At 50.1% G+C, this 432,193-nt stretch overlaps 134 protein-coding genes and 3 non-coding genes across 137 annotated transcripts; 63 read left to right on the top strand and 74 right to left on the bottom strand.

The window, feature by feature from the left end:
- Positions 1-1,313: 1,313 nt before the first annotated feature.
- Positions 1,314-2,323, top strand: ALT_3505 (3' exoribonuclease family protein; the record flags this gene model as incomplete). The annotated part of the gene is made up of 2 exons (XM_089599587.1): positions 1,314-1,452; positions 1,509-2,323. The coding sequence occupies 2 exons, from the start codon at positions 1,314-1,316 to the stop codon at positions 2,321-2,323; spliced, it is 954 nt and encodes a 317-aa protein (XP_089455925.1).
- A 388-nt stretch (positions 2,324-2,711) lies between these two features.
- On the top strand, positions 2,712-3,291 carry ALT_3504 (uncharacterized protein; the record flags this gene model as incomplete). The annotated part of the gene is made up of 2 exons (XM_033562552.1): positions 2,712-2,783; positions 2,914-3,291. 2 exons carry the CDS (start codon positions 2,712-2,714, stop codon positions 3,289-3,291), a joined length of 450 nt encoding a protein of 149 aa, XP_033418443.1.
- A 2,692-nt stretch (positions 3,292-5,983) lies between these two features.
- ALT_3503 (uncharacterized protein) lies at positions 5,984-7,927 on the top strand (the record flags this gene model as incomplete). The annotated part of the gene is made up of 1 exon (XM_033562551.1): positions 5,984-7,927. The coding sequence occupies one exon, from the start codon at positions 5,984-5,986 to the stop codon at positions 7,925-7,927; it is 1,944 nt and encodes a 647-aa protein (XP_033418442.1).
- Positions 7,928-8,802: 875 nt separating this feature from the next.
- On the bottom strand, positions 8,803-10,804 carry ALT_3502 (proline--tRNA ligase; the record flags this gene model as incomplete). Its single annotated transcript, XM_089599586.1, has 3 exons — positions 8,803-10,135; positions 10,174-10,367; positions 10,436-10,804. The coding sequence occupies 3 exons, from the start codon at positions 10,802-10,804 to the stop codon at positions 8,803-8,805; spliced, it is 1,896 nt and encodes a 631-aa protein (XP_089455924.1).
- A 284-nt stretch (positions 10,805-11,088) lies between these two features.
- On the top strand, positions 11,089-13,097 carry ALT_3501 (chaperonin-containing T-complex alpha subunit TCP1; the record flags this gene model as incomplete). The annotated part of the gene is made up of 6 exons (XM_033562549.1): positions 11,089-11,131; positions 11,195-11,242; positions 11,304-11,389; positions 11,449-11,553; positions 11,621-12,655; positions 12,714-13,097. 6 exons carry the CDS (start codon positions 11,089-11,091, stop codon positions 13,095-13,097), a joined length of 1,701 nt encoding a protein of 566 aa, XP_033418440.1.
- Positions 13,098-13,812: 715 nt separating this feature from the next.
- On the bottom strand, positions 13,813-16,096 carry ALT_3500 (WD40 repeat domain-containing protein; the record flags this gene model as incomplete). Its single annotated transcript, XM_033562548.1, has 3 exons — positions 13,813-15,203; positions 15,278-15,388; positions 15,442-16,096. The coding sequence occupies 3 exons, from the start codon at positions 16,094-16,096 to the stop codon at positions 13,813-13,815; spliced, it is 2,157 nt and encodes a 718-aa protein (XP_033418439.1).
- A 436-nt stretch (positions 16,097-16,532) lies between these two features.
- Positions 16,533-22,125, top strand: ALT_3499 (putative rRNA biogenesis protein RRP5; the record flags this gene model as incomplete). The annotated part of the gene is made up of 3 exons (XM_033562547.2): positions 16,533-16,988; positions 17,044-21,492; positions 21,565-22,125. 3 exons carry the CDS (start codon positions 16,533-16,535, stop codon positions 22,123-22,125), a joined length of 5,466 nt encoding a protein of 1,821 aa, XP_033418438.2.
- Positions 22,126-22,344: 219 nt separating this feature from the next.
- Positions 22,345-23,437, bottom strand: ALT_3498 (uncharacterized protein; the record flags this gene model as incomplete). The annotated part of the gene is made up of 2 exons (XM_033562546.2): positions 22,345-23,341; positions 23,400-23,437. 2 exons carry the CDS (start codon positions 23,435-23,437, stop codon positions 22,345-22,347), a joined length of 1,035 nt encoding a protein of 344 aa, XP_033418437.2.
- Positions 23,438-25,085: 1,648 nt separating this feature from the next.
- ALT_3497 (altered inheritance of mitochondria protein 6 homolog) lies at positions 25,086-26,628 on the top strand (the record flags this gene model as incomplete). The annotated part of the gene is made up of 2 exons (XM_033562545.2): positions 25,086-25,465; positions 25,545-26,628. 2 exons carry the CDS (start codon positions 25,086-25,088, stop codon positions 26,626-26,628), a joined length of 1,464 nt encoding a protein of 487 aa, XP_033418436.1.
- A 522-nt stretch (positions 26,629-27,150) lies between these two features.
- ALT_3496 (urease accessory protein UreD) lies at positions 27,151-28,218 on the bottom strand (the record flags this gene model as incomplete). The annotated part of the gene is made up of 1 exon (XM_033562544.1): positions 27,151-28,218. One exon carries the CDS (start codon positions 28,216-28,218, stop codon positions 27,151-27,153), a length of 1,068 nt encoding a protein of 355 aa, XP_033418435.1.
- Positions 28,219-29,259: 1,041 nt separating this feature from the next.
- ALT_3495 (cohesin subunit IRR1) lies at positions 29,260-32,942 on the top strand (the record flags this gene model as incomplete). The annotated part of the gene is made up of 2 exons (XM_033562543.2): positions 29,260-29,737; positions 29,797-32,942. The coding sequence occupies 2 exons, from the start codon at positions 29,260-29,262 to the stop codon at positions 32,940-32,942; spliced, it is 3,624 nt and encodes a 1,207-aa protein (XP_033418434.2).
- Positions 32,943-33,985: 1,043 nt separating this feature from the next.
- On the bottom strand, positions 33,986-35,983 carry ALT_3494 (karyopherin alpha; the record flags this gene model as incomplete). The annotated part of the gene is made up of 3 exons (XM_033562542.2): positions 33,986-34,897; positions 34,954-35,463; positions 35,747-35,983. 3 exons carry the CDS (start codon positions 35,981-35,983, stop codon positions 33,986-33,988), a joined length of 1,659 nt encoding a protein of 552 aa, XP_033418433.1.
- A 660-nt stretch (positions 35,984-36,643) lies between these two features.
- On the top strand, positions 36,644-38,320 carry ALT_3493 (uncharacterized protein; the record flags this gene model as incomplete). The annotated part of the gene is made up of 2 exons (XM_089599585.1): positions 36,644-36,910; positions 36,965-38,320. The coding sequence occupies 2 exons, from the start codon at positions 36,644-36,646 to the stop codon at positions 38,318-38,320; spliced, it is 1,623 nt and encodes a 540-aa protein (XP_089455923.1).
- A 1,178-nt stretch (positions 38,321-39,498) lies between these two features.
- On the bottom strand, positions 39,499-41,088 carry ALT_3492 (CCCH zinc finger protein; the record flags this gene model as incomplete). Its single annotated transcript, XM_033562540.2, has 4 exons — positions 39,499-40,316; positions 40,403-40,745; positions 40,808-40,951; positions 41,014-41,088. 4 exons carry the CDS (start codon positions 41,086-41,088, stop codon positions 39,499-39,501), a joined length of 1,380 nt encoding a protein of 459 aa, XP_033418431.2.
- Positions 41,089-41,715: 627 nt separating this feature from the next.
- On the top strand, positions 41,716-42,635 carry ALT_3491 (putative translocon-associated protein, alpha subunit; the record flags this gene model as incomplete). The annotated part of the gene is made up of 3 exons (XM_033562539.1): positions 41,716-41,787; positions 41,860-42,290; positions 42,353-42,635. The coding sequence occupies 3 exons, from the start codon at positions 41,716-41,718 to the stop codon at positions 42,633-42,635; spliced, it is 786 nt and encodes a 261-aa protein (XP_033418430.1).
- A 330-nt stretch (positions 42,636-42,965) lies between these two features.
- On the bottom strand, positions 42,966-43,866 carry ALT_3490 (DNA 5'-adenosine monophosphate hydrolase; the record flags this gene model as incomplete). The annotated part of the gene is made up of 2 exons (XM_033562538.1): positions 42,966-43,708; positions 43,767-43,866. The coding sequence occupies 2 exons, from the start codon at positions 43,864-43,866 to the stop codon at positions 42,966-42,968; spliced, it is 843 nt and encodes a 280-aa protein (XP_033418429.1).
- A 309-nt stretch (positions 43,867-44,175) lies between these two features.
- ALT_3489 (RNA helicase) lies at positions 44,176-48,360 on the top strand (the record flags this gene model as incomplete). The annotated part of the gene is made up of 3 exons (XM_033562537.1): positions 44,176-44,415; positions 44,500-48,028; positions 48,098-48,360. 3 exons carry the CDS (start codon positions 44,176-44,178, stop codon positions 48,358-48,360), a joined length of 4,032 nt encoding a protein of 1,343 aa, XP_033418428.1.
- A 1,001-nt stretch (positions 48,361-49,361) lies between these two features.
- ALT_3488 (cyclin family protein) lies at positions 49,362-51,537 on the bottom strand (the record flags this gene model as incomplete). Its single annotated transcript, XM_033562536.1, has 4 exons — positions 49,362-49,625; positions 49,688-50,227; positions 50,284-51,363; positions 51,526-51,537. The coding sequence occupies 4 exons, from the start codon at positions 51,535-51,537 to the stop codon at positions 49,362-49,364; spliced, it is 1,896 nt and encodes a 631-aa protein (XP_033418427.1).
- Positions 51,538-55,657: 4,120 nt separating this feature from the next.
- On the top strand, positions 55,658-57,804 carry ALT_3487 (putative C6 finger domain protein; the record flags this gene model as incomplete). Its single annotated transcript, XM_033562535.1, has 2 exons — positions 55,658-56,434; positions 56,515-57,804. The coding sequence occupies 2 exons, from the start codon at positions 55,658-55,660 to the stop codon at positions 57,802-57,804; spliced, it is 2,067 nt and encodes a 688-aa protein (XP_033418426.1).
- Positions 57,805-58,984: 1,180 nt separating this feature from the next.
- On the top strand, positions 58,985-60,778 carry ALT_3486 (putative DNA-directed RNA polymerase III RPC4; the record flags this gene model as incomplete). The annotated part of the gene is made up of 1 exon (XM_033562534.1): positions 58,985-60,778. One exon carries the CDS (start codon positions 58,985-58,987, stop codon positions 60,776-60,778), a length of 1,794 nt encoding a protein of 597 aa, XP_033418425.1.
- A 1,608-nt stretch (positions 60,779-62,386) lies between these two features.
- On the top strand, positions 62,387-62,818 carry ALT_3485 (uncharacterized protein; the record flags this gene model as incomplete). Its single annotated transcript, XM_033562533.1, has 1 exon — positions 62,387-62,818. One exon carries the CDS (start codon positions 62,387-62,389, stop codon positions 62,816-62,818), a length of 432 nt encoding a protein of 143 aa, XP_033418424.1.
- A 729-nt stretch (positions 62,819-63,547) lies between these two features.
- Positions 63,548-63,946, top strand: ALT_3484 (uncharacterized protein; the record flags this gene model as incomplete). The annotated part of the gene is made up of 1 exon (XM_033562532.1): positions 63,548-63,946. The coding sequence occupies one exon, from the start codon at positions 63,548-63,550 to the stop codon at positions 63,944-63,946; it is 399 nt and encodes a 132-aa protein (XP_033418423.1).
- Positions 63,947-64,177: 231 nt separating this feature from the next.
- Positions 64,178-64,989, bottom strand: ALT_3483 (uracil phosphoribosyltransferase; the record flags this gene model as incomplete). The annotated part of the gene is made up of 3 exons (XM_033562531.2): positions 64,178-64,584; positions 64,647-64,746; positions 64,813-64,989. The coding sequence occupies 3 exons, from the start codon at positions 64,987-64,989 to the stop codon at positions 64,178-64,180; spliced, it is 684 nt and encodes a 227-aa protein (XP_033418422.1).
- Positions 64,990-65,406: 417 nt separating this feature from the next.
- ALT_3482 (FluC/FEX family fluoride channel) lies at positions 65,407-66,720 on the top strand (the record flags this gene model as incomplete). The annotated part of the gene is made up of 1 exon (XM_033562530.1): positions 65,407-66,720. The coding sequence occupies one exon, from the start codon at positions 65,407-65,409 to the stop codon at positions 66,718-66,720; it is 1,314 nt and encodes a 437-aa protein (XP_033418421.1).
- A 1,152-nt stretch (positions 66,721-67,872) lies between these two features.
- ALT_3481 (C2H2-type zinc finger protein) lies at positions 67,873-70,456 on the bottom strand (the record flags this gene model as incomplete). Its single annotated transcript, XM_033562529.1, has 3 exons — positions 67,873-68,014; positions 68,078-70,220; positions 70,321-70,456. The coding sequence occupies 3 exons, from the start codon at positions 70,454-70,456 to the stop codon at positions 67,873-67,875; spliced, it is 2,421 nt and encodes an 806-aa protein (XP_033418420.1).
- An 11,868-nt stretch (positions 70,457-82,324) lies between these two features.
- On the top strand, positions 82,325-86,212 carry ALT_3480 (putative cell division control protein Cdc25; the record flags this gene model as incomplete). Its single annotated transcript, XM_033562528.2, has 3 exons — positions 82,325-85,510; positions 85,578-85,794; positions 85,863-86,212. The coding sequence occupies 3 exons, from the start codon at positions 82,325-82,327 to the stop codon at positions 86,210-86,212; spliced, it is 3,753 nt and encodes a 1,250-aa protein (XP_033418419.2).
- A 1,415-nt stretch (positions 86,213-87,627) lies between these two features.
- On the bottom strand, positions 87,628-88,671 carry ALT_3479 (Mov34/MPN/PAD-1 family protein; the record flags this gene model as incomplete). The annotated part of the gene is made up of 1 exon (XM_033562527.2): positions 87,628-88,671. One exon carries the CDS (start codon positions 88,669-88,671, stop codon positions 87,628-87,630), a length of 1,044 nt encoding a protein of 347 aa, XP_033418418.2.
- A 734-nt stretch (positions 88,672-89,405) lies between these two features.
- Positions 89,406-91,884, top strand: ALT_3478 (putative microtubule associated protein (Ase1); the record flags this gene model as incomplete). Its single annotated transcript, XM_033562526.2, has 4 exons — positions 89,406-89,522; positions 89,588-89,640; positions 89,692-89,906; positions 89,963-91,884. The coding sequence occupies 4 exons, from the start codon at positions 89,406-89,408 to the stop codon at positions 91,882-91,884; spliced, it is 2,307 nt and encodes a 768-aa protein (XP_033418417.2).
- Positions 91,885-92,697: 813 nt separating this feature from the next.
- On the bottom strand, positions 92,698-94,862 carry ALT_3477 (glutamate--tRNA ligase MSE1; the record flags this gene model as incomplete). Its single annotated transcript, XM_033562525.2, has 7 exons — positions 92,698-93,307; positions 93,362-93,528; positions 93,580-93,837; positions 93,886-94,299; positions 94,363-94,400; positions 94,463-94,535; positions 94,599-94,862. The coding sequence occupies 7 exons, from the start codon at positions 94,860-94,862 to the stop codon at positions 92,698-92,700; spliced, it is 1,824 nt and encodes a 607-aa protein (XP_033418416.2).
- A 382-nt stretch (positions 94,863-95,244) lies between these two features.
- Positions 95,245-96,765, top strand: ALT_3476 (putative DnaJ domain protein (Mas5); the record flags this gene model as incomplete). The annotated part of the gene is made up of 5 exons (XM_033562524.1): positions 95,245-95,272; positions 95,346-95,404; positions 95,478-95,919; positions 95,976-96,153; positions 96,210-96,765. The coding sequence occupies 5 exons, from the start codon at positions 95,245-95,247 to the stop codon at positions 96,763-96,765; spliced, it is 1,263 nt and encodes a 420-aa protein (XP_033418415.1).
- Positions 96,766-97,789: 1,024 nt separating this feature from the next.
- Positions 97,790-99,861, top strand: ALT_3475 (IlvD/Edd family dehydratase; the record flags this gene model as incomplete). The annotated part of the gene is made up of 3 exons (XM_033562523.1): positions 97,790-98,383; positions 98,442-98,596; positions 98,646-99,861. The coding sequence occupies 3 exons, from the start codon at positions 97,790-97,792 to the stop codon at positions 99,859-99,861; spliced, it is 1,965 nt and encodes a 654-aa protein (XP_033418414.1).
- A 581-nt stretch (positions 99,862-100,442) lies between these two features.
- Positions 100,443-102,458, bottom strand: ALT_3474 (putative transcription factor; the record flags this gene model as incomplete). Its single annotated transcript, XM_033562522.2, has 4 exons — positions 100,443-100,567; positions 100,618-101,941; positions 101,997-102,028; positions 102,092-102,458. The coding sequence occupies 4 exons, from the start codon at positions 102,456-102,458 to the stop codon at positions 100,443-100,445; spliced, it is 1,848 nt and encodes a 615-aa protein (XP_033418413.2).
- Positions 102,459-103,740: 1,282 nt separating this feature from the next.
- ALT_3473 (MFS transporter) lies at positions 103,741-105,385 on the top strand (the record flags this gene model as incomplete). The annotated part of the gene is made up of 4 exons (XM_033562521.1): positions 103,741-103,925; positions 103,984-104,362; positions 104,422-105,081; positions 105,134-105,385. 4 exons carry the CDS (start codon positions 103,741-103,743, stop codon positions 105,383-105,385), a joined length of 1,476 nt encoding a protein of 491 aa, XP_033418412.1.
- A 411-nt stretch (positions 105,386-105,796) lies between these two features.
- Positions 105,797-107,438, bottom strand: ALT_3472 (putative glucokinase; the record flags this gene model as incomplete). The annotated part of the gene is made up of 2 exons (XM_033562520.1): positions 105,797-107,265; positions 107,315-107,438. 2 exons carry the CDS (start codon positions 107,436-107,438, stop codon positions 105,797-105,799), a joined length of 1,593 nt encoding a protein of 530 aa, XP_033418411.1.
- A 477-nt stretch (positions 107,439-107,915) lies between these two features.
- On the top strand, positions 107,916-109,931 carry ALT_3471 (uncharacterized protein; the record flags this gene model as incomplete). Its single annotated transcript, XM_089599584.1, has 5 exons — positions 107,916-108,419; positions 108,475-108,694; positions 108,817-109,012; positions 109,058-109,413; positions 109,492-109,931. 5 exons carry the CDS (start codon positions 107,916-107,918, stop codon positions 109,929-109,931), a joined length of 1,716 nt encoding a protein of 571 aa, XP_089455922.1.
- Positions 109,932-113,781: 3,850 nt separating this feature from the next.
- Positions 113,782-114,282, top strand: ALT_3470 (uncharacterized protein; the record flags this gene model as incomplete). Its single annotated transcript, XM_033562517.1, has 1 exon — positions 113,782-114,282. The coding sequence occupies one exon, from the start codon at positions 113,782-113,784 to the stop codon at positions 114,280-114,282; it is 501 nt and encodes a 166-aa protein (XP_033418408.1).
- Positions 114,283-114,793: 511 nt separating this feature from the next.
- ALT_3469 (acyl-CoA thioesterase) lies at positions 114,794-115,375 on the bottom strand (the record flags this gene model as incomplete). The annotated part of the gene is made up of 1 exon (XM_089599583.1): positions 114,794-115,375. The coding sequence occupies one exon, from the start codon at positions 115,373-115,375 to the stop codon at positions 114,794-114,796; it is 582 nt and encodes a 193-aa protein (XP_089455921.1).
- A 707-nt stretch (positions 115,376-116,082) lies between these two features.
- On the top strand, positions 116,083-117,712 carry ALT_3468 (pseudouridine synthase family protein; the record flags this gene model as incomplete). Its single annotated transcript, XM_033562515.2, has 2 exons — positions 116,083-116,325; positions 116,378-117,712. 2 exons carry the CDS (start codon positions 116,083-116,085, stop codon positions 117,710-117,712), a joined length of 1,578 nt encoding a protein of 525 aa, XP_033418406.2.
- Positions 117,713-118,149: 437 nt separating this feature from the next.
- On the bottom strand, positions 118,150-118,954 carry ALT_3467 (60S ribosomal protein eL32; the record flags this gene model as incomplete). Its single annotated transcript, XM_033562514.1, has 4 exons — positions 118,150-118,258; positions 118,312-118,433; positions 118,547-118,671; positions 118,915-118,954. The coding sequence occupies 4 exons, from the start codon at positions 118,952-118,954 to the stop codon at positions 118,150-118,152; spliced, it is 396 nt and encodes a 131-aa protein (XP_033418405.1).
- A 318-nt stretch (positions 118,955-119,272) lies between these two features.
- On the bottom strand, positions 119,273-120,529 carry ALT_3466 (Gfo/Idh/MocA family protein; the record flags this gene model as incomplete). The annotated part of the gene is made up of 5 exons (XM_033562513.2): positions 119,273-119,778; positions 119,836-120,119; positions 120,182-120,360; positions 120,414-120,439; positions 120,499-120,529. The coding sequence occupies 5 exons, from the start codon at positions 120,527-120,529 to the stop codon at positions 119,273-119,275; spliced, it is 1,026 nt and encodes a 341-aa protein (XP_033418404.2).
- Positions 120,530-121,141: 612 nt separating this feature from the next.
- Positions 121,142-121,948, bottom strand: ALT_3465 (uncharacterized protein; the record flags this gene model as incomplete). Its single annotated transcript, XM_089599582.1, has 1 exon — positions 121,142-121,948. One exon carries the CDS (start codon positions 121,946-121,948, stop codon positions 121,142-121,144), a length of 807 nt encoding a protein of 268 aa, XP_089455920.1.
- Positions 121,949-123,706: 1,758 nt separating this feature from the next.
- Positions 123,707-125,660, bottom strand: ALT_3464 (translation initiation factor 4B; the record flags this gene model as incomplete). The annotated part of the gene is made up of 6 exons (XM_033562511.2): positions 123,707-124,758; positions 124,824-125,108; positions 125,165-125,245; positions 125,406-125,450; positions 125,503-125,559; positions 125,657-125,660. The coding sequence occupies 6 exons, from the start codon at positions 125,658-125,660 to the stop codon at positions 123,707-123,709; spliced, it is 1,524 nt and encodes a 507-aa protein (XP_033418402.1).
- A 1,395-nt stretch (positions 125,661-127,055) lies between these two features.
- On the top strand, positions 127,056-127,569 carry ALT_3463 (uncharacterized protein; the record flags this gene model as incomplete). The annotated part of the gene is made up of 2 exons (XM_033562510.2): positions 127,056-127,203; positions 127,256-127,569. 2 exons carry the CDS (start codon positions 127,056-127,058, stop codon positions 127,567-127,569), a joined length of 462 nt encoding a protein of 153 aa, XP_033418401.2.
- Positions 127,570-128,843: 1,274 nt separating this feature from the next.
- Positions 128,844-137,829, top strand: ALT_3462 (FMP27 family protein; the record flags this gene model as incomplete). Its single annotated transcript, XM_089599581.1, has 3 exons — positions 128,844-137,444; positions 137,505-137,602; positions 137,649-137,829. 3 exons carry the CDS (start codon positions 128,844-128,846, stop codon positions 137,827-137,829), a joined length of 8,880 nt encoding a protein of 2,959 aa, XP_089455919.1.
- An 859-nt stretch (positions 137,830-138,688) lies between these two features.
- On the bottom strand, positions 138,689-140,021 carry ALT_3461 (uncharacterized protein; the record flags this gene model as incomplete). Its single annotated transcript, XM_033562508.1, has 6 exons — positions 138,689-138,967; positions 139,029-139,378; positions 139,451-139,476; positions 139,537-139,598; positions 139,657-139,775; positions 139,844-140,021. 6 exons carry the CDS (start codon positions 140,019-140,021, stop codon positions 138,689-138,691), a joined length of 1,014 nt encoding a protein of 337 aa, XP_033418399.1.
- Positions 140,022-140,879: 858 nt separating this feature from the next.
- On the top strand, positions 140,880-140,989 carry ALT_t078. Its single transcript has 2 exons — positions 140,880-140,917; positions 140,946-140,989. It is a non-coding gene; the product is annotated as a tRNA-Leu (tRNA).
- Positions 140,990-141,335: 346 nt separating this feature from the next.
- On the top strand, positions 141,336-147,451 carry ALT_3460 (uncharacterized protein; the record flags this gene model as incomplete). The annotated part of the gene is made up of 4 exons (XM_033562507.2): positions 141,336-141,402; positions 141,626-142,695; positions 142,753-143,197; positions 143,250-147,451. 4 exons carry the CDS (start codon positions 141,336-141,338, stop codon positions 147,449-147,451), a joined length of 5,784 nt encoding a protein of 1,927 aa, XP_033418398.2.
- Positions 147,452-147,685: 234 nt separating this feature from the next.
- On the bottom strand, positions 147,686-148,594 carry ALT_3459 (ubiquitin-conjugating enzyme E2; the record flags this gene model as incomplete). Its single annotated transcript, XM_033562506.1, has 1 exon — positions 147,686-148,594. The coding sequence occupies one exon, from the start codon at positions 148,592-148,594 to the stop codon at positions 147,686-147,688; it is 909 nt and encodes a 302-aa protein (XP_033418397.1).
- A 576-nt stretch (positions 148,595-149,170) lies between these two features.
- Positions 149,171-150,898, bottom strand: ALT_3458 (DHHC family palmitoyltransferase; the record flags this gene model as incomplete). The annotated part of the gene is made up of 2 exons (XM_033562505.2): positions 149,171-150,615; positions 150,700-150,898. 2 exons carry the CDS (start codon positions 150,896-150,898, stop codon positions 149,171-149,173), a joined length of 1,644 nt encoding a protein of 547 aa, XP_033418396.1.
- Positions 150,899-151,564: 666 nt separating this feature from the next.
- ALT_3457 (rhomboid family membrane protein) lies at positions 151,565-153,277 on the bottom strand (the record flags this gene model as incomplete). Its single annotated transcript, XM_033562504.1, has 3 exons — positions 151,565-151,627; positions 151,678-152,696; positions 152,785-153,277. The coding sequence occupies 3 exons, from the start codon at positions 153,275-153,277 to the stop codon at positions 151,565-151,567; spliced, it is 1,575 nt and encodes a 524-aa protein (XP_033418395.1).
- Positions 153,278-154,674: 1,397 nt separating this feature from the next.
- ALT_3456 (serine palmitoyltransferase small subunit family protein) lies at positions 154,675-155,148 on the bottom strand (the record flags this gene model as incomplete). Its single annotated transcript, XM_033562503.1, has 1 exon — positions 154,675-155,148. One exon carries the CDS (start codon positions 155,146-155,148, stop codon positions 154,675-154,677), a length of 474 nt encoding a protein of 157 aa, XP_033418394.1.
- Positions 155,149-156,643: 1,495 nt separating this feature from the next.
- Positions 156,644-158,719, top strand: ALT_3455 (uncharacterized protein; the record flags this gene model as incomplete). Its single annotated transcript, XM_033556520.1, has 2 exons — positions 156,644-157,570; positions 157,619-158,719. 2 exons carry the CDS (start codon positions 156,644-156,646, stop codon positions 158,717-158,719), a joined length of 2,028 nt encoding a protein of 675 aa, XP_033412411.1.
- A 1,699-nt stretch (positions 158,720-160,418) lies between these two features.
- On the bottom strand, positions 160,419-163,980 carry pld2 (putative phospholipase D (PLD); the record flags this gene model as incomplete). The annotated part of the gene is made up of 5 exons (XM_089599580.1): positions 160,419-161,105; positions 161,156-163,071; positions 163,140-163,283; positions 163,346-163,730; positions 163,792-163,980. 5 exons carry the CDS (start codon positions 163,978-163,980, stop codon positions 160,419-160,421), a joined length of 3,321 nt encoding a protein of 1,106 aa, XP_089455918.1.
- Positions 163,981-168,313: 4,333 nt separating this feature from the next.
- On the bottom strand, positions 168,314-168,681 carry ALT_3453 (uncharacterized protein; the record flags this gene model as incomplete). The annotated part of the gene is made up of 3 exons (XM_033556524.2): positions 168,314-168,359; positions 168,413-168,477; positions 168,538-168,681. The coding sequence occupies 3 exons, from the start codon at positions 168,679-168,681 to the stop codon at positions 168,314-168,316; spliced, it is 255 nt and encodes an 84-aa protein (XP_033412415.2).
- A 1,576-nt stretch (positions 168,682-170,257) lies between these two features.
- On the top strand, positions 170,258-170,830 carry ALT_3452 (uncharacterized protein; the record flags this gene model as incomplete). The annotated part of the gene is made up of 1 exon (XM_033556525.2): positions 170,258-170,830. One exon carries the CDS (start codon positions 170,258-170,260, stop codon positions 170,828-170,830), a length of 573 nt encoding a protein of 190 aa, XP_033412416.1.
- A 392-nt stretch (positions 170,831-171,222) lies between these two features.
- On the bottom strand, positions 171,223-171,912 carry ALT_3451 (uncharacterized protein; the record flags this gene model as incomplete). The annotated part of the gene is made up of 2 exons (XM_089599579.1): positions 171,223-171,488; positions 171,717-171,912. The coding sequence occupies 2 exons, from the start codon at positions 171,910-171,912 to the stop codon at positions 171,223-171,225; spliced, it is 462 nt and encodes a 153-aa protein (XP_089455917.1).
- Positions 171,913-172,456: 544 nt separating this feature from the next.
- Positions 172,457-176,788, bottom strand: ALT_3450 (uncharacterized protein; the record flags this gene model as incomplete). Its single annotated transcript, XM_033556528.2, has 6 exons — positions 172,457-174,674; positions 174,729-175,316; positions 175,380-175,404; positions 175,453-175,629; positions 175,676-175,750; positions 175,807-176,788. The coding sequence occupies 6 exons, from the start codon at positions 176,786-176,788 to the stop codon at positions 172,457-172,459; spliced, it is 4,065 nt and encodes a 1,354-aa protein (XP_033412419.2).
- A 470-nt stretch (positions 176,789-177,258) lies between these two features.
- ALT_3449 (uncharacterized protein) lies at positions 177,259-178,165 on the bottom strand (the record flags this gene model as incomplete). Its single annotated transcript, XM_033556529.1, has 2 exons — positions 177,259-177,841; positions 177,891-178,165. The coding sequence occupies 2 exons, from the start codon at positions 178,163-178,165 to the stop codon at positions 177,259-177,261; spliced, it is 858 nt and encodes a 285-aa protein (XP_033412420.1).
- Positions 178,166-180,303: 2,138 nt separating this feature from the next.
- Positions 180,304-181,291, bottom strand: ALT_3448 (bZIP transcription factor; the record flags this gene model as incomplete). Its single annotated transcript, XM_033556530.2, has 2 exons — positions 180,304-181,079; positions 181,168-181,291. 2 exons carry the CDS (start codon positions 181,289-181,291, stop codon positions 180,304-180,306), a joined length of 900 nt encoding a protein of 299 aa, XP_033412421.2.
- Positions 181,292-181,853: 562 nt separating this feature from the next.
- On the bottom strand, positions 181,854-183,067 carry ALT_3447 (putative short chain dehydrogenase/reductase; the record flags this gene model as incomplete). Its single annotated transcript, XM_033556531.2, has 5 exons — positions 181,854-182,130; positions 182,225-182,665; positions 182,736-182,801; positions 182,868-182,916; positions 182,977-183,067. The coding sequence occupies 5 exons, from the start codon at positions 183,065-183,067 to the stop codon at positions 181,854-181,856; spliced, it is 924 nt and encodes a 307-aa protein (XP_033412422.2).
- A 640-nt stretch (positions 183,068-183,707) lies between these two features.
- On the top strand, positions 183,708-184,736 carry ALT_3446 (alpha/beta hydrolase; the record flags this gene model as incomplete). The annotated part of the gene is made up of 1 exon (XM_033556532.2): positions 183,708-184,736. The coding sequence occupies one exon, from the start codon at positions 183,708-183,710 to the stop codon at positions 184,734-184,736; it is 1,029 nt and encodes a 342-aa protein (XP_033412423.2).
- Positions 184,737-185,142: 406 nt separating this feature from the next.
- Positions 185,143-187,662, bottom strand: ALT_3445 (ankyrin repeat domain-containing protein; the record flags this gene model as incomplete). The annotated part of the gene is made up of 5 exons (XM_033556533.2): positions 185,143-185,680; positions 185,749-186,239; positions 186,357-186,527; positions 186,696-187,443; positions 187,589-187,662. 5 exons carry the CDS (start codon positions 187,660-187,662, stop codon positions 185,143-185,145), a joined length of 2,022 nt encoding a protein of 673 aa, XP_033412424.2.
- A 1,759-nt stretch (positions 187,663-189,421) lies between these two features.
- Positions 189,422-192,601, bottom strand: ALT_3444 (uncharacterized protein; the record flags this gene model as incomplete). The annotated part of the gene is made up of 8 exons (XM_033556535.2): positions 189,422-189,514; positions 189,567-189,611; positions 189,672-189,878; positions 189,931-190,104; positions 190,162-190,185; positions 190,239-190,343; positions 191,764-192,423; positions 192,482-192,601. The coding sequence occupies 8 exons, from the start codon at positions 192,599-192,601 to the stop codon at positions 189,422-189,424; spliced, it is 1,428 nt and encodes a 475-aa protein (XP_033412426.2).
- Positions 192,602-193,332: 731 nt separating this feature from the next.
- On the bottom strand, positions 193,333-196,758 carry ALT_3443 (DNA-directed DNA polymerase delta POL3; the record flags this gene model as incomplete). The annotated part of the gene is made up of 3 exons (XM_033556537.2): positions 193,333-194,071; positions 194,125-196,307; positions 196,363-196,758. 3 exons carry the CDS (start codon positions 196,756-196,758, stop codon positions 193,333-193,335), a joined length of 3,318 nt encoding a protein of 1,105 aa, XP_033412428.1.
- Positions 196,759-197,280: 522 nt separating this feature from the next.
- ALT_3442 (NAD(P)/FAD-dependent oxidoreductase) lies at positions 197,281-198,468 on the bottom strand (the record flags this gene model as incomplete). The annotated part of the gene is made up of 1 exon (XM_033556538.2): positions 197,281-198,468. The coding sequence occupies one exon, from the start codon at positions 198,466-198,468 to the stop codon at positions 197,281-197,283; it is 1,188 nt and encodes a 395-aa protein (XP_033412429.2).
- Positions 198,469-199,423: 955 nt separating this feature from the next.
- ALT_3441 (putative protein kinase) lies at positions 199,424-201,742 on the top strand (the record flags this gene model as incomplete). The annotated part of the gene is made up of 1 exon (XM_033556539.2): positions 199,424-201,742. One exon carries the CDS (start codon positions 199,424-199,426, stop codon positions 201,740-201,742), a length of 2,319 nt encoding a protein of 772 aa, XP_033412430.2.
- A 510-nt stretch (positions 201,743-202,252) lies between these two features.
- ALT_3440 (acyl-CoA dehydrogenase family protein) lies at positions 202,253-203,728 on the top strand (the record flags this gene model as incomplete). Its single annotated transcript, XM_033556540.2, has 4 exons — positions 202,253-202,745; positions 202,799-203,026; positions 203,089-203,178; positions 203,226-203,728. The coding sequence occupies 4 exons, from the start codon at positions 202,253-202,255 to the stop codon at positions 203,726-203,728; spliced, it is 1,314 nt and encodes a 437-aa protein (XP_033412431.2).
- Positions 203,729-203,948: 220 nt separating this feature from the next.
- On the bottom strand, positions 203,949-204,895 carry ALT_3439 (DUF3716 domain-containing protein; the record flags this gene model as incomplete). The annotated part of the gene is made up of 3 exons (XM_089599578.1): positions 203,949-204,313; positions 204,374-204,721; positions 204,781-204,895. The coding sequence occupies 3 exons, from the start codon at positions 204,893-204,895 to the stop codon at positions 203,949-203,951; spliced, it is 828 nt and encodes a 275-aa protein (XP_089455916.1).
- A 3,507-nt stretch (positions 204,896-208,402) lies between these two features.
- On the top strand, positions 208,403-211,453 carry ALT_3438 (phosphatidylinositol-3,5-bisphosphate 5-phosphatase; the record flags this gene model as incomplete). Its single annotated transcript, XM_033556542.2, has 1 exon — positions 208,403-211,453. The coding sequence occupies one exon, from the start codon at positions 208,403-208,405 to the stop codon at positions 211,451-211,453; it is 3,051 nt and encodes a 1,016-aa protein (XP_033412433.2).
- Positions 211,454-211,622: 169 nt separating this feature from the next.
- On the bottom strand, positions 211,623-215,824 carry ALT_3437 (CCA tRNA nucleotidyltransferase, mitochondrial; the record flags this gene model as incomplete). The annotated part of the gene is made up of 6 exons (XM_033556543.2): positions 211,623-212,627; positions 212,679-213,133; positions 213,189-213,351; positions 213,408-213,595; positions 214,111-214,662; positions 214,717-215,824. 6 exons carry the CDS (start codon positions 215,822-215,824, stop codon positions 211,623-211,625), a joined length of 3,471 nt encoding a protein of 1,156 aa, XP_033412434.2.
- Positions 215,825-216,362: 538 nt separating this feature from the next.
- ALT_3436 (TRAPP III-specific subunit 85 family protein) lies at positions 216,363-218,637 on the top strand (the record flags this gene model as incomplete). Its single annotated transcript, XM_033556545.2, has 2 exons — positions 216,363-217,440; positions 217,493-218,637. 2 exons carry the CDS (start codon positions 216,363-216,365, stop codon positions 218,635-218,637), a joined length of 2,223 nt encoding a protein of 740 aa, XP_033412436.2.
- A 407-nt stretch (positions 218,638-219,044) lies between these two features.
- ALT_3435 (putative vacuolar sorting protein SNF7 family protein) lies at positions 219,045-220,720 on the top strand (the record flags this gene model as incomplete). Its single annotated transcript, XM_033556546.2, has 5 exons — positions 219,045-219,094; positions 219,161-219,428; positions 219,494-219,721; positions 219,772-219,966; positions 220,019-220,720. 5 exons carry the CDS (start codon positions 219,045-219,047, stop codon positions 220,718-220,720), a joined length of 1,443 nt encoding a protein of 480 aa, XP_033412437.2.
- A 103-nt stretch (positions 220,721-220,823) lies between these two features.
- rad18 (E3 ubiquitin-protein ligase RAD18) lies at positions 220,824-222,216 on the bottom strand (the record flags this gene model as incomplete). Its single annotated transcript, XM_089599577.1, has 4 exons — positions 220,824-221,457; positions 221,517-221,631; positions 221,709-222,020; positions 222,069-222,216. The coding sequence occupies 4 exons, from the start codon at positions 222,214-222,216 to the stop codon at positions 220,824-220,826; spliced, it is 1,209 nt and encodes a 402-aa protein (XP_089455915.1).
- Positions 222,217-222,396: 180 nt separating this feature from the next.
- ALT_3433 (uncharacterized protein) lies at positions 222,397-224,262 on the top strand (the record flags this gene model as incomplete). Its single annotated transcript, XM_089599576.1, has 9 exons — positions 222,397-222,522; positions 222,575-222,630; positions 222,683-222,887; positions 223,054-223,164; positions 223,230-223,523; positions 223,583-223,607; positions 223,663-223,806; positions 223,877-224,059; positions 224,114-224,262. 9 exons carry the CDS (start codon positions 222,397-222,399, stop codon positions 224,260-224,262), a joined length of 1,293 nt encoding a protein of 430 aa, XP_089455914.1.
- A 551-nt stretch (positions 224,263-224,813) lies between these two features.
- Positions 224,814-226,568, top strand: ALT_3432 (glycoside hydrolase family 125 protein; the record flags this gene model as incomplete). Its single annotated transcript, XM_033556549.2, has 3 exons — positions 224,814-224,947; positions 225,025-226,226; positions 226,297-226,568. The coding sequence occupies 3 exons, from the start codon at positions 224,814-224,816 to the stop codon at positions 226,566-226,568; spliced, it is 1,608 nt and encodes a 535-aa protein (XP_033412440.2).
- Positions 226,569-226,780: 212 nt separating this feature from the next.
- On the bottom strand, positions 226,781-228,300 carry pex12 (ubiquitin-protein ligase peroxin 12; the record flags this gene model as incomplete). The annotated part of the gene is made up of 2 exons (XM_033556550.2): positions 226,781-228,183; positions 228,243-228,300. The coding sequence occupies 2 exons, from the start codon at positions 228,298-228,300 to the stop codon at positions 226,781-226,783; spliced, it is 1,461 nt and encodes a 486-aa protein (XP_033412441.2).
- A 297-nt stretch (positions 228,301-228,597) lies between these two features.
- ALT_3430 (RsfS/YbeB/iojap family protein) lies at positions 228,598-230,676 on the bottom strand (the record flags this gene model as incomplete). The annotated part of the gene is made up of 1 exon (XM_033556551.2): positions 228,598-230,676. One exon carries the CDS (start codon positions 230,674-230,676, stop codon positions 228,598-228,600), a length of 2,079 nt encoding a protein of 692 aa, XP_033412442.2.
- A 283-nt stretch (positions 230,677-230,959) lies between these two features.
- ALT_3429 (ribosome-binding protein NMD3) lies at positions 230,960-232,699 on the top strand (the record flags this gene model as incomplete). Its single annotated transcript, XM_033556552.2, has 3 exons — positions 230,960-231,021; positions 231,108-231,533; positions 231,589-232,699. 3 exons carry the CDS (start codon positions 230,960-230,962, stop codon positions 232,697-232,699), a joined length of 1,599 nt encoding a protein of 532 aa, XP_033412443.1.
- Positions 232,700-232,912: 213 nt separating this feature from the next.
- Positions 232,913-234,004, bottom strand: ALT_3428 (RNA-binding ATPase activator ESF2; the record flags this gene model as incomplete). Its single annotated transcript, XM_033556553.2, has 1 exon — positions 232,913-234,004. One exon carries the CDS (start codon positions 234,002-234,004, stop codon positions 232,913-232,915), a length of 1,092 nt encoding a protein of 363 aa, XP_033412444.2.
- Positions 234,005-234,577: 573 nt separating this feature from the next.
- ALT_3427 (uncharacterized protein) lies at positions 234,578-239,949 on the bottom strand (the record flags this gene model as incomplete). Its single annotated transcript, XM_033556555.2, has 7 exons — positions 234,578-235,573; positions 235,688-235,992; positions 236,848-237,899; positions 237,957-239,563; positions 239,628-239,644; positions 239,698-239,800; positions 239,866-239,949. The coding sequence occupies 7 exons, from the start codon at positions 239,947-239,949 to the stop codon at positions 234,578-234,580; spliced, it is 4,164 nt and encodes a 1,387-aa protein (XP_033412446.2).
- A 3,019-nt stretch (positions 239,950-242,968) lies between these two features.
- ALT_3426 (dolichyl-P-Glc:Glc1Man(9)GlcNAc(2)-PP-dolichol alpha-1,3-glucosyltransferase ALG8) lies at positions 242,969-244,796 on the bottom strand (the record flags this gene model as incomplete). Its single annotated transcript, XM_089599575.1, has 5 exons — positions 242,969-243,493; positions 243,551-243,690; positions 243,744-244,237; positions 244,297-244,638; positions 244,720-244,796. 5 exons carry the CDS (start codon positions 244,794-244,796, stop codon positions 242,969-242,971), a joined length of 1,578 nt encoding a protein of 525 aa, XP_089455913.1.
- Positions 244,797-245,400: 604 nt separating this feature from the next.
- Positions 245,401-247,018, top strand: ALT_3425 (uncharacterized protein; the record flags this gene model as incomplete). The annotated part of the gene is made up of 7 exons (XM_033556557.2): positions 245,401-245,489; positions 245,544-245,610; positions 245,673-245,743; positions 245,812-245,992; positions 246,044-246,238; positions 246,288-246,795; positions 246,891-247,018. 7 exons carry the CDS (start codon positions 245,401-245,403, stop codon positions 247,016-247,018), a joined length of 1,239 nt encoding a protein of 412 aa, XP_033412448.2.
- Positions 247,019-248,048: 1,030 nt separating this feature from the next.
- On the bottom strand, positions 248,049-250,995 carry ALT_3424 (putative PHD finger domain protein; the record flags this gene model as incomplete). The annotated part of the gene is made up of 3 exons (XM_033556558.2): positions 248,049-248,538; positions 248,603-249,397; positions 249,458-250,995. The coding sequence occupies 3 exons, from the start codon at positions 250,993-250,995 to the stop codon at positions 248,049-248,051; spliced, it is 2,823 nt and encodes a 940-aa protein (XP_033412449.2).
- A 2,901-nt stretch (positions 250,996-253,896) lies between these two features.
- ALT_3423 (curved DNA-binding protein (42 kDa protein)) lies at positions 253,897-255,558 on the bottom strand (the record flags this gene model as incomplete). The annotated part of the gene is made up of 5 exons (XM_033556559.2): positions 253,897-254,084; positions 254,141-254,953; positions 255,033-255,137; positions 255,197-255,280; positions 255,531-255,558. The coding sequence occupies 5 exons, from the start codon at positions 255,556-255,558 to the stop codon at positions 253,897-253,899; spliced, it is 1,218 nt and encodes a 405-aa protein (XP_033412450.1).
- Positions 255,559-256,803: 1,245 nt separating this feature from the next.
- ALT_3422 (endonuclease/exonuclease/phosphatase family protein) lies at positions 256,804-257,760 on the top strand (the record flags this gene model as incomplete). Its single annotated transcript, XM_033556560.2, has 2 exons — positions 256,804-257,226; positions 257,281-257,760. 2 exons carry the CDS (start codon positions 256,804-256,806, stop codon positions 257,758-257,760), a joined length of 903 nt encoding a protein of 300 aa, XP_033412451.2.
- Positions 257,761-259,288: 1,528 nt separating this feature from the next.
- ALT_3421 (SWI/SNF chromatin-remodeling complex subunit SNF5) lies at positions 259,289-261,799 on the top strand (the record flags this gene model as incomplete). Its single annotated transcript, XM_033556561.2, has 2 exons — positions 259,289-261,376; positions 261,476-261,799. The coding sequence occupies 2 exons, from the start codon at positions 259,289-259,291 to the stop codon at positions 261,797-261,799; spliced, it is 2,412 nt and encodes an 803-aa protein (XP_033412452.2).
- A 931-nt stretch (positions 261,800-262,730) lies between these two features.
- On the top strand, positions 262,731-262,802 carry ALT_t077. The gene has a single exon. It is a non-coding gene; the product is annotated as a tRNA-Thr (tRNA).
- Positions 262,803-263,266: 464 nt separating this feature from the next.
- On the bottom strand, positions 263,267-264,770 carry ALT_3420 (ABC transporter ATP-binding protein; the record flags this gene model as incomplete). The annotated part of the gene is made up of 2 exons (XM_089599574.1): positions 263,267-264,192; positions 264,284-264,770. The coding sequence occupies 2 exons, from the start codon at positions 264,768-264,770 to the stop codon at positions 263,267-263,269; spliced, it is 1,413 nt and encodes a 470-aa protein (XP_089455912.1).
- A 612-nt stretch (positions 264,771-265,382) lies between these two features.
- ALT_3419 (metallophosphoesterase family protein) lies at positions 265,383-266,408 on the bottom strand (the record flags this gene model as incomplete). Its single annotated transcript, XM_033556563.2, has 3 exons — positions 265,383-266,040; positions 266,118-266,289; positions 266,354-266,408. The coding sequence occupies 3 exons, from the start codon at positions 266,406-266,408 to the stop codon at positions 265,383-265,385; spliced, it is 885 nt and encodes a 294-aa protein (XP_033412454.2).
- A 1,220-nt stretch (positions 266,409-267,628) lies between these two features.
- Positions 267,629-268,972, top strand: ALT_3418 (uncharacterized protein; the record flags this gene model as incomplete). Its single annotated transcript, XM_089599573.1, has 1 exon — positions 267,629-268,972. One exon carries the CDS (start codon positions 267,629-267,631, stop codon positions 268,970-268,972), a length of 1,344 nt encoding a protein of 447 aa, XP_089455911.1.
- A 3,689-nt stretch (positions 268,973-272,661) lies between these two features.
- On the top strand, positions 272,662-274,326 carry ALT_3417 (uncharacterized protein; the record flags this gene model as incomplete). The annotated part of the gene is made up of 1 exon (XM_033556564.2): positions 272,662-274,326. One exon carries the CDS (start codon positions 272,662-272,664, stop codon positions 274,324-274,326), a length of 1,665 nt encoding a protein of 554 aa, XP_033412455.2.
- Positions 274,327-275,513: 1,187 nt separating this feature from the next.
- Positions 275,514-277,866, bottom strand: ALT_3416 (uncharacterized protein; the record flags this gene model as incomplete). Its single annotated transcript, XM_089599572.1, has 4 exons — positions 275,514-276,286; positions 276,341-276,976; positions 277,039-277,706; positions 277,778-277,866. 4 exons carry the CDS (start codon positions 277,864-277,866, stop codon positions 275,514-275,516), a joined length of 2,166 nt encoding a protein of 721 aa, XP_089455910.1.
- A 5,247-nt stretch (positions 277,867-283,113) lies between these two features.
- On the bottom strand, positions 283,114-283,701 carry ALT_3415 (uncharacterized protein; the record flags this gene model as incomplete). The annotated part of the gene is made up of 1 exon (XM_033556568.2): positions 283,114-283,701. The coding sequence occupies one exon, from the start codon at positions 283,699-283,701 to the stop codon at positions 283,114-283,116; it is 588 nt and encodes a 195-aa protein (XP_033412459.2).
- A 1,074-nt stretch (positions 283,702-284,775) lies between these two features.
- ALT_3414 (uncharacterized protein) lies at positions 284,776-290,146 on the bottom strand (the record flags this gene model as incomplete). The annotated part of the gene is made up of 9 exons (XM_033556569.2): positions 284,776-285,021; positions 285,091-285,356; positions 285,425-285,718; positions 287,907-288,017; positions 288,091-288,565; positions 288,637-288,834; positions 288,940-289,005; positions 289,371-290,065; positions 290,119-290,146. 9 exons carry the CDS (start codon positions 290,144-290,146, stop codon positions 284,776-284,778), a joined length of 2,379 nt encoding a protein of 792 aa, XP_033412460.2.
- Positions 290,147-292,201: 2,055 nt separating this feature from the next.
- On the top strand, positions 292,202-292,317 carry ALT_r032. The gene has a single exon (XR_004500617.1). It is a non-coding gene; the product is annotated as an 8S ribosomal RNA (ribosomal RNA).
- Positions 292,318-294,182: 1,865 nt separating this feature from the next.
- ALT_3413 (sister chromatid cohesion factor PDS5) lies at positions 294,183-298,819 on the bottom strand (the record flags this gene model as incomplete). Its single annotated transcript, XM_033556571.2, has 3 exons — positions 294,183-296,633; positions 296,687-298,360; positions 298,466-298,819. The coding sequence occupies 3 exons, from the start codon at positions 298,817-298,819 to the stop codon at positions 294,183-294,185; spliced, it is 4,479 nt and encodes a 1,492-aa protein (XP_033412462.1).
- Positions 298,820-299,589: 770 nt separating this feature from the next.
- On the bottom strand, positions 299,590-301,230 carry ALT_3412 (MFS transporter; the record flags this gene model as incomplete). The annotated part of the gene is made up of 1 exon (XM_033556572.2): positions 299,590-301,230. The coding sequence occupies one exon, from the start codon at positions 301,228-301,230 to the stop codon at positions 299,590-299,592; it is 1,641 nt and encodes a 546-aa protein (XP_033412463.2).
- A 1,921-nt stretch (positions 301,231-303,151) lies between these two features.
- ALT_3411 (putative PHD and RING finger domain protein) lies at positions 303,152-305,111 on the bottom strand (the record flags this gene model as incomplete). The annotated part of the gene is made up of 2 exons (XM_033556573.1): positions 303,152-304,716; positions 304,814-305,111. 2 exons carry the CDS (start codon positions 305,109-305,111, stop codon positions 303,152-303,154), a joined length of 1,863 nt encoding a protein of 620 aa, XP_033412464.1.
- A 1,055-nt stretch (positions 305,112-306,166) lies between these two features.
- ALT_3410 (60S ribosomal protein eL43) lies at positions 306,167-306,798 on the bottom strand (the record flags this gene model as incomplete). The annotated part of the gene is made up of 4 exons (XM_033556574.1): positions 306,167-306,230; positions 306,366-306,530; positions 306,675-306,705; positions 306,780-306,798. 4 exons carry the CDS (start codon positions 306,796-306,798, stop codon positions 306,167-306,169), a joined length of 279 nt encoding a protein of 92 aa, XP_033412465.1.
- A 798-nt stretch (positions 306,799-307,596) lies between these two features.
- On the top strand, positions 307,597-309,065 carry ALT_3409 (saccharopine dehydrogenase family protein; the record flags this gene model as incomplete). Its single annotated transcript, XM_033556575.1, has 5 exons — positions 307,597-307,786; positions 307,837-307,984; positions 308,050-308,122; positions 308,176-308,300; positions 308,357-309,065. The coding sequence occupies 5 exons, from the start codon at positions 307,597-307,599 to the stop codon at positions 309,063-309,065; spliced, it is 1,245 nt and encodes a 414-aa protein (XP_033412466.1).
- A 301-nt stretch (positions 309,066-309,366) lies between these two features.
- ALT_3408 (alpha/beta fold hydrolase) lies at positions 309,367-310,840 on the bottom strand (the record flags this gene model as incomplete). Its single annotated transcript, XM_089599571.1, has 7 exons — positions 309,367-309,644; positions 309,716-309,779; positions 309,839-310,169; positions 310,234-310,343; positions 310,408-310,515; positions 310,573-310,625; positions 310,762-310,840. The coding sequence occupies 7 exons, from the start codon at positions 310,838-310,840 to the stop codon at positions 309,367-309,369; spliced, it is 1,023 nt and encodes a 340-aa protein (XP_089455909.1).
- A 503-nt stretch (positions 310,841-311,343) lies between these two features.
- On the bottom strand, positions 311,344-314,810 carry ALT_3407 (uncharacterized protein; the record flags this gene model as incomplete). The annotated part of the gene is made up of 7 exons (XM_033556578.2): positions 311,344-311,745; positions 311,816-311,884; positions 311,942-312,395; positions 313,513-313,625; positions 313,686-313,937; positions 314,028-314,677; positions 314,792-314,810. 7 exons carry the CDS (start codon positions 314,808-314,810, stop codon positions 311,344-311,346), a joined length of 1,959 nt encoding a protein of 652 aa, XP_033412469.2.
- A 582-nt stretch (positions 314,811-315,392) lies between these two features.
- ALT_3406 (putative succinate:fumarate antiporter (Acr1)) lies at positions 315,393-316,618 on the bottom strand (the record flags this gene model as incomplete). The annotated part of the gene is made up of 5 exons (XM_033556579.1): positions 315,393-316,006; positions 316,074-316,272; positions 316,334-316,383; positions 316,440-316,487; positions 316,552-316,618. 5 exons carry the CDS (start codon positions 316,616-316,618, stop codon positions 315,393-315,395), a joined length of 978 nt encoding a protein of 325 aa, XP_033412470.1.
- Positions 316,619-318,484: 1,866 nt separating this feature from the next.
- On the top strand, positions 318,485-319,838 carry ALT_3405 (bile acid:sodium symporter family protein; the record flags this gene model as incomplete). The annotated part of the gene is made up of 4 exons (XM_089599570.1): positions 318,485-319,097; positions 319,161-319,260; positions 319,322-319,529; positions 319,725-319,838. 4 exons carry the CDS (start codon positions 318,485-318,487, stop codon positions 319,836-319,838), a joined length of 1,035 nt encoding a protein of 344 aa, XP_089455908.1.
- Positions 319,839-320,091: 253 nt separating this feature from the next.
- Positions 320,092-321,476, bottom strand: pex26 (the record flags this gene model as incomplete). Its single annotated transcript, XM_033556581.1, has 2 exons — positions 320,092-320,965; positions 321,028-321,476. 2 exons carry the CDS (start codon positions 321,474-321,476, stop codon positions 320,092-320,094), a joined length of 1,323 nt encoding a protein of 440 aa, XP_033412472.1.
- A 682-nt stretch (positions 321,477-322,158) lies between these two features.
- On the top strand, positions 322,159-325,764 carry ALT_3403 (54S ribosomal protein L17, mitochondrial; the record flags this gene model as incomplete). The annotated part of the gene is made up of 7 exons (XM_033556582.2): positions 322,159-322,393; positions 322,456-322,548; positions 322,606-322,832; positions 322,882-323,521; positions 323,577-324,116; positions 324,729-325,399; positions 325,462-325,764. The coding sequence occupies 7 exons, from the start codon at positions 322,159-322,161 to the stop codon at positions 325,762-325,764; spliced, it is 2,709 nt and encodes a 902-aa protein (XP_033412473.2).
- A 343-nt stretch (positions 325,765-326,107) lies between these two features.
- ALT_3402 (cysteine-rich PDZ-binding protein) lies at positions 326,108-326,628 on the bottom strand (the record flags this gene model as incomplete). Its single annotated transcript, XM_033556584.1, has 3 exons — positions 326,108-326,193; positions 326,261-326,384; positions 326,446-326,628. 3 exons carry the CDS (start codon positions 326,626-326,628, stop codon positions 326,108-326,110), a joined length of 393 nt encoding a protein of 130 aa, XP_033412475.1.
- A 409-nt stretch (positions 326,629-327,037) lies between these two features.
- On the bottom strand, positions 327,038-328,393 carry ALT_3401 (uncharacterized protein; the record flags this gene model as incomplete). The annotated part of the gene is made up of 3 exons (XM_033556585.1): positions 327,038-327,562; positions 327,619-328,042; positions 328,122-328,393. 3 exons carry the CDS (start codon positions 328,391-328,393, stop codon positions 327,038-327,040), a joined length of 1,221 nt encoding a protein of 406 aa, XP_033412476.1.
- A 2,996-nt stretch (positions 328,394-331,389) lies between these two features.
- ALT_3400 (uncharacterized protein AN7484) lies at positions 331,390-332,112 on the top strand (the record flags this gene model as incomplete). Its single annotated transcript, XM_033556586.2, has 1 exon — positions 331,390-332,112. The coding sequence occupies one exon, from the start codon at positions 331,390-331,392 to the stop codon at positions 332,110-332,112; it is 723 nt and encodes a 240-aa protein (XP_033412477.2).
- A 2,339-nt stretch (positions 332,113-334,451) lies between these two features.
- ALT_3399 (PT repeat family protein) lies at positions 334,452-339,764 on the top strand (the record flags this gene model as incomplete). The annotated part of the gene is made up of 1 exon (XM_089599569.1): positions 334,452-339,764. One exon carries the CDS (start codon positions 334,452-334,454, stop codon positions 339,762-339,764), a length of 5,313 nt encoding a protein of 1,770 aa, XP_089455907.1.
- Positions 339,765-341,198: 1,434 nt separating this feature from the next.
- Positions 341,199-344,080, top strand: ALT_3398 (uncharacterized protein; the record flags this gene model as incomplete). The annotated part of the gene is made up of 2 exons (XM_033556588.2): positions 341,199-341,289; positions 341,382-344,080. The coding sequence occupies 2 exons, from the start codon at positions 341,199-341,201 to the stop codon at positions 344,078-344,080; spliced, it is 2,790 nt and encodes a 929-aa protein (XP_033412479.2).
- A 494-nt stretch (positions 344,081-344,574) lies between these two features.
- Positions 344,575-346,650, bottom strand: ALT_3397 (nuclear export protein Noc3; the record flags this gene model as incomplete). The annotated part of the gene is made up of 1 exon (XM_033556589.1): positions 344,575-346,650. The coding sequence occupies one exon, from the start codon at positions 346,648-346,650 to the stop codon at positions 344,575-344,577; it is 2,076 nt and encodes a 691-aa protein (XP_033412480.1).
- Positions 346,651-346,843: 193 nt separating this feature from the next.
- On the top strand, positions 346,844-347,587 carry ALT_3396 (ribosome biosynthesis protein NIP7; the record flags this gene model as incomplete). Its single annotated transcript, XM_033556590.1, has 4 exons — positions 346,844-347,108; positions 347,172-347,341; positions 347,397-347,498; positions 347,564-347,587. The coding sequence occupies 4 exons, from the start codon at positions 346,844-346,846 to the stop codon at positions 347,585-347,587; spliced, it is 561 nt and encodes a 186-aa protein (XP_033412481.1).
- A 740-nt stretch (positions 347,588-348,327) lies between these two features.
- ALT_3395 (defective in cullin neddylation 1 family protein) lies at positions 348,328-350,233 on the top strand (the record flags this gene model as incomplete). The annotated part of the gene is made up of 5 exons (XM_033556591.2): positions 348,328-348,411; positions 348,533-348,576; positions 349,429-349,499; positions 349,563-349,737; positions 349,798-350,233. The coding sequence occupies 5 exons, from the start codon at positions 348,328-348,330 to the stop codon at positions 350,231-350,233; spliced, it is 810 nt and encodes a 269-aa protein (XP_033412482.2).
- Positions 350,234-350,775: 542 nt separating this feature from the next.
- ALT_3394 (Mpv17/PMP22 family protein) lies at positions 350,776-351,715 on the bottom strand (the record flags this gene model as incomplete). The annotated part of the gene is made up of 4 exons (XM_033556592.1): positions 350,776-350,835; positions 350,884-351,150; positions 351,242-351,517; positions 351,599-351,715. 4 exons carry the CDS (start codon positions 351,713-351,715, stop codon positions 350,776-350,778), a joined length of 720 nt encoding a protein of 239 aa, XP_033412483.1.
- Positions 351,716-353,039: 1,324 nt separating this feature from the next.
- On the top strand, positions 353,040-354,269 carry ALT_3393 (uncharacterized protein; the record flags this gene model as incomplete). Its single annotated transcript, XM_033556593.2, has 1 exon — positions 353,040-354,269. The coding sequence occupies one exon, from the start codon at positions 353,040-353,042 to the stop codon at positions 354,267-354,269; it is 1,230 nt and encodes a 409-aa protein (XP_033412484.2).
- A 594-nt stretch (positions 354,270-354,863) lies between these two features.
- ALT_3392 (uncharacterized protein) lies at positions 354,864-355,906 on the top strand (the record flags this gene model as incomplete). Its single annotated transcript, XM_033556594.2, has 2 exons — positions 354,864-355,060; positions 355,147-355,906. 2 exons carry the CDS (start codon positions 354,864-354,866, stop codon positions 355,904-355,906), a joined length of 957 nt encoding a protein of 318 aa, XP_033412485.1.
- An 870-nt stretch (positions 355,907-356,776) lies between these two features.
- On the top strand, positions 356,777-359,538 carry cdc48 (AAA family ATPase CDC48; the record flags this gene model as incomplete). Its single annotated transcript, XM_033556595.1, has 6 exons — positions 356,777-356,826; positions 356,887-356,914; positions 356,974-357,029; positions 357,095-357,344; positions 357,406-358,897; positions 358,955-359,538. 6 exons carry the CDS (start codon positions 356,777-356,779, stop codon positions 359,536-359,538), a joined length of 2,460 nt encoding a protein of 819 aa, XP_033412486.1.
- A 483-nt stretch (positions 359,539-360,021) lies between these two features.
- ALT_3390 (uncharacterized protein) lies at positions 360,022-360,642 on the bottom strand (the record flags this gene model as incomplete). The annotated part of the gene is made up of 1 exon (XM_033556596.1): positions 360,022-360,642. One exon carries the CDS (start codon positions 360,640-360,642, stop codon positions 360,022-360,024), a length of 621 nt encoding a protein of 206 aa, XP_033412487.1.
- A 3,038-nt stretch (positions 360,643-363,680) lies between these two features.
- Positions 363,681-365,286, top strand: ALT_3389 (adaptor protein STE50; the record flags this gene model as incomplete). Its single annotated transcript, XM_033556597.2, has 3 exons — positions 363,681-363,948; positions 364,041-364,202; positions 364,253-365,286. 3 exons carry the CDS (start codon positions 363,681-363,683, stop codon positions 365,284-365,286), a joined length of 1,464 nt encoding a protein of 487 aa, XP_033412488.1.
- A 3,614-nt stretch (positions 365,287-368,900) lies between these two features.
- ALT_3388 (uncharacterized protein) lies at positions 368,901-370,003 on the bottom strand (the record flags this gene model as incomplete). Its single annotated transcript, XM_089599568.1, has 4 exons — positions 368,901-369,424; positions 369,478-369,568; positions 369,796-369,905; positions 369,955-370,003. 4 exons carry the CDS (start codon positions 370,001-370,003, stop codon positions 368,901-368,903), a joined length of 774 nt encoding a protein of 257 aa, XP_089455906.1.
- Positions 370,004-371,893: 1,890 nt separating this feature from the next.
- Positions 371,894-372,570, bottom strand: ALT_3387 (uncharacterized protein; the record flags this gene model as incomplete). The annotated part of the gene is made up of 2 exons (XM_033556598.2): positions 371,894-372,433; positions 372,526-372,570. 2 exons carry the CDS (start codon positions 372,568-372,570, stop codon positions 371,894-371,896), a joined length of 585 nt encoding a protein of 194 aa, XP_033412489.2.
- A 2,332-nt stretch (positions 372,571-374,902) lies between these two features.
- On the bottom strand, positions 374,903-384,230 carry ALT_3386 (lovastatin diketide synthase LovF; the record flags this gene model as incomplete). The annotated part of the gene is made up of 12 exons (XM_089599567.1): positions 374,903-375,298; positions 375,348-378,944; positions 379,005-379,178; positions 379,252-379,277; positions 379,335-379,431; positions 379,485-381,628; positions 381,687-382,136; positions 382,204-382,660; positions 382,735-382,847; positions 382,924-383,070; positions 383,122-383,639; positions 383,695-384,230. The coding sequence occupies 12 exons, from the start codon at positions 384,228-384,230 to the stop codon at positions 374,903-374,905; spliced, it is 8,655 nt and encodes a 2,884-aa protein (XP_089455905.1).
- Positions 384,231-387,726: 3,496 nt separating this feature from the next.
- ALT_3385 (ankyrin repeat protein) lies at positions 387,727-388,572 on the bottom strand (the record flags this gene model as incomplete). The annotated part of the gene is made up of 1 exon (XM_089599566.1): positions 387,727-388,572. The coding sequence occupies one exon, from the start codon at positions 388,570-388,572 to the stop codon at positions 387,727-387,729; it is 846 nt and encodes a 281-aa protein (XP_089455904.1).
- Positions 388,573-391,988: 3,416 nt separating this feature from the next.
- On the top strand, positions 391,989-393,850 carry ALT_3384 (GIY-YIG nuclease family protein; the record flags this gene model as incomplete). The annotated part of the gene is made up of 2 exons (XM_089599565.1): positions 391,989-393,742; positions 393,805-393,850. The coding sequence occupies 2 exons, from the start codon at positions 391,989-391,991 to the stop codon at positions 393,848-393,850; spliced, it is 1,800 nt and encodes a 599-aa protein (XP_089455903.1).
- Positions 393,851-395,884: 2,034 nt separating this feature from the next.
- ALT_3383 (uncharacterized protein) lies at positions 395,885-396,959 on the top strand (the record flags this gene model as incomplete). The annotated part of the gene is made up of 5 exons (XM_089599564.1): positions 395,885-395,920; positions 395,970-395,990; positions 396,043-396,263; positions 396,311-396,657; positions 396,703-396,959. 5 exons carry the CDS (start codon positions 395,885-395,887, stop codon positions 396,957-396,959), a joined length of 882 nt encoding a protein of 293 aa, XP_089455902.1.
- A 634-nt stretch (positions 396,960-397,593) lies between these two features.
- On the bottom strand, positions 397,594-398,628 carry ALT_3382 (aldo/keto reductase; the record flags this gene model as incomplete). The annotated part of the gene is made up of 1 exon (XM_033556602.2): positions 397,594-398,628. One exon carries the CDS (start codon positions 398,626-398,628, stop codon positions 397,594-397,596), a length of 1,035 nt encoding a protein of 344 aa, XP_033412493.2.
- Positions 398,629-399,771: 1,143 nt separating this feature from the next.
- Positions 399,772-400,926, bottom strand: ALT_3381 (aldo/keto reductase; the record flags this gene model as incomplete). The annotated part of the gene is made up of 1 exon (XM_033556603.2): positions 399,772-400,926. One exon carries the CDS (start codon positions 400,924-400,926, stop codon positions 399,772-399,774), a length of 1,155 nt encoding a protein of 384 aa, XP_033412494.2.
- Positions 400,927-401,855: 929 nt separating this feature from the next.
- On the top strand, positions 401,856-403,015 carry ALT_3380 (aldo/keto reductase; the record flags this gene model as incomplete). The annotated part of the gene is made up of 3 exons (XM_033556604.1): positions 401,856-401,884; positions 401,939-402,446; positions 402,515-403,015. The coding sequence occupies 3 exons, from the start codon at positions 401,856-401,858 to the stop codon at positions 403,013-403,015; spliced, it is 1,038 nt and encodes a 345-aa protein (XP_033412495.1).
- Positions 403,016-403,903: 888 nt separating this feature from the next.
- ALT_3379 (DNA-binding protein HEXBP) lies at positions 403,904-404,517 on the bottom strand (the record flags this gene model as incomplete). Its single annotated transcript, XM_033556606.2, has 4 exons — positions 403,904-403,953; positions 404,004-404,303; positions 404,352-404,366; positions 404,451-404,517. The coding sequence occupies 4 exons, from the start codon at positions 404,515-404,517 to the stop codon at positions 403,904-403,906; spliced, it is 432 nt and encodes a 143-aa protein (XP_033412497.2).
- Positions 404,518-405,657: 1,140 nt separating this feature from the next.
- On the top strand, positions 405,658-407,214 carry ALT_3378 (uncharacterized protein; the record flags this gene model as incomplete). The annotated part of the gene is made up of 4 exons (XM_089599563.1): positions 405,658-405,823; positions 405,879-406,616; positions 406,969-406,989; positions 407,054-407,214. The coding sequence occupies 4 exons, from the start codon at positions 405,658-405,660 to the stop codon at positions 407,212-407,214; spliced, it is 1,086 nt and encodes a 361-aa protein (XP_089455901.1).
- Positions 407,215-408,890: 1,676 nt separating this feature from the next.
- On the bottom strand, positions 408,891-410,396 carry ALT_3377 (uncharacterized protein; the record flags this gene model as incomplete). Its single annotated transcript, XM_033556608.2, has 1 exon — positions 408,891-410,396. One exon carries the CDS (start codon positions 410,394-410,396, stop codon positions 408,891-408,893), a length of 1,506 nt encoding a protein of 501 aa, XP_033412499.2.
- A 617-nt stretch (positions 410,397-411,013) lies between these two features.
- ALT_3376 (uncharacterized protein) lies at positions 411,014-411,533 on the top strand (the record flags this gene model as incomplete). The annotated part of the gene is made up of 2 exons (XM_033556609.1): positions 411,014-411,205; positions 411,264-411,533. 2 exons carry the CDS (start codon positions 411,014-411,016, stop codon positions 411,531-411,533), a joined length of 462 nt encoding a protein of 153 aa, XP_033412500.1.
- A 1,058-nt stretch (positions 411,534-412,591) lies between these two features.
- ALT_3375 (Na+/H+ antiporter Nha1) lies at positions 412,592-415,825 on the bottom strand (the record flags this gene model as incomplete). Its single annotated transcript, XM_033556610.2, has 1 exon — positions 412,592-415,825. The coding sequence occupies one exon, from the start codon at positions 415,823-415,825 to the stop codon at positions 412,592-412,594; it is 3,234 nt and encodes a 1,077-aa protein (XP_033412501.1).
- A 1,966-nt stretch (positions 415,826-417,791) lies between these two features.
- On the bottom strand, positions 417,792-420,314 carry mvp1 (sorting nexin Mvp1; the record flags this gene model as incomplete). Its single annotated transcript, XM_089599562.1, has 5 exons — positions 417,792-418,001; positions 418,136-418,729; positions 418,782-419,041; positions 419,098-419,730; positions 419,786-420,314. 5 exons carry the CDS (start codon positions 420,312-420,314, stop codon positions 417,792-417,794), a joined length of 2,226 nt encoding a protein of 741 aa, XP_089455900.1.
- Positions 420,315-420,925: 611 nt separating this feature from the next.
- ALT_3373 (uncharacterized protein) lies at positions 420,926-424,342 on the bottom strand (the record flags this gene model as incomplete). The annotated part of the gene is made up of 2 exons (XM_033556612.2): positions 420,926-421,624; positions 421,679-424,342. 2 exons carry the CDS (start codon positions 424,340-424,342, stop codon positions 420,926-420,928), a joined length of 3,363 nt encoding a protein of 1,120 aa, XP_033412503.1.
- Positions 424,343-425,063: 721 nt separating this feature from the next.
- Positions 425,064-427,881, top strand: ALT_3372 (uncharacterized protein; the record flags this gene model as incomplete). The annotated part of the gene is made up of 2 exons (XM_033556613.2): positions 425,064-425,228; positions 425,290-427,881. 2 exons carry the CDS (start codon positions 425,064-425,066, stop codon positions 427,879-427,881), a joined length of 2,757 nt encoding a protein of 918 aa, XP_033412504.2.
- Positions 427,882-432,193: the final 4,312 nt, after the last annotated feature.

The raw sequence follows: 432,193 nt of genomic DNA, 5'->3' as shown, positions 1-432,193 counted from the left end.
GGACACCTCGAGTAAGGCAAACTCGGAAAGAGTTCGCAGCAAGGTGTTGATCAGCCAAGCCGGTAAATTCATCCCATCCCCTGCCAAGTTCTTCCCCCCGTCAAATCATCCAAAACGAACGATGAGTCGGGTGAAAGGCGTTGGCACAAGTCAAGCGTAGCAAGCACACCGACAGGTCTCAGCACGGAGCAAAACGATTGGGCCCGCTGTTCAGTGCTCCACAACCAATCATCCCTTCAATCCAGCGAATTTCAGAGAAATACAGCGAAGAGAAAGTCCGGTATAAGGGAGTTGAACAGGCGGATCGCAGTGCTCCAAGTGTGCTGCGTTGCCGGTAGCTGCGGGCTCGAGGGGCGGTTCTCCAAGGGAGATCATTGAATGGATTGACTTGTTGTCATCATAAAGGATTGTGTGTGGCAGTGATATGAAATTAGGGAGAAGGAACTGTACCTATTACTAGTAATGCCAGGAAATTGTGCTTGGGTTGCAGTTGTACAATTTCTATTTCTTCAAGATCGTCAGCAATCCGAATGATCAACACATCAGTGGATCGAAAGGACAAGTAGAATCTTTCAGAATGATCAGGAGTTTTTGGTAAGGTATTTTGTTTTCTTCAAGGTTTTTGCAGAAGCAGAACTGAAAAATGTCTCTCATCACGAAAAAGAATATGGGGAGTGTAATTGTCGAGGAAGTGAGCAAAAAACATACCTAACAGGGCCTACAGAGTGTTGCGAGTTATCCGAGATTAAAATTTCCTGTCTGATGTACCGGTCAGCGAGACTGCATGAAGCAAAACGAGCTGACAGCAAATGTGGATTAGGATTTTGATCAGATGGTGATGCATGTTTGTTCAAGCCCATTTATTTGTCGCCGGAACTTAAGATTTTGGAAATCAATTTCGTCATGAAGGGTGCGGATTGACAGTGACGTGAGTTAGGCAGACTTACAGTGAGTAAGTAAGTATGAGGACGTTTTCGAGCAGATGGCGGTTTAGAAGCTGATGTACTTTTACCAACAACTCAGGCTCATCATCAGAGGTCTAGTGTTGGCAGTCAAGCATAGAAGAGATGAAGGAAGAGGGAAGAGGAGAAAAACAGAGAAGAAATAGTCGAGTGGGAAAAAAAGTGTGATCCACCAGCGGACGAAGACAAACAGTGCAAACATCTTCTGAAATCGCAGATTTCCGTTTCTGGACTGGGAAAGTCGCTCGAAGCGCTTGATGGGATTTCTATTAACTGTTCCTTGTATTATCAATTGTCATAGCCTTTTCGCTCTGGATTCGGAGTTTCTTCTCATTCCAAGTTATACCTGCTATGACTGACCGACGAAGAATCAATGGGCCGCCCAGTGGCACAAGGCCTGCGGTCTTTGCATCGTCGCTCAGATCTACGACTGATACTGCATCTGGCAGGCCACAACGGCAAAGGCAACCAAATGAACTGCGCAAAATATGTGAGATATTAGTTCTATACATCACCCGCTCAAGAGCTAACGTGTCTGCGTATTAGTCCTCAAGACTGGCTTGATACCTTCCGCATCAGGCTCCTCATACCTCGAATTCGAACCCTCAGCCTCCCTCGCCGCTGCACGCTCTTCTCCTCAATCTCTCATCCCTCCTTCGTCAGCTCTGAAGCTTGCATGCACTGTTCACGGACCGAAACCGCTTCCCCGCTCCGCTACATTCTCGCCCAACCTTGTTCTCACCACTCATGTTAAATATGCGCCGTTCGCTGCCCGCCGGAGGAAAGGGCACATCCGAGATACTAGCGAACGGGACCTGGGTGTGCATTTAGAGACCGCGCTGCGGGGTGTTATTGTTGCTGAACGGTGGCCGAAGAGTGGGTTGGACATCACGATTACGATCTTAGAGGCAGAAGATGATCGGTGGTGGGGAGATGCGCCAGACTCTCATGATGCTCCGTGGGGGATGATGAATGTTCTGGCTGGATGCATCACGGCTGCCTCTGCGGCTATTGCGGATGCGCGAATTGACTGTTTGGATCTCGTGGCTGGCGGCGTAGCTGCTCTTGTTTCTGACGAGTCAGCGGAGGGAGAGAGGTCAGCACCGAAGCTTATGCTGGATACAGACCCTGCTGAACATCGGTCTATCCTGTCAGCATGTGTCGTCGCATATATGCCTTCGCGGGACGAGATTACAGAAATATGGCTCAAGGGGGATAGTTCAAAGGTGCTCGATGACAAGCGCTCGGGGCATGATGCTTTAATAGATGGGGCGGTGGACGCTGCCCGGGGAGCGCATACGGTTCTGGCAGAGGCAGTGAGGGAATCTGCTGAACGGTTTGCCGGCCTTTCTACGGCTTGAGGTCTCTTGTAATGAGCGAAGAAATAATACCAACGTCGTTAGGATTCTTTTCAATTGTCATATTACGATTAGATGTGATCGAGCATCAGTCATTGCTCTCTCGATAGAATCCTTGAATTCAGTATAGTCATAAATTGAGTGGGCTCTCACTGTGTATACTACCAGTGAATCAAACACCGCGTAAGGCGGTTCAGGACTAAACCACTAGAGCAGATGTTCTGCCTGCCTGTGAGGTGAGCTCGACTCATTCCGAAATAAACACCAACCTCTCGTCCGACCACTCTCTCCCTCACTAACTTTCAATCACCCTCACTTTGATCTCCAAATTGATCAAAGCATCCTCTTTACATCTTCCTCTCCCCATCACGTCCGACTCGAAAACGTCGCGATGCCTAAATCAACCGTTGACGAGCAGCACATCTTCATGTATCACATCCTTAACGGAGTGAACGACAAGACTGTAAGTCCTCCCTTCAGAATAATGAAACGAGCATAGACGAGTAGCAACGGAGCAACCGCTTGATGTCAATCGGTTCATTCTTCATGATGCTTTCCTCAAGGACACAACTGACCATACTCGTTTCTCATAGATCGACTGGGACCCCGTCTGCAAGGCCACCAGTCTGAACAAGAAGGCCGCTAGATTGAGATGGGTCCGTCTCAAGGCAAAGATCGAAGGCGCTCTGAAGGAAAACGAGACTGAAAGCGCCGACGACGTCGCCGCGAAGTCTGGCAACGGCAACGGCAAGGGCAACGCTGAAGTCAAGCCTGAAGCCGAAAAAGCTCCTGGCAAGGCTATGCCCAAGATGGGTGTTTTCAGACCCCGTCGTTCCAAGAGCGCCAACACCGCTGAATCTGACGTCGCTCCCCCTGTTAAGAAGAGACGCACCTCTAAGCGCAATAGAGATGATCAGACCGACCACGAAGACGCCAACAAGGGTGCTTTTGAGACTACTGCCGAAAAGTAGCTGGGTCCCGTCGCTGGACCATCATTCTTTCTCCACGAGCTCTTGTGGCCATGACATGGCACCTTTGGGACGAGCATATTTCTTTGCGGTGGCGATGAAAGGGAGTTAGCTTGGTTCAACAGCATGGAGCATCTTTTGGTGCATTGCCTGGTTGGATGAATTTGTGTCTGTTACTGGTTACATGAACACAGGAAGAGGTGTGTTGAACCTGGAGGACAGTAGATAGGAGCTCTAGGTTAATTTAAACTACAGTTAAGGGTTTCATGGATCACGTGAGGATGCATGACTATAGAAAGTAGGCGGTGAGAACCTATATGCGTGCCTGAATGCCAAGGCATATGATCTGTATTCAGTGTAGGGTCCTATCCCTACCCAGAACTCTTTGCTCCCTTTTCCATAGTATGCTAACACAGAATGCTAGAGCCTAAAAGTACTCCTGCAATCTCTCTACGCCCCCTTCTTTGTCCGCATAATCAGTGTTCACATGTGGCGTGTTTCGCTTTACCGCGGACACACGAAGTAATTACTCTGTAGATCAGGTAGTCCATACCTGTGATAGCGCATCTGCCAGGGAGAACTGTATTGTAATCACAAAGTACCGCCGGATATAGAAACATATGGGCAAGGTTTAGCCGGTACTCCGTAGTCCGTGCTGGTGATGGCGTCGAGACTAATTTCCTTAAGATTAGGATCGTTGGCCCAGATTCCCGATATTGCTAGCTCCTGAAGTTGTTGTAGTTCGCAAATAGAACCATGTCAACCTGACAACCAAGCGTTCTAGTCCCGTCCATAAGCACGGCGGGATACTTTTCGCTTTCAACTCGTTCTTGACACATCGATGATCGATGGCACCAGAGACAATAACGGGGAAAAAAATAGAACCATGATCCTGTCGGCTCCACTGTGGCTTTAACTGTTTGTGTGTTTCCCGCCGAGTCTCTGGGAAGTCAGGGGAAGATACGGACTTTTAGTAGAATACTTTGAGCCCACTACCACGTAAGAGCGGCATGGGCGACAGGTAATTACCGATGATAGCGCAGAGATGGTCAATAGGTGCATCAAATATACCGGCGGGAACGGGCTCGTGACTCTCCGTGGACGTTCCCCGATCGAGGCTTTCCCTTTGTTGGACCTTCAAGGCGCCGACAGCATCAAGATTTGGACTATCCACCATCGGTGTTTCACATCTCGAAGTTTGATCGAATTATCTCAACCTAATCATTCCTTTGTCACGAACACCTAGATTATACAGCGAATCGTGGATAATGGCCTGCAGGTGCGAGGTTGAGCTGTTTGAGATATTGACAAGCCGTATCGGGACCCAGAAGAACAGGAGGAACAGAGTTTTGATAGCTAACGTCTCTGCTGTCAGACAGGTCGCAAGTGAAGTGAAACTTGCCAGAACGCTAGGGACTGAACGTTGCACGAGAAATCCTGCTGCACTCCAAACTCCAAAATCCACAATCCTTTCTGATCCAAGACCATGGGCTCAATTCGCTGGTATCTTCGGCTGATTGAGACGGTTCCTGGTCTACTGGACGATCACACGGCGCCCACCAATAACTGGCCTTTTTCAACGCGCTGGTTGCTCGCGGGATCCATCGAGACCCATTTTTCTGCCTTTTAGACTGGTATCTGCTTTTCCATTCCGTTAGTCAACAGCTTAAGTCCATCCCATAGACTTCACAGCAGGTGGTTATGTGACAGAGCACTGAGCACCTTTGGATGCGCCCGTTCATCTATGCTCGTTACTGCTGTCTTGATTCTAATCGCTATGCTGCTAGTGGCTGTCGTTTCTAGGGTTTCAAATCCACTCAACCGAGATCCTGCATGCTGGCAATGCAGGTTGCAGCATTGCATTTTGCAGCCATTGCTCTTGAGTGGGTGGGCTTGAGCTTTGACTTGGTAAATGGTAAGCGTCTAGGTCATGCATATGCTGGATATGCACTCCGTAAGAACTTTAAAGCCAAGACTGCACGTTCTAGGGAACCGTCTTAAAACGTTCTCCTTGTCGATTGTGACTGTCAGTATGCCATAGCCACCACGAGAAGTGGCCAAGTGAAGTCTCAATGGGCCTGGTACTTTGTACTTGGTAGGTGATATGAACTTCTCCGTAGCCTATTGAATTACAAATGGAACTCAAGCGGTACACTAATCTAACCCCTCCTGAAGAGACCCAGAGTTCTGTCTGTGTGTGCCTGTTAGCTTCGGTTTCTCAGTGGATATCCGGAACTGAGCCACTACTTCCCCCTGATCCAGGAACGGCTGTCGGATCTGCGAACTCGACAGCATTTGAGATTATTAAATTATTTTCAGATTGCTGGCGGATTATCTCTACTTTGCAGGATCCGAATATCTCAATCCTCTGCGGGAGTCTCTCTCTCTCTTTCTTGACTCGTTTAGACGAAATATGCAAGTTACTCGTCTGGGATAACCCAGAATTCAATTACGCCTGATTAAAAAAGCATTGAAGCAATCAGGTCTAACGATACGATCTTCGAGACAGTCTAATCGCTCTTCCGATACCATTCCTTCGTCAACTTTACCTGGATCAGTATTCTTTGTTATCATTTCGGGTACGGAGTGCTCCGTACATCTGAGCTTCTTCGGTACCAAAGACAATCCCTTTTTATACAGGGACTCCCTCGCTTGTGATACTTCTGTCAACGAATTTCTCTGGCTATCGTTCATCATGGCTATCCTGAAGAGACTTTTCCAGGCCGAAAAAAGTTCATTAGCAAATACTGCTGATTCAGATGAAACCCGGGGCCCACCAACTCAAGCTGTCAATCCACTGCAGAGGTCCCTGAGCTTAAATAGTTCACGGCAGCTGGACGCTGACGAGCATTTTCAAAGTATTGAGAAACAGTTCGAAGAATTGCACGCTCAAATGCAGACACGACCTTTATCTTCTCGCTCCCATGCTCCCACGTCTCGTGCCTCAAGTCGTTTCACGCAGCGAAATCCGCGACATGTCGATCTGCTGGAGGCCTTGTTCTCGTCGCATAGATATCAGGTGCAGATAGCCAATGCACTGTCGCCGACTACTCCTTTCAATGAAGATATAGCTGAGCGCAATATGGTTCGATTCCTTCAGGGACAGCCGAGGACGACGAAGGTTTATTCCCGTATCATCTCGACTCTTTATCAAGAAGATGTGGCGGACAGGAACATTGCGAAGAATCGAATGAACAAACGCACAATACCCCGAAGCGCTAGCTCTCGATCGCAGCCTGCATCAGCATCAACTGGTGAGGTAACCCAACGTGAAATCGGCACCCAATCCTTTACACGGGCTAATGGGGGCAAAATCACACCGGCAAGCTCACGGCCAGGTTCGAGCTCCTCGTCTCAACCTCGTTCTTTACGGGCTCCCAAGTTAACGCCGAACATAATGGCTGAATGTACAAATGCGTCAGGAGAACAATCTGCACCTAATGCTGGAGGCTACTTGAAAGTCCCTCCAGCTCACAAGCAAGGCGACCAATGGAGCAACACACCGTTACCGGACAGTCCAACCTTACCTGTGCCAATGACCCAAGGCCGAATGATGGGTCTATCGGGAGGGAGGGGCACTCCTGGACTGACGAGAAGCTCGCCGTCAGTCCGCAGTAATGGCTCGTCTACATCACCCAGACTCAACTCCAAGAAAAACGTCCGGGACCTCTCTATCAACACGGAGTTAGCTGCTCGAGGAAAACCTAAGTCAAGGATCTCGCACTGTGCGATCCAGCCACCAACTCCTAGCAATCATGATATCAAACAGAATCCTAGCATTGCCGAAGTCATGAACAGTCCCTTACCACTCCGAACCCCAACGTTGATGTTTCCTCTGCCCCCCTCAAACCAGAAGGCGGAGGTAGTGGGCATGTTCAAGCAGGCTTTTAGTTCCTCCGCAGTAACTATCTCGCCCCATCCCACCTTCGAGACTCTACAGGACGCAATAGTTCGAGAGATTAACTCTCATGAAGCGTTTCGACGTGTCCCTGTCCCTGTCCCTGTCCTTGAGGCAGGTCCTCTCTTTACACCGTCCCCATCTCAGGATTCATTTGATCGAGACGAAATCTCGGCAACTCGAGGGCCGGCCAGGAGTTTCTCAACAAAAGAAATACAGTTTTCCAAACTAATCAGGCGCAGCTCTTTCAAAAAGCATAAAAGAGGCTCCGAACGCAAGAGTATATCGACTACCACACCTGCGATGGTCTTCCGTCGAGCCTCCGCTTCAACCAGGAGACGAAGGCACACAGATGCTCCGCCTCCATCTCCAGGGTTCCTCAACGTGCCGCAAGACAGAACACTTGCGGATAACGAGAAACCTGAAGAACAAGAGCAAGTGACGTACATGGATATCCTCCTCCGATCACAAAAGTCTCCTCCTAATCCCAAGTGGAGAAAGTCTCCAGAAACAATTCGTGGTTTCGGACGGACCCAATCGACCGGCACCCTCGGTTCATACAGCTTGTCGGACGGATCCAACCCCACCCCTTCAGTCTATTACATGCGTGCACAGACGTCTTCGCCGTCGAGTGACGGCCGGAACAGCCTCTCCGCAGACGACAGTGACGAGGAAATCATCCAGCTCCCCAGCATTGCAACTTCCGCCAGGCTGTCGACGAAAACAACGTCACCTACATGATGGAGATTACCACCCCGAGAAATGCCTACCGGTTGATGAAGTGGCCGTATGGCACGCGCAGGACTCTTTCCAGCCGAGGAAGCTCTGTCGTGAGCGCAAGCAAGTCGGCACATCACCCCCCCAAGACACGAACACCTGACCCGGAGCGCACGTTCGGTCGAGTCTTATTGACTTCGATAACATTTAACTTTACCTATCCTCTCCCTCTCCTCAGCCAGGAAATGAAAAGAAAAAGTAACTCTAGTAAAGCTGACACGAAGCGCTACTGCAATCCTTGATACACACTCCTTGGAACACCAACTGCCACATGACTATGTCTTTTCCTTATCTCTCGAATCATCCAGTTCCTCAATCTGTTTATATACCAAGCGTTCTCCGCAGTCTTCTCTCCATCGTTAGAAGCGTTTCTGTCATTGCATCATCTCTTAACTCTGGGTCAACAAGCATAGCTAGGCGGGAAAGAAGTTTTAGATACGTTAATATCAATCATGCTGATAAGGCAATTACTCCAACCTGTTAGGCTTCAATATCTTCCCCGACTTACGATGCTGAGGCACGACTAGGATGCAATGACGATATGCTTCAGTTGTGATCGTTGATTTCCTTGTTCAAGGTACGGATATGGTATGCTAGATCTGACTCTGAATGCACGAACAAAACAACCACAGAGGTATCTCGAAGATCACTCCCCTAACTCACTTCACCAATGCACTGAACCTTGTTTTTTGAATGTACTTTCCACCGAATACATACGTCCTTCACCAAAACTGAAACAGCAGAGAAAGGAAAATCATAAAGTCATAGTTACCGCCGCCATGTAGGCGGGCGGGACAATCCGACGTGGATATGCATGACTCGAATGCCATGTCTGACGTTTAGTAGGAACCTGCGCGCAAATCGTCAGTGAATTGTTCTATTCCTTCTAGGGCGAAGGCATAGGAAGGGAACTTACGTCCAAACATGCACCACTTCTCGGCCATACGGGTGCACTTGGGGTTGACACACTTGGTCTGGCCGTGCACGATGCCCTCGGGCTGATCGAAGGGAATGCAGAGAGACTTGGCGCCCATGCTGGGAGCCCTGGCGTCTTGGGGCACACCAGAGTCCTCCTCCGCCTTGCGGGCGCTGAGTTCCTTGATCTGATCCTCGCACTCCTCAGTGAGACAGTGAGGGATGACACATATGTTCTTCTCATTGAGCGCGGGGGTGAAATCATCCCAGTTGGTGATGAGCTTGCGATGAGCGCGGAACTCGTTATCTGCGCGCTTGTACAGATCCTTGTGGATGGTCTCCAGCAGAGCAGGAACGGCGGTGGACAGCTCGTCAATGGGAATAGTAGACTTGCCATCTTTACCGGGAATGTCACGACGAGCGGCCGTGACGTAACGACCGGCGGACTCACCAGGACCGAATTCAATACGCAGAGGGACACCACGAAGTTCCCAGTCGTTGAACTTCCAGCCGGGGGAGTAGCCTTCCCTTTTGTCGCTATCGGCACGGATGCCTGCAGCCTTGAGGAGGGAGACAAGGCTGTCGATCTCCGCGTAGAGCTTCTCACGCTCCTCATCGGAAGTCTTGGCAGTGATACCGACAGGGACGATGATCGTCTGAGTCTCAGCAACGCGAGGAGGAAGGACCAAACCGCGGTTGTCACTGTGGATCATGACCATAACGCCCAGAGTACGAGTAGAAAGACCCCACGAGTTCTGCCAGACGTAAAGCGGAGCCTTCTTCTCATCAGGCTTGGCAGATGGGTCCTCGACGGTGATCCCGAACATCTTACTGAAGTTCTGGCCAAGACCGTGTGACGTTCCACCCTGGATACCACGACCGGTAGCAGGAATGTAACCTTCAACAGTGGTAGTGTAAAGACCACCGGCAAACTTCTCCTTCTCTGTCTTTTGGCCCTTCACAACGGGAACAGCGAGGAGCTCTTCATAAATCCTAGCATAGAGGTCGAGCATGTGTAGGACCTCCTCGCGAGCGGCCTCCTCGGTAAGGTGAGCAGTGTGGCCCTCCTGCCACAGGAACTCTCTTGTTCTAAGGAAAGGCTGAGGATGCTTGAACTCCCATCTGACGACCGAGTTCCACTGGTTGAGCTTGAGAGGCAGGTCACGGTGACTTCTGATCCATTTGGCGTAGTAAGGGTACATAACAGTTTCTGATGTAGGGCGGATGGCGATCTTCTTCTCGAGAGGGGTGTTGCCTCTGTAAAGGAGTGAGTTAGTCATATAACAAAGACATACCGCTGGTCAAAGGGAAAATCATACGCATGAGTCACCCAAGCAACTTCAGCAGCGAAACCTTCGATGTGATCCTTCTCTCTCTGCAGCACATCCTCGGAGACGAATAGAGGAAACGAGCAGTTCTTGACGCCAACCTTCTTAATCTCTGCATTGAACCAGTTTTGAATCTCCTCCCAGATAAAGTAAGAAGCAGGCTGTGTCTCGTCAACAATGGGACCATAATAGTTGACGGTAGTACACCCGTTCCAGAGAACAATCATACCTTGAGAATGAAGCATCCAGAAACGTCGTAGTAATCCAACATGTCACCCTTTGTAAGAACCTGCTGATACCACCCAGAGAAGTCCTCCTCTTTGGAGACATCGATACCGATCAAAGCAGCACCTTCGATCTTCTTCTTAGGTGCCTTCGATGTAGCCTTCTTAGCCTCTGACTTTCCAATGCCCTTGTTCGCAGCTTTCTCAGCCTTCTCAGCAGCCTGCTTTGCTAGCTTTGCTGCCTTCTTGGCGGCATTCTTGGAGGTCTCGCCTTGAGGAGCGGCCTTATCAACATCAGCGGGGTTCTGACTGCGATCAGGAAGGGTGACAGGGTCAGTAGCGACCGGAATGTCAGCGGCGTTTTGGCTGGCCATTTTGCAAACGAGGATCGAGTCGAGCAGGCGCTAGAGAACGGACAGAAGAAAAAAAAGAGAACAAAGAGAGAGCGATTGCCTAGGCAGAAGACTCGTCCGTGGGAGCAAAATGAGGGCCGCATTCCCCTCGTCAAAGTGGGATGCATCTTCGAAAATCTTCACCGCCTCCGGACCGGCAGAACTTTTAGCGGGAGACCAACAGAGAGTGGGCAACAGAACGAGATCTCCAGCAGTGGAAGCTCTGCCATCTCGTCACAAACGTCTTTATCTACTATTGAGTAATCATGGCAGGCATTTTCGAGGCGCCGCGCAATGCGGACACTCTTTGTGAGCTTCAAACCCCAAAAAGGGTTCTTCTTTGAGACCGGTTTACTGACAACTATCGCACAGTCTTGGGAGGACAGAAAATAACTGGCGCTGATGTCCGCGAGCAGAATGGTGTGTGATAAGCCATTATAACTGACATGATTGATTTCTTAAATGCTTACGAGACACGCAGTTCTTGCGACCCAGGCTATTGCAAATGTTGTCAAGAGCTCCTTTGGTCCTTCTGGCCTGGACAAGATGATGGTGGACGACATAGGGGTAAGCGTTCAGAGCTCGACCCCTCGATATCTCGTGCAGAGTTCTGATTGTCAATATAGGATGTGACTGTAACTAACGATGGTGCCACTATTTTGAGTTTGCTCGACATTGAACACCCTGCTGGGAAGATCCTCGTTGATCTAGCTCAACAACAGGACAAGGAGGTATGTCCTATCACTCACGCCGATTTTCTGTCCTAAAAAGCTCTTTCCTGATCCTGTAATCTTTTAGGTCGGAGATGGCACCACTTCCGTCGTCCTCATTGCCGCTGAACTTCTGCGACGGGCAAACGAGTTAATGAAGAACCGTATCCACCCCACGACTATTATCAATGGCTACCGGCTAGCCCTCAGAGAAGCTGTCAAGTATATGAATGAAAACATCACCACAAAAGTAGATGCGCTCGGAAAGGACAGCCTGGTCAATATTGCCAAGACTTCTATGTCGAGCAAAATCATCGGCGCGGACGCGGATTTCTTCGCCAACATGGTCGTTGATGCCATGTTGCTGGTGAAGACCACAAACCAGAAGAACGAGGTTAAATACCCAGTCAAGGCTGTGAATCTGCTCAAGGCCCACGGAAAGAGCGGCACGGAATCTATGCTCGTCAGGGGTTATGCACTCAATTGTACCGTTGCTTCACAAGCCATGAAGACCCGGATTACCGATGCAAAGATTGCTTGTCTCGATATGAACTTGCAAAAGGAGAGAATGAAACTTGGCGTTCAGATCACGGTTGATGATCCTGACCAATTAGAGAAAATTCGTGAGAGAGAGTCCGGCATTGTTCTTGAGCGGGTAGAGATGATCCTCAAGTCTGGAGCAAATGTTATTTTCACGACTAAGGGTATTGACGACATGGTTCTCAAGCTCTTCGTCGAGAGGGGCGCTATGGCTGTCAGACGCTGCAAGAAGGAGGATCTGAGACGGATTGCGAAGGCCACTGGAGCTACCTTGGTTAGCTCACTCTCTGACCTCAACGGCGATGAGAAATTCGACGCATCAAATCTCGGATATGCAGAGGAAGTTGTGCAGGAGCGGATATCAGATGACGAGTGTATTTTGGTCAAAGGAACCAAGGTCCACACCTCGGCCTCGATCATTCTCAGAGGGCCCAATGACTACAGCTTAGATGAGATGGAGCGTTCGGTTCACGATTCTCTTTGCGCCGTCAAGCGCACTCTTGAGAGTGGTAGCATCGTTCCTGGAGGTGGTGCCGTCGAAACGGCGCTCCATATCTACCTTGAGGAGTTTGCAGTCACAGTGGTACGTTCATATCATGTTTCCTCTTATGATTGAATTCTCTAACAGCTCATTTTCACAGGGTTCTCGTGAGCAGCTAGCTATCGGCGAATTTGCCCAGTCGCTTCTCATTGTTCCCAAGACATTGGCAGTCAATGCCGCCAAAGACTCGTCTGAGCTCGTTGCACAGCTCCGCAGCCGCCACTGGGCCTCTCAACGCATCGAAGAAAGCCCCGCCAACAAGGACGATAAGGCTATCGCCAAGAAGAAGAACTACAAGAACTATGGTCTTGATTTGACCAAGGGACGGGTCCACGATTGCATCAAGGCAGGTGTCTTGGAGCCCAGCATGGGTAAGGTCAAGCAGTTCAAGAGTGCTGTCGAGGCCTGCATAGCCATCATGCGTATCGATACCATGATCAAGCTGGACCCTGAGAGGAAGGAGGATGATGGTCACGGTCACTAAGAGCTTGATGACTACTTGGGTAACTTGCTTATGCATGGAGTCTTAGATATAGGTAAAGAAGTCTAAAAGCATAATAAGGTATTACCAGCACAGATATCCGGATCTTTTCATTTCCGTAATCCATAATATTGTTTCCATTCCCATCTTTCACACATGGGACTCTATTCCTGTGCCTCGGAGGCCAGAGTTGCTTTATTCTAGGTCTTGTTCGACACCCGTAAGGCACATTGAGCGGGGGTCACTCTAAAAGGACCTCATGAAGCTGATCCTTCGGTTATCAACTTATTTAGGGTCGTGTGGATTTGCAATAAATGTGAACCTATTAAGTTGGGTATTTAGAGAGATACTCTTCCATCAGAAGGAAAGACAAAAGAAGACGCCACTGAATATGCTAATCATTTAGGATATGCTGTGTAGTAAGCCTCCTTAGGGCATAATCTAACTGACTTCACTCTGAACAGAGTCGCTCATGAACAAATGCACGTACCCAACCCTCAAAAACCTGAAAAATGGTTCTCCATAAAACGCACTATGCACCAAGGCACATCGCTGCTATACAATGCATGCCGCTAAATGCCACAGTAAGCTGCTGCATGCCGTCTAAATTGAGCAGCCAGACCCACGCTAAATAAACATAAACCAGACCTAGACGCCTCAACATGCTCACATGAACCGTAAACGCAGCAAAGGAGGAAAGCTCTCGATTCTCGAAGGGTCATTCATCATCGTCGTCATATTGATCTTCGATGTCAGCCCAGCCACACTTCCATCGTCTACCTTCTGTCTCGCCACCGACTCGTAGGTCCCGAGCATCAGGCCCTTCGCGCCAACATCTGGCACTATAGTCGTCGCTAACTGTAATGAGCTCCCCATCTACAGACCACGAGACAGCTGACACCTCCTTCTTGTGGCCCTCAACCAATGGTGTTCCTGATTGGTAGATTGGCACGGTATCCTCCAGTCGTCCGGACAAGCCAACTGATGAATTAGTGCGGCGTAAGCCAGAGCGAGTGAATGGCATCCCTGGGGACTGGGGATTTAAATCAACAGCTGGTTTCTGAACGGGAGGATGAAGGAACCTCTCGTCAGTCGGGAAGAGAACGGCACAATGATCACTGCTTCCAACAGCTAACATTTCCGCTTTGTCTGCAACGGCTTTGCGGACACTGACTTTGACGTAGAATGAAGACACCTGCAACCGCGGATGACGAAATCCATACAATGGACCCAGACCTTCCTTGTCAGAGCCACCTGAGCGCCTTGGACGATCGTTGTACAGAGAAAGTTCAGGTGCATGTCCGAGTACCAGGTGGGATGTGGAGTATGCGTATACAGTGCCATCTCTACAGAGCGTGTAGAGCCGTGAACCATCACCATTGAGTGTCAGCGAGGTGAGTCCAAAGCGCCTATATTTAATATGGCTATCGGGTTCACGAGTTGTTGAGACAGGAAGGACAGGGCGACCACGACGGTTGCTGTGTGCGGTGCGCAAATCCCAGAGTCTCACGCATGCATTGGCCTCTGACGCTGTCACGAAGAGATTTTCGCGACCGGGGGAAAGAAACGTCAATGAGGTTACCGTAATATCCGAGCGGCCAATTTGCGGTTCGGATTTATCAGAGACAGAAGTCTGGGGCATCCAGGCATGAGCTCCATGTATCGTATTAAGAACTTGGGGATAAATCATCTTGGAAGCCAGTGACGACGAATTGTCCGAGTCAGATTCCAGCGAGCACCGGACCTGTAAAGAGGGCCTTTCGAACCCTTTGCATCGAAGATCCCAGATGTTGACATTTCCATCCCGGCTGCAAGTTGCAAGAACTTTATTATTCGCCGCCGGTTGGAATTGAACGCGCTTCACTGAGGATACATGGTTTGATAGACAGTATATCGGTTTCTGCGTAGCCATATCAATCACCTGTGCCGTTTGGTCACCAGAAGCTGTTGCCAGGAGCATATCATCGGACGAGAATTCAAGATCCATTATTGCGTTCATGTGGGGACGAAAAGTTAGGTACGCCTTGGAAAATCCGCTTTTGTCGTCTTTGGCAGAGTCAAGTAATCGAATGCCTCCTTCTTCATCGCCCACCGCAACAAGTGAGTTCGCTATAAGATGGACAACAGTCAGCTAAATCGGTAATAAATGAGCAGGAGGAAAGATTCAAGAGCAAATCTCGTACTGTTACATGTTGCGGTACAGAAAGGGAGAGCGAGACGGTCCCCAGTGTAGCTCGCGCAGGAATGGCTGTCGGTCGAGCGAGAGTAGAACGCGGAGGTCATATCCTGCCACCCTGAGACATAGTGAGAATAGGGTAAGAAGATCCAGTACGAAGAGATGACCAACCAGCCCCAACATTGGATCGCATTGTTACTCGATTGGCCCGTGGTCCCAAGACACTTCGCATGTAAAGCCCTCCGGATGTCTGAAGCGCGTGGGACCGCCGAATAGGCGCAGTGGGAAGCGATAGCTTGCTAGGCATTACAGGTTTCGGTTCAAGACCGTGTGCGTCATTGCCAGTCTTGATATCCCTGACCGAAAGACTCAATTCCTCTCCATCTTCAGCAGGAAACCGGACCCGAACTTTCCGCAATGGTGACGATTGTAGCGGAGAAGCGACAGAGGAGAATGATAATTTCCGCTTCCTGCTTGGGGTCCGCATGAGATCTGAAGAGTGATTATCGACAGTTCTATTTCCCACCGCTTTCAATGCCCGTGTGAAGGCTGGACCCAGACGGTTGACAGCTGGTGAGCTGAGCACCTTCAAGGCCTGCCGATTCGTCCTAACCGATGCCGCGCCATTTCCGCCGTTCAGCATCGAACGAGGAGTAAAGAACCGCCGGAAAGACCGTGGAGTGACTGGTGGAGGCTTCTTAGGTTTACGTCTCATGCCAGCGTCCGATGCTATGGAGGGTGGAGATGAGGGAAACTCCTGTGCTGGTGAGGCAGGAAACACAGGTTCCGATCGAGGTCCTTCGGGGAGGTCATGGCAGCTATCCATTGTGGGTTATAGGCAAACGAAAGACATACAAAGGCATTCTATTCAAAAGAAAAACAACAGACGAAAAAGAGGAATAAGAGCAGAATGGGCTAAATGGTGCGAAATTGCGGCATGGTGGAGCTGGGGAATGGAGTGTAGTCCCTAGTACTGTTAATTCGGACTGTCAGCTATGCGTCGCGGGCAGAACAAATCAGTCTCGTGTCGACGTGCTTTTTTCGTGACGCGAGCTGCTGCTTCCGGTAGGCGGTGGCCTCTTCAATTAAAGTGATGGGTCGTGCTTGATACGGAAGGCGGTCTGCCATCATAGATCCAGAAATTTTTTGTATCCGCTATTTTTTTTGTGAACTGGTCCCGCTGAGCTAGCTGGTTTGAAGGACCTCCAGCAAGTTTGACATAAGGTCGCATCTGATTATCTGGTGCCCTTTGTCTATCAGCTATGGCCCCTATAAAGCGCAAGGGCAATGCTGGGGAGGAGGCAGTGACTCGTCAGCCCCAGAAGCGTGTTCGAGTTGGAGAAGCTGAACAGGGCAAAGATCAGAAAAAGCAGAGAACATCAGAATCTACCAGTGACCTTAAGCCTACCGAACTTACGGTGCTGCGCGATGACGAACCTTCGTTTCCCCGTGGTGGTGGAAGCGTCCTGACACCTCTCGAGAAGAAGCAGATTCATATCCAAGCGACTAAGGATGTGCTGTTCGAGCAGAAGGGGTCCAAGAAGTCCTCTGGCAATTCCGCCGTTGGAGACGACGATGAAGACATCGAGATGAACGATGCGGAGGACAATGCGACCTCTGTCAAACAACGTGGGAAAAGGAAGACCAAAAGCAAGAAGCGCGCAGAGCAAGAAGCAAACGAGAAGCAAGGTGTGCGAATTGAAGGTCTCAACTTCAAGGTAGGTCCGCATTAAGCATATGTTGTGGCTGTTTACAAAAGGCTGACGATTGCAGCGTATTGTTCCCGGATCGATGGTATTAGGCCAAGTGTCCAGCATTAATGCTCACGATATTGGTCTATCTCTTCCGAATAACCTCACCGGATATGTTCCCTTGACTGCGGTTTCCAAGAAGTTGGAAGAGAAGATTGAGAAAATTCTTAACGACAATGACAATGAGGATAGCGACGCGGAGGAGGAGGATGACGACGAAGATTCGTTGGATCTGACCGCCTACTTCTATCTTGGCCAGTACCTGCGGGCATCCGTTGTTTCTGTTGGGAGCAACGCCGCAGATGCTCCTTCGAAGAACAAGAAGCGTATTGAACTTTCAGTTGACCCGAGACAGACAAACGCCGGGCTCTCAAAATCGGATCTGGAGGTCAATACTGCCATTCAAGCTTCGGTTGTCAGTGTGGAAGACCATGGTCTGGTGATGGACCTAGGTATTGAGGGCGCAGACGTTAAGGGCTTCATGTCTAAGAAGGAGATCGACCCCAAGACAGACTATTCGAGCATCAAAGAAGGATCGGTTTTCCTTTGTATGGTCACTGGCCAAAACGCCAACGGAAGCGTTGTCAAACTATCCGCCAACCTTCAGTCTGCCGGATCTGTCAAGAAATCTCATTATCTCAGCACGGCATCGACAATCAACTCATTCCTTCCTGGTACTGCAGCAGAAATCTTGTTGACGGAGGTTTCTTCTAGCGGATTGATCGGTAAGATCATGGGTATGTTGGATGCCACAGTGGACTTGGTACAGTCTGGTGGCAACTCTGGAAAAGACGACTTGACAAAGAAGTTCCAGATCGGTGCGAAAATCAAGGGACGTATTGTCTGCACCTTCCCAGCTTCTGAGCCATTTAAAGTCGGCTTTTCAATACTCGACCATGTGTTGAAGTTTGCAACTGAGGGTCATGGACCTGGCACCTCTGAGGATGCACCGGCAATTTCCGCAATCATACCTGAAACCAAAGTCGTCATGGTTGATCCTGGAATGGGTGTTTATGTGCAGATGGGCTCTACGAAATACATGGGCTTTGTCCATGTCTCCCGATTAGCAGACGGAAAAGTTGAACACATTGCACCTGAACACGGTCCCTTCCGAATTGATTCCGTCCATGAGGCTAGGGTTGTCGGCTACAGTGCTTTTGATGGCCTCTATCTGCTCTCCTTTGAGAGAAAGGTCATTGAGCAGCCCTTCTTACGTCTGGAGGATGTGACTGTGGGTGCTGTGGTCAAGGGGAGGATTGGAAAGCTGTTGATTGGGCCGGCCGGGGTTGACGGACTGATTGTGACCTTGGCGGACGGTATCACCGGTCTTGTTCCCTCCATGCACTTCGCAGACACAGCCCTTCAATTCCCTGAGAAGAAGTTCCGGGAAGGCATGACGATCACTGCTCGAATCTTGTCGGTCAACCTTCAGAAGCGTCAGATTCGCCTAACTCTGAAGAAGAGTCTGCTCAACAGCGAATCTGCCATCTGGAAGGATTACCAAGACATCGTCCCAGGCTCTCAGTCTCCCGGTACGATTGTAAACATTCAACCCCATGGCGCTGTTGTTCAATTCTACGGCTCAGTTCGCGGTTTCCTTCCTGTGTCGGAGATGAGCGAAGCTTACATCAAAGATCCTTCGCAACACTTCAGACAAGGGCAAGTGGTTAACGTTCACGCTTTGAGTGTGGATCCATCTCTTGGTAAACTGGCAGTTTCGTGCAAAGACCCCTCGACCTTCACCGAGACCTATAAGAAGGCGTTCGAGAAGATCCAGCCCGGGCTGCTTGTCACAGGGACGGTGTTCGAGAAGTCTGTCGACGATGTCCTTCTCAAGTTGGACGAGTTCGGTCTTATTGCTCGGTTAGATCTGGCGCATGTGGTGGACGGTTCTGAATCCAAGCAGATCTCTGCCCTTTCAAAGATTCGTGTTGGCCAGAAGCTCAATGATCTTCTTGTACTTGACATCCAGAGAGCCCGCAGACTCATCAAAGTCTCAGCTAGAGCGAGTCTCAAGAAAGCAGCCAAGCAAGGATCCCTCCCGGCCAAGTTTGAGGATATACAAGAAGGCGCTGAAGTGACTGGTTTTGTCCGAAACATCACATCCGACGGTCTGTTTATCGAGTTCCTCGGTGGCATTACTGGATTGGTGCCTAAGAGGCTCATAGCGGACGAGAACGCCAGTAAACCTGATTATGGCATGGTCAAATCGCAGCTTGTTACTGCAACTGTGCACTCCATTGACACTGACTTCCAAAGATTCATACTGAGCATGAAGCCTTCGGAAGCAACCTCAGCTGGTCCAAAGAAAGCCACTCCCAAGCCTGCTCCTTCGAACGATGCGGTCAGCAATGCTGTGGATGAAGGCATCGCGTCGATGTCCGATTTCACCTTTGGCAGGACCGTGAAGTGTAAGGTCGTGTCTGTGAAGGCAACCCAAGTGAACGTTCAACTTGCGGACAATATTCAGGGTCGCATTGACGTCTCCGAGGTCTTCGACAAGTGGGAAGACATCAAGGACCGCAAACAACCGTTGCGATTCTTCCGTCCCAAGCAAATCATCTCAGCTAGGATCTTGGGTATCCATGATGCCCGCAGCCACAAATTCCTTCCAATCAGTCACCGCTCTGGGAAGTTCCCCGTTTTTGAACTTTCTATTAAGCCAAGTTTCCTGCAGGCCGCCAATCCTTCCCCGTTGAACTTGGAGCAAGTCCAGGTTGGCTCAACCTGGGTCGGTTTCATCAACAACGTTGCCGACGATTGTCTTTGGATCAACCTCTCACCCAATGTTCGCGGACGGCTACGGTTCATGGACGCTTCAGATGACCTATCTCTTTTTGCCGACGTGGACAAGCACTTCCCGATCGGCTCAGCGCTGAAGGTCCATGTCGCTGCCGTCGACACCGAAAAGGGTCGCCTAGATCTTACTGCCAAGCAACGCTCTAGCAAGCTGTCGTTTGAGGACATCTCTGTTGGCATGATTCTTCCCGGACGAGTCACGAAGGTCACCGAGAAGCAGGTTATCATGCAGCTCACCGACACGGTTGTGGGTGCCGTCAATCTGATTGATTTGGCCGATGACTACTCGAAGGCAAACCCTACTGTCTACCACAAGAACGATGTGCTCCGTGCTTGCGTGGTTGGTGTTGACAAAGCCAACAAGAAGATTTCCCTGTCTCTCCGCCCTTCGAAAGTTCTGAGTTCCTCACTTCCGGTCCAGGATCCCGAAATCACTTCTATGAAGCAACTCAAGGTCAATGACGTGGTTCGAGGATTTGTCAAGAGAGTGGCTGATAGCGGTCTCTTTGTAACTCTGGGCCACGATGTCACGGCCTACGTTCGCGTCTCTGACCTGTCAGACTCCTACCTCAAGGAATGGAAGGACTCTTTCCAAGTCGACCAGTTGGTCAAGGGACGGGTGACTGTTGTTGATCCCGAGCAAGGTAGATTGCAGATGAGTCTCAAGGAATCTGTCTTGGATCCGGACTTCAAGGCCCCTATCACGATGCATGATCTCAAAGTCGGTCAGGTCGTCACTGGCAAAGTTCGCAAAGTGGAGGAATTCGGCGCCTTCATTGTCATCGATCGATCCGCCAATATTAGCGGTCTATGCCATCGTAGTGAGATGGCTGACAAGCGAGTTGACGATGCCCGCACCTTGTACGAGGAAGGCGACGTTGTCAAAGCCAAGATCATCAAGATCGACCGTGAGTCAGGGAAGATCTCATTCAGCTTGAAGGCTTCCCACTTCAAGGATCATGATGAGGAAGATGAAAGTGGCAGTGACGAGGATGGTGACTCCGACGGCGTCAGCCTAGATGGTATGGGCGGTGTCGACGTAGAAGGTAGTGATGATTCCGAGGACGATGACGATGACGATGACGAATCTATGGGAGGTGTTGATCTTGAGGGAGACAGCGAGAGTGATGGTGAGGAGAGCGATGAGGATGTGGAGATGGCCAGCGCACCTGTTAAAAGAGACGGGGGCCTCGGCGCAACAGGCTTTGACTGGAGTGGAAACGTCAAGGACGATGAGGAAGAAGCGATGCAGTCTGATTCCGATGATGAAGACAACTCTCGGAAGAAGAAAAAGAAGAGCCGCAAGCCTGAGATCCAGGTGGATCGGACCGGCGAATTGGACGCCAACGGGCCACAGTCAGTGGCCGACTACGAACGTCTCCTGCTCGGTGAGCCTGACTCTTCGCTTCTCTGGCTCAAGTACATGGCTTTCCAGTTGGAGCTCGGCGAAGTCGAGAAGGCCAAGGAAATCGCCGAACGCGCCCTTCGCACCATTAGCATCGGTCAGGACACCGAGAAGTTGAACATTTGGGTGGCTCTGCTCAACTTGGAGAACACATACGGCAATGATGACAGTCTCGACGAGGTGTTCAGGCGCGCCTGCCAGTACAACGATACGCAGGAGATCTACGACCGCATAACGAGCATTTACATCCAGTCAGGAAAGAATGAAGTGAGTCACCCTTAATACCAGTCACCAGGAGATGTTTCAAGTATGCGAATGCTGACTCAAATGACCTTACAGAAAGCGGATGAGCTCTTCCAGACGGCTCTCAAGAAGAAGATCTCTAACACGCCCAAGTTCTTCCTGAACTACGCCAGCTTCTTGTTTGATAGCATGGCGGCGCCCGATCGTGCTCGTGCTCTGCTTCCTCGCGCACTCCAGTCTCTGCCCTCTCATACGCATGTGGAGCTTACCTCTAAATTCGGTCAGCTGGAGTTCCGCTCGCCCAACGGAGACGTCGAGCGTGGCCGAACTGTGTTTGAGGGCCTGCTCTCCTCGTTCCCCAAGCGGGTTGACCTGTGGAACGTACTCTTGGACTTGGAAATCAAGAATGGCGATGCGGAACAGGTCCGGCGGCTTTTCGAGCGTGTACTTGGTGTCCGTGACGCTAAGAAGGGTGCTGCTACTGCTGCCCCCATGGACGCTAGCAAGAAGCTCCGTCCCAAGCAGGCCAAGTTCTTCTTCAAGAAGTGGCTGTCTTTTGAGGAGAAGCTGGCAGCTGCTAATGGCGGTGATGAGAAGATGGTGGAGGAGATCAAGGCCAAGGCGGCGGATTATGTCAAGTCTTTGCAGAACGCATGAGCATTGCAGATAATTGTGTAAAGAGTTGGTTTGGTTTTGTTCTCATTGGGTGTTATGGGGTCATAGATGCATTGTATATACAAAAGCATTCGGAAGCCATGTCTTCTCGTCAATATGCATAAAGACTTTTTTGTGTATGTGATGCGCAAAATAAATCATTCTTCTTTATCGATGGTATAAACAAGCCTCAAAAGGGTATTATATCTCAAGAGCCACAAATCAACGTCGCTTTTCAGCCATCAACCGCCGGTACTCCTCCACGATAGTCCTCCGCTCGCTTGCCAGCTCCTCTCTCCGTCTCAAACTTCCCACGGCAGCGGGAACGTTCGCGACATCGACTCGGGCGCCTCCGCGGACCTTGAAAACCTCCTTCGGCTTCGTTAATTGCGGCGGCGCCTGAACCACATCAAAGGGGTTCGCCGGCTTGTTCATCCGATCCCGTTTCTTCAGCTTCGCCCACGGATCCGGACCATCATCCTCCAGGGCGCCATCGCCCTTCTTCTTTCTCTTCGCGGCAGCGCCCTTCTTCTTCGCCTTGGCCTGCGCAGCCTCCATCTCCCACTCCTTCCACAACTCCAATTGTTCCTCCAACTCGGCCTCCCGCTCCTCCCGCTCGGCCGCCTCACGCTCCTTGATCTCCGCTTCCTCCTTCCGCCACTGCTCCTGTAGTCGACGAAGGTGCTTCTCGTGCTTCGTCTGCCGTCCCTCGCGCAGCTTAGGCAGATCCGCCGACGTCGGCTTGCCCGATCTCTTCATTCCCGATATGGGCATCTCGCGATCAACCCGCGCCGCAAAGTCTGACAATTTCTCCCCCGGCAGAATCTTCAGATTGGTGGGCTTAGGTTCCGCAGCAGCGGTTGTAGATGTCGCGTCATTCGCAGCCTCAATCGGAGTCGACGACGCAGCTGACTTCTTCCGCGCCGACTTCTTTGTGTCCTCACTTGCATCGCGCTTGCGCTTCTTGCTTCCTGTCTCGCCGGCGTCGGGTTTGGATGGTGCTGACTTGCCGCCGTTGGCTTGGAGCTGCATCAGCCGGCGGAAGGCGCGCGGGGTATCATCGTCCAAGTCGGATTTGCTGCGGGCAAAGGCCGAGAGGTTTTCTTTCTTTTTCGGGGCTTTGGACTTGGGGGGGGGCTTTTTGCCTTTGGATTTCGGGGCGTTGGGATCGTGGGTCGGGAGAGGTTTGGCGATCAGAGTGGGTGGGAGGTCGTAGATGCTTGTGATGCGATCAGCGGATGTACATAATATTAATTGTGCTTTGATAGTATACTCACCTCGAGTCATTTTTTCTTCTCTTGTGCTTGTGAGGCATGGCGGATTCTTTGGTTTTGTTGGCTGTGGTTGATAGAAACTGAAGCTGAGATGGTCGGCGAACTTTTTTCCTTCCGTGGTTGGCGGCAGATCTAATCGCTATCGCTACTGATAAGACAGAGATCCAATAATGGCACATAATGCTACCTACCTCTACCTCTCTCTCTCTCTCTCTCTCTTACAGGTAGACAATCATTTTTCCCTGGTAATATTCCCAGGTGATTATTGACTTGTCCTTCGTAATGATACATTCAGAATGCCCGCATCCATGTGCTTGTTTAATTACAGCTTTGGAGTAGATACAGAGTGCTGTGCTCGAGGTCATCGAAGCAGCCTTCTATTATTCCTGTTGTATGTTATAGAACTTCGATGATAATAGCACCAATATACCAGATGGTATGATGCTTTCCTAGAGAGTAAAATGCAGAAGGCGTGCTTGGAGTTCCTATACTGACCTGAGTCAGGCTCCTGTCACTGTCGAGAGATGGCACTTGTCGGTGCTTGCCGTGTATTGGTTTACCAAGGCTATTATGGCACTACTGTCCAGTACGCTACTAGATGTTCCTCTATCATTATCAGGAACAAGCGATATAGACATTTGGTACGGACAATTGATACTGGTGGATTAATATACTAGTGTCCTTGTCGGCTATGGCTAGCATCTCCGGGGTATTCTATCCTCCGTCAATTTATATTGAGACACTTTCTCCGGTCATGTGGGCAGAATGACTTTTCTACTTCGCTACTACTGTTCAGGACTGGAGTGGTTCGGCTTTCAGCGACTGAACTGGACTAGATTGAATTCTAAATGCGCCATTAATGATGCTTAAGAGAAACGCTATTCGTGTGGCAAATCGCGCAGTGGATGAGAGCCAGGCATCAGAATTCAAAATGTAGACCAGACCGCAGCCTCTGTTACGGTGCCAGTCGCATGCCTTCATCTTCGAGATTTACCCATAATAACCACGGGAACCAGCGGTTAATGTTATTATAGGGGAGCGATCAATATCTTAGAGAGACCCTCCTGTCGATCAGCTGCGTGTCTGGCATCCATCTCAATGCTCGTTTCACGACTCGTGGGGGCCGTTTTGGTGGTGTAAACCTCCATGTCACTAGGCAGTAATGAGGGCGCACTTAGTACAAACTCTGGGTTGAATCCTTTCAAATCATTAAATCCAAGCCTTCTTGGGGAGTGAGACCCTTAGGCTTGGAGACGCGTAAAGACCAACGAAATCGGCACGGCTCGCCTCTTAGGACGGACTTCTGGTACGGCTTCAAGCCTCTTGTCGGCCCACCGTCCAATAGTCGTCGCTATTGCTGCACATGGGGATGGGTCAATCCAGGGTCCAATAGTCCCAGCGAGCCTGTGGTGACTCGAGACCCCAATCATGTTTGATGGTTCCTAGAACTAACTCATACCAGATGCAGCCCCAGAGGGCAGGGTAGAAGTAGTATTAATTCAGGCGTCCACTTTTCGGCGAAGGTTCTTGGTGCGCAATGATGCACATTTACGCCTCTCGAATTATAAAATGCACATGAGATGACTGATCTTGTACGATTTTCTGTCGAAGAATTGACGGTGGATTGAGGCGGTTGAAGTAGTAGTCCTCGCGAGTTGGTGAGAATTCCAAGTGATACAAGTATCAGCTATGGGCTTCTTATCCGCCCGCAAGGGACGCTCCCCGCAGTCCTACGAATTTGTCCCAACTTCCCTTCCCTCCGACGACCAAGACGACTTGCAACGCGACAAACCAGACCTTCATGTTTCTATCGAGGAATTACCGGCAGACATCTCAATAGACGAATATCAATGTTCGGGCCAGACCCGATCTCGGTTCACATGGAGCCAACGACTGGCTGGGATTTCTTCGCTCTTCTCGTCAAATGAGGAGAAGGTCGAAGATACTCTACCTCTCCTCTCACCAACCACAAAACGTTCAAAACGCTCATATGCTTTGCATAGACGGTTCAAGAATCGCAGGGTGTCCAATTGCCTTCTTTTTACCGTTGCGGGGGTTTTCATCATGCTGTGAGTACTTGTCCTACCCCACCATCACCACCACCCATCCGCGCCCATGACCACTAAATTGTTGTTCGAACCCATACAGAGGGATCATTCAGTTCATCTCGATAGCCTGTGGCATCGTGCTCTCGTTTTTCCCCGACGAATTCGACAAAGCGGCCGGCCATTGGCGCCACGTTCCGGACAACGACCTTTACGCAGACATCACACATTGGCCCACAGATATCTCGCAGGACATCATCCCTGTCGGGTGCCATTCACACAATGACTACTGGCGACGGGTACCCCTGTACTCGGCCTTGCAGGCGGGTTGTGTTGGTGTCGAGGCCGATGTCTGGCTTATTGACGACGAGCTCTACGTCGGCCATACCTCCACGTCCCTCACCACGAAGCGCACCCTCAAGAACATGTACATCGACCCACTGATCAAGATCATTGAACGGCAGAATCCCATCACCCAGTTCCACCCTGCTGTCGATCGACCCCTACATGGCGTCTTCGACACCGACCCTTCTCAGACCCTCATTCTCCTGATCGATTTCAAAACCGATGGAGAAAAGACATGGCAGCGTGTAATGGAGGATTTGTCGCCTCTGCGCGAGCGCGGTTACCTCACCTACTTCAATGGCACCGGCCTGACCAATGGCCCAATCACGGTTGTCGGAACGGGAAATACCCCCTTCAATATGGTCACGGCAAACTCAACCTACCGCGACATCTTCTTCGACGCCCCACTAAACCTCCTGGCCGAGCACGAGGCCAGCACTCCTCCTGCAGATGCTGACGTCGCGCATGACTCGGCGGCCACTGCCCAGCAATCTACCGGAAACGCCGGTCAAGGCCTGTCAGGTATCTCCGCCGGCGACATTGGCCCTGACACCTTCAACTGGACTAACAGCTTCTACGCCTCTGTCTCCTTCAAGAAGTCCATCGGCTATCCCTGGAGGTTCCACCTGACAAACAAGCAGATGGATCTCATCCGGGCGCAGATCCAGGGCGCTCATCGCCGCGGACTCAAGGTGCGTTATTGGGGGTTGCCTAGCTGGCCGCGGAGTCTGAGGAATCACATCTGGAGCGTTCTGGCGCGTGAGGGCGTCGATATTCTGAACGTGGATGACTTGCAGAGCGCCACGAAGCAAGAATGGAAGGTCAAGATTCTTGATTGGTAGGATGTACTCGGTTTTATCGGCAGTCGCACTGGCTTTGGGAGACTGCTGGGCGGTCATCTTAGCCTGACATCGCTGCCACTATCACCTTCAGGTGGTATGATGAATGAGTGTTTGGTTACAGATCTGAGTTTAGAGCTTATATTTTCTGATTGGCGTATTTGCCAGTTCACGGCGTCGGTTCCGGATGTCCAATAGACGATACCTTGGGCTTGGTTTTCAGTTCTGTTTTGTCCGTTCTACATGTATTTTGTTATAGACCCAATACGATTTAGACTTGAAGAACCATATTTCAGAGGATGATCAACGGTGCTTGGACATATCCCAGCTTGAAGTAGATCGTCTCATTGAATGCTTCATACCAATCAATGATATAAATGCGTTGATGCAGGATGATTCAGGGTATCAATATGTGTCTCATCGTAACCTTCAGCGCGGCACTCGCTATGATCGGGTCACGCTGAAGACAAAGTAACAATGAGTACTTTTTAATAGCGGAAAACAAAAGCAGAAGAGAGACGAGGGTCATAGGCACATTAGAGACTCTTCCCCAAACTCTTTGAGAATGGTCCTCTCTTCACGTAAGATACCACCCAGCCAATTCTTGGCCGTCTCAAAGTCATTCGCGCCAAATTTCACAAGGACGAAGCCTCCTCTTACTCGCGCCGCGGTGAAGGTCACTTCCGAGTCCGCATTTGGCGGCATCTCCACGGCCGCAGGGGCAGAGGATGACCAATTCCGCGCCCCGATGCGCGGCTGCGACGTGAACCTATCCATGAAAAATGACGCTAAACCCTCAAACACAGGACCGTACAGAATCAGGGTGCCTATGATCCCGTGGGGTCGCGTACGCTCCCGGATCAAGTTGTTGTGGCTGAAGGTCTCTGAGTCATTTTCCAGACATACTGCGTCGATCTCGTCGTCTAAGATGATCGAGTCGCGGAGGAGTAGCTTCTTCTTGCCTGCGGCGTCGTGTGTCCAGACTTCGTTCTTCCCTTTCCAGAGATGGAAGTCCCAATTCTCGCCTCGTGAGGTGCGGCCCTGCGTCACCCAGTCCAGCACACACAGGCTGCTTCTCTTGTGGTCCTTTGATGTCCCGTCGACGGTGAATGATTGTACCTGCTCGTAGCGGCTGTCCTTGAAGGGCACGGCTGGGTCTGGAAGGTAGCAGAGAGCGGCTTCGCTGGCGATCTGTACATTGACAAGCTGGCGGCTCTTGTCTGTTACTGCCCGTGCTGGTGTTCCCCGCTGGCCCTTGACGCTTGCAGTAGGCTCTGTCTTGAAGATCTTGGTGCTTCCCTGCGGTGTGGTCACAACGAGTCTCGTGCGGGGATCCAACGTAATGGAGACATCAATGTGATCGCCTGGTAGAAGACCTCCACCGTAAGTGAGAAGATAGAGATGAACAGGCCGAGAAGAGCTTGTCAGCCCGGAGGACTGGGGCACGAAGCCGGGGGCGCGTGTGAGCAGCTTCAGTGGATATTTGTAAGTCAAGGTCGTCAGGGTCGGGATCGAAGGAGGAAGGAGAGATAGAACGACTTTGCCTTGACCTGGTTTGGCAATTGACGACTCAAAGGGTGATATGATCGGCATCGTGTCTTATCTTCTTCAACGAGTTCTAGGCCAAGGGGATTAGGATGTAGGGAGATGGGGAAAAGTAGACAGGCTAAGTGGCTGTAACTGCATGATATATCTGTATCTAGACGCAGACAGAGAGGACGCAATTAGAGATGCTGTGCAGAATGGCGTCATGAAGGTTCCTCTCGTGCGCTCCTTCTGGCTCCTGATCTTTTCTGGGGCAGCCAAAGAGCTGTCAAACTGTCCAGTCGCCAGTCCTACTGCTAACAAACTAGCAGATGGAAGCGGGGTTTGATTGACCTCGTGAAACGGACAAAAGGCTGGAGTTCTTGGCTCTCAAATATTGAGCTACAGATGCGGCCGTGATGGAGTAAAGAGGATTCTCATTACGGCATGATTATTCTCTTTCTCCGCATATGCAGCAGCGTTGGTTGGGGTCAGATGTCCGTGACGCTGACCCCTGGCTGATCCCAAAATAGTATGACTAAAACATAAGAGAGCCAGTATGGTAAGGATTGGTAATTAACTTCAGGTACCTTACTTACGTACTGTGACAGCCAAAACATAAAGGTATTTTGATATCCGTGAGCTACTATTGTGGCCTCAGGCATACATGTTTGCCTGAGTGCCTGGGGCCGCTCGGTACCCCGTCGCCAGGCATCAAGGCGCGTCGTCCACGAGAGACAGTTCAATTCCGTGTCCCCTCATTCTCTCCATCTCGAGTCCCACTTTTCACACCACATTCGGGCATTGTATCGCACATGGTGTCATTGTATATTTGAGAGGTAAGTGTATTGTTTCTATGTCTGTTTTCGCCGACTCTTTTCGCGCGCAGCGGCAAACGCGCCTAGAGGGACTCCTAACAAGAGTGCTACATCGCGACCCCGACTGATCATTACAATACCCCCATCGCATTCTGAGAGACATACGGCCAACCCTTGTTTGAGTCCGATCTGTTCATCATCTTAATTTTCGCTTGTCAATGCTCGGGTCCGCTTATGCATCTTACTGACTAAATACACTATTCTACAGCGCGCTATATTATCACCTACAAGAATGGAAAATGAGTCGCCTCTTTCGAGTCCCGAACCCGGGCTGACCGACCTCGATTCGCCCCAGGCATCAAATAGAAGAAAGTCCGGACGTGTATCGCGCAAACCCGAATTTCTTTCTCAAAGTTACGGAGCCAAGCGCAAGCGTGGCACTGCCCGCGATGAAGACGAGGAGGATGATGCTGATGAGCACGACGCGTCGGAATCAGAAGAAATCAGTGACGACGAGCCAGACGAAGAAGAATTGAGGGAAAAGAGACGCGCTGCGCGCAAGGCTTCCGCAAAGAAAGCCCCGTCCAGCACCCAAACCAAGAAGACAAAGTCTCAAGCGGCACATGCTGCGAAGAGGCCTAAAGTCGCGGGCAATGGGGTTCCGAGCCAGCTGGCTATTCGCCCAGCTGTCAATGGCAAGAAATCAGTGTCGCGTCCCAGGAAGGTGAAACCACGGCCTAGTTTGGCCGCCGGACAAAGTGGCTTATATGGTAGGTGGCTTGTTTTCTCTTGTTCTCGACTTGCGCATCGGCTTACCATATCTCAACAGCGGAGGTCTTTGGCAAAAACCAGACTGGCGACACTGTTGCTGCCGAATGGCTTACCCAGTATCAGAAGGATGCTAAGGCTGCGATGCACGCCATGATCAACTTTATACTCAAATGTGCAGGGACCGATTTGGAAGTGAGCGATGCGGATATTGATGATCCAGACCACGCACCAGAGCGCATCAATGACTTGTCGACCGAGTATCATGCGCTAGGGATCTTCGAATATCCTCTCATTTCCAAGGCTCGGACATTCAAAGCCTTTCAACCCATTCTAGAAGACTTCTTCGCCGCGCTCGTGCAGACTCTGCATCATTCTTCAGTTCTGTATAAGCAGCAGGAGCTTTACGAAAACCTTCAAATATGGTTAGCTGCCTTGTCCACTTCGGGTTGTCGGCCATTCAGACATACCTCGACCGTCATCTCCCTCACGATCATGAACGCCTTGTGTGATGTTGCACGAGAAGTGATGACCACTGTCTCTACCTCCCGTAAACAGCTCGAGGCGGAGAAGAAAAAGAAGACGGTAAATCAGGGCAGAGTCAATGCGATTACTTCGACAGTCGAAGAAGGCGAAAGGAAGTTGGAGGCAATCGATGAGTACCTCAAAGACGGTGTCAATATCGTTTTTGTCCACCGCTACCGAGACATCGACGCCAAAATCCGCAGCGAGTGCATTGCGGCTCTGGGACGCTGGATGCACACCTATCGAGAATACTTTTTCGAAGGTCAATTCCTTCGCTATTTTGGCTGGATCCTCTCCGACCCGTCTGCTGAGACACGCTCCATTGTCGTGACGCAGCTCCATCGTCTGTACTCTAACAAAGATAACATTGCTGGCTTGAGGTCGTTCACTGAGCGCTTTCGCCAGCGCATGGTGGAGATGGCAGCCCACGATGCGGACGTCGGCGTGCGCGCCTCGTCAATTGAACTACTCGATCTCATTCGGGAGGCTGGTTTACTTGAGCCTGCCGATATTGACACCGTTGGTAGACTCGTATTCGACGTGGAATCCCGTGTCCGCAGAGCTGCCGGTCCGTTTTTCGTGGCCAATGTGGAAGATGTGTTTGAGTCCACAACCGAAGAGGTCGGAGACGAGATGAATGAGATGTTTGGCGACGAAGATGAGGATGACTACGAGTCGCCCAAGCGCTCCTGGATCAAGTTCAAGTGCCTGGTTGATATCCTTCAAGCCTATGATGAACAGGAAGACGAACTGGCTCCTGAGCGGAAGTTGTCCACGGCGCGGGATGCACTTTCCGGCGCCTCCTTAGACTCGCGGTTTGTACTTGCTACGGAGGCCATCTACCCGCACTTCGCAGAGCTCTCTCAATGGCAATCTCTGGCCGGCTACCTCCTGTACGACCATTCCCAGATTCCCGACGATCCTACTGAGGACAATGCCACCGGCACGGTCAAAAAACTGTATAAGATGCAGGAAGGGCAGGAGGTTATCCTTCTTGAAGTCCTCTGTTGTGCGGTTAAATTACGCATCCTCGACGTCGCCAAGTCAGACATTGACAAAAGAGGTCGAAAAGTGAAGGCATTGACAGATAAGATTCCCGAGCTTCAAGAAGAGATTGCACATAGTCTTGCGCAGATCATTCCTCAGTTGTTGAACAAGTATGGATCGGTTCCGGAAGCGGCGTCTGCCGTTCTTCGACTTGAGCATCTGGTCGACTTGGACAAGATCCAGGATTTGCAAAAGGATGCCACCGCATACACTTCACTACTGAACGATATTAACAAGCAGTTCCTCACGCACTCTGACCATGATGTGTTGGCAGAGGCCGGTGTGGCCTTTTTACACGCAAAGAGCTCTGATGACATGCGAGAAGCTCTCGAGAGTAAGGTACAGGAGCTATGGGATGATATCATAGATGCCCTTGAGGCTCTGTCACAAAAGAAAGGAGTTGTTGAGGGTAGCTCTATACAGTTGCCAACCCTGAATGACCTTGCCAACACAGCGATGAGAATTTTGAACCTGGCCAGTGTGACCGACTGCACACACGTCCTTGAGAAGAAGCCGGCATCTAAGTCCAAGGGCAGGAAGAAGGAAAATCTTGAAGCTCCCTTCAATGTGCTCATTCATTTGGTCAAACGTGGTCTGCGCGAGGAAGAGGAAGACGACGAGTCAGCCAAGGCAGAAACCGAGTTGGTGACCAGCAGTATACGGACGCTGCTCTTCTACTTCATGTGGAAAGTACAAGCCTTAACCACGGCCTTGAGTGCAGGAAAGGCAGCTTTCACTACGGCGTACTTTGAAGCTCTGACTAAGAGCCGTGAGGTGTTTGTTGCTAGTCTAGTCGCTGTCATGAGACAGCGCAGTGGTTTGGATGACATTCGCTTCACGGCGACCACAACACTGCTCGATCTGCAAACGTTGTTTGGTACACTTCGTCACGCTGGGTTGAACACAGGGAACGATGAGGAGGTTATTATGCAAACCCAGAGCTTGGTTCACGAAATCGATTCAAATACACAGGCACTGATCGCTAAGATACATGGCATCGCGGAACGCACATATGCCAGGAAGTTACGACAGCCTCTTGAGCCTGCAGAAGACGACGAGCCTGCCTCTGAGTCGGACGTCGAGCGGGAGCCTTCAGATGAGGAGGACGAACCAGGAGCTGAGGGCGAATCAATCGCGAACGAGCGTCTGCACTTCACTATTCTAGCGGAGCAACGGCTGTGCGAGCTGACGGGTAAAATCGTCCTTGCCATCATAGGGCGCATCATTGACGCCTCGGGCTCGGAGCGCGGACAGTTGAAGCAGCGGCTCGTCCGGCACAAGTCCCGCCTAGGCCAGAATTACCGCGAGGTGTTATCTTTCCTTGATGAACGCAAACCCAAAATTGTTGGACCCCGGCCGTCTCGATCGAAAGGCAAGCAAGCCGCCGCTGGGGACGCGCAACAGGACCGGGCGAGTGCTACCAAGCTATCAAAAAATTCCAAATCAGCCGAGCGAGTGGATGACAACGATGAGGAAGAGGATCACGAACCTCATGTCGACGCGGAGGAGGACGATGAAGATGACCTTCGTGCACGAGGACTTGTCGAAGACGAAAATATCGACGAAGAACATGAGGAGGAAGACGACAATCCCACCGCGCCAGATCCTGATGAGGATGAAGTGATGGGAGATTAATCCGTCAAGCCCTCTTCAATACTCATCCTACCGACCTGCCGTTCCCCTCAGCCTTCTTGTTTTCTCCATGTAAATTCTAACTACCACTGCACTGAACGTTTCTCTACGATGAGCCGGGCGCTTTTGCTGGATATTTCAATCCTCTCCTTTTCTCTATTAATTGCTATGACGACGTCCACGTCTTCACTTTAAACCAATTCGAAATCTGATTGTCGACTTTGCTTGAATGTTCTACTCGATCTATTTAAATATCATTCCCCAGTTTTTTCTCTTCGCTCATCTCTTTCTAATACCTGGGAATTTATTCAACTCATGTCTAAGTAGCTTGTCGAAATCAATTGCCCGAGCGGCGGTGTATCAATGCAACTTGCCTCTTTGGAGATTGCACATACTGGCGGAGCTGTTCGTCATGTTCTCTCTATTTGTCCTGTTGGGCACATATCATGCGGGGGATCATTCAGGCTTAGTTGGCTCTTATATTCCAGAAGTCCGAGAAAACGCAGATTTGAAAAATTACAATGATCAATACGACATAGCCTTGAGCACAGAGCATTTAGAAAGGTCTTTTTGCTTTTGTATTGAGACGGTTTACTCCAGGTGCTGGTCCACTTCTAAAAATGAGAACGCATGAAACTTCAGCCTACCAAGGGACCACACTTGAGCAGAATCACATCCGAAAAAGGGAATAAGTCAAATGACAACAAGGACGCCTGTGTATGAGGGATGCTTCGGGGGAATTGACGTGAAGGGGGCAACTATAAGGGCTACATGACGGTGAATCTTTTGCATCGTGAAAGGACAACAAAGGAAAACGTAAAGGAATCATAGCTGAAGACGGATGAAGGGGTAGAATAAGACAGGAAGGGAATTAACATAACGTAAGCCTAGCTCGTAGGCTGGGGCGTCGATGACAGCAAAGAGACAGAGGCATGAGGTATTCCAACGTGATTTGAGGTGAAGAATTTGAAACGTTATTCCTGTCCTAGAGAAGGGAGAAAATGAGGATAAGATACTTTGACCGCCAGAGCCCTCGCAAGACGGGTTTACATATCCATGGAGTCACCGCCGTTGGCAAAGTTGAATCCGCCAGGCTGCTGCTGGTTGGTTCCGAGGGCGAAACCAGTTTGTGTCTGCTGAGGAGCAAGCTCATCAATGTCACCGCCGGCCTCTTCCTCATCAGAGAAGTATTTCTCAATAATGTTGTAAGCCTTCATGTAGATCTCCTCGTTGGCATTGTTCTGGCAGTCGTGGATCTTCTCCATACCACCAGCCTCTTCGATGAACAAGGCATACCGGTTGACGCGAGCCTCGCCAGTCTGAGCGGCCTCTTTGTCCATCTCTCCGACCTTGAGAATGTTCTCCAAGCCATCCAGAGCAACCTGGATAATCTTGTTATCAGGGCAAGCAAGAAGGTCGCACAGAGGCTTGATGCATCCTTGAGTAACAAGGTAGCGGATCTGGTCGGGCTTCTGCAGTCCACCTGAAGTGGCATTCGAAATGGCCCAGCAAGCTTCCTTGCGGGTCTTGAAGTCGCCGTTGGCAAGCAAGTTGATCAGAGGAGGAATAATACCAGCATCGATCACGGACTGGATCTGGCTAGAGTTGCCGGCGGTGATGTTGGAGATGGTCCAGCAGGCTTCCTTACGGATGCCATCCTTGGTGGAACTCAAGAGAGAGAGGAGGGCAGGGAGGGCTCCGCAGTTGATGATGACCTGAGTCTGGACGTCGTCACCAGTAACGATGTTTCCAACAGAGCGAAGGGCTGGGGTCTGAACAGAGGTAGAAGCGTGCATGAGCAGCTCAACCAGACGACGAGGGATGCCGGCCTCGATGACCGCCTGAATCTTATCGTTGGAGCCGTCAGACAGGTAGGAGATGGCCCAGCAAGCATCAATCAGGACCTCGTCATCGAGCATATAGATGAGCTTGGCAAGCACAGGAAGAGCAGGGGCAATCTGGGAAGCGTTAGAAAAATAACATTGTAATTAGAGCATAACCTGGGCAAACCTACTGTAGTCCAATCAGGCTGGGGCGTCTTGCCACGGCAGAAGTTGCTCAGAGTCCATGTGGCGTTTCTCAGCATGCTCAGCTTCCGGCCATCGTTGATGAGGTTGAGCAGAGGACGGAGGGCACCAGCATTGAGCACAAAGTCACGGCACTGAGGGCTATCACCGGCAATGTTACCAAGAGCCCAAACGGCCTGTTCCCGAACATCGGGTTCGGGGCTGCTGAGAAGCTCAACGAAAATGGGCACAGCACCAGCTTCAATGACAACCTGTGTCTGCTGGGCGGAACCAGAGGCAATGTTGGTCAGGGCCCAAGCGGCCTCGAACTGCACCAAGGTGTGAGGGGAGCGCAAGAACTCCACGAATCGGCTAACAACACCGGTCTCGATAACACGTTCAATAGGAGGATTGCGCTCCTTGGAGAGCAGCTTTCTGAATTTGGTTGTAGCTTGGATCTGCGACTCAATCTGGTCGGAGAAGACGCCCTTGACCATTTCCGGGAGCTCCACGTTGAGCTAAAACAAGAATTTTCCATTAGCCACCTACTCATTTTTAATGCAACCAAGAAAACAGTGCTGTATTGAATTGAGTTGAAAAGTGTCGTGTGCGCCCTCGATGGTTCAATTGAGAGGCGGATCCCACTTAGCCCAGCAACCGGGGGCGGTGAAAGGGCCGTCGTGGAGCGTATAGTGAACAAAAACAAATAAAGACCATAGATGGGGCTGCGGACGGAGAAAACTCGAGACAGATAACAAAGTGTGCAAAATACGACTCAAAAGATATAGAGAACTGACATACCTCACTCTCAATAGCACTGGCTTCATCGTCACTCTCGGTGGCGGCCATGCCACCTCCTACACCAATCCCGCCATCCCGGGTCTGAATACCTCTCCTCTTGGCCAAGTTTTCTTCTCTCTTTTGCTTTCTGATCTCAACCTGTTGTTCTTCACGACGACGACGAAGCTCGTCAGGCCGGAACTGGTTCCTGGCCTTGAACTGGGTGCGACGATGCTCGGGGATGTAGCGTTCGGCCATGGTTGCTTGGGACACAGAGGGGTGAAAACAAAGCGCACCAAAGAAAGTGGGGAGCGAAGCTGAGATGAGGGAAAGATCTCAGAGGAAGGAAAGAAAGAATAAGAAGCAGATAAGCTCTTGACCAAAAAGCGTCAGAAGAGAAGAGATAGACTTTTGAGTTGGTTGAAGACAAAAGGCGTCTTTTTTGGAGGGGAGATAAAGATGGAGGAATGCGTCTTGTCTGTAGAAGGTGAAAGGTGTGTGAGGGGAGGGGAAAAAAGTTAAGTGTAAGGCCGTGTCTTAGCGCCAGTCAGTGTTCGTCCCCAGAAGAGGAATTTTTGGCTCAGGTCACGGGACTTATTCTTGCCTGAGGTTTCATTGTTGCTCCTGCCAAGCGCCACATCCGCCCTAATCGCATCAAGACGCGTCCATAGGATGGAGTAGATGCTATACAAACAACGGTTTTCCATATCATGCTTGGATATACACAATCTTGAGCTCTAGCATTCAATTTTGATAACGACTTTGGAGAGCATCTGGCTCCACTACCAAACATAGTCCATGTCTTTCTCGCTTTAGCAGAGCTTACTGGAGCTCATTAAGCAACTGACAGAGAATCCATCTTCTTCTACAGCAGCATGCATATTCGCTCTGCTTCATAAAAGATCGATATTTGACGAAATGGTCTACGAGTCGGCTGCTCGCCACGTCAGTATACCTACTGCCCTCTCCTCTTCGGGACTTGTAAGTGTGATAGGAGTGGTTGTGGATGTCTTCGACAGTGCCTTCCAGTCCAGTCGCTCCTGGTGTATCACATTCACCCTCAAAGACGCTGACTTTGGCAACGGACACGTCTGGGATGGGCTGAAGATCAAGTACTTCAAAGATAATCGAAGTCAACTCCCGCCTGTCCGAGTACGCGATGTTATCCTATTACGCAACATCACTGTAAGCGATTTAGCTCTACGAACAGTACAGCTTTACTGACGGACTGGCCTGCAGGTAACAAAATTTAACGGAAGACCTCTAGGTGTTGCACCTGATGAGACTACTATCCCGTGGGCAATATTCCGTCCAGAGCCAAGCTTTGTGGACATCTCTCCCATTTGTGGTCCGGTTCCTTTTGAGCCGTCATATTCAGAGAAGTCGTATGCATTGTCTTTGATAGACAAAAGCTCTAACTTCAAATCCTTCCGCATCACGTCAAATGAGAAAACTGCTCCTCCGACTCAACGTTCTGTGAACTCAAGAGTCTCTGCACCCCGGCCAAAAGCCAATCAAAGGTTTTCCCTCATCAAAGATGTCGAAGAAAGAACATTCGTGGATCTCACCGGTGAAGTAGTTAAGATCTTTACCAATGATAGCGAAAAGGTTGCTCTCTATCTCACTGACTACACCACGAACGAAGGACTTCACAACTACACCATCGACGCCAACAATGCTCGTGAAGGGGATCAGTATGCTTACCTATCGCGCTCCAAGAGACAATGGCAAGGCCCTGCTGGTCGCATGACTCTCCAGATAACTCTGTGGGAACCACATGCTTCCTTTGCCCGAGAACATCTCAAGGAGGGCAGCTTTGTTCGATTGAGAAATGTCCATATTAAGCGAAGTCGCATAGAAGGGGCTCCATTGGAAGGGGCTATGCACTGCGATCGTCAGAATCCCGACGAAATGAACATCCGTTTGATCGACGCTAAGAACGATGAGCGCGGCCGAGAGTTGTTACGTCGCAGAAAGGAGTATTGGGAGAGCGACCCTCGAAAGCGGAAAGCCGAAGAGATGGAGGAGACGTCTTCCCGTCGCAGCAAGTCCCAGAAAAGCCAAAGCAAGACAGCGAAAGCGAAAAAAGAAGAAGGTCAAACCTCGCTCTCATTGCCCAAAAAATACGAAATTAATAAGACTAGTAAGCTCATCCTCGTCCAGACTGCAGCAACCAAACCTAATCAATGTCTGGAAACAGTTCAGGCCTCAAACCCATCCATCAGATGCACGAGTCTTGCGGACATCTTAGACGGCGAGTTTCACGAAAATATCTCGCCTAACCAGATTGAATATCGCATTCCTTTTCAAAATGTCTGCTACCGAGCCACTTTTCGCGTGGTTGACTTTTTCCCTCCAAAACTGGAAGATTTCGCCGTTCCAGAAGAGTCGGATCATAAGCCGCGTCCTGACGCCGAGGTGGATGAAACACACAACTTCCATAGTGCAGGTTGTTCAATTAGGTGGCAATGGCGGTTCTGCCTTTTGGTTGAAAATGTACCGCCTCATCCACACGGGGAGTCCAGCCAGCGAATGAAGCTATTTGTTTCGGGAGCTGATGCTGAGTGTCTGCTCAAGCTTGACGCCGCCGAGTAAGTCATCACCGTATTGTATTCCTACGCTACAGAAAGAGAGGCTTCGAGTATTCTAATCGTACGTTCATTCAGTTTGCGGAAAAATCCTTCCAAATTACGTCTGCTAAGAGAAACGCTGTTCCACCTTTGGGGTGACCTTGAGGAACGGAAAATAGCCGCTAGCAAGGATGGCTCGAATCCTCATGCTCTGGGCCCACTTTCCTCCCGCCCGTTTACTTGCTGCATTAAGGAATACGGAGTCAGGTGTAGTCATGAGAAGTCCACAGATGATAAGATCGACGACGGCATTGGCTGTAGTCACGAAACCTGCTTTGGCTGGGAGAGACGATTCGCCATGTTCAATACAACTATCCATGCCTAGCCTTCTGGTATTCTGACTTCTAATTTGGAATCCATTACACCTTGGAGATTGGGTAGGATGCACCTGGATACCATTTTTGTCCGGGGCCACCAAAACCCTGTTATCCTACAACACGCCGTCGCATCATGATCCTTCATGGCCAATCGTGATTCCGGCAAAGTGATTCCTTTGCCTGTTTCATCTGCCAACGAATGCTCGTCTCACTCATAACTTGTTACACGACTGTCCTATATTTGAAGTCCACCGATGGGCTCCTAGAGACTTAAGTCGTCCTTTTGGCCATGCCGTTTCCTGAAAACCGCGGTGTTTTGGGTATACGATACACTTTCGACTTTAGCATCTACCGTTGGAAAGAGAATTTTCGTGGTATGGTTGTTGGACACACAATTCATGGAAGCTATTATGGCAACTTTTTGAAGTCACTGCCTCGGGGATTAACTCAGACTTTATTCCCTGAAAATAACGTGCTCGATTCCGGGTCATCATATGTTCAGAGATACTTACATTGAGCTGAGGCCTGGCTAAAGAACAAACTCAAATTGAAGGCAAATGCCAAGAGGATATCAAGTGATGAAATCCAGGATGCGAGGCAAAGAGAATCGATCAATCGACATGACGAAAAGTAAATGCCACCATTGCATCAAAATCGGGCACATAGAAATGCCTGGTGACCATATTTTCCATTCAATGACATAAGCAGGAGAACCCGATTACGCTTTATCAACCTCGCAACTCCAGAAGCATCCCAGTGTGCCGAGCGGGTGGGCCAGAATTGCACAGATTGTGAACCTGTCCAAGAACGTGACGGCGAGGGTGTATCATATTTTGGTGACCTTGACAATTGTTGTATCTACTCCATGGGCGGCGGCATCGAATCGGCAAGTGGAGCCCCAGACGCACTCCTTCTTGCCTGGCTCGCTATGAGGACAACGATGTCCGTACATGCACTCAGGATCATCGCATTCAAACTTGTAGCGACAAGGCGTCATGCGTGCAACGACCGCCAGGATATGATGCTCGCTTTTGGTTAATTTGCGTGAGTGATCGTGACGGCAATCCTCAATGGGACATTCGCCCTGTAAGTAGAAATAGTTGCAGAGCTTCAGCTTCTTCATGCGGCTCAAATAATCCTTGGGGATTGTCTTGATATCAAAGCGATCGACGCGCTGCCCGTACTTGTTCCGTTCAACGATCTTGGGAGGTGGAGAACTGGATGCCTTAGAGCGAATGGAGCGAACAACAGGTTGGAATTCTTCGGATTTTGGCAGCTTCCTCGAGGAGGTCGACAATGCAGGACTGTTACTTGTCATCGTGGTAGTTGTGGACGTTTTCGAGAGTGGTGTTGCATGCTGAACTGGCGATGGTGTAAGGGAGGAACAGGGCTTGGTGTCCTGGGGAGCCGATGCCGACGCAATGTTCGTCTCTCGGAAGATATGAGTAAACTTTGCGACTCTGTAGGACGGCTTCATAGCCTTCATGTCTCCCTGCAATGGAACGCCCTCAATGAGAGTCACCCTCCCTATGTACTTGTAGTCCACCATTGTTTCTCTGAGAAACCGAGCATACGTATCATCATGCGAACAGCCGAGCAAGATCTGATGACAATGACAGTTGTTTAGGTTGCGCTTGAAAATCTCTGGCCAGCCACTGTATTAGAACTCACCACAGAAGCAATCGCAGTGAAAGCAGGCTGCACAGGGCAATCAGGACTGCATCACGTACCTTCAATCTTATCACTCGCTTTATTCTTGCCAGCGCCAACGTCGATGATATCAGAAAGCAAACCATTGCCATTGAAGCCTCGGACAAATGCCTCGAGTACCGAGAGCTCCATTTCGATTCCTCCTTCAATGCAGAGGTCGGCCAGTCCCTTCACATTCATATAGATCATTGTCACGATCTTAGGTGAGGCAATGTTTGGGAAATGCGTGGTAATGTAATCTTGCAATGCAGTCGAAAGCTCTTTTGCTGCGTTTTTCCCACCTTGTTCACCCTGCTTCAGGGACTCCTCCTTGAAAATGAGGCCATGTCCGTCCAGAAGTACAATCATGTACGGTTCGCGATGCTACAATGATAGCAGAGATGTTGTTAGATAGAGACTAAACTGACGGCTTCGCCAGGGCTTACAATGAGTGCGTTCATTCTGGTGATCTCATTCATTAATTCCATCTCATGGATCTGAATCTCACGATTAAAATGCTTCTCGCGTTCATGGTCGAGTTTCTGGCGCTGAAGAGCATTTTCAAGCTCTGCCACTCGTTGCAGAAGCTCCTAGTTCAGAAAGAAGTCAGTTAATATGAAGACTCATGGCGAGGTGAAGCTAGGATAATTACCTCAATCAGGCTGTTCTTGGTCTGCTCTATAGACATCACCTGTCTATAGCGCTCAGCGTAGGCTTGAGCCTCCATGGTGAACTATGGCGGGTCCGATGGATGAGGTAGTAGGGTAGCTCACTGCGCCGAGAAAAGCTGGTGATAGTACGGGGTACGGGGTATTAGAAGAGCAAAGAGAAGGTCTAGAGATGCTGCGAAAGTAATCAGATCTAGAAGCACTTATTTTGTGTTGTCATTCACTGTTCTAGACGAAGGTTGTAGAGTTGGGAACAGGAATCTAAAGACATTGAAATTCACTATAGTCAAGTCTCACTTCTGATAACACTCAACTATAATATCAGACAGAATAAATATGAAATATTTACAGGTGCTTGTCCCTTTCCTTGAGTTTCATTATAATTTAGCCATGCATGCAAAAGACAGGTAAAGTATGGTACTTTCCTTTAAGCAACTCTGTTGATAAAACAGTGGCAGGAAAGGATCTAAGCAACGGCCAATCAGAAGCTGCATGGTGCCTTAGATGAGTCAGCGAGCGCATGGGGAAGTTCCCAACTTATGACTACGTGGAGAAAAAGCACCTCGATTCCCCCTTCCACTGTCTTACCATTTTCCACTCCACTTCCCTTTCCTTTTCATCCCCTCTCTTTCTTTCTTCTTTGTTTTATTCCCTTCTTACCTGTCTGAGTACGGTCTTCTACTACCATGGCTCGCTTCGGTCTTCTCTCGCTGGCATTGTTCTCTGTCCAAGCCCTCATCGGCGGTGGTCTCGCAGCTGTAAGTCGCGAATTGTAGTTTTGCTCTCATTCTAGATCAATTGAATTGCTCACATAAATCGACGGCCTCTAGGACACTACCGAGAATGCGCAGGACACCCCCGAGGTCCAAAAGCTCGCTGTGTCGGCGGAGGCATCCTTCCCTGCTTCCGAGATCTTCGGCGTTAAGCTTGTCAACGGTCACCCAACACAGGCATTGATCACTTTCACCAATGACGAACCTGCTCCTGTGACCGTCAACTTCATCGGTGGATCTTTGTCGACTCTCGATGAAAAGAGCGAGATTGTTCGCAACCTGACTGCCACCAGATATGGTCTTGAGATTCCCGCTGGCCAGAAGGAGAGCGTTAGCTACAGCTTCGCCACCGAAATGCACCCTCAGGACCTGAGACTCACCATCGCTTCCATCATTTCCGACAGCGAGGGAAAGTTCTTCACTGTTTATGCCCACAATGGCACCGTCAGCGTGGTCGAGCCCGAGACCAGCATCTTCGATCCCCAAATGTGAGCTACTCCAAAATCCCGTTCGCGGTCAGAGACAGTTGACTTATTGTTTATGACCTTAGTATCTTCCTCTACTTCTTCCTCCTGGCTTGTTTCGCTGGTACCGCTTACTTCTTCTACACCGTCTGGATTGCGCCATACTTCCCTCAGAAGCGCAAGGCCGGAAAGGCTGCCGAATTCTCCAAGAAGTCTTCTGGCGCATCTAAGAAGGTTGAAGAAGGACCTAGCAGCCCCGCTGTTTCCTCCGCTACAACCTACAACGCCGAATGGATCCCAGCTCACCACATCAACCGCCCTGAAGCCAGAAAGGTCAAGAGTAGCTCCCGGTCTAAGAGCCGTGCCTAAAGCCTCGAGGCGGATAAGGTGGCTTTAGCACTGATGATACTTAGTGGCTGCGTACAGGCCGTCTTTAGTCTCGTTGGCGAAGGCCAGAGTAGACCGACTCGAGGCAAGAGATTACTGAGAATGTAATCGGCCAAGAGGCTCAGGCGGCGGCTTCTGTCCAGGAAGTAGGTGTATATTTATGATAGAAACCCATCAGATAATGTTGGCATATGAAAGCCAAACCTGTTACTACCAATCGAATTACTATACTGGAGCTCATGCCCAAGTTGACGATTTCGGCCGTTCATGACGTACGTATGGAAACTGGGAAATTGATGAAACTCCTAAAGCTCAAAGTCGTTTCCATTCGTTGAACTCTCCTTCAAGGTGGCTTTTCAGTTCGGCGAACCTATTGCCGAAATCCTTGCCACATCGCCAACATTTGAACTCTCTCCGTAGATACCCTTCTCTGTCCGGATGACGTCTCGCATCATCGTTGGCGAGGGGGAAATCCTCGATATCGACAAAGAAAGGGGTCGAGAAACTATTATAATGCTTCCTGTGCTTCAGGCGATCGCTATACCTGTCCACGGAGATGATATGTATGTGTAGATGGTTCATAGACGGGTGCGCGTGGATGCCACACATGACCTCTTTCTCCCAATCTCTCCCCTGTGGTAGCACATCAGGCGGCGGGTCTGCATTCAAAGCATCTTGTCTCTCTTTGTCCTGGGTTGAATATCTCCCGTACTTGCGTCTCAGCTCGGCCGCTGCCAAAGTGCGAAGCTTTCTCGTTTCGGCCTTGACTTTGCTCAGGAACTCTGGATCTTCGAAGGCCTCAAATGGATGGAGCCGTGTTTTAGTTGGGTCACGAGGAAGCAATAGCAAATGTAACGTAGATTTGGGGAACATGTCATGAATTACGACAAAATCATCGTTGTAGTATACCACAACGTTGGACGGGTATGACTCTGGCTTTTCGATGTAGGCGCCCAAGCCGTCACGCGCGCCAAATCTGTTCTTGATATTCGTTTTCGAGGGGGGATGGCTCGCTTGTTTCTGTTGCTTGTTCTTAGGTGATAGAAGCTCTGAGACTGAGGTTCAAGTCAGTTGTACTTTTTGCAAAAAGCAGGAGTCAGGTCACGCATGTACAGGCATCTCTTTTCGCTGGCTTCTCTGCCTGGGATTTTGAAGTCATCGCCTGTGCGGCATCGGCATGCTCTGTTTCAAGGATCGGTGATTCGCCCGACATTGTGATCACGAATGTATTGGACTTATATAGACTTGCGGTAGAGTGAGCTACCGGTGAACAATCTTAAAGCATCCACAATCGGTTGGTCTGTGGCCATGATCGTCCCTGATTCACTAGCATTAGCAAGATGCGGAGAGCGGGAAGCTTTACGGTCCCCGCAGCTTCTGATAAAGTAAGTTATTCTAGTGCGGGACAGCCTTTTTTGCCCGCCAGCAAATCAAGACCACGACAAGTCGCCGCTCGGCATCCCTGCGATTCATTACTGAGTTGCTCCACGGGCGTTGCCTAGTATAACGCAATATTCACACAATGGGTCCCAAGAAGAAGCCCGACGCCCGTGGAGTCCCCAAGCCCGGGACTAAGCAAGCCAAAGCCGCCGCAGAGCGATCGGCTGAAAACGCGAAGAAAGCGCAGGCCGCCACGGAGGAACCGAAGAAACCCTCTGTGAAGGAGGTCATTGGGGGTGCATCATGGACTGGAAAGTTGCCGGTCAATATGCTCGCGGAGCATTGTCAGAAGCAGAAATGGGAGAAACCTGAATATACAATGGTGAGTGGATGAGCGCAAAGATTCTAGGGCGCATTCGTCTGTTGTGCGCAGTAGCGATGCTGACAGGATATTGCACATTCATAGATGAAAACTTCAGATGGCTATGTATCTTCAGTCATATTGAAACGCATCGATCCCAAGACTCGAGAAATGACCGTACTTCCTCCCATGAAGCCGCCACCATCACACAAGCATTTGGCGGCTCAGCCGACGGCGCTGGAAGCTCGCCATTTCGCTGCTGCGTACGCCTTGTTTCGAGTCTGCAACATGAGAAACCTACATATGATGCTCCCGCCTACCTATAAGAAGCTGTGGAAAGAGGACTTCACGGACATAAAGAACACAGATACCAAGGAAGGAAAAGGGTGGATGTACGAAGCCGACCCATTCTTAGCGAAGCAAGAACGGGAAAATGCTGCTGCAGATCTAGAAAAGAAACGAAAAGAGAGAGCAAAGGCGCAGGCGAAAGAGAAGGAGATCGCTGTCGACTTGGGTGTAGGCTCAAGCGGCGAGAACAAAGGGAAATGGATCTGGTCACAAGCTCCAAAAGTTGATCTGGGAAATAAAATCCGCCGTGAACTCGAGGAGCTTTTGCGACGGCATACGATTTGGAATCCCTACAACGTGCAGATATCGGAGGCTGAGCGCAAAGCCATCATTGAGGAGTTCCTTGGTTTGGGCTTCCGACGCAGTCACGTTGAAGAGGCTGCCGCTGCCTGTAAAGACCGGGAAGAGGTACTTGAGTGGCTCCTTATCTACGTCCCGGAAGATGACCTCCCACGGTGGTGTCTGCCCGAGAGATATACCGCCGGCGTGACCCTCGCCAGCGATGATCTTGCGAGGGAGGCCAAGATCAAACGGCTTGCGTCGTTTGGATATTCAGCTGATCTGTGCGCTCAAACTCTGGATAGCAAGCGTGGTGATGAGCTCGCAGCTGCAGAATTCTTGCAAAACACTCTAGTGCATGGTGAAAACCAGACTCTGGACTCATTGTCCGTGGGGGACGAAGACTCCTGGGCAGAGGAGCAGGATACACTCGAAGCAATCTTCGGAGAACGCTACAAACGTATATCGTCCAAAGTTTGTGAAATCAAGAGCGAGGCGCCCAATCTTCCTGAATCTCTATCTTTTCGATTTCAAAAGCCTTCTGGGGGCTATCCATCATCTGTGCCTGTGATCGCCATTCAGGGGACAGGTATCCCGGCTTATATACGGCTCAGCGCGATACGGCAAGCTGTACGATTCGCAGAGGAAAACTTCCTGGGGGAGTCGATGATTTTCAACATAATGGACTGGCTGGAAACACATCTACCGGGGATCATAGAAAACCCAGGTAAACTGCGAGACATTTCAACAGTAACGGGCTCTTCATCTGTAATTGGCTCGTTCTCAAGACTCCCGGTTCGTCAGTCGCGCAAGCAAAGCAGAAAGATTGATTGGAACCCGGATTCGCCTCTAGGCGTTTCTATTCGAGAAGCTTGGGAGGCCAGGCAGTCAACAACGGCCCAGCAAGAAATGACTCGAAAACGCGAGTCTCTGCCCGCTTGGAGAATTCAAGATGCTATCATACATGTGGTGAATACGCATCAAGTCACTATTATTTCAGGTGAAACAGGAAGCGGCAAGAGTACTCAATCGGTGCAATTTGTACTAGATGATATGATTAAACGTGGCTTAGGCGGTGTTGCGAATATCATCTGCACGCAGCCACGCCGAATTTCAGCACTAGGTCTAGCTGATCGAGTCAGCGACGAGCGATGCACCTCGGTGGGAAAAGAAGTTGGATATATCATTCGTGGAGACTCCAAAATGAAGCCTGGCGAGACGAAGATCACCTTTGTTACTACTGGTGTCCTACTTCGTCGCCTACAGTCCGGCAGTGGTCCGGACGGCAATGTCGCAGGTTCTCTGGCGGATGTCACACATGTGGTAGTAGATGAAGTTCATGAACGAAGCCTTGACACCGACTTTCTCCTGGCTCTCTTGAGGGACGTGCTCCGATACCGGCCAGATATCAAAGTCATTCTAATGAGTGCTACTCTGGATGCAGAGATCTTCATGAACTACTTTGGGGGTCGTGAGAAAGTTGGCCTAGTGAACATCCCAGGTCGAACATTCCCTGTTAGCGACTATTACCTGGATGATATCGTCCGGGACACCGGTTTTGCACCTGAACTGGCCGAACGAAGCCTTGACGAAGATGTCATGTCCCCTCCTCAAGGCGATGAACCGCTAGGCAAGCTCCTTCGCGGCCTCGGTATGGGCATCAATTACGAATTGATTGCATCCACTGTCCGATATATCGACTCTCAATTGAGAGATCAGCCAGGAGGAATACTGATATTCTTGCCCGGAACTATGGAAATCGAAAGATGCTTGAATGCTGTGCGGAAGATACCCAATGTTCATCCACTCCCATTACATGCGTCCCTGCTCCCAGCAGAACAAAAGCGCGTCTTCCTCAGCCCTCCTAAAGGAAAGAGAAAGGTCATTGCTGCTACTAACGTTGCCGAAACGTCAATCACCATTGAAGATGTGGTCGCCGTCATCGACACTGGCCGCGTTAAAGAGACTAGTTATGACCCGAAGGACAACATGGTGCGCCTCCAGGAAGTCTGGGCTTCTCAGGCAGCGTGTAAGCAACGACGAGGACGTGCCGGTCGTGTGAGGGCTGGTTCGTGCTACAAGCTGTATACACGCAAAGCCGAATCGAGTATGCCCCAGCGACCAGAACCTGAAATCCGCCGAGTCCCATTAGAGCAACTGTGCCTGTCAGTCAAAGCCATGAAAGGCATAGACGATGTCGCTACCTTCTTGGCGAACACCATCACACCGCCTGAAAGCGTCGCTGTCGAAGGTGCCATAGATTTCCTGCATCGTGTTGGCGCTCTGGATCATGACAGGTTGACAGCACTGGGACGGTATCTGTCCATGATTCCGGCCGACCTTCGCTGCGCCAAACTCATGGTCTACGGCTCCATTTTCGGCTGCATAGATGCCTGCATCACCATATCAGCTATTCTGACAGTGAAGAGCCCATTCATATCACCCCGCGACAGACGCGACGAAGCCGACGCCGCCAAAGCATCCTTCTCCAAGGGCGACGGGGATCTCCTCACCGACCTCGCCGCATACCAGCAGTGGTCAGACCGAGCCAAAGCACAAGGCTACTGGCAGACCCAGTCCTGGTGCTCCGCAAACTTCCTCTCGCACCAGACCCTCCGCGACATCTCCTCCAACAGAGCCCAATTCATCAGCTCTCTCAAGGACGCCGGCATCCTCCCAGTCGACTACTCAGACTCCGAACCCGGTTCCGCCTGGAACCGCAACAACGGGAACAGAAACCTCCTCCGCGCCATCATCGCAGGCGCTTTCCAGCCGCAGGTCGCACAGATCTCCTTCCCAGACAAGAAATTCGCCAGTTCCATGACAGGCACCGTCGAAATCGACCCGGATGCCAGAACAATCAAGTACTTCAACCAGGAAAATGGCCGCGTCTTCATCCACCCAAGCTCCCTCCTCTTCTCCGCGCAGAGCTACTCCGGCGCCGCCGCGTACCTCAGCTACTTCACCAAGATGGCGACAAGCAAAGTCTTCATCCGGGATCTGACACGTATGCATTCCCATCCCCATCCCCGCTTCAAGCCCCCCAAAATAAAAGCAATACTGACTGCCTTCCCAGCTTTCAACCCTTACTCCCTCCTCCTCTTCTGCGGATCCATCACCCTCGATACCATGGGCCGTGGTCTCATCGTCGACGGCTGGCTGCGGCTGCGCGGTTGGGCCCGCATCGGCGTTCTCGTCTCGCGACTGCGCCTCATGCTGGATGAGATCATCGCGGCGCGCATTGACAACCCTGGTTTTGGTCCTGTGTCGGATGACTTGGGCGACCGGGTGATTGAGATTGTGAAGAAATTGGTCGATTTTAATGGGTTGGATCAGTAGTTTTGCTTCTTTTCAGCGTTGGTCTTCGGGATTGGCTGGAAGGTACACAAAAGCTGTGCATATAGATTGATTCGACATCTTTCTGATAGACTTACATTTCAATCATCCCAATAGATATGCATCGATATGTTCAACTCTCTTCCCTTCGAGATTCTGTGCTATAGAAATTGGAAAACTATTCAGAAAGTCAAGTCCAATTGTATTCACTAATCACCGTGCCTCTATCCCAGACAACTAATCATGAGCAGTAAGAAAAGATTCCGGGGCCAAAAATATGACAAAGGAGAAGTGGGATTAGGAGAATTATTTCGTTTGGCGTGCTTCGACCACCGAGCATTTCATAAACCATATTGGAATCGCAGTGAGCATAGGAAGGGCATACAGTCATGAAAGAAGATTGACGGGGGAAAAGAGTTCAGGAAAAAAGGTAGGCCGATGAATAAGACAAAGGAAATGCATGGTGGCAGAGACACAGAACAGAAATGATAAACTCATACAATGGCGAGCTTGGACCATAACACCCCTTGTCTCGGTTTGATCAGTGGATGTTTTTCGTGTCGTACGTTTCATTAGATAGACCTTGAAGGAAACAACTCCACCCATCTGGTATCTTGTGATCTCTCCAATCGCAGCCGATGTTCTACGATGAGGTGAGGAATTGTTCGAAGCAAAGTTTTCGGGTTTTCGTGAGGTAATACGTGGAGGTGAGCGTCCCACCGAGGAGTCTGTTGAAAAGAGTGGGATGCCCATTTCCTGCTATCTTCTTTTCTCTTCAACAGTATTTTTCTGTGGTTCTTGCCTCGATGCATGTTAGATCTCAATATCGTCATGCACGTAATGATGCCGTTGTAGCCGCGGGAAATGACCAACTGAGGGTTGGGGCCGAGAGAGGAATGTAGCGAGAAGAATCCTCTCTGAAAGAGGGATATGGACGTTAAGTAATTCTGGGCTTCGAACAGGTAAAAGTGAAACGTGCCGTAAAATAGGAGATTGAGCACAGCTTAGACTCGTTTCCAGTGGTGTGTTGGCTCGTTATGTGAGTTGCGCTCGTTGGAGGTAGCTTCTCTGGACACTTCAGGCAGACAGAACCCCTTCTTAATTTCCGCCTCGGCAAACAGAGAAGCACGCTTGAAACGTTTGTCGGTGTACTTCTCGAAAATGGCTGAGTGATGCTTGCGTGGAATCTCGCAGCATTCGAGGATCAGTGAGACCAGAGGGTAGAGTTGAGAGTAGGTGTAGCCTGCATAGTGGACATGGGACGGGGTCTAAGGGAGGGAGTGTTAGTCGTAGAGAAATGATACTGTCGCGGAAGTGCGAGTGAACGTACCCAAGTTCCTTTTCTCAGCATCAGCCTGGCAAGACAATGAGCACCAGCGGCCAGAAAGCTTGGAGGACTTCCGACAAAGCGCTCATCCATGATAGTCACCTCCAAGAAGTACTTAGCCAAGGTGCGAGTCTCCAAGTCATAATCATCAGCCTTGCTAATCTTTCGCAGGAAACTCATCGGTCCAGGCCAACCCAATTCGAACTGCAACATGCTCAGCATGAAACGTTCGGCTTTCAGGATTTCATCCACGGTATAGCCTCCGTCAACCATGTACACAATCTCTTGGACCGATGGGCAATTGATCTCTTCATACTTCGCAGCAATGAAGATTGCGGTCGCACCCACAAGCTGCAACTTGCCCAGGGAGACGATCTTGCTCGAGAGAAAGCGATCGATATAGTTCACGCACAAGAAAAGTGTCTCTGGGAGCAACGAGAACCGGTGGTGGACCTGTACAAGCCAGTCCATGAGAACAGAGCGCATGGACCATTGAATTTCTGCTTGATTATCCATGTAATGAGCGTTTGGCAGCATTCTGATCTAGAAGCGGGTCAGTCAGGACGCAAGATCTGTCAAATTGATCTGGAACAACAAACCTCTTGCTCCCGCATGTATTCGAAAATTTCATCACTGTATTCAGCGACCATGCTAGTGTCCCAGTATTCATCTTCGATGTCTTCCGCAGTTCTGGTGGCTTCGACGACCTGCTTGGCTAAAGCCAGCTCGCGACGCACTTGAGAGTTGTATTTAGGGAACAGAATGGTGGTCGCTCCGCCGGTCGTGTTATCGCCACGAGAACGGTAGGAGCGTGCAGTGACATACCCGTCATCCTCTTCGTTCTCGTCATCTTCCTCATCCCAGTACTCCTCCGGCTCCGACTGGGCTAGATGAGCACTTGAGGCAGACTCGCGGTGGGCCTTTGGGAGGTCGTCAACTTCGTTGGTGTTTGCGCAGCGTTCATGCAACTGCTCGATGACCTGCACCTTGCAATTGTCGTCATCAGCCTTGTGTAAGTCTCTATTGGCCCCGTCAATGTCGTCAGAGTTCACAATGGAGTATTCCTCTGTGTCGTCTGATTGTATCTTCGAATCCTGGTCCAACCGAGCATCGTCTTTTGTGATGCGCTGCTCTGTGGCCGGATATGAGGTAGCGGTACCCTTGTTCTCGTCTGTCACTTCAGTGACGTTTTCCTTGGATGCAGATTTCTGAGTTTCGGCCAATGGTTCTAGGGTGTCTTTGAAGACTGTGTTGCGCTTGTTCAGCGGCTTCCGGGTATTGGGAGCATGCTGGGTAATACCCGTCTGCTTGGCAGAGGGCTCAAGAGGCTTTGGATTGGAGACATTGCTCACCAAACCCTTCAGACTAGTCATCGACATGGGACGCTGAGCAGGTTGCGAGAGAATGGTCGTTCTTCTGGCTGGGACACCTGCGGGCGCCTTCTCCACGACTTTGAGTTGTTTCTTCCCCGCAAGGGAGGCATCATCTCGACTTCCTTTGACGAGATTGGCAGTGTTGCTGACGTCGCCGAATGCAGCCCTTCTAAGACCGTTTCTGGTCGTGCCATTCTGAAAGGCCGCAGATAAGGCGGGAGTGGACTTGTTTCGGTGATGGATCGTTTTGTTGCCAGGCAGGGCGACGGGAGCATTCTCGTCCGTACGGACGCGAATTCGTTGGGGCTGTAGGCAATCAGAACCTGTCAGCATGCACGAAGTATTTCTCATGAGGGATTATAAGTCGTTGTCGCGTGTCGAGTCTCGCCATTAGGTCTGCAAAACAGCAACCCTTCGTAGTGGCGGACAAGAAGCAATCTATGTACAACCAAAGAGATTTTGACGTACCTTTGCATCCATCTCTGACCGCTACAACTCTATCCAGGAAAGGATATACGATCCTTCACCAGAATATGTAGAGTCGTGGTTGTTTGGGGCGTTGAAGTCGCTTGTTTACCTTTTTCCCTTGTCGCTGCGCAGTAGTCGAAGTACTAAATTATAGCGGAAGTACTAAAGCGCCTTCGTCCCAAACAAACAACAAACCGCGCCTTAAGATTTGAGGACGAACTTGACCATAAGGGATAAATGAAAGAAAGTTTGAAACTGAGCTGAGACTATGGGATCAAGAAGAAAAATCAAAACAAAGACCTCAAAGAATTGCGAGGGAGGGGGAAGTCAGCCTTTACTGTAGCACCTTCTCCAGGATACCTTACTGCTGCAGTAACCGTACCTTACCTAAAGCCTGCCTTACTTACATTTGTTGGTGGACAATAAACAACAACCTTACAGGGAGGGGCTAAACTAGTCTAGGTTTAGCTCGGTAACCTCGTTGCTGCGGCATGCTTATGTCAGATGGCTTTATTGTGGATTCTCCTATTCCGATCTGTTTGCATAGTTTGCTACCTCTCGGCTCTTTTCTACGCTTCAATGACATCATGCGACACGTCTCCCGTCAACCCTCCTTCTGACAAAGATTGCCACAAATCCGACAGCTACAAGAAAAACACAGGACCTGATTAGTTTCTATATCCTTGGAAATAAAGCGACATGTTCTCTTACATGTCCTGTCGACTACATTTCATTGTTGGCGCAGAATGAGTAGCAGATTACCGCAAGCCTACTAACGCGCCAGCAGACACGAAATCTTCGGCTACTGAACGCGAAGTCACATGATCTCACATCTCCAATGTCCGCACTGGGATTCGGCACTCGTCACCCAGGTTGTTGGACAAAGAAACTGCCCATTGGGGCTGAAATAGAATTGGAAGCTCAGATTCGACAGCTGCATCAGATCCATGGCCATATTCATGACCGATCATTACCAGCAAAGTTTTAATGCAAGCTGCGCCATGAAGCGCAGATGAGTCGATTATCTGTACCTGAGCTTGACATGAACCTGAGCTTAGTTCATATAGAGATCATTGAGATGACCTTCGATGTTTTCTTTCGAGTTGTAAAGATCATTCTTGGACTCTCACGGCCGTTCTCTTGTTCAGTTGTCCTCGCCGTTTGCACCGGTTCCAAAAGCCACCGACTCCTCCTCAAATGTGGGACGCGGATCCGGCGGTACCTATCATGAACAAGCGGGATTGGCAGCTTTTTCTACCTAGGTACCTGTCAAGCGCACTCTAAAGCAGAGAATGCGAATCTCTCAATCAGCTGACTTAGAACGCACCCAGAAGTGAAAAATTAGAATCGCGAGCGCAAAGCGATTCTCTTTATGAAGTTACATGCAGCCATGCAAACTCGTTGTGGCGGGATGCGAGTCGAGTTGCAAACGAGAGCCGGATGGCGAACAAGGTGGAAACAATAATTAGTAGTATTGCGCAAACTTTCGGTGTGCCCTTGGACTCGCGACTTGACAATAGATAATCAATAATCACCCGCACCATTGAAAACCCCGCTTTGGCTGTCGAGAGGCCAATTCTAGAAGAGATGTCTGCCTCTTTGCTGTCATTTCGATTTCCGGAAGCTTTCGCAAGGGACTCCCAGGTAGACATCTGATAGATCCGCTACATATGATCTGGTTGCTCAACAATCCGGTTCTTGCAAGCATACTGCTGCCACCAGCATCATTCTATGCCAAAAAAAAAAAAAAAAAAAAATACCTAACTCATTTTGTCGCACCCGCTCATGAAAACCGCAAAAAGGAAGTATCCCGTCATGATTCAGTAGTCATCCTACCCAAATCGAGTGAGTCGTGGCCAATCCTACGAGGACTCTGGGAAGACAATGATTTCCGTAGGCGCAACAAATCGCAAAGCTCAACAACACAATAAATGATCATAGAGGGACAACTCATTCCAAGCTTGCTTGTGCTTGACGGATTTGATAGAGTTTGCGCGTTGTTGCAATGATCCTCCCATCCTTACGTAGCCCACTCTGGCAATGACTCTGTTCCGAGGAGGGGTAGAGAGAAGTCTGGACAAGCGCAGATCATGAAACGAGGCAACAATTGGGCCTTGTCGCTTGCTTGGCTGTGGTGGCTACCCTTGTCGCAGTCATCATCACTTAATTAGACAAGACAGTGACTGAAAGAAAGAGCTGGGCTCTTACCCTTGACTTCTCAGTCCTTTCTCTCGCCTCTTCTGCTACGAATAATATATGCAGATCGATCCATGCGCTATCCCCATCGGAGCATCGATAGAGTCGTCCGATGCTCATAAGGGAACATCAAGCGCTTCAGCGCTTGAGACTGAAATAGTCAATCGCCCTAAAGTTTCAAGCCGAAGATATTCTCTAGGTATCCTATGGTTGAATAAATGTCATGATGTAGATAGCATGATAGACCCCTCCGTGTGAATCCGTCGGGTGATAACTTATCCTGAGCTGTCCTATTTCGCTCATAAGCACCGACCGGTGCTTTTCTATTTACCAGTCAGATCGCCATGCCGGGAAGATACTCCCCTTCTCCTCAATCAATAGTAGTTGGACAGGATGGGGGGGAGCTTCTGGGTGTCATTCGACGTGGCCGCGGTGAGGATGTGCCAGCCAACGAATCGACAGCCACTCAGATGGATCCCATCCGTCTTGTTCCTTTCTGCTCACCCCATAAATCCAACCAGTCATGCAAAGGACTGAAATGACAATGAAAGACTCAACTATCGAGAAGAACTGTGGGTTATACCGAGTCGGTAGGAGAGAGTGCGACTGAAAGTCAGATACCTTGGTCGCTTCCTTTGCGCCAGTATCCGATTTCGAGGCGAATCCATCAGTCCGACTCTATCGTCATGGTCAATGCTGGTAACAACATCGAATTTTGCGCATTTGCGCCTCTACATATTATCTTTGGAAGGTAGCGACTCGTAAATAGCCATATCTATAGCTTTATATCTTTCGCAGTAACTTTCTGATAATAGACGGTCTTGCGCATCCAGTTTGCGACGAACAACCCACAGCGCAATGCGACTCAAATATAAGAGCATATGAAATAACAGAATAGGTTCAATCAATGACAGACATAGTTTTCGCATGTAAAAACATGAAATAGATTCATCCTTTATGGCATTCTTGTATTAAATTCGTGGATTACCGGCGAACGCAGGTCACCGACCCCAATGCCCATTTTCGCTTTAGGTGAAACCATCGTACACTCGCACCCACTTCTTCTCTCTCTCTTCTTCAACCGCTGATCTCGAAACCCAACCAGTTCACTCAACTTCGTTCGACACTTGCTTTCGATCCATCTATAGGTTTACAGGTGTGTCAAGATCTTCATCGTCTACTTTGAGTGTTATTTACAATCATTCCGTTCCCCCCATTATCCGACTCTTCCTCTCCTGATTCATCAACCTGTCGGATGCCACCGCTGACATACAACCCAAGCGCTTCTTTGTAGACGACTCATCCACCATCTATCTACTGCGACATTTGACTACAGCCATCGCCTTCATCGTTCGTTGCCTCTAGAACCGCTAGATGTGTGCGATCCTCGATGAATAAGTTTGACTCGTGATAGGTGTGTCATTGATGCTGTCCATCCTCTTCCGAGGGACCCTGGGATTCTTCCCTCTCCTCCAAGTCTGCACTCATCAAGATTCCAACTAGAACTGGGTATCGCTAAAATTTCAAGCGAATGCTTTCTTCGGTCGTCCATAATTTTTCTGAATGGCTTCTTTTGAGTGAATTGTGCTGACCCATATGGTATGTTTCCTTCAGGTTCTCAACCGGTTTTTCCCTTTTCCAGTCGCTCTCGGCTCTTGCGACTTGGGCCCCCCTCACCTCCATCCAACCACGATACCCTTCGCCATCAATCATAGCGGTACAACGATCGCGGGTGATCTATCTTCTAAATAAACCCATCTGGTTCCCTCGTTGTGGTAGGTTTGGACGGAATTTGCCCATATTCTCATCTCCCTCCTGCCTTTCTCTGCCCCCACTACCCTCACCATCTGGACGGGCCTTCCCACATCAGGTCGAACAGCCGATTGATACAAATCTCTCAATGTAGCAATAGGGTAGTACCTGTTCTCCCTACATCATGCAGGCTGCCTATCACGAACAGTCCTCGCCTCATGGGGAGCCCTCCGCCTATACCGAACATATGGCCCAGGACCTGACCCACAAGGCCCCCATCCCCAAGAACGTTGCCTTTGAGCTTTTGCTTGACGAAAATTCCAAAGTACGGGCTCGGATACCCATGAGGGTACAGATATATCCTCATGATACGACGGATTCAATCGTGACTACAGTAAAGAACTTCTATGGCATCTATGACGGTGCCGCCAGCGGTGTCAGCTTCGAGGATGAAAATGGCATCACCCTCATCGCAAGGTATGAAAATCTACGGAATAACATGACCGTCTATGTGCGGGTGATCCCCGTTCAAGCATACTCGGAAGGCTACGGGGATCGCTATTTTGGCATCCCAGTAGAGGGTCGCAAACGTCCCAGTCTTGGCGAGCCTTTCCAACTGGGGCCGGCTATGCAGCCGGCGCAAGTCTTGGAGCATAACCAACCGCCATCCAGGCCTACCTCCAGGCTTGCCCGCAAGCGCAGCATGTCACCTTCCGGTAGAAGCCGTCGGAGCGCCTCTCAGAACAAGCAGCTCTCCAGAGCTGGGAACAAGAGCAGGGGTTCCAGCACTCATGGCAGCTTTCATGATGACGGAGCCTCCGGCTACAGTGACAGCGAAGGCGGCTATGGCTCCGTTTCTGGTACGAAGAAAGCCCGCAGCGAGCAGTTTGGTAGCTCAGATATTAGCATGGAAAATATACTCCATGACGGTCGCCGGAAGCGACCCAAATTCGAAAGCTCGGTAAGACTGCTGAAAATGCCTGCTCCTTGACTTCCCTTGCCAATGCGAACCACACTTGCTGACTCGCTTTTTCTTCTCAGGAATTGCCCTTGTTTGTTCCTCCTCAGGTCCCTCTGACCACATCCACCTCATCGATCTCTCCTCAACGTCGATCAGTCGGCCAAGAAGGGGCAATCTCGCCATTCGCTCGGCCCAACCAACGTCCTTACAATCAACAACAGCCACTGCCGTCTCCACAAAGCTATGGCCACACTGAGCAGACATATACAATGAGTTCCGCTCAAACCTCCATGTACGCTACTCCGGCGATGCCTGACCATGGTCATCGTCTGCGCGATCGCGCTACCGCACAGTCGTCTGGACAGTACAGCAACGCCGCCGGCCGGTATAATGGTCCAGGTGTCCTTCCAACTCCTGATCCCACCATTGCTAGCTGCATATCTGATGAGGATGTTGCAATGCAGCTGATCCGGCTGGGAGACGCTTCGAATTTCTCTCATGGTCGAACATCGGCGTCTACATTGGACGATGCCTTCAGCGGTGCTGCTGACGCTGCTTCCTCCACCGGCGCCACAAGCGATGGTGAAGACTACAGTGAGGATGACGATGATTTGCCGGCGCGGTCTAGACAGAAGCTTGATTCGAGCCCAATGCTTCCCCCTGGCACCACTAAACGCACTCACAAGCGCCTTGACGATATCCTGCCCAGTTTCGACAGCTCCGACGGCAGCTACGACGGTATGGACGAGGACTACCAACATGAAGAGCTTAATGACAGTCTAGTCAAGAGCGAGCTCGACGAAGATTCGCTCTACAGGGAGTCTACCCCTAAGCCGAAGAAGGCTAAGACTCGGCCGACCAATACGGCTTCCACCAAGCCGCGCGTGTCCAAGACAGCGCCCCCTCGCCAGGGCAAGAGTGGAAAAACTTCTTCGACCGCGGTGGCTCGGAAGGTCAAGTCGACAACCACTGTGGTGAGTCACAAGGCTGCGCCACCGTCGCAGATCGTTAGCCCTACTCCTGTGCGCAAGACCTCTACATCCTCCGTCAACGGTCAAACTCAGCTTGCTGCGGACGAAGAGGACCTTTCAACCAAGCCACGCTGTCAGCGATGCCGCAAGAGCAAGAAGGGCTGTGATCGCCAGCGTCCTTGTGGTCGGTGCAAGGACGCCGGTATTGGTATCGAAGGCTGCATTAGTGAAGACGAGGGAAACGGCCGCAAAGGTCGTTATGGTCGCCATATGGGCGTACCAGTTAAGAAAGCCCTTGACGCGACTACCCCCACAGGCAACGAGCCCCAATTGATTAGAACTACGGCTATGCCTTGCTCGTCCGCTATAGCAGACAAGAACAAAAAGCGCAAGCGTTAGCGCATGTTCTCTCGCTTGCAATTTCCGTCATCTTCATGGCATCTCATTCTTTTCGGACCATCTGCATCTGTCTTAAACAGCAACAAAGCGCTTGGATGATGTTGCTCTCGACGTGCTATCTGATTCCCTTCGACAAGTGGATTCAACCCTCCCGTCCTTCATTCACTGACACATTTCCGCTCCCTTATAACTTGATGAATCCTCCAATCCTTTACCGCAAATACGATACGAACTCCTACATCCCAAGTCATATAGAACAACCCTCGAAAAGTGAATCACTGCGCGGACTCGGTACTGGATATCCAACCATTGACTCGACCACGGCTTTTTTACCGTATCCGTGCTACGAGCGCTAGCGCTCCTTACGTTCTCTCCATCTCTCAGTCCGTGTCCTGTTGCCATCTGCGTTTTAAGTCTCTTGCTGTTTATCATGGATAGTCTAGCGATTGAACTGAGCGGGTTGATTATCTTGCTTTGTTTTATCTTTTGGCGTTCGTGTGCTTCATTCTACTGCAGACACCTTGGCTCAAGGGTTGCCTCCACTCATTTATCTACACTGAAGTGCGTTCTGACAAGTTATGTCTATTCAGTTTTTGTTTTTATTTATTTGACCTGCTTTGCCGGATTTGAACTTCAGCTTGAGTGTGAGGTCTAGTGTCGTTGAGTAAGGAATATATATTGTTTGCTTTTAGACCTGATTCGTCATAGCTTTAATTCGTAAGACAGGTTCTGGACCATATGCCCCTTGCAATAATTCCAACAATCCAGCCAGCAGTATTCATCCTCGGATGATTTGGCGCTATATTCTTGATTAACGATGCGCTTGAGTCCTTATACAGCTATACTCGGTAGCTCATCTGATTCTCATATTGCCGTATTCGGACTAGTGATGGTTCTCAACTCCGCATGCAAGCGCTAGACGCGCGCTTCTTTTTTTTCCGCTCAAGACTTGGATCATTTTACTCACCTTCCAGACTCCACAAACAAGCTCGCCAGCAGGCTCATTTTCGCATTTTCAATCTCTGAATTTCTTTTCTTTATCGATATACTTTCTATTACCAAGAAAATTCAGGGGGAACATCTGGATCCTTGTTTTGGTGCCTCATCAATGTACTGATTCCTTCGTTCTCTCCCTCCGTCGAAGCACACACCTCGTGCGCGCCAGACCCGCTGAGCAACCATGCCTCCCAAATCCGTCCGTCGAGGCGCAGCAGCAGCAGCAGGGGGAGGAACAGCTTCGCGACAATCCACTGGCGAGGCCGCATCGAACACTCCTACTGGATCCGCCTCATCCACACCCCAACCGTCCACAGCAGCCGGTACGCCCTCCACACGAGCACCCGTGCAGCGCCTTCAGACTCTGAAAAAGCGCACCCCCTCCGGAAGCATCGGACCCGCGGCGAGAACTCCCGCAGCGACAACGCCAGGGAATGGAGAGCCGGCGAAGCCGACACTGAAATACAAGCCCCGCGCCGTGGGACGGCGCAGCAAAGAAGAGCGAGATGCGATTGAGAAGCTTGAGGCGGAGCGGAATCGGGAGCGATTGGCTGAGGTGGCGGCCATGCGGCGGGGACGGGGAAATTTACAGCGAGGCAGGGGAGGTCCCGGGCGAGGACGCGGGGTTCCTGGGGGTCCGCTTGGAGGCGGGCGACGAGGCCGTGGTGGGCGGTTTGAACCGGATTCGCGAGCGTCGTCTATGTCGCGGAGTCGGTCGGTTATCGATATAGCTAGTGGTTCCGCTAGTCGCCATGTGTCCTCGGATGAGAGTGATACGGAGACTATACTCCCCATTGACCAGATTGAGGTCGATAGCGACGAGGAGTTGGGCGATGTCGCGGATAGTAAGAAGGGAAAGATTCCCTTGCGGTATGCGAACCTGGAGAAGGGCCTTCGGCCAGTACGTGTTGAGCGCCGTGAGCACGAGGAACGTGTCGTGAGTGTCAACATGGAGTCCAGCACGAGTAAACCCGCTCAAGCTGAAACCAAGGCTGAGGATGAAGTGGAGGAAGTTCGTGCGAAGAAGACAAGGCCCGAAGACGATTCTCTCTTCGTGCGGGACGACGATGTGATTGAGCCTCAGGTGAAAGAGGAACCTGTTGATGACGACCAGACAATGGCTGATGCTGTTCCCCATGTCGGTGAAACAACGCATGATGATGGCTTTCTTCCTGCGCAGAAGGTCAAAGTCCGCAGACGACTAAGTCCCAAGACTCCCGAGCCGGAACCAGCACCCGCACCCGTACCTCCATCCAAACCTGCTGTGGCTAAAGACCCGAGAAGCTTGCTGCGTACAAAGGAAGATATTGAAGAATATGAGAGACATGCCAAGGATCTTGAGGCCGTTCTGGAACTTCTTTCCGTCGAGCCCAAAGAGTCCAGGGCAGAGCAATCGGAGGCGGCTGAAGCGGCGGAGGTCTCAACAGAAGCACCCGAAACGGCAGAGGGTGACAAAGAGAAAGAAGAGAAAGCCGAGGATGCCGAAGAGGACGAGACCAAAGATAAACTGGCGGGCCAACTGTTCCTCATGCAGTTCCCTCCTATGACACCCAACCTTATAGTCCCGGGCACTGGTGGCAGCACGGAGGAAGCGGCTACAGAAGACACACAGGCTGTCCCGGGGGGCACACGATCAGGCGAAGCTGCCGTCAAGCTCGAGAGCGGCGAAGTAGAGATTCTGGATGGGGCGGACGGGACCACAAGCAAACAGCCGTCCAAGATCCTCACCGCGGCTGACTGGCAGCTTCGCGCCGGACGAGTCGGAAAGCTGAACGTTCACAAGTCAGGTCGAGTGACCATGAACTGGGGCGGGATCAGCTTCGAGCTCGACCGGGCTACATCGGTCGACTTCCTCCAGGAGGCTCTCATCGTCTCGGCGCCGGAAGATGGCATCCCAGAGGAAGAGAACCGGGTATGGGCTATGGGGCAGCTCAGTGGCAAGTTCACTGTCACGCCTGACTGGGAGAAGATGCTTTGAAAGGGGATTTGGCGCAATATAAAAGCATTAGACACAGTTTGTGGTTGCCATGGCTATGTCTACGAACATCTTTGTCTTTTTGGGCTTGACTGTGTGCATACGGTAGCGATTTTAGAACATGTACAATGCATGATTACGGCCTTTGGAGTTTTAAGAGCTTTAGCTAGACATCGGAGGTAGTCAATGAGAGACCGAACCCGAAATCCTCTGCACCAGGACGTAGATGTGTATCAGGTAATCAGCAAGAGTGAGAGTCGGGCTTCTTTGCCTAGGTACCTTATTAGTCAGTCGGATTATATGGCCCTCCTGCAGTATCCTTTTCGCTAGGGCCGATTGGCTGGGATCCGATTTACTTCGCTATCCCAAGGACAATAGGTATGCATTAGCGATTGATATCGCCGGTCTTAGCATAGGCTTCTAGTTCGCTTCCGTCGACCTTAATCACATCTCTTCGGACTTCTGCTATTTATGGAAAAGTGAAAGTGATACGAAGGCAAGCGAACTTACTGGAATTGACCGGAAGTGTGACCACCTGCAGCCATGAAGATAGTTCGAATACTTTATTCTGCTACTAGTTCCGATAGGAGGCGTGACATAAATAGTCTTTGTGCTTATCCAGCAAACAAGATCGTGCAGGATCATACATACTCTCTGGCCTGCTTGTATTAACTTCTTGATGCTTAATTACGACCCTGATTTCTATATATGGCGAGATGACGGCAGATATACATTGTTACATCACACGGGCGTGGACCCTCTGGCAGCCCTGACTGGTCGCTTTTTTGCCTTGGCATGAGACCAATGGGGAATAGACCCGCAGCCACCGTCGCAGAACCTAACCCCTGCCCCACGCAGCTTGATTGGCTGCAAATTTCTGATAAGCTTCTCAAGTCTTGCACGAGGCAACGATCGGCTCTTACTAGTCCCAGACCGTGCGGACACGGCTGGTAAAACCAATGGAAAACCAGGGAAATTGAAGCCTCGTAGTGATCAACCCCACCTATCGAAAAACCCCCACCCCCCCTTTTAAGTGAGCGTGCGTAAACGCTAATTTCGATTTTAATTAAGGTGGATGGATATTGTGGTTCTGGGCCTCTCATTTTTCATCTTGAGTGGTTTTAGTCTCGTCTCTAGTCCGCCTCCTGGACGACTGCTTGCTGCTCCTTTGTTTTTGCAGGTTTCCTTGCTTTTCTTCGTCTTCTTACCCTTCATCAGTCTTCAGCTGTCTGATCTACCTTCAAAAGTTCTGATCCCCTTGTGTGTGCGTGTCGGTTGTGATCTGTTGCTCCGTCATTTGAGTGTCGTCGTTTCCCCCTCACAGGCTCAGGTTTCGAATTCGTCTCGGATATCGCCCGTTGCAGGAGACGCAAGTCGCTCGTTTAGTAATAGTGTCTCCTGAGCTCTAGCACGGAGCTCGACTTCGCCCAGGCGTGAATCTCGACAACGACCTCGTTCAACAATTCAACCTGAGAATCGATCCTCAACGTGTGAACGGGTCGTCTCTTGAAACAGCATCAGCAGGAGGTCAGGAGGAGCGACTCTCACTACGCTTACCGAACGTCGACACACCTGTACCGGTCAACCAACCCACTAAGGGTCGCAATCAATATGAAGATATCCAACATCGTCCTCTGTCTCGTCCCGTCCGTGGCTCTGGCAGCCGAGTTCGAGCAAGAGCCTGCCGTTGCTCTCACACCCTCAGCAGATAACCTACCCTCCACTTCTTCGCCAGAACTTACGGCACCCTCGAGTATTGATGACCAACGGATCTACGATCAGTTCGGGAATGATATTACTCCAAGTCTAGACTACCCTGCTGTGGCAGTCATCCCCAGTAAACAGAGGGTCCCAATGCCTGTCTTTGAAGGTCAACCATCTGAACCCGCCCACAGATCTATCGAACTGCGCTCATTGGAAGCGTCATCTGGATCGACCAAGTCGCTGAGAGCACGGAGTGAAGGCACACTCGGGCAAACACCTTGGATTGGTATGGCCATTGGGTTGACTTGTACGGCCTTGGCCGCGGTGATGCTTGGGTGACTGGATCCATGATTACGGTTTCTTCTATACATACAGCCGACTTCTCTGCTTTGTGGTGGACATTATGGGCACTCCTGCATTACCGGTGTTCTGTTTTCTCTTCTTTCCCGGATCTGAGCTGTCCGATGATTTGGCTCGATTGCTACAAGCGTCGCATACATTCGCCGCGGCCAGTGGGACCTCCCTCGAAGACGAGGCGCGTCGCCGTTGCCTATGTTCTTGATTTCTTATATTCTCTTCTTTTTCACTTGCATTGACATACCCTCACTCGATATAGACTGGGTTGCCGATCTTATTGGCGGAACGTGTACATGATACCTTATATTGCTCTTGTGGTTATATCCAGGCGTTTTTTTTCTTTTTCTTACTTTCATGGATATTGATATGGCTGATTGCAGGTGTGAAGACGACCAATGATGTACCTACTACTACTACCTTACTTAATTCTGCCACCAAGGCATGATTACAATGATGATAGCTAATAAACTTGACATCTCGTCCAATCATTTCACTCTACCAAAACAGGATTCGGTTCTTTGTTTGCTTCATCTTCCAGGATACGAGAGGCTGAGCTGCAGATCAGCCTCCTCGGCCAGCCTTATTCTCTTTTAACCTCACCAACAACTCTCCCCATCTACTGGGTTTGCTATCGCGCCCGCTCACAAATCACCATCTCATATTTTATAACCCCAATAACAGCAAGCCATCAGGTCGTCGGTCCTCAAAAAAATGTCCACACCAAACAACACACCCCCATACACACCCATGCCCTCCCTGGGCCACGAGCTAGGCGTCATGTTCGGTTTCATCGTCGCCTGTCTGCTAATCATGGCGGTATACATCTATTTCTGGCGGGGTATGGCAATCAATCCCACCCACCAACCCCACATTCCATATTCCATACTCCATACTCCACGTGCGAGTTTGAAATCAGAAGGGAACTTGGCTAATAGCAATATCAATGAAGCCGCGGACCGCCGCGACAAGCAGCGCGATAAGGATCGGCAGAGGGAGCTTGCTCAGCGGGCGTTCCGGTATGAGCGGTTCCCGGGAGTTGGAGGTCCAAGGGAGAAGATGCGTAGGGAGATTGGGGCGCTGGGAGGGGCTGGAGGTACCGAGATGAGATGAGGGGCATCGGGTGATGGTCGTGATCGAGTTATGTTGTGTTTGTAGAAATGGGATAATGGGTGGAAAAATGTGTTACGGTTTGGTTGGTTTACAAGGCAATGGCGCTGATGGTACGGAGTACTTATATGGTCAATTTAATGGGATATTCTGTCTGTCTGCCATGCTTCGATATGATATGATTTGATCTGAATGAGGTCAATACCGCTGCTGGTACTCCTGCGACAGCGCCTACTACTTGCCAATTGCAAGAAACAAGCGATCGCCGATATCCCCCACCCCAGGCACAATCATCCCCCGCTCATCGCACTGCTCGTCGACGGCACCCACCCACAGCTCCACGCCCTCGGGCCAGCACTCGGCGGCACGACGAAGCCCCGGTGTCGAACCGAGCACGCTGAGCATGATCACCCGCTGCACGCCCCATTCGCGGAGGAGCTGGATGGCCGCCTCGGCCGTGGCGCCGGTCGCGATGATGGGGTCGAGCAGGATGGCGAGGGCGGCGGCGGTGGAATTGGTGGGGGAGTCGGGGCGCAGGAAGGGGAGGTTATTGTAGTATTCCACTGGTTGGAGGGTGAACTTGTCGCGGAAGAGGCCGAGGTGGTAGATGGGGACGGTGGTAGGGAGGAGGTCGTTGATAGCTTGAGCACGGTTCAGCGGTAGTTCGGAGTACGTCCATAGACAAGAGAAAATATAGGGATACCCTCAATCATGCCCAATCCTGATCGGAGAATAGGCACCAATGCCACGTTGGCTGGGTCAATTATCTTCGTCTCATACTCTATGCCTAGCGGGGTTTTGTCCTGTGGTAGGGAATCAGATTAGATGGTTTTGGAGTATTGGAGCTCCTGATCAGCAAGGATAACGACCTTTTCACCACTGGCAACCTTCAACCCGGCAGCAAATGCTTCCACACCTAGAATGGTTGCGATATCATGCACCAGACTGCGAGTCTCGCGAGGAGAGGTGGAATGCGACCGGAGCTGGGAGAGTTTGGCCTGGAGACAGGGATGGGAGGAAACATGGATATTCGAGGGGAGCGTCATCTTAGATTCGAATGATGGTTACTGTGAGATGCAAAAGCGAAGCAGATAAAGAAGAGGGATTCGAGGAAGGGATGAAGAGGGGATAGAGAGGGGCTGATGAGTTGTATCACTGTCGGTGTCTTGGATGAGCTGCAGTTAAGCATGCCGCAGGAAGAAAACAGCTGCTGAGCCCCCTTCATCCACTCCTCTTCATCTCTCCTTCATGTCTCATTATCTCTTCTTCTCTATGGAGTATATCTCTGTTGACATGCCAACGATATGGATCAATGACATCTTGACGTCTTATCAGACAGCTCCATGGGGTATCTCTCGCTGATAACAGCAGACCCACCCTCTCTTTGCACCTCCCGTCACCAGTCTCTCCGTTTCTCTTGGCATTGGGCGTACTCAACAAGAGCTTGAAAAAGCATCATCCTCATGCAGCAATCGTCCGAAGACCAGCCCGCTGGTCTCTCTGAAAGTACTGCTCCACCTCCTACACCCTCAGATCCTCCTCAGCGTCGGTCCTGGTCCTCCACCGGCTACGCGCTGCCTCCCACTGCCGAAAAGCCTCCCTCGGCTCCCATCGAACCTACACCCGCAAAGCGCACTCCCACCACACAACCGCTCTCCAAACATGCCACTCACCTCTTCACACTTTCGTACCTCGTCTTATTCTCCATCTTCGGCACCCTGGCCAGGCTGGGCCTGCAAGCGCTCACCTTCTATCCCGGCGCGCCCGTCATAACCGGCGTCCTATGGCCCAACGTCGGCGGCTCCCTCCTAATGGGCTTCTTCCTCGAAGACAAGAATCTCTTCCGCGAAGAATGGGGCCAACCACCCGCTCATCACCTCGGCGAAGATAGCGACGCTACGCGCCAACGCGCACAGAACCACAAGTCCGTCAAGAAGACCATCCCGCTCTACATTGGCCTCACCACCGGCTTCTGCGGCAGCTTCACCTCCTTCTCCTCCTTCATCCGCGACGTCTTCCTCGCCCTCACAAACGACCTCCCCAACCCCTCCGTCTCATCAATCAGCCCCCGCAATGGCGGCTACAGCTTCATGGCTCTCCTCGCCGTTCTCCTCACCACCGTCGCCCTCAGCCTCTCAGCGCTCATCTGCGGCGCCCACCTCGCCCTCGCCTTCGACCGCTTCACCCCTTCCTTCCCTTTCCGCCTCACCCGCCGCGTCCTCGACCCGCTCTGCGTCCTGCTGGGCTGGGGCTGCTGGCTCGGCGCCGTCTTCCTAGCTATCTGGCCGCCAGATCGCTCCGCCAGTAGCAACAGCAGCGCCAACGCCCCAGACACCTGGCGCGGGCGCGCCGTCTTCGCCGTCGTCTTCGCCCCGCTCGGCTGTCTCCTGCGATACTATCTTTCGCTGTCCCTCAACCCGCGCGTGCCCGCGTTCCCGCTAGGGACTTTCACCGTGAATATCTTCGGCACGGTCGTGCTAGCCATGTGCTTTGATCTGCAGCGGGTGGACGGGATCGGGACGGCGATCGGGGCGGATGCGCGCTCGGCGCCGTATGCGATTCTCACGAGTTGTCAGGTGCTTCAGGGTGTCATGGATGGCTTCTGTGGCTGCGCGACGACGGTGAGTACCTGGGTCGCGGAGCTGAATGGGCTCAGTCGACGGCGGCAGGCGTATGTGTATGGTGTCGGAAGCGTTGCCGTGGCACTGGGGTTTTTCGTGGTGATCGTGGGCTCGCTCGGTTGGACTCGGGGTTTCGTCGTCCCTGTTTGTACATAATTAACCCATCGGCGGCCCTTATTGTATATGTTCACTCAGATCTTCTCTGTATATCTAATCAAGACTATGGATTCTTACGATAGATAGACTTCTACGCAGACTCAAGGATATCCCCGCTAAACGATATATTTTTGCACGGAAATTACTTATAGTACAGGGTACTACAACGATAGAGCATGTCCAAGGTCAAGGAAGTCAACAAACGAATAAACATTAACGCAGGCAGAAAGCCAAAATGCACAAACGCAACATGCAAGCGCAGAAATGAAGAACGACTCGACATAGAGAGGAGAGAAGCGAAAATGACATCAACAATGCTGCGGGGACGGCGTAAACACATAACGATTCAGAACGATTCTAACTCAGCACAGGCATTAAAAATCCAGAAAAGAAAAAAAAAAAAAAAAAAAAAAAAAAAAAAAAAAAAATTGGTGGTCAAAGAATAGAAAGGAATAATAATCAATAGTGGTCGAAAGGAGTGACATGAAGAGAAAGTTGAGAATAAAAGGAGGCCAATGAAGTATATAACGAACAAGGTATCAATATGGTCCAGGGACAAATCAAATCGGCAGATTGACCACAAACATGCTGATGCGCACTAGGAATTAAGGGTTCTTCGAAACGAAAATGTCGAAAACAACAACTCCACCAAGTGCTAAGAGGGAGAACACACAGGACCAGCCGGGTGTCGAGATGTTGCCTGGGACAAACAACCCATGAAAACAAAAAGCAAAAAATGACCACACCGGACTCCTGTGAGCTCTTGCCAAAACCAACAGGATGAACCATGATAAATGCAAGAGAAAGAAAGACACCTCAACTGAGGAGGAGAAGAGCAAGAGCAAAACAAAATCAGAAAAACACAAAAACAACAGAGTAGTTATATCAGTCGGGAATCACCAGCAAGGAGCATTATGCGGCAGTTCAGATCATCGTATTCCGTCGTTGAAGAACACACGTTGCCGCCCACCTGCTGCGAATTCATTCCCGACCCCGAGTTCCGAAATTTAGCCAGTATCCAAATGTAGAATGAGTGCCCAGTAATGAGAGTATACGCAATAAAAGACAAAGAACGCAGAAAGGAAGTGAGGACCGCAATATGTAAGATGTACTGTCGGTACACTGAATGGGTCCAAATGCTTACTGTCGAGACTAGTAGGCAGTCCCGACACTAGCAAGTGTCTTGGTTGGCATTGGGTGAATCGGTTGATCCTTGGCAACGCGCAGCGAGTCTTCATAGCCGATCAAGGCTTGCGCATGAAGTTTGAACGATTCGCCCATGAGCTTGGTGATTCTAAAACAGAAAAGGACGTTAGCAATCAACTCTCTACACCTTTCGACTGGAGGACCAACTCACCCCCAGACTACCACGCCGTCCAGGATGTTACCCCATACACGGGCCACAGTGGAGCTGAGTTTACCAAAAGCGTCAACGGCGTCGTCGTCAAACAGATTCCGGACCTTGTTGTAGATGGCCAGCTCAGCCTCGGTCGCGGGCTCTTCGTCATGTTCCAGGCGATAGAGCCAGAGACTGAGGATGACCATCAGATCCAAGCCACAGAGCGGATGTTCGACACTCCAATTTGTTGCCGACGTCTTGGCAACCCAATTGATGCCTTGGACTGCTGCAATCTCGATGCACTCGAAACAAGACTGGATCACTTTGTTCATCTCCCCAGACCGCTTCACCTTCTCACGGGCCACTGTCATCGCAGCAGCAACCTCGTAGGAAGAATGGTAGCGCAAGGCTTCCTGGATCGACTTGAGGTCAACCTCTAACCGAGCACGTGTGTTACGATAGACAGCCATCGAGTTGAAGATCAATGGATGTCCGTTCTGAGGCGTGCTCAAAGGCACGACGATCGTCTCTGGTTCGCAAACTTCCAGAGAACTCTCCCATGTCTCCAGCGCAAGGCGGAGCTTGTACTCAGTGACCACGTCCTGAAGTGCCTCAAAGGTCCTCTTGTGGTTCCACACCTGTAAGAAAAGGGCATTGATCAAGACCCGAGTGGCAAAGGCACTGTAACGCGTCTGTTCGCCCTGGAACAGACAGTCGTGAGCTTCCCGGACGGTAAGTGTGCTGGCAGAGGACAGGCTACGACGCCAGGCCTCGTCGTCATTGACGTCCAGGTTCCACATCGACTCGGAGGACGGCAGCTCGAGATTGTCGAATTCGTCGAAGCTCATTGCTGGAGTGTGGTTGAATGTCAGAGTGAGCATGCCGAAGAAGATGTAGACGGCGTAGTAAGTCCGACGGCAGGACTCGTCCTCGATCCATTCCTCTCTGGTTGGTTGACGGCCCTCGCGAGCTTCCGTTCTGACCTTCAACTGATAACGGTTTCCAGCAACCATGTTGGCGAGCAAGCTCTTGATCGAGCAGGTCCACTCGAGGCCTTTGGGATCACCACTCCAGCTCTCAAAAATCATGTTCAACAAAGTGCTTTGCATGGACCATAGTGGACATTTTCTCGAATCGAAATTCTCCTTGTGTTGCAAGAATTGGTTCACGAGCATCTTGGATCCGACGTGGAGCATGAATGCGTGTTCGCGCTCGAACGTGTACAGAGCACCGATGGAAAGAACTGCCAGCAACAACGGAGGGGAAGCCATGGTGGGTTTGAACGACTCCTGATGCAAGAATGGCAGATGGTGATGGTACAGGTTGAAGTACGTTGTCAGGTACCTGTTCAGAGCAGCAGTCGAGGGAAGCTGGAAAGTCTCGGGAAGCGCACCCAAGGAGTCGGCATTTCTGATGCGCTCCACAACCATATTCCGCTCCATGTCATTCGCGATCTGGGGAGCCTTGGGCAGTGTCAGAGCCTGGCTAGGGCCAGGGGACCTCCGGTAGTTTACGGGACTGACAGGGCCTGTCATTGAGGGGAACGGTGAGAGCGCGTTAGGTGTTGAATTTCCGGACATCGGAAGCGAGCTGACAAGGGAGTGGAGCGAAGGCGCAAGAGTGTCGCCTCGATCCAGTACGTTTGGCAGCTGACGCAAGTCCGATCCATTGCCTTGGCTGACGAAAGTAGGGTTCATCAAGTGGTGCTTCATGTCGGCAGGAGAAACCAAAGTATCCCAGGGCATCTGAGGAAGAGTCGCGTTGCCAGACAGATATGCGGAGGAAGGCTCCAGTAACGAACCCCGACCGGGCGAAAAAGAGCGGTCGGATTCAGCACGATCGTGGACCTGACCAGTAGCGGCGGCTGCGGCCTTATGTTGGAAATCTGTCATCAACATGGCTGCAGCTTCAAGGTCGACCATACCGTCACTGCTTGCCTCAAGCTGTTCTAATGTGGTAGGATCAATTGTGATCGAGGGCTTGGATGGAGCAGGTGCAGGGGAGGACTTCTGAACACCTGCGCCTCCACGACGACGTCCCTCAGCAACAAGAGGTATCCCACCATCTTTGGCGTGAACAGTACGATCATGGCGGAGGAGAAGATCTCGACGAACGAAAGTACTCCGGCATTTCAAACATTTAAAGGGTCTCTCTTTGGTATCTGCGCGATTAGAAATCAGTCAAAGTTCAGCAGAAAGATAAAGTTTGGTCGCGGATTCGGTCCTCCCCGCATCAAGGTCAATGGGAGGGAAATGACTTACGTGAGCGCTCATGTCTACTACGATGTTCACTTCTGCTGAATGCACGATTGCAGAATTGGCATTTGTATTTCTTCTCTGGGACGGTAGTCTTCTTGGCCGGCGTGTTGCTGGCCTGGTTGGATGCTGCTGGAGCCATGTCGGAAGAGACGGGGCAGCCGAAAAGCAGGACCACGAGTTCTTTCTCAGCAAAGGAGAAGCGGCGAGGAAGACTGCGGTATCGTGCCCTTTGTGAGTTCGCTCCGGTTCTGTAGGCGGGTTGACGACAAGAAATCGATTTGATGTCTGATCATTCCTCGGGCGGGGGGGTAAATGGTTGTGCGAAAGTTGATTTCGGAAGGGGTTCCAGCCACAGGCGGACCAAGAGGTGGGAAACGAGACGGACAGTAGATTCGACAATAAGAGAAGAAGTATAAGAGAAGAAGAGAAACGGTTGATCCACACAACCGTGTTAGAAAATATGTTGAATGATTTGGAAAGGGAGGAAGAGAGGAGGGGGAGGTAAGAGGGAAAAAGAAGAGAGGGAGGAGGGGGGAATGTTGAATGGATGAGGAGAAAAAAAGAGGGAGAGGAAATAAGCAAGTTACGAGAAGAGGTAGAAGAAGAAGAGTGGGAAAGTCTCTGGGAGGAGGGTCTGGGTTCTGAAAGGGAGCGAGCGAGGGGTGGTAGGAGGGGGAAGAGGTACCTCCATAGAGGGGGCCAAGAAAGCGAGTGTGGGAAACGGGCTGCCAGGTCGTGTGCAGAAGAAGCTGATGGTAGATTCGGACGATCGCTGGATCGCAACAGTGAGGCGGGTCTTACAGTAGCCCAGCAAAGCAGGGGCTCCAAACGGGATTCACGGAGCGGTCTCAGTATGGAGTAGTGCCAGGACAACCACGCACTAGGAGTTCTTTTGCCACTGCCAGAGTCCGTGTCGACCTATCAGAAATTTTAGAAAATTCCTTTCTGACTAATGGCATAGTTGACTATACGCTTTTAGGTTAGACTTAACACGTCCATCAAGTACTGCGGTAATGCGTACTCTAAATAATACAAACAAAAACATACAGAAATACTTCCCCGACGCGCTATGTTACAGACAGGGAAGCTCTCTTTCCAAAGACACTTCTCTGGACCATCTGTCCCAAAGGGGCCAAAGCCGAATGAGCCACAGTGGCCATCACGCGCTAAAGTGCCATCCCGTCAACCCGGTTCAACCGGGGTCTTTTCGCTTTGACTTGGCATACAGAGAAGACATCCACGCTATCACCAGCGCCTTCTGTACCCACAGTCGCACATATCATCAGAGACATCATCATCAAACCCGTCTTCCATACCTTGGCGCTATTATTGTGGCCACAAAGTTACGTCCTTGATCTGTTCTGTACCCCTCTGAATGTAGTAGAAACTACCTAGCTCAAAAGTCGAACAGCGCACAGTGTTGGGCAGCTGCATTAACATGAACTTGGTATTGACTGTTTGCGAATTGGTGGAGTTGCAAGTATGACCAGTAGCATTCTCCTTATCTAATAACAATTCTTTTCCCTTTCCAAGGATCCGATTGGTATAACGTAGATAATGGTGCATATCTGACAATGGGTGGATATATCATCCCTGCCCAGCCCCTTTCCTGATGATACCTTGACTTGTTTCTGCGAATGCAAGATCTATCTATCTACTAAATATTGATCTGTTGCTGCACTGTGGACTAAATCGATCTAGCTGCTTCATTTCGGTCCATGGAGAAGAATGATCAATCCCCTTCATCGAAAGAGTCTGACCGCAATGTGGGCTGTTTTGTTGGTATGATGGGTACAGGTGGGGTACAAACTGCTTCATAGAACCATACTCCGAAATCTCCTCCGATTTGTATTGCTGTGTACTTCTCTGTCTACCGGGAACCTATCCCTATCATCATCCCTCTCTTGATAAAATGATCCCGTTGATCGTGGCCAGGGACTGATAAGAGAACCTGACTTTTCAACAACTTCTTATTCCATAATGCTTCATGGAGTTGATTGGGGCCTACTGCCTCCATCATCAAGTGTCGTAAATGTGGAGTAGATAACTAGTAAGCGAGACTACTCTAGCCTCCGTAAGAACCTAGGCATCTAGGCAGTAATCACACGCACCTTAACCCCTCCAGACAACAAAACCGGAAGCCGAAGGCACCCCCTCGTCAAGCTCCCCCCCTTGGCCCCTCCAAGACCTACCAAGGATTCCTCAGCGACCATCAAAATGCCACCACCACAAAAGCAAAGCAACTGGTCTCACATCTCCCAATCAGTAGTATTCATAGTCTAATCCTTTCATTTCCACCAGAATTCCTTCCAGACAAGCTAAAGTTCTAACAATGTTACTGGCTGTCGCTGCGCACTCATATTTAATTATTTCTATACTATTATTATTATTATTATTATCAACATTATTACTTTGGACTATCACTTCATTATTCGCAATCGCGGATTAAAGGGGGAAACAGACACACCCCTCCAAAATCCCGGCACCCACTTATCAAGTGATTACCCCTCGGTCCCCTCCTGTCCTCATCTTCCCCTCTGTCAAGATAGGTCTTGGGGGAGAGATGTATGCTTATTGTCTGACTTGCTCAACCCCTCCTTTGCAACCACGGTTACGACGTGTAACCAACCTCAAGTGATCAAAGACATCCGATTCAGACATTCGGTACTTGAAAATCACCAAACAAGAATTAGGTATCTTTCTCCTTGTCCACTGACTGCGCCTTTTACCAACTTTGATGCACTAGTGGCTTTTGCTAAGGTAGTGTTCAATAAATAAATGATTCTTGTCTGTTGATCGTCGTTTGATCGAGCCTACTGTTGTTCGAGACCCGGTGGTCTGTCACTATGACGAAGGCTAGACATCGATCACAGTAGAGAGGTACTCATTCATGATTCTCAGGAACAGATATCACAGTACTATATGTACTATTATCCCACCGTGCGCATGTCTGTCATATTATTTCAAAGGATATAGAGAATCGAGTATTTTGGTTGAAGTCGCCCATGACAATAAGCCGTGTCATCAACCCGCCGTTGATAATTAATCTCCTAGAAGAGAAGTTGACACATAGATCTGCTTCGCTCAAATGGGAACTCGTGGCTGAAAGATTGTATCTTCATGATAGATACAGCTCACACAAGGTATCCTCTACCCCCATAACCTTGACAAGTTCCAAGAAGTGCTGTGTCGTACAGATCCTCCATGGCGACTCATTTGGGCGCTGTTCAATGGTCACCTGCCCCAACGCTCGATAGACAGCGAACCAAATTGCAGCATAAAACTGGACGAATATAGAACAAACCACATCAGGCTGGTGAGATCATGGCAGGCATGCAAATATACCTTACAAATTCAAAAATAGGGCCTCTCTTTATGATGGAGACTTAAATAGTTAAAGACCCATTTGGATGCAAGTCTCCATCATCACTACATATACTATTTATTGTTTAATTCTGGTGATTGCTGCCCCCAAGCCCAAGATGCAGCAACTCCCTAATTTTGTACGTTGTCTTATCATCCTTGACCTCTGCATAAGTGGCATGGGGCGGCATGGATCTTCGAAAACTGTGGCTGCCTGCACTTTCCAGCCTCACTCGGAGACGCGCTCTCATTCCGGTTCCACATCCAGAAATGAGGCGCCCTAGCGATACATACGGCGTACCCCCATGTGTAAAGACATTACGAAGCAGAAAACGGCCTATTATTTTGTTTCCATGTTTGACGTCGTAGTCGCATATCTTCAGTAAGTTCAGTTTGCCCCTCTGTCTGCCCCTCCATAGAGGGCTATGGCTATACCCCGCATGATCCTTTGGCATCCGCCGGGTTCTCAGGTTGGAACCATGGATACAACGATGGACAGCTGGAGCTGTTTGGAATTGGGTCTCGCGAGCAGAAGACTAATCATGTGACTTCCTAGGTCAATAACACCATGTGGTTATTGGTGCTACTGCACGCATGTCACAAGCAAGTCAGAGACAACCCTCAGAGATGGAAGGGATTCCCGTAAAATCCCGAAGATTCATGGTGGGCCTCTGTCTTAATCACGAATACGGAGTAGAGAGGTAGACTACGTACTGCGTCAATGCCTGGAGTTACCAGGGTAACTCACATGACCCGCTCGATAATCTATTACCCTACTGGGAAAATACGCGATTACTTACTCCATATCTCGCTGGCTGGGTCTCAGATCTCAATGCGCGTCTTTCGATCCTGGTAATATCAACTATAGACACAGTTTGAAGGGTTTAAGAAAAATGCACAGATCATTATAAGCGAGACCATCTAATCTGAAATTACTATTATGCAATTATGCAGCATACTTCCACCTCAACAGGACTTCGGACTGTCGTACTGCGCGTCATCCTGTCCTTCGCGATCCTTATGCTGCAGGAAACCATCTTTTTCATTCACACCGCCCTCATTTTGTCTGGCCAGGCAAGTTACAAGAGAGCGGTGAGCCGCAGAGCTTACGCTTTTCAGTAAGACACATGGGAGGAGAGACGGCCTGGCAGGAGAAACCGGACTTTACTCTCTCATTCGTAGCTCGCAGTTGTAGTTGGCTGAGATCTTTCCGATCCACTGTGCACCGCCATGCAGCGGTCCGTTCCATATCAACATCCTATCAGTGGTGAGTCCGCTCTTCAGGAGACAGGTGATGACTTCAACGGATCCAGCGCTGCCCGCAGGTCGAAGAACTCTGTTCTGATTGTTAAGTCTACTGTCTAAGACTCTAACAGACTGCTTCATGAATGGCTTCCAGATGGCTCAGTTGACTCGAGTCCGGTGAAACCGTCTCAGTCTCAATTTGACTGAACCTTGCTGTTGGGAACAGATTTCAAGGACGAGGATAAAACACCTGCAGCCTGTAGGCGGATACCCCGTAGCTAATCGTTCCAAACGACTCTAACATCTGAAACAGCAGTCCAATAGGTGCTGTGTAAACTATGAACACTTTTTCTTCAACATATATGACAAATTGGATAGATCTTTGAAAGGGCTGCTTCAAACTCCCAATCTATAGAATTTCTGGGTGGTATGCCCCTTCATCGTTAATAATAATGATAGCGGTGGCTGATCTATCTACCGCATCATTCAATAACCTACTACGCGTGTCTGCTGACTACCAGTACTTATGATCCCACTATTGTTCTCCACTAAGTACCGTTGCAGGAAGCGAGGAACAGCTTCCCCGGGGCCCATTTCCCAAGCTAAAGGTAGTGGCTTCGGTAGCGTCGTTAGTCGTCTTGGCTGACTAGATATGTCCCGACCCTGCGTACCGCGTTGTTCTGCTGTCCAGTGTACCGCTACTTTGACTTCTGTCGGGAACTTCCCAAAATAGCCATTACTTTAAAGTCGGTGAAGCCCGATAGGAACAAAGTTGGAGATGAACAACTGTCGTATCGCTATTCGTTTCGATTGCTTCTACTCTGTCCAGTTTGGGTCGTTAGATGGCTGGTAGACGACAGCGAAATGCATAGTTTCCACCGCCCAGTTTCGCTTACAACTGGCCGAGTTCGACTAGATCAAACTGGTAGATAGACTTTCCAGTTTGCACTTCCTTAGACAGTCATACGAAGACAATGATGATAATCTCATGTTCTAGACCGTTCTTCTCTCTTCATGCCTTTTGCTTCTTTCCTGAATTTCTGCTTTGCTAGAGGCGGATGGATCTCCATTGTGTGCTCTCGCTAAACGAGGGCTCGAGTATGGCAGTTCTTCAGGATTAGCGAATGAACTCGTTCTGATGCTCAACATGATTGCGCTGTGTGATATGACTCGCTTATCATTTTATGGGGCTGCGAGGCTCGTTATGGAGCAGGTTGTCCTAGACTCATTATGGCCTTCAGGGAGAGACCGACTTAACCATTACTTACTGCTGGTATTGTGATTTGTTCCAACTCAAGGTCCATCAAAGAACTACAGAATCATGTCTAGTTCCATTCAGCCCGCCCGTGCTTGGTACAAGCCCTTACTGTTGATATCTAAGGTACCGTAGAGGGGGTTTGTTCCATGGTACTCTTCCGTAGCGGGTGTCTAAACCGCAACTGTCAACTGGATGCGGTCAATGATATCTAGACAACATGTCGCCTCCATCAGACTTCTACAGTCTTTTTGATGTCGCATTGTAGGATTTGTCTAGAAGTGGCATATAGAGATTCAGGCTACCTATGCTTAAAGCAGTCACAAGGCATACTCTGTTTTGTATTTGGATAGGTCGAGTACCGCTCAGTAGTAGATACAGATACTACTGCTGCAACGATATATTCACAAATCCCTCGAAACTAAATCGCAGTCTTTGTCCAGTAACATGCTTACGCTGATCTAGACTATCCTCCATAATCGCCATGTAGGCATGCACTACCCAGAACTCAAACAGGCGGTGTCGCATATGAACAGTACCTGCACCTGCAACTAGACGCAGAATGCCCAGATCGGCCTACAGAGGCATTTGTTGGGATTCTGATGAGTGGTCACCGCCTCTTTTGTCCCTGAGTATGTAAGTGAGAGGCTTGTAGCTCAGCCGCTCAACCGCATAAATAGGAGATCATTGTAGACGCAGAAATCAACTAACATCTGACATCGATGTAAGGTTCTTACCTGCCTATTCTGTCCATGCTTGCGTCGAGATCTGACCGATGATGTATTCCAGCAACATGCACACCTTGCGTACCTCCAGACGGAACGGTACATATCGTCTTCTGTATTCTTCTAGAAATGGAAGAAAAACCGAGGACAGAAGTACGAATACAGAATACGGTCACTGAGGACCATCGTAGGCTCTGGTTGGCTAGCTAGCACTTCATCCCCGGACACTGTAAAACCCCAGCACCAAGAAGCCGGATCCCTTTAATCAAAAATCCAAGACGATGAAAAGCATGGAAGGATAAAAAACCCTCCACCACTCCACTGCAACATATCTGATTGGATTCAAGAAACCTTCTGGAAGACTCAAGAAGCCAGGTCTCAGGTCTGACTCTGCGACATCAAGCGTGGCTTACCGGATGAGCATCCGCTTCCCGCTGACCCAGCTGGTTGGATGAGTACGAAAAAGGGGGAGGGGCAGAAGTCAATACAGGATGGCCTGGCTAAGCTACTAGTCTAGTTCTTTAGACTACATGTTGCTTTTTTTCGCGGTCCAAAACTCTGGGCTTCTGGACTCGTCAGTGGCCCGCCGGTTTGACTTTTATTACGAACGGCAGTACGGAGTACGGAGTATCCATCCAGACCAGACGACGAGGGATTCTGCATCGACAGATTCGACAGTCTATCATCAAGAAGAAACGAATTAGTGGGCGGCTTGCGCAAAGCACAAACTTTGAGAGCCACAAATGGGAACCCGGGGGATTGGTCCGATTGCAAGATGCAGCAGGGGAGCGGGATGCTTGCATTATGATTTGCCTTCCTTGCTTTCCATGTTCTTGTTTCGGTCTGGTTTTTGCCATTTTTGACACGGTATAGATCCAAAGGATCGATCTGTACTTCCTCGCAATGAGACCCAAAGGAGGATAAAACCTACTTCCATGCTAGCCCGTGTTTCTGCGTCAATAGATAGAAACATTATAGTTAGCGGACTTTACTTGCAGACCGTCGGTCTACTCCTAATTTACAGTATTGATTGTGATGGGAAACCCTCCAATTGCAACTTGGTCAAGAAGATAATATTGCATTGAATCATTGCATGAGAAGTCGATGTAGAAAGCCATGGCCATATGAGAAGGCCTCCTATTCTAGATAGACGACTTAGTGTAAGTGAAGCACTCCACATGCTAGTTTTTACCCTCTTGCGCTACCCTGCGGGTCATGACGCTGTCATTCGACATACTGTATTGAAGGGGAGTATGGAAGTAGTCAATCTTCAGAAGTATTGAATTGCACAGCAACCTTTCAAACTGAGAGCAGATATCATGCCGGTTGATTGAACTACATCGTAGGGGTTGATATGAAGATTGACCTGGACGAAGTCTTCGGTCATAGATGCGTCGATATCGTGGTATCCATCCTCTTGAGCGAAGGTAGTCATCAGTGTGAATAAATTGTCTCGGTACGTCGTTGATGCTGCAGAAAAAGCTCCTCAAGCTTGAGGGTCCTCAATCTCTAACTTACCTAGCAGTTTCGTCCATGGCTCTCGTCCTGCCAGGCTCGCAGAGCATTAGCAATCCGCCAGAGGTCCGGCCGAGTGAACACTTGGTTGTAATGCGGGGGGCGCGGATTTCTCGTACAAGAACAGATATTTATGATGGCGAGATCTCTATATCCGTGTAGATTTCCTTTGGCAGCATCAACCGCGCCCTGATATGGTGCCTGCCCAGAGATGACTTATGGTTCAGTAGCTCTTGTTCTGAGCAATGTGGGTGTGTTGCTCATATCGGCTTTTCTGTTATTAAGAAAGTGCTTGCTTTTCATTGTGAGCGAGCGGTTTATGACCGGGAGAGTGCTATTGACTGAAGGTGATGCGATCCAGAGCTGTTTCTATGCCAGCATGCACTCTAAGAGCTGCGACTGTCCAAGGTTGCTGTATGCATATAGCTCTAGAATTGTTGACTGATACTGATTGATAGAGGGATGACTTATTAGGGTTAAATATAAGGGGGTGGATGCAGCAAGAAGTAGAGGGCTCACACCATTAGCTGGATAAGGAGAGAGAAATATATTTCAAAATCCGATGGATCTCAAGATCACTCCAACAAACAAAGCTTGACGTTAAGCTACGATGTATTTCCAGACTGCAAACTCGGACACTAAAACTTGCAAGGCTCTTTTTATCCTATTCTAATTGAACGTTTGATGGATATGGGACTGGACCTGTCTGGAATTCAGCTCCGCTGGCAGCCGTCTGTCATGGCGAGTCCGGTCACACGAAGCATCTGATCATGGTATCCCTTAGAACAGTAAAATAGGGGATGAAGTCACGACCGTCCAAGTGCTATGCTTGATAATGTCAGTGTTATTTCTAGGTGAGAAGCCTGGCTGTTCCTTGCTGGTCCTTGGTCTTTTCTCAGTCGCTTCCGCCGTATGTCTGACAAGATCCTCGATGGGACGCTCCCCCGAAATTATGGTCGAAGTGACTGGCAACGAGATACATTAAGAGGAGCATCAGACCGAGGCAACACTGCGTCGGCAGCCTGTGCTTTATCGGAACCGAAATCATCCATACCTCTGCCCGAGGGCGCTGTCAGATCTGAGGGAAGGTAACAAGGCACTCATTCTGGAAGGGTTGTACAAGGCAGCCTGCGCCAATTCTGCGGTGTCACTAGGAACATCGAGTCCAAAATCAGTCTACTGAGGAGTGTAGTGGAATCGTCACTCGAGCGAAGAGCCTGCAAACGGTTTAAAGGATCTGGATGTCCAAGCTTTACCTGACGTCTCGAGGTCAGTGCACCAAAAATGAAGTCTAAATCATAGATATCGTAAAGTCTCGTACAGCAGTACAGTGCGCCTGGAAGCATCGCGGTTGCCACATATTTCATAAATGAAGTAGAATTTTACCGTCGGGTAGCTCAATTCACAGCCTTTATCAAGCCGACCATCATGGCAAGTAACGGCGAGCGCCGCAGGCCAAGAAGCTGTCAGCATGGCCCGCGGGTAGTCTGGCTCTCTCAAGTGACATGATCAGTCGCGCACATTGACCGGGGTCCTTGCTACTTCTGGGTTTCGAGGCGAGGAAAGAACTTGAAGCCAGGTGTTTCAAGATAATAGATGCATATTATTGCTTACCCTACAGGAATTCTTGGTTCTATTATTTGACGGGCCGGCCCGACCTCTTCTTCCCTGTGCTTCTCCTTTCCTAAATCCATCCCTGGTCAGGTTCGTAGTTCTTGTGGGATTGAAAGCATAGATAGGCTGAATGTAGGTGTTGGGGAGTCAGTGAACTGCCGTTTACACCCCTGACAGTATGGGGTAGATAATCTGGGGAACATTTTTGGAGTCGGTCCCACCACGATGTCACTGAAGAGACGAACGGGAGTTCGAACAACATATCCGGTTTTTTCATGTGCATTTAGGCTCGTCCTGTTTCACGATGACAGTTGTCGGTTCGTCGCTTCACTTGACTCGATTTTTAGCATAGATCACAAGCATACGTAAACGACGCCGAGGACCAAGGAACAGCGGGAGACAAGACCGTCAACGACAAGCGATGATCAAGAGCAGCATTTATCCGAACATTAGACAGCTAAGGGGATGCGCCTTTTTGGTTCATTGGATGCTTCATGCGACCTACCGTCACTGTCCAACCATCAGAGAGCCGGTCCACCGAAAGTCTATCAAAACGCGTTTCAATAGGCAAACAGACGGGAATCATTCGGAAAGTTCGCGTATCCCCCGGATCGACTCATCCATCTGCGATAGTTTACAGCTCTATACGCTTGAGACACATCTGTAGTTTGTACGAAGGTGTGCCGATTGCCGTGGTCATTGATGGGACATCGGGGGGCCATGCTCAGAAGGGTATTCGTGCGTACGGAGGATTCCGTATCCGTACATTAGGTAGCTCCGTGTCAGCAGATGGTGCTCGAGATTCGAGGATCATCTTGATGATTATGATGATGATGATGACGAGCGTTAGTACTGTATCAAGAAACGTATCATTAAAGCCTTGGAAAGTTGCAATAACATGAAATATTATCTCATTGCGACGCGATCAAACTGCCATCCAGGTTGCCAATATAGATGCTTTCTCCACTATCACGGGTACGTTCCTCCAATGCGCGATTTACAATACGGAAACAATACCGGTCCATACAATGGTCGAGACTCGAGAGTCAGTCGAGTGTATGGTCGAGACTCGAGAGTCAGTCGAGACGCTGATTCCATCAATCTCTGGACCCAGAAAGGGCCCGCACCTCCATAGCCTGACTCGGAGAGGGGCTTCCTAGGCTCTAAAGACCGCTTACTCATTAGATTCGAGCCTAATCTATCTCGTAGCGTGCCCCGACAACTCCCAAATAACATCCAGGTCAGCCCCATTAGGGCAAAGGGGAGGCACTTACCGAGGAACCGTCCGTACAAAACGCTCAAAACGACGATAACTAAATACAGTTTACTTCCTATTGCAAATACCATGCTTAGAGGTCTGTCTAGTAGTCAATGGGGATCGGTGAGCATATGTACTCTTCTTCTGACCTTGGGAGTGGCCAGTGCACTGGGTGGTTCAGGTGGTGCCATTTTGGTATCTTACACGACGAAATTCCATGACGGTATCAAAAGCAAATCACCAAGGTACCTTAGCATTTTTAAGGATAGACAGGTACCTATGATTTGAAGCATACCTAGGTTGCTCATTCAAGATGTGGATGCATTAAAGTCGTTCTCATCAATAATACCATTCATTCTTATGAATATTGGCATCAGTCATGCGCTATGAAGTTGAGAAACAGGCTGGGATACTCAAGCCATCTGCATTGTTCTGGTCCCATATGATAATTTTGGTATCTGAGCAGTACGGTACTGTAACGTGGCACTCAACTGAGTCTACCTTATCCACTCATAAGGTAGGTAGGGAGAGGTAGCTTTTCCCCCTCTCCTGCCTCTTACCCACCCGAGGCCACCACCACTTATCAGAGGTGCTCTTCTGGGAAACTCTCCTCCTTTTCGACGGATCAATCTGACTGTCTGACTGTTTTCTTCCTCTTTTCTCAACTTTCCTGGAGAGAGGAAAATGAAACACTTCCATCAATCCTTTTGATCGGCTGACGCTCTCAAGTGCATTCACTCTTTATTGAGTCCTTTCGTATTGGTCTATCTTAGTGACTCTTGCCACCAATAATTGAATCTCACCCTGCCACCATCTCCAACCCACCACAGTCCGTCTCCCGTTTACCGCCCCTCTCCTTACCACCACCCACAACCACCGCTCGCTACTATCGAATCTGTCGGATACCTGCACTGTCTAGTCATGAGCAACGCCTTTGTTTGAGCTCGCCAGCATTAATCGCAGGGCGACGCAGCCGTCCGATGTTCATATTTTTTTACTTTCTTGTAGATTCTTCAATTGCATCGAAACTCGATGTACGAAACCCGGGTGACAGAGCCGTTGGCTGTCGACACCAGATCTGCACTGGCGACCAAAACCCAGACTTTCGCTACTACTTTTGAGTTCACCGACGAGCAAGTGTCCACTCCTACATCAGGTCCTCGAAGTCGCAGCCGTGGAAACAGTATCTCCGTGCAGCAGAAGGGGTCGCCGGAGCGACACAGATCCCCCATGAAATCCACCGGCGATGGGCGCTACACGCCCAGCCCGGAGCCGGCGCCAGCACTATTCGTGCGGGCCATGTATGATTACGATGCCGATGACCACACTAGTCTCAGTTTTCGCAGAGGTGATATCATACAGGTTCTCAATCAATTAGAGACTGGCTGGTGGGATGGCGTCATCAACAACAGCATCCGGGGCTGGTTCCCCAGTAACTACTGCGCTATTATAACCGATCCAAGCGAATTAGAAGATCAGGTGGTGCATGCTCGCGACGAAGACGAGATTAGCGCGGAATCGGCTGCCGGCGAAGACGAATATGAGGAAGAGCACGAGCACGATGAAGATGAGGTTGACTCCGCAGGAAACCCGCGCGATTCCCAACCACTACTTCCTATCGAAGGTGTAGCAGCCCCCAAGGAGCAGGAAGAAGCCGCCTTCTGGATCCCGCAAGCGACCCCGGATGGCCGTTTATTCTACTTCAACACTCTCACCGGCTACAGCACCATGGAATTGCCGTTTGAGAATCCCTCTGCGAACGAAACTGGACCCTTTGACCGGAACAACTTTTTCGTGCCGGATCAGACTCGACCACCACCCGAATTGATGGCTCGCGGTTTCGAGCGCGACGAGGATGATTATGATGGCTCGGCATCTGAGGCGGAGGGAGAGTCTCTAATGCTGGCCTCCCACGATTCCATGTCTCGTCGTCGTCGCTCATATATTGATGGTGTATCTCCTGCTACTTCCATGGACTCATTGCATCCGCCATCCGCCACTAAATCGATCAATGAAGGCAAGATCTCGCACCAATCCAGTCGGGATCTGCAGAGGACAACCACCACCGGGAGCAATACGTCCGCGGCCATTCACATTCACAGACCGTCCGTCTCTTCCCAAGCTCCTTCCCGCTTCGTCGATGACGGCCTCACGGCTCCTGTCACTTGGCCGATGCTCGTTGACAATATGCGTCACGCTATCGAAGTGTATCGCCAGACACTACTGAATGGAGATCGCTCCGAGTATGTAAGGAAGGCGGAAGACATATCAGATCATCTTCGCATGCTTCTTGCTGCTGGCTCGGACACTACAGACAATCACTCTGGAAACCCGTCGATTATTTCGCAAAACAAGCCACTCTATCCCCACTTTAGAGAAATGATGTCTAAATTCTCGAAACTCGTTCTGTCGTCGCATGTTGCAGCTGCAGATTGGCCAGGGCCAGATTCTGTCAACAAGTGCTTGCAGGAGGCGGACGGCGTTATGCAAGGAGTCTACGGCTACGTCGAAGTTGCAAGACAACAGCGGGGTGAAACCATTCGCCGTATCGTTCCTGGGTTCGTCGTCGGAAGCTCTTCGGGAGGCGGCTGGCAAAACAATGGGGTATCTCTAGATGATTCGGGCCCGACATCCTTCCTGGAACAGGATGGTGCTGATTCTCGCGTCGAACCTTCGGTGCCTCTGGACTCTGCTCTCCTGGACCATATTGACATTCTCAGGAGGTCATTTGTTGGGACTATTCGGCGACTAGAGGAGCGAGTGACACTCAACGAGAAGAAGATTGTTACATTTGCGGAACAGCGCGAAATTAGTGATTCAGTTGCAGCAGCCGCAATCAAGGTCGTTGAACAATTCCGTCCTTGGATTTCTGCTGTTGAGTCCATCAATCTCGCACCGCTAGGAACAAGTTTCCAGAATCCTCAGCTGGTCGACTTCAGTCTACAGAAGCAGAGAGCCTACGATGCCATCGCCGATTTTGTCATTAGCTGCCAGGCAGTTTCCGCTCCCCTGGGTGATGAGTGGGCTGAGCTTCGCGGAGATTCTCTTGAAGACCGCCTGAATGCCGTGAGGAGTATCGCCAGGCAGCTGGAAAACTTTGTCTCTCAGATTGGCTTCTCTCTATCGCTTCTTCTCGAACAGATTCCCGAGCCCTCTTCTACCTTTAGGACTGAAAGCCGTCTGGAGGGCGACAAGGAAGCGTATAAGGGCATTCATAGTCGCGGTGATTCTCAGGCAAGGATTGCGACAGAGACGATCGGGATACCGTCCTCGTATTCCGTCGATCCCCCATCCGAAAAAGTTCGTCGCAACATGGATAAGGCCCAGAGGTTCTTCGGCCAAGCTCCACCAGCGGCTATTACTCGGGAACCTATTCGGGAGCCTGTCCGGGAACCGGAGGAGACGCCTTGGTTCTTGAAGATGGACCACGAAGGGGAAGTGTTCTACGACACCAAGGCTGATGTGCCCACCTTGAAATGTGGAACATTGGCGGGCTTGGTAGAGCACTTGACTCGCCATGATAAACTGGACGCCTCTTTCAATAACACTTTCCTCCTCACGTATCGATCCTTCACGACTGCGTCGGAGCTCTTCGAAATGCTCGCTGAGCGCTTCAACATTCAGCCTCCATTTGGACTGAATCCAGATGAAATGCAGATGTGGATAGACAGGAAGCAAAAGCCTATCCGATTCCGAGTTGTCAATATCCTCAAAAGCTGGTTTGAGCATTTCTGGATGGAGCCGAATGATGAGGCACATATGAATCTTTTGGCCCGCGTTCACGCCTTTACCAAGGATTCAATTGCGACGACGAAGACACCTGGCTCGCCTCAACTGATGGCAGTTATCGAGCAACGCCTAAAAGGTCAAGACACTACAGTAAAGCGCCTCGTCCCTACACAGGCGACCGCCGCTCCACCCCCCATCCTTCCTAAGAACATGAAGAAGCTCAAATTCCTGGATATTGATCCCACGGAATTCGCCAGGCAGCTTACCATTATCGAATCACGCCTCTACTCTAAAATCAGGCCCATTGAGTGTCTGAATAAGACTTGGCAGAAGAAGGTTGGCCCCGACGAACCGGAACCTGCTACGAATGTGAAGGCTCTGATTCTCCATTCAAATCAATTGACAAATTGGGTTGCAGAGATGATTCTCACGCAGTCCGATGTCAAGAAGCGAGTTGTCGTCATAAAGCATTTCGTGAACGTGGCAGATGTATGCTGATTGCCTTCTCCCATTCTCTCCTGCTTCGATTCATGCAGACCACTGACTTTCCGCACAGAGATGCCGCGCGCTCAACAATTACTCTACGCTCACATCCATTATCTCTGCTCTCGGGACGGCGCCGATTCATCGACTCGGTCGGACTTGGTCTCAAGTTAGTGGCCGTACGTCTGCCATTCTGGAGCAGATGCGCAGACTTATGGCCAGCACGAAGAACTTTGGCGAGTATCGGGAAACTTTGCATCTCGCAAACCCCCCTTGCATCCCTTTCTTTGGTACGAATAGCTCGAGTCCCTCATATTGTTACGCGCTTTGTAGTGACAAGTGGCTAAACTTCAATCAGGCGTTTACCTAACGGACCTGACGTTCATCGAAGACGGTATCCCATCTCTTACGCCCTCAGAGCTCATCAATTTCAACAAACGCGCCAAGACTGCGGAAGTCATTCGGGATATTCAACAATATCAAAATGTCCCGTATCTCCTTCAGCCAGTCCCGGAACTACAGGACTACATACTCAGTAATCTTCAAGCGGCAGGTGACGTCCACGACATGTACGACCGGAGTTTGGAGGTGGAGCCGAGAGAACGTGAGGACGAGAAAATAGCGAGGTATGCTGCTGCTGCAACGAGTAGAGACTTAAGAAGTCATAGTACTATGGCCATCGCGAGCATGGTTATCGCATCGCGATGATCAGGTCGGCTTGTCTTTCTTCTTGTTTTCTATCTCTTTTTCCTTTTTGTTTTCTGCACCTGCGGCGTTGAAATTCCCCAATGATACCCGCGATGGACATTTCGAGGATTTTCTTTTTTTCTCGTTTGCAAATTTTTCCTTTCCAAGGATTGGTTGATTGAAGACTAACTTTGGTTTCCTATTTATCCGTAGATTACTGTCGGAATCCGGCTTTCTATAGTCTGGCCGCTCCCACTACATCGTCGTGACTTGCTACCCTATTGGGTGTTCCATGTCAGCGTTGCATGTGCGTCGCGTGCCGTCTCTTAGCGTCACATGCTACAACAAACCGAGGAGTGCGCCACAGCGATCCAAGCGTCATGATTTGGTAGCGGCAGCAGCCTAAAGCCCCCGGATATTTGCTCGATAGCCAGTCAATTATCCTTTGCGTTGGTTGCTTACACCTGCTCCTTTCAACATGATCGCACTCTTGAAGTGAACATTACCCGATTGGCATTCCACTTCTTTGCGCCCTCCTGATTGACGGCTATGCCCTTCTGGCGTCCGCGATCGTCAGTTAGGTTCGGTACGGTTGCTCCACGTCGCGGCCATGTGACAGGAGCCGGCTCTCTTGCAGGACAGTAAACTGTGGCTTGCAGCCTTCATCCGGCGACATCCTCCGAGCCTGCGAAAGAGGAGTTGATGATACTTCCTCTTACTATCGCGTTTGAACAAACTCGCTGATAAAAGCTCGCCTGCGTGGAAGAGCTGAAGAATGAATGATCAACTCAAAGGGCCAACTAATGAAGGCCAGTCCGATGTCGGCGGCCGCATTGGCATGAAATAATGATATTCCCAACGCTCTTTTCGATCTCTATATACCTGACGTCTCTTTCCTATCTCACATCGGCAGCAGAGAACTTAATACCGTGGTATCGATCTTCTGTCTCGTGCGGCCCGGTTCTTCTACGAAACCATCTCCGACCATATTTCATTGCACCTATTCTGATTTCTCATTGTATATGTTGTGGAACATCATTGAGCGCTTGGCACCAACTGGCCCACTTTGTACAATGACCTTCACTATTTTCTTTGTATGAATTCTGGTGTATCTTTAGCTTATCTGGAGTCTGTGGTCTGCTCCTACACATATACTCTTTATAGTAAATTTGATGATCCTTCATGACACAGCTTCTGTTGTCGGCTCTTTACTCGACGGATAATGATTAATTTCTTGTCCTTGTTGTCTCTTCTATTGCAATCCTTTTCTACATGGATCGTCTTTACCGAAATACACAGAACACTAGGCCTGGATGACCAGAGGTGTTGTGAGCGGATATAAACCATAGTAACTCTTCTTGCATTGTGTCATTAAGATGAGGGTAACCAGACCCATCTCATATTGTGAAAAAGCCTTACGAGCCTGCTACAAGAGATCATGAGGCACCCGTTTGCGTCCCCTCTCCGATGCCCTGAAAGAGCTTCATCTTAACCTCAGCTGCCAAGAGACCTTTTACTTCCTCGGAGACAATCCGCTGTCCGTCCCGTACTACCTTCTCCAGCTGCTGATCTTTAGCTGTAGTGGTACCACCTCGTGACCCGCTGGATTCAATTCCCCGCGCGGCCCGCCGGACTTTCTGACTGAGATCCATCATCTGCTTACTGCCGTAATCCCTAGTTGTGAACAGGGGACTTTGACTCAGCGTAGCCACCCAGTATTTGTTCCAAAGCTGCGACAGAAGTTCCGTGTCGAGGCTGCTCTTGAAGAACGACACCTCAAGCGAGTAATACTGGTGCGCGTATGCGCCGAAATCCTCCGCCTTACTGAGGGGAATAGTCTGGTAATCTTCATCCTCGTTTCCTTCCTTTGGAGGGGTATAATCCTTGGGGAAAGTGCGGAAGGCCCCAATGTCAACCTTGCCGGCGGAGATGGTGCGTTCCGGGTCAATGACGACAGCAACAAACGGCCCGCCGAGCTGCTGCATGTCTTGCGTCGTGACATCGATCCCTGACAGCCAGCATCCATAGCCCGGATGACTGTGATACCAGCCCACTGCGTTCTCCATGCGGCCCGCATCACGGCAAGATTGCAGGTACGACACCATGTACTCGTTCGCTTCGTCCTGGGCGTTGACGCGGGTCTCGGTACCTTCGACGGGGAGGCGGAAGGCATCTGTTACGACGAACGTCTCGGGAAGAATATAGCCTTGCATCAGACCCATAACCTCGAGGGAGCCGCCTGAGCGAGCATGCATGGTCATTTTGATTAATGCTACGGCGGAGATGCGTATCGACTTGAAGTAGTGGGGGTCTTTGGCCCATGGCCGGGCGGCGCTCAGGGCCTTGTGTGTTTCCTCATCGTATCGATAGAGCGCGTCCCGCTGAGGGTCGATGAGGCTGATGGCGTTTTCGAGCTCTGATGGAGGGGCAGAAAGCCTCGGTGTCAGTAGCTCATCGGAAAGTGATGCCAAGTGGGTCATTGGAGTACGAACCCCAGGACTGCTGTGCAGCCTGCATGATGGATATGTTTGTTGTAGGATGCCGGTATACTTGATTGGGTACGAACGTACAGATTGTTGAAGCAATGGCACACAGAAACGGATTTGATCAAACGACCTTGTACCTCTATTAGATGATGAGCTCTAGAATCAAGCGGAGACAGCTCGATAATCGAGAGTGGAGAGGCGGTGAGGGGTGCAGTGGCAGAAACGGGCGGTGGACAGCTGAGTCAGCGGTTGCCTGAGCGACAGGACGCCATCAACAGCCGCGCCGGGCGAATCTTGATTGCGGCTGCATCTCATCTGCTGCACAACTGTAATCACAGGGTAAAGGCGTCAATATTATTGTTCCCTTTCTTCCTTGCCTCACTCCACTGCCCCATCTTTCAGCTATTTGCTTTTCCCTTCAATCTCTTTCTTTCCCCTGTCCTTGCATACACGCGCAACGATCGTGACGTACATAAAGCCCTGCGGGCACCCCCCCTTATTTCTCGCAGATGACATTCGGCCTCTGTTGATCTTATTCGCATGGTGGATCGCCGCCTGTCTTGGATTCTGCGCGTGATTATTTGCTGTCGCTACCTTCATAGGTCGAGGCGCTCTGTCGCCGGAGAATTTCAGAGCGCAGAACTCACATAGTGCGGTCTTGCCCTCATTTCACATAATCGATCAAGAGTGCCGCTATCTCAACCCCATATCTGGGACCCATAATCCCAATGACGGTCGACACGAGTTATTTGACCACCCAGGTCAACAATATAGTTACGCAGCTGCATGGCATATTCGATGATATTGGAGTTTCGAGCCATGAGCGCGAAACACGAGAGGCGGAGGTATGGTGTCTCATCCTTGCGCTCATTGTCTTGAAAGGCGAATGCTTATTGATTGAACCGCGTAGCTCTTCAGTGCTCTGTCTGAGACTCTGAATAACCATCTGAAGATTGTGGACGAGTAAGTGGCACCGGGGTTGATCGCGCTTTTCTCGCTAATAGCATTCTGCAGTGAGAGAACCAGCATGACAGAGGAGGCGGAACGACTTATTACTGCCATTCAACAAATGGAGGAATCTCTAGTGGATGAGAAAGCCAATGGACAGTATCAGCTCAATCATGACGATCTGCGCGTCACATATCCCCTCAACCGCTGTCTCTCTTTTCTCCGCGAAAAACATGGAGCAATGAGCAAAATGCACCGGGAGCGCTTCGAACAGGTGAAGAGTAAGTGATGAATTTAAAATGAGCCAGTTTAGAAAAAACTCGCTAACAGGCAGTAGAACTCGTTGAAGCGCTCGAATCATACTCTTCCCATCTAGAGTCCTCTTTTGTGACCATCGAACTCCCTCCAACAGCACCTGGATCGTCCATTGCGCCGAGCTTTGACCTTTCCCCATCATATGTTACCGCGCTAGATAATGAATTTACGAGAGTCTATGAAGAATACCACCGTCGCCTTGAATTTGTCAAGATGACTTGCGAAGAGATTATTAAACTTTGGGCCGAACTTGGAACACCTCAGGTGCAGACGGATACCAATATCGTCAAGTATTACCGCGAGTCTCCTGAGCAGTTGGGCCTCCACGAGTCGGATTTGGCGAACTTGACGGCAAAGCGCGAGAAGTTGCTGGAAGAGAAGAGATCGCGCGAGCGCAAGTTGAAGGAGCTTCGAACCGCTGTGGAGTCGTTGTGGGAGCGCTTTGGAGTCGAGGAATGCGATAGAAAGGCCTTCCTCGCGGCCAATCGCGGGTGCGGATTGCGGACGATCAACGAATTTGAAGAGGAACTGGCACGTCTCAATGAACTTAAAAGACAGAATCTGCACCTTTTCGTGGAAGACGCGCGCTGCCGACTGCAGGAACTCTGGGATGGGCTCTACTTCTCCGAAGAAGAAATGCTTGACTTTACGCCCGCGTTTTCGGATGTCTACAGTGACGCGCTTCTCGAAGCACACGAGGCCGAAATTGCCCGGCTGGAGGCGCTGAAGGAGCAACGCGCCCCAACGCTGCAGCTGATTGAGAGGCATAAGAGTCTTCTTTCGGAGCGAGAAGCCCTGGCTGCATCGAGTCAAGATGCCTCACGTCTCATGGCGCGCGGAAACAAGGGAGAGAGGCGTGATCCTGGTAAGCTCTTGAGAGAGGAGAAGATGAGAAAGAGGATCGCCAAAGAGTTGCCCAAAGTCGAAGCAGACCTCCGAAAAGAGTTGGAAAGATGGGAGGAGGAGTATGGCAGGCCATTCCTTGTCCACGGCGAGAGATATCTTGACGAACTCACCCCAGTCGTTGCCAAACCTCCTCCACGCTCCAAGACACCCTCCGCTCCACCCTCTGCGAATTCAAAAGCAGGCTTTGGAAGGCCACAACCGCCTTCTCGTCCGGCAAGTGTCATGAGAGGGCCCCCTCCTCCTCGCTCCGCCACCAGAACGCCCACTGGAAACGGCCAGCCGAAATACAACACTATCGGCCCATCTAGGGCCGGCGCGAAATCGCCCTCGAAGATCCCAGCCCGGGTGCCCCTGAGTAACATGCCTTACGGGAACAATTCCGCTGGCCATCGCGCAGCACCAGGCTCTTACTCTTCCAGCACCATGGGCAAAATTCCAGCACCACGTGCTCCCCCACCTAGGATGCGTGCTTTGACGATTGATCCCAAAGAGGACAGAGGGCCCTATTCAATGGATCCTCCGAGATGTGCTAGCGCGATGTCTAATGCCTTCGTTCGGCCTGTCAGCCCGGAGGACGTTTATGACGATCGCAATCAGCGATCGTTCATGAGCTCCTCTGTTTTCTCGCAGCGATCTACCGGCTTCTCTCAGTGCTCTCAATCCTCGGCCTCGTCAATATCATCTGTACCGAATTTCCCACGACCAAATCCTTACTTGCAACATGCGCCTCCTCCACCGGCACCTAGACAGGTTTCAAACTCCTCAACCGTTGATACGGCCAACACAGGGTCTGAAAACTGGGAAACATTTGATGACGGGTCCGAGTCCGAAGCCGATGCTAGCGATGTCTACTATGCCAAACTTCGTGCTGCTCATAGCAAGCGATTCGCCCCTGAAGACAACGCATCTCTTGCGGGAAAAAAGGCCAAGGGTATCAGGAGCGTTAGCCCAGAGGAGCCGATTGATGACCATCATGGCCAGATAGTCAGAGTAGCTGGCAGTGATGCTGGTTGGACGGACGACATGGAGGCATACTAGAAGCTGGTACTGCTTGGCATTTACGATTCCGCGATGATTCAGGCTATCGTTGATACACCGCAAGTCAACCCTCTGATGCGCAGAGCAGCGTCCAACTCGCTTTTGACCTGCGGGTGACACCAAAGTCGCGCTAAAACCGCGTCTTTGACTCTCTACGCCAAAATTTGGATTATACCACGTTCGTGACGTTCTTCTTGATTTGATTCTCCAGGTCGTGGGCTCCTTCCCATAGCTCCTGCTGCAACCCTGTTATGCCCTCCGCCCAGGAGGTGATGTCTCGGTGGCGTTCCTTCCCGGCTCCCACTGTCGAAAGAGACAGACCGACGACTTTCGTGTACTATGCTTCGTTTGTGTTTGAATACTCGACCTTGAACTTCCCACCAGAAGGAAGTGCAAGGTCCTTGGCTGGCGCCAGTTCTTATGTTCGGCTTTCGCGCTTAATGTGCCTTTTGAATTCCCCGATCCTTGTGATCACATTCTGCTTCCATGCTCCTTGGTTTGGTTGGGTTTTGTGTCTTTTTCCTGGGATTTCTTCGGTATTGTACAAGTCGCATAGCATGCTATTTTCATGGATTATGATATCAGTGTAGCGCATTTTGTTAATATGCTTTTTAATGAGATATTTGTTTATTATTCGGACTAGTCTCAACTTGTAGTGAATGGTAAACGTAGAATACTTAGGCTTTACATGGCACCTAGTGGCTGAATAGAGATTCAACGGCGGATGCTTGCTGTATAATGTGCAGTATAGTACAGAATCCTGTGAGGTAAGATACACCGGTGTGAGCAAAAGGAATCGTTTACAAGACCCTTCTAGGACCGCGGAGCAAGAGAGCCCATCCAGGTTGTATCCTCACCCTGCTGCGACTGAGCTCTCTTTGGCGTGCGGACAGGCGACACCTCAGCCGTGAGCTCCCGTGCCTCTTGAAGCCTGCGAAGCGATTCCGCGCGGCCAAGGATCTCCATTGTCTCGGGGATTCCGGGGCCCGGGGCACCGGCCGACAAAGCCCAGCGCAGGTAATGGTACAACTCCTTCTTGAAGGCCTTGTCTGCGTTTACGCGGGACTTTTCCGCGTCTGCATCTGTGCTCTCGGGTGCGGTTTCTCCCGGAGAAGCGGAAGCGGGAGCGGGCAGGACGGCGGCCGAGCCGTCGTAGGAGGCGATGTTGGAGCGGTGGGTTTCGATGGTCCAGTGGGAGGCTGGAACGAGGGTGAGGGCTGCGGCGGCGGTGTGGAGGGCTGCGATGGGGATGGTGGTGCCGTCCTGGGTTGGGGTTGGCGTGTAGGGTGGTCGTGTGAGAGTGGTAGTGAAGAAGGTTGAGTTGCGCTGGACGAATTCCGAAGCGTTGGTGTAGGATTTTGCGTCGGCTTTGAGGAGTGAGGGGATGTATTCTGCCAGTGGACGAGAATCGAGAATAATAGCCCTGTGGGAGGGTGAGTTGGTGGTTCTTGGAGATGAGTTGGGATTATGCACGTACAGTTGGTCTGCTGGGTAGGTTTCTTCGACGGCCTGCGAGACCTTCGCGACCATCTCGTCGAAGACGGGGCCCCCGGTGGCGGCGAATCGCTGCGCGTGGGCCTTTTGGAGGAACCAGAGCTTTTCGAAGGCAACGACGGTGTTGCCGCGAGTGATTTTAAGGTTGAACTGGGGGTTTTGTGAGCAGAGCATGGTGGACGGGGATCTATGTCAACTCACTAGTTGCTCCAGTTCCTCAAGGCTGAAGACATCGGACTTTTGGGTGTGCGACCAGCCCAGAAGAGCCGCGAAGTTGATAAGTGTGGCTGCGAACACGCCTTGCTTATCCTTGAAGAAGCTGAGATCAATGTCTGCGTTTCGTTTGCTTAACTTCTGGCCGGATTTGTCTACGAGGAGGGGAACATGGCCGAAGCGCGGAGGTGTCCAGTTGAAGGCGTTATACAGCGCGACATGCATTGGTGTTGAGGGCATCCATTCCTGTACGAGTCAACATCTGCAGTCTGTTTTCCGGGTTTGTATACTCACGGTTCCCCTGATCACATGGGTGATCTTCATGCAATGATCGTCCACCACATTTGCCAGATGGTAGGTCGGGTGTCCGTCAGATTTGAGCAGAATAGGGTCATCGTAGACTCGCTCAATGAGATCCAGCTTGTTATTCGACCGATTCTGTCCGGTCTTGCCATACACCAGGTCATCGAACATGGGATAGCCCTCGACCTTCAAGCGCACGACATGCGCTTCGCCCTTTGCGGCTCGATCCTCTGATTCTTCGGCGGGGATGTCTGCACACTGCCTGTCGTAACCGGGAGGTAGTCCAGCCTGACTGCGATGTCTTGCGAGCGAGTCCAGCCGTTCTGCAGAGCAAAAACATCGGTATGCATGACCGTTTTTGACCAATTGGTTGGCATGTTCGCGGTACACGGCCGTCCGTTCGGACTGCAACCAACCATCTCAGCCCCCAGTCTCAAGCATTGGCTTTCCATATTCTTGTGCGCTTACCTGTCTGTATGGGCCGTATGGACCTCCGACCAGCGGACCTGTAGGAAATAACTCGCATCAGCATCCCCATTCCGTTTGAACTCCGCGCAAAACCACGCACCTTCATCCCATTGTAACCCAGCCCATTGTAAATCCTCGTATAAGCGTTGCTCCGCACCGGGTATTGTCCGTTTCTGTACCCTTCGTCAGCCCTGATTACAACGTTCCAACCTTCCGTGCTCGCTCCAGGGCCGAACCTGATCTGTATCCTCGATTCGCAGTAGGAACTGGCCCCCCGTCCGCTTCGCCAAGAGGTAGTTGAACAATGCGGTCCGCAAGGATCCAAGATGAAGGTATCCGGTCGGCGACGGTGCGAACCGTGTTCTGGCCGGTGCATCGGGGAGGTTCTTCCTGGACTTGTTGCCAGCGCGGGCTGGCGCAATAGAAGAATAGTTGGCTGCTCTGCATCGCGTGCAGATCCACGATCGACGGGCTAGGAGCCCTAGATGAGAGGGTCTCATGGTGCAGAAATGCTATCCGCGAAAGACGCGCAATAATTATGATTGCTGTTGTTGGGCTAAGTCCGAAATACGCGGATTGTCATTTGACCGCCGCAAAGCGCAGGGACGATAAATCGGAGATCTGCAAAGAAACACCGCCGACTGCGAAAAAAAGCGGGCTAAAATTTCTGGGGTTCCGCATCGTATCAATCACAATCAAACACAACACATTCCCCTCATCAGCAAATACCTTTACTCTCTTGCAGAGCGCCTGTCTTTTGCGCGATAAGCACCGTCAACCCACTGTTAGATTTCCCGGAGTGCTTGGAGGAAGGGACAGCCTTGCCCAGTATGCTTGTGTTGGACAGTCTCTCTATCGTTAACAATCGCTTACGCTTACCAGATGGCTGGTGTCGAGATCGACCTCTATGGTATTTCTCCTGCTCTCCTGCTCTCCTGCTCTTCATGATCTGAACAATAGCTGACTACAACGTACCCATGCAGAGGTCCTAGAGGTGTCTCGAAGCGCAACGAAAGACGAGATCCGGAAGGCTTATCGCAAGGTCGGAAACGCACACCGTCCTCATTCCAGCCGGGCATAGAACAAAAATTACTGACTCGATGATAAATGGACAGGCCGCGCTCGCGAGTCACCCCGATAAAGTCCCCGAGGCCGAACGAGAAGCCGCAGAGGTACGATTCAAGGCCGTCCAAGAAGCCTACGATATCCTTTACGATGAAGACAAAAGACATCTTTACGATACCCATGGCATGTCTGCTTTCAATGGGTCCGGTGAGCCCGGCATGGCAGGAGGTCCGGATCTAGACGACATTCTGGCGCAGATGTTCGGGATGGGTGGTGGGATGCCCGGCATGGGCGGCATGCCTGGCGGACGGCCTCCCAAGCCTCGACGGAGCCCGGACGAGAACACAAAATACGAAGTGCGGTTAGAGGACCTCTACAAGGGCAAGACGGTCAAGTTTGCTAGCACAAAAAATGTCATTTGCAGTCTGTGCCAGGGTAAAGGTGGCAAGGAAAGAGCGACAGCTAAGAAGTGCTCGACGTGTGATGGACAAGGTATGAGGCACAAGAGGTTACTTTTCTTGAACATCTTAGACTGATTTGGACTACAGGTTTCAAGCAAATCTTGACGCGGATGGGACAGTTCCTTACACCATCAACAGTGACCTGTTCGACCTGCAATGGACAGGGAGAATTCTTCAGTCCCAAGGACAAATGCAAGAAATGCAAAGGCAACAAGACCGTGGAGGAGAAGAAAATGCTGGAGATCTACATTCCCCGGGGAGCAAGGTGAGTCACACTTGCAATCTTATCTCTCGGATGACCCCTGGCTAATGTCCGCTTAGAGAAGGAGATAGAATCGTGCTGGAAGGCGAGGCGGACCAGGCACCCGGCCAGGAACCTGGCGACATAGTGTTCCACATCGTGGAAGAGGAACACCCAACCTTCCGACGAGCCGGTGCAGATCTCACAGCCACCATTGACGTCACACTGGCCGAAGCGCTGACCGGCTTCTCGCGCGTGGTTATCAAACATCTCGACGGCCGAGGCATCGAGATCACTCATCCCAAGTCTCCTGGGGAGGTATTATCACCCGGTCAGGTGCTGAAGGTACCCGGAGAAGGCATGCCGCTGAAGCGCAGCGACGCCCGGGGCGACCTGTACCTGGTTGTCAACATCAAGTTCCCCGACGCCAAGTGGAAGCCCAGTGCAGCCGTCCTGGAAAGACTCCGCGAGATGCTGCCCAAGCCGGAACCCTTGATCCAGGCCGACACCGTCGACGAAGTCGACTACGACCCTAAAGGAAACCTAGATGAGTTTGGGGCCCGCGATGGGCACGGTGGCTCCGCGTGGGAAGACGAGGACGACGACGGAGAGCCCGCGCAGTGTGCGCCTCAGTAGATCCTTTGTCGTATCGCTTCTCTGCTCTGTGCTTTTCTAGTAGATATGCTCGATCCAAGCTGAGTCGAGCCCCCTTCTCTGGCATCGCAGGCGTTCCGGAATTGATTTATTGGTCTGTTTTCATGGGAATACTACGATTGACCTTGTCGTTCCTGTCTATTCCAAGAATTTTTTGCTTCATCTACTAGAATCAAACCAAAAGGACAAGTTATGGACCTGCAATGGAGTTGCAAAGCCCTCAAAGGAGCAGGTTAGCAAAAATGACATGACCAGTTGTTGAGTCGCGTGCGCCGTGAAGCGTGGGGTAGACAATGTGGGATGCCACCGGAAGAGTGGGATGAGACATTTACAATATTGTAGACGCCAGAAAAGATGTGGGATATCGTCAATACTGCCTCAATTAGCAGTTCATTTCATTTGATTTCTTCTTTGCGTTTCTTTCATATTGTTTGGCAGGAAATCTAGAAGCAAAAAGCAATATCGGGTCACCTGTGTCGCAACAAACGGGCGCTTTGATTGGAATATATTGCTTTTCCTCAGTGAGAGGCTGCTACGGAGTACCAGGAATATGTATAAAAGACCGCATATCCGGCATCATCAGCATCATACTTTCTCTCTGCTTGATAATCTAGTGTCATCCCCATCGCCAGCATCTGCCCAATGCGACCCCCATGCCCCAGTTTCCGGTAGCGTGGGGTATCTGAACCGGCCGCATCCATTTTCCAGGGACATGCTGGAATTGATCCATCAGTCATACATCATTTGAATTGAGCCTCTGAGGACCTGATCCTGGCTACTCTTGCCATTTAAATAAACATTCATCTCCCCTGGTCCCTGTTCGGGCCCTCGATCTATTGATAACCATTGCATCAGCAATAAGGTGGATTCGGCACGCCGGTCGGAGCATCTCCGCTTTTTCGGCATTTCACCAATTAAGGTTTCCCTATCCCCATCGTACATATTCAGTGACATATTCATATTCTGGACCCAGGCTGGTGGTTGAGATCACCAAAGGCACTCGACAATGCCGTGCAACCCACAAGCCTCGGCCTCATGCGAAGGCTGCTCCTGCGATGCCGGTGCGAACCGCGCGCCGGTGAACATCGAAGATTGCGAGGCAGAACTGCTTGCTCTGCGGAGGCGCACTCTTGAGCTGGAGAAGTCGCTGGCGTCCATGACGACCGGCGCCGCGAAGGTGCCGAGAGCTGGCCGCAAGCTGCGGTCCTCCAGGTGGTTTAATTGCGAGAGCAACCCCGGCATGATGGCGCTCTATATCGAGCGGTATCTGAACTACGGGATGACCAAGGAGGAGCTCATGTCGGGAAAGCCGATTATCGGGATCGCGCAGTCCGGCTCGGATTTGGCGCCGTGCAATCGCCATCATCTTGAGCTGGTTAAACGGGTGCGCGAAGGCATCAGGACAGCTGGCGGGATCCCCTTTGAGTTTCCGACGCATCCGATACAGGAGAGCTCCAGGCGGCCCACTGCGGCTATCGATCGCAATCTGTCGTACTTGGGCTTGGTTGAGATTCTCCATGGGTATTTCCTGGATGGTGTTGTGCTACTGACTGGCTGCGATAAGACGACGCCGGCGGCTCTAATGGCTGCCGCTACGGTTGTATGTGACCTTTGCTCGCAATTTTCTGGTGACGAACGGTTTCTGACACCTTCTACAGAACATTCCCGCAATATGTCTCAATGTCGGTCCCATGCTCAATGGCTATATGAAGAACGAGCTCGCCGGCTCAGGTATGGTGGTATGGAAAGGCAGAGAAAAGTATGCCGCCGGCGAGATCAGCAGAGAGGAGTTCATCGATTACGTGTCCCGAGGGTATGTCCCAACCTCACTCAGATGACTCACGTATTCTGACTCTTTGCAGAGCACCATCCGTAGGACACTGCAACACAATGGGAACCGCCTCGACCATGAACGCACTTGCCGAGGCCCTGGGGATGGCGTTGCCCGGATCCGCGGCCATTCCTGCCCCATACCGCGAACGAGGACAATGTGCCTATGATACAGGCTTACAGATCGTTGAGATGGTGCATGCCGATCGTAAACCTAGCGATATCATGACTCGTGAGGCCTTTGAAAATGCCATCGTCGTGAACACCGCCATCGGTGGCAGCACCAACGCTCCAATCCATATTGGTGCCATCGCAAAGCATATTGGTGTAGATCTTTCGCTAGATGACTGGGATCGACTGGGATTCCACATCCCTCTGTTGGTGAACATGCAGCCAGCAGGAGAGCTATTGGGCGAAGAATACTACCGCGCCGGCGGCTTGCCAGCTGTCATGGCCGAGCTGCTCGACGCGGGCAAACTACACGCCGACATCCTAACGTGCAATGGTCGCACCGTGAAGGAAAACGTCCAAGGAAAGCACACATGGGACCGCCGCATGATCAGAGCCTACGACGACCCACTCATGAAAGACGCCGGCTTCTTACACCTCCAAGGCACCCTGTTCAACTCTGCCATCATGAAAACATGCGTGATATCCACGGAGTTCAGACAGAAATTCCTCGAGAACCCGGACGATCCGAACGCGTTCGAAGGCGCGGTGATCGTCTTTGACGGGCCCGAGGATTACCACCATCGCCTCGAAGATCCCAATACACCTATCGACGATAGGACTATCCTCATCATGCGCGGTGCAGGACCCCTGGGATATCCGGGCGCGGCTGAAGTCGTCAATATGCATCCTCCTGGACGCCTTCTACGGCAGGGTGTCCATTCGCTTCCGTGTATCGGCGATGGTCGACAGTCTGGCACGTCTGGCTCGCCCTCGATTCTGAATGCCTCTCCTGAAGCCGCGGCTGGTGGCAATCTGGCTCTCCTTCGAGATGGAGACAGACTCCGTGTTGATCTTAACAAACGGCGCGTTGACATCCTTGTACCACCGGAGGCACTGGAGAAACGAAAGAAGGAGCTGGAGGCCAATGGCGGTTACGCAGTTCCTGAGAGCCAGACTCCCTGGCAGGATCTATTCAGGAGGGAAGCGACGCAACTGAGTGAGGGGATGGTTCTCCGCGAGGCAGTCAAGTATCAAAGAATAGCCCAGCGATTCGAGGAGCCCAGACACAATCACTGAGTGTGTTTCAATGTTTAGGGGATACCTCGTACGACTTCCTCACGAATATGAATTAGGGGGCGATGGATTTTTCCTCGTCATTTTACTTAATTCCGCGTTTTGATTATGCCCGAAACCATGAGTGCGGACACTCCATCGAGATCTAGGTCCCAACTTTTCGCACTTAATAGAGTAATGCAATCGTAGTCGTGCGCGAATTTTTCTCTCCGCCTTTCTTCCTATCGAGAGACTATGCCCGAGCCGCTTACTCTCCGTGCTTCGGAAAGCTCCGCTCCTTAAGACAGCCGAACGAGATGCTGCGTCTGTGCCGGAGGGTTTCTTTATCTGCTCGTTCCTGGCAAGAGTCAAGTGGTCACGGTTGATGTGCCGCCTAAATGAAGTCGTGCCTCCCTACGCAGACGAGGAAGGGGCCATTCCTTCAAATCCGCATGTTCGCAGGGGCAGACAGCAGCCGCACCGCTGGCATGATGTGCTGTACAAAGTTAAGATCTCATACCCGCCGGGACGTATAGCGTGTCGATACGCCGAGGCGACTTTGATAATGCGGTGATAGGACTTAGCATCACTGATCACGACCCGGGCTAATTCGCTGTCATCAATTCGTCCCAGAGTAGCCTAGGACTGTTGACGCTGAAGCTCAGATCTTGACCCTGCAGATCAGGTGGCAGGAAAGTACCCAGGAATTCAGGCATGATGAATGAGTCAGCTATGGTACGGTCAGTTCAATCTATTTAGGTGTGTCAATCGGAGACGCACGCTCATAGAAGCCATTGCTATCCGGTAGCCCCTTCTCCCCGCCAAAACTAATGCCGAAAAATGTGTCTTGCATCATTGGAGGATTCCTTTGAGCGCTTAGATCCCCAGCCTCTTTGCTGGCGTCTTCTTTAGGCCGACCACCCCCTTCCTGACCTTTTCCAGTTCTGGAAAGCACGATATTGATGGTTTCAGCGGCCTTCTTTGCTTCTTTAGAAGTCGAGGACCTGCGCATCCATATTGTCCTCGCTCTCTGCAGCGCACCGCGGATCTCATCTTCCCGCTGTAGTGTCTGCTCGTGATACAATAAGGAGCACAGGATCATGGTGGCCGTGAGAAATTGGTGGTTCATTATAGAGGTGACTCGCCAGCGCATCGTGTGAAGCTGGCCTCCGGGACAGGTTTCCTCGTCGAGTACGTGCTGAATCGCAAGAGATTCCAACGAAGCATCGAGACACGCCTTCCGGGAATACTCAAAAATATCATCGTTCTGAGATGGGGACCGCATGTAAAGAAATCGCCGATGCAGCATGACCTGTCCTTTGTAAAACATATGCCTGATGAACAGCCTGGCCAGAATGACCTGTGGAGAGTCCGTCACGCTAGCTGCCATGGGCTTCATCTGCAGGGGCGGCGGAATGCTCGCAGCCGCTTTATGTAAGAGGCTATCTACTCGCATCACTTCTGCGTAGCTGCAGGGCTGCACTGCGCTTGTGAGGTCCGCAATGATGCCCAGCGCCTTCAACATACGCCTGCGCGCGATGACACCCAGGGCCGTCGTGTGCTCAGTTTCGGGTCGCGGTTGAGGCAACTCTACGGTATGCTCGTCGAAATCTGCATCATTGAGATTCCGCGGTTCCGCAGTATCATACTGCCAGTCAGAGATCATTCGTGGCATGCCCATCTGGTTGGAGATGAGAATATCACTCATTAGCACTGTCGCCCATAGCCGCCGGCGCATCTCACCCCGGAAAGGCGAAATGCTGGCGAAGTGACTTGGGTCACGGTGGTAACCCATGCGCCGGGCGAGGTTGACTTCCAGGGCGAGCAGAAACCAGATGTCCTTGTCGGCGTCGGCACGGATGCAGAATTCAACATAGACATAATTGATGAGCGTTTCCAAGGCGTATGGCCCGCACTTTGTATATTCGCCCATGACTAGGCATTGCACAATTTTCTCGCGGTACAGATTCACCTGGAGGGACTGTTGCTCGGCCTCGGGCCCATCGGGCGTGTCAGAAGCTAGACATGCGAGAGAGATCATACCGAAAAGGAGTCCGACCCATATTATTGGGACATCGTACGGATCGGCCCAGAATGCCTCGTACTGTACCTGTCAGCATAGCATCGTTGTGGCTGGGGTGTAGAGCATGTTTACTCACCTCGCGCAGAAAACTCGGTCCGTGGACCGTGGCTGAACCGCGTCAGCGAAAATTGAGCAATTAGACATGGAAGCAGTGAATGGAAGTGTTCCTACAAGACGATACAAGATCCAAATAGTTGAAGTAGCGAGAGATGTAGCGATCGACAGCGTTTTTGGGAGGCACTGCTGCGAGTATTTCATCGCGTGACATCGCGCGGCGACATCCATACAGCAGGAATGCTTCATTGGACCGCAACCTTGCAAATGGTTCACTACTATGGCCAACCCCATGCTCAACCTCAACCCGGTCGGAACTCTGAGCTAGCCGCAGCTGTTCTTCGCGGTCCAGGTGGTCTTTCAGGTCGGCGATACCGTCCAGTATGGCAACCCAGTGTTCGCCCCCAACATAGCGAAGCTCTGAGTCACTAATACGCATGCTTCCACACTCAGATTGTCCATCAACTGGTGTATCTGTCGGCATAGTTTCGGCCTGAGTGATCCTTGCGGGCACTGGTGGCATACCCACCTCGGCAGACGAACTAGCATTGGGTCTCTCATTCGAGGACCTGGGCATCATGGACGTAACCAAGCGCTCCAACTGTACAAGCCGGTCATGCACAGTAGGCACAGCGGTTAAAGACGGCTTTGGCGAGCCCGTCGTTGGAAGATTTTCAGCGTATGTACATATTTGACCGCGAGCCGAGCAAAATGAGCAAGGTCTTTGACGGTCACATTTTGATCTGCGGAACATGAAAACTCAGCCTCACTTCATAGAATTAAACGAATAGAAATCACACAAGCCGCTTACTTTCGACGTCGACATGAGTTACAAGACAGCTGAGGCTTATTTCGACGTCGACTGGGATTTGGAAGCGGCCGTGACATAGCCAAATCGGTCTCTTGAGGTGTTCCAAATGACGATTCCAATGAGCAATGTCTTGAATTTGGCGTTGACATGGCTGTCCCGACTGTGATTGGGGTCATGTCGTTCCTGGTGGACATCATTGGCGCCAGCTACAGACAACTTGCATTGTCTAGGTACCCTTTTGCCACTCTGCAAGCCGATTTAGCATTTACGAAGCTTTAGCTGCTGTGTTATCAAAGATAATGCCATAAAGAGTATGATGATCCAACGGTTCTCCCGCCGCAAGGAGTGGATGTTGACAGATGACCGGGGAAGAGATGAGCAAGACTAACGAGAGTAACGGCGATCACGTGACAAGCCAAACAGGTGGAATACTCCTGTATCATGTCCATCTCCACACTGGCTAGCTAGACCGAGCATTGAACGCAGAAATCAAAATAAAGAGGCCAATCTGAATGGCTTTCGAGATAAATCACTATGTTACTACAATCATGGATCCCCCGATCCTCCGATCCGATCGTCCGACCATCCGACGCCCCACTGCGGATGATCGACACGTGTATATACAAATCTCCGGTGACACTATCATTCTATGATTCTATCTATACCATGACTGACCAAAGCTCCGATTCTCCTAATTGCCTCCGGTGTGGATACTGAGGCTGGATAGCATCACCCATTTCTAATCATGGGTCGTCATGCCAGCTGCCAATGAATTGGATCTCCTATCTCCGTCCCTACTCGCACTTTGTTTACATGGTCTTGGCAGTCTCTTAAATTCAGCAATGCCTCTGTCAACATGTTTTGCAGATAACTCAGTTGTTCATTCTTCTTCTTAGCAGGTCACTTCTATGCTTTGCAAGTGCTCTTAACACACATTGCGTCCAGACCTGTCGTTATGTCCAAGTCCGAGTGTAGCTGCGACATGGCTACGAACCAGCTAGAGAAAGGCATTGACAATGAGCTGGAGGAGGCCAATCTTGTCGACTGGGACGGTCCTAGCGATTCCACCAATCCCAAAAACTGGTCGAAGCGCAAGAAATGGACGCATATTGTCATCATCTCCCTCCTAGCACTTACCACGTAAGTCCTATCCCCCTAGCTGGTGAGGTGCTGTGTCTGAGTGTCCGCCTTGATGTAGGAATATGGCTCCGACAATGTGTGCACCTGGAATTAGTGGTATCTCTGCAGACTTGGGCATGACTTCCAGCGCCGTCAGCACCCTTGCCATCACTCTGTACGTCCTTGGATTGGCTATTGGGCCCATGTTCATGTCTCCCCTCAGCGAGGTGTACGGACGCGTGCCGGTATACCATGCTGCCAATATTATCTTCGTCGCCTTCATTATTGGTAATGCGCTGAGCCGGAATGTCGCTCAATTTCTGGTATTCCGATTCATATCAGGTTGTGCGGGCGGGACCCCAATGGCTCTAGGCGGAGGAACCATTGCAGACATCACCACTATCGAGCAAAGAGCGGTTGCGATGGCTTTGTTTAGCATGGGGCCACTTGCAGGACCGGTATGTGGTATCATTAATTCACCTTTCGACTTCCAAATAACCAGTCCGATCTCGTTCAGGTCCTTGGCCCTGTTATCGGAGGCTTCCTCGCTGCAAGCAAAGGCTGGCGCTGGACTTTCTGGTTGCTAGCCATCTTGGGAGGATTCTGTGGTATTTCGGCTTTTGTTGTCATGAGCGAAACACATCCCAAGGTCATCCTCGAGCGCAAAGCTGCCAGTCTGCGCGCTGACACCGGAAACCATCATCTCCGTTCCAAGCTTGCCGGAAATCCCCTCTCCCCGCGCCAGGTTCTCGTCCAGGTACTTATTCGACCTACTGTGCTCCTGTTTCGGTCGCCTATCCTCTTTGTCATATCCCTTTACGTGGCCTTGGTATTTGGAGTGATGTACCTGCTATTTACCACCTTCACCAGCGTATTCGAGGGCCAGTATGGATTCAGCACTTCCGTGTCCGGGCTGGTGTACCTTGGTCTGGGAGTCTCCCTTGTCGCCAGCATGCTCATATTCAACATCCTGAATAGTCACCTTCGTTCAGCGCAATCGAAGGCTGATGGGGTGCAACAGCACCGGCCCGAGAATCGGTTACTTCCTATGATCTGGTTCAGTCCGCTTGTTAGCCTCGGCCTTTTCATATACGGGTGGACTGCCTACTATAAGGTCCATTGGATGGTACCCATTGTCGGCACCGCTTTCATGGGCTTTGGAGCCTTTTTCGTCATGGTACGTAATCGACGGTTTTGTCCTATACATTGCAACCTTCTAATCCACACAGATGCCCGCGCAACTCTATCTGATCGACGTTTTTGGTTCCCAGGCTGCTGCCTCTGCGCTCGGTGCCAATAATCTCCTGCGTTACATTTTCAGTACCTTTCTGCCGCTGGCGGGGCCAGGCATGTACGACGCTTTGAACTACGGTTGGGGCAATACCTTGCTGGGATTCCTTGCTCTTGCGTTTGTCCCCGGACCTCTCCTTTTCTACCGATATGGCGAACGTCTTCGTGCTAGAACACCTCTCACGCTTTGAAAAGGTAAATTTGCCTGTCTGTACATTACCTCTGACTGAGCTAATAAATATATCTACAATCAAAAGAGTGCATGGGTTGACATGAGGGTACAGAACGGATGTGTCCATGCTGTGTCGACCCTCTGTGCTATCATCCCTACTAGCTAGAGACGGTTTGTCTGGACAGCTTTTTGGCTGAGTGGTTTGACGTATGATATTGTATATAAGTTCGAAAATGCTTTGCCTTTGTCTCCCCCTGGATGGATCTGCCAAACATAGCCAGAACTACCGTCCATTCTGAAACAGTAGACAACAGCATCTTGTTTCATTAGCTAGCTGCATCAGAGCAATAGTAGATCAAGGCCCGTATATAAGATCATGAATTTGCTCATTCTAAACTCCTGATGTGCTCTATAGTTCTCCTGAATAAACTCAATCCATTCTTCTACTTTCCTGCTCACACTGACTCGCTGCCTGCGCCATCAAGGCAGCACCAACACCGGACCCGTCCTTTGCAAGACCTATACGGATTCTTCGCTCACCAGCCTCTCCAATTTCTGGTACATCCCGCATTGCACCACGCATCTCGGCCTCGAAGCCAGGGTAGAATTCGATTAGCGAGCCGTCCGCTCCGATGTCGACGATGTCGACGATGTCGTCGTCGTCCATACAGGTCTGGAGGTCTGCATGCCATGGTAGCGGTTTACTGCTTGGTGAACTCATTCCCATGCAGCCCAAGAATCGGCGCCAGCGGGGAGTCACAAGCTGGGAGCGGTTGATCGTACCGACAGGGGCTGAGGTCGATTGTCTTGAGCGGTGGTATTGAATGTCAAGGCGCTCGCTTTGGATGATGATGGCTGCTAGAGAGGCGCCCGCTAGACGTGCTGCTCGTCGCGCAATAGACGTGGCCAGTAGTCGTATAGCCTGGACATCGACTTGGCTGACATTTTCCGCAGACAATGTGTCCTGGATAAATATCCTAGCGCCGTCGAAATCGTCGGGATCAATCAAGGCAAGCCCCGACAGAACGGGACAATCAACGCCGCCTAACTGGAAGACCTTTGAGGCCTTGTCGACCTTCATGTCAAACGCATCCGTCTGCAGCAGTTGAACAATCACCAGCCGGAGTAGCTCCCCAAGGTACAGGGCCGAAACCCTCTTTTCGAACATCTGCGAGCCTGGATCGACCGACGCTGCGTCGAGGGCGTCGTCGAAGGATGTCCGCGGTAAGACTTCCATCTTGTCGTCGAGACAGCCCCATTCCGTATTCATCACCATGATTTCATCCTCGCGTGCCTTGACACCCAGTCGACGCACATTAGACAGCTTCTCGACGTAAGCGGCGTTGGTTCCCGTCCCGAAGATGACCGCACCGAGGGTCGAAGCCTGCTGGCCGGAGCTGTAGGCTCTCGTCAGGAGCGTACCAACACTATCATTTGCCAGAACGGTCACCACAACCGGTAACCCCAGCACATCAATAGCCTCTTGCAACATGACGCAGGGATCTCGACCAACCGCATCGGGGATATCCCAGCCTTTGTCCCAGTGTATGAGACGCCCGCCAGCGAGGGACGTCTGCTCGCAGGTGAAACTGAACGTGAAACCTAGCCTGTACGGCGACGGACTGGCAGGGTCGAGATGCTCATCGAGAAATTCCGCTATCCGCTGCGCAAGGAAATCGAAAAGAGGCCGATAGCTGCAGTTAACCATGACAGTTGGCGGGACGCTGTGCTTGCTCTGCGTCACGGTAAAGGTAGAGTCGCCGTGCAAGTCGACAAGACATATCCTGCAATTGCTACCGCCGAGATCAACGGCCAGGAACCGCCCCTTTTCCTTGCCTGTGGGCACGCTTCGCACGTAGGAGGGTAACTGCCAGACCCGGTGATTGACGAGGCCGTCCTCTGGAGCTGTTAGCATCGTATACACCGGAAGGCTTTCAGTCATTCTCACTCAACTGGCGGACGAAATGGCTCGTCACTTGTTTGACGTGCTCAGTACTAAGGTCAAAATTGAGAGCAATCTGCTCTGCTTGAGCTAGCAGGTTAGGTTGCTGCTCAAGGTTGGCTTCAGCCATGGCCTACACGGGAACAGGGCTGTTGAAAGCGAGACAGCGACTCTCCGCGAGGCTCGCATGACGGGTTGAACAGACGATAATATCCATAGTACCAGCTACTGGAAATTCCCCCGGCAGACGGAGTATGATGAATGCGACAGTTGTGTCGTGTTGGTGGCTGTGGATACGGCAATCTTGACTTTTGGCGGACAGATCGCCGGAGATGACCGGTGCCCTTAGCCAAGGCAAGGCTCGATTTACTCACCGTTTCCGCCTTACGGAGGAGATTATTTCTATCTTCCCTGCGTCGATCGTGATTCTGATTAGTGGACTCGTCTAGTTGCGCCCCAGTACGACGTATCATGTATGAGGATCTCCACCCCTGAATTACACACTCCACGATCTCATTATTGACCCACGCATGCATTTTGGGAGTGTTGGAACAATCCATCCTATCCCTGTCCTTAAACTGATATACTACCCTGAGGCTCCCCAAGCATGCAACCACGCCTGCACTACGACGACGTCGCCTGGGAGAAAAGCGAAGCCGTCGCCGATGGATGGGTTCGCCAGTTTCTTGAACCCGACGTACTACGCCCAGTTGGTAATTTCTTGCTCAGACACCACCGTCCTGGCGATGCGGACGAATTCAGCTTTCTGGGGAAAGGCGCATACAACGTCTGTTTCCAGATGAAGTACAAGCATGCAAAAGCTGCCGTCATGCGCTTCCCCCAGCCAGGTGCCACCATGTTTCCTGAAGAGAAAGTCCGGAATGAAGTCGCTATTATGCGATACATCCACGATCAGACTTCCATCCCCGTTCCTTTTGTCCACTACTGGGGGATGAGGAAGGAGAGTCCGCTGGGATTAGGTCCGTTTATTATTATGGACTATATTGACCATGATACAAGCATGTATGATGCTCTTAACACGCCTGGGTGCCCAAAGGAAGACCGTGGAATTCTGGACCCGTATATCAGTGAGGCAAAATTAGAGGCTTTGGTACGGAGAGGCTGCAAGAATTTTGCTTCGGCTTTCTGAACCATCTCTGCCCCAGATAGGGTCACTAGACCAGGTGGACGATTTCACCTGGGAGGTGACACGTAGACCTTTATCAATGCCTATGAATGCTCTGGTTCAACTGGGATCCTTGCCCCAATCGAAATTGCCAACCGCGACATTCGACACCAAGTCCTCATACTTTGAAGCCCTAGCAGAGCTGCACATCGCTCACCTCATCAACCAGCGCAATGACGCAATCGACTCAGCCGAAGACTGTCGGCGCAAGCTTGTTGCTCGATATCTTTTCCGCAAACTCGCCAGAGAACATCGATTAACAGAGCGGTGGCATCCTTTGACAAAGGCACGTTCAAACTTTGGTGCGATGACTTGCGCCCAGCTAACATCCTCCTGAACGAAGAGCTGAGAATCGTCGGAGTTGTAGACTGGGAATTCGCGTATGCCGCCCCAGTCGAATTCTCCTTTGCGCCCCCGTGGTGGCTTTTGATTGAAAAACCTGATTACTGGCGCCGAGGTCTTGATGATTGGTGCAGCGAGTATGACCGGCGCCTTCAAACCTTTCTCGGCGCGATGAGGTACCAAGAGGACAAGGCAATTGAATAGGGCTGGCTAAAGAGTAGCCAGCGGCTTTCTGGTCCGATGCAAGAGAGCTGGGAGAGTGGAGACTTCTGGATTGCGTATGCGGCCAGGGATAACTTTGCCTTTGACTTGATATACTGGCACAAGATTGATCAGCGATTCTTTGGGCCGACCTCTTCTCCCATAGACGATGTTTGGAAGCAGAGACTTGATTTCTTGGAGCCGGAAGACAGAGCTGATATCGAAAGATTTGTGGCGATAAAGCTCGAAGAGATGAATACTCGGCCATTGGCTTGGGACCCGGACGATTACACCAAGGAGGTCGCAGAGAAAGTCCCTGAGGATAACGCAGCCAACGGAGATGAAAACGGTGCAACAGGATATGGAGCGGATGACGGTGATGTTGGCTTGGATAATCTGCCGGGATTGTCTCTCTGATGGGCCATGTTGCATTGGGTATCACAGTGAATCAAAGACCCAACCCACGGCATCAGTACCTATGGGTTCTCTCATTTCCGCAAGCTGCAGCAGCTTTTCCTGCTCCTGATCATGATCTTTCATGCATTGCAACATCTCTTCTTCCAAGAAGCGCACTGGACAGTCCACTGGTTGAGCCGGGCCCTTGCAAAGCCAGAAACCCAACTAGCAGAGGCTCTCGAGTCTCTTGACCGAAGTGAGCAAGAGCTGACTAAAGGGACGGTGCAAAGACGCCTTGTCCATTTCTACTATGCCGCACTCACCATGCGCCAGATGCCGGATCACTTTGACGCTCTGGGGGACGAGAATTCGATGCTCCGGACAAAGCTTTTCAACCGTGCGGGGGCTCCTTGGGAAGACGACTTTCAATCTCTGAGATATGCGATCATGCAAGTTTGCCAAAACTGGCTCATGAGTATTGGTAACGCGGGGTTCTGATATCAGATCACCCCAGTTTTGGGAGTGATCTGGTATACCAGCGCATAGGCATAGAGGTAGGACCACGGCATGGTTGCCAGTCAATGTCTCCTACGATGTCGTTGGAGGACTTGACCAATATATTATTCGGTGAAAAATCTGGACGAAGCACCGGCTGCGCCAGGATGATGATCTGACGGAACGTCCAGATAAGGCGCTAGCTTTAAGTAGTCGGAGAGGAGACGAGGGTGAAAGGCTGCCGACATTGCTATGAACTGACGCAGCTCCCATACGTAACGTTCGACGTGAAGCCGAGGTTTGCCATATTGTTGACAGAACGCTATTTCACGTTTTGCAGGAGCCGCCAAACACGCGAGATAGGTTTTCCCTGGTCTTTGATCAGTGTATTGTATGCCAGAATGTGCCAGGTACGATACATACAAGGGCCACGGTGAACATCCGATGGACTGCGCTCCCGGTATCACCACGCATATTGCACAGTAGGACCAAGGACAATCTGATCGGATTGTCCAGGGTTTGGCACAAACGATTGCGACTCTCCTAGGTCCTTGCGGTAAAACAAATTTCCACTCGCAGAAAAAGGGATCGTCTTGAATCGTTTCTCCACCTCCACAATGCGTTTCATTACTTTGGCTCTGCTTTTATTATTAATAGAGAACCATCGTTCGCTCAAGTGTACTCCTCGAGCTTCTCGAGCATAATGTACTCTGCACCAACAGGACTGGATTCATCCGCGGAATACGCAAGCACCTTTGGCACTGGAACACCATTACGCCGAAGCAGATCCAGCGTAGCCGCCTCACTCGATGTAGCAAGACGTCTGGGAACGGTTATTCTGTACGGAATTCTGACAATTACCTCATACCCATCGTTGAAGGTAGCTTAAAGCACGCGGTTGAAGCACCCTTCGGCTAGCTTTGATATGCAGGCCAGGTCATTGACAGGCCGCTTGGTGGCACAGCACAGAGCGCTGACGAAGGCATCCACGTTGAATTGCAGGTGACGTTCGGTCCGCCGAATGTCCTCGTTGAATCTAGGTGCTACATGGTATCAGTAACGTGGCTGTCGTGACAACCACAGGTAGGCTCACAGGAACCGGCCAGAAGTGTATTCGAATAAATTGTGATTCGTGTTCCACGGGGTGATAGTTCGCGTCGTTAAATTGCGTGTCTGAGAAAAAGAACTTGAGAGGATCTCATATTTACGGCAATTGGAGTCCAGTTGACATCCCTGAAGAGTAAATAACAAATGATACGACTCAGGTATGATCATGTGATCTTTCATTAAGGAGCTTTCATATGCTGCCTTTAGGCCTCTTACAGGAGCAGCGGCAACCGTCAGCAATAAAATGGGAGGTGCAGAAAAGCATTCACTTATACGCTAGTGCGAGTTTCTAGAAGGCTTCTGCAAAAGTATCTGACATGCTAGTGGCGAAGCTAACGAGCACTAGATAGCATCAGTGATCCTGAGGTGATTACCCACAAGTACCAAGCTCTGGAGAGATTCAACTCGCGGTCAGGACGTCGCGCATGCTTCAAGAATAGTATCATTCAAGAAGAGTATCTTAAACAGCGAGGAAGGATCTAGTTGAGCTCATATGGTTGAGAAATCGATTCACAACCCGGGCTCCTTGAGGACAGTGTCCTTCTTATGCCCTCATGCGCCAGGCGACCTCTGGCGGTCCTGGCTCCTTCAAATGATCATGAACATTATTGATTGCGTCAATCGCGTTCATCCTCGGAGGCCCGGATTGCTGCATCACTGGGGAAATCATTGGTCTTGGCGTCCTGGGATTCGAGGTCCAGGCCTCTCTCATGAGAGAACTGGAAGTGGCTGAAGGAATAATATCAGAATAGGAAGAAGGATCCAGATAGTGCAACCAGCCGTTTAAATATCAGAGCAAACGTGCATGAGTGAAGATCTCTGAGTTCCTCGTGGTGATCTGATTGGTTGATATGACAGCTGCTGGTAGTCGAGCTGCAGAACGCAGATCGGGGATCCACAAAATAAGAGATCTGGTTTCTCCCTCTGAACACTATATTGACCTTTCTTCTTATGAAAGTCAAAGGCCGTAGTAATGCCTCATGATTTGTTCAGCTTTCAAGAACTCGATGAACGGCGATTGGAAGACACGCGGACAACATGTGGTACTTTTGACACGTCAATGGGAGGACGACCCTCCATCATATTTTACTGAACTCGGAGCAACTCTATCTCCATCGATCATGCGTCTCATGCAAATGATGATGGCTTTCCTCTATCTGAAGAATAAAAATTCCGTCCAGACTGGATTCAAAATTGATCAACGCGACCATGTCTGTTCTTGTCATCGGTGACGGGCTTTGACTTCTCAAAGGTCGTGCCGGGACGGAAAACCTGAAACCCCAGTTGATTGAGTTGATGCAATGCTTTCAAGGCCTCCGAGATGGAGTATCAGCGGAGGATATCCCTTCCCGGAAGAAAACCGAGTACTACGAAGATGGAAACTGCATGATCAGGCATCAAGATTCCTGTCTCGAAGTGGATAGCAATTGATAATGCCCAGTCTTTACCAAGATGGCTTGATTACTCTTTTTTGAGTGCTCACTCCTCACTCCTCACTCCTCACTCCTCACTCCTCAGCTGCTTTACGACATTTCCCGACAGCCTGCTAAGTTCTAACGGCTAATTCCATTAGCTTGCAGTTGCAGGAACATGCTAAACCCACGACTACGGAAGGAAAAAGCAAAAAGCGCATCTCCCGGACCCCCGGGGAACTAGCGAGGGTGCCACACCTGGTCCTGAGAGAGAAAAAAAAAAAGTCGAATTAATTGACTCAGCTATGACGATGAGCGGGATATAGAGTTGAATTTCAAGAGGGAAAAAATAGGCAAAAAAAGGCGCACGATAAAAATACAACTGCTCGTGTGGGTCTCGGCTTTCCCGCGGCGCAGAGTTTCCCCTTTGCAGCTCAACCGGCACAGCATTTCGTTGGTCAGTGTCGCCGGAATTATGGGACTGTTGCAAAGCTATCACGACAGATCCGTTCTTTGATGAGGTCTAGTCCTTCTAGTCTGGTTCGTGGAGTATCCTGTTTAGGAGCGCAGTGATCCTGACTCTCAAATTTTTTTACGCCGTCGGGGGGCTGACCTCAGACCGCCTCGAATTGTGCGAACGCGCACACAACGATCTTCATTTAAAGGCGTTTGACCTTAACACTCCTTCTAATACCTCGATTTCTCGTCTTGCATAATGTCTGTTCTCCTTATCGTCCAGTCAGAGTCGAGATTTACCCCATGCGCTCTTGACGAGCTGTAACACAGGGTGACTGCTGCGCTGCTCTCTATCACATTCGGGTCTCGATTGGCGTTCTCTAAAGCTACCTTCTATCAGACTATCACTGCGTTCCTGTTCTTGTTTCTGTCCAGGATATTTTCAGGAGATTCGAGCTCCGTTCGTTGTCACGCCTCCTGGGCTGTGATACACACCGCATCATTGCAGCCAGCGCCTTGTCGTTGCTCCTGATCCTGACCCTGACCCTGCTCTCAGAAGCAGCCAAGTAACAAGCGGTCGAGATCGCTTGGACGAATCCCACTCGCATTCTCAATCATCAGGGTCTTGATCCTCAGACATTGGTGTCGCGCCAGTGACAGCATCACCGTCTATCCCTGTTCATCTCCTTCCAGCCACTACGAAGTTTTTCGAAGTACGACCGTCACGATGGATATCGATTTATGATCTCGCTGTTTTCCCTGTCTCATTTTCGATCGAAAAAGTTCTGCAACTGAGCGCTTCATTTGAATTTCTACTCTTCTTCTCCGTTTTCACCTAATCCGTCCTCTTCTCTGTTCGTCATCCAATATCTTATACTATGGCGCCGAATCTCTTCATCTGCCTTCGCGCAGTGTTCTGCCCGACTTACTGGTTCCAACGGGGCGAGCGCATTCAAGGAACTATTTACCGAGAGGAACATTGGGAAAGCCCTGTTCCTGGTATCTACAAGTACATCCCGGGTCTGGGATGGCATCTCGTCCACAAGGACGACAGCGAATACGAGGAGAAAGTCCCTGTCCCACTTGTCTACTGCCGCATCCTCCATCGATACATCTTTGAGCACGAAATGGAAGACAGATGTCGCTGGCAGTCGGTGACTCTGCACGAAGGCGCGAAGCCGGAAAGACTGCTCTTCTTCCTTCTTGACGATGGCTACACCTGGGTCGCCGGATGGGACGCCAAAGGAAAGTTCATTCCGGGCCCGTATCAAAAGTGGCACTACGACCATGGCACCAAGACGATGCAGCGCGTCCGGTCGCCAGAAAGCTCCCTCAACGTCTCCCGATGCAGCAGCATCGTCCCCACCAAGATGGGTTAGCCTCTGCACCTTGAATCATCATCTCATCATCCATCACTCTTCAACTCGTTTCAACCTCCTTACTCTGACGACTACCTTATCTCATAATTATCGCCAATAGCGTTTCAGCGGGTGTCTTTATATTTTGTTATTCTTTCCATCGCAAATGACTTGCTGATACAATTATCGGACGAAAGCGTATATCGGCAATGGTTGATTAGCGATGGCGTTCGGTTTGGGTTAAAGAGATAGACTTTCTTGCTATTTGTGCTTCGTCCATGATCTATGAAACAGTGATCTTGATATCTCATGTTGGATTTACATTAATTGCTACACTGCTATCAGCAGAGTAATGGAACACAAAATTCTCGGTCCATATGAATCAAACCTACCTTGGGAAATCAGTAGCTATTGACGAAACACACCATCGCCAGTGTCTCAGTGTGATTTCTATTCCATTTCCTGTAGGATCAGATGGTCTATCATCAGCTCACCACATGATACTTCCCTCAAGCACTAATAAAATGAATAATCACAACTTCGCCCCCTCCCTAACAACCAACCTCTCCAACCCCCGCCGAACCCTCTCCTCCATTCCCCCCTCCGCCGGCCTCATCGTCTCCCGCGCACAAAACACATGCGTGTACCCCCCAACAACCTTAACATCCTCCTCCCCCCGCCGAAACACCCCAACCTCATACGTCACGCTCGACGACCCCAGCCTCGCAACCCGCAGCCCCAGATCCAGTACATCCGGATACGATACTGAGGCGAAATAGTCGCAGTACGAGTTGACCATGATCCCGACTTGCTGCAAGACAGCGCTGTCACTGTCGCTGCTGCCGGCGGTGGTGCTGGTGGTGGACTTGTTCCTGTTAAACGGATCCATCCCGCACTCGGCGATAAGCCAGCTATTCACGATGGAGTCGAAGAGCATGGCGTAGACGGTGTTGTTGAGGTGGGCGTACATGTCGTTGTCGAACCTGTCTTTCGTTAGTGGTGATTGGTTAGCGGGGGGAATGAGTGCGTGCCATCGGGTGCGGTATTCCTGGTGGAAGACGTAGTCGCTTCGCATGCGGCGCTTTTTGGCTTCTAGTTCCTCTTTGGGGGACATTTTGTTTGTGGTGGGAGGTAGGAGGTTATAGTGAAGGCGGTTACTTGATGCGGGTGGAGCTATATATAACTGGCGATCACGATGTTGTTCGTCAGCTTGGCTGTCGCCAATCGAAATTCAAATCGGAAAAGTTCGCTTCCAGTACAATTTTATCAATGGAAAGTACTTCTGGTTTCTTATTGAGAGGTAGTTGAAGTGCTGTTGCTGTATTCCTCTGATGTTCATGTTGATGTTGAGATCGGAGACCTCAGGCACCAAGGAGCCGAGGTTGAAATGCAGGCACATTTGATTGGCTGCATAATTTATGCACTATTAGTAATATGAATTGGTTATGCAGTTGTGCCTGAGGCGGGGATGACATCGCGACAATAGCGATGATTGACAGCTAAGATGTTGCGCCACTGAATTGAATATGGGTATTCTAGATAGGTAAATATATCGGATTGGACTGTTTATAGATATTATAGGTATCGGACAGTATATAACTATTGTTGTCTGTGTTGTTGACAGTCTGTACCTCTCGATCTGGTTTCCCCGCAACACTAATTTATTTTTTGATATTTTTTTCGGTGGCTAATTTTCGCCTTCACCAGGACACAACCGTACACAAACGCACACAATTACGGGATCCCTGGATATCACCCCTGGCTCCATCTCCTCGCATTACTGTATATCTGCTGCGACGAGGCAGGATACCTGCGTCCAGCATGGCTGTCGTTCCCGTCGACACAACCCTCAAAGTCCCTCCTCCGGACCCCGTCGAAGAGCCCCCGAAAGTCGCCGTGACTCCATGCGATCCATGGCCGATCCCATACTACTTTGAAGGCGGGCTGCGCAGGGTCAAACCCTACTACTACACATACAACACCTACTGCAAGGAGCGATGGCGGGGTCGGCAGCTGCAGGAAATTTTCACGTCCGAGTTCAGAGATCGGCCGGCCGAGTACTACGTGGGTCTCCAGACTGTGAATAAGATTGAACGCTGCCGCTAATGCAATGCAGGTACAAGCCCTTTCTGATGGCAAGGTCACCGTCAACGGCAAAAAGGCCGCCCCCGACACCGTGATCAAGAACGGCGAAATCATCTCGCATACCCTCCACCGCCATGAACCCCCCGTCACCGGCCACGAGATTGGAATCATCCACGAGGACAATGATATCCTTGTGATCGACAAGCCCGCAGGCGTCCCCGTCCACGCCGCCGGCCGTTACCACTATAACTCAATCGTGGAGATCCTGCGCTCGCAGCGCGGGCAGGAGTTCGTCCCACGGCCGTGCAATCGCCTGGACCGCCTGACCTCCGGGGTGATGTTCATCGCGAAGCACCCCAAGGCCGCGGACGCCATCACCATCAAGCTGAAGCAGCGCACCGTGCAGAAGGAGTACATCGCGCGCGTCAAGGGCCGCTTCCCAGACGGCGTGGTAGTCTGCGACCAGCCCATCATGTCCGTTAGTCCCAAGCTGGGCCTCAACCGCGTGCGCGCCACCGGCAAGGACGCAAAGACCAAGTTCCGCCGGCTGGCATACTACCCGCCAGCCTCGCCCGCCCCAGAACCCGACGAGAACGAAGTGACAGCCAGCGGCGACCGGCCCGCGACGCCGCCGCCGCTCCTCGCCAACGAATCCGAAGGCTACAGCATCGTGCACTGCCTCCCGCTGACGGGGCGAACGCACCAGATCCGCGTGCACCTGCAGTTCCTGGGCCACCCGATCACCAACGACCCGATCTACTCCAACCGGCGGGTGTTCGGGCCCGACCTCGGCCGCAACGAGGCGACGGCCGAGCGCGACGAAGAGATCATGGACCGGCTCTCAGAGATGGGCAAGACAGAAGTAGCGGATACAACAACGTACCGCACGCACCTGACGACCGTGCCGCCCGTGCCGCCGGGCACGCACCCCTCCGTCGTCGAAGAGATCATGTCGCGCGAGCACGAGGCCGCCGTGCACGACTACCACAAGCGCAAGGGCGAGCGCCTCTCCGGCGAGGTCTGCGACGTCTGCGGCACGGAGCTCTACACCGACCCGGGCGTCCATGAGCTCGGCATCTTCCTGCATGCTGTTGCGTACTCTGATCTGGAGGGCCAGTGGAAGTATCGCAGCAAGATGCCCTCGTGGGCTATGCCGCCCAAGGGGCTGGATGGGCCGCGTGAGGCGCCGGACTGGGTGCCTGTCCCGGATGACGAGGAGATTGTTATCGGCCAGACGCCGATTCCTGAGGGGATGGTTGTCGAGGGTTCTGAGCAGCGGGAGAATCCCGTTCTGGTGAGGGGTGTCGGGCTTGTAGATATCTCTGCTGCTCGGCAGCAGGAGTTTCAAGAGGAGCATAATACATAGACCATGATTTTAGCTATAGACGCATAATGATACGAGTTCTACTATATCTATTGACATGATGTACAACTACGCATACTGTACTGGTCGGGAAAGTCATGCATGGCTTGACGAGATCTACATTTGCCATAACCATGCCCGTACACAATACATCCTACAGAAAGCACGCATGCATGATGCACATATCTTGAATCGTCATTGCCACGAGGATTGCACGACCATACATGGAACCGACAATCGACACCCTTTTCCGCACCCGCCAGAGGAAACGGACACGGCCACGGCCACGGACACTCAGCCACAAGGACGAGGATGAGGACAGAGGAGGAAAATAAAAAGGACGTCCACCATCCGGCCCCCCTTCATGGTATATTTGTAAGCGGTAAGAAGCTAGGGTCAAATTTTTTCGTTCTATTAATTCATCATGCCTATCCCACCATTTACGCCTCAACGGTGACACGGCCCTTGGGGTTGGTGACCTTGACGCCGAGCGCCTTAGCCTTGGCAATGATGTCGACACGCTTGCGGGAGGAGACGGCGGAGGCGATCCTATTCCATCAATCAGTATATTCTATTCGTAGCTGGGACGGGAGGAAACGTACTCAGCGGCGTAGGTGCGGTTGTGCATGAGGAGCAGCTCGACGTCCTTGGGGTTGTGGACGAGGAAAGCCTTGTGGCCGGAGGGCATCATGTGCTTGGTCTTCTTGTTGCTACCGTAACCGATCTAGTCCAGAAATATCAGCAAGCCAGCTCGTAAAGGTAGGCCACAGGGATTCCAGATTTGTCTCGTCGAGATGATCGAATCTGATGCGGCTAGGGTCGAGGAACTGAACGTACGGAAGGCATGGGGATGTTGCCCTTGAAGCGTCTGCGGACACGGTTGTCGATACCCTTGGGCTTGCGCCATGACTCCGGCACGCACTTGAAGCGGTCGGACTGGTGGCGGAAGAAGCGCTTGGTGCCTGTTCACATCCTGTCAGTCCTCCTGATATTCCATATTCTCGTGTCTGAATTCTCAATTCATGCAACGCTCGCAACGAAAGGTCTTGATTCTCTTGATTCGGTCGCTGATTCCATCTCTCTTCCACTAGACCATCTCTTCCATCACATCCAAATCAAAACGTCCATCCTTATTTCTCTCCAGAATCGAAATTTGTGCGTGTGCTTGAGGCAGGGAAAGGCTGGCAGAGGGAGCTAGAACATACGCTTCTTGACGATGGGGACGTGCTTCTTTGCGAGGACCATCTTGAAACTGTCAGTACAATCTCAATGCATCAAATGATAAAAATGCAGAATGAACATACCTTGTCGGTATCGTTGGGTCTCGCTGGCTGGCGCTCGAGAGTTGTCGTGACGATTCGAGTTCAATCTCAAAAATTCCGCTGAGGTTTGGCCGCCCGAGCGAGCGAGCCTGAGTGCAGCGGGGACGCTAGTGGATCGCTAAGCGAGAACGGGTGTTTAGGGCTTGCGCGGCTAACCCTCGCCAAGACTTACGGATGTACCTATCAGATTGAAGTTATTGTATCATAGGGAATTAATTGTCATGAAGCTCTGTAAGAGTATCTACACTTGTAACTCCACGCCCTGTCTCTCGCCGTCTCTCTCGCCACTCGTCAACATCTTCTCCATAATCTCCAAATCAGCCAGCGCCTCTTCTGGACTCTGTCGCTTATCGATGGAACCACCGCTGGCAATCGTCGTAGCAAATACAGCGACCTCACGGCTAACACCTCGTCCATCAAAGGCGAGCTCATTGCTCTCGCCTTTAATTGAGAGGGTGTCAAAGTTTAAAGCGACCACGCCCCCCTCGCAGTCAAACTCGAAAACCGAGTCATCAAATGCTGATCCGTACGACAAGGACAGCACACCCGTAGCGCCAGATCTGGTCTTCATCACCGCGTCCACCGTGTCCAGGGGAGCGAGATGCTGCTGCTGGAGACAGGACTGTGCGGATATCGTAGCGACGGGATCGCTCGACCCGAGAATCAATCGCAGAGCTGCTATAATATGGACACCGCCGTCGAGGATGAATCCACCCTGGTATCCCGGGGTTTGGCGCCATGCGGTTTCTGCTTCGTTAGATCACGCAATAGACAAAAAGATATAGCAAAATGGATATAACTTACTAAAATACTTCGAGTCCGTGGAGATCAGCGCGTGAGAATTCACCCGGAAATTCTTGACCCGCCCCAGCTTCTGCACTTCCTCCGCCGTGCGCAGGAACTTGGTCATGTACCGAAAGTTCTCTGCGACGGCCCAGAGGATCTTGCTGGTGTCGATGTTGGCATGGTACCATTGCAGCAGGTCCCGCGCCGCGGCAACGTCCTTGGCAATCGGTTTCTCGGACAGCACATGCTTTCCTGCTGTCAGGGCCTTGCGGATGAAATCCGGCTGGACCAGGATGGGGAGACTGCGCGGAGGTTGATTAGCCAGTGAGTCTTGATTGCTCGAGGGGGTAGAAACCAGACGCACGCGATAACAACCGCCGCGATGTCCTCGCGGGCGAGCAAATCTGCGTAACCCTTTCCAGGGCCAGAGTCCTCGGAGTAGAGGTCAACGCCCGTAGTCCCGTTTGCGAGGTCCCGGGCTGATTTGAGGGAGCGGGAATAGATGGCTTTCAGCTGGAACTCCTTTGCTGCTTGGACTGCAGGCTATGACTGGTGTCAGGGTAGTCAGGTCAAATGACAAAATTGGGCTGGCGTACCAGATGCTCTTCGCGAGCGAAGATGCCTGTGATTTTGTCAGTTTTAGATTAATGGCTGTTGTACGAGTATAGATGGTGGACATACCGCTTCCAATGATAGCCACTCCGACAGACATATCGATGGTTCAAATGCAACAGATACACAGACAGTAGTATTGACAATCGAGACTGCACAGAAGCACGACTTTATATACCTTGGAATAAGATTAGAAATCCGGTTATGCAGCATCCAGCTGCCATGCTTCTGCCGGCATTTCATTGGCGCTCCCACCTGTGAGATCCTGCGCTGGGCGGGGTGGGGAGTGGAAAGTGGAAACGACCCGGTGAAGCATACAGCGTTTAGCCTAAACCATGACAACCCAGACTGTTGCGCGGGGGCAAACCGTGCTATCTAATGAGTCACTGGAGGTATTAAATTTGAGGGAAGGAGGTCATTAGTGTCATATTGTACTATTTGCACAGTAGTCTAGCATGCAGTGATCAACTGGTGTAGATTGCTGAAGCATCAGCTATAACAACAGAGTAAATGCTATCCAAAAACGCCTTCCTGTCATAACAATGCTGGTCGTGGTCCTCATGGGCCCATAGCTCATGGCCATTCATGAAGCCATATCGTGTCAAAACAATCCAAAGCAGGAGTCGTCCGCCGGAACCAAAACAGGGGGTATAATGATCCAAAGCGAAGCAAAAAAGAGAAGGGAAAAGGAAAAAGTCTATACATCTGTGGACTACCCGACCAATGCTCGAAGCCGCTCGACGCGCTCCATCGCCTTTTCCAGTCTGTCAAGGCGTTTCCTCTTCTCGACATCCCGGCGTTCGAGCACCGCCACCCTCTCTTCCAATTTCGCCCGCGCCTTGCGCTCTTGCGCAACCATCTCGTTCGCTTGACTGAACAGCTGCGCCGTCAGTTCCTCCAGCTCCGAACTGGCCTGGGAGAGCTGGCTCTCCGCCGCCTTGCGCAAGTTCTGTTCTCGCTCGAGCGCAGTCTGAAGCTCTGTCGTAACCTGTTCGGGAGAAGGGGTCGGTTGTGCTGGCTGGGTCATGGTCTGGGTCGTGGATGCGGTGCTAGGACGACGGTAAGGAAGAAGCGACGTCAGCGACGATAGGCGACTTTGTTGCTGGGCCTGCGGCGGCGAGCTATCATTCGAGGGCGCAGATGATGTGGACGATGCGGAGCCCGTCCTGGGGGTGTGCGTGTTGGTTTGCGATCGGAGACGGCGCACTTCATTTTCGTACTCGGCCAGTTGTGCAGCTGTAGACGTAAACCAGATTAGCAACATCGTCAGGTAATTGCCTTGTTCGTTGCAACCGCGCTTACCCATCTGTGCAGCGTGCGCGTTCAACAGCTCGACCTGACCCTCCAACTCCTTCACCCGCTTCCGGGCGCTCTCGACTAATTGGTCCTGCGACATGTACCCATCCTGGCCACATGTTGGACAATTCTTCCCTAGAATATTGGGGGTAGCGCTCGTCATGGTCGGAAGCATTCCCACGAGCGTCGTAGCCGTCACAGTCGTGGTCGTGGTGGTCGACATTATCAAGGCATGAATCGAAGGAATTGGAAATGTTCTTCTGGGTCGAAGTTAACGCATTGAGGCCTGAAACGAAGCTGAACCTGGGGTCGCGGAAATGAAAGGATGGAGGCTCGGCGTCGCAGGTCGTCCAGTCGTCCAGTCCGGGCCTTTGAATAGCGGGGGGTGCACAAAGAAGAGAAGTGGCACAGAAAAGATGTCTCATGAGGCTCTCAATAAGTAATTACTGGAAGAGTCAAGGAGGTAAGGAAGCGAAGTCAAAGGGAGGCTGACTAGGAGTTATTATTATCAAATGCTGGGGAAGGATCATGATTCGTGTTACAGGCTGGAGTTACAGTCAGTAAAGTCTACCTATGTTTAGCGCATTCTATAAATATGTCTCTCTACCTTGGGCTGTCTCTGAAGGCAAAGGAATCTCCCATCAATGAACACAGCAAACTGGAATTCAAGATTTTTACTGAAATGTCAATCCTCAATTTCTGAAGCTCACTATTCACCAGAATATTCGACCAGATATGATTCGATTGTTATTAAATGAGTCGCCTAATAAAAGGTACACGTGTAGATCGTGGATCACTTTTTAGTCTCCGCGTCTGGTGGATTTTAGTGTGGTTGACTGGTCACCTCCCAGGAACTAGATCAAATAATCCAGTTTCCTAGGATATCAATATCGATCAATATCGATCCCATATACAGATACCACTCTTTACCTCATCATCTTGATCCAACCTGCCTGCGCAGGAGTGGAGGGTTCCCCAGCCATAGACATTAGTCCCTTGCATATGAAAGCATCTCAGCGTCACCACAGCTGATCGCCAGGGAAACACCAGCCATTCTACCTATATCCCTTGCAACGTGCAGGTTCTCCGTGAAAGGTTAGCTATCTACTCGCTACCTGCCACTCTTCTCTTCGTGTTGCTCAGTCCCTCCTTGCCTGGGATATTTATCCCCCAGTGGCTGGCACTGGAATGTAGCCTCCCACACCTAGTCAAGGACAGCTTTCTAACACGGAGGAGCTGTCAAGAGAAGTTGGTGGCTGACGCCTGTCGCCACTAAAGTTGCCTACATTGCATTCTATGTTCTTCCCAGCTTTTGCATCATACATCTAGCTTCTGAGTCATAATCTTATTCGCATGGCTGTCTCGTCATCTAGGAAGGGACATGGCTCCGTTAGAAGAACAAGTAGAATAGGACTCCACACTCCATCTCCCCCAATCCCGAAACAAGATAGACAATGAGAGGGGGGAATACGTTGACAGCGAGAAGACCAATTCTGCCGAGGAAAGGAGAAGGAAGAAATACAAACATCTCAGGAAGTCACATAGCCCGCTCCTTCACATAGGCCGTGATGGGTCATGAGTGCACAACACTAAATCCACACAACATGGGAATAGCTAGCTCAGAGAAGGGGAGGGTAAACACAGATGACGACAAGGAAATGGGTAGACATAACAAGAAAATAAACACGAACTTTTTCGACGTGCCCGACAACGTCAGCAGTGACGAGACGTGGTTCAGGAATCTAGGCCGACGAAAGATATCACGAACCAAAGAGAAGGTGGAGAGTAGAGAGGATGGCAGAGGAGAAAAAAAGGCCGGCCATCGACTTAACCAAGAAGCAAATGCTGAAAGCATGGAGGCTGTACCGTCAGATTTGTGGCATCCGAAACAAATGACAACTGACGAACCCCTACTTCCCCCTGAAACCAGCGTAGTAGTACTCGGCTATGAACGATGACATGAATCAGGGTATCGAGAAATCTATGCGAATGTACGTCCAGACTGTCCACGACGGTTGTTGCGTTGCCTCGAGCTCACAGTGCTCCAGCCTTCTTCATCTGCGGCAGCCTCGGCGGGCTGAGCAGGACCTCCGCTTCGCCAGTTACCGTTCGCCTTGCCAGCGGGAGCCTGCTTCGAGGCCTCATCACCCGCAGCGGCGGCAGGAGCTTCTTCCGGTTGCTCTTGTTCGGCAGCACCGCTTTCATCCTCACCGGCCTGCCGGAGGATCTCGAAGTTCTTTCCGCCTTGAGGAATCTCCATGCTGTCCTTGCCGTTGGGATCGGCGGCTGGCACAGGCTTGTCGCTCTTGGCCTGCTCTTTGGATTGGCGCTGCTTCTCGGCTTTCTCGGCCTTGGCCTTGTCTTCGGCCTCCTTCTTCTGACGGAGCGCTAGTTGACGACGCTCCTCAACTTGTCTCTCTCTGGCGGCTGTATCGATGGGCCGAGCACCGCCGAATGGGCTAGCCTTCGAGTCAGTGCTGGCAGCGGGGCTGGACGGAGTGTCGGTGACAGTCCGCTTCTGGAGGTTCAGCTTAGGGCGAGAGGCGGGAGCGGCGGGAGCGGCGGGGGAGGCGGGAGTAGCGGCGGGAGAAGGAGGGTTACTGGGTTCCTTGGCAGGGGCCTGATCGGGGCGCATTCTGGCTCTCCATGAGTTATCGAGTTCGGCGGCAGTGGGTGCGCGCTCCTGGAATTCGCGGCGCGGGGGTCTCGAGCCATCCTGAGAGCGTCCCTCACCCCAAGCGGGCGAGCTTCTTCTGAAACCGGGGCCTTCGTTGCTGCTAGGACGGCCACCTTCTCTGACTGGTCCAGTCACCGGAGAAAGAGGACCCTTGCGCTCCCAGTTGCCGAAATCGCGCACCTTTCCATCCGACTCGAAGTTGCGACGACCACTGGCACGTTCGCTACCGGCATCGGAGAGGTTGTCGAGGTTACGTCCAAAAGTCGAGCGGTCGGGCACACGACGGGGAGGTTGCTCGGGCGCGGGCAAGGGGCCCTTGCGAGTCCAGTCAAGCTCCTTGACATCACGCTCTTTGGCTGTTGACGGCAGTCAGTTTTTTTCTTGCGCACAGAATGTGTTGAACATGCGAGAAGTTACTTACGGGGCTCAGCGATGCTGACACGAATCGCTCTTCCCTGAAGGGTGGTTCCTGAGAGGTCAAGGGCCTTCTTCAAGCCGTCGACGGTCTCAAATTCAACATAGCCGAAGCCCTTGGGGCTTCTTGTCAACTTATCTTCAACGATACGGACGTTCGTCACGCCACACCCAGCAAACAGGTCGTTGATATCGGCCGAGGTCGCCTCAAAAGAAAGGTTTCCAACGTGAGCGGTGTAAGGGGGTTGAGTAGGAAGTGGGAGAGGCTCTCTGATCGCATATCCACCACGGTCTGTGTCACTCTAGAATCAGTCTGTATTCTTAACAGATTCAAACCGGGAGCCATACCATTAAAGCCATTGCCGAATCCACCGGAAAGAGGGCCAGCGCCCCGGCGGTCACCTCCGTAGCTGGGCTGGGAAGGAGGAGCTATGTATCTTTAGCCTTGTCATCCTTATCGCAAGTGGAAGAGACTATCGGCGGAAATGTATCACGATAGTGCGCCTAGTACATACCGGCTGCAAAGTCCTGAAATCAGCGAAAATCATCATTTTTCCGGAGTGGTTCATCAACGACAGTTGCAACTTACAAGGCAAAGGCATATCCTCCATCTCATCGGCCCAAGAGCCAAGGCCTGTTTCGCTTAGCACCGCCCATCCCCGCGGGGAATTTGTGTGGGAACCTACTTTCATCGGCCAGGAAGGTGCCGATAGACATCTTCTGGGCTTTCTGCTTTGCGGGCGCTGCATCGGATACCGTCAGTACTCATCATCATATTCGACGCATCTGATTTGGAGACTCATGGGATGCACTGAAGGAGGGGTCCAGGGTGGTACATACCCATGATTGCGGTTGTGGAAATTCAGGAAACGCGCCAAGGACTTGTGCGCGTCTCAGGCAGGATGTTAAATGGTTCTAAATAGGGTTATAAGAAGACTTCCAGACAGGAAGATAAAAGCGATTTCAAGAAATGACGTCTAGTTGTTTGAACAAGTAGACGTGTGATGAATTATTGCAGGTGACCTCCGCAGTTGAAAGGACAGAGGGGGGAAAGTAGGTTAATCCGTGAGGATAATTTTTAGTATGACGCTAGAAAAGTCAGCCTCAGGAAAAAAAAAAGTGGTGGTGCGGCTTCCGGCCTCGACCCAACCCCAGGGCTTTGTCACATCCGTGCTCGGTGTGCCATCAAGATATCCTGGAGAGGCAAGATGCACATTTTTTCCTGATAGTAAAGCAATTAATTACCTAGCTATTACTGATAATCACTATAAATCATACTTCTAACTTTGTTTCAAGATTGATCGGCTCAATGCAAGTCATCTCGAACCAATCCAGTAATACAGAGTACGGGGAGGGAAGCTTGTGCCCTTAGCCCAAAGCGGATTATTATCCTGCAGGCACACCAACAGGATTCTGAGGCTCAGTAGTATAGACCAGTATCTACAGAGTGCAAAGTTGAGAGAGACTAATAAGGGCATGATGCGACCATTAGAGGGATATACGTTTCCCACTAATATTCGACAGCAGAGGTCCCTGGCTGGGTCCAGGGGTAGGTGAAGAGGCAAACTGTACCTATTACAGGCACAATGTGTATGGTTCAATCAAGATGGTTCACAAGCAGATTGGTCCTACTTTTTTGGTGCCTATCCTTTCTCGAGTTAACCAAAGCAGTTTAAAACTGTAAATAGAGTAAGGTGAAACACGGCTGAATCCTCTCTAGTAGCATTTAGATAGATGATCGATATCTGGATCGGAAATCGAGGTAGAAAACCCGTCTGCGAATGACCGGAGGTCACGTGAGGTTCCGGCATATGAACATCTCTGATAGATAACAGCATGTTTTATCATTTAAGTAGCCAACCACAGCGGCATGCTTCGAATATACATTCCCTGGTCAGTCGCAAGATGAGCGGACAGAATGGTCAGAGGCCTGTATTAGGAGAGAATGTATGGTTGGCGTCACTAAAAGCAGGAGCTTTGAGCGGTGAGTTCTTCACTCTGCCCAACCAACCCGGAGACTTGCCCTCGAGACCTTCAATGGTCCAATACGACGGGTATCGTCTGAAAAGGTGCTGACTTTTGCCATTCAGGTTCTGCTGGCCTCGTTTATGGAGGCATCTCCGGTGTCATAAGGTCTCCTCATCCTGTAATCCATTCGATTTCTTGCGGTATTCACTGGTTTGCCTGTGGGACTTCCTTCTGGTGTACGTCGTATTTCTTCCATGTCCGGTGATGTTGGATGCTCATGATGCTGAATTACTTGATTGCAGGGCTGAGGAGTAACATTCTAAGTCTCCACTATGAGGATAGAGCCACCCCAAAGCAGAGAGCATATGTCAGCGCTGTCTCTGGTGGCATCGCTGGCGGCGCCGTGACTAGATTGATGGGTACTTGAATTCCAAAGACTGCTTGAAATGTGCGACTGACAAGAAATTACAGGTGGTCGTCTCATCCCAGGAGTTGTCGTATTCTCGCTGCTCGGCTACCTGGGACAGAGATCTTACAATGCTATCGACTCATGGCAGATGGAACATGCAAATACCCCATCGAAGCCAATTCTGCAACGAATAGCAGATTCCAAATGGATTCCACTCAAGACCCTCTCTGATGACGAATACAGGGGAATCTTGAGCGAGAAACTTCTCAGCATTGAGGCTGAGATAGCTATCATCGACGAAAAGATCGAGGAGCTGGAGAAAGCCAAAGCAAACGGACAGAACATGACGGGACTGGATCCTTCATCTAGTAGATGATCGTGTTGCATGGGAACGGGGCAAAGACGTCTTTTATTATAAAAAAGGGAGCAAATTGTAAGATAGCCAACAGCTGGAGAGTGTGTCACCATTTTCTGTTGGCAAATGTTCAATACTTTCATCGAGGATAGTCAGCCCAGACCTGTAGGGCCACTTACCTGTATATCATAGCTAAATGACACTAAAGCGTAAGAGAATTCTTTTAGCGGCATTTTTGATAGTACATAGACGAGTGTAATAAGAAAGCCCTGATTGAATACGGGGTAATTTATACTTGTATTGGCCTGATTATATAACAAATCCTACCCCTGGATGTAGTAGTTAATAGCACTTGGGAAAGGAGACATGTCATATAGAGGGGCCAGTTTGGTAGATTATAAAGATCGGCAGCAATCCTAGGTGCCTCCTATTCCTGTTTCCCAGTATGGGTTTATATATGTGTTCATTGTTAGGCAAGTCCAAAGCTCTATGATTTTTTCAGGTCAATGAGGCTCCTTTACGGAGAGTAGTAACTAGGGGTGATCAACTCATTGCCGAAGCATGGGAAGAACCGCACATCCAATGCTGTATGACGTGCTCTAGTCATTTCCTGAGATGGTAATCTATCTTCTGCGACCCATATTATCCTGGATAATAATCCACTAGATTGTTAGAGTTCGCCAGTTGACCCCAAGCAATAATGCCGAGACAGCCGATCCGCCATAGAGCCAAATACTCCGTATTCGGTATTCCATAGTTAGTTAGTTAGCTTTGACCAAGTGGGCGGGCTTTCCGCTTCCAGATTATTGTTCCCCCCGTTTGCCCGCAACCACCGTTTGGCAGGCCTCTTGTTGGCTTGTTGCTGACATTATTATTCTTGATAGTTTGACAGATGATGGATCTATGGTTCAGCCGCTCCGGTTCTATCAATCACCTTATGATCCCTCCTTACCATCATTCTATATCCATCACATTCTGAATCTGTTCATTCTTGTTCGAAGCATGCCTGGCTTATCACGGTCGAGCTTCTCTTCGGACACTTTGCAGGCCAGTGCGCAATTCTGGTCTTACTGAGACCTGTTCCTCGCCGACTCCGAACGCTTGTGAAGAATTGCTCGTATCGCGGGCCATTCCTCAAGGCAAGAATAATTCTAGCCTAGTGAGGTCGGCGACTTTTTTTTAATATTATAACTGTCTCAAACTATTCGCAGGATCGGCTAGTATCTCGATGATCTGTGCCATCAATCCCCTGGCCTTGTTCGACGGATCGGTCTCCCTACTGGTCGCGAGACGCGATGACGCTCTTTAATCCGACGACCGTCCTCGTGGGGTTCCTCCTCCTCTACCTTTCTTCGTTCCTTATCTTCGCCATTGTTCGAATCGCAACGGGGGTTTCTATTCAGCGAATCGGCTATTTTTCCCTCCGCCGCATTGCCTATGTTCCGAAAGAAGGGATACAAATCGAACTTCGTGGCTTGGGATTATCTCTACATCCTCCGTCCTTCGCGCAACCGACATGGCTGAGTCTTCGCTTGACGGAACTGAAGGTGACCGTGAACCCTTCGGCTTTGGGCAAGGGGGGTAATAGCAACACAGCAAAGGCGGATGTGCCTGAGCCTCAAAGCTCTTCGGACGTGGGGGATACTTCGCAGGATGGAGGGGAGAGCAGCCCAACACGATCTCGGCGGAGCAAGACGTGGAAGACACTCACGCGGATGAAGGAGCAGGTCAAGAGGCTACACAGAAAGATACACTGGCTCAAATTGGTGGACGTCGTTGCGGTGAATACGACGATCAACTTCCTCGAAGCCGGCCAATTCCAGATAGGATCGCTCTCGTTGGCAGTGGACACCAGGCGGAAGATGGTGGACCGGGCAAAGGTGTTCCGCCGAAAGAAGGATGAGTCTGGTGAACTATGCCCGGCCGAATGGATCATGAACGTGCAAAACGTCCTTCTCGCGGTCGATGGCAACGAGCCGGCTGAGGTTCTGGATCATGTCCAGGTCAATATCCACGGACTCCTCCATAGTGACCGCGACGGACTCAGGGATACCTCTATTGCACTGAAAATCGGAAGACTTCATATTCCATATGACGAATTAGCAACTGTCTCGCAACGGATTAAGCAGTTCCGGCGGTCGAGGAAGGACCCTATCGTCCATGACACGGATGACGAGATATCGTTTGCCGACTTTGTCGAGGAGTTGGACAGACCCGGTAGTCGTGACGATGTGATTGTGCAAACGGTTGCTGATTCGAAAGAATTTGCAAGCTCCCTGCTACGTGGCATTCGGGAAATTCAACTGGCTTTGAGTTTCTTCAGACTGTCTCGCATTGTCCAGCCGTCTTCTGCGGGGCAGAAATCGGTCTACTTGAACGTCGTATCCCATGAAATCGGCGTTGACCTGCATCGCATGGACCAAAGGAGTCCCGAACATCGCATGTATTTTCAGCGGGACGACGTCGCACATCAGGCTCTTCTGGCCGCCATATCTCTGTCAGTAAGCTTGGACGATAGCTCGGGCGAGACGGACAACATCGTATACATCCCTATGGCTACTACAACAATTAAGACTACTCTTCCTTCCAAAACCGTGGGCTCTTTCGATGATCATAATGCGGAGGAGCGCAACACAAATATCCTCTTTGCCAATTTTGTCGTCACCTCTCCCTCTCTCGATCTAGAACCACACCATCTTGACCGACTTCTCGGTCTGGTTCAAACCCGAGCATCCTCCTCGCGCGGAAAGAAGCGCGACAATCATCGACTGATTTCGCGGCTGCTCCCGAAAGCGAATATTAAGCTGTCTGTGCATGAACCTGTCGTTCGACTCGTCCTCCCCATAACTAAAGAATCAGCCGGCTCTGATGATGACTATAATCTTCTAATCTCCTCCATATCCGCTATAGCTCTCGATATAGATTCTTCACACTCGTCAGAAGGTGGAGTACATTACTCTCTCTCGTCAGTTTACCGGGTCGCAGATCACAGGCTGTACTATCAGACCCCAACCGGGGTCAAGCACAATCTGCTGACCACAGAGACCCTGGAACTTAAGGTCCTCCTCAACGCGTCACCAGAGGTGTGTGTGATCGCTACGGGGACACTGAACACATGTTCCGCCCACATGGTCAATGGTGAGGTCAATCGCGGCATTCGTCAGGTTGTCGAGCAATTTCGAGCCCAGATGCAGAACAGGAGAAGGGCCTCGATGGCACGCCAAGAAAGGAAACCGAGCGTACTAAGGCGTATTCCGCCATGGTTACTCAACTTTCAGTTTGAGGCCACGGGCCTCAGTTTGGAAATCGCTGGAGTGGACAGTACCGTCTCAAAGCTTTCCCGGGGAGTTTCATTACAAATGCAATCATGGACTGCAGAATACAGAGCCCAAAAAGCCGAACCGACTCACATCAGTCTCGTACGGCGACGCACCCCAAGTCACTCCACCATTGGTGACGAATCGCCGTTTCGATTTCCTCCAACATCACCGCCCAGACAAATTCAACATGGTGCTGCAGATGGGAGACGGCTGGCTTTCCACGCCCGTGGCTTCGAAGGCTTTGTGATTGAATCTGAAGACTACTTGGAACCTGAGCCATTCTTCTCACTTCCCCGATTTGAGGTTGCCCTGAGCACCCAAAGTGACCGTCTTGGTCCTATCTTCCATATCAGCTCGGTCCTGAAGGGTATCTATTTGCAGTACTCGCTTTATCGCTATTACTGTCTCGGAGTGGCGCTGTCTGTTATTCAGGATGCGTTCATTCAACTCCCTACAGAAGCACCAACCCAGCCACCGTTCGGATGGCAGACGAAGGATTCTGCAACCTCGCCCTCTGCTCCACGGCCACCCCTCACAAGAAACGAGCTCATCACGGTAGATATCAGAGCTACAGTCGTTCAAATCAAAACGTTCTTACCTGCAGATCCTCCAATGATGCTACAGATATATGGATTGGCGGCTGGGTCTCACCGTCTGTCGTCTCCTTTCGTGAAGGCGCAGCTGATTCGCTTACATGCCGAAGCCCCCAAGCTCAAGGGTGTTTGGGCTAGAATTATCAGCATGAATAACGTCAAGGTTGACCTGCGCAAGTTCAAACTAAAGCAGGGCTCGAATTTCGTCGAGGAGAAGTCAATAGACGTCTGGGCCGACTTTGTCCGCATAGGGATCCCTCATCACATGATCATGCATCGTGTCTTCGACAACTGGGTCAACACTGCTAAAGCTCTCAAGCAGCTCCATCATCGCTTCAAGAACCGTTCATCAGAATTCGTTTCAGCAAGAGATCCAGAAGCGCCAAAGAAGGTCCCACGGATCTCGCTGCGGAGTAAAGCTCTATTATTCGAGCTAGAAGATGATGCGTTTGAGTGGAAACTAGGTTGCATCTATCGGACAGGTCTACTTGAACAGCGACAACGTTTGGCGCGAGAGGAGGCGTTTGAGCTCAAGGTTCAGAAAATCAGGGAGTCAGGACAGCATCGGGCCTCATCCAGGTTGAGAACAAGGTCCAGCCATCGGACACTTCGCAGCGAACGGACAAGCCATGAGACGAAGAGGAGCAAAAGTGCTGATCCGAAGCCTCGCGGCCACGTTCACGATACGAAGGGTGGACGAGGGAGGAGATTCCGGTATGATACAGAGGGCTCGGCTTGCCTGTCTTGCGATTCCAAAATCTCCGAGGAAAAGGCTTGGTTCCGTCTCCAAGAACACAATGCTCGATCTTGGAAGCAGAAGATCGATGCGGCTTTTCGGTTTCAAGGCAGCTCCATCAAGGAAATCCGGAATCTCTTCTCTGGAGCTGATGAGCCACCTGATGATGCCACTGTAACCGAGAAAATCCTCGCCATTCCAAACAGGCCTGGTATCATGTCAGCCTTGATAACTGACCTTAGTCTAGTCATAGACAAACCGTCTTTCCCTATTGAAGAGTTCCCGTCATTTCTCCATAGGCTTGGAAAGGGAATCCCCCTATCCACACAATATGCTTTGCTCGTTCCAATGAGCTTCCACCTGAACATGGGCGAAGCTCGGGTCAACCTGAGAGACTACCCCTTGGACTTGCTGCATATACCTGCCTTACGTCCGGGCCAGTCTCCCAGACTCTCAAGTTGGTCGCTGCGGACGGATTTTGTTATAGCCGAAGAGTACCGCGACTACAGGTCGTCGAGAAAGGTACAGCTAGAACTCGTTCCATCAACCGAACTTTCGGATGGAACCACGAGTCCTCCCTTCTTGATTGATGTGTGGCGATCTGTGTCTCCTGTCAAGACTTACTCCGACCCTACCATCGAAATCAACACCAGCCTTCCGACAAGCATCTCCTGGGGTATGTCATATCAGCCTGTGATTCAGGACATGATGAAAATCATAGAAGGCTTCACGAAGACTGAGATAGATGCGTCTGAAAGAGTTGGATTCTGGGACAAGATTCGACTAAGTTTCCATTCGCGCATACGAGTTCTATGGAAGGAGGACGGCGACGTTCACCTGCGCCTCAAAGGCTCTAGGGACCCATATGTGGTAACTGGTTTCGGAGGCGGCTTCGTCATGTGCTGGAGGAAAGACGTAAAATGGGAAATCCACACCAGCGACGATCCGAAGGAATTCATGAGTGTGACAAGTGGGGAATATGTGCTGGCGATCCCAGACTACAGCAACGAGGCTCGATACGCACAAGAGGCCACCGCGCAGGACTTGGAGAGCAGTTCTTCTTCAAGCGATTTCAAGAACGCAACACTTTTCAAGAAGGTTGTGATGAAATTGTCAGGCGACGTCCGATTAGTTGCTGGCTTGGTCTTTGAACGTAACGTAGACGGGGACAAGCGGTCGTTTGAGTTCAAACCGCATTACGATGTTGTCCTTCGAAATCCGGAGTTTATCGATCCAGAGGAGCGAAAGGCACGTACAATTCATCTTCTGCAGAGTTTTCTGTCTAACTTTCCATCACAGGACTACGACGCCTATCGTGGATTCCGCAGCAACCACATCCACTTGTCCATCTCGGTCGTCGCCCCTGTGAGCAGGAACTGGGATGTTGACCATCTTCAGCCCTCATCAAGCTACAACGCCGTTCACTTGAGTCCGCGATTCTTCACGCACTTCTTCAACTGGTGGTCTCTATTCTCGGGTGTGATGTCTCTCCCAGTCCGCCAGGGTCCTCTTTGGCCTGGCATCACCAAAACCAGCAAGAAGTTCAATCGCCATCTCGCTACTGTCAAGTACAAACTTCTCCTCGCGCCTCTATTTGTGGCTCATATCTACAAGCACAAGGACCGTGAGGACTATGCGGAAGATGTGGTCACAGCAACAGGGCTGAAGGTTCGTCTGGACAGTTTGAAGCTAGATATCCATCAACGGCGGGAGCAAATCAAGACGGTAGCAAAGGGTCGCCTGAAGCAAACAAAGACAAGCGCAATGCGAATCAACCAAGGCCAATTGGATTTGCAGGCGGCCGATTTCAGAGCCGTCTCAGTTAGTATTGAAGGAACGAATCTCGATGACATACAGAAGAATCGGGACGATATCATATCTTCCTTCCAGCAGCCAGTTCCCTCGGTTGATTTATCACGATTTACTATCCCAGACCAGAACCTTGATTGGGTTGATATGGATGACTTTGTTGAGCTCGATTGGATACTACCTCAAGAGTCCAACCCAAAAACACATATACTTCCTCTTGCGTTCACCCCACGTTTTACCTACTTTCGCCAGACTGATCATGGCGATATATCGCCAGATCAAACAGGGTACAGCCCATTTGGGCATGAGCCCACTCACGACTGCGTTATGTCCGAGAGTAACGAACCTCGTCGGGTACAAATGGAACTGATCAGGGATCGCCTCGCCACCGTTGAAGCACAAATCCGGAACTTCGATCGTCAGATTGGGGAGCAGGAGCTTCGTATGGCAAAGGATGTTGACCAACATTCCGAACTTAAAAAGGAGCACGATGACTTTGTCAGACAGGCTGAATCGCTTGCTCGAAGACGTGCCTTCCTTGTGACTGGGCTTCGTCGCCTTGAAATGCAACTTGCACGTGAAGAGAAAACCCCAATGAACAAGAAGCCTGAAAATTTCGCGAGTGACAGCTCGTTCCGTCTTGGTGCTGACTCCGATTCAACAAACGATGGCAAAGAAGCGGATCTCGACGGCTTGTACTCGTCGCGCAACGATGAATACGCTAGCGACTTCAACAACCGCTTCTTGATCCACAACATGCAATTGAAGTGGAACAACTCACTCCGCAACATTATACTGCGCTATATTCATCAAGTGAGCCAAAGACGAGGTTTCGTGTACTACATGTCTCGCAGAGCCGTCAAATTCATTCTCGATATTGTCGAAGAACAGAACAGAAACAACCAAAGACGGTCCAAGATGTTCAAGGGGTCGTCGAGGCGGCCATCGAATGCGGACACCGACGAAGACAGTGTGGAGGATCGTATCGAACAACTTCTGAACGATACCAAACGCTTTGTCAGTGCTGAGGAACAGGAAAGCGTTGACTCGGGTATCCAGACCCAGCCAGATTCTGACAGCTCTAGCGAGAATATCTCGCCTGAGTTCACTCCACAGAATAGTTACTACTTACGGTTGATTGCTCCGCAGATCCAGCTTCAGAGCGAGAAAAATCAGAAGTCAGTCTTGTTGGTGGCAGCGAGTGGAATGCAACTGAAAGTGATTTCAATCATGGACAAAGAACGTGTTTCAGACGATGTCAGCGGTTTGGTGCAGCGGCGCTTCTCCCTTGACATGGATGGTGCTCAGTTCTTCGTTGCAACTCAGAAGAATCTGATGAATCACTTGCAGTTCTATGCCGGCAATAAGTATGGCAACGCTCCGGGATCGGCATGGCCACCTTGGGTAACGCTCGAAGCCATGTTTGACTTTGAGCTGAATCCTTTCGGCTTCTCGAGGATCATTCAGAAGACTTCTGCCAGCTTGAGATACGACAAATACAACAATCTGCGTCTGAAGTACAATGAGGAAGTGGCAAAAGGGCAATCCAAGCACGTCGGTCCAGATGGTCAAGAGACTAGAATGGATCATATCAGTGTTGACTTTCCTCACTTTCGGGCCATTTGTGACTCGGCTGAGTATTATTCAATGTACATCATCGTGCTGGATCTTCTGCTCTATAGCGAACCGTTGGAGAAGGTCAGAAACGAACGTCTGGAACGCATACTTCTCACTTCGGATTTCAGCGACCTGAGAGGTGCTCCGGAGATGGTGTTCAAGCTGCAGTCCCGCATCCGTCAACTAGAGGAGATCAAGGAGCATTTCCAGATCAACGCCAAGTACCTGGACAAGCATGGCTGGGAAGACCGGCTGGTGCTGGAAAAGGATCTGGCTCAATGCGAAGACGAGTTATTCTTCTTGATGAAAGCCATCACGACATCTCAAAGACGGATCGAGCCGACAACGTCTGGAGCAAATGGAATTCTGAGATGGAACATCTCTGCATCCGAGGTAGTATGGCATCTTATGATGGACCAGTCTCAGCCTTTGGTCGAATTCCAGCTTCGGAACGCCGAGTATGATCGCACGGACAACAGTGATGGCTCGAATCACAATCTCGTGGCAGTTGAACGGATATACGGCTTGAACCTTCTGCCGGACGCCATCTACCCTCAGATCATCGTGCCATATCTTGACCAGGCCAAGAACCTGGACGAACCCGACGAGAATATGATTAGGGTCAAGTGGCACATGTTGGAAGCAGTTGGCGGTATTCCCGTTCTCGATGACTTTGAGGTGTCGCTGTTCCCGCTCAAGATACAGCTGGAGCGCGAGCTTGGTCAAAGGGTGTTTGAGTATATCTTTCCGAATGTTCGCTCCAATGGGTTCGATGGTGGTTTCTCACCTTTCATGATCAAGAACATGAAACCTTTGGATGCCTCGGAATCGGAAGAAGACGATGATAGCCCATCTCCGCCTCCAAGCGCGCAAGGCACCAGCGACATCTCGACCGAGGACCTTTCAGGGTCCAAAGGACCCCGCGCTATTGAGCTCAGATTGCAACCCACGCTTTCGCTGGCAGACGAAACGAGACCTCGTTCGCGTCACAGTTCGTATAACCTCAAGGGTCTTGGCATGACGGCGATACACAAGAAAGAGCAGAAGGACAGCAATCGTCTGGGAGTATCCCAATCAAACCGTCCAGCAACGAGTGCTAGTTCATTGAGCAAGAAGAAGTCAGTTGAGAGCATGCGAATGCTCTCCAGACAGCCTACAGACAAGTCATTCGCCAATGGCTCGAACGCCAACGTCGGGGAGGATAAAGGCAAGAAATTTACCCTGATATCGAACAGAAGCGGTAAATCCAAGGAAGCGCAAGACGATCTATCGCAGATGATGTCTCGCGCATCCAGCTATATGACCCTTGCCCACGTGAAGGTGAACGATGTCGTACTTTGTATGAGTTACAAAGGCAAAGGGGAGCACAACCTCGAGGACATCCATGACTTTGTCTTCCGACTTCCTGTTCTAGAATACCGAAACAAGACGTGGTCCAACTTGGATCTGGCTCTGCGACTGAAGAAGGATGTCATCAAGGCTCTAATCTCACACGCACCCGCGATACTTGGCAACAAATTTTCTCATCATCGACCTTCAAAGCAACAACTGAAACGCTATCGCGAGCTTGCCAGTTCATCTCAGCTCCTTCAGAACCCGGACACTGCATCAAATGCCCCGTCGGGCAAACCCCAGAGCCTAGCGAGTTATGACTCCAACAGCGAACATTCGGAGTCGACATCTCAACGTTCAATCCACTCGGGAACCTCCCCACTCGCGCGATCACAATCCTTAGGCTCAAGTATGCTTAGCGTTCAGGATCAAGGCACACCATTTGACTCGCGCTCTGCTAGTGAAGTGGATGTCGACGCTCGCTGGGAGGTATGTCTCTACAATGTCGTACGAATTTAAGGAACAGTTAGAAGCTAACCACCACCGTAGCAATCGCGTAGGATCGTCAATCCTCCCAACCGACCAATGACGTCGAGCCAAGCAATTGCAAGAGCTGAGACCAAGATTTGGGATGGGCCCGATGAAAGGTACATACCAAGAAGTTCAGCGTCATGTAGGTCTCGTCGCTAATAGATCACTGCAGTCACAAAATGACCATCCGAAGCTTTGGACGGAAGTTGCTGCCGTCGCGAAAATAACGGCCTATCAGAAGTTCAGCTCGCTCAACAGACCAGCCACGACGTTGTGCGACGTCCTCCATTACACCCACCCTCTCACCTTTCACCAACCTGCCATTTCCCTCTACCCTCAATAGCCTCCCTTGGTTGCCGAACTCGTTTCAATATCTGGAATACATTCGAGCGTCTTGCGCTATGGTTCGTCTCTGTGCACTGGATTTGTATTTGGGCGTCAGATACCCAACCCATTTTCTGTTCTTCTCCCGCAAGATAAGCTTGACATATCGGAATCTGTGCACCCGTCATTTCCCCCTGTCCAGTTCTAATTTCCCCGACATTTATATGATCGATTCTCCTCCAGCGAGCGTGTTGTTCTGCATTTGAGCGCTATACAGTTCTCTTCTCCCACTGTCTTGTTGCTTCTTTTCCCATTTTTTTTTTCTTAATATTTTTTCCCCCCCGAAATGGGAATACGGCGATTGAGAGGGATTAGATCGAGTTGGTTGCATTTCCTGGTGGCGTGGGTTATACTTCTAGTACATAGTTGAGGCGCCCTGTTGGGAGTAGCTTACTCGGTTTTGGATACCAAGGATGGATAGATGGAAATAGGAATAGCATCTTTTTTTATTCAACAGAGAGCTTCTTACAATTAGCTCCGTGGAGGTGGCAGACCTGATAATACTTACTAGTACAGTGTGATATTGAAAAAGACATTGAGACTGAAACTTAAAAAGTGTTGATACAATTGGAGAAATACAAGAAGAAGAAAAAAAAATCATACCGAAACAACCGCTAGGGTATCTATCTACATCACACATCTCGCCATAGCTTCTGCTTGTGTTCGAATAATGAAAGACGCTCCGATGTTCCCGTGTTCGTGAATTGACAGCTCCATCCCAACGCCAGATGCATTCATTCATAATAGCACAACGACCGTTAAAACTTGTTAGACTGCTTTGAAATTTGGATTGATTGAAGAAAATGTCAACAGGACGATCACACGTTCGAGTGGCCATCAGACGGAGTAGTCGGTGACGACTGCTTTTCCCGCACCCAGGGCAAGAAACTCGGGAGGTGGTCCTGGACGTGGTCCTGGACCGATTCCAGACGGGTCCGGGCCGTCGGGGCGCCGACGACATCGGTGTACGTGGGCACGTCTCCTTGCCCGCGATTCTTGCTCCAGGCTTTCTTTTCGCGGCGAAGGTCGCTTTGCACCCAGGGGATGGTGATGAGGGTCCAGACGCCGGCCCAAGCGAAGGGGAGGGACCAGCCCAGCTATTCGAATGTTAGTGGTTTGTCTTATGTTAGTTTGCGGGATGTGAGAATGGGAACGTACAGTGTAGGCGACGGGTTCCGAGGTCGTGAAGATTATGGCGGTAATGGCAGCTGCACAGACGATTGAACCTCCGGCCCAGAACATGTTCATTTCGAAGAGCATGCGCCGGAAGTATGGACTCGAAAGGTATCGGGTGCGCAGAGCGTAGCGGTAGATCTGGCCGCCGCCTCCGTCGACGGCGACGACGTCTTCAATGAGGACGTAGAGGGCTGTGGGCATCACGGAGCCCTTTGGTGTGGAGGATATACGGAAGGGGGCTTTGAATCCACAGATGCGGAGCATATCGAGGGTAAGGTAGACGCCACCGAAGTAGAACATTACGGTGGGAAGGACCATGGCGACGAGGCGTACTGTTCAATTGGGCGGATCATTAGCAATGCGGAGGGCGTTTGGAAGAACGAAACTCGAGCATGGAAACATACCATATGGTTCCGCAGGCACCGTACCACTGGAAAGGTTGTTCAGCTTGGTTACTCCGAAGACGGCTGGGCAGACTTGCGGCACTTACACAATGAGCTCAACTGCCAGAATCAACCAGACAATTGTGAAATTGATATGGAAGAAATCCAGCTATCGCCAAATGTCAGCACCTGCTATCGCATAATTGGTCTTTCTTGTCTTAGCCTACCCATGATTTCCTTGCGTTCAATGGTCGAGACTTTGAATCTTTTCGGATCAAGTGATAGAGACGGTAAAAGTATTCGAAGACGGAGACACCTCCGAGGGACGCAGTGACGATGGAGAAGACTATTCGTGGTGATATGAGCAGTCTGTCCAAGCCCATAGCTCCTACAACGAGAGAGCGGATAACTTACCCACATTGTGCGACAAATCCGTGGCGTACCAGAGGGCCCAGTACAGCACCAGAGGTTGGGCCAGTGTATCGAGCACAAAAATGGTCCAAAAGATGGCGATAGATTTCTTTCTCGTACGCAGTGAATAAGGGAGTGGTGGAGGCTCCAGAGGCACCGTGGTAGAAGTTCCCTCTTCCATCAGTCCAGAGTGGCGGTTTGTATTGTTGATGGCGATGCTTTCGGAGATAAGAGTGGTTAGATCGTGAAACTCATGGCAAGGCGCTGATGAGGGCGCTGGGAAGTAATGGTGAGGAACAACGGAAGAGTAGACCGTGGCAAGTCAAGCTGAAAAGAGGCGACTTGAAGCTTTATTATTATTTTCATCCGAGACGGATACGCTCGGAACTGACGGCTTCGATAGTTTTTTGGCGTGTGTGTTTTTTTAAGGTTTCTTTTGATAGACGGACTTGGTTTCCTGAGGCCCCCAACCGGCGTGGTGCCTGACGTAACGGGCCTCGCAACGGATGATGTCATCCGACCGCAATCGTCGATGAGCTGTCATATTTTCTTGTCTTGGTCTTGGTATTTGAATATCATCATGTTATGACATTTCTGATTTGGCTGGCAATCGAAGCACATTGGCAACGAGTCTAGATGATATAACTTGATCTACGATGGACACAGGGTTCGTGGGTCGGGTGATGTATGCCTAGCGCTGCCATGCTGTTGGCTTAAATATCTAGCGGCGACACATACTGTCACTACTAGTTCTTTGTATTCGATGGCCGTATCAATTGTCAATCATCGCGACTGATAATACAGAGCCATGAGCATCAACAATTGCCTTGTTGATCACTATCAGGGACCGAATCTAGGGATAGATACACTATGCAACTCTGCAAAGCATATCACGGATTCGCGGTTGAGGGGTTCTGGCCCCACCCAGCTGATCATGGGCGATCCCGGCATTAATTTATGCATACAATGCAGAAATAGCATTAAACGATAAAATATAATTTCAACATATAGCACTTTCTACAAATTCTGTAGCATCAAAGGCAAGGTGTCCGAGTGGTCTAAGGAGCACGGTTCAGGAACTGAACCTATAAACTGATCATCAGTTTCCGTGTCTCGCAAGGGGCGTGGGTTCGAATCCCACCCTTGTCATTTCTTGTTTCTTTTTGTTATTCATCGTAATTGTCTGGTCATCTATTTGCCCTCCAAATGCCCCCCTGCTGTAGACGAATAAATGGTATCAATAATATACCTACCTGGTAGTTCGATATTTTTGATGGTCTGCATTCTTGATGCAAATCACGTGACTATTTTCGCCTCTCGTCCAGTTTCTCGTTTCTTCTGCTCATGACACCTTTTTTTTAACTCCTACGGCGGCGGTTCGAATCTCGTCTCCTGCCTCAATTTACCAACGATAGCAGAATTTTTCTCCGTTGTATGCTATGATATCTTGTTTGTCCAGCAACCCTACCGGCTGTCTTAGAACAATGGAGAAAAGATGGCTCCAAGCTTACAAGACTTGATTGATCATCTTCTCGCGGAGATTGCGCTCTGTGGCGACCAAGGTGGGTTTGTTTCTCACATCTCTGGTGTCGTACTTCTTGTTTTTTTTTTTCCCGCTATTCCTGCATGTTGCTGCATCCGCACCGACTACTAGTTTAAGCATACTCAGCCTTAGTGTTGTGTTCCTGCCATTCATCCAATAAGGATGCCCGTCATGTATATTCTCTAGCTTCGTCATCACATCGTGCCTCATTCACCACCCTTACACTAAACTAACATGCATAGGCGCATCTCCTGCGGATATCTTGACTTTCATCGACACATTCTACTCCAGCACAGCGCATGAGACGTCTTCAAGGGGTCATACTGTCGATCGCCCATTCCAGGAAAAAGTCTGGTCTTGGTTGACAAGACACCCAGAAGTCTCAGTCGGGAGAGACCGAGAGAGTAATCATCTGCACCTGCAAGATGCTGAGCGACTCGCTCTTGAGGCGGACCCTGAACATGCGGTCCGGGTTTTCGTCTCTAGGGAAAGGAGATGGCTAGCGGTGGCTGGTCATGAGCCGGATGAGACCAAAGTGCTTCCATTGGAATTCGCACTTCTCTCCATCATTGCGTCCCAGAAATCCAATGGAATCTTCCAAACAGATCTAGTCAAACTTAGCGGCCAGGATAAGCGTTCCGTCCCCAAGCGAACCGACGTGCTGCAAGAAAAGGGGTACATTGAGAAAAGGGCGATACAGATCAAGTCTGTACGGACCAGTCTCTGCGTGCTGCGGAGGTTCTCCAAGTCCGACCTTTCTGGTGCTGGCACAGCGGGCGACCAGGACGAGCGCCTTATTGACTTTAGGGACTTCAACGACAAGCTCTTCGCCATACTCCGGGAGTACAAGATTATTGCCCGCACCGATCTCAAGAGTGCTCTCGGGTTTGCCGATCCCTGGCGATGGAGAATTCTCTCCCGAGCCCTGCGCAAATTCGAGCGTATCGGTGTGCTCAAGCGCGTTAGGGCGTCGTCCCAGTATGCGCATGATATGAAGAAGCTGCATCCCTGTGTGATGCTAGTTCGGGAGCCAACAGAGAGGGATTATGAGCTATTTCATGAATATAGTCAAAACATCTACACCGACCTCGAGCAGGAAGATGGGTTAGAGCTGGAAGACGGTGCGGGTCCAGCTGATGCCGGTGAAGATTTCACTTCTGCCCGGGCTGACGAAGCTGTTGGTATGGTCAAGCAAGAGGGGGACGTGGAGGAGGCTGGTCGAACGATTCCTGCTTGGTCTCCGGATCGTAATATACATAACCAGATATTCGACCTTGTCGACCAAGCGGGAACCTCCGGGATTACCAACCTTGTGAGTGTGCAAATGGTTAACGCAATGTGCGAAGTGGCTTCTGCTGACCTCCTTTAGGACATCCTGCGAGCCGGTTTCGGGAGCTTTTTCCGCAGACCACTTGAAAACACCTTGGCCCGGTTAGTGGAATGCTGGCAATTGTCGCAGCCCCTGCATCTGCGCCATCTAGCCATTGTGCGAGACACGGCACTTGAAAAGACCATCACGCATTATATCCATTACTCAACGGCCAACTTCCAAAAACTCGTTGATGCCGGAGAGGCATCGTGGGAAGCTGTCGAATTTGTCCCCAGAAACACCAAGGCAGAGAAAATTTCTGTACCGCCCATAGATGCTGTTCCCGATCTAGACGAGAATGGATTGCTCAAAGCCGTCCCTACGAAGGAGCTTATCAAGAATGGCAATGCATCGCTTCTGGCTGGCATCCTGGCAGTCAATCCAGCAGATTACAATTGCACTGGAAATGATCCTATGCCGTTACGGCTGAAGGATGGTAGCTATGGTAAGTTAGGCCCCTGCCAATAAGTGAATCACTGGTGTTAACTCTCAATCAGTAATACGTTTCGGCTTGCCAGGTATGAATCGAGTCGGACGTCCGAAAGGAACCCCCAACAAACCCAAGCTCAAAAAGGAACATCTGTCTGAATTGGAAGGGGATGTCATTCCTGAACAAGACCACCTGGCTATCAAGCGGTTGAAGAAAGCGCAACGCGACGAAGAGAGATTTCGAGGGATGTCTGAAAAAGAGAAACTCGAGGCGCTGGGGCTGGATGAAACGTGGACTGAATACAGTGTCTTGCTCCTTGAGCGTACAGAACCTGGTGTGTACATCACCCCTCGGGGACGACGCAGACCCGCGGGGAAACGACAAGGTCGTCCGAGAATCTCCCGCCTTGCAGTTTTCAGGTCGCCAAAGTTAGCATCACTGCCTTGGTTTACTGAGAGCCCGGAAGGCGAACCAGAAGATGAAGCTGCTAGCACTAGTCAACAAGTTTCTCTCGCCCAAAGTGTTGAAACAACTCCTGCTCCCTCATTTACTGCGATCAACACCCCTGCAACGACTTCTGCAGCGCCGGACACTCCTTCGAGAGGTACGAAAAGAACGCTTCGGAGTCGGTTTCCCCTTGACGCAGAAGCTGAGCCGGATCATCAAAGACCATCTAAACAGCAGCGCCTTGAAGGCACCGAGGTTTCTCGGCAAGTCGCTGAGGCTGAAGTCTCAAGGTCTGAGGAACCATTTTCAGACGGACAGCAGACCGGTGAGCGTTCTATCGACGCCGTCAAGAACGCTCCTTCTCGGGCCAGCAAACGGAGGAGGGAGCCGTCTCCAATTCCTACCGGGGAAGATGTTGCAGTCGACAAGAGCAGGCAAGGACTAGCCTCTGAGATGACACAAGCTCCGTCACCAGCAGAAAAAAAGCAAGTCGGCCTGTCACAGCCTCGTCAAAACTTAGAGACACCGTACAAAAAGCGTCGATATGAACCTCTAGCTTTGCGAGGTGAAGAAACTGCCTCAACTCTTTCTCCGGCAGCCATCATGGAAAACGTTGGGAAGCAGGTTGCTCCATCAAAGCCGACCAAAGGCGAGAATGGAGAACACCGCCCGGTTGACGCAGGAGCAATCGGCACGCCATTGGAGGACACAGCACGCAAGGATATGGCAGTGGATGAGGCCACTCCGGCTGCAACTGCCGAATCAGGCGCCGCTATTCATAACATCCAAAAAGCCAACGTTATCGACCTGAAACCCACTGACGGGACACCAGAGGTTGAGCAGCGCGACGTATCGCAGACGCCAGAGGGGCATCGACCGCGCACAAAGAGGCAAGACAAGCTAGGCTCTGTTGCGGTCTTACGCAGGAGCATTATCATGGATATTATTGAGAAAGCTGGAGGCGCATACTCCATGGGTACCGAAATATGGTATCCATTTGCAACTGCATGGAAGAAGACGAAGTACAAGGAGAAGCCAGACATGCGAACGGTCAAGACATCTATTAAACACCTGATTGATGCAGGCAAACTTCGGCAGTTCACATTCAGTGGGAGGGACAGCAAAGGGGTAATGGTAACAAAGAGCATTGTCGCCAAGCCTGAATTGCAGCCTGATCATCCAACAATCAAAGACTTGCAGCACAAGATACTTACCACGACCGCTCGATACTACTTCCCACCCGGTGTTGAAGTGGATCCCGAACTGACCAAGTCGAGTGCGAAAAGTGCAAAGAGTACGCCGAGCGGCGAACCCAAGATGGCGAAACTCCCTATCGAGCGTGGGATTACCGTGCATTTACATCAGAAGCCAGCCTTTGTTTTGGCTCTGGAGAAGAGAAAGGGACAGAGTATTCAACGACGGCTGCTGCAGCGCCTCCAGTCTGACACGGAGATTCTACGTCCCTCTGGAGTTGTTCGACTTGCCAGACTTCAACGCGGGCCCGCACGGGACTCTCTGGAACGCGATCTGGGGCCCATCTCCAAGGATCGAGGAAAGGGTCAACAACGGAAACGCATCCTGAAGCATCGCACCCCAGCCGACGGCCTCGCTGGAGAAGAGGAAGCTGCCAGAGCTCCCCGCAAACTGAAACGCCTCTGGATGCCTATTTCACTCATGGCGCCTTATGCTATGTTCATGAATCCAGTACAGACGTTTCATTCCAGCACGGGCACCTTCTCGACAGAGGCCGGGCTTATAGCGGTCCGAGCTGCGGCCGTTGCCCGTGCAAGAGCTGCCTTCCGATTTCCGAAATCTCTGGACGACGTCTTGAACCAGGTAAAGCGGCCCCCAGTGGACTTGTCTAAAGCTGTGGATCCACGCACAAGCAAGCTCGTCTGTGAAACAGGTGCGATTTTGAGGTGGGAGCTCCAAAACGAAGAATTCATCCTTGAAAAACCTGCCGAAGAGGGCCAGGAGTTTTCTTTTATCAACCAAACGTTCGATGATTTTCCAGAAGCAGTCACGATAGAAGGGGATCTCCAGTTTGAAATTGATCAGAGCGCCTATCCTAGGGTGCGGGTTCCGAGAGTCAGGAAGATCAGAGAAGCAGCTCGCCGTTTGGAATTACTTGAACCCGAGAAATCTCTGCCAGAAGAGGCAGAAGAGGCAGAGGAATTGGAAGAGCCTTCGGAATCCGAAGTTTCCTCTGACTCTGAAGATTCGGACGACTCGCTAGATGCACTGGATCTGCTGTTCTCCGCCGACTCACGCAGACGGCGCAACGACTACGTACCGCAAAACCGTCGCTTGGAGAAACTAGCCGCCGAGGGAGCTAGAAATGTTGTTGTGGCAAAACTGCCGAACCGACCGGCTGCCCGTCGGAACAGAGCTCTTCAGCATCTGCCACGTCTGATAGCAGAAAGGATTCTGACTGCGATTGTGGTCGTTAGGGCACTAGCCGGCGGCTACGAGGGCAAGATCGTTGACTGGCAGCTGGTTTGCCAGAGTTTCCCTACCCAGGACCCCAAAATGATCCAAGAGCGGGGGAAGAACATTCTCAGCAGAAACCGGTTGCAGGTAGCGAAGATGCAGAGTGACTTTCAGGAGCGGTTTATTGTAGCATACGCGAATGGCCAGGTGCCGCCGATCAATTACGATGACTTGGAAGGATATGATTGGGAGAGGGTTGTCGACTGGGCACAGGCAGAGCTGGACATTCCCAAGTCCGAGAAGCTGCCGGATCTTCCTGCTACGAAGGACCAGTTCGACAGCGTGTTCGAGCTGCGCGAGGAGGCGCCGGTTACGCTGGATGAACTCTATCAGAATACGCATGGAGTGACTGTGAACCGCAGACGTGCTCTCTACGCAGGCGTTCCTTTCGCCATCCCCTTACCTGAGAAACCGGCGCAGCCTACAGCACGGCAGGCCGAGCTTGCGCGGTTGGAAGTGGCCAAGACGTGGGTTCGAGCCAACATCGTTGCACCCGAGGAGTCATACCGGCCCGCAGAGGCCCGGCAGGCCCTGGCTAATTTCGGAGGCAGACTTGTCGACGATGCGCTGCAGTCGTTGACAACGGAGCGGGTCGTATCACAGGGCAACAGAGGACGCATTACACCGGGCCGCAACTACGACATTACCGAGTTCTTCCTGCACATGTTGGGCCGCAGACGCAACATCGAGGTCACGCAGCTCCGGCGAGCCGCGCGGTTCAAAACCGGGACTCTGGATCCGGCGCTGCAAAGCACCGGCTCGTTCACCATCAACTACCACGCGGAAGACGGCGACATCCTCGCCCTGATCAACCTCGCCGCCGAGCGCAGGATCATTCTGAAACCGAAGGATCCCCCACGGGACAAATTCGGGCTGACAGACGGCGGCTACCTAACCAGACAGATCGACAAAGACAAGTTGCGCTTTGTGGTCCAGGTGCAGCCAGTCGAGGCGTCTTATACATACGGCAATCCTATCCAGGAGAAAGTCGCCAATACGCCCCCGCCGTGTCCGCCCCGTGCTGCCATCAGCGAAGGGGAATTCGTTCCTGAGAAGATTCCCCTGTGGTTTGATATCCATGGCAACTTTGTCAGGGTGCTCTGGGAGTTTGCCGTGGCGGCCGTCGTGGGGATCGTCGCGGTGCGTCCCGGGATCAGTGCCAAGGGAGTTGCGAGCATGGTGCAACCATCAATGGGAGCGTGGGAGGTACTGCTCTTGTTGAAATGGATGGCAGATGTGGGAGTTTTATGCAGGGAGAACGAGGATGGAGAACTCGTTGAGGAGACGACCGGATGGCAAGTTCAAGAATGGTGGTGGATGGTGTTGGCATGATATCTGGCTCTCTCCTATTTGACTCTGATGTAATGATATCTAATCAAACAAGCTGTATAGTACTGTCTGAAACGCCAACCTTGAATAAAGTTTCAAGACTCAATCCGGACTTAATCCAGAGAACCTTGGAATAACATCACTCCATGCATGCACCAAACTCCAACCAAAAGCAATAAGATATCCCAAATACTCCCCGGGACCAGCCCACGATAGAAAGAACGACAGCGCTAATAGCTAAAACTCCTCCGACTTTGCAAGCCGCCGTACAATCATAAAGGCCAACGCAACAAGAACGCCCAGGATGGCTCGATCCAGCCACGGTGCATCTGATATAGTAGGTCGAGAAGTAGTTGTAGTCGTAGTCGTAGTCTGGACTGGAGTCGTGCGTGTTGGCGCTGGTGCAGGTGCAGGTGCAGCTACCTCTGCAGGCGCAGATGGCACCGGTACCTGTGCCTCTACCCGCTGCGGCGCAGCATCCCTCGACGGCATTGATTCCGACTCCTGGTGAGAAGTCGTCGTCTCTGCACTTGCAATTGTATTTGTCTTTGCATTCGTATCCTCCGGTTCTCGTTCGGGTCCTGCTTCAGTTTTCTCTGGAGTAGTACCCTGGACTTCATCCTCCTCAACCTCCACCCCCTTCGCACGACACACCTCCCTCCACTCCATCAGTACCTCCTCATTGCTCCTCCCCCCCTCACAAACATCACACACCCACCGCCGACTCTCAGCCGCATACTGCCTCCTCACACCCACATCAACATCCAACCCCCCCACCTGCCCCTTCGCATCCGCATCCATAAAACTCCTCAGCGCAAGCAGCGCCGTCCGGATCCCCCACGCAGGCTGCCACGTCTCCTCATGGTGGCCCGAGATACTGAGACAGATCTCGCGGTTGACCTCGAAGCGGCCGGAGGGGGTGAGGAAGCGGAAGGAGGGCGGACGCAGTGGGTAGGTTGGTGGAAGGACGATGCGGCCGTGGTAGATGCCGCCGGCGTAGGGGGAGGGAGGGGGCGGGCCGGCCAGGGTGAAGTGCCAGTCGTAGAGGTTGGAGTCGGAGACGGGGTGGGCGGTGAAGTGTGGGGAGGGGTGGGAGGCGAGTTCGGAGGCTTCTTTTAGGAGGCGCCGGTGAGAGGGGGATGTCATACTGAGGCTGACTCCGTCAGGAGATGTAATTATCTTGTTGGTGGTTGTGGATGGTGTTGGTTGATGCGGGTTGGATGTAGATCTGATAGAGGTTATCAGATGGGTGTGATGACTGATGACTGATAAGGTGGCAACTGGTGAGAGCTATATACGCATCAAATGTTCCTATGTGGCATTGGAACGTGTCAGTTCATAGTTTATCAGTAGGTAGGACAGCTTGTATGTATTCCAAAAGATGAGTGAATAAATAGAGCGGTACTCCGTCTGAGATAAATGCCAGCTTGTCCTGTTCGAATGACGTTGAGTTTCCACGCGGCACTCGGAGTAAGATAGGACTGTATGCCTCAGGCACCAATCAACTCTTAAGCAGCAGCTAGCAGGATTCAAGCCATTTAAATCTAGTGCATTAAACTCTAGTGCATTAAGACAAATCTAAATCAAACTCAGAAATATGAAATATCGTACAAAATACGCCGCATGAACTTCATCTCCTCATATCGGAAATACTCCGTATATACGACTTATTCATGTATGCATGCCGCTATGTCCAAAGTACAAAAGAACTAGACCAAGGTATCAATCCCAGTCCCGCCACTCGCTCGACTCCTCTCGTCTTTTAGTGGCCGCGCTGTTGGCTTCGCTCGGTTTTTGCAATCGGTTTACAGCCCCGTTTGTAGGGACAGATTGTTGGTTCAAAGGATCAGTCTCACTGATATCATCTTCAAAATCACTATCACCCGGGCGTGGTCGCGGGGACATGGGCGCCAAAGTCTGCATCGACACACCCGTAGCTGGCCGCTCCGGGTTTCGGAAGCTGTCTATCGGCTGATTCGGATTCCATGTCGGGGCTGCAGCGTCCGGTTCTAGCCAGGCTCGGCTATTGTTCATGTTGCGCGAGTACAGGTCGCGGTAGTAATGCTGCTGATTAGCCATGTCTTGTTCTCGCTTCAGACGTAGTCCTTCTTGCGCTTCAAGGAATTTTCGGCTCGGTTCCCACCGCCAACCGTCGCCGGTGGTCGTGCACACAGGGACGAGCCAGAGTAGGGGCCGGTTGCCGAACAAATGCAGGAGATTTCTGCGCCACCCGAGATCAAACGCGTGCGGTAATTTTCCATTATCCTCCTCGTTCAGATAATCCTGGTACCTGTCGTGCTCCCGCTGCCTTTCGAGTTCCGCATAAGATCGTGTCAGTGCCTGTTGCGCGGGCGTGAGTTGATCATCAGACAACCCATGGCCAGCGGGCTGCGCTGGCGCCGGCGAGAGCCGTTCCTCCCCTTCCTCGGCCCGAGTAACTCCAGGAATCGCATTAGCATGCGCGTCGAGAATCTGCTGCCCGTAATCCTGCAGCCTATGACCAAAGCTGTCCGCAGCCTGGCCGTCCCCGTCCCCGTCCCTGTGATTCCGCAGTACGTGCTCATAGCGGTGACGATCCAGCGCTTTCCGCAATGGCGACACATACCGCGTCTTCTCCAAACATTCGATCGTCGTCATGCCCCGGACCGCAAGACTGATATGCCATGCCGTGAACCCCGTCAGCACCAGTCCAATAATTCCGCCCAAAATAGCCAGCAACACCACATTCACCGGCAGCATCGTCTCCAGATACGGAGCATCGTTAAACACCTCCGTCCAGATCCACGTCGCCGACACCGCAAAATCCACCCAGCAGAACAGCGACGTATAGACCAAAAACAGCAGAAACGCCTTGTAGTTGTACAGCCCCACACAAGTCGCAAGCCACGGACAGTGGTGGTCCATCTTCAGCACGCACCGCTTACACGTCGAGCAGTGGTGCGCCCGGTCCGGCTTCGGACACTGACATTTCTTGCAATACCGCGATCCCCCAGTTGAGCTCACAGTAAACGCCGTATACTCGGGCAACTCAGTGACCGGCAGCGCACTGTATTGATGCCGACCAGCGCCGGTCGTCAGCGGCGACCCGGGATCCGTAAAAACCGCCACCGTATACGAGGCATTAAGGCATATGTAGAGAAGTACTCCCAGTATCGAGGTCGGTAACCCTATCAGAAACAAAGTCAGCTCAGATGCCATCCCCATCCGCGCATATCCGGTACAGATCCAAGGTCATCGAAATTTCCACATACCGATCCACGGGCTTCGCGACGGTTTCAACCCGATACTCGCTTCGACGTAGACCGCCCACGTCGTCAAACTGTACACAAATGCCAGAGGAAAATATGTTGCCGCGGCGCAGCAGTATCGTTCGCATCGAAGGGCCCATGCCCGCGGGCGGCGTTTGGGCCAGGTTGGAGATGTTGGCGGCGATGTCGCCAGGGTTGCCATTGTTAATGCCGGTGTATATCACCGTTGGAGATTTCGCAGCTAGAAGAAGGGCATCGAGACGATCTATAAGCAGGCGATCATTGCGAATTAGATATCTGGAGGGATAGTCGTGTTGGCGTGGCGGCGGAATGGATAGTAGCGAGGAAGACTTAGTATTCGGGGATTAAACAGATAGTGAAAACAAAACAAGAGCAAGACGAAAAAAATGAATCGAAGACTGGCAGGAAGCAGAGCACTGAAAAACAAGGCGATGATGCTGAGCTGGAGCCTGGTGGATGATTGCGGAAGATCGCCGTTCTTGATGGAGTCCTGATGACGGGAGGATAGCGGTATCGTACGGTAATTACCAGCTGCACAGCCATTAATGCGTACGTAATTATACACGTGGTCAGCACCAGCCACAGCCACCTTTGTTGACTTGCAAGAAGTAAGATATTTTAGGAATCAGACCTGCTGAATTGTCACATTGTCACTGTGATAGAGAATCTAGTCTATAGACACATTCTCTTCCTGGGTATAGTAACATCAAAATCATCCCGAATAAGTACCAAAGGACACCGCCACTTGTTGATATGAATAGAACCCAAATGCGGCCTGCTTGAACCACTATATACAGTATGTCTTTGAGAACGCTGATCTAAATTTCTCTATGGCATAAAAACGAACCTAGTTTGTTGTGGTCGTGTTGACGACTGTGATTTGTCCCTGCTCGCACCAATCATTGACCGGCTGTAAAGTGTCAGTATGTCACGGATCTAGACTCGATTGAGGCGACTCACCAAGCAGCTCAGTCTGTAGCACCACGAGCAATTCGAGGTATGATATTTGTAAAAGTCCACAATAAGCAAGATAAAGCCAATGAGGACTGCAACCAATGCCCCGAGTCGCACCAACCACCAGGCCCACCAAAGTGGTTTACGACCCTTGAAGAAACCCAGAGCACTGGAATCTTTCGAGCTCTTAGAGCCCTTGTGAGCCTTGAAAAATTCAGCAATGCTCGAGCCAGGATTGGTGACCTTATTTCCTGGACCGGCGCTGGCACCCGCGGCACCAGTCATGGCCACGTACGGGTTTCGAGCAAGACCAATGCGCTCGCGAAGGGCATTAGGAGATCTCATAATGCAGAGACCAGATGCCAGACCCATGACGAAGCCTCCAATGTGTGAAAAATTGTCCAACCCCGGTAGCAACCCGAGCACGAAAGAAATGGCAATACCAAAAACCATAATCACAAGCTCAGCCCATGGACTCGACCGCTCACCCCAAGTATAGAGGAGGTCCAAGATATAGAGAGCCAGGATGCCGAATAGACTGCCCGAACAACCGCAAGAACTTTCGCCTTGAGCAGCGTAATTTCCGCCGAGCACGAAACCCCAGATACCGCTGGCCAAATACACAAGGGCGAACCGCCACCATCCCACCGTTCTTTCCATATCAGCGGCCATTGTCATTTGAACCAGCAAATTGAAGCCGATGTGAATGATCCCGGTGTGAAGGAACATGGGAATGATGAACCGGAACCATTGATTTGGCTCAGGGCGATCGTCCAGGGTGCCGCCCGGAACCGGGTTCGGGACTCCATCGAAACCGCACAGCTCCGAGAGGGAGCATACAAAATCCGCAGTCGATGTCGCGTTTGGACACGGGAATAAGAACTCCACCTGCGAATTCTGAATCTTGTCCACGTTCTTCATACATGGCGTGTACCGCGCTCCCATGTTGATCTGAACGTACGGCGAAGGGCCGATCATCGGGTTGAACTGGGGGTGGAGCTCGATCGGGCTTCCTGTAAGCTGAGCTGCAAAAAAAGTCAGTCCGATGGACCTCCGGCCCCGGGGGGGGGGGGGGTGGGGGGGGTGGAAAAACAAATCGGTGGAACCACATACCATTCTTCACCAGCTCGACGATGAAAACGATGATCTGGGCTACGGTCAATGTATATGTCACCCAAGCAATCTTCTTCTTGAATATCCCCTTCTTCTGTCTCTTCGTTGCGGCAACCGGGGGCCCTGCGGGCTCCATCGCCGCGGGTTCTGGCGCATATTGAGTTGGCTGCTGCATCCAGTTTGGCGGTGGAGATCCATTTGGATCCTGATGGTGTGCTTTCAACGGTATATTGTCCGAGTAGTAATCGGCCTCGTTGAACCTCCCGCCCGCTACATATGGCGCCCCCTGATCCGACGCGATCGAATGCTGGCTGTGCCGAATCTCATGTGAGCCGTAGTCGGCAGTTGGATAAGGGTGTCCGCTGTTGCCTGTGTAACCATGCCCCTGCGATACCGGAGAGACGCGATCGACGGGTTCGGTGTGAGGAAGGGTTTGCTCGTAGGCAGGGGGATTGTTGCTGTAGCCGCCGTTGTAATAGCTGTGGGCTGCCATAATGGATGGCCAGCCGCGGCAGAGAGATATTGGCGCTAGACGGAGGTTGCTGCAATCCTCTGTAAATGGGGATGGATCGTAGAACAAGACAGATGGCAGCGGTAAATTCAGAGATTTGGCGGTAATGAATTCAGAGGAATCACAATGAATCTGTAGATAGATATTCTCAATACTCAGTTGACGAAGTCGCTGAACAAGTCGCAGCCACGAGCTGAAACGAGATAATTCCCCTTAGTTTGATGGATCACGGCTGGGCAAGAGTGAGCCGTATGCGAGCACGAGACGGCAATGACAAAGACGTCTATCAACGGATTCTAACTCAAAGACAAGACTCGCTTGGCACTCCAAGAAAACTGGTAACCACTGAATCCGAATCAACAAGAGTTCGTTGTCTGAGGGATGTCGAGGTGTTTTCTAGGCAGTCACTTTTGGCTCTGGGGCACTATTTTTGGCGCCGATCGTCTGGTGAACTCGTAAGACACAACATCACTGGCACTGTTTAACTATCCAGCCACTGCCACGAAGCAATGTCGGGTGCAGCAAATCAAATGATCCTGCCGAGGAACCCACAAACTCAGATTACGACGATTATTATTTATCTTTTGAGGCTGAGGTTGGTCCAGTGGATCGTTCCCTTGCGAGTCTTTTACTACTACCTTACTACAGCTTGGGTCAGGTACTGTACTCTATCCGTACCTAACTGCGCTTCGACGGGATTGGTCCACCAGACATTGCAGGCTCAGCACAGCCACTTCATGTTTGGCATGTTTGATGTTCTACATAACTAATTCTCACTACGAGTTTATTGTAGCTCAAGAAGCGTATCTTCGTGTTCTGTTCGTATAATCTCACATTTGACATTAAGCATTAACCAGCGCTTGCGGTCACACAAGCCAATCAGCTTCTGTTCCGCACGGGAGTGCTAGTCTTGTACATCGACAAAGAGACACATTAGTGAATGCAATAAGTTGAGTCTGAGTGATAGGACTCAACACGGTCCGATCCAAAAACACCTCTGGTGCAGAAGCGAAAGATGAACGGCTCAGCAACCAGAGGTGCTCACCAGTTGTCGCCCCTCCAATCTTCGAGTACGCATTATTATAACCTTCGTTGAATCCGTCCCGTACTCGTGCTCACATTAATAATCCGGTTCCCTTCACTTCATTAATTCTATATGGCAGGATGAGAATGATAGCCCAAAGAACGCCCCGTTTTGAACGCCTGCAAAGCAATAATATAAAAAATCTTTTGAGCCGAAAAATATGTCAGCTTGCTGCGCGAGAACGAAACTTGATCGGAAGACGACTTACCGTCAACACTGACTTCCAGATCCAACCGGATGGAATATCAGAGAAAAAGTACAAAGTCGTTTATGTCTATACAAAATTTCACCCCTCTCATGACGACGGACTCCCGGAGGCGGAGAACGCCGAAGACGCAGGGCTGACATGCGCATCGAGAATGCCGAAAGCAGCGCCCATCTCTTCACCGCTATGGCCGGTGAGCAGCCACACCAGGCGGCTCAGCTTCTGGTACAGCAAAGACGGGAAGTAGAGCACCAACGCCCAGAAGAGAAGAGAGAGCACCACAATGACGAAAGTGTTGGCGACGAGCTTTTCGCCTGGTGTCATCACATACAGTCCGAAAGTGACCTCATAGCGGTAATATCCCAGTTGAATATGATCGACAATACGTTGCAGGATGTTGCGACGGGGATTCTTCAGCGTCAGGTGGCTTGCCGAGTGTTTGCTCGAAGCAGTCGCCATTGTGGATGAATACTTGCTGATGAGCTCGTCGACGGCGGCCGGAGCATGGGAGGAGATGTGCGCCGTGGCGGAAGGGGTGTAGAAGGTTTGGACTTCGGTCGCCATGGGTGTGAAGGCCGGGCCTTTGCTTTCGGAGCTGATTCTCGTATCCTTGTTCCGGAGGAAAGCGGACTTGTCACGTCCTTTTATAGGTATTGAAGAAGTCGCGTCAAAGGGTACACTCCGTTTGGTTCCTTCCCTGTGGAATGGCGAGGGCTAGAGAAAGTCCCTAGCAAATACAATAACGTAGGTACGTCCCTTTTATTTGGCCGACTTCTCAAGAGCGTTGAGCACCTTTCCCCGTGTGATCTTTAAGCGATGGGTCCGGCAAAACGGGTGCCGGGATAACCGGAAGAGGCTGAACAGATAAGACACTAGAATCCAATTGCTGAATAGAAAGACGCTGAAGGAGCGCGAATGCTTTTGTATGTAACAGGCAAAGAACAAGAAGAGCGTAGCGTATCAACACAGGAGAGGGGAGTAAAGGAAGGAAGAGAAATCCGACAAGGAGAGGAAAGGAAGGGGTGTGATTAGTAGCAGGCCTTAAGATTATTATACCCATAGAAAGAGGAAGAACAGGATTGGCGAACTCGGTACGGCGCGGATGAGAACAGCCGCAAGATCATCCACTTTTCCCTAGCTTGCTGCCCTATGGGCAGGTATGTACCTTAGCTCTGCCCAGGTATCTCAAGTCGCAACAACTACGGATGATTATTAGATTGGTAAATTATAATTAAGGAATTAACCATGAAATCTTTGATTCTTCTATCCTGATCTATTAAACTGAAAAGCTTGTCGCGACATCATTATTGCCGTGTTTTGTCTGGACATTACTCAGCTAGGCGGAACTCATGAGCCGAACTATTTTTATTTTCTTCCTTTTTTTTTTTTTTTTTTTTTTTTTTTTTTTTTTTTTTTTTCCCCTAATTCTTTCGTCTCCCGTTGGAAACCTTGATTAGATCCAGATTAAATATGGTTAGATAAATACAAGACAGCGTCATGGTGGCATGACACGTACAAAGATACAACGGCTGATGGTTCTAGTCATGATCTTATTCAGTCCTGGACTCCTCATAACATACGCCGTACCTCTTGAGATAGTTCTTCCTAATGAAGTGCGTGCCTTGAAGATCGTCATCTATTTTCTTGGCGGCTTCAATACCCAGGCTAGGTACGTCTCTAGTCTGCCAAGTATCTACAAACTCCATAGTCTATCTACTGTCTCTCAGCCAAACTACGTCAGCCATGGCTTTTAGATTGCAATACTCCCTTCAGAGCCACGTGATTATGGAGATCATTCACAGTCCTCTTTCTGCAAGAAGTCAAGGGTCATCCGAGTAGTTACTCGCTACTGCTTACTAAGGCAGGCATTTGTTATTGTCGTGGTACAGGGTCAGGTGACCTCACTCTCTGCCAGTGATGTCATGTGCTGGAAACCCCCCACTTTCAGTACCTTAGGTATCCATAGTTCTCGCTCTGTTCTGAACTCTATCTAGATCACTCAACTTACTGTTCCTGACAACATCCCTCTCCATCCATCCAACTTCTATCAATCATCATCATGGCCGACGAAGAAGACCCTCTCATCAAGGCTTTGCCGCCAGCGACCGACTATCTCACCTATCTCACCCTGTTGGAGTACCAATTGACCCCCGCTCGCTTGCCCACTCTGCATAAGCTGCTACAAGATGAGACCCTGACAACAAACATTGGCTGGGATCTGGTCCAGCTATTACTACCAATGCTGCCTCAATCCCTGGAATGCTTGCAAGATGTTGCTCGCCTTGGTAACCCCAGAGAAGTTATCCTGAGGGTTTCTGATGCTCTGATGCGGCTTCAGCCTGATGAGGACGACTCCAACGCTCACACTCCACCAGGAGATTTTGATGCGCCGGAAACACAGTCTAAATCAACTTCCAGCGGTAATGATAGACCTGGCGAAGGAACAACAACACCTCCACGATATGTCGTGCAATTCAACTCCCTCGTCGCGATGCTTTCTATTTTACATTCCCGCATTCAGACCAAATCCCCGAGCCGATTTCTCGCGACATCCCTCCAGGCAGTTCTAGAAGCATACACCACACTGCCAACCAGTGAGACAACAATTGCACTTCTGGAGTTTCTCCGTGACGTGTCTCCGACGAAAAGGCCCGCTCCACCTCCGAGGTCGGCCAGCGAGTCAGGTGTGTTACGGGTGTCGGCCGCGTCCGCCCCAGATCCGGAAGCCGAAGTTCAATCTCCATCACCGAAGACCAATGACGAGCAGGCTCTTGTCAAACGCTTCCTACAGTTTGGTCTGATCGAACTTCTAAAATCTTATCTACTGGGTCTGGCGGGTCCCATGGACCCAGGGATGTCATGGGCCATCCGGTTGCATGAAAAGCTTCATCCTGAGACGCGCTTACCTGGGAAGGACTCGCAAACCGATGTGTATTGCAGTAACAACTATTTGAAGGACAGAGACATGATACTGGCGAAGATAACTGTAGGTTATGACACCTTCTGCAAGCATTGCACATTCTGACCGATGTAGGCTCTGTCCAGTGACTTTGGCTTGAGCGACGATCAACTGCTCGCAATTGCCCTCCAGCCTGCTAAAAACCACCCTGCGCCATTGGATTTTGATGAGCCCCCCAAAAATGTCGAGGACATTCCGCTGGAGAGACATGGCTCGCTGTTACTGCTTGCTGGAAGGGCCGCCATGGCCGAGCTGTTCTCATCCGGACAAGTTCCTCCCATCCCGGTCTTCCCTGATCTAGCCCGTATCTATTCGAATTTCATCGGGCCAGTCAAATCTCCGGACGATGTAGCATTCGGGCAGCCGCAGCCGCTTCTAGACGCTCTACTCACACTGACTACCCTTTCACTACGCAACAACGCGATCGGAGAACCCAGAGACGACAAGGAATTTTACGACCTTCTTCTCGCAGTGACTGCTTGTACGACCCGGCAGACGTACAGCATCATCCGGCAGCTCCCCGAAGTCATTGTCCACAGCCATCCCTCTCAAAGCACCCGCTTCAAAGTCATCCGCAGGGTCCTAGAGGACGAGCAGCTGCTGGCGGTAAAGGACCGAGCAGTCGGATGGCTGAAGAAGGAGATTCTGGCTGCGTCAGCTCGATCCTCTAATGACGCCACAAACATCTTCCTCAACCCTCACTATTTCTCTGTTCTATTCCCGCTGCTTTTCAACTCAGCCGATATACTTCTCAACGTATCCACCGACATCGCAGTGTCATGGATCCGATTCTCTCAGACACTGGCTCCATCCATCCACGCTGCATTGAGCCTGTACTACATCTTGCTTCAATCTTCGACGCTCCGGACGCAGTTACAGCTCGAGAAGACCTACCCTTACTTCCGCAGCCGATTCCTGGAACCCCTCAAGACCCTCTGTCATGCCTTCGAGACAGAGATGACGCAGAACGGCGGTGATGGTCGCATCGAGGCCGCTGTCGGAGAGGAGATGTCTCAGATCGGCATGGCCCGCTCCGTAGGGCTCATCTCGCATGTTGTCGAACGGGTCGAGGACGCGCTGGAGAATGCATTCGGGAGTACGGATCTAGAGGCGTCGGAGCCGAGTGCCGATGATATCGCTCGGGTGGATGCGATTCGGAAGGAGACCGTACTATGATGATTACGTCCAATATACCCTAGTCGTATAACAATGAAACCAAGTCATTGCTTCAAGCAACTATGTACGATATTCTTCACGTACCTACAACTTACAACGAATCAAATTGATCAGATCTTCATATTCGATCCGACTATCACGACCAAAGTTTGTAGAAAAAAAACAAGTTCCAGCACCGACCAGATCTCACCCAGCCCAAGATACAACAAGTAGACTAGCTCGGAAGAAGCAAACAGAAGCACCAAGAGAGTGAAATGACAGGAAAGCAAGAGCCCAGGCCCCTCTGCCCCCTTCACAAGAACGCAACGCAACGTCCCTCTTCCCCTCCCCATCCTCACTACCCAACTACCCTCCAAAACAGCCCCCATCCCACAAAGTCGAACGAGTCACGTCGTATCGGATAATCGTGCACGCGAAGAGAGCGACGAGAGTGAAAAGCACGCAGACCCCGGGGGGTCAGGTCACTATAGCAGAAACAACTCAAACGGAAAGAAGACAAGTAGACGCCCGCATTTGGTCGGTTGGTTATTTAATCTTGAGCCGGCGGTAGCTATAGCTAGGCTGATGTTGAACGGCACTGGTCGGTGAGCGCTGGAACATTGCGGGCGAGGGCCTCGTCGATGGGGAGTTTACATGACGACGCAGCCGCCACCGGGGGAAGCTAGATGCACTTGTTAGTATACTGCACTGCAGACTGACTGGGGAGGGGGGAAAGATGCATACACTTGACGACAACGGCGTCCTTGACGGTGTTCTGGGGAGACATCTTGATTGATTGGGGTTTTGCGTGAAGCAAAAAATGGAATTTGATATTGAATGTTGGAGTTTGGGATTGATAGGCTTGATGGTCAGAGAGAAGAGGACGGTCTTGGGGAATTTGACGATGGCTTTATATCTTCCTCTGAGGGTGTTGAGTCGGCCTGCGAACTCTCTTCGGGTGGTGTATCTCAGCTTTGATTTGGTATGATGAGGAGGAAGGAAGGAGGTGTGATGGTCTGGTGGCTGAAAGGAATAGATACATGTTCGTGGACTTGAGTGGCTATACAATAGAGTCGGATAAAGAAGACATATCGATATTCAAGTCGAGAGCGTTAGTATTCTCCCCGACTGAGTCAATGGCATTGGGATGGCTCGTCAATGCTGTGAGTGGTGGGGGTCTTCGATCGGCTTGATATTGTTCTCGACTTGAAAGTCTGCCATTGTCATTCTCGTCGTCTGTCTATGTCCGTCGGCTACCGCGAGTATTCTTCTCCTGCTGTCAATGGGATTCCAGTTCTAGGGTCTGGAGCTGCGTAAAGAACACCTCACTCATCTCGGCAGTCTCCATTTGACAATCAATCTGGAACACGAATCTTAGAAAAATACGAGGATGTTGAATGGCGTATCGTATGCACTGCAGATCGCATTACCAAGAAGGCAGAAACATAGTACTCTCATGATATGGGAGTTGTATCCAACAATATCTAGCGAATAGATTGATGAGTGAGGTTGACGGCCAGATATGTGGTCGTCCAATCAGAGGGCCGTTCCTTGGTATTGTTCTTCGAGAACAATATCAGCCACTCAGCCGGAAGTTAGATCTTAGGAAGTCCAATAAGAAGAAAGCAAGAAACAAAGAAAGAGGAATAAGATCAAATTATCCTAATTACTAGATTCCTGATTAGTTCCAATTACACAAAGAAATGTCCCCGCTACGTCCTCAAGTGTAGAGGGGCTCCGTCAAATCATTGAGAGTCAATCCCGACTTTGCAACATCTTCCTCGATCAAGAACATCAATGGCATCTCGACCAGCGTGCCTTTGACCTGACTCAGCAGCTCCTTGACCTGTCGAACGCCCTCTGGACCGGCAGGGAAGTCATCCCGCACAACGTGTCCATATTCGTACCGCGCAGGCTTGACTTTTCCGTCCTTGTCGTAGGATTGCTTGTCGGCGCTCTGGAAATAGTAGCTGTAGAACTCCCGGTATGTCGCCCAGTTGCGCACGGTGTCGTCTGGAACAGCATGGAAGACTTTGCGGAAGACCTCGGTGTTTGTCCTTGCGCGAGTATTCCAGAGGCTCTGAAGGGTATCCGCGAGAGGATCCGCCACGATTTGACTCTCTGGAGCGTCAAAGTCAAAGTCGTTGGGAATGCCCACAGGCTCAGAGTTGGCGTCTGGGCGTTGGTAATCTTGGGGTGGCAGGAGTCCGAGGTGCTTGCGGAACAGTTGTCGACGCAGAGAGGCGGCAAAGCGACTGGCGGTCCAAGGCTTGCCATTCATGGTGGACTGAACGGGGGTGTAGTCTTCGATGATGACCGCAATCTCCGAATCGTGATCCCCGAGCTGAGAACGATCATTCAGATTGGCAGAGCCACAGATGACGACCCGGTCGTCGGCAATCATAACCTATTCAGAATTAGTCAACCAGTTCCTATCGTACAAGGGTTATGTCGAACCTTTGAATGAACATAAAGTTCCTCAGTAACAAATGCATCTATCTCGGCCTCACTCGGGCCTTCCCAAGGCACGTTACGAATGTCCTCGCCGTGAAGCATATAACACTCGCTAACAGTATCCCACCGGCTGGATGTTGGCTTGGCGGTCGACACTTGATGAGCAGCCTGCTGGTATTGTTGCTGGAATGGAACACTTGTGTCGAAAGCGCTCCGAGCTGGCCCGGGACCATAGCCTCCCTGACCGACCGCATTCAAATCATGTTGTCTGCGAGCGTCTTCATAATTAACACCGCTTTGGTGCTCAGCTTCCATCATGCGGCTGTTGACATTGATACGGTCGTAATTGCGAAGATTATAGAACCGGATATACTCCATCGGGTTGACCCCTTCCTTGGCGATCAGCTCCATGATGCTGTGGCCGCCGCGGTTGATGGAGTTGTACTGGAACTCCATAATGGCACGCGTTCCCAAAGATGCATCGTCTTCCAAATCACCGGCAAAGCAGGGAACGGTTGGGATAACAACAATGATCTTGTATTTCTGGCCCGCCCGAGCTGCACGTACAATGCGCTCCACAATAGCAGCACCAATCTTGTTCTTGACCGGCTTCTGAGCATCACCTGTTGCTGTAATGAAGAACTGATTTTCGATGTAGACAAAGTGCTCACTGTTGCGGATCACAGCCGCGTAAGCATCGGCGATCGAGTGTTCGGTCGGTGTTCCATTACTCCATTTCGCACAGCTGCGCACAATCTGACAGGACATGTTGCCTCGTGGCTGAGAGTTGTGGCGCCCAAAGGAAGTCAGACGGTCCTGGTATTGATGGACTTGTCCCGCCAATTGTCCGCGAATGACATTGCTATATCCTGTGAGCTCATCTTTGAGACGGCGAGGAATGAACCCTGATCCCCGTTCGGAGTCGCCTTGGCCACGAGCTTCCTCATAGGAGTCGTCAAAGCCCCTTGTCTGGGAATGCGATCCCTCCTGATTAGGAGGAGGTGGGAAATAAGGAGCTTGACCATGGCCTTGGGCTTGAAATTGAGACTGAGGGGCTGGGGAGTATTGACTGGGAGGCGGTCCCGGAGGTGGAGGAGGGAACGAATCCCCCGTATAAGTGGATTGGTGACCACCACTCTGCGATGGGGAGTAGCCGGCGTAGCTAGGCGAAGATTGGTAGCCCGGTGCTCCTTGTCCGCCAACGCTCGGCTGTGAGGGATAACCCGAGAGGCCCGGAGCCTGTTGTTGCGGCGGGGTTGGGTGATGTGGCGCCGACTGTTGAGCATTGTATTGTTGGCCGGAGGGAGAACCCGGTCGGCCGGGCAAGACAAGTCTGGTATATCTTGCATCCTTGCGAACCTGGTACTTCGTGTCGTAGATGAAGTTCCAACGCTCTACGAAATGCCGACGCAAATCTTCCACAACCGGCCCGTGCAAACTCACTGAGATATCGGACCATCCCATACGTGAGGTACGTTTCCGATCCAGCTGGTTCTTCTCCCAGTGCACAACATCCTGGAAGTCAAGGACTCTAGCATTATTATAGTCCTGACCGGGGAAGACAATGTCGTCCAAATTGGTGGGATGGACATCGGCGATAGCGTGTTGATGCGTATCCCATCGGCCAAAGCACATGTCCAAGCCTCCCATGAAGGCGATTCTGCCATCGATCAAGCACAGTTTCTCATGGTGGGCCCAGTAGAGGATCACATCATCATTCATGCCATACAGACCCTTGAGCGCATCGCCGGACATCTTTGCAATCGAAACCGTGTCCAAGGTCAGATTTTGGAGAGAGGAACTAATCGAGGATGCTAGTCCTTGACGATCTGGAAGATGATCGGGGTGGCGGAACACTGCGATATTGGGATGGAGGTCTTCGAGAGCGTGCTTGGTGTGTGAGGAGGACACTGCGTGAGCTACCATCAGTATAAGGCGCTCGGAACCGGAATTCCCTGCCGGCCTTGATCTGTAAGTTGGTACATACGAGTCAATGCCTGAGTGACCTCCTTGTATACAATGACGTTGACCCGCACTCCACGCTGCGCCGCGGCCTGCAGCATCCGATCCAGCCGATATTGTTCGTTTTTCGCAGGTGGACGTCTCAGGTACAATTCAGGAGATAGCCACCCTATCAAAGGAGTTAGTCGCAAAACAGGAGATTTGCTTCTCTAAGGGATGAGCATTACTCACAGTCCAGAATCCAGATTGACTCCCTGGCGCTCTCGAGAGCTTTGGAGACGGCATAGAAGTAAGAGCATCCGTCGACATACCACTTCGCATCGTTGGCCTGCCGCGGAGGGGCAAAGCTACCGAATCTGTGCTCCGACTGAGGCTTATTCGGACCATACTGTGCATATGCCTGCTGTGGATCGAGAACATTGCCGACTCGCTGGGCGACTTCCGAGCCAAGTCCGGTGACGGTGTTTTGAAGTTTTCCTAAAAGCCCTGAAAGTTTGTCCTGCTTCGCGGGTTTTCCCTGTTGCTCGGGGTTCTGGTACGGGTCCTGGTACGGGTTCTGGTTCTGGCTTCCGTATGGGTGGCTTTGCGAGGATCCTTGATTTTGGTAACTCTGTCCCTGAACCGACAGATAATATTAGCCACTGCAAGCACAAGACACGCGAGCTTCATGGACTCACCCCATAACCTCCTGGGAAAGGACCCTGAGACTGGCTCTGTCCTGTCTGCTGGGGCTGGGAGTGTTGTTGCTTATAAGTGTCCTTCAGTTTTTTGAAGGTATCACCAACAAAGCTTCTCGTGCTCTCTCCCTGACCATCTTCCCGTCGGTGGTACTGGCCGTAGGCCAAATCATCTTCTCGTCTAGACATTGCCAAAGTCAAAAGGAGGCGATCGAGTTATAGGTGTTGAGGGCACAATATCGCCTACAGCTGATCGCATACCGAATCAACAACGAACCTCAAGGGATGCGGAACAATTTATCCATATCATTGCGGGACAAAGACATAGGCCGGGGTTAGATCAGCCCAGTCCCTCATTTACACAGCCTCACCGTCAGCTCGTTAGTTTGTTGACACGCGGCACGCAATTAAGCCACTACTGCCCCGCTATCCTGAGACAATCGGCAAGACAGCCCACTTTCAGCTTGAGAAGAGAAAACAAAGGTCTCCTCGCCGACGAAGCCATCATTAGTTTTGATTATGACAGAAAGCATCAAGTTGTCAGTTGTGTCCAAAAACAGACACAGAATTCAAGAAAAAAAAAAAATGGATATTTCCTGGACAGCCTTACAGAGATTCCGTCGTTGTACTTGGCGGGGTTTTATCCTGTTGCCTACCCCTCGTATATCCCGCAACAAGCATTATTTTCGCACCACTGTGGCGCAGCATATAAACATCATAAATGCAATCACCGTTGATTTGTGGCTGAAGTTCAGGGACTGTTGATGGAAGATAAAGACCATAAATTCGAGGGTGTTCGGGCTGTTTTTATCCTGGCAGGAATGTTTCCTGTGCCGACGAGGGTTTGAGTTGAGGGCTCGAACTTGATCATACTGTCCAGATATAAAACGACGCTTGACGTAAATCAAGACCATCTGCTTCTGGATTCGTATGTGAGATGAAATTGTCTAGGATATGCACACTTGAAGGTACTTAATGTCATCAGCTTCATTGTGACCTGGTCGACGTCGGATGATCTCCGCTTCTCTAAAGTCACCGGCGAGATATAGATATACAATGAAAGGCCGAGCGATCTGATAAGCAATACTGGTCCCGGATATGTCGTCAGGAACAAAGTTAGATAAAGAACCATTGATCTTGAGGATTCCAAGAGAGGTTCTCCAAGCACACCAAGGTACTACAGCAGAGCGAGACGGAGAAGGGATGACTGGAAATACTGGTCAGGTACGGTAAAAAAAATACCTTATCTATGCAAATAATCAGATAGGCTAGGAGAGGATAAGGTAATGAAGTAGTAACAGTACATTATCAGTGATAAGTATTGTTATCTCCTCTCTCCCCGCACGATGTGCAATCAGTTTTGGAGAACATGTCCCGCATCAGCTTATAAAAGGCGACATCACTCCACTAATAGAAGAACAATCATTACCTATCTCTTCTAACGATTGGAAGTATCGCTAAACATAGTGTCATTTTCAGCCACGCAGATATCTTCTAGAATCGGCTTAACCGACTATATCAACCCACATCATGTCACTCGCAACACTTGACGTCAGACCACTCCCTCCAGAACTACCGGATAACCCACTAATGAAATAACCAACAGGCCACGCAGCATCCCAACCTCCCAGCATCCGCTGAAACCCTCTTCAAAGCCAAGGCCCAAAAAAAGCTCAGCTTCGAGCAAATCGCCCAGCACATCGGCCGCAATGAAGTCGCCACAGCAGCCCTCTTCTACGGCCAGGCCAAGGCCTCCCCAGAAGACATCCAGAAACTGTCAGAGCTGCTCAATATCTCACCCCAGGTTCTCGAGGAGCAGCTAAGCGGCTTCCCGGACCGTGGTCGCTCCGTTGAGATGCCGCCAAAGGAGCCCTTGATCTACCGGTTGTATGAGATTGTGCAGAACTACGGGTATGCGTACAAGGCTGTTCTCAACGAGAAGTTTGGGGATGGGATCATGAGTGCTATTTCGTTCTCGACCAAGGTCGAGAAGGAGACGGATGCGGATGGGAATAATTGGGCTGTTATTACTCTGAGGGGCAAATGGTGAGTTTCCTACTCTAGCCTTGGATGAAGCTGACAATGGCAGGTTGCCTTTCTCTCGTTTCTGATGGGGATATGCTATGAGATTGAGAGTGAGATCGGTTCAAAGCCAAAAGTAAGCTTCTCAATATGAATAGGTATATAGCACGACGCCTCTAAGGATATGTTTGGTTGAAGGATCACTATGTATTGTGCGCTAGTAGTAGCACTCACAGTAGTATATTTATAGTAACTATCAATTTGAACCATAGTCATTGTAATACGTTTATCTCTGATCTGTCTCGCTGATGGAGGATGCAAGGAAGACTTTCCTAGGGTTAGTTAAGAGCTGATCTGTTCCTGAGTAATTATTCACGGCAAGTCTAGATCGAAGCGGAAGGTTCCTCAGAGAAGGACAGAAGCGGCAACTGCCCATGAGTCTAGTAGATTGTTCTCAGCTGTTCGTCGCAGAGCTCTGGCAGACGAAGAGGATGGTAATGGAAAAGAGTGAATGATTTTAGACGTTTGGTACGCCACGAGTCAAGCACTGTCAGTGAGATATCCTAAAAGAGATGCCTCACTGTTTTCACTGTCTCTCACTTGTCATCCAGTTCTACCTTAACTTCTTCTTCTCCCCGTCTTCCAGTTCAAAACTACTCTTCGATTGACAAGGTCCCTTCACTCTCACAGCATCTCTTCTTCACCAGCATCATTCCTACATATTCTCACTTTCCACAAGACCATCAACAATGCCTAACCCAGGTACACCCAGAAAAGTGCTCTGCACTTTTCCCGACTGCTCTCGCCGTTTCAACACCGTCGAGGAGATGAAGAAACACAAGAGCTGCGCCCCCGAACACGAATACTGCACCCGCTGCGACGAGGACTTCGAGAACGAGGAACGACACCTCATCCACAAGATCAAAAGCAACAAGCACATCGTCTGTCCCATCTGCGGCGTCGATTTCCGAAGCGAGGGCGGCCGTGACGGGCACATTCGCCAGGTAAGCTGTCCTCGACTCACCAGTCTTTCTTCACGCAGACCATGCCATTAGCCACTTGTACATAATACTAACTTGAAGGATGGGTAGTACCACCGTGCCGAGCAAACCCTGACCTGCTATGGCTGCAAGGCTCTCTTCAAAACCGCCGGCGGCCTTATGCGCCACATCGAAGATGACGAGTGTCCCGAGATCACCAAAAGACGTCTCCTGGAGGAAAGATCGAAGAAGATCATGATCAAGCAGGCTCTCGGTAATGGCGTGGGCTCGCCCCTTCCCATCCTGCCCCGTCCAGGTGATTTGGACGACGTCGACGGCGGCGTCAAGGTGAATCCTCTGGAGTACGACAACCGCGAGGCGATGGCCAACCAGCCGAAGCCTGGAGACGCTGGTTCGGCTACATTGTCGCAGAAGCACTGGCCAGAGCTCAGGACGGCTGCCAAAGCCAGGGCAACGGATAACCCTACTCCTGCTGACTTGATGGCGTTCTCTGACCTTGCCATCACGGACACTGCCGGGGAAGGGGCCTGGAAGGGCAAGGGGAGACTTATAGCAATTCCGGAATCGGAGAGGGAGCAAGACGAGAACGTGCGTCCCTTTGGAGTGGGAGCCCCGGATGCTGGCCAGATCTTGCGCTTTCTGCAGCACAATTGGGACCCGACCAACTTTTTCGACTCGTACAGCGGGGAATACGTCTGTCCTTGCAGAGCACGCTTCAAGACCATGAAGGTTTTTGAGGAGCATATGTTGATGAAGAGTCAGGGCGCAAGAGGCATGGAGTACGTATTGATTGTCTGGGTCCTTTGGAACGGATGCTAAATACTACTGAAAACTAGGTGTCCCGGATGCCATCGTATCTTCAAGACCACCGCGGCTTTGGTTGCTCACTGCGAGTCGAGTACCAAAAGATGCCTTATCAACGCCAACTCGCGATACAGTCAGATCATTGACGAGGTGAGCGCCGGAGTCATCCAGGCGGCGGGCTATATGCCAGATGGAACTGTGAAATATGAGGCTGGAAAACTGGAGTTGACCAAGACGACCACCATTGGCGTTGACCTGGAGAAGAACAAGTGGTAATTGACAGACACCGAGGATCCTCCTCCTAGTTCCAGCCTACCGTGGCAATGGTTGAGGTCATCGGAGTCGTGCAGCAAGGCTTCCAATCCTTTTTACTACTGTTTCATGGTCATCTGCTGCATATCATTCAGGCTAAGTTGATCCAGACTGTGTTTTACCAAATCAGCCTGTTGAAAACTTCAAACGAAAAATGTTCCCAAAGCAATGGATGATATCGAAACAAAAGTTCACAATATTCAAGAATTCATTCTCTATGACCAGCAATCAGCTAGCAATGGGTATAATGAGCATCATAGGGCAAAACATCATTGCCAAAAAGACTCCAAGGCAAACAAAGCCAGCAGGGACCGAGCGTATAACCATAGCTCACGACCTCCCATGCTTATGAGCCTTGAGTCCCCGACCAGCGATAACAACGCTTAACAGCACTCCTCACAGCACTCAAAGCACAGGATACCGGCGCACCTAATCAATATTAGCCAATTTTAAATGCCATCCTAGTATCACGGGTGTCATACACTCCACAGCAAACATCTCCGGCGCCACCACCGCGCAGTTGCATCTTCATGGCCTCCTCGTTATTCTGTAGACACAATCAATATTCATTCCCGTTTGAGTAAGAGATCAGTGGATAAAAACGAACCGGTTGCTCAGTCACAACACGCTCTGTAGACGGGCCCTCGGGGCTAGCGGGCTGCTGCATGGTGAGGGTGTTAGGGTCCCAGGTGGGTTGTTGCTGGGCGGGAGCAGAGTCCTTGGAGGATTTGAAGAAGTCGAAGAGGCCCATTTTTTTATAGATATGTCACTTGTACAGAGAGAGTAGAGTGGGAATGAGTGTGATAGTAAGGATGGAGATGAGATGCGGAGAGATCGGCGCGAGTATGAATGGGAAAGAAGACAGGACAGGTACGGGAGAAGGTGGGCAGTGGGCTTATTATGTACTTGCGAGCCCAGGCTTCCCTGGTGGAAACGCGGTAGAAAAGATAAAAGTACAATAGCACCGCCACTAAGTTTAATAGTCGGAAATTACAGTGCTTGGATCGGAAGGTCAACCCTGAAACTGCGAATAGGGAGGAAAATCATATGGTCGGGGTGGAGTGGACCACTCATGGCACGGAAAGAATCCACGCTCTTTGGCACTCAGCCTTGCGGACTTGCGTTGTCGGTGGAGTCTTCTTTGTCATTTTGATGATTTGATGAGCTTACCCTAATTCATCTTTCATTGAGTGTCGCATCATTATCAAATAACTTTGAAACCGAGGAGTCAAATTTCACCTTCAGAGCGCTCTCCTGTTTACCTGGAGATGTCAACAGAAGAAGCGCCCGACAGACAATATGACCTCAGGCGTTTATGATCCCTGTATATCTTCCTTCATCTTGAGATATCAGCAAATCGCTCAATGAGAATAGAGTACGCATGAGACAGGTTGCCGAGCAGTCTCTCCGTGTCTCAGGACGACAGTATTGTGGCTTGTTAGCAGTTAGGCAACCTCATTTTCCAGTATTGCGGTGAAACCACGGGTCAAATTCCAATCTTTGGTCTTGCTTGTGGCTAAGCTTTGCTCAAGCTCCATTTGCCCAGCTTGGCGGGGGCTAATCTTAGGATACTAGTCGGTGCCGAAGGCCGAAGTGATCTCAGTCTCGTAGGGCTGGCTAGACACACTATTACGCAGTGATCCACGTTCAACAATGATCATCCATGTTACCCAGGATTGCAATCACCATGTATCAGCGTCATTTCATATTTCGACAGAGAATGGAAGGATTTCTTCACTACAGGCCAACAGCGATGTTGTGGAAATAGGAACGCTCGATCCGTACTGCATAGACGACGAAATCACGTGACTAGTCACATCGACAATCCAGATCATTTTTCATTTCAAGTCGACATTCCTCACATACATATGCTTAAGGGTATCATATCTGTTTTGCATACTGAGACATCTGATGGCTGTACTCTGTACTCGCATAGCCTCATGACAATTCCAACCCCCTCCTGGCTGGCGATTTGTTAAGAGGACGATCAGATAGAAACTGACAGTTACGAACAATTCAGATTTGTTATACCCTAGACCTATATGAGAGGTGATTAAACTGTGTCTATCTTCTAACCTCGAATGTGCTGCCTGAAATGTACTGTTCTTGAAGTACCCTGAATCTGTGCCTGAAAGTCCAGGCAGCCAGAGAATGCCAGCCGACTGCATCTCTGGCTACTCCGGCCACCGTAAATTTTGCATCAACCACCATCGACATAAGTCTTCATAACTAAATACAGTGACAACCTATCAAAATTCAAATCAAATCCAAATCATCCTAAACAAACTTACTTCCTCCGAATCCACAACTCAGACCTGCCACAGAAAATGACCACAAACACCCCGGAACAAGACATCCACTCTACCCGCGAAGCAGACTACCTCCGCTTCAAACACTACGCCGCCCTAACCTTCCTGATCGCCTCACCCGTGCTCATCGCCCTGCCTCCCCGAAAACTAGACCACCTGACCGTCCTCCTCGCCGGCGCCTTCTGCGTCTCCGCAAACCACCTCACCCGCGAACGCACAGGGCGGAGTATCGTCGAGCGCATCGAGGCACGAATTTCTTCCACCCCGTCACTGGTCATAGCCGATCTCCCGAGCCAGCGAGCGCAGGAGGTCCAGGCGAAACTGCGTGCGGCGCGGGATGCGCAGATCCGTGAGGGAAGTCTAGTGGGGGAGGAGCTGGAGAGGTTGAAGGCGAGGCGGGAGCAGGAGAGGGGCGTTGCGGAGCGGATTTGGATGGGTGGGGAGACGGAGGGGTGGAAGGAACGGCGGCTGAGGGAGGAGCAGAAGGCGTTGGAGGAGGGAAAGGGGTATGGGGATTTGATCAAGGAGCATATTTGGGATGTGTGGACGTGGGGGCAGAAGGATGGGGGGGAGGAGTCGAAGAAGGAGTGATTATGCGGTGGTGATTCTTATGGCTGAGTGTATGATATAGCATGTATATATGGGTTTGGAAAACTGGAGTTTGGCGTTGGTCAATGGTACTTCAAGCATTGGGCTCCCTGGAAGATCCTCATTCTGAACTATTGGTTACTTCGAATTGTCAGTCGTGAATTGCGAAGGGGTTATACTCTGCGCGGGGCTCAGGACATGCTTTGGTTTCGCCTATTCATAGCTGAAATGGCTCGAGACTCCGAACTAGGCTCTGTACGCGAAATCACCAAAGCCCTAACCTTACTCAGTCCAAGGATCAAATCGCTCGAGGGTATGGCGATAGACCAATTCAACAACGAGCCCCAACCACCTGATTACGCTGTATAATCTCATTAATCTCCACCATCTCTTTATCAGACAACCGTAACCTTGCTACTGGTCGATCCACCAGGAATGGGAATAATTGTCGGCATTCCAGGTCTGCCGCTGAGCGTCAAGATCCAGCCTAGCGCAATCTGCGCCGGAGCCACGCCTTTGCGAGCCGCGAGAGCCTTGGCTTCGTTCACGAGCTTGATGTTCTGCTTCATGGCCTCGTCCTGAAATCGAGGCAGCTTCTTCCGGGGGTCGGCACCCGGAAGGTCGAATGCTGTAGTGAACGCGCCGGCCAGGACTCGTCGGCCTAGACGGGACGAGCAATCACGGGGATACCAAGTTCAGCGCGGTTTTGAGTACGCCGTTGTGGAGAGCGTGTGTGTCCCAGATGGATAGTTCCACTTCGACGAGGACAATTGGGTAGATTCCGTATCTCTTTGGTCATGAACGTTAGTCTTCAACTTGTCACTGGGAGCAGCAGGTTGAGAAGAGAGTAGAGGACGTACGCTCGTTTGATGGTCTCTGCATCATTCACCTCGCTTAGACCGATGCCCATAATCTTCTCTGATCTGACTAGATCTGCCAACTAATTCCACCATGTCCTCTATTCTAACGGAAGGATCCTGCCCTGCACACTGGAAGAAATCAATCTGCTTCTTTCCGCCCAGACTGGCGTTGACACTGCGAGTAATGTTTTGGCGGGAGCAGTCAAGCTTGCCATCCGAAACCATGGCGCCCTTGATGCTCAGGGGGCATCGTTGGCTTTCTCGGGATACTTGGAGAAGTATTTGTTGAGCAAATGGAGCGAGTTATATTGACGGCTGCCATAGTGGTCTCCACCGCTCCAGAAGGTGGCATCCGGCTTGAGGTCGGTGATCATGGCTTCGAAGCATTCATCTTCTCGGGGTGGCTTGGGCCAAGAGGTCATGGCTGTTATAAGCAGATCAGCGTGGCTCTATGTAAAGCCTTATTTGGGATATGGCAACATACTCATCAACCCATAGCCAGTTTCGCCACATCTTGTTCGAGAACAGAAGGTATATTGATGGTTTTTGCCCTCTATATTGAAATCAACTTGTGCGGAAATCTCCTTTGCGTTGAATAACCGGTCAAGCAATATATCTGAAGTTGTGATGTGCATATAGATACTGGGGGTAGTGGGGATGTGATCTATCATCCCGCATGTATGCATGTAGCCCACCATCACAACTGGCGCTCCTTCAATGATCCTTTACCCTCACTTTATTTAGCGTCACCTTCTGATTTGACAGGGTCCTATAACGGGTCAGGGTCTTCCGGGTAACCAATAATGTGGCGGTTGTCAATTGCTTCCGGGGTTGGCGAAGGTATTCGCCAAATGATGTTGAAGATTGTGGCCTCAACCTCAGCGCGGTCAAATTCTCTAGCAATATGTAGAAGGAGCCTGAGGGCTCTATATGGGTCGTTGAACATTCTGAGTCGGTCCGGCCTGAATAGGCGCTCAGCGAGATCTGTACTTAGGGAATCTACGCCTAGGGAATCTACGCCCCGCATTATGGAAGCTGCATCGTAGATGTATCCTTGATCATTCAGGGCGTTTATTGCTTCGGCGTGGCCGAAAATGCATGCTATGATGGCCATCATCGAAGAAATATCGAAGGGTTGTCGTTCATCGTTATCCACCAGCGATATCATGTCATCTGTGCGGCCAGCTTGCGCAGCTTGATGAAAAAGGCCATAATTCAGATCCTTTCCAATCTCCAGGGCGCGAATGATGAGCCGATCTCTGTAGAGATGTGCTCGGGACGATGGGAGTTCTTCCGTATTATCAGATCCATCGTCAGTCGACGTCCATCCGTCGGCGAGTAGCTCTGCAATGGCGAAATTACCGAGCCGGACAGCCAAACTTAGTGGAGAAGCAGCTCGATCGAGACAGCAGTTCAGCTTTACACCTAGCTGTAGAAGGCAATCGACAACAGAGACATTCCCATGCTGAATGGCCAGGTAGAGAGCTTGCTTGACCTGTTCACCTGCAGTCCTGGGTGATACAACGGTCCGTAAGACTGACGATGCGGCCATATCAAGAGCTCTGTATCCATACTTATCACGTACTCCGATGTCAGCGCCGTGGTAAATTAGCAAAGTGACAGCTGAGGTGTTAAGCCCTTCTGCAGCCACAAAAAGAGGACCCCGCAGTATCGAATCCTTTGTATTGATGTCCGCCCCCTTGGAGATCAGAGCTTGCACCGTGCTGCAGTCAAAATTTTCGACGGCATAAAATAAGGCTGTCCTTTTCTTCTTGTCCGTGATAGACAGGCTCGCGCCCCTACTAATCAAGAGTTCAATCATGTCATTGCATTTATTCATTGCGGCAAGATGTAAAGGCGTGTACCCGTCCACATCCCTGTCATTGATGCTTGTGCTCAGTCGTGGCAGTAATAGTCCCATCGCACGGGGAGAACCTGTCTCTGCTGCGTGATGAAGAGCCAGTCTTCTCTTATGATCCAGGAGCGGGTGCTTAGAGAGCCTGACTAAATGTCCTACCGCGCTCGGAAAATCGTTCCTAGCGGCGAGATGCAAGAGCGGAATATTGTTGTAGTGATAGAGAGGGATATTGAACACGCTCTTGTTCATTTTTGGTTCATTTGTATCCAATAGAAGGGAGAAAAGAGGCTGATGTCTATTGGCGATGGCCCATCCCGACGCCGCGACGCAATGTGACTCGGCTGATTGTCCAATGGACTCCCAGGGGTGAACCTGCAATGAGCAGTGTTGCTCCAGTGCGATCTTCGTGAACTTTGCCCACGATGGTGAGCTCTGGTCAGTCCCATCAGTTAGCCGCGCCCAGTGATATCTGGCAAAATCGAAGAAAGCCGAAGCCTCTGTCATGGCTCTCCTCGGTGGAAGTTTCGGTGGCCAGGATATCTGCGCTGTTCGCGGCGTCCAAAGTCTCAGTGCCTCGGCATACGGGACGCGCTTTTTGACGGCCTGCAGGAATCGGCTCACATCCACCTGGCCACGGCCACTTTCGCGACGTTCCACTGAACCGAACGAGAGGAGATGGGTCATACAAAGTTCGCCTAGTTCAGCCCTAGCCTCATTGAGGGTGTAGTTACCCCAGAGTCGACTGACTTGGGCAGATCTCTCCTCCAAGAACTGACCTACCGAGGCGTGAGTGAGATGGATTCTGTCATTGGTGTCCCAGATGACAAGGTGTGGACAAAACTTGATTATCTCTTTTAGAGGCAGCATATTCTTTGAATCCACCAACCCGCTTTCTGGATCCATGGCGAGTGCTTCCTGCATCTGAGCTGCTTCAAAAGGTTTGATTGCTACACATACCCAATATAAGACCTTCTGGGCCAACCGGTTATGCTTCTGATTGATTCGAGCTAAGCAGCGGTTGTATGTTTCGCTCAAGTCTTTCGGTAGGTTATCCATGGCGGTTTGAATTTCGGCATCTGTATAGCATTCTTCCCATAGCATATCCAGCTGCAGACTGACCCACAGGAACCTGAGGAAAAATCAGTGATGAATAAACCTGGTAAGTAGAAACATCATATCTTACATGCAATCCGCTCTCTCCAAGAGTTTCCGCTTGATATCCTGTAGCAAGGCCAAATTCTCGGTCAACGGACGGTCGCGAGATTTCTCGTCTATTTTCCAATCAACGAATTTGCGAATATCGTTGCCATTTCCTTGATTGGCAATTCCAATAGTCATGGCGCCTGGAATTGCCTGCTTTAGATCGATTCCATCACGCCCAGAAACCAGGATTCTGGAATTATTTTGCAAAATCATCGCCCGGAATACTTCAAAGATTTCTAGCACTTCAGATCGCTCGCATTCGTCCAATCCGTCAACAACATAGATGGCATTCGGAACCGCGCGACAGGCTAATAGGAAGACATCTTCCACCATTTCTCTCAAGGAAGAGGGGTAGCTGCCAACCTTGTAAAGATTTTTAAGGTTCTTGACGACCGCTGCCGGGAAAGGTTTAGCGATGCGAGACAAGTATGCCAGGATTTGCTTTGTGAAGCTCTCAAACAAATCCCTCGCCTTTAGACGGTCTCGGTTGCGATGGCTGTAGAAGAAATGCGCGACGAGGGTAGACGAGTCGCTGTGGAGAGTCTCCAAAAACTGTACTATGGTGCTTCTATATCATATCGGGTCAGTTGGTTTATGGTATAACCATTTGGCGGTGGGCAGAGGAGCATACGTGACCAAGGTCTTGCCGCATCCAACTAGATCTAACTCAGTATCAGAATCTCAGACCATCTATGGACACTGACTTTTCCCTGTAAGCCACAGGCAGGAATGACCCCGTCTCTCTAGCCAGTTTTTAAAGGTTGCTTTGCTTAGAATCCAAGTAGTCGTGTCCGGGCATCTTCTTCGCAGATAGTCTCGGCATGTCCGGTACGGATCATAGTCTGAAAGACGCTCAAAGATGTTGAATGGAGTGTTACCAACTGTATTCATTAGCCCAGTTCGTTTTTACAGTCGCAACCTTCCTACCGTTTCGGGCGATTTGCCATTCATCTCGCTGCGAAAGTGAGTGAAACATAGAGGCCTCATCAACACGGTTATCCTCTACCCAACAGCATCAGTCTAAGCTCATCTGATCATCTGTCATAGTGAATATATACCTGGAATGTGGCCGAACTGGACCATTGCACCTGCAACTGTTTCCGAGCCCTGAATCACGGCTAGTAGCTCTTTCGCATACGCAGCAGCTGTTGCCGCAGCATATTTTTGCCACTCCTTGTTCTTATGAGAATCAGCATAATCACATATCCCTCGAATTACTAGACACGGGAAGTGATTCATCAAGCCAGCAGCCTCCATCTCAAAGCAGATAACACCATGTTCCTTCGCGATGCGATCCCTTGATGCCGCATGCTTCATCACTTGGTTGCCGGACGCGATCAGCCCGTAATGGATTTTGGGGATCTGCGACAGTCGTGGCTCTCGATGCACCACCATCCTCTTATTACAACAGCTCTCACACGACTGTTCTGCGTCCGGGTGGTCGTAATCGGCACGGAATAGATTGTCGACGGCAGACTTCGGGTACTGAAAATCACACATGGCAGGGTATTTCTTCTCCATTTCGAGGAGAAATTCGGGTACACGAGTCGTCCCCATCATGCACTCAGAGCGCAAGTTTCCTACCGCAGTTAGAAGACGCTGTGGCGGTCTATTGAGCGTGCCTGTATGCACTGAGCAGCCGTCGCCAACCGTCTTCCCGAGATCATATTGCACAACACCCCCGTATTTCCCTGTTGGGTTACTGACAACCACATCACCCAGTCTGATATCCACGGTTCCGGGGGCGCCGCCGCTAATCCCGACCATCAGATTAAACTGGATCTTGGGGAAGGTGGAGAGCATCTGTGTCGAGACGGTAGCAGCTGAGTTGGTGCCGTACTCCCCCGACGGAAGACATGCGATCACTACATTGTGTCCGAAGATTTCCCCAAGAACGTAGTTGTTATTGTCCCGCGGTGGTTGAGGTAAATTCTGGTGTCTTTCGTCCAGCATTGCCTTGGCCGCTGCCATTTCCACATGTAAGGCACAGAGCCAACCGACTGTGTAGGCGCCGTGTTGTAAGCGTTTTACGCTGGCCATGTTGCTGATGCGCCAGGTAGCTTCCCTTCATGTCCGCATTAATGTTCAAGGATGAGTCTGCCCACTACGGCAGAGCCGAGAGCCATATGCAGAGATTGTAAGGGGCATGGTCGGTGGAGGCACAAGTTTTGATACCCCAAGGCTGAGGACGAGGCTTGCGTCTTTGGCGCTTATTCTTCTCACGTGAGGTAAAAAGCAAGCATTTCAGGATGCCTGCTAGAGCCCTACTCCAAGAATTTTTCTCATCAAGCCCCAATAATTTGCTACTAATTTTCATTCGATCAGATGTGAGAATTCTCTCCTGGGCCCATGTTAAGAGGTTGTCAAGGCACCTGCTGTGCTATCAAAGAAAGCAGGTGCCACCCTCCAGACCCTTCTGGAGTTGATATTATAATAGCGCTACTCGCTAGAATAAAACACGCAGAGCAGAATCCAAACAGGAAGTGTTCAATATTCAACCACCGTCCACTTCACGATGTTTGCGCCGGTACGACCACTTTCGGCCGGCCTTCAGTATCCTTAGGGTTCGAAATCGGTTCCACCCCCGAGCCAGGCAGCGTTACGATGGTCTGCGCGTGAGACTCGGCCGTTCCATAATCCCACCGGTCCAATGTATTCCCCTTGAACTGGTATTGGAGCCGCTCGCCGGGTTTCAGGGCATCGGGGAGCCCGTCCCCGTCCGCCGTCATTGTCCAGAAGTCTGACCAGGATTCCCCAGGGAAGAGGGTCAGAAGCTGATTATCTCGGTTCTCAAACACGTTTATCAGCTTATCGGAATTGTCCCAAAACTGATGTCGATGGCCGTCGGCGTAAAATGTCTCCCATTCCTCCTCTGTCTCTAGACTAGAATGATCTCGACAGCGATGGCGATAGACGCGGAATTGGCTATCTACCGGCTTGAATGCCCAGGTGTGGAAAGTGATCGGCCAGAGTTCTTCTTTAACATTATCCGATAGACCGTGGTATATCACTCTGATAGAGATCTCCAGACTCCCTGTCAGAGGCATTGTTGGGCTACAGCTCAGAGCTAGGCTAAGGACTGGTGCCCCTGGGCTGTTATACTGATTAGCAGAGGAAGCCACTACTATTTTGGAGTACTTACACTCTTTCACATGGGCTGATAGGCGGCGGTGATGTAGGCTGCGGAATAGGAGGCTGTTCCCCTTCTATCATTGTGGATGTGATATGTGCACCCTCCGGGACTAATACCGGTGGCCACTTGGGCTTATCTTCCACCTCCGGTTGCGTGCCCAATCCCAGTTTGCTATCTCTTGCCCAGTCTAGAGAAGGCTCTTCGATCAAGGCCGAGGAGCCTGTGCTGTTGGCAAGTGGCATCGAACCGGCACCGGTAAAAGACACAGCGAAAACCAATGTCATCTCTTATTGAACTGCATCTCCATGTTTTTCCGCCTCACCTTCTCTAGGCACAGCTTCGATCTGAAAGGGTTGTGGCTCTCGGAATATGTGGGCGCTTCCAACCGGGTTTGATGGATCTCTTGGGCGTACTCGCTCAACTCGTGCTTGGAGAAGGCAGGAGTTTACATAATTTCGATCTTTTGGGACGGATTTAATGTCGTCACAGGTAATCCTGTAAACATATTTTGTCGGGTGCAGTGGGATGTAGATGACCTCGTATGGTAAATCCGAGTTGTAATTGAGGATATCTTCCACAACGTCAGAGAGGTTATGATTGCCTGGAGTACCCTTTATTTCACGCGGTGCCATATTGTTAGCCGCCATTCTTAACAAGGTGTCAGATGGGAGTAAATAGGTATGGATGGTTTTGAAAAATGATTTGCGTATATTAGGATGTCCGCGATTTTAAGCCGAGGGGAGAAACGATCCATTTATAGAACTTATATGGACGCACCTGACTGAAAAGCTCCAATAGAATATGAGTAAGAAGTAATACTACGTTTTTGTGACCTCAATGCTCCAGATGGAAATACCAGGATAAGCACAATAAGCACAATAAGCACAATAAGCACAATAAGCACAATAAGCAGGATTAGCATAATAAGCAGATTAGCATAATCAGTGTCTAGTGGCTAATAAAGATGATATCAACTTCGTTCGACTTCTATTTTAGGACATGCCGACTTGTATTCCCTACCATATGGGAACTTGGTGGGCTAGAATAATGGTTATTAGAATACTGTTGTAAAATGGTAGTTCAGCATACTACATTAGCAGAAAAGTATGACATGTCCGACCATTTAATATGTTTAAAAAAGTACTATTTAGTGAGAACTCTATATTAGGAAGAAATGCTTTATTCCTTAAGATATAGTGGCTAAGATGATGATATTTTTAATAGTTATATTTGATAATTACTAAATGATGATTCAATGCCACAACTAGTTGATGATTCGATATCTTAATGGTTGACGATTGGATATCTTGACTAGTTGATGATTCGATTTCTCCTCTGTAGAGATACTTAATCATCAACTAGTCAAGATATCGAATCGTCAACTAATTGAGGTATCGAATCATCAACTAATGAGAGGTAGATGGTGGTTGAAAAGTTGTTGATTTTTTGACGTGTCGCGTTGGAGTACAAGAGACTCTCTATTTGTCTATGCAAATATTTAATAATATAAGATATATAGTTTTAAGAAACTATAGTTTCTAACTTATTATGCTGTTTTATAAAATAACTAAGTTCTAGGTTTATAATATATTCCATACTAAGATATATTATAATTCAAATAGTCTTATAACCATTTAGTTTTGAATAACTGTTGGATGAGCCTAGTAAAACAGCATTCCATTCTTCTACCATCATCTGACTATTATTCCAGCCCACCAAGCTCCGGTATGGTAGACAGCTGTGCTAGTTCCAAGCCTTGCCAAGGACATCCAAAACCTGCTCAACATTTTGATGACGTCTTATGCTTTTGTCTTCAAGGATATTCTGGCACATAGCAAGGCATTCATTGTGGTGCCTTCCTGAAGAAGAGGGAAGTACTAAACTCTTAGTCTGGTTTCTATACTGGATACGTCCTCCAATTCACTATTATAAGAGAGATGTGTTCCAGCTGTCCTACCAAAAATATGGTGAGGCTATCTCTGTACGTAGATAATTCCTGCATCAGCAGATGAGGTCTGATATTTTGTACCAATGAGGCTGCTTTTCAAAGCCACTGTTGGTAACCTGGTATGGTTCAGCCCATACATGGCACTGATTGGCCATGTGTGTGGTGGAGTGAGAAGGAGAAAGAAGGATTCAGAGACGTAAGTACTATTGGTCTTCTATGACAGTCACTGTACTTGGCAAAATGGATACACTAGATAAGCAAACAGGTCAGCTTCAGGTCAGATACTAAAGTCTTAATTGCGGGCCTGCGCCACAGTCATGATGCGGCTTGGCTGTGATGAGATGCATACTCTCCGCCTAATCGCCATGTTCTAGTACAAATCATGAAACCCTGTTTATATATTTCTTATCGCAATATCATAGACAACAGCGACCAAAGTAGAAGTCATCTGTGAAGTAGTTCAGTCGACCAGCCCTAAACATCTATCTGCTGCCTTTGCGGCGACTGCAGAATATGCTTCCAATTTAAAGGCTTTTCTCCCCGGGTTCGCCTCCAAAAGTTCGTCGAAGCCAACAGCTCAGGAGAGTCTCTAATCATCCACGTCCACTTGTGCGCGAACCTCTCGGTGACCTCCCAGTTCTTGGGATCCCATGAGTCGCCCCACACAAGCAGCGTCGCGGCCGTGTTCCTCGTATCCCAAAACGCCATAAGGTCATGACACAGCTCATCATCATCGAACGAGTCGCCCGCGAGAATCAGACGGTGGCGCATGCGGGGGAACGGGAAAAAATCCAGCCATGGATGATGCGGGACCTGCAGCTGGATGAGGGTCGGGCGTAAGCTCGGTGGGATTCGCTCCGGGGCAAAACTGGGCTGCTGGAGATTGAAGATCGAAATGGCATCATCGCTTTTCATCCATTCGGGGGTCATGCCGATCAGGGTAATATTCTCGTTGATTGCGCGATGGACGTTGAGGCGGCAGAGACTGATCAAGTGGTCTCGCTGTGGAGAGCCTTTCCAGTAGCTCTGGTAGGCTGCCGTTTCAAACCATTGCCGGAACTGCAGCGCATGAGGCGGAGCGTTGGCGCATGTGAATTGATCAGGTACTTCTGCGGCGGCGGCGGCGGCCGAATAGAAATCGCGCAGAGATCTGTCCCAGGTGGATTCAATGGACGAAGAAGCAGAAGCAGGGGGAGCCAATATGCTCGTTTCGGAATGCGGTCCTACTAGATCTACCCGCTTCCTCCAGCCTAGCAAAAGTGGGTGTCAGCTTTGAAGTTTTGTCTATCATCTGCTTGCCGAGGGTTGATGCTGTATCAAGTTCATGTTAATACGCACGATAGAGTCGCTGATTCAACCGATTCTGTAATTTCCTCCGTTCTTTTCGATCTATGACGCCCGTCCAATCATCCTGTGGCGCACGAACACCTGCTTGCTGAGGCATGCTGGCTAGTGGAATCATTTCGTAATGCGGTGTATTTCTGATGATGGCTTGTATACACTCCATGCAGTATTAGAACTGATACATCATAAAATCTGCTAGAAGGCGCGAAGACGGAGCCTAAATGCAAGGTGCTGACAAGAATCGACTACAGTAGTGGCAAGTACAGGGATCCACAGAGGGCTCAGAAGTCAGAACGATATATGCTCGTTACTGGGACTTACTTCCAACAGATGCTGACAGCAACATTAGAGTTCCCCTAGTTAACTAACTAATGCAGGGTGCTTACGTCTCTAGCCTGATCTGGTTAACATGCCAAGAATAATATACTTAGACTAGTTGGCAGAGAGCCAGAAAGTTTCTGCCTACCAGCTATGCAATAAATGTCTATTTTCATAGACTGACTCTTTCTCCGGGCGCTAATGCACCTTGCTTACGCCAAGCCGGACCCGCTTGCAATTGATGATGAATCCATCCCAGAGGATCGGCAGCTAGGGCCTCCAAATCAGCTCTACATTTGGATCGAGTCATCAAACATGCGTGATGGGTCATTGAAATGAACACTCGTGCTATGTATTTCAAGTTAAATGAACAAGCCCGCCGAAACCGGGGCACTCAGCATCTGCTCTTCTTGGATCTCTCCGAGCAGCGCATTGCCTGGGTAATCATCCAGATCCAAGTCCACATATCCCCGGGACGCCCATTTCCTGGCGGTGACGAAGAAGGAGTGACCGTTGACGCTAGGGTCACTAAGTATCCGAAGGAGACACTGCCCTGCATCCTCAGTCGTGGCAAATTGAACCCCGATGTTGGAGACGTGCTCAAACGTCTTCTCCGGCAGGATATTGGTTCGGACGTACCTAGCCAACAATTATCCATTAGCCATACGCCACAAAGGACGCCGGACGCCCTCATGACGCCACAACGCGCGCAATAAAGAGGTAGGTGACATACCAAGGGGAAATGACGTTGACCCGGGAACCATAATAGTAAGTGGTCCTCCGGAGCGAATGCATGATGCCCCGCATGGCCCATTTGCTCGCACTGTACTGCGGCCCGCGGGGACAGTCCAGAAACGCCGCCCCTGAGCCGATGAGAATCAGGCAGGTATCCTCCTGGTCAGGGGTGGGCGTTGAACCGTTTTGGCGGATGAAATAGTGGGCGGCCAATTTGGCAGTGTACAATGGACCCTTGATGTTAATGTCGATGATGGTTAAATCCGGTTTGGCAGGCTCCTGGTCCGGATGTGGCTGCTCGAAGACTTCATCCGGGCGATGAATCCCGGCGTTGGCCACCACGTAGGCGATGCGGCCGTTTGGGGAGAGAGAGACAGCTTGTTCAAAGAGTCGGACTTGGTCATCCCAGCTGCCCGCGTCGCAGGAAACAAATTTCGTCCTGGATGAGGCAAGAAGGTTCTGGTCAGTGATGGACTATGCTCAGCCCAGAGTGTCGAGGTGGATCCTACATTGGCAGCTCTGCCGCCAGGCGTTGCCCTTTCTCCAAGTCGATGTCTCCGAAGCAGACGTAGACCCTAGTATATTACTTTTTAGCTCCTGTGGATGGATGATGAGCTGAGATCTCAAGGAGTGTTCCATACCCGGCGGCAACGAGCGCCCGCACATAAGCTTCACCAAGACCACTCGCACCTGTATGTTTGTAAGCAAGTGCAAAATCATGCTAGTGTGAGATCATTTGAATCTGGCTACCTCCTGTCACAATGGCAGTCTTTCCCTTCACACTGCTGGGGTCAAAGTCCCGCTCACAGTCGACCGGCCCGGTGTGGATGTAAGGGGCCATGATGAATGAGGCTTGATCGGTAGATGAGGACGCGTACAAGTTGGCTTATCGTGGGATTGGCAGAAAAATCAGGAAGTTGCGTGCACCCAAGGCAGCATAGTTCAAGGAGAAGAACTCTTTTATCTTTCCGCAGGCAATGCCATTGCTCTTCCTCCGGGGTACTTCCGTGTTCGTATGATCCATGGATTAGAGTCAGCCTCCCGGCTCGATAGCCTCGGATGGCTGTTATGAATTATTACCATGGATCATTCATGCAGCGAAACGGGCTGTACAGGCCCCCACATGTCAGCAACTCGCTTTTGGATCAAACTTGACCAGTAATGTCCCCTGACTCCAGTGACTTCACCTGACTCCACTGAGAGCCAAGTATCTTGGCATGATGACAATGTCCCTCACGATGCATTCCTTGCAAGGGCCTTGATCTGCACTCTCCGGTGCATATGATGTAGGAACAATGGCGTGCAACCTCCCAGCGTGGTTATTTATACCACCGGTCGACCGTGCCTTGGGACCTGAGACAGAATCATTCTCTCCTTAACCTCAACCATTCTACTAGTCTTTTTCTTTTCGAACGAGTAACCCCCGTCGCAATACCATGAAGATTCCGACAGCCCTTAGCCTGACCGCACTGCTTTGCGCAATGTCGGCTACCGCCCAGAACCTCTCCTATGGCGCAGACAACTTCTACCGCAGTGACAGTGTCACCCTGCGGCCGATCACATTCAAGAACCAATTCCAGATGACGGTGGCCGGCAACCTCTTTGTCCCCCGCAGCCAGAACCTGACCCGCAGCGGCGATGCTCCAGCGATCATTGTGGGCCATCCGATGGGCGCCGTGAAGGAGCAGAGTGCGAACCTGTATGCCACCAAGCTGGCGGAACAGGGATTCGTGACCCTATCCCTCGACCTCCAGTTTTGGGGCGGAAGCTCCGGGGAGCCGCGTAATGCCGTGTCCCCCGATCTATACGCCGAAGCCTTCAGCGCCGCGGTCGACTACCTCGGCACGCAGAACGTGGTTGCCGTCGACCGCCAGCGCATCGGTGCAGTGGGCATCTGTGGCAGTGGTGGCTTCGTCATCAGCGCGGCCAAGATTGACCCGCGCATTCGGGCCATTGCCACCGCAAGCATGTACGACATGGGCGCCGTCAACCGCAACGGGCTGCGTCACTCCCAGAGTCTCACCGAACGCCAGGCCATCATCAGTGACGCGGCACAGCAGCGCTGGACCGAGCTGGAGGATCCCAGCCAGACCAAGTACACCAGCGGCACTCCAAACGAGTTGACGCCCAGCACCGACACCGTCGGGCGCGAATTCTATGACTTTTACCGCACCTCCCGCGGCGAGTTCACCCCCGCCGGATCAACCCCCGAGCTCACCACCCACCCTACTCTAACCAGCAACCTCAAGTTCATGAACTTCTACCCCTTCAACGATATCGAATCGATTGCCCCCCGTCCATTGCTGTTCATCGCCGGCGACCAAGCTCACTCCCGCGAGTTCAGCGAGGATGCGTACGCCCGCGCCGCCCAGCCAAAGGAGCTGCTCTGGATTCCTGGCGCCGGCCATGTCGACCTCTATGATCGCGTGGATCTCATCCCCTTTGACCGTCTCACTCGGTTCTTCCAGACGAACCTCGCCCGTAATGGGACTGTTTCTAACACTCGTTGAACAGCCAAGTCTCAATCCTTGAGAAGTAATGAGAAGTAAGACTTGAACGCCCAGGATGGATTCGGGGCCACGCCTTTACACCGTGCTTGTTTTGTAGATGAGAGTGTGGCTCAATGGCTTCTTCACCGGGGGTTGACATAGATATATCTGACGACCAAGGAACAACAGGCCGGCAAGCCTTGTTTTAGGCCTTTGGAGAGGAAAAGACAAGCGAGATCTTGATAGCAGGTGGAAATCTGAAGCAGTGACTGCAAGTTTGATATATGCAAGACATCTTCTCCGTATGCCGATATTGATTATCGCCATCATAGTTGAACTGATGTACCCTTTCATTACACCAAACAAACGTACAACAGGTCAAGATAGCCACAGCATTCTAAGCAGGTAAAGAACACAAGCCCGGCCGCTATACCTTTCGCCCTAGCAATCCTTTCAGATAATCAACCCGCTTCTTCATTGAGTCTGCCACCCCGGCCCCCCGCTTCCCCCCTGCTCCTCCGCTCAAGTCGCGTAAACGCCAGAGCATTGTCAACAGACTGGCTACCACCATGGCCTCCATTCGAGGATCTGCCCGGGGAGGAAGTAGAAGAACTCCTTCACTGTACGGCAGCGACACGGACGCACCCACTCCGACATGGTTGTAGATCGCAAGGACTTCTTCCCCGCAGGCGTCAGCCGACTGATCCTGCACCGGAAGGCGAACAAGCGTGTACCGCAGTCGCCCATGGTGGTGGGCATGCGTCTGCCATTCCCAGGTCGAGGTCTCTGCAGCTACCTTTACCTGGAAGTAAGCTAAGGGTGCTTGATGAGGCGCATTACGTGTCTCCGACGGGACAGCCGGATAGGACATTGACACTCGAGTCGTCTCTGTGCCGGCTGACCCCATAGAAGCCGAGTCCTTACTAGTCAGGAACCCGGCTGTGTCGTCAGCACTTGCAATAGCCCTGCAATTGGTTAGTCGGCGATTCTCAATTATTCGTTTGCGTGATGCATTGTACTGCACTGTACATACAGCTCGACCTCTACCGACTGCTCTGGCGGCTGCTCTCCCGCCACTCCTTGATATCTCACCGAACCCACAACCTCTTCTCCTTGCTTTCTGAACGTCACGTCATACACCACAGAAGCGCCGTTCGAACCCTCATTGCGGGGTTTCTGCATCAGCCCAAGAGCTACCACGTACTCGCTTGATCCGATGAGAATCCCATCAGTGGCGGCGGTGTACTGCGCACTGATATCGTGCAGGGTGATTTGCGACACCTTCCCGTCGTGGCGCGGTATATACAGTGCACGCGAGAGTTGCTTCGGAGGCGTCATGCCCTGACGAATCAAATGGGCTGTGGTGCGATCATCTTGGTTTCGAGACGAGTATGTGTCCCAGCCGGTTAAGGCTGTGTAGCCGTTGAATGCGATGCCACCGTTATCCATGTTGAAGACAGGTCGCTGGAGTCTGAAGTCGACGGTTGTGAGAAAGTGGGGAAGAAAGGGTTCGAAGTTCATTAACTACGAGATAGCGTCTTTTAGGGCTAAATCTGCCACTAGGAAATGTCCAATCAAGACATTGACTTCAGGCTCGCTTGTACAGCCCGTAGTTCCTCGTCATGGCCGGGACTGTAGAACCAAATCAACAATGTCGGCGTCTGCGCCACGCTCAAGTAATGTATTAACCATTGCTTCATGCTGCTGCACCACAGGCCAGAAGAGGACATGGCTGTAGATGACGCCATATCCATTTATAGGCCATCCGGGACCCTGCACGTTGACATCTGCCTCTTCACGATCATGTAAAATCTCATGCGTTAATGGAGCATAGTATAATCACGGGTTCAAGGTTCTGTTTGAGCCGTCCCCGTGCTTGAGAAGCAACAACAATATATCCATATCCCCATTCTTGGCGGCAGTGTTCAATAGATTCTGCCAGAAGTGGTAAAAGAAATTGACCGCAGCTCCATGACTAACCAGTAACTGGACAATCCCTTTACGGCGACCCGTAACAGCCGAAACAAGCGCCTCCTTTATCTGGTCATCGAAAACTTTGTTGTAATGGTTCTTCAGATCGGAAAGCAGGATGGCAGCTATTTCTTCGTGGCCCTGGTAGGACGCAAGCGCCAGGGGGTGATGTCCCATGAAACTTGGGATATTCTGCCGCGCACCTAAGGCTATCAAGGCCCTTGTGAGAGAGACATGGCCATGGATAGCTGCCAGCGAGAGCAACGTAAACCTCTCTGGATCTGCCATGTCTGGACTCGCACCCTTCTCAATGATGAAACGAACAATGGCCTCGTGGCCGCCCTTTGCAGCGAGCGACAGAGGATGTGGTCGAAAGTCACGGAAATGAAGCTCCCTTTCCCTGCCAAAGCGAAAAACCACTGGCCCCTTTCTAAGTTCCCCGCGCGGACGTTCGATTGACAGAGGCGCACCAGCATCTAGCGCCTTTTGGAATGTGGCCATATTGCCATGTTCTGCAGCCCAGTACAAGGCCGAACAGTGGCCATGGACAACATTCCATCGATACAGACAGGGGTCGTAGATCGAGTACAGACGGTGACTAGCCCGAGCCAAAGCTGCGATGGTTGACTGCGACATCGCAAAAGAGGCGATGAGCAGCAAGAGCTCGTCTGGTAGCGTTTCTAGGCGGGACATAATGAAGGCGTCGGTGTAGTAGGAGGCAAAAGGCCGCTCTTCCGGGCGGGGACGCTCATTAATACTGAGATAATTTAATTAAGTTTTGGAAGCCTTGAGAGCATGCGTTTTGGGTAACCCAAGACGCATCTGCCACGTCCAGGCTAAGCTTGCCGTATGATCTAGGCTTTAGTCCAAGCTTCGGAGATTAACCTAGCGGCAGCACTAACTGCCACATGTCACTGTTAAAGAGGTACGCGTCATTTGTTTGGCGGTTGGCTGAAAGACGCTCGTGTGCGGTCATGATGGAGGCTCGTGACCAGAATGATGCAAGTGATGAAGAAGGGGATGGGGAGTGAATGAGGGAATAGAATGAGATAGAATACTGCAGGATATCTGATGGTTATCTCGCGTGGACAGTTGCCTAGACCATCGATGGAGGACAGTCTCTAGGAGCGCCGCGCATGCCTACTGTCATCTTACTGACAGGGGCAAGGATAATACCATGCTGGACTAGTATCAAGCGACCTAAAAATAAGACCCAAAAGTGTGCAAGATACGAAATTTAGCCCTACGGGACCGCTACTTTGCCCTTGAGGACAGTCTACATCCACATCTACACTGCACAGTCCAGTCGAAAGTAAGAGAAAAGGAATAGTTGAAAGGAAACTCGAGCATTCCGATTCAAAACTAAAAAAAGGGAAAAAGAAAAAAGGAAAGTACAAAGTCAACAGATACAACAAAATCCCCCCATTCGGGCAGTGGATCAAGGAAAACATCCTCGTCACTTTTGTCTGTGACGAGGTAAAAACCTTGAACGGGATACATCAAGATAACAAGAAACCCATATCACAAACCAGTCTTCCAGCTGTCTTTTTTTTGTCTTTTGATCAGCTTTTACCCAGTGTTTTTCAATTTCAAGTCTCTCTTTCTCTGTCGTCCCCAGATAAGATGGTCTCCCACGATATGGTGAGATTGATACAAGTACTCAGCAGGAGCTGGTCTCTGTGAGCCAGTCCGTCCTTCAATCCCAGAAAAATAAAAGGTCCTTCTCCCACCTCAAGTGTGGCTGAGAACTGTCAACTCTCATAGGAGCTAGTCCCTGTAGGCTAGCCCTGTCTCTCATCTCCAGGTATAAAACCGTTCTCCCACTTCATGCGGAAAGAACATTGAAAAAATGGATCTGATCCTTGGATCAATCCTCTCTCCTTCTCAAACAAAAAGGTGTCTCCCACTTCATGTGGATGAGACTACATCTTCCCCAAGAATCCCTTGATGGGATGTTTCAAGATGTCTCTTGACTGAGACTTCAAAGTTTCCTCCGCTGGGATTCTCCCAATCCCGTGGCCGGCGCCGGCCAATTTCCTTGTTCACTTTGTTCTTTGACTGATTGTTCAGTCGGTAACTGGAGGTCGAAATCCGATCGAATGTTCAGTCGCTGCATCGGAGCAGTCGATAGGCAAAGGTAGATTGAGTTGAACGATAAGAATTGCCATAAGCTTGTTGCAGCTGTTGATGTGGTAAGACTTGAAAATGGAATAGGCTTGTCGCCGCAGATTGATTGCATTGACTCGACTGAAGGTTTCTCGGTTGTTGGTTTGTGGATCGGTTTGATTGTTTCGACGATTCGAACGATTAACCACCATGCCGACGCTGCTAGCCCAAAGTGACATTCGAGAAGAGAGAGAGTCGAAGTCGGAACGAAGGCAACCCGGCCGACACCTATTGGGGCCCTCAATAGGGCGGCCTGCAGTCGCAAAATCATCGTTCGAATGGTGTGTGCAGGTGAAACCTTTTTCGTACGTTGGTTTTGTTCTTTGTGATTGTGATGTTGTAGCTTTCTTGGAGGTTTCGTTTTTCCCGGTCAGAACAGTTATGCGTTTGTTGTTGTTGTTCTCCCGTCAGGCATCACATGCAGTCAAGCAATGGTGGGTGGGACGTGGCATTGCCAAACGCCAATGTCCCGAGGTATGTCAGGTTCGCGGGGGGTTTGGCGTGCCAGTGCCCAGAATGGACAATTTGCTGGGCTATCCTGGCCCCCCCGGAGGGTAAAAAAACACAATTTAGAAGTAGAAGGGGGCACCCACCACCTGGAGGCCGGTGGTGGTGCTCCCCTGAACCTCGTCGTTCACAGCGAGGTTCAACATGGCTGTGGCCTGAGAGGTCGTCAGCAATTGCTAAGAAAAGTAGGAAGAAAAATGAACTCACAATCCAGTTCATTGCCAAAGCCCCCTGAGCAAAATACTCAGCCCTCTGTGAGGATGTTAGTATGCTGATCATAAACCCCGATTCGAACCTAGGACAGGGACTTACCTCTTCGGGGAGGGGAGGGGCGTCTGTCATGACCACGTCTCTATCTTCTTCAGCCGGGGCCGTGATGGGTGCAACAAATGCGTCCCTCATCACAACGTCACCATCCCGGGTGCGTGTGAAAGCTGTACGGAGCTGCTGTGCACGACGCTGGTTGTTGTGGTAGTGGTTGTTGCTGTTGTTGTTGTTGTTTCCCGGGTGTCTAGGCGCCTATTGTTTTGTCAGCCTAAACTCATAAACAGTCGAACAGCAAAAAACTTACAGCGTTTTGCCGAGGCTGGCTGTTGTTGGGCAAATTGCCCTGCCGTCTGGAGTTGTTCCCCCGCTTGCGGGTGTTCGCCCCATTCGGATTCGGAGAATTAGGAGAACGATGAGGCTGCTGGTTTGGTCTGTGACCGCCAGCGTTTCCTCCTCGCTGTCTGTTCCCACGGGGGGACTAGAGAAAGTCAGCTTTGTGCTTCAGCTAATGGGACAAAAGGGCAGTGATAGCTACATTTTGGTTGCGATTCACGCGACCCTAGAAGCCAGTTAGCAAAGAGTACATATCACAACCGAGAGACAAACACTTACATGTCCATTGCGGTTGGTGTTACCGCCAAATTGTCCAGTTCCGTTCGGTTGGTGGCCATTTGAAGCAGAAGCTTGAAGAAACCGGGCCATGTCGCCGCCGAAAGTCTTAAATCCGTTGGTGTAGGAAGCCATTGGGTTTTTGGTCTTCCTCGGAAAAAAAGTTATAAAAGAAGAACAGTTTCAAGAGTGAAGGTGATGCGGAAATTTTTTTGGCGTATACCACTGCTACCGGCTCTGGTCGGTTTAGCTTACTCTCTAGAACGGATCCCTTTATTTCCTTCGTGAGTGAAAAAAGGTTAAAAAAAAAAAAAAAAAAAAAGCTAACGTTTTAAAAGCAGATTTGTTTTGGCTCTTTTTTTGTTTTCTGGAGTCCAAAAGTTTGAAATTCAATAACGGTTTGAAAAGCAACGCTCCGATTTCAGCCCCTATTGAGAGACAACGTATAGCCAGTGGGTGCGTGAGGTGAAGGTCTGCGGTGTGGAAATGTAATAAAGAGCTCTTGTGGTGTTCTTTGGTTTCTTCGAGTTGGAATCTGGAATAGTTACTTGATACCTGATGGTAGCAAGTAACTGAGCACACGGTTTGGGGCTGAAGAAGAAAAGAAATCAGAGAGAGGCGCGGGGGAAAGTGACGGGCTTCTTATAGACTGGGGGAGCTCGAAGAGAAGATGTAATACCTCGTCGAGACCGTGGTTCTCCATTGCAGTAAATGCGTCAGAAAGACGGTTGACATGAAGGCAGCCATGCCTACCAGAGCTGAGAGCGCTCGAGATCATTCTTTTTTTTCTCAGGATTGTGGGCGGAAAGGAGTGTTGTCGCCCTGATTTCCCCCAGATTGTATGGGTACCACATTTCCTGTTCCTGAATTTTCCGGGGAAATAAGCTTATCAGCGACGGATCTACCTAAAAATAGCATGTCCACCTGCATTTCTGCAGGGAGTGCTCCAATCATATTCGACGCTAGGGGAATTTTTCCTCGGGGCTCTCGTTCCACTATTCTACATCTTTAATGATTGGTTGAAGCTCGAGGATTTGTTCTGCAATCATACTTAGAACTAATGTCTTTCCTTAGAAAGGAAGAGAAACAACATACCAGCTCTGGGTCATCCAACCAAACTGATAGCATCAACTCGAGGAGCTTAGCTCTGTCTTTTCGTTCCTGACTTTGACTTTTCTGCTTGCTGACCTCATGGGAGAGACAGGAGCATAGTAAGTCCGCATCGTCCAATAGAGCTCACATAAACGAGTTGAGTTGAGCAAGCTTTTACCAGTCTGCTTGTTACAGGCTTTGTTGGCTCGTCTTCTTATCTGTCAAGGCAGAGAAGGGGTAAGCACAGGTACCAGCTCTATACCGACCAATAGAACTCCTTGGGACATACTCAACAAGCTTTTCTCTGTCTTTTCGTTCCGTTCTTTGAGGAAAGGTTTCTGGCTTAAAATAGAACGAAAAGATAGAAGACCAAGTCAGGATCGTCCAATTGAACTCGCAGATAAACTCAGGAAACTTTTCGCTGTCTTTTTCTCACTTCTGACGTCGATGTCATTTGGTCCAGAATCTCTGGGTCGCGCTTTCTCGCTCCAAATTTGCCACTTGATGTCTGCGAGAAAGAATTGGGGGTCTCAGCACTCCCCTCCTCTCCTGCAACACTAGCCTTGACTTTCTTCTTCCTAGGCCTTGCGACACCGCCAGGCGACGAGGCAGAAGCGCTCCCGTTCGACGCAAGACTATCCCGTTTCCTCTTCTCGGGCTTAGCATCTCTCTTCTTGCGTCGCTCCTCCTTGATTTTCAATCGCCGCTGGACTTCCTCTGAAATATCCTCCGTCTCTAATGCAACAGGCATCACATCTGCGACTTCCTGCTCGGCGCCGGGAATAGCTAGATCCAGCCGCTTGCGCTTCGAAAACCGAGAAATCGCCGCGTACGGCCGGCCCTCCTGCGCCTGCATCAGCTGGACCTCTGCCTGCATGACGTCCACATCCTCATCCGCGTCCTCGTCCACTCTCGCCCGCTTGTGCTTCTTCCCTCCTCTTTCTCTTTCTTTTGGGTGATTACTTCGTAATGAGTCACTGTTGCCATTTCCCCCTGCCTCAGGCACACCCGCAGAGGGATTCCGTTCTTCGTCCTCGTCAATTTCCTTTTCCCTGTCTGGATGTCGGCCGAAATCGGGACCAGACTTACTATTCATCTGAACAACCCATTAGAACCAAAGAGAAACTCACCAGAACGGGCTAAGGATGACTCACGAGTTGTTTCTTGATTACCCTGAATTGCATCACTAACTTGTTCGTCTTGTCGGCCATTGAGGAAACCAGTCGGAAGGAGTCCCCGTCGCCCGCGACTTCGTTCTTCACACCATTCAGCATCTCCAGATGAGACAATAGGACGGACTCATGCTGATTGCAAATCTTTGTTTTCGAGTTCCATCAGTAAATGGCCTGTTACGGTGTATTATCTATCCGTCTAGCATGCATCATCCACCCACCTCCGACCATGAGAATAGCTTGCGCTGTGCGTCAAAATTTCTTGACTGAGGATTCCCATTTGCTTCATCGCTAATGTCTTCAACAAATGGGTTTAACGGGTGCTGGGGATTGCTTGATGGCATTATGCGTAGTCCTTCAATTTTGACCCTGCGTTGAATTAAAGCCCGCAAATCTTTCGACGATCGACGGAGCTGTCGATATAAGCCGAGACTCCCGCGCCAAGACTCCGCTACTGTCAGCCATTCACATTAGCGCTCATTAGTGACAGATGTGGAGTTTCCTGCGAACCATGTCGCATGCAGAATTACGGAGTATCTGCCTGTCCCCACTTATTGCCTACCTACACTTCTTATCACCGGTGCATTGATCCTCAACTCCCCAATGTATATTGATTGTAGCACTCATATATAGATTGCATTTTTGAGCTTAACATGTTAACGCCAGAATTACGTGCTGTACTATAGTGATATCCTGACTCCTGTGACCATGTGAATCGTACATAACCAGATGCAAGTCTCATCTTCGCCAATACGCCATTTCAAAATATCAGTCATGCTCGGACAGCCAAATTGACATACAGACAGTCAACCTCAGCACCCAAATTCAGCTAACTACCATGCGCCAGGGTCAAAATCGAACCGAGAAAGATCTTTCTGCGCATCTTCGACATCCTTCTTTGCCTTCATTCGCATGTAGAAGATCGGACAGTCTCGAGAGGAGCAAATTACCTCGCAGTGCAAGCTACCCTGACAACGCTGGCATTGAGTCCAGAGCCGTCCGAATCGGACCTCGAGATCCGATACTTTGGTCAATGTTTTTGTGTAAAGCTCGCCAATTCGAGGGCGGCAATGTGCGCAAACAGCGCCAGCCATTTCTTCTTTACCTGAAAGAGGCTTCTTGCAACCCATACAGGTTTGGGTCTTCTTCGCAAATTTCATCAGACCTCCCAAGGTAGGTGCCGCCACTGAGATGGACCGAGTGTGTTCACCAGTCAAAAGTTGATTGGCCTTCTTCTCACCAAGGATGGGTTCGAAAATACGACCTAGAGGATTCGCCAGTTGGTTGTCAAGGTAATATTTTGTGTCGATCGGAATGTTGTTCTCCAGAACGTATATAGGATCTTCAGACTTCTCGTAGTTCTTCGAGCCTCCAGCGCCCTTGACAATGACATAAGCCACACGATCACCAAGAGTTGGCGCAGAGCCTGCGTCGCGCTTTCGCATCCGCTCCGCGAGCTCAACGTGTGCCTGCTTGGCCGTGTAGTCGGCTTTGGAGAGCGCTTTGGTAATCACAAGCTTTGACATATCAATCTTGTTCTGCAGAAGATCTGAGATGGTTTCCTTGACGTAACTGCCAAGCAAGTCAGCAAAGAGCACAACCCTGAGGGATAAGCCATCACTTACTCCTGAGCGCCATCGATGTCTCTGTCAATCAGGATCTTGTGCAGCACCGTCTCGATGACATTCTGAACCAACAGGCAGTTATCTCTACGAACGGTTTCAATACCCTTTGTATCCATTTTATCGAACTTGTTCGGATTCGTCCAGTACAGCCCGGCGTATCTCTTCTTGTTGATTAGAAGATAGGGGAAGTAAACCTTCTCAAACTCGAGTTTAATGGGCTTGAGAAACTTGGAAGAGACATAATCGGCTGCCTCCTGTCCGAGTTTCATGGCCTCTTCCAGTTCAGTCACGCCAAATTTGACCATGACCGAGTCGGTATCACCGTAAATGACCTTGGCATCATGGGAGTAACCATTAGCGATAGTGTATCTGGCTTCAACCTCCTGCTTGGTCTTCTCAATCATTTGACGTCCGTAACTGGTGGTACTACTCGCAATGGGAAGACAGGGCAGCTTTCCGACTGTGGCACCAGTGAGACCGTACACACTGTTGGCGCTGATCTTCAGAGCGAGCTGTCTTCCGTTCAACACTGCTTTCTTGAAGGGGTCCGTTTCGACGGCCAGCTCTTTTTTCGCCCGTTTACGGGCAGCAAGCAATTCCTCCAGAATTTGCGATAGGAGGCCTTTGCGCACTTTTGTTGTGCAGAACATGTCGCCGTTCGGAGTCACAATGTAATCTTCATCTTTCTTAAGCTTCAGTTTCTCAACGCTGTTCTTGTTTAGTAGGGTCGTATAGCATAGGTTATGTGCTTGGATGATCGAGGGATATAGAGATGCGAAATCGAGGGTCGCAATCGGAACACCGTAGTACCCGCGACTTGGTTCAATAACAGTGGCGCCTTCATAGTCTTGTTCGTCTGTCGACTTCATATTCGGGATGACAAGCTGTTGCTCAAGGGCTTTGCGAAACAGTTGACTAAGGAACTTGACTTGCTGGCCGCGAGAGAGGAGAAAGTTGAATGGTACACCCGTGACTCTCGCCATCTCAGTATAATTAACCAAGCACATCAGCTTGTCCATCAACCGTTGTGGCAAGTACGCATCCTTCAAACAGTACACGGCTAATCGCCGCCTCGAGTCAGGCGTCCCATTGAACAATTCCGTGATCATCGTATGGTGGACATCCTCTTTCTGCTCCTTAAGGAACTCGTAAGACACGGAGTTCAGCGTGTAACTTCTTAGGTGATAGTCTCGTTGCACCAACTGCAGAAGATCGAGCTGAATCCTTCCGTTAGTGTTTGTTGCCTTCGTGTCTCGATTACCCATCTGCTTGCTGGAAAAGCTTGTCGACGTCGCCTGCGACGCCATGCCTTTGAGACGGGTCCAATATGGGAATCCAGTACATTTGAGATGCTTTGCCCGGTCTAAGAGGTATGGAAAATCGAAGTTGGCGATGTTATATCCGATGATCACATCGGGATCGACCTTCTCAAGGAAGTCGCGCCAAGCCATCAGCATTTTCTCCTCTTTGTCGAATTCCAAAATCTGTGTGTTCACAATCAGACTACACGTATCCAGAACGAAAACATTCCGAATGAACGGTTTTGATTCTCCATAGCGGGTGACAACGTTTGCTATCTGAATGACGGGGTCTTGATTCGGCTCCGGAAAGATGCCTTTGCGTCCGGCGCACTCGATATCGAAGGACAGGATGCGAAGAGGCGCCATTTTAGCCCATTCACCATTGGGCGGATGGGATATCAGGTCACGATAATCGATGACGGCTTCAATCTGACAGTTTGATAATTTCTCTCGAGGGCTGAGCAGGCGGTATTTTCCGGCCTTTGCCTCCACCCACGACATACCAGCAATGTCCGTGTCAATCATGAACCTGAGAAGGTACTGGATATTGTCAAAGGTCAGAATACCAGTATCGGCGTTACTCCACAAGCCCTTGTAATTCAAGCCTTGCGCATTGTTCTCCAGCGCACTTCGGACCTTGCTGATGAACTTCGGTTCCGTGACTGTGATCTTCAGATAATAACTCTTCTGGTTTCCTTGAAATCCATAAATGTTCTCTCTCATTGTTATTTGAACCGACTGAATGACTGGTTGGAACTGTCCTAGTTTGCTCTCGAGAAAGGCACGATAGGGATCGCAATCTTCCTTGGTGAAGTTCACCGGCGCCGCGATATACAGGTAGTGTTGAAACCCGGTGACGTGGAGCAAAACTGATTGCCCGGCCTGCATCGAAACCATTAGTAAACCAAGTCGACTGGCTGTGAGAGAACGAATCTACCTCTGTAACACCGAAAAGTCTGACAGCTGTCTTTCCGCCGGTAATCGTTCCCTCTTCTGCGTCAATTTGCTGGAAGCAGATGTTGTCTTTGGTCTCATCAAAGTCACCCAAAGGTGGCCGCTCCCATTGCTGGTCCTTTTCCGAGTTGCTATCTTTCAGCCCGTTGATGTCCTGGGTCAACTTTTCCAAAACTTCCTCTTCGAACTGGCTCTTCTGGGGCTGACTTGAGCCAAAAGATTTCCGCAGACCATTCTGTGATAATGAATTTACTGCAGCAGGGCGTTGTGCATCGAGCTTTCGTTTCTTCACGGTGCCGGGGGTGTTCAGTACGCTGCGAGGATTATTCGTTGCATCACCCAGAACCCGCTTCTGGGGCATTGCGACGGCTTCAGGCATGGTGGCGAATCATACACGAAGTCTCGTAGTTCTGCTGATGGGGAGAAAGGACCGTCAAGACGAGAGAGAAACAGGGGTCAAAGTGCTTTAGAAAGTTACATAGATGGAAATGTTATCGGCAGACAATGCGCTCCCCGATTCGGGAAGTCGTGTCTTGGTCGCGCCTCGAACGTGACGCTCTTTACGCGTGCGACAAATCACGTGATCTTACGTCGCGCCTCTTCCTCCATAAATTGGCAGGACTCTTATTTGCTTGGATTACTGGAAGCAAAGTGAAAGGGGTCATGCTTTTTCAAAGACGACCTCCAAACGATGCAGCAGATGGAATATTGGTGATTTTCCTGGACATTATCGTGAAGAATCGGTTACAGCTTGCCTGCTTAAATGTCAGGTTGGAAAGCCAATTCGAAGTTTCTACGATTACATAGCATATCTAGGGAATCTAGGTACATCGTGATCAATGAAAATTCGACGATTTGGATTCAACATGCAGCCTCTGTCGCGAAGTACCCTCTATCGCGATCACCTATTCTCATGAGTCGTATAGATGCTGTTATACCCTGCCAGCGACTCCTCCTTCAAAGCTTGCATCTCCTTACCCTGGAACCGGTTCGGGTCCAGTGCTTTCTTCAGGGACTCGTCAACTTCTTCACCCTGAATCATCTTGGCCAAGAATTTAGCTGACCCAGCCGCATGAGTGACCCACACTGCAGCCGCCACATAAAGACCCTTGGTTGACGAGATCGTGCCGACCAAAGGCAGATTGTCCGGAGTCATGGAGAAAATACCATTGAACTTCTCCTTGATGGTCAAATTCGTCTCAGCAGGGATCAAATTGCGGGCTCGCTCCAGTGTTGCGTCGAATGCATCGACCCAGTCACCAACCGCAGTCTCATTGGGCTTGTGATAGAGCGGCTTGTGATCATAAGAACCAAGTCCATAGGCTGTGCCATGATCACGGGCATACACATGGAATTCAGGCCATCGAACAAACGGTGACTTGCGCGGTTTTGGCTCGCGCTGTTCGCCATACATGTATGGATGCGCAACAGGAATGACCGGAATCGGCACACCAAAGGTACAGAGATTCTCTGACCAGATGCCTGTGGCGATAACCACCTTTTCTGCTTTAACCAGTCCAGATGTAGTTAGGACACCGTTTGCACTGCCATCTTCGTGCATGATCTTCTTGACATCTGTTTCCAAGAAATGAACGCTATTTTCGCGCGCCTGTTCTTGGAAAAATGAAGTGATTTTTACAGCATTTGCGGCCCCGTCGCTTGCGAAGTGCAATGCAGTCAGGATGTTGTTCTTGACAAGATCAGGAGCCAGTCTAATTGCCTGCTCAGGAGACAGAAGTTCGGCAGGCAGGCCAACCTTCCTCGCCATGTCGTATCTGACCTTCAATTTTTCGGCGCCCTCAGGAGCGGTAGCGACCTCAAGCCCTCCGATGCTCTCGAAAGCACCGGGAATCTTCTTGTATTCACTGACAGTGTCCATTGCTAGGTGTGTAAGAGCCTCCGATTCGTTGTATTGACCTATGAATCCAGGCGCATACCCAGTTGAACCTTTCAACTGGGAGAACGAACGATCGATGAGGACGACTTCATTGCCAATCTCCAATGACTCTGATAGAAAGTAGGCTAAGGCTGACCCAACGATACCACCGCCGACAATAGCTATTTTGAATGATGCTTCCGAGGAATCCATCCTTGCTCAGGGTATCTTCAAGACCTAAGGGATAAATGACACTTTCTGTACCATCTGTCCACGGACTCTCAACGGGGAGTCTGTCTCATTTTATGTTCATTCATGGTGGGGTTCGACGAAGTAGCGTCATGAATACGAGCTATACATAGAACGGGTACGACGCCGAGGAGTATCCACAAATACGCGAGTTTCCAACGACAATAGCGAGAGTGAGTCGAATATGAGTAGATCCTGATACGGCTATTGCCGCTTCGATAACTCAACCTGATAAAATGTGCCGTCAGGAATCGCCCTATTGTACTCCGTAGTCTGTTTTTGATCAGAGTATCGTGAATGGCATTGAGGTGGCCTTGCGGCCTGAGGCAGAAAGTGCGTCATCCAATTTGAAACTCCGAAGTTCGGCCAAGAATGAGAACACGTCTTTTCCGACGTCAACGGCTCGAAGCTCTGCGAAGCGATGTATACTTTTTAGCGAGTTAATGGTTCATTCAATGCTAGGCCGATTATGTCGGACGCCTAGAGGAAAGTTTGACCCACTAATGTCGAATTCGCACGCCCTTTCTCTGGCATCTGGCTTTAGAATCTGATGGAAGCCTGTGAGAATTGACAGCCTGGTCAAAAGCCATCCCCAAAAGAGGAGAATATTTACCACATAATTTACCAAGTGAACCCGGGACCATAGCTTCGGAAAAGCCCATTGAATGGCCTGAAACTGGACTTTCTTACTCCGTCAACCAATTGGTGTTGAGTAAACATTCCTAGCAGGTCTATTACCGCGAGTCATTAATCATACACGATATTCATTCGTGCCTACTCTCATAATCCAGACATCTGCTACATTGCTACGCTGCCTATTGACTCACTGCTACATGAGGCAGGTCGCCTGTGCTGGCATGGCTCCTTTGTGGCCGTAAAATCACCCCATTGGCATTGCGGCTCATTTGCGTTCCTCAAAATGTCTATGTTCAGGCCAGCTTCGGAAATCTCGTCCTCCTCGGAGTCTCAATCCAGCTCCGATGAAAGCGACCATGGATTGCTTTCAGCAGCCGCTTCAAGGAAGACCCGGGATAAGTCTCATTCCGGGGATGGTGCACAGACTGTATCCCTCGATAGGGAGTCTGGCACTGAAAGCATCTCTGAAGCATCAATGGATGTCCTTGATGTTGAAGCTCAAGGTCATACATCATGGATGACCTCCGCCTTGCTCGAGTTCTATTGCCTCAGCAAAGCAACGGACATTTTCAATGCCAGGGAAGGCTCTCAGATGCGGTACACTCGTGACTCTCCAGAAGTGCAGCATCTGGCCAAGAAGATGTATGCCCATCAATCACAGCTGCTGTCGACACATGGAATGTTACCTGGAGGCATTGAGAGCGACGAATGGGGAGAAAGAAGACAGAAGTATCGCGAAACTCTTGATGGAATTGGCCTGCAGGCCCTCAAAGGGCTAAACTTAGACGATATCCCTAAGCAGATGCCGTCTCTCGGCACAACAAAAGACGTCGTTTTGGCTTCCAAAGCCTCAAACCGGATGCAAGTCCATGTAGAGACGGATTTTGCAAGACCTGCGCAAATGAGGCGTCAATACAGCGGACTGTTGGGGTTCAGAGAGCAAGTTTCCGCAAGAGACGACACGCACGCACCGGAACATCAGCCATTCGCCCTCTTGGGCAGTTCGCCTGTGAGCTTCCCGCTATTCAGGCCCAATCCGCCACCACCGACTCCAGCTATATCTCGTTATGCGACGGAATTCTCAGAAGTGAGAGTCCTCGGACGCGGATCATTTGGCGAAGTCTATCATGTGAAGAATCATATTGACGGACAGAACTACGCAATCAAGAAGATCCCACTGAGCCAGAGGCGGCTTCAGCAGTTGCAAGGCGGCAATCAAAATCAACTTGAAAGTATCATGAAAGAGATACGGACGCTTGCTCGACTCGAGCATACAAATGTTGTCCGATACTATGGTGCATGGGTGGAACAGGCTCATATATCTGACCTTCTTCACTCAAGGAATATGAGTGCAATGGAGTTCCAGCACGAGGAGAGCCGCAGCGTGTGCGTGACTCAAGGATCAAACGACGAGCAAAGTTTTGGAGTCGTATTTGAACATTCGGAGGCTTCTCCAGTTGAGGCACGCTCAATTTCTACGTCTGCTGAATCCGAAGCCGATGCTCATCATCATTCGCGACGTCGCTACAGTCATGCTACATCGTCGTCGCGGCGCTCAAAGAATAGCCTAGCACGGAGTCTTGAAGAGGATGAAGAGGTCGAGTCGATCCCTCGCGATTTCAACTTTGCGTCTCATGGTCAGCTGTCGACGTTCGGAGGCACCGATGATGATATCTTCACCGACGGGCTCAGTTATGATGCGTCCAAGCTGCAGATCCAGCGAAGGCGTCAAAATGGATCTCAGCTTCCTGCCGTTGTTCTTCATATTCAAATGTCTCTGCATCCTATCTCACTGAACGCTTATCTCAGTCCTCACTCTTTGGGTCACGCAGAACATAGCCATGCATCTTCACGGCGTCACTGCTTCCATTTGATACCATCGTTGAGGTTAATGTTACGTATAATCTCTGGTGTGGAATATCTCCACGCCAAAGGCATAATTCATCGTGATCTGAAGCCGGCAAATATTTTCCTCTCTCCGTCGGATAATGGCAAACTCGATGGGTGCCCTTCCTGCATGGCGAATTACGGGTCCACACCTGATTACTGTCATCCCAGAATAGGAGACTTTGGCCTTGTCGCAGATGTATCGCATCTCAACGACTGCCCTACCCCCTCTTTTGAGGAGGGTCCAAAGCTCGAGCGTGTCGTTGGCACGGAGTTCTACCGCCCGCCCTTGAGGACTAATGGAGAGAAACACTCTAAGGACATGTTCCAATCCGGAAACCATCAATTCAGTTACATCATCGACGAGACCCTTGATGTTTACGCTCTTGGAGTTATACTTTTCGAGCTTCTTTATCGTCTGAACACTAAGATGGAACGACAAATGGTTCTGACCGACTTAACGAAAGGCACGAATCGTCAGTCACCGGCCAGAATTTGCATTAGAAACACTGTATTCCCAGCAGACTTTGCACAAAAACTCGACATGGGGTCGATCATACTAGGGGATGGTGTGTCTGTGGCCGAGTCGTTGATGAGGTGTATCAGCGGCATGTTAGAGCCCAATCCTCATCGACGCTTGCGCTGTGCGGATATCAAGAGAGCTCTAGAAAATATTCTGGATGCTGCGACCACGCAGGATTCTTCCTGTTGTTGATGCTGTTGCGCAACATTGGTTGGAATCATTATATCAGCACTATGCTCGAGCCTACAGCCGCCTCGATGTAAGGAGGAATGCAGTAGAGGTGAAACATATTACGATTATGATCCCTGTATAATATATAGATATGTATCAAGTGTCCATTTGGGGAGTCTGGACTAATGCTACAACTCCTCTCAATCTATCTCTAAATAATTCGAGTCAATGATGAACAATGAAAATCGAAGACAAATTATTCACATTAAGCTCGGACCAGGAGGAACATACATTATCCTCTGACAACACAGGTGGGTTTCGGCCCTCGGTTTCATGGGATTTGTCTATCAATGCATCAGCGAGATTCACAAGCCATCTTCCCCGCATATTACAGGGATCCCCCAACCTCCTGCCGGCAAATATGTAGCATTATATTTACATAAAGGGATAAATAAAACCCCATCGCCTCTTAATTCAATTCGGAGTCAACATCGCACCGCCTATATCTCTTTTTTTCTCCATAGCGATAAGATGCCTCGTAAAGATCGCCCCCCAACAGCTCCCTACAGCGAACCCCTTCTTCCCCAACTAGACATCAAAAGCCCCTATTACACAGACCTCCACCACGAACTCCGCGCCTACGTTCGCAACTACGTAGAAACGTCCATCGCCCCTCACGCCCAAGAATGGGAAACAACGGGCCAAGTCCCCGAGGAAGTCCGACGACGCCACTGCGAGCTGGGGTTCGGAATCGTCCATCCTCTGACCACCGAAGAAGACGCGGCTGGTATCTCATTACCCGGTAACGTCCCCCGAGAGAAATGGGATACGTGGTGCAGCCTCATTGTTACGGATGAGCTTACCCGGGTCGGATTTGTGGGTGTTATATGGGGGCTGGGTGGTGGGAATAGTATCGGGTGTCCGCCTATCGCGAGGTTTGGGACAACGGAGCAGAGGCGGAGGTGGTTGCCTAACGTTGCGAGGGGTGATATCAGGTTCTGCTTGGGGATTACGGAGCCTGATGGTATGATTCTTTCTTCGTTCAGAGGGTGGATGGTTGGGCTGACGGTATACTAGCTGGTTCGGATGTTGCGAATATCCAGACGACTGCAAGGTTAGATGGTGACCATTACATTGTCAATGGGGCAAAGAAATGGATCACGAATGGTATCTGGGCCGATTATTGCACTGCTGCCGTGCGGACAGGGGGACCGGGGAGAGGCGGCATCAGTCTGCTTGTGATTCCGTTGACTGCTCCTGGGGTAACTCGCCGGCGGATGCACAACTCAGGCGTTAATGCCAGTGGTATGGCCTGCTTGCATGGATACTACCATAAAATGGTACATGGCGGCTGATAGGCCACTTAGGATCGACGTTCATTGAATTCGACGACGTTCGGGTGCCGGTCGATAATCTAATCGGAAAAGAAAACAAAGGCTTCCCCATCATTATGTCGAGTGAGTACCTCCCCCAGGTCAGATATTTGGGTGCTGATGTCGTCAAGACTTCAACCCCGAGCGTCTTGCGCTTGCATGCGCCGCTTTGCGGTTGGCCCGCGTGTGCGCAGAGGATGCCTTCCACTACGCAGTGCAGCGAGAGACCTTCGGCGCGCCTTTGATCCAAAGACAGGCAATACAATCCAAGATCTTCAAGTTCGGCCTCATGATCGAGCCCGCGTATGCATTTATGGAGCAGCTTGTCAACATTATCGAGCTTACCAAGGATCGGCCTGCCGACGATGTGAAGATCGGTGGAATGACGGCCTTGCTCAAGGTGATGTCCACCAGAGCTCTTGAGAAGAGCGTTCGTGAAGCACAGCAGATCCTGGGAGGTGCTGGGTATAATAAGTCCGGAAAGGGAGCACGAATTGAGCAGATCTCCCGCGACATGAGAGTTCATGTAGTTGGTGGCGGTAGCGAGGAAATTATGATGGGCCTCGCTTTACAGGAAGAGACCAAGGCGCTTAAGACGAGGAGGCAGGCTCTTGAGAAACGGTCGAAGCTTTAGGATGGTTACCCGGTGCAGACATTCTGTTTTATTCATCAGATGTTCAAAACTCACTACAACTCAATGATTTAACTAGCTGCAAAAATCATATCCAAATGCGGGCAATGTTCATGTCAGTTAAATCCTAACGTGTCTGACCAAGCCCAACACTAAGAAGTGAGATCGACACCCAAGAAAGAAGTCCGAGGGAAATGCAAGTCCTGAGCACGAGCGCAGTTGTTCAAACTAGCTCCCAAGGATTGATCGATTGACGCTTCTCTTCCAGTTGTTGCACTCTCCTATGAAGTATGTTGAGGTGCGCAACGATGTCTTTGATCGCCTGCTTCAGTAAAGGCAAGTCGTTGATGGTTTCTGGCCCGAGAGGAAACGGAACAACCTTGCCGTCGAGACGTGATCTCGGAGCCGGTGTCTGACTGTCAGATTCCTTTACCTGTTCCTGAACATTCGTCTGTGTACCCTCTTGGATAGGGGCAGCTTGTCCTTCGTCCTTCTGCACTTCCTCCGCTACGCTGCTATAGGTGGTATCCGTCAAGAAATCTTTGGAACTGAGCGATGAATCTATCGATTCATCATCTTTGGGTGCTCCTGGTGCAATCGTTAACGAAGTGAAGCAAGGTCAGGATGAAGCTTACTGTTTCAACTCACGGAGGTCACAGTTGTGTCTCCTACTGAACCGACAATTTGCGCATGCTCCGGCAAGCTTCGAATTCTCATCTGGCTTAGGTTCAAGGACACACATTCTCCAAGTGCCTTTATTATCTTTGCAGAAGCTGCACGGATCAATCGCCTCAGTGCCGCGGGTTTGGATCAATGCAGCGGTCAACGCCGTGCTGTCTCTCAGTGGTTTTCGTATAGGCTTGCCGTCTCCGTCTATCTGCCAGTCCAAAATGCGAATCGCAGGCAGTTTCTGATACTTCTTCTGCGCCTTGTTTGGGTTATCTCCCGCAATGGGCAGGTCGGACGCGTCTACTCCCGTAATAAGCTCATCCCTTTCTGGAAATGTGATGTCAGTGTCTCCAAAAGGAATTAACGAAAGAATCAGAAATTTATACCATCCTGAGAGCCCAACGATGCTTCACCTTTGCCATGACGACGAGGCCGGTATGGCCCTTCTTCCTCGCTTTCTGATTCTAGGCGCGGTCGTTTAGGCGTAGCTATTCCAAACATGCGAAAGATTTTGGGAGCTGTCGGACTCAAGAGGCCATGGTACTCTTCCTGCTTTGTTATTTTCCTCATCTTGTGCCACAGATTAAAAAGTGGCAAAGATATGAATCTCGTGAGATATTGGAAGGTGATGGAAAACGCCGTGCAGTGGGCACCAGCTTGTATACATAGCAATGTTGCCGCGGCGTCAGAGTGAGAATAACCAAAATAAATGCACAACCACATCTATAATGTGAATTATCCTTTGAACAAGGGCCATAGGAACATTCCTGCTCTCTTTATAACTGTGTCTCTAAAAAAGCTATGATAGTCAATATCAGTGAGTAACCAAGCATATTTAGTCCAAAATTCTGAACGCCTTGTTGATACACCTGTCGTGAATTGTACTTGTGCTGCAAAAGCTAATGAGGCCAGCATCAGTACAGTAAAATCTTGTATGGAGTCTCTCAGTTTATCCACATTACATGAAAGCAATCAACAATTGTAGCATGTACATTGCTTCAAGGAGTATTACACACATGGAATGTACTTGTAGTAGCACTATTAAGATCTGACCTTGGCCATTAATGCTGCTGCTCAAGCTAGCTAGAGGGAATAGTTCATACACAACCATTGTCCATGGCTAAAATAGATTGAGAGTCTCACATACTACCAATTCCAAGCGCATTTTAATGAAGCTAACCCCTCTTTGAAAGTAGGTAGTGCTTACAGTATCAGGAGCTAGAGATATATGATCAGCTATATAATACTGAGTGATAATTCATTATTTTAGAGCCTTTGCCCTAGCAACTGATAAAGGAACCTCTAAGTAGTGCTGGTTGCATCTGCAATGTTCAAGATCATCTTAGAGTAACCTACTATTACTCCCAAAGTTAATAATACTAAACTAGAGACATCATTACATACTATACTTTACTCATAATGAGACTTAATTCAGACTAAGTCTAGCTTCCAGTCTTCCCTTTGACTAGGCTTAGTAAAGATTTCCTAGAACACTCCTTGAGGCACCTAAGTACTCACGCCTAATTCCAAACCCTGCAGGCACTTTTGCAGTCTATACTTAAAGCACATACTCTATTCACTCTCAAACAGAGAGAAAGAAGATCTGTCTTATAGACCCTGTGACTGGTTAATCATATTACATTACTAAGCATCCTAACACCAGATCACCTCAATGGCTATTAAAAAGTAATCAACTTATATAGCTTGAATGGCTTGACAGCAGTAACACTGACTTAATTGTCAGTAATGCACATACCACTGAGGTCTATAAAGCTGGCACAATCCCCAGCCAAGCTTTTGACCTTAAGGTGACTGGATAACTTCTATTTTGAGAGGACAACGACAATAGTCTTGCATTTGTGATTAGTGCCAGGTCAAACCCAGATAAATCTCTGGTAAACCCAAGGCAGATTGCAGAATCCACTGGCTATAGCACTGACTGTTTCTACACTACCTTCCCAGTCAGAGATGCATGCTTGTTTGCAAGCGGATTAAGGAACTGCACCTGGTATGAGTCTCTTTAAAGAGGGTCTGAACCAAAGGAGTCGGTACTGTATCTCAGGCATTTCTAATCTTATGATAATTATGGGTCTAGAGAGGTTAGAGTTGCCAATGTCACCTCTAGGAGGGGAAGAGTCTTTATAAGAATTTAGAATCAGCCCCTTTGCTATAGTATTTTTTGCTAGGGACAGAGAAGTTAACAGTGCTATCTATATAGCATGCTTATGCTATATCTAACCTTTAGAATGCTGGGATCAATAAAACAGAGACCCTATCTATAAAGTATGGCACTATTAGGGATTAGGAGGAGCAATATCATTGCTTGTAGTGGATAAGTCAGATAAAAATTAACAAATTGTCTTCCTATCTCAGAAGGGAGACGGAAACAAGGCTGATAAAAATCATATTATATATATATACCAGCTCCAGGAAGCGATAATGTGCATGAGATATTTACATCTGCTGATGGTAATGGACTATGGGATCTTAGCCTAAGCACTATCTTATTTGGGAGCAACCATATGCTTCTTATCCAGGACTGAGCAGAGTGAGCGTGTGATTCTATATCACCTTAAACTTGACTATTACTAGGAGGGGTTGCATCCTGTGGCATTGAGACTGGTTAATCCATGGTGTTTGGATCTGTTGTGTATGCAACACCAGTGTGGTTGGAATTATTAAGAATTCTGATCATTCACAGCAGCCTAGTCAAGACTCCTACATGGAATATCTTTGACCTAGCTGCTCTGACTGAAATTCTAAAGATATTATCAGCAAGTTATATAATGGATAGGAACTCTCCAATATATAAGTTAATGTGATTTAGTTTAGTAGCACTGGGAATTGCAGTATCTATGCCTGGGTGATCAGACTATCTATTCAACCCATAGAAATAATACCTACTGGCATACTTCATCTATAATAGCCCTTATAGTGCATGGAATAACTAATAGAGTGGCTAATAGCATCTAGTATTATTCATAGAGCAGGGCTTTGTTATTATTACACCCAACGCAGCGGGGAGTTCTGGGTTTAGATAAGCTTTTAAAGATTCTAGCTAGGGTTCCTGGGGTGGGCTGCCTTATATAGGTCTTAAGTGAGGCTTTGAATATTTATAATATAATGAGAGTCTCTAATACATTAACACTGCTCACTCTGTTGCTATTAGTGCCGGCTATGGAGGATATAAGGTCATCTGGATCTAAGGTCATAAGCTTAGCCATAAGTTCAAGGCCCTTATAATACATGATGGGATTTTTAGTATAACCCCTTCGTTAGCTAGCAATCAGTAATATTTTATCAAAGAACTTGGAGGCCCTATTTAGGAATCTCTAGATAAGTAGATGAAATAGGATCCAGCATAATCTACTGCAACTGGCAAACTCCCTATTTGGTCATCCATTGCGAGTTGAATTACAAGAGGGTCATTGCTAATGGATTGGCCACTTTTAAAATTCTCTAGCTCAGAGGCAGTGGATAGTGCACTCATAGTATTTCCAGACAAAGGGGATCTAATTTTAAACCCGGAAAATAATTTGCTGTGGTATCGCACTGTGGTTGATTGGATGAGAAAATACAGCAATCAGAAATCTTAGTCGATCCTTCAGTATTCTTCCTTTGACAAGGTTGTTTGCTACTTACAGTCTCTCGGATAGCCGCTCGAAATTCTGTTTACATGGTTATTAACTAATACGCAGACTCATTCTACTATAACTTCAATATCTCTGGTAAGGTGTGGCTGATGATTGATTGATACCCCAGAAATAAATGTGACCATTACGTCATGCGGGGGAAAGACTCTGTGTTGTAATGAAGCTGTACCGTATGGTAAGATTGTCCCTGCTGTAATAATGATAACGGGCCTATCTTATTCCACTTATAAACACCGATAAGTGGTATGCTAGAACAACTCCCTAACTCGGTGGCAGATTTGACGACTCTTCTGCTGCCTCATGAACGCTACATCTGAATAGCTGGAGCCGGATTTTTCCAGCCTCGGCCGTGAAAATGGAGAGCTTCGATGATGCGCCACGCCCGATGGAGTTCGTTGAAGAAAATGCTGCTCTACCTAACGAGTATCCCTCAAGAGCTCCATCACAAGCAGACTACCGCACCCCAAGTTTTGCGTCTGACTTGAGCTCTACTATCGCGGAGGGATCGTTGACGTCGAACGGGACCTTGAAAGGAACTGATGATCAAGTAGACACGCAGCGAAGACTTACTGATCAAGAAGATGTCTTCAAACCTCCCCGGACCGCCTCTCCTTTCCCTCCCATGCCATTCAGCCCACCTCCGGCAGCCGAGATCAGCGAAGACGGACACGACGAAGAAGATGAGGAGCCTCATGTTGCGACATCCTTTGAGCGTGACTCGTCACCGACCTTAGCGCAGAAGCATCGATCGGCATTTTTCGATCTCGGCGAAGAAAGCATCAACCGCATGCACAAGATCTCATTGTATGAGACGGCAACGCGATTCTATATGGTGGGCATGGATCTGTCAGACACGCGGTTCCGCATTTTGAAAATCGACCGTACGTCAGACACGAATGATTTGGTTATCGTTGAGGACGACATTGTGTACACAAAGAGGGAAATGAGCCAGTTGCTGGACGCGATTGACGATGGGAATAAGATCTCCGGCGGGCTGAAGCTCAGATGCAGTGCATGGGCGTTGCTTGGCTTTATTCGCTTCACCGGCGCATACTACATGCTGCTGGTGACGAAGAGATCACAGGTTGCTATGGTGGGCGGCCACTATATCTACAAGATCGATGGGACGGAACTGATTTCGTTGACAACCTCGAGCTCCTCCAAGCTGAAGCCCGAGAAGAACCCCGAAGAGGCGCGATATATTACAATCCTTAATAATCTTGACCTGAGTCGGTCATTCTACTTCAGCTACTCATACGATATCACGCGCACCTTGCAACACAACATTTGCCGTGAACGCAGACTTCATCAAGACGGGTACTCGAAAGGCTTTAACCAAGATTACAACACGATGTTCATATGGAACCATCACCTTCTCAGTCCCGCAATCGCATCCCTAAAGAACCCTTATCAATGGTGCCTCCCTATCATTCATGGTTACGTCGACCAGGCCAAGATTGATGTGTATGGCCGGCTGGCGTACTTGACCATTATTGCTCGCCGATCTCGATTCTTCGCAGGGGCTCGTTTCTTGAAACGGGGTGCTAATGATCTTGGTTACGTCGCCAACGATGTCGAGACGGAGCAGATCGTTTCTGAAATGTCCGAGACTTCATTCCATGCTCCCGGCCCTGCTCTCTACGCCAACCCTCTCTACACCTCATATGTCCAGCATCGGGGCAGTATCCCTCTTTACTGGACACAGGAGAACTCAGGAGTATCACCCAAACCTGATATTGAGCTGAATCTTGTGGATCCGTTCTACTCAGCTGCGGCCCTCCATTTCGATAATTTATTTGAGAGATACGGTGCCCCAATCTACGCTTTGAACCTGATCAAGTCCAGGGAGCGGACTCCACGCGAGTCAAAGCTTCTGAAAGAGTATACAAATGCCATCAACTACTTGAACCAGTTTCTTCCTGAAGATAAAAAGATCATCTACAAACCATGGGACATGAGCCGAGCTGCTAAAAGTCGCGACCAGGACGTGGTAGGGACACTGGAGGAGATCGCAGGCGAAATCATCCCGAAGACTGGTTTCTTCAAGAATGGCTATGACGCAGATTCTGGCTTACAACTCCAGAATGGGATTGCTCGGACGAATTGTATCGATTGTCTTGATCGTACAAACGCTGCCCAGTTCGTGATCGCAAAACGAGCCCTTGGTTATCAGCTTCATGCTCTCGGGTTCATTGATGGCACCACTTTGGAGTACGACTGCGACGCTGTCAACCTCTTTTCCACTATGTGGCACGATCACGGTGACACAATTGCGATTCAGTATGGCGGTTCCCACCTGGTCAATACCATGGCTACATACCGCAAGATCAATCAGTGGACCAGTCATTCTCGAGACATGGTGGAGAGTTTCAAGAGATATTATAACAATTCGTTCCTTGATGCGCAGCGTCAGGAAGCTTACAACTTGTTCCTTGGTAACTATATTTTCACCCAAGGTCAACCGATGCTGTGGGACCTGTCCACCGACTACTACCTGCACCATGCCAGTCCCAAATCTTGGGCCGAGAAGAGGCGACCCAATTATATCAACTGGTACACCCCTGAGAATCTGCAGAGACGTGAACTGCCACCTCCTCCATCGCGCCCGAAGGAGCCTCTATCGCGTTTTGACGATTATTGGCTGGAGTATTACAGACCTTTGGCTGTGTCCACCCTTCCAAAGATTTTCTCGTTCAAAATGAAGTCAACGTTTCACTACGTTCCGCACCCCTTCAGCCCATTTGATGTGCGAATTGCTCACGAACAGCACAATCGTGAGAGGCATCCTCAGCGAAGCGTCAGAATTCAGGAGCCAGGCAGTAGCGTCATTGAGCACTCGAGGCGCTCACCCATGCACAGCGCGCCACAGAACCCCAATTCTACGCAGAAGTGGTTGCCACAGCCGGACTCGACACAACCTTCCGCAAAGTATACTAAAGACTCCATATATGAACTCTCTGTGTCCAATAGCCAAATACCGTCCATGCAGACATCGACGGATTCAGCTACTCCTAGCAAAGCACAAATTGCTCAATGGACACTCGGCCAGCTAGTGACCGACTCGCTGAATCCATCCGTCACTGCCGCAGAGGCCGAAGAATACGAGCGGTACATCAACCACCCGCTGAACGTTCCTCTCGTTGTGACATCGGAGGATGAGATCACCGCAGCTTCTGCTCAGCATGAGTCGAACTTGGACCTTCTGGAATACGCCAACAAATGCAACGTTGAAGAGGCCATACTCGAGGCTAACGCCGAGGAGAACTTAGCCGATTATGCCGAGTTCCTTACCGTATCGGAGGAAGGACTTACAGTCGTTGCAGAGGACTATGAGAAGAAACGGTATAAGCGGTACCGACAGTGGCTGCGTGGGAAGAGTCTTTTTAAGCAACGGGTCGATATATAATTTCGGTTACTGTTCCGAGCTCTATGATGAATTATGTCTTAATGATACCCAAGTCTATCATTCCTTTGTATAACTCCAGCATAGCTCACTTTACTGAACCAACGCAGCATATTACTCATGTGTGTCGACCGGGGCTCTGTTGCCATCAGAAAATATGTAAATTAGACAGTCACGGATCTACCCCGAAAAAGTCCGCATCATTAGGATCAATATCCGCAAGAAGCAAGTCCGCAAGAGCTTCATCAGAGTCAACTAGTTCCTGCAGTTCCTTCCGAATAGCAGTTTTCGCTTCCAGCTGTCCAGCATCTCCGTCCGCCCGCGCTGGATTCTCCAGCGCAAACCTCAGCAGGTACACCACCCCCCGCAGCTCCTTCTTGAGCTGGGTCATCGCGGTATTAGTCTCCTGGTCCTCGGCTGTACTCCGCCCCTTGACAGCCCGCTCGGCGATTTCACCTTCTTCCTCGACTACGCGCAGCCAACACGAGCAGAGCGCCCCGAGGATCTCACCCCTCCATCGCCACAGTCGCGGATGCGCGTTCAGAATCACCGCGCGGGTTACGGCGACCGCGGAAAGGAGAAGAGGCGGGTAAGCTGTTCCGAAAGGGTTTGACAACGTACTGTACAGCAGAGGGACGATTTCCTGCAGGTACTTTGTCGTGTGGATGCCTAGCTCCAGGAGTAGAGGGTACATCTGGTCGACGAGCAGTGTCGAGAGACGCGGATAGGGGAATGAGGCGAACGAGGAGGTTGACGTCCTGTTTGTTGAACTGATGTGGTGGAATGAGGAGATGAGATTCTCTCGGAGCGTCCTTGTCACGCTGGAGATATACTTGTCTCTGTTTGCGTTTACGGCTGACCTTGGGGTGGTGGTGTGGTAGTTTGTCTGTAAGAGGGAGAGCAGAGCTGGGTAGGCTACCCCGAGCAATTTTATGGCGTCATCTTCGGGTGTGATTGATGGTAAAGAGAGGAGACATGGTCTGACGGCGTCCTCGAAGACAGATGCCAGGTTTGTCCTCTGGAGGATGTCAGATCTGCTTCCCCGGATTGGTGTGAGGAGTTGGGTCAGGAGAATGCAGCCGCGTGTCTTGTAGGCGACGCTGTCGTCGTCTATCAGGGCGAGAATTGGTGGTACAAGTAGTGGAAAGTGTGCTTCTAGATAGGGTCGATCCTTTGCCTGTACCTTAAGTCAGCAATGCACCCTAGAGCTGGAGGTGATGAAGCATACCTGGTACAGCGCGATCACCCAGGCTAGCACTGTAGTAGCGTAGACATCACTGATCTTCCACGGCTTTGTCGCGGGGTCGATGATACTGGCATCGAATCGCGGTAGGGGAACAGGATGGAAGTTCTTTCTACCTTGGGCGGTAATTGCAGGATTTTTCGTCTTCGCGAATACCGGCTTAATTCTCTCTTTGAGAATCCTTTCAACGAGAGACCAGAAAGAACTCTCTGCTTCGCCATGGGCATTCGTAGCAAAGCTCTCTAGGATTCTTCTTGACTCCAAATAAGTGTCCCGTGTCGTCCAGGAATCTTGCTCAGACGTGAAACTCGCCAGCGCGGTAATCACATCCATCGCGTGCGCTGATTTCTGGATCCGCAGCAGGGAATCCAGCGCATTAAGGACAAAGACAGCAAGTTCCAGCTGAGACTTATTCTCGCGGATTGTCTCAGACTTGTCGACTACATGGTGTCAGCATCCCGCATCATTGACGGAAGGAAAAAGTCTGCGACTCACCATCAGAGGATTCTACCTCTGTCGTCGCAAAGACCGCAGACGGAAGCGCAAGCTCGCTGGCCCACCGATAAAGATTATTGACAGAATTTTCCTCAGATTCCGATAAGCTCTTCGAGCTCCGGCGTGTCAAAAACGCTTGAGCGACAAGAAGATTCTCGCAGGTCTGCTTCGATGTCATCAGTGCCTGAACAATCCGGTACTCAAGGGAACTCTTCTCACGGTTGTTGTGTCCTTGGCTTGATAAGATGAGACATTGTGCCATAACAAATCTAGGTTTTCAGGGACGTTTCTGCTGTCTAAACGCTCCTCTGGGATTATACTAGAGTCTCGTCGCTGGAGGGTCTCACGTGCCGCTGTGCGGAGCTCTTCCATCTCAGTTAAGCTCAAATCACGGGGGTACACAGCTCCTAGTAATTCTCAGCTCATTTACAAAGAAAAATCACGAGTTGTGGAAGGAGGGAGGAGAATATTTTCTTCTATAGCTGGTGGTGGTCTGGCGGATAAATGATTACAATCGGGTAAGCTAGAAGTTTGCGGAAGGGAAAAAGTGTCCATCTCATGGTTCTTGGGAGCAATAATATGTCTTTTGTATTGGTCTCAGCAACAACTACAGATCTAACTCATCCTTTCTATCTCTCAAATATTTGAGGGCCATTTCTTTCTCCGCAATTTCAGGGTGTAGAAGCTGCCACTTAAACACCATATCCAATGCTCTGCTCATCCAAGGCCCGTTCTTTGCCTCTAGAGCTTTCATAATTTCGGCCCCATTCACGATAGGTTTCATTTCACACACGCCTTGCAGGTCGTTCTGAGTAATGTATGATATAAATCTGTCATATTCTTGGATCACTGCCAGTCGAGCCCAAGTCAGTGCCTCGAATTCGATCAACAGTATGGGGAGTCATTTGGATGTGTTTCTCACCTGGTAGGAGCTCTCCTCCTCTCATGATCTCCTGCAGGATAGCCAATAGTATGCAGAGTCTCCAATCCTTCTTCCAGCTCTTGATGTACAAGCCGATTTGTTGCCGTACTTCGGGAGCTGTTCCGTTCATGCGGCCCTCCAGGAGCGAAGACTTGACGTCAATAATGGACCTCCAACTGGCAGCCGCATCACCGAGAACGCTGATCATCTTATTATCAGAACGCAGGCTGTCTCTTGCCACCTCTGCCGCTCGAGGGGGAAAGGGTTTCGCTTTCGGGCCATTTGCTACGCGCGGTGGCACGCTAGACCAGGGTGCTAATGCAGCAATCATCCATGCATGATACGACTCGAGTGGACTACGCATGAGGAAGTCGCGCACTTTCTCGAGTGTGGTCTTCGATGGTCCCTCAGGACGCAGCAGGGATCCCAGAGCATTGTAGGCTAGCGACCAAGAGGATGTATCAGCGCTGACATCGTCTTGGTGATTGGCGAAGATAGTATGGTACAGTCCAAGTCGATCAATGAATCGCAGCGCGCCTCGAGGATCGGGTCCTGATCCAAAGTTAACATGCGGCTCTGTTTCAAACCTAGCTGGATATTGCAGACCTTTGAGCATCTTCTCCAACTCCGCCCCCACGCGTTCCTTACTGATCTTCAGTTTTAATGCCGCACTAATATCGCTGTTCTGCATCGCCCTTTCTGTGTTTGGATCGATTCGATAGCCCAGGCGACTGGCGAACCGTATCAGTCGTAGCACACGTAAAGGGTCGTCTCTGAAGGTCTGGTACGGCTCCAATGGTGTTCGGATAATCTTGTCCCTCATGTCTGAAAACCCCCGTCCAGTGAAATCTTCCACCTTTGATTCGTTTAAATTGTAGAAAAGAGCATTAATCGTTGCATCGCGACGCAAAGCATCTTCTTCAGCGGTGCCGAACTCCATCTGTGGGTTCCGGCTATCATCCGTGTAAGTCTCCTTTCGAAGATTAACCAGATCGATATCCAAGCCGAAAATTTTGGTCGTTACGGTTTCCAGGTGTTTGGACTTTTCCGGATTTGCTTCAATTTTGTGCAGGCTGACGAAAGCCTCCTTCATCTCTCCATTAGGATGGTTGCGCTTGTACTTTTCCAAATTTTCAGGAATGTCAAGATAATCTTTGAGGGCCATGCCAAACTGGTAACCAGTCATGGAGCTGATTCCCACATCGATATCATGACTATCGACTCCAAGCAACTTGTCCCTCACCCATCCTCCTGTGAATCGAAGCACCATGTGTGGGGTATCCGCCTCGCTCGCGCCGGCAGCGATTGCTCGTTTTCGTATGTACTTGGCGACATCAAGGAGGAGTTCTTTTAACGTGTTCTCGAGGGGTGTAAGCTGTATCGTGGCCAGCGACTGAGGTGTCTGGGAAGCAGTCTGCGCCACCGTCGCCATTGTTTCGGAGGTACCCTCGTGCGGGGCAGTCGCGGATATGCGTCTTCTCTTGGGTGCTCTTCCTGGGGACAGGCTAGAACTTTCTTGATGGCGCATAGAAGGTCCGCCAGCGTTCAGCTCAAAGGTTCGTGATAAAGACGTTGGATACGCGGCTGGTGCGCAGTACCTCAATTGTCGCAGGGGCACGCTTGCCGATCTGGTTGGAGTAGGAAGCAAAAAGAGAGATGGGCGCAATAAAGAATGACGTTCAAACAGGAAGCGCAGAGCTGGGGTATTCGACATCGACACAAGCCATGCAACGAGTATTATATTACTGACATGAGTGCACAGGACGTGTGACTCAACTGAAATGCGTAGGAGTCATGAATGAATCATTCCCCAGGATGTGTGTGGTGCCAATTGATTGGACTGAAGGTCACCACTACCGCCTTCTCCAACTCGATGGCGACCATAACATCCCATAGTGTAAACTGGATTTAGAAGACTACATCAGATAAATAAATCTCCGGGAGCATATTGTTTTACTGCACTACATAAGAATTATTGGATTTATACTCTGAGTAATTATCTGCCATTGGACGAGAAGCAGGCGTTCCAGTCCCTCTGTCTGCCCTCCTCAGTTGTACCACGTTTTTGCCAGACTGACTTGGGCCATCCCATCTTATCTTCCAATCCACTTCTCATTAGGTATCTATCCTTAGGGGTTTTGCTTGGGTCTCCAGTCTAACCTCCTTCGACGCCCTGTTTGCGCCCTCACTTCTCGGTCCATGTGCTCTAGAGTCTACTTCATCTTTCTTTATCCTGATTTAGAAACAATTCGATGTCCATGACATCGCCCGGAGATGCTTCTCCGGTCAAACCTCCGCCGTCGTTTTCGCCCGGCGTGCCGCGTATCACAACAAAGACAAGATATCCAGACCAGCGTCGTGATTCCTCCTCGTCAATAGATCCAGATTCCCTTGAAGCTAGGAGAGGATTATCACCGACGTCTCCTCTCTCTGCTACTACCTCAGAGCTTCCGATCCGTTCTGCGTCACCCCATGGTCGGCCGCTTAGATCGTCAACTCCACAGCTAGCCAGGTCGTCTCTGGGCTCACCGTTGGAGGGACATGTTGATGGTACAGAAGATATACGATCACTAATCATACGGTCCTTTTCTCCTACTGTCGGAGTTTATGCGTCTGTGGATACCGATGATCTGGTGCGGGAGAAAGGCTTCAAAGGCGGCTTCTGGGAGTTGATCCGGCCATTCGGAGAAAGCATCCCTGGAAAAGTCGTTATTCGGGATAGCGTTGGATCGAGTCGTGGATGGGAGGATTACGGAGTGCGCTTTGTGGATCTGGGAGGTCGTCAGCAGTTTGCCGTAGGCCTCGACACTCGACAGAACTCTCTTGCACAGCTAGAGGAAGTTTTGGACCGACAACTTGATGCAGCAGATGAATTATTGGGCGCTCCCCTGCGACCGAAAGACCTCGCGAATTCCCTTGCGACTTCGCCGTTATACAAGTTCTACCTGCGTCAGCTTTTGTCAACAGCGTCGGCAGCACCCCACGAGACTTTCCGCCATCCCGTAGCCAGTGTGATTGCCATTAGCTCACGCAACACGGCTCCCTTAGAAACTCTCCGTCAGTTGTATGCAGATACAAGCAATGGAGACAGGAGGTTACCGGAGTGGGTTCATCCAGAGTATCTTCGATACTATGTGCTCGTTCACGACGAGGACCGGGATGACATCGCCGAGTCAACCAAGCTCTATGAACAGATGAAGCGGCATTTTGGGCTGCATTGTCATCTACTAAGGCTACGCAGCATGCAGTGTGTTGTGACGGATGATGACAGCGCTCCAGTCCCTCAATCCGAATGGCTCTCACCGTCGGAGCATCTAGCAAGCCATGACGGTATGTCATTTATCACGTACTCCCTTCAGTCCAGCTATCTAATCGATACCAGAGCCGCTTGTCGAGCTTGACACCGAATATCGCCCATATCTCTTTGACTCGGACGTGATGGCCATCAGGGTTTTGGTTCGGGAGTTAGTCGCTCAATCAATCATTCCGTACATGGAAAATAGAGTTGCCGTCTGGAATGATCAGGTGGCATCTCGAAGGCGCGGTATTAGTGGCCGTTTCATGTCGATGTCGCGGAAATGGGCAGGATTCGGTTCTAGCTCGCGGTCTGGCATTAATGGCTCCGGTGGTGGAAACTATGATTTTGCACGCGGATTCTACAAACCGGACGCGCCTGAAGCGATATTGCGAAAGATGGCTGACTTTGCTTTCATGCTTCGTGACTGGAAGCTATCAGCGTCCACCTATGAGCTCCTACGTTCCGACTATACCAACGATAAGGCTTGGAGATATCATGCCGGTGCTCATGAGATGTGCGCAGTGAGCACGCTGCTGAACCCAATGGCCATGCCAGCAAAAACCAAACTCGAAGCCATCGATCAGATGTTGGAAACGGCTTGCTATTCCTACCTTACGAGGTGTTCTGATGCACCCAATGCTCTGCGTTGTTTATGCTTAGCTATGGAACTGCTGAAGTCTCGTGGCGGATTTGCAACTGAAAGCGCGGCTAAATGGGCCATGCGGGCTATGGACCTAGGCTTAGTCGGCGGGATAGGGCAGATCCTTTTCAGCGAAAGAATCTCGGCGTGTTATGCTTCTAGGCCGCCATTGACCGGTGTGAAATGGGGCGGCCGTCGCAGGAAGGCTGGGATGTGGAGCGTACTTGCAGCTGACCTCTGGCTCAGGGTTGGAAAGCCAACTCTGGCGTCTTCTTGCCTTGAGGAAGCGGAACGCCTGTACGCTGACGTGCTTGACAGCGACGGGGTATTTCCCATGCCAGAGATGCAATCATTCGTTGATAATCTCCGACATACAGTGAAAGTCGAATATCTTGGTACTCGAGGCTTAGACCATCGGGAGGAAGTAGCTGCGACTGAGCAGCTGGAACCTGAAGAAACAAGCGAAAAGCTGGACAAGCGCCAGAATCGGAAGTCTTTGATCGGCAACCCTCTGGATCCAGGCGGCCTTACTGCGCCGATGACGAGGGATAATGAAACTTCAGCGAATGACGATTTTGAACGAGCTTAAGATACGTGGAGCGAGCCACACATGGCGTATATTATGACATATGGTAGCTATAGAATCTGGGCAACCACTTTAATCCAATCAAAAATGATCTATTCATCTCGTCCCATAAAACAGTAGAGCAGACAAAGGCATGTATAATCACGTGATGTTATCTTATCGATAGAGCCCTCTCCTCAGCAACGATAGAAGCGCGGGAGGTTTGTCTGTTGACATCAGCAAGTCCAGATCAACCAACACGCCAACTACCAGCTTGGTCAGACTGAGTATGTCCACAGCGCAATTCGACATTGGGTCCTAACTCACATCTTGCACAACACATACGCAAGCAAAGCACAGAAGTATATACAAGCATCCAAAACGAGCAACTCAAGAAAATCACAGCTTGGAGAAGATATAGCTCACGCAACATGAGTGACCTTCTGAAGTACATCCTCACACAAGAAGACTCCTTCAAAAAGTATGCACCGCTTCCATCTCTAGACAGAGGTTAGCCGAGGAGGTGAAGCTAACGACTTTGTTCCAGAAACCGCTTGCCCTCGCTTTACTCCGACTTCACGTTACAGAAGAAGACGAACCCCGACGGTTATGCCGTGAACGTCGCTGCATGGGAACAAGCCCTTACGAGGGCCGCAAGGAGGGGTTATGCATCGACTTCCCTTTGTCGCGAATCCAGCTCGACGACCGGTACAGCGGTCCAAAGTGACCATTTGATACTGAGGACGGATGATTCACTGTTACGAGCTCTAGAGATACCCGAGTACGGCCGGCCGGTGGCGATTGGTGCGGTGTTGGTATGTCTCAGCTTCCGGTCTCTTCGAAATTTTGTGATTGCTGAGTGTGTTGGTTTCGCGTACAGGATGAAGCCATTCGGAAGCATAATATGGTTCCATTGCAGGTTTTCAAGGCTAGTCCGCTCAGCTCGCAGCAAAGGCAATGGAGGATTATCAATCCTGGGGCGTTGAGTCCATGGAATGTAATGACATGGGGGATGAAGCAGTTAAGAGGTTTTGTGGTTGGGAGTGACACGCCAGAGACTTCCGCTAGATTACAGGTTCAGGAGCTGGTATTGGTAGAAAACCTAAAGGTATGGCTCTCTCGCAGTTTCATCGAACTGGTCCTGATTGAATCCTACAGGAGGCAGCAGATCGGGTAGTGAAGGAGACTCTTGGGGGCAGTCAATCAAAGATGGATCTAGTCTACTCCAAAGAACGTTTTACAGAAGAGTTCGCAACAGTGCTTAACAAGGACAGTGGGCTTTCGAGCGCTGATTTCGATATCTTGTTACTTTATCTATCCCGCGATATAGGGGCCATCGCGTACGACGGCAAGGTAGGTTGTGATCGGTACACATACGGAACGGGCACATACTGATGTGAACCAGACCATCAGGTTCAGACCCTCGAACGACTCGCCGCGCGAGATCACCGACCAAGACACTACCATTGCCTCTATCAAATCACTCATGTCAACTATGACAAAGCAAGTCGACCGTCTGGAGAGCAAGATTGAGGAGCTGAACTTGACCGCAAAAGTCGCTGTCCAGAAGAAGAATCGTGTCTCGGCATTGGCAGCGGTGCGCTCCAAGAAGCTGGCCGAGCATAATCTTAAACAAAGACTGGACACTCTGACGCAGCTCGAAGAAGTCTATTCAAAGATAGAAAATGCCGCGGACCAGGTTGAATACGTCCGAGTGATGGAAGCGAGCACTGGTGTTCTTCGGGGACTGCATACTCACATTGGCGGCGTCGAGAGGGTTGAGGACGTTGTTGAGGAGTTGCGTGAAGAGATGTCCAAGGTGGACGAAATCGGCAACATCCTGAATGAGGTTGCGCCGGAGATCGACGAGATAGAGTTGGATGACGAGCTTGAAGAACTGGAGAATAGGGAGCGACAAGCGGTGGAAGAAAAGGAGGCAGAAGAGACTCGCAAGAAGCTCGCTGAGCTTGACCACATCGAACAGAAAGCCAAAGAGGCTGCACAGACAGCCGCGTCGGAGCAGAGCGTAGATTCGGCGATCGAGGAAAGTATTGAAAGGCTGTCGCACATGTCGGTTGAGGAAAGTCCTGGGGCCACGGCTCAGTGAGATCTAGGGCATCCATCCCTCATGTCAGAGACATAGTTTTGGTGCTACAGTGTCTTCGCAGCTTCTTCAGGGGCAGTCTCTGTGCACAAGGCCGGCCTGTGAACTACTCTGGAGAAGAACTGACTACCTGCGTTATACTAGGGGTCCGTATCGTCTGAGTTTCATTCTCAGCAATAGTTGCAACTGAAGTGCCTTCAGGTACTGTCTGTGTTTGCAACCTCTCTGCAACTTCTGGTGGTGTTGACGTTTCCGTCGACTGCTCAGGTGCCGAAGCCATGGAGATTCCGTCTTGAGCTGGAGCCGCCTGAGGTATTGTTGTGCGAATCACAGCGTCTTTTCTCTTCCGTGCATTCGCAATCAGCCGTTTGAACTCGTCACCATGGTTATTCGACCACGCTGCCGCATCAAAGTCCTTGCGCATAACTGTGTTGCTAGATTCCGATGATGGAGCAGCATGTCCACCCTGGGTGCGCTCCCATACAGCCAATTCGTGCAACAATTCTCGTTTGGACTTGGGTGCTTTCGAGTCGCAGTTCGCATTCCATAGATTCATCCACTCCGTGTGACGTCTCTGCAGAAGGGGTCGCGGGCCCCAGTTGGGTATACCCAAGTCTTTGAGCTTCTTGCGGAGAACATTATCCTTCAGCAGACTATAGTTTATGGTCGGGAGCCGTTCTGGTGGTTTGTCTGTGACATCTTTTGACTTGCGTGAGGCTGGGGACATGGGCTGCAGAGAACTGGATAAAATAGGAGTCAGATACTTTGCATCGTATAGTCCATTCTAGAGACATCATACCCAAAGGATGCTTGTTTTAAAGGAGCTGGGTCCCCAGTGCAAATATCCAAGTGTTGGAAAACTGCTTCATTTTTCATTCTCCGGCCGCAAATAGGGCATGCGACCAGACCGTCCTCTAGATACGCTCATATCAGACGCCATGGCTTCTCCAACCTCGAGCGGATCTTGGTCAAGTAGAGTATAATAACATACCCGGGATATATTCCTCATCCTGGTCGTCTTCGATCGCATCCACCACAACAGGCTCAGCTTGGCTGTTCCCTCTTCTGCTCTGCGACCTTGTCCGTATCCCCTCAGACCCAGACGCATCCGGACCATCCTCCTGATCTACCTTACGCTTCTTCGTCGCAGGTTGACCCGTAGCGTACTCCTCATCCACACGCGAGTTAGCGGCCTTCCTCGCAAGCTCGAGCATGCTCGGACGAGCATTTTGGAAAGCTTCCACCAACTCCTGGACCGCCCAATTCCGCCGCAGTTTGAGCTCCTGATCCGAGCTCCGACAGGCTGGGCATTTACCCTCAGTACTTAGACATCGTCGTATACATAACGAACAGAACGTATGGCTGCACGAGGTGATGACGGGGTTGTCGAAAAAGTCCTTGCAGACTTGACAGCGGAGAGATGACTCCAGCGGCGAGACGAGCGACAACGGCGTGTCCAACCAGTCTGTGGAGTCGGGGAGGTCAAATGTCTGCTCCATTGGATCGGAGTAAGCTGCCGCGCCTTATGGCGTGGGAGAAAGACGATGTTTGTATGATCGTCAAGGCTGAGAAAGAAAGTCAAGACTAATGGGTACTGCTATCAGCAGGCGCAGCGCCAAGACCGGCTGACTGATACGCGTAAAGTGGTTTAAGACGCGTCGCTCGGGGAAGGACCATAAATGATCGGAGCTTCTATCCGCAAAGAGACACAAGCTACAGAAGCGCAAATAGCTGCAAGAGCGAAGATGGCGCTGGCCGATTACCGGAAATACCTTGCAGAGAATGTTCTCAACGAGCGTCGTACAGTATGTGAGATCCGAGTTGTGCTTTGAGCTCCGGAGAACTCAATCGATTCAGGTCACCTATCGCTCGTTAGGTCGAGCTCTCAAGGTCCATGGCAACCTGGCCAAACAGTTCGTCTATCTACGACCTCGTCGCTTGATACAGAATGGTTAACGCTTCCAGAATGCTATATGATTTTCACCACACCGAGAATAAGAAGAAGCCGCAGAGTGTGAATGCGACTTACATTATTACCGGGACTCGGAAACCACAAGAGAAGGATACAAACGGTGTTCATACTAAGAACCATGACGATGGAGACGATGTCATGCAGGGCAGCCCCTTCTTACCTAGCTCGATGCCAAATCAGGATGCGGCTTCCGACGATGTACCAACGACTTCGATAATTCTCGCGCGCGAAGAAGATCTAGATGGCAAGTGAAGACCAAACTAAGCGGAGATGGCTTGTCGCTAATTTGAATGTAGACGCAAAGTCGACCTTCGAGTCAATATCATCAATACACATATATAGCTTACAGCCCGCGGTTTTACAGGACCTCAACGTGCTCACCGACGTCCATCGAGAGATGCTGGCCGCCCATGCTCATGAAGATCCATTAGAATACGGAAAGCAATGGGGAATGATTCAAAACAAGAACGTCAAGGTATCTTTCCTGAAATTCAGTGGCCATTGATCTGAAGAAGACATCGCCTGACTTCTGTCTCGCAGAGGAGAACAGGCATGCGGCCCCCGGCAGCAGCGCCCGCCCCGAAGAGTGCGGCACCCTCGAAACGCCCGTCACAGGAAGAAGCGACACAAAAAGTGAAGTCGGAGAGCAAGAAGGCCGAAGACGCAGCACCTACATCTCAACCAAAGCCTGAAGAGAAGCCACCCGTCAAACCTAGCGCGAAGACTGCGCCTTTGAAGAGGGAGAAGAGCGACCTCTTCAGCTCTTTTGCGAAGGCAAAACCAAAACAGAAGAAAGAAGGATCAGCGACCCCTGCTGTTTCTGGTGCCGAATCGGTCAGTGCACCCCTGCCAACTTTGTGTTGCGAAGTCACAGCTGCTGATTAAGTTACCAGGCCGAGCCTAGCGGTGCAGAAGATGGTAAGCTCAGCATTAGCCACTTCCGGGTGTTGATGCAAGAACTAATAGATAGCAGTGGTTCTAGGGGATGCCTCTGATGAGGAGGAACCCGAAGAACTCTTCCCTGACTCCGGGAAGTCATCGACGGCCAACAATCGTGAGACGAGAAAAGAACGAGAAGAGAGGCTCAGGAAGATGATGGAGGATGAGGATGACGACGGTACGCAAATTGGCTCTATTTTTCATACGACACTACGATTTGATGGATACTAACTAGTGTGAACATGAAGATGAGGAGATGGCAGATGTTCCAGAACCTCCCGCAGAGGAAGAAAAAACCATCGACCAGCCACCGCCCAAGGAGGAACCCAGGGAAGAGATAACAGTGTCAGGAGGCCGCCGACGAGGTAGGCGCAAGGTCATGAAAAAGAAGACCGTCAAGGACGAGGAAGGCTACCTTGGTGAGAACCTCCGTGCGCTGCATCTGATGACACTCTAAACCCCGCTAACCTGCCTTTCCTCACCAGTGACCGTAGAAGAGCCGTCATGGGAGTCATTCTCGGAGGATGAACCCGCACCACCGCCTAAGAAAAAGCCGGCCTTGAGTGCGCCCAAAGGCAAGGCCGGAGGAAAGGCCGGTCAAGGCAACATCATGTCGTTTTTCTCCAAGAAGTAGAGTGGTCGATGATGTAAAATCAGCAAAAGAAGCTGTTTTAGCCATGCTCTAGAGCATAGGTAGTCACCGCACGTGTAAATTATGTCGAATGTCTTTCTTTTAGTAGAACTTGCGAGTCCACAGAAGCATCTCGCAGCGCCATGGGTATTTACCAGCTTATTGGTTCCCCCCGCATATTATGACGATCTCGGCATCCTGAGCGGGGATGAACAAATAGCGATTCTAAACGGTTCCCCTATCTTTGAATTGCAACAATCCTTTGCAATGCTACCGTGGGACTCGGAGACTTCGGTTAAATTCCGGGCGAATATAAAGGATATGAGGGCATTGGGAGAGCATTGGGTTTCGAACCGGTTCGAAGCGCATGTCCGCATTCGACTATTTGTGTCCATCACTTCCCCGTCTGGCATACAGCGGACACGACTGTTGATAAACAATCGCCAATGCGACACTATTGAATCCTTGAATCGTCGAGATTACTTTCACCCCTTCGAAATAACTTCACATTCTCAACGTTGAGACGAGGTTAATCAGATAGCATTCAGCCGGCTATGACTCGTTCGTCGGCCCTTTTTCTTGCCCTGACAGTTGGTCTTCAAGCCAGCGGCACCGCAGGGCTTCGAGACGAGCCCGCCATTCTACGGCGAGCTTGTCCTGATTATGTCTCATACTCGACTATACCGCAGTATGTCGCTACGTCTCTGTTTCTCTACGCGATTTGAGTGACCAAGAGCTAATTCAAATCTTCTCACGTTAATACAGTCCTCCGTACAGTGGTGGTCCATTGAACCTACCCTTCCAAAGGCCAGCGACAGAATGTCGCACCTTTTCATCTCCAGAAGTGGAGAAAGTTATTGACGAAGTTACATCCCGTATGGTGGACAAGGATTTGGCTCAATTGTTTCGAAATGCATTTCCAAACACCTTGGACACGACCATCAGATGGCACACCGATGGCTCCGCAGCGGCCAAAAAGGCTAAGAAGGACGGTGCTCAATGGCAGGGACCACAGAGCTTCATTGTGACCGGCGATATCAATGCAGAATGGCTTCGCGACTCCACGAACCAATTGGCAGGTTACCAGGCTCTAGCCAAAAAGGACAAAGCCCTCCACAACCTCATTTTGGGTGCCATTAACACCCAGGCTGAGTTTGTCATTCAATCGCCATACTGCAATGCCTTTCAACCCCCTCCGCCCAGTGGCCTGAAGCCGACACCGAATGGGCAGGACGACAAGGTCCATCCGGCATATGAGCCTTCTGTTGTGTTCGAATGCAAGTACGAGCTCGATTCATTGGCACATTTTCTGGCGCTGGGCACCCAGTTCTTCGAAAACACGGGATCAACGGAATTCCTCACGGACCGTTGGTACATGGCTCTGAACACGCTTCTCAGCGTTTTGGATGCGCAGTCACAGCCGACGTTCAACGAACAGGGCCAATTCGTCACCAACCAGTACACGTTCCAGCGCACAACCACCGCGGGTACTGAAACTTTGAGCCTGGAGGGCATTGGCAATCCATTGAATAATGGCACGGGTCTCATTCGAAGCGCATTTCGCCCCAGTGACGACGCTACTATTCTCGGGTACTTCATCCCGCCTAATGCGATGATGTCTGTCCAGCTGAAGAGAACCGCGGATGTGATCAAGGCGGCAGGAGGGAGTGCGGAGCTGGTCAAAAAACTTCGGCAGCGGGGCGAGGAGCTTGATCACGCTGTCAGAGACCATGGGGTCGTTCACCACTCAAAGTACGGCGATGTGTTTGCTTTCGAAGTGGACGGTTATGGTTCACGGATCCTCATGGACGATGCCAACATTCCGTCCCTGCTTTCGTTGCCTCTGCTCGGCTACGTCGATGAGAAAGATCACGTCTATCGCAACACGCGCAAGATGATTCTTGACAAGACCGGCAACCCGTATTATCTGACAGGCTCCGCGTTCCATGGCATCGGTGGACCTCACAGTAAGTTCATCCCATTCCCTTTATTACCCTTCCATGAACAAAGGAGACGCCAACCATGACCTGCATGTAGTCGGTTTGCATAACGCTTGGCCAATGTCACTTCTGGTTCAAGCGATGACAAGCGACTCTGAAGCCGAGATCACCGAATGCATCGACCTTGTCCGTAATTCAAGTCTCCTGGGTCTTGTCCACGAATCTATCAACGTCAACAATATCAAAGAATATACGCGTCCTTGGTTTGCTTGGGCCAACTCGGTCTTTGCGCAGACTATTTTGAAGATCGCAGCGGAGAGACCGCATCTGATCTTTGGGGAGGGCGCGAAGCCGTACATCGTCCAGTAATCCCATATACCCGTGTCGTTAATATTATTAGGGTTGTCTACAGGATGACAGCAATTAGTGTAGCGGGCTTCTCCCAGTATTAGATTCCAGATACATCCTTCCCTAGATATAATCGTCGGTTGGATTACTTGATATATAACGTGATTTTATAATGACGAAGGAAGCTCATCTAGATGCATCGTACACCTATTTCTCGACATGATTCATGACAATCAGATTAGAACTCGTCTAAGCCCTTCAGTACCCCCCAGCACCCTCCGTCCTGTGACTGGACATCTCCCTTTGCCACTCTCCCATTTGCCCTCCCGGCTGACTTTCTTTTCCTCACGGCCGTCCTCTTTGTCTTTCGCACCATCCTCACTGTCCTCATTCTCATCTTCCCAGGCAGCGCCCGCGCTCTCGCCATTCATAAAATCCAGCTGCCGCTGGTGATCCCCATTCAGCCAGTGAAAGATGCAAACATAACAAAATACATAGCCGGTCTGGCACGCCGTCGGATTCGTCAACGGGTTGAGGCAAATCGGACAGGCAGACGCGCTATCCGAGTCCGCGGGCGGGAGAGGAACGGTGAAGATAGGTAGGTACGAGGTAGCCGAGATGGGTGGCTGCATCCGGCGGTTTGGGCTTTTGAGCGCGGGCTTGAGGTCCTTCGAGGCGGGTTCCTTGCTCTTCTGCGAATCTGCTTTCTTGGTTCTTTCTGAGGGCGGAACCATGCCGTTGACGACGGGGGCAGGAAGATCGAGCACCTCCGTCGCCTTGCGCGCCAGCTGGCGCGAGAAGTCGCTTGCGTGCCACCATTCGAGAAACTTCAGCGCGAAGATCGATGCCGGGAGGAAGTAGCGCAGCGAGGCGAGGAGTTGTGGGTAGAGATTCTGCGGGCTTAGGAGACCCAGGAGTCCGGAGCCGGGGCGGGAGCGGGCGGAGGCAGCGCTGGCGCTGGGCTTAGCGTCTAGGACGGCGGCGATGGCGCGGTGATCGGCGGCGCCTAGGCGGCGAATTCGGGTGCCGATGAGCCATAGGAAAGGGGAGGAGTATTTCGTGTTGTCGAAGAGGTAGGCGAGGTTGAAGGCTAGGATGGAGAAGTAGTATGCGGCGTTGACGGAGGGGTAGACGTTCCGCAGGAACCATTTGTAGTAGTACATCAGCCGCTGGCGGATTGTTGGGCGTGCAGGAAGGTCGTCGCTGGGATTGTATCGCGGCCCCCCGCTCAGAATCAGCGACGCCTGCGGTGCGGCGTGTATGTCGTAGCCCTCGTCCAGCTTGCGCTTCAGATAGGGGATTCCGACCATGACAAAAAGGTTCTTCCACACATCCGACGACCGCAGCTTAAGAGACTCGCGCACGGGGCCTGGCGCGCCGAGCTGCGCCCGGGGAATCTCGCCATTCTTGGTCCGTAAGACTCGTTCTCGTTTAAGAGAGTAGAAGTTCTCGGTGAAAGAACCACCCAAGGTACGGAGATAGTATCGTTCGACAATGAGAGACAGGAGTGCGTAGACTTCGTCATATGAGTTTAGGATCCGTAATAGATAGCGAGGATGACGATGTGTAGCGACGGCGAGGAGATATCGAAGTGAAGGAGGTAGGAGATCTGAGAGCTGTTGCTCAGCGAGGAGTTCTGTGAAACTGAATCAGTTGAGGTTCTTGAGTCCAATCATCTAAGGTCAGTTCGCTTACCGAAAAGTGACGGCTTGAGCTCGTCAAACTCCTGCTGAAGACTGGGTAGGTATTCCATCGTGAAGACAGTAGTTAGTCATCATCAAACAGCTAAAGCTGAAGCTACAGATCAATGCAGTTGTTAAGAAGCGGAGAATCGCCGCCAGTCTGGGGAAGATGCTGTCGTGACGCCGGCCTTAGCAGCCGAGGTTCATCGGCCAAACGTCGGGCATATGCGATATGGCCTTTCGGTCTACTACAACACTCTAAACTATGTACAGAACAACAACAATGTGGAACATTTCATAGCCAGGTACCTCTTAATTTACACGGGTATATAGGCTTATAATACATTTATATGCTCCGCAGAACCATATCAATCTCTCGCCGGCGCATTGTTCTTACAGTCGTTCCAGATTAGTGCCAGGTTACTCATTGACCCTGCTGCTGCCATCCGGTCAATGGCCGGCTCTGCAATCAGGATACAGTACATAATATCCTGCATTACTTGTCCCCTGAGTGGAATCGGGGGATGTTCACGCCTCATCATGGGCACCCAGGTGGAAACACAGTCTCTGGAGCGACACTCGTCCCCTAGCTCTGCATGCAGCCGGAAAAGCATCTCATAGTCTGCAAAGGTACGCGGGCTGCCATTCAGGGGAAGCTTGCGCCAAATTTTCCAAAACCCATCGTAGTCTCCGTTGCGAAACATAGACACCATAAGTTTGCGAGCCTCCTCTGGGTCAAACTGGATGTCGAGGGTTTCAATTAACTTCGCTACGCGCGAAGTAGGTCGAACTTTGGCGGTACCTGTTACATCTTCTATGACTTTTTCACCAGAAAGGTTTGTCGGATGACCGGCCGCTTTGTATATCAAATGGAACACTTTCATACTAAGGACGTCAGTCCCTCGCAGAGAAAGATGTTCCAGGACGCGAAGAGCGAGTTCTCTGTCGGCTTCTGGCAGCACCCCAGCAGCCTTGGGGCCTTCCTCGTGAGCCGGTAGTGCCGTTAACATCGCTGAAACGATTTCGATGCCCAGTTCGTCGGATATAAAATAGGTGTGGTAGTTACAAGTCGTGAAAGCTTTCCAAAGGCTTTCCTTGCTGTATCCCTGATGGCGTCGAGAGATGGCCGTGCATAACAACTTTACCCGAGCCACTGCCGCTGCTTCGGCTGACATTTGCGAAAGAGCATCGTAAAACCGGCGGAGAAAGGGAGTCGAGTCCCTGTCTTCCTGTCCAGCTCCTAGTTCACTCAGGGCTTGGTCATCAGGTAATCCAGACAGGTGTTCAAGCAATGAATCAGTAGCAACTTCTTTATCACAAGTACAGTTGGCGGCAAGTTGGTCAGCTCGAGTGGAGATAGAATCTGGAGACACATCCAAGCGGTCGTTGAAGGCGTCGTCTTGGTTGTCTTCAGTTTGAGGACTGAGGAGCCGGCATTTGCTGTGTAGACCCCTTCTTTGTTCCAGAGGAAGGCTCGCCGAAGACCTGAAGTGGAGTCCGAAAACATGGTCAGAGGATGAATTTTTGACTGGTGTAGAAGCACGAACCTCTTCATGAGGCGCGTCTGATTTGGTGTCTATCGAAACTTGTCTCCGCCGTCTATCGCGTTCAATGGTAGCTAGCCAAAGGCCCTCAAGGTCGATTTCGGCCCTCTTGTCTTCCGTGAACATCTGCACTACAACTCGAGTGCCCCGCACAATGTTACCAAACCCCTCGACCCTCCGAGACGCCTGTTCCTCGATCGGAGAGTTTTCAACGACGCCTGCGTTTACACAGATCCAGCCGGTAGTGATTCCGTCATCCTTCTCGTCGACCGTTGTTCCAGCACGACTGGCGACCCTGGCGCGTCGAGCCTTACGGCGAAGTTTGATTTTGAGTTCGTTCCGACCCAGCAGGCCATCCGCATAAGGTGTGAGCTTGTAGGTGCTTCTCAACCAGCGACATAGACGATCGGCGGAAACATTTAGATGTTTCACACTACGAGCGGTGCCAATAATCATGATGGCATTGGCGCCAATGGGCGGGGGTGTCTCGAGACCTCTAAGGTCAAGTAATCTGAGTTCATCCAAGCCAAGATCTTTGAAAACGTAGTCAAGGAGAACAGGCAGAATGGCTGGTGGGTTTTCAGGGAGCTCCGGGATCTGGTCTCGAGAGGAAATTTGGCGCGACTCGTCGATCGGCGTCCCTTCCTGGAGATACCAGGGTGTATGTTGAGATGACGCCGTAGAGGTAGTTCTGTGAGTATTTCCATTTCCGTCATTTGGATCAGGCTTCAATGGCTGACTGCTGGAAGGGGAGTCCTCGGAGAGAAGGCGAGGTGCAGACCAGAAGGTTCGACTGTTGACATTGTAAGTTGAGCGACAGAGGAACGAACGGCCCGAATTGGATGGACATGCAAGCAACAGTCCGCTAAGGCCCTTGGGGCCTTTGGACAATATCCGATTCATTTGAAGTATGATCAACTGGGACCAGTTGAGAGGTCAGGGGACTGCTCAACGATGGCGATATGCATGGCCGATATTCAGTTCTTTCCCGGTAGTGCAAATAGTGCAAACCACTTGCTGACCAAGCGGGATGGTTTGATAAGCAGACAAACACATCAAAAAAAATGTTTCCTCCGCGGGGCAAAGGCACTCATTTATCATCCTCTCAAGAGTCTTATGGCCCTGAGTTTATGTTCTCTTCTTGGGCTCTCTGTATTTCAAGTCTTTTTTCATTAAGGGCTTCAAGATGTCGATGGATCTAGATGCCCCAGTCCCCTTTGCGGCTCCTCAGGAGGCAATCTCTGCTACGTAAGTCGTCCCCCTCACATTCCGTGCATTCGAATAAGAGTTTTATGATGAGCTGTGAACTTCGGCTGACTCTTGTGACTCTCTAGAATCCTCTGTTGCAACTGTGGAGCTCCTATCGACGGAACAACATCGGCGGGCGCTCTCTGTCAAGATTGTGTTAGATTGACAGTCGATATCAGCCAGGGTATCCCCCGCGAAGCTGTCCTTCATTTCTGCAGAGATTGTGAGAGATGGCTTCAGCCCCCAACTGCTTGGGTCAGCGCCGCACTTGAATCGAAAGAGCTTTTGGCGCTGTGTCTACGCAAGCTTAGGGGCTTGAACAAAGTTAGAATCATTGACGCGAGTTTCATCTGGACCGAACCCCACTCGAGGCGTATTAAGGTCAAGATCACAATTCAGCAGGAGGCGTTCCAAGGAACCATTGTTCAGCAAGCTTTTGAAGTTGAATATGTCGTTCATGCTCAGCAATGCCCCGACTGCGCGAAGTCATATACACACAATACATGGCGAGCGTGAGTAGCTTTTGGTCCGGCGACATTAGTGATTTCTTGCTAACTACGTCTCTAGTTCTGTCCAAGTGCGGCAGAAGGTCCCTCATAAACGAACATTCCTCTACCTGGAACAATTGATTCTCAAGCACAACGCTCACCAAGATACGGTCAACATCAAGGAAGCAAAGGATGGGTTGGACTTTTTCTTTGCCCAGAGGAACCATGCCGAAAAGATGGTTGATTTCCTGTCGTCCGTCACGCCAATCAAAGTCAAGAAGTCTCAGGAGTTGATTTCTATGGATATCCACACTTCGACCAAGTCATACAAATTCACCTTCTCGGTCGAGTTGGTTCCTATCTGCAAAGACGATTTGGTCGCTCTTCCCATCAAATTGGCCAGGTCCCTCGGCAACATCTCTCCATTGGCCCTTTGCCACCGTGTTAGCACCTCAGTCAACCTGATTGATCCAAACACGCTTCAGACGGCCGAAGTGCCCACTGCAGTGTATTGGAGAGCACCATTCAAGAACCTTGCGGACGTCGCCGAGCTCGTGGAATTTATCATCATGGATATCGAGCCCGTTGGCCGTTCGAACGGACGATTCCATCTTGCTGAGGCGACTGTTGCGCGTGCCTCAGACCTGGGCTCGAACAATCAGACCTACTTCACTCGGACGCACTTGGGCGGAATTCTGCATGTCGGTGACTCTGTACTCGGTTACCATCTCACCGGCGCAAACTTCAACGACCCTAATTTCGAAGCCATCGAAGCCAGCAGTCAATACAGCTCTACTATCCCGGACGTTGTACTGGTCAAGAAGCACTATGCTCGCAAGAAGAACAAGAAGACTCGCAATTGGCGACTTAAGCGCATGGCTCGCGAATATGAGGAGGAGGCTCTGCAGCAGCAGGGTGCGTCGATCAGTCGCAAGCAAGAGCAGGAACGCGAACGCATGGAGGCCGACTTTGAAATGTTCCTGCGGGATGTGGAAGAAGACCAAGAATTGCGTAGTACCCTGCAACTGTACAAGAACAAGAATGCTCGGCCGACTGATCGTATGCAAGTCGAAGGCGGTGCTGGTGGCATGGATATGGATGAGGACGAGAGCGATGATGAAGCGCCTAAGATCAGCATGGAAGAGTTGCTCGACGACTTTGACGAGCTGAACGTGGATGACGACGAATGAGCTCTCGATTGAGCTAACCATCAATGCATTGACGGATTTTGGCGTTTAATCAAGGTTTCATGTGCTTTCGACTTCTAGGTCAAACAATACCCGGGCAATCAAAAGTTTTCTCATGGAGATATATAGAATACATTCTACATTCCTGAGTTTGAACAAAAGGAACCTGTTGCAAGTAGTGGATATCTATGAATGATGTATCGGCGTGCATGCAGATTAGAAGATTTTACTCAGCACGCGCTTCGCATCATCTTCCAACGTAGAAATATCCTTGACCTTATCCCGTCCCATCTTGACCTCGTTCTGTTTGAACAACCTGCGGACCTTGAGGTCAGACGCAGCCGCAGCCGCATCAGCAGCACCGTCACCCTCACCGGGCCCCGACTCGCCTTTCTTCTTTTTCTTCTCCTCATTCTTCTTCTGGATCCCCTGTAGAACCTTACCCTGCTCCACACCCTGTAAGAACACCTTATCTTCCTTCCGGGCCCTCGTATCCTCAATCCGCCTCTTCGCCTCCCTCTCCGATCTCTCCCGCTGCACCTGCTCCATCAGATCCGCCCACTTGAAGCCCTTGAGATACTTCATGTTCCACACATCGTCATGGTACCACCCGCCCTTCTTCCCGCCGACGATCGTCGCATTCAGCGTCTCCGCGCAGATCTTTGCCGTCTTCTTCGAGGCGAACTCCACCCAGCCGTCAGCGTAGGATTTCCGCTTATTGGATCGTCGGCGAGGGGCGGAGTTCGATGGCACCTCGGGAGTCAAGAAGACCTTCGTGATGGGTCCGAAGCCGCGGGTTTCAAGCATGGATTTCAGAGCGAAGGGTTTAAGGTACGGGGGGAGAGAGGAGAGGTAGATGACGCCTGTTTTGTTCTTCTTGGGCGGCCGGACTTTATCGAGTGGTTTCTTCTTCAATTTTGTCTGTTTGGAGTTGACGCTGGATGTGGACGGTGATTGCGATCGTGATTGTGAGGGTGAGTGCGTGGCCGTTGTGTCGAGGTACTGATCTACTTGCATTTTCTCTCCGTCGTCTGCTTGGTCTTCGTCGTCGCTGTCATTGCTGCGTTCCGTTGTTTGGGATTTGGACTTGGATTTGCCTTTGAGCCTGGTCTTCGACTCATCGTCTGACTCTGAGCGGCCGATGTCTGATTCCTCGTCGCTGAGATCGTCTGCACGCGTGTGTGTCTTGCGTCGCTTTGCGAATCGACCTTTGCTCTCCTCCGCGGCCTCGGAGTCGTAGCCGCGGTCGCTGCCCTCATCGTCGTCGGAGACGATGTCTAGGAAATCGTTTCTTTTCCGAGTCGTCATTTTGCTATCTTTGCTCTGCAGTTCGGCGTAAGAGCGGAAATTAAATTTCTATACTGCGGTTGGTTGGTGGTGTTATTTCTGATTACTGCGAGGTTTCTGGAACTTCATGCAACTTTTTTTGTTCCGCCGACTGGTCCGTGCACTATCCCGGTGCGCAGCCAATCATTTAGCATCTGGTCTGACCATAATTTAATGCATACATCATACGGCACACTGCGAGTGTATCATGGAATAAAGTAGGATAACAGATATTTCATATATACATATGCGTATGAATGATATATTCTGGCTCTGTCGATCTAACAAAATGCTCAAAATGGTAGAGGTATTCATCAAAATATGTGCTGAGTGCTGATCCCGTTCACCCATGCAGAAAACAACAGTCAAAATGACAAAACAAACTTCAAGACGCCGTTCACTCGAGGTCTAGTGCGGGAGTGGAATAAGAAAAAAAAAAATCACAGGTAGTGTAGAGGCCGACTGAAACGCTTGAATCGCATAACCGTGAGAAAGTTACGCGTAAAGTGGGAATCTAAAACATAGGAAAAGGCTTCGTCGTCATGGCTTCACCTGTTAGATACCCAATGACCACTTTAATCGTTCGTATGTGAAAAAGGCCGTGGCTGACATCGGCAGCACCTTGATATAGCCGATTGTCAAGCCAACAAAGAACCCTCGCAAACCCTTTTCGAGCCATATCTTGCCTGCTGTCTCCGCAATACCCAATCGGCGTCCGTCTCCCACGGCTCCACCAACTTGCATTCGGCGTCGAACGACCTCAAGAGGATAGGAGCATGTCTGCGACACAAGACCGGCGATAGCACCGGAGAATAATTCCGCTGCAGCGGTGAGCTGCGGCCGTCGTGACCCCTTCTGCGACCGGCCGTGCGAGGACTGATCAGATCCTGGGATGGTAGTGTAGCGAGTGAGGAGAGGAGAGCGAAGCCAGTCGCCGACGGTATCGTGTGTGAGGAACGAAACGCCCGCGTATGGAAGCATGCCGAGCAGGGTGGGTGTGAACCCGCGATAGAAGTTGGCTAACCCATATCGAGGAACGACCTTGTTCACCGCAGAAGAGACATTCTCTGCAGTAGCCGCAACAGCGCCTGTTGTCCCTTTGGCTGCGGCCAACTCACTGGACGCAGACGGCAGCGAACCCCGCTCGTTATAGATCTGTCGAAACGTGCCTGCCAGCGACGACCGTGTGGACTTCTTCGTCTCAAAGGCTAGCCGCACCCGAATCAATTCTAACGGATATGTAAAGAACACTGACGTGACACCCGCCAAACTCCCGGAGATGAGTCTGCGAAACGGCGTCTCCTTGTCCCGCGAGGGAATAAACACGGCACGAATCTGCTCGTATGCGAGGAATTTGATAGCAGCATACGGGAAAATTCGAAGAAGCGTGGCGGAGTGGCCTTTGAAAAGACCTCGGGCACCCTCGTGTCGATGGATATCCCTAACCGCTGATACAAGGCCGAACCAGCTACCTGTATACTTTGCGAATTGCGGATTAGACGCTTGGAAAAGGATCTTCACGCGGTCGAGCGGCGCGACAACCGTCTTGGCCTATGCATCCAGAAATGTCAGTCCTTGTCGACATCAACCAGTCCCAAGTCCAAGTGCCTTGACTATCCATGAACTGGAGGAAGTCCTCTTCGAATAAAGAAAACCCTGACTTACCGCGCAACCCGCCAGACCCCCCGCAAGCCCACTCCTTAATACATAATCCAGACTCCGCTTGTTCAACTCCTTAGAACCCAGTCGGCCATTCTGCTTCACAGGCGCTGACGAGCTGGTATTGACATGATTGTTCGCATAGGCCGCGGCATCTATATCGCTCGCGACTGCCTGTCGAGCGGGCCTCGACTGTGCAGCTTGTTCCATGTGATGACCGCCTTGTGCGCTTGTTTCCGTCCTTAAGGTGTGGTGTTGTCCAGAGCTCGATACGACAAGAGACTGATCGAGACTCCCATGGTCCGGAAATGCTGTCGACATAAGCGAAATCCAGGCAAGAGGCCTAGTTCAGGTGTGGGGGAGGCTTTGAGAAGAATGTCACGGGCTACCGGGTAATCGCGGCCATTGATAAAAAAGAAATCGAGGCCAGAAAGGTGCTCCTCTCGCAGGAATCAAGTGAGCTAGATTCACAATATTGTGGCAAGAATCTATAGATCTTTGCGCAACGTACTCGAAGGATTGTAAAAGCAAGTTAACACAGAAACCGTAGAAGATCGCATGCCCTCAACTCTGCCAAATAATGTGCCCTCACTGACGTCGGTCCGCAGGCGGAGGAGCACACAAGACCATAAAGCCGTTACGTTTCTGACATGCCGATACCTGCCGATGCGCGCCAAACATTGGTCACGATACCGTCCCATTACGCGACGGTATCCGAGTGGCGGCGGATGTTCTGGGGGTGGCCAACCCAACCGATGCCGAATCATTTGTCATCCTGGACTCATTGTTGAAGAGGAGAGTAAAAACTGAGTGGATAATTATTTTTATGTTATCTTATGGACCTAGTTCTAGAGTAATGGAACACAGGTCTTTTTGCATGCAGGGGTTGGCGCTAAAAGCGCAACATGTATTTACAAAATATCCAAATCGCCCCAGGCAATCAATCCTTTCACCCTTGCTCTAGATGCGATGCTCTTCCAGAGTGTTATATCAAAATGAACCCAAATCTTCATGGTCTCGTCGCTAAAGTGTGTAGAAGAAAGCGCAATGCGAACACGCTCGTTGCTCATCCAATGCCTACTCGAAATAGAAATGCCCTGAAACGCCTGCCAATCCAGTGCCCGCCAAAAGCAAGTCAAAGGCTGCTCAGAAATTGTAGCGCGTACCTTGCCGAGTCAGCGGTCTGCCCTGCCGATTCGTCGCCTTGATGTCCTTGGGTTCGTCCGTCGTTCTCTTGGCCCGTTTTGAGGGCCGTGAAGGGTCAACATGTAGATGGCCGTTCTCCGACAGGGCTGTCGTGTTCCGCCATTTCAAGCAGCGATGCTTGTGGTCGTCCACGTAGGTCTTGTTCCGCGTTGTCATTCGCTTTGTCGGCAGCTCCTCGGATTCGGCTCTTTCGGCTGTCTGCTCCAGGTACTCCTTCCGGCACTCCATGTATTTGACTATATGGTCGCGCTGTAGCTGAAGCTCCTTGCGTAGTCTGGACTCGCGATTACCTCGTGAATCCAGCCAGTCGATCAATTTGTCAATCGCGTCTGGATCATCATAATAGCCCCATTCGTGGGCAGCAGAAAGCCTGGTAGGCCCTTCCTCGTTCTTCTTGCGCTCTGCAGGGGTAGTGTGAAATTCTTTCTGATACTGTCTCCGCTGATCGTCCGGCACGTCGATAAATCCCACGCGCTCCATCTCATCTGGACCCTGGACCCAAAGGCGACCATTTGCATAATGAGCCTCCGCTGTTGAGCTGTTGGGCATGCCGCCATATGGCATCGCGTTGCGTTCGAACCACCAGTATCGGTTGCAGAAACGATCCTTTCCAAGGCACCTAGTCCGCGGACAATCCGCTTCTCTTAGATCATTATCAACCACCTCGATCTTCTTCTCCAGCTTCTCAATGATGGCTTTCTGGTCTTCGATCTTCTTCAAGACTCTTTGGTACTGCTTCGATCCTTTGGGCTGCTTGGCCAGTTGCTCCTTTCTCTCCCGCTCCTCTTCTTGTTTTCGCTTTCGTTCGAGAATCCTGTCTAACCCCCCGCGGAGCGACCGTTGCTGCGGCGCATCGTCATCCTCTGTATCCATGACCTGCTCGGAGTCGCCGTCCACGCCGGACATTTTGGAATCTTCCAAAGCTTCTAATTCAGGCACTGGGGACGGTGATTTTTCTTGCTCCGGTTGGAGCGCCTTCCGCTCTTGATGCAATCGACGGAGTTCCTCGAGCCTGCAGTTGGGGAAGATGGTTAATCAGAGGAGCTGTGAGGGTCGTCGAGGCACTTACGCTACTTTCCGAGCCCTTTGGTACTCGATCTTTTCTTTGCGGAACTCGGTCATCTGATTGCTGCACTCCTCTAGGTAGTTTCGAATAGCCTTCGTTTCCAAACTCAGCATGCAGATGATTTGAAGAGCCTGGACGCGGAGGTTGACGTTTAATATGGCGTACTGGGATTGCACTGTTTCTTGGGTAGGCTCGGCATCAAGTGGCGCGAGATGTTTGAGAATATCGTTGCAAACTTTTTCCATCCGTGGTCGGGCTGACAGTTGATGCAGAAGGCCGACCATCACCATCTGCCATCCACCGTGACGGAAATCTCGTTTCCGTAACCGTTCGATCCAACCGTAGTCTCCAAACACCTCCGCTGCACGATGAACTTTAATATCTTCTGTGTTTGCACGGCTACGATTCGCTTGTGCTTTCAGATTTTCCGCTTCCGCTTTGGCCAAGCTACTCCGCGTTGTCATTCTCGTCACAACAGGTTCAGGCTCCGGGGACGGCTCCTTTTCCTCCTCCTCATCCTCCTCATCGGCTTCGGAATCATCTGATTCAACATCAGGGAGGTCCGGCAATGAGACTTGTACGGCCCCTTCGTCGTCGTTCTCGGCGTTGACGAGCTTCTTCAGAACAGCGCAATGGATTTCCACAAAAAGTTCGCATTCCACTTCATCCGACGAAAAGCGCATTGCCTGAAGAAAATCATCAAATGTGAACGAGTCTATCTGGAATACTTCGCAGTAAACGTTGAGAGTGTTCCAAGTCTCCAATAGCAGGCCCACTGACTGCATTTCTATCTTGTCATGCAAGAGCTCTTCATCATCAGGGTCATCATTTTCATCGGCTGCCAGAAATTTCAGCGGCGGTCGTTGCTTCTTCTTCTCGCGATCCGGTGGAATTTCCAGATCTTCGATGGGATACTTGATAGGAGGTGGAGTCGGCGGCTTAGGAGGCTCGGTCTTGACGATGACTGTAGGAGCGGGTTGTGACTTCTTTTCGTCTTGGGGTTTCAGAGGGCGGGAGGGAGCGTTGGGGGACTTATGGGACACAACAAAGGTGGGATTCCCATTGAGCGAGCGTTGATACTCCAAATACTGAGCCTCCTTCGACCGCACCAGATCCTGAGGCGAGAGTTTATTTTTTTGTCCCTTGGCTGCAGGCTTCAGCTCCGGCAATTGTTGGGATGAAAAGAACCCAAAAAATCCTTCCTGATCCGCCTTTTTCTGGGCCTTTTTCTCGGCCACCCTTGCACCATACTGCAAATGCTTGGGCACGTCGGTCGGTATCTTATACTCTTCCGCGATTGAAGGTTTGACCAGCCACGGAGCTCCGTTCCAAGACTCCCTAGTGACATTGTTTTTGATGAAAGCGCGCAACATTTGCTTCGTGAACGTCTTGCGATCACGAGTGATGTGGTCCTGGTCTAACAAAGCCTCCTCATTGGGACGGTCCAAAACTTTCACAAGATATGTTGCATAGGCTGGAGTTTTGAGTGTTCCGTCGGGATAGCGCTGCTCCGCGAAATTCGCCTTGTCTCGGATCATGCCATGGAGACGGGTGTTGTCCTCAAGCAGAATCAGGACGGGCTCCCCAGGATAAAAATCCTGCTTAAATTCCTGCCAGTTATCAGCGAGTCTGAACGAGGGAAGGTCAAGGTGGACATCATCAGCTGCCACTCACTTCGTAGATCTCATCCACTGGGACACAGCGTCAGCTCCAATTCTCTGAACACAAGCGAGTTGAAACTCACCAAGGTTATCGACCCGAGATACAGTAGAAAACTGAATTCTACGTAGAATGGGCTCCTTTAAAGCATCCGGAAACGCGCTGTTCACCTCTCGAGACTCTTCCATCTGCTCATGGACAGGTTTTAGCAAGCTGAATTATAGACCGAACCCACAAGAATCAGCTGACGTACTTCGCTCCTAAGGGCTTCGAAGAATGTCAACCCCGAATGACCGGTAATCTCGCAAATAAATCGCTTTTGCTTGTAAAAATCCATTCGCTGAAGGTATGGTTCATAGTTCGTGAAGACCTCGTTGGTCTCTGGGATAACCCAGACCTGCGCCCGTCGTAAGCAAAGATCCCTGGATGTCCTTCATTTCATATATGGAGCATGCATGCCTCGGAACTGTCATCTTCAATAACAGGTCGTGGAAGGTACTGGACTGGTTTGCGCTTGAACAGTACCTAAAGAATGTCGTCAGCCCCGAATATCCCTCGGCGCTCGCGAGCTTTTCGAAAGTTTGTTCGACCGACCATGATCCTCGAAAACAAGAGCGCCGCGCTAGTTTATCATAGGTCGCAGGGAGTGAAGACTTTAAGATCGGCAAGCTAGGGAGCCTTGCTAACCATCAGCGATATGAGCACCATGGGAGATTCCAGCAATAGGCAGAAAAGCGCGCGAAGACAGGAAAGCAGATCCGAGCAAATTATAGAAAATCGTGAATGTAGCAGTCGCCTCGGCAGAGGATGAATCCAGGTATGGTGCATTGCGCCAAACATAGCTCAGTAGTGACGTTCAGAGCTTTAACAATATGTAGATTGGTTCCAGGGTGGACCAGGCGAGTAGGTGGGACAGGATATGGCTGAGATACTGTGAATTCACGACTTACCGTCGGATGGACGCGTCTTCGATCTCGCTGGACGTTTAGGCACGGAACAATTATACCTAGCAACAAGACACGACGTGGGTTCGCCAGTGGCGTCCAAAAAGGAAGGTATCGAAAAGAGACTAAGAGTCGTGCGGGGAACAAAAACGGCGCGAAAGGTAAGAGAAAGACACGAAGAGGTGAGGATAGTAGAGGCGGAGGAGCAGAGAGGAGAAGAAAAAGAGGTGAAGAGCAGAAGAACGGAGAGGCGGTTGCCGCGACCAAAAGAAGCGACGGCAGAACCGGGCCCATCACATTTGAGGATCATTGCGGCAAGAGGCCCAGTAGTCAGGAATTAGGATGGAGTGGGAGAGCGAGCGCAGAGGCATACAACAACGGTGATTGGCCCAGAGGAGGAGGACGGGGCCCGGACAAGACCTTCAGCGTCGGGCGGAGAGTATTTTCGACCGTTAAAGTACGGTACGGACAAGGCTAACCCGTACCTGGGCTGTAGTCTAGTGCTCCCTACTCTCTCTCTTGGGTTTGCTGCTCCACGCCTGTGCCTACTCCTACCCTCATCTCCCGCCATCATTTTTTATTTCTTTCGAGTTCGGTCACACTGACCTCAACCACAAATGTTCTTGCACTCTATCTGCTCGTCAGACATAGGAGAATTTCCTTGACTTGCTTTTTGAAAATTCCTTTGCACTAATATGACCATCATTACGCGGGAGAGATACCTGGTCTCGGACCTCCGCGGGGACTATGGGAGACCGAGATAAACAACGGACATCAGCAGCCTCAATGGCTTACCACCCATTATCGAATACGATTTTGAAATTTTGTAGAGTGGTCCTCATAAGCGTTATTCTCCAGAACTTGCCTTCTTTCTGAGATAGTGGGTGTCATGTGGTATGATTGATGATATTATTCTCCTCAGCTACGGTTGTATAGAGAGCTGCCGGCTTCAATGACTCTGAACTTATGCACTAGCCCCTGTTATGCCTTGAATATTTTAAGAAAACTCCTACCATTTTTGACAGAATGCTCACTATACTGCTAGATTCAATCGCTCACTCCTCTAACACCATAGTTCCAACCCATGCCATTCTTCTCTCATCCGAATCAGTTTCAGCCACCTGCCACCTCCAAATTCATTCATGGCTCTTCTATTCAGAAATCCGCTCCAATGAGTCAAGTGTTTACTCGCGTACTCAGTCCCTCGACGGTATGTATTGATGAACCAGTGCTACTTCAACTCCACGATTCAACGCTCATCTTTGACGCCTGTTGTACGTTCATCGACTCCCTTGTTGCTATTCATAGGCTCCTCCCGCTAATCTCACCCATACGCTGCTTATTTGCGACTTCGCACGCGCGGATCATACTTGATATAAACGTCGCAGCTTCGAAGTGGCTGTCCCGGCAATTCTTTTGCGACTGGGAAACGACGATATCCCACTACTAACGGAATCCTTCTAATCGTCAAGCACAGATGGGACATCTCCCTTTGACCGTTGTATCTATTTGCCTGTTTAGCCAATCCAAGTTGATCAGTTGGCTTGGATGACGCGAATTCATATCAAGCCGGTAAGCAAGGGCAAATCTGCGATACCACGATGCTTAACAGGCGACCATGTCCTCTCTGTTGGATTACTTCCGAGCCTCCATCTGATGAAATAAATGCAGCTGCAAAGGCATTGTGTGCCGTCGGAGAGAAATACTTATTTTCAGTAACTAGAGCTTCAGACGATTATATCTCCAGCTTACATGATCGGCCATATTAGATGGCCAAATCCGTCCACTTGACGTACAAGTACCGAGAGATCTATCAAGGAAGGATGCGCGTCCAATGAGAGCTGCCTATTCCAAAAGCTCGCCGTTCCAGCTTAGCGGGAACACAGCGCAAAATTCATCCGAACTTGCGGCTGTATCCTCCCGCCGAGGCAATCTGCTGTGCAACATGAAGAATATCAGATCCAATGACGTAATTACCTCGCAAGCAGCTCATATCGAAGCAGGCTATGCAGCCACAGAATGGTTGAGTATCAACATTCAAGAATAATATGACCTCAGAGAGCGTTCGGCACTCATGTATGTCAACAACGACTTCTGCCTTAGCAGCTGTGTGAAGAAATTCATACATCGTGAAAAACCAGAGGTAGCTCAGATCAGAACAGGTCAGACTAACCTTTTCAAGATTAGCCCCTGATAAACTTTGCTTTTTGGGGTGATCAAGTGGGTCAATCTCCAAAACACGTGGTTTGAGCAAACAGAGCAAACACGAAGCTCTGGTTCATTACATCATTTCTGCCGGGGTACTCGGCGTTCTGGAACGATATTTTCCATGTGTACGAGGGGTACAGTGTCTAAGAAGAACAGAACGTATACCACTAGATATTTGATTTGTATTTCTAAGAAAAGAGAAAATTATGCGGTGAAGTAGACGACCAGGAACCCGACCCAACTGCCGACTACCCCCAGAGCAGAATAGCTACTCATGAACATCAGCGGAAGGAACTCAAACCGGTCCCATCCGAAAATGAGCTGGTGCACCAATGAGCAGTATATAATCAACGGGATAGCCACGGCCAGATATAGCAGGGACAGGCGGTCAAAAACGAAAATCCGCGGCCGCTCGGAAACAGGGGCGACTTGGTCAAACACGAACAGGAAAAGAACCAGCCACCACACGGTATACACAGTCTTAAGCGGGAATTCAGCTGCTGTGAAAAGAAGTGGGAATAGTGAAACGTGTCCTGCAACCGCGAGGGGTCGGAATGCGCTGAAGTAGCGTCGGTCCTTGAGCGCTATCAAGCTAAATGGAATGATGATCAGGAGAACAGCTTTCTCATGAACGTGCCAGCCAAACAAGAATGAAGCATAACCGCATAGAGTGATAGCACCAATGAACGTGTCCCAGTCCGGATGAAGCCAGAGCTTTATCAAGGGAAGCTACGCGCCGGTTAGGTTACTGATATCGAGTGTCGAGCTGGTGTAGGAAGTGCTTACCAATTGGAACAAGAACGTCAGCGCAAATGTTTGTTCCTTCGTGATCTCTGGAAGAACGGCGAAGGATGTATCTCCGACAAGACCACGCGTGACGCTCGTCAAAGCCTCATGGTTGATCGGAAGGCCCAGGCGTGGAGCGACTGTTATGGTGAGTAAATCTGCACAGATGCAGTCGAAAAATGATTGTACTCACGCGTAATTAGCACACGATCTGCGAAAGAATACATCGCCCAGACATTCGGCGCCCAGTAAGCATGGCACAGTCCTCTCGAGAATGGAAATAGCCTGTCCTTCAGTTGGAGCAGCTGGTTCCAATGAGCGAATGGACCAAAAGCTATGCCAAATACACCAATGACACTCAAGCCCAGTTTCAAGATATTGCCGAACTGGGGTCGAAAGACGGACTTCGGATCCAGACAGTAGGCTCTCAGCAGGTAAACAAAGTAGGCTAACGAAAGATAAAGGTAGATGTGCTTCAAGCACAGCAGGACCGCGAACAAGATACCACTGTATAGAAGGGTTGATTGCTTGCGCGCCAGAACGATCGATAGGACGAGAATACCGTACAGAAAGCCGTTGTATTGGAAATGAATGTGGTCAATGATGAGCAGCCCAGGCGACAAAAAGATCGAAAGACTTGCGATATGCGCAAGGTGCTTGTTGGCTTGAGGTGCGGATTTGATGAACCTATGATACCCTCCATTAGTCGCAGTCTCTTCAGTTAGAAGATTTGACTTGGTGCACACCGGTTCAGAGCATAGAGCAAGATAAGCTCAGTAAAAATGACAGTGGCTCTCTGAAAATAAACGGTCTGCCATGAACCATACTTGAGATTCTCAACGACCAACATTGCAGGATCCACATAGCGAGCCGCTTGCGATAGGAGCCATTCAAAAGCTGCAAAGAAGGGCGGATAGTCGAGGGTCCATTCTGATGTTTTCTTATTGGCAATCCTCCCCGTCAGCGCATTGTCAAATGTGTGTAGACTATGCGGAAGAGCCCAACGAACCTCGTAGTACCACTCCTTAACCGGTAACGAGTGTGTGATAGCAAGCCAGTTCCGATGCACTTCAAAGTCAGTTGATTTGCTGCATAATATCGCAAAGGAACGTCAGTCTCGACTTTCAATTGACTCCATCCTCAGCTTCCTTTCCACGGCAGGAACTCACTAGGCGGGGAAGAGTAGAATCTTGAAAGCCGTAGCGACGATTGCGCATTGCGCCAACGAAGGATAAATATCAGCCATTAGAGCTGTAGCGCATGATGCGCAGTCAAAAGAATTTGGTTCAGGGAGGGTGAGCGCTCAAAGATTCAGGAATCATCTTGCGGTCCATGGAAATGCTCATTGCGGGAGGTGATTCTGGGGAAAATCTTCACGTGACATGATGAACAACAGCGGAGCTCCAAAGGACAGTGTGTCCCTTTAAAAGGTAGAGCTTCTGAAACTGATTAGACACCTGCGACAATTTATTTTGAATGGATCTAGCTTCGGACGTGGGAGTTCGTCATTCCATCGTTCTCTCAAACCTCAAAATCCAACACTTCGTCGAATTCTCCCCAGCTGCTGTTTCTGTTGCCAGAGAAGTCCGCTACTGTGTGATCGCCATTGTAATTGGGTGGACCACCTCGCGCATCGTCTCCGCGCTGCTGAATCGGAGAGCTCCTTCGAATCAGTGAAGACCATATCGACAAGCTGTCGTCTTATCTTTCTGTCGCCTATTATTGTAGATCTCGACAATTGAGGATTTCGATTCTGTTTTGTTCGCTCAGTCGTCTCCCGTTTCTCAATTTCTATTTTCATTCTCTACACACCCCTGTCCCCGCATCAACCTCCCGGATAAACAATTGCAATGAGGAGCTTAGCTACCTTGTCATTCCTCGTCGCTGCTGCTACAGCGCAGTCTGTGATAGAAAGCTCTAGCTTTGGCTATGGTCATACGTACGCGGCCCTCCCACTACGCATATATCACATCTTTTCTAATGGATTTCTTAGTATATCGCCAGACAGAGATTCCATCCCTGGTTGGCAGGTTGGGGGAGAGGGCCATACACCTCAGATTGTGCGCTCTTTCATGCCCTTTGTTTGCCATGTGTCAACTCAGAGAAGCTGACCGGATCTTAGCTCTCCAACAAACTCATTCTCACTCCCCCCTACCCAGGAAACACAAGAGGTTATGCCTGGTCACAGTCCCCGTAAGCACAACTCCTCTCTCAAATATTCTGCTCACTCCTTCATGTACTGGCAGCTGACCAAGCTATAGCCTATCCCAGCCAGAATGGTCAGCTGAGTTTCAGTTTCGAGCCACTGGTGTTGAGAGGGGGGGTGGCAATCTCCAGTTATGGTATGTGAAAGATGGACGAAGCAAGATTGGCTCCTCTAGCATCTACACTGCTGGCCAGTTTGACGGTTTTGCACTTGTCATTGACACACATGGAGGAAGAGTACGCAGGCCTCATCTTAATCAGTCTTCTGTAACGCTGACTCTGATTTAGGGTGGAAGCATTCGAGGCTTCCTAAATGACGGAACGACTGATTACAAGAGCCATAGAAGCGTTGACAGTTTGGCTTTTGGACACTGCGACTATGCTTACAGAAACCTCGGCCGTCCCTCTGTTGTGCGCCTGAAGCACACTAATGCTGTTCTTGAAGTCACCGTGGATGATAAGCTTTGCTTCTCAACGAACAAGGTCCTTCAAACTCCTCTGCCATCTATCTTGGTGTTCTAACCGTGTGCAGGTCGCCCTTCCTACTGGTAACAACTTCGGCATAACGGCAGCCACTCCTGAGAACCCAGACTCCTTCGAGATCTTCAAGTTCGTCGTGCAACCTAGCGCTTCCGGAACGAACGCAGCACCTCCTGCTCAGCCGCAAGCCAACCAGCAACCGATTGTCAACCAAGGACAGGCTCGTCCCGTTGACCCCCGCTCAGTCAACTCTGACCAACTCACTGATCTCAGCAGCCGTATTCAAAGCCTCAATGACGCCACTAACAGCATTGCCCGCGACGTCAGCAGCCAGTCCTCTAAAGCGGAAAATCGCCATGTAGAGCTTCTTCAGAAGATGGCTACCAAGGAGCAGGTGGCCAATCTTGATGCCCGGGTGCAGAAGATCGAGCAGTTGCTGCAGAACATTCAGCGTGACCTGGAAGGCAAAGACTACCGCGACCGCTTCAATCAGTTGCACGAGACCCTGAGGTCCTCGCACATGAGCCTGGCTGAGAATCTGCAAGGCACAATTCTCAATGGTAAGCAGTCGATGCGTATTCCTCCATACAACTCAGTTTCTCTTTGACCAACAAGCATGTGGATTGGGACATTATCAGCTGATCTGCCTTAACAGTCATTACTGCCTCAACCCCTCGCATGGGCTTCTTCATCTGTCTCGTCATCGCAGTGCAACTCCTCCTTGCTGGCTCCTACATCATCTACAAGCGTCGCCGTGCGAACATGCCGAAGAAGTTCCTTTGAGCGTCTCAACTACCTGAGTTACGGAGTCTGATTTGGCCTTTATTGTAGGCCCTTCTGCTCTTCATGATGACATGGCGAAACAAATATGACCTATTTTCTTTGGCTAGTACCTCTTCGGTTTTCTTGTCAGACTTTCAACTTAGTACTGTGCACGCGACCATAAATCTGCAGTTTGGGTTTGATCGAGCCTTGTACGCTTACCATGCAATTTCGGGGTGTCTTGCATAAGAATTTCGTTCTGCGTTTACTCAACAACTCCTGATATTCTGTATATTAAGTTGAAGCGAATTTGACGTATTCGGTAGTAGCCTGCTTGTTCAATTGTGTGCATACGGTCGATATGCCTGCTCGAACGGGATAGTAAAGACTCGATTTATCGATTCGATCATAAGATCAAAATCAAAGCCATCCATACCGGCAGATCACTGAGAATCTAGGGAGAAATCTATTGTACATGAGACTCGGGCGCACCGGCCCATCCGACCGAGCCCCAAGTGAGGGGTGGGAGGTCCAGTTGCCACTTGATAAAACAATCATCACGACGTTAAGTACAGTTTGCCCATGGCAAACCGGAGGCTGGCCCAGTATTGGCAGCAGGGCGATCCACAGATTGCAGGAAGACTTCGGTGTCTTTCCCATCAACGTTCGCAAATCCTGCCAGGTGGCGGATTCGGACCGGGGGAAACGAGCACCTCAGAGCTCCGGCTGGATCCTCCGGAAAGACTGTCTGCCAATTGGCCCAGCCCCCGGATACAACAAGAAAATTGCAGAAAAAAAAAAAGAAGCAGAAAAGGGGGAAGAAAGTGCGTGCCCTCCAGATAGGGAAACACAAGGACAAGAGTAAACACGCTCAACAATGAGATGCATGGTATGCTCCAACGCCAGTTGAGGAACCCAAGGACCTTGATGCAAAATGGATATGCATATCACAACGCCCAGAATATGTGAAAAGCCCTTTTCAAGTCAAGCCAAGAACGAAGATCTTTTAGTGCTTCGGTAAATGAAATTAGAAGAGGGATAAAGCCTAACTTTAGGCAGAAGTTGCCTCGGCCGGCGCATCCGATTCGGAGCCGTGCTCGATCGCAAAATTCGAAATTGGTGAACTAGCAGCCTCAGAGACCTGTGCAGTAGTAGCTTCAAGATCAGTCTGAGCAGTCAACGCTTGAATACGTCGTTCAATCAGCTGCTGCAGGTTACGCAGGGATTCGATTTCAGTATGTGCTTCAGGGAGATCATTAGGCGCCTGTGCTCGCAGCGTGTCGATTAGGAATGTAATCCGAGCGTTGTCGTCCGCAGGCTCTGTCTGATTCTGAGTGGCGAAAGCAAGAAGATTCGCGGCAGCTTCGCGATCGGCTGCTGATCGCGAGTTGTCAATCGCTTCTGCGGCATCCGGCAAGGGACGAGGTTGCTGGGCGGCATAGAATTCGACGGCTCGTGCATGAAGTTCATCGCGCTGCGCTCTAGCTTCTTCAAAGTACTTATCTGCCTGCTGCTTGTTGTACTCAAACTCGGCATTTTCCCTGTCCAGATAGTCAGTCAAGCTCAGAAGGGGATTCTGGTCAAAGAAGTAGTAGGATGACTGACCGTTTGACTTTCGCAAGGAAAGCCGCTTCTACCCCTTTTTCGGAGACGCGGTAAAGGACGCCTCCTCCTACATCTTCTTCATTTTCAATTCGTTCTGATTCCTCTTCGCTGGGGAGAATTTCAATGTCAATCATCCGTGGTCGCGCAGGTCGACGGATCTTTCGCGCGTCATAGGCTCCCTCGTCATTCCAGTGGTAATAATACATCTCGTGTTCAACATGCATCGGACAGCGCCAACGCTTATCGAGTTTGTGATCTTGTTGGGGCGGTTTGGCCATGGGAGGGTCCAAACAATCCATATGCCAATTCAAATGACAAAAGTCACATTGTAGGATAGGTTTGTCTCCATCGCTTGGGCGGCCGCAGGCGTAACAGATGATGAGATTCCCATCCGAGTCCGTGATCTTGCGTAGGTTTGGATCGTCGTAAAAACCATTACATACTCCTCGTCCGACGCCGTTAACAAGGTTGTAAGAACATTCGGTGTACCTTGTACGATCGTTTTTATCTTCTGGTCGGGATCCAGTTTTGACGCCAGCGAAGTGATTTCGGATACTGGCGGGTAGCATAAACTCTTTGTTCACTAGTCTGTCAAGTTTATCCACCATCTTACGGATGGGCCGCGAGACAGAACATTTGGGACAGAACCAATCTCCCTCCGGAGGATTGGCGGGATCCAAGGGGGGGTCGAGGCATGAAAAGTGGAAGGAGTTCACGCAGCCATCGCAACAGAGCAACTGTCCTCGGCCACCACATTCCCGACAGAGATCGCTGTTGTCCAATGATCCTTCCCTGCTACAACTTGGTCAGCTTCATTCAGTCCCGACGATGAAAAATGTCAAAAGGGAGTCGTACCTAAATGTGGGGGTCAGGCGCCGGTTATCCTCAGCACCACTGCTTTCGGCAGACTCTGATTGTTCTCTGCCGTTCACCAAGGGCACTTCAGGCGCGGTCTGAACTTCGTTAATGGATGGGGGTAAAGGAGAGAAAGCACTACCAGGCTGCTCATGAGACAGAGTAGAGCGAACACCACTTTCTTCAGGATCAATATCGGGGAGAGGCTGCTGCAGGCGCTGCCGTTTGGCACGGACGGCCTCTTCGGAGAACTCCGTGTCATCTTCCAATGCTCGCTTGCGTGCATCACTCGAGGGCAACACGGACTGGCGAGTCTGTCTCAATTTATCTCTATTGGCTGCTTTCGTGGCATTGACCTTCGCTTGCTTGCCCTTAGAACGCAATTTCGAGCGAGTTGCAGCCGCCGCCACAATGACGGGGGTTGGCACTGTGGTCGGAGCAGATGTTTGAGCTTCAGGTGACAGAGCAGACGACAACGAAGTAGCCGTGGTGTCGGATTGAATTCCAGTCATGTCAGGCAGTGCAGCCGCAGGGGAGACATCCGTTGCGTCCTCCTTCCGAATTTCTCGCCAAGCAGCACGGATCAGATCATGAAAGGCGTTGGCATTACGATCCCCGACCTCCTTCTTGCACATTCCATGAACCACAGACATGACCATCGGATCCTGAGTGGCCTTTGTCCAGAGATTGAATAGACTTTTGACGACCTTACTATTATTCGTATCTGCGGCCATTCGCAACGTCTCTTTCAAGGCATTCCGGGTTTGCTCTAAATCCAATTTCACCGAATTGCAGACGGGAAGTGCCAGCAACGCGTCAATCTCTTCGTAGGAGCAGGGTTTAGAATGCTCGGACTGAGATTTGTCTGCTGGCGTCGCGGGTTCTTGCGGCGTCTGCGCATCTATTCCTCCGTTCGACAACGCCTGGAGATTTACGTTCTGTGACGATTGGAGAGCTTCACTCTGCGACACCTTGGGAGTTTCGCTCTGCGACGCTGGTGTTGGCGGGTTCTGCGATGCTGGAGTTTCTTCATTCTGAGACATAGGGTCATCGTTCTGCGACATATCACTTTGCAACGCGAGAAGTTCTTTAGCCAAAGATGTGATTGGTTTGGAGGGTTTCGTGGGTTTCAGGCCTGCTTTGCGCAGGTCCGCAGCGGTTGGCATGGAACCGAGAGGACGCATGGTCGCCAAAATGGGATTCGCCGCGTTCGAGACTGCCGACCATGGAGTATCCGCGTAACTCGGGGCAGGGCTCCTCAAAGGAGGTTCAACCCAGGCCGGTTGATCTCCAGGGAGTTTCATATTAGGGCCCAAAGTCGCAGCACTTTTCGAAATATCCTCCGCGTTGTTGGTCAGGCTGTCTTGAGGAGGTTCGGTAGCGACTCGAGCGTTCCGGCCCGTGCGTCGACGTTTTGGCGGTCTTGCAGGTTCAGTAAATGATGAAGATCGTTTATTAGGTACAGGCGCATCTAGCGGAGTTGACTGGCGCGAATTGTTCGACGGGGGACGGGATGCTGAGCGAAGATTCCGAGGCATTATTGTACCGCAGGGCTTGAAAGCTGCGGCACCTGACAATCGGAAGGTTAGCTCGCAAGAACATACAAGAACCGCATACCAATGGATAATGTATGCAAACTTACTGATCGACTAGGGCCCGAGACAAACAGCAAGCGTGCCCAGCGTTGCTGTTTGGGATCGTGGCCAGCCCGCGCGCGCTGTCTGCGGGTTGATGGAAGGGAAGATTGCGGAGTTGAAAGCGACGGGAGTTTTCGAGGGCCAAAGTTCCCCAATCAGACCTCCTAAGGGGCGTTCGCCGCTACAACCACCAAATATGCCACACCAAAATCTAAGCATTTCAAGGTTAGATTCAGTGGATTCAGATATATTCTAATAGGTTTCCAATCATGAAAGCTCAGCTTCTTGATTCCGAGGGAGATTGCTTACCTGGTAATGCTTCGCGTTTCACTGATATCCCTCTCCAGGGACGCTAATAGATCGCTCAGGCAGATATGTCAAGGTAAAAGATAAGATGCTTTCTCGTCCAAAGAAGCCCACTACTAGGGTCGCTTGGACCGTTCGGCTAATCCAGTATGAGCCTGTCAAGCAGATGCCTTTTGAGTGGTCAGCAGGGCATCCCAGGAGCTTTGTAGCGGAGAAGGGTGTGTGATGAAATATGACACAAGACACTCTTGATAGACTTAAAGATAGACAGTCTCTCAGTGCTTTCAAAGTACACATCCTGTGAGAAGAACGGTGATGGCAAGAAAGTAGCGATTTTGCGGGTTGATGATGGAAAAGAAAGAGATGAGAGGGATCAAGAAAGGAGCGTCCTTTGGGCGCAACGAGAACTTGCTGCTTTCTCGTTTCAGAAGGACAGAGAAGGACAGAGAACACTATGGGTTTTACCACAGTATTACAGTGATAGATTAAAAGATGCGAAGTGGCTAGCAGTGTGGGAGGAAAGAGGAGCAACACAGAGGATGTGAAAGTGGCAACCACCGATGAGAATCTTGGAGAACTTACGGAAACAAGCTCGATCTTACTTGTTGATCAATAGACAGACAGCGAGCTTGAATAACCGGTGAAATCCTGAAGCAGAGCTTCGTGGTTAAGTCAATGAGGAGGACAGTCGACTGAGAGAGAGGGCAGAGATGATTAAGAGCAATTTTATCCACCTTGGGACGTCTGCAGCTTTCTTTTCTCTCGACTTCCCGAATTCAGACAGCAAGACCAAGTTGGTCAAAAATCAAAGGATACGTAGAAGACGGAAACGATAAAAGTAAGAAAGTGGACGGGAGATGGAGGAGACAGAGAGATGTACGAGCAAAAGTTGGAAGAAAAAGGAGACGGCTCTCGCCTCACTGCTAGAAGCAACAAGATCCTGAGAAATGTGTTATCAGAGGAAATTCCCCCAAGGCAGACGCTTGGGCGAGAGACACGACTCGTGAGTACTTTGATGCTTCCAGGTGAAGTAGGTGAGAGAAGTGGTCAGATGATAGAGATAGTATGGTCCGTATGTCGAAGGAAGCTGTGGATGAAAAGATTCGATCTTCGAGCGGTCAGACTATCCAGAGGGCGCTCAGACAGAGAACGGAAGATGAGGAAAGAAGTAGAAAATTTGGAGGAGAGATTGTGGGAAGAAAGTGCAGAGGCCCCAAGCGATCTCAAGACAGTGAATGTCAAGGACGCGAGAGGTGGGGAGAAGCGCGAAACCGGTGTCACTCGCTGCCAAATCAAGAAAGGCAGTAAAGACACTCTGATACCCAAGCTCTTGTCACAGCAGAGATAATGTGAATAGTCTCTCTTGGGATACGTGGGGAATATGGATTATGGGATAGGAGAATGGGAAGGGGATGGAGGAAGGATTCGAAGAGAGAGAAGAGCGGCCCATCCAACGACACTGGCCCACCCACTGCCAACCACCCTTTCAGCAGCAAAAGAGCTCGACAAACAGGGCATGCAACGATTCACTCACCTAGCTGCTAGAAAGACATCCTGGCTCATGTACAAAAATTGAAATACAATATATGGGCTACATTGGACATTTCGCCTCAGTGAGGAGACAGTTGGTCTGAACGCCTTTATCTTGACTCTTTGACGCTACGAAACACTTAAAGTAGGTACTTCACTTGCCAGTATCAATATCTGAGTGCCACTACTGAATACATATCTTCTTAGAGTGTGAAGAAGAGAGTAGTCTTCCCTGAGACGAACTGGTCGGAGGAAAATGGCAACTATCAGCAGAGGTGGCAACTGCCCCTGGAGCAGTATAGAGTATAGACCAGGAGGCAGTAGATGTTAGTTCATGGTCCATCTATACGTTTAGAGACCTCGTACTGTGGCCTGAAATGAGAAGCCTGAATTCCCAGCTCCTGAAGTGGCCCATTCCAAAGGTTCATCAGCTTCATGATCTTGTACATGGGTAAAGCCAGGACAAAGGTTCACTTCGCACAATCACCAAGCATGTACTCGCTTTTACGAAAGGCGGAGCGACATAAGATAAACCCCATATGCAGGATTGCAAGGAGAGACAGGAACTGCCATGTCGAACGTCGTGCCGGAATCTCCGGAATACGCCGGCTACACAAGACAAACGACTTCGGAAAATGAGGTGCAATGACAGTTCCTTCATTTGATATATACCCAGCTCATATACTGTTTTTTCATTTTCATTTTCAATTGATTACGGACAGAAATTGTAAAAGAGCCTGATGAGCAACATTGATCTCACATTGCTGCTCTGTATCCATTATCTGGCCGGGCCACTGGCCCAAAACACCCCACTGGCCAGTGCATTCCCCGGGCTCCTTTTCGACTGTCACGTTGAGGCACTCTTCATGCCTCCTGCGTAGTCCTCCCTTTTGAAGCCGGCAGAAAGGGAGAACTTTGGTTGTAAGAGGATGCGATTAGGAGTCAAGAAATCGAAGCTTGATTCGTCTACTCCTCATCCTTGGAGTCCTTAGTGGGCTTCTTCTTCTTCTTGTTCTTATTGCCAGTGTTTCTGGCCAAAGGACGCTCCAGAATCTTCAGGATCTCCTCATCCTCGATCTTCTTGTCCGTCTGGAACTTGGACAGGTCAGGAGGGTTAGGCGCAGCCAATCTGGTAATGCCATTCTTCGTGATGGCTACAATCCTCGTTAGCGAAAGCGGGAATATGCCGTTGGGCAAGTGATGAACATACCAATGGTCGTCAACAGACGGGAAACAGGTGCGTTATCGGCATCGCCAGCGGGCTCGTACTGTCTCAAGACACCGCCACGGACACACTCCACAACACCGACCTTGGCAGACTTCTCGTCCTCCAGCTGTCGCAAACTGAAGGGGAATGTGCCAAACTTCTTGACGATCTCGGACAGAGTCTGTCTGGAGCTTGGTCTCTTAAGGATGTAGGTGGTAGTGGTACGGCGATGCAAGGTAGCGCGGTGAGGAAGGGTCTTGACCTTTCCAGAACCAAGGGAGAGACCAACTTCAACACCCCAGACTTCGCCAACGTCGGGAACACCCTCACCCTTCACGCCAGAGCCGGGGGCAAGGATGATCTTCTTCCCACCTTCGATCTCATTGCGCTCAAACAACCAGCTGGTGGTGTTCTCAACAACATTACAGTCGTAAGCCTTGGCTACCTTTTCGATGAGGGCGGAGATCTGGCTCTGAGTAGGGGGCTTCTCGGCAGCGGCCTTTTTCTTCTCCTCCTCGGTACCGCTAGCCAGAAGACCTGGGGGTACCATGAGTCTCAGCAAAAGCTCGTTTGCGTAGTGGGTAGCATGGATTAGGTCAGCCTCGCGACCAGTCACAACATCCTTGGTCGACTCCTTGTCGGCAACGACGACCATGTCGCAAACAATGGTACCAAATCCATCGATCTGAGCGCCGAGTTGGATCTTGACGATCTCGCCAGCCTTGAGGGTGGTCTCAGCCTCCTGAGCGTCCGACACCAGGGGGGTGTACGGCGTCACATAGGAGCTTGGGGACACAGTTGTCGGGTGGCCGATACCTTTTGTTGTCAAGCGCATTATGTCAACACCGTACGCAGGTCTCGATGCGGGAATCTGGCGATCATGGTGATGACATACCCTTGGTGATCTTCTTGCCCTTGTAGACCTTGGTGAGCTCTTCCTCGAGGAGCTCATCGCCCTTCTGGCAGATTTCAACGATCTTGCTGCCCTCCAGGCACAATGCTGTAAACCGGTATTAGGCATCGAGCAATCTTCTGACACAATAGCTTCGTCAGACACACCTGTAACGGCCTCAAGAACCTTGTGGGAAATCTGCGCGGCAGTCTTGTACTTGGTCAGTGTGTCGGGGTTGTTGAGGGTGTAGTCTAGAATTGACCAGAAGCAATGCAACAGTCAGCTATTGCGGGTGAAAAAATACAAGCAAATCCAGTAGGTCACAAGGGACGCGGTATGGTGGTCACTATCAATTGCTAGAGCCATATAGCTGCTAGTTTGACCTACTCGACTCCGTCCACTTTGCGCGATGATGAGGGCGGTGGTGAATCCACACAATTGTCGGAGCTTTGCAAAATGGGCGCAAGAGGAGGGGTCAAAATATCAGCGGTTAACACTTACCAACCTCTGGGGCCTGGTTCTCAGCCATTGTGAAGTATATGTTATGTCCTCGCACTGGTACAAGGGCTAGCGACAATCAAAGAAGTTCTAAATAAAACACTCGTCTCAGTACACTAGGAGAGTTGCAAGAAGAGGAGGAGGAGAGGAATTGGGCTACTTTTGACCTGGTAACTTTCAATCGAGTCGTGTGCACTACGCATCGGTCATTACAGCCTGGCGGGGCTTTTTCTGGATTTTCCCTTTCGTTGGTTACGTCGTTGAAGTAGGGCTTGTGGGCGGTGGACGGTGCAGATTTGGCCGACTTGGGTTTAGTGTCGTCAAAATGGGGTAATTCTGTATGCACAGTACAGTAAACTATTCTTGTCACCTGAGGAAGCTGACAAGAGCTTGAGTACCTAGCTTCGGTCCTTGCAATTCCAGAGACACTGATATCTAGCTATGGTAGGTAGGTGGCTCGATGAAATCCATTACAAAGGAAATGCAATCATATACAGTGGGATTGATTATTACCATGTTTTTGATCATTAAACTTGGAGTAACTGGCAATTGATCTGCATAGCTTGAGCTGCTTGGCTGTCCTTCTGATATATATACGTCATAGCTATCAGGGTCAGCGCCAACACACGATAGCATGGAAATATCTGATGGATTTGGAGGCTTAACACTGATCATGTATGGGCTAGAGCTCACAAAGTAAGATACGAGGTTGAACCTGTGCACTATGCTTGTTCATAAACAGAAATGGAGCTGTGTTTTTCTTTTTTACAGAGATCCTGTTCTTATTTAGAGGCTTTCCCATGGGTTTCACCATACGGCCAGCTCCTCTTGATGGACTTCCGTGGAGCTTTAGTCACAGAGAATCCCGTACTCACAATTGCACTACTTTTGGTAGGGAGCATTGGATACCATACACCAGTAGAGTTTATCTGCTGATCTCGTCAGCGAGAAAGCAACTAGAACAAGGCTTTCGATGGACTAATTAACCGGGTTGAAGTCGAGATGATCGTGTACAAGACGATAGTAAGCAAGACGTAAGACACATGATCTTGAAGGCATCGTGATCAGTGTCTAAATGCCCAAACAATGCCTTGCGTGGAGGCATCCAAATGAGGAGAAAAACATTTCCTTGGCCAATCATAGCCTCCTGTGTCAACATTCTTCTCATCAGCTTCCATCCCACCCTCATCCAGTTCGGATAATTCCTCTAACTGCATCTAGGGATCATCAGGGTGCAATTGTACAAGTCTGCTGACATTGATTTGAGCCTTCCATCATGAAAAAAAATACCGAACTTCCACTGCGTATACTAACACACAACATCCGCTATGCAACCAGTTCCCCATTCAAGGGTGAGCTGCCCTGGAATGATCGCAAGCAGTCTCTCTTAAATGAACTGCTCTTCAATACGCGCAATCAGAATGCATTCATCTGCCTACAAGAAGTGCTCCATAATCAACTGGTCGATGTTCTATCCGGACTGAACCAACATTCTTCTACTGTTCCCAAAAGCGCCTCTGAGACACAACAATGGGATTACATCGGAGTCGGTCGAGACGACGGTCACAAAGCAGGAGAATACTCGCCCATCTTCTATCAACCGTCTGTCTGGCAGCTCCGTCATTGGGAAAATGTCTGGTTGTCGGAAACGCCGAACAAACCATCCAAGGGATGGGATGCGGCGTCTATACGGATTCTGGTAAGACACTAGGCGTGCGACGAAAGACTCTTCATTAAGCTGACCCCATACTAGACCATCGGTGTCTTCACGCACAACATAACTCGCCATACCGTCCTTGCGATGAATACTCATCTAGACGACCAGGGATCTCGGTCCCGCTTCGAGGCTGCCAAAATCATTCTTCAGAGGATCGATGAGTACCGAAGCGGCAAATTTGGGACCTCCATCGCAGGGGTATTCCTTGCAGGTGATTTTAACAGTCAAGAGGCGCAAGAGGCCTATAATGTCTTGACAGGCTCGGAATCCTCCTTGGTCGACACGGCAAAGGTTGTGGAACCAAGTCAGCACTACGGGGAATATTATACATGGACAGGGTTCGGGCATGAGGGACAGGATCCCACGCGCATTGATTATATCCTGATGGGACCTGGGAAGAACAAACTTGGGTCATGGAAGGTCAACGGATACGGCGTGTTGGCCAACCGGTTCGATTCTGGCGTGTATCTGTCAGATCACAGGGCCGTTGTCGCTGACGTCACCTTGCACGACTGAGCTAGATCCGCTTGCCTTGCGCTTTTCAGGACTGGAAATGGAAGTCACCGAAGTTCTGAGATCTGCAGGCACTGTACATGGTCCCATGGTGATATCGTTCCGCGATAAAGCTTTGCTCATGCCATGGACATAAGCTTTTGTGTATTTAGTCAGAACATGCAATGCCCATGGGCTGCAAGGGCATCCATGGAGGGATAGATCGCGTTCAAGATCCTGGATTGATCTTGTGATTCTCACAGGTAACTTTGGCGGAAGCGAATTGATACTGAGAATGAGATACCCATAGAAGACACTAGCGTATCATGTTGAGCATAGTCTTATGGTGGCTAACCTTTAACGGGATGGTACTATCACATGATCGATGAAAATAGCCTAGTATGTGGAGCAGTATTTTTACCGTACATGACCGCAAGTATGTAAGGCAGTTTTTCAATATCCATACTGTAACATTTGTAACTAACTTCGTGATATCCCAAGAGAAAAGGACTAGAATGATGCGTGATACCTTCAGGATGTTCCCAAATAGGTTGTACAAAAGTTTCTCTCGTAGAGCGGTCTCTACCATTGCTGCTTGCTGGTGCCCGGAAGCTCCTCCCCCTACGCTCTCTGGCCCTCCATGACGGGAACGGACAACTTGTAACGCCCTTTCTGCCCGCCCAGTTTTCTGCTGGCTTTTTCCTCTGGCCTCTCGTGTCTGTTCTTTCTTCTCCTCTTTTCCTCCCCCTATTTCCCCGTCATAGCGCGAAACAGAAGACTCAGAGAACAGCCGGCGAGAAGAAAGAACCCCACGCAAGGAGAAACGAATCAGTCGACCGACTTTCCCGGGTCAGTGTAAGCAGAACAAGCAAACCAGATTGCTGAGATTCATCGATACTTGCCCGTTCCTCGGTGCGCCATCAGCTGATTAGCCGCCTTCTTCCGAGCGCTGATTATTCTCACTTTCTCGCGGCAAAGCGCAAGACCCAGATCCGGCACGCAGACCCATCCATTGCCTCGTCCTGCCCTGGAACCCTCTGTCCGGCGTTTCTGCGCCTGGTGGTAGCTTCGTGCCGTTATTTTACTTTTGTTTTGATAATCCTCTAATTTACCTCCTTTGGAGTTCCTTGGTATGTTTTTCCCTAACCCCAGTATTTGCGCGCTTGCTTCCCTCCTCCGCTTTCGCGACCCTTTTTTGTCCGTCTAGTCATCACCCATTGATTACTTTGGTGACGGCTCTGATTGTGGCGATTCTTGGCTTTCTCGGGACATGTGGCTGTTTCTGTTCAATGGGGCGCATCGCGTCTCTGTTCAATGCACTGTCGCGTCTTGAATAATCTCACGCTCGTGTATTCGGCCTGGATTTCCCATATTGACTCGCCTTTTCTATTGCAGGTTCCCTCTAAGGATGCTGTTGTAGGCTAACGTTGGTTCTTGGGTTGCCACTATCGTCTTTCAGTATCTGATTGGAATGTTACCTCGTCTTGCGATTGATACCCGTGTTTCCTGCTTTTGTACGAAGAACTGCAACTATTAGACGAACTCTCTGGCCATGCCTCTCCCCGATCAATCGCAGTCTGGACAATATCTTGGCGACTTCCAGGCTGATGGCGTTCAAAATGACCTGAGCGCGCCAGGCCCCATTGCGGGGAGCGAAGGAAACAGTGTGACCGGCTCCTCAACAGAACATGGAGCGAATGGGGTGGATGCCATAGCCGAAGGGAAACAGAATGCGAAAGCAGTTCTTGCAGCTTCGGGAGTCTCTCTACCCTCAGCCGAAGCTAGTCATAGCGCCTTGAACGGCAAGACGTCGCCCAGTTCTCTGTTGAGCAACGCCAACGGTTCAGCAACAAGTAGAAAGCGATCTCGCGACGGTTCCGTTATTCGCACTTCTTCTACAGAAGACCTACCCGTCCGCCTACGTGAAACCCCGGCGGATAAAATACTTCTCGAACAGTATGTCGAACGAGAATTCCGCCATTCAGCATTGACAGCATGGCACAATCCCAGTCAGGAGTTGCTTCAACAGAAGCGCGCAGAGCGAGACTACTATCTGGCCTTACGCCGCGATACCCATGGGAATCCGGCCGCCCTATACGGCGTTGGGTATGAAGGATTTGGGAATGCCAGGACTGATCTGCGCAACCAGCATCCGCAATTGTTATACCCCTCTCATCGGCGGCGACCGGGAAATAGAAAGACCAGGGAGTTGCGAGTTGCGCGGAAGGACATGAAAATACAGAGTGAGCAGGTGGAGGATCTGGTCCCTATTCGCTTAGACATCGACTGGGAGAAGATCAAGATTCGAGATACCTTTACGTGGAACCTCCACGACCGCGTCGTATCTCCCGATCTGTTCGCCGAGAAGTTGGTGGAAGATCTGGGGCTTCCGCTCGAGACATGCACTCCTCTCGTACGGATGATCTCTCGGAGCATCCAAGAGCAACTCGCGGACTATTATCCCCAAATATATATGGAAGAGGATGCGCTTGAGCCCAATCTACCCTACAACGCTTACAAGAACGATGAAATGCGCATACTTATCAAGCTCAACATTACCATCGGACAACATACCCTCATTGATCAATTTGAATGGGACATCAATGATCCCTTTAACTCACCCGAGGAATTTGCTGCCCGTATGACGAACGACCTCTCTCTCTCCGGCGAATTCACGACTGCAATCGCGCATTCGATCCGAGAGCAGTCGCAACTCTTTACCAAATCACTTTACATCCTCTCCCATCCGTTTGATGGTCGTCCGATTGACGATCCTGACCTGAAGGCCGCATTCTTACCCTCCCCATTAGCATCTTCTTTCCGACCCTTCCAAGCTGCCAAGGAATTCACGCCATATCTATACGAGCTGAATGAAGCGGAGCTCGAGCGTACTGAAGTGTCCATATCCAGAGACCAACGTCGGCAGAAACGTTCCGTCAACCGCCGCGGTGGCCCAGCCCTGCCAGATCTGAAAGATCGTCAGCGCACCATTCGTACAATGCTTGTATCGTCTGTTATACCCAACACTGCAGCGTCAATTGAAGAGAGCAATGTGTTCAAACGGTCCGGATCGAGTCGTCACAGACGCGCCGCAGTTGGCCAGCGAGACGGTGGTGAGGAGTCCGATGAGTCGGATAGCGACGAGTCATCGATGACGGGCTCTCCGGCTATCGGTCCTCATCTGGCCCAAGGAACAGCCCGCACAAGAGGCATGAGAGGAGCCGCAAGCGCAGCTCACGCCGCACTGCGGGCGAGTCTGGCTCATTCTGCCACCCCTGAACCTCATCACGAGCCTCGGGTCTCCGCCAGAAGACGAGATTACCGGGAAGAAAGCATGGACGAGCAAGAGAAGCTCATTGTGAAATTGAAAATCTCTCGAGAGAAATTTCGCCAATTCCTGGCCAACAGGCCTCAGTCCTTACCTAACCTTTCGGTTTCTACCTCTACGCCAGCCACCCAACCAGTATCTCAGACCGGCACACCTCATTTACGGACACCAACGCCGAGTAGCATGGCCCCGCCATCGCAGCCTAAACCCCAAGTCCAAGTACCGAATACTGCTGGCCATCTTCCTCAGCGGCCTGTACAACAGCTTGGGGCTGTTGATGCTACACATCCCCCTCAACCAGGCGTTCCCGGGGTAGGTGCCTCCTTTCTTTACTGTACTCCGTCTCGTTTATAGCTCTTTTTCAGCTGTCTAGATTTCAGTTTGGTCGCTTGCTAACGTCAGTCTTGCTAGCCTCCTCCTCCAGCCTGGCTATCGGCAGGTCTTGCCCGTTTGAACCGGTCACATCCGAACGACTCGTTTGAAGGTGTGATGCGCTACACGGCAGTTGATACGGAGACGATGTTACCAGTCGCAAACGCAAATAGCCAGCCGGGCCACCGATTGAAGTATCAATATCTTCCTCGGATTCGCTGTCACGATTGTCCGGGTAAGTTGTACACTCCCGGTCCGGGAATGACGGTCGACAACTTTGAGGTTCATTTGAGGAATCGACAACATAAGGAGCGCGTAGAGGAGAGGCTCGCAAAGGCAGCTGCTAACGGTGGCTCCTCATAACGAGTACATGATCAAGTGGTGTTTTACCTTTCGCATCAATGTATACTTTGTTCTTTCCCTGTGGAGTCTTCAGCACCCTTTGTTATTTGGTGTACATGTCTTTGAGCGAATGATTAAGGGTAATCAACATCTCTATAGTCTGTGGTTGCATAACCATGTATTTAACGGGCTGTATGCTTGGTGTATCTGTTGACTATCTCTTCGTGTGGGTTCTGGGAAAATCACAGATCCCAGGACCCTTGGGGAAAATTCACCCCTATATCATCCAGTTTTCATGATATTCAGAAGTCCAGCATGCGTACCACAGCGTGCACGTAATGTGCAACAAATGGCCAAATCCCTTGATGCGACTTGTATGTTCATTGCCAATGGTGCGTAGATGTCAGGTTCGACCCGTGGGTCCTGGATCCTATGTACGGGCATTGAAAAACATGAATCTCCTTTCTCCTTGCGCTGCGTCGAATAAGGTATGGCCATATATCTCTCTGATGGATAGTCTTGATAAGAACTCATGACGTCCAGGCGCACTTCACCGGTTATATATATCGTTGGGGACTAGGGACTTATGACCCCAAGAATCACACATAGGAACGCTGCTCTCTTGTACCCGCAGACCTGATCCCTGAGTATACCCAGTAACCCGACACGTAACAGCATAGATTATGAGTCTGGATATGAGCGCTGATGCTATGAGTATTCCGTACACCCTTGTATGCCCACTGCGGAGCACAGCAGAGAGCGTTACAACAATCACTATCCCCAGGAAAGCCACCCCTTGATATTATAATATATGCAACCAGCATATAATCGACGTATAAAGCGAGTGTCAGCATCGCAAAAATAGGAGTTATCTCTACAATTATTCATAGGTGATGACCATAGGAGACAGCTTGTGTATAGGTTACTTAAGCGAAACTTTATTCCCGTCCTGGCATCTATGGCTCAGTGGTAGAGCGTTCCACTCGTAATGGAAAGGTCCATGGTTCAATCCCGTGTAGATGCAGTGATTCTTCTTTCTTTTTTTCCTGTGGCCCATTCCAGCGTTTCCGTTCGCATGAAGGAGATCTTTCAGGTTTCCCTTTTCTATTCCTGGTAAATAGGACAAGTATTATACAGCCAGCCATACACCTAGCAGATGGAGGTGGAGATCGGTTCTTTCATCGCCAGCTTGAATACGAGGCCTCCTCTCTGCTCAACCATTTGTCTCCTTTCCCATCTATAAGTGGCTTTTTTTAGTGATTTATTTTTCTCTCAGTTTTTTCTTTCATCCTTCTAGAGTATGTCACATGATGCATCTTCAAATGATTTTGACCTTCTACGAAAAGTAGAGGAGCTGGGTTGTAGACTAATTATCTATCATTATGGGTTCCTCCTCCCGATCAGGTTGTGCATGCAAGAGGTTGTAGTATCGTCCTTGCTTCCTAAGCAGTTCCCAATCCGTCCCACTTTCAGCGATGGTGCCATTATCTAGCACAAAATACGATCTGCTTTCACCACAGCTGAAAGCCGGTGGGCAATGACGAAAGTTGTCCTGTCCTTAATCAGACCTTTCAGCGCTTCTTGAATTTTGGCCTCAGCTTCAGTGTCCACTGCACTAGTTGCCTCGTCAAGTACAAGAATGGATGGGTCTTTAAGAAAGGCTCGCGCAATCGCTAAGCGCTGGACCTCGCCGCGGGATAGTTTGACTCCCTGCTCCCCGTCTTGGGTTTGATACCCCTTTGGGAAAGAGAAACTCCGGTCATGAATTGCAGCCGCTCGACATACTCTATAGATTTCTTCGTCAGGGGAATCCAACTTAGCGTACCGAAGGTCCTCCATACTCGGGGCACTGAAGAGGATAGGGTTTTGCGATACAATGCCCAAAGCATCCCGAAGAGAACATTGCGTCGCATCGCGAATATCCTGGCCGTCAATCTTGATACACCCAGACGTTACGTCATAATAGCGAAGTAACAGCTTCACCAGCGATGACTTTCCGGCGCCAGTGGTGCCAACTAAGGCGATGGTGTCTCCGGGAGCTGCAGAGATATTGATGCCACAGAGAGCCGGTTCCCCGTTGTTGTAAGAGAAAAACACATTCTCAAATTCAACGTATCCCTGCACAGGACCAAGATCAAAAGCACGGGGCTTGTCAGTCACAGTCGGCTTGGTGGTAAGCAGGTCGAGCAGCCTTTCAGCATCAATCAAGTCTGCGACCAACCACCTGTAATATTTCGACAAATACTTGATCGGCCAAATGAGATAGGCCCCGTATTGTATCAGAAAGACAAAGTCTCCGGGGGATGCTCGGCCTTTCCTGATCTCATTGGCGACGAGACACGCAAGTACGACAAAAGCAGCCGGGAAGCACGCCTCCATCAATCCAGTCGAGTAAACATCTCGACAGGGACCATCTTTGTTTTGCAGTCATATGTTTGTCAACTGCCTCTGCGAAGCGATATTTCTCGTACGTGAACATGTTAAAAGAAGAAACTGTCAACGAACCCTGAATGGCTTGATGCATCACACGCGCCTCGCCTCGTTCAACCTTCGTTAGCTGCCGACGATTGTAGACGTTCCAGCTGGATGCAGAAACTTCCAATGCCAGAAATGACGGTGTAGCGATAAGTACACACAATGCCGCGAGTGAGTTAAACTTAACACGAAAAAGGAAAACCGCAACAAATAGGTCAATGATCGCTGGGGCTATTTCCAGAAAGGCGATTTCCAAAACATTCGTTAGGGCGGCACCTTGCTCTATAGCCTTCATGACCTCGGCAGTGTCTTGCTCAGAGTGGAATTCCATCAGGAGGCCTAAAACGTGGCTGAAGGCAGCATTGGTGAGCTGTTTGTACGAGAACTGCTCGATTGTGTAATATATGCCAGTATAGCGCTCCTGTTCGCCGTAGTAGACATGAGCTATTAGGTCTTGTAGGGCTTGAAATGTTCCTTGTTTGCAAGCAGTGCAGTAGCATGCAGTTTTGAGGTCCATGTTGTATAGCTTGTGCACTGTATGATGGATTTCTGCGATAGAAATACTCAATCCTTACATGATCCTGAAGAACTTCTATTACCAAAAAGATGTAAAAAGGGTTTCAAGGTGTATCAGGAGACATCTAATCAGAAAACTCGTAGATTCAAAGCTGTGGTAACATATAATAAATGGATGGTATTTAGATAGTATTAACTCTAGGCTCTTAAATAAGATGATCTAATTTGAATTAGTGGGCCTCTCGGATATTTAACTCTATTACCCATGAAAAAGAAGGGTTGTATAAAATTTGATTCGAAACTACCAATTTTGCATACGCTAGATGAAATGCATCATTTTCCTCAGCGAAGGACTATCAGCATGACCGTCCTTTTCAAGCCTTCAGCCCCCTGGAAAATCAAAGTGAGCAGCTCAAGTCCTACTTGGGCCTATTTTCTGCTAACTCCCTTTGGTATTGCTGAGACAATACCTGGAAAAGGTAAAGGAATTTGGCCGGCTTCATTACAAGCGATCATGCCCATCAACTCTGCTGAGTCTCCCCATAGCCAACGACAGTGCGAAATCGTGCAACGTTTCCTTACCGGTCTCTGCAATACTCGCCTCCGTTCTCAATCAATGTGCGAAGATATCGGGGCATCCATTGGGCAAACCCTCCGACCTTTTCATATGAGTAACGCCCTTGAGATGAACATACTCCTGCGCCACATCCTCGCTCGAATTCTCTCCACTGACGTCGAAATAGTTGATTCCAAAGCCGTTGTCATCGAAGAACCTGGCCGTACCCGCAACAACGTAGACGGTGAACGACTTGTCGGAAGCATAAATGTTCTTGGTCTCATGACGATGACCAACAAGGATATGATGCACATTATACTGCTTGATCAGATTGAGATACCTGCCACGCACGCGGTTGGGAAAGGTCCAGTATGCGTCAGCCTCGTCCTCAGTGAATTCAAACGGGAGATGATGATGCGCGACAATGATCTCTTCCTTTGCATGATGGGCGGCTTCGAGCTGATTCTCAAACCAAGCCCACTCTGCAGCGGTGTAGCTCTCAAACTCAGTGAGATTGCTGATCAAGGTGACTGAGTTTAGGAGCACGAAGCGATATCCCTGGTGGCTGAAGGAGCTGTGGTCGCTGACATTGTAGTCCCGGGTGAATTGCTCGAGGGTCGCAACATTGCTGATATCGTGATTTCCGGGGAGAAGATGGACGGGCTTCTTGAATTGGGGGAATGTATTCTGAAAAGCCTGGACCTGGTAGTCGTGTCTGGAAGTTGCTTTAGCCTGGATTCTGGGAGGACCACCTCACTGTTACCTATGCATCTGGAAGGGTAGAAAACTCACCTGTCATTGGTCAAATCACCCACGGCAATGCAAAAGTCGAAATCCTCCGTGTTGACTTGTTGGGCAGCCAAACTCATACGGTAAGTATCATTTTGCCATCCATCAAGGCCAAAACCGATCTGGAGATCGCCGAGTTGGCAGAAACGGAAGGGCTTGTTGAAACCAGCGGAAACTTTTCATAAATCAGCTTTGTACAAACGGAGGAACTGAATCGTATAGATAATGTTGATACACACCAGAAGGTGCACAAAGCACAAGACTGCTAAGGAGGCCGACAAATGATCTTCGCATTTTGAGTCAGCAATTGGACGTTTCGTATCGAGTCTATCCCTGATAAAACAAAGGACTACCGAAGAAAAGTCGACCGTTACGACTCTACTTAAACATTAGGAGAGGTAGTGCAGTCCTGCGAATAGAAATGCTCGCCTACGGTGCGTGATCTTATTTCCTGGAAAACCCCGAATAATTCCCGGGAACATTTTCTAAGTCTACCTACAGGTATACAATGGCGTACCAACTGCTTGGCTCTGGCAGTGCACGTGGCGAGGACGGACCGGCACTTCATATTAGTATGTGGATCTTGTGGGATTTTGGATCAAGGTACATAGAAGTTGTAGAACTTAGAAGCTTTCTGGAAAGGGCCGTTCTGAACTCTATTTTGGCGAACAGACCACAGCTTGTCCCTGAAAACCCTGAGTAATGTCATTATGCTTTCCATTTCGGTATTTAGGTTCGTAGCAAGCTTTACAAGTAGAATCTGAGGACCTGTGAAATCGACAGCGGAATGACAGTTTTTGGCGCCAGAAACGGCCGCCTTTCCACCCCACGCCCAGTTCTTCTTGAGATCATACCAATCAGATACTCATTTGCGAAGCTTTACCGCTCACATTGAATCGTTCTATTTTGTCTCGGACACGAACACACGTTACAAAAGGTAGATAGGTAGGTACCTATTGGAGCGGGTTGGTTGCACTTTGGCATGCCAGGTCGGTACTGGCAGACCGAGTGGAAGACAGAGAGATGTAGATTAATCCTTCCGAAGTAAATACGTACAGGAATTTGTGTCTCATACAGATTAATGCCTACATTGTCAGGCCCGAAAATAAATCACGTGCGCCGGGCGATGATATGCAGTTGATAGGCAAAGACAACATCACTCCCCGCACGATACGCCTACTTCGTATCATTCGCGTCTGAGAAATCACCACCTATACTCGCCTCCGACACAATCTGACCCCCGCCACCAATTTCTCCCTCTATAGAGGAAGCATCTTGGCTCTTGAGCCGGAACCCCTTCGCGCATTCGCCCAGTTGCACTAGGTAACCCTGGAGGTAGTAGATAGAACTCGACTAAGTCGAGTGCACGATAACTAATAGCCCTGGTGATCAGGTGGGAGACCACTCTTACTCAATACGCTCATCTGCATTCGCTCCTCTCCTTCTAGTGGTCTCTCGCTTCCAGATCCCCCTGTTTTTACTCACCCTTCTCTGAGCTCAGCTTGCCGATCACGATGTCTGCGCACCACTACAATGATATTCGTCGCGATGGCTTCGTCTCAGCCTTTGGCCGCTTCATGGCAGACCCTGGTCGTATGGATCGAATCGAAGGTTCTCAACTTCGGAGCATGTTTTTGCCAAAGCTCTCACGTGAAGGGCAGAAGGCATTAAGAGATAACCCCAACTTCGTCCGTGCTCAGTTGAAACACTATGGGGTGCAGTTCGAAGAACGTGAATTCACTGGCCAGGGAACTGCATTAATGAAGGCAGCCCTCCAAGCTGGGAAGTGCGATCAGGTCCCTGACCACATTATGAAGCTGCAAAAGCAGATGCATGCAGAATGGATCAGCGAACGTACCCCCGAGCAACTCTCTTCCCACCCTGACTGGATCATGCAAAAGTATTTCTTATCTGCTGACCAACCAGATCGTACAAAAACCACCACTATCGTTGGCATACCCCTTGATCGATACAGCCAATATCGTTCCGGGCAGATGATTGAAGCTGCCAGAAAGATCCCTGGTCTACACCATATGAGAGCCTTTGGACCGAAGACTCAGGTCATTTTCATGGGTTGGGATAGAGCATCCGTGGAAAAGGCAGCCAATCAGTACCCTGTCAAGGAGGCAAGGCGATTACAGGACGAGAAAGACAAGCGGGAGAATGAGCGAGAAAAAATACATATGGACTATCTCAATAGCCGTAGCCAGCAGACAGAGGATGCCACCCCCGTCGGCACCTACATTGTTCACAGTGAGACTATTGAGAGGGGGTACCCCGACATGGCAAATGATCTCAGCCTTGACATCCACCGGACCGGTACACCTGGTGTTTTCAAAGCTGACTTTGATTTCGGGGTCCTTGAAGGGGTTATGATTATCTGTTCCGAGAAGTTTGCCCTGGATGAATATTGCGCTCAAGCCAATCGCGACGATGAATCCGACTGGAACGATTCTATGGATGAAGAGGGATTTGAAGAGGAAACTGATGACGAGGATAGTGTTCCAGCCAAGGAGAACGTCAAGCTAGGCGCTAAGAGAAACCCACCGGCTTCTAAACCTATGACGAGGCCAAAGAAGTATAAGGCAGGGCAAGATCAGCCTCGCAGATACCTGCTCAAGCTCAAATGCCGCGAGACGGGCGAAGGCATGATCCACTTCCAGGCAAGCAACGGCACTATCAAGTTCAAGGATAAAAACTTTGCTAGCTTTGAAGGAGTGGCGGATTTCCCCGACGTGGGTCAGGGGGTATCTTTTTTTGCACTCAAGATTTCTGATTTGCCTTGTCCATCTGGAAACGATTGGACCGACTATTCGGAGCGACAATATGAGATAGAACGGGTCAATAGATGGCGCTAAATCTCATCGCTCAGTGTGCAATGGGAAACCCGAAGAAGCCTTGGCTATTTTGCTAGAACCAGAGCCTTAGAAAATAAATAAAAGCGAATTCGTTTCTCGCTTGGCTAAACCTTCCGAGAGATGTCCACGGGTTACTCCCGCAAGTACCAAAGTATCTGGAAACGAGTATCACTCTAGGTCTGCTGCCTATGGTAATCCCTGCTCTTGGGCCCTGGCATACCGTGACATCAACTTAAGGCAGCGGTGTTCACCCCTTCTCAAGGACTCTCGCACATCCTTCTAAACCCTTCTAGGAAGGGATTGGTACTTTGGCTCACATCACCGGTTAAATCCTCACCATAATTCTCCTTTTTCAGCAATTCCTCGTATGTACTTTTGCTTCTATCGACAGAATAGCCAGGCTGACCTCGGCGTCGGATCGAGCAGCATCTCCGGCGAAAGGAAAGGGGGCGGGACTGGCTGAAAGCTAATGCGCAGTGGCCGGTGGGGGCGGAGGCGAAAGGGAAGGGGCAACAATGAGTGGAAGATACAGGAGATGGAGGGAGGGAGAAAGGAAGGAAAAAAGAGATCGAAAGGGCAAGGTCAGCGTCTTTTTTGTCAGAGCATCGAGGCGGAGGTTACGTGACAGCGTATTTGGGCGCCAAACCTAGTTAAAGAAACAAAACTAACTCGATACAGTAATTCACAGGCCCGCAGTTTACGCCGGACATTTGGTTTAACGCCAAAAGACGATTTTACATGAGCAGCAATGCCCGTTATTCGACCACCACATCAGGCACAGCAACCACACATTCATTTAGACACTCTCCTGAAGGATAGTGGGCGTTCAGGACGAATTCTCTAATAGAGTGACTATAAACTAGTAGCCACCCTACCTGCAACTGAATTGGACAGGTCAAGGCTGCGGCCTGGAGTCAATGCTTTAAGATGAGGATGTTGGTCTTATGCACAGTCCCTCCAAAGCAATGTGGAGTGACAGTCGAGTCATAGGTTAATCGGGTATACGTGTTTCTCATTGAATACGCCTTGCCCACAGTGGCAACCCATGGTTCCACATTAAACGCAGAAAAAGAGCTATGGGATAACACTTTGCAGCTTCCATATTAATCCGCAAGTTAATTACTCTAAATCAACTCTAGAAAACAACCACCTTTCCTTTATATTTAGGTCTGTTTATCTAGACGTCACCACCTCCCCTGCCTCCTACAGATCCTAATGAGCCTTAATACTAGACCCACCTAATTCTCTGTGGAGAACTCGAGTTAACTTAGGCATTCTTATAGTCTTAGATAGCTTCCCCTGAACTTTAAGCCCAAAACATTAGAAGGTCTTGCATGTAGAGGATGTCCCAGCATGCTCTTCTCCTCTTAACGGACATGGTTGTCTGGCTAAGCTAGAACAATTTGTTGCTCGCAGATTATAGTAGCTTCACGTCGTCTTCCCGAGTCATTTTCTTATGATGTTACATAACAAGGTCCTTCGGTTGCTATCAATAGTCTAAACGGTATAATATCATCTCCAATCTGATATCCCCTGCTTTCTTCTTCTTCTCATGAGATTTTGTGATCCATTATTCGAAGAGCACAAATTATTCCGTTACCTTCCAAGCATCTAATGTTATTTACTCTGACTCACCTGCATTGGGAAATGGGAACTGCAGGAGCACACTCAATTGGTGGAGAACATGTTGCATAACCAGACAACCCTGTCTTTCTCCTTTAAAAATCATCAGATGCGCTAAATGCTGTCAGGTAACAGTTACGGAGTAACATGGTATGGAACTGAAGGCATGGCAATCAAGCATGGATGAAAACTAGACATTAACAAATATTCGGAGTAGTCAAAAACTGCTATTGAGGAGAAATGGCACATTTTGGCCAAACAGGACAGGACGCAAATCATCCCCATTCTAAATTGGACCTTCTTTGCCTTGCCAACATGCCAAGCTGCAAGCAAAAGATAATAGATCTGCTTGAGGAGGGGAAGTCACCGAATATAATAAGCACTAGACTGACTTGGCCAATGACCATTTTCACCTAACGAACCTCAGCAGGGCATTTACTAAACAACTAGACGCCACGTCCTGCTGGTGGACACAAACGCTAAAGCAAATGCTGGCTTGATGCGCTGGGAGATGAGCCCTGAGCCCCAGACTATCCACGACGAGCATAGCCCATACAAATGACTCGTTCTTTTTTCTATTGAGCATTTTGGAGTGAACTGGTATCAGCCTCGGGCATTGGCGTTGGCCCCTCGTATGCGCGGCTAATGCGGTGTTGTGATCAGCAGATGCGTTGGCAGGTATATAGTGTATATCTCTTGCATCTACAAGTGTTGTTGAAAATGCTGTCTGTAGGCAGGGACGATACACAGATTCTAGAGTGAAAGGGGTTGCTGAGGTGAGAGATTAGAGGCCGGGTGCGCATGGGTATGACCGTATGTATTTAGATCAGCATCATACCAACAATCATTATGTGAGTAAATACTATCTAAGCCATATCTACATCCACACTCGAGTGATTAGGTTCATATACTAGGTAGCCTATTGGCTAGTAATAGTTAGAACAGTCTGCCTTAGCCTGTAGAATTCTTAGTGAATTCTATCTAGTCTTATAGAAATCTAATCTTGTCGGTAGTTTCAACTTGGCTCATGAGGCTTGAGTATTTGTTTAACTAAGGCTACCTTGACCTATGCACACATATCTGAGAGCCATTTAATACACTTCATCTGGCATTTAGTGGGAAATTCTGAAACTAGTTCCAGCCGGAAGGATCGACTGAGAAATGTGCTTTGGCCTCCATCAAGCACGAGGGGGCGCTGGGGGGCGCGAGTGTCGAGCAATTCTGATCTCCTGCTGCTCACCCCCTCACCATACTGGCGCTGGTGGTTTTTGCTCAGTAGATATTCTTTCCTCTCATTGAGAAATGTCCTTGCCTTTGTTCCTACCTATGTGCTGGATTATTTCTACGAATTGAGGCTGAGCAGGAAAGGGAAAGCAGCGAGGATAAGACCCAGCCTTGACTTTCTTTCTCTTCGTGTCATTGGTCTCGTATAGCAAACAAGGTTAAAGTCCTTTTTCGTGTGCTCGCGCAAAAGGTCGCGGATTCCCGGGCGCCTCTAGGTCTCTAGTTATCCTAGGGCAACTGATCTTCACATTTAACTTTCCTCCATGCCATCCACCAGGGCTGGGGATTATGTCCCTCTAGTCACTCTAAACACTACGACAGACGGTGACACCGAAGAGAACCAGAACGAATGGCCAAAACCTCCTGCAGAACAAAAGACAAGAAACGCATGGGAGCGGATTGGCACGCTCAGCGCTCTAATCTTGTTGCTGGGTTCCAGTTTCCTAATCATCCTATGGGTTCTATTAGGACTGATATGGAGAGAATCAATGACGGCGATATCAGGAGGAGTGCCAAATACTTTTTGGGCCTCGATAGTGCATGCGGATTGGACGTCGAGAGTCGTTACAGTTTGTACAGCAGTTACAAGGGCAATAGTGACTCTCCAGGCTAGCCTGATTACCGCGATGGTTAGCAGTATTATACTGGAGGACATTGGGACACCATTATTTTATGCCCCATTTTACTCAATTCTTAGGGCTGTTAGTGTCAGCCCGACCAGTCTTCTGCTTACAAAGGGCATGCTAACACAGCCGAGGCGAGTCTTCTCGCTTTTGATTTCGATGCTTGTCATTGTCGAGGTCTTGGTGACTGTCGCTTCCCAGTTTCTCTCTACGATTCTCATCTCGGACTTTATGGACAGCAGCTTTATTAAGAGCAATAACTTGACTGAAGTTGGCATCTTCAGCTCCCTTGGCTCTGCAGGGGCTGCTTGGTGGAGGGTTCCTCCAGCATCAGGTTGGACATTTGGCGAGCTCGCCGAGACTTTCTCGCAGGGACCTAATTTTCATGATACAGGACATACGTATCGAAGCTTTATTCCCTTCCAAGATGAGGCACAGCGAACAAGTCTCCGAAGCTTCCAAGGGCCAGCGGAGGTTATGGATCAGCGAGTGGTCTGCGTTTCCCCATCATTCGTTGATTTGCGCCTAAATTCGACATTCCCTCCGCGTCTGTATGGGCAGATGATCCTGGGAAATGAATCATATCCAATCCTACAAAATGTGGAGGCGCAAAGGCCCATCAACTTCACTTGCGCCCTGCCATACCCGCCTGCAAACACAACATACGGCATGTCAAGTCTTTGCTATCCTCGTTTTCTTCGGCCACAGAGTTTCACAATCCAACTTGAGGACCCTTTGGTCAACATAAATCCCGACGACAGGATAGCCAACCAGACCGGTGTAGCCATCAACAACCCCCTGGCCTCGTCCATGCTCACTGTCCTGGACATCCTTGACGGAGAAGCAATGATGGCACGGAACTACGAAAACATCACAACGCCATACAGAGTGACTACTATTCACAAAGACGGCCCTTGGTCAATCATTATGAACGACTCAAACAAGGCAGCCCTCCGCGTCTCCTCATGCTTCACCAACCTCGCTTCCAAGACATTCACCGTCCACATGACTAGTTCCTGGCAAAACTGGGAGCCACGCCTATCTTGGGACCGCCGTAGCAACAGTTTCAATACCGAGTCAGTCCGGCGGCAGCTTGGTGCATCATTAACACCGGATAGCATGAATCATCGCGGTGTACTTACGCTTAATCCCAAGTCAGAATGGAAAGGCTTTGACATGGGAATCGATGCCGTCGAAGACGACTACGACGCCTTCGACACTTATTTCCACTTCATAACTACATTCATCGGCCTTCTCCCACCAGCACAGCAAGCTATTGCGTCGACGGACACACCACCCGCGAACATGGGCATTCTCCTCTCGAAAGCGAACACAGCAGACACCAGCACAGCAGACCGAAGTCATACCGACCTATTCAAAGATGTTCTACACGATACAAACAGTCCCGCTCTCGCCCTTCAAGCACTGATAACGCGAGGAACCCAATCAGCATACTACGAGCACTTGATGCGGGAGAACCGCACGGCGTCCGCATCAACCGCGTTTTCGTCCACCGCTTTGATTCCAGTCCGGTGGGATGGATTTGTTGCCAGTGTATCGATCATCGCAGCGCATTTTTTTATACTTGCGCTTATTACGGTGTTTTTTGTGGTTTATACAAGAAATTCGATGATTGGGAATAGCTGGCAGGCTGTTGCGCAGGTTGTCTCGGAGGATATGCTTCCGGTTTTGGATCAAGCGTCTGAGGAGAAGGATGAGGAGGTAAAGAAACGTTGGGGAAAGGAACCGGTAGCACACCATAGTGCCCTTCGATATTGGCCGAATGGCCGCGTAGCTATTGGAGTCGAAGCGAAAGAGACTTGAGTAATACTATAATATACAGGGTTATAAAGGTAGCAGTATAGGTGCTACTTATGATCTACCTCGCCATTCACGCAATAATAGGCTCGGTAGGGTCAGAATGCATATGATTTGTGCATATGAAAATCGATATACTCAAATTATATATGTGTACCAAGCAGGCTTCTCAGAGTAAGCTCATACGCAGGCACACAGCAGATAATAATAATGGCTGGATACTGCTCCACAAAGCAAGTGAGGCGATCATCCGGGCATCAAGAGCCAATGTCGTGCTAGATATATCATAACTACGTTTATATTACCCCTCTTTCGGCTTCCCATATTTTGGATTCATACAGATCTGTAGGCATAAAACCGGGCGTTCCGGTGGCCTTCCTAACGGAGTCTATCGAGATTCAGTTTAAGTGTTTTACAGGAAATACTACATTAATTTCATGTCCATCATGTTCCTCGTCTTCCTACAGTTTAAATACAGGCCAAATCCCCAAGGCTGAGCGATTGGCCAGCTTCCAACTTAGTCCAAAACTGTCCGGGCCCGAAATTGCTGCCCTTATCCTAGCTATTTATCTTAGGCTTTCGGACAATCTCAGTAGAGTACAGAAACTGGCGAAAGCGACGCGAAGACCGCCGCAATAAGGGCGAGAATGTTGCTCTACAAAAACTACTAGCAGGCAACGGGGAGGGCAGTGCAGGATGAATACGATGAGGATCTTCAACTCCTAGGTGCAGTCTTTCGACGAGGTGATAGTAGGGCTTTCGTTTCTTCCGTCTATTTCCTAGGGCTTCTATACTATAATTGTTCTAGGCACAGGGCGAGAGCCATTTGATGCATCAGCTCATTATACTTCAATCGACGATAATCTCTCTTCTACGTAATCAGCAAAACGACATATCCTACGTGATGAATCCAAACCACGATTCAAAATCTGATATGCCCGGACTAGTAGTTCGCGCGCTCATTAAAAAAGTTCAAGGCTAGAGAGCCGTATGTTGAACTGGCTGTTTAAACCTGCTTCATCATATTTTAGCGAGTAGCCACAGAGGACTCAGGATGCACTTGACTATCTAGGTTTCTTACAGTACAGAAGGGATAGATGTAAGCTTAATGCACGGACGGAACGGGCCGTCGTGATTAGAGCTGAGAAAACGAGCTGGCAAGCTACACGGTAAGGTGTATAGATAGTAATTGTCTATGAATATGATTTGCCAGCCTTAACCCGCTGCACTGGCCCTCGATCCTGTTCATCCTGTTGAAAGACCAGCTCCAACCGCTTCTCTGCCTCCAGTTCCTTAACACTGACTAGATTTCGGAAGGTTTCTGTCTGTGAAATGCGCACACTCGTGTTCTCCAGTACCTTGGTGGGCCTTGAATTGAACGCCAACGCTGTAATGCTCGATATTGTGTCCCAGGCATGCGAGCTATGCCCTGTGACGAAGGTGTACACAACATAGATAGTTGCGTATAGACAGTATAAAATAAGGATCGAAATAGCGATTCTGATTGCCGTCCCATCCATATTCCATGCAAAACCCAAAACATGGGACTGGAATGTCAGGATCAAGCCGGGGGGGTTGATCAGGTCACCAATTCGGGTTACCCATCGGAAGGTACCATCGTGGAGATTTTGTGCTGACATGTTGAAGGGACCTGCTGCGTGAGACATGCCATTTGCCACTAAAGAGGAGACAATGGCTTCGTGCATCATAGGGCGTGGCGCGCGTGAGTACAGCGGGTAGCTACCGTTTACCGGGCACACGTTCTCAGTCAATAAGAGAGACCGAAGGAGATTGTCCGCCACCGTTCGATTCTGATTACCAATTTGGGTGGTGATGCTGTTCGCCCAATCTTTCGATATGGAGACGGCATGTGGCGGCCATGCTGGGAGAGCGTTGAGAAAATCCCGCGGGAGAAGACTTTCCACTCGCTGGTCAAATTCCGTGGCTGACCCGTTCGTTGCAACCACTATCCTGGAGGTTATGTTGGCCCACTGCCCGCTTACTGCACATGCGGACATACTGATATATTCTTGACCATTATCACAGAGAGCCGGCTGTACGACGATGGCTCCTAGCGTTCGTTCCGTCGAAAAATGAATATCATCCACCCAGAGGATCTGCCCCTGCCCTTGCTTCTGAATTTGGTCCCAAAGCTGTCGTCGGGTGATATTAGTGTAAGGTGTGGTTTCAACTGCCGTGGCATTTGCAGCAAGATAAGTTACGGGGAATTGAATGGAGCGGGTGTCGTTTTCGTCCATAATCGCATTCAGCGTGCAAATGGTGCTCACAACCGGATGTGCGATTCGGATGCTTGCCTCACCAACTGTAGCTGGGTTATTCACTCCTGCAAGTGAGCTAATTACGGCCCTGGATAGGCCTGCTGCAATTGGGATCTGCTGCACCGTAGCCACTGTGCCGTTGGGGGCAAATTGCACGTATAAGGTTCTTGTGAATGTCTCAGAGAGGGATTGAGTACGCGGAACAAGAGACAAAAGACCGACTGAATATAGTGGTGGCATCTCCTCGACAGATTTTCCGTATCCATCCCCCAGATCCTTAAACGCTTGCTGCGTCCCGACCAACGTGGGCTGGTCTTGTCCCACGCTTGGAAGGTCTCTGAGATACTCCCAACCGATGGCAGGGGATTGTTCGTTTTCTGCGTTGAAGACATATTTTAGCCGTGTGCTTTCGACTCTTGGCAAAGTCATGCCATCTTACGGTTATAAATCCCATCTACTAAACGCGAGCCAGGCTGGATAAATGCCGTCGGAAAGACATCACTGTAGGCGTGATCCAGCGCTAATTGGTAGTCTGGTATGCTGAAATTGACGTGTCTGGGCAACATTGCAATAGCGCTCGCGGGCCCGACAGCAGAAGCAAGTAAGATGCTCGCAGGAACGAAAAGCACAAACCCCATCTTTAGAAGCAGTGGAAACCCAGGAGTCGTCAAACTGGCACGGAATTCAGGTGACCATAAATAGCCCACTTGTGTGGTGTGATATGCAGAGAAAATAGCTCCAAAGGGCACCCCAGAGGTGGGTTGAGTGAGAAGGTATTGTTGGTAGGCGCCTAACGCCGTCGCGATCGAGATCTGCATCAGGATTTCGTGAAACTTGGCGATGAATTGAAGTAAGCTGAACCATTGGCTATCGGTCCCAAGGAACCGTGTTTGGATGTTCAGGACGATGAGCGCTATTGCGGCTGCCAGTGGAATCATATGGAATTGGAGGAAATAACGAACAGCGGTCGATCGGTTCCGCCGTATCAGTATTTTTCGAGGCTCTACCTTTGATCGGTCCTGTCCATCTTCCTTGATGCGTAAACTGCCGCTGGAGTCAATACTGACTCGGTGAGGTGCTACTGGTTCATTTGACGATGTTGGTTCTCTGGGGAGAGCAGCACAGTCAACCTTTGGCCCCGTCTCTCCAACAAAGAATATGATTAGTTAGGGACATACTGATGGATCTCATTGGTATCCCGTGGATGCCTTGCGGAGTGGAAGTCCTGTAAAGGGACCAGAATATCATAGCTTGCCCCGCGGCTCATATTGTCGCAAGCTGGGTACAATTTAAGGGCCAAATACTCCTCCAAGGCAGCCCCCAGCTTTTAAACATGTCAGAGGCCCTAGTCATTGCTCAGCCACAAATGTAGACCATTTTAGCGTGTTTTATGTGGGTTCTGTTGGTTAACATAATCTTGTCGATCCAAGCCGATTAAAGTTATAATTCTTATGTCGGACAAAGTGGGAATCGCCAGCGACACATATTAGTACGAGGAATAGTAAATTTCTAATATAGGGGACATCGACTAGGTGCGCAAAGGCCCAACAAACATCCGAAATAGTTGGATTTGCTGAAGTTCCATAGAAGATCCCAAATGAGATTGGCGCTTGGCATGTTGGAACTGATTTAATCCAAGCGGCTCGAGAAATATTACCAGGTCAATTTGTATTTTGTATTCTAGATACAATATTGAATATACAATTTGCTTAATCTGGGGCCAATGATTATGCGTTGAAATATGCATTCTTTCTCGCTTTGCACAGCATTTTGAGCCTCCTATATATAAAGAAAATGATGTTTCTCCGATGTTTATCAGGTTGGTTGATCCATCCTGAGATGGATTAAACAACTACCCTCAGCTCAGATCAAGTTCTTAATACGCCTCGTTAAGTATTTTTTTGCAGTTGCTCTCCCGACCTGATCCAGAATGAGAATGACGATGAGACGGCGGGTCACTGGTTTTGGCCTAGTCATAATCTGAACTGTGATAAGAATGGATAATATGTACTTCAATCTTTTCTGATATGATGGAACCGTTGAAGCGGCTTGTGGATGTATTGAAGCGTTTCCTTGATAACAGTAAGGTAGAATAAACAACAAGGCAAAAGCGGGTAAGCAAGGGGTGGATCTATTCGGCTTCTGGCTTAGCCTTAAGTATTCGGGGTCATGCGTTGCGCGACCCTACTATCTTAAAATGAAGACTGACATCTCAATAGTAAAATTTGCTATAGTACAATATATTAAAGATATAAGCAACCTTCCTGTTGTAATTCCCAACCGAGCCGCCAACCCGACCGACCGAGCCGCCACTTTCCCATTCGATTCCAGGAACCATCGACGGTCACCGGGAACATATAAAACCACCATGGACTACAAACGACGGTCTACGATGGGACCTCATGATGACTTCAAGATACGGACCGGCGGGGAAGGACTATATAAGGACACTCATTACCATTATATTTAACACTCTTAGTTTTAGTTCCTCGCGTTCAATAACAATATCTCACTTGAGTACAAGTTCACTCGTCCGATTCGTCAGTTACTCTCTACTATTGAGTATACGTACTCAATAGGCCTTGCTCTCATCTCTCATGTTATTGTGCTTGTGCTACCTTTGACCTGTTCTTAATCCTGTCCGGATCACTATATCGCCCGACCATTGTCATACCTGTTCGATATATCAGTAGGCTACCTGGTCGGTAGGCCACAGGCAAGTATAGGATATAGTTCGACACTATATCACCCGCTCCCAAAGTAGTTGACTAGCAGAGAACAGCAGAGACGGATTCCATAGTGTGACAGGAGATTAGGAAATCTAGTATTAGACAGCGTTCCAAGTTGAAAATGTGTTATAGACTCATAGAGGATCCGGAAAGTTAATTATCATGTGTGACGGTCACCTTGGGAAGCACGGATGCTTTATCCTATTATCCTATTTAGCAATCCCTCCTAATCCTTCTGCTTATCTTCTAAAGTTCCATAGGATAATATGGGCCAGATGACTTGCTAAGGGTTTAGTAAGGCCCCTTCAACGTTGCAGCTTAGTTCTAAGCCATAATGTAGTAGGGGTTAGTTAGGCTTTAGATTGACGCATGCAGCGCAAAACAGGGCTTAGCCAGGCTTATTCGGGCATTTTCTAAAAGGAGGAAAGACTGTGGCTATATGCTAATAGTAGAACGCTTAGTGTTTTAGATTTTACTCACTCCTCTAACCAAAACAGCTGTTTTGTAGTAGATGGATTATGCCGTCCCTGAGTACCCTACTGAGGCAATGTATGCTCTAGAGTGGTGATGCATGCTCTAGGGTCTTCGTCCACTCCCGTGTCATCAAGAAGGATCATACTCTTAAGTAGTGGATCATTGTCTATGGTCCCCTTCTCTTTAAGCGCCCGGTTCCCACCGATGCCACTAAAGTCGCCATAGTCCCTAACTACGCCGTTACCTAGGATGAGTATGAGGATAAGGCTTCTATCACCACACTTAGGGATCTATTAACGAGGAGAAGAACTCTCGTACCGCTAGCATCCCTACCGAGGCCAACGAGCCATAAACTAGTCAAGGTAGAGGCCACCTAGCTAACTTAGAAGGAGATCATAGCTTAAGTCTGAGGCCCGTCACCGTGAGAAGCTCCTGAAGAGCCATGGCCCTCTAGGCTGGGCTATGCGGTCCCTCAATAATACCCCTATGAGTGCTGGTGAGATCTACGACAGTGTGAGCCAGCCACACCGCAGTGCGTTGATATTTGAGCCGGACACGTACGATTGAAGAATGTCGATGGACCTGCAGAGTGTACCGTTTGGTGCATGATCCAACCCGAGGTCTCCCGGCACATTTCGGTATCCAACATCGGCCACGGGATCAGTGCTCGTGCCATTTCGCCCAATTTCCATGGCACATCGGGGACAGTGGATATCGCATCAGCGATGGCAGAGATTACTATCTTCACCGCCGGAAGCACCCTCCAGGGAGAAGAGGTGCGGTCAAAGCTCACAACTGAATTTGCCGTCCTCTACCATGATCTGGATGGAGCGCATGGGTCCCAGTGGTACTCTGGCCCCTCTTCAGTTTAAAGACATTGACAATCTCCCCCTGCATTAGAATGTCATCCGAGAGACCCTCCGTCTCCATGGGTCGATCCATTCGCTCCTGCGCAAAGTCAAGAATCCGCTTCCAGTTCCCGGCACGCCTTACATCATTCCCACGTCCCATGTCTTACTTGCTGCCCCAGGAGTAACAGCCCTCAGCGACGAATATTTCCCCCACGCCATGGCGTGGGATTCTCATCGATGGGAGACACAAGCCCCCGATGAAAGCAAGCAGGATATCATTGACTATGGATACGGCGCAATGTCCAAGGGGACCTCCAGTTCATATCCCCCCTTCGGGGCTGAGCGCCATCGTACAGGAGTTGGGTTGGGGTCCCTGTGCTACCTCCGCCGGGCTGTTGAAGACAGCTCGGACTTCTTTTGTAACGCGGCCGAGGGCTGTGGGATTACGGGAGAGAGGCAGAGGCAGAGGGCAGCCAGTAGGAGCATAATTGCAGTTCAGGAAGAATATTTCATAAGGGTAGCCATCGTAGCACTTCTGACATATTTTGGAACTATTGGACTGTATATTTGCTACACCAACAAGGATTTTTGGCATGTGCCAGGCCATTATACTGAAAGACTAATCATAAGTGCTATAAGCCCAGGATATATGTATGCCTTGGACCATGTACAATTTGTATTTACTAAGGGGTCAATGTTTCTAGCAGCTCCCCCATTCAGGTTCAGCACTACCATCTCTCAGTGGTCGACATCATCTATCAGACCCATCTTTGGCGCTCAGCTAGCCAATGCATCACAACCGTGCCAGCACTGCATATAGGCGAATAGAAGTTTGACATTAGCCGCTCGAGACCAAATCCTCTACGAAGTCCTATTAGTCATTGGGCCAACCACGGCCCATTGCCCTGGTAAGACTGACAGATCCTTTTTCTGATGGTTCCGGGTATTTCTCGATAGTACAACACTAAGCCTGTATTCACCGGCATTTATTTGTATACCCCCCTGACAAGACCATGAGAGGATAATTGCCCTGCATGTCAGAACAGTTAAGATGGTGACGACCATATGCAGGGTAATGAATCACACTGGTCAGCAACTTAGCTGATAAGAACCGGGGCTTATATATTGGGGCCTTATGCGGATCGGGCCTCTACGAGCTGGTGATGATCTGGAAATCTGTACATCTGGCCCTGATCCTTTGCGTTCCCGCTCATTTACGGTGCGCTCTGCCCTTCTTCCCACACTATGATACCGCATGACAGAGTTGCCCACCATCCACTGGGAGCTGGGTCGTATTATTTTAAGGAGAACCTTCTCGGGTATCTGAATAATCGATGCCCTCAACCGGTAGTGACTTTGCATGTCGGGTCACAGCCGAACTGCAGCCCGCATGTGGGTAATATAACTACGTTTGCTACCTGTTTTGCGCTCGCGGCTGCCTTGCAGAGAAGGTTTGATCGCAACGTTAGGATAAAGTTCATTTTCGTGGACAGCGCACCGACTCCGGGGCAGGAGTTCCTCATTAATGACGTGAAGTATCAGAAAAGCCTAAAGCAGACAGGGGGCTTTCAAACTTATCAGATGGCGTTCGTCAAAGTTCTAAGTCGCCTGTCTGAACTTTCAGGAGTACCGTATGAGTTTGATACGCAGAGTTTCTGGCGTTCAAATCCGGCCTTTTCCAGCATCCTCCAGCGTGTCGTCGAGCGTTACAGGATTCTGGGACCCCATATGTCCCCGGAGACAGGCAAGTTGGCTATTCGAGCGCCATGCCCACACAACGATTGCGGACTAGCAGACAAACACGGCATCAACAATCAGTATCATGCTGACGGTCGAATCACTTTCGTGTGTCCTGACCACGGAGAGCATCATATAGACCTAACATCACCTCACGAACTCGAGCGGCTCGAGTTCAACACACCACTCCGCAACCTGATAAGGATTCTCCTCTGCAGCCGTGATACGGACACCTCATGGATCATGTGTACTGGATCCGACTACTCGGGTTTCTACCAGGAGCAGCTGACTTGGCGGCTGCTGGAGCATCCTGAAAATACTCCAGTCATCTTTTATACACCTTTGATACTCGATTGGTCCGGAGCCAAATTGTCGAAAAGCCTGTATATCCGAGAAAACGGATACAAATACTTAATCGATGCCGGCCGTCGGTACTTGCTGGATGCTGACACATTTCTGGAGACCGAGGGGGCAATTGAGGCCCTTTTCGAGGAAGCACAAGACTGGGTTGATAAGCCGTACAAGCTCTTCCGGAACTACACTGTCGATTACATAGACATGCAGCTGATATCAAGGGGAATGCGCCTACTTAGCCACCCGAATTAGTTTAACGATACCCATAATGCAAGCATCCCAAAATTCCAACGTCAGAAAGCACTGATTAATGCTCGAGATACAAGCCAACAGATACAAGCCAACAGGACCCAAATTTGCGCCTCCCTACTAACTATCCGAACCCAAGGGCGTGAAGAAATCAGATATTTTACTTCTCCCAACTACACTCGGCGTATCCCCAGACATCTCCGGTCCAGATCTATCTCTCCCTTCAACAGGGTTTTCTTGTACTTCTCTACAAAACAAATGATCCTGTCTCGGAAGAGAATAATTCGCGAGTAGCGCAACAGGGGCCCAGCAGTACTTCTGTGGAGGACCCTTCAGGAAGCCGCTGGATATAGCCGACGCGAGACTGATCGGTTCGCGTAATTTCCATAGTTCTAGAATTTCGTACGCGTATTTTGAGACTTTTCTCCCAGCATTGAAGTCCGCGTTGCCGATTCCTCCGTCTTCAGCAACTTCACCGCGCGTTTTGCCGCGCGAGATGCGCGCAACGTACTCAATTCGCGAGAGGGGCGCTGTTGTGTAGAGCCAAAGGCGTCGGACGCTAGAAGGGAGGAGATAGCCGCGGTACTCGTGATTCTTCCTGCCTGCAGCGATGTTGCTCATATGCTCCGGCTTGATGCTCATAAGTATATCTTCCTTGCTGGTACGAGTGGGGCGCATCTTTGAGGACGATGGTCTTTCCTTGGCCATTTTGAATGAGATGTGGAGACGAGGGCGTTAGCGCGTTGTTTGGCGTTGCAACTTTTGTTTATTTAGGTAGGTTTCTGGGTATTCTCAGCGATTTCTGGGTGAGGTAGGGATTGGGGCTGTAATATTAGCATGATAAGCGCTGGAAACAAGGAGGATGTTCAAATTCTGTGAGGAGTCTGACTGGCACTTTTAATGTTCTTCCTTTGTTTTGAACTTTCCAGATAAGGCTACCTGTTTTCAGGTTAATTATCTAATACAGCTAATCAGGTGACGGTGGTTCAGCTTTAGTGTTCCTACTGGCTCTATTTAAATCTCTTGGCGGGTTGTGGGTCAAGGGTCAAAGCCCCACCAGCAATTTACATAGGGCCATAATTAGCTCTCTAGTCTCCACCTACAGAGGTGTGCAGTCATTCAGATTTAGCTTCTCTTAGCTTCATATAAACTTATTTACCAGACCAATCTGCTTCCTTCATTCTCTCAATGCCTGACTGCCTGTCTGCCCCTGCCCATTTAGGGCCATAGCAAGATAGACTTAGCTGAAGACCCATATCCCAAATTAGCAGGCCTATTCTCCAAAACTGTTGGCACTGGCGCTGCATGTAACACAGCTAGGTATTTAGAATATTGGATATTACTGCATTTTCCAAATTCAGTGCTAACTTTCGCTAAACCTGCTTGTAGAACATTCAACAGATAGGCTAATTTCATCATAACCTACATTATTCTTGGTCAAATCGGGAGAACATTCATAATGCGAAGGAAAGCTCCCATTCCTGTCGACGGTGGCCTGCGAAGAGCCCTGTTTAAGCTGTGGTGTTCAAGTGGCAGTCAACAAGCGCGGAAGTGCCCGACAGCAGTCAAGACTGTTTCAAGCTAAAGGATCGGGCTATCACAGTAATATACAAGTAGGTCTATTAGAGGCATGGACTAATCAGGTCGGTCGTCTAGCCGATGGCCTTACTGACCAGATGCACAAACTCCGGAATTAGCAACGAGAGTAACTTGCACAGCAGCAAAGCTGCGGGTAAGGTGCCAACTGTTAGCTCCTATTCTATAGAGGAAGGAAAGTCGCACTCACGCAGCGGCTGCGGCGAAGATTTCCGCCCTCCTGGCCTTGACCAGAAAACCCAGTACCCAAGAAAACACCAGGTTATACACAAAAACTACCATCAGCTTTGCAGTCGCCCCCTTCAGGAGGTAAAGGACGATGATTGAGGACGCTGGCAATACCCCGGAGATGAGAATGCTGGCAGCGTAGGTATAAGATTGGATAGCGTGATAGTCGTATATCCGCGCCGCCATCTCGACGTCATATTTGTCCTACGATAGAAATTTAAATAGCTCCGTTAACTGGAAACTCTGTCTAGCTTTTTCAGGTACAAGACATACCTTTTCTCGATGTCCCCAGTTATTATGGAACCAGCTCAGGAAGTCAGTATAGACCCATTTGGTAAAGTTGTCGACTTCATGCTGCTGACGACAAATTGCAATCATATCGCCTTCGTTGGCTTCATTCCACACGTCCTTCTCGGTGAGCATTTGGATACTTCCGCCTCCACATTCGGGGCGACGCAGCCACTCCCTCAGTCCAGCAGCCTCTACTTTTGCCGGAGCCCCAAAGTCCATGATCTGTGATTGTTGGAGCAGGGCAGCATCTGTTGAATTTGAACAGGAGCATTTCAGTCAATGTTTCTCATTAGATTGCGGAATATGATGGACTTACTGTATTGGTGTAACAGCTCTCGTACTTCTTTGACCTTATCCCACTGGTACGAGTCCACGCATGGGTCATTGGCTGAACTTTTTAGGTGCCACACGGAGAAGGGGTATTTTCGTTTCTTTTCTTCCTGAGCGGCGAGCTCCTTGTCTTCTTGGATAATATCCTGCAGCTCCTGTTCAAGATTTGCCAGTTCGGCCTGTAAATAGAGAAGGTTTTTGGTATTAAGGGTGGAAAATCGGCGGAAGTACTGGAACTCAGGGTGCGAGCCCAGAAAGGCTGCCAGCTTGTCATAGCCTTCTACAACCATAGTTACTCCACTCCTTTGAGCTGCTACAACTAGTTCCGTGATGGAGGTTTTATAGACTTGTTAACCCTTTCGCTCATATAGAGCGTATAGAGCCGCAAGGCAGATAAGCAGCTGCGGATTAGCCTGGGACTTATAGAAGCGCTTTTCCCCAGCCTCGCTATGTACCCGGGTAACTTCGATATATTTGAGCCAAAGGGTTGGGCATCTGTGCATGGGCTATCTGCACATATGCTGCTTTTCCACTGGAGCAATGTGTAACTGGGGTTTTTGAGGTCGACCTCTGCGAGGCTCATCGGGCAGCAGCAGGGTTAATGCACCATAATTTTCCTAAGCCTACTCTGCCTATATGTGCCTTACCCTGAAGGTATACCGACATCAAATCGAGTACTTGGGTCTACCTGATCCGGACAGAGGCGGATCACCAACCTGAAAATTTCTTGGAGGAGGGCTATGCTGAGCTGGCGTGCTCCATGTCAATGCAGTCAATGCAGTCAATGTGTTGGCAAGGCTGTGGAAGGGTCATCTGGTGTGGTAGAGAAACTGCCCCGCGCTCAGGCGCTACTTACGCAGAAACTGTCACTCCGTGGTCTAAGATGACGCAGGTAAAGTAGTAGGAATATCACATCCATATCCCTCCGGATACGGTCTGTATCAGGCTTCAGCCCGTTGACCCGTGCTTTTAAGCATAGATTGGAAGAAGCATAAGCAAAATAAGATGGAATCAGCAACTATCCTCCACAATGACCCACTGCTAGATAGTTAGACAGGCCCACTTCCCCACTTCCTAAGCCCTAAATTGCATACATCCAGGACCTGAATCTTCGCTCATGAACCCTGATATGACGACCGAATCCTCGAGCCCACCGCCGCATCTTTCCGAGAAAGCTGATAGTCGATCACGGACGGTCGTCCCAAGAGCAGATCGAACTGACATCCCTCCACCACGTAGAATCTTGTACTATAAACTGTGTTATCTGCCCATAGACTCCAGTCCACATCCACGCTGCCTAATGGAGTGACCTCCCCCATTCTGGCCACCTTAAGGACGATCGATGGGTCGCAGGAGGAGGCCTTCATATGTAATCTTTGGTACACGGCCTCAGACATGATGTTGACATCAGTCTGGAAGTCTAGTACCAGTAATCGACGTATTTTTTTCCCTTCCTTCGTAAAGAGCAAAACATCATAAATGAAGTCGGAGTATGTTGGGTCGAGTGGAGGGAGGGATGCATGCATATAATTTAAATCGAGCGAGATGGTCCTTTCGTCGTTACATGTGGGCGTAAAGGTCGTGTTAGTATGTGGTAATGCAGAGGAATGGAGTTGAGGCTGGATTGTCGGTTTGGGAATTGCCTTGGCAGGCTTCACATGGGACTTCTCGCGACGAAGACAGCAGCCGAATACAATATGCCTGAGATCATGGTGGCCTGGCAACACCTAAAACACGGCCGAAGAGAATAATATCAGCGAAGTAGATGGGATACAGACTGGCTGTGAAGGGGCAAGATACAGATTTTCTCCGGGGTGGATGGTCTTCGATTATATCATTTTGGGAGTTGCCAGATTTCTCCTTACTGCGTGGAAAGAGAACGTAGCCTATATAGTATATTAGAATCCGATCATTCAGCCCCTTATGCGACCACGATTGCTGTGGAAGAGAAGCACCCACTCCTTCCATGCCGCGGCATTTGAAGATTCAGGTGCTGTGTATATTAGATATGGAAGTTCAAAATGCTTAACAAGAAGTGACCATCCCCTAACAGTTAAATGGAGGGCAAAGTTGTGTGCAAGGCTGTGCCGGTCGGTGTGCGACTTTTAGCCAAGGCAATGCGGCCACGTACAGTATATATGGATGGCCAATATAGCTGCTTACCCCCCTCGTGATTGTCCCCTTGATCAGCCCTTGATCAGCCTCTTTGACCTATATTTGCGCGCGGACCACCCTGGCGCATTATTAAAACACCAATATGATGCAATATCAAGACTTATCACAGTTTGTATCAATCAAGGATATCGATAAGGCAGGACCTGCATTACTTATTGGTTGGTGCGGCTTGACAGAAATACCGCCATAATTTGATTTGATGCATGGCAGGCTGAGGGGCAAGTGCTACATAGTTGGCCCTCTCACAAATTCTCGTACTAGATTAACCCATATGGAGGAATATCCCTGCTAACGGGGTCGCCCTGCGGCCCGTACCAGTTCCTGCTGAGCCGCTATCTGCTGTCTTTCTTCTTCTAATTTTCGTCGGTCAGCCGCCGCCGCCGCCGCCAGTGCCCGTTCCTCGGCTATTGGATCGGCAGGTAGGACAAAGTCAGTCATTAACGGACACATGTCTTCTGGGGGACAAAAAACACCAACCTGGGGTGAGGGGTGTCAGCCCGATTGGGGCGACCTGGCTGCCTTCCAGGTTGAGAATTTTATGTATGAACGAGCCTCGTCCAAGGATCACATCACAGTGCTCTTGGTGTCCAGGGGGTGGCGTGTCGACGACATAGAACATTTCAGAGTGACTTTTCCCGCCAAGTCTTTGGGAGTAGACACAAAGTTCAATCCAACTTCTGGCAGTATATGGAGGTCCACCGTGATTGCCAGCAATGCCGAGAGGCTGGACGGTGTGTGTCGGCGGACCAAAGGCAGAAAGTTTTCTGCTGCCTTGTGGGGTGACAATATTCACATCAAGTGCATTGTCAATCATTCCATGCAGGGTTAAAGTCCTTCCTTGAACAGGTAGGAAGCACCCAATCTCCTCCATCTGAGTTCGTAGCTCTTTGTGAGCCTCTTTTTGCGTAAACGAAGTTGAGATAGAGGCTGTTTCACTTACCTTGTATGAATCCTATGCTGAAATGGTTGCGGGCAATTTGCTTCCTAGAGACGGTCCGAGCAGGTCTCACTGCGCATATATACCCGGAGGCCTTCTAGGAGGCTCAATCGAAGCGATAGTTGACCCATTAGAGCGGTGCTGAATCTGGGGCGATGCAAGTCATGGACAAGCCATGGGGTCAGTTGTGTACAGAATGCGATCGCTGCATGAGTTGGCAGTTTGGAAGCAACGAGGCTGGCTTCTGCCTCTGTCAAATCAAAGCCCGCCCGGTTTGCCGGGATCTATAGAAGTCGTCCAGTAAATCATGGAACTACCACGCATCGCAAGAGGCGGTCTGTTCGATCTCGCAAGGGCTTCAGGCTATGTCGCCTGACTCGCTGACGTACAAAGAATCGACGACGCAGTAGGCCACACTGCTTGGGCATGACATGCTGGAGCATAGCCTCGTATACCTAGCGCAACGGATAGCAAGTCTTTATAATTTTGTAACAACTAAAGAACAAAGGACAAGAGTCATTAAAACATTAGGTCACGCATGCTGGGAAATGAATGCAAACAGTGACATACTATGCATATGAAACCGATCTGACAAATGGCTCCACCATCACAATGACCAGAAATATAAGAGACAATGTAAATGTGTCAATCCGGACCATCCATGCAGAGAAGGAGAAGACTGGGACGCCAAAAGGTGGGGGAGAAATGAGAGAGGAGGTTATGAAACGTGTCACAAGATGCGTCCACCCGAAGAATTAGAAAAATCGAGTGACACAGCATGCGGTTGTTTGGCAGAGAGGGAGCCAGTGATGTGACACACCGTCTTAGGTAGCCGGTCGTGGACCCGATCAATCAGCCTTTTTAGATGATTCCGGCCCTCCACCCAGTGAGAGCGAGGAACACTCCGTTGTACACCGAAGCCCTTGCCCAGCGTCAACAACTCATATTTCCGGATCTCATCGCATCCAAGCAGTATGTCGTAGGAGGCCATCTCCAGAACCAAAAATTCAGTGGTGTAAGTGCTCTCCCCATTTTCAAAGTGCCAATCCACCTGAACTTGATACTCAACCGTGAGCTCTGTCTTCTCTTTCAATCCAGAGTAAAACGGAACTAATTTGCGGGGGCTGATGCGTTGACGGCAGAGACCCAATCGCGTCACCATATCGCTAGACATTAAATTGACTCTAGCCCCTGTGTCGAGAAAAATGAGCCCTCCCGCCTTCTCCAAGTTATGCTTGAGGAAGAATGCGGGAAACTGAAAAACTCCGCTCAGGCTTTGTGGAGGTAGGGTGATGGGCGAGGCAGGCTGTGGGGCGCAATTGGAATGATGGCTGCTCCTCTGGTCGCGGCTGTGGTGAGGGTCAGGGGAAGTTGACGCCAGTGCTAATGTCGATGTCGAGGTCAATGTACGACGGGAGGCCGAGGCGGATGGATGGGACACTCGGTCGGCGTTATGCACAGGGACGTCGGGCCGAAAACGAAGGCGAGCCCGTAACCTGGCGACGAACGACGGAGCTATCAACTCATTTAGCACATAGCCAGCCTTATCAACACCTTGGGCTCCTCACCGTGACGCCCGCGCCCAGAAGACCGCATCTCCCGCGATCAACCGTTAATTGGTGATGATGAGTTGCCTTCCGGTAAGGGGAGGCAGTGGGATGGGAGTGGGAGTTTGGAGTGCTGTGACACCGGGAGGCCACGCCGATCCCACAGGGCAGCAACGCCTCTCTCCCTGCCAGGCGAAAAATAAGGAATCAAAATCGGAGCTAGGCCAACCGGCTACAGAAGGGTATGGATAGGGGGGAGGAGAATAATGTGGACTGCGACCAAACGGGAAATGTTCTCGAAGCTGCAGGTGCGTGGAGTGTGTCGAGTCCGAAACTGTCGGAGGTATTTGAAAATTGTCACTGCCAGTGCCAGAAGGAGGAAGAAAAGGGGAAGCGCAAGAGAAATTAATGATAAGTATGATAAGGAAGGTAGGTAGCGATAATGAACGTGAGGCCGACAAGACAAGAGGAGAAGAAACGCAAGAGGAATTGCAGCAGTTGGACAATCCTAGCAGAAGGGCACGGTGGTGACCGATTTGAGTTAGGCTCGTTGGTTTGATTGATCGAAATCCTCAGGAACCGGAGCTTCTACGGAGTCACATCCAGACTAATTCGATCGCCCCCGACACGGACCCCTCCCAGCGTGCGGTCTTGGACCGCGACCGGTGTATTACCCCAGGTCCCAAACCTAGAGGAAACCCTGTCTTTTACAATAACCATGCGAAGCTCCTCGTACATACGTACTTCTTGACCGCCCATGTCCCTGGCTGTTGGGCAAGGCTTGAATAAAGTGTTGCCTAGCTCGGAGCGTGGATGACGTTCATCTATCTAATTCCAGGGTAGCCCCAAGACTCCAGGAGCGACCCGCTGCATGTCCTTAATCAACTGTCTCCGTGTTACTTAGATCTATTGTGAAAGCATCATGTAAAGACAAAAGCTTTAAAAGTATTCAATTAACTGCTCACTAAATATTCATCGTCGCCGGGGGTTCAAAAGATCATTATGTGGTTTTGGTTGGCGAATACCGACCGCCTACCTACTGACAAGGTTCACCAATGTTTCTAATAACAAGCAGCAATCAGCTGCTCCACGAGCGTGTAACATCTACAGTCCACGGATCAGGTCGCCTTGGCCTGCCGAAGCTAAACCTTAATACTGGCACAATCGCTACCATGGTCTTTTGCAAATAAATGATATTAAGGTCTCTTAGTATATCCATATGTGACCATTCCCTCTATATTTGATATACCACATGGAAGGACGGAGATCTGCGACTCGATTAAAGTTTAAATTTGTATGGGGAAGGGAAGCCCGTTGTGGGTCACACAACTACCGTTGGTTACGCTATCGATCCTGTCCAATCTCCTCCATACAAACCACCCTCGATCAAGGACACAGCTCAGCGTGGGTCGGAAAAGGTCACCTGACTAAACTTCGAGGACGTCGACAACACGTTGACATCATGTTCTATCATGGATTAGCTACGCTGTACCTCACCACCACCACCACTATACTGATTTTCAACCTTCTCCGACCGCAAACACCAACCACTTAAAGTTTGATTTTGAATAGCATCAAATACCTAACCATCCCCTAATATTTATAAATTTATGCTCATTATATATGTAATATTAAGGAAGAATAGTAAATTCTAATCTAGTTTACTTAATATTTTTCATGAAGTATTTTATTTTAGTTTGTATATAGTACGCTGTAGTAGAGTGAATATATATATATTCATACTTATTTAACCTTAACTACCTACAATTCTCTTCCCCTTACACTCTGCATATGCATAATATGAAAGTAACTTAGAAACGACCTATTAATATCATATATATAACGAGCACAAATTTATAGATATTAGGGGGTGGTTAGGGTAGGTATATAATTCAAATTTGATACTATTCAAAATCAACCCTTTAGTGGTTGGCGTTTGCGGTCGGAGAAGGTTAAAATCAGTGTGGTGGTCTCTTAGAAATACCAAGGAATAGCTCATATTTAGGATACTTGAAGAATGCCTCGTCTACTTGTAGTGTAGTAGTGAGCGTCAGCTGCAACTTGCTTTCCCTTATAAATTAATCCCAGCTTTGGATAAGCACATACGACCATAGGGTGTGGAAAACAGGGCTTCCCGTCCGCTCAGCCGTACTTAAGCCACACGCCGGCCGGTTAGTAGTTGGGTGGGTGACCACCAGCGAATCCCGGCTGTTGTATGTTTTTCCTCACCAGTCTTTTTTTTGACCTGGTCGATTAGCACCACTCGCCGACTTTACCACGTCTTCAGTCTTGCTTTCTTCCATTCTGATCATGGTTTTGCTCAAGACAAATGAGACTATCGCGAGGCCCTACATGTCTACCACAAAATAAGAGGGAATGATTAAATAATAAGATAAATCCGAGCAGACATCCCGTTCATGGTCATGGTACACATGAGATCCTTTCTCCAAACCATTCTCCCCCAGGACTGGGCACACTCAGTACGCAATCTCAGCGCTGCGGTCTTGCTCCTTTTTTACCCAGAGACAGAACCTCTCACAGAAACAAGGCAGTTTACACACTGGTCAGGAGGAGAAACTAACGTAGGAGTCAACCAACATGCATCCACCGTCATAGCCATAGTCCATACTTCGCGTATGTCAATGTCACCAATATCAAGGCCATGTTATAATCCCAACCCACAAGATCAATATCTTAACAGAAAGACACATAAGACGTTCCTCTGCTGGGAACTTCTTACTAGTCCTGTTTTTCCAAAAGGCACCGTTTACCACCTGAGTCGGAAGCTTAGAACACCATGATGAACTGCTCATACTGCTGGTTGTACCGTTCATATGTCCGGCCTTGCCTGTTTTGAACTGCGTCACCGTAAAGGTTCTTTTCAATATCGGCCTTCACAGTGGGCATGGCCGTGTTATTGTACCAGACAGTTTGTGCCGTGTGGCCTTGCTTCCACACTGGGGTGTAAACAGCAGCGTGGTATGTGTTGTCTGTACCCACCTAGTTTAAGAGACATGTTGGCTTTGATTATATGCTGGGAAGGTTATATGAGGGGGGATGATTTGGAGAGCGGTTTTCGCAAGATGTGGTAGTAAGGATATGTAGGCTGGAGGTTTTGTTAAGATACAGAGGCTTAGCTGCCATGCAACTAGCCAGGTGATATGGTTCGTTTGACTAGGGTGCCTTGCAAATACGGAATGAGGGACACGAAGGCTGGGATACGTACTGGAACCACGTTTGTTGTTAGCGAGGATGATAAATCACAGGATGAGGATAATGCTACCCGGCCTCAAGATGATGATAACAGCAATCACTGGGACTAAGAGATGGCGCTGACAGCGGCAGTCTCCAACGCAAACAAAGAGAAAGCACCGCCTGACCTGCTGGAAAACTGCAGAGTCTCGCGGTGAAGTTGGGGTTCTCGGACTCAAAGCTATCGCAGTTGTAGGCTGCACGCTCCCACATCCACACCATGTCTGGTCCTATTGAGCCAGTAAATTAGGGGATCGAATGAAGCTGAGGAGATATCTGATCATCGGCGGCCCTGGGTTGTTGTCTCAAATCCAGAAATTCATTTTCGTCACAGGGAGGTTCTCCTGGGGGAATGTACGTCTTCTTTCTGTTCCATAGAAACTCAGCGTTCCAAGGAAGCCTTTTGTCTGTCCCGAAGGTGGGAGAGTCCAGAAGCCGGAAGTGCTCTGAAGGAAGTATACGGCCAGCCTGTGAGAACAGTGTCTGTATCATCAGTGAAAGAATAATCACATCTTATATTCCGCCTCAAATACATCACATCAATATTTTAGCAACTGCATCAGATAAAAGGCAGAAAAATTGGCAATGAAAATGGGTATACACATTTCGATGCAACTCCAGTGTGAAAGGAAATGCAACAAAGAAAGGTAATAAGACGGCTCATTCTTAGTCAAGCATCAAGTGCACATTGGCCAGTCATTCCATCAAGGAACGATGAGAAAGGTAAAAAAAAGAACAAGTTGAAATAGGGGGTCATATACATCTCGACGGGAAGAAGGGGATCGAATCCATCCACTCCGACTTCCACTCATACGTTGACTGTTCGAACATTTTTAGCCCCTTCGAGAGGATCTCCTCGTCGGCAACGTAGTCGTCCTGTCGCTGCGCTTGCTCTTCGTCTCAGGCTTCTCCTTTTCTGTCTTTGCGACGGCTGTCTCTGAGGGCTCCTCTGGATCCTCTAGTTCCTCGGCTTCACTCAACTGCTCTTCGTTATCCGATTCGTCGTCGACTTTCTCTTCGGCAGCCTCGCTGCCATTCTCACTTTCTGCCTCCTCTTCGTTATCCTCTTGCTCATTGTCCTCTTGTCCCCATTCATCTACTTCCATGTCATCCTCATCGCTGTCTTTGTCCACATAACTGACCCTCTTCGATGTTCCGCGGCTGCTGCGTCTCCGAGCAGATGTTGTCACTTCTGCATGGGCACCCTCCTCATCAGAAGACCACCCGTCCTCACCCTTCTTCTTTTTCTTGGGTGTTTTCGAGGTTGTACCAGCAGAAGATCTGCGGGGCCGTGATGTCTTCTCTTTCTCCTTTCTTGCTTTCTTGGCAGATCCATTGTTGCCGTTCGTATCGGCCGCCTCCGGTTTTCTCTTCTTGACTTGCGCGTTACTCGACGATCCGTTCTTTGCTTTCATGACAGACCGAACAAGACGATCGAGAAGGTCTTCGGCATCTTCAGGAAGGAAGTTCTTTTCAGCAACCTCCTGGGCTTCCTCGTGGCTGTTCATGCGAGCAAAAATCGAGCTTGGTACTCCGACCTTGCCAGGGTATGTCTGGAGGATGCTAGCAGCGCCCGCGCCTCCGCCAAATCTGCGCTGCTGGGAGTAGATGTCCGCAAAGCGACGAATTGTTGCCTGTGCCAAGTCCGAAAGCGTGTGGAGACGGGTGCTGATTTCGTCTGATTTGGTAATGCCGTCCCGCGTTTGCTTCACCCGCTGCGCGACATGGAATATCAACGACAAGTTGTGCTCATTCGCAACGGCCGTGAGATAGAAGAGAATATAGCGAGCAAAATCAGTTAGGTCGCGAACCTGTGTCGCCTCATCCAGGTCGGCGGACGGGTAGTCCGGGTGGTATGCAAGGAGAGAGAGAAGACGAGAAAAGATCGACTCCATGACAGTCTCCTTTTGGCCACTGGTTTGAACCTGCTGTGAGAAGAATGCCGCACGAGACCGCAGCCAGGTAAGGGTACTGTCCTTCAAGCTAACATTCGGCTCGAACGCAAGGAGGCAGGGAACAATGTACCAGCGGTAGCTCAAATGTGACCTTTGCGAAAGTCTCTTCTTGAGCTGGGAAATGAAGCCGCTTCTCACGGCTAAGATGGGATCCTGAGCCACTAGGGCGATCGAATTGAAGTCCAGCGGTGTAAGTAGTTGGTCGCATAGCCCGATTGTCGCGCACAGCTTGACAAGTGATTTGGCGGCCTGGAGGCGGAGCCGTGATTTCTGTGTTGCCGGTGTGTCCTTCTTCTTTGACAACTCGCCCTCGTTCGCCACGAGTTTATTCAATGTCTCGAATACAGGCACGGCGTGGGCACGGAAATCGTCGTCGCCGTCCGAGCCTTTCTTGGCTCGAAGTCGATTGACAATGATTTTGAGAGCCCACTCCTTAGCAGCGGTTTCATCATCCACAGTATCTGACCAGGAGTACCCGGCATCTGGCTCAGGAGATCGATTTGTCAAAAGAATCTGGTTGACAGCGATCGAGATGATGGCGTCACTCTCTTCATCCGCCTCCGACGGAGCCAAGAGATTGAGCTGCGACAATGTTGCCAGTTTAGTTAGAAAACGATCGGATCCGTATTTCCACTTGGAAACGCATGCTTGGACCAAATCCTTCGCGTACATTTCTCTCTTGTCAGCGATTGCCATGAGGATTGAAACGGCATGTTTGGCGGCTCGAGGGGATGGGCTATGAAGAGCGTAACTTCTAAGAGCCTGCAGGAATTTGCGATCCTTGGGGAGTTTATCGGCAAGTTTCCGTGCGAACCCCGAGCAGGCCTTGAGGATCTCTTCGGTCCCGCCGGCAGTGGTAGTTGTGGCCTTTGGAGCTTGCGACTCGAGGTCTTTGCACATTTCTTGAACTTGAGCTTCCAAGACTTCTGGGTTCTTAGACGAAATCTCCCGTAGAATCTCGTGTGCCGGGTTGGCGAGACCATGCTCGTCTGTCCGAGAGAGTTCCATAATCGCCGGCGTATGACTTCGGTTAAATATCAGAGAACTGCTGCGGTACAGCAATGGAGTGAATGTTTCGAGCAGTGACGAATTGTTGGCACTCTGAATGCGTCTCGCCAGCTCTCTGATGGCCTTGACGACAGTGCGATAATCACTGGTAACATTCATCGCGAAGCGAATAAGCTGGTAGTTACGACGGTCGTGAACCTTGGCAAACTTCCACAAATCCGCAGATGCTCGCGACGAGTCTGGGAAGGTTTTGGAGAGCGAATCGATAACTCGAGATAGTTTAGTCTTGATTTGATCCTCATTCTCTTCCACTACTCCTCCCTATATGGGCCATTAGTGTCTCGACCAACTCTGAGAATTCTTTCAACACTTACATTGTACTCCTCGCACGCCTTTAGATAGAAGTCCACAAAGTTTCTGATAGAAATTTGCCGACCCTGCATCGCGTAGAAGACCTTTTTGGCCTTGTCATCTAGCCCTGCGAGTAGAGTGAGAATGCGACGAACACGTATCTTGTCGATATCGGCATCGCTATCGGCCTCAGCAGTTTGTGATTCTTTCTGTTTCTGAGATTGACTGGAACCGCTCCGTGATAGTTTGGGCTTGATCGGAGGATAATTGAGGGGAAGAAGGATCTCAAAGAGTACGCGATCAATTAAGATATGGATCTCGGGATCATTGGTATAGTAAGCATCAAAGATCTTTGACGGCCCGTCCTTGAGTAGAGAGACCACCTGTTCGTTCCCTTGCTCAATGTCGCCCGCCGCAACGGCCCAGATCCGCGCCAACGTCTTCGTCGCATGCTCTCGTACCTGGGACTTCCGGTCTTTGACTCGTTCTGCGAGGACGGCAAGCAACGAATCTGGGGTCGAGAAGCCGCCACCAAATCCGAGTTTGTTCACAACATCTGATAGACCGAACATTCCGACCGCATCGACTGCCGCCAGTCTGACTTTCTCATCTGCGTCCCGAAGCATCGACGTCAGATTCTCGATGAGAGTCTGCTGCTCATTCTCACTGAGACCAGAGCCACCTGCAGACGTCAGTAGAATGCGGCCTATGACAGTGACCCAGGCAGCTCTAACGGAAGCGGATTTGTCAAAGCGCCGGCTCAGAAAGCTTTCATATGTGGAGCTGTGGGCCTGCGAGAACGGCTTCGGGGACAGAGGCTTGACAAGCACGTTGGGCTGAGGGATCATCTGGGCATACTCTGCCAAGGTTACCGGTGGATAACCTGCATGATCCATTGGCGGAGGTGGAGGTGGACCGGCAACTCCAATACCAGCAGTGAGATCACCTATCGTCTGTGTAGCCAGCAGACGTAATGATACTGATTCAGCGGACAATTCGGCCTCGAGTTGGGGAACCACATTCTGCAGCACGTCGGGACAGGCCCTCCAGAGCTCCCGGATAAGACGGTGAGCTTTACTCAACTCCTTGACATCCTCACCCTCATCGTCGGAATCGTCAAGGTTCGGTTTGCGATGATGTTTCGAGGACCCGTTTGTGCCCCCAGAGCCAGAAGCGTCAATGATCACATTGTTGAAGTATTGACTGATATGACTCGTCATCCTCTCTGGACACGCCTGACATATCGCCTTGGCCATATTATATGCCGGCGGGTAGTCCTTGAGCAAGAGTGTGGCCTGTTTTGAGTCCACCGGCGTATCTGCCTTCTTGCTTCTCTTGTTCAGGGGTTCTAGCACGCGGGGGTCAACGCGCAGAAACTGTGCCACGATGACGTCTACCACGTCGGGCGCAAGGATTGGCGACTCATCGATCACGGTCACCAAGAGGCGGGTCATGTCGAATTCCACATTCTTGGCGATCTCCTCCCCCGTTGAGGCTTTGGAAGAACCGGAGACGATGTCGAAACACGTGGTGAAGAGCGGAACAATCAACGAGTCCGGCTGATCCAAATCGGTCATGAGCACGATACTCTTCACCTCCGCCAGGGAGTTGAGGACGTAGATGTGTTGAGCATTATAGGTATTTGATGGATCCCCAAGAGCGGGGATGATGGAGGTCACGAAGCAAGTAAAAATGTCCTAACGATCACAATGGTCAGATCAAAGCCCAGAACGTCTAGAGAACATCTCCACGGAGTCCTGCAACGCAAAACACAGCAATAAATAACCCGATTGCAAACGAACCTTGAGCTGATTCCCCGTAAACGGCGCGTCGGGCGCGCAAAGACGCAAGACATCAACAATGCAGCAAGCCGTCCAAGCTCGAACTCCTTTATCCTTATGAGCCAGCAGATTCGCCGTCGCCAATTCCTGCGAGACCTTCCGCAGGGATTCCTTATCGATCTCCTCCTGTTCGAGTTTGCGAAGCTCCTGCGCGAGCGTCTGTAGACGTTGAAGCAAATCGGCGATGGGGATGGCCCTCCCCACGCGCCAGGAAAGTGGCTGATTGAATTTGAGACTGCGAAGGCCTCCGGACGTCTCTTCGGGCTCCACGACCTCCGTGACGGTGGAGGGACCTTGACGAGTGCGCGCAGGCATCGTGGACGAAGCGCGGGGAAGCCGGGGAGGGATTCAGGGCGTAAGCTTCAGCACACCATGCGCTGGAATTGGAGAGATGAAGGGTGAAAGATAGATGCAATGAACAGGAATCCGATCTCCGAGTAAGTAAAATAAGCGACGGAGATGGATATCAAAAGAGATGGTTGGCGACAGGTTTGGACGGGGAGGACAAGCAGACGAATCTCGAGGCCCGTCTGTCCGTTTCGAAAGATCGCCGGCGGTTTCGACTGTCACCGCCCTGAAGACGCCGCCCGGGACGCGTCGCTCAATAATAATAGCGTGTTTTTGCTTTGCCTTTTCCTCTTCTTGTGGAGCTCTCTCTGTTTTGGCGAAGTCAAAAGTAGTATGTCGGTATCAAAATCACGAATGTTGATGTTTCGATATTGACAACGTCGATTTTTGACTCGCTTACAACCTATAGTTTGATCCTGATGAAGTCTCACCTTCGCCTGTTTTAGCTGCTTCTGCTAGCCAGTTTTGTACATGAAGTCTCTATCAACTCCTTGACATGGACTACACTTTAACAATGTATGTGGTCACATTAATTATATAACTTAAAAATTGCTGTCTATCTGAGTGCTTGTGATCGCTAAAATATATTATGTATCATGCATAATCACCATATGTCCATCCAACCAAATGCAAATGCAAGTGCCCATAAATAACGCCTAACTGATGACAGGAGACAACCACGTCTATTCGGACATGAGATAGCAAACTGGGGTATATAAAAAGGAGACAGATGACCATCAGAGCTTGGGCGAGTACTTGCTCATAGCCCGGATCTTCTTGCCGTAGATATAGAAGACGATGGGAATCGGGATCATCGCAACCGTGATGAAACCAAGCAGACTCGAGGCCCAATTTACGCCGAGCTTATTGTACATCTGCACGGCAAAGAGCGGGAAGGCACCACCGAGACTGCTCCGAATCAGAGTATTGGCAGCGATGGCCGAGTTGGCGAACATCATGTACACATCGATGATGTAGTTGAGACCCTGCATGAAAATGACCAAGATTCCCATGCCGATAGGAATCCCTGCAAGGACCTGAGGCACCCACGAGACATGAGGGCTGGAGGTCCAACCGAACCAAAAGAGACCAGCCGGCAGAAGCACGGATGCGACCATCATGGGAACCAAACGCTCCTCAGGGACAACGCGGCCGTGCTTCGCCAACTTACGCGCAAACCGAGTCTTGGTCTGCCAGACGATCAATGCCACGCCACAGATCACTCCAACCAAGATCCCGATAAAGGGAAGACCAGCGATGCCTCCATTGGTCCAGCCGCGAACCTCCATAAACGAAATGGGGTACGCTTCGAAGAAAAGGTACAGAATACCGTACACCAGTGCCAGATAAATCGTGATGAGCAACAGGATTGGCTCGAGGAAAAGCATTTGAATAGGGCGCAGCAGGTATTTGTTGACGATCTCGGAAGCGGTAGGGCGACTTTCGTCGAGTTGGCTGTGCAGTGCCCAGTTGCCCGTCTCACGGCGAAGTCGAGCCGCGCGTCTCTGGAGGATGACAGGACCATAGGTCTCAGGAACAATGAAGAAGGCCAGAGTGCCGAAGGCCGCAGACGGAATCATCGTGATCCATGCAGTCCAGCGCCAGCCGAGATACGACTCGGTGATAAATCCACCGATGATAGGGCCAAGTGTAGGACCAACGAAAGTGGCAGCCGAGAACAAGGCAATAGCCACAGCACGGTCGATGGGATCCCAGAAGTCTGCCATTGCGCCGCCAACAACCGCTAGAGGAGAGCAACCGAAAACACCGATGAGGAAGCGGCAGACCATGATGGTCTGGACATTTTGTGCCACTGCTACCGGAATCTGGAAGATTACGAAGATGGCGTAGCCCAAGAACAGCGGCAGCCTGCGTCCATAGAGCTCAGACATGGGAGCCCACACGATGGGACCAAGAGCGAACCCGAACACAACCAGGCTGGTAGCCAAAGTCATAACTTCAGTTGATACGTGGTACTCCTTAGCCGTCACCGCTGTTGCAGTTGAAAAGACGCTGCTAGCGAAGGTGATCCACATGGTCATCGAGGATAAAGTCATCGTCAAGACCCATTTTTTCCAGTGTGGCATGTTCTGCGGGTGCTCGGGGTCGTCTGGGCCATCCCATTGTACCAAATTGGGATCTGCTGCTGCGGGTGTCTTCTCGGACTGTTGAGCGTCTGCGCGTTCGATATCTGTGCCCTCCGTCTCCAGGTCTCTTGCATCAGGGCTCTCGGGCCCCGGCGCTCGGTCTTTCATATCGAAACTATCTTTGAAATTTGTCGGATCTGATGTAGGCGGGACTGCTAGAGTCTCTTGGGTGATGCGAGGAGTAGTCTCGTTGGAGTTGTATACTCGGTCGTTCTGTTTTTCAGAGGCCATCACTGAGATTTGCCGGATTCAGTATTCCTGGCTCTATCCCCTCACACCTGAATGTAAGCTTTTAATAACAGATGAAGGACTGAAAGCACTAATGATAAGGGACAAGATCGAACAAGATCTAGGAGAGGAGTCTAATCAGTGAACTATAGACTCTTAGGGGATAAGAGTACGCTGCATCTGATATCTAGGTCCCTGAATTCCCAAAGAGGGCGTGTCCAGACTTTTAAGGGAACCATCTTGTTCCCAAAGTGGGCCTACAGGGAAAAAGCTGATAAAGCAAGCAGGCTTCTGGAGATATCATGGGAACCCGACAGAAGAGAGAGCCATGGCCACTAAGCAAACTAGTATGTAAGAGATGGAAGAGTTCCCCACCACCTTTCGCACTCGGTCCCTACGGAGGAGTTCTATGGTTATGTCCGATGCCGATATGCCGGGGAGAATCCGATGGTCAAGCCTGAAGGAGAGTATTGAATTGATACTGGACATGGCCCCTGTGACACTGTTGCCACTGACTCATTTCTAGAAAAGAAAAGATAAAGGTACCCATTTTCGCCCATTATTGGTTGGTCTTTACATCCCGAGTACCTTGTATTGTGGATTGATAATCACATCAAATGAGGTCATCGCAGCGTGGGAAAACGTGAGCCCTTAACTCCGACTCCGTCCATGTGTCAATGTGAAAGGAGAAAAGATTTTTGTGGCTTGGAAATCTTCAAATCGTCAGTATTGAATCAGTGGTCCATGGGCCTATTATTCATGCCTGGCGGAGACTCGGAGCGAAGCTTAGCGTCGCGACTACCCGCTCTTTTCGCTCTTCGGCGCCACCGAACGACCGACCGAGATACGTTGTCCCAATGGGAGCTGCTGATTGGACACATACTCAGAGTACATCAGACATTTCCACTTGTCTCGGCCTTTCAGCCGCTTGGTAGCTCTTTTTCGATCTCTGACTCGGTAGATGTTGATGCTTGCGTTTCCGATCGATAGATGGATAGACCACGCCCTAGAAAATTCGACCGACGCCTTGTGTAGGTACGGAGTTAGTAGGCAGCTAGATTGTCCATTCTCCCCACGGACTTAATCCTGCACTAAAGTCTCACGTCAGTTTGTGTACATTACTTTTGACTAATGGTTTGTTTGACCCGAGGTCTGGTCTGTGTCTTTCTTTGATAGACAATTGAGGAGTAAGGCTCTTATTTCCTGCGACGCAATAACAGGAGATGCCTTTGTCTGTGAAATTCATAACTTGCGCATAACTTGGAGTGCTGAGTAAATTCTTTATTTCTCAATGAGGCCTAGATCTTCTGTATGACTTGTGCAACTCATCCCAAGCCCGCCATTGTGCGCATATACCCAAAGTTGTCGCGGACATCCTTAGTATCTATGTATGATGGCGAGGGGAGTGGGTATCTATTGTAGAGTACGGACTTACATATGCATAAAGCACGGACTGACCAGAAACTATGAAATATATTTTGAGCGGTGAGAGAAGATGAATGAATGGTTCCACCCATGATAGATCTGATTGGAACTCAACATCACCTTCTCCTTCCTCCAGGCGGAGGATCTATCTAGTTAATACTTTATACTTACAGTAGCAGAAGCAATCTCACGAATGAGTCGGGCGACCTCTTAATATGTCAAGATTTCTGTTCAGTCATATATGTACCAGCTATCGAATGAGCCAGCAATTAGGACATAATATGCTCTATGCTGTCGCTGAAGATACATTGAAAAGATATTGTGAGAGATCCTGCCCCCAGTGTCGAACCATCAACATGTCCCATATTCCTAAGCGGGTATCCAAAGACGCTGCGCCGAGTCCGATTGTGAAAATGAACGCCTCGCTGTATGCTTTTAACTCGCAGAACAAATAAATCGCTGCATAAACGCCGGTAGTTCCAAAGAATCTTCTCTGCCCTTAAGAGCTACTATCCGCAAGGGAGTCTTCATCCTTTGCTCGGAGACCATCGATTGCCTTTTTAACCTCCTCGGCGGCGATTTTCCCAAAGCTATTCTTGGTCTCGGTGTCTAGGGATTGTGCATCCCCCACTCGCTCGTATAGCATTCGCGAAATAGTACGGTTGATATCCGTGTACTGGTCCTTCGAGACCATCTTTGAGCGATAATACGGTTTGAGTGCTCCTCCAACCAGCTTTTGAATGTCGGATTTGACCGTAAGAGATAGGCCAGGGCGAGTGGGCGAGCTCTCAGTTGACCGTGCTGTCAACCGTAGTGCTGCCCTAGGAATTCGAGAACGTGGGCGGCTTGACCCAACGTGCGATGGTGTTGTTTCCTGGACATCGTTATTGGAATCCGATGGCGACACAATCGGCGAGAAGGGAGGAGACGATTGTTCTGTAGGCGACGCAAGTTGTAAGGGGGAGATAGGCCTGCTGCGAGGATAGGGAGGTGGTGTCGTAGATGAAAGCCGAGGCGAAGATCGATTGGAAGGAGCAGGCGAAATTGAGGGAGAAGATGGACCGATACTGCTGTGGTCCGTGGGAGCAACCGAAACGGGCGCAGATGGGCCATGCGAATTGCTGCCGCTAGGATTCGATGCCTCTTCCACTTCTTTCAGGAGAGACTGAAGGAAGCTGGGCTCGCTGGAACCTTCATTGATTCGAGCAGAAGCCTGAGCAGCTGCTCTCGAGGACTCGCCGTTTTGGAGGGCTAGAGCCGCTAGCTCTTGCGGCCTACGGGTCCGAGGACGTTTGAGCTTCCGCTCCGGCTCGGTAGGTTCTGGCGAAGGGGATAGTGTTGGTTCCTTGCGCTTTCTTGCTGCACTCGGGTTGTTTTCTATCTCGCGAGCTCGTTCAAAGGCGTTCCAAGCCCTCATCTCTTCAAGAGACTCCGGTTCAGGGGTCGGTTCTCTTGGAACGCGAGGTCGTGATGGCCGTGGCGCCTCGATGTCAAGGAGAGCAGCAGTGTCCCGAAACCGGTTGCTGCCGCCTTGCCGCTCAGCAACCTCGAACCGGCGCTGCCAGGCTCGAAACTCTCGTTGATTGGCTTCCTCTCGCCGCTGTTGTTGGATAGCACGCGCAGTAGCCCCATCATCATCGAATGGAAAGTCCAGGTCCAGGTTCAAATGATCCCAAACTGATTGCCACACTCGCGCCCAGTGGAGAGAGTTCATCTGATTCCGGCTTTGAAGTCTACGCTGCTGTGCTCTCGTGCGACGAGTTCGCCTCTCATGCGTCCTGACAGGTCTAGCAGTATCCGGCGACAATGCTCGGGCACGTTGGGTTTGGCACCGCGAACAGTACCAGGGTCCAGATGGTACCTCGTCGAGCCCCAAGCAGTAGGTATGCGATGGCGCATCGCAGCCATCGCAAAGGAGGAGCAGCTCTTCATTGTCCGCATCCCCACAAATAAGACAAGGCTGAAAGTCGGCCAAATCATCGTCTACGTAATCGATGACCATTGAGGGATCGACATCGGCCACTTGAACTCGGTCCTCTACCGCATATGATGAGATAACAGGACCTGCAAAAAGGCCATAAAAGCCTCTAAGATTAGCACGGATCTCCAAGAATCAAGATACAACCTCAAGTCCGGGTGAGGTGCAAGTGAAAGGACATACCTCCGAGACGATCACTCAGCTCCACTAGGTTGAAGCTGCGACGACATATGGGACAGCTGTTGGCTCTTTCAACCCATGGTTTTAGGCAATTATTGTGTAGAATATGACCGCAAGGAAGTAACTGGGCGATTTGACCTGCGTCCTCATTGTCATCAAGGCCGCCTGTTTTGGTAGAAGCGTCACTTGACTTGCCTTCTACTTGAAGGTCAGGTCTTGGCACGGCCTCGGCGGCGATGGCAAGAGAATCGCTGGCGCTTTCGCCAAGGTCTCCTAAGCACACAATACAAGTGTCGGCCATGAACAGAGGAATAAGTGCCAGAATTGTCTGCAGGAAAGCTGTGAGAAGGCATGAAGAGCAACCAGCAGGAAAGATTAAAGGGCAGAGGCGTAGAAGGAGAAGGGGAGAGAGAGCAGGTCGAGTGATGTGGGGAGAAAGCAGGCGGCCTTTTGAAGGTGGGCCTAAAATTCGATCTAACGCAAAACAGCCTGGACAGGAACGTGACCGGCTAGCCACCAGGCGAATCAGCAGACAGGATAACTGCTGAGAGCTAAGCAAAACCTCCTCATTATGATCATGGCCGGCGATTAATGGTGCTTGGAGGATGCTCTGCCCTTGCAGGTCAGCAGAATGCGAGGATCCCCTCTTTGCGATCTTAGTCTAGTTGTGCAACTGTTTCCCTTCCCGAGCATCCGTAGAGCTCTTGAAGTGAAGCTAACCAAGTAATATATAGCCTTTAATTCATCAGGACAATGTAGTTCAAAGTTGATTTAAATTACTTATGAAATAAATGCCTATTCGCCGGAGGGAATTGGCCTCAGACATGATTAATTAAAGGCAGATCATCGGTTAGTCCTGTCATCTCTGCCAGGATTTTGAGCCAGTCGGGCCAGAGAAAAAACTCAAATTGGTTCGGCGGTCAATCAGTTTGGTTCTCATAATTGGCCAGAAAGGATAAGAAGGGATTCATCTACGAAGTACTCCGGAATCACTTTGGGGAAACACAGGCTGGACGTTGGCTCACACCTATTTTATGGACACTGCTAGAGCAGTCAGGAGACTCATCAATCATTCCCACTCAAGCGAGCTTCTGAATCACCATGGATCTGATCTAGCGTTCTGCATGTAGGACGTGACATGATGGACAAGGATTTCACGTGGTGCACAAGCTGAGCGGACCCAGTTCGTCAGGCGAGAATCTTATTATTGAAAAGTCTGATTCGACGAGGCAAGTATGCTATCGACATCGACAAGTGGTATCCGTTACGAGAATGTCTTCTTGCTGATTCTCCAGTTTTGAATTTATTTTGATTTTAATTCAGACGTTAAACAGAAAGAGAATCCCATCATCACATTTAAACCTCCGCGATTTCTCTGAGACGACGGATGGTCGAGCGGGTGGCAGCGGCGGCGGGTGTGCTGTAGTACAGTCACATCGGTCAGTATCCGTGTCACTGTGAATACTCCTAGCCTTTATTTCGCCAGTCTGGCCTTTTTCAAGGCGCGACGACCGAGAAGGCTAGGAACAAGGGAGAGAACGTGTGTTCGACTTACGAGACGGTGTAGGCACCACCGGCAACGGTCTTCTTGCAGCCCTTGCACTCCCAGATACCAACAGCCTGGCGCTTGACGGTGTTCTTTCCGCAGAAGGTGCAGACGTAGCGGGCGTGCTGGGTGATTTCCATCTTCTTCACCTGCTTACGCAGGGAGGCACCGTATCTGTAATGAACAAGCCATGTCAACCAACCATTCTAACTCTCCAGAATCCGATATTCCGCGCTTTCGATTCCGGTTTCGATGGAGCAGAGCGAATTGCAGACGACTTCAGATCGATTTTTCGAGGTGCGAGGGCGAAAAGCATACCTGGTACCATATTTACCCGTGATACCGACCTCTAAAAGTATGCAGTCAGTATTTCTATCCTTTTCACATTCTTTCTCCGTTGTTATCTCGATCGAAATCACTCACTCTTAGTGCGCTTCGTCATCTTGTCTCGTGTGCGGCTGTTGAGGTCAAAGATGGATACAGTGCGGTAAGACGAAATCGAGGCTGCGGCTTTCTTGAGGGACTGGTTGTGGGTGGGCTCGCTTAGGGTTCGAATCTTGGCGAATTTCGATCACGTGATACTAGCTGCTTTCTGACGTATGATCCCTAAGTGCATTAAAGAAACTAAAGGGTCGATAAGTGATACAGAACTAAATGGATTTCTCTCTAAAATCCGTCCATTTAATTATCTCGATTCCAGCAGATTGCATCCTATACTCGACCATTATTTGAGAAAGCTAGGGCGCAGGCATTTCTACTACTGAAGGTCTGCGGAGTAGTGCAACCCAAGAAGAACCAGGTTCTTACACGATCGCCGTGACTAACGAAGGAGTCATGGTCTTGGGGCTAGTTACATATGGATAATCTGGCTAGAGTCTGTCCTGTCGTCAAACTGATCACAATTATAATTATTATTATGGTACTATCGCTCTATATCTGGTCTCCACAAGGAGTTCATTTCTTTGAAAGGAATCTTATCGTCACATGATATTCGATAAGTCCTTTCTACTTGCGGTTAGCCCGCAGGACCGAGGTATGACGATAACAAATGGGTACGCGCGGATGTCCCATGTGTTGATGATTAAGGACGTATTCAAGGTCGATGCCTGGGAATTGTCATCTATATCCCTTGGACGTCTTTATAGTTGTATCTCCTTGATGTCACATAGTCAAGCTTCTTGAGTTTTCAGTCCATAGTACATTATCGTCAAGATTCGACAGCCCTCGTATAATAACAGATATGGAATCCGAAAAGGAGTTCGACTTGGTTCTTGTTGGTCCTACGGGTTACACTGGGAGACTTTGCGCAGAGCATATTGTCAAGAACTTGCCGACGAACCTGAAATGGGCTCTAGCAGGTCGCTCTGTGCAGAAGATTGAGGACATCGCAAAGGAGCTCAGGACTCTCAACCCTGACCGCACCGCGCCAGGTAACTGAAGACCAGAGCATCGAACGAAGTCATCGCTGACGCACCTTCAGAGATTCTCGCTGTACAGCTAAATCGGAAAGAACTGGACCCTCTTGTCCAGAGGACCAATGTCATCATCAATTGCGTTGGCCCATACCACCTGTACAGCACTCCTGTTGTTGAAGCGTGCGCCAATCATGGAACTCATTATGTGGACGCGTGAGTGTTACTGCAATGTTATTTGAGAGAGTGCGTGGACGAGAACTAAGATGCCCGTTGCGCAGCACTGGAGAAACACCCTGGGTTAGGGAAATAATTCAAAAGTATCACGATGTTGCGAAGTCTAACGGAGCGATCGTCAGTTACACCTTACTTGCGAAGCACTGCGACTTGTTCTGACTCTATTCTAGATTATCCCATCTGTCGGTGTTGAAAGCGCCCCAGCAGACATCCTAGCTTGGTCTGTTGTTAAACGAGTTCGGGAGAATCTCTCCTGCGACACAAGAGAGGTGACTGGTGCAATTGAGGAGATGAAGTATGCGCACCCTCACCTGCATGCAATTGGATTGATCTCCTAACGACCCTATGTAGGAGCTCCGGACCAAGCGGTGGCACCCTGAATACGGTGCTCACAATCTTCGACTCCCTTTCCTTCTCCGACATCCTCAAATCTACGGACCCCTTCGCTTTGGCCGCCTCCGCCCCCCCCAAGAATGTCCCCAGCGAGCCACTAGTAGACAAGATCCTAGGAGTTAGGTCCGTTCGGGACTTGGGTACTCTCAGTACATCGCCATCGGCTATTGCAGACATCACCATCGTGCACCGCAGCAGTACCCTGATGCCGGAATTCTACGGCCCACGCTTCTATTTCCGGCAATTTGTCAAAGTTAGAAATGCGCTTGTCGGCGTGCTCTTTCATTATGCCTTCATCATCGGCTTGTGTCTTCTGATACTCCCTCCCGTTCGCGCGCTGGTGCGGAAGGTCGTCTACGCCGCAGGTCAGGGCCCACGCAAGGAAGATTCAGTCAATGACCGCGTCGAGTACCGTGCAGTAGCGACGGCTGATCAAAAGACGGCCGCACCGCAGCGTGTCTTCGGCAAATTCAAGTATGAAGGGTCAATGTATGCACTGACTGGTTTGCTGCTTGCCGAGGCAGCAATGGTCATCTTGGAGGAGACGGAGCGAGTGAAAAAGGTGTCCCGATGCGGCATAGTAACGCCAGCAACATTGGGACAACCGTTTGTTGACCGGTTAGAGAAAGTTGGATGCCATGTTGAGACTCAGGTCTTTGACTACTGACGCCTCCACCGTTTTTGATGCCTTGCTTGCCCGCTGTCCCTAATGAAGGATGTTTTGTCTATTGATGTTACGCCCATCATGTTAATGAAACGCCAGACTTATGTAGATCAATTACGCACAGTTTTCGATAGTGGGTTGAGATCCAAGTTTGACCACAATACTCATTTGAACAAGCTAATGACCTTGGCTATGTAAGCACCGCAACCCAAACAGTAAACCCAGACGCCTCTCATGTTATGATCGAAGTATCACACATATACTATTATATACAATCCTGTAAATAGCAATTTTTATGCAACCTTCACAACTTGAACAAACGGGGATCGGTGAATACCACTTCCTCCAGCCACCAAGCAATCATCTCGTTCACCTCCTTGGGCTTCTCCCACAGAGCCCAGTGAGATGTATTGACCTGTTTGTAGGTCAAGTGAGGGATTGTCTTCGTCATACCTTTGCCCAGGTGTGCCGGAAGGGCGGCGTCTCTGAGTGCTTGAATGAAGAGGACTGGGGCTGTGATACGCCGGTCAAGGATGGCTAGTTCTTCTTTGTGGTTCACTTCTCGCGTCCGGTACCAGTTCACTGTAGTCTCGTTAGCAATCTGCCCTGGTGTTGCTCGAGATACCCGAGCAAGGAGATATGTGGCGCCTTACATGGACCGTGAATGCCAGTTCGCGAGAACTCTTTGGCATAATAGTCGAGTTCCTGAGGTTCCGGCTATCAGTACCTTAAAAGCAGCAATAGAGGGCGATTCAGAAAACAGGAGGAAAACCGACCTCTTCACTGAGCAGCCTCGACGGTTGCACCTCGAACATTTTGTCCAGGAGTATCCCCAAGCCCGCGTCAAAGGCTACTTCTCCCTTTTCAGTACGACCGCCGTACAATGCGCTGAGGAATTTCTTGATATCATCTTCTGTCCGGATGACTGGTTCCAAGCCCCCGCTTTTCAGCTGCAACTGATAGGCAAAATGCGGCGCAACCGTTGCTACAAAATCCTCCAGAGGATAGTACTTCTTAGTTGGGGGGCTATACGGTACGCAGACCGTGAACAGATGAGTAACGAGGTCTGGATACCAGAGGGCAAGTCGGTATGCAAATGCAGCGCCCCTGTGAAATATGGTCAGTCATAAGCGCTCTCAAAATGTAAAGACTGAAGTCAGGAGGATGATACCAGTCATGTCCTCCTACGATGATCTTGTCGGCGCCAAGTTGTGATGCTAGCTCCTTGATGTCATCGGCGCACTGCTTGTGAGAGTATAGCGAAATGTCCTCTGGAGCATCCTAGACCACGTAGTCAGCACATATAAATATGGGAACGAGATAGATCATTGTATCAAATCCATACTGTTCGACCATATCCCAAACAATCTGGAGCAATAACCCGCAGTCCCATATCGATCAGCATGGGGATTTGGTACCGCCATCCCATCGATAGATCTGGGAAGCCATGGAGCTAAAAAAGAGTAAGTTACACGCTCAAGCGTATGTAGGTGAGTTAGAGCTGACTGACAAGGAAGATGGTAGCTCTGTATGTGCTTGTTTTTGGCTCGCTATAAAGGTAGCCTAAAGATATATAGTTAGTGGACGGTCAAGATATGATTGAGATGGTGCTTCCAGCATAATCTGTCTGACACCACAGCGCTTCTGGTCTCATGCCAAAAAAAAAGGTGCACACGTGCTGAAGTGACAAGATGCATACCGTATTGCTTGCCATTCACCCTTGCTTGACGGAATTGGACCCGAGGGTCGCCGGTGACCCTGATCTTATCAACAATCATGATTGCAACGCGGACCAGACAGTTTCAGATGTCCAAATTTTCGTTTATGCGAACGCGCCCTTGCAGGATAAACAGAGAATAACCTGGAGACGAGGTTCTACCGACTGTTGCTTTTATTTATGTACAACGAAGCTATGGATCCCCGCCAGTTGTCTCGTCACGTGCGTTTCGAAACTGCCGAAACGTATTGGACGCCTGGACAGAGATGGCAAGGCTACAAATAAGAATGGAGAAAGTACCTGAAGTACGAAGTACGGAAACCTCAACGGGATCAAGGGATTCCCGATATCATTACTGTCGTGTCCAGGAGGAGAGTCGGTGTGTCCATGAATGCTGTTGCCAAGTCCAGCTCTTGCCGCCGAATTGCCTCGGTTGGAGTTACTGCTGCCTTTCCCCACAAATGCTTGCGGCTGCTATGATCACTAATATGAGGAGTTATTAGGAAGAGTATGGTAAATGGTAGAGCCTAGATATTCAAGAAGATAAAAAGGCCTAATACGACATTAATAGATCACCGTATCCTCGTTGTCCTCGACCACCTCTCCCCCATCGTCATCAGCTGCCCGATGGTCATCTGAACCGGTGTGGTTGACTGATGCCGGGACGTCGTTGACAGTTTCGGGTACAGCAGCTTCAATATTCTGGCCTTGATTCGTCTCAGCGCTGGCCTTGTCTGAGCTTTCCTCGGTCGTATCTTTGGGCTCTTGGACATCGACGTCGGGCTGCGGAGCTTCTTGTTGATTACCAGCTCGGATCTCTGTTTCCTCCTTTGACTCACTCTCCTCCTGAGGAGGACGACGTGCTTCGAATTCAGCGCGCTCCCGGGAGATGGTAGCTTCTGCTTCCTCAATCTGGTGGCGTATTAAGTCCTCATCCTCGGGCCGTAATTGCCATGGCTTGTAGTACTGCAATGAAAAGAAGGGTTAGATCAATCACGATACCGGAGCCGCAACATTTGGAAATCCTATAACATACCAGCACTGGCTCCGATTTCGTCTTTAAGAAATGTGCCATTGCCAACAAATTTGAGTGCCGGGTTCGCATCTATAAACATCGACCATAAGCTCGGAAGCTCGTAACCTGAGAGCAGCGGGCACTTACCGATTCCTCTTCGTAGTATCTCTGTTGCTTCTTTCTAAGTGCGACTTGCTCCTCCCTCTTCTTCTTTTTCAACTCATCGTACTCTTCGTCTTGAAGTTTCAATTTATCTTGTTGCTTCCGTTCAATGTCTGCTCGCCGCTTCTCAGCTGCTGTACTGGACCTCTGCGAAAGCGTCCCGAGTAGTGCTCCGAATAGTCGTTGTCCGCGCTTGCGCTCCTCATCGCGACCATTTGCTTGCCGACTGGCCCTTCGGTCCGGCCTCTGCTCTGCTGTATCTGAAAACGAAGGCTTGCGATCCGATGCTGGATGATCATTCTCCTCTTGGGTACTTAATCGGCGACGCTTGCTATCTGGATCCGGGTCTGTAGTAGATGAATTTCTTCGCTTGAGGCCGGCATCTGGAGATGGAGCCAGGATGTCCTGCTCAGGCACTGCGACTGCAGAAGCAAGTGTTCTAAGCAATCGTCAATCTTAGTTAGCGCAAGAAACGTGCACAAAACATTGTAGAAGATGTCGTACCCTTCTGCCATATTTGGGACTGCGAACTATGACACGATCTCTGGATAGTCGCAGCGAATACTAGAGAACAGCTTCAAGACGTCTCGTAATGTCAAATGAATTCACAAGCGACTGCGCTTGGATCATCCACTGTCTCGCCGAAAACCCCCAAAATGAAAACGGCCGGTATCGTAAGTCCAGTCGCGATATCAATGGCGGGACTCCGACTTCCCGTGCACGGACCATTTGCCCGATCTGCTGCACCAAAAGGCGTTCCGTGGAATCTTCTGTCTTCTCCTTCCAACGCCTTCTATCAGTTCTCTCTTGATTGATAAACTACCAGTTCCCTCCTGGCCACCTTAAATCTACGCCCAGAACCCAAAGCTCAGAAGTCTTACCGATAGTATCTTTCTCGCTTAAATTAGTGGCGATATTCAGCAAATCTATATCTTTAAGCCATTTTTCACATACCCCCCCGTTCAATACATCGCCGACGTCGCAAGCTCAGCAGCCATGTCTCGCCATCACCCAGATCTCGTTATGTGCCGCAAGCAGCCTGGTATTTCCATCGGCCGACTTTGTGACAAGTGCGACGGCAAGTGCCCCGTGTGCGATTCCTACGTGCGACCTACGACGCTTGTCCGGATCTGTGATGAATGCTCCTTCGGCAACTACCAGAACAAGTGTGTTGTCTGCGGTGGTGAGGGTATCAGTGATGCCTTCTATTGTTTCGAGTGTACAAGATTAGAGAAGGATCGAGACGGATGTCCCAAGATCATCAACCTGGGAAGTTCGAGGACAGATTTATTCTACCAAAAGAAAAGTTTTCGAAATCATTGATGTTGCGACATGCCTTTCCTCGTTCGCATGCCCCGATCGCGGTGCATTTCGGTGTATGGCAAAGCATCTTCTACACGACGCTTAAATTTCTCGCACCTTCCGCAAAATATGTCGGCTTCCGGGCGATTTTCATACTTGAGAGCTTAGAAAGGGTGGACATATTTGACAGTGACATCGGGGGATATCTAAATATTCTAAGAAGGTGCCCGGAAGAGCCCTACAGCCAATTCTACCTTCCAGGCCGCTTTGGTCTGGCGAATCCTCGTCTCAGCCCATCATTCTGTTGGGGCTGGACCTCCTCCTGCAACCTGTCTCCTGAGATCTCGTCAGGAGAAGATGCCTCGATCTGCATGTCGCATCGTTAGATGGTAAAAAATCAATCATGTGGTTGTCACGCAAAGCATACCTTCTTGGAAATCTTCAGCCCCTGTTCGTCAGCTACACGAAGAGCATACATCCGAGAGCTTGCGTAAAGCATGCGCTCCTTGATCGACGAGCCCGACGGGCAGGTATAAATGAAGAAAACGGTATCGGTTTCAGGATAGTGGTAGAAAGTGTACCGAGGCGAGGACGGAGAGATGTGCGTCTGGACGGAGTTCGCGTCAATACCAGACTCCGCAGCAGCGAGCTTGAACGTTTCCGCGGGGATGTCAATGGCCTGTATTTCGCAGAGCTTGTAGTTAGCAATCAATGACAGATAAAAAGATTTTAAGTTTCCGAACTCAGCCCCAAACTCTGGAGAACGTACCAGTTGCACCAGCCCACCATCCTGTAGTCCTTCAAGAGCAGCCTTCACATCATCGTCCACGGTCATCCGCATCCCAGACTGCACACCAGCCCCAAAACCACCTCTCGCGAACGATCCACCAATGCCGATATCCCTACCAGGAGTACCGCTTCTAGCCTCCTCCTCCGCCCTCCGCACAGCCTCCAGCTCACGCTCCTTGTCCCCCATCAAATCCTCCCTTCTGAAGTCTCCCTTGCCTCCAGCTCCCTTCTTCTCCGCATCTCTCTCGCGCCACGCATCCTCGCTGGTGACTTCTTCCTCCTCCGTCGCAAAAATGGTAGTCGCAAACTTCTCGCTGCCTAGCTCTCGCACCAGCGTGGCACGGGTCGAGGCGAAGAGCGTCTTGGCGCGGACGGGGGCATTCGAGGGAATGTATGTCAGCGCGCAGAGGGATGAGGAACCCGTCTCAGGGCGACGGAAGAGCAGATAGAGGGGAGTTTTTGGCTGTAGCACGGACGAGAGCTGCGAGAGGGAGGGGTAGAATGCGCCGGGGGAGGAGAAGCGGATAGGGGAGAGGGGGGTCAGGCTCTCTGCTGTGATGGTTACAGGGAGACAGAAGATGGAGGAGTCCGAGGAGAAATCGTTGAATGCATTATGCAGCTCGGACGAGACTGAGATGTAGGTCAGCGTTTCTCTACTTTGTGATCGGGATTGACCATGCAGTGTGCAGTATGCAGTGCAGACCGGCGGACCGAGGGGTTCGGCTCTGGATGAAGTGTGCTTACCTGCAATTCCTGACTGCATCTTGAGTGGATGCAGTTGCGGTCTGGTATCTCAAGAATATATGACCTATCAACTGCTTTCGTGTGATATCCTCAATGTTTAGGAAGTGTTTACAGCTGGCAGAAGCGGTGTAGTTGGAGGAGGTGTTTAGCGGGGTAATCCCGATTGCCCAAAGTGGCTAGAGGGAGGGAATTGCAAGTGGTCTGTTCTCCGAGGCATTTTGAACAAATCGTAAATATGTCTCTAGTTGCTTCTTCATTGGCATCTAGCCATCTGCGCGACAGACATCATCTGTTACCTTTCAGATTTTTGATTCTATATTCAAGATGTCAAAGAAATTGGTATACTAACAGGTGGCGAGACCAAAAGACAAAGAAAAGAAATGTTATATACAAGTCAACTGTGCTGTTTTCAAATCGACAGGCCTCACCCATAACCAAAGCCCAGAGTGCGAGTGCCATCATCAATTCGAAGCTAATAACCCAGAAAAATAATGCAGTGAGATCGCAATGCAATCGAAAACGCCACGATGCTCATGGTATCAAATGCTTTCGAAAACACGCAACGGCCGTTCTCCTCAACCTCGATTGGAGACAACCGTACTTATTCCTCATATTTGCCACCCACGAAGGCCCAGTTTGACTCTTCGAGTTTGCCCTTGAGGAACTCGTATACCGTGAAAGTCACAGCCTGACCAGGAGCAACTCTCATCACGCGAGGAGTGATACCCTTGTAGAAAGCGCGCGCACCCTCCTGCTTGAACATGTCCTTGGCAATGACCATGATTCTGCTGACGGCGGACTGACCAGGTTCAGCGCGGGTCTTCTGGAGTCTGGTCTTGATGGTGTCAATGGGGGCGTTCGAGAAAGGACCGACGGCACCGGAGATCAATCCGATGAGCGTTGTCTGATATGAGGGAAGCTGTGAGTTGCTGTACTCGGGCTGGACTCTTTGAAGGAAGGCCTTCAACTCGGTGTATGCGGTGAAGTTGGCAGCTTGATTGGTACCCTGGCGAAGAGCTGTCAGGGAGACACCGCGGTATAAAGTGCTGAATCCTTCTTCCCGGATCACGGTGAATAGTGCGTGTGGTGCGCTGCGGTACTTGGGGGTATCCAGAGGGTCCGCCAGACTGTGATGCTGCGCTTGTAAACGAATCTTAACGACTTCCATAGGGTTTACCACCGCGACGGCTTCGGTCACACCAGCAGCAAGACCAGCTGGTTCGAGATGTCAGTTCATACCCAGCTAAAGACACGCTGATCGAGGAAGGCATTGATCACGTACCGAGGAAGGTGGCCTTGCTGGTAACTGCACCAGTCTCCTTATCAGCGAGCATCTGCTTGTACCACTCATAGGAGGTGAAACGAATAGCCATCTTCGGGATGATACCGCCCAGAACAGCTCCCAGACCCTTGTACAATCCCAGGGCAGTCTCCTTCTTCACGATCTCGACACCGGTGGTGATAAATCCACGAGGCTTTGCCTGTCGAAGTAATGAATTATCAGTGACCGCACAACTGAGTAACCCTTGCGGCTTAACTTACTCCGGGGGCTCTAGCCCGTCGCGAGAGCTGCATTCTGACTTTAATGGTATCTGCGACATTGTTAGCCTGGCTTTCAGAACCCGATACCATTGGATTATAGCCATACCAAGAGGGTGGCAGACGAGAGCCTCCATCATACCGGCACCACCACCAGCTATGTCACATGTTAGCATCACCGCCAGCGAAATGTCCCCTCACCACGAAAAGCGTCATCGTACCGATCAAGTTCACAGCCGCGGAAGCGGGCTTATTGCCCTTGTTTCCCTCCACAGATTTGGCGGCCATGGCGATTGACTAGGTATGTGCAACGTGATTATGCGGTCTTTTCTTCCTTTTGTCAATTGAGGTACTAGCTTCCTTCTATAACGACGGCCAACTGCGGCGATTGTTCTCGGCGACTAAACGGGAAGAATGAGGAGGAATTGGAAGAGAGGGAGGAAAGGGGGTAGAAAAGCAACGAAGTATGACTCAATTGGGCCCGATATAGAATTAAAAAGGCACAAGAAAGCGACGATATCGGATCTTCACAGGTGCGCAAGAAATCCGGGGAGTTACGGAAGTATGGAGTTCCCTCGGCTCAAATCTGAGCTGGTATTTTAGATTGCTGGGACACTCTGGGGTCACCCGCTTATTGAAATAAGACTGATCAATTTTCGGGAATGGGGAATCGCTCGATGTTTCGGGATCAGTGGCGGCTTTGTTACTTTGTTCTGTCTATTTTATTCTCCTCAGTCGGGGCCGTGGGGAAGTTATGACGGGGAAGCGGAGGAAGCTCTTCTGGACGAGCGGAAGAGATGCCGCCGCCCGCAATGTAGAACTGAAGGGTAACCGAAGCTGTAGAAGAATAGAGATAGTAGAACTGTGTTGTTGAATCGGAGATGTGTCTTGCGACTGACTTATATTTCTGAGCTTTGTCTAGCAATCTAAGTAGAGTTCGCTCGTTCCTACAGCGGTTATTGAAGGAGATCTACCGCGTTGTCTTTCATAGCATCATCCCGAGGCATCGGGACAAGGCCAAAGCTGTTGCCCAGTGTCCAGCGCCCAGAACCTGCCTTTACTCCGTAGTAGTCCCTTGGTAGTCCCTTAGATCACCTACACTAGGATTGCCAGATATGGCTTGAGTTCCTCCCAAGAGCAAATGACTACTACACCACAGGCACCAATGATGTTGGAGAACCGTTCTTCACATGCTTAGAGTGACACGATCGAGCATCATCGTCATTACGCATGATCTGAGTGCTTGTGATTCCATACTTATCCTCCCTTAGTCAGGATAAGTCTCGTGCATTCTTTTGTTCCAGAAACACCTCCTTTATTCTCCATAGGTGTTTACCTTAAAGAGTCGTTACCCAGCTATGCGGAAATTTCCGGCTAAGTCCCTCGAGTGTTCAGCCGAGGCTTTTTCCCGATTCGGACTACATACCCCATATAGAGACTGAGACCGATGCGTTCATTGATAGCAATTAGTTGTTATTGTGACTGAGGAGTTTACATTTTGTGATAAATGTGCCAAGTGTCATCGATTTAAATATAAATAGTCTACAGACATATCCGTTCTTCTATCTTGGCGAAGCCGCGATTCCTACTCCCCGCGCTTGATACTATTTCCACGGTTTATAGTTTATCCATCCTACCTTCGACTCTACCGTAGTATGCAACTGCAAGAGTGATGTAGGCTCGTCATGTGAACATATAGTACATTTTATTGTTACATGGTCAGGTGTACTATTGCCCTATCGCGCCATGGGGCTTTTATATGCGTGTCGCGAAACAGATATGTTGTTGATATTTGCTGAATACCGTACATCAGGATATATTATGTAGAGAGTCAATAGATCCAAACAATATGTGCAGCCCCTGTTCCTGGCGAAAACCAATTACTATCAGTATCAGGAATCAGTTCAGCCTGATCTACTCCGTAAGGGCAACATCTTTACCCCACATGAGCTGTTATCATTTATCAAAGGTTATCGGATTTGATCCGATTTCCGTCTTTAACCCCATGAATCGGCATTCCAAAAAAGGGACTGAAGGTAAAGATGAAACAAACAAGCATCGCATATTTGACGTTGGTTTGCCTTTTTGCTTTACATCACAGTGATATTCAAAGAAAGAACTGTGACTGAGTGATTCATCTAACGACTCTCTGCAATGAACCACGGCATAGCCGAAGATGACAGTTCGAAGAGGCGGCATCCCTCAAAGGCACGGAGCTCGAAGTATATCTGCAAAACCATCTTAATTTTTCTCCTGCACCAATGGTTGCTCATAGGTATCGGTGTCGCCTGTGTTTTGGCATACTATTTCCCCAATGTAGCCAAGCATGGAGGCATCATCAGAGCTGAATACAGTATCCTGTATGGAGCGATGGCCATCATTTTCCTTACATCGGGTCTGAGCATCCCACACCAGAAATTGTTTACCCATCTTCTCAACTGGCGTCTTCACTTTCTTGTCCAAGTCTTCTCGTTCATTTTCATTCCCGCGCTCACACTTGCCGTTGTTCATATCGTATTGGCTGGAGATCCGCATGGCCATATCGACCGGGCCGTGCTGGCGGGCTATATCTTCACCGCTTGTATACCGACTACCATCGCTTCGAATGTCGTGATGACCCGATCAGCCGGTGGAGATGATGCAGCTGCTCTGGTTGAGGTTGTGATTGCCAATTTCCTAGGTCCCTTCATTACGGCCGGTTGGACTATCACTTTGCTGCCCACTACCGCTGAATTCGATCCATGGAAGCAAGCGAGCGGAGATTTAAGTGAGATGTACAAAGATGTATTCAGACAGTTGGGCCTTAGTGCACTTTTGCCCTTGGTAATAGGACAGCTGGTGCGTTGGGCCTGGCCAGAGCAGACGGAACGGGTGATGCAGAAGTATCGTATCTCGAAGCTGGGATCCGCTTGTTTACTGCTGATTGTTTGGTAATTATTATGATCATGTCCCGAAGTGAACCAAAATATCTGACTTGGATAACCATGGCAGGATGACATTCTCCTCCTGCTTCGCCACAGGAGCACTTCAAACTCTTTCTGTGCAAAGTGTCCTGTTTGTGGTCTTCTTCAACATCGCTCTGTACACTGCCCTCACTGCCGCATGTTTTGTCCTTTCACGGCCGCCGGAAGTACTGTCGGTCAATAGGTTCGGTATGCGACGCATCTTCAAGCGCCTAACCCCCGAGGAGACGATCGCAGTATGTTTTTGTGGTCCTGCAAAGAGTACTGCGCTGGGAATTCCCCTGTTGTATGCCATGTGGGCCCCAGTGGACTTGTACACAAAGGCAAGGACCTCGGTGCCTGTGTTGCTGTATACGACGGAACAGATCTGTATAGCACACTTTTTTGTTCATGCCCTGCAAAGGTGGCATAAGAATCTAAACAAGAAACAGGATGTTGAGACAATTGGCGACTGTGTTAGTTCCTCCAGAATGACTGTGCTTTCACTTGTGGACGAACCGCCCAACCAGAAAGGCGTGGATAGATGCAAGACAGTCCATGATTAGATTCATCAAGTTCCTTGTGATAACATGAAAAGGCCTCTATGCAGAATGTTTATCTGGAATCCCTTCTCTGCCTTTCACAGAGATCGACGCATGCATTTACAAACGAAAGAGACCTTATATAACATAATGACCAGTGGATTGGCCTGGGGGCAAAGGAAAGGCAAGCCAGAGGTTTCAAACATGTCATGCGTAAGGCAGAGGGCCACTGCAAAGCAGGGAGAAGCAAGGAAATTGGGATAAACCCGACATCTCGTCAAATATAGCTCACCTTCACTCCCATCCCCACAGTGCCCTTGATCTTCTGCCAACCCGACCCAGTGATTCTCCGAATTTTCTCGCGAATATTCTGCCTGCTTAGCGCCACGATAATGCCTAGCATGAATAAGAGCGTGCGGGCAATTGACAGAGGATTGCCAGCAACGGTCTTTGAAATATACTGCAGAATATTGCGCAGCACATTCGCCAAAGCTCGATTTGATCTGGCCGGCTTGTCGGTCTTCTTGACACTTTTCGATGACGCAGGAGGTGAGAACGCAGTGCGTCCAGAAGAAGTTGACTTGCTACCAGACGTTTTGTCCGTGGGCTTTCCCACTTTGGCTTTCGAAGCGCCGTTGGGTCGGCTCTTTTCGATGCTAGAATCCACCTTGCTATTGTTGCGCCGGTTATTCTTTTGCTCCAAGCGTTCGGCTGCTGCTGCTTCTTCCGCCCGCTGACGCTCTTCCTCACGCAATTGTCTCTCCAGCTCAGCGTCTTTCTCTCGCTGGAGCGCCGCTGCGCGCAGTGCTCCTTGCTCCTTTTCTTCCTTAATCCCCTCAAGTGTCTGTAGAAAAACATCTTTCCTTTCCTCGTCGAGGACCTCACTCATACTGATAAACTCTCTGGCATACTCCCATTCCTCATTGCGGGGAAGAACGTGAAGTGTGAAGAGCTCAATGATCTTTACCCGCGCTGCCAGATCTTTCGGAGTGTCAGTGCCGCCGTTCGGTCTGGAATGAGAAGGGTGAGACGGAGAATTGCGCAGATGCTCCGCGATGTCCAGGTTGGGTTGGCCGTATGAGGACAGGTAGGTTTCAAGTCGTTGCTGGTTTAGAGTTTGGGAAGCAGAGTGATTCAACAGAAGGGTGGTTCTGTTAGTCATCGTAGTCAGCGTCAGTGTAGGGGAATTGGTGGAGGCAGAAGCTTAACAGACAGATTATAGACGACCTCTGCGTCGACAGACCCCTCCAACCCTCTGTAGCCAGTCTGAACTACAGTCTCCCAAATCTGCCCATCGCGCACCTGAGACGAGATGGACTTCCACTTCTTCTGACCGAATTGATTTTTCCCTTCCTCAGGCCCCAAGTCGACAATGGAACTCAAGAGAGTGATATACAGATTCCATACTTTGATTCTCCAAGTACTTTGAGAGGACGCGACAGGCGGCGTTGAGTCGTCACCGTTAACGTATCGCTCGTCATGAGGTTGCGCAACAGTTATAGCAGGTTCAAGAGCGGCCAAGGCCTCTGGCAACCGTCGTGTCAGAAAGAGTTCCCGGGCATTCTTATATGTCTTTGAACAGAACTTCGAGGGAGACAGGGACGAGGTGGAGGATGAAAGTTGCGACTGAGACGTCGTCATGTACGATCCATCTTCGGCCATTGTTCACCGCCAGCGGAGAATGCGATCAGCGAGAAAGAATCAATGTGAGGTCAGAAGGAATGGATAGTAATTGTAAGCAATTTCAACAATAGCGGCAGGAGTGATGAAGTCGAAAAAATATCTTAAGTTTGAAGCTGTCGCAAGGGTGCATGAAGCTTGTGAGTGGTAGTTGTTAGTCGCTAGACTCCGATTGAACCCAAGAGTTGGGGTTAACTGCTTTCCCTCGGCTCGGCCATTGCTCTCAGTCTGGGGTCTGGCTGATGTCACGGGATGCGGATCTGTAAACCACGGAGTACTGCTCCGTATCATGATCTTACCTTGATTATTGAACTTACTATCAAGAGACTTATTGTTTTTAAGCATTGCACTGTAGGAAAAAGAGTCAACCATCACTGCTGCATTGAACATATCTCTGAGAGGACTCACTGATGATGAAGTACGCGGAGCTCACGAGACTTGCTTCATTACCTGTCAATTGGGGCAAGTGTTACTTCATTCGTCTTCCCACATGCTAGCTTCAATCAACGTTCGGATTAAAATCATTTGGATATATGCATCACTTGCTCCTAGGGCATCCTCTTTTTTCTAATTGAACTCCTTCCATTCTTTCTAACTGTTTTCGTCTCTCTCAACTCTCGATCTAGCATAGACTACTCCCAAAGCTCAGTGGGCCACTGAGAAGATGGATGTAACAGCTCAAACATTCCCTTATCATCTTCCCCGGATCCTGGATGATCTGGCAACATGCTGCTTTGTATCCATGGACTTCGAATTTTCTGGGATCGCTACTACTCCTTCAAATCCAAATAGGGGATCCCAGACCCTCCAGGCTCGCTACGAAGAAGTGAAAAACTCAGCCGATAAATATCAGATCTTACAGGTCGGACTGACAATCTGTCACGAGGATACCGAGAATGGTCAGATCTTCAGTCCTTGCCCTTCATCATGGGTTCCGACAATTGACTTGGACCCTCGACAGCTTCGTATACTTTGAAACCCTACAACGTAAACTTGAATCCGATTATCGACCGGAGACTAGAGGTGGAGAGAGGCTGGTCCATGCAAAGCAGCGGTATGTCCAGTCGGCCGCCTTAGTTACAGACATAGAAACCTGAACAAATCTGCCCAGCTATTGAGTTCCTACTCGAGAACAAGTTCAGCATCGACTCCATCTTGAAACAAGGTGTCCAATACCTGTCTCGGGAGGAAGAAAAACAAGCTATTGCCAACGCCATCGAAAGACGTGACCGCGTCGCAACACACACTTCGATTGACGTCAAAGAGACGGAACACGAGTCGTTAGCCTTCCTAAAAGCCGTTCGCCGTCTCGTAGATGACTGGCTTGCACTGGGAGCCGTGAGACAACCATCACCGGGTTCTTTGAGGAAGCTAATCATTGTACCAGACACGCGAAGATTACCTGAACATCCCACCGCCAACCCGCCTTGGTGTTTCTCAATCATCCAAGTCTCTGCCCTCGGCCTTGAACAGATTTCAGAAAAGGCTTGTTCACCAGTTGATAGAGGTGGAATATCCTTCATTGGTGACGATCAGCAGACCCGATTTCATCCAAATCATCGATTACAACGAGGAACGTGAGAGATCAGTCCGCGAGCAAAGAGTCACAAGAGTACGGGAGCGCACCTGGAAGCAGACAGGCTTTAGGTGGGTAGCTGAGGCTTTAGCTGGAGGAGATCTTACCAATCTGGATTCCGGCTACTTCATTGGTATCATGGCGAGCTCCGCCGCTGTAGAATCGAAATACCCTCTCAACGAGTTCTCAGACAGACTCAAGCAGCGATTGAAAGAGCATAGGCCTGTTCTTGTTGGCCATAACCTTTTCTCAGATCTTATCTACTTTTGCCGTTGCTTTTTTGGGCCTCTTCCAAGCAAAGTGGAAGAGTTCCAGTCGATGGCGCACGAATTGTTTCCGGTCTTGATGGACACCAAATACATGGCCACACATAACTGTGGTTCCATCAATCCCAGGTCATCTCTCTCAGAGCTCAACGGAAACTTGGCTAAGAAAGCAATTCCGAAAATCAGTGCGCATGACATCCTTGATCGGCCGCTTGAATTGATGGCTAAGAAAGACAACAGGCATACACCCGCAACATTTCAAGTATACTACTCAGAAGATTGAACATGAAGCAGGCTACGATAGCTTGCTAACTGCCCAAGTTTTTATCAGGCTGTCTGCTCAGCTCCGCGATGGAGGGGTAGACCTACCGCAACAGAAGTCCACTAAAGGTGCTCAAGACACCTCGAACCTCCAGCAAACGTATCAGGAGGTTGCATCTGATGCCTATGCTGAGCGCAGATTGCAAACAACATCTGGAAGCGCAAAGAATAGCTTTGGGTCGAAGTCAAGACCGAGCACCACAGAATCTCCCAAAGCGCCAACGAACAGACTCCTCGGGACGAGATTTGATCTACTAGAAATTGAAGAGGCCATGGATGAAGTCGACAGTAATATACATATTGATGACCGTAGATTGTCATTGGGTCCTACCGATTCTGTCGAGGTTATGCAGAAAGCTGCTAATGGCGAGCTCATCCCTCGACTGGGAGCCGAGTTCTGGAAAGTATACGGGAACAAGTTGCGAGTCTTTGGCACATTGGAAAGAGTTTGCGTGATGGGTGCGTCGTGAATTCCAGGCAGAGAGGTACAGGTCCAACTACGCGTAGCTCAAAGTTCTCTTGACTGTACACAGATATGTCATCGATTGGAAACAAGAACGACCCCGAGGGCGTCACCATACTAAAGCATAGTCGATTACAATGACCCAAAATTGGCAGTATAGCAGAATGTACGCAGCGTCTATCTAACAGTACACCTTGATTTAAAGAAGGTACCGCTAGCGAAAAAAGGCCGCCTACTCTCTCTGAGCACCACTAAATGATCGACTGGTTGTAGAATAATCGTAACGCAGCTGACGATAAGGAAAAGGTGCTGTGAGAGAAAAGAAGGAAACAGGAGAGACGGGAACCGAAAAAAGAGAAATAAAAGGCTTATGTCACGTGGTATCCTAGCCCGTGCAGGACTAGCGTGGTTCGTCGGCAGACAGGTGACCGCCAACTTTTCTTTGACAATTATCGGGGACGGACTGTATTGACGCGGACAGAGTCCAGTGGTTGCATTGTAAAAATGTCTTCAGGACCCAATGGCGCCAGGCGCATGGCGTCTGTGTTAAGTACGCAATAGTCAACTTTTCTTTACTTTGTTTAGGTCGTTTTCTGACTTCTTTTCAGGGCCTTCAATAGTCGACTCCCGAGTGTGCAGAAGCTGTCAAGAGACACTCGTTCGCCGCAATTATGCTTCCACTGCTGCGCCTAGTTCAGCTTCAGAAACCGTTTCAACTCCTGCCTCTACGTTTCCCGTCGTCAGACCTACACACATCATCAAGGCCGGCGTGGCCCTATCCCGTCCTCCGCAAATCACCCGCGATCTCACACCGTTCGAAAAGGCGTACTTCTTCTACCAGAAACGGCTGAACGAGCGACTGGCACTTCCGTTCACAAAATACTTCTATTTCAAGCGGGGTACTCCGGCTGATGAGGACTGGAAGCGTAAGATTCGGGAGCGTCAAACGCCTGCACGCGACATCGGCAAGTATAACGCGTACTCGAAGGAAGCATGGAACGACGAATTGCTCGTCGGAGCTGTTGAGTCCGAACCAGAGCATCAGATTGAGATGCTTGTGCGGGATGCAGAGGCTACTGTCAATGCCACTTCTCAAGATACCAGCAAGAAGGAGGAGATCCCCAGACCGTTCCCCCGAGTGACGGAGGCGGACCAGAAGAACGACCAGAGGAGTTTGAACCGGGCTTTGCAGAGAACTCTCTATCTTCTTGTCCAGACCAAGGAGGGATTCTGGAAACTCCCCAGTTCGCCGGTCGAGACCGGGGAGTCCCTTCGCGTGGTGAGTAGTGTTGGAAATCGAGCGCATGGCCATTATGGGTTACTAATTGATCGTCTGCACAGGCCGCTGAACGTACCCTGGAACAATCCGCTGGTGTGAACATGAACACCTGGATGGTGGGCTATCACCCTGTTGGCCACCATGTCTACAACTTCCGACACCCCAGGACCGACCCCGCAACTGGCCAACAATGGTTCGGCGAGAAGACATTCTTCATGAAGGGGCGTATCATGGCTGGACAGGCTGACCTGTCCACCAACGTGCAGGACCTCCAGGACTTCAAGTGGCTGGCTAAGGAGGAGATTGCCAAATTCGTGCTCCCTCAGTACTACAGCAACATCAAGAACATGCTGGCTGAGCGGTAAATGCCTAGGTTCGAATTACAGAGAATTCATCTGTCGCATTCATGATACTCTTTGTCGTTGGCTTGACTGGAGGAAGATTTGTATCGATAGAGATGTTGCGCGGAGTATTTCTTTGGGTTGAGGGTGACCCTTTCCGCTTTTAGGTCACTGAATTGCATATACTGCTGTAGTATGAAATGTATAACTAGCTTTCTGATTTCAATCATTTTTTCAGCTTCATGATCCCACTTCTTTTGGAGTATTACAATAAAATCGACCCGAACGCCAACGCCTAACATCTATCCCAATGAAACTAAGTAAACCAAGCTGAAGAACAGACACACAAAGCATTAAACACACTGCATCACTTCAAGTTGAACTTCTGCCCCTGGACCACAGGCTGGTCCTTTGCAGTCTTCCCAGCCAAACTCTTCCCACACATCGGACAAGCTATAGGTCCCATCAGCAACTGCTTCACCCACAGATCAAACCAGAAAAACAAAGATAAAGAACTTACCATTCTTCTGATACGCACAGCGCTGACAATACTTCCGCCCCTGCTCCGTCTTGGTCTTGCACAACTCACAAGACGACGAGTACGCCGCATATGGATTCTTGGCCTTGGAGCTAAGCAGTTTACTCTATGCATCATTAGATTAGTCACTTGGAAAGCACTGCACCTCAGAATGAAATAGAACATACCTTTCCAATGCCGGTATTCCCCAACGTCGGTTTTGATTTCGTTGCAGGGCCAGCAGCTCCAGCTCCGCCACCACCGCCTAGGGTCGTCGCCGGCGAGCCATAGTACATTTCACTCTTGCGTTTGACGCCTGGGGTGACCAGTTCCGTGGACTTGAGTTTCTTTTGGCATTTTGCGCAGACCATGGTTTCTTATTTTGTGTTTGTCGTTGTTGGGTTTCTGATGGTTGTTGCTTCTGCTTGAAGAGTCCGTCGGTTGGGTGGCGCTTATTTGGGTTTGATGTCAGGGTGGAGATGTGGTGGGCGGCACTGGCTTATAATGCACCCTGCGGGGTTGGTCGGTGTGGATTACTGTACTGGGGATAAATATCACTGAGAATGCAAGGTCTCTAGATTATTTCTTATTTAAACAGATGGTTATATTATATGCATAGCGTGCGTTTCGTCAATATTGAAACGTTGAGACGGGGTATGTCGGGCTCATCGCTCAATAAGTATTGTAAAATATCCAACAAAAACAAATGGTATCATCAAATAGGATAGGAAAGTTGTTCTCGAGAGAAAAAGACGACTGATCTTATTGATATCCCTCCTTTCACGCGTGAGGATGGTGTTGGTATTGTTGGTTAGGTGGGAGTCCATGCGATCCAGCATCGCTCTCACTGTGGAGCTCGGCTGGAGGAAATTGTCCGTTGCCGTTCGCCGAGTAACCATTCACGGGGCTCAAGCCACCATGCGCAGGGCTCGAGTAGCCGGAATGCGCTGGATGGCTAGGAGGCTGTGGTGACGGCGGTTGATATGGCTGGTATGAGGACATAGGAGCGTAAGGGCCTGGAGGGGGAGGAGGAAGATTCTGAGCATGCTGGGCATATGGGGCATGCTGGACGTTTTGAGCATGCTCTTGAGAATAGATCTTGCTGGCTTTGCACCATTGGATACAGCAGAAGATGAGGCCGAAGTATATGCCGATTGTGCAGAAGAAGGCGACGATTGAGGTGGCCAGGTTCAAGTACCCTGGCGGCATCTTCGATTCGAAATTGTACATGATTGTCACGATCAGCTGCTCAAGGTTGAGCACAAAGAGGAAGAATCCTGCCAAAGCAAGGGTTATAGATCCGGTCTGATCAAAGGTTATTAGCGAACAGGCACAAGGTTAGATGACAAGTTGGCGCATACCTTGCTGCTAAATCTCGACTTCGCAATGATGAATATTGTCCACACGAGAATCTCCAGAGACATCAGCCATGCGACGATGATGCGAGCCTCAACAATCCTGTTGTAGTGTCCAAGTATTCGCAGTGGGTTGCTTCCGTTCACCTCCATGACGAGGAGAGCAATGTACATGGCCGCATTGACTACCATGAGAATCCCCAAAACACCCAGGAGAACCCAGTGCAGTATGGACACGGGAAGGAATGTCTTGCCGCCGTTCGCAATTCGGTTGAGATATGCTTGGATGACTCGGTAGAAGACGTAGAACATGAGAAACACGGCGAGAAGCCAAAATATCGTTTGGAGCATTAACATGACAACATAGCTCTGCTTCACTGTGACCTCGCAAATATAGAAGAACATGTAAGGGATTGTAAGGAGCTCGGAGCTAGGGGAGACAGTTAGAACTCGGGTTTGTCTTCTTGATTTATCTTTCTTTGCGACAGAGAATCGGTTATTCTACTCACAGGATATAGCTCAATATCCCGAAGATGAGAGCCTTCTTAGGGAGAGTCTTGGGTAGCGCCTTAGGCTGTCTGATGAAAAAACAGCCAAAGAGGAAGAGAAGCAGCACTCCCAATGTGAGGAACTCGAAAGCGAGCTGCGCAACGAAGTACGATCTGCGTCCATACACGCTGTACATCGAAAATGTAACCTCTTCGTTCCATGGCGACTGGTTATAACTGGAGTAAGAATAACCACTGGAGTGGCCGCCCCTAGACTTTCGTGGCAACAACATTATGAGTTTCGAGACACGCTCTCTTTTGAGGACAACCGCGCAAGTCAGGTTGTGGACAATTGCTGGAGGCTGCGACACAGAAACAGCGACGGGGCCCCGTTTTCAAGTGTTCAGATAGGAGTTGGGCTCAAAAAGTATGCTGGTTTGTGGCTTGCGATTGTTTCTGTTAGCGACGAGCATGATGAACGGCTTGGAGGCTCAGCCTTGGGGATACGAGGTGCTGGGGGCTAAGCACAACCGTTTATTGGGCCGTGAAGAGCATGAGGAAGAAAAATACGAAGATCGCATCTCAACAACAATCACGCTTGGGTTGATTCGGGTCTAGTTTAGCGACTTATGGCCATCTTTCGCCAAATTTAACAAGTCATTCCCGAATCAGCCTCGTTCGAAGGTTGTTTTTTTCTTGGCGGATAATAAGGCGCTCAGCAGTCTCTGGGAGACTAGGAGCTAATAGTCAGACGAGTCATTGCCAGGCACATTCGTCACCCAATGCGTCCGATAACAGTCGTTGTTATAAGAACCAAATAGGGAACTGGTTGCTGCTATTCGCCATTATACGTTGACTTCAATACCGCTTGAATCTCTATCGGTCTTGGAGGAACCCCATGTCAATCTCCTCAAAAGGCTTCTACTGGCTAACTTAAAGTTTTCACCCAATATTAATCACGAATTCAGGATCCACTACGGAAGACCGTCATACACCTCATACCTATTTGGAGCCCCATGCTGTTATTACTGGAGCGGCGTGCAAGAATTGTGAATTCCTGAGTGGTGTATCGAATAAGGCTGTGTTCAAACCCAAGCCGATTCTGCTCTACGTCCATGGACAATCTATTGCTACGTCTTGAAGGCTTTCGCTCACATACCCGAGATCAGCATGTTGTTTAGTCCCTCTGTTAACAGTGAGGGACTGATTTCTCGTTCTGCTGTAGCGATATATACGCGGCAGGATTGTTGTACTCCTGGCCGGTCACGACATTGCGTGCCCCGCAGGATAAGCAAGTCAATGCATTTCAAGGATTAACTTCCTGTCTCTTTAAACTGGCTGCATGTGCTCTGGAGAACATCAAAGCTTGAGTCCACGCATATCTCGCGTCCGTGAAGCGCAGTTTTCTGAACCATCTCTGAGAGACAGAATACACCAGTGTAGCACGCGTATTAGCTGAAGCGGCCTGGACGTGTCGCTATAACCGCAAAAATGATTTAATTAAGGAGAAGGACGTTAGTCGTTATTTTTCGCTCATCTGTGTGCTGAGAGCAACCAAGACAAGCAAGCCTGCTACAGGTGAGGAGGACACGCGGGTAGATTTTAAAGACTGGACTCCGATTGATAGATAGACGGATCCGCTCTTATGGTTAAATACTTCATTGTCCGTCCAATTTCGATTGTGATTTGGCGTACCTGTCAACTTTTTGCTTCAGTCGCCTCGGAAGGGCATGCTTATGTTCATCGTTCCAATTGAGGTCTCGTGCATGATCTGACAAGTTTGATCCTTGTACTCGCTCATTCACAAGCATGTTCCTAGAAGGAGAGATGTAAGCGTGCAGGACAAGCCACAGAAAGTGTCCCCTTGGCAATGGCTGTGCTTCAATGACGGCGATGACAAGGTAGAACTCGGAACGGTGGGAAATCTCGACCGTCACCTGTGGCGTAAGACATCATGGTAAACAATTAGTCTGACCTCAGCTCTGAGCAGATAGACACGATATATCGCCAACTCCGAGTGGCAGAGGGTTGTGTTGGCAGTGGCGAAATAAATAAATAGGAACCAACACCCTCCACACTGAACAAACCCTACCACTAGATTTCCTTCTCTTCCCTCAGCTTGTGTCATAAGGTCCATAAACTAAGACCACTCCCTGGCTATTTTACTTTTTCAGCTGTTCGAGATCGGACCGTTCACCCCACAACTTATCACTTGCGTAAATCTGCTGGGCTGTTTGTTGTCCCAAGAACTGCAGCTTGACCCGCCACTTGTGAACCACGTTGCAGCAACTGGACGGCAGAACTACACATGAATGGCAAATCAGCATCTACAGAAACACTCACACTCGAGATTCTATCAAAATTTGAGGCGTGAATGGAACCAAAAATGTGCTGGAAGATAGAACCCGACATGTCGGGACCAACCAAGCAATGGTTTCTTGTACCCAGTTAAAAGGGGGCGAGAAAGAGGGCATCTCCCCCGACACTATAAGTTGGCTATTCTCTGCATTTCGCGTTTTCGTGATGACTCGCTTTGGATCTCTGGGAATCACCCATCGTCTGCTAACAGAGCGTTCGAATTATCGCGAGCCTCTGACAAACATCGCGTTGCGAATCAGGGTTACAGTTGAGAACTTGAGGTTCATCTTTGCGTTGGATTCTGACTCCTTGCGCGAGTTGTATCGTACTGTCGAGTACACAACCTCAGAATTTTGTCTTCGTTCGTTCAGCATCCAAAAGACCCGTTGGGTCTATCTTGCTTTTTCCTCGAAGTGTCTCTTTACTTTTTCTAGCTTGATTGCTTCATTGCGCCCTGACTGGGTAAGTCTGCACTCTGTGTTCAACACCTGTCTTGATCTTCACTTTCACATATACCATTGGGATCCTTGACCCGCATCAACTCGCGGCATGGGATGACCCCGTGAAGAGAGAAGTATAGCTCCCTTGCTTCTTGCTGTGATGAGAGAGTTACTCGTTTTTCCACGATGATGCGATGATCCCTTGTCTTCTCTCTCTTTGTGTTCTTCTGCCCATCACTATCTTACTTGTATTCAGAACGACTACCAGGCTATTGCAGTTCGAAAACTCATAATAGGCAGGAATTTCCAAGCAGATTCGACACTTGCATTGAGAAAGACAGAACTCGACTGCGAGTAAAACGCTCATAAGGCAATCTTCCCTAATTTGAAACACTTTCGCCCAGCCTAGGCAGGCGTCTCGCACAATGCCTCCTCATGGTTCTTCGTTCAGTACGTTGAATTTGCCCTCAACATTCTCACTGCCGGAGTGTATGGAATACTTTACTCTCACTGCCGGTCCTAACACGGATCTCTGGCGGAAGCCGCCCAACGGAGAAACTGCTACGGCACCTATCGTTTTTACCTCGTTACGAAACCCTTTCGTAGTCGCCGAAGTCACTGTGAGTGCGGACTGGGAGATGGAATCAGATCAAGGCGGCATCGTTGTTTTCGCCGGAGCCGCACCTCAATCCTTCTCTTCAGAGAATGTGCCAATATCAGCAGTGGCGCCGTTGAGTCGTCACGAAAGACCCCGGTCTCTGCGGCCGTGCAAATGGGTCAAAGCTGGCATGGAATTCTGCTCGGGGACAGTGAACGCATCCTCAGTCAGTGCAACGGCTGACGGAGCTGACTGGTGTGTCTCGCCCCTCTGTCTGCCTGACACTGGACCGGCAAGTGTGCATTCTCTGCGGATCAAATTCGAGCGCGTTGGCCATTCACTTGTGGTCTGGTATCAGATTCCAACCCTGTCCCCCTTTGCAAGGACGCCAGGTGCTGTTGGCAGCACGTGGAAGAAGCTACGAGAAGTGACGTGGTTTTTCTACGGGGTAGAAGACAAGTTTGTTCACGTGGGTGTGTATGCTAGCCGGCCGGCCAATATCTCGCATAATAGCACCATGTGGGCGATGATGAACGGTCCGATGCTGGGCAGTAGCGCCACGGCCGGCTCTGAGGAAGGGTTGGTGGTGGAATTCGAGGATTTGGAGATATATTGACGTCAATGGTTGTTTTTTTGCTCTCTTATTTCCTTTCAGATACCTCCATCTTTCTTTTTTTCCCCCTAGCCTGCAGTTCTTCGTGAGTGATTCCTTCAGGTTTTTGGTCAGCGTCTTTATGAGCTGTTAAAGGTGCGCATCTGTGTTTCTTAGATCTCTTGTAATGAATTCTGTTCCAGCACCCTGGTTTGATGATGGAACGTCTCATCAGTGTCCTAATAACCATTGGTTAGTCTCTTTGTCGTTTCTGTTATGACTGCATTGCATTGCTCTCTAAGGCTGATGGAAATAAAAGGTTAACATGGTTCAGAAGACGTCAACCTGTGTATTATATTCTTAGTTTGAGAGCTGCATTCTCTGTTAGTCCGCACCCTATTTTCTACCAAAAATCAACACCTGCAGCATGTATGCGACGATCGACGGCGCTAGAGCACCCGGGTTTTGCTGTGGAGGTCACGAGCCATCTACTAGAAAATAATGAATAGGCAGTGCCATCCAGAGAAATATCGAGCCTCTCACTCCAAGTGATCAAGTACTCCGTACGGAGTCAGCCACTCTGCACTACACGGGTAGTTGTGATTAAGAGAGCCCGGCTACACTGATCACTCTGTCGGTCGGACAAATAACCGAGGGAGCCGTTCCATGGCTCGTGAGAAATCCACCGCCAGGACAGTATCGAAGCCCACAAGCAAAAAATACCAACAAGGATAAAGGAGACAGGAGGTGACGAGACTACGATGCTGGCTGGAGGTTTGACCCGCAAAAGACACCCCTTTATCCGTATGAGCACATGGAGACTAATGAGTATTTTGATAGCGACTGTTCTGGAGGAAGACGAGGGTTTCATGCTCTAGTGTTGCATTGCATGTGCCTTACTGAAGTTGCTTTCCGCGAACCATGGTTTACTATCGTAGGGTTGGTAGTTCAGGGACTGGTCGAATCAAATCTTTCCATGCTTGACTACAAAGGTCCTTAGATAATAACTGGATTCTCGCATTCTTGAACAGTAAGAAATAATAACATGAAATTATCTCATGACATGACGCGCGACAGCATAGACGGAGAGGGTCCTACCAAATGACTAGCAGTAAAGATGGGACTGTATGGCGCCACACACTATTATTTTGCTGATACCGAATCCACTCGTGCCTCTCCTTTTCTTGAATGCAGAAATTTCGCATCCTTGGATTCGATCATTGTGCACGACATGCTTTAGTAAAATTTTGCGCAGGTCATGCTGAGATTGAAAACAAGACAAGAGTACAGCTAAGAAGCAGGAAAAGATACAAAGCAACTTGATCTTCTCTACTTGGAGCATGTAAAAAAAAATATTACTGGGGATATGATTGGCAGCAGGGAAGCCGCCAACTCACCGCATTTTGTGCTCTGGCGCCAGTCCCGAGCCTTCATGGCTTAGTCTACACTCTAGTCTACATTAAGGATCTGCGCAAAATTATCAGTAACCTAAGTACCTAGGAAAGTTTGTATGGATGCAGAAATCATACTACCTTTGGTATCATCATCCTTCATTGAAGTTAGCAATGACTCTATGTCTACTGCCGATCTATGAAAGAGTGCAAGTCCATCAGGATCCAATTGAAGATGTTCTCATTCCGTGTCCTCCTTATCCCCCATCTAGTCTATATAGCTACAGCTCCACACTGGTATCAAATCACCTCGAAAAAAGCCACTAGCTCAGACTGGCAGCGCCCAAATAACGGGCGGGGCCTGATCACTGTGACAACTGCTGGTGCCCCGCTAACTAAGTAGATAGTAAGTGACTAACGGCCAGAGCCATGCCACTTTCTGTGGCACTATGCCTGAGTTGTGAGGGCTTCTAACTGTCTTTGACAAACAGCTTGCACTTTGACGACTCCATCCGTCCTTTGGCTTCCGTGGGCACCGCATATTTTTTTTTTTTTTCCCTTGTGAATCACCTGCACTCCGGCTCCTAGCTCCTCCTCATTCATCTGTCTGCTCGAGTTGATCTCCTCATCTGACTCCCCTCGATTGTTTGTTTTCGCAGTCTCTCTACTACCTTAAGTCTCCCTTATCGGACCAATCTACGCTTGGTCATACAACCCCTCTGACGATACCTCTCACAACCTCCCACCGTTCCATCTTCCGGTCTACTTGTTCATTTTGAGAGGTTTCTGTCCGATTCAACTACAGCGTTCCTGTATACTATTTCAGCTCTTGCTTTTGAGGGGTACTTTGTTCAATCGTTGGAGACTCGATTCAATAAAGACCTTTGTTTTCCAATACTGTTCGCGTTTGATCTCTTTTCCTGTTTTGTTTGTCTGTGATACCTAACGACTGTTACGACCTTTACGACCATAATGGCTCTCACCAATGGAGAGACCGTCACTATCTCCATCCGTCGTCCAACGGAGACCCCCGCCATCTACGTTGCGGGGACCTTCTCGAATCCCAAATGGGAGCTCTTGGAGCTCAGCGCCAAACCCATAGAGCACAAGGATGCGGACGGGAACTCCACTAAGACCGAATACCTCTTCTCCAGAGACGTTGAATTGCCCGAGGGTCAATACGAATATCGGTTCAGGGAGGGTACCGACGGTCCGTGGTTCCACGATAAGGATGTGAAGCATGGTACGAAGCTTATCTCTGAGTCAGGTACTGTTGAGTTGGAGCTGACCATTTCTGTGATTGCAGCTGCTGATGACGAAGGCGTCGTCAACAATATCCTCGCTGTTGGCTCGAGTTCATCCGCTGCGGCGCCTGTTGCTGCGGAAGCTAAGGCTGTCGAGAAGGAAACCGAGACTCCTCTTGAGAATGGCACCAGCGAGAAGGTCGAGGAGACCGCGGAAGAGTCCGAGGTGCAAGCCACAACGACGACTGAGGCGGTGAAGGATGAAGCGCCAAAGCAGACTGATATCCCTGTGGTTGTCGACAAGGATCTGCACGCTGAGTCGGAACCCAAGACACAGGAGGTGAAGCTGGAGCCTGTTTCCGAGACATCCAAGCAGAGCGATATCCAGGAGGACGCCGGAACACAACCTGCCTCTAACGCAGCCGCAGAACCTAAGACCAACGGCACACACTCTACTGAGCAGATTTCTGGATCACAACCTGATGATGCCGTCGTGGAGAAGGCGGAGCCAGTGGAAGAGAAGACGACTGAGGCTTCTCTGACAACTACAAAAGACGCCGAAGAAGACAAGCCTGAAGAGATTCCCAGCACTTCGGTTGAAGCCGAGAAGCCTGAGACAAAGGAGGTCGAGAAGGTTGAGGATCAGAAGCTGCAAGATGTTGAAATCGTCCCTGCTACAGTTGAAGAGAAGACGAAAGCTGCTAAAGAATCGGAAGAGTCAGAGTCTGCCCTCGGAAAGTCCCAGGTAGAAGCTGCGCCCGCGCAAACAGTGACGGAGGAAGTGCCTGTTGCGGAATCTAAACTAGTGGAGCCATCCTCAGCCGAATTGACGAAGGCCGAGACGGCGCCTACAGAGACAGCCACTGATGAGGCGACACTTGCCGAAGAATTGTCCAAGAAAACAGTGCCTGCGGAGCCTATCGCTGAAGAGAAGGTTCAAACGACCCTCCACGATGAGTCACCCGCCCTTAACAACGTAGAGGAACAGCCAGCACAGGAGTTTGCCGAGGTGAAGAAGGCGACAGACGAGCCAGTCGAGGCTTCTGGTGTCGAGCACTCAGCCACCGAGGAGGTCGCCGTTGAGGAACAGATCAAGGATTCCGCCCCTGAGGAGATTCCTGAAGATTCTAAGAAGGGCGTTGCTTCAGAGACCCCTGTCGCAGAGTCATCGACGACTGAGAAGGTCGAAGAGACAGCCCCTGACACTGAGAAGGAGGCGGCTGTTGAAGGATCTGCCAAGGAACTGATCCATGAGGAGATTTCTGAGGTTCCCAAGAAGGAAGTTGCTGCAGAGACTCCTGTCGCAGAGTCATCGATGACTGAGAAGGTCGAAGATACAGCCCTTGACACTGAGAAGAAGGCGGCTGTTGAAGATTCCGCCAAGGAACCGATTCACGAGGAACAAGCAACTGGGACTGTTGTTGCCGAAGAACCCGCTAAGGAAACCCTGGTTGAGGCGGCTTCCGCAGAGGAGCCTGAGGTGAAATCCGCTGAAGAGCCTACCGTCGCTGAAGAATCCGCCAAGGAGACTGTCGACGAGCCAACTGTTGAGATTGCTTCCACAGAGGATTCAGCACCTACTGCGGAAGTGACAGCCGCCAAGGAGCCCGAGGCGCAGGCAACGGAAGAGCCAGCCGCTGATAAAACCATCAACAAGGAGGCTGAGGCACCAACGGGAGAGCCTACTGCTGCCCAAGAGTCCGCCAAGGAGCCCATCGGCGATGAGCCAGCAACGCAGGCGCCTCAGGCCGACGAATCAACAGAGGAACCCTCTGCCGAATTGGCAGCCGCCGAAGAAATCACCGGCAAGGAGGCTGAGACACATACGAAGGTGTCTACCACTACTCAAGGACCTGCCAAGGAACTTGTCGGTGATCAGCCTGCTGTTCAATCTGCCCCAGCCGAGGAGACCAAGGAACCAGCTAAGGACGAGACCACTCAAGTGGTAGCCGCCGAAGAACCTGAGCCACAGGCAGTCAAAGAACCTGCTGTTGAGGAGACACCTGCCACAAAGCTCGAAACACCAACGGAAGAGTCCACTACTGCAGTGGAGCCTGCTAAGGACCCAGTCAGCGAGGAAACGCCGAGTCAAGCTCTTCCTGCCGTGGAGCCTTCCAAGGAAGAGCCTGCTATCGAAAGTGCACCAGAACCCTCTGTTGCAGCCGACGTCAAAGAACCTGTTCAAGATGAAGCTGCGACCGAAACTTTGGCTGACAAGCCGATCACTCAGGAGGCTGTTGCTGAAGAGTCTTCCAAGCCATCGGAAGTAAGCGAACCCGTAGTCTCGGAAGTCATCGCTGAAACTCCTGCGGCTGAAGAGGCTGCCTCGAGCGAAAAGCCTGCGGTAGCGCCAAAGGCTGAAGAACCAGAGGTTGAGGAACACCCCGTTACCCAGGAACCAGCAAACGACTCCCATGTCGAAGCAGTCGAGGAAAAGGCTGCTGAGTCCAAGGATGAAGCTCCTGTTGCTCCCGAGGCGCCAGAGGCACCGGCTGCTGACACGGCCATCCCTGAATCTGCGAGGGAATCTCCCGAGGTCGAAACTGCAGCTAAAGAGCCGGCCACTGTCGAACCGGCCCAAGAACCCATTCCTACCACCGGAGAGCAAGCTAACGAAGAGGTGGCCATCACCCAGCCCACCGAAGCTGCTGCTACCCAGGAAGCAGTTCCTGCGGAAGTATCGGAGGTAAAGGAGGCAATTGAAGAACCCGTTGCCGTTACTGAGAAGTCCGAATCGCCCGCCGATGAGCCTACTCTCTGCAAGGATTGCGGTCCCGAGGACGCTACAACTGAGGAGGCCGCTACCCAGGAGCCCAAGGCCAGCGACGAGGCTGTTGAAGAAACCAAGGCCACTGAAGTGACTATTGAAGAGCCAACTGCGACGGAGACAACTGAATCCGCCCCGGTTGAGGAGGCCGTTGAGCCAGAGACAGTGAAGGAACCCGAAGCGGTGGCACCGGTTGCTGAAAATTCCATCGAAACCGCGGTCGTTCAGGAGGACGCTACTGAGAAGGAGCTCGCTCAAGAGACAGCCTCTAAGGACGTGATGAAAGCAGAGGAACCCTCTGTTGCTGAGGAAGTAGTTTCTTCGAAGCCCACGACGGCAGAACCAGTCTCAGAGCCACAGACCAGTGAGGTGACTGAACCTGCTGAGCAGGAAGCCACCACTCAGGCCCCTGCTGAAACTGAAACTGCCGAAGTCGTAGCGGCTGAAGAGCAGCAGGAGGATGCTACCACCGGCAAGGAAGCTCCTCAGGAATCCGTGGCTAGGAGCGTTGTCGAGGAGACTGCACCGGTAGAACCTACTGAGACCGAAGCGGCTGTCGCCACCCCTGCTATTGATGAACCTGCAAAGAATGAGAGTCCCAAGGACGTAGTGTCCGCAGAGCCCTCTCAGGAATCAACTTCCGAGGACCCAGCTATCCAGGAGGCGGCCACTGAAGCGGTTACTGCTAGCGCCTCGGCCGATGAGCCTGCTGTGGAGAAGCAAGTCGAAGCCCCGGCTACTGTCGAGGAACCCCAAGAAGAAGAGAAACCCGCGGAACAGGCCGTAGCCAGTGAGCCACAAGAGGAGCTCGCAGTAGAGCAGGTCCCCACGAAGAATGTTGCTGAGGAGCCAGTCGCAGAAGAAGCGACCAAGCACACAGAGGAGACCACCACTGAGCCCGTCGAGTCTGTCGCTGAGCCGGTAGAGTCCGTCGAGCCCGCTGTCGAGCCCGCTGCCGAGCCCGCTGCCGAGCCTGTTGCTGAGCCCGCTGTCGAGCCCGCTGTCGAGCCCGCTGTCGAGACCGCTGTCGAGCCCGCTGTCGAGCCCGCTGTCGAGCCCGCTGCCGAGCCCGCTGCCGAGCCTGTTGCTGAGCCTGTTGCTGAGCCCGTTGCTGAGCCCGTTGCTGAGCCCGTTGCTGAGCCCGTTGCTGAGCCCGTTGCTGAGCCCGTTGCTGAGCCCGTTGCTGAGCCCGTTGCTGAGCCCGTTGCTGAGCCCGTTGCTGAGCCCGTTGCTGAGCCCGTCGCTGAGCCCGCCATCGCACTTGCGACTGAAAAGCAAAGCGAGGTTCAAGAGGTTGAAGAAACTACCGACGAAGCGAAGCCTGAGGTCGTCCAGGAAGATTCTACTGAGACACCAGCAAAACCTGAGGTCAATGGTGTGGTCAGCAGCAGTGGCGAGGTAGACCAATCTCCAACCGGTGAAGAGGAGGCCGCTAAGGTCGAATCCGAACCAGTAGCCTCTGAGGAACCCAAGGTTGAAGGGTCTGCCCCTGTTTCTAATGGCGACTCTTCGGTTGAGAAAGACGTCGATCCTTCCGCTCAGCCTGTCCCTCCAGTCCAAGATGCCACCCCCGAGCCCACCGTGGAGGCCGCCAAGGACACAGAAGAGAAGGATTCTATTGTAACTCCTGAGCTCGTTGGGGCTGGTGCCGCAGCTGCCATCGCTGCCGGTGCTGTTGTTGCTGGAGTCGCTTCCACGTCTCACAAAGAGCCTGAAGTCGTTGCTACACCTAAGGACGATGTGAATGCCAAGGAACAGTCTCAGCCTCATGACGGCAAGCAGGAAAGTTCTCACCTCGTACCTGCAGCCCAGACCGCCGACAATAAGCACACGGAATCCTCCATTTCAAAGGACATGCCCACGCCAGACCCGGAAAGTGATCCTGCTCTTGCAGCACTTGCTGGTGACCGCGAAGCTCTGCTCCGAAAGCTGGAGTTGCCATCCACTGAACAGTTGCCTGCGGAACCTACTTTGTCCACCAGCGATAAGCAGGCTTTGAAGCCAGCCGGTCACGACGAGCGCTCTCCTGCATCTACCGACGGCCCATCCGTCGCGACCGAGTCTACCGCTCCTACCGAGGGCGATGCCGGCAAGGCAATTGCCCCCAAGAACAACGAGGAGTCTCGTTCTCCCAGTCAAAATCGGTCAGTCACTGCTGTTTCCTTGAACCATAAGCGGGACAGCTGGTTGAGGACTATTTTGCGTGCCGTCTTCGGCAATTTCTTCGGCGCCATCTTCTCGCCCTTCCGCCGTCGTGGAAGGACGAACCAGTAGATGGTTGCTCCTACCGCTTGTCCGAGAAATCATTCCGCTCTACAGAGTCTCTGAACTCCTGGAGTGATCAAATAATCAATCGCTTAATCATTGTCAGTGCCAAAGCTAATGAGATTCAGGAATCTGTTCTTGATGACCGTTTTCGCTGCACCCTTGCTGGCTATTATTTGGCGTGCATATACCCGATAAGTCTGAATCTGTTGAAAAATTATCACCGCTCATTTTTACTCGACTCGATTCCCCTGTATTTGATATTTGTGGATCTTCGCTCTCAGTTTGTTAATATTATTTCCCTTACTCTACTCTCTAACTGTCGCAACTCTCACAACCTTGGAAGGCTGCCTGACATTGGTAACGATCGATATGACTGGCCGGAAGTTTGCGGTTGATGTGATCGTCTGCCAGTATGTAATGATGTTTATGTTTGATGATTACGATGAATGAATGAAGACCTCGATTCTCGAAATAATGCTCCTTATTGTAGAATATTAATCTAGTCTCTCGGTGTGGCACTATCCTCGTCGTAGCCAGGATTACCTTTCCGCTACGGAGTAGACTCGATCAGTGCCCTGTCATTGCCCTGTCACTGCCCTTAAGATGTGCAAGAAGGTAGCAGCATCTGCAGTTCAGTTAGGATTACTGTCTGTCAAGTTTTTCAAACATATGTAGTCTCTTTCCACAAGCAGACCTCTGATGGCGTAGCTTGGTTACTCCATCTTAGCGACGAGCACCCCGAACCTCTTGACCTGTCTCAAACGAATATTCAACCCGAACTGCATTATCAACATTCTCATCAATGCCAGAAAAGATCAGGCAGATCATTTAGGAAGCATGATTCACACCTGCAGCGTAGCTTTGGATACTCGACTAGATAATTAGCTCGTACTAAACGTCGCGTATTCTGAATCGACGCCATGCTTCTACAGACTCAGACAAGCGACATCCTGTTCGATAACAGCTTCTGGTAACCTGGGAATAGTTACATGTACTATAAGAAAAGAACTGGGTAATCTTAAGCCAGATATCATTCTGCCCGCCTGAGAGAAAGAGACAAATGATCAAAGAATGTAGGTACATGTTGCAGTTCACACTGAGCACCTAAGTGACGTCTGGTCCACAGGCGCTAGCAAACACCAGCACCAGGTGCACCAGCAACACAAACAAGAAACCATCACTGAGCAGATATTCCGTGAAGTTCTGTCTACTCGCTAGACACACGGTGTTCACACACACGAAGTGAGATCTCAAGCGAGCCTAAACACCCTCCCAAGCATTGTAGCTTACCATCGACCAATCTCTCTTCATATCCATAGCAACTTTTCCACAATTCTTCCATCTTTGCTCTTATTCAACCATCGCGATAAGCAACAAGCTTCTATATCATTGCTCGAGAATCCTTTGAAAGAAACTGCCTACTACTTCTGCTACGTTGCCATGGCTTCGCAGAGTGGAAACGCGTGGGCCCAGATGAAGGCTCAGGAGCAAAAGCAGCAACAGCAGACTGCCAACACCAACTTCGATAAAGGTAAGCAAGCATCTCAATATCTCCTCGACAGAGACACGAATGCTTTTCCCTGAAGCGGAGAATCTTGGTGCTAATAAGCTCGTTCGTCGTAGTCGCTATACCTCGGAAGGGTCCAGTCATGGGTGCCAGACCAACCACCTCACGCAAGTCGTCGGGTCTCGATTACGACGCTGACCTGGCCCTTCCCATGCCAAAGCCACGCCACCTTCCTGTGGAAGATAATGGTGATTCCGTCGAGGCTTGCAAGTCGGATATCATGAGCAACCCTAACATGAGTAAGAAGCGTTCCGTCACCGAGCCAACTCGGCCTGAAGACCTTGTCGAAAACAACAAGGCGGACAAAAACAGTCAGAAAGAAAAAATGAAATCGAGAGTGGCTGCGCTCAGGTCCAAGCTCAGTCTCAAAGACCTTGCAAAGGAGTTCCGCAGGGACAGCTCGAGGAACGAGCCAGCAGCGGGCAATGAAGGCGGACAGAGCTCTGACGTGGATACTCAGGACTTCAACGAAGAGAAGCTGTATGTCCCTAAGCCACGAGAACCGGGAGTCTACCCATCGTCTGCACCACCCTTTCCGTTTAGGGACATCAGCTTCGGACAGTTTTCGCAGACGAGCGTTGAATCCTGTGCCGTCGCTAGTTCCATGGTAAATGACGAGCAGCCAAACAACGAAAAGTTGAGCCTTGGGCCCTTTGCGGGTAGGCACGCCATGCAGAGCCCTGTCGAGCAAGAGTCCGAGAGGAAAGTGCAGCTTGATACCCTGCTTCTGACTGGCTCCTCTCCTGCGGCCCGCGCAGGCGAGCTTGAAAACAGTGGACAGGCGCAGGTCATCAGGGAGCGACCGAGCATTCACAGCCTGAGAGCGGAGAACGATCTGAGCAGCCCTGCATCGACAAATATCTCTTTCTATGCGGTGGAAGATGAATTTGCCGATCCGATCTCGCCGTCCATATACGACAATGCCAGTGCTGAGATGACCCCAGACCTTCCAGATACCGCCTACAGACGCGGACGGGTTCACACGAATGAACATAGATTTCCTGTGATGCTTGCGACTGATCAGCCAAGCTATCCCGCATCTTTTAATCATGGTCATGGGGTAGTTCAGCCTACCGTGATGACAGCATATCGACCAGCACTCGAAGAGACGCACACCCAGCATTTCAATGCTCAACCTCACGCAGCAGTTGCTCAACACCCCTTCGCTGGTGTTACAAGTCACGGAGGCTATGCTCCTCCTCCACCAGATCCAGACTACCGGAACACAGCGGACCTGGAACAGCAGCTCACGTCTCATATCGAAGCAGTCCATGTCCATATGAACAACGTTGTTCATAGACTTTGCAGGGTACTTGAGAACTCGAACAATTGGTCAAAGGATCAGATTTTGCGACAGACAGACGCCATGTTCGATATACTGCGTCTAATCAATGCCCGCACGGCAGGCCAAAATGAGGCCGTGTCAGACCTGCACCGCGGTATGACCAATCTTCAATGCCAGGTCGGAGCAATTGAAATTCAAATGAGGCGTATGGAAGAGAGGTTGCTGATCGGTGTCTCGAGCCAAATCAACAAATTGAGAGGAGAAATCAACGCGTCAAGAACGTCGCCTCAGAAGGCATGTGCCTCCTGCAACTCAGCACCGGATCCGAAGGTCACAGGTACTGAGTTGCAGGCGGCTCAAAATACTCCCGTCGTGACCAAGGAGAGTGAGAAACAACACGATACAAATGGACAGCGGTGTGTCAAGAAGGGTGAGATGGAAGTAAGCAGGGACCAAGATAGGAAGAAAGGAAAGGAGAAGGAAGAGAGTGAGAACGTGTCCGGGGGTGAGGGCTCTTTGACCCAGCACAACGACCAAGGACCCGCTCAAAACATTCCGTCCACTACTGTGCCCTTCCGCAGCACGCCTTTGGGAGAGAAACGCCGAGAGATCACAGACTCTCAGGTGAAGAGAGGAGTGAGAAGAAACCCTGCTCAGGAGTCCTCAGGCTCACCTGAGCCTAAGGCGCCCAAGCTTAGTCGCCAGTCGGTAGCCAACTTTGCTCCTGAGAATGGACAGAGTTCACTCATCCAGAACTCACACCTTGACACCAATGAAGGTGTGAAGACCCCTCACAAGAAGGGGATGTTTGGATTCCGCCGCCGGGATGATGGTGAAAGTCGTGCTGGCGGCAAATTCTTGCACACGCCCCGTCGGAATAAGAAGACAAAGAATTCCCTAGGACAGAACGGCCATTCCTCAATGCCTTCTGTTCCAGCTGCTGCAGTCGGAGCCTCGCAGCCTTCGACACTCGCTGAGGAGAGCCCAAGCTCCATCCACCCCGCTTTACGCAATGACAGACAGCAGCAGATCATGCGTGACCGAGAGCGCCTCAAATCTCAGCCGCGTACGCAGACCGGACAGACGACCTGTGCAACCGAGAGACCTACCCCGCAGAGAGGCGGATTGAAAGATTCGCACCCTCAACAGAACATCGGCACCAGCACACCAACCGCAAACCGCTTGCCCGCAAACGCCGTCGCTGTTAAACCCTCTTCGTCATCGTCACTCAATAGGGATATCCAGGTGCGTCCCCCTGCGGCGGCTGCGCCCCCTCGAGCACACCCGATGCTGCCGAGCTATGCTGGCCAAACTCCACATAATATACCTGCTTCCCTTCAAGTTTCTGGTCCTGCGCCTGTCACTGCCTCAGCTCAAACGGGGACACAGGATTGGCAGGCTGCGACGCGGTATCCGACAGCGCACAGCGGAGCCTCGCCTGAGAGTAATCAGAGCAACCATCATGCTTAGATTTCAAATGCGGATGAATTTCGTTGAGCATTCGTTTGTTCCGTACCAATCATTGAGATATGTGACTGCGTTGCTTTGGGGTTTCGTTCAATCTGAAGTTAAATCGGGATTATCGATGATGAGACCTGGAATACGTTTTCACTCGATGTTTTGCCGAGGCTCAGCGTTTATTTGGACTTCCTGACTGAAAGCCTTCCTTAGGACCCGAGCAGTTTGGTCAATTTGATTGCTGGCTTTATTACTAGATGAAGGAACGATGGATTTGGGTCTATTTGCACTAATGATGTGAGGACGGGAGATTCTTGATGGACCGTGCGTTCACGTGCTTAATTTACCTACGGGTATCACCAGTATGTCGATGGCTGAGAAAATACGAAAAGGACAGAAAAACACAAGAAAAGATATGTGATAGCCAGAATGGATAAATGCAGAAGAAGTTTGAGGAATGATCATAAACTAAAAGTGAAACTTTAGTGTGATATTGTGATGGCAACTCAATTCCGGCCCACAATCAACTTTTCTATATCCGCTGCCGCATCTCTAACTTGAGGACAATAGTGAAGACGCAGCAACTCGCCTTCCCATACTGTTCCCGCAAATACGTTGGTGGTCTCAACGTCAGCGGCGAAGGGGTTGAACACCCCGTCCCCTTTCCGTTCCTCGCTGTTCCACAATGGCGCGATCCGGCGCGCATGGTGCTTGGCGACTTGATTCAGGAGGGACAGCGTCGCGAGTGCAGACTTCTCAGGTACCTGGAGAGAGGCTGTCATGAGCCGTTTGGTAAAACTGCCAAGTCGAATGGTGGGTGGCGTTCCATGAGCGCGGGAAAGAAGCGTAGATTGGAGACACCGAAGGAGGAGGACAGTGGGTGTCTGGAAGTTGACTTTGCTCTTGGATCGGTGCGTTGAGCCGTCTGCTTCGTGTGAGTTTGGATCAGGCAGGCGAAGTGCCTTGGTGGGATTGTATTCAACGTCGGGGTTGACGGAGAGGGAATAAAGGGAGCGGTAGAGATGTTTGACAAAGAAGCTCAGGTCGAGGTGAAGAGATGATGCCGCTTTGCTAACGTCTTGGCCCTCCAAAAGCGCAAAGGCAGTGATAGTGCAAAGCAGAGCCTCGCGTTGAGCATCTCGCGACGTCGATTCGCTTTCGTCCTCTGCTTCCTCTTCGCCATCTTCCACCTCGGATTTGTCGGCGTGGCCGATCAAGTCCTTCAGAGCTTCCAGCAAGTCGCCGAAAAAGTCTTGGTTAATCAGATGTGCGTATTTGGCGAGACCTTCAAGGACGGGCCCCATGAGGTTGGGAATGCGAAGCTTCAGGATGCGGAAGTAAGTGCCGAAGACGAGCTTCAGTGTCTCCGCCTGGTTTTTGTCTCTTTCTTCATGGGACACCAAAGCGTCCGCCTCTTTCATGTCCTTTTCCACGGCCTTTCGCTCCTTCTGCAGCTTGCGCTCTCGCTTGGTGCGGAATTCGCGCTTCTGCTTCGGTTTCTTGCCTTGGAAGGTATTCTCCTCTTCTGCTGACCGGCGGTCTATCCTATCCCTCGAGCCCTTTGCCGAAAATTCGGAGAGAAGTCGTAGATGGAGGAATGTGTCCAAGACACTCTCGTGTATCATGAAATCTTTGGCTTTCATCATCTTTGACAGCAGACGAACAGCTTCCAAAGAGACTATTCCATCATTATCCTTTCGAAATACCTCTTCCATTGTTTCTCGACACTTGACGAAATCAGCATCGATCTGCCTTTTTGCGAGACGATTCACAAGTATTTTCAGCAGCTCCGTGCGGTAGTTGAAATGGGGTACGGAAAGGAGGAGGTTGCAGGCGCAATTGATCGCGATGCTTTTCAAGCCGGGGTCGACGGCTGCAGTATCGCGCTTTGAGGATTTTGTAAGGTCCAACAACTTCTGGACGTAGTGCTTGTACCCAGACAATAGCGATTGTTCAAAGCTCCGGAGCTTGCGCACTTCTTTCGAGACTTTCGCGGACATGTCTTCTTCGCTGAGAGGACGAATCCTGTAACCGGGAATAACATCCTTGTAGACAGCAGCCTGCGCAGCGAGGGCCAGCTTCTGTATCGCGACGTGTTGGCCGTTCTCCACCATATCAGCCATCGTTTTGAAGGAGGAAATGTGCTCTTCTGGGTCCTCGTTGATGATTGTCGCCAATCTCGCAAGCTCTTCCTTCGCTTGAATAACCTGCAACTTCAATGGCACTTTTGGAGTTTCCTCTGCATCTTCCTCGTCATCTTCCATATCATCGTCGTCGAAATCGGCCTCATTTTCATCACCGTCCTCGTCGTCGTCGGTACCGAGAAAGCTGTCAGACTCTTCCGCCTCTGATCCAGACTCGACCATTTGCAACCCTTCTGCCGTCTTAATGGGCAACCTAGTGTTCTCTTTGTCTTTCTTGCCTAGTTTGCGCGGTCGGCGCTCGTAGTCTTGTTCGAGATCCCATTCGGCAGCATTGCTGTAGAAATCGTTGAGAGAATCACGCGAGGGTCGAGAGGAGGTATCCTCCTCATCACTGGGAGGACTTAACCGTCTCCTCTTTATCGTGCGTCCAGGAGCCATAATTTCTGTGCGTAAATTGTTCGAAATCAAATACGGCAATCGTCGAAGTTCGGAGTCGAAACTTTTTTTTCTTCCTTTGAATTTTCCCCGAACGCCAAGAATCTCACGCTAGAGCTCCCGCTCCACCTTGTCTAGAATTTTTGTTCCCGCGGAGCTTCAAGAAATTTTTAATCTGAACAGAGCAGAAGCAAAAATGCGTCAACTTACGGAGCAGGAGTTGCAGACGCTACTTGCCAAGTTGGCAGGCTACACCGGACGGTCACTCAACAACCTCATCGTGCCCCAGTCCGATTCCGAGGAGGAGCGCCACGTCTTTCGTCTGCAGGGAAACCGAGTGTACTACGTGAAGAAGTCACTGGCAGATCTATCGACAAGTTTTCCTCGGGACACCCTTCTTTCTCTTGGAATTTGTATCGGCAAGTTTACCAAGACTGGAAAGTTCAGAATCCATATCACAGGTTCGTTTCTTCTTTCTCGCAGAATCGCAGTGGCATGGCTGGCTAACGAACTGGCATGGTTAGCGCTCGACGTAATTGCCCCTCATGCGAGATACAAGGTCTGGATCAAGGACAATGGTATCATGCCGTACCTCTACGGGTCGAATGTCGTGAAAGCGCACGTCGGAAGATGGAGTGAGGATATCCCAGAGCATACAGGAGTCTTGGTGTACGACTCGAACGACACACCTTTGGTATGGATGGTCTACAACTGCAAAAGTCTTCTGATAGGCAACTGACTTAGCTCAGGGATTCGGTGTTACTGCCCGATCCACTGCTGAGATCCGCAAGCTGGATCCCACTGCGATCGCCGTGTTTCGGCAAGCGGATGTAGGAGAATACCTGAGAGAGGTACGTCGCTCCGTCTCCTTGACGAGGGCTGTTGGGGTCATATTTAAATGCTAACCTTTGCGTAGGAAGATACCCTGTTTACGACCTGATAGAGATGCTTTTCACAGGCAGGATCATATATGGTGTTCGCATACTAGATATCAAGGGATTGTCGCAGGAGTTTGGAGTCTCGCATCTGTTCGGCTACAAAAGTCTTTTCACCTCTATGTCCAATATCAACTATCACCTTCCATTCTACATTATGCATATGCTTTTGGACCGGGAGTAACACGCCATGATTCCTTGGCCTGAGAGTGCGATGATGTCGCACTGTAGCCCTCAAAATCCATCAGACAATAGCTCTCATGATGAGGCAGGTGCTGAATTTACATAGATAGGCAGTCGCAGTATGTAGTCGTGTAAGCTGTTTGCTGTCGAGAGGTCAAACACCGCCAGATATCCGAGACTGCGGATCTGCCTATATATTCCAGATTTTCCGCAGAGAAGTAGATCGCAGAATTTCATTCTCACTCAGAAGGCAATATTTGTATAACCTCATATCGATTTCATGGCGTCGTCAGACTCATACAAAATAGGTGCAGTTGGGCACGTGCCCAACAGAACATCAGTCAGCGCCTCAAATGGCGATGGATCCTTCCTCGTGTGGACCAAGCATCTCTAGACAATCCCTTCAGTTATCACTCTTATACTTTTGGACTCAACTCTGTTGGCCGCGACCAGTGCCTCCAATCTCACTGAGTACTAGCTCAACTCTCACGCTCTCCTCTCATCTGTCGACTCCACCACATCTTAACTCCCCTCCTCGACTATCGCCCGCCATCACCCCACCATGCCACCTTACTCCGGAGTACAGAAGCAACTGATCTCTCAGTTTGTGAACTTCACAGAGGCCAAAGATGCAGTAGCAGCAAAGGTATGTTCTGCAGAAATCAGTCTATCTGATTATCGAGACCCTGCGAAAGTTGTCACTTTTTGAGTTCAGATCACGTGAAATTTTACATTGTCCATCATGCTAATCATACTGGGCTTTACAGTTCCTAAAAGCACATAGATGGAATGTAGAGGAAGCTATTGATGCGTAAGTATTTGAATTTGTTCCTTTCTTTTGCCTTCTTTTGTAAAGATTCCTGTTATGAGTGCATTCTATTCTCCATGCTCGACATCTGCATGAGCTTCACCGAATCTAGAGCGGTATTTGTTGCCTTGGCTCAAACGTGTGGTACATAAGAAGTGCTCCTTTGGAACAGGATTTGTTGTGCGGCCACTGCTCTTTGGATCATACTCTACCGTCGCGTCGCGTCCTGCAACTTGTTCCTGAGTATCTACAGCATGGCTACTCGTGCACTCAACCGTGCATCGAGAGACATCCAACTCAACGACGCCATACCGGGTGCACGCCATACTGGATGGACGCTGAGTCATGTTCCATATCTGCTGAATGGGACGTTCTGTGGTGATTCAACAAGCAGTGGGAAGTGTATGTGTGTTGCTGGTGCCTTTCCTGCTCTCAGATACGTACGTAGTATCTTCCCGCTCTGGCTAGCACTATCAGTCCTCTGCGTTGCAGCCATTTGGATCTGGAAGTGGGGTATCACGCTATGTTGGGTAGTTCAGAATGGCATGCGTTATAACCAGGTATCCACTCTACTTTGCGCTGTCAAAGCCAAGGTCCTATCATCGAGCGACAACTCTCCCTGAGTGAAACAGCTGCTTTCATCGTGATCGTGGAGCTTCCGAGCGACTTGCAATGAGCATCAGATGGACTGAGCTTAGAGTCGGCTGACAAATTCCTTGTATCCGTGGTCTTCTTCGAGTGTGCTCATTCACTCATATCGTTTCGGCGGATCTTGAATCTATTTTATCCGCGATTGCTTCTTTGTTTGGATCTTTCGAATATTTGTCTCTGAGCGAAGACTAACTGAATCGTCAGTTACTTCCAGAGCCCACAAAGCAACGGGGGAAGCACTTCTGCCCTCAACAAGGTTTTCGACTCGTATCGAGGTATTTCCTTGTTGAAGATCCCGACACCAGCTCGTCGCCGTGCGATTGCTAATTGAAGCTTAGATGCACCCGAAGAGAACCCTGACGGGATCGGTATTGAAGGGGCCATGAAGTTCCTGGGGGATATTCAAGTACAATTAGACGAGGTGGCATGCCTGGGAATCGCAGAGCTTCTCAAGTCGCCGTCCATGGGTGAGTTCACGAGGGAAGGCTTCATAAACGGCTGGAGGGGCGTTGGGTAAGTGAGCAATCAAAAACCCATCCTGCACTCGTTTGTTCACCTAATATGGCGGTCTAGATGCGATAATCTACAAAAGATGATTGCTCATGCGGCGGACATTCGAGCTCGTATTCCAGCCGAGCCAGACCTCTTCCGTCGCGTTTATCGGTACACATTTCCTCTCTGTCGTATGCAAGGCCAACGGAATCTCCAGTTCGATATCGCCGCAGAACAGTGGAGATTGTTCTTTACGCCCGAGCACGGTGGCATGCAGTGGAACACGCCTACGACTCCCTGGTTGGACTGGTGGATTGAATACCTCGAAGAGCGTGGAAAGCGACCTGTGAACAAGGATCTGTGGGAGCAGGTCGAAGTGTTCCTGCGCAAGACTCTCGAGGATGAGAATTTTGGTTGGTGGAGTGCTGACGCCGCTTGGCCGGGGACCCTGGATGAGTTTGTGGGTTGGGTGCAGGCGAAACGGGGCAAGTCTGCAGAGGAGATGGAGGTCGAATAATCACTGACAAAGAATAATGGAGTGCATTAATCAGTCTCATTAGGCATGGCCTGATCGCCCTTTTCATCAAGGCTGTGTGCCATCCTTCGTGCTCCGTGGATATATGTGTAAATGAACAAATCAACTGCTCTAGCGTCGACAAGGTCAAACACTATGTTACGGGAGGCTGCACGAGCTTAGAGACTGCTGGTCTATCATCTAGTAAGGGTTAAGTCCGAATCGAGCTGAGGTCCAAACAGCCAGACCAAATTCTAGATAGTTCAAAGCCCAAGGCATCATAAACACTCACATACAATATTTAAAAAGAACCATTCGTCGTAACAGATAAAAAGAAAAGGCATATCTTCATCTCGACATCAGGGGAATCACTGGGTCGAAGAGAGATGTCACATGAGACATGTTCAAGAAATAAATTGCCATGCATAGCAGTCCACCAGCCACAAGCCCAATATCCAAGGAATTCTACAAGACTTCATATCTTGGTCCTAGTTAATCGCGCGGCATGGGATGGACTGGCGAATCATTAGATATATTCGCATTATTTACCGGTAGTCGCCGCCCTTCTCGTACTCGCTGCCGGGGCCACGGCGTTCGGCGTAGCGCTGCTGCATATTAGCGGGGCTCTACTTAAAGCGAGAAGATTAATGTACCTTTCTCAGAGCCTCCAGGCGCTTCTTCTTGGTGTGAGTGTTGACGTAGGTTCCGATGAAGAATCCGATAATGTTGAAGAACGGCACCCAAGTGTGCTCGGGAAGGAACTTCTGGGCGAAAGCGAGCGCCAGAGGTGAGGTGATCCAGCTGACCTTCATGACGGGCATGAAGCCGGCCTTAACGGTTGCGCGGACCTGGTGCAAGGTGCGGGCGCCGGCGATGATAGCCATCGACGTGAGGTAGACTGCGTTTTGAATGGGGGAGACCTGCATTGCGATTGCAGTTAGCATTTGCCGCGCTGAGTGACATGCACTAGCTGTCTGGCGAGTGCATAGGACATGTATGACAGAAACGTACGATCAGGTTGCTGGCGAGGATCTGGAGGATCTTAGCCTTCAAGCTGGTGCGACCAGCAAAGACTTTCTGGAGGATGCCGACGAGCAAGTGGCCCAGGGGCGCACTGATGAACATGCCGTAGAGGGTCATCTTGGGCACCCGAGCGCTGAAGTAATGCCCATGCTTGCTGACATCGTTCGCAATCCAGGATGCTAGGACTTCTTGAAGACCGGAAAGCAAACCGGATGTCAACATCTTCGTGCGCAGGGGATTCGACTGCAGCTGACGCAGGTAGAGCTATGCAATGTTCAAATGCCCGGTTAGCCACCTATCCGCGCAGTACTCTTCCGTTTTCGATCAGCAGCAGGTTAAACATACAGCGAGGTAGCCTGTCTGAGCATTTCCACCCGTCAACCGCTCCCCGACCTTATGCGCCAATTCCTTGGTATCCGCTCGGATTGACTTGGTGACCTCTTCCTGAAACTTGACCGACATGGTTGCTGGTGTTTATTGGGACTTGCGGGTCGGTAGACAGATCGGGTAATGGAGGCGATAAGAATAGCCGATAGCTATGCGCAGTGGGAAAGACGGTCAGTCACAGAGGGTCAGGAATGAGAACGACCACAATTGATAATCGACGGAACGAGAAAATATGAGGCGAGGTGGGTAAGGAGGCCGCTAGGTTGGACAGAAAGGAGAATCGTGGGGTTGGACAAGAGGACGTTTAAAGAGAGCTAAAGGGAAAGGGGCCGGCCGCTGTTTGTTTACGTGAAGAGGAGGCTGGAGAAAGACAGAGGGAGACGGTTATTGATTGCACCAGGGAGCTTACCGAGGCAGCCTGGCCCAGACCACGACACAACAACGACGACTAAGATATAGAAAGAAAGGAGAACAGAGGAACCAAAATGTCTTACTTGCAGCAGCTCCGGAGAGTTATGTGCATGCAATTGATCTAGATATAGACAGACAGGATGTAATGGGGCCCAAACGTCGTTCCTGAGATGGAGATAGATAAATAATATCGGTTATTAGTTGCTTGAAGGTGGAGGGGGACGCATCTCCGATCTCTGAGAACAGCTTCTTATTCGGCCACGCGGTCGGCAGATGGCGGGTTCATCCTGACAGGCCAGGCAACTTCGGGCACCTCCGATATCTGGGGAGTTTTTCTGATATGGTGTTTCTTGGGACCCTTTGGCTGGAAATATATTTGTTTGATTCTGCTAAAGGCGTTCATCAGTTTGTGCTGCTGTTTCTAATAAAGGTAGCGGTCTTTCTGTGTGCATAACGCTGTTGCCATCATTTCTTTTAGGCATGTCATTATGCACATAGTAGAATAAAGAGAGAAGTTACAATAAGGAGCTAAGATAGAAAAATACCACAGAGTTTAGTCAAGAAGACATAGAAGAATGAGGGTCTAGCTATCAAGCTACTTCTTAGGATGCGTTAGTGAACCATGTCCCTGCCTCTATAAACAACAGTACCTCAACCAGAATAACCATCAAGTATGATAATGCTAGAACCAGAGAAATCGCTTCAAGCTCTTTATAATCTCCTAGAACTCTATGATAATATGCTTAACTCTTCACTCATCTATCTGCCACAGTAAAAGTTATGGGATAAGGATGTCCTTAATAGGAAAGCACCTACGATGAACTGACTCTCTGCAGTCAACATCACCATGGCATCGTCGCCGAGAACACCCCATTCACATTTTCCTATTAGAGCGAGAAAGCACACAGCACATTTTCAGTTGTCATGACTCCTCCTAATACCCCACTTCTTTCTTCCATAGCCAACCTCTCAACACGTATGCAAAGCCATGGCGAACAATGGAGAGGGGAGCTCGAGACCTCATCCTGGATGGCACCGCAGAGTCCCCGAAGCGCAGCCTCCTCGAGTTCCATTCCCTTGCATCAACCCGCCGCCAGTGCCTAGACCTGAAGACGTCCTGCCTGATATTTTTGAGCAGCGGCCGGACATATACCCAGGAAGAACATGGCGAGGATGGCGTCTTCGAGCGCCCTTTGGCCCGAAATACAACCTTCCGCAGTATGAGATGAACAAACAGTGTACTCATGGCATTATGGTTCGCCGGTTTGTGGACGATCGTATACTTTGTCCCAACTGCGCTCGCCAACCCCTACTCGGATGGTTGCTCCTCTGCGTCGAAGATCTCGATCAACCAAACGGTCCGGGGCTGTCCCAAGGAATTTCCAGGGCCATGATAAACGGTCACTACACCTTCAGAGAGAGAACGATCGTGAGGCAACAGAGGGCAATCGTGTTGCAGCATATGGAGCAAGAGTATGGGCCGGCAGCAGCTCCGTTTTCACGCATTGAAGTCATCCAGGGAGTCGAGCCGGGCGACGAGGACAATGACAACGGCAATGATGGAGTGCCCACAGAGAGAATTGATGGTGTCCGTCGGCAGAATCATGTAGAATCAATGCCTTGCCCGGAACAACCTTCCAGGCAGCCGCGTCCAGCTTGCCGATTCTGGTGCTGCTACCATTGTATGGATCATATCCCTGAGCGTGCCTTCATCCATCTTGACGGCTTTTTCAACGATCCATGTACTGCGATCACCCTTCCATGGGAGCTCAGCAACAAAAGGGTTTCCGACGCTAGGGTTGTCCGCCACTTGGACAATCATTACAAGCAGAGGGAGCATTTCTTCGGGCTACCGACACCTCCTTACACATCATCCGAAAGCATCAGTCTCGCAATAATGCAGCCCCAATTTATGCGCCTTTGCGCAATTGCATCACGGATTGATCTGAGTAGGTTTTGCGATCCGTTGGAAGTCAGAGTATTTTCAAGCGCGGGTCTTATTGCCGAGCTCAGTGACAGCGGATCAGCACATTCCTTTTTGAGCGGCGGCTCGAGAAGCATCTTGATAGCTTATGCTGAAGAGAACGCCGTTGAGCCTGCTGAAGTACGGAGCACTCATGAGCGTGAAAGTGACCTTGATGTCGAAGTAGGCGATGATGATTATGGCTTGGAATCGCTATTTCGCAGTACGACTGGAGATATTTGCGATCTCGAATGATCACGTCAGCCAATAGCCAACCAGCTCGCTGGGCGAAACAGTCTGATGCGAGATTGGAGCCAAATCTGTTGGATAAGTGAATTAAACAGCCCTAGAGGATGCTGTTGAAGCTGTTCACAAGTACCTGGAACCTGTCTGTTAATCTTATTCATTGGCTATCATTGTCATCATTCATCGGCCAGTAAAATATCAATGCAAGGATTGCTTGGGAAGGAATCTCGATTTCCTTGACAGTTCGGGTCAAGCCAGAGATAGGGAGACCTCTGGAGATACTACTCGCAGTCAGTTGACCTTATGTAGTAGGTTCGACCGTCACGAACCGACCTCTGCAGATCGAAGGCAGAGTAAATTATGAGTATTCCGTATGTACCGTGGACTTGTGATTTTCCTTCTTGTTGAAGTTGGACGTCTTTGGTTTCATTATTGCACACTAGCTGCCTGCACGCTCCGAATTCCGAGCCTCGGCTCCAGCGCTGTGAGCATAGATCCTCATCAGATGCTCCATACTACTAATCTCCTTAAATCTCAGAAAGCTGCGACGCGACTTCTCCACAATTTTTTTTTTGAAATATAATCAGACAGTCAGATACCACTATGACAGACTCTGAAAAGACACTCGCTTCGTCAGAGCCCCCTGTGGCACCTGAAAATGAAGCGCCCAGTGTGGGGAAGCCCGTAACCCCCGCGGGGATTTCACCGCCGGTATCGTCCTCTTCAGCGAGGAATGATACCCAACGCAAGTTGCTGGAAGCTCTCAAGGCGACAGACTACAATATTGAACGACTAGACCGGTAAGTATATGTCAATTCCAATGCCCTCTGCTGTTGCCAAAGCGCGACGCGACGCGCATGTGACTAACAACAACTACACTCGATAGACTCCTATCCACAGCCTACGGCCAAGAACGAGTCTTCGCCGCTACCGGGTATCTCACTCATGCTCTTCATCATCTCATTACTTCTGCGCCATGGATCGCTGTGCAAACGCGACTGGGCCTTCTTGCCCGGTTGAACAATCGTACGAAATCTACACGCAACACCACCGCTCCGTCCTCGTCGCCCCAATCCCGGCTCCTCGCCCTTTCCTCTCTCATGTCTGAGACCCGTTATACCATTCGGCTCTTGGGTCTAGTTCCCCTATGGACATGGGGATCCGCCACTTTGAAGTCACCACCTTCGGATCCCATTATTCGCAACTTGACCCTGGCCCAGGTGGCCGTGAACATGGTATACCAATTCCTCGAGAACGTGGGCTACCTGGCATCCAAGGGAGTTATCTCAAAGAAGTGGATCGATCGATGGGGAGGCATCAACAAGTGGTATCTGTGGAGCATCCGGGCCTGGTTCGGCCATATTATCTTCCAGTTCTTCGTGCTTTGGAGACAGGTTGTCTTGCGGAGGAGGAAGATTGCAAGTGACCCGGTCAAGGCGCAGACGAAGGAGGGCCAGGAGGAACTGAGGGCGGAGATTCGTGCCTGGAAGAAGGCTCTGGTCAATAACGTGTGCTGGGCTCCGTTGTGTCTTCACTGGTGTTTCGAAAATGGCGTCGGCATCCCCAATAGTTTGTCGGGTGTGATCAGTTTCATGGCTGGCGCTTGGGGATTCTACGATCTTTGGGCTGCGACTGCGAAGTTATGATCGCGATTTGGTGACTCACTCTCTCACTCGTGCTCACTCGTGTATAATTCTGCTCCCATCTTCTTTAGTGATATAGAGAGGTAGATATCATGGATGCAACCCTGTAACTTTTCTATTTAGTCCAGTCTCAGTGGCAGTTGTTAGATTTTAGGTTTATCCAATCTACGTTACCTCGGCGGGTATACGATCAACCAGCTCATTCCTGTAAAGTGTGAGAATCATACATTATAATGGACGGCACGATGAAAAGGTATGCCAGCACCAGGTCTGGCTCACTGCCAAGACACACTTGTCCCTATACATTGATGCCTCAGGCACACAGGCAAAGTATGTCCTGCGGTTGTCTGCCAGGGTGGCAAACCCATGCATGAAGCTTAGCATTTGTGAAGCATTGTCATCTCAAAGGAAGCATGAAGACTGATAAGGCCACGTAGTTACGCAGCATGGATTTCAAAGCAAATCTCCGTCCCTCTAGTGGTTGGATACGACCATCTTCCATTCGCTTCTTCCTTTGGGCGGTGGCGGCATCTGTGGCTGATGAACCTGAGGCGGCTTAAGTCATCAGTCCGAGAGGCACCGAACCTATCGTCACCTCTTTAACTGGAGCTGTTGCTGCCAACCTCCGAACCTCACATCCATCTCTCTTACATCCACCTACCACCTGTCTTCACCTCCCTTTGTCCCCCAGACACCTCATCTCGTCTGTCGGACTCTACAACTCTCTAATAGTTTTATTCAATTTTCCTTTCTCGCTTTTTTTTGCCTACTTGGCAGTTGAGCACATCCGAGCGACATCCTTGATACCTGCAGATTGTCTAGGTTGCTTCAAGAGCTTGTTCACACAACTACTGTATCTCAGTATTCGTCAAAATGAGCGCAGAACCAGACCACGCTCATGACAAGAAGAGGGTGCACCTCCAGTACGTCCTTGGTTTCTCGGTTCTTCGTCTTACAGGGTCCTCATGCTAACGAACTAACAGCGACGCCTCGGGCGCCGAGAAGAAAGAGGTAAAGTTCTAGTGGCGTCAACAAGCGGTCAACATTAGTACTGACTCTTCAAAACGCAGGAGCTCGATACCTCTACAGCCATCCTCAAGAAGAAGAAGAAGCCCAACTCGTTGATGTAAGCTCATCGCACGCTGATGGCTATTGAAGTGGCGGACGTGGATACTGACTTAATTTGCCTAGTGTGACCGATGCCGTCAACGATGACAACTCAGTTATTGCCCTTTCCAACAATACCATGGAGACGCTCCAGCTTTTCCGTGGTGACACAGTCTTGGTGAAGGGCAAGAAGCGGAAGGATACCGTTTTGATTGTGCTTGCTGATGATGACCTGGATGATGGAAGCGCCCGCATCAACCGTGTCGTGAGACACAATCTGCGTGTCAAGCACGGTGACATTATCACCGTTCACCCTTGCCCAGATATCAAATATGTAGGCTCGCCTTTGATGTTCCCCAAACGAAAGCAGAAAACTGACCCATTATTCTCTGCAGGCCAAGCGGATTGCCGTCCTTCCCATTGCAGACACCGTAGAGGGTCTGACTGGATCGCTTTTCGATGTCTACCTCGCCCCATACTTCCGTGAAGCCTACAGACCCGTGAAACAGGGAGACCTGTTCACAGTACGTGGAGGTATGAGACAGGTGGAGTTCAAGGTTGTTGAGGTCGATCCCCCAGAGTACGGTATTGTCGCACAAGATACCATCATCCACTGCGAGGGTGAGCCAATCCAGCGGGAGGATGAGGAGGGCAACCTGAACGAGGTCGGTTATGACGATATCGGTGGTTGCAGAAAGCAGATGGCACAGATCCGTGAATTGGTCGAGTTGCCTCTGCGTCACCCTCAGCTGTTCAAGTCCATCGGTATCAAGCCGCCCCGTGGTATTCTGATGTACGGTCCTCCTGGTACCGGTAAGACACTGATGGCTCGTGCCGTTGCGAACGAGACTGGTGCCTTCTTCTTCCTTATCAACGGTCCCGAAATCATGTCCAAGATGGCCGGTGAATCCGAATCGAATTTGCGCAAGGCGTTCGAGGAGGCCGAGAAGAACTCTCCCGCCATTATCTTCATTGATGAAATCGACTCCATCGCCCCTAAGCGTGAGAAGACCAACGGAGAGGTCGAGCGCCGTGTCGTCTCTCAGCTCTTGACTCTTATGGACGGCATGAAGGCTCGTTCCAACGTTGTCGTCATGGCCGCCACTAACCGCCCCAACTCCATCGACCCTGCCCTCCGTCGTTTCGGCCGTTTCGACCGTGAAGTTGATATCGGTATCCCCGACCCCACTGGCCGTCTCGAGATCCTGTCCATCCACACCAAGAACATGAAGCTCGCTGAGGATGTCGATCTGGAGACCATTGCCGCCGAGACCCACGGTTACGTCGGTTCCGATCTTGCCTCTCTCTGCTCTGAGGCCGCTATGCAGCAGATTCGTGAGAAGATGGATCTGATCGATCTTGACGAGGACACCATTGACGCGGAGGTGCTTGACTCCCTTGGCGTTACAATGGAGAACTTCCGTTACGCTCTCGGCGTGTCAAACCCCTCTGCTCTCCGCGAGGTTGCCGTCGTCGAGGTTCCCAACGTCCGTTGGGAGGATATTGGTGGTTTGGAGGAGGTCAAGCGCGAGCTCATCGAGAGTGTCCAATACCCCGTGGATCACCCCGAAAAGTTCCAGAAGTTCGGCCTTTCGCCATCTCGTGGTGTTCTGTTCTATGGTCCTCCTGGTACTGGTAAGACCATGCTTGCCAAGGCCGTGGCGAACGAGTGTGCTGCCAACTTCATCTCGGTCAAGGGACCTGAGCTTCTGAGCATGTGGTTCGGTGAGTCCGAGAGCAACATCCGGGACATTTTCGACAAGGCCCGTGCTGCTGCCCCTTGCGTCGTTTTCCTTGACGAGTTGGATTCGATCGCCAAGTCCCGTGGTGGTTCCGTCGGCGACGCTGGTGGTGCCTCTGACCGTGTGGTCAACCAGCTTCTTACTGGTAAGTAGCTTGACAAGCCTTGCGATATAAATTAACTGTGACTAACGAATACTTTAGAAATGGACGGCATGACATCGAAGAAGAACGTCTTTGTCATTGGTGCTACCAACAGACCCGAGCAGCTTGATGCTGCGCTGGTCCGTCCTGGTCGTCTTGATACCCTGGTCTACGTGCCTCTGCCCGATCAGGCTTCTCGTGAGAGTATTCTCAAGGCTCAGCTCCGCAAGACCCCTGTCGCTCCAGACGTTGATATTGCCTTCATTGCCAGCAAGACTCATGGATTCTCTGGTGCCGATCTTGGATTTGTCACCCAGCGTGCCGTCAAGCTGGCCATTAAGGAATCCATTGCTGCGGATATTGAGCGTCAGAAGCAGCGCGAGGCTGCTGGTGAGGATGTCAAGATGGAGGATGAGGACGAGGAGGAGGACCCGGTGCCCCAGCTCACCCGTGCTCACTTCGAGGAGGCTATGAAGTCGGCTCGCCGCTCCGTCAGCGATGTGGAGATCCGCCGTTACGAGGCTTTCGCTCAGAGCCTGAAGAACTCCGGTGGCAGCAGCTTCTTCCGCTTCCCGTCTTCGGGTGAGATCCAAAATAACGACACATTCGGTGAAGCCGGCAATGATGACAGCCTCTACGACTAAATGGGTGTTCTCTAATGAGCTTGGTCCGTTTCCATTTTACAGTCTCCTATCCTCTAGTAGCTAGATCTAGCCTTGGCTTATGACCCCTGGAGATGTGAACGGGATTCACCTGTTGACACGAATGCGTATCTATTGTTTTACATTTTGCTTACTTCCTTACGATAAAGATCCCTTGAGCTTGTATCTCCGCATACGCCTCATGTACGGGCGGACGAGGAAGATCGATACATTTGAGCTTGAGCAGTCCTCTTTTACAGCTTAGAACGTAAATGAGAAAGTTGGTTCTTAAACCTTGTACAATGATCGGATATGGTATCAAATGGCAAAATCCCATCCCTCTAGACTCCCAGAAAGTGCGACCGAAAAACCGTAAGCCATGACGAACGCCTGCATGAGCCAAAGTAAAGGTATCCCCAGGAATGGAAGCGAAGAAGTGACATGGAGCAACACTCAAAGTAGGACGGAAACCCTTGAAGCAATGCTTCATTTGACCTGTTTCCCCGTTTTGGGCTTCTTCTCCGTCTTCTTGGTGGGACTTGTATCACCATTCTTTACCGACGACTCCCCGGCCTTGGAGATCTTGGCTTTCTCCTTCTCCCCCTCGGCCTCTAAGCTCCCCTTGCTCTCCGACACATGCTCGCTCTGATGCAAGGCGTTCAAGTCCGGATCATCCTCTATCACAATCACCTCCCTCAACACCTCCTTGATGGCCCGCACCCCCTGCTCCACCACCGCCTTGGGAATCCGCACGTCCACCTCGTCTAGCTCGGCCCAGTCGTCCTCGCTGTTATTGCTGTTTCCATTCCCGTTCTGCGACGCTGCCGAGGGCGGCTTTATCCCCGCGGCGGAGGCGACGACTGCCTCGACGACGTCGTCGAAGCGCTCACAGCGGCCGGCGCGGAGGAGCTCGAGGGAGAGTTTTCGGATCTTTTCGGTCCAGCCGAGGCGTTGGAGGGAGGAGAGGAGCGTTGCGTGGAGGTCTTCGAGGGCGGTGGTGGAGGCGAGGTGTGTGAGGAGGTCGCTTTCGAGGGTTTCGGGCGTGAGGGTGTTGGGCGAGGAGGGAGAGGAGGTGTTTGATGGTGGCGGGGATGTTGTGGAGGGCATTCTTCCTTCCTGTCTCTTTCTTTTCTCTGAGGTTTTGGTTCTGAGTCGAGCTTTTCTGCTGCTGTTGTGGTTGTAGTGGTGAGCTTGTCGGGGTTGAGATGTCGGCGGCCGGTATCTAGTCTACTGGATGGTAGGGAAGTTTTTCGGGTGAGGTGAGGACGTGACTGACGACGATGGTCGTTCAGTTACGCCGTAGTATTGTGGTTTTGCTTTTGATCCGTCCGATTGAGGGAGCTGGGTTCCTGCCCTTCCTTCTTTGCTGCGGATCGAGTTGTAGGCCGTCGTGCTGGTGCTGGCGCTGCAGTGGGGAGGGAGGTTGTGATGCGACGCTGTTCCCGCGGCGGGTACGGAGAGCCTGCTGCAGGATTGAATCGCGCGTTTCTGTGATGGCGTGTTTTTAATATTGGATGGAGTTCATGGCGCTGTTGCGATTTGTGCCTTGTCATGTCAACTCTTACCTTGGGTTTGTAGAGTGCTTGTTGGCGAGCGCCTGGAATTGATGACGCCGATACTTCACTCTCAGAAGAATTTCGTTCCGGCCAAGGCAGGAGATACTGGGACTAATTCCGAACAGAGTTGAAGTGCAGTGGAAACGATAAGGTAGATATATCCATGCAGCAAGAAGGATTTGTGTTATTGACAATAGACGCAAGCTCTATTGTGCTCATTCGAAGTGTAGGATATTTCAGAGGACCTCGGTGTTGGGAGGCCAATTCCGCCGCATTTTGCCCCGGAGCGTTGATTGAAGCAACGAGTCCCAAGACATTGGTATTGACATTGACAATGTTTACTACGAGCAATATGAATCATTCTTGAAGACTTCTTTAGCATCATCCTCATTGCCAACATTGTCGATCTTCAAATTCATGTATGATTTATCTGGTGTTTGAATTCCTACGGGGGAACGGGTCCTCGTGTATCACGACCGGTGACTCTATTATGATGAGGTACATTTCTGGACTCTGGGATAAGCATCAAAACAATTTCGAGTATCAACGCATTGACACTTATACAGTCCAGAAGCTGTATGCATTATCCATTCATTGTTGGCGCTTTGAACAGCCCCAAGCGCCAGAGTGGGTATCAGTTGCATTGGAATTTCTATTGACAATGCAGAAGCATTGCACAGGTCATTATTATTGATCGAGTCAATGGGACGATAAAGGTAAATTGAAAGACCATAATGGAGCTCTTTGCTTTTGTTGGGGAGGTTGTCAATCAATAGAAGATATGGTCCACTGATGAACAACCAAATACATATCATGACGCTTTCCACTGTTGCCAGTTGAGAGCCAAGGCGCACCACTTGCTCATGCAATGCCTGCCATAGTTGACATCACAATACCTTGGTCTCTAGGAAGAAATCTACCGATTACGCTGAAGAAGGAACTGCTGCTTCATCTGTACTCTGCACTAGATACTCCCCGGAGCGCAGAGACGTCAGAAGTCTGTCGACCAAAGACCAAGACTGATCCTAAATTTATGAACCAGACAGAGCCTTGCTCTGTAGACAATTAGCGCATGAAAGAGAGTCAATAGTCAAAAAAAAAAAAAAAAAATATCTCAATAAAGAGGCATCAGAGAATAGCCCAGAATAGAAATGCAATATTAGCACGATGATAGCGGAGCATTGCGACTCTTTAGGCCCAAAATGTACAGGTCCCCGGCACTATTGATTTTTGACAGCGCCTATCATGAATAACATTGAGCATTATTGAAGATTTTATACTCTGTGGATACCATCAACGTCAGTAGACTTTTGCCCCTGCGTACTGATGGGAGACTGGACCTTGGATAATTGGGGATGACTGAGACAAGAAGATAGTAGTTGGACTTGTGCAATACTCATTAACAGTGTAACTTGACCACTAGTTCGTCGAGGCCGTTGATAGCTTACTTGCCCCTTTTCCGGTGCATTGACTTGAGGTATTAATGATCAACGACTAGGATACTGGACAGACCTGAGTCGGAGAAGGGATAGTCTTGACGAGTAAACCACCTGGCAGGATACGGGGAAATCAAGGAGAATGCGACATATTTCGAACTCGGAACTCGGTAGCGAGACCACGCTTAAACAAGTCATCCAGCAAGCTTCATCGGCAAGCAGAGTAAGGTAATACCAATCAGCACCGTCATCGGTGTCACTTTTTTTGTTCCTTCGTCCTCAGTCAGGAACAGCTTAATCGAGAAGTAAGGGGGTCCAGACCAGGGTCACGTGCAAACTCCAACTTTAGAAGCGCTGACCAGTGCCACTCCTTTTTCGGATTGGTCATTAATAAGGTACCTTAGCAAGGAAGAAAAAGAGTTACTCCACGTCCCAGATCAGGTACTTCCATTAGGTAGATAGATTGTTCCTTAGGTCTTAGGTACATACCACTCTGGTACTCGAGGAAGAAACTATCATCACTCTCTATTTTGATTTATTCCTCTTCCTTGACATTTCCTCCTCTTCACCTTCTTTTCCTCAATTCTCGCTCGTGGATTAAATACCACTCTTTTGTTAATTTACTGTTCTTCCCGTTTGGGAGAAGATCCGCTGCTCCCCCCGCTCTCTCACTCTCCAACCACTACTGCCTTGGTGGCCTCAGGAACATATTCTTCGGTTCCAACCTCGACTATACCTCTCATCGTGACGAAACTCGCTATCTCGACTTACTACCATCTTACGAAGGACCTTAGTTCAGTCGCTGGCCTTCACGAACCTACCTCCCTTCCGTTCCGTCCCCGCATCTTGACGATTCCTGGCTGCCTCTAACCGCCATTGTTCCCCGTCCATGTGGCTTACCTGCTTGGCTCAGCTGCCCTCATCACTTGGATCACCCCCCGACCTCGCTTAATCGCAGCTCTGGATGACCTCGACCGCGATCTTCTAAAGCAGACCAAATACTATCTCATAATCTATGCACCCCGTCTTCTCACTTTGCAGTCACTCTTCACAGTAGTGTTGCTGCAGAGCCGACTTTCTGCGCCGACGTCCACTCCATTCCTCTTCGCTCCCGTGGACGTCATTGTCGGCTCCCTAGCCTCCTTCTACAGACATGTCTCTGCATACATCCTATCACGCGGACTCCGACGCGGATGATGAGTACGAACGGAGTGTGATTACCTCCCCTCATCTAGCGACCGACTCCGAGGCCTCTCCCTCCGACTCCGAATTCCCTTCGGCCGAACACACTCCTAGGACATTTGCAAACCCTGAGGAAGACCCTCGATCGCCGAAGACCATCATTACAGAGTGGACCGCTGAGGAATGCGCAAACTGGCTTGCCGCCCTTGGTCTCCGTCAGTACTGCGCAATCTTTCTTGGTAAGTTGGCCGCCTAACAGAAAGAACAATGGGGACCATTAGACAGAACTCTGGAGCGTGGGAAAAGCTACTAACCTGCCTACTCGTTATAGAGAACGAAATCGTTGGCGAAGCACTGATTGCGCTCAAACACGAGGAACTGAAAGAGATGGGAATCACCAGCGTTGGGCACCGATTGACCATTTTGAAGAGTGTATACGAGACTAAAGTCAAGCAAGACATTCCCCTCGACCCGGACCACTACATACCTCTTTGTAGGTACCATTCCATGCTGGCGTGGGTGTTCGTTCTAACTGTTCTGTAGCGGCGGACCAAAGCATGAACGAAACGGCCACACAAGAGGACATTGCTCGTTTGATACAGTCGATCCGGTTACGAGATGAAAAAATAGTCAGTGTCGAGTCGGAGTTGCGGCGCGTTGCAGAGGAGTATCGCCGGCTTCGCGAAGAGCTTCTTCCTGTCTTCAAAATGGCCAAGGATCGATCACAACCACTGCCGCCTCCATCATCCGCGGGCCCAGGAGCCGATGGCCACTACGAAGGCCAAACCCTTGTGTCGCCCTCCGGAAACACCTTGATTGAGCGTGCAGCGTCCGGAATCTCTCGGACTTTCTCCAAACGCGTCTACACTGGGGGTACCACACCAAAAAATAACTCGCCTACGCATATCCCTCCATCGATACACGAAGGACGACCGTACAACGACAACGGTGGACTGGACCCTTCTGCTGCCGCGAATTCGTCCCATCTTAGCGCCTTGAATGGCAAGCCACAGTTGTCACCGGGCATGCCATCGCCGACGTCTCCTGGTGCTCACTACGGTGCCCATCAGACGCTTGCATCACGTTCTTACACACAACCGAATTCGGGTCGCACAGGCTATGATCATCCAGAAGATACTCCGACGTCACAATCACGTCCCGATCGGTTGAATCCCACGCCCACACAAGCGTCACGCCCTGATGTTCCCACACGGTCCGATTCCCGAGCGGGTGCTGATCCACCTAGCGTCGAGATCTTCAAGTCATTCCGTGTTTCGATGGATGACCCTTGTCATAAGGTTCTTCCCGCGGCACTCAAAAAGTACAATATCAATGCCGATTGGAAGCAGTATGCATTGTACATTGTGTACGGTGATCAAGAGCGATGTCTAGGACTTGAGGAGCGGCCGCTTATTCTCTTCAAGCAACTGGAGAAGGAGGGAAGAAAACCGATGTTTATGCTACGAAAACAGCTGCATCCCGTTGACAACGCTTACACCAGCGGGGGGTCTGCCCCCAATAGTGCAGGTTTCGAGGGCAGACAAGGCCAGATCAACCTACCCGGCGGTGTATTGTGATGCAAACGTGGGTATAGACTGCTCGAGGAAGAAAATGAACCGAAAAGCGAGTGTCGCGACATCCAAACTGTTGCTTGAGATACCCCCTTCCCCTGATACCCTCCTTGACGGCGATCACGCGTTTCTATTATCTCTTCGAATTTACAATCTTCATCTCATCTTCCTCACCCTTTGGGCTTGGGTTTGTTATATAAGCGGTGTTTGGTGTTGCAGGGAATCTGGAAAGGTAAAATAAGCAGACGGCTGGTTTGGCACTACACCACATATGCATATTTGCTCCTTTTCTTCTTGACTTTTGTCTTCTTGGTCTTTTCATACAGCCTTTCTTCTACATAATTCTCATCATTCTTGTTCACTATCCATTCTATTCTATCCTCTCTAGTCATACTCATCTTCCCTGCGCAATGAACTACGGTTGCATGGACATTGTTTCTCTTCAGAAAGGATCTTACTTCTGAACGGATGATAAGTCATAAATCTATCCGACTCGCCTGCCTGGACCTCCTCGAATTGCCTCGGCCTTGCACAAAAGCAAACTCAGCCTGTCAGCTACGCTCCTCGATATCCAACAACTTCTCAGGATGAATTGATAACAAAAAAGGAAGGAAAAAGGGACAAAAAAAATACAACAGCCGGGATTCGCTTCTGGTCACCCACCTAACAACTAACCGGCCGGCGTGTTTCTTGAGCGCACTCAATACCCAGGTGGGTGTGTTGATTTTCTGACGCGTTGCGGATACACGGAGTGTGCACAGACTTTTGACCCCCTATGTACTGCCTCACGCCCATTCTCTGCTGCCCATGACTGTGGAGTCCGATTTTTATAGTCCCTAGAATCCGCATCCTCCTTCCCACTTTCACCAGCTTCACTACTTCCTCATGCCTTTTTCTGCTGCCCATGACAGTGGTGTCCGCCAACCCACATCTTCATAGTCCATGTCTACTTCCCCAGCCTTGATCAAGTCAGCTATGATTTGTGGGATTCCAAAAAACAAGCTACTATATGTGCAGGCAAAACCTTAACAAGTAGCTCTCTATATCTGCTATAATAGTACATCACATTATACAAATAGAGAAGGCTCTTGCAACTCTCTTCAAGGCTGCTGATGAGGTGCTTCTTAGCCAGGCTGTAAGCACATCTAGCACCCCAGATTGCTTACTCTTTTGAAGGTGGTGGCCCCATTGTATAGCAGCCGAGGACATGAATGTAATTGCGCCGCTGCTTTGTTCTGGTGTGTCTCCAGTTGTGGTGGATGAAAAATTGAGAAAGGTAAGGCATCTATGTGTAATTCTGCCGTGCCATTCCATATTGGTGTGACTGAATATCAGTTGCTGCTGATCAAGATATTCCTGAAGGGAGTAATGGACCAAATGGATAGTGAAGGTCTCTTGGTCTATTACTGCCAAGCCATAGCAGCAGTTTAGTAGTGTCTTTTTAATGGGTATTCCTGTGTGATTGAGGAATGTGTCCCCATCCCTGATTGCAAGTGAATATAATAGCTCATCAATAGTAAGTGGCTGATCAGCTATATGGACCCATGCAAGGATATTTGCTGCCTTCTCAGATAAGGCCTTTGGCTGCTCCTTAATTCTGGTCATTGTTCCAGCAAATGCCTCACTAAGGTTTGATGGTAATGTTTTCAAAGTGTCTTCACAATCCTGTATGGTTGTAGCTTCTAGGACATAGCAGAGTTGCAAGTAGTGAGTAGAAATCTACCATGGGCATGGCAATGGTTACTAACATTCTAGGCTGTGCCAACAACTTTCTTCTGAATTTCTTCTCTGAGCTATCATTCATTGCCTGGGGTTCAATATCATCATATTTAATTTCATGTTCAATAAATAACCTAACATCACTTTCATGGGCTTCAATAGAGATATTTTGCCCCTCTTTAAAGTATTGCTAGATAGTGTCTTAAGGCCTGTCACTTAATAGAGGAAGGCCTGTCATACAAGTGCTCTTAAGCTCCCAGAGGTCCCTTAGTTCATTAAGCACATCCAGGCAAATATATACCTTGGGAAATTACACATGGGTTATATGCAGGAGATCAGCTGCATCAGTCAACCTTAGTGGTTTCCCCTCTTTAAACTATTCTTTATATAATTTTAAAATAGCATTTGACACCCCCCTGTCTGTGAGGACCAGTCAAGGAATGTGGGGTCCTTTAAGCAGCTATAAACCCGTGCCGTTGGCCCTGCCCTTTGTTTTGCGATGTGTCAAGCTAATGAGTTGAGCAGAGACAGCCCTATGAACATAGCTCCCCTCTTTTAGTCCATGGCAGATTTCTTTGCCATGAGTTTGATTTCTTTGCTATGATTCAATCATACACATAGTCGCCTCAATCCTTTGCACTGCATAATAATATTAGCTAATGTCAGACAACACCATTTTAGCACTAAAATAATACCTTGGTGCCTGACTGGCCATTTTATGGATATTCAGTGTCTTTGCTATGGGTGAAAATCTGCATCACAATCTCTTAGCAAACGAAAATCATGGATATAGGTTTCCTGAACCAACTGGGACTAGAGACTTAAATTCATAGCTCACATTCTTTCATCACCTCTCTCATGCTCTGTATCACCTCTACTTCTTGTCCCCTGATCTTGCAAAGAATAACTTTACTATAAGCTGCAGCAATAGCTGTGGCATAGTGGTGCCAGCCATTGTGTTTATGGGTATCAGCATAGTCATATAATTCTCAGATTACCAAGCAAGGAATCACATCTATGATACTTGCTGCTTCCATTTTGAAGCAGATTGCCTCATTACGTCCGCGGCGCAAGCAATCCCCATGTGCTCTTTACCCAGAATAGCACATACCATATAAGGTGTAGAGAACAGGGCTTCCTGTTCGCTTAGCTATACAGCCTATACAACATAGTTAACCTTATTATAGTACACAGTTGATTCTTAATGCACCCTAAGTTCTAAGATAGTGTTAGGTCTGATCTTAGGGTAATAATAGGTAATATAGGTAAGAAGAGGGTAAGATTAGGTAAGGGTAGGGCTAGAATTCTAATCTAGCATCAGAGACTGTTTCTTAAGAAGTTCTAACTTCCTCCTCTGCAATCAGTCTTATACACAGTCTTTCTCCCTTAGCCAAGGAAAGGGATAAACAGCAGAATAGGATAGGTCACATAGAGAGTTAGGTTAGTGCATAAGGGTTTTGTTCAGGCTTTCATCAGAGAATGGGTGCTGAAATGGGGGTAACTCACTGCTGATTCCCTACCAGGCCTCAAACAGTTCTGCCTAAGCCTGGTACTTTATAGAAGCAGTAGAGCCTTGTCACATGTCTAGTCATTTATGAATCCAGATGCAGTGTAGCTGAGGTCATAAAATTCTCACATTTCAGATCAGTGCAATGTTCCGCGCCCCTAAGGCAACCAAATTAACAAATATAGGCAAACTCTAAGGTCAATTTTCCTGAGAACTAGAGGGACCAGAAAAAAACACATGAACCCTCTGATGTACTCAAGTTTTGCATAATAGGAATGTGATTGTCAAAGCTAGTACCAGTCTCATATGTTGCTATAAGGGGACGAAAAGCTATACATGTACACTAATGAGATGTGTAGCATGATCAAAGCCCAGTAAAGCAGCTGCTCCTCCTTCAAGGCTTGATAATTTCCAGATCTTCTTCTGTAAGCTCGCTGTCATCGAGATCTCCATCGAAATGCTCAGGCGAGATTAGCTTTGCATCTTCGACATGGTCGGCACGCGCCTCCAACGCATCAAACTTGCCGTCTTCTGAATTGCCATCTACTTTGACGACAGGTAGAATGTCGCCATGTCCCCAAGTTTCAGTGCGGCCCTCGTTGAGGTTGCTCTCCTCAGAATGAAGTAAAGGCATCCCGATTGAGTCCATACGCTTTCCAATCTTGCCCTTAGAGCTACCAGCTGCATGGTAATGTGCAAGGCTACCTCCCACCTTGGCCATCGTCCAAACAAAGTCATTAAGGTTTACTCTCTTGCCAAATACCGTCACAGTAGGTTTCTTGCAAATACTGTTGTCAGGAGGCTCTTGATGTAGCGCCCGGCAAATTTCGCCGAGATTGCCTGTGAAGCTGATTCTGAACCATTCTCCAAAATTTATATCACTTTGGCGAAAGCCTGCGGTAATAGCGCCTGATTGCCCTATTGTATGGATGCATTAGTGAAATCACTTGCCAAGCCATCATAGAACGTACTCTGTTGTTGTGCCCTAGTGGCTGGAAGCAACAGGGCGTTGGAGCCCCCTTGGACTGTGCTCTCCCAGGGAAACTCTTCCGCATTATTGGTCTCTCACGACCCAGGCTGGGAATTGATCTAACCAGTATAACGCTTGGGGATGTTGTCCTTTCTAAAAGGCTTCGCTTTTGCCCCCGAACTCGTATAATGGGTTTCCCTTAAACCAGGTGTTGGGTTTCTTTGCCTATCAGTTGGTCTATTAGTGAATGGACCTGGTAGCCGGGCAATGAGTATGTTGCTCACCAAGTTCTTTCTCTACCTTTTAAACAAAGCATTACATAGCAGTCCTCTTCCGCGATGTCTTCCCATCCTGTGGTGTCAAATGTTGCAGCTTTTCGATTGCCTTTCGATCCACCAGGGGCAGTATTGCCAGTGCGTGCAACCAGCCCTGTTTCATGAGTAGGCTCAATGACTGGAGCCGCAGACAGGAAACAAACAAGCAGAGAAAGAGCAGAGAAGTTGGTGAACAAGATATTTGAACAGCATATCGAATCGTTGTATGCCTTTGTAGCAGTTGAATAGAAACAAGTCTGTATGTTCGATGTTAATCACAGATACTACAGCTTCCAATCCTCCTGAGCGCCTCTTATATACTCATTTTCCTAAATTTTCCGGGTTCAGACATGTGCCATCAGCACTCAACGATGTAGGTTAATGTCTCGCCGAGGGCCCGTCGTAGATCTACCGGGTAAAGATAAGGTGGCGGAGTATCGATGACTGGAAGCGTGTACTTGACCAACTGGGGCCACATGAGTGATTCCAAGGACAACTGAAGCCAGTGAGACATGTAATTAGTGGTTTCATCTACCCTGCAGGCTACTACTATCACAGACCCTCAAAAGGAGCCGGGGCGGAATCCTTGGGGCGATGAGCCTCGCTGAAGATGGCCAAATATCCTTGGGGCACTGTCTGTGAGGCTTACTGCCACCGTTCTCTATCCTTGTTGGATCCAGGAATGCGGAGGTAGACCAAAAACTGGAGCAGTTGAAGCGAGCAGCTGGTGTTGAGTTAAGGCCCGTGGGTGGAAGCGGGCGATGAATCTGTATGCGCAATTCACTCCTGATGGAAAAGAACCCAAGTCATCAAGACGAGCTACAATCCCATGTGGTGTGCAAACTTTTGTCCATCGCAAAAGAGACTATCTGACGAATATGGGCATTTCAAACTGAAGAGTTTTATTTTGGTGTATAGCAATTTTTGCGTGCAAAGTTGTCTCTAATCTACAGGACGTCGCCTGGCATACAAGGCTCTATTTGGCGTACAATGCACATTCTGAATTTGATGAGAGAGGCTAAAATCGCTCGCCGGAGGTTCCATCGCGTGTCTTGTTGTTGGCATTGAAGCAAGCATCAAATCTCGGGGGCGGTTTGTGTGCCAGATTCAATTCGTGAGCGGCCTATAAGCAGTCAGCGGCTCGATCAATCGCAAGACTCATCTAGGTATTGATTGGCTCGGAAGAAGAATGATGTGGCGGAGACCCATGTGTGTAGGCCGTTTGCTATCTCAACTATTGTACTGAGCTGTCATATGGATCCGCAGTAAATATAGCAATGAAACATAGTACTCCAAATATTTTTCAGTACGGGGGTCGCGCTTCATGACACTTGCCAGGTAAGACCGAGCTCAGGTATAGCATGGTATGTGACAAACCCTAAAACCTTCCCTAGAGCTTTGCGTTACCCCAATAGTCTCTTCATAGCTACTGAGGTCACGGAAAATGAGGAATGAGTGTCCGACATAAAGAAGCAACATGTATGATTTTAGGTATCCGCGAATTCGTAACATTGATTCCATTGCGCAAGAAGAGCACCCTACCGACCGCATCTGCCATGTACTGCAAATGAACGGTAAAGGTAAGACAACAGGATCCAATTCTTCCATTTACAGGAGCTGACAACATAGACCGCTCCGATGGATGATGCTTTCCATCTTCTGCAGCTATTCACTAAGTTATCCAGCCACAGATCACTAAGTATAGGCCTCGATCAGCAGCAGGCAGAAGCTCCTGTCCAAGGTTGAGATGCACTGTTTAGTGTGTGTAAATCTGCAAGCTTATAGTAATATATATCATTTAGCTTTGCTTCGTATCATGATTGTAGGCAACGTGTCATGTTATTTGCTATGCAAATTATGGCAAGGTAGCAAACACAAGAGAATAAGTGGATATTTGAAGAGCCAAAAAATGATAAGCGCAACTTACGGTTAGTTTACTTGCATGATCTCAAGAGAAGATAACGAAGGGGAGAGGGTAAGGGAGTAGGATAGAAGTGATTTAGGAGGCAAATTATATTGAGCTTCTTAGAGGATATACGCAAAAAGATACAGATGATTCGCCTCTCTGGCGATAGATGTATCAAATTAGAGGCTCGAAGAGTGTTAGACCTCCTCATCCGACAAAAACTTCTCCACTTTCCTCATTTCGAAGACGCCAGCCTCATTTGTGAATTTCTCTGGGTAGCCGAAGAACAATGGATAAGAAACGTCTGGTTCGGCATTTAAGAGAGTACCTTGGAATCGTTCTGAATCGGTATGATGGACTCTGAAATCGTACCAGGTATTGTTCTTTGGCGGGAGCGGCCCATGCTCGTCAAATTCGACAGGAAACACGTCCGGTGGACAGTCATAATAATAGCTCATGAGAAGAGTCCCGTCCTCAGCACTTCTTGCATCTGCGATGGTGATAATTCCCTGTTCGATGAAATTGTATTTGGCAGGTTGGCGCCACTTGTCTATAGCCCAGTTCTGGCATTCCTCTTTAGAGGCGTTGATGAAGTCTGACTGGCAAAATTCCCCATCTTGTAAACCCGATCTGAAATGCTCCTGTGAATCTGGGCAGACTCTCGATTCAACAAGATAGTACCAATAAGGAAAGTCTCGTGGCTCTGTGCTGAATTCGCGTAAGGCCTTAGGTACGAACTAGTGATTTCGCGGTCAGCCGCGGTTTCTTAGGTCCGACCTCCAACAGGCTATCATTGTGGCACCTATAATCCGTAACGCACTAGACTTACAGGCTTAGCGTCTTCAGCAATACAGAAGAACAAGGCGCGTGTCATCGTAGGGCCTTTATGCTAGCGACGAAATGAGGTTTCAAGGGCATATGACGGCTTACTCTCCAACAGGATGAGACTTTACAGAGTCTTTATATAGATTCCAAACGGCGAAGATACGATGATGTCATACCTAGTCTATCAGATAGAGGGACGAAGGAGTCGGGATAACTTGCAAAGTACTAAAAAGTGTTGGCAAGCTGGTAAATCTGATTGGTAGATTAGCAAGTTGGCCCCGGGGGCTGCTCCAGCCTACAAGCTTCCGCCCCTCCCCGCCCCGCACCGCCCGACTGAACTCATAGTATACACTATGTATAGAGTACTACATCTATTGATAATCTAAATTGAAACCGACGAAAAAACTAAGACTAATCATAAGCTACCTGAACTACTCCACTTTTATTACCGTAGAACCAGTTTGTTACGGCCCCTTACAAACAATACCATATTTTTCCGGACCCTCGCCGCTACACAAACGATATTGCTATTAAGATAGGTTGCCTCATGGTAAATGCTGGAGTCGACTGAGTTTCTACCAGATCGGGACAGACGCAGAACTTGGGTTGTTCAACCTTGAATACATCACCTACCTGTCAGCGGTGTGGATGGAATTGCGAAGGAAGAGAGAATTCCCCAGTTCTCAGTATCGTCTTGGATCCTCATCCCCGCCGTCTTGGCGCGGAGTCCGAAGTGGCTAGAGCCTGAGGATGACGGACTCCGATGAGGCCGCGATGCAATGTATAGGAAGTCAAGCTGAGGCATTTTTCTAGCGAGGGGTCTACAGGGGTTTAAGATATACAGTGGCCAACAGGTTGAGTGGTGAAAGGCAGGAGATTAAACATCTTGTACATGGAAAACAAAAAGGGTTGTTTTCTCCAAACGAGATCCAGCAAACCAGAGGCGGGAAGGGCGAGTAATCAGCATGCGGCTTATGAAGGCTCGCCAACATAAACGATCTAAACCAAGAAGCTGCGCTAATCGCGTACCTCTACCCAGTCCATCACTGAAACAAAGCCTTTGTCCGACTGAACTCTGTCGCAAGGCTCTGAAAGTATGTATCAACCAAAGTAGAGTTTTCCGCTGGAAGTTTAGTTCGTGTTATTTGGTGAAAACGACCAACTTGAGAGGAAAACCCGTGAACTATACCCCCGGCTATTGGACTCATATCAAGAGATTCCACAACTGAATTCTGATTTGCAGAGTTGGTCAGAATGATGATCCGCAAAATATGTATGGATATAGAAATGGTTATGTTCCTACTTTAGAGGCAACAGATTGAAGCACCTTCAGCACAGAGTCGTGGAAACCTTGCATATGATTCATCAACTCAAGCATCTCATCGCCGGTGAAAACGTCACACTGATCGGCTTGATCAAATGTTTCGCGGCGAGCGGACTCAAGCCTGTAGAGAGACTTTGCAACCGACATCGTTTCCATCTGCCGCCATTGAAGCCATCCAAAGCGGCCCTGGCATCATCGATGCGAGTGTGAAGATCTGATGTTTTTGAGCCGAAAGTGCTGAAAGCGCTTGAGGTTGCCCACACGGGTGACAGAATCGTCAGGCTCAGGGTTAAGAATAGACTACCGAAGCTGAATATCCTGGAGTGCCACATGTTTTTCCTTAGCTTCAATCAATGCAATCGTGGATAGTAAAGGAACAAACCCTGGGGGCTGTCTGTGATATGACGTAGTCATGAACCAGGAGAAACCTGTCCATGCAATACATAATCAGGCACAAAACAATGAAAGGCATGTTGCGGGGCAGCATGAAAGGAGCAAATAAAGGAGTCATTCATTGAAGCTAGTTGCACCGCAGTATATAAGTTGGGAAGATTTTCGGAACAGACATGACCTTGCCATTCCAGCGAAATGGCCCATGTGTAGCCACAGGATGTACTTTGAGGTCACCAGACCTGATCCACCTAGAGCATAGAGAAGGGCAAACAAAGATCGACGCAGTAATCAGCTGTGGTAGCCATGCCATGAATGACAGCATCTTTGAATGATAGGCACTAGAGCATCAATAACGCTATGTAATGCATACATTCACCGTCGTCTCCAGTAATGGCTCCTGTGAGCTGGCATTGTCGTCTACGTATCCTAGCAAAAGTATCCTATTTTGTTCCGGCAGCCCACGATGGCAGAACAGGTAGAATTGGTGGGGGGTGGCTCATGCGAGTGTTCCTGTGGCCACGTCCGTCTTTCCTGACGAGCCTCCTCACCGGAATATAGTGGTGCGTCGGTTTGAGGAAGCTAGCCACCCAGTGAGCCAACGGATTTGGCAGCCAATCACTATTATTAGCAAACCAGGAAACAACAGATATAAGAAAATACAAAATCAAAAGTCCCATTTTTGAAGCCACCGTTTCATCATTTCTGGGCTAATGCGGTCCATTTCCCGCAGAGTCTCGCTCGCCGTCTCACTTTGCTTGGTATCGATTAACGGTGCGAGCCATCCCTGGTTGATTAGGTCTGCCATCTGCCGGACCAGTGGCAGTAGGTTCAGTAAGGGCAATCTCTCCTTGGCGTCCGTAGTGGCGTGGTCAAACTTCACCAATTCGTCGAGCCAACACCCAAATTCCACAGCCTCTACCGGATACTTCTCCTCAATCACAGGTAAAAGTGACTCCCAACGGGTTTTGTGTGGATTGACCAGGTGAAACACGGCTGCGGAGGAAGCTCCGGCAGGTGATCTTGATTCAAAGATTTCGCTGATAGCCTTGGCCAATTGATCCTGCGGTTCATTAGTTCAGCAGAAGCATAATCCGAGCCAGTTTACTAACCACAGGCAGCCAATCGATTTCCCTGGGTCCCAATGACCTAGGGACTTTGCCCAATGTCTTCGACGTCAGGACCAATGAAGGGAACCATTCGGCTTTGTTCCAAATCCCACCGCTTCTGCTACCGGCGATCTGTCCAATTCGGTAAATCGTGGTGGGGATCCCCCAGTTACTGGATGCAAGAGCGCACATCCGTTCGGCGATGTATTTCGACTCGGCGTACCCGCTTGGCCAAACCAAACTCGGCATTTCGTTCGGGGTCTCAGCAATTGGTGAGAGCGATGGTGTCTTGCTGGCCAACACGGTTGCCAATGAGGACATGAAGTGTACATGGGCCCTGTATCGACAGCAGCGGCTAAGCTCTAATAGGCGAGAAAACCCTTGTATGTGTATCGGCTCGAAGGCGGCCAACGGCTTCAAAAAGTTTACATCCCAGGCACAGTGAATAATAGAGTTTACCGATAATCTCAGTTCCTCATATTTTGTATCTGGAATGCCTAGGTTGGGGGCCGGGAGGTCAGCATGGATGAATTCAACTCGATCCTCAAGGCCATCAGGGATGTCGAGGCCCCGAAGCCGGAAGCTGCGTATTTGTCGACCCGCAGCATCATCAGACCGACAGAGGCAATAGATTTTGAGAATACTGTGGATCTGAAGGAGCTCGAACAGAATATAGCACCCCAAAGATCCTGTCGAGCCGGTGAGGATGACAACATACCGATCATCTTGTGTCTGTTTGTCGAAGGACATATTTCCACGGCTCTCTTGAAATAGTTCAAGATGAGTGTTTAATAATTCAGGGAGGCTGCTGGCATTATTAGCATCCTGCACCTGTGGACAAGCAGCGACTTCCAGACTATCGGCAAAACACTCTGGTAACTTTGATTGCTTGTCGTTACTCTTCCAATCCGTTGACACCATTTCTCGCTGGTGAAGCTCTTTCAGCTGATCAACCGCAAGCTCACCAAGCTTTTGGAAGCTGTCAGCATTGAGCAACTGCAGAAGAGTCACTTCAACTCCGAAAGAGGCTCTCCACCAGTTTTTTAGTTCGACGCCCACAAGGGAATCGACACCGAGTTGGCTGAGTGTCGCAAGTTCGAAATCACTTTGCCCTTCAATCATCATCAGACTTTGAACCTGTTGTTGGATCTCCTTGGCAACAATGCTGGCTGAGTTCTGACCATAGAGGATTGTTGGATCGGCTTTTGCATCGACTAAAAACCTGCCAACTATGGAACCTCTTTGTTTTCGTACGGTCTGGTCTTTTCTTAGGTTAAAGTAGACTGCCAATCGCGGATCGCGTGCCACAAACGAGGTTGTAGCGGCCGGAACCAACCCGACAGCAATCTGACTCATATTGCAATATCTTGATGTCGAGCGGGTCACATCTACCGCCGAAAATTCTGCTCGAGACCGGGTCATGGCAAGTTGCAAAGTATTCAACAACTCGTGCTCAGAGATCAGATGGCCGAAGATATTTTCGGCCCTTCTCAGAATTTCCGGGTGGCGGCTGACGAATCCCACGTCTTGCACAGCACCGAGATCGACCACAGAAGCAGGTAGGTTAAGACTATGACGAAATTGCACGAAGGCATTGAGGAAGGTGTTTGCCGCCGCATAGTTGGATTGCCCGTAAAAACCAATGCCTCCGGAAAGTGAACCAAGAAGAACAAAAAGATCTAGGTCGTCCGGAAGCGCATTGTGCAAATTCCATACACCTTGGACCTTGGGGTCCACGGCAGTTTTCCATTTATCAGGAGTCATTTCAAGCACAGCTGTATCTGAGAGCACCATAGCCGTATGGATCATACCAGCTATAGGTCTCCTTGTGTTGCAAACAACGTGCTCCACGTCCTCCTTCTTACTAACATCTCCATTGAAGATCTGCACCGAGCAGCCGAGGGCTTCTATCTCTGTGAAGAAAAGTCGATCGTCTTCCGACTTGCCCCCAGACCGGGAAAGAAAGACAAGATTGCCGGCCCCGTGTGACGCCATCCAGGTGGCAATCGATCTTCCTATACCTCCTAAGCCCCCAATGAGGAGGTAGGAAGCGTCTTTTCGGAATGATACGCTAGGCACAATGGGAGCCAATTCCGGCTCATCGCCTTCGGCTATAGCGAGTGCTACCTTTCCAATATGCTGGCCTCGTCTTAAATGCTGGAAGGCATCCCGCGCCTGCATAGAACCAAACTTTCTCGTGGGGGCAATCGGCTCAATATCGCCGTTTTCATAAAGCCTGATCAATTCCTTCAGCAATCTCTGGATAGTCAAAGGGTCGGTTATCGCTAGATGAGCGAGATCCACACCGATGAAGGAACGGTTGTCATTAAAAGGAGACATCGCCAGATCCCCATTTCCAAGTATGTCTCGTTTTCCGAGCTCAATCATGCAGCCACCGCTGGCAACGCATTTCCATGATGCATGGAGCAGTTCTCCTGATAAACTATTAAGAACGACATCCACGCCTCGTCCCGAAGTGACAGCCATAAGTTGGCTGACAAATTTGCCATCCCGAGAGTTGAACACATGGGATGATTGGATGCCAAACCGGCGTGACAAGAACGCCCTTTTCTCGTCTGTTCCAGCACTTGCATACACCTCTGCCCCAATCCAGCGTGCGACAGTGACTGCGGCAATACCAACGCCACCAGTAGCACTGTGGATCAACACAGACTGCCCCTTTTGCAGGTGGGCTTTGTCAACAAGTGCTCGAAGCACTGTGAGGTATACACAAGGCATAGTGGCAGCTTCCGTTAATCCAAGGCTATCAGGGATTCTTATGCAGTGAGTGCTCATGGTCTGGAATTCCGATGCCATGGTGCTCGTATAGGACGCTAGGGCTATCACCCGGTCCCCGACACTGACATGGCTCACTTCCGAGCCGATTGCGGTCACAATGCCGCTCGCTTCCGCACCAAGAACGGCAGTTTCAGCGCTAATATTGATGATCCCAGAGGCAAGGAGTACGTCTTTGAAGTTCAACCCCGCTGTGTGTACCTTGATTTGCACACCTTGTGGCGGCAGTTCGTAGAGTGTCCTCGGTCTCCATTCCAATGTTTGCAGTAGACCAGGTTTGCCCACAACCAATTCCTTGGCACTGTCAGGAGCAGCCCGGCTCTCGAGCTCCTTCAAAAGTGGAACCCAGTGATATCGGCCTACGTGCACAGATCCTTGCGTATAAGCATACTCCATGTCGGGGTTGAAACCTTCCATTTGCTCATTTTTCCCTTGGATGCTTTCGAAAACCTTGGCGACGGCCCTTAACGAGGAGTTCGATGTGAAATCATCCAGTTCCAAAGTTGCGAAAGTGATGCCAAGCTCCGCTCGAATGGTTCTTGCCATCCCAAGTGACAGTGCAAATCGTGGATCACTTGGGCACACCTGCGCAGGCTTCATAAGCCAGAGTAATTTGGCATTTTTTGACGAATTAAGGAGACTCAAAAAAGTTCGCATGTTTGTCTCGTCGATGTCATCAAATAATGGTTCTTCCAATTCAATGAATGAGATTATGTCATGGTGAGGGGGGATTTGATTTCCCCAGAGAACATGCTGAACCTGGAATCCCATTTCGAGTAATATACTCTCCGCGTCGCGGGCTGCCTGATGGATAGAAGTCTTGGATAGCAGTGAAACCCATCCGGAGATGGCTTTTTGACGTACAGGTCGAGCTATAATAGTTGCATTGACCCTGTATGGGGGCTCTGCATCACTGACCAATGCTTCAATTTGAGAGAGGCCGGCCTTACACAGCCTCGAATTCCATTCCTCTGGAGTAACATATGGCTCTTCCACTCGGCCATCATTTTCTCCCTCCCACCAACCAGGGAGTATTCCCTGTCAAATATCAGCTACTGCAAGGCAAAGACAGACGTGAGAGACGGTATTCGGGGATATCCTGAAGTATTACCATTATGGAGTTGATGACTTTTGAGCCTGTCGTGACTAATTAGAACTGGCACGTCCATCGTGGGTTGCATCATCAACACTTACTGGAGCATAACTCCTGCAGAAAAAGACGGCCATCCGGTCGAAGCAAACTTCGGATATATGTCAATGCCTCATCAAGACTGGGAGTCACGTGCAGGACCTAGCGCTTGTTTAGCTTTATGCATTAGGGTTTGGGTTTGCTCGGAGAATTACGTTGGACGCAATGATCAGATCATAAGTCTCCCTCTCAAGCCCCTGTTGTTCTGGATCTTTTGTAATATCCAGAAGTTGATATGTGACGTTGGGATACTGCTCAAGCCTCTGCTTCGCGCGCGAAAGAAAACCGTTTGAGACGTCTGTGAATGTGTACACCTGATAGAGGGGTTCTCCAAAGTCGGATTGCAAGTACTGCAGTATGTTCTCTGAGAGACTTGCAGTACCGCCTCCGACCTCGAGGATCTTCATTTGTGGTTTCAGGTGACCCATGGCAGAAAATATTGGACGATAGTCCCATGTCTTGCTGCATAGGTTATACATGTTTTCCCACGCATTGTTCTCTAGGAGAATGGACAACGGTTCCAACGAGCCATCGAATAGCCGCGGAAAAGAGTTGTAGATCTTAAGCATCAGCTCAAAGACTATTCGGCTGTCCGTGGACTTGCCTTCATCAACTATCGTCTTGATCATGTGCTCTATGTCTTCAGGCCCTAACGCAAACAGGGCTGCAGAATTTTCCACCAAAGCATTTGATGACTTTGACGCCTTTTCTAACTGACGGATTACCCAATCTCGATATTTGCACAGATGCGGGTGTGCTGGAGAAGCCCTCTCGAGATCCTGCCTGGCATTCAATGCACACAGAAGGAAAAGCGTTTCCCCGAGCACTTGATCCCTTTCGTTCGGCACCTTCACTTTGATCAGCGATTTCGGTTCCTGGAAATTGAGGTCGGGCGCCCACTGCAGGTACGCCACATTGTAGTCTATTGACTTTAGTTCTGATGCTTCAAGTGGGCGTGTACCGAGTCCTTTCATGAATAATACCAGGTGACCATGCACGTATGCATGAGAATTCCCTTTGGCCATCTCCAAAGGATATTCCTGTGTGCTGCTGGAGACTTGGATCGACTTCCCTGCCGCATTGCCAACAAAAATTTCTTCGATTGACGTTGGCAGGCTCATCTGATGCAGTAACCGGAGATCTCCCTTACAGCCAGCCAGAATTAATGACTGGAATATAGAGTCCAAAGTAGTTGGGTGAATGGGATACTGGGATTCGCCAGCTTGCTGCTTGTCAATAACAGTCGCCCGTGCCATGGACTCCACGACGCCGGTAAAAATTCCCCCGATCTTTCTAAAGCTGGGCCCATAGTGAAAGCCAGTCTTGGTGAGACTCTTGTAGAATCGATCTTCATGAACCCTTCTAGGAAGGTCGTAAGGTGTTGGGTCAGGATACGTTGATGTACAGCCTCCGCAAGCTAGACCTGTGCAATGTTTCTTGCAATTGGATCCGTCGTAGGATGAGATAGTGAACCTGTACCACCTCGAATCTGATGTATTTGTCAGACGGTGGCTCTCGAAAACTGTCATGATCTCTGTATATCCTGTGTCGGGAAGCAGCAAGGCTGTATGAAAGACAATGTCTTTCAGCGTATAATCGGATTCTCCCGTCAACTGACGGACAGCCTCCCCTGCCATTGAGATGTATGCAGCGGCAGGAAAGATGACGTCGTGATGGACACAGTGGTCCCTGAGCCAAGGGACATCTCCTAGCTGAAGCATGATCCTCCAAGTCGGAAATAGTTCATTGTCCTCCAATGTGCGCTGGCCAAGAATCTCATGAAATCGCGACTTGGGGAGTCTTGCAGATCTCATAACTCTCGACTCATGCCAAAATTTTCTTTCATAGTGCCACGGATACGTCGGTAGATCGGTTAGAACCATAGCGTCGGGGGAAGTTGTCGGACAGCGGACATCGATACCTTTGGTAAAGAGTTGGCCCACGGCCTCCAAGAAACATTCCGTACTATTCTGCCACCGCTTCAACGTAGGCACGTAAATACATTTACCATCTAGCGATGAGCTTCGGAGAATCTGCTTTAGTGGAGCGGAGAGCGTCGGATGAGGTCCGATTTCCAGGAACAGATGGTTTTTGCTGTCGTCGGCCAGAAGAGATGTGACAGCCGAAGAGAACAACACTGGGTTTTCTAAATTCGTCTGCCAATATTTTGGGCCTACTGACTCAACCGTGGGAAGGGCTGATCCTGTCACAGTTGACCAGAATCCAACATTTGGTGGTTTGGGTCTGATATAGGGGGCAATTGTCTCATGATAGGTTTTGGCGATCTCGGCCATGTGATCTGGCCGCCTTATAAATCACAATGCGCAACTTTGAGGAGCAGGATTTTGATCACTTACGGGAATGGTATGCTGTATCAACGTTCAACCTCCGAAGAGTGACGTCAGGTCGCTCCATTTGCAATGCCGATGTGATGGTCTCGAGGGCCTCCTCGTCACCGGAAAGGGTGACACTAGATGCACTGTTTTCACACGCAACAGCCACACCCGGCTTAAGGTACGAGGAGATCTCGTCCCGTCCTAATGCGACAGCCACCATCGCGCCACGTCTGGGCTGATCCTGAAAGATTCGACCTCGGTAGTACGAGACGATAGTGGCCTCTTCCATATTTAGCACACCGGCTGTATATGCAGCAGCAATCTCGCCGCTGGAGTGACCAACAACATTCGCTGGCGTTACGTTCCACGTAGCTAGAAGGTTGACCAGGGCAACTTGAACCGCAGTGCTGAGCGGCTGAGCATATGGGGCTAGATCAATGTTGCTAGTTTCTTTGGGTTTGAGTAGTTCAGCTAGTAAAGTAGTGAGCGAGGGACTTGCGGAGAGTTGGAGGTTTGTGGCTATCATCTATAACGATACCTTCGAGTGTCCATCTAGGGCCGTCTTCCAACCGACTTAGGTACTCGTCCATCCTTTTGATGTCATTGCGGAAGGAGGGATACTGCTCCATCAGCTCCTTCCCCATCTGGGCCCACTGACCGCCTTGTCCGTTGAACACAAAGCAGACCTGACTAGACGGTCTACATGTTGACAGAGAGGAAACCTGAAACGGCTCGAGCCCGGTGGTCACACAATACGCTCGGTACGGCAAATGTTCTCGGTGATTCAAGAGGGTGAGCTGCAGACTTGGAAGCCTAGAGGGATACCGCTTAATGTAGTCTTTATGGCTGTCGACAATCCGATCTAGAGATTCCGGGTGGGCCGCGGAGAAAGTTAGGAGCCTGTAGGTGTTCCCGTTCCCACCGTCAATGGTGGCCGGTATAACTCTCGAGCCAGCGAGCTCTAGTCCAAAAGATTCCGCAGAGTCTAAAATGATCTTGGAGGAGGTCAGAAATCAACACGGTCTTGTGGAAATTTTCTTGTTAAGCATAGGCGCTTTGTCACTCTTACATGGAAGTTGGAACCTCCGATACCAAAACTATTGATACTGATACGTCTTCGGGCGCTGTCTGGCCACGGTATCGCCTGCATGGGCACGGTCAACTTCTTTCCCTCGAAGGGTACTATAAGCAAAGAGCGTTGTTCAGTCAGATCCTCAGACCAGTTGATTAAAATTTTGATCAAAAAATGGGAACTGACTGTCCGGATTTGGTTTGTCGAACTTGATGTTGGGAAGGATAACGCCATTCTCCAGCGAAAGAACTGATTTGATAATGCTGTTGATGGCAGAGGCGCCTTCTGCGTGCCCAAGATTTGGTTTCACCTGGTCATTATTTTCCAGTGAGCCTGTCTCATCTCACTTATGGTAGAGTTATAACCTGGATCTGTCACTGGTACCTACCGACCCGATATAAACACCTTTCTCACCAAACACTCTTCCTATAGCAGTTGCCTCTATTGAATCTCCGACAGTCGTGCCTGTACCATGGCACTCGACCATCGCAGTCTCGGAGAAATCCACAATACCAGCATTGTGGTAGGCCTTTCGGATGAGCCGTTCATGCGCTTCTGCACTTGGGCGCACCATTGTAGGAGTTCTCCCATCGCTGTTGCTGGCCGTAGCTCGTATCACAGCGCGAATTGGATTCCTATCCCTAATGGCTGCGTCCAGCCGCTTCACAAAAATGGCGTTAACTGCCTCTGCTCGTGCGTATCCGTCTGCCGATGCGTCAAATGTCTTGCAGGATCCTTCAGCAGAAAAAATATTAAGCCCATTTAGCGACTGCTGCATCTTCGGGTTCAGAATGATGTTGGATCCTGCCACTACAGCAGACGTGCAATCTCCTTGTGCGATGGCCTGGCAAGCCAAATGCAGGCAGATACCAGATCCCGAACAGCCTACCTTGACTGTCATACTTTAGAGAGAGTATGAGCCCCACGTTTATGCAGTTTGTACCCAGTCAGACATACCTCGGCCCTTTTAGATCAAACTCGTAGGATATGCGGTTAGCCAATGCCAGGTCCATCGACCCGTTGATTTCATGTGGGTTTACGTCTTGTGGATCAGAATGGTGCAATTGCAGCCAATCTTCGCGAAAAGACCCAACGTAACAGCCGATCTCTTTTCCTTGCCACTCAGTCTCGCCTGCATTTTGCATTGCTTCCCACACGACCTCCAGCAGTAGGCGCTGCTGGGGGTCCAGACGTTCCACTTCGAGAGCAGACATTTTGAACATGGATGTATCGAAGTCAGCCAGATCAATGTCATGCAGCCAGTACCCATGCTTTGTCGGTATGGTGCGCGGTCGGCCGGAAGGATCGTAGAATTTCTCAGCGTCATACCGGAAGTCTCCCGTGTAAGACCGAGCATCTCTTCCGTTCAGGAGGAACTCGTATAGAGTTGTACCGTCACGAACACCACCAGGGAGTCTCATTCCCATTCCACAAATAGCGACGGGAACGGTGGTGGTAGGGCATTCACGACATCTTGATGTGTCTGTAGTCATGGTCGAGGTTGTTATTCACTAGACTGCTATCGTAGTTGGACAGAATAAGGAAGCAAGAAGTTCGTGCCAAAAAGGAAAAATTATCGCGAGGCAGAGGATATGGGCTTGATATAGGTTCGATATCGGAAGACCTTTCAACAGGGTCCCAACAGAACAATTACGTCTGTGAGGGCTGGTGTTGCCTGCCATGCTGTGTTACACGTCGCGCAGTGGTTAAACTTATGAAAATTTATGTGGTTTCGTGCAGCACGGTGGTGAGTTGTCATGTGCTTATATATTGCCTGACAGAGATTCTGTCAACCAGAATATGCACTGTCATTTCTAATATGCTAAAAATGGTCATCTAGACATCTCTTTGGCGTAGTGGACTTGATGGCTGGCAGATTTCTATGTATTACGCTTCCAAGTCAAGTACCAAATGATGATACTTAGGGCTTTACTTGGACCGCGCTTCGCTACGCTCCAACTAAGCCCCCGCCCGAATAAGAGACCGGGGAATATGATTTCTATTTGAATTATCATCTGCATTGGGCAGATATACAGGATAAAGGACCAGCGGTTAGAAAGTCGTGCACGCATATCGTACGCGCTATGAGCTTCGCTGGATGGACCAGAGCAGTGTGGTCAAATGAATTCCCGCAATCGACTATTGTGCGACCTACATCAGGCTTTCCTAGCGGTGTGAAATCCGACTTTGAAGTAATCAGGCCGTTTCCCCCTTGCTTTGTTGCGGGCAGACCGCCATTCGATCAAACGCATATGTTTATCGATCGTTGACATATTGAGGCAGCGATGTCGCTCATCGCAAATAAACCCCATACTTCAGTTGTGTTTTGCCTATGCCTGTCTTCACCAAGCAACTCCTGCCCAGGGATTAAAAAAGTATAATGGCCTCGACACTTATTATCCTCTCAATATGCCCAGTGCTTCTTTTTGCCTGTCTACTTTTTCAAGAAGTCTGCCTCTCCATACCAGGCCTACAATCTGCGGTATTGGGTGTTTTGATTCTAGGAAGCGCCCATCTGATTATGGATCCGCCTGCCACCAACGCCTTTCTCAAGGGGACAACGGCCATTATATCGATACTTTGGATCATACGCTTCATGGAACTTATGCTGGCCCATAATGTGGCCAATATGAAAAGGATCCGTCGGCTACCATTCTCCCCTTTCCGTTCCACTCCTGTCTATGCATGGCAATCGCGACCAAAGGAGCTGAGCTACGACCGCATTCTCTGGACATTGGATCTCGTCACTAATATTCGTGCTGTGGGATGGAGCCATGGTCCTATTAACTACCGTCCGCCGTCGGATAGTCTTCTCGGTCAGAAGAAGAGCCTTTTAGATATGGCGATCTCCAAACAAGGAAGCACGAGAACAACGCACGATTTGAATACCTCCTTTGATAAACCATTGTTTATCCGACAACAGTTGAGACGCATACTATCTGCCTACGCAATTGTGGACATATATCAAACCTGGTTTCCTTCGCGTCGTTGTCAAAGTCTCTCGAAGCTTCTTCAAATTGTACAAGAGGACGTCAATCGACTGGCGTCAGTGACATGTATTTACGCCTTGCTAGATGGCGGTCATGCCCTGATTAGCTTCATCGCTATTGGAGCCCTCGGCAGCAATTGCCTTGGTACAGCAGGGGAGCCATGGGCCTATCCGCCCCTGTTCGGGCCACCAAGCCATTTTCTTGGATTCAATCTTGGAGGTATATATCTACATAGACTTATAACAGGGGAGGAATCTCCCTCTCTTGCATAGGTGTTTACTAACATACTCTACGTTAGATATATGGAGAAATTTCTGGCACGACCTCCTCCGCCAGAGTCAGCTATCAGTCGCAATATGGCTTGTCCCCAGAACAATGACAGACCCGTTTCAGAGAAATCTAACGTTGATTTGGGTTTCTTTCGTGATAACAGGGACAGTACATTGCGCTGCCACGTACTCGATCTCACAAGATCCATGGGCCACTGGAAAGCTCTTCTTGTTTTTCCTGGTCCAACCTATCGGCATCACCATGCCCCATTTTCTTGGGAAACTCCGTCAGCAGCCGGGTCTCTTCCAATTCAGAATACCCAGTGCTATAAAATGGCTGGCGAATCTCGCATACGTTCTCGTCTGGGCCCATTTGACTGTGCCATGGTTGTTGGACGAGCCTGCTTTGCTGGATCTGCTCGCGAACATTCCAATTCCAGGGAGTCTGACCAAACTTTTATGCAAGTATCTAATTAACTAGGTAGTTAGATATTCCCTTTTCTTAAGAAAAAGCAAAAGAAAGGTCGCTCTATTGACGGGTGTTTCGGCATTGAAGGTAAGTTAGGCGTTACCACCGCTGCAGACCGACACTCCTACACTGTGGGTTGCATTTGAATGCTCCTGTTGTAGATGCTTGGCTTGGCAGATGTTATTACCCCTGGAAATATGAAAATAACTAGCATGGAAGGAATAGGATCATATGATGACTTTTCGTCGATTTTCAATTTGCACTATTACTAAATGAAGATGAGGAGAGTGCAGGCGTTGAGCTTCGCTAAAGGTGTAGTTAGAGTAAAAGTCTATGTTAAAGTGTCCCAACTTAGCACAGCTAATAGTAGAGATCAGAATTAATTTTATACCTCCCTTTTAGTAAACTGGGCTTGCAAATGACCTCTTGAAGGGGCATCTGAACTATGTTCGTCCCAGAAAGGTGTCTCACGCCTCAAGATCCTTCAGATTGATAGATATGCGTCTCCCTCGTCGGTCCTGCTCGACAAACGACTTCACCTCATATATGAGTAACCACAATCTCATCACCCATCACCCTAGCCGTCGCCAGCAGCGTATCATCCTGGACCAAGTTATAGACAGTAACATTCACGACGCCAAACTCAACCCCCAGCAGCTTCCGCAACACAACTCATAAACTCCATAGCATCAAACCCTACAAGTGGCACAGTTGCTTATTACAGCGCCGGCCAAGTTTGTGCTATAGGAGCCTTGCGTAACTTTCCTTAAGGCATCGTCTGATATTTCTGCCCGGATACAGACCCATGGTAACTCTTTTGGAGGGGACTGGAGATTCAACCTGGCCAGAAGGAATCTGGTCCTCAGACATGCCAGAGGGATACAGCTAAGGTGCTGCTTGGGAGGGTGAAAATCAATAGGCAGATGAAATGAAGTCTCTTTGATATTGGGGTTGGTAATTAATTCGTAGAGAAGGAATCGTATTCCAACGATCTAGGAAAACCTAGCGGCTTTTATGCAGCAGTAGTTAGGATCTGGGCCTCACCTCACTTCGCAAGTTCTGAACACTTTCGCCTACGCCAGTCGGCATAAGAATCAAATGTATAAGTGGGTCCCATAGGCTTGATGAATTGGCACCCAGTCATTACTTAGTTGTACCCAGGCAGGAATGGTTTGAGACTTAGTATTTCAAGGGTATAGATTTAACGCAGCCAGAAAAGCCTTCAAGAGTAGGAATCTAAGCACAGCTCCTTTCTCACTACTCAGCTATGGGTGTTTATCCACCTTGTAACGAGGTCCTCCTTTTCAGGCACATCCACATAGGAATACCCAGAGAGAATACCCACAATTTCATCGTATTCCTTCTCCCGTGCCAATTGAAGATCATCCTCCTCAGGCTGTACGCCATGCTCAATCAGAAATTTGCATACGTCTAAATGACCACGAAGTATAGCATGGTAGATAGAACTATACTTCTTTTCTCCGTCTCCAATAACGCTTTCCGTCGATAGGCAGAGGTTGGGGTCAGCACCTTCAGAGATGAGGAACTCAACCCAGTCTTTCTTCCCTTCAGTGATAGCTCCATATAGAGCCACATGACCATACTTCTTGATTTCGACCCCATTTTCCACCATAAGATCAAACATGGGCCGAGTATCTAATGTAAGGGAAAGCGCTTCGTCCCAGTGCCCGCATACTCCAAGTCTGACCAAGGCGCGAAGCTCATGAAAACGGTGATATTTAACGGCCTCAACAATGGGACACTCAACTCCGCCACATGTACGGGCCTTATGCTTAATAAGTAAATCGAATATCGCATCATGGCCGTGTCTGATCGCGAGAGAAACAGGTAGTGGATGTTTTTCATTAACAGGAAAGGCGAATCCTGCTACCGCTCCGCAATCAAGAAAACAGTTGACGAGTTCCTTTAGTCCAGTTGAGATGGCAGCGAGAAAGGCACGCTGCACGAGAAGGATGTCACGGGCTCGATACCCTTCTTTGTAGAGCGGATGCTGTTGGAGATCCCAGTGAAGCGTTCCATCCCAGTCTCGAGCTCCATCTTCCTCGTCGGTATTATTTTGGGTGTTTGTTATAGGGCCTTCTTCCATAGAACCCGTTTTTTCTCGCTTTTTATTAATCAGCAATAGCTGTTTCAGAATCTCCCGTACGAGGCAAATATCTCCACTTTGCACTGCACAGAATAACAGAGATCCGTGGCAATCCTTAACGCTAGATGTAATGAGGATAACCTTGAAGATCCTATTGAGTCGACGATTTGATAAGACGAGAGCCCGAAGATCTCTGTAACAGCTCAAATATCCACCAATACTACACAGAATCTCATCCGGCAGCTGGACAAGAGACATGGAGGCAATGCAATCGAGGAGAGCAGGTGGGAAGTGCTAGTAAAACTCACCCGAAAAGGAGGTTGGGCAAAAGGAATGTGCCAAATGGCTTGGGTCTGGCAATACTGGAAGAAACCGTAGCTTAATTTCGGTAATTATTACTACCCCAGGCATTCTCGTCGGTTGTAACGGAGTGGCTGTAATTTTCAGGTGGCGTTCAAGTCCAGGGTATCTCATAGTGCAACCGACATGGCACCAGTTGTTATGCATTAAAATTTATCGAAAACGCTCGGTACCTGGATGTGTTAACGAGAAATGTGATGATAATGGCCTGTGTATCGAGAAGAGCTGTGAAGGAGATGATTGTAAGGATCGGGTCTGCATCAGCGATGACTGTACCCCCGCGGGCTGCACAGGGGATGATTGTGCCGACGGTCATTGCTCGGGTAGCGACTGTCTGGGTCACGGTTGCATCGGGCCTGATTGTGACAGTAGTGGTTCGGACAAGTGCTTTGGTCTACGGTGTGTGTCATGGGGTCCGACTGCTCCTCGATCGATATTCACCTGCACTGGTCCTCTCTGCCGCATCGTGACATGCTCCGGACGCGATTGTGCCAATGGAATTTGCACAGGTCAAGATTGCCGGTCGGAAGACAAAGATTGTGAAGCAGAAGAGGCGGATTCCTGCACAGATTGGATGTCCAGTACACTGGTCACGCCCACCTCGACCTACTCAGCCACCACGATAACGACCCGCTGTGATAGACCTACTGCCTGTTCTGCCGAAGCTACTACCACCACTAGCACAGTTAACGAAGACGGCCTGATTGAGGGCACAATCACTGGCTTCCAATGGGCAACGACCACCGACGATGCGGATCTGACCAGCTACCTCGAGTCGGACTATTCTGCCTTCTGGTCGGCCTTTGATTCTGCCAGCACCACTACGACTGCAACGACCACAACTACGGCGAAGACGTCAACAACAACCTCATCACGTCCAACTGAAACGAGCTATGATTGTAAAGGCTCAGTTAGATGTGGATCATTTGCCAACCTTCACAGTTTCTGTAATATGGCAATGGACTTCTAAGTGAGAACAATTTATACGGCTAAGGAGACATCGTCGTTTTGAGCCCAACATGGAGTATCTAATAATGGAACATGCTACACGGACGGTAAGAATGCTGGGCTGAGGCGTCTTTGTCAGGGAGACGACTGTGAAATGACTGGAGATCAGATGGCAGCGTGAGTGTCCTACATTCGACGTATAAAATGCCTTTATCACTAACGCAAAATGAATTTGAAGAGGGCATATGATCATATCTTCCAAGAAACCGGTGGAGGATGTGAAAATTTGTGGCCATGCTTTTTTCCCCAATGGATGCCAATTAACGGTCAACTACGTTAGTGGCTGTTTGACGACCAACGGGGCTTTACAGGCTCATGTGGGAAATAGTACGGCCAATTACATCATGTCGGTTGTGTAATCATGATTGGGCTCGCTTGTATAGAGTGAAAGTTGCAATTGTATCATATCATTATACGTCGAGTATTGACTTGGAAATGTCCGCCATGGCCCCAGTGATATACAGGCAGTCCACACAGAACTTTGCTGTCCCCGGGAAGGAGAGCCTTGACACCAAAGGGCACAGCCTCCCGGTACATTTTGCGAACAGCAGAGAAGGAAGATTGCGGTGCTGCTCTGGCCGGATCTGGCAGGGGGGTGTAATGGCATGGTTTCAATGTGATGTCGCGGTGCGGTCCGGAAAGCATCGGGCGAGGGCCGACATCCAGGAATACACTGTTCTAGGTAGCTTCTCGAGGTAGCAGGTGCATCAGGGCAGAGTAAACTTTGACGGGGGATATCTGATTCTCCACGCAGTACTCAGGACCAGAAGAGGCCAAATCATGCACGGGTTTGCATGTAACATTTGAGAGGAACAGAGCCTTGTCTGTGTGACAACTTAGTAGCTTCTAATGCGTACTATTAACAATATCTACAGCAGCCGTGGTGGACACCCAAACAGGGCAAATACACTGCAATCTGATATACCCGGCCAAACCTCCAATTGAAAGAAAAAAAACATTAGAACTCCATTGAACAGAAGAGAAGGATTCAACTTCCATTTCCTACTTGATTTCATGGTCATAGGACCGCATTAAAGCGCAGTGGTGGCCGAGAGCTGTGCTGCGTGATCGTATGGTTGTCTCGTTCTGGCAACTTGGTAAACTATGCAATGATACTGTGAGACCCTGAATCACCACTGGTTTGTCTCCCCATCCGCTGCGCCATACATTCCACTGGCTGTCGTGATGTGATACAGGCAGCAGTCTCACACCATTCATAGTAGTGGTCATTTTCCCAACCAAAATAGTTTCATATACGGAGTAGATTAGATCATTTCCACCCATTGAGGATTTGAGTTCAAGTCTCCGTGTCCTGAAAAGCGTTAATTATCAAATGCCATTGGAAGATAAGCTATACTATGCTGGGAGGCTACACTGGTATGAATTGGCTTTTTCTAAATGACAGTCACGGAGACCAGGGCATGGGGACTGGGTTGCGACTTGAGAGCGTTTGAAATGCTTCGCCCCACTGTGCTTCGGTTCGGCCAGAGCCGCTGCCCCCGCAGCCGCGCGAGGCTGAAACCTTCTAAAAAAAGGGGATAGGCCACGTGCAGTGGATATGGAGGATGACATTGGCCGTCGCAAACACAAGTTGAGGCGGGGGGATTATCTCATTGGCGTGTATGCGGAGCTATCGGTATGTATTATTTCGCTTGAATATATCCAGGCACTGGGCATGTGATACCGGGAGATAGCCCTAGCGTTAGGTCTCCTGCGAGGACAGTCTTTGGTTTCTGAGTGTACTTAATATAGGCACCTGAGAAGTTGGTCATTCAAGGAATCAGCCGCGCTAGATGACGCCGCTCAGCCGGCTGATCCAACGGCAACACCGATGGCGTAATCGCAGTGGTTCGTGGGTTATATCCTTGCGCATTCCAGTCACATACAACTGGCATGGTGGCTTGTTTCAGCCTCGTGCTTATGCGCAATCGATGCGCTACCGGCACGAAGCCCGGAGGGCCTGGTACTCTTTATAGGCTCATTGACCACTCTCACTATGAAGAGAAGAAAGTGTTCTTCTCTGAATTCCTGGAGTTCAAGCAACGACCATGGCAGGAGAAGAAATTCAGCTTGACTTAGAGCCACCACGTACACCTATAAAGGGCCCCGCGCACCAAGCCATACTCAGGGAAACTCAATCACCCCTGGGCAGCGTTTCGAGCGCTAGTGTCATTTCATCCCCTCCCTCGCCAGAGGAAAGTCCGTTCAGCCCCACACAGTCAACCGCCACCGATATCACGGATGACTATGGCTGGCAGACTCCGAGCAAAGGCCAAGCATTGTCGACGACGCTAGATACGAACTCTAGCCTCGAGTCCTCCCAAATCGAAGAAGAGAACGACTCCGCGGGTGACGATGATCGAGCCGGGCAGATCGCAGCCTTCAATGCTCCTTGCCCGGCCAAGCCTTTGGAACGGTCGAAGAGAGCAAAGAGCTTGAGACCCCGACTCAGCATCTCTTCTCTACGCTCAGAGGATGCTACCAAGCCGGTGTTAAGCAAGCGAAAGGAGAGTTCAACTTCTCCTGTCGATACTCTTGCATGGGTTTCCGACCAGGGTAAGTTCCGCGAGAGAATAACATGGCCGTCCATAGAGACCGGACAGAAGACACCGAAACGATCTCGGCATATCCGGCTCGAGTATTGGACATCCGAACAGGCGAGCAACATCAATACGGATTTTTGTGCAGAAGGGACATGGCTCCTAAGACCGAGAGCAGCCAGCGAGGTTGGTGGCGCGAGGAAGGTCCATTTGGATTCAGTAGTATCCTGCACGCAGGATCAGAGTGCTCACCAACCTTCCTCCTCCGATTCCATCGTGCCGACCATCACCGTTTCCCCTCCAGAGGATGATCAGATTGACTCAGTCCGGATTAAAGACGACGAAGATGACCCACGTAGCAAGAGCAGGTCATCGGGAGACGGCACAGTCAAAGCCGTATTGACTCTCCTCTCAATTCAGAAGACTTCCCCGTCTGCCGAGGCCAAAAATACCACTCGAAAATCGCTTCACACTATTATACCGCTTGAAATTCGGGAGCGTTTGAGAGAGGACAACCAACACTGCCCAGCACAGACAGCGAAGGGCTTACGGTGCAAGATTCGCCACCGAGCCAATGTCCCAATCATTATGCGGTCCTTAGACAGCTTGACTACCATCAAATCCAGTGAAGTGCTCCAATGCTTGAAAAATCTGATCGCTGTTGCTTTATGTCCTTCGGTGCACCAACGTGTCGCCCGAAGAGAGCTAGAAGCCTGGGAAACAGACATCGACAAGCTATGCGATATTCAGCAAGATCCAGGGCACGTTGCATCGCATACAAATCATCGCCTTTTAGCCCTTGCCGACTGGATCAATACTCTGAGCGGTGGCGAGAGTTTCTCTGAAAGAGTAGAGAAAACCTCTCCGCCAACATCTCAAGAGAGCATTCCAAGCAATATTCCGCAAGTGTCTACTCTGATCCAAAAGTTCAAACCCTACGTCACCAAGGCCTCCCTACGTTTGTCCGTTTCGGAAGCCCTCGAGAAGCTTCTGGTCAAGCCCCTTATAAAGAGCGAGATCGAGAGGGTAGGAAGCGTATATGTCTACTGGCAACCAGGGAACTTTGGGCACCTCAAGATCGGCTATTCAACAAGCGAAATTAGCAAGCGTGTAAAGGAATGGAGCAGCAAGTGCCGCAAGCCCATGGAAGTGTACTTTCCAAAACGGGGGAGTGATGAGGAGCATCTACAGGTCAGCCATGTCTGCCGCGTGGAGAAGCTAGTGCACACAGAGTTGAAGAACTGCAGGCGAATTGAAGAAATGTGTTCGGGGTGTAAAGGGAATCATATTGAATGGTTTGAGGTCTCACGACAGCTTGCGATAGATGTGGTGCGCAAGTGGACGGCTTGGATGCGAACATCTCCATATGAGGAGCGATCATGTGGAGGGAAAACTGAGTGGGTATTGAAAGACGAACAAAGGAGGAAAATAAAGGAGCTATCACAACCCCTCCAAGAGATCGCAATTTCCCACCAGGATATGGAGAAGAGAGGGAGGAAAGCCTCTCTGCATGCTCAACATCTATCGGTCTCTCGTGCCGGCAGGGCAAGGTCTCCACACATGAGAAGTAAATCAATGTAGCCGCGGCAGCGATTCATATCTCATCCTATATCTAGTTATCTATATATCTGTTTGACTTATTTTGAATTACTCATATATTGTTGATTTTGTCGCCCTGAAACTGGTATGATTTGATATCCTAGTGTGCGTGCCATTTAGTACTCGTAGAGGTAGTAGCACTACAGTTAACAAAGATCAGCGAGTAATCCTAAAAATATGTAGATCGTCTCCCAGTAAGTGATCAACATCCGACACAGCTGGCAAGTATTCTGCCACTCATTTATCTCCATATCCTCGACCATGGCTGGTTGTCAGTGCCACGCTACTCGCTAAATGAAGCTTCGTCGGGCCCAGTCGAGCATAGGGCGAGATGCATCCCCTCTGACTGTTGAAGAGACCCTGAAGCCAATCTACACCATGGAGATCGTGCTGGCCTCAGTTGAAGCGTTGATGACGGGCACCGCCACGTCAACCATGACATCAACCACAATGTCAACCACCACCACAACCTCCACCATTTCCTTAAGCATATTACCCTCGCCATTAACCTGAATAAAATGCCTGCTACTCTGATTCCCTTAGACCTAGCTTAAACTAAACATCTTTGGTAGTGGTGAAACCTAGAGTTGCATAACTGAGCGTCTGAACCACTAAAATCGCATTCGACCCTCAACAAAGCCACAGCCGTTCAAATCCGGTGGGTAGCCTAGGGAAGTGCACTGGTTTCAGTTTCCTATAGCGGAACTGATTCAGATTTAGTTAAACCAAGGAGTTTAGGCCGATTAAATTTCGGAAATAAGGTTGTTCGGCGGAAAGCTGACATCGCCAGTGGCCTCTAGTTAAGTTAGTTACTTCCCGCAGACTCAAGTTAAGTGGAGCTCTCGCAATGTGTCGTGCATGTAATTTAGCAAATATTTTTAGAACTAGTACGGGGTATAAGATGTAGACATTAATCTAAAACTTTTTTGGTAGTATTAATACTAATTTGTTACTGTTAGATACAAGTGAAGGTGGAACTTCTCTAGAATTAGACATTAGAAGCCAAGCAAAGTATAATAAATCTGTATATGGACTGCGCAATAAGAAGCAACAACAAAATCGATGAATCAGAGGGAATCTAGAAAAGTACAAAAATGAGCAGCCAGTAACTGGCTTGGAACGGCTGGGTAGTAGGTTGATACCAAAGTGATAGGAGCTCTAGAGCGGAAGGGATTCATAGCCCCCTCCCCCCCCCACACCTCCCTACAGATGCTGATGATTGACGCTTTGCTCACCATGCTGGAGACCACCCTGGAAGCGGAACATTGGCGCCGGATCAATGCATCAATGCAGTAACTGCTTTCTGCGGCATGAAAGGACCGCCCCACACATCGAACAAAGCCGGCGACCTGTACCTGTTAATGATGAATCTCATCCTGTGGCTAAGCAGCATCAACCCTCTGCAGAGGATGTGACTGGGATTGCATAGCGTCAGGTGATGGAATCTGTGACAGCCATTTCGAGATTTTATGTGAGATCTTCGGGGCGACTTGGAATGGGTTGGCCTCTTGGGAGCGGCTGTGAGCCGGAACCGACCCGTTCCTGGAGTTGCAGTCGTTGTAGTTGCTGAAGTCAGGCGGAAATGAGTTCAGGCATGTTGGAGGATCCTGTTACAGAGCTTTTATTGCTAAGCTACGCACTAGTCTTGTTTGGTGTATGTGGCATCTGAAAGAGGAAATTATTCTATCCTGTGGGGTGATTGATGCGTTTTTGTGTACAGTCAGAAAAAGGCATATATAATCTCTCTTTGCTTCCTACTTGTATTGATCTCTGCATTCATATTCATACTCAACTTTTCACGCACAATGGTCAATGTTGCTGTGGCTGGAGGTACTGGCGGCGTTCGGTCGGACGATTTTGGATATTATCAGTACTACTGACAAGCATCAGGCATTTGTACACTCACGGAAGGTAAGCTATACAGCTCTCTGGGGCATAAGAGGTATATAGTAACTTTTTATAGTGTATTGAGAATGACGACGATGTCATCCAGGTTGACTACAATAACATTGACCAGCTTGTTGCGGTTCTGGAGGCGAAGAACATCCACACCATCATCTGCTGTTTTGCCGTCGAGGGCAATTCCCTTGCTGACTCTCAACTGTGCCTTATCCAAGCGGCTATTCGATCAACGGCTACTCGACGCTTTGTGCCTACGGCATATGCAATTCCATATCCACAGGAGTACGTCTCACTTCTCCTCTCAGGCTTCTACAACTGAGAAATTTTAGGGCTCTTCAAGTCTTGCCTCAACTCAAGGACTACTTTAAAGCAATTGAGTTACTGAAAGAATCGGACTTGCAATGGACAGTCTTCTTAAACGGTATCTTCCTTGACTACTTCGGCCCTCCGGAGCTCAAATCCCATTTGAAGGCAAACGTGTTTGTACTTGACATGAAGAACCATGTTGCTGCAATCCCCGGAGATGGCAACGCTCCTGTTACCTTCACTTACAGCTACGACCTTGCAAGATTTGTGGTCGCCGCACTTGATTTAGAAGAGTGGCAGGAAGAGAGCCGAGTAGTGGGAGATACGGTAACTTGGCATGAGTTTGTTGCGATAGCGGAAGAGATCTGTGGTCAGTATCTTCATCACTGACAACGTCCATACTTGCTGATGCCAGAAGAATGCCCCTTCAAGATTCACTATGATAGTGTCGAGAAGCTGAAGAGATTTCAAATCACCGAGCTGCCAGGCCATCGAGCTCTATACGTCCATTTCCCAAAGAAGGCGTTTCAGTGGTTCATGTCAATTTTTGAGATGTTCACCACTGATAGAACATCCTGTATTGAGAGGAGTGGTTCTTTGAATGAGCGTTTTCCAGAGATTCAGCCGCTCACTGTGCGCCAGATGCTGATACAATATTGGGGTAACAACTGATTGGAATGTGAGAGATGTTCGTTTGCTCTCTCAGTCCGAATGAAATGAAGGTTCAGCATTCTCCTGGCAAACTAGGCTCTACTGGTGTTCTCTTGACAGGTCCATAGCTGAGTAACAGGGTAAAAAGCCTCAAGTATGGGTTCTGGATAGAGTGAGTCATCAGTACAATATATCAGATTAGGAGCGAAGATCATAGAAAGTAGCTAATGTTTATATGAGCTATCATCAGCTATCATCTGGAAATTCAACTGACCCCGAATAAACCCTTATTAACTGGGAGGACTCGGACAGACTATTCATCCGATATCGCTGTCTGCCGCCGCCTTCAACAACTTTCCCATTGTTTTCTCTGCCCATTCAGAAACCCCGCCGTCACCTCCCACATCATGGCTTCAAAGTTATCCACCGGCAATAAAGAAGACATCCAGGGATCTTGCTATTGAGACTACAAACCTGCTTCGGGGTCTCCCGGCCAACTTCGTAGGGACTCAGTTGTGAGTTACACATTGGTTACTGTTCCTAGAGACAGCTTCCTGTTGAGGTAAAAGCCATTAAACATCAAGTGCCATTCCGGATCCTCCCTACAGACGCGTAAATGGCACACAGCTTCCGGAAAGTACAGCAGTAGAATCCATCATTGGTGTCCAATCACCTTCTTGGGTTGATAGAGGTCATCGATGCTCTTCAGCTCCTCGGGGCTAAGCGTGAATGATATAGCTGCAACAGCCTCGTCAACCCTTTCCTTCTTACTCATTCCCAGAATCGGTGCAGTGATAAAGGGTTTGGACAGGGACCAAGCGATTGCAACAGTCGCCATTGATACGCCATGCTGCTTGGCGAGTTTCTCAATCAGTTCGTTGATCTTCTTGTCAGTCTCTGTACTGGTCAGGCCAAGGAAGCCCTGTCCTTGCCCCTCCCCGCGTGTGGTATTGGAAAATTCACGCCAGGGCCTGGCCAGGAAACCCATTGCAACAGGGCTCCAAGGGATACCACCCATTCCGAACTTGCTGCATGCAGGATACATCTCTCGTTCCTCCTCGCGATATATGGCGTTGTGGAGATTCTGCATGGATATGAACTCCGTCCAACCGTGGATGCGAGCGGTATACTGGTACTCGAGGAGCTGATAAGCCCACATTGACGAAGCACCAATATAGCGCACTCTGCCTGACTTGACAACATCATGAAGTGCCTCCATTGTTTCCTTGACAGGAGTTCTAGGATCGAAGCGGTGAATTTGCAACAAGTCGACGTAGGGCAGGTCCAGCCGTCTTAGGCTGGCATCGATGCTCTCAAATATGTGTTTCCGACTTAGACCATACTGATTGACGTAGCCAGCGTTATCCTTTTCGTCATCTGACATCGCCATCGGCTGCTCCAGGCCTCGACCGACAGGAGCCCACAACTTGGTTGCGATGACAATGTTTTCGCGGCGCCAATTGTATCTCTTGATTGCCTTGCCGAGAATCTCTTCGGACAAGCCATTAGAATAGGCATTTGCAGTGTCAAAAAAATTGAGGCCGGATTCATAACAATGATTAAGCACGGGAAGGGCTTCTTCTTCCGGGATCGACCACTTATAGCGGCCTTCGGGATTTCCGAAACTCATGCACCCCACGCCAATTGGAGCGATGCGTAGACCGCTGGTTCCGAGTTGCACGTATTTCATGCTGGCTTCTTCAAGAATGGAGTAGGGGGAAAAAAAGGTGCGAGGCTTGGGATCTCAATTATTGATTGACGAGATGGATAAGACGGATAGATTATATAGGCTGGGTCCTTGAGTAGACGAGCATGACAGCCGGCCTCTCCAGGAGGGCATGCAACTTGATGACAGATCACGCCCGATTGGCTGATTTTTAGAGCTTGCTGAGGAGGTGTACCATGGCTCGCGCATAGCTCCACTGGGCAGTGGCAAGCTGACCCTCCTTGTCCTGGATACGCGACTAACTTATTTGGTAGTACCGTTTTGTCATCTATTAGATTGGCTTGTGAAGTACGATTCAGCTGGGTTTGAGGTATTGGTATGCTAAGAATTGCGTAATAGAACATTCCACCTCCCCTAGTAAATACTGAACGGTGTTCTCTCTTGAAAGCAGGCATATCAATCCAGGTTGGTGCCTCTGAGATGCACAGATAAGGAAACTTGCCGGCACACTGTACTTCTCCAGGCCACATTGACCGCGCTGATGGACGCAAGGAGACATACAATGTCCCTGGATACTTCATATTGCCCGTACCTGTGGCAGGATGACCCCTCTTTAAGTTTCACAGTGGCTCGGCACGCATCTCAACCGGTATTAAGCTTCATTGGGAAAGGTCGGGCTTTTTTAGGTCTAAATATCCCGCTGCGTCAAACCGCATTTCGCCTGTTGAAAGTCCGATATTGAATTGTGATAAGGTACAACAGCAGCCTTAAGACGAGTCGTTACAGTTGACACTGCCTGTTCCTTCTCTCACATTACGCAAACTGCCCTTGTGTCAATCTGCTAGTGTCGTTAATACTGCGTGGAATACCGCTAACTTGTCACTGTAGGAAGGCACCTAAACTAGTGATTGAAATGACTCTATGGGAGACCTGGTTCTGATCGCTTTTTCAGACCCCTCAGTCCCTGCTTCGTGTCCTAGGGCGAGGTGCAGGGACTGCTGAGCCCTACTAGATTTGTATGAGCTGTGTAGACGTCGCAATGATTACAGGACGCCCAGTTTGACCCATAGTAATATCTTTCATTCGTTGCTGGTTCGAAGCTCTGAGCCAGAACATGACTAGTCTAGACACACACACCTCAAAACTAGCTTTTTCGCAATATCGGATCTATTCCGGGCTCGTAATAGAGGTGGGAGACCGCACGAAAGAATACGCACCATTGGCAGCCAAGAGGAATGACGCTTTGCCAGTCACCTTGGGATCGGGGCCGATGAAGTTGCCGGGAAACCCAACATCAAAGCGGGTTTGGCTCTCAAGATATTCAACTTGCGCCGCCGTCAATCTCAGACTAAGAGCCTTGATATTTTCCTTCAGATGTTCCACTTTGCGACCGCCCACAAGAGGAAACACATTTGGCGCTTTCGCCATAACATATGCCAGGGCAACCGCGGTTAGAGACTTGATCCCATGTTCATTAGCCACCTTCTCGAGTGCTGCGCTCATGGCAGCCTCTTCTTCACTCTGATCTGAACTCAAGATGCTTCGGAGGCCCTCTCCCCGAGCCTTGCGTTCTTCAACTTCTTTCTTCGTTTTGAACTTTCCTCCTCCCAGCACATCCCACGGGGCAAGTGCCATTCCAAAATGGCGTGCCATAGGGATGATTTCCCGTTCAAAGTCGCGTAGCATGACATTCCATCTGCCTTGGTAGATGCTGAAAGGGGTTTTCCCATGAGAGCGCGCATATAGGTTTGCTGCTGCCACAATCCATGCAGGCGTATCCGAAATTCCCAGGTAGAGTACCTTGCCCTGTTCCACCAGGATCTGCAGACTATCCATGACTTCTTCGATCGATGTGGTTTGGTCCCACCAATGGACGTACAAAATGTCAATCCAATCTGTTTGTAGCTTTTTCAGCGACTCACGGACACTCATATGGAGGCTTCGCCTGTGATTGCCACAGTGGTTAGGCGCCTTTCCTTTGCCCAGCTTGTATGACCGAAAGTCTGTTGTGAACTTGGTGGCAATTACCAGCTGATCGCGATTCTTGCGCTCAGTCATCCATTCCCCGATCCAGGTTTCCGATTGTTCGTCTTGGTAGTTGTTTGCCGTATCAATGAAATTTCCGCCGGCTTCATAGAAAGCGTCGAGAAGTTTGAATGACTCTTCTTTGCTCATGGAGCCCATGGAGTCTGCCCACGCATTTCCAATAGACATGGCTCCAAGCTGAAGCGGAGAGACACGGATTCCGGCAGTGGAGGAGAGGATGCGGTACCGTCCCAGCTCAGTGGCTGGCTCGGGAGCTGGGGTCCAAAGATGCGCCATGATCAGTGAATGAAGAGCCGTAGGAAGGACAGCCGTGAAAAGGTAGGGGAAAAACAGAAGTCACGATTCGCACTCTGTGGGCAAAAAGTAATGTGTTTGATGACATGGAACTGAATAGCAGCTATCATACAGTTTATATATCCGTTCCCGAGACTAACTTCTCTGGAGGAACGCAATAGAGTGTAACCGACTAAGTGACATCACCACAGATCGGATGTTACCTCATAGATCAAGTTCATTCCTTTAAGCCACTGTGGTCATTATGCCCTTCTTGACTGATTCAGGTGAAAGATCCCGACGACCAGTCCACACCAGTCAGCACCAGTCCGCCCGTGGATGTCCTAGTCTATGTCATTCGTGAGGTCGACCTTGACGTCTTTGAGAGAGATTTGATATGAGATAGCTTTTCCGAATTCTTGATTGGTCAGTTCTATCGGAGTATAAGCTTTTGGATAAGATGGTGCACTAATTGCTGACCCGCCCCACATGTAGGCCGATCCGGTCGACAGGGACCAAGCTAATTGCTGACTCTCGTAAGTACATTGGTGAGTGTCAGTACTCTACGGGGCTTAGCTGTGACATATCTGGCACACCACAAGGAGCTCGTTACAAACTAAAGGTCTGAAGTAAACTACAGAACGGATTAGCTGAAGACATCAGAGAGTTGGCTACCATTGCACGTTCGTACAAGTTACGTAGTCGTTGAATGCTGAAAACATCCATTTGATGGTAAGGCATTTCTATGTCATCATTTAGCACATATGAATTTTTTTCCCATGTTCAAGGCACAAGGTTCCTAGGGAGGTCGTCCGTCTTCTTGCAAACAACATATAAATGGTCGTCCGATCTGTCACTTATTCTGACTTGGCCTTTACCCCAGCACCACGGAAATTTGACTTTTCTGCTAAAGCCACGTCAGATGATCCAATATGGGAAACAATGGAATGGAATATATCAGGTAAGTACTCCGTTTTGCTCAATGCACTAGACCTGACGGGGGTTTTCGTAACAGGCTGGGGAAGTCAGGCCTCAAGGTGTCTAAGATTGTGCTTGGTTGTATGACATATGGCGATCCAAATTGGCAGCCCTGGATCATGGATGAAGCCGCCGCGCTCCCACTGATTAAGCACGCCTACGATCGCGGTATCAACACCTGGGACGTTGCGGACACTTATTCAAATGGACGTTCCGAGGAAATCCTTGGAGTCGCATTGAAGAAGTATAACATTCCGAGATCCAAAGTTGTTATTATGACGAAATGCTTTCATGAGGTGGACGAGTCACGGGGTCCACTGGACGCCGCTGGTTTTGGCACCAATGACGGTGTGAGGGTTAATCAGGTTGGCCTTTCACGAAAGCATATCTTTGATGCCGTCGAGCGAAGTGTGGAGCGACTAGGCACCTACATCGATGTGTTACAAATCCACCGTCTTGACCGAAACACCGATATGGAAGAGATCATGCGAGCTTTGAATGATGTGATTGTAACTGGGAAAGTGCGTTATATCGGGGCAAGTTCAGTATGTTCTTTTCCTCACGCAGATATAGCAAGAACCTCCGAGAAGGATGCTGACCTGGAGCTAAATAGATGGCTGCTTGGGAGTTTCAGATGCTCCAAAATATAGCTGAGAAACACGGCTGGCACAGATTCATCTCTATGCAAGGATTTTACAATCTGCTATACCGAGAGGAAGAACGTGAAATATTCCCTTACTGCGCTGCCACTGGCGTCGGCCTCCTTCCCTGGTCGCCCCTCGCGGCTGGTGTCTTGGCTCACAGTTGGACGGATCGTTCGGACAAACGCGAGCAGCAAGATGTTTTTCTCAAGGCTCTCTTCAGGAGCAGTGAGGACAAGTCCGCAGAAGAGATCGTTCATCGTGTCAGTGTCCTTGCCCATGAAAAGGGGATAAGCATGGCCCAGGTGGCCACAGCATGGGTGCTCTCTAAGGAAGGCACAGCACCTATCCTGGGCCTTGATTCTGTTGAGAGGATTGACCAAGCTGTTGAAGCAATCAATATTAAGTTAACAGCAGAGGAAATTGCTTTTCTTGAAAAGCCCTATCTCCCCAAATCGGCCATGACATTTTAACCGCGATTATGTACATTCGCGCAGAGGATGTCTGCAGGTGCTTGAGGTGGTTGCGCGAGGTACTATGACTTCCTAATTTCCAGCAGCAGAAAGAAGAGCAATCGAAGCTGGTATCAAGCACTCGTTGCCAGCCTTCTGAGTCCGAGTTCACTGCATCCATGATTGTTCATAGATTTGCTTATATGATGAACGTCTGCCTGCACCTACATCGTACACCAGATCCTTCCCAACTCGTTATATACCACATGATTCTTAACCCAGATCAAATCAAAACCGAACCAAATATAGCGCACTCAGATGAGGTGATCGAACGCGTCGAACACAAAGGAGACCAAGAGATTCTGCGTAGGGTCATACAAATGTCCTTGAATCCCTTCAATGATGAATGGGGCCTCGACAAAGAAGAGGAAGAGCGCTTCTATGGGGACGTTCCCAAGTATAAGAGGGCTATGCTATGTAGCTGCAGCTCGTAGTCAAGTTATGCGCGTTACACATCTCACATCTAGATACCAAGCGTTAACATTAATTCCATACAAACCAAGGCATGGTTGACTTCCGATTCAATCTACGAGATGAGCCCAAAAGGCATCAGGTGCAAATACGAGAATTTGCAGGGTCTCCTACTTCACATTTTATACGCGTTATCAAAAGACCCACGGAAATGAAACTCGGAGAGCATCATAAGGTAGATCATGTCAACCTGCCAGTTGTTGATCTCTAGTCATACAATTTTAGGAGAAAAAGAGAAATTCGTTTCGTGCATGCAAGATAAATGTCATCTGATCCCGTAGGAACTGCAGAAAGATGTTGACTGAGCAGCAATGCAAGGCCTTAGTTAGGGCAAGCGGATGGTACATGGCCGAGCTGCTTGCACTGGTAGACATGCGCTCACCCTTGGGCCTCAGGGCAGTCACGGGAGATGTGGCCAGACTTGCCGCCTAAATATGAGGTTAGTAGATACTCGTATCCACACAAGGCAATCACTGACAGTTGTAGCACTTCATGGTTTGGGGGCAGTTACGACCCATGTGGCCGATGCCACCGCACGAGTGGCAGGTCTGCTGACGGCCACCGGAACCGCCGAGACCACCACTGGGACCACCACTGGAACCGCGAAGACCACCGGTACGACCCTGGGGGCACTCGTGGGAAAGGTGACCGCCCTCACCGCAGTCGTAGCACGACTTGTTAACCTTAAGGGGTTGCTCGCACTCGCGGGTAAGGTGACCGCCCTGACCACAGATGTCGCATGGCTTATTCTCCTTAAGGGGTTCCTGGCGTTCACGGCCTTTGAGATGTCAGTCAAGTCCAGAAATGGGAAAGTCCGTTGACTTACTCAAGTGACCCTGGCCTGAAATGGAAAGTAATCTGATTAGCGATGTTCCAACCAGTCCAGATATCTAACCATGGACATTATCTGAGAGATGAAGCATACCGCCTTCCTCACTCTCTCGGGACTTCTCTTCCTTGTCATTTAATTGCACATTGTCATAATTGCTCATTTTGAGGAATGTATAAGCTTGTGTTAATAAAGAATTAAGTAAAGGCTGGGAAAGGTGCTCTGTATGAACTTTGATGATATTGGGAGAGCGATATTTGTGCAATTCTAAAAGGGGAGGAAGCTATGGATGTATCGTTACCTCTGTCATATCCATGAATTTTTAGTGTGACGAAAATGCTTTTAGCTGAACTATCAGTTATTTCAGCTCGCGTTGATAAACGCCAGTCCTCTTTCCGATCGGCGGTGGGGGAAGAGGGTTCGTCTACGCAATAGCCAATCGTCCCTCGAAAGATCTTGACCACATGATGAGCTCCTTCTGGATGGTGGTTGCGCTGGGTACGACCGTTTACTGAAATGACAATGGTAGTGTCATCAGCTCTCACACGACGGTAGCGGGCAATTGTTCGTTGTAGTACCTTTCTAGCTTCTTCTCTAAGGACAGCTGCCAGAAGGCAGTCAGGCCCCCCTCCTGTTCTTTCGATTAGCCATGATTAATGGTGCCGAATATTTGAGAACTGCAATTGGGTAACAAGATTATTAGCACTCCAATGCTCGGGAAGACGGATAAATAGTGTTTTAAGCTGAAGTTACCGCTAAATTCAAATGGGGAAAGGCTCTGACAAGTCTAATGGCCAATCCTCTGTTATTACATGACTTAGCAGTCAGCTATTGGTCAAGGCCAAACCCCGGTACTCGTTCCAAGAAAACCCACGTACTGTGTGCGCATCTCATGTCGATCACACCGGCCTGCGCACGGCCTGGTGAATTTGCGTTTGAGACCAAAAACCAAGAATTAACGCTTTAGCATCACAACCTGCGGACGGCTACGAAACCCTGCAAAAGATCTAGAGAGAGCTTCTCACGGTCACTCAGATAAGACATGAGCGAAATTGGAATGCTAGGCTCTGAAAGCAAGCACGTCATAACCAGCCCGCAGACGAATATACACAGTAGACGATTAGATCCTGCTAGTGTACTTTGGCTCAACTTCCGAGGCTAATCGAGTGCATTTGCCACTAAGTTCGCTGAATAAGCGGCGGTCCGTCAGCCTACATACGCCGACTTGGCGGTTTCGGAGAGGCATTATACCATCAGTGGTTCCTTAGCTGTCAGCAAGCCGTGTAAAGCTACGTCAGCCGATATGCAGGCCACTGCCAGGACTGATTTCCAGCACCTCCCGCGGGTGTTGCAGGTGGAGGACGAGGACAGTTGGTTTGGGATTACAGACCCCAAAATACGACGAAGATTGCAGAATCGATTGAACCAGCGGGAAAGGCGTTCGTATCTCCGTAGTCAGGGGTCCAGTCGTATGGAGTCGCTGATAAAAGAAATAGGCAAGCGACTACGAGCATCAGACACCAGCTCCAATCAGTTCGAGCAAGCAGCTGGGTCCTGGTGCAGAATCCGCCAACCATATCGACCGGATTTTGAGGATTTTGGATGCAATACATATTTTGGGTCCAGCCGCCATTAACGCTGCAGCCGCTCTCAAGCAGCTTGAAAGCGCTATTGTCTTTGGAGCTCGATGTAACGCTTGGTCTCCGGCGGCAGATCTACGTCTCGGGGTTACAAGGCTGAATGTCTTACGAGCATTGCATACCAATCTCGAGGTCCTGGGCTATCGGCCAAGCGATATCGAGGACGATGCACAGTCAACTTTCACAGTTGAGAGGCCATCAAGGCACCCTGATCGAGACATCATTGAGGCCAAGCTACCATCGGCACTAAGGCCGACAGTCATTCAGCGCACGATTCCTCACCATCCATGGCTGGATCTCATCCCCTTCCCGTGCATGCGAGACACCCTGATCTTGGCTCAGGATTTCATTGACGATGGACAACTTTGCCAAGATATGTCTGGTCGGGGTAGCCCCGTCGTGCAAAAGTCTAATCGTGATGCAGGTATTGGGGAGACTGGTATCTTGGTGTGGAAAGACCCATGGGACCCATCCGGCTGGGAGGTCACCCAGGTTTTCATCCAACGATGGGGCTGGACTTTGCGAAACTGCCCCGAGCTACTTCGTTCGACGAACGCATGGCGAAGATACCGGGGGGAAAGGCCACTTTTCACTGTCTCGGAGAATGACATGGAATCGGTACGTGAGATCGTATGACAGCGCCAGTCCAAGGAGTCCAAGATCAACAATTGTCTTTGTCTCCTTGTAAATTCAAGTTGCTGATGGCACTACGTTGGAGCTCCATCAGACTAGTCACTGAACGAGCCACCAGACTGCTGCCACTCAGCTGGGACGAGTACATGGGTGGTCGGGTGATGTATTGAGATGGCATTCAATTTCGGCGAGCAAAAGTTCCTACAGGGTGTTCAGATTGGCTCTCTCTCATTTGGCTGGATCCTTGCTGTTATCCGTTTCTGTCTTCTTTGGCCCACTTAGGCACTCCAATTCTATCAGGAGGGACCACTCCAATTGGTCACTAAAAGCTGACTTTGCAGATGCCAGGATTCTTGAGATAGGTTAGCCAAACCCCATTATCCTATTTTTATTGCATGTGTTCGTCTGCTAAAACTAAAGCAATAGGTGCCGGAACAGGTGGAGCTACAGATCCGGTTCTAGAAGGCATTGGGACACCATTCTCCTCCTATACGTACACCGATGTGTCAGTGGGGTTTCTTGAAAAGGCCTCGAGGCTGTTCAAGGAGTACAGCAATAAAATGATATATCAGGTTTTGGATATCTAGGAGGCCTCGTCTGATCAAGGTTACGTGCCACACTCCGATGGCACTCTCATTGCTTCCAATGTCCTACTATTCTCAGTGGTTTACCTACTGAGGATGATGCTCTTTCGGTGCGTCCTATGTGAGCGTATAACGAAGGCATCAAGAGTGGAGCAAGCCCTTGAGACCATGAAAAGTGAGGCATCCAGAGCTCTTTCCTTATCCGGGAGGCTGGATCTAATGACTCACAGATTCCTTCACTGCGAGGCTGCGTATCATTTTACAGGTTTCTGATCAAACAAGTGACCATGATGCCCCTAAGTGGACCTTGGGTTGGTTCACTAGTCGCTGTTGAGGTGCGACCCTGGTTCCTATAGGAGGTGAAGGGTGGACATACCAGTATTGAAGCTGGTTAGTGGAGAATCCCTGTCCATAATATGCGAGCAAGTTCTTGAGAAGTTGCCTAAAGACATCATGCCAGGCATTGCAGACGCAAAGAAGAGACCTGCATCTGCTGCAGCACCATCTCCAGCTCCATCAACTGCGTCAGGAACCGAGTCCCAGAGTGGTAGGTTTCACCACAGCCTCGAATACCCACTCGACTCGTGCCAGCGTTACTCCTGACGATAGTGGTCAGACCACTGAAAAGGTTCCTCCAGAGTCGGTTCCAGTTGTTCAGGCTCCGGCTTGATCATCAGATCACCAACTTTGCAGCTCTTCGCCTTCTGGACTCTGGACGGGCCCTCTTAAACATAGGGATGTTTACTCAGCTGCAGCTTTCACAGGGGTTACACCTTGGTTCCTGTACTGATATAGGAGAATTATATCTTTCAGATTAATCTGATGATCACTTGCTAAGATCAGGGTAATTGCTACAGTTTAGTTTCCATGTAGCTAGTAGGACTAATTGGGCCAGCAATCGTGGCTGGAGGGCGTAGAGCATCATTGGAAATGACGGAAATTTGAAAGGCTTCACATGGGTCCGAGAAGTCATATCTGCCTATTGAAAGCACCCCTGCTTAAGGGCGCCAGTAAAATCTTCAGCATCGCAAGAGAGCGTTAAACACTGTGAGAAAGCAAAGCGTGGGAGAATGAGTTACTGCCAACCGCCATGGTTCAGGGGAGCAGTGGTTCCTGGAAAAGCGGTCTTTGAACAACGACTCTGAAGGGGGCGACTTTGCCGACACGTTTCTGATGGAAATGACGCGGGGATGCCACAATGGTCCGCTGGCTGAGCGGCATTAAAGCTTACAGTTGATGGCTGTTTACCTATCCAGAGAGCAGGATGCTCAGCTCTTATTTAACCAGAGGATCATACCGGTTCGCGGGGAAGCAGTGTTGTGTGAGGTCTCCTACCGCCGGAAGAGGCTGATTCTGTGCCGGAACTGTCCGAGTAAGACATGAACACAAGCAGGCACGGTGCTCCGACCCAGACCATGCGGAAAGAGAGCAGGTTCCCCACCAAACCAATGAATGCGGGTCAGATAAACTGAGGCGCGGAGCGCGTGGAGGAAATCCTCTGGTTGCTCATCCTGACTGCACCAAGTTGGGGGAGGGACTGTTTCAGATGATGCGAGTCCGTTATCATGAGAAGAGATGGACAACTGGACATGACGCTTTAGTCTCCCCGTTTTTCTCGAATTCGTCAGGTTCGTCGACATAAGCAGTGATGGAGGCATGACCCGCCCAATGCAGAAGGCCTAGAGTTCCACAAATGACGGCGCACACTCAATAGGCTCAGTATCCGGGTTCTCAGGATCATACAAGGTAATTGATGCCCGCCCCGAAATCCCCCGTTTGATCCTTTTTGTGTAAATTACAGACATGGCAACACCACTTGCCTCCGCAATTCTGCGCAGCAGCTGCGGTTGTGTTGGACGCGCAATATTGCCGACATACGTTGGATCGAGCAGGCTGTGCCCTTCCCACGGCCTGCCTTCATAGTTAAGGACGATGTCCCGCAGAAATGGGGCGTGCTGTGCACGATCGCTTAAATATTCAGCGAGTGCATCGATGCTCGCTTGCATAGAATTTTCGGTTGAGCTTGGGCTACGCCGGTCAGAAGACGATTCCCAAGTCACTGTGTTGTCTACTAAGCATAGAGATTGAAGGCTCGGGGGCAGGAGGTCAGATAGTCGTTTGCGCGGAGGCCGCGGGCGATTAAGATTACCCAAGAGTAATTCAGTCGGTATGTCCAGGCGCTTGAGGGTGTGAAACTGCTGGAGCGAGCCCATGGGAACTCTCCCTGCTGAACTGAGCGGCAGGGAGAAGACATCGCAGTTTTTGTCAGTCCATCGCATGTCAATAGTTAGTTCCTCAAGGGTATCTGCGGCGGGTAGTAGAGCGGAACGGAGATCTCCGAAATCAATCTCTTCTGAGTATTCAGATGCCGAGATGTGACGGAGGAAACCACAGTGTAGCACTTTGAGGCCTGGTGCTAACATCACCAGTTTCTCCACATGCGTCGGGTCGATGTCGCACCGGTAGAGGCGGAGCGTCGTAAGTGACTGAGACTGCTGCTTCTGGCGCAGCTCTTCTTTGAGCGTGGGCCATGAGGAGAGGTCGGGCTCATGGATAGTCACTATCAGTTCCTCCAAGGACGGAAGGAAGAAGCATGGGATAATCTGGTCAATATTCGTCTGAATATCCAGAGCATCGTAGCCCTCAACGTTGTCGCCAAATTTTACATATCTCAAACTGCTGAAACTTCCTCCCCCACGTACCGTAATTAAATGCTTCAATACCATCCCCACAAACACGGAATCATCCACCAGACACAGTGCCAATTTCAACGTCTCCAAATTCTCGAGCTGGGAAAGGATCAAGGCTATCACGGCGTCAACACTCCCTTCGCTCAGCGCCTTATACCACCGATCATTCTGCGGGAACCCCATCTTGTTTATCAAATCCATTGCTGCGTCGATGGTTTGGAGGTCTAACGATCCCGGTACCATGTCCTTCAAGTGATCTTCCATGTTCGCCAAGTAGTGGTTGTCTAGATGGACTCGCTTGATGAGTAGAGCCAGCTCTGCATGCGCTAGGAGGGTGCGCAGGAGGAGAGTAAGAGGTGGGTATCGCGGTCGTCGTTCGTCGTAGTGATATATCCAGTCAATGTTGGAGTAGAGGAATCGATTGGACAGATGGTGGAAGGGTCTGGACACAAGCGAGAGGGAATGAAGTGTGGTAGAGTCACATTGTGCCAGCATCAGATACAGGACTTCAGTGGGTAGATTAGAGAGGTGAGCCATTTGATGTTTTGAATAGCATCATACGCCAGAGAAGTGGTTGTTTATGTGGAAAATTTTTGCCTTTGTCAATACGAGATGGAGAGCCAATATGCGGTTCTAACCGACCCTTCCACCTTGTTGCGAGTCACACTCCTCACGCCCTTGTACGCAGCTGGCATCTTTCACTGGGGTTGCCCCCTAAACTCCTGGTACGGATATAGAATAATATCTTCCAATTATCTGATGATCAGCAGCTAAGATAACTCTGAGTAATTGATGTAGTTTAGCTTCCATGTGTCAAAATGACGTCAAATTGTCGATAGACATATATAAACAGCTGGACCATCAGCAGTTCATATACACAATATAGTTATACAAAGATCCTTACATATAATTCTTGTTATTACCTACTAAATCTATAATTAATTGTAATCGTAATAGATGCAGCGAGTCAGCTACAAGTCAGTTCCCACCATGTGACATGCGCTACCTATGACGTAGAGAAGTAGTACAGAGGTACTAAACAACAACACATCCTCCACAAATCGCGACAACCTCGCTCCAAACCCTCCCGATCCGATAATCATTCCAGCAGCATGGAAAGCAGCGGCCTGCGCGGCCTCACCCGACGAGCCCTGCCAGAAAGTCTCAAAACCCACACTCAGACGGCACACGATGTCATCTCAAGCATGATGGGAATCCGCCAGACTCTGCTCTCGGCGGTCCTCTTCGACGTACCCCCTGTCTGCTCACTACTGGTGAACGAGCTGATTGCAGATTACCAAACGGTAGCTTCCCGCATACATCAATCCTCCTTGTGTGAGATGCGAAATCTGACGAGTTAAGGGTACTGGCTTGCCTGATCATCCTTATCGCGAGGCATACATCATCGTTTTGCTTCCCGGGGAGTCAACGATTGGGAAACAGCATGATCTGCTACTTCTCCCTCTGTCGCGGGCTGGGAATCCGGCAGTAAGCGTAGTGGATGTGGAAGGGAAGGTCTTGGATATGGATTGGGAGGCACAGGATTACTTCCGAATACAGGAGATGTGTAGATTCCGCGTCTCGGAGCGTGGCAGGGTCAGTGCCCTGTGTGTGGTGTTTTCGAGGACTTGATCATGATGTGTATTTGATTGGAGCGTCAGTGACAATGTAATGATATAATGATATGACAACCAAGCAGAGATATGCGGGCCAGAGAGCGCTTGCTTGAGGAAGGAAACCAAGGACTGCAATAACCGGTCTATAACATCCTGTGGATGGCATTGTACTCTCACCATGTCGGAGGGGAGCCCTTCGGCTCTTCTGCCATTGCCCTCAGTATATCATGATTCTTCTCATAAACGCCAACTGCAGATTCCGCGCTGAATTTAATGCGCGGGGATTATCCGTGCTGTGGAACTGTCGGTTTCATATTGCACCACTATTTCTGCTATGCTACCTGGTCGTCCGTATACTTTAGTCGAGTGCTTCAATGGTTATAAGTCTATGCTGACAGCCGTTCAATATTTACCAGTCTTGATTAGCCACTTTGAAATCGGGTATTATGACATCTTTCTCAGACTATGGCGATGTTGAGAAATGATTCATTTATTTACAAAGTAGTAAACGCAGACGGCTACTACAAGCAAAAGCAATAGTATTTGCAATGGGACATGCATGCAAGTCTATTTTTAATATAGAAGGGCGTGAGCGAAACCTACTACTACACTGAGCTTTGTCAATATATTGTGTCATGCAAGGAGGACTTTGTACGCCAACATGTCTGAGTTCGAACAACGGAGAAGACAAAGGCAACCGAAGAGCATGAGGCAAGTGAAATTACATGATAATTACGACTAAATAATATGGCTAATGGTGCCTATTGGTGATGTGCAGACAATGTACTATTGAAAGTGGACGCAAGCTAACAAGACTATACCCAGCCACTCAATAGTCGATGCACCAGACCAGACAAAACAGGAAAGGGGAATCAATCAAACATTACACAACGTCAAGTACGCCTTTATATACAGCAACCGAGATAGGCGTATGCACAATCGTCTCGGCGCCAATGCTGAGTCGAAAGATGAGTAATAACAGACGAGATTCTAGATCCTGTTCCTCGGCTCTGTACACCGCAAGGCCTGTCGCCTTGCTTGTGCTCGCTTTCTACTCTTCTTTCAGCCATACCTTCAACTCTCGCGTCCTTTCTCTCCTCCCCATGAAATGCGTGTACGATGTCCCGCGCGACCCGAGGATTGGTCTGGCGACGTCGATGGAAGTCCGCTTACAATTCCAGCATCGTCTCGTCGCGGAGATGCCCGAGAGCCATCCGCGAACTGAACTCTGCCTCGCACTTGGCGGAATTCACCATTGTCATCGCTGTCCGTGTCTTCGACTGCGGCCTCCTGGTCATCGGAGTCCGAGTCGTTGTTCAATTCTCCCAGGGCTGCCAGACGACGACGACGCTCTGCAGGTGTTTCACCCGTGTCGTCCAAGTCGGCTTCCTGCGGGGGGCGCGCAAGACCGGCTGCTTCTCGGAGGCGAGCTGGCGGGATCCGCTCAGTACCATCGTCTTCGGAGTCTCTTCTCGACCGTGGACGAGGCCTGGATGGCGAGTCGGACGGCTCCAGGTGACTGCGTCGCTCCTGTGCAGCCGAGCCTCGAGTCATCCTAGCGAGCGAAGCAGCCACGTCGGGCCCGGGAATGTCCTGTACCGATTCATCGTCGGTGGTCTCGCTGTCGGAGTCGAACTGTTCGATGCCGCGGGTCTCTACCTGTGTGCCAGGCGATACCGGCATTTCAACAGGTTGTGCTCGGAGAGATTCTCGCTGCTCGGCCTCGTCCCGAGCCACATCCTTCACACGCTCAGGAACGTCAGTCTCCTCGACCAACTGGCGACGAGCCTTAGGGTCCAGGTTCTTGATCTGCTCGGCGAACTCATGTTTCGTCATGCGGCGGCCCTTGTGACCGACACCTCGCTTGGCGACTTCGTCGTCGTTGGCCAGGGTGAACCGCAGTCCATCGTCCGCTAGCCACTCGTCCTTGGCTGCCTTCCTGCTCTGTGCAGCTTGCGAGGTTTCCGCCTCGCCGTCCCTGCCAAACCAGGTTCCCATTCGTCCCAGGCCGCGGCGGCTAGGGGCTCCGGCTTCGACCTTGCCAGCGGCGGGAATGGAGTACTTCTTGATGACTTCGCCATCTTCATCTTCGACGATGATGGTATTGCCGAATTGATACGCGTGAGCCGAGCGAGCTTTGCCCTTGGCCGGCTTGCCGGATTCTTCGGTCGATTGCTTCTCCGCAGCTTTCTTCGCCTCCTTGCTTTCCGCTTGTTCGCTGCGGCCTTTGCCCCAACCGACCCATTTGCCGAACTGCTTGCGAGCCTTTCCTAGCGGGGGCCCGGCCGCAGCTCCCACTGCATGTTGGATTTGTTCCCCTTCCGTCTTCTCATGCGGCTGGCTCCGGGATTTGGACAGTTCGCCTGACTTATCCTTCTGCAGCCGCAGCCTTTGTTCTTCAACGTGCTGCTGCCGTTCCTCGGGTGATTTATGACTAATATCTTCTGTCTTCAAGACATTGCCTTCTTCGTCTTCGATGACCATCGTATGGCCTTCCAGGTACACCTCTAAGACAGGTTCCCGGCCAAACCGATCACGCTCATGGTTCGGTGGAGATCCTCCCCGTTCGATCTTCTCCCGCTCCTCGGCTTCCTCCTTTGATCTCTCAGTCTCCTCACCAGCCTTCTCACTCTCCTCACCAGCCTCGGCCGGCCTTTGAGGCATAATGGCTGACTGGCTGATCGGACCTCCAGCTCCATCATCCCGCCTACGGCGTCTTCGAGGCTTGCGACTAGAGGGTCGACCGATGGGCGTCTCGGACTCTTCCTCACGAACCCGTCGCAAAAAATTTCCGGGAACACCAATCGGCGGAAGAGTTCCAGGAGGGAATTCCGGCTCAGTGGACGAATCACCCAACTCGTCTGCGTCTGTCTTGCGGAAGGACATTGAGCCTTTGGCCAGAGACTGTACGCGAGGCAACCGGTTCATCCAAGAAGGACCCTCTTCATTGGCGGTCGTGTATGACAGCGTGATGGTCAAAGTATTGATACGCTTTCCAAGGGTAAAGACGGCGATCGACGAACCGTGGACCAAAATGGACGAGATGACCATAAAGGTGGTGATGGGCCAGATCAGCTGCACTATATAATAGTCGGGAGACCCTGGTTTGGGCAGCTCGTTCTCAGACAACGGCTGAGTGCTGTCGGTTTCGAGTTCAGCCCTGGTTAGAATTGCGGCGAAGATGGCACCAACACCGATGGGTCCGAAATGGCCTGCGAAAAGAGCCTCACGCCACGTTTTGACGTCCGGTATGACTGGTTTCAGTATCATCATGATCGGAATCCGGCGGAAGAAGATGACCAGAATCGCGATGACTACGAGTCTCCAGGGCACGAGGCCGATATCCGGGTTGTTGTAGTCCTCCCAAGGGATGATAGACCCGAAATAGACAAAGTACGCCAGATTGAGAAGCAGATCAATGACGTTGGATACGTGGGATTCCTCGGTCTTCTCAGTGAACCAGCCATCGTTGCTGAAGCCAACACCGCAAGCAAAGCCTATCAGAAGATCATCCATGCCCAGCAAACTTCCAGAGCCGGCACAGAACACGGCCAGCACGAAATAGAAGACCAGGAAGCTCTCGCGATCGATCAATTGCTTACGCTCGGCGAACTTGATGGCATGGCGAGCAATATATCCGATGGCGAAACCATAGATTGCGCCAAAGATACACTCGTAGAGAATCGTCACACAGAACCAATTGAGCGATACCTTGCCTGCATCGGGGCGATAGCGCAGAATGTAGAACGCGAGATAGATGAACGGGAAGGCCATGCCGTCGTTGCAGCCGGACTCGGCCGACAAAAGGTCTCGCAGATGTTTGGGCACTCGCTTGGCGAATTTACCCTTACCGACAACCGAAGAGGCCAAGACGGGGTCGGTAGCTGTCACACAAGCAGCGCATACGAGACTTTCCAGCCAGTTGAGAGGAGGCACCATCCACCAAATGAACAGACTAGTGACCAACCAACCCCAAGTCATCACGGGAACGAGCAGGAGACTGACAGATTTCCAATGACGTTCCATGTACGCTTTTGGCAACTCGACGCCGACGGCGAAACACTGGACAACGAGGACGATGCGCGAACATTCGAGGGTGATTTTGTCGACATTACCCCATTCGGAGGGGTTGAACAGGTTGGCGGCATGGGGGCCAAAGATGATACCACACAGCGTGGCCACAGTTGCTTCACCAATGTACAGTTTCTCCTTGACGAAGAGCGAGCAAAGCATGAACAGCCCGGTGAAGCCGCCGAGGATCATGTACGCCAGGTGAGGCTTATCGATGTCCAAGTGATGCCACGCCATAATTTACTCAGCGCTTCCTCCTTGTAAGTCTAGTTGCTTTTTTTTGATCCCTACGCGGGTAGCAATATCTCCACGTTCTCCAACTGATTGAACGTGCAATTACAGTTATGAACTCCGCACCAGGATTGCATAAGCCCGTTCCTCCGCATACCTTTCTGGGAGGAATGAAGAGAAATGAACGAAGGAAGTTCAGGACTAGTGAACGGCTAAAACGGTCGAACGAGGTCTTTTCCTGTGACTATTTGCGGTTCTTGTCAGCTCTTTGTTGCGACAGTTGGCGGTTGAGCAACCACGACAAGATAAACAACGGATAAACGGAGGGAAATAGGTGTTAACAGGAAAAAGGCAAGAAACGTCGGCCAAATATCCGAACATTTCTCGGCCAAGTGCCAGTAACGGAAGTAAGAGAAGAGAAGCAGGGACTACCAGATTTGGAAATTGATAACCTGGAAAGCACGCTAATCGTCTGTTACTCACCCTAAGTAATAGAAAGGAAACAACAAGTAAAGAAGGAGGCAAAGGGCAGGGGAAAAACAGACCCAAGCAACACAAGCGACGACAAGGAAGAGACAAGAGAGGATAAGAGACAGAAAATGGAGGAAAGACAAGACGCTGGGCAGACGCAACTCACCAGGAAGCGGGCAAATTCAAGGACCCAGAGCCAAGACGACAACGACGGAACCCAAGACCCCAACCGGGAATTTCATAACGACCAGTGCTCACTGTTTGCTTTGATCTGGGGAAGACGAGTCAATGTCAAGCATGAATCTGGCTGTGGTAGGCCAGATATTTTCTTTTTCTTTTCCACTTCCCCTTTGTTTGTCGCGAGTTTGCCGAAGAAACGGGAGAAAAAGCGCAAGCAAAAGGCTAAAGCTGAGGAGGATGACGGAGGCGGCACTGACAGCCTTATTGCCTGAGGACCCAGCGGGGATGCGGCGATTCGTCATTCACGTTCTCGTCGCCCCACAAGACCCAAAGCGGAACGAACAATTTCTGTCCTTGGCGGATTAGTCAGGCTTGGTCTTGATAAGACAATAATAATCTCGTCGTAATCCTCGTCCTTTAGAGAAACACAGGTCTTATAGATAGACAGAATTGAAGTATTGCTGAATGGGTTGTTCAGATTCAGATCGATTTACAATGACACGTGCAGTATCTGCTTCTACACTACATACCTAGTACCTAAGGTAACCTACCTTGTGTCGCTGAGCCACATGGGATCTATATTGGGGCGGCGTGTTAGGTAGTACAACATTCCCAAGCATAGCGTGGGCCTCCGGATGTATCATTTCCAATTGCAAACAATGGAGTTTCTGAGACGCTTTCGATACCATAATATCCTATCTGTGGGGAACAGATACTGTACGTGTAAAAGAACCCAGCCACTCTAGAATATTCGTCTCAGATTCAGAACAATTGCACCAGCCTTGCAAGGCTGCCCATGATCTTTTCCATTATCATTGGCTACAGTTGTGCTCCACTAAGGTGAAAGGCAGCCGGCGGGAAATGCGGTTAGATTGGTGTATTAGTGGGACCGTTGGAGACAGGAGCTGTAATCCTATTGGACATATCTATGGTTAAACTTGATCCTGATAGGGTAGTTTGTATTGATCCGGTCCTTGCCGGGGCGTTCCTGTTCCCACTAAGGAAGCACTAAGCCCATACAGCGCCTGAGCGTAGGGTACAAGACCAGAGAGAAACTGAGAAATCGCGGCAGCTCGGATCAGAATCAATTGCCTTGCCATACATATCACACAAATCAACAATGGTAGGCAAACCGCTACCTTACCAGATACCGTACTCAGAATGATATCACAGTCATCATCAGTCCAGACTGGAAAAAGGTCCCTCGATCAAGCATACTGAAAAAGAAATCAACTATCCAATAGCAACAGGCTGAGCAACAGCAAAATAACACACACATGCTGGGTAGACACAGTTGAAAAATAGAGTAACAACTCTCGCATCACTCTCCCAGAGGCATTCCTTCCACCTGATCACTCAATGACCGCCAATTGTCGGCCTGCAGCTCCGAGTATTTCACGCGCTCCTGGCTCCAATCCTGATGAAGTCGGCTGATATGATACTGACTCCGCTGGAAGTGTACCAGCTCATCTCGAATGCACTCCTTGATGAAGACTCCTCTCGCGTGTTGCTGCACGATTGATTCCTTGTCCTGCAGTGCCAGCAAAGCATTGTGTTAGAAGAAAACATGGCCTCAAAGGAAGCAGACGCGGCAAAAGGAAAAAGCAAAAATAAGGCCTAGGCCTAGAGCGAAGAAAAAGGAGAGGTAAAAAAAAAGGGTCATACCTTGAATATCGACTCTTCGACCTTCTCAATTTCCCCGGGTTTCACCGCCCCTTGAGGGCGTGACCGCAACTCCTGCAGCTTCCGCTCGTTGCTCTCAATCCGTCGCTCCAGTTGAGATATGTTGTTACGTGCGTATCGGTCCCGTCGGTCGAACATCTCTCTCACGCTGACAAGGCAATCCCTCTGGAACTTCAAGTCCTCCAGTATACCATTTTCCCATGCCCTGGCTTCGTCCTCCAACAGACTTTGGCTATTGGAGAGGTGCCTGGCCGTGGCCATGATGCCCTCGTTGAGTATAGGAACGTCATTGGTATCCACAGCGTATGTATCCTTAGTCACTTCGGTGAGTGACTGCAATGCGAGCGAAAATCGCAGGTGGTCCGCGGCAAGTCCCTCGTTACGCTTGGCTAACCGCTCGACCAGTGTGCATAAGTTGATGTAGATTTCGGCGGAGCGCTTCACACCACTACGAACTGTCTCAAAAACATCCGTCAAATTAGCAGGTAATGAGTCCTCCAGATCAGGAGGAAGAACCCGGCCCGTGAATTCGTCTTGTACCGAGATCGTGGCTTGTTTGCGCCAGACCGAGAGTTCCTAGCTGCATGTCAGTTTCTCGTATGCCATTGAGATAGGAAGATCTACACACCGTAGGAACGGTTAAGAACATGATCACGAGTTGCTCCTGGCTCAAAACAGGATGACGAACGAGTGCGTTGGTGAACCGCACGAGGCCTCGGCGCCGCTTCTCAAGGAACGAGTTTGAATCCGCTGAAAGGTGAGTGCCATTGACTTCAAACGGGAAGAAGTGAGTAAGCTTCGAGGAGAGCTTGTAGCAAGCCTGTGCTCTGACGTACCTGAAATTCTTTTGGGTGGAAGTAACGGAAGTTGTCGGAACGGGTATCGTTTCTGCAGACAATCTAACAACCAGACAAAGTCACTGTATCGTCGTATCACTGTGCTACCTCTTCGAGCCGATTTCACCTCGTAGTTGCGATGCTGAAACATAAACATGCCCTCCTTCTCAGGCAGCAAGTTGACTGTCACAGTCTCCTCCACTTGTGAACTCGTAGAGATGCCGATGCCCGATCGCCGTTGGGCATTGGACTCTTCCTGCCCACTACTGGGGGCACCGAGATTTCCAAGTCCAGCTCGGACCGGCCCGCCAAAGCCATCACCAGCTGTTGTATTGCCATAACTCTCCCCCCATCCAGACCCGGAGCTGGTGGAGGGCACACCGTCTGTCCGCCCGTTGGCACGGGGACCGCTCGGTACTTCATGCTGTATCTCATCCTCGGCAGCCCTGCTAGACCAGGCATTGGTCGCCGATCGCACACTTCCAAAGCCGTTGAGGACTGGAGGCTCGGGCTCGGTTTGCGCATGGTTATGACCGCGGTGTAGTTGGGGGCTACCCCACGGATCAGCCTCCAAGCCGCCCAAAGATTCTCTGGACTGTCGCGAGCGCGCGGAAGGGGGATCATTCATGGCCGCGGGAGGAGGGGGAGGAGTGGTGGGCCGTTCTTCGGGATGAGGAGGTGCAGAGGGTTGTTGCTTGTCGCGCAGTCCGTCAAGGTAGGAACTTTTCGGGAGCGGAAGCTCTATAAGGGCATTAGTAAACTTCCAGACGAGCCTATAATGGTAAAGGCGCTGTACTCTTGCGTCGATCATCCACCGCATCAAACGTAAGGTCCTCTCCTTCCTGCGCAAGACCAATCAGCGCTAGGAGGACGTTGAACTGGCCCCGACCAAGCCCATTCGCGGTATCGCCATCGCCTGAAACAACCAGATTAAATATCTTGGCCTGGTCGCTCGCGCTGAGCCCGCTGCTCGACAGTATCTCCCGCACAGAGGTCAAGCCCACGACGCCTCCGACACGATCCCCCTCCTTAAGCACAAGGTCATATGCGTCAATATAGCTTTCGGGAACATCCGCGTCCGGCAGCAAAGTCTTCACGAGCTCGTGTCTGGCGGCTCGTTTGTTCGCGTTGCTATTCCAGGGCGAGCTCGACTGGAACCCGTCGTCATCGGCGAAGAGGGAGGACGAGCCCAGGTTGGCGGAGCTTCCAGCTCCAGCTCCAGCTCCACCGAACGATGGCTCATCTGCAAAAAGCGAAGACCTGGACCTCTGGTGGACCGAATCACCCATAGAGGGATCTTCTGGCGACGTACCAAATAAGGACATTATGGACAATCACGAGTGGGCGATGCGTCACGGATTCGTTGGCGATGATCCCAGTTCCAGGTTTGGGGAGCGGAGTTCGGTCGGAGGCTGGGAGAGAGATAAGTGGCGGCCACCACCGAGGGCCACAAAAGCAATCGTCGTAATGCAAGTCAATGGACAACCCCAGGAATGGGATTGAGATGAAAGTCGGGGTTCAACAACCAGCTTAGTGCCAGCTAAGCTCTGCTTTCCCTGCTGTGATAAGGGTAGAGAGCATGGAGCCGAAGAAGCCTGGGGCCCGCAGGTGATGTTTGGTGGATCCACCGCCGAGCGCGCACTAGTCAGTTATTCGAGGCCGATGATAAACAGTGCTGGTACTCTGTGCATACATGGGGATAGTGTCACCGATCATGCACTTTAGATAGATCATGTTTACCTTGGAACCAGGAGGGGGAAAGTCTAATAAGATCATCATAAACTGCAATAATGATTCATCTCTTCTCCAGCCTACGCCCAAACCCCCATCGCCAGCGACGATATATTTATAGATACAGCGTAAATCATAGGAGTCTTTGTAGTTCACATATATATAAATCATGTCTAATATACGTCATGTTCGATGGTGTACATTCCTAAAGCCCGCCATCACCTGAGCTCTCTGATGCAAGATCGCTGCACTCCTTGCTGGACTCTCTCATCGAAGTCACTGTAAAATGCCCGGTTTGAACCAAGAGATCCTGCCACTCCTTATTCCCTGTAGCTAGAATCAACGCCGGGTTCGTACCAGGCGGAAACCATCGTTCTTTTCGTGTTTCTGCCTTGCTACCCCCTTCTAGGGCCGCTCGACTTGCTCTTGTCTTACGCATTCTCTTGTTTCCATCGGCATTTTCGGAGAGGAGACCGCTCAGCTGCAGCCGGTACTGTTCTAAACGAAGGTCAAACGCCATTATAGCACGGATGTACGGTGCTAGGTCCTCAGAGAGGGGCCCAAGCCTATTTTCAAAGGAGGGCGCCAGCCGGCCTGGAGGGGGAGGGAAGAGATGATCGGCTCGCCTGAGAGGCTCAAACGCTGTTAGAAAAGTCGCTTTGGATGTGCCGGCACGCCGCGGTGCGACAACATTCTCCAAGACGTTCCGTGCCTGAGAAGCTTCAATATCTTTTTTTTGCTCGTCTCGGAAAGTTTGACCAATAAAGGCCTCGAATGTACTTCCAATGCTTTCCAGAAGGGAAGAATAATCGGGATCGAGATCTGCCTGCAGCAGTGGATAACCCTCGATATAGTTTGCTCTTTGCTTCTCAGATATAGCCGGTATTGTGTTATCAATCGGGTCCTATGGAAATTGGTAATCAGTTTAGGAATTGTCTTCAAGGTCAACAGAACGTACCAGCTTTTGGTCGAGAGAGCATCGAGCGCAAAGTACATCCAGAACGCTGCGCAGATCGGCATAATCAGACTGAAGTTCCAACCTTTGAAGACGTTCGAGGTTTGTGGCGTCAAAGTTGGTTGTCCCTGCCATAGGCACAATCCCAGAGCTCAAGTCCGCCATTTCCTCTGTTTCTTGCAGGCTAATTTGCCACCAGTGCAATAATTCTTGTGTTGACTCAATGCGGCTCTCGAGTGTGTTGTCCAAGAGCATATCGCGACTGAACCAGCCCATAGTGGGTTCATATGTATTCAAACTTACAACCCGCAATCGGTCACTACCCTGACCAATCTCTGCGCCGTTTCGCCATCGATCTATTATCCAGTCCAATCCTGACTTTTCACTTCCGATGGCCATCTGACACCAAAAGTTCAAGTCCATGATCGTTCTCCGAAGATCCCTTCCCGTAGCCAGGTATAGGTCGTCGACAGCTTCCCTCTTGAGCATATGGCCCTCGTTTGCTGCGAGGACGAGAAGGTAGTCCACAGCAGGACGCTGGGGTGGCGGCTTATACCGTAAGATTGCATGAAAGGATATTTCTTCAAGAGGGATGAGGTTTTCATCGTTGCAAGTGATGATGATGGGACGCTTGGACTGGCTGACGAGGGCCATGACCCCGGACCAAAACTGCTTGTCCTCCTCGAAGAGGATATCCGCTTCTTCTAGAAGAATGAGGGACTGCTTCTGACTCCGTGCCCGTTTTGAGTCGCTCTCCTGCTGCGAATCTTTTTGACCGGCTTTCTTATCCTTCTTGGGTTTCTTCCCAACAGCAGGCTTGAAGAACCCCACGAGCTTATTTTGTTTGCTTTCGTCTGGCGCCGGAGCATCAAGGCCGACGCTCAGCGAGAGATTATTTGAAGTGTCCTCACCAGTGGTGACTTTATGCACAAGGTGATTCTGTGTCATGTCACCGACCCGCTCCAGGATGTCTTTAGCACTTCGTCGGTTACCAGGGTTGATCTCGAAGACTTCGAAATCAAGCTCCTTGGCCACTGCGTACACGGAGGCAGTCTTACCGCATCCTGGAGGTCCACTGAGGAGTATTACATTGGACGTACGGTGTTTTCCTGCACCCGATCTCCAAACACCGTCCGAGTCACCCGATCGAATGACTGTTTTTTTGGATGATACTGTTACTCCACCGGCCAACTCGTCATCGTCGGATGCAGTAACCTCGCTCATTTCAAAATCATCATCGCTACTGTTGACAATGAATCCGTCAAGCTGGTCTGTCTTCTTGCGCTTCTTTTTCCGCTTTTTATCGTCACCCTTCTCCTTGGCTTTCTCAATGTCTTTTGCTAGTTTTCCTGTATCCACGGCGGATATCATAAGATATTTCAACCAGTCCCGCAGCATCATTGCTTCTTTGCTCATCTGAAGAACCTGAGCCGCAGACTCAGGGGCGTATTTTTGAGTCCACATGCTCATGTCGTATTCGCCTCGATCGAAAGCAGTCAAAGATTGTGGAATTGACGAGAACACTCTTGAAATAGCAGGATGACTGACAACTGAATTCGTTCCATCAGCAGAAGTGGATTCGGAAAGCTCAGGTACTATTGCTTGCTGCAGATCCCTTCCGCTCGCCGTGCGCCTCTGAGGTAAACGTAAGGCTGCCGGGACATCCTTATTCAGACTTGTCCACGCACGTAGTATATTTTCCTCCTCAAGTACTTGAACCGCAGCCATCTTTGCCTTCTTCTGATCAATATTCAGAGGATAAGACAAATCTTCTTCCTGCCGATCCGGGTCCCCGGAAAAGCCTCGAACGTGGCCAAGGCCCTTAGGGGGCCAAACCGGGTGAATTGATTCAGGGAACTTTGGGCGCGGCCTGAATGACGAGAAAAGCATCGGCTGGCTGGCAGACCTGGTAACATCAGGCTTTGTCTCTGGTATTGATGTCGTGCCGGGTATTCCTTGGCTGAGATTTGACGGAGGTAAGGTTTCAGCGCAAGGGTCTGATTTGCGCAGAGCAGGTTTCAAGAAAAACGGGTGCGTAGGTTTCGGAGGTTGCGACTTTTGCGCAACCGGCACAGGTGGAACAGTTGCCCTGGAGGGGATATACTTTGTTTGGCCGGAGATAATCTTATTGATGAGCCGCCCGATATTTTTGGTCTTGTCGGGTTCGGTGGTGTATTTCAGGACCACCAGTTTCTTCTTGCCCTGCTCCGGCCCTTGGCTCCCTGCTTTGGCACGTTTGCTCCTTCTCTTCTTCTGAGGGGTGTCATCCGCTTGCTTCGCGACAGGCGAACTCAGGAGTGTCCCATTAGCGGTGAGTTTCATGGTTTTCTGTGGCGGAGAACGCGACTGTGACGCCTGATTCGCTGCGTCCGAGAGTCCTCTCTCCAGGTTGAGGAGATCTGAGGCAGAGTTCGGTTCTGATAAAGGCTCACTGCTGGCAACATCTGAAACACCAGGCGGGAGAGTGACATTGTTGGTTCCGGCATGGGGGTTGAAATGGGTCTTATCACTGGGTGTATTCAATGTAGGGAGCGGTTGATCCAGCAGCAGGGAGTTATCGCCTTGATGTGGTTCATTCTCGGTGGAAACGTCCCGTGTTCCCTCATTGACATCCTCAGTCTTTCGCCGTTTCCTTCGTGCTGAATTGGGATCATCTTCTAGACCCATGGAATCTATGGATTGCGGAGTAGGTATAGAGCGCGTCAGGGAAGCGTTTGATTGTGCCGAGGATTGAATGGGTAAGCCGGATTCAGCTTCGAGGGGACTCTGGGATGAAACGACATCTTCTATGGTGCGTCTAGGAATTCCGAGGTCTGCTGATAATAAGTAAACTTGGATGTAGCCATTGGAGGAAGACGTGAACCTCTCTGTCTCTGGAAAAATGGGTGGATAGCTGGCTGCTCGCCTTGTGCCATGACCATGGGCTGCAGTGCGCTCATTCGATCAGCGGATCAATGCTCATCGCTTGAAGGCTAGACGAGAATGACTCGAGACACGAAAGAAGACAGAAAGAGAATGATGAAAACATCAAAACGAGATGCTGGTTGCTCCACAGCAAAGGTTGTCAGGCTGAGAGGGGATTTTGGACTTGGACGATAGAGACGATCAATTGGAGCCTTGATTTACCACCGACAACGCCAAAGTGCAACGCGAAGAAGCGCGTGTTTTTTTGCCCACGCGGGCCATTCGTTTTCCGCCGTACGTCATTTACCATACCGACGACCCTAGTCCGAAGAAAGGATAGCTCCGGATCTCGGGACAACATAACACCGGAAATTTTTCAGAAATGCGATATCAAAATGAATTTGTTCAATCAAGCTCTGTATGCTCGAATACTTAGCGGCAACGGTCGCGCAACACGAGTATTCTTGTGTCTTTATTTGCCGTGATGGATCTGCAGCCTCCTTCAGTGCTGGCTCAATTGCCTCGCCCATTGCATGCCTCTACTGGTAAAACCCAGGTTGGCGAAGTGTATAGTTTGGCCGACTCGAAGAAGCGAAAAAGATATGAGGTCGTTGTCGCGGTCGATGGGGAGGCTGTGAACATCTACAATGTGAGAGAATGTACATTCAAATTTTCTAGGAGAACGTTGAGCTAATTCACTGTGTCATTAGATACAAACACCCAAGCTCGTTACCTCCTATGCCGTTCCACCGCAATCCTCATTCTCCTGTCGACCATGCTCAGTGCGAAGAAAGCTCACAAAAAAATCGGTTGTGAAGAGACAAACTTTCGTCGCTGTTGACCGACCTGGACGAGAAATCAAAGCCTTTGTTGAAGAAATTGGCGGCACTGGATCAAGTGCGCCTGTCATATCGTCTTCGTCATTCTCCGTGAGCGATTCGAGCAGTCCTACGGTTTTCGTCGGCATCGTCCCTACCGCTCCTACAGAAGATGATGAACAGGACTCATTCGATGTCTTGACTGTGCATCAGGATGGTCTTGTACGAAGGTTGACGTCTGACCTTAAGACTCAGCGATGGAGTGTGAACCATACCGAGATCTCGAAGCTTCGCTCAACTCACGAAGTTAATTCCTGCTTTGTGGTGGACTTTGACGATGCGAAGAAATATCTGTTCAAAAGGCGACAAGATCTGGTGGCTATGGCTCTCGGGGATTTGACCGACTCTGGAGTAGACGAACCTTCCGTGTTGGTGCTTGTCTCACACCCGACCGGTTCCAAGCAGATCGCTTTGAGTGATGTTCAAGTTCAGATTTTCTCCGTTCCTTCGAATACACCCTCGGAAGGACGGATTCTTGACGAAAGCCAGAAACTGAGACATCTTCAGACGATAACTTTACCCGACATCGATGAGCATAAGACATTCGATGGCAGCTCTCTGCAGTGGTACTTCCATCCCGGGTCTGCGGGATTGAATCTGTCATTCGAGAAGGGCTTTGTCAACATTGATCTCTCTCAGTATGCGCCGACTGTGACTACGCGCTTTATCCTTGAAGACGAGAGCTTCTCTTCTCTGATGCGCATCTCGCCCCAATCAGTGATTGCCGCTGGCAAATCGATTGTCGCTTTGTTCGACACACAATATCAATCCATCCAGCGCAGCATCGCAGTGGACAGTGTCCCTTCTGGTGGCTCCAAGTCGCGCACAGTGTTCGTCAGCTATTTTACTAAGCTTGGTGTCGCTGTTGCGATCAAGGGGAACGCACTGTTTGCATTTGATCTGAGCTCGTCGATTAGTTCCCTCAATTCCTCCCTGAAACGGCCAAGGGATGGCCTTCTCATTGATGCTATTGGGCGCGGCATTGGCTCACCCGCGTTCCAATCGGATGCACCTTCGAAAAAGAATCGCACCGAATACATGGCATCTCTGGGTCTTACTTCGGCTGAACATGTTAGCAAGTGGGAGGAGTTTACACAAAAGGTAGAAGAATACGCCAACTCCAAGGATAGCGCTGCGTTTGATGATGCGGTCCTCGATTACTTCGGAGTCGGCTCTCCCAAGGCTTTGCCTGCGGCGCAACACTACGTGAACCCAGAAATGGTGCTCTTTTTGCTATCCAAAATCTTTTCTCTCAGAGAGGCAAGAAACAAGGACAAGCTGTCCGCTACGTCAGACTCCTGCTTGACCATTGGCATTTGGCCGGAGATGACCTGCAGATGGCTCATTCAGCTCGGACACTTCTGTCTAAGCAGCGTTGAGATTGCGCTGAGAAGAGTTCAGAAGCCGCATATTCTGCCACCACTGCCGACTGGCTCATTTACTCAGGCTGTGATCGATTCCGATCGCTCGCTACATCACTTCATTGACGTGCTCCAAGGGTCGGTACTCCTCAATGCAGATGAGCTCGCCTATGCCCTCAAGGTCTTGCTGACCATGGCTCGGTCGCATTCCATGGTCCTAGAAGAAGCCACCAAGTCTGTGACAAATGATGATGAGAACTCGAGTCATACCAGCAAGGAGGTCACCCTGCACAATGCTGAAGCAAGCTTGCAAGATATCTTCATCGGATTTAACACCACCCTGCAGAAGATTCACAACCAGCCCTTCCCCACGATCGTCAGCTCATTCCGCTCTGCCCTTTCCAGATCTGAACTGCTCTCCATCGTCCATCATCTCCGCCTTTGCCTAGCGACTGGAGGGTATACCTCGCGCTTCACCGAAAACCCACCCAGCCCCTTCTCTCCCGAGCAGACTACACCCTCCCTTTCCCTTGACACCATTACAAATCTGCTGAACGCCGCCGTCGACGCCATCGGCCCTTCGGGATGGATCTCCGCGGCGGGTATCGACGACGCCAGCACACGAGACCTCGACCTCATCGCCGACATGAAGTCCGAGATCTCCGCTGCGCTGGCGGGAGTCGAGGAAGCTACATACCTCAAGGGTATCCTGCGCGAGTATCTCCGCTTCACAAACAGCTTCGCACATCTTTCCGCCAAGGGCGAGACGGGCGATGTGGCCAAGCAAGCCAAAAGTCAAAAGACATCCTCCGGGCTCGTCCGGTATGAGAAACTCAATGGGGCCGATCTGATGGTGTTTGGACTCCCCGAGGGCGACGAAGGGTATGACATTGACGCCAGCGGAAAGATGCTTCCTCTGTCCCTCAAGGCTCCGACCACGGACGTGAGCAAAACGAAGGTGAAGAAGTCTACGGGCGAGGTGAAGACCCGGAGTAGCCGTGAGATTGGATATCTGCGACGCAAGGCTGCTGGCAAGTACTCCTTTGAGAGGCTTCTTGTATAGAACGGTATAAAAGTGGTGATTTTTTCCTACTTCTCATGTAGATAGCTGTGATACGGCGTTTGAGGTCAATCAACTACCTTTCCTTGACTACTATCCATCGCAGGACTGTTACCCTTCACTACAGAACTTGGACTTGACACACCAAACAACAATCGATACAGTGAGTCTCGGGCGTCTACTAAACCATCATCAGAAATTCGCCTCCACATCACGGCCTGTGGCAAGACCCAGAGCCACAGACGGAATCCCTCATCTGCAATCTGCACACCATCAGTGCTTTAGCTACACCCACACCATGCCCATGCACCGCCCACCACAACATCGTCACTCGGCCAATCAATACCACTAATGCACGCCAACAGCACCGATACTACTAGTACTCCGTACGCACATATGTCTCCGACCCAGCGGACAAGAATAGTAATACTCCCCTATCGGCGTTTCTCCGGGTTTACTTCTCGCACCTGAATACCTTATTGTAGTCTAGTCTGCTTCTGTAGTCAATCTGTTGTGACTAGCGAGGTCTAGTGATGATCATAAATACACTATGCTAGGCGCTTGGCCATGTTTACTTGCATTGGCCAGGCCACCGCAAGTGGTGATCAATGCTTCTGCAGTAGTGGATTGATACTTACTTGGAGTTCTTACTGTTCCGTTGCCGTTGGGCGGGTTATACTAGCTAAGATAGGTAGGTATAATGTATCCGTGTCTTCGTGATAGGCCCTTTGGTTGTGATTGACGACATGGGGCGTGATTGACACATTCCAATCGACTCATCGGTTATTATGTCTGTGGTGCATATCCAGGATGTTATCGACTATCGAGTGCAGGTACTCCATCAGAAGACTCCGTCATAGATCCACTTGGCACGGTAAGGTAGCATCGCACTCTCGCTAGCATAGATAGTCATTAAGTAACTGCTAACTAGGATACTAGCGGCAGGACGGAATGGGGACCAGGAACGGGCCTTTGTTCGTGTATCGTCAACGTCGCTGTCGGAGTATTCCGCACTATTCGAGATACGAGGACTCGGTTCTCTGTCTGACTCGCTTTGATGGTCGCAGAAATGGACAATCTACTGTGGCAACTGGCGACTACACGACACCGTCGAGTCTGTGTCTGTGTACACTACCCAGGGACAGTCATGCAATCGGGATCAGACGCAGACGCTCTGTCTGGGTCCACAGACGGAAGCACGTACATGGCTAGTTGCATGCAGCCGCCATAGACTAGATTGGCTGCTGGCTGCTGGCCGCTGGCTGCATACAAGACGGCGAATAACAACAGTGACTGGAGTCATTAACTGCTCTGGCAAATTGGTTTCTTGTCTGCGTCTGTCATTCTGCCTCGTTCCCATTGGGTATAACCGCCGTGCTATATTTTGATATGACCCGGGTGACAGACCTGAGGCAGTTCGGCTAGATGATAATAATGTCGACTGAAACAGGTACAGGCTGCGACGTGGGGCCCGGTCGACGCCGCTAACTGTCGACAAGCAGACTAATTCTTAGCAGATGCATTAGGCGCTTCTCTTCTCCGACTGTGATACGCTGATGTGATGAGCAGTGCAGAGCTAGCAGGGATTAATGCCCACCGCCCACTTGGTCAATGCAGCGGTAGGCCGCGATAGATATCAGAAGACAGTCATTCTGTGGCTGGGCCTGTTGATCATTGCTGCGTGCCTCAAGTATCAAAGGTAACTGACAAGACGGTACCTGCGATCCATCTAAGGCTAGGGTAAGTTGCAGATAGTGTATTGCAACTGCTCCGACGGCGCAAGAAGCCCGTTGAGGTGCTTTGAGTCTTCGATAGTGATGCTGCAGAATGTCTAGTCACTGATGATGCCATAGTGCGCCCCATCTCAAGCAATGACCATCTAGCGGCCCTGGATGTAAGACCATGCAGTAAGTTAATCTACGCTTCGCTACTTACCCACAGAGTACTCGAAATAGTAGAGTGATATGCACGAGGTCGGAGAATTCCCTCAGAAGTCAGATCTTGACAGATATCCGCCTCTCAAGAGGACAAAGGATCGACAATGCTCATTGTTCCTGTGGCCTGTGCAGTCAGTTTCTGTAGATCTGTGGCGAGTGGACGACAATCGACAATAGCACAGCCTGAGGACAGAGCACAGTAATAATGGGTAAGGGCGCCTCAGGCTTCGGAGTACAGAGAGCCGATAGCTGATTGCTTAGGCGCTTATGTAGCAATAGACCTCAGGCAACGAAAAGCAAAGCCACATGACTCACTGCGCTCGAGCTTCTGCAGGACTGTAGCACTGTGAGTGGCCTGAGGCGTCCAGGGTCTGTCTCTAAGATCATCCGAGGCCCGTGCGAAAACCATCCCAACTAACTCTAAGATTAAGAGTTACTATTCCCTACATTTGGTTGCAGACGAGATCATTCCACAAAGTGATTATTTGATTGATTAATTAATTTTATCGAATACTGGGTCGAATGATGATTGTGCAGCCGTTATTCAAGAGACTCTGTCGAAAAGGAACACCCCCAACTAAGACGTCATAACGTGGGATTAGCAATCAACTTTACTGCCTGCGGATACTTCCACCGCATTTTCCTTTTTGAGGCATTTTGCTTTGTGAAGTGACTCAGATCTGCGGGACCGTCAGCCGGGATGGAGATAGTGTCAATTCTCAGTTTGGTCACTTCTCAGTACCTAATTTTTCTCGATTTCAAAGACAGTATTGCTGTGCGCATTACGCCTGACAGATTATGACGAAGATCTTGGACGGACTGAGATGAATATGAAGCAAGCACAATCTTGCCAATTCATCCCATTGCTACCAGAGCCTCATTTCATTGTTTCTATTAACTTGGATCTCCTGTTGTTCTCTCCATTCGTGTCCGTCCCAAGAGCTTCCTTCTCCGTATCTAGTCGAAGTCAAAATCAGATTGACCGAACCGCGTCAAACAGCCAACTGGAGAACAAAATGAGCTCGGGTGGGAATAGCTGGGTCAATCCGCCAATAAGAGCGAACCGTGCACGATCCTGAAAGGCTGAGACGGAAAAGAAAAGTGGAAGAAGGTCTGAATCCGAGCTTCGAACTTTGCAACGTGGGCATGACCATTGCGAATGTTCTGTGCTCGGCCTATTGCAGTTTCTAGAATTCTTAGCATTTCCTGGGGAAGCCGCTCAAGGGATGGAGGCGATCAGCTCACGAGCCGTCCAATAAGAGGAGAATTGTAATTCTGGAGAATTTTGCGCCACCTTGGTTTCAATTATTGAATACGGCCATGCTTACACCAAGTCTTCAGTCGCAGCGCTGGAGACTTGCAAAATGAAGATTCACGATGGACAATCAATATTCTGGGGAAGAGGCGACCAAGGATCCTGTGACAGGGGCGACCTTATCTCCACAGATTCCATCCGTATTCCCGCAAAGTATGTACCTCGGACTCGGCACGCGAGGATAGTAATGAGGCTTGTCCTCGTTCGCAGAGGACGGATCGTACGGATATAACTCACACCGTAAAGTGCCGAAGGAGCGACAAATCACCAAAAAAGATGGATCTTATGACATTGATCCAGGAAAATCCCCCACAAAAGCCTTGAGCCGTTAGTCCAGATTGGCATAACCCCGGTTCCACAGAACGCGTCCAGTACTACATTTCCGTGTCTCTGACTCGCTCGTTACCGACCTTCCTTTGTCAATCGCAATTCTCTGCGTTGGCCTGGTTCTGGTTCCATTCTAAATTCCATTCCTTCATTTCCGATTGTCCCGTCTCATTTCCTGCATAGGAACGGTGCGGATTTTACGCCGCTGTTGACTTAACTAATCTATGTTCTGTTGGGGCAATGAATGCGGGAGCCTTCCGCCACCCACATGAGCCACGGATTGATGGGACCCAGCCTGAGGTCTAAGCGTAGCGACCGAGATCCCATCCAATCCTCTAACCGCTGGCCTCCTGAGAAATTTGAGATGGCCAATGGGTTCCATGGACAATTGCCAATTTCTAATACCCCTGGTCCACCGCCCATTTCGTCCGAGGATCATTGTCTGAAACGGTTGGGTGCGTTGGTAGTGCGAGTCACGAGGTCCGGGGTACTCCCCGATGAGAATTATTATTATCCTCATCTGTCTCATTATTATTAATGTAGTTACATCCATCCTTGTTTCGCTATGTTTTCTTCGTATTGAGGGTGTATCAGCCATTCTCGAGTTACAAGCAGTGGCGCTCTATATCTTGTGCATTATTCCTCAGAGTTATCATAAGGTATGTACCAACTAATGTACCTAGGCACCTTAGTTACCTTAGTTGCTGGGATATAAAGCTGCAACATATCATCAAGA

The sequence above is a fragment of the Aspergillus lentulus genome, assembly GCF_001445615.1.
Source record: "Aspergillus lentulus DNA, contig: Alt08, strain: IFM 54703, whole genome shotgun sequence".
Lineage (NCBI taxonomy): Eukaryota > Fungi > Ascomycota > Eurotiomycetes > Eurotiales > Aspergillaceae > Aspergillus > Aspergillus lentulus.
This window is presented reverse-complemented; position numbering and strand designations above follow the sequence as displayed.